Source organism: Miniopterus natalensis, chromosome 17, assembly GCF_054644295.1.
Source record: "Miniopterus natalensis isolate mMinNat1 chromosome 17, mMinNat1.hap1, whole genome shotgun sequence".
NCBI lineage: Eukaryota > Metazoa > Chordata > Mammalia > Chiroptera > Miniopteridae > Miniopterus > Miniopterus natalensis.
This window is the reverse complement of record NC_142097.1, coordinates 31283633-31794406: the sequence shown is the minus strand read 5'-3', so window position 1 is coordinate 31794406 and position 510774 is coordinate 31283633. Positions and strand designations below refer to the sequence as shown.

Genomic DNA, 510774 nt, shown 5'->3' with positions numbered 1-510774 from the left:
GGCCACCTGCCTCGGGCCCCATTAACCCGCAGCGTCTGTCAGGCCCCACGGGCTCTGACCTCAGCAGTGCACTCACGGGGTGGCACCTGCTGCCACCTTGCCGACCGCTGGCCTTGCGCGAGGTGGCCTTCCTGTTTACCCTGGGAAAGCAAGCCGCTTGCTGATAGGCAAAGGAAACACCGCCAGGAAAGCCAGCCTCTGGCAAAGCTGCAGCTTGTCACCTCCTTAAATAAACAGAAAGCTGGAGAAAAGGCCGGACTGGAGGCTGGAGGGATGTTCAGTCTCAGACTTCAAAGGGCCCACAGACATCTTGCAGTTCAAATATCTAGTTTCCCCCCACTCCCCAGCTCAGCTGGACTACCTCCCACGCCAGGGAACTCACTGCCAAGGAAGAAGCTGGTGCCCTTTCCAGACAGGGCAGTTCTCAACGTTAAAAAGTTCTTCCTGTGTTGAGCCCAAAGGCCTCCTTGTGGCTTCCACCTGCGCATCTTGTTTCTGGGCCCCAGGTCACCTAGGCCAAGGCCACCATTCTTCGCCCTCATGCCATTTTGAGCTTAGTGGCCTGACCCTCTCCTTCAGGACAAACCCTGCAGGTTCCTCCTGCCCTTCCTACAAAGAGGCTCTCTCCACACCCTCAGGTAGCTTGAGGTGGGCTTGTAAATCGGTGTACCTGGGACAGCTGGTGATGCTCCAGACGTGCTGTTTGGACCTGGGCAACCCAAGATTATCCTCTAACCCCAGTTCTGTACATTCTTTACTGATAGCTGGGACCAGTGTAATCCTGGGACAAAGCACCAGTGCTGGGACCTTATTCGAAATGACAGTTCTCGGCCCCACCCCAGTCCTACTGAATCAGCAACTCTGGGAGTGCAGCCCGGCAACCTGTGGTCAGATGTACACAACATTTCGCAGGCCAGTACCTATAGTACTGGCTGCAAATAGAATTACCTGAATAGCTTAAAAAAAAAAAATCCTTCTGCTCAGTACCCCAGACCAATAAAATCAACAACCATGGTTCTTTTAAAACTCCAGTAATTCAAGTTCACAATCAAGTTTGAGGACCAGCACAGGAAGCAGCCTGTTAGGTGTTTCATGGTAGCCCAATTAATCTTGCCCGATAAATGGCCGCTTTACAGATGATGTAATGACAGTTCAGAAAGGTTAAATCACTTAACCAGCATCCCAGAGCTAGCAAGGTGTGAAGCCAGAGAAAAGGGCCCAGGGCTGCCCATGCCCCGAGCCCTAAACCTGTGTTCCACCCTCTAAACCCTCGCTGCTCCAAGTGTGCTCTGTGGACCAGCAGTACTGACGTCACCCGGAGCCTGTGAGAAATGCATGTAATCGGGCCCCACTCCAGAAAGAACTTCGCTTGCAGGAGGCAGAAGGTAGCCAAGGTGTGGGATGGTGAGGATAGCTGATTAGGAGTGCTTGCCGTGTGCTAGCCAATTTTCTGGGGTACTTTAAATGTTATTTTAACTAGTCTCCACAACTGTTACATAAAATCAGTATTATTACTCCCATCTCACAGATCAGGAAACTGAGCCACAGAAATGTTAAGGTCCTTACTCAACAAATCCAGGTAGCACCTGGGTTTGAACCATGGTAGCTGAATTCTAGAAGAGGTGCCTAAACACTGAACTCTGTTTAGGGCTGGAAGAACAGGTGGTAAGACCTAGAACCCGTGCATAGATGCAATTTGTAGTGCACAGAAAGGTCTTAAAAACATCTCCATAGTGATACAAGATCCTACAGTATGCCTTGAACTCATCTATTAGCATTTTTTATGTGGTTTAAAAACCAATCTCTTACCATTTCCATTAAATGGCAAATATGGTGCTGAGAGAGAAGCACATGAACTCCTTTTTCCCATTATCACAGCACAGATTAATTTGTAGGATTAGCTAGCTGGGCCAGCTGGAGGAAGATTTAGAAATTTCTGAGGAGTCCCCAGGGGAGGAGGGTTGAAGGGGACTGTGTAAGTCTACTGCCACCTGGTGGTGATCTCTCAGAAGTGGCAGTCGCTGACCATTGAGAAGCCAAACACGGTCTTCCCACAAGGAATACGTGAGTACCTGTTTGGCCTGAGGTCAAATGAAAGGAATTCACTCTGTTCACATGTGTTATATTTTGTAAAATTTGCAAAACAAATATGTTTTTGTCTTTTTTCCTCCCTAAAAAGGGTCACTAAGATTATACAAGCATCAGGCCCTACACAACTGACATTACCCCTGCTTGTGATATTTAGAGAGTAGAGAGTTACTATTTCTTATCAGGTCAAAAGGATTATTGCAGGGATGCTGAAGTAAGGAGCTGTGAAGCTCAGTACGAACTCAGCACAAGCCTGCCTTGCTATAACCTTGCCGTTTAAAGTGTGGTCTTACCATTGACATCAACCTGGAAGCCCGTTAGAAATGCAGAGTTTCAGACCTTACTCCAGACCCACTGAGTCAGAATCTGCATTTCCCAAGAACCCCAGGAGGTCCAGGTGCACTTTGGAGACTGAGTTGCTTTGCCTTCAATAAGAAAAGAAGGGTCCACACCAGCCCCAAACTGTCTGCCTTCAAGAGTCTCTCCCAGGCTGGAAAAACTCCAACAGAGTGATTTCAATAATAAAAGGCCAGAGTGTTGCTCCAGGCCCAGCTGGCTCCTGTTTCCTTGGCTACAAAAAGAGCCACAATGATACAGACCTCCCAGGGCAGGTGTAGGCATAAAGTGCTTCTTTCTCCTCTGCCTGAACTTGTTTCTCCTTGGGGGCAGAGTTGCTGTTTGCAGAAGACATGAATGAGCAGCCATGTGAAAATGCCTGCAAATTGCTAGGTGTGATTTAATTGTAGGTGTAATTCAATAAATTATGATTTATTGCTCTTAAGCATGGAATGGTCAGAAATCGTTATTAACACTTATTTATTGAGCAGTTACCATGCAGCAGACACTGTTCTAAGCACTCTGCAGGTATTAACCCACTGACCCCTCACAACAAGGCTATATGGTGGGTGCTATGATTATGCCCATTTTACAGATGACAAAGCTGAGGCCCAGAGGTTTGTAAAAGAGAGATATCCATCACTGAGGCACAGAGGACGGCCAGAACTGGAAATGACCAGGTGCACGGTGGGGTGGAGGGTTATTTCCAATCAACCACTGCTTTCTCCCTATGTGTGTATCTGGGGGAGCCTCCAGGAAGGAGGGCTGGATGTGAGCAGGCAGCAAGGGGGAGCTGAGACCGCTGCATCCTCCTTTGTCCTAACTTGGCTTCATTCATCTGTGCTGTTCACTAGAAAACAATTTTGAAGAGCCAGCTCTGGGCCAAGCACCAGGCTGGGTGTGAGAGGCAGAGATAAGAGCCCCGATCCCTGCCTTCAGAGAGGCCCAGTTAGATAGACTCAGGCAAGTAAACAGAGTTACAACACCAAATTGTGAGAGAGATAAGCTGAGGGAGGGAGGGAGCAGGTCCTGGGGACACAGTTGCTCAGTCTGGCTGAGTGTCTACAGGAAACAGCCTGCAGGTGAGACAGCACCTCCTCCCTGAACACCTCCCTCCTTGCCCTTGTCCTCTGGCTCCTTGTACCGTGCATGGAATGTATACCATTGCTTTCCTCCTTTTTTAAAGCAACAGCTGAGTTCCCCTGATCCTGGCTTTCTGCCAAAGGTGAGTAGCAATATTAATGATTTCACCGATATGCTGGGATTTCCACTTACCAGAGCTGTTCTGCTGTTGGGGATGTTCTTCCTCTTTTTGTCTGACAAACTCCAGGGGTGCTATTTACAAAGGTGTGGACAGAAGAAACTGACCTGCTGACACCTTGATCTTGGCTTCTAGCCTCCAGGATTGTGAGAAAATAAATTTCTGTTGTTTAAGCCACCCAGTCTGTAGTATCTTGGCATTGCAGCCCCAGCAAACTATGCAGTCAACAAGCGATTCAGCATGTAAGTTATCAATGATGAAATGCTCTGTGTCTCACCCACTGGACAGTGAGCTTCTCCAGGACTCAGCACAGGGTCAGGTAGATGCTTAAATGTTTGTGGGATGAATGGATCATTTAACAAGAAAGTAAAACAACAAGGCAGTCAATGAAATATCATCAAAATGCTTCAGTCTTAGGTGGCAATCCATGGTTTACAGGACACAACAGCAGTAGTGATACTATAACAGCCATCAGACCCGTTAATCATGAAGACTCACTCTGTGTGCTTTATAAGAACGATCACTTTTACTCTTGCACAAGCCACGCAGATAGTTGATACCACCATCCACATTTTAACATATAGGGGAACAGGCTTGAAAATTTATGGAACTTGCCCAAGGTGACACAATTAGTCTGAAGCAGAGGGACTAAAATGGGGCCGAGCGGCAGAGTGAAAGAAGTATGACCTTATGGAGAATTTATAAGCTCTCCTCCTCTGTAAGGTTGTCAGGACATTATCTATGGCATCAGGTGGTTGAACAATTGAATGAGATAGTCCAGGTTCTGGGTGCAGGGCATGGCATGAGTGTGTCAGCCCCTTGCAGCCTTGAGAGGCTGTGGTGAGAAGAAAGCAAGCTCTAATGCCTGCCCCCGGCTGCCCCACAGCTTCCTCCTGTATTATGAATGAACATGCCCTGGGGTGCACACTTCCTGGTGTAGGCTCAGAGGGTTCCCAATCATCTTGCCCCACATCTTATGGTCCTCCTGCTCTACCCACCAACATTCTTCTGTCTTGGTCACAGAGAGATTAGATATGATGCTGGAGGGGAAACTTTCAAGGCTTAGAAGAGGAAGAGATTTCTCCAAGAACATCTAGAGAGAAAATTCTTGCCTTGAAATTCCTTCCCTATTGAGGGTTTGGGTCTTTGAGTTCCCTCCCTGAACTTGGAATAAACCCTTCTAATTCTTTAGCAGCCAGAACTGCAATGGCCTCTGGGGGCAGGACTGAGTAGGAGAAGGGAAGTGTGTCTGTGGTCTGGGCTGACAACTGGCTCTGACTTGGACAGAATTAGAAACTTGTTAGGAGGCCTGGGAAGACTATATTTAGCTGTGAGTGTGTTCATTCTCTCTCCAGCAAAGTCTTCTTAGACCTTCCTAGGACTGGAAGACCAGAACCTCCACACTTAGCCCAATGGCCAGAGCTGTGTTCTCTCTCCTCTGTTCCAAAGGGCCCTGAGGCAGCAGTGACACCCACCTCTCGGTTTAGCCCTGGGCCTCAAATCACCCTGTCCCCTGCCCCTGGGGCCAGTTTTGCCTGACCTCCTCCGTTAACCAGTCTCCAGCTTGAGTCATAGCTGAGGAGGCAGTGTGGAGTTCTGGAAAGGGCCCAGGCTGGGCTGGAAGCCTGGCTGTGTCGGTTACCTATCAGACAAGTTACCTAACTCCCTAAGGCCTCACTTTCTAATCTATAAATAAGATAATAATAGCCACCTTGTGGGTAGGTGTGTGGATTCAGTGAGATAACACAAACAAGCAGTAACTGCTCATCACACATTCCTCTCCTCCTCACCAGCCTCCCAGGCAGCAGGAGGACTCTGGGATAACTCGATGCCCTTTCTTGCTGACAAAGAGAATGAATGGGCTCCCGGGAGACATTTTGTGAGAATGTGATTCAAAACATTTCACTGGATTAAAAAGTTCAAATACAAACACAAACTCTTTACAGGTCAAACTCTAAAGGATAAATAAAAAAATTCTCCCTTCCCCTCCTGCAGTTTTACTGGAGAGAAGCAATGTTCACCGCCTTGTGTGACCTTCCACAAAGTTTCTGTCCTCATGTGAACACAAACACATATAAAGTGTTTTCTTTTTTCTTTTAATAGGTTAGGCTCCCCCTAAAGGCATCCCCCTAAAAAACTTCCTTTTTCATTTAACTATAAGACACGGGCATTCATCTGGCTAAATACATGTGGAACTAAGTCGGTTCATAGCTGCATAGGATTCCATAGAATATATGAACCACAATTTAATAGCCATTTTCCAGTAGCCAGATTTTTTTTTTTTTTTTTTTTAAACCACCACAAACAATGCTGCAACGATGATCCCTGCACAAATATCCCCATGAAATTGTGCTTTAATTGCTGGGGGGGAGGGGAGTACTTTACCCGGAGTATAATTATTGGGCCAAATGGTAACCCTGAGAGGTTACTTTCCCCAGATTTTTGAGTTTCCTTCTCAGAATTTGTTTGTTCCAGACACTCTTACTTTTTCAAGCTCCACGGAGGAGCTGGGGAGGGAACACTAGCTGCCGGCAGGGTCCCTAATAGAGCGGATGCGGGTGGCGCTCCAGGGCCCAGGGTTTAACGGGGAGCCCCAAAGAGCAGGGGCCTGAGGCCTGGGCTCCAAGGTGACCCCGAGCAAGTGACTGCCCCTCCCCGGGCCTCGGTTTCCTTCTGTGTAATCTGTGACTCCAACCAACACAGGCACAGTTGGGGACTAGCGTTGGGGACCCCCTGGTTGGCCCCCCAGGACGTGGGCTGCACCTCCCAACGCCCTCCTGTCACCTTCCCACCGCGCGGCCCCACCGAAGAGGAGCCGCCGTTTTGAAGCCAGAAATGGCAAAGCAACCCCCCGGCTGAATCCCTCCCCTAGACCGGTCATTTGTTGCTGCTGCCCGGCTGGGGCTCGCTCCCTAGCTCTCGGCTCGGCTATCGCGTGCTCCTGCCTGAGCCGGGAGAGCAGCGGCGGAGCGCGCGGGTTCGGCCGATCCTTTGCTTCTGCCTGGCCCCGCCCCTCCCCGCCCGGCTGCGGGGAAAGCCCGCGATCCTCCGCTCGGCTGGCAACTGAGCCTCCTTTGCCTGCCGCCGGCGCTTCCGGTTCCGGTAGCCACCAACCGCTCCGGGTCTGAGGCCCGAGCATGGCGGGGAGCCGGCTGGAAACCGTGGGCAGCATTTTCTCGAGGTGCGCGCTCGGAGCCGGGGTGGGCCGAGGGTGCGTCCCCGGGGTGGGGGCTCTCAGCGCGGGTGGGCGTGAGCAGGGCGCCGCATTCCCCAGGGTGCGGTGTCTGAGCCGGGAGGCCCGTCTCTGCGCTCTCCTGCTTCTGAATGGTTGTGCTGGACCGTGGCACCCCCTGAATTTCTTGTCTTTCTCGCTCAGGACTGCACCTCTGCCTTCACCGAGTGGAGGCCTCTAGGAAGAGGGGAGGAAGAGGCCGGTGGGCCTGGCTGGACAGTCTTTGCACTTGACGTGACGGGAATGGGGCGAGGGTGGGACGCACATACGAAGATAGGACTTGAACCGCCTGAGCTTGGTCAGGTTGCTTTGGAAGATGGAAGTCTCTTAGCTGTAGCGGGGAACCCCCCTGCTCTGCCCTCCTCCCGGCTCTGCGCGGACTCCGTGGTCACGCTGATGTCCCAGACTGTGGTTAGACCGATTCAGGGGCTGAGACAGGCTGTTGTAACTGACCGACCTTCGTTCTTTTCCTTCCCTAAGGACTCGGGACCTCATTCGGGCCGGGGTGTTGAAGGAGAAGCCCCTCTGGTTTGACGTATATAACGCCTTCCCCCCGCTGAGGGAGCCGGTCTTCCGAAGGCCCCGCCTGCGATACGGCAAAGCCAAATCGCCCGTCCAGGACATCTTCTACCACGAGGACCTGATCAGAGCGTGAGTGCCGTAGGGTGCAGCAGAGCTGATATCTTAAATAGGAATTGAGTCGGGGCTTGCCCTCTGGAGAAGGGCTTGTAAAATTAGCAAAATTAGGGAACGAGTGCCCTCCCCCATGTGAGAGAAACAGAAATTATGAGGAGTATGGAGCCCAGCAGCGACTGATCGTTGCAATTATAGCTGCCTGTTTCTGCACATCTGTTTTGCAGCGGGCACCGGGCTCAGCACTTAACAAACATTATCTCATTTAGGCCTTACTCTAACCCTGCAAGCTAGGTGTCCTTTTCATTTTAGTCTTGTGGCCCCTGAGGCTTAAGGAGGTCAGCAAACTGGGAATTCACTGACAAGGCCCTTTCCCCTCAAATACTTATGTCAGGTCTAGTACCGGGGATTTGTATGGGTTCTTTTCTCTTAAATGTTAAGATCAGAGGTTGTGCCTAATAGAAGTTAATATGTATTCCTTATCCTTTCACCTCTTCCTGGAAGTAAGACAACAGAACTTACAAGGTTATATTCTCTATTGAGGTCCAGGCACCTTTCATTTGAGGACCCCTCTCCCCCCTTTGAGGTGGGAGTACGGTATGTTCTTGTTCTAGTTGGAAATTTTCAGGATAGGACACAAGATCTTTGGGGCATTAAATTCTTTTTCAACACTTTTCTGCTCAGGGCCATTAGATGCACGTGGTCAGCATACTTTCCAGGTTCATTTATACATTAAAATCATTTGTGTGGCTAGCAGTTGGAACTGGGTGATAGGTCATTGGACAATGTGGGATATTTTATAGCTCTCTCTTTTATTACTATTAATGCCAAAATAACACCTTGTATTTAAATAGTGTTTTGAACATTTATCTTTGTGGCTTTTTTTGGGGGGGTGTTTTATATTTTTAAGAACTTATAACAACAAAATAAATCCCAAATGTATCAAAACTTAAATGTAAAAAAGTGAAATCATAAAAGTACTAGAAGAAAGCATGGGAGAACTTAAAATAGTCTGAGTGATAAAGACCTTTGTGAGGGTGACATGAAACCCAGAGGCCATTCTGTATTAAAAAAGTACTGTAAGCAAAATCAAAACTCAGCCAATAAACTGGGGGAAAAAATTGCAGCATGTATGACAAAGGCTAATTTATCAGTTTTTACTGCTATATAGTTTGCTTGTAAGTCAGTAAGAAAAAGACCACCAATGGACAAATTGGCAAAGACATGGACAAGTTGCAGAAAAGGAAATTCAGTTTGCTTTTAAACATGATAAGATGCTCAGTCTGTTTCATAGAAAAAGTAAAGACTACCATGAGCTTTAATTTCACTTATCAAATTGACAGAGATCATAAAGTTGGAAATATATTTGGTCAAGGTATGGGGAAATAGGCACTGTCATACATTAATGGTGTGAGTATAAATTGGCACAACTTCTTTGGAAAGCATTTTGGCAATTTGGAAGGCCAAATTACAAGTGCGCATATCTTGACCCAATAATGCCATTTTTATGAATTTATTCCAAAGACTTACTTGCACGGTGCACTAAGAAATAGAGATAAAGGTAATCATTGCAACTGTTTAGGCTCAGGCTATGTAGGTAGGTTGTGTTATACTTAACTCCTTAGAGTCTAGCAGTTATTTCTTAGTGTGTTCTTGGACGTGATTACATCTTGTTTGTATTTCCCAGGAAATTTTATTCAGCCTATGGATCTGGTCAGAAAGCTTTTGATCTTTTCAATCCAAACTTCAAGTCTACCTGTCAACGGTAAGGCATTTTATAAACCCTGGGTGGCTTTATCTTTTTATTTTTAAGAATTTAGTTATCAGTTTGAATTGTTTTGCTGAATTGCACTAGAGAACAGTGTTCCTATGGGAACGTCTGTTAAGGGAGCACTTTGAACTGTGTAGCACAGTTCACGTCCTAACAGCTCTCGGTATGCAGCCCTAAGGCTTGACTGCTTGGAATTCCAGGTTTGTGGAGAAGTACTTGGAGCTACAGAAGCTTGGAGAAACAGATGAAGAGAAATTATTTGTGGAAACAGGGAAGGCTTTATTGGCAGAAGGTGTCATTTTAAGAAGAGTAGGAGAAGCAAGAGCTGTGAGTATTTTATTACCAAAATTGTTATTAGGATTAGTGGTCTCTTTGTCACAGGTTAAAGGAAGGCTTGGTTTTCTTTCCCCAACCTTAGCTCATGTTCCTAAACTCCAGGTCAAATACTCTTAGATGGAATATACTGGAATTTTGTGGTTATGACTGAGACTTGGAACAAGTGAGTTGTCACGAGTGCTTTTGGAATTGTGCTGCTGTAGAGATTTTTATCATGTTTGTTGTAGTAGAATTTGACCTGAAATATGAACGTTAAATTTTTGACTCAGTGATAGAATGTGCCTAAGTCATACAGCTTCAGCCAACTACTTGAGTGTGAAAATGGTAACATCTGTGTGACATACTTATGTCTGGTCTTCTAAGCAACAGGACAGTAGTCACATTTCCGGGAAATCTGAACCCATGGGTGTCAAACTCCAAACTGTGTTGGGAAAAAAAGAGCCTCTGAAAGAAGTTCCACAGCACCAGCACTCGGAGCCCCCTGAAGAGCAGTCAAAAGGCCTCTCACCTCCATGAAGAATTTGTATACCACATATACTGACATTTAAGCTGTATTCACTAGATGAACGTTGAACGATTTTTAACAGTTGAGCCGTGTAAATGTTTTTGGATCTCTAAGGCATTATGTTTGCCTTTTAGTTCCTGTTGCTAGGTGGTCATAAAGCTCAGTATCATGGTTTGAAAGAAGCAGTTATGTGAACTTTTATGTTAGATGGTATTAAATAAAGAATTCCCTAGCTGGTTATAATGTAAATTTACTTTAAAATTATAAATAGTATGAGGAAACCTTTATAAGTATTGTTTGAATGGGACTCATTCTGAGTAGGTTTGCTTGGATTTTGGTGTTAACATGTGGGTTAGTGCCCTGGCTTGTGTGGCTCAGTTGGTTGGGCGTTGTTGTCCTGTGCACCGGAAGGTTGCTGGTTTGATTCCTGGCTCCATCCCCGGGATCCCCAGTTGGGGCCGTGCAGGAGGCAACTAATCGATGTGTCACTTGCGCATCAGTGTTTCTCTCCCTCTCCCTTCCTCTCTCTCTCAAAAAAAAAAAAAAATCAATAAAAAAATCAAAAAACACAAAACAATGCATTGGCTGGCTACCTTTGATTCTCTGGTATGTTTCTCTTCCCTGGATCCACCAGACTTTCACTTACACATATAATGTGGTCCTTCGGTCATATGTTTCTGTGTGCAGGTAATCTTTATACTTGTTACTATAGAACTATTGATCTTCAATTTGAGAGGCCAAGCTGACTTGTGCTTTGCAGTAAGAGTGAGGACCTATTATTGAAAATAGCCAAAGGCTAAAACTATAACTTTAATCTCATGGATTGACTGTGCTGGAGACAATTAGCATAGGCCTGCACATAGTACACTTTGCTGAATGAACGAGTAATTACATCTAGCCCTGGGCTGAGTCTAAATGACATCTCTTGGATTGCGAAGAGGGGGCCAGCCAATTCAGATGATGCTCTCCACCAGCATCCACCTGCCTCCCTGGTTTCAGGTGTGCTTACAAGTCCTAACCAACTGCCCTGCTTTCTTCATTTCCATATCTTGTTAAATAAGTGACATACTGCTCCAAGATTGTCACCTTTGTATTTGTGATCAAGCCAGTGGTTTTCAGCTACTAATAGAAACCTGTTTCAGAAATCTCTTATTTTAAAACTCGCGTAGCTTTTCTACCCTGTGTTCTTTGTGTACAGTTGCTTCTGTCTCCTGGTAGACTAAGGGTGGGGCACACATCTCAGCCTGTACACCTTGCACATCGCGCTTAGATAATGCAAGGTGAATGAGTACACGAGGCAAAAGCAGCTCACAGGTGTGCTGCTTCTCTGCCCCCCCCCCCCCCCAACCATTATCTCTGCAATTCCTCTTGTTTTGGGAATGGGGAAGTGCATTTCACCCATTCAATAACATTAGACAACCACTGGGTTCCAAATACTGGGCCCGGCCTTGGGAGGGGTATTTAAGCAGGTGGAGGAGAGGCTCTGTTCTCAGAGGAACAGTCAGGGGTCACTCATTCTCTAACCTTTATGCTTCTGGTTTAAAGGACCGTTTCTTATTTTTAAAATTAACAGCAATACCATTTGTAACAACATCAATAGGAAATACATATGAATAAATCTGAGAAGAATGTATGGTGAAAAGTATAAAACATTACAAGAATATTAGAAATAAATGAATAAAGGGCAGTTTCTCAAATGATGAAGAGAAAAAGCTACTTGTTGCATTCTTTAAAAAATTATATATACACATGGTTCAAAGTTTAAAGGCGAGAAGCCAGCCTCCCTTCCACCCCTGTCCCCCAGCCACTCATTTATTTCTCCCCCAAGGCCACTGTTCTCACCATTTCCTTTCCAGAAATGTTTTGGGAATATACACAGGGACACTATGGGCACTGTTCTGTGCCTTGTTTTTCCTCTTACTGTGTCTCAGAGGTCTCTGTGTGGGTGCGGGTGCATAGTGATTTAATCAGTGCCCAGTTGACTGAAGTGTTCTTTCTGTATTTCCTCGTGCTGCAGATAGGCTGGGATAGCCGTGGCTGCGTTCTTAGTGGCGTTGCTGGGTGAAGGAATAGCGCATCTTCAATCCTGTTACTGTCCTCCATGGAATCTGTTCACTTACCCTCCCGCCAGCAGTGGACGAGATCGCCTGTCTCCCCACTCCCTGTACATTCTGATCGTGTTAAACCAGACTGGGACTCTCGTGGGGAAGGCCTAAGCCTGGTAGGAGGGAGAGACTATCCCTCAGAGCACACCTTTAGGCTGATTCTCCGGGACCAACGCCTAGTGAAAGGTGTGAGGTTTACTTGGGGAGCTCTGAACTCTTCCCACTGTCAGCTGGGCAAAAGCCGTCAGCTCCCGGACACTGTTGTTTGGAGACGATGGAAGTGGAACCTCATTCTTGCCTTTAAAGAGCTTAAAACCTAATTGGGAGGACCAGAGTGACTTTCAGAACAATAAGATGAACAGGAATCCTTTTACATCATGATATGAAAGTATGGTTGGGAGTCAGGGAGAGAGATCGGCCATGGGCTAGTCTAGGAACACTGCAGAGAGCCTTGAAGGGTGGGTGGGATTTGAAGCGGTGCTTCTGCCAGGAGCGCTCCCTGCCACCATTGTCTTTAGAAGCCTTACCTTCACTGTCCTTTTCAAATGGTATCTCTGCTCAGAAGTTTTACCTAATGTTCAAGTCTCAAGCCCCTTATGGAGCCCCTCCAGACTGCACTCACTTCACTGTAGTTGGCACAGCTGGTCCACTGTTTGTACTCCTGCCTGATTTACCTGGTCTTCCGTCCAGAGGTAACTCTCTCACTTCAGAGTGTAAACAAAGACAGAAGTTCTTATTTGTACCCACTGAAGCATGTGGGTTTGCTGAGCTGACGGGCACGTGTCCTGGTTACAGTGAAGTTTGCACAAGACGAGGCTGAAGATCTGGGGTCTAGTTCTGACCACTTTTTACTGGTGTGACCTCATGCCTGTCATGGTCTACTGGGCTTCTAGTTGGTATTGTGAGAATTCATGGACATAATGAATGCGAAGCTCACTTGTAGTATATGTGACAGGTGCTTTTATGACTCTTGAGGAGTAGAGGAAAGCAGGTTTGAACAGGTAGGATGGGATCTGATCCTGGTGACCTCAATGACTACACAGAGTTCACCTGGGTATAAAAAATGTGAGCAAGAAGGTACTGTGAAAGCAGTCTCAGGTCAAAGGAAGACTTGTCCAGCCCGGCCGGGCATGGCTCAGCAGTTGAGCATCAACCTAGGATCCAGGAGATCGCAGTTCCATTGCGGGTCAGGTTGCGGGGTTGCCGGCTCGATCCCTAGTCAGGGACGTGCAGGAGGCAGCCGATCAATGACAACACTCTCATCATTGATATCTCTATCCCTCTCCCTTTCTCTCTCTGAAATCAATAAAGATATATTAAAAAAAAACAAACTTGCCCAGATGTGATATAAAGAATGTGGTTGGGGGAGGGGGCAGCAAGAGCGGGAAGAGACTGTTCTCTGAGCAGCCATTCTAATTGGAGGCTGAGATTCCAAGGTCACAAGCCTGAGAGACCAGAACAATAGCATCGCTAACAAACAGGGAAGGGAGCTTCCATTCTTAATATACTGAGTTAGAGGTGATGGTGGCCGGTAGAGATGTGGGCTAGGTGTCCGGAGAAGGGGAGGAAGCATTGGAGCCAGGAGAATAAACGATCTGTCCAAGGGGAGTATAGAGAGAGAGATGTGGGCTGAGCCAGGCAAATGCTCTCAATGAAAGGACAGGAGGAACAAGAAAGCCAGCGAAGGAATCACGCCCCTCATCTTCCATCTCTACACAGCGAGGCCCACTGAAGTGGTCCTGGAGTCACCAGGTGTTACAGAGTTCTGGTTTTGCTTTTGTGGGATAGACCTCATCGCTGATTTGTGTGCCCTTAAAAGGCAAGCCCCATTCTTTTTGCAATTTTGTATAATACTTAGTGTGGTGTTCTCAGACAATGAAAATGTTATTACAGAAAAACCTGGGCCTCCAAAGGATTCCTGAGTTTGTTAAAATGATACCTTTCTCTAAATAAATGATGGCCTGCCACTTAAAAATGTTCAGTGGATTCCTTTTGTAAACAAAGTCATTCCAGCAGGATATGATTTTCTCTGAGGCTAGTACCTATGCCGGCTTCTGCTCTTGGGAATCCAGATGGAGCACTCGAGAGTGTGGGGACTCACCCATCCTTTTGGGCTCTCAGCTGGGACCAAGAACCAGGCTGGCAGTTTTCCTGACTACACAGGAGCTAGGGGTATGTGACATGATGTGGCTCTGATAGTTAATGCAACCTGGCCTCAGCAAGAGGACTGTAGATGTAGGAACAAGGAAAGGTGAGTCGTGTAAGGAGGTGGGGGATGAGGTTATTACTTTGTTCCTGGTCTGCGTGCACCTGAGCTCTAGTCCCAAACAGCCAAAAGGTGGAGGACTGCCCGTCTAGTTAGTCATACGTTTTGAGCCTTCAAGGCTGCTCAGCGAGATGGATGCCTGAGCAGGTTCAGTGAGCAACTTGGTCGAGGTCACCTTGGCTGGTGGAGGAAGGGCACCTGCTCTCCTGTGGAAAAGACGAGAAATGGCTTTCCTGTCAGTCCTAGGGAAGCGCTCAGTGTGGCAGGTGGGCCTCTGATTGGATGAGCCCAGCACTGGAGCAGCTTCTGTGGAGATGCTGAGCCAGACAAGTGCTTATTGCTGCGGCACGAAAATGAAAAGGTTGCTAGGGGAAGGCAGAGGAGGCAGGAAGTTAAGTGTTATGTCCCTTACAAAATGTAGCAGCCATTGTCCCCCTCCATCTGTGCAGATTACAGAGAGGGGATTTTGGTGGAATGCTAGCCGACAATGAAATTATGTTTTGGGTCTAGTTTTACCCTCGATGGATGCTTTTCCTGGACTGGAACTTAAATGTCAGTCGTCTGACCTTCCAGTGGCTCAGTTCCTTTAATTAAAAGATGGTTCTAAGCAGAACCCAGTAGTGGTCTCTTTATTATTTATCAAGCACTTTCCTCCCAGCAGTTAGTGAAAGGTCAGTGGCTTCAGCGGATGCTTTGTTTTTGGTGAGCAGCTCAGATGAAAAAGACAGTCAATCCCTGCTCCCTCCTGTTTGCTCACGGGCAGGACACTGTTTAATAGTCATTGTGGCATTTAGGATCGCAGGCTTCTGAAACATGCAGAAAAGTGCATGTGCATCCCTTGCTACCGAACATTTCTCCAAAAGTAAACACCAAGTCGTGATTATGGTTAATAATGAGATATTGATTGTTGGAAAATGTCAGGGCCTGGACCGTTGGCCCCAGCACCACTAGATGGCGCTGTACCATCATGCTGTTCAACCACAATAATTTTATTTCTTTGCCTCCGGGTACCTTGCCTTTCAAGGTTGGCGAGTGTCCTTGTAGAATAATGTTCTGGCTGAGATTTAGGAAGCTGAGGTCCTGGAGTGTGTGGGGTAGGGTAGAGATGGGAGCGGTTTGGCCGACGGGAAGATGACAAAGGCCTGGGGGGGAACCAGCACCGTTTGCACCACAATAGGAGTGGGAGAGGAAGGAGCTAACTGTGCTGAGCCCCTGGAGACTGCCCAGAGCAGTGTTTTCTTACCTTCTCCCGGCAGTGACACATCTGTGAATTTGCTGTGCAGGATGAAGGAGGGAGAGACCGGGCGGGCGGGCAGGGAGGCAGTGTGGAGTAGTGGAAAAAACCCAGGCCTTGGAGAGGAGCCCTGATCGATTGCTTTGTCTTGTGATATTAGGTGAGTTAGTGAATAGCCTGAGCCTCAATTTCCTTATCCGTAAAACCGGAACACTTAACATCTACCTCATCAAGTTGTTATATGGATTTAATGAGAACATGAACAAAATTCTTGGCACGAGTCAATCCTTGCTCTCAGTGCTTGGAAAGGGCTCAGCAACTGTTGATTCCCACGCGGTGGAGACGAGTGTGCATGAGATTAAAATGGAGAAGAAAGGAAAAAATAGTATTGTGTACCCTTTCACCAGCCACTTGTTTAACCACTAATCCTTTCTCAACCCCTCCCCCCCAGTAGTTGCTGTCTCCTTTATCTTCCTCCAACCTTCTAGCACCAGATCAATCAATCAACCAATCAATTTTTTAAAAAGACGAAGGAGGAAACCAAAGAAGATCCTGAGAACTTGTTCATGATTGGAACTTTCCAATACTGGTAGCTTTCACTGAAAAACTTCCTTTATTTAGTTATTTCTTAGGCAGATTGTGTGTGTGCGTGTGTGTGTGTAGAAATCTATGTCTTAATGACATTGCTTCTGTCTCTTCCCCACTGATGCTCCTCCTGCCCTCCTTGTGGTAAACTTTTCTCCTTTCTTTCTTCCACCCTGTACCCCAGATTGTGGAGAGAAGAGAGGGTCACTACCTTGAGACCCAACAAAGAAAATGGGTCCAACCTCAGAGACATTGTTCCTGGGGTCCGCTGAGCTGCTCAGCAACTGGGGCAGGAGTTTCTGAAACTCCCTCTGGTCCTCCTCCTGGTGAGGGGTGGGTGGGATGGGAGAGAGTTCTGGAAGCCTGGAAGGGTCTATTCATGTCTTCGCCCTGTCCTGGGCCGCTCTCACTCCATCTAACCCTGGTCGGTTGCAGGCAGGCTGTGGAGCCCCCTGCCTCTGGTTTCCTGGGAGGCTAGGCCAAAGGAGTATAGAGCTAAGACTGCCACCCAGGAATGTCACAGAGGAAGAGTTCTGGCCTCTTTCCTCTCTAGGTCTCAGGAAAGAACTGGGTTCTAATCCTGGCACTGCCACTCCCTGTGTGACCTGGGCTTAGGGCAAGTCCCTTAACCTTTCTGAGCCACATTCAGTTCCAACACCGGGGTCTAGAGCCTAATGGATCTCTCTTTGAAAGTGTATTTGTTAAGTGAATGAATGAAAAAATGAATGGTTTCCTATCTAAGACATGGGGATAATAGTATCTGCAGCAAATAGGGTTTGGGTTACAGAACCCAAACAAGATGCTGGTTGTGGAAGAAGTTTGTCAGCTCTCAAACCTTCTACTGTTCCGCCCTGGCCCCTGTGGCTCAGTTGGCTGGGCATTGTTCTGTGCACCAAAAGGTTGTTGGTTCAATTCTGGGTCAGGGCACATGCCCAGGTTTCAGGCTTGATCCCAGTGGGGGGCGTGCCGGAGGCAGCTGATGGTTGTTCTGCTCTCACATCGATGTTTCTCTCTCTTCCTCTCCCTTTCTCTGTCTCTAAAAATCAATTAAAAAAATCTCAAAACAATAACAACAAACCTTCTACAGTTCCACAAAATAAAGGTGCAGGGATGAAGATGCTGTGGAGCCGCAGGTGTTGGGCTCCCTGGAGAGCAGAGCTCGGACTCGGGAGGTGTAGCAGCCCTAGTGGCGGCAGGGATGACTAGTCTAGTCTCCACCTGCTACAGAGTTCTGCAGGAAATGCTGGATTGTTCTTCAAACCACTTCTGGGGTGCTTGGTTTAACCCCTAAGCATGCTCAGGATTACCTCTTGAATATTAAACACGGAGAGAGGACCATCCTCAACTTGACCCCCAGCTTCCCCTGACTCCTGCCAAGCGGTGTGAGGGCCCTGCTCCGTCTCAGCAGCGGGTCGCGGGTCACGCCTCCCGCCCTTCTGGATGGAGCTCATCCCTTTCTCAGGCCTGGCCGCCCACCAGGAACCATTCCCCTGCCCTGGCATCTATCTCACCAGTTCGTCAAGGCCGCTAGCCCCCGAAGGGTATAATTCAAGGGACAGTGGCTGTGTTTCCACTGCTTCTGGATTGTCATAGCAAGGGCAGGGTGCCCCTTTTCAGACTGGGGAAAGGGAGGGCTCTGAGCCCGGCGCCTGGCTCCCTTCAGTGAGTGTGCCTGAGCCTCATCTCCTGGTTTTCCTGGCCAGTCATACCCCGTCTCTTGTTAGAACAAGAGGCAGCCGCTTCATCACCGAAAATGCCGATTTAAATCCCAAGGCAAAGCCTGTCTTTGGCAACCCTCCCTCAGCCCTAACTTTCCCACCTTTGGATGTGAGAGAAGAGAAAGGGGCCATGGGAGACAGGCTGGGTGGGTAGGAGGGGCCTGGTAATCTGAGCTGCAGGCAGGTAAAGGTCATCAGAATGTTCCACAGTCCCGCAGCAGTCCAGCTATGTCTCACCTGGCTTTCTGGGCAGCTAGTTAACCTCCAATACAGCGTGTTCTCAAGAGTGCCACTGATTATTCCTTCCCTTTTGATGAACCAAGTGCCTAGACTGGCTTCTTAAAAGAAGCACTTTGCGTACCTGTAAAGTCAGGGAGTTCAAACTTAGGAAAATCTCATCTGTAGAACTCAGTTCCCCTGAGCTGTTGGCCACTTATAATGAATGTTAATGAAAGATAGACGCTAGATGCCATTGCTCAGCTGACGCATGCACTGCTAAACCCCGAGGGGGTTAACTTCGGATCTGAAGGACTCAAGTATACTTTACTGGCACGTTGAAGAGAGTAAAACTTTCAGGGTATAATCAAGATTTCTTATGTATGAGAACTCAGTGATCCATAGGCAATGCCTACATTAAAAAAAGAAGAAAAAGAACTGAATGTGCCACCATTGCTTACTGGCTTTTAAAAATAGCTCCTTTGGCCCCAAACTGAGGCATGAGAAGATGGAGCACTAGAGACGACGGCAAGCGCATTCCAAGACTCATTGCATACTTGCTTAAAATCTCTTCACTTTTAAAATTTTGATTATGGAACCACTCATGAAAGCAGAGAAGTTAGGGTGATCTTCCAGATGCCCTTCCTGTAGACTTGACCATTATTAATATTTTGCCATACTTGCTCATCTATATTGTTTCTGAAGGATTTTAAAAAGCACGTCCAGACATGATTTCCCATGCAAGGTTTCAGCCTGCTTCTCTTACATCAACACATCATTAGAAAGCCTAACAAAATGGTAATGAACAGGAATTATGTGGTATCACCTAATAACCAGTCCATATGCAGATTTCCCCACAGTCCCCTAAACAGGCTCTCCACCCCCTCCTGCCGCCTCCTGTCCCTGGGGCAGACCACTGTTAACCGTTTCTGTTTTCAGTGCTCCCGCCGATTACCTTCACACAAATAATCGCCACTTATACACCCACTGCTTGTTTTACCACCTGCGGTCATTGTCTCTTGGCTTTCTGCTATGGTACATGAGGGTTTAGCTTAGATTCTCTCTTCCTTCCACTTTAATTCCTCTGTGTAGTAATACTTATTAAGGTTCTGTTTCGGTTTTCTTACACGATCTTGGCAAACCTGGTATCTTAGTTTCCCTCTTAGCTTTTGCCTGTGAGGACGTTCACAGTTAAATGTACAGTCACATGCAGCTCCAAAACAGGAGGTTACGATGGCATTCGCTTTGATTATTATGAAATTTTTCAGGCATACAAAATTACAGAGAATATATAACAAATGTCTCTGTGCTCGCCACCCAGCTTCAGATGCAAAATTTAATACAAAGGAAGCCCTTTGTGTACCCATTCTCCCTCTTCTCCAGCCCTTTGGTAAATATCTGCCTGGATTTGGTGTTTTCCCTTCCCATTTAAAAAAACAGTAAATTTTCTTCAAATGTATGTATCTATAACAAACATACAGTATTGTTTTGCATGTTTCAAAACATTACATAAGTGATTTCATACTATACGTATCCCTCTGTAATTTGTTCTTTTTACTCAAGGATTTTACTTTGAAACTTACCTGTGTTGACACATGTAACTCTAGTTAATCCGTTTTCACTGCTGTATAATATTCTGTAAGACCAGACAAATAATTAGGCAGTGTTTAAGAGCATGGGCCTGGGGCCAGACTGCCAGGGTTCAAACTCTAGCTCTGCCACTAACTACTAGTTCTGTGATGGTGGGCAAATTACTTAACCTCTCTTTGCTTCTGTTTTCTCCTCTCCAAAATGGGACTTAATGATAGCACCTACCTCATAGAGCTGATGTGAAGATTAAATAACTTAATAACTGTAAAGTATTTAAAAAATACTGCTGCATCATGTATGCTATTCAGGAGCTGGCTATTTTTGTTATATATTTATTTCCCTGTTGCTGGACATTTGTTTCCAGTTTTCTGCTGTCCCCAGGATATTGTGTGCAGGGGACATTATTCTACCTGTTTTTTTGTGCATGTGTGTAGAAAGAGTTCCTCCGAGCCAGGGCACGCACCTAGCAGAGGGACTGCGGGGCTGTCAGGTGTGCCCATCCTTAACTTCCTGGGCGATGCCAAGTTGCTCTCCAGGATGGTTGTGCACAAGTGTGCCCATGGCTCCCACCCTGGCCCATTCTTGGTGGTGGTTTTGTGCACAACTTTTTCTTACACTTCGTTTAATCTTCCTCTCCCTTTGCCCCAATGTCCCCCGCTACTTATTTTTATTCCAATATATATTTCTGTAGGCATCCTTTTGTCATTCCCCCTCCTTTTTCTTTTGAATGAAATAGGCTATAAATACATAAAAAGTAGACGGGGCCCCGCAGAATGAAAGCACAAGGCACAGGGGCTGCCTGCTGCCCAGCCCTGGGCCTATAGCTTTCCTAGCTCTCAGCATTTGTTAAGCTTGTTGTCATTTGTGCCTGACATTTCCTGAGTGCTTCCTATGTGGTAAGTGCTGTACATACATGACCTTGTTTACTCTCACATCAAGCCCATGAAATAGGGTTATTCCCAGAACCTTGATTCAAATAGGCAGTCTGCTGCCAGAGATTATGCTGTTGACTGGGGTCTCCTACAGGGTTGCGTGGCTCAAGCTGCATGTTGCACAACTCTAGGGGGCACCATTTGCACAGACTACAATGTGATGGCCCCCCCTTGGAGTTGTGCAGAGCAGTGGCCCTGGCCTTCTGAGAAGCAAGAGCTTTAAGGGAATGCTTTCTACCTATTTGACAGGCTTAGAGGGGTAGACTCCACTACCCACCGATGGCCTTTCTGCTCTGGATTTATAGGCCTTTTGTAAGGTCATGGTTCTTCATATTTTAAAAACCTATTGGCATGAGAGCCCTCCCACCTATATAAACATTTGTTTAGGGAGGGAGAGCCCAGCATGGGCCCTGCGGGCTGACACCAGCCGTGTAAGGGCACCGACTCGGCCGCTGCTCGTGGCTTTCCCCGTGGCCGCCGCAGACTTATTGAGCAATATATTATGAGTGTGCCTCACTCTGATGATGTGTTATGGATAAATCATTAAGGAGGCAGCTCACTGCGGTGATGTATTGGTGTAATAGATCATCAGAGTGAAGTCTTCTGCCGACATACGGGCTGGCTCAAAGGGTGGTGTCATTCAGGGAAGAATTAGCCCAGCAGCAGATCTGGCTTAATTACAGGATAAAAGGTCTGTGAATGATAGGCTGAAGGCTGCGGCACCAGCGTTTTGATTCTTGATGCAAAAATATAATTGGGCTTCCTGAGAGAATTTTTAATTATTTTCAAACAGCACAACTTGCCACGTGGCTGCAGGGGGACCTTATATGAGGGGGATTTCCAGGCCTGAATTATTGTGGGCCTTTCAATTTGTAGGCCGCAGAGCGAGTGAAGGGAGATAAAATCCAGGAGGCCTGCCTTTAAGTTCTTCAGAATGATGTCCTTAGCAACTAGATCATCGGAATTGCATGATTCATCCAAGTCATCATTAACTGGGGCCATGGTTCTCGACCAGGTCCGCGTTCGCGTGTGGGCAGGAGGAGGCAGTCTGGTGAGCATGTGTGTGCGTGTGTCTGAGGCCATCGGCATCTTAGGGACGGTGATGAGCGTCATGTTTATCAGACGCTTAACATTGTACTAAAGGCTCTGCATGGATTCTTTAGTCTCGTTTAATCCATACGACTGCATTGTGAGACAGGCATTATTATTATTATTGTTGTCGTTTTCCAGCTGAGAAAACCAGCCAAGCGCTAGCATTATTGGCCAGGGCTGTACAGCTGCTCAGTGGCAGAGCCAGTGAACCTGAGGCTGGGGTGACTCTCAGTCTTCCCACCTCCAGATTCCCCCTTCATTTGAGGACCCTAAACCAGCCTTCTGTGAACTACAGACCTCAGTGAGCACAGTTACAGATATGTCTGTTGAAAAATGGATCATTTTGTCTTAAGACACATAAATCAAACTTCAAGTATTATTAGGTTCCCAAATTTGGCCCAAGTTGATTATTTCTTGAGAAACTTGTAGGATGAAATTTCTTAGCAACGGCGGGCTAACTTTTTGGACCAATTCTCCTACTGGAGACAACTATAAAAGCTGCATAAAATACTTTTTGAAATCTCCTTAAGTAGTATTAAATTGCTGACAAGACACTAAGAAATGACTAGGTCAGCTGAGGCCAAAGAATAGGAACCAGAGTGGGGAACGAACACAGAGGCTGCTTTTTCCCTGAGGGCTACTTTTTCCCTGAGGGCTACTGACTCCGATGGTCTTCAGCCCACTGGGAAGAGAAGGCAGAATGGAAGCCCAAGGAGGGGAGGCCCTCTCCACAAGCTGGGACACCAGGGCTGCATCCTGGGATTATGGTGACCTGGAAGTGGAGCAGCCTCCAGGCAGAATTTCAACCCAGGTTCTGATGACCCAGATTGTCCTGGGGCAGGAGATCGCAGGCCTTGGAATTGGTTTAAGGTGGGCCCAGATTGGTATGGCTCCAATCCATTAGAGAAGCAGAGCTCTGGGCACAGGTACTTTTACATTAGGCCTCATATTATTCCTATAAAAATCTTTTAGAAAATTTTTTCAGCAATAACCAGGCACACAAGGAAACCCACTCCATGAGTGAGAACCAGCAAAAGCAGCCAATAGAATGGGATCTAAAGAGACTTTAGATATTGAAACCATCAGATTACAAACAATAAATAACTTTTCTCTCTTATTATGTTTAAATAAATACAGAACAAGTTTGCAGATATCTTCAGAGAACAGGAAAATAATAAAAAAGAAGCTGTGGTAGGATAAATACGCAGCTATCTAGCCACCGTTTACCCCTCCCACTCCACCCTCCTGTCTCAAAAGAAGAGAGAAATTCCATGTGGAAATACCCCTTGTGGAAATACCCCTTGACTTGGTATTAAGCAAACTAGGAAAGACATTGTCCTATCTGCAATATGTTTACTTTCAACAAAGCATGTCAAAAATTATAATTTGAATTCTATTATTAATATGGAAGTAAGAAATACCTTTAGACAAATTGACGGAAAGATCTTAAAAATAGACAGCAGGCAATATACCACACCCCTATCCTGCAAAAAACGGGGGGTATACAACCTCACATTGTAAAATTGTCATAGAAGATATATTAAATTTGATACTTAAATCTTAAAATCTGAAATGTAAGTGGCTATGATGCTATGATGTATAGACATTCCTAAAAATCCTTAGGTCATGGGAGTATAACTTCATAGTTAAAAACATGGGCTGTCCCTCAGACAGACTGGGTTGGGGTTCGAGCTCCAATGCTTACAACATTTTGTAATCTCTGGCAAATCACGTAACTTCTCAGAGCCTCAATTTGCTCATCTGCAAAATGGGGATAAGAATAGCACCGCATCTGCTCCAAGGGATTGTCTGAGTCAACAGAGACCCTGGATGGAAAGAACTTTGCATTCGGCTGACACATGAAACTTGCCAATCTGACTTCAGCTTCTTGGAACAGCATTGCAACAGCCAGGTGAAGCATCATTTTGTATTTTGCTTGTATTTAAATACAGGAAGGCTTTATGTAAAGAGCTTGATTCCCTATGTGTGACTAGTCAGAAAAACTCTCTTCCCATGAAAAGTTTTTGAGACTTGGTTCGTGGCGACCGACCGACCCCAGGCTGCTGGGGCTCGTCCATTTACGGTGAGCCTTTTGCTAGAGAAGCCCCTTATTCCGGCCTCCAAAATCAAGGCCATCTCCTTGTGAAGGGTAGAAATCCGGGTGAGAAAAGATTGATAATCCTGCATTGCAGACTTTATTAAAGATGTCCAGATTACAAATTGGGCTGTCTGTCAATCAGTCAGCCTGTTTCCTACATTTTTTCTGTCATTTACTAAAAATATTCCTGTGTAACACTGAGCCCCCTGAAGACATCATAAATGCTAATCTTTCTTCCTTTCACTTTTGAAGGACAAGCTTGGTCATGCTGTGACCGGGACGCTGGGTGTAGACTGGGCACACATTTTATCTCCCCTGTGCCTGCTTCTGTGCTTTTCTCCGTTCCCTTCCCTTCTGTTTATTGACACAACTGTGTCATGCAGCCAGCAAGTGTGTAGGGAGACAAGCACGGTGGACACACAGAGGAAGGGGCTTTGAAGGCAGACAATCTGGGTTTGAATTGACTGTATTTTTAGTGGGTCCCTTATCTCTGAAGCTGGCTCCTCATTTCAGTTAGGGGTTGTGAAGAGAAGATGCCTGATGGATGAAGAATACCAAGCACATGCCTGGCATGAGGTAGGCCTTCAGTGCTCCTTGATCATGAAGTGTGAGCTCAGGCTTCTCATTCAAGATTGTGCCCTGGGACGTGGGGACCTTGGACTTGCCACAGCACAGGCCATGTCACTGCAGAAGCCATCGACAAAGGCCTCCTCCCTCCCCTCCCCGGCTGGGCTGGGAGGAACAAGCACAGCCCATGGAGCGCTGTCTTCACAACAGGGGCTCCTCAACTCTTGCTTGTGACCTTGGAGTTCAGCCCCCAGGGCACCTCCACACAGGCCTGGTCTTTCCACTCCGACCCCTCTCCTCTCGCCACAGGCCTCTCCACAAACCCACTTGGATGTGCACTAATGCCATTATCTTCCCCAAATTAAAATCAAGCCTCAACCTATAATGTTTCATGGAGAGGGAATTGGGGTTATATATTCCTGCGTCGAGCTGCATTCTATTTCAGTCATAGCATTTAATTATGATTGGTATGTTAGTGCCCACCGGAGCATAACAAATTGTCATTATGTTATTCTGCTGAGTCTAATTTAATTGGCAAGTTGTCACAAAAGCAATTATCCGTCATTTATTTTGTTGCCATAACCACATCTAGGAGAGCACCTGCTGTCTGCGAGGAGAAATGCGCCCCAGTCTCTCGGCCCTGGATCCGAGCCACTTAGCTGACACAAAGACATCGCTTCCCCTTCTGATTTAAAAATATGTTCCTCATTTCCCGCTGCGGTCTCATGGAGCCTCCTGGGGGAGCCTCAGATTGCCAAAGAAAATTCATGAGCTGGGGAGCCGCCTGGGACCCCACCAGGAGGCGGGAGGTCAGCTCTGCTCTGACGGGCCTGGGTGGGAGGCAGCGGGAAGCAGGCCCCGTGGAGGGGCCGGGCCCTGCCTGGGTCAGGCTTTGCTCTGGCAGCTGTTTCGGCTGCCACCTCGGGGATGGATTGATAAGTATTTGTTGCTCTTTTCTCCCGGGGCATGCCGCGTGCTGGATCCCTGGGAAGCAGGACTGTTTGGCCATTTCACAGAGAGGGAACCTGAGGACCTGGGGACCGGAGGCCCATAGTCACGGGGGAAGTCTGGGAAGAAGCCAGGACTCCAGTGAAGATCTCCAAAGCTTTCCCCATGCCTGGAACAAGCATGCACAGGCAAAACTAAGGCCCCAGACTGGGTAGGACATTTCTCAGACCCTGTTTCACATGGACACATCTGTGACCAGGGCTGGGGGAGGGCCAAGGGCAGAGGGCAAAGAGAGAAAAGGGAGGGAGAGCCACCAGACAGGCTGCCTGCGCACATTAGGGAGGCTGAGACAGGAGTGGCCCGCTTTCCCAGGAGCCCGATTCCAAAGTCTTTGGGGGGCCCGAGAGCCCCCTCCTAGCCAGCCTCCTCCCCATGCTGGAACAATATTCCCCACGCTCAAGATCAACAAGACTTTTGTGAGAGAGGAAGCAGAGGCAAGCGAAGGTGCTGGTGATTATTTCTCTTCTCTGAAAGGAGAAGCTAGTCATTCCCAGGAAGATGGAGCCTGGGGGTCTGTCTCTGTCCTGCGGGCTGGCAGCAGGTGCAAAAGTGACTAATCTCGTTCCTGCTCCCACGATGCCCTTAGTAGCAGAGTCAACAAAAGCCTCGTTAAAAACAAGAACAAAACCCCAAACAGCAACCACTAGACTGCCAAAAGGAAGAAAGAACCGGGCCTTTAAATCAAGCAGCTTTTCCCTCTGGGTCAGTCAGCTCTAATTCCCAGGCTACCTATTTGGGGACATTGGAAAATTACCAGCTTCCTGAACACAGGCAGATCATTTCTTGTAACTCTTTAAAAAAAAAAAAAAATCTCTCATTGTAATTGCTGGCTAAAAATAAACTAGGGATGTGTCAGGTTCCTTCCTCCGGGACCAGCACTATCCCTAAGGAATGTTCCTCATGACTGTGGAGAAGTCCTTCTTGCCACCATAGCAAAATGGTCGAGATCCCTGCTCATTGTGGGAGGCCCTGTTGAGTCTCAGGGGCCAGAATTTATATAGTTGATATCAGAGCAGGGTAAAGGTGACTGTGCAGGGAAGGGGCTGTGCACAAGGGCCTGCTGGGCTCAGTTGTGGGAGAGGGTGGTGCTTGATTACAAGCGAGTGTGTAAATTAGCTTCAACTCGCTGCAAAGTTAAGTTGGCAAAATGGGTCAAGAGCCATAAAAAAAATGTCCAATGCCTCTGACCCAGGAATTTTGCTGAGGATAAGCAAATTGCTTCAAAAACAGAAAGATGTTTGCTCTGGTGTTGTTTATCATAGAAAAAACAAAATCTGTACTGAGCACAAAATGACTTGGAGCGCTTGGCTCTAAGCCCAGGGATGTTGATAGAGTTTGCTTTGTGTTTTCTGGGAGGAATGTTGCATCGCGAGGAATTCTTTATGCACTTTTGCTAAGTAAGCATTTATTGAACACCGTAATAGATGGAGCTAGGTTATATGTGTATATAAATAGAGATGAGGCACAGTCCCTCCTATCTTAGTTTCCTATTGCTGCTGTATAACAAATTATCTCCAATTTAGTGGCTTAAACAATACACATTTATTATCTTACAATTCTGGAGGTCAGAAGTCTGGAACGGGTCTCACTGGGCTAAAACCAATATATCAGCAGAGCTCTGCTTCTTTCTGGAAGCTCTAGGGGAGAAACTGTTTCCTTGCCTTTTCCAGCATCTGGAGCCTGCCCGCATCCCTTGGCTTGTTGCCTCCTTCCTCCATCTCTTCAAAGCCGAATCCTTCTCACATTGCCTCTCTCTGACCTTCTTCTGTAGTCACAACTCTCTCTGCCTCTCCTCTCCTGCCTCCCTGTTCCATTGTCAGGGACCCCTGTGATGACACTGGGCCCTCTCCCTGTTTTAAGGTTGATCAGCAACCTTAACTCCCCTTTGTCACTTAATGCAACATATTCACAGGTTCGGGGGATTAGGACATGGACATCTTTTGGTGATTGCTGGTGGAGCATTATTCTACAAACCCCACTCCAAACCAGAAGCTTACCATATAGTGAGACAGACGTGTGAACACATCTTTAGAGTATATGGCAGCGTACCATGACCAGCCAGCAAGATCCGGGGAGGCAACATGGGTATTCATAATAATCCAGAAATTCCCTGCTGGGAAGCTAGATGTTGTTTCGCTCGCTTTCCCTCCTCCTTCCAGCACCAGCTCTCTGCTGTGGTCAATCTAGCCTCCCTGCTGTTTCATAATCGCCATTCGTTCTTTCTGGTCCCACACCTTTGCCCATCGCCACCCCTCCCTGGGTGCCCTTGTTTCTTCTAACTCCCTACCCAAATCCCACCCACCCATCAAAATCCAGATCAAGTCCCATGTTGTCCACAATTCTTCCCTCACCCCCCTCACCCGGGACTTCTGTCACACTTATATTCTCAATTACATAATAGTCTACTAAAGTGTACTAAGTAGTTGCTCTCATGTGCCGTTGTGTCAATTTTAGTGTGTTCTTATGTCTCAGCTAGTTTTTAATCACTCTGCTATCAGGGACCATGTGTTATAAATCTTCTGTCAGGCCCATAGCGCCTGGCACAGTGGTGGCAAAGTTGGCTAAATTGTTCCAGCCATTCTTTGAACAAGTGGAGCACTCACAGAGGTCCTAGACCCTGGGAATGGACATGTGCTCCAAAGCAAGTCCTGTTATAAAGGAACATGCATCTAGAGGGGGAGACTGACAGGCAAAGCAGTGGGTTAGGATAAGACGTGACAAGAGCTAGAATAGAATTATAATAGGAGGGCTTCTAGGCCAGCCTGTGGGTGGATCAAGGAAGGCTTTCAGAGGAGGTGATGTTTGAGCTGAGTTTTGAAGGATAAGTAGGAGTGAGCTAGATAAAGGGATGTGGGAGAAGGGTTCTTTCTATTCCAGGAGGAGGAGGAACATTTAAAGCAGAACAAAGAAATTGAATTCTGGAAAAGCTACTACCTCTCTCTCTATCAGATATGAGTATTATAGATGCTAAATGCTGTCCAACTTCATTTTCCTGGTCTCCCCAGCATGAACTTGCTGCTCTGGTCACTTGAATCTTCTCTCTGTTCTAGTCACTGGGTGCTTTTTCCTAGTCCCACACCTTTGCCCATTAACTTGGAAAAAATGGTGCAAGCTGACATTCACAAGTGAAACGGATAGGGAAGGGATAAAAATGACCAAGCCCCATGAAGTCAAAAGACTAATGACAATACCTATGACAGACAATAAATAATATCCTTAATATATAACCTGATAAGGAAAAGACAAAACTTTAAAAAAATGGACAAAGTGCATGAACAAGCATTTTACAGATGAGAGAATACGAATGACCGATAAGCAGATGAAAAGACACTCAACTATACTTGTAGTCAGGGAAATGAAAAATCAGACAACAATTAATACCATCTTCACTCATCAGATTGGCAAAAATTAAAGATTGATAACATCCAGTGTTGTCAAGTGCATGGGTAAACAGGGCCTGTCATACATGGCTAATAGGTATGTGAATTGCTAAACCCTTTTGGGAAAGTAATTTCAAGGTGGCTGTTAGAAGTAAAAACAAACACATCCTTTGATTCCAATTTTGAGAATGTGTCCTATAGAAATAATAACATCAGTATAACACATATATAATATATGTACAGTGAGATATATAATATTACATATACCATAAGACATATGTATATGTTCTTATAAGACTGACCCTATTTATATTAGCGAAAGCTGGATCCAATCAGAATTGTCCATCAATGGGGGAATGTTGAATAAATTATGCTAATAGAGAATGCTATAGAACAGAATATTACATTGAATATTATGGAGGTATTAAAGAACTCCATATGTTGACCTGAAGGATTCCCCAGGACACCATAATATAACGTTAAGTAGCAAGAGCAATGCTACTGACGGGGAGAGGGAGACATAATAGGGAATAATTTCTACATTTAAGCCTGTGACGGGGAGGGGAGACATAATGGGGGCTAGTGTGTACACTTAAGTGATAAAAAAAAAGGCATAGATGGCTATATATGCTTTAGGATGTTAACACTGATTACCTCAACTGACTGGAGTTGAAGGAAAGTCAGTAACTTAAAAATCCCTTATTGCTTGACTTGTTACAATGAGCGCGAATGATTTTCGTAATTGCAAATATTAATAACATTTTTTAAAAAGTACTGAAGGAAGAGTTCAGCGGGGTCTCGGTGTTAAGGGCTGAAGAATAATCGGTGTGGGCAGGTTCCTGAATTCAGGCCTATTTGTTCCTCCCGGCTTTTCTTCTATTCAAATGAACTAATTAAACAACCGTGAGGTAGTTTTCATTTCCTTCGTCAAGTGCATTTAGATCCTGGGATAAAACAGCATCATTTACATATGCAGTGACCCTCTCTTTATATCAGCGAACTCCAATAATAAGTTAATTAGAGCCATTCAGCCCCACCCGCCTCCCCAGGGCCCGGAGCCCGCGCGAGGCGTGTTGTTAAGGCTCCCACTCCCGGGCAGCGGTGAGCCCAGTGGCAGCTCCCTGCGTGGGAAGTTGCTCGAGCACCTTCTGCACGTCTCCAGCACGTCTCCAAGGCTCAGCTAGTTAAACATCTGCCCGACTGACCAAAGGGAATGCCATTTGCATCTCAGCTCCCTGCTCCTTTTAGCCACGCTGGCAGAAACCCTTTCTTCTGAGCCTGAGTTACTTCAGAGGTCACCCTCCCACAGTCACCATGGCAACTCTCTTCAGGGTCTGACAGGGGGCTTAGGAAAAGAGTCAGAAACTTACCAGGGGACTCCAGGAGAAAGCCACTTTCACAGAGAGGGGTTTCAAAGTCTCGGACTATTGGGTTGCTATAAAGGGCACTGCTTTATATAGGATACGTTATTTCTGGAAAAGTTGCTTCAGGTCATTTTTTTTGTAAAATTTTGTAATTTTATTTTAAACGCACAGTGGAGTTCCCTATATTGAGAGCCCTGTTGTGAATCCTTTTGTAAGGTGAATAAAAACCACTATTATTCTTTTAGTGCAAGCATAGGTATTCAGATGGCCAGCTGTTCAAATCTGGGACACCAGTGTTTTGGGGCTTGGAAGATGGGAGGTAGCAGTGTGGGTGAGAGTTGGGGAGGAATCACCAAATGCTTTAAGTGGCTTTTTTTTTTTTTTTAAATCCTTGCTCCAGGACATGCTCATTGACTTTTAGAGAGACGGGAAGAGAGAGAGAGAGAAACATAGATGAGTTGCCCTTGCAGGTGCCCCGACGGGAAATTGAACCTGAAACCTAGGTATGTGCCCTGACCAGAAATTGAATCTGCCACCTTTTTGTGCACAGGATGACGCTCCCACCAACTGAGCCACACTGGCCAGAGCTGGATGCTGTCTTATGGTTGAGTTCTACCAAAAGAAAAGCCTGGGCCAGGTATTCGTGTGCAAAGTGATTTATTTATACATATTGGGGAGATATGTTAGATTTATAAAGGAACAGCATTACTCAAAGTGATTCCTCCCCAGCTCCCACACTGCTATCTCCTACCTTCCAGGGTGTAGACCACAGGGCTCACTCTGGGACCTATACTATAAACCATTTATATCTACATCTTATAGGCAGATGGAGCTCATCTAAGTAAATCTTTCTCCCTAAACTGGGAGAAAAGATAGTAAAACAAAGGGAAAAAACTAAAAAGGAGAGTCCAATGAATGGATATCTATAGGATTAACATTAAAGAGATAAATGTAAATGTAATGTGAAGTTAATTTCATTATGGTTATCTGGATAACGGAATATTATATACCCACTAAAAATAATGCTGAATAATGATAATGACAGAAAAATGTTTGTGATTATTTACTTATAAAAAGAGGTTACAATATTCATGGGAAATGTCTTGAAAGATGTTCTAAAATGGTGCTGCTGCTTATATCTCTAGAGGTGGGATTATGCTTGATTTTTATTCTTTGTTTTTGCTCATCTCTATTACTATTTACTTAAAATGAGAATTTATGAAAAAATGCAGTCATTGGTATTTTTGGTTATCATTCCTTTTTTTTTTTTGCTTCAGCTGTATGGAGAAAACAACTTAAAAACAAAAGACATTAGCAATTCTAAATCTGAATGCATCTAGTAACAGAGTTTCAAAATATGTAATAAAAAAAGGCAATTCACTATTTAAAAAGGTAAAAAAGAATGCTAAGAAATAATAAGGTAGTTATTGCAGGAAGCTGAGTTATTCGCTTTTCCCAGGGCTGAGGGAAAGCTGAATAAGGAAGCAGCTTATTTTTTTAAAGTATGTTTTTATTGATTTCAGAGAGAGGAAGGGAGAGGGAGAGAGAGAGAAACATCAATGATGAGAGAGTCACTGATGGGCTGCCTCCTGCACGCCCCCTGCTGGGGGTCGAGCCTACAACCCAGGGACCAGGAATCCAACTGTGACCTCCTGGTCCATAGGTCAACGCTCAACCACTGAGCCATGCAGAAGAAGCTTAAGAGTTAGAAGGGATGCCCTGTGGGGCTGAGCTGCAGGTCTCTGAGGAAGGGGCATGGTTGCCACCGTCTGCCACAGCAGTGACAGAGGAAATGGCTGGAAAGTACTTACCACCCACTAAACAGCAAGGGCAGCCCACCTCTGTGGATACAGCCAGGGTCCTCGCACACAGCTCCATTTGCTGCTCCATGCAAAAATCGAACAACAGAAGGAAAAAAGTATCTCTTTCTCAGCCAGAATTGTAGTGAGCCTCCAGCGTCTTCCACTGACAAAGCATATTACCAAGCCAGCTGGCAAAGGAGAAATATTATTTTCAGAGTCACAAAGTTCCAGAATCACAAAGCAAAGCAGAGAGAGGTAGTAAATTTACAACTGGAACGGGGTGAAAAGGCAAACCACGGAGAGTGGAAGAGAATATTTGCCATGTATATCTGTCAAAGGACTTACGTGCAGAATATATCAGGAATGCCTACAAATCAATAAAGAAAAAAGACAGACAGCCCAGTAGGAAAATGAGCAAAGGGCTTATACAGGCACATTACAAAGTAACATTTCTGAATAGCCAATAAATGCCCTAAAATATCATCCTGGAAATGCAGATTCAAACTGCAATGGATTGTATATCGACCTTGTATCCAGTGACTTTGGTAAATTACTTATTAATTCTAAAGCATCCTCAATATCTTTTTAAAAATTTTTCTATGTGCCCAATCACATTGGCTGTGAATATGGCATTATGCTTCATGCATTTCGAAGCTCTGTTGTTGGGTGTATAAATATTTATGATTATTATGTCCTCTTGATGAATTTACTCCTTTATTATTACAAAATGACCCTTCTCTTACCCCTGGTAATATTCCTGCTCTGAAATCGACTTCATCTGGTATTTTAGAGCAGCTCTTGCTTCCTTCTGCTTAGTGTTAGCACAATGTATCTCTTTCCGTCCTTTTACTTTTAACCTCCTTGCTCTTTATACTTAAAGAGGATTCCTTCTAAAAAGCCCAGAGTTGTGTCTTGTTTTCCTACCCAATCTGACAATCTCTGCCTTTTAATTGAGGGCGTTGATGGATGCAGTTAGGTTTAAATATACCATTTTGTTATTTTTTTTTTCTACTTGTGCCATCTATTCTTTGTCCTTTATTTCTATGTTGATGCTTTCTTTTGTATTAAATATGTATTTTTTCTGTGATTTCATTTATCACCTTTATTGGCTTATTAGCTAAAGCCCCTTTGCTGGGAGGGGACTTTTAAGTGATGTTAAGGTGTTAAGGTGTTAGGTGTTACATAGGGCCTAGCCCAGGATCCTCCCACTGTTTTCAACACACAGATCTCAGGCCATTTCTGCAGGTATGAAAGGAATGATTTCTCATTTCTCATACTCACACCCTCCTCCTTCCCCATTTCTGGGGTCCTCCCATATCTGGGGTCCTCCCACATCTGCATTCTACAGGCTGTCTCGGGATACAGAAGGTGGGTACTTCTGTAAGTTCTGACCAAGAGAAAGTGGTGTTTTAGGAAAATCAGGTCATCCAGTGGAAGATTCTATCTTCACCTCCTCTGGGTCTTCTTGTATCTACCATAATTGCTTCTGCCTCAACCAGTACCCTTCCTGCTTGGAGATGAAAGCTAAGGGAACATAGGCATTTTGAGGGAGCAAAGATGCATTAATGTGCTTGGAGTGGCAGAATGTTAATGCCAGGAGACTATACCATGGAATGAAAAAAAAATTCCGGAAAAATGGCTTCCATGTAAAACCTTTCAACCAGATGTTAAAGCAAACACTCTTGATGGCTTTCCTAATTTGAAAACCAACAATTATTTTCCACTTTAAAAGTGAAGCACCCCGCCCGGCCAGGTGTGGCCCAGTAGTTGAGCATGGACCTAGGATCCAGGAGATCACGGTTGGATTCCCGGTCAGGGCACATGTCCGGGTTGCGGGCTCGATCCCCAGCAGGGGGCGTGCAGGAGGCAGATCAATGACTCTCATCATTGCTGTTTCTAGCCCTCTCTCTCCCTCTCCCTTCCTCTCTCTGAAATCAATAAAGATATTTAAAAAACAAACAAACAAAAAAAACCCTATTAAAAATAAATAATAAATAAATAAATAAATAAAAGTGAGGTACTCCATTTAAAAATTCTTGGAAAATACAAAGACAAAGCAGGAGGACAGAGAAAAGCAAAAAACAAACAAACAAACAAAAAAAAACAAGCAAAAAACCCTAGCCACGGTCTCATCACCCAGACACAGGCGTAAATACATTTGTGTCTGTTTATTCCACTAGTTTTTTCCATGCACAGTCGGGTCACCTGCGCCGAGGGCCGAAGGCCAGGGTACAGGTTTCTCTGTGCCCCCCTTTCGGGCCTGCTCCAGACGCCTGCCTGTCGTCACGTGCTCCTCGGAAGAGGCTGCTGCCAGGTGGTTCCCTGGAGAAGGACCTGATTTCTCTCTCTCCCGCTATAAATGGGCAGGATGTTTCCGTTTTTGTGGTTTTGTTTTGCTATTATAAATAACACCACAGCAAACATCTTCCGTATTTGGAAACATTCCCTTAGGATCCAACTCCAGAAATGGGATTTCTGAGTCAAACGTGATGGATATTTTTATGACTCTTGACTCATCATTAGCCAGTTGGCTTTTTAAAGATTTTGCATGAATTTACACTCCCACGGGAGCCCTGGTTCGAGTCTTTACATTTTGAGTGACGTTGTCCCATGTACCACACCTTCTAGAGCAAATACTTTCCTGTTCAGATATAAACTTTAAAGCCTCTGACAACCTGAGACAATATCCCCTCCTTTTCCAAGCGTCTGGTTCTTCCTGAAATACGTATAAAAGCGGTCTCACCTGCAGTATGTGTCTGTAGCCGGCCCTTGTTCCCTTACCGATGGTCACTCGTGCCCTTTCCTCCTGGGGACAATTTCCTTTACCAAAGGTCCTGCGGCGATTCAGAAGCCATTGCCCATGCTGGGCGCTGCCCCAGCCCCACCGCAGGCTCGGCCCGCTGGTGGCTCCCCAGTTCGGGTTCCTTCTCACGCTTCGCAGAGCCCGGTGTCGTGGAAGGACTGGCACCGAGTCAGGGGTTAGGAGCTCGCCCTAGTTCCCTGTCAGCTGCATCACCATCGCTCTCCCCCAAGGAGCGAAAATGAACTTGTTTTCAGACTTTGCCAACTTCAACTCTCCCCAGAGAAGAAAAACATCCCTTTACCCACCCCCTGCTTCTTTTGATTCAAGAGAGAAGGGAAAAAAGATTAAAATATTTACAATATCTGATCTTCCCCTTTTGGAAGGCACATAACAGAGGAAAGCAGAGAGACACCCGCGCGCGTTTAGAGGCGGAAAAAGCAGCAGGTTTCAGCTGGGCCGGCCTCAGGTGGTTGGCAGCACCCGCCCTGGGATGGGGTTTCTGCCTGACTGTATTGTTCCCTTCTGCCCAGGCAGGGGGAGATCGGCTGTGGATGCAGCAGGAGGGGGTGCTGCGGGGCTCAGGGAGGGATTCTCCAGTTTAATCCCACTTACTTCGAGAGTGAGTTCAAGTCTTGTGGAAAAAGTTCTTCCAGGGCAGAAATTTGGGGCTCTTGGAAATGCCAGAAAAATGAAGCTGGAAGAGATGGTAGACTGTGCACAGATCTTCAGAAGGCCCAGGAACACAGTGACGGCCCCTGGGGATGGAGAGGAGACAGTGGCTCAGCGCAGGAGGGTGGGGAGTAAATGATGTGATGATGACGATGATGCTAATGATGATGGCTGTGGTCACGCTGAGGATGACCAGAGCTAGCATTTCCTGAGTGCTTATTAGTCCCAGGCACTGTCCACAGCACTTTACGTAACTTTACTGTTTATTTTTCACGATAGATTTATGTGAAAGTGACTATTATTGGCCTCATTTATGGCTGAGGAAACTGAGGCACGGAAAGGGTATGTGATGAGGTGGTAGGTTTGGTCTGTGAATAATCTGGGGACAGTTAGACCCACTGGAGCCTGAAGGTGTGGAAGAGAAAGGAGGTAGGGATGGTAAACAATATTTCTGGGTGCTCAGTTGTCTTAGGCCCCAAATCTGGGAGTCTCCCGGATCTTGCACCTCTCTTCAGTCTGGTCCATCCCACAGCACCAGCTCCACCACCTACCTACTGCTCTATCCATGACTCGCCTAGACTATTGCACTAACTTCCCAACTAATGAGCTGCCTTCAGCACCCCCCAACCCATCTTTTCTATCACACACCACCCCCTTCCCCCAGTAATCTTCCTCTAAGCTCCCTTGTACCTTGTAAATAGCTATATTTAGTATTTTGCACACTAATGGTAGTTGTGAGTTTATATAGTTGTCTATCTGGTCAAATGTTTGTTGAATGAATGAGGTCACAGCCGAGGAGAGGAATTTCCATTTGAAGCCAGAGAGGGTAAACCAGCTGACATTACCCTAAATGTTCATTTCTTTGAATGTATCATTGGAACAGTGAATGACAAAGACTGATGATGTGATGTAGTGGACAGAAAATGTAGAGTGGATTATTTCACAAGTTTGTCTCTGTTCTTATGATGGAAAAAAGAAAAGAAATTGAATTGGCCAGCCCAGAAATGGAAGAAGCCATATTATCTCAGAATTTTTGAGACTGAGAAGACAAAGCCCAGAGCCATGACGACATCTCTGAAATTAGTTCTGGGGTTAGCCAGTTGCATGGAGGGATAGCTGGTATGGACCAATTCATTCCTGAAATCAACACACATTTACTGAGCAGCTACTATGTGCGTGCCAGGTACTGTACTTGAAAGTGGAGATATAGCAGTGAATAAAAGAAAGTCCTTGTTCCGTGGAGCTTAGGATCTAGTTGGAGAGACAGAAAATAACTATTAGATTTATATGTCAAATGGTGATAAATGCTATCAGTATATCACAATCAAGAGGAAGGGCTTGGGTGAGGTTTCTTTCTTATATAGAGTGGTCAGGGAAGGCCTCTCTGCTAAGATGAGAAGAGACTGAATGAAGTGAGGGAAGGAGCACCATAGTGGCTTGAGGTAAGAGCATTCCAGGAAGAGAGAACAGTAAGTGCAAAGGCCCTGAGGTGGAATCATGATCAGCACACTCCAGCAAGAGCAAGGAGGCCAGTGTGGCCTGAGTGAAGTGAACATGAAGATAGGGTAAGATCCTGTAGACCACTGTATTATATTCATAGTGAGAAGGGAAACCCTTGGAGAGTTGTCAGCAAAGAAGTGACATGACTTGACTTTTGTTATAAAGACTCTATCTGCTGCTATGTGGAAATATCAACGGGGGAACATGAGTAGACACTGGGAGACTAGTCAGGAGATGAGAGCGGCTAGACTGGAGGTAGCTGTGGAGAATTCAAGAAGCAGTCAGATTCTGGATACATCTTGAAGGCAGAACTGGATTGCTGATGGTCTGATGTAGGGTGTAAAGGAAGGAGAGGCAAGAAGGATGTTCACGGTGTTTGACTTGAGCAACTGAAGTACGAGGTTGCCATTTATTCGGGTGGGAAAGAGGGAGTCGAGGGAATCAAGAGCTCCATTTGGACATGTCCAGGTAGATGACTGTAGGACCTCCAAGTGGAGATGGTGAAAAGGCTGCTGGATGTGCAAGTCTGGATTTCAGGGAAAGGGGGAGCTGGAGACATAAACATGGGCATCTGTTATTGTAGTTAAAGCCTGGGCTGGTGGAAGTCATCTAGAGTAAGCACAAGCAGAGAGACCTGGACACTGAGCCCAGGACATTCCAACATTTAGAGACTGAGAAGATGAGCATCCAGTCAAAGGTGACTGAGGAGGACTGGCCACAGTGGTAGGAGAACCAGGAATGGGTGGAAGGAAGAAACTGTTCCAAGGGGGAAGGGAGTGGTCTCGGGTGCAGTGATGGGGCCTGAGAATGGACCATTGGATGAGCTGTGTGCGGGTCACTGGTGACTATGACAAGAGCATGGAAAGTGGAATAAGTGGGAGCACAAACACCAGACTGAGTGGGTTCAAGAGCCAAAGAGCTAACAGAGGAGAGGAAGTGGAGTTGCTGTGCATATTTCAAGAAGTTTGGATGTAGAGAGATGGAAAGAAATTTGAGGTGGGAGATGTGGAGTCTTTTTTTGTTTGTTTGTTGTTGTTTTAATGTGTGATGTTTTAGCATGTTTGTAGTTAATAGATATAATCCAGCAAACTGGGAAAAATTGATAATGCAGGCCAGTGCCTCTCCCTCAACATAAGTCTTCTCCCTTTATTGCACAGCTTGGAGCATTGATCAATGTGCTTAGTAATTGCTTGTGGTTGATGTTTCTGTGAACGTCTCTGGCATTTATTTCCCCTTTAGGCAAAGTTGTTTCTCTCAAATATGTCCATGGAACTGGATCAGATCCATTTAATGATGAAAATGCTTTGAAAAAAATAATCCCCAGACTTTTGTCCATGGGATCTTGTCAGTTACTCTCATCACATAGTTGTAGAGGTGTCAGCTGAATCAATAATAACAGTTATTATTATTGAAAGCTTGCTCTGTGCGTTACATGAATTATCTCCTCAAAGCATCTCCGTGATATACATACTATTGATGATCTCACTTTAATGAAGAAACCAAAGCTTGGCCCTGGCCGGTGTGGCTCAGTGGGTTGGAGCGGGGCACACACATAGGTTACGGTTGGGGATCCTGGGCAACAGACTTCTCTTTCTCAAATCAATAAACATATCCTCAGCTGAGGATAAAAAAAGAAAGAAAGAAAGAAAAGAAACCCAAGCTTCCGAGGTTAAACCATATATGCCCAGGGTCTGGCAAGGCAGCGCGTGTGGAACCGGGTCCCACAGCCTTAGCCGCGCCGCCCTAGAGAACCGCCCTCCCCGGCCCCCGCCCTCCAGAGGGCGCCACACGCTCCGTGGATGACCCGCTCCGCGGGGACACAGCCCTTCTCCGCGGTTGCTCTCCCCGCGACCGCCTGCGCGACGCCGGCTGGGCTCGGGCAGCAGGGGGCGCTCTCCCGTCGCGAGAGGCGGACGAACCCGCGGCCGCTCCCGGCCGCAGAGATGCGGGAAGAAAAAAGGACTCTCCCCGCACCGCCCGCAGCCGCGCGGCTCTCCCCCGCCGCGCCGTGCCCGTGCCCGTCCGAGCTCATCGCCGCTGCCCTGAGCAAAGCGGTGTCACAGGAGCCGCAGAACCGCTCTATGGAGGTTCCCGAAAACCTCTGCCCTGGGGAAGGGCCCTGGGGAAGGGGTGCGACAGGGGCGGGAGGTGCTGGCGCCTGGCTGGCGGGTGTTGATGTTACAATAGTGGGGCGCAGGGGAGGGGACCAGCCGGCCGCGGCCCTCCGCTCTGCCCTGGAGCCCAGCTCCTGGGTGCCCCGCCCCGCGCCCCGGATGGTGCACATCTGGTGCCTGGCAGGCGCTCGGCAAACACCGGTTTCTCACCGAGTTCCTTCTGAGCTCCCAGCCGCCAGAACCGCTGAAATACCGATTCCCAGGCGGGAAACAGAGTCCCGCGCCTGCCGGGCGGCAACAAAGGGAGGGAAGCACCTCCTGTGACTTTGAAGTGAATGTCACAGGAAGAAGGGCGACGAGGGAGCAGGTGCTGTTAACCCTTCCCCACCCTCCTCTGCGCCCTTCTCCGAAAACCCCACTGGCCATTTGCTGCTCGATGGCTGGGGACAAGCAGGCGGCCCAGGGGAGGCCGGAATCAAAAAGGAAGCCATGTGGTGGGCGCCCGGGTCCTGGCGCCACCACAGCTGTCAGCTGCGTGTGACCGCCCCTGCCCCGACCAGGGGCGCCCGGGCGCAGAGGGAGGGCGGGGACACAGCTGCTCCCGCTGGGAGCCTGCACTCCTTCGCCTTCTCGGGGATCCAGGAGCCCAGATCGGGGAGCAAAGATGAGAGGGAGGAGGAACCTGATATCCCGCTTCTTAAATGATTCCAGATTTGTCTTGGCTACGCGGCCCCTTCGCCCCGTGCTTACTGATTAAGTCTGGCTTCCCCAGGGCAACCTTTCCCCGGGACTCCCAGAAGCTGTGTGTGGCAGGGAGCAGCTAGTATCCTGGCATGGCCCTAGACCCAGATCTAGCCCTGGATTTGGCAGCACTGGCTTTGGCTCCTACTCCCTCCCCCAAACTGCTCAGAATCAGGGGAGCCGCACATTAGGGGCATGATAAGCCCTTCCCGCTGCAGGTTCTCTTCATTTCCCCTTTGGAAGTAGCTCGTCCCAGAGCTGTTCTGATGGGTTTAGAGCTACAGATAGTCTACCTGGCACCAGCTAAGCATGGCTGTGCTTTCTGTGGGCTAGATCTGAAGAAACTCAGAAATCCAATGTGCAGCAAGTAAGTAGCAATCGCCTACTAAGAGGGAAATAGAGCACGGAATGGGGGAAGCAGCCTTCGCCCTCAAGGGGCTTGTAATCTAGTTGCAGAGATGAGATGCAAACACAAGGGAAGTGCAGCGTGGGATCGGTGTAAGTAAGGGTTTCAACCACAGGAGAAGAGATGTCACAGGTCCCTACATGATTAATTACCAGATGAATGGCTCTGACAGTAATTGCTCTCCTGGCTGCGGAGAGACGGAGTGCTGCAGACCCGTGTGGTCAGGAGGGGCCGCACTGGGGCAGGCGGGAGGAGGGAGGCGGGAAGGGGGCCTGGATTTCAGTTGCTTCTTGAAGGCTGAGTATATCAGCTATTATTAAGAGAAGTCGTGATTCTTTTTTGCTTTGGAGAAGATACAGGACTAGCCATCCTTTCCAGATTAGTGCGTGATTCCAGGGCACTGCTTCTCACATCTTCAGGATGCCCAGAAAATGTAATTTGATAAATAAGAATGACCTTCTATGGATACCTATTATGTGTCAATCATTGCATGGGGCACATTTAAAAAAAATTATTTCTGATATTTGCAACCACACTCATTGGAAGATCCTCTCCTACCCTAATATACAGAGCAAACAGGGCTCAGAAAGTGTAGGTATCTTGCCCAAGGTCTTGGAACTAAGTCAGAGGGAAGCCAGGATCTGAGGCCCTATTCTATCTGATTCCAAAGCTCAGGAGCTTCGATTTGCAGAAAGGAGCCAGATGGTAGCGGTTTTCTTAGGCGTTTTCCATATTAGTGCCTACTTGCCTGACTTCAAGAAGACCTGGACTTGGAAACCTAAAACACTGCATGGATTGAGGACCCAGCTGTGATATTATTTTCCTGTCTTTATTTAGGATAAGGGAAGAGGAGCCCAAACAGATATTGCTGCTGCTAAGAGAAAACAAAACAGTAGGGAGGTTTCAGAACTGGCAGAGGGTCTGAGCCAGAGGAAAACATTCAAAAGGCAGGGATCTCAGTGACTCAGAGGCCTCTAGAGGGAAAAATGAATGGACTCTTCCCCCCGCTCCCGCCAGGCTTCCTGTCCATCCTGACACTCTTCCCTCCCTCTTGGCCCACACCACCGAGGTGATGCTGATGAGCTCCTGGAGGAAACTGAAACCTCAGTTCTTAGAGTGGGGGAGGCCAGCCCTTCAAGCCCCTGCCCACCGTGTTCTCAGCAGCAGGGGAGGGGGCAGGGGGAGATGGCACCTGGTCACACTGCCTGCACAGAGCATGCTTCGGACCTGTCAGTTGGGTAGAGTATAAAACTCTCCCCTCCCTCTGCTTTTGCTTTCCTGACTCCACAGAAATGAGGTGATTAACTCCCAGCTCCTCTCTGCTCCTATGGAATCTCTGGGCCACTTGGCTCATGATGAATCTTTCAGAAGCCCCTATAGTTTAATGATGATATGCATGTTCCCCATTATAAAATTAAAACCAACATATTCTAGAAAAAATCATACATATGCATATAGAATAGAAATATGAATAACCCACTCCTCCAAAGATGACTGTGACATTCAGGTTTGTCCAGGTGGTAATGTTACATATTTTGTGTACGTAGCTTTGATGAAATTACACTCAACTTTGTGTACTATTCATTTTCCCCAAATTACTTATACATTTTTCGTGAACATCATTTTAATTACTATGTAATATTTTAGCATATGGGGGTACCATAATTTATTTAACTCCAATATGACTATCAAAACGGCTCTAGCTTTTTGCTACTCTCAGTCCTATCACAGTGGACATGTGCACATAAGGATTTTTGACATCTTAGTTTACGGCCTTAGGATGAATTCCCAGAAGCAGAATTAGAGGCCAAGAGTACGAACATATTTAAGGCTCTTGATGTATTTTTCCAAATTGCTTTCCAAAAGGGTTATATCAATTCATACTTGATTAGGAGTCTATAAAAGTGTTAAACATGTCACACTCTTTCCAGCAATCAATATACTCCGTTAAAAATTAGTTTTTAACTATTCAAGTCTACTTGAATCTGTTACAAAAATGTAACAGATCAGGCTGACCTTGTCCTTGACCATACCCTCCCCATCTCCACCTAGATCCCCAGTGCCAGCTGTTGGCTCTCAGGTCTTCCCCGCCTTTTCTGTATCTTTACATACTCGGATTCAGTGTACTATTTGATTTTACACACCTGCTGGTATCTTCAAAAATATGCTCCTTTTGTCCCCCAGGAGTAAAGGTTGGCGAACTTTTTCCTTGCAGGGCCAGCTAGGAAGTAGCTCAGGGTTGGGGGCCACAGTGTGTTTGTTGCAAAAGCAACCACAGACAATCTGTGAGTGAATGAGCGTGGCCCTGTGCCAATAAGACTCTATTTACCAAACAGCCGTCGGGCTGCATTTGGCTTGCAGGCCTTCTCGTTTGCTGAGCCCTGTTCCAGATTGTAAATTCTGTGAGGAAGGGTCAGGCAGATGCCCCGAGTCCCTGGGACGGGGTTATGCACAATTAGGTGGGAGGGTTGGCCTTTTCAATATTGAACTGGGGCTTGAGATGGGTGGAAGGGTTGGGGAGGCGTCATTCTGCACGACCTCCTCTGTACTCTCTGCACCTTGGCACTTCTTGTGGGAAGAGGGAGAGAAATATTCCAAAGGGACTTGAATGCCTTTAGCCCTGGGAGTGGGAAATTGAAGAGGCACTGCGACCTTTCTCTACTCTCCTACCCCTTAGCTGGCCCCACGCCCAATTCCTCTTCTGTGGTCAGATGGACAAGGCTCATACCAGGTGGGATAACAGTCCAGTCGGGTGTGAATGATGTAACTATGGGCAGAGGAATAACAATAACCAGCATTTTTGTTTTTTTAATCTTCACCTGAGGATATTTTTTCCATTGCTTTTCAGAGAGGCTGGAAGGGAAAGAGAGGGAGAAACATCGCTGTGAGAGAGACACACTGATTGGTTGCCTCCCGCACACACCCTGACTGGGGCCAGGGATTGAGCCTGCAACCAAGGTGCGTGCCCCTGTCCGGAACTGAACCCAAGACCCTTCAGTCCGTGGGCTGACGCTCTAACCACGGAGCCTAACCAGCCAGGGTACAATAACCAGCATTTGGTGAGCACCTACCATGCATGCACCAGAGCACTGTAAATCCCCAGCAATTAAACAAGAATTGTATTGCCAACGATGAGGCCAGTACTATGGTTACTCCTGTTGTATAGATGAGGACAGGGAAGGACAGAGATTGGGTGGCTTGCCCACGCTCTCCCAGCTGGTGATTGGTGGAGCAAAGGATTTGAACATATGGCAGCTGATTCCAGTGCCTCCTCTCCAGACCACTGCTCTGACTGCCTCTGTGGCAGACCCTCTCATCTGCCTGCTCAGTATCCATTCTACTTTTCTCCCTTAGTGTGAGGACCCTGGACAATACGTCCAGCTGAAAAACTAGTTTCCAGTCTCCCTTGCGACTACATGTGGGTAATCAGATGTAAGTGGAAGCTCTTTGGCTATTTCTTTTTCCTGCTTCCTGGAATGCAAACATGATGGCTGGAGCTCCAGCAGCCATAGTGAAGCCACCTCATGGATGGAAACCACATGCCGAGGGTGGTAGAGCAGAAGCGTAGAAGGAACCTGGAAGCTATCAGATCAGCTCTGGGCCACCTTATTCTGGAGCCTTTCTTTCTTTCTTTCTTTCTTTCTTTCTTTCTTTCTTTCTTTCTTTCTTTCTTTCTTTCTTTCTTTCTTTCTTTCTTTCTCTCTCTCTCTCTCTCCCTCTCTCTCTCTCTCTCTCTCTCTCTCCTTCCTTCCTTCCTTCCTTCCTTCCTTCCTTCCTTCCTTCCTTCCTTCCTTCCTTCCTTCCTTCCTTCCTTCCTTCCTTCCTTCCTTCCTTTCTTTCTTTCTTTCTTTCTTTCTTTCTTTCTTTCTTTCTTTCTTTCTCTTTCTTTCTCTTCCTCCTTTCATCTTTTTAATAACATGAGAGAGGTATAAATCTCTATCTTGTTTAGGCCTCATTGATTAGGTCTCTCTTATAGACAGATAAATGCAATTCCTAAGTGTTAAAGCCGGGAGAAGGCCTGTAGTTTGCAGGTCCTATAAAACACGAGATTTGCTAGAAGGAGCCCATCTGGCGGGATCCAAACACGTGCCTCTTACCCCATTCTCCAATTCCAGAGTCATCAGATGTGATGGAACGAAATGATAAAAAGAAGTGCCAAGGATTGGACAGAAGTGGGACCCAGGATGAGGGGGAGGAAAGGTGCTAAAAGGAGAGAGGAAAGAGCCCCTAATGGGAGGGAAGGGTTTTCCTTGCCAACTTTGAGAGGGGTGGCCACACAGGCCAGGAGCTGGGGATGAAGGAGCAGGATTCCAAATGATCTGTGGATTCCAAACAGGTCAGGTGATACACCATGAGCCTGAAACAAAGGGCTGTTGGTTATTGTTCCAGATCCATATGGACTGACTGACCATCAACAATACTGCGCCTCCCTTCCTCCCACTGTCTAGCCCACTACTAGTGAGGATGCAGTTCTGTGGAAATTAAGCCCAATCTGACCCAACCTGAGGCCCATTTGAGGAACATCCATGTACTTTCCCATTACCTGAGCAGCACACAAATCCATCTGTCACCAACCCTGCAGGGCTTAGGGTTACTCAGTAAGGCCTGCCACTCAGAGATGTGCTTCAGACCCACGTTGTATCCTAAGTGGGAAACCTGAGGCTCAGGTACTCAGTGTCAAGGCCATCTGGGGCCAGCTGAGGGGGTCAGTAAACCCATTCCACGCGTGGACACAGACACAGTAGAAGGCCTGTTTCCCAACTTAAACAAAGAGGAGAAACGTCCTGCACTATGCAGTTAACCTTGAAAGAAAGTCACTGACTGAGGTCACACACTTCACCCTTGTCCCCTGACAATGCAGCACGTCCCAGTCCTCCCTCAGACGTCTCCCTATCAAGATAATCTAGAGATTTCCCTCCAGTTGGCATATTGGCTGCAAAGATAACGTAAGTATTTTCAGCCAGCCCGGAGCGGGACAGATAAGGGAGGAGAGCCGAGGAAACTTGATTGAGTGACCAAGATAAATGCACTGTACCGCAGGAAATCGAAATGCAAAAATAAGGATTGGGAGCATCTGAAATATTTAAAAAGAGAGAAAAGAACTGGCAGCCTAAGCCGTACCCCTTCATCGCCTGAGCTCCTGAATGTTGCAAAAGATAATAGGGCGGAGAAAGTCCCAGAATAGAAACCGGCCATTAGGGAGACAAAATGACAGGGTCCGCTTGCAGATGGGATTATAATTAAGAAAAGAGGAGAAAGAAGAGGGGTTTGGGCTTTGGTTTTTCACCTCTGGTCTCACTTAGGTTAAGTCTCAGAGGCAGCGCTTTGCCTGTTGTGGTTTCTGCCTCTGAGAGCCTCTGTCCTGCCCTTTCCCCCCTGAGGATCCGAGAAGGAGGCAAGAGCTGCAGCCTTCTTGGCTGATGGGCACGAGGGGTGTATTGGTTAGAACCAAGGCTTGGCTGTGGCCCCCAAGAGGCCCAGGCCCAGGGGTAATTGAGTACCTTGCATACGATCAGCGTTTACTTCTCTGTGATGTCACAGTTTGAGGTGAGCCTTCTACACGGTCAGAAGGACCCGAGTTCCTGCCATCAGGCCTCGGTTTTGTCTATAAGGTTGAGGCTCGGCTGCCTCGTCCCCGTGGCAGGGAAAGGGAAGGTAGAGAGGCACACCCATGGGCCCCAAGGCCCAGGCTTGGACGTGGCGCCCCTCGAGAGTGGCTGGGCGCTGGCGGGCAGCAGTCGCTGCTGAGAAGTGCCATCAGTCTTGGGCCTGGACTTCTTCCTCCTGGACAAGCTGAGTTTATTCCTCCTCGTGTCAAGCAGGGTCTGGTGGCAGAAGTGCTTCTTGGTAAAGGTGTAGCGACATCTTTTCCCATCTCCTTGCAAGTGATCAGCCCCCACCCACCCCCATCCTTGCACCAACCTGGGCCGAAGGGGGCTGAAATGCTCCTTTCCACTTATTATGAATGAGAAGCATCATCTTTGCAGAAAGTCTCGCTTTTATTCTCCCAAACAGAGTAAAATCTGGGATGGGACTTGCAGGCTGCGGAGGGGAGTACAGAGCACGAACACAGGCCACCCTCCCACTCAGCAGCAAGGGGGATGTCTCTCTCAGGGGCTGGGCACTGGAGACGGGGCGGGTGGGTTCCAGGCCCCAGGCCCCGTCCGCCAGCAGCCAGCCTGCTGTTCCTCAAGGCCCCCGGCGGGGGGTACACGGGCGCTGATTTTCAGCCATGGGCAACCTCTGAGAGCCAGTGGCTTTGGCTCCGTCTTCACAAGATCTTTTCCCTGGTGCCGCCGCCTCCACGATCAATATGCAGACGTCGTCAGGAGCTCCCTGCTGGGCAAGCCAGATCTACCGGTTTCAGCCCCCTCAAACATAACCTAACGCCCCCTCTGTTTTTAAGGATAAAAATCTATGCATAAAACGCCTTAGAGATTCAGGGGGCACAGCCTCGCTTATCTATTTTTTCCTTCATATCATCCGCTTGGCATTTGTTGAAACAATGAGACTATTTTCTTTCTTTCGACATGAAACATGGCCTCAGAAACCTGGACGTGCAGTCGGAAGAAGACCCAGGCTCTCCTGGGGTCTCTGTGGAGGGCTCACCCCGGCTGCAAATGTTTCTCTCCTCGAAATCTCTCTCCACCGTAACCCGGGAGCAGGCTGAGCGTGCATTTCTCGGGAATTTGCAAGAAAAAAAATGTTTATGCTGGAAGAATACTCTCAATATTCTAAAAATGCCAGCTGCCTTGACTATGCACCTGGTTCAGGGTGGCTAATGTATTCTCAGAGCCTGTTACTTAACTTGTTTTTGCTGAAATCTGTAGACTTATTTAGATACAAAACCTGGAAGGAAATGACTCCCCAAGTCCCAAGTTCACCTCATCTCCCTCCCCTGGTCAGCCCTGGCTCTTATCAGGACACTTTCTCATCAATCTTAGCACTTTAAGATTTAGAGGGCAGAGATCTTTTTTTTTCTTTTCAAAAAAGAGTTTATTTTTTTACTCTCTATATAAGTCACACAAGTTCAATAAAAAGTGGGAAGTATGAAGTAACCAGGTGATTGGATGAGCTGGGCTTGGCAGGTGCAAGCAGAAAGCAGCTTCCTCCTTCCCCCCACTGGCCCTGACCTCTGGCTCTTGCTTTTTGGGTACTCCCAGGTATTAATGAAATCTCATTTCTTCAGGTAATAAAATGTCAAGTTCCGCCTTATCTTAGACCCTCCAGCGATTTGTAACGTCTCCCATCCCTGACCTTGGCCTGTGGGCTCAGGGGTGTGGTCAATCCCCCCCCCCCCCCCGTTTTCTCCTGTGCTCTTCTCCCCCACTTGGCAGGAGGGCGGAGGAGGAACATGGGCGACAGGGTCAAGGGGTCTGTTTCTGTCTTGGTTGACTGGAACAGTTGTCACCTGGTGTCCCTTGGGTGTTTCTGTTTTGGGGTTTTGGGGACACCAGCTCCCCAGAGACCAGAGTCAAATGCCAACTCATGTCTAAGAAAGCACTCCAAGGGCCAGAGCTGGCAGTCTGTGTGCAGGCATGAGGCATGGTCATCCAAAATGGGGGTCTTAGGTAGGGACACAGGTGATTGGCAAGCCGCAGAAGCTGGAAACAGGCCAAGGAGAGGGGGTCTCAGTCCATGTGGGAGACTGTTTCTGTTGAGCCCAGGCTGGGGGTGGATTATATGGGCAGCTTCTGTTAAAGGGGCCAGGCTGGGATGCACAGCACGTTGCCTTTCTCGTGGGCCCTAGACTCTAATGATAAATCTTGCTGATCTCATCAAGGCCATTGTCTTCATTGTGGCCGTGATTGTCATTCTCACATCATCAATAGCATCTTCAAACAAGGGAACAATGAGTTTCTTTCTGCAATGAGGAGACTGCTGGGAGGACCACCTGGGTTACATTTGTCTATTCCTTACCCCCTTCCACTGGTCTCCTAAGGAAAGGAACCTTCTGGGCTCCAACTACTTTGCCAGGTTTCTTCCTCTGAGGACAGAGTGGCTGGACGCCTCGTTCCTGGTAGTGCTCCAGGTGGGAGTTACTTGCACCCCTTCTCCACCAGCTTCTCCCTGTAAACCAGGGAGGAAGTAACACATGAACCCAGTGCAGCATCCATTATAATGGGAGCAAAACTCACATTTTGCTCATTGTTAAAGATGCAGAAATGCCTCTCTCCTTGCATTGTCTTCCTAAAAATCTCAACTCGCTTGGTCAAGCCTATTGGGACTCCCAAAGCTTCGAGCTTTAGGTAGCAACAAAGCCCAAACTTTCCAGAGAGATGTTAGTGCTCTCAATTCAGAATTTTTTCTTTCTCTTTTTCACCCAAATGATCCAGGGGACAGAGTAGGGGTGGGTTAGGAAAGAGAGAGATCAATCTAAAATGTGGAGGCTGATGGCTAATGGCCTTTGGATTGCAAAGATTGGGTAAACAGATTTAGCACACTGATCCAACATATTAATTGTTTGTTAACCTTTGCATAACCTTTAGGAAGCCTCTGAATGCGTGGATTTAAAACCCAGAGTACACGGGAGGTATTCCCATGGCACAACCCACTTTTGCAAGGTGCTAAAACTCATTAATTTTCTGTTGAAGCTGGGCAGGAAAGGGGGGTCTGGGGGAACAAAGAATACCAAATAGAAAACTAATCAAGCAAATTAATGTATGCAGAAGGCTCTCTCCCAGGCTTGCAGAAATATCCATTTGTTACCTATATAAGCTATAATTACATAAAATGCAAGCGACCGAGAGATGGAGTGTGATTGAAGGGTTGAGAGAGCAAACATAATAACAATAGCGTAATACTAATAGCCATCATCACTCTAATAACGCTAGCCCTTGGCTAACGCCCTCATTTAGGGATCTCTGAGCATGTTGGCCACGTTAATTTACCCTCTGGATGTACGGGTGTGAGGATTGCTCAGAACCATTACCCCTTCACCCCCAGGGGGAGAGGAGGCCGTCAGAGCTGGGGAGAGGTTGTGGATTTCAACTCCCCGCCTCACTCCCCTGCTCCTTGTGCCCTGGCAAGCTCCAAGCTGGAGGCTGCAGGCCGTGAGATAGATCTGAGAGCTTCTTAGGGTTTCTCTTAACCTGAGGAGTGTTTGTTGAATGGCTGAACGAGTCAGTTACTAGAAGACCATCAGTGATCCATTCCTCTCATCCAAGCATCACAGAACCAAGACCATGGCTTGCCCCTGGGCTGGCAGGTCCCCTCCGGCTTGGAGCTTGCCAGGGGACGGGGGCAACGGAGTGAGGTAGGGAGTAGATTCCCTTCATTATTTTTAATTAACTACGGAGTATTCCATCGTATGGATGTACCACCGATTTCCCTAATGATGGATATTTAAGGTTGACTCTCCTTTTTTGTTGTGGGCCCTGTTGCCATGAACACTGTGCCTACCGCCTCGCAGACACCTGTCCTACTGCCGTGGGGTCGGTTGCAGGGGCCGCTGGGTCAAAGGGCGTGGACGTTAACATTTTGATCGATGCTCACACGTTGTCTTTGAAAAAGCCTTTACCCTCTCTCCCTCCCTCCATGTCAGGATGCGTTTCCCACATCTGCACCAGAACTTCTTCCCGCATTGTCGTTGTCTCTCTAACAGGCTCTTGCTAATATCCGCAAATCCTCCTGACCCATTTCCGTGCCCTGGAACCCTTAAACCATCACACCTTAAATTTCCTGTTCCCCAGCCCCGGTGACCATGCTGTAGTCCCAGAGTGAGGTGCATCCCCTGGGTGACAAGATGTCCCCTACGATGAAATCTGGAGACATCACCAGCATCAGCTGTTTAATATTCATTGGGAGCCTGCTGTGTGCTGGGCCCACACAGCAACCAAGACCTTTGGGAAGAAAATGCGCCGCGATTTGAAAGGCAGAGATTACTTAATAAAAAGCGACAGCCCCATCAGAGGCCACCGAGGTGCCACTGTCTCCCTGGGCGTCTTCTGTTCCCAGTGCAGCAGTTGGGGGTGTGTCCCCCTCTGAGAAGCCGCATTAATACGGCAGCTGGTTTCCTGCAGGATGTCTGCGCAGTCCGATGGAGGAGCTCATCACTTTTCTGTCTCTGAGCAATGAAATTGCACCGGGAAGCCCTGTATCTTTCTATCATTCCCATAATGACTGGGGTGGGTGGGGGCTGGGGTGGATACAAAGAACCCATATCCGTGGTTAATTGGCAAAGTTATCAGCTCTCTTCAGAGGCCAACCGCCCAGGGCATTTCCAATTCCTCTCCTCTTGCCAAGACCGGAAACCACTGGCTTTGTCCCTTGCACGCACCTCTGGAATTAAATGTCATTTGCAAAGCCCGTAATTGCTGAAGAGACAGTCGCTTCCTTTTGTCTTCCTCAGGCTCTGATACCTTTAGCCGGGCCCACTCCCACTCCTGCTTCCCGGCTCCACAGACTGTTGTTTCCTGAGTCCCATCCCAGGGCCTGTCAGATTACATTTTTTATTGCGTGGAGACAAAAAGCCATCTGGAGCTCCTGGTCTCTACTGTCAGTGGGCTGCCGTTCCCAGGATCTCCTGCCAGGCCCCCGATTAAGAGTCACCCCCACCGGCCCTCCCTCCCCGCCCCCCTCAGCGCCTGTGCCTGGTCCCCATCACTGGGATCCGGCTACCTCGCCTTGGCAGAACAGTGTGGGCTGTCAGCTCGTATTAAGCGCGTGGGGGGGAAGCGCCACAATTTCAGGAGGCTGAAGGCCTACAGATTCCTCATTTGGTTCTACGCGCCCGGACTTTCTCTCCTGGTTGCTAATATACTTATTTTAGGCCCCATCTATTCCTCTTTTCCTTTGCTCTTGGTCCCAGACCTAGTTAACATGTTAGGGAAGAGCCTTCGTAAGGACACAGAAGCCAAGGACACAGCACAGGAGCTGGTGGGAGGTAAACTCATCTCTTCTTGGCTCCTGCAGCCCAGCAGGGGGCAGATCTGTGCATGAGGGGCGTGGGGGCATGGGAGGGTGGGGGTCAGGGGTGGGGGTGGGGGGTGGGGAGGGTCTGGGGTTAGGTGAGGGTGAGAAGAGAGGCCACCACCCCTCCCCCATTTGTGCCTGAGCTGAGTGATCCCAGCACTTCACAAGGGTCCCTGTGAGTCACTCTGGCATACCTGTCCAGGGATAACCCTGCCTCGCCTTCCTATGAGCAGAGGTTCTAATTTTCTGGAGAAAATAATGGCACCGAAGGGAGCTCACAGCTCCTGAAAGCTTACATTTTTCTGTTTAATTCTCACAAAGTCCACGAAGTAGGTTTTATTACCTTCATTTCACACATGAATAACTGGGGACTCAGAGAGTTTAAGAAACTATCCCACAGCCTCAGAGAAAAGTGAGGAGTCAAGGTCTGTCCTCAGATCTATCTGGCACCACATTTGGGCCTTCCGTACCACCCCAGCCCTCCAGCAGTCTTTAATTAGTCACTAAATAAAGGCGAACATGATACTTGTCAGGTTTTGCCAAGAGTTAACATATTCGAGTGTTCGATTTTCACAAATGATCAACTGGCTGGACCATAACACTGCAGCGTCTTCCCCAAAACACCGAAATCACTGTGAGGCTCAGCCTCTCGCTAACGATCACACACTGCCTTGGGGAACAATCCTTTTAAAAAATGAAGCTGGTTGCAAACTTGCAGTGGACAAACTCGGCCCCCAGATGTCTCACAAATCTTTCCGTAATGAGCACGGGGGTGGAGACGCTATGCGGAGTTGACTATGCTGACGTTGATGAAATATTCGGGAGCCTAAAGGCTTGTATGGCTTTGCTTTAAGCCCATTTATAATGGAAACTTTTCTTATTTCCAGTGAGGTCACAGTAGAAAAGCAAAGTGGTTGGCACAGGCCTGTGGAAGTGAGAACCATAGGTAGGAATGCCTAGGTTTTCCCATGTCCTGCTGCAGAAAATAAATGCTTTGCCATTCATGCACTTCCATTTTCTCTCTCTAAAATTAGACAACCCAGCTAGCATGGTTTCTAAGGTCCTTCGCAGACTCTACATCCTATAATGTGTCTCAATACCAGGCACCATTGTGGATGGAATAAAATATGATTACATATTCTAACAACACTTTATGGAGCCCTTGCCATGCGGTAGGCTCTGTTTTATGCTACTTTTAATCCTCACAGCAGCCTCCTGAGGTAGATGTTATTATCATTCCCATTTTTCAAATGAGGAAACTGAGGCCCAGAGAAGTTGAGTAATTTGCCTGAGGTCACACAGCTAGTAAGTGGCAGAACCAGGATTTGAACTGGGCAGTTTGGCTCCTGAGCCTCAGTTGTTTTGTTTTGTTTTGCTGTGGTGAAGTGGGTGATACACCCACACAGACCGCACAGCCCTCCCTGGCCTCCTGCCCCAGACCCTGACAGCACCCACGCAGATAATCCCTCAGAGATAGTTTGCCAGGTAGAAAAATTAAGTGAATGTAATATCAAAGATACGGCAACAGTCTAATTCAGCCCCTTCTCTGATTTCAAGGCGAAGTTGTGGATCTAGGCTCTTCTCTTAGATCTAATTCCTTTTATTGGCCTTGAGTGAATGTCCCTGCTAATGCATCATATACGTGCTCATGTATTCAGGTCTAAGGCAGAGCCCTGGTCTGGGAGAACCAGGCTCTCGAACTGGCTCTGCCTCTAACCAGCTGTGTGACCTCAGCGGTCACCAGCCTCTCTGGGCCTCACAGTTCTCATTTGCACTGGTAGATTAGATCAGTTTTATAAATCCCAGGTGTGGGGGTCAAATACACACTGTGCTTTTCTTTTTATTTGGATAAATTGCCAACACTTAAAACAGGGAGTATTCACAAAAGCCCCTGGGTCTCCATGATCTCATGAAAAAACGAGAAGATCTGAGGAATTTGAGCTCCCCTTCCCACAGGGCGATGACGGGTAGGGGACAGGGCCTTGTCGCCCTGGGGGCAGGCCTGTGGACTTACACTCGGCCTGCTTCCCTGGTTCCCATTTCTTCTTGGCCCTTAGAGGCATCTGGGTGTGTAGCCCCTGGGATCCGCATCACCGAGACCCATCTGAAGGGGCCCCGGTGTTTTGTGTGCTCACCTGGTCCCTATACCTCCAAAGGGCTGGAAAGCGCCCCCTTCCCTCTGACCGCCTGTGGCAGCGACTGGGGGGGGGGGGCAGTAGTTGTTGGGTGACTGGTATGTCAGAGAATTGGGAGGAATGGGGAGCTGTGTGCTTCGTGCTGCTGTGCCCTGGTTATTGTTGTTGTTTTTTTAATTAACTTCTCTGGCAAATCATATTAATTTTTAAATTAAGTGTATTGGGGTGACATTGGTTAATGAAGTTATATAGGTTTGATTGTTTTGTTTTGTGTCACTGCTGTTGCTACTGGGAGGCAGAACTTCAGGAGATGACACTCTTTTTCATTTTTTTCCAGCACCAGATCTCTGCTTGACCCACCTCCGGGAGGGGGACAGATGTCTAGGTCCCAGCTGGACCCGGAGTGAATCGCCAGGGTCACTTTGGGACACATCTCTGCCTGGTTCTTTTCACAAAGCCCCTGCTTTTCACAGATTAATTGTTGTCAAACTCAACTTATTTTCTAATCCTTTCAGGCTCCGTTTAAAACCTTCTGCTTTATTTTACCTTTTTTGATAAAGTTGCCGAGGGGTTTTTTTTGGATTTGCCGATGATTGTCCGGTTTGACAAATTGGATTCTCAGAGCTGATCCTTTGAAGAAAAGGGTGCAGTGTGACAGGACACGCAGCAGCTCATCCTCGCATCAGGAGGATGAATGAACAAATAAAAGCAACCCCGTTCTCCGGCTTCCCTGTGACTCAGAGGGTGCCTCGGTTGTCACTGATAATCTAATCTTCCTATGATAGGTGAGGAACAGGACAATGGCGACCCGGCCAGGCTGTGGGTGTGATAGGCCTCTGATTAATAGGACTGTCCAATAAGCCTCCAGCCCTCAGGAAGATGATTAATGACATTTGATGTGAACTCTGACCTCCCCCGGCGAGAACAGAGGAAGGAAAGGGAGCCGTTCAGACAGGATGGTGCATCCTGAGGAGCTGATTGATTCCCGAAGGCTTTGTTACTCACAGTTGGGGGCGGTGGGGGAGGGTGCAGGGGAGGCCCAGGCACCCTCGATGCTGTTCCTGGGCCCTGACAAGTGCCCCGGCCTAGCAGGGTTTCACAGTGAGCACTCACCCGTGGACCAGTCTTTTAATTGCCCCCAGAACTCTGTGTCTCGGAAGCAGTTCCCTCTGGAGCCTTGGCCAACCTCTGCCGACTTGTCAGCCCCAACCCGTGAGAGCATGTTGCCCCTTCCCCAGCCCCAGTGCCCTGGATGGAACCAAGGAGGCTGCAAAAGCCAGGCTGTGAGCCATCCTTCCTGGATGGGCCCAGGGTGGCTTGGAGTTACCCAGCTTATGGCAGAAACGCGTTTCTGTGGCTGGCGGGGAGAGCCAGGAGGAAAGGGGGCGCTGAGTGAAGCGGGCATCTATGAGTTGTCAGTCCACACTCGGGGTGTGCGAGGAGACAGCATGCTTGGCTCCGATGGCCTGGCTGCAAGCACACCTCAAACTTGGCAGTTGTTGGGTCTCCTTTGCTCAGCTCTCCAGGCTCACTTTCCAAATAGTCTCTTCTTAATAGGATGGCCGTAAGATGGCCTTAGAGCTTTCCAATTATTGGCCTTTCCCGGCTTCACTGCTTACCCCAACTATCATGTCCTTAGCAGCAACCCCACGTCATTGTCCTACTGAGAGGGATTATTTGATGTCTAGGCCTCGGCTGTCAAAATGACCAAATGATTGTAGCCAAGAAAAAACTGTTAATCATGAGATCAGTCGAGGGAATGTGTAGGCCGATGACTGACTGAGAGATGGAAGTGCGTCTGCTCTCGGATGTGAGCAGGCCCTGTGCGAGCTGAGCCCAACATAAGACAGCAGGCATGGGAGCAAGAGACACAGGGGCCCTGACTAGAAAGAGGCAAGGCTGGACTTGGGCCCAGCCCTCACTTTCTGACAATACACTTCAAAACCCTTGAATGCCTTCCATATGCTGGAATTGGTTTCTAGACCCTCAGCCATCTCGAGGGTAGGGGTGGGGCTCTTTTTATTTAATTGCTCATCCTTAGCACAGCTGAATTTTTATCCTTAGGTTTGTTGCCTCATGATTGCAGAATGGCTGCCACAGTTCCAACTGTAATGTTCTTGCTCAACAACATCCAAGAGGCAGCTTTCTCTCTCTCTCTCTCTCTCTCTCTCTCTCTCTCATTCTCTTATATCGTATGTAATACCTTTCCATAAATCATTGGTATAAAGTGAGTTATAGGCCCACCTTAAATAAAACAATAGCAACAGGGAATGGAATTACTGAATTCATTCATGTTCACCACCTCGGGCTGGGTGAAGGCTCACCCTCCCCGAGCATGTCACTGCCTGATCAAAATAGGAATCTATGACCCAAGCAAGGAAGGAATGTTATCCAGCAAAAACGAACAGTGCCTGCCCCAGCGAGGGTGACTTGTCAGGGATTTCAGACACTGTCCTCATTATAAAACTGAAAGTCTCACATCACAGGAACCCTCTTGGTTCAGGGCAAATCAAGAGGGTTGGTCCCCCTAACTCCAGTCTCCCAAGACCTTCTGAGTTAGAATCTCTTGAGGGTGAAATGCAGACCTTAGAAATGATTTTTAATGCCCTCCCAAGGTGATTATGATGCATGCCGAAGTCTGAGGATCACTGGATTTCAGTTTCCATGGAACCAAAATGGGGGACTCGAGGTTGACACCTTCCCAGTGAACCTCAGACGATGAGAAGACCCCAGATGAAGGAACGTGGGTGAGACTCCAGAGTTGAAGCTTAGCGGGGCCTGGGATCTTCAGATTCCACCCCCAGCCTGCTCCTTGTCTCCACCATGGGAAGGGACAGTCTAACTTGGAGTCCCCTGCTCTGGGTGGTCTTGAGCCCTGCAGCCACCTCTGCCAGGCCCCTTAGCACAGAGCCTGTGCTGTTGGACTTTCGAAGCTGTCACCACGGCAGATCCCAAATTCCCCTAGGACAGAAACTCCATCTTAGGTGTCCTCTATCCCGAGCGTGAAGCACCACGCTGACCCATCTTAATCATTTGATAAGTGTGTGTTGGATACATGAATGAATGACTGAACAGGGAGGCTGCACTCTTGAATAAAAAATGAACTCTGGCCACTAGACCCCAAACCAAGCCTATAGCAGCCAAGTGCCCAGAGCCTAGAAACCTCCAGGTGAGCGGCAGGATGCTGGGTGGGGCAGGGGAGGGGTCACACTCTTGGTCAGGGCACGAGATGGCTGTGCCCTGTCTCCCTGCCCGGCTGCCCAGGCTTCCTTGGGAAGCTGTGTGTGTCCCCACTGCGGCGCTGGGTAACTTTCCGATGGTTTGAGCTCATTACTCATCGTTAGGAGTCCTGGTGTCTGAAGTTTTCCAGGTGATCAAAGCTCCCCTGTCTGGAGCCGCCAGGCAGGCCCTGGTGTCTGTCACCAGTAATCCCTCGGCCTCTCCAGGCAGACAGTTAAGTAACCCAGGAAGGAGGGGATTTGGTTTTTAAGCTCACATAATTCAGCTTGACACCCCGACATGTAGGCAGTGGCTCTGGCTCTGTTCCTGGTTAGAGGGCTGTGGACCGGAGGGAGCAGCAGCTTGTCCTCTGCTGGGTGATTTCAGAGCTGGTGTGTGCCCTCCCCGCCCTGCTCTCCTCGGGAGGGCTGAGAGTGGGGGAGTTAGTCCCCTCACCCACCCACCACGGGCCACCCACCACCCTCTGCAGCTCTGTCTACTCTCCCCAGACACTTGCCTCCAGATTCCGCCCCTGCCCCCTGCGTCCCCAGAACAGGGGCTCCCAGTGGGGCTCTGACTGGTCCCGGTGTCTGGTAGGGCTCAGGGTTCAGTTTGCCTCCCCAAACCCCTCAACAGGGTGTCACTGCACAGAAAATGTGTCACGGGCCTGAACTCCAGAGCTCTGATGTTTCAGTAAAAATCACAAATTCCTTCAATGACGGGGACGTGGGGGGGGGGGGGGTGCTTAAAACAATTGCCTTATCTGACTTTAAGAAAGGGTTGGAAGTACAAATTTTGGCCAATAATTTTTCTGATTTGCCCACCCCTGCCCTAAACAGTGTGGCGGCCTCCTGTCCACGTGGAAGGCAGTCTCAGGGAGCGTAACCGTGGGGAGCTCATCAGTCTTGGCCACAGAAACGGCTTTGCTAAAGAGCTGATATAAATGTCCAGGTACCAGCTTCATGATGGGTCATTTAAGAAAATTAGCGTTGAGAGTGGGATAGAATATTCCAGCTGGGGTGATGCCAGGCCCTTTATGGCTGGCTCTCGGGTCGCCGTGCTGGGCCGTGGACCTGGCAAGGCTCTTCCGTGCGGATGTTCTGCCCCAGCTGAGTTCTGTGCCTGGGGGAGCGGGTGGATGGTGCAGGGCAGGCGCCTCCCCCCACCCGTTCAGAGGCCCCTCCGGGCACAGTCCTCGGCCTTCGGGGCTGGAGAAGGGCCAGCCCACTGGTGGGGCTGCCTGTACTGCTCATGTCCAAGGACGGCTCCTGTGTCTTCTTCAGATCCACTCCCACCAGGATGTTTTACATATTTTAATTAAAGTGCCGCCCTGGGCTGGCAGGGCCTCTGATAGATGGCTCTCAGCCTAGCGGAGGGGTGGCAGTGGTGTGAAACGTGGCATCGAGCGATGTGCCCCTGCCCTCCAGAATGCTTTGGCTCCCACCCTGGAGGCGGGTCCACTCAGGTTCCAGGAGGGGAGGCCAATTCGCAGGGGGTGGGCAGGGGGCAGGCACATGGAGGGGTGGCCGAGGCAGGGCTCAGGGGTAGGAAAAGAGTTCAGGTGGGAAGCACCACGGAGGATTTCCACAAACCAGCTGGCTGGTGGGCTGTGGATGAGTCCTATTCTTGCAGACACACAGCTCCGGGGACACTCCTTATCAGTGTCAAATTATGATAAATGGCGACGGGGAAAAGTTGCTGGGTGGCAGCTGCCGCATAGCCATAGCGGAGGGAAGCAGGTGTTTTTAGCACTGTGCCTTGGGGCCCTGGCTCTGGGCTAATTAATCATGGGAACAGCACCCAGTTGGGTTCTTGAACCCGGTCCCCACTCCCACCCAGCCTTGTCCCCATTCCCCAGACTGGAATACCGGGAAGTCATGCGCATTTAGAGTGGCCCTTGACAGGGCGCTGGGGATACACTGGGGATGCCATCCCCCAGCCCCCACAGCCCGGAACCCGACCTCCCCCTCCTCTCCCCTTCCTTCTGGGCCTGTCCCTGCCTCAAGGCCCCTCCACTTGCTGTTCCCTTTGGCACATTACCCCCAGGCATCTTCATCATTCCCGTCTCACCCCAAGTGCCCTCCCCTGGCACAGGCCTTCCCTGAGCGCCCCCCCCCAGGCTCGCCATCACCTTGTCCAGCTCATTCCCTCAGAGCACTGAGACCAGTCAAACCACCTTCTTTGCTGAATCGCTTTCCTTTCCTGCCTGCCTCCTGCTGCTGAAATGCCAGCGGCTTGAGGGCAGGGGTCCCCTCAGCCTTGCTCTCTGAAACCCTTGTTGCCTGGCTCAGCGTGTAGGGGGCAGGTCCTCGGCGAGTGCCCTTGAATGGGACACTGGTTGGATGGATGAGTGGAAGGCTGGAGGGAGGCTCTCTGTCTCCTGGATTTTAAGATGCAGTGTGACAAGATTGCTCTTGTTGGTAGGGACACATCTGGGGAGACACAGGCTGTGGAGCACCCTCCCCCAGGTCAGCAGCTGCCATGGGAGGCGCAGGCCCAGGGGATCCTGGGAAGACAGTATGCTGGGTAGGGCCGACACTGCCGCCTCTCCTTTGGAAATAGCTAACCACACGCTCTTCGGTGTTGCTGGGAGGTTGCTCTGAATTTTTAGGGGTTTTTTTCCTTAATTTTTTTTCTTGGCTATGGGGAGAGATAGACCCGTTTATTCCTCGAAGACTCTGCTTGAAAGCTGACACGAGTAGCTCATTTTTGAGAGTAAGCGTGGTCCTTTCACTGTTTCCTCTTACAATATAATTACTCTTTGCGGGAGCCTCAGTTGGTTGCCTATCAACCCCTTTCTGTCTTGGGAACAGAGCCCCAACTGGGAGGGCTGTGCTTCTGAGAGGCCCTGCCCATCCCCAGGAGGGGCCTGGTGGTTAATCGAAGCCAACTCTAGGAGCTCTGCCCCCCAGCCAGTACTTGGGTCAGAAATGGGACCGTGAATGTGATTCTAGAGGGGATGTGAGGAGCTTTGGAGGGTTCTCCTCACTTTTAAAGAGGTACATGAAAGAGTGTCCCTTTTCTTGATCCTAAAAAGGATTAAGGTTTATCTCACGTGCAGAGGCAGAGCCCTTGGGCAGGGGGCACACGACCAGCTGGGGAGGGGTGCTGATCCCTCCCCCAGTGGGCAGGACTGTCCCTAACCTCCTAAAGCATGCCCACTCCTAAAGCATGCCCACTTCTGAGACCCTTCCCACTCAGGCGGAATCTGATTCTCAGGGGTGGGGGCTGGGTCTCTGTGGGGTGGATATCCCCCCCTCACTCCCCCATTATCCTGAGACACGGGAGCCTGTGAACTGTGGGAATAGATCAGGGTCAGGGAAACCCTCCAGATGGGGCCCCAGAGGTGCCTGGCCAGGAGACGTCAGAGTCCCCTTCTCTTGACACCTTGAAGAGGGCAAGTAGACTTGCTGTCTTTCCTGGGATTCAGGGGAGGAAATCTGGGAAGAAGGCACAGGCCTGCACTGTGACACTGCTGGGAGGTGGACATGCAGAGCAGGTGCCCAGCGGCGAGGTGCCTCTGCTGAGGTGGCCCGGGAAGCTGGGGAGCCACCAAGCCTGGGGTCCTCGGCTGAGAGTGCTAGCTGCTCTCAGCCCCTGCTGAGGCTCAGGCGGAAACACAGTCCTCCCCTCCGGTTCTGAGGGGAAATGAACTGAAACCTCATTAAAAAGCACCAGAGAAATTGAGGAATTGCTATTCCTTTTTAACTTCTACTACTTTTCTTTCATGGCTCTGCTTTTGACTTCTAGCATTCCCTGTGGGAGAGAGAGACAAAGAGGCCAAGAATCAATGCCAGACGAGAGAGAGAGGGGGGCTCAGAGAATGACAGAAACCACAAGACAGAGACACATTTTTTTCCTTTGCGGATTCAAAAAATATTTATTGGGAACCTATTATGGGCTGGACCTGCACACACCCTAATTAATACACCAGAAGGCCTCAGGCTGTTCTCATCTCCCCAGTTCCCATCGGATCTTAGGTCTGGGAATAAAGAGGGTGCTGTTCCCACTCAGACCAGTAGGTGTCATCATGTCAGAGGGAAAGCCAGGGTAGCCATCGGATTTGAGAGCCACCTAGGGATATAACACTGATTTCATCTAGTTTTCTAAGTGCCCTATGGGCAGGGCACCAGGCAGGACACTGAGGGGTTCATAGGATGAGAGATGTGCAGTCCTTGCCCTCATAGAATCTACAGGAGGACCTGGAAGGACAAGTCCTAGGTCACAAAAAGACGGAGAAGGCCTTAAGTGCCTTGGGAGAGGTTTAAAGGAAGGACTGTGCTGATCTCAGAGAAGTTGTCTCCCACCTTCTCACATTACAGGAGAGAGAATAGACTCAGAGAAGGGAGGTGATTGACCTGTGGTCACACAGCAGTTCCAATTCCAGACACCAGATCTCCTGACTCCTAGAACAGTGCTCTTTCCACCAAACATTGTTTCAATATTTGAAGTTGCTAGCCCATCTTGAGATTCAGAATTACTTACACCTTAGTTTAGCCATCAACTTTTCTGCAAAGTGCTCTCTCTGATGCCCACTGTAGGCAGCCTAGGAAGGTTAATCTGCATCTCGGGGAAAGCAGCTGCCCTCATCACTGGCCCTGTGGTTGCTATCAGCTCCTACAGGTTCATGAGGCCTGATTGTGTGTTGGTTGCTTGAAATCAGACATGGTGGGAGCATTTACACTATGGAAATCGGCAACAGCTATAAACCAGAGCTATTTTTTTTTCCTCCCAGGGAGCTGCACACCACTGAATCAGTGTCCCGTCTGTATAGATAAGGAAACTGAGGCTCAGGGAGATGAAGTAATCTGCCAGAGAGACACAGTGTGTAGGTGGTGGAGCTGAGACCCCAACCCAGTTGATGCTAGCATGCTCAGAGATGGTGGTGTCTATAGGACTCAGAGCCACTTGAATGTGGAGGGGTCTGGGTTGATCCCATGTTTCTCATGTGGATGCTGGCATGGGTGCTGCCCCGACTGGTGTCATTAACCTATGGCAGCTTTGGAATAGAAATAAATTTGAATAAAACAATAACCAGTCCAGCTTTGGACGGATTGCATTTGAGGAACAGTGTTGGAGTGATGTTTAGATTTGGAGACCAGAAGAGAAATCTGGACAAGAGATTGAGATTTGCAAGATAGAAGTTTGTAGAAACATTTTCCTTTCTTAGAGGAATCAGATAGGAAGTGTGAGATTCACCCCTCTGTATGTCTTTTCTCATCTTTGTTAGCACTTGGGCCTGATCCAACAGGGCAGGGCATGGGGACCCATCACGCTTGCCCGCCCTTGGTCCCTGGTCCTGGTGCAGAGTGAGCACTCAGTGAGTGCTTGCGGAATAAATTAATGTGACCCGATTTTACCCCGCACGTCCTGAGTCAGCACTGCTGCAGACCATACATCAAAACCTCAGTGCATTTCTCACGGCTTCTAACATTATCTAGAATTCTGACATCACTGTAAGAGGATGGATTGGAATCAGAAGTTCCTTTTTTTATAGCATTTTAGAGCTGGAAATGGATGATCTCTTACGATATCCTTGTTTCACTGAAGAGCTACTGAAGCTCAGAGACCATTCTGAGACCCTCCAGGCCCCTCACCAGTGTGGGAGACCACCGAGCCTCGGCGCCCAGTGAGTCTGGCCTGGCCTGCTGGGTTCCGGCTGGTTTACTTCCCTGCTCTGGGCCCTCGTTTGTCTCTCAGGTTAAGGGAGAGATTAAGCCCTGGTTCTGGAAGGGTCCACATCTCAGGAGGGACAACTGACAACTTCTTGGGCAGATGAGCAGACAAAGCTCTGGATAACCAACCAAGGGGACTACCGTATGCAAATGAATGGACTGTGGCTTTGCCTCCTGATTGGCTGAAGGGGCCCTGATGTCACAATGTGTGGGTTTCTCCATTCCAAATGATTGTGCATCTAGTCTCTAGCTCCCCCCCGCCAAAAAAACCCCCACTGACTTGGCAGGTCCCTGAGCTCCCTCTCTTTGTCCAACCGGGAGGAGAGACTATGGAGCCTCCGTATCAGGCCGGCTCCATTCTCGTGCGGGTAAATACCTTACAAGGGAAGAAGATGGTGGAGAGCGGCCTCCAGTCCGGGGACTTTTCCATCCCCGAGTCGTGGCCCTCCTGCCTCCTGCCGCCCGCCGACCTGGAGGGCCTGCAGCAGAAGGTGGCGGCGGTGCAGCGGGAGCTGGAGGACTTCAAGGGCGAGGCCCTGAAGGCCATCCGTTACCTGGAGGACGCCTTCTGCGAGATGAACGGGGCCCTGGCGCAGCAGGAGGAGCAGGCGGCCCGCGTGAAGCAGCGGCTGAGGGAGGAGGAGGACCGGGGCGTCGTGCGAAACAAGGTCCTCACCTTCCTGCTGCCCCGCGAGAAGCAGCTCCGGGAGCACTGCCGGCGGCTGGAGGGCCTTCTGCTGGGCAGGAGCCACGAGGCGCTGGGGCTCCCCAGGAAGATCCAGGCGAACTGAGGCCTCCCCGGGCGGAGCCGCGCTCCTGGCAGAGCAGCCAAGTGGAAGATTTTTTTAAATGGAAGGACAAACCCTCAGTCCCTGTCCGTTTGCCCCCCTCCCCCGTTTCTATTGCTTTCCTTCTACCTAAATAACACCTTGCTGAGAGGCGAAAAGGCCCCAGTATGTTCTTTTTGTGAAGCTCCATATATCCAGAAGTGAAAGAAGGAGGCGCCCCAGTACGAGTCTTTCAGACACCTGCAACTTTCGCCTTTTAACTGTTTTCCTGTTTGCAATGGTAACGTTGCTCAAATGTATAACATTTTGTTTTTTTAAATCTTCTTAAACTGATTGTGTTGAACAGATTTACCTTTCTTTTAATGACTCAAGGCTCTCATGATTTGTTACTTAATGCACGGTCTCCCGAAGGGGTTCGCCCAGGCACTGAAGGCCTGCGGTTGCTTCACTTTTGCAGTTCGTAGCCTCGCCCAGTGGCTTTTCCGCCTGTTTCCACTGCTAGGCTGTCATATCTCACTTTTCTTTGCTGCCTTTGCCCACCTCTACCTCCCCTCTAGTTAGTCTGCAGACTCCCTATCAGACCCACAGAGCTTATTAGGGCTCCAAAGGCTGGAGTGAGATGGGCTCAGTGCACTGGTGATGCAATACCCGTAAGGTGGGGCTGTAAAGAGTGAAACTGAATTTCATGATTGACCCAGGGAGCAGGCATGGTTTCGGTGCCTGGCTGTTTCTCAGGCGATGCACACGCACCTCCCACTTACTTCCACAGGCGCCTTTGGAAGCAAGTGTTGTTTCCCTGTTGGGAAAAGCTGCCCGCAGGAGGGTCAGTCCTTTACCCAGGGTCTCTGTGTTAGCAAGTGGCTGGGCTGAGGTTCAAGTCCAGGTCGCCTGTGATCACTTGCCATCCAGCTGCCCCTTTGGAGCCACATCAGGCTATTCATGGGTTTTCTGGAGGGTTGAGATTGTTACATAGGTGACTTGAGAGGGGAGGTTCCTCAGCTGTCACTGTGCCTTTATTTCCAGTGAGTCTTTCTGTTTCATTGAGTCACATATCCTGTCTTTGGTCTCCCTAGCCCTGGCAAACATTGCCATGCAGCAGGGAATTTCCCCTACACAATAGAAGGGAGGTGCCTGGAGGCCAAAGTCAGCATCCAAGCAGAGTCGGGCCCCTGTCCTTCAAGCTCAGGTCTCACAGCCTGTGCCATCCCCTCTGATAGTCTAGATCAGCCCCATTCCTACTTTCTTTCATAGAATCTCTCCAAACAAGATTCCGACATCTGGAACTCCCAGCTAAAATTCACAGAAGGACCCTGTGACCCATTGTTAATTGCAACATCTGTCCATCAACCGCCTCCCCTGACGGGCTGCATTCCTAGTCTAACTTTAGGCCATTTCTACTTTGGAAGGGTTAGCTGAAGTGGTAATAATAATCTTAATACTAGTAATATTACTACTGCTGCTGCTGCTGCTACTACTAGGTTAGAGTTATCAAGAATATGATATATTCTAGGAACCTCTGCAGGTTGGTACTATTATAACCTTCACATTAGGATTCTGAGAAAACTAAAGCCCAGAGAGGCTAAGCAACTTTCCCAAGGTCACACAGCGATAAATGGTAGAGTTGAGGTTTGAACCCGGGAATATCTAACTTCAGGCGTTGAGCTTTTCACCATGATGCAGTATTTTTCGGAAGCCTTATGAATATCTGCAAAATATTTCTTGTGTAGATAAAATATGAGCATACTGAATTGGTGAGGTGAGCCCTGGGAGAAAAGACTGCTCTGTGTGTGTGTGGGTGTGTGCGTGTGTGCGATTCCTATGCCCTTAAACCTTGTAGGGGATGCCTGTGTCTGCCTTTACAAATGGATCTGAGAAGGAGAACTTTATGAGCCAACTATAAGAAGAGTCAGCTGTCTGGTTTAGAGGAATCTGGATCTAATGCTAATTCATGGGGGAAGGATTTGTGTCTACTGCAGGTGCAGCGTGGAATGACTGCTCAGAGATGACAGTGTTCATGGGAATGCTAAGAAGCGACCGGGAGGTGCTGCCCTGTGATTGGTGTCCCCAGGCCACACCTGGACTGGTCTGTGCTTAGTCCTGGACCAAAGTTTTAGAGAGTCCTAGACAACCTTGAGTGTGCCCAGAGGACGGGGGCAAACCGGGGAATCCTGAGGAGGGGGCATGGTTGAAGGCCCCGGGGACCTCGGCAGAGATGTTTGAGGGGAGACCCGATCATGACCTTCCAAACACTGGAAGGCCCTATTGTGTTTGGGGTTAGAGGGGCTAATAAATGTCACCCTTCTTTTCCCTGCCACCATTAGGAACCAATGGAAGGGTATAAGAGCGAGGCAAACGGCAACAAAACATCACTTTCATTGCTGATAAAGCTGCCTGAAGGGGTTTAGAATCTGGGAGCCCGTGGGCTTGCTAAGACCTACTCCTTGAACCCGAGGCGGCCTCCGGACACAGGCGCCGGCAGTGTGGACAGCCGCTTCTGTGAGCGGGACAGGGTGACCTCTCTACCAAGGGGCAGCCCAAGAGAGAGGAGAGGGTGAGCTGCGCAAGGGCTGATCTTTCTTCCAAATGCACCCATCAGAAAGTCGCTTCCCTTTCCTGGGAGCGGAGTAAGCGAGGGGAAGGAGAACCCATGATGCTGCTTGATGGAGGTCCCTCCATGATGAACAAGGAATGGGACAGAAGGGCCCCCCACCCAGCAATTAGGAGAAAGGGTTAGATGAAGCCATATAATTCTACGGGGTAGTACTAGCAGCAAAGGACGGATGCCAGTGGGAGGCAGATTTCAGCCCTATGTAGGAAACAAAAATAACACCGGGTGCTTCTAGTGTGTGTGCCCGAAAGGGTTGACTCAGCAAGCGTGGGATGCTCAAATCTTGCACATTTCAAAGAAAGGCCTGGCTCCTGACCAACTCCTGGGAGATAGCCTCTGAGCCCTTGCAAAGAGCTGCCCGATAAGAGTGTCTTAGTTCACCTGGGGCTTGGGGCCAAGTCAGATAGTTTATGCTAAAGATGTGATTTATGGTGGGGACCCTGGGCCAGCTGTATCAGGTGGACTGTATCTGGAGGGGCTGGAGACTGAGGAACTAAGGTCAGCCACAGAGGCACTCTACAGCCAGTTATAAACACCAATAAAAATCCTGGACACCAAGACTCAGGTGGGCTTCCTTGGTTCACAGTACTTCATACCTGTGGTCACATGTAGTTGCTGGAAAAATTCATCATAATCCCCACAACTCCACTGGGACAACTGGCAGCTTGTGCCTGGTCTCTCCTGGACCCTGCCCTGAGCTCTTTTTACCTATTGCTGATCTTAATCATGTCATTGCTCAGCTGGGGACTCCCAAAGCAGAGAAGGAATGGCAGGCTTAAACCCTTTTCCAGAATTCCCTCAGTAGGTTTTCTTTGACATCTCCTTAGCCAGAGCTGGCTCACTTGCCCACCCTAAACCAGTCATGAGCAAAGAGGGAAGCAATTGCTACAACTCAGCCCCTGGGCCTGGGCACCTCAGTTACTCAAGATCTGAACAAAATCAAGGTGCCATTAGTGAGGTCGGCTGTTGGGAGGTGACCAACCCCAGCTACCACAGGCTCAGTCTTAGCTTTTATACTTAATTGATACCAGGGGCCAGGTAGAAGGAGCTCTTAGGACAGCATGGCAGGAAGAGTTGCGCAGTGTGAGAGCTGTCACTTTGCCGTGGGAAGCATGCGTTCAGGTCTGGGAACTGGGGAGACGGGCTGGGAGGAGGTGTGGAGCGACTTCAGTGCTGTAGTGCAAACCTGTTGCCCTCACTTGCTCCACCCTCACCTGCCCCACACCCAGGCTTCACCCTGGAAGCCAGGGGCTTAAGATGACCCAAAGGGTGCCAGGGAGACTTTCAACCCCTCAGTCCTTAAAGTAGGCAGCCACTCTTACAGATATAATTCCCATGTCACCATCTAGAGTGACTGACTCGTCCTGGCTTAATGAACTGTCTCTGTTTGAAACTGCAAGTCCTGTATGCCAGGAACCCTCTTACTGGGCAAACTGGGATGGTCAGTCGCCTTGCGTTAGACATAAACCGCCTCGCGATGATCCAGGTGAGGCTGTGGTGGGGCAGGTCACAGGAGGCCCGGGTAGGAACCGCAGACGGTGGTGGCCCTCTCTGCCAGGTTGGTGCACATGTTTTATTTTTAACCAGCGGCAGCTGGCCTGCCCATTCTGTGGCAGGGGTGGCTTATTGTTGATTTTATTTGTCCTCCCACCCTCAGGTCCTTGTCCACCACCTCCAATTGGCCAGGAGATTTGAGAGCGAGGCCTTTCTGGGCAACTTTTGAGATCTATGTGTGAACAGTTGGGGTTTCTGATTAGGCCACATCTCGCAGCTGAGACCCTGGTCCTGGAGGGCAGAGGACTCCATGGTCGATTAAAGAACCCAAGAAGGGGCAGGTTTTTGTAGCTTTTGGAGACGGGGTTCCCGTTCCAACACTTCTCCCCCCAACTGTGAACAACAAAGTTGAGCAGCCCGACTGCTCACTTTCTTTGAAATTCTAAAGCAAACAGAAGGCAAAATAACAGATGGGGCTTTGTCCCCTGCCAATAGCCATGGTTCTCAAAGGTTTTCTCCGAGCTGTCATGCCCCGCTTGCTCTTCTGAGCACTCCCAGGAGTCAGAGGGATGCTGCGATAGAAGACAAGTGGCTTCATCTTAGGATGACCACAGTGGCGACAGGGGTGCTCCCTGGGACCCCAAGCCTTGGTCTGCTGTGAGGTGGGACACTTAGGTGAGCCGCAAGGTTGCCAAACACATGGTACCTGGTTTGGGGAACACAGAACCTCAGCTGCCCCAACTCAGTCTTACCTGACACCCAGGGCCAGGAAGAAGGCTCAGGGATGGAGTGGCGGGGCAGAGCTGGCGGTGTGCGTGGAAGCAAGGCTTTGGGTCTGGAATTGGCTTCTTTCCATGCAGCACTTTGCCTCCTGATCGGATCCAATCCATTTAGTAATTCCTGGAGTGCTGAGAGCTGCAAGCCTTGGGCATCTTTCCTGACACTCACCAGGTGTCGATCTTTCCTTGCTCTTCTCCGGGAAAACAGTTTGGCAGTGTCTCGACATGTTGAACACAGAGTGACTCAGCAATTCTGCTCCCAGGTGTATGCCCAAGAGAACTGAAAACATATGTCCACGTAAAACTCGTACGTGAATGTTCACAGCATTACTCATCATAGCCCCAAACAACCCAAATGTCCATCAACTGATAAAGGATGAATAAAACGTGGTATATCTATATGACAGGATGTTATTTGGCAATAAAAAAGGGAATGAAATACTAATCGTGCTACAATATGTTGTTAAGCGAAAGAAGCCAGTCACAAAAGGCCCCATGGTGTATGATATCACTTCTATGCAGTGTCCAGAATAGTCACAGCTATAGAGACAGAAAGCAGATCAGTGGGTGCCTGGGCTGTGCCTGGGGTTAGAGGAGCAGAGAGAGTGACTGCTAATGGGTATGAAGTTTCTTTCTGAAGTGACAAAAGTGTTCTAAAATGACTGTGCACTTTAAATAGGTAAATTGTATGGTATGTGAATTATGTCTCAATAAAGCTATTTAAAAATAAAGTGGAAGTTCAAATATACAATGGGGGAAAGAAAGAAATGATGCTACAATTTATCATTGGAATCCCCTTTCAATACTGAGAGCCACAAGTCAAGACTGGGTTTGTGTTGAATAGTTTTTAGTTTATGGTCATTCTAGAGACACATGGGCCCCAGTATATTTGGGTCCGATATGTAAAAAGGGCTTGATTCAAAGACTGGCACGTAACGGGTGTATCATAAATGACCATTGAATCAAAACTGTAAGTGAGACACAAAAAGTTGTGATCAATGACCTTGACTGACCTCCACCATCTGTAAGAAGTATCCTGGGAGTGGCAGCTTGGGCAAGACATTCTTCTCTGCCCAACTATGTGCTTGACTCCCCTCTCTGGGGCCATAGGAGATGGAACCACTAGAGGGACATCAGACCCTGGGCCTCCCTCCCGGCCAGCAGACATCTCTGATGGGGTAGGAGGACCACGTTGCCTGCCCAAGGTGCTCTAGACAGCTTGTCACATGACAAGGAGGCTGTTAAGATATCTGTGCTTTCAGGTGCCTTGTCTGGTGTGTCCTAAAGGCTTCACTCTGGTGAGGTCTCTTGGTTGACCTCCTGTTCATCTCACCTCTTTCCTTTGGATTCCTTTCAACAGGAGAGAGCGGTGGACAGGCGCTCAGGCTCTGCAGGTGGCCTGGCCTGGATTTAAGGCCCAGCTCTGCCTCTCAGTTTCCCTGCGGTGGAGGGATGTTATCTCCCCCCTCCCGGTGCTGTCCAACAAAACTGACTGTGATGGACGGAAATGTTTTATGATTCTGAGCCATCAATATTGTCGTACTAGCTACATGTGGCCAATGAGCACTTGAAACGTGGCTAGTCGGGGTTAGGAACTGAATTTTAAATTGTTTAATTTTAATTAGCCATAAGTGCCTGGTGGCTATGGCCTCAGGGTCTCAGTTTCCCTATATCCCCCAATGAGATGATGACACTACTTACCTAGGACCATTGGGGGAATTAACAGGGAAAATGCTGGTATGGCAGGATAAATGACAGATTTTAATTACAATTTGGTTCCCTAACCCACAGGTAGACTGTGTTCCCTGCTGCAGGGGCTCTTGTTTGTGGGGCCCCAAACAGATGTTGCCAGAAGCCCAGAGGGAACCTTGGCATTTGTGGCTGGAAGTGTAGATTAGGGAGGAAATTATGTTGGATAGACCCTGAGTGCAAGTGATAGGAGCAAGTGCAGAAGGTGGAGGAGGCCTGCTCCTGGGAGAGGCCAGATAGGACCCCTCGATCCACCCTGCTGTGGGGCTGGCTGCGGGGGAGATGGGCGCCTGTCCTCAGCTGTGGCAGGTAGAGTCCCCCCCCCCATTGGAGTCACACTAATAAGTACAAACTGAGGGTTCCTTTAGGAGACAGCCAGAGTGTTGTCAATCAAAAGACAAGCAGTTAAGCCAAAGTTCATTGGGCCTGAGGTTTAAAACCTCAAGTGGAAATGCGACCTTCCTGGGCCAGAATCGGGACTTGGGGGAGAGTTGCGGAGTCTAAAGGCCAGAGCTTGGTAGTGACAGTTCCAGCGTCGGAGCACATTAGGGGCAGCAGAAGAGGTTTCCGTGGTTCACCCTGTGGGCCTGCAGGGTTTGAGGCCCTGGGTGGGAGTCTAGCCAACACGGAGCAGACACCTTGACTTTCAGGCATCCATCCTCATAGGAAAGGTTCTCAAATACACTCTGACCATCTGGGGTGAAAGGGAGCCCAGGAAGGCAGGCCCTGTCCCCGAGACTCAGGGAAGGGAAAGAAGCTGGTTCCGGTGTCCTTGGCTTGTCTGCCGCCACTCTGGATGGCGGTTGCATTGGGAGGGCCACGGCCCTATTTCTGGGTTTGACAGTTCTGGGAGTCAAATCTGTCTCTACTAAATAAATTAGATCTCTCCAGGGCAGATCAATATTTAATGTGGGGTTTAAAAAGACCGACTCAGGAAATGAGTTTAAAAGTGGAGAATTTGCCTTAGGTGGCAATTTCTGAAATACAGTGGTATCAGGGGACAGATTATTCAAACCCAAACCATGGATAATATAAAAACAGTCAAACAAGCCAAGTGCTGCTTCCTGGGCATCGGTGACTCTGAGTCCTTCAGGTTTCTGTGTGCTATTCATGGAGGTTTGTGTCAAGTCGGAAGGGACCATCTCCATGAAGGCATCTATTCCAGTGATGGCAAAGGTCCTATGGCTGCCTGCGCCCTCACCTGTGGCAGACATTACTAATCAATCCTGGCTTCTTCCATCCTGAGTTGGTTGCAGACTCATATTTTTTTCTAAATACCACACTCAAGGTAGCCACCATCTATTTGGCCAGAGTGCACTTGATGGGAAATTTATTTCCCTCATCTAGTCTAAATTCCTCATTCAACAGAGGAAAAGCTCAAGGTTATACAGTGAGTTAGTGGCTGATCTAGGACCAGGGCGCAAGTCTTCTTCCTCCTAAGACATACCCTCCTCCCCCCATGAATGCACTAGAGGTTGGGGTTCCATCAGGGATTCTTTTACTGACCCTTCTGTGAGCAACATGGAGCTTTCCTTGAGCGGCTTTGAATACTTTGTTCTAGAGATAAAATTATGGAATTTCAGAGCTAGAAAGCAGCTTAGAGATCATCTAATTCTACTTATTCCATCAAGGGGTAAACAAAATCAGAGAGGTTAAGTGACTTGCCTAAAGACACACAGCTGATTGCTCTCTCTCTTTTATTTTTAATTGTCACCCAAGGATATTTTTTTCCCATTGCTTTTCAGAGAGAGTGGAAGTGGAAGAGAGAGAGAGAGAGAAAGAAACATCGATGTGAGAGAGACACATCAATTGGTTGCCTCTTGCACTCGCCCTGACTGGGGCCAGGAGTCGAGCCTGCAACTGAGGTACGTGCCCTTGGCCGGAATCAAACCCAGGACCCTTCAGTCCACGGGCTGATGCTCTAACCACTGAGCGAACCAGCTAGGGCTGATTGCTCTCTTCTTGACATCAATGATATACATTGCTACCCTAGTGCTCTCATGTTTGACCTCCATTTTCCAGTTAGAGTCTCAGTACCTAAGAGTTGCGAAAGGTGTATGTTTAAAAATGTACAGCATCTATTTTTGATATATTTTGATGTTTTCATATACACCCTTAGATTTACCTTTTTAATAATATTTTGTTTGTACAGGGTAGGGAATATAGTCAATAATATCGTAATAACTATGTATGGGGTCAGATGGATACTAGACTTATCAGGGTGGTCACCGGTAAGTAAGGTATATAAATGTCTACTCACTGTGTTGTACACTTGAAGCTAATATATGTAAACTACAACTAAAAAATAAATCTGAAAAAGGAATAGCTAGAAAAGTCCTGAACAAGAGGAACAATAAGGACAGAAGCAGCCTTAACAGGTATCAAACATTCTACACAATCTCTGTAATTAGTGTGGAGGGGCAATCCTAGATTTAACACGGCTTTTGCGGCCTCCACTTCCTCATCCGTAAAATGGGCATAATGATACCTGTTCCTCCAACTTCAGAGGATGGTAGAGGTCAAACGGAATAATGTCTGGAAAGGAGTTTTGAAAAGTGAGGGATTGTGGTGACAGGCGAAGGGGAGGGAGCTGGCAGCTGGTGGCGGGTCCTCAGGCACGGGCGGGGTGGGGAGGCGGAGAGGGGACAGGACGCGGCCTTGGCATCGATGCCCCCGCGCCCGGAGAATTTCCATGCCCTCATTACACTGGGCCCTCCTGTCAGATTTAAAACCACCCTCTGCTTTACTGCTCGCGACGCTGTGATATTTTAGGAATGACAGCCCGAAGGAAGGCCACGCTTGGAAAAGGTCGCTTTCCTGAATTCGCCACCGGGTATTATTTTTATGACACTGTTCTGTTATCCAACTTCAAAATATACATCATATTTATATTGCCGCTGCTAAGCATATATTTTTATTTTATTGCTTACCATGTGGGTGACATTTGGTTATTGAACGTCTGGAGAATTGGAGCCGGTGGTGGTTGTTTTTTATTTCTTCGTAAGTGCTTGCTCTGATGTATTAATCTGTGCAAAAGGAGTGAGACAGGGGCACATAAGCATTCGCACTCACACACACACACACACACACTAATCACACTGCCGTTTTATCTCACTTTGCGGGTGTGTGGCTACATTTATAAGAGCCGACAGATCTGAAATAGGTGGTCTGAACCGATCCAGGCGGGGAGCGGGGCAGCCAGCCGCCTCCTGGGAGTCAGTTGCGGGAGGGAGGGAGAGGCCTTTTGTCTTCTGTTTGTGAAGGACACGCCAGGCAAGAGGCAAGGATGGAACCACTGTGAGTCTGAGCTGAAAGGGGCCCCAGGGATATATTTATATGTCTATAAAAATATAGACATGTGTTTTATAGATATTTTATATCTTACAGATCCTTATATCTATTCAGCACTTCACATAATTCCTGATCTTGGGCTCAGTAAATGGTTATTGAATTAAGGAACAAAAAGAATAGTTATATAAACCATTTATTGAGATTGTACTCTGTGGAAGATACATTACATGCACTCTCTTAACCTCCCAGCATCTGAAAAGTAATTTCATTATCTCCACTGGAAAAATAAAGGAAATTGGGCTCCTCAGAAGGTTACACATAGAATCATCACATGACCCAGCATCTCTACTCCAAAGGCATTGAGAACAGGTGCTTACACAAATATTTGTACATGAATGTTATAGCAACACTATCACAATAACTCAAAGGTGGAGCATCTCAGATGTCCAACAACTGATGGGTGGAGAAACAAGTGGTGGTCTATTTATACAACGGAATATTATTCAGCCACAAAAAGGAATGAAGTGCTCATATATGTTACAACATGGATGAACCTCAAAAACATTGTAAGTCAAAGAAGCCAGACAGAGATGCCCAGAATAGGGAAATCCATAGAAATAGAAAGGAGGTTAGTGGTTGTTTGGGACTGGAGGTGGGATGAATGGGGAATAATTCCTTAATGAATATGGGGGTTTATTTTGGGGTAATTAAAATGTTTTGGAACTGGATGGAGGTGATGACTGCACAACACTGTGAATGTACTAAATGCCACTGAATTGTTCACTTAAAATGGTTAATTTTGTGTTATGTGAATTTTGCCTCAGTTTTTTAAAAAAAGGAAACTCACAGGTGTGGTAGATGGATTATATTGGTGGCCCGATCACTCTCCTCCCTGTGTCTACACCATCTGCCCTGTAACTTTATGGGCCTCTTCCACTGTGACTCTGGCCTTGGCCAAATGACTCTTCAGCCAATGGGACAGAAGCAAACTTAATGAAGAGGCTTGGAAAAGCCCACGTGTATTTCCACTCAGTTGGACTTAAATACCTTCATGAGAACAAGCCTGGACTAGCCTTCTGAGGGGATGAGAGACCATGTGGAGCAGAGCCAAGTTATCCCAGCCAAGACCATCCTACACCAGCCAGCCCCCAGCCGATCTGCCAGCTGCCTACAGATGCACAAGTGACCTCAGCCAAGATCAGCCAAGCCTGGCTCACATCAGCAGAACCACCCAGGCTACTCATCAATTCATGAGAAATAATAACTGATTGTTGTTTTAAGTCATTACGTTTTGAAGTGGCTTATTTTACAGTAATAGTTAATGGATACAGAGAGGTTGCATAACTTGCCTGAGGTCTCACATCTAGTCCAAAAAAGTAGCACTGATCCAAAGACTGGTCCTAAAGGCACTGTTCTACTCACTTGCCACCTTAATTTTACAAGTGAAGAAACGAGACTCAGAGAGGTTGAGGGTGGGAGCAAGGGCATCATCTGGGGGAAGGGGCCAGAGTCATCTTCCCCTGTCCTCGGCAATGAAGGAATGTCACATATAAACCCTCCTAGCCTGTACCCAACACCCTACACACATCACTGCCCAAGCCCCAACCCAACATCCCAGGAAGGTATCGAAATGCTGCTGTTGGTTTCCAATTTGTGCTTCAAGTGGTAGCTGTAGTTTTCCACCCGCTCTTGGCAAGGCTGCTGCCCTGTCCCGCACTGCAGTGGGCACTGCCTCGCTGGCAGCAAAGTAAGACAGATCACTTGACTCTGTGCCGCTCTCCTCTCTGAAAGCGTTGCTCCAGCGCGCTCACGGCCCTTTGGAAGATTTTAGTTTTGTGAAGTGGTGAGTTGCCAGGATGGTGGCTGCCTGGTCAGCTGTGGAATCAAGGTTATACTTACATCCAGGCATCCCTGGACCTGGGACCTGTAGACACTCAGTTAATTTGTGAAAAGCCACGTACCTTGGAATGGAAGATGGAGTTTGTGTTTTTTCCAAAGTGGTTCACTGCTCTCCACCCTGTGCTCGCACACTCTCCTGTGTGAGAGGGGCTCCGCTCCAGGGCTGTCTCTGCTGGGCCTCGTGGACAGCTGTGGGGACTGCATGTGTCTGGGCTGCTGGGTATTGTGGGCCTCTTGCCTTCTGTTCAAGAAGCAGCAGCAGCCCAGCTCTGTCTAGGCTTCCAACCCTGCGCCTGTGGATGTCCTGGAAAGCAACCTGGCATCTCAGTGAGTCTTTTCTTCCAGCTATGCACTGAGGATGGAAATCTACCCTAGGTGTGCTGCGTGTGAGCAGCCTGCTCTTCCATCCCAGCTGCCCTCTGCCTGCCCTCCCTCCTTTCCTTCCCTGCAGCGTCCCTCACCCCTGAAACGACAGTGGCTGGGTTTTAGGCATATGACAACCTGAAACCCAGGTTCGACGGGAGGTGGCTGAGAGGACCAACTCTCAGAGGCCTCAGTCTCCCTGCAGAAGGCCAAGGTTCATCCAGCTGTTTGCCTTGGCAAGAGGGTGGCGTCCTGTTTCTCACTGTCTGGTGGTCAAGGACAGTGGCTGATACCACTTCCTCCTGCTACCTCCCCTAAGGGTCAAGAGGCGGGTTGGGTCTTGGCTCTGCCATTGTCATTGTGTGCCCTTGGGCAAGTTCCTTCTCCTCTGTCGACAAGGAGTTGGGACTCAGTGGTTTGAGATGCTGTGACTAGAGTTTGCTCCATTGCCACTTGGGGGTGTGAGGGTTCTGCTCAGAAATGGATAGAGCTGCCCCCTTTCCTTGCCTTTGACCCTGAGGGCAGAGCAGCCCTGGTCTGCAGCCCCTGGTGCCTTGGCTCAGAGTGGAATGCTCTGCTGGGTTTCTACCTCCTTCCCCAAGGCTGAAGGTTGCACAAATCAAGCCACATCACTACCTTAAGACCTCAGGCTCAGGAGACTCTGCTTTCCCACCATCTTGACCCCCCACCCAGCTCCTCCCAGCATCCCCTGGTGTTCCTTGGAGAGCTCTTGCTTTGAGGACAAAGAGCCTGCCGTTCCTTTGGTCGGGCCAAGCCAAGGATGGCTGAGACAGGTGGCAGCCCCCCTCCTGCTGCAAACAGATGTAATCAAGCCATCAGCCTGTCTTTTTATTTTTTCTTAATCAATTCCCATGACAAATGGGTCTATGAAGGAGGGCGGCCTGCCCCAGGCATTCTATACTTCAATCAGGGCAACAGAAGGAGCTGGATTCATAAAACTATAATGCACCATTTGAGCATGTTTCCCAGTAACTGGACCCTGCAGAAAGAGGGCTGCCTGGGCCTTTCCTTCCATTAGGGGAGGCAGCTTAACCTTTCCCCCAAGTGCAGATGGAGTTGTTGCACTGCCTTCTCATGGGGCCAGGGGCCGGTCTGTGTGCTCAGCTTACCCGAGGGCATTTGAAGGAGACAGTGCAGCATGTGGCCGTTGGGGGGAACCTTTGGGCTTTGGCGCACTTTCGCCTCCAGCAGCTGTGTGACCTAACTTCTCTGGCCCTCAGTTTCCTTGTCTGTAAAATAGCATTTGTAACACTCGTCCTTCTGGCGATGAGTCATAAGCAAGCTGAAGAACATGAAACCTTGAGTGAAAACCTGGCTCAAAGAGGCGCTCAATGAAAGCCCAGAGTAAACGGGAGCCAACACGTCATACGAGGCCTTTCTGTGCACATGGACAGAGGAGGCGATCAGAAGCTGTCCCTTTCTCCTAACCACGAGTGAAAAGCTGGACAAACCAGAAATCAACAACTCCTCTTAGGTCCATCACAGAATTGAGGTCACTGGGAAAACCGCTGCACCCCCAGATTGGGAAGACAGACAGGCAGATACAGAGACTCACAACTTACCTGAGCTGAAACTTCCACAGGAACCAGTGCTGGGTAGAAAAATTGGAAATGTAATTGACGAATTGCTAGAGGCTTAGGCTGGACAAGCCAGAAGGCTAGAAACTCCAAGGGGACCCAGACATAGGAGCCTTACACTTTCGTGAGTTTTACCTCCAGGAGGTCTTCCATCCATCCACTTATCCTGGGACAAGCCTGAGGAGGGAGCACGGGAGTTGGGCGTGCAGGCTCTGCTGCTGGGCTTTCTGGATTCAAGTCCTGGTTCCAGCTGTGTGGCCTTGAACGAGCTCTCTAGTCTGGAGATTTCCTTATGAAAAGTGAAGGTGATAATTGTAACCAACTCACAGGGGCTGCTGTGAAGAGGATTGGCCGGGTGGTTTATACAGAACCTCGAGTCCTGGCACCAGGAGGTGACTAAACAAACTCTTACTATTATTACGGCCAGGAGCTTTCCTTTCTGGGACTTTCCAAATAGAAAGGAGTTCGTAATAAAGCAATGCTCATAGGTCTCCCAGTCCCACCAACCCTCTGCCGGGTGACCTCGAGCCGGTCACTTTGCCTTGCTGGGCTCACCGAGTTGCTCCATCTGTGAGTGGGGATGGCCCCTTTCGATGGCTGCCCCACCCTGTCACAGGGACGAGCTCATTGGCCAGGCCTGGAGGGCGCAGGGAGCACACTGAGCCCTCGGGAGGCACTGCGCTGCCACAATTCAAGATATTATTGTTTGTGAGTTTGAAATTTCCTGACAGACAGAATGAGCCATCTGAAGCGAGAGTTTCATTTCCGTAGCTGTCCGGCTCGGCCATCTGGGGAAGGGCCCTGAGTGACAAGCTATAATTAAAGCCTCAGCATAAGTCTGAGTCGGGGAAGGACGGTCTTTCAGCCCAGCACACGGGGAGGACAGACCTTTCCATCTGCCTGTCTTTGGGGGTCTCTCCCCGGTCACTCTGTCTGCTCGAGGAGGCAGCCCAGTCCTCGTGACCTTTACTGACCTGGCAGGAGTTCCCCACCCATCTTCCCGTTCCCTGAAAAACCTGTGCAGCTGGATCTGCTCTGGGACCCTGCAGGGGCCTCTATGCTGAGGTCCTAGGAGGCCACCTGCAGGGTGAGGGGGAGCACAGGGGCAGACTGCACCCCAGGAGCTCAGGTAATTTGCAGTTGGGGACAGTGAGGCCTGGATCTGGGGACAGGATTACTCTGTGGGTTTGTCTTCCTGTGGCTCTGGGGCATGTCTGCAAGAGGGTGGGGGTGCCACAAGACAGAAGGCCCTGCAAGCTGGCCCCGTCTACCCCCATGTGCATCCAGCAGTGTCTCTCTCTCTCTCTATCTCTCTCTCTCTCTCTGGGGTCTTACTCTCTCATTTGTTCACCAAATATTTACCAGGGAACCTTCACTATGTCCTGGAAATACAGTGTGAACAAGACAGACATTTCCCTCAGCTTCCAGAGGGCGGGGCAGCTATGAGTGAGGAGAGAAGAGCAGCTCAAGGCCCACAGACGGCACGCCAAACCAGGCCTCCCCTAAGCCCGCTGGGTGGAGGGAACAAGGCAACCGCCTCCCCCAACTCAGCTGAACTGCTCTGTAGGCAGGGTCTCGGCCCCAGGGCCTACTCACAGAAGCCCCCGCCTCCCACCCCAGAGAGAATTTTCTTCTGTCTCTCCAGCCTCGGCCAGGCTGTTTGAGGCCAAGGCATCACGATCCCATCCATGCCCTCCTTCCCAGATCATCTTGACCGCTGGCCTGTTTCTGTAGCTACAATCTCTCCAGTCATTCCTTGGCAAGGAAGAAATATTCCTAGTTAACGCTGGGGCAGTGAGCTGTAGAGTGAGGCAGGGTGGGAAGGTGTCCCTGGCCACTCTGCCTCGGGCTAATCACAAGCGTATTCTTTTCCTGCACACTCATTTATTTGTTGCATGTATTAATACTCTTGTCCGTTTTCATGCATTTGTGGTCACCTCATGAAACCAGAAGGTCCCCACAGAGCAGAAACTGTTCTTTAAGGTCCCTCCTGAACTAGTATGCGGGTGGGAGACAAGCACCGGACATGGGTTTGGGTCTGTGCCTGGTGGTCCCAGTTCCTCTTCACCGCAGCCTCCCACCTTCCCTCACACCCAGGGAGCTGACCGCTGCAAATAGCGTCGCCCTCACTCTCCTGCCTGCTGGCTACTCAGTACCTTCAGCTGTTGGGAGACTCTGGAGGAGCCTTGAAGGGTAAGAAAAGGGAGGGGTCGGGGCACTCATTGGCCCACCTCCCTCCTTGAGGGGCAGTGAGGAGTAGTTGCTGGGTTACCACGTCTTTCAGGCAGCCTCTGTTTGGTGGATCCTGGACTCCTTTAACATGGGCCCCTAGAGGCCTTGGGGTGCCCACTCTTGTGACCTTAGTGTATTAGTTTCCTGTGGCTGCTGTAACAAAATACCCCAAACCAGGTGGCTTAAATCTATTGAAATGTATTCTCTCACAGTTCTGGAGGCTAGAAATCCAAAACAAAGTGATGGCTGGGCCGAGCTCCCTCTGAAACCTGGAAAGGAGAACCCACCCTTCCCTCTTCCAGCTTCCGGCACTGTGTTGGCGACCCGCCGTGTTCCTTGGCTTGCATCGAAGCTCTTCAGTCTCCGCTTGCTCGTCACAGGCTGTTCTCCCCTCCTGTCTGTGTCTCTTTTCTTTTTACAAAAACACCAATTGTATTGGATTAAAGGCCCGCCCTTCTCCAATACAACCTCACCTTTACTAATTAAATCTGCAATGACCTATTTCCAAATAAGGTCACAATCTGAGGGAATGGGGGTTAGGGCTTCAACATGTTATCTCTGGGGATACAGTTCAACCCATAACACTCTAGGTGGCTTCCTAGTCCATCGTGGGTTCCCCTAGCCCCGCCCCCAGCTCTTTAAAGAGCCCTTTCACCAACCGCTCTTCCATTACCCCTTTGAGTATGCTATTCATCCCTTACTCTGAAATAGACCCCTGCTTTGATCCTTTTAGCTGTGTGACCTTGGGCAAGACGTGGAGCCTTGGTTTCTTTGCCTCTAAAGTGGAAATAATTTTCATACCTGCGCTGCCTACTTCACTGGGTTGCTGAAAGCTCTTTGTAAACCAAAGGGGCCCTTAGCACCGACGGGGGTCATCACCATCCTTTGTATGTTGCAAGATACTGCTGGGGAAGGGCTGTGTCTAGATGGCTCTCTTTCATCTGAACTGAACCTGGCACCACGTGCCAGTACATGCTGAATAAATGCTTCTCGATGTTGTTGATGACATATCTTGCTCATCCTGGCCCAGCCTTGAGAGACTTAACTCTGAGCTGCTCCCCAAATGCAATTCATCCAGGGCCAGTTTCTTAGGGTCCTTTTGATTTGGACTTGGGCTGAACCCTGACATCACAGGCTCCTCCATCACCAGCCCTGGGAGAAGCCAGCATCCCCCTGAGTGGAGCCCTTACTTTTAGTGCGACAGCTATTTTATCTAGGCCGCAGGGAAACAGAGATATTTTAAGATGAGTGTGTCAGCCGGGGTCAGTTTCCACTCGGCTATCACTCGCCGCTGCCAGGAAGAGAGAGGTTTCAGCTGTCCCGCGGGAGCCCATCAATCACTTCCGACAGCACTTAATCAGACGAAGGAGCCCTCACCACGGTGTTTCGTGTTTCGGAGAGGGAGACTGTATTATTGTCCACACTCAACAAATAATTTTGGACAGGAGTTTTAAGCCTTGTATCTTTCAAGTGTTCAGATCCCTAAGGTAGCGGACGGCCTTCCTCTCAGGTTTGAGTGTCTCCCATTCTCTTCCTGCACAACTCTCCTCTTTCCCGAAGCTCTTTCCACTCGCTCATTCAGCATCATTCATTGAGCCCCTCCACGTGGCAGGCCTTGGCCAGGCGTTTGGGGACACCTGTAAGTCTTTGGACTTAGCACTTGAACACAGTGGATGCTCAGTACCTTGCTGCTGAATGAATGAATGAATCAGTGAGTGGAGGACTAGTTTAATGAGTGCACTCAGCCCCACGTGGCCCCCCTGCCTGGTTCCCGCCCTGCCCTGAGTGCCATTGTCACCTCTCAGGCCTGGGCACAGCATGGCCCGGTGACCTTTCAGCAAGATAGAGCTGAAGGGCAGGGCTGGACACCCCCTTTCACCCTGCCCCCATACACAGGGCCTAGACTTCATTCAGATGCGGTTGCTGCCCGCAGGCTTGGGGGCCAGGGGGGCCCGTGTGGTGATGGGAGAGGCTGGGGTATCAGTCAGGACTCTTTGAGTTTCAATGAGAGAGACCCTATCAAAGAGCTCAGGAAACTAGGGGGCTTATCAGGGGGAAGTGGAGGGCAGACTCCAGCTCTGAAGAAATGCAGTGAAGAGGGCAGACCCAGGGACCAGAGTCGAGGAGTCCGTGGCTCCCTCTGCCCATTTCTCCCTCGCCTCTGCCCTCGAGTCTTCCCTTGACAGACAGGTTTGCTCCGTGTGGCAGGCAAGGCGGCTCCACCATCCACAGAGTGCCTCAAGTCACTGGCACCTGGTGGCGGCTGGCGGGTGAGGGGTGGAGGGGGGAACGGGTGCCAGGCTCTTCCTCACCCTGGTCAGGCCAGTTCAGTTTGTAAGCACAGTGCTCCAGGGAGATCTTGCCTGGGCCTGTAGAGGGGGTTCACTTGGCCTCATCACTCATCAGGATGCTTACGGGTAGGACAAGACAGAAAGCCCAGATAGAAGGGCCTCGAACAGTTAGGAAAACCAATGACTTCCCAAGGAGAAATCCTAAGATGGTGTGGCTCGGGTTAGGTCAGTGCCTCGACACAGTCATCTGTGACCTGTCCCCCGCATCTGGCCGGTCTTCTAACGCCAGATTCCTCAAGGTGCCCTGATGGCGGCGAGAGTCCCAGACGTCACATGCTAACAGCTCTTAGAGGCAGAAGAGGGGCAGGGGCTTCTGTTTCTAGGGCTTCTTTTAAAGAACAGAGAAAACTTTACCAAAAGCCGCCCCCCAGTGTACTTGCCCCCATGTCTCAACCAGAGCTGGAAGGTGTCCCATTTTCAAAGCTATAACTGGTGACAGGAAAGGAATCACTGTGATTAGCTTGGATTAATGAAGATTTACCCCTGGGGCTGGGGAACGATAAAGCATTGGCCCTGGAGACAGGAAGGCCTGAATTCAAATTCTGTCTCCATCCCTTTGTACCTGAACCCCAGTAATTTAATATGAATTACTTAATAGCTTGATATGAATCAATTAAACACTAATAACATTACCTATCCTCAGTTTCCTCATATGTAAAGTGGGCTCAGCCACAGTGCCTACCCCATAGAAATGGCGGGCTATCATTTAAAGCATCAGCACAGGTCCCGGTACACCAATAAATGCGACTTTCTTTTCTTCCTTCCTCCCCCTGATCTGACCACTAAGCCTGCCATGCTCCTACCGAGCTCTTGTCTGCTTTTAAGCCCCGCGTCTCACGTCTGATGTTTATGAAACCTTTTTTAAAAACCCAAATGCAGGAATTTACATTTATCCCTTTACATGTTTTCAGCCCATTATTTCAACCTGTCAAGATATCTCTAAATCTCAGTGCTGCCATCGTTTCTATCGACAATCCCCCTGGCTTTGTGTCAACGGCAAGTTTGATAAGCGCATGGTCTATTTTGCTTCATCCAAGTCGCAGACACGAGCGTTGAGGCAGAGGCAAGGGCTGAGCCTTGGGGTGCTGTTGGGAAAGCCCGGGGGAGCCCTGGGGGCCCGTCGCGGCTTCCGCGGGGCCTGCGCCGCCAGGAGGGCCACACTCCGCCCGCTCGCTCAGGGCCTCAGAGGCTCTGCCGAATGTCTTGCTCGAATCACCACACCACGCCCTTTGTCAAACGCAGCCCCTTGTCCCTCCTGTCCTTGCTGTCCCTTCAGGGCAGGAATTCAGCCGGGCATGGCTCGTCCTCGGTGAACTCAGGCTGGCTCCGGGGACTGTTTCTTTCCCTTCTCTGAGTCCTTAGCACTCGGGGGCTTGCCAGGGATTGCTGTCAAACCTGCCAGCCTGTCGGAACTGGGATTTAAAGTTTTGTTTCGTTTGAAAAATCAGGACGTGGGCTGTCAGTAATCCAGCGTTTCTTCACTTTCTATAACCCCTCAAAGGTTCCTGCCAGGGGCTCTGCACTTGTCCTTGAGGTTCTTGCCCTCAGACCACTTGCCTGGACAGCTGAGCTCCTGAGCGACCAGAGTCACTCTGGCCTCACCTGTGCTGAGTCCGGTTTCCTGTCCTGTCCTTTCTTTCCTTCCCTCCCCCCTTCCTTCCTTTCTCTTCTCTCTCTCTTTCACTTCCTCCCTTCCTCCTGCTCCCTCTCTTTATTTAATCAAATAAAATTTTTTAGATGTTTTCAGTATAGTATAATAAATAGATATGCAAATATTTATTATATATACAGGATGTCCCCAAAAATGTATATACACACTTTAACAGCTGATAGCTCAATTGATTTTTTTTTTTTCAGGTTTAACCCATTTAAATTAATAGTGGGTTAAATGCGTGCATACATTTTTGGGGGGCACCCTGTATATTTGTGGAAAATTTAGAAAATATTAATCTCTGAGACATTACCTGATTTACAATTTAGCTTTCTCTCTTCCCATTTTTTAGGCATAGTGTATTTATTTTAGATAATTGTGAACACGGTAATATAATATAAATATATAAACAAGTAGTCCATGCTTATAGTGGAAAGTGTGTGGCCTGTAAGCAAGTTTGGGTTCGTTATGTTTTTACTTAACATAACAGAGTACATTTTCCAGGCTCTTACAAACTCTGGAGGGGTTTTGATGAGTCTGTAAGAGTCCGAAGGTTAGATGCTCCCTAGCTGCTTAAACAGTCTTCTGTCCAGGGTCCTCTTTTATCTTGTTTCCAGTTTTGCGTTACCTCTGAAATGAGCATCTTTGTGCATACTCCCCCCCCCTTTTTTCTGTTTCTGATGACTTTCTCTGCACACAACTCCAGGAATGGGTCGATTCTCTTGTAACTGTGTTTGCTTCACCCCTTTGGGTCTGAGAACCCTCCTCTACGGCAGAGACATTGGTAATAAACTAGTTGAGATGTTCTGCTCTCTCCCTACCAACCAGTCCCGTCGCACTCTCCGCTCTGAGTGGCACATTCTCTGGCTCCCCGCGTAGCCAGGAAGCCCTTTGGGTTGCGGGCCCCGGTTTTTGCACGTTTTCAAGCCTCCCTGCCTCAAGTCTAGGTCCATCCTTGCCCTTCTGAGTCTATCCTCTGTGACACCTGTTTCAATAGGTCTCGTGAAGGCAGACTCCGTTACTTTCCGGTTTATCCCCAAGAGCCCCTCTGCCAAAGAAAACAAAAATTTCATGAAAGTTTTCCAGAAAAGTCTTGGGGAGATGAAAACTAATCGGAGGCCTCTAGCTCTGCCTTCTCTCACAGTGATACATGCCTGCCTGTGACTCCAAACGCCTCACAGCTGACACCGCCAACACTTTTGCTAGACCCCCACCTTACTAGCTCCACCAAGAAGAGGCTCTATTTTTTTTTTTTTAATTTTTTAAAATTGACTTTTAGAGAGAGAGAGGAAGGGAGAGGGAGAGAGAGAGAAACATCGATGTGAGAGCAAAATATCGGTCAGCTGCCTCCTGCAGGCCCTCTACTGGGGACTGAGACCACAACCTGGGCATGGGCCTAGCAGCTCCCTCTCCCATGGCCTCAGGGGACAGCCCCCCAACCTCACTCGGCCCACAGAGACAGCCTGGGGACCAGCGCCTCATTCCTAGATGTAACTACCCATTACACGGAGCCGCTCGCTACCAAGCTGGGGCTCTGGCAGCTTTATTATAAGTTTATTACATGCTAATTCAAGCAAATAAATTTGCCCCAGCTGTGAAGCAGAGGAGATTAATAACCTCAAAGATTACTTTGCTGCTTTGATGAGTTTCTTGAGCAGAGTATACTTAGGAAGAGCAACTAGATTAGTCAAAACCCCCTTTAATTATTAGTGACACTGTGCAAACGACTCTATACGACTGGAATACCAACTACTTAACTCCCTGACCTCCGTATTCAAATAAACACGTCTTATTATAGCAACATGCCTTCCGAGTCCACACACCATGGCAACTGCTGGCTGAGGACCTGGCAGTGGGACAGCTGGCATGTGGACTCCATTAAGAGGGGGGAATGCCAGCCTTAAAGGTATACACTCCCCCCCCCCCCCTTTCCCTGTCTTTACCTTGAACTGGCTCAGGGCCACAGGGAATGCTCTGGGTGTCGTGGAGCTACAAGAATCAGTTCTCAAGCGAAGGAAAATGACTTGCCCACGTCATGCAGTGAATGAGCCACATGGTCTCTCCAGGTTTGCCACCTGGATCTGCCACTCCAAAATCTGATCTTCAACAAGAGGCCGAAATTGTGAAGGTGACCAAATCCAAGTCAGGGACACTCTTACCTACCTCACTCTACTCAGGTATCTGGGGCCTTTGGCCCCATCTTAGCACTCTTTCTCCCTGAAGCTTAGGTTGCTTGGGTATCCCACCTCCCCAGCTTCAGAGAATGGAGGGTAGAGGGGTCATTTAACCAGGGATGCTGGCATCTCCTGCCAGGGAGGGGAAAGAGTGCCCTGCATTTTGACTCCCCTGTTGCACAACAAACCCAGCACAAGTCCCATCCCTGAATTCCAACAATGAGCCATGAAGAGGCACTATCTTTGTGTTTTCTAGAGGAAGAAATTCAGAAAGTTTCAGCAACTTGTCCTGAAATGCCCATCCCCCACTTGTCTACCTGGGAAATACTCCCTGGTCTTTCCTGATCCAGCTCCTGTGACAGCTCCCTCCACACTGTCCCCAGCACTGATTGCACTTGATGGTGCTGATTTGCTTATGACTTGTGTGTTATCCAATTGCCCCTTAAAAGCAAGAGCTGAGTCTTGTTATCTTTGCGTCCTGTGTGATCCTGGCAGAGAGCCTGGTCTGTTTTAGGCGCTCAACCAACTTTGACAAAGACTTGAAATTGTTCTGGAAAATCTAGATCCTATGGACACTCTATGCAATGACACCTGTCCCACATCTGACCCTACTGATTGGCAATTTGGAAAAAATTAACCGTAGTTCTCTGATACTGTTCAACAAAATTGTATTCAACAAAAACTGTAGGCAGAAAATAAAAACCTAACATAGAAAAGAACTTCAGAAAAAAGATAATCGTCTCTCAATTCAAGGAGAAACAAAGGCAGAATTCATGAAAGATATATTTGACTACATAAACGTCTATATATGTTTTATAGACTAAGGCTCCTTTCCCATATTGTGTCTGCATGGATTCCTGGTCAGCCACTTGCTTTCCTCCCAAGCTTAAAAAAGTATCACCAGGGTGAAAAATTTGCTGGAGTAAATGCCTGGGATATATGATGCTTTGGCTTATTATTTAAAGGATATAGCAGAGACAGACCCTCCCCCAATATTTTATTCTCTCCTTCCCCTAGTTAATGAAACCCCCCAAATTTAGCTGAGCACCTGCTTTCTAGAAAAACACTACATTTCCCAGTTTTCCATGCAGCTAACTGGTCAATGAGCTATAAATGGAAGTTGTGTGTGCAAATTCTGGGTCTTGCCCTTAATGACAATTGGCCTCTTCTTCCCCTGTCCCCTTCTTGCTGGCTGGCATGGGACAGGATCTGGGGCAGCCGTCTAGATCATAAGATGGAAGCCACATGTGGAGGGCAGTGGAGTAACAGGTGAAAGGAGTTCCATGAAGCCATCACATCAGCCCGAGAGAGCTTATGGGAGTATTCAGCGAGAAATCTGTATGACTGTTATTTTAAGGTCTTTGTTACAGCATCAACCCTATATTCTAATTATAGAACAACTTCATCTGAATGACTGGGAACTGGCCAGAGCGTTGATGTCATAGGACCTCAAGATCCTGGCGCCTACACTACTCTGGGCATGTTTAGGAGCTGCTCAAATTTTAATAGACTGGAATTCGAAAATTCTTTTAGGATAACTTGTTTTGTAGCTGTGACTTTGGAACCTCATAAATATTTTTTATAGTTGTAAAAATAATTTTTAAGAAATGAATCCATAAAAATTGAAATAAAAACAATCTAAATTGTGAAAACAAAATGAAAGAAAAAAACCTATGTATTGATTGGTATGGTAGCGTAATTACACAAGAGGCACCATTTGACTGAAAAATGAATTTTTCAGCCAGGCTGAGGGTATACCCTGACAAAAGTAACTGAAAAAATTCTTAAACTGTTTATCAATATGCATATTGATGATAGTGCTGGTAATTGTCATCTGAGGCTGGTGGGTGTATCTTGTGAGATAAGGAAGCGAGTGATTATGATGCTTTTATTGGGAATTGGGACGTTCAGTGTGAAAGAGAGAATCACGCAGACCTAGGACAGATAAGGCTAAGTAAGGGCCCTGTCATCCTGGGTCTGAATGGGGATATTTGTATGAATTCAGAAGGTGTGTTTTTTTATCTTTGGGTTTTTTTTCTCCAGTTCTGCCCATTTTCTATCCACCACAAAGACCTGGGAACAGTTGTCAACTCAGTAACAGTGAACGCTACTACACACAAGATTATGGCCTCTAAATGATAATACCCCTCAAATGGGGATCCAGGCTTTTGGGAGAAATGACAAATTCTAGTTCTGGGACACAAAAGAATCAAGGTTTCCTGTCTTTCCTATATGAACCACGGGACGAACAAATGGCTGGTGAGAAATATCTCTTCATATGAAGAGTGAGACATAGAATTAGAATAATATCACTTCTTCACAACCCTTAATGAAATTATGGACAACCAGATACCACGTGCCACCTGATGGAGGAACACAGCACTATCTATGAAGTATTATCGTGAAAAAGCCGGAGCTGAATTTTATCCAACTTCCAGATCTAACTATCAGTTTTTTGAGAAAGAAAAAAGAAAAACCATGTTGAAGGACACTTTTCCCAAAGGGGGAAAAAAAAGAGGAAACTGCATACACCTGATTAATCAAAATATAAATTCGAGTATAATCCTAATCTGGTGAGATTTGCTTGGGGAAAAAAATGAACCTTCTACCAAACTCTGTTAAAGTCAACACATATTTGTTGAGTGCCTACTAAAAATCCCTGGTTTTTTAAAAAAAAGTAAAAAGTAACCAGGCTCTGTGCTAGGAGCTTGAAATTCAGAAATAGGAGACACGGGCAACATGTGCCCCCGGGGAGCCCAGATGGTCAGCAGTGTGGCTACTGCAGGAGGGGGCACAGGGGCTAGCACCCAGAGAGGGCCTCGTCTGGTCCTCCCAGAAGCCTTCTCGGAGGCCACGGCTAGAGCCGAGGGAGAGGGCTGCGGAGGCGGTAACCAGGCGGAAGAGAACAGTGCGGGATGTTCCAGGCACAGGAAGCAACTGGAGCCACAGAACACAGACCAGGCACTGGCACCATGTGCTTGGGCAACTGCAAGGAGTTGGCAGGAGGGGTGGGCAGGTGGGCAGGCACCCAGGATGGAGGCCACTGTGTGCCAAGGGAAAGGGAGGCCTGGAGTGGGCAGAACCCACCTGTGCACCGGAGGGCAACAATAGAAGGTTGTTAGCAGCTTCCAGAATGCTCGTGGGAGCAGGGAATTAGGAGACAATTGACGGCGCCCCCTGGAGCAGAGGAGCAGGCCACAGTCCCCTAGCCTGTCTGTCTCTCCATGGGTTAACTGGTCCCTGCTGGTCTCCCAGGCCCCTAGGCTTCTCTGTCACTATAGATCACTCCACAGAATTGGTCTCACCAGCCTGGTTCCCTGGAGTCTGGCTGTCACTTGATTCCCCTGGAAGCCAGCTGCTGTGCGGTGGGAGGGGGAGGAGGGCAGGGGTGTGGGCACCGGGCTCCTTTGTGCAGAGCTCATGGCCCTCCCTGCTCCAGATGGAGGTGCCTGCCCCTCCCTGAACAGAAGACAGGCTCTGAAGCTGTTGGGCCAAGTCGGCTCACCTTGGAGGCTCCTGGGAGCGGGGAGGGGAAGAAGGGAGGCAAATAAAAGCCCTTTGATTTTTTGCAGGAGCGAGGCTCAATGTGCTTCGTGTCAGGAGGAGGGTGGAGGCGAGGGTGCAGTGGGACCCGAGAAGCTTGTATTTTGGGACCATTCAGTGGAAGATTCTGAAAAATATTTACCTTCCATGCCCTTTCTTCCTCACACAAAGCCTGTGGGGCTATAGAAAAACCTACCCCATCTGTGGTTTAGTTGGCGGCGTGATTCTTAATTAACAGAAGGAGCAGATGAGGTGGTACAGAGAGGTTAAGTAACTTGCCTGAGGTCACAGAGCTGGCATTCGACCCAGGAGTGGCTGGTTCCGAAGCCTGCGTGGTGCAGGATATGGGACAGAACAGACTCCAAGGTCCTCACAACTCTGCAGAAATAAGAGCAGGCTCACGGGATTCTGAAAGCCACCTGCGGGCCCTGAAGGCATCAGGAAATGCTCCGGAGGGGCTGGGCCTGAGCTCCACTCCCAAGAGTGGCCGAAAGGCCAGATGGGCCATCCATCCATCCATTCACGCCATACGGTTTTACTTAGGGCCTACCCTGTGTCAGGAGCTGCTCCCAGCTGGCCTGCATACCCGCAGGGTTCTGGGTGCTGGGGACACAAACTCGAATAAGTTATATCTGCCTTGAGGCTGGGTGTGAAGCAGACGTGTAACCCCCAAATGCAGGGGTACAAGTGAGCACTGCACCCAATGAGAGGGCACGGGAGGATGGAGGGTGGGGCTCCCCAAGGGGAGGTGGGCAGCCTTGCAGGCAGGCAGGCATTGCCCTGTGGAATTTACTCCCATCCGTTTGCAGGGCACACACCTGGTTTCATCAGGTGTGTGACCAAGAGTGGACCTTTCTCTGCTCTCACACTGAGCACACAACTGGAGGGACGATTCCAGAAGGCCAGCTCACTGACATCATCCAGGACTAGCTGGGAGGCCAGGCTGTAACCAGACAGTTGCTTGGCACGTTTTCAATCAGAACAAGGGGAGCTGGGTGGGGCAAATGTTCAGCTGCTCGGATAGAGGCTGAGGAACCCGTCTCTCGGTGGGGAAGGTGTGAGCGCAGGGCGCGAATGCTAGAAAGCGGGGGGGCTCAGAGCCCTGTGCCCACCTCTACCTCACGGGTGCCCTGCTCCCCCCGGCTGCAACTCTCGAAGCTAATTGTTTAGGACTTGCTCTCCCCAGGAGAGCCACAGTCGCTCTGACTCTCCTTGGTTCTATGCTTTCATGGCTAAATGATGTATCTCCCTGCCTACCTTGCATTTTATAATTTAACTCCTCATGAGAGATCCCGATTCCCTCATTTGTCAGCTCTTCAGGAGAGCCTCACAATGACTCATCTTCATATCAACACGCCCCGTAACCAATTCATCAAAGACCCACTTCACCAAATTTCCCCAATTTGCCCATTGACACACGTCTCTTCGATTCGGTCTTTACTGCAATTCTCGGCGAAAGAAAACTGTTCCGCATTTAGTCTTCGACAGGACTGAGGACGGGTTTGCATGACATGATCTACAGCCCCGCGGAGAAGTTAGATCGATCCACTCAGCTTTCCCTGCCCTGACGGCACATTCCTTCATCCTACCTCCGTGACAATGCGGCTTAGATGTCCCCACCACAGATGCTCCCGGTGTCCCCCACTACAGAAGAGACCTCGGAACTGACTTTCATAGTAGCTCCTTTGCTGCAAGTTTGAAATAAAACTCTGACAAGTGGTTGCAGCTGACGCATCTGGGCAGCTGCTTTCTCTCCACAGGGTGCGGGAGCTGGGCTCCAGGGCTCGAGGGCCTTCACACTCCCCTCGCCAGCGTCTCCACCCTCTGCGCCTTCAGCCTCCCGGCCCACGCCCCAGTCTCCACTGGGTTTGCCTTTTAGTCTCAGTCAGGCTTGAGCACCAGGCTGAGCTGCGAGCTGACTCGAAACCGTCTTTCCCCAGGAGAGCCCCCCCGCCCCCCTCACCCGTCCTCCCCAGCCACCGTCACCTATTGTTGTGACGAAGCTGAAATAAACAGACAGTGGGTAACTCTACTCCCCTGTGATCTTCAGCAGCTATTAAAGTGGTTTCACTTGGCATGGATTGCTGAAAACTTTCTAAACAGTTAAGAGAAGCAAGTTTCTAGTAAACGTGTTAAACTTGGCGGACTGGACGATGGGTCACTGCTGAATTGGCCTGTTTCCACAGCAAGTTGACAAGCCCTGGATGGACACAGGGATAGAGGTGGGCCAGGGAGGTCATTAGTGGCTACTGCAGTAGTCCAGGTGAGGGTTCATCAATGGGAGGCCAAGGCAGCGGGTCCCCAATCTGCCACAGAGTCTGGGACACACTGTGGGCTCCTCAAATCCTCAGACACATGGGCCATAGGCATTGTGATGGGGGGCAGGCAAGGGTGGAGCAGGGGTAGGATTTGGGTTTTGGTGAAAACCTGGCAAATTGCTTTGGCCTGCAATCACACAAACAATGGAGCCCTTAGTCATCACTGCCTTCTGTGTTACAGCCCCAGCCCCAGCTTGCCCTCCAGCCCCAGCTTGCGCGCACAGCTTCACTTTCCAGGCCCGGTTCCTGGGGAGGTAAACGCAGCTGTGACTCAGACTCGGAGCAATTCCTTCTTTAGCCCTCAGGGCTGCAGGAGCGGCCCGGTTGTCCTGCTCCCACCCCAGTGATCAAGCACCTCGGTTTTCTCCAGGGTCCAGGTTAGCAGTAGGTGAGGGCAGGGTGATGGCCTCGGGTGGTTCTCCAGCTGACTTCCCGGGCTGGCCCAGCACCATCTGCTGACCCTGCTGCTGGGTATCACTTCTGGTCCTAAATAGCACTGTTATAAATCCATAAAAAGCCAGGCCTTCTTGCTCCTGACTTCTTGCCCCTGTTTCCACATAGGGGTGTATTCAAGGAAATATCTATTGCCCCAAATCATTGAAAGGCAATTTAAATCTTTCCTGAAGTGTTTCAAAAAAATTCCAGATGGGGGTTCTATTTAAATTTTTTTTTCACTAGAAAGAAAGAGAGCATGGTGGGCTTCTTAGATCTTACAACCTGGCAAGGCCATGTCTTGGGCTCTTGGTCTTTTCCTGGGCAGGACAATTCCTCCCCTTGCTCCAAATCTGCACAACTGAGACACACAAACCCGCAAAGACCAAATTCTCCTTGGGGGGTGTGGGGGCAGGAGGGGGCCAGGGAGAAAGGCTGGCTTTTCACAGGGTCATTCACTGAATGTAGTGACGTCAGCATTAGTCAGGTTAGACTTCCGGTCACACCACACAACACCCGACACACGGAGCTCTCACAGAAACACCCACGTGCCCTGCTTTCCATAATCTCCTTCACCTAATTCTTTTATGGGCACTTTTATACTTCTTCAATATCAAGTTCTGATATTCATAACCACGGCTCTGATTAGTGCAAGACTTCAAAGTGCCTTTTGAATCATTAAAGAAAGATTAAATTACTTTCAGGATAGTTTCAGCATTAAGTGTCGCCGGGCTAATTCAGTCTCGGAAAACTGGCAATATAATACATTGCAACTTTGCACGAGCCAGAGTGTTCAGGTTAGACCCACCTAAAAGCTTAGCTGAGCTGGACCACTCCGGGCAGGCCATGAGCCACAGAAAGCCATGCACATCTGGCAGGCAGCAGAGCCCATGTCCCGTCCAGATGTGCTCCGTAAATCTCCCAGAAATTCAAACAGCCGCTAACGTTTGCCAACGTCGTGAGTGATGCTCTCGTAATTGCTGCCATTTATCCGGGCTTGGCCCTGGACCGGGTCATTTGGTTAATGCAGGATTCCATCTTCATCTCTTTGTAACTAGTTTTTAATCAGTGATGATTGCTGAGCTGGGGTGCTGCGGGCCGGCTCGCCTGCTCCCTCCTCGGAGAGTGCCCATCGATCTGTCACAGTGATTAAGCAGAGGCCTGCGGGAGGGGTGGCAAGGCCAGCAGGAGAGCCGGGACAGCCCCAAGCTCCTTCCCCTCCCCCAGGGGGCTCTGGGTCCCCAGTCACCTTAGGAGGGTTGGCAGAGGGCACGTGCAGATGAGGGACACATGCTCTCGAAGAAGCATCTATTCCAACTGTTGCTTTCTTTCTGCCCATCAGTTTAATCTCCCAGGAGGGTGGAGGAGGTGACCAGTCTGGCCGCTCTGAAATCAATTCTGTTCTTCGGTGAAAAGCTGACCGGCTAACTGGCAGTGATAAGGATCTTGGAGAAAGGGTCTTTATGATATTCTAGGCCATGATAGCTGAGGCAGAGAAGCCTGGCACATGGGCATAGTCCTTAGACTTGGGGGAGAGAGACTCAGAACATTCAGCAATAATATATAGTCATTTTTTTTTTTCATATTACAAGACTCTGAAAGGGAGGATGGTGTGAGAACGTGGGAAAGCTCTTACAAACTCGCCTCTGGTCGGGCAGTCTCAAAGGAGCCTGGTGAGGAAGGGATGGGGAATGTCCCCCGGGGTTCCAGGGACAGCTGAACCAGCGTTCCCCAAACGGCCCAAACACCAGCGTCAGAGGCAATAGAGGAGCACCGCTTTCCTCATAGCAACAGGTGGCACAGCTCTTCCTACAGTCTGCGGACTGATGAGTGCTGCTTGAATTTTTATGTCCCGCTTTGTGAATTTGAGCATCCTTTCATATGCTTCAGATTTTGCGTCCTTTGGGCTGGCTCTTCCATAAATCACCCATTCCTATCCCTTACCTCTTTGTCTACAGGGTTGGTTGCCTTTGTCATGTCAGTTCATAAGAGCTCTGTATATATTCTTACCTTTGTCTTCTGCATTACAAATATTCCCCCCACCAAATATATCATCGGTCTTTCTTAAATTTAAGTTTCTTTGCCATATGAAAAGTTTATTTGTTTCTTAGTGTCATATGTTTTTATAATGTTAGATATATTCTTTTGTGGGTCGCCGGGTTTCTGATTTTAGCGACAAGCTCCGGTTACGCATGAGTAATATGGATTTTTCTTGCAAGAATTTTTATTAAGTTTTACATTGAAATCCTTAATTTACCTGGAACTTATTTTTATGAATAATGTAGGTTGGAAATCAGCTTTTACTTTCCTCTAGTTGGAAAGCAATTCGCGCTTGTACCATATATAGAGTAATCCACCCTTTTTCAATGAGAAATGAAGCTACTCAACACATTTATCCTACAGTATTCAATTCTATTTTTCTCTTTCTAGATTATTCATTCTCTTCCACTGATCTGTTCAATGCATTGGACTTTTTCTATATCTCTGCCACACTGATGAGCGACGTGACTTAGGTAACTCTTGCTATCTCATAATACCGATAAGCTTCAGTATCCTTTTTAGTATTTTTCTTGCTATTTTGAAGGCATTTATTCTTTTATATAACTTGAGCATTTATTTAAATAAACAAAACTTGTGAGGATTTTTATTGGGATTTCTGTGGGGCAGTAAGGACTGTACTCTCTTGTCCTCAAACAAGGTAACAAGACACTTAGTGGACAAAAAGGACGTGGGCGTTGAACCCAATTCTCCTGTCTCCAGACTCAGATGAAGACACACACCTTCCAGTGTCTCCTCTCGGCCCTCTGTGTAGCCGAAGTGCCCATAAGATAAAGCTGGAATAAGCGGGGGACTGGAAATTGGAGGGGAGACCCAAGAAGGCCATGCCCCGGAGCCTAGGGCTTTACCCAAGGCCTTGAGGAAGCAGCTACATGGACACTCTCAGGCCCACACTTTGCCCCTACAGCCCTCTCAGCCCGGCGCATCATCTCCAGGGCTTAAAGCCCAAGGAATCCCTCTGGTTCAGAAAATGGCTTGATTGCTACCACCAGGTCTTGGGACTTGCCCTCAACAAACTGTATCTCAATTCTTTTCTCCTCTTACCTATTTGATAGCCAGAAGGTGGAAGTATCGCAGATGCTCTGTTTCTACACCTTTCATTTCATCATTCTGCAAAATTCTTTCCACTAGGCAAAACTTTAAACACCTTGAGGGTAAAGGAATTTGGCTAGATGCCTTCACCCACAGGCTGTGGGTAACTAGCTAAGGCCAGCAACCCCGAGAGCTGCTTAGCTCCTTCGGCACACTTCCTGGCTCCTAGGATCACCCGGGGCCTTTGGTGTTTGCTCTGGCCTGCTCTCGTCACTTCACAAAAACAGTCCCCATAAGCACCCTGGCAGGTTTGGCTCAGTGGTTAGAACATTGGCCCTTGGATGGAAAGGTCTCGGGTTTGATTCCCAGTCAAGGGCATGTACCTGGGTTGCAGGTTCGATCCCCGGCCTCGGTTGGGGCGTTGCGGGAGGCAACCGATTGATGTTCTCTCTCTCTCTCACGGCCCCCCTCCCTCCCTTCCACTCTCACTAAAAATCAACAGAGAAAATATCCTTGGGTGGGGATTAACAACAACAAAAATAGTCCCATAAGCTCCCTCAACCGGCATGCTTGCTGGAGGGGAAGGGGAGGCGGTGTGATTGGTGATACCTCCCCCAAACCAAACAGCTCACCCCGGCTTTGCAAGCGAAAGAACACCAAACAACTCTGTTCAAAACAGTTTATTTTATTTTATTTTTTTTTTGTCAGACAAACACATTGATTTCTGGACCACAGTAGAGGATGGAAACCTTTCACAAACTTATTTATTTGAAAATACAAATATAAAATTATACTTTCCACATCTGTGATGTGAGAGACTGCCATCCACATAGTAATTTTTTACAACAGGGCTTTAAGAAAAGCCACACACAGAGACCTGAAAGATGCTTGAGAGATATATATATATAGATACATATATATGTATATATATAAAAAAAATACTCACTACCAAAGTTGTCATCAGTTTCATACTAAAGTATAAAAGTAAGGGTGAGGTCAGCCACAGTGCTAGGGAAGGTTTTATTTAGATACATTTACGTCCACATGAAACGCTTAGACTCGCACCCTATTACATATGGAATTCCGAGTTTACAACACACCGTGAACGGCAGATTGGCTAGCCCACGCTACTCAAGAGGACACGCACAGATTCCACGCGGGATGGTTCAGTATGTACAGGTACAGTAGCAGAGCGCCTCCCAGGGAGGCTCCGGACCTCGTCTCAGGCCCCATCCCCCCTCGTTGTCCCCTGCCTCCCGGGAATGAAATCCTGTCTGAGACCATGCATTCTGATTATTTTTGATAGCCGAGTGGTTGGATTAAGGTTGCTTCCCCAGAGGGGTGGGTTTTATGCAGGTTCTTTGTATTTTAGTTTAACTTACTTTTTTTTTTTTTTTTTTTGGTTAAAAAAAAAAAAAAAAAAGAAAAGGAAAACAAACATATTACAGTATTAAAGTATTGCTTAAACGTACGGCGTTTCCTTGCGTAGTGTCTGTGCCCAGGTCTGGGCTGAGCTGACTTCTGCTTCTTTCCTGCTCAGGGCGAGGCCGGGGGAGCCCGCCAGTGTGTCTTCAATGTGCTTGCCTGCGTCTGTCCCTCTGCTCCCCCCCTTGCTTTCTTTGCCTTCCTTGGGAGGTAGCCTGGCCGATGAAGCACATTCAGAAAAAAAACTCCCCCCCTCAGACTCCCTCTGTCCCTGCGTGCCACTCCCAACCAATAAAGAGAACTATGAGTTAGTGTTTCTTTTGTAAACAATTTCATATGCAATATAATACAGAAAGCATGGCTGACCTTCAATAAAAAATGTAGTAAACTATATTGCTTTGTTTTCGATGATGCTGCAGTGAGTGAAATGCAGAATGAAGCAGTGTGGTGGTGGCTAAGTCCCCAGCCCTCGTTTGCACTAAAGATCAAAACAGGTTTTTGTTTTGCTATTTGGAACCCAAACAAATCTTTTTTTTTTTTCAAAATCCCCAAATGAGAAACAACCAAAAAAAGAAAAGAAAAGAAAAAAAAAAAGACACCCCCCTTCCCCCAAATAAAAACAAAACTGAAAACAAAAACTGAACACCTTTCAGGTCATTAGAACCAACAATTACCCAATGATTTTTATACTAGTCTAGCAAGATGTGTGTAACATTCACTGGCTGTGAATTGCTGTGCAGTGAAACATTAAGTTGACAGCAAAAGAGCCATGCTACCTTAAAGTCCAAGCTACGAGTTCAAATTAAGATGAAGGTTATGAAGGATAGAAACGCAAAGGCCTGTTGGGGCTTCGTTTGAATCAAGCCAATGAGCGACTGGGATATAGAGCGAGAGGCTGTTTGGTTTTCCCAATGGGTGCGAGGAAGGCCACAGACCAGATGTGCGAACGCTCCCGGAGAGGGGACCAAGAGCTTGGTCATCCCTGTCTGCTCCGGGTCCAGGTGGAACCAGGAATGGGTCCAGGAGCTAATGCCCCTCACTCTCCTCTGTTTGGGAGGAGAGGAGTTTGGGGGTCCCAGGCAGATGGCTCTGGAAGCCAGAAAGTCACCCGGTGGCTGTTTTATGATTCCGGGGAAAAGCCATCGGCCAAGAGGGTTTCTCCCCCAGGGAAGGCGAAAAAGGTGTTTTCCATGTTCGCCATTGAGCTTGATTGAAACAAAGACGAGGTTGAACATCAGTGCGAACAGAATTTACAAAAATCTTTCAAAATGGACTTCTAGATGAGTGGGGGGACTAACGTGAACCTTAACCTAGGTAGCCACATTAAAACATATCAGATTTCCACGAGATTTGTGCTATGGGCTACTGGGTCTCTTCAAAAGGTATTATAAACATCTAAAACATATTCACACAGATTATCAATTTCTTCTGAGCATTCTTAAAAAAATATTTTTTTTTCTCTTAGTAAAATCATTTTAATATACCATGCCTCCCTCTTTTTAAAAAATAAATTAAAAAAATCCAGTTTTGCATATCTAGCATTAGCATTTAAGGTAGTATGGCACACCCCGTCACAGTTGGGGGGGTGGGGTGGGTGGGAATCTACAAAACGCCGTCGAGTCTGCCGGCATTTGAACATCGTGAGACCTTGGGTTAGTTGAAACCACATCAGATCAGCAAAAAAAAAAAAAAAAGAAAAAAAAGAAAAAAAAGAAAATGAAAACTTGAAATTTAAAAAAACAAATGAAAAGGAAAAAACTGCCCCCAAATTATTAGTTTTTTGTTTTCTTCATAAATAAGAGAAAGTTCTATCCTTACTGGTCCTAAATCTGAATAACTATGTCTAAATTTTTAAACCTTAATTACGTTATACCTATCAATATGTACTAGAAGAAAGAGAAGAAAAAAAGTCACTATACTAGTACCAGGACAGCACGCTTACAAGATAGCCATTTTATACACTATTAACAGACAGTGATCAGCGAAGTCTCCTACGAGGTGACGGGGGATGCAGAGAAGGCAGGGTAGCACAGTACATCACCAACATGGACAAAATAGTAATTAAATTCCCTAGTCTAGACACTGAATTTCTGGGAATTTATTGTCTCTCTCTTTTATTTTTTTTTTTCTTAAATAAAATGTATATTTTGTTATTTTATTACTTGAACAAATTTAGATATTTAAAAAGCGCCCAGCTTTTTACTTAACCTGGTTGTTTGGAAATAGAAAGAAAAACCAAAAAAAAAAAAAAAAAAAAAAAAGAAATCTCACCAAACAACCTAACATTTTATTGGAAAAACAAAGAACATGATTATTTTTTTAATGTTGCTGTTTAATTAGAATTGAAAAAGGCTTTTTTTCCTTTCTTTCCGAGTTAGCATTTTGGAGCCTTTTGTTTGAAGATGCATTTGCCCTACCGTGTCTGTGAATGTCTACATTATTAGTCTACTTTGTTAGTAAAATTTATAAAAATAGGAGTGCAGCAGCTCTTTATAATAAATGTCGCATTCAGTGTCTCATACTGGCTGTGCCTTAAGTACCAAATTTATAAACGTAACAATTTAAAAAATATTAATAAAACGGCAATATCACATTTTAAAAAAGAAAAAATATATATCCACACTACAATATGTTTTAATGCCATCTATTGAGTTGTACTTCTATAGTTGCTGTTGTCGACCTATTACCAATATTAAAAAAAAGTTAAATTAAAAAATATCCTTCATCATAAGTATCTTTCCCCAACCGAGGACCATATATTATAACAGCCAAATGTTAACATGTGCAAACAGGAAACTGTCAGTTTTTCCCACCAGTCACAGTGCAGCGATGTTTATACTTTTTATTTTTTAAAATTCTGTTTACATCTACAATAAATTAAAAAAAAATTCTTCCATAGCCTCTCTGGTGATACTTGCAGCACTGAGGTATTAAAAATAATATATAAACCAAAAGGTTGCTTTCCTAATTTGTAAATAGAAAGTGAATGGAGAAAAGGTTTCATTAATGCAGGCGTATCCACTCCGGGCCGCGGGGGGCCCCAGAGCTGGGAGCAGGGGAGGGACAAGGGGAGAAGAGAGGCAAAGTGTCCTTAGGGACCTTTGGAGGTGCTGAAATGATTGGACAATAGAAAATGATGAAATATTTAAAAATTAAGACTGAAAAAAGGATGTCTCCCCACCCCTTCCCACCCAAGCCAAACAGGTGTGCTTTGAAACTTTAAATATGTTAAATATTAAAATTGTAGCTTTGTTTTTAAAAAACGTCTTGGGAAAAGCGGTTTTTCATTATTTTAAATAAAAATCTAACTAGACAGTAACATTGGAAGCTGTGCACAGACGAGAGGTTAATATGCTGGTATGACACTAATAGAGTCTTAGGTCTATCACACAGACAGAAGGAGCTAAACAGTGTTCTAACGTCCCCCGGGGTCGTCCTGGCAGCTGGGTGTCCTTCCGTCTCGGCAACTGACTCGGTTCGGGTTCCTTTCCCTCCTCCCTCCACAGAGCATCGGACTGCCTGGGACCGACTCCCTCACAAAAATATTTTTTTGATTCTCTCTTTCTTAATAGTTTCTATGTAGTTAATGGAATTGTATTTACAACATTTCTTTTTTTTTTTTTTTTTTTTTTAGAATTCACAATTTCAAAAAACCTTATAATATCACCTCTTTCAACAGAAAAAAAGCACTTATAGAAAAGGAGGACACTCGAAACATGGTCATCCTTACCTTATTGCCGAAAATAGATATACTTAGGTTAACAAAGAGACATCACAAAAAAGAACTGCCGTAGTCTGGGATTAGCCTACTACATCTCACTTCTCGGACAACGCAAAGCAGAAAGCTGACGCCCGCCTCCCCTCCGCACTTCACCACTGCGCTCCCTGTGCGCCCAAGTTGCACCTGAAAATTCATACAGTCTCAGAATTGGTACCAAAATATTGAGAGTAATATTACCATCTCAGCATCGTTTAAAAGTGAGAACAGAATCAAAACAAGCAAAAAAAAAAAAAAAAAAAGTTTTTTTTTAAAGAAAGAAATAATACCTTAATATAACAATTATACTATGGTTAGCTTTTAACTAGATATTAAAGCTATATGACTACTGGACTAAGTCAAAATCACTACTCAATGTGATTCAAAGAGATTTCAAAGGAGAAGGGGCGAGAGAGGAGGGGAAGGGAAACCATCAAGAAAAACAAAAAACAAAACAAAACCAAAATCATGGGTTATATACACATTGAAAAGCTGTTGTCTTATATTACAGCAGACTCGTGAGATGATGAGATGTAGTCAACCCTCGATCCGAAGTGAGCCATCTCTGGTTGGGGTGGGGAGTGAGGCTGGTGGGGGGTCCAGGTCTGATGACATCACCTAAACAAAGGGCCACTCAGAAACTTCGCCCAGTCTTGCCTGGACATCCAGGTATGCTCTGCAGGGTACGGAAGGTCGGGGTGCGCGGAAGAGAACATAAAAGTGGGGGGTAGGAGGAGAGAGAAGAAGTGTCAGGCAAGTGTCCAATTTATTCCAATGTTTTCACTCACGTTTTTAAAACAGGACCACGTGGGGCTACTGAGCGTGTGTGAAAATGGCCTGGCTAACGGCCTGCTGGAGGCCCAGCTTGGGAAATCTGGCATCTAAGCTGCCCCCGAGGCCGGGGGGAGGACGGCTCGACCACTCGCTTTTGCCGGTTTGATCCAGTGCTGGAGGGTCCCTAAGGTAGTGGCAAGGAAATGTGGCCGGCAAACGTGGCGGGCTGGCTGTGGCCCAGACTCGTGAGCTGCACGTTGACCAGCAATGCTTTCTCTGGTTAAGCGTCTGCGCTCAAGGCCACGGTGTTTAAAAAACCGTCTGCCTTTATTAGCTACCCATCAGTGACGGTCCATAACCGGAAAGGCAAACTTCCACTAAAAAGAATCATACTGCCTACCAAGGGGTCAAGGTCAGGACACTGATTAAAACACTGAAAAACCAGCTCTGGTTCTAGGAAATAAAACCAGGCCCAGGAGTCACGGACTTGATAACTGAGTCTCCCTGAACGGACCGTGGGCCTGGGCCCCTGGTGGGTAGATGGCACCAAAGGGTGTGTTTTGGTGCAGCCTCGTGACTCAGCTGGCTCACCTCATCTATTTTGGAGGGGGGGGGTGTTGTTACCTCCACTCTCTTGGTTATTTCATTCTTCTGTGGAAACTGAGCCCCAGAGCTGGATGAAGGAGGGTGGCCCGGGAGCAGCCCTGCCCCCTCCCCCACCCCCTGGAAAGGCTCCAGTGGCCAGAAGGGGCTGCACCACCCTCATTTTCCAGGGAAGGAGAGAGGGGGGGAGGGGGCGCTGGCAGCCCCCGGCATCTGGCCTCCTAGGGATCTGCTGCACCTGGTGGCTGTGTAATCCCCGGTCATGTGGCTCCACAAAGGGCTGGAGCCACCTTCCACTCCACCCCCAGGGTTCCTGGATCTCTCGGTCTGCCTTGCTCTCAGAGGACCCCTACTCCCCCCGCCCCGGGCCCAACCCCAGCTTAATTAGTGGTGAGCAGCTCTCCTTCAAACTGTTAGTGGCCTCTGGCTCCAGCCAGCAACGGCTGGGTCAGTGCTCTAAGGGCGGTGGAGGCGAGGGCTGGGGAAAGTCCACACACGGGTTTATTTGGTTAAGAGAGGTAGTTGAGTTAGTTGAGGTGATTCCTTAGCAGCAATGTTAGAGAAATCCAAGAGAGATTTGTGGAGCTCAACTCAGCTTGGCCCCCTCTCTACGAGAGAGATACTAAGGACTAGAAACCATAGTGGCAAACCACCCCCAGCCTGGTGTCCCCTGACCCCACTCCCAGAGTGACAGGCGCTCATGCCCCAGCTGGGACTTTCTGAGTGGGACCCATTCCCAGACTTCGCTTTCACCCTCCCTCCTCCAAAGAGACAGACCCGTTTCAACGCCCCCAAACTAACGCGCTAACGCAGGACGCACCCTAGCTTTCCCGAGAGGACCCTTCTCACTTGCTGGTGCTTTCCCCAGAGCGACACTCATTTTCCAGCGAGAAGGTGACGAGAGGCTCCCTCGCTGACTGCCCCAACCTCCCCCTCCTCCACTCCACCCCTTCCATAGCCCCGTCAAAGTGATTTAAAAAATGTTTAATTAACTTGAGCTCAGTTTAAAAGGTTAGGAAACTGGCAGGGATCCAAACCCACGTTACGCAGGTGATATCGTTAATTTAATTTGCTTTTCGAGCGGTAATCTGGATAATTACTCAGTAGTTACTGGCAAAAATGTTTTCTTTTCACTAGAAGATGCAGTCTGGCTGTTGGACGGCAGGAACCCCACTGGCTGAGGCCAGGGAGCTCTGGGGGAGCTGAAAGACCCAGCACCCCACAAGGTCAGCTCCCAGAACCCTGGGGAAAGGCTGGCAGAAGCCCAGCATGTCCCTGCCTGTGCCCACCTGGGACAGGCACAATACAGGATCTCCTTCCAGTTTCCCACACTCTTGATTATATTTCAAGACAAAGGAAGATGAGGGGTGGGGAAGGTAAAGAAAAAGGAATCCAAAGAACCAAACTGAGAAAAAAAAGACAGTAAAAAAAAAAAAAAGTGTGTAGGGGGGTCATGATTAAAGCTGGAGAAAGGAATGAGAGATTAAGAGACTGGATTTTTTTTTTGCCCCCACCCCCCTGAGAAAGGGTCCAGAGAGAGGAGAGAGAGGCTGATGTGATGAGACCAGGGCCCGTGCGTACTGCATGCCCAGTGCACATACACGTACGGACATGCCCGGCAGGGTGAAGACATATGGCAGAGAAGGTAATACCTCAGAGTGAGATGGCAACGAAAGCACCTGCTCAATGGTATCCATTTGTAAAGGCCGTTGCAATCAAAGGTCCCTAAAATTGCACAATTGTTAAGGTCATCAGCACGCTATACATGGGAACAGATTGTCATATTCTGGGAGAGGAAATTATGTCTAGGACTAGACCGTGGTTGCCAGCATGAATATGTAATTCTGAGACACTGTGCCACGAGGGGCCAGGGGGACATCCTCCCCAGCTCCAGCCCCGCAAGCCCCCGGGTCTCATCTCAAACCTGTCTGTGTGCCCAGGGGGAAAATCAAGAGCCAGATTCAGAGGGGTGGGTGGTGATGGACAAGTGAGGCTCATGCCCAAAATAAGGGGCGCTGTTGCCCTGAACCCCCTGGAGGGCAAAGATAACAGTGTCTCTGTCCGCAGTCCTAACGGCTCTAACTGGGGAGAAAGCAAGTCCTGTGCAGGCGAAATGTGATGCTATGTTGGTTATTTCTGAAAACCATCATGGCACACAGGGCAAAAGACCCAGGTTTTCAAGAACAAACAGGGCTTGTGTTTCTGGGTGCTGAGAATGGAAATGAGTTGTGTTCTACGTGGTGACAGACGGTCTCCCAAATTGATGCAGCTCTCAGCTGAATAATAATAGTCTGGATTTGGTCCTACTGCTGATCTGAGGGGATTTGCCTTAAGTGATACTGGTTTGGGAGTGGAATTGAACTAGGACCCAGATCACAGAGGCCAGGGCTGGCAGGAGTGATGTGGGGTGAGGGTGAGTGTGTGTGTGTGTGTGTGTGTGTGTGTGTGTGTGTGTGTGTTTTCCAGTCCAGGGGGCAGGAATCCAGGGGCCCTGGTACCCTAGACCGTCTGTACTTGCTTTGTTCCCCCCAGCACAGGGCAGCCCCTGAGGCAGGGCTCTCCTGACAAGGACAGGAGCTGGGACAGCAGACACTCCAATCTTAGCTCAAAGTCAAACTGCCTCCAGAACGCTGAGGTTGGCGAGGGCAGAGGTTGGCTGATTTTGTTTCCCAAATGGCGGGGACAGCGAGCAAGTGGGCTCAGGCACATTCATGCTCACACACACCGGGAGGGGAAAGAACAATACAATCTGAAAACAGCATGCAAATCTGTTAAGCAAATTTCTATGGCCTGGATTAGTCAGATTATAGAACCACAGAGCATTACAAATATCAAATGCATCTGGCCTTGGGGGGGAGGGCACAGCTAAAGAATGCAAATGGGAACTTACTTGGAACCTGGAAACTGTAAGAAACATTAGCAAAGGAAACCTCCTTGGGAGGGGGCCTGCACCCCACACCACGTTCCAGGCACCAGCACCCGCCACTGGGCCTTAGGCTGGGGGACTCTACTCACTAAGGTTGCTACCTTAAGTGGGGGCGCTCCAGAGCTCTGAGGTCCCAGCCCACAGGACAGTCTCCAGAAGGCAGAGATCAAGGATCAGGGGCTGATACTGAGGACCTACTAGTTGCCACCAGGTGACATATTCTATTTCCATTCATTCCCAGTCTTTTTGAGAGATGAATACTGATTTTCGTTTTGCAGCCAGGGAAATGATGGGTCATTTAAGTGGCTCAAGGTTGCATGGGCTGAAGGTGACGGAGTGCTGCTCTGAACCTGCCCTGCCCCCCGCTCCTTCCACCCCATCACGTGGCCTGGCCCACAGGTGCCCAGGGAACATCTAAACGGAGGAGCTTCAGCCCTAGGTGGCTAAAGTGACCTGGACCGGGACCCACCGCCCTCTCCTTGGCTCCCAACTCTGGGCTTTCCCGGCACACCCTCCCCATGGGCCACAGAAGATGGGCAAGGAGGCAGGAGGGCAGGAGAAGGCAGGTACTTACAGCTATGCCGTGGCCAAAGCCGGAGCCCGGCTGTGGGCTGGCTGCACTTATGTAATTCCCCACTCCGGAGTCCTGGCTGGCAGGGCCGTAGAGATCGGCGACAGGTCCTGGGCTGTTGGCCCCCGGGAAGCCTCCGGGCCGCGCCGGGTTGGAGCCTGCCGGGGAAGCGGGCGCGCCAAAATTCGGTTGAGCACTGTAGCTATTCAGGACTGGTGTGCAGAGAATAGAGCTGGGTATGAGGCCAGAAGCCAGGCATGCACCGGTCATTACAAGCCAAACACTCGAGAAAAACAGCTGAGGCCCAACTTCTAACACTCAACCAAGGCCATGCGAAAACATCAGCAGGGACTCAAGAATTCTCAGCCCAGGCTACTACTAAGAAGCTCGGAGCTCCAAAAATATACAGAAGAAAAAAACAATCATTCAACACACTACGGCAATCAACCGGAGGGTGCTTCACTGCCCACCAAGTTATCACAATAGAAATAGAAATATATATGGAAGAGAGAGAGAGAGAGAGAGATTCTTGTTCACATCTGATTTGGTGCTCATGCAGTCTTGTCTAGATCTGGGCACGTTGAGACAGCATTCACATCCCATGCAAACTACAAAGGAACTAGTTTTAGACTACACATTGTGTTAATATTGATATTAAAACGTGACAGGAAACAAAGCAATTTGTGTCTAGGGAAAAAAATCTTTGGTGAGGGGATTTTTAATATTTTGTTTTGTTTGTTTCACATTTTCTTTTTTTTGTTTGTTTTTGGATCCATTAAATGACAAATTTGTGTTTTGTTTTTTTTAAAAAAAAGACAAAAAAAGATCTCCATTCTCCAGCCCTCCCAAACCACTTCCCCCCTCCCCACTGGCTGCTCCCTCCCTTCCCACCCCTCCCATTTATATCCCTGCATGAAAGTAGTCCACACTGAACGTGGTCGGAGGATGGGATATGTCATGGAGAATCTGGGCATCTCAACAGAACCGTAATGATGGTGGCAGAGGGTTCCCTTTTGGGGTGGAGAGCAGGGGATGGAGGGAGGGGATGGGGTGGGGATGGCAAATCTGGAGGCTGGGGCCGAAGCTGGGTGAATGCCAATGATATTCTATAGGACACCCACACACTCACCTCCTGCAGTAGAAGGAAAGGGGGGATTTAAACTTTTTTTTCCTTTTGTTTAAAAAAAAAAGACAAAGAAATATGAATGCAGAGCATACTGACTGAACCAGTTTATCGCTAAAGCATATCTGACCGAAATGCCTGTTTCCTGTTAAGTTATCTTCAGCTATAAACTCCAGACTGAGAAAAAGAGCTAGGAATGTCCCTTGGCTACAGCAGGTAGGGACTTCACACCCACCGATCCCCAGAGTGGTGGGGGAGGGGCAGAAAGAGGAGACACAGCCTGGGCCCCCCACCCTTAACCTCCCCAAATTCCATCATTCCCTCCCCAGTGAGAGCCACAGCTGTCAACCAGGTTCATTTAGTCTCATCTTCATTTCCCCTTAGTAGCTAAACTTTTCTTTGCCAGAATGGAAAAAAAAAAAAATTCTTTTTTTAAATTGCAAAGTAAGTTCTCATTGATTTTTAAAGCTCAAGGTGAGTCTGGGGCTGGAGACTTTTGACTACTGCTAACCTGTCTCGAAGAACCAGACCCATCTGGGCTCCATGCATTTCCACGGCTCCAAGGGGCAGCTCCTCCCAGCCATCTTCTCCCTTCTGCCCCCTCAGCATTTCTCTCTCTGCCCTGTGACCAGCTGCCCTCCGTGGCAGACGGAGGGAGATGTGCAATGCCCTCTTGGCCATGGCCTTGCCCTAGGGGCCTGTGATCGCAGCCTCCCACTGCTGGTGGGGCTTGAAGAGCCGGAAGGAGATTGATTTTTACCCGCTTGTCCCCAGGATGGGAAGAGACGGACCATGCACCCAAGCCGGGCTGGGGGGAGACTGAGATGGGGACAAGAAGATACAAGAGAGGCCAAACCAAGGTGGGCTGGGCTCCTGACTCAGCAGAGAGAAGGGAAGCTGCTATGTGGGATGCCCTCTGGGGCAAGAGGCCCCAGAGTGAGGCCTCTTGGAAGCTGTAGCCGAGAAATGAATGAACCGGCTGGTGAAAAGAACAGGTTAAAGAAAAGAAAAAATCACAGAGGCTTAGAGCAAATAAGTGGCTGATTTGGGAATGCTCTGGCAGACAAAAGGGACGGGATTTTTGAATATAGAAGATTAAGCTTGCAGATAACATTTGGCCTTTCTCACTCAGGGAAGCAAATATCAAGCCAAGATGTTCAAAAGGCAGAATTATCTTGGTCTAACACACTTTTTTCCCTCCGGGTTAGGGAAAATGGAGAGAGCTCAGGCAGTGGACTCCTGGTCACCCAGGCAGCTGACCCCCGTCCTATGCAAAGTAACTAACAAGTAACTAGCCTGTTCTGTTTGGGGGGGGGCACAGTGCAAGACAGATAAGATTTTTTGGCTTCTTTCTCCTCTGGCCATATGAGGATCTAGGAAGCCAGTGGGCAGGCCCACCTGTCTAGAAGCTGGGCTGGGGAGAAGGGAGCTTTTGATCTTGGCTCCTTCCAGCAGGGGGAGAGCTACCCAGAGACCGATCCAGCCAGCAGAAGCAGCCTCGGGGACAGGAGGCAGCAAGCCCGCAGAAGGATGCTGTCCAGAAGCGCCCCTCTCCACCGGCTTAGAAGACAAGAGGGCCGATGGTATTCTGCCCATCCCTGGCTACCTCTCCCAGTCCTGTGTGGCCAGGCCTGTAGCTTAAGAGTTGGTCTGAAGGAAATTTCACAACAAGTAGCTCTTTTCAGGCTTGCATCACCCCTCCCCGCTCAGTCATCTTCTATCAAATGACACTAAAATCATCGTGGAAAAGGCACTGTATTAGAATGCGGCTTAAAACCCCAAGTGCCCTATTGTCATATACACTTGCTCCTTGCAATGCCTGAGGCCCAGCTCAAAGTCACCTTGCAGATATCCCCCAGCCAGGGGCGGAAGACTGGGCTGCGGGTCCCCACCAGATGGCGCAGTCACAGGCAAGAAGCAGCCAGTTCTGGGCCTGGTCTCCCTTTCTCCAGGCTTCTGGGCAGTGGAACCTGACCCATCACTGTCACCATCACTGGATGGGGGCATGGAGGAGACATGCTGTGTTCCAGTCAACAATTCCCTCTTTCTCCCCCTGTGGGCAGAAGACCCAGGCTCCTGCACATTAAAGTCCCCAAACTAGCCATCTGGAAGCCCAGGAGTCTCTGGAAAGGCTCATAACAAATGGCTCTGGCTGCTGGGGGGAGAGTGGAGATGGGCACTTTGCATGCACGCTTCTCAGCAGCTGTTCTTTCTGTGTGGAGGTGGGCAGACCTGAGGGGCAAAATGTTTTTCTGCTTTGGGGAAGTTCATACTGAACACTGGAAGGCTCCAGGGGAAAGGGAGTTACTTGAGGACCCCCTTTCCAAGCTATGACCTGGGGAGGAGAGGCAGGAGGACAGAGCATGATGCCAAGTTCCTGACCCGAGGGTGCTTTCTGTGCCACTCACACTGTTTTCTGTCTTGATGGAGGGCACCTTTCCCCAGCACCAAAACTCATTCTGAGGGGCCAGAAATGGTCTCACAACACCAGGATTGAGTCAGGAAAAGGGCATGGAACATCATTCTTAATGGGCAAGGGCACCTTGCTACTGCTGGCTAGAGTGTGCGTGTGCATGTGCATGTGAGGAAGGGTCCTGTACATGTTGCTGAATAAATACAGTGCTGAGATTTAGATTTGGGACATTATGATGCCTGTCTCAGAAGGAAACAATGTCTTGGCATTTCTGTAGCAGAAGCTGTGAGTGTTAAGTGGCCTGGGCTGAGCCCTGCCCCAGGCTGGCAGTGTGGGGGCTCATCGTGGGTAAAAGGGTGGCTTGTCCATCAGCTGCTCTGGGCAGCACCCACAGTAGCGGTTTGATCCTGGGCAGGTTCCTCTTCACTCCTCACCCCTGTCCCCCAGCATCTCCTGTGCTTTATCTGTCCAGCTGGGATACTCAGAGATGCAGCTATGGTGCAGAGAGAGGAGGCACTGGACTTGGAGTCAGAAGACCTGTGTGTGATCCTGGCCCTGACCTTGGTGTCAGTCCCCCACCCACCGGAGTCCTGCCTGCCTTAATCAGCCTGACTCTCAGCAGGAAAGAGAGAAAGCGCTCTGTATGTTGTGAGAGCATATCCTGAGCAGAACAAGGGGGGGATACACTCCGGCAGTCCGGCTACGATGTCCCAGCAATCCTAGCCTGAAGGTGGGAGACATAGATAGAGAGGGCCAGCAATTACATCCAACCTGGGAACCCTGAATGACACGCTGAATTAAAAGCAAATCAGCTCCAGGACCCAGATGGAGGGACAATCAATTTTATATGCAGTAATTTTTTAAGCTCTGATGAAATTCAGTCTATTTCAGAAGGGAAAGAGAAATACTTTAAAACTGGGGGGGGGGGGGGGAGGGAAGGGAGTATGGCAATGATATTTCTTTTCCTTGTCTCCATATCCAAACAAATATATTACTGAGAGGTACACACTCGGCCTGGTACCAACAAGCCTCGACATATCCAGAGATGCCTGGCTTATCTCAAATACTGCACAGGACACATGGAGAGTGTTTGCTCATCCACCGGGCTGACAGGGAAGTCAGAGTCACATAAACACTCCAAATGTCAGTTACAATGGCGCTAGTCTCAGAAGATTGCAGTTTCTGTTTGTTCTCTCCAAACCTAACCTGCTTCAGACGGCTCTGGCTGGTGCCAGTGTCTGCCCGTTAATGCTGGCGTATCTCCAGCAGGGAATTGATGGACAGTAGACCCTAAGACTCGGGACTAACAATTTTGTAGAATGGTCTGAGCTTCTGGTCAAATCACATTCCCCTTAAGAGAGAACTTCACTCCTAGCTGACTCTAAACCCCTCCTGTCCTGTGTTAGGTGTGGCCCGGAGAGTCACACCACCACTCGGACCTCTGCACGGAGAAGACTCCAAACACCCGGAGGAGGGCTTTGTGGCCCAGGCTCTATGCTTTCTGTTGAGGTACAGTCTCGACAGAAAACAGCTCCTTCTCTTTCCACCTTGATGCTCTTTTATTACGGGCGCTGATCTGGGTCTGTGGGTGTGTCTCCTCCTCAGCAAGGCCCAGGCCCAGTTGGTTGGGAAGGTGCATGAAGAGAGGAGGGGGGTCAGCGGTTGACTGCCACCTGCTCCTGGTGTAAATTCTGGAGACGGGCAGCCTTGAATGGGCCTGGGCCTGGTGGCCGAACAGACCCGGCTTTTTTCATGAGGGCAAAGAAGGAACTTTCTGGAGCCACAATGAGGTTCCCATTTCTCTCAGACCCCAAGGGTCCTGAGGGACAGAGCTTGTTTGCATGAGTCTAAGGAATGAGGGGACAGGGGCGCCAGGAAAGGCAAGGCCATGATGTGAGGCTGAGGCTGGCGTGACGCTTGCTCTCCGGTGTGAACTGCCTGCCGGCAGCCACAGCATCACCAACGAAGGGACCTCAGCAGGCTGTCCCCGCTCAGGCCTCCAGTCTCAGCTGCAAGGTGGGGTGCCTGATCCCATTCAGGGTGTTTCAACAGAACCTCTGCCCTGAGCCTCGAAAGTGCTTGGAAGACGTGGGGAAACCAACCTGGGAGACAAATATTTATGGTTTGGCTGAAGCAGGTGGTGTTTTAACACACATCCTGCTGCCTCCTCTCTAAATTAACAGGTTTCAGATTCCAAACCCACGCAGGTTAGAACTTGCAAGAGGCAGCAGATGGGGAGACCCACCAGAAGCCAGCAGCACCCATGACACGCTGTTCTGCCGCCCAGCAGCTGCGCGCACAGCCCCGGGGAGGCGGGCGCTGCCTCCATCACCATTTATCCAGGCAAGGGGGGTTGGGGTGGGCAAGGGCACGGCCCCACGGGGCAAGCCAGGGCCTTTGCTTCTTCATCCCCAACCTGAGAATCAAAAGGAAATAAAGACGGGGTGTGTGGTGCCCACTAGTGACTCCCTTTCTCTCTCCTGAACAATGTGGTGGCTCCAAGTATCTCCTAGTTCAATCCTGAGGATGTTAGATGTCCCCGAGGCACATCTGTCTCTCTATCTTTTCAAAAAAGCAACCAGTGTGGTTTTTTCCCACGCGTTCCCAGCCGCCCTCTGCGTTCCTACACGGTGTGCGCTCACTCACTCATTTCCACCCTGCCTGCCCCAGCCAGAGGGGTCAGGTCCTTGCTTGGGTCTTGTAAGTGACGTTGCCGGCCCAGCGCATGTTTTCCATACTATGTGCTATTGTTAAAAAAAACTCGGAAATCTGGCAAGAACTGTGTATCAGACTAGGGGCTTCCAGATAGGGGACTGTGCCTCTCCTGAGGACAAGACCACTTTCCTCTGTGCCACATCCTGGGGAATGAGGCCGAGCATGCAGTTTATGGCTGGGGTCAAGGTGAGGTGGAGACATGGCACTTCCCCGAGAGAATGGAAGCCCTCCCAAGCCTAAGCTCTCACAGGGACCCCTCTAGAAAGTGAGGTCTTTCTGCAACCAAAGACCACTCCATCCTGCTGAGGGCAGTCCTGTGGCGAACTGGAATGCCCTAGGACCCATCAGTATTTATTGCCCAATCCCACTGCATGGACACGCGCTGCCTGGGCCTCCAGCAGCCAGGGGTGGGGTGGGGAGGAAGCCCAAGGGGCAGCCCCTTGAGGACCTGTACAAAAGGCTTTCCACTCGAGCAGCCAGTCTTTAATGATTATAAAGGCACAGGAGTTTAATCCATTTTTGATGTAAGCACTAATAGCTCTGTGTCCTTGAAGTTCAAAGCGGGCGCATACATGTCACTAATTAGCTAAGCACCGAGCCATTCAGCTCCCTCTCATGTTTCTAATTAGGTCTTTAATAACAAACAAACTTCGACCTTACAAAAAGGCCCCCATTCGTCAGACAGTCAAGGAAGATGGCTGTTTCCCTCTTTATGGTGGATCCAGGGCCCCTGCTTCTCTGTGTACATGCTTTTAATTCCAGCCAGAATGGGCCTGTCCTCAAGGAAGGCAGGAGAATTTGTGGTGAGAACAAAGACCCTTTCAGCCCACCTGGGAGGGGGGAACTTTCTGGCTTGGCTGGAAAAACCAATAGCTGGCAGGGGGGTCCTGGGCTCCCAGGCCTCTGGCTAAGGCTCCCAGACCAGCTGTCCTGCTGTTACGGATGTTGGGGCCCACTGCCTGGTTTGCCTCTGTTTACTGTTGCTAAGGTAGGGCTGCTGGTGATAAAGTCACAGAGATGGTGTGAGGCTCTACAACTGGCAAGAACTTGGTGGAACTTGAGTCCACAGCTACACACTAGACTTGCCTGGAGAGCTTTAACTATCACTGAGGCCTGGGGCCCACCCCGGTAGATTCTGATTGGACGGGTCTGCAGTATGGCCTGGACACTAGGAATTTTTAAAACTCCCCAGATGATTCTAACATGCACTGCCCTGGCTGGCGTGGCTCAGCTGTTGGAGTGTCGTCCTGTAAATGAAAGGTCATGGGTTCTAATACCAGTCAGGGCACATACCCAGACTGCGGGTTCGATCCCTGGATGGGGTGGGTGAAAGAGCAACCAATCGATGTTTCTATTACATTGAAGTTTCTCTCTCTCTCCCTCTCCCTTCCTCTCTCTTTCAAATCAATAAAAACATATCCTCTGGTGAGGATTAAAAAAAATATATAAATGAAAAGCTTAGTTTATTTTAAAAAAAAAGAACCAGTCTGTTGGCCCCCGCCCCAGAGCTGATTTGCTCAACAGCAGCTACTAGCAGGTCGACCTTCACTAAGGAATATCATCCAGAGCAGTTTAATCAACCACATCCAGGGATGGAAATCTGACTATATGGTTTTGTTTTCTGCTTTTTTTTTACTGAGAACAATTTTGGAATTATTTCTGTCCCACTTACTGCCTTCATGCATTAAAAAAAAAGCATGACTGTTTTCCAATGCACCCCCACCAACATGCCTCATCACTTGAAGTCTATGGCTTTCTCTCTAGTCATTCCTCTCAGATCTTAAGGCATGGACACTGTCCCCCCTCTCATCCCCAATGACAAGGGATTGAGACCTTTAGTAAAAGAAGCAATGCAGAGCCATAGAGCTGAAAGGTCCCCAAGAACCCTCCAGTCTGAAATTCTTTGCCCCCCAAATCACCCAGCCTGTCAGTGGCAGAAGCCCGACTGGAACCAAGTCTTCCAGTTCCCTATACTTCCTTCTAGGCTCTTAGTTTTTGTTTTTCCCCCCTGAAAGCTGCTTATCACCCTTATCTGATTAATCTCCAAGGCATCCCTCCCCCTAGGAAGGGTAAGGGATATAAGGGAAGCCTCTGAGCTGTTTCAGTCCCCAAAGCCAGGGCACAGGAAGACTTGGGGCCAATCCCTGGACAGTCGGTAACTTTCCAGCAGGTCATTTCCAAGCCTGGTTTGTTTCTCTTCAAGCCAGCTGAGGAGGGAGACATCAAAATCTCTGCAGCTACCTCAGCAGAAGGTTTAAAGACTATTTTGTCTTCTTGGAGCTGAACAATCTAGACCCAGAAAAGTCAAATAACATGGCCAAGAATATACAGCAAAACTGGAAGACGGGTTTCTTCCAACACTGGCCCATGTTTTCTAGTGTTGCTGCTGTGTTTCTGCTCTTTTCTCTGGAGGCTGGGTTGACATTGCCGGACGCTTCCACCTGGGTCAGTGCCTAACCAACCCCCTGACTCCAGGGCACCCTGGGTCCCTGTGCCTGGTGAGGCTGAGCAGCTTTCCCCAAGGCCAGGAAAGCAGACCCTCTGCAGGTTACAGTCAGAAATAACTTCCAGGAAGAGGGGAAAGGGGGGCCGGGCAGCCTCTGCCTCCCACAGTGGGCTCTACCGCAGGCACACAGGTTTGCACTAATTGTTTACCACAGACCTGGACAGACCATTTTATTAATATTAATAAGTAACCAGGAACAAAGGGCCCCTTTATTTTTAGCTCTCTCTAATTGCGTAGTAATTACTCATCTACAAAACAAATGAGCGCCTGCTCCTGGTTGCCATGGTATCAGGAGCCCAGCCTCTCTCTGCAGGACGATTGGCCGAGGAGCCCACTGCTCCCGCCTCTGGCCACGCCCTTCCCCAGCCATTGGCCCAAAGCAAAGCCCCAGCAACCGGGCAGCCAATCCCCTCCCAGGGCTGGGCTTCCCAGCGACCTTCCAGATCCAGCCCTCTCAGCTCACAGGAAGGGATGCTGACATCCCTACGGAGAAGGCCGGTCCTGCCCAAGGAGGCTCTCCCTTGCTCCATCACCTAATTTCTTCTGGGCAATAGCTAACTTCCTCCAGTCTTGGTTCAGCTAAAGGCTCCTTTCAAATAATTACCTTCAGGCTGGCTCCCTCTTACCCGACCACACCTCCTCTGGGCCTCCTTTGTCTGAAAAGATTCAGGGACCAGGAGTCAGATCAGAAATGTCAGCCAAAGCCAGACAGAACCATGACGTTAAGTCTGCAACAGCAGAAACAGGTGCAAAAAATACATATGCCTCCAGAGGCCTCTTGTAAGTGATTTTGGGTTCTCTCCTTCCCCAAGGATATGGAGAATTGAGTTGGTGGTTTTTTGTCAAGTGTATATTTTAAAGATGCAGAGCTTTGCTCAGGCTGGTATAAGGGAGCATCTGTGGGCAGTGGCCCAGAGCACAGATCTAATGAGAAAGACCTAGACTTAAATCCTGTCTCCGCCGCCTCGGATAAGCTATCAAAGCCACAGTTTTTAAATCTTTAAAATGGGAATGATGGTGCCCACGTCGTAGGGTTATGAGAATTAAATGGGATAAGGCGGGTGGGCATGGCACAGTACTTGGCTCACTCATAATACATGAGTTATTTTTATTAATATATTAGTATTATCATTATTTTATTAAAATTGGCTGGGAAGTGTCTCTAGCATTCTATCAACCACTTGCAAGATATCTGTCTCTTCAGGAATCTCGCAGGTAGGCGTGAATTTCGAGAGCTTCCAGGATGTCTGGTAATAAATCCCCTATCATATTAACCACACCAAGCTGGGTTTCTGATACAGCCCAAAGTACCCTGATCCAAAGCCTAGGACAGTGCCTGGAGCATATAATAATTACTGTTGGTACACACGTAATAAACTGCTGAGTTAAACTCCATGGCAGAGGTGCCCTGGGCCCAGATCTGAAATCTACGCCTGAAAGTTGGGCTATGAGGTCTTGGAGCCCGAGTCCTTGGCCAACACAGCGCTGGCAGCTGAGACACCCTGCATTCCTGCATGTGCCCGGGTCCAGGTGCAGGTGAGTCCTGCGCAAACAAATGCGGCTCCTCCACAGAGCTGCTTAAAGGAGGCCACAGACCGGGGGTTCAAGTCCAGGGTTCTTCCTCCTTGCCCAAAGCCTTGCTCCTCAGGTGACCAGCTGTGTGACTTTGTTTAAGTCATGTAATCATAATCATCCTGCAGCCCAGCCTTCTCATTAAAGCAAACAAACATGTAAAACCAGGCCCCAAACTTCTGCCTTCCTGCCTGTGTCATGGGGTAGCTGCAGTAACAGACCCGAGAGTCTAAGCTTAGCACAAACATAAGGAATCACTGTGTCCCCAGGCAAGTGCTCCTTCGATGATTCTTATTATGGGGGTTTCCCCAGCTTCGGGGCTCCCAGACTCTGCCGTGCTCACACCCAGCCCAGGGTGCAAGGAGGGGGTCCCTCTATCCCTCTCTGTTGTGCCCTACATGCTCTTATAGAGCTGCCAAAGGCACCACCACACTTCCCACCCCTCCTCCTGAGCCACCATGAGAGGAGGGGGCCAACCAGCTCAGGGGGCAGGCACGGAAAAGAATTCTACTGATTTAAAAGACCATTAACATTCCCCCACTCCATTCACTTTAGGATTAACTTATACTTAGGTCTGAGCTTCAAGGCTAGTCGCTAATTGTACTAGAGTTGATTTATCAAGTGCATGGTATTTCTATTACAAAATTATTGATTAGAGTTGATGTATTTTATCCTCAACAGGGTTGGTCCGAAAGCCCTTGGAAAATGAATGAAGCCAAGGTCAGTGGTGGGTGGCTCTGTGCATTATTATAAATTCACTGGAGTTACTGAAATCCAATGCTGGACTCTTTAAGGGGAAAACCCTGGCTCTTCCAGAAATGAAGATTTTAATGACAAACTGAAAAACAAGGTGCCCACCCCCAGCACACAAGGCAGTGGATTGGGAGATACGTGTTCAGAAAGGGTTTTTCAGGTAAGTCTGCTGGTTGCTTCAACTGGTCCCAACAGGCTACAGATTGGCTCTCCCTCTGGGCTGCTGTGCTGGCTCTACTCTACGGCCACAGATGTGGGTCTATCCCAGAGAGAGGGTGTCCCTAGGACACTGCCCACAGATGGGCCATCTTGGGGTCACACCCCCAGAGAATGCTGGGTGGGAAAGCACAGATGGTCTCACAGCAGCACCCCCTTCCTGGAGATCCTGCTGATGGAGGTCCAGAAAAGCTATCTTCAGAAGTGAAGGCAGGGCACTGATCCGTTTTCCGGCTTTTAGTGGAGCTGACAGTGCCAGAAACAATGCTCCAGGGGAAAATAGGAGCTTTCCGGGGGAAGGATCTGGATTCTCAGACCGCTGAGGGGAAGAAGTGTATCTGCCTATATATTCCTTGGTGCTTGGCACAGAGCAAATCTTCAGTGTGTGCTTGCTGAAAGCAACACCTGGGAACCCTAGAGCCCAACTGCAAACAATTCCTGGATCCCTCCAGCTGCCAGAGGAGTGAGTGTGGGAGCCCATCTTTCAGGCCCCTCAGCCCTTACCAGTATCAGGCAAAGGGCATCACTGGGGACATGGAAAACATCCTGAGCCAGAGGAGACAGGCATGCCTGCTTTGTGAGATCTGCTCTCTTCCCTAGAGCATTTTCTTTTATGGTTCAAGTGAAATTGGGAAAGAAACTCTTAGGATGTCCAGCCATAGGACAGCAAAGCTATTTTCTTAGCAGAGCCAAACCTGGGAGAATCCCTCCTCTTCTGCTCCCCAGCCAGGGGCCATCTGCAGCTTCAGCAGCCTGGACACCTCACAGTTCCAGACCTTCCCCCTGCCCATGCCTCCACACCCACGCCCACTCCCCAGAAGGCCGAGCCAGGAGGACAGCACACCCCAGACCTCCCTTTCTGGGCCTTGGGGCCCTCATTCTGTGGCCGACTGGCCTGCTCACGTCCAATCCCTGGTCACCCCAACTGCGCCACCGACGCCCACAGCCCCACTCCTCTCCATGAAGCTACTTGGTTTTGCCCTGTCACTTCAGACTCTTGGGGACTTCACGGACTCTGTGACCTCCTGGGCTTCTGTCTCCCATCATAGACTAGGGACGTCTCCAAGAGCTCTAGGAGACCTCTGGAACTCCTTTATGACTTGTTGCCACAAGTCCAGGGAAGACAGTGTGTCCAAAGACGACTGACTGCACGTTTCCCTGAGCTGACGGCAAAGGCAGCGGGACTGGGAAGTCTTCCTGGGGAGATGGAGGAAAACTGTGGCCTCCTCTTTGACATTTACAGCCCCCCCTCCCCCCGCGCCGTGTCAATAACCTCCATGCTGGCACTGTCACCACTCTCATCCACTCGCCCCACCCCTTGGAAAGCTCATCTGAAGGCTCTCCTTGACCTTCACCCACTGTGAGAACCAATGCCGACCTTTTCTAGGACCAATCGCGTTCCCTGTCTGTAGATGGAGGATCTTAAGACCTTACTCCCTGTACCTACTACCTCCCCTGCACCCCAGGGAGGAGGCCACGCAGGCAGGGCTGCCCGCGGACCTGTCTCCTTGAGGGGCTGAACTGGCAACGGAGTAGGGGGCTTGGAGGAGCCTTGCTGGTAGCCCCTAAGAAATCAGAAAGGATCTGCTGTGTTCAAGAACCACGCGAGGAAGACAAGAGCAAGGAAGAGCTAGGAGACTCCTTCAGTCCTGGTTCCATTCCCTTTCACTATAGTTGGACACTGTGACAGAGGCCTCAGTCGGGAGGGTGGTGACCCAGTTCTGGACTGGGGGAGCAGGGAGTGTGAGGGGAGGTGGTGGTGGCTGATGGCGAGAACATGGATCCAAGCCCCTTGGTAACATTGAAAATATGGATCCCCTTCTCTTCCTGGCCCCCCACGCTACCCTTCAGACAGCCGTGCCATGCCGAGCTGCCGGGGACCCTGTAATATCAACTCAACAATGCATGTTCTACAACTACGGCTACAGCTACCAGTACATCGACTACAGTGCATGCATTTAGTTCAGTCCCACAGATACATACAATCTAAGAACAGGCAGGGAGGTGTGAAATGTTTTACTGGACAACAGGTGTTTTGGAGTTGTAACTAATAAAAAAATAAATAAAAAATCGAAAACGAAAGTACAAAAGAAAAAAAAAAAGACATTTTTCGAGAGTTGGATATGAGTTTGTTTCTTGAACTGTTTCATCTGAACAAGCAAAAACATGCAAACCAGCTGGTACTAACAGGAAGCTGGACACTGAGAGGATTAAGAGGTGTGGACAAACCTTCCCGCTGAGCGTGCTCAGAAGAGTGTTTGAGAGGAGGTGTGCAGATCCTAGCGTAAGAGAGGCGGGAAAGTATGCCTCAGAGACACTCTCACCGCAGCCCCAACCAAGCAAGAGAAAAGACAACAGAAACGTGACTCTCTCACTCACCACCGTCAGGAGCTCATGTTACTACATTGGAATAAAGCTGGCAAGTATAAAGTACAGTAAGGGGTCCTGGCTGGGGCTGGAGATGGGCTGGGGAGAGGAGGGGCTCAGAAGCTCTAAGACTGATACACGGCCCCACCCATAATGCCACCCAGAAATGAAATCGCCTGAAAATCTGAACCGCTTCCCTCACCCGTGGGGGGAGTCGTTTGCCAAACAGGATTGAGGTCTGGGTGGGACATGATGGGGCCACTGGAACTAAATGGACACGATCAAAATAAACAAACAAACTCTCGACTGAGCACAAGAAAAGATGACATTTCAAACCACCAGGTGAAGGTAAAAGAAAAGTGACCACTGATAGTGAAGTTATCTAGGAGTCGGCAGGGACCTCTCCTGGTGGGGTCGCCTGAGCCCTGCTCACCTCAGGTCCTGGGGGAGTTAGGAAAAGGCAGGCAGGCTGGCCCAGAGGAGCTGGCTGAGGTGGACGCAGAGCTCAAGGCTCCCCTGGACCTCCTACCCTGGCACCGTAGCCCTGACCGATTCGAGTTGCCAACCTGAGCAAATGGAAGCTGCTTCCCACCCCCACAGCCCTCAGCAGGTGCTCCCGCCTCAGAAAGCTCCCCCAGTATGTCCTAATGAAAGAAAAAAATCCCAAACAAAACTGTGGGGCTAGACAAAAATGAAAGACAAAAAAAGGGCCTTCCATATGATGCCTAATCCCTAACCCACGCCCAAGAGCCTTGGGGAGCAGAGGCTGCCTTTCCCACTGCTTCGAGTCACCTGCCAGTCCATCAGGGCACCAAGGTCAAGGTTGGTGCTCCCCAGAATCTCCCCGAACCAGCTTCTCTCCGTAAGGGACTGCAGCTGAACTTGCTACTCCCTCCAATGGCCGAGGCTGCTGGCACTGGCTCGGGAGGCTGAAGGAGTGCCCCATCCCCTGGGAAGGAGCTGGGCTGGGGTGCAGGGGTGCAGGGTTGCAGGAATGGGGGAAGGTAGAACCTGACAATCAGTCTTCAGTGAGCCCGTGCTGGCCTGGGCCGATGCACAAACCCCAACAAGTCTGTGTGGCCCTCTTGCACCCATGCCAAAGTGCCACTGAGGGGACACCACAAACAAGTGAATCATGGGTCATCCTGCCCAATCTGGCTCGGAGTCCAGATTATTTTCTAAAAGAGGGAGGGATAGTCCCTACAGGCCAACAAGTCACTAAAAGAAAGAAAGACAGAGATCTTCCTTCCCCAACCGTGTAACCCTGCTCCAGGTCCAAAGGAAGGTAGAGGGTGGGGCCACCCTGTCTACACACAGGCAAGTGTCTTCCACCCAGGTGGTGTCTGAGCTGAGAGGGCACAGTCTAGCCATTGCCCTTGGGCACACCCCAAGCCCCTGACCCCAGGCAGCACTGTGGGGTGCCTGCACTCTGTGGGGGAGGCGACACCTCGGAGTTGAGGATTTACTCCTTGCTAACCAGGCTGGTGTGGGCAGGTGGTCTGGGCACACACTCCTGAATAGAATTCACTAACAGTGCAGGGATGAACATGGCTGACCTAGGATGGCCTGTGGGAGACTTTGCTCCCGATGGAAATGGCTACAAATAAAACACCACTGATCCTGAAAAAAAAAAAAAAAAAGTGCGGTGGGAGATGGCTCTGACCCTTGGGGTTAGGAGTTAGAGGGGGTGGGTGGGACTCCCGCCTGGCTCTGGGGGTCTGTGAGAGGTGAGGGTGGCGGAAGGGGGCACAGACCTCGGGGAGACCACTCTGACTCACGAAGAACCCCATGCTGCCCTTTAAACTTGCCATGAGGTCAGGGAGGATGGGGTAGGGAGAGAGGCAGGGTTAATTTCGGGTTAAAGTTTAGTTTCATAATCCAAGTTATAATGAGAAAGAAACTGAACGGAGAAAACAAAACCAACAACACTCAAAAATCTCAAGTTTTCGTTTGCTCGTCCCCCCACCAGGCACAGGTAGGACGGGGGCTGGTTCATAAAGCACTCAAGTTAAAAATCCAAACGGAACAGGGAGACACAGGCAGCTAGCTGTGCACCCCGCCCCAGGGCAGGGGCGCCCAGGGACACTGGTCAGAGGGCGGGGGAGGCCTTGGAGGCCGCTGGGCAGGCGGATGCTGGGGAAGGGCGCCCGGCTCTCCGGACCTGCCGGCCAGTCTGCCCAGCTCTCTGGTGAACTGCCCCTCCTCGGCCCCCTGAGAACGCCCTGGCCCCTCCAAATAAACCCCCAGTGGGTGATTCTCAGGAGCGGATCCTTTGTAGCTTGAGGCAGTGCCAGTTTGCATGGAACGGATTTTTACTGACATTTCTAACGGGCCTCACTGTGCCAGTTTCTTGTCACAGAGGGTTTGGGTTTTTGGCATTTGCCCTCCGGGCTTTTAATGCCCCACTTCCTGGTACCCTCCCCAGCACCTCCCTCCCCTGCCCTCCTTGGAGCCCTGTTAAATCAAACTAATCGCTTCCCTGGATGCTCTAGTGCGCCGTCCACAGGGTATGGGGGGAGCTGCAAACCACAGCTCAGGAGGAGCAGGGCCTCTCGGTGGCCAAGGGGGAGCTGGGGGAGGCCCGGAGCTTCACTGGGAGCCCAGCATTCAGCAGAAGCCCTGCCTGCTTAGGAAGGCCGTGAGCATCTGGGGAGTGGGACAAAAGGCCCGCCTGGGACTGGGGCCTGAGGCCTGGGCCCTGGACATGCCCCAGCTCCCGCCACATCCCACAGTGCCAATGGAAAAATGGCCCCACCTCACTTGAGGGGTTCCAGACCTCCTAAAAGGTTGGATTTGGAAACCAAAGAACTGGGGCAACTTCATGGGAGAGAAAACCCACTTCCCTAGGCAGCCGGAGTCCAGGAGCTCTCTTCTCTTGTCTCTGCTAAAAGCGTCTGGGAGGCAGCAGGGACTTTAGGTAACTGCAGCTCATTCACTGAGGTCAGGGCTGGCCCCACTTCTGGCCGTTGGGAGCTCTGGGGTTTAGCCGGATCAGCAGGCCCACCTGCCAGGGGCAGCAGGAGCCGAGCAGACTGGTTGCTCCAAGGCTGGGAACATGTGGATAGGCTCTGAGCTTCCCTCCTACAACCTAGACCTTCTCTGGCTGGGTCAGAGACCCGAGGAAAGGAGCCTCGCGAACTAGCAAAAGCCGCAGGAAAGGACCACAGGTGCCCTGTGAGGTGAAGGGGCCGTCCAAAGTCAGAGCAACTCATTTTTCTTTCTTGCAATGACAGGATAATAATCTACCTCTGGTTTGCAGTCCTGTGACTGACCCCGGCTGGGAGGTGCCCTGGGTGGCAGGGCCTGGCCCGAGCCTCCCTGTCCCCTCCCTCCAGGCTCTGGTGAAAGTAGGGGACAGATGCAGCCACGCAGATCCAAAGGGCTTTACCTTCCCCTGCACACTGGGGCATGCCTGGGAGCCGCCTGTCCCATACACCTTCCTACCTGATCCTCTCGCTGCTGCCACCGCTGCTGCTGCCACTGGTCCGTAAGCCGCTGCCGGGAAGCCTGGCGGAGAGAGAGGAGCTGGGGTCAGGGAGGGATCCTGGAAGGAGCTTGGACAGCCCTGCCTCCCAGGCCACACTCCCCTGACCCTCCACACAGAAGACGGGAAGGCATCTCCACAGGTCAGCTTTTAGGAGGACAGAGATCAGGGCTCTCAGGCTTCTGGAAGGCACGGCATCTTTAGGCATGTCTGATGCTCACACATCTGTCACCCTGGAAACTGGTTCTAAAAGGCACACCTACAAATTCCAGAGGATTGGAAGGAACTTCTCTTGAGAGCCGGGTGAACTCCTGGCCACCTTTGCACTGACACCTGGTAATTCCCCTGGACTTGTCCAGAGCAGGACCAGGCATGGTTGGGTTGCCTGCAGGGAGCGGTCAGCCTTGAGCCACAGGCAGGAGGCCCTTGGGACAGAATAGGCACAAGAACAGGCACCTTGGACAGGAGATGGCTTAACTCTAGCTGTTCTCCAAAGGCTCTGCAGGTTTGCTCTGCCATCCTAATGCCAGACTTGGTCATGCCTGCAATGTGGGCGCCCCAGGCCTAAGGCGAAGCATTCTCGGGGTCCAGCTGACCGAGTGTGCATGAAGCCCACTGAAGGAGGGAGTGTGGGGATGCGGGTGAGCCCCGTGGCTTTATCTCTGTGTTTCAACCTCCGAGGCACAGAGGTAGGGATTTAGATGCAGCTCTTCTGCCCACACTCCACCTTCCCTGATCAAGCCAGCACTGAAGGGTCTCCTGGGGTCTTGATCAAGTCCTCATACCATCTAAAAACTTCTTGATCAAGGCTTATGCTCTCTAATACTGCACCAGGCAGCAAGGCTGTCACAGCAATGGGACTGAAAGTCAGAAGGACAAGGTGACCCAGTGTGGTTGCAGAATGTCCAGGTAAAGGAAGAGGTGGGTGGGTGGGAGTCCCCTCCCTTGGGCTTCCCTCGGCCACTAGCCTGTGCACGCACAGCCAGGCACTGGGACACACACAGAAACACGCCCAGACCCATGAAACAAACAGCCTCTCCATCCAGGCTGACACTTGGAGGCCTGATCCCAAGACTCGTTTCCAGTGACTGTGGTTTTAAATGATGTGCCAGAGCCAGTAGCACGTAACAAACAGCCCCAGAGAGCTACCTGGCTTCAGCCACCGAGCTGTCCAAACAAGGCATTTGTACAGGACAGGGGGGAAGACATGCACCACGGAAGGCAGGGGCAGGGGAGGAAAGAGAGGAGAGAAAAGCCATCCCCAAAGAGAGGGAACTAGAAGCCCACTAAACTCTAAGACTATCGTCCTAGCTACACGGGACTACTAGGGGGAAAGAAGTTCAAAAGGGAACGAGCTACTCTAAGGAGGTCAGGCTAAGCTACTGAAAATGCCAATGAAAAGAGACATACTTGCATTTAAATATGGTAATAGGGCTGTTGAAGGGGGAAAAAAGAAAGATCCAGGTGAAATAAATGTATGCAGTGGACCCTGCTGCTGGAATGGGTCTCCCAGCTCCCACGAGGACCACAGGCACCCGCCCAGAGGCCGCTCCCTCCCAGTGCTGGGCACCAAGGAAGGGGCTCCCCCACCAAGGCCTCTCCCCACTTCTTCAGGGCAGGATCTAGATTTCTGAACATGTGGGTGCTGACGGATGAGCTGAAGGGAAATAAGGGAGAAGTCAAGTTATTTCTCCCTGTCCCAGTTCTCGGTCCCCCAGGCTCCCTGTGGGCAGAGAGCAGGAGGACCCTGCAGGAGGAGCGGGAGAGGGAAGAGGGGGGGGCCGAGGTATCCTTTGCACTCTCTTACCAGGTACTTGAAGTAGGTTTCCTTGCAAGCATGGCAACGTGGTGGTGGAGGTGGTGGGAAGGGAGGGTGGCTGGGGGAAGGGAGCTTAGTCAATAAAACGACTTAACAAAAGGCCTATTTTCTGGAGTTGAGCGCATTTTGGACAAAAAGTCCAAGAGAAAGAGGAAGGGAAAAGAACACATCCAAGGAAACCCATTATCCATAATCTCAGATAAAGGCTGCTGGAGACCGAGCACCACACTGCTAAGGGCTGGCATTTAAGCTCCATCAAAATGGGCTAAACAAAGTGACAGGTGTGAGAGGAGGCGCTGGGGGAGGAGAGCCACCCTGGCTGCCCTTTACAATGAGGGAGCCCACAGCCCCCCACCACACAGCGTCCTTCTGGGCCACTCCCCAGCTCCCTGCCCACCCCAAATGTGGTCTCTAGATGACCTGACTGATAAGGCCCTGGTGCTATTTCCCAGGACAATGGGCTTGTGGGGATGGGCAAGCGCAGAACCAGGAAAGATGTGTGTGTGTGTGTGTGTGTGTGTGTGTGTGTGTGTGTGTGTTAGTGGGGGTCTGTCAGCGCCCAAAGCAGCATCGTGACCTTGGCCTAAAGCTGTCCTGATGGAGTACAGCCTGTCTTCAAGACAGTAGGAGGGACCTGAGGACTGGGAGGCCCAGCTGGTGGACCTGGTGGCAATGTGCTTTCCCCAACTGGGTCTGGAAGGGCTGGGAGTGAGGGAGGAGCAGCTTTGCAGACAGGCCTTGTGGTCCTCAGACCCACTGAGCTGGAAGCCAGGCCCCTTCCTGTGTCTGCAGTAGGGTCTTCTCACAGCTGAGCTAAGACCTGGGTGTGGCTGCTCCAAAGCCTGCAGCAATCAGGTCAGTCCTCAGGGATGGTGGAGCAGAGCAAGTGGCCATTCTGATTCTTTTCTCTAAGATCAAGGAGGCAGAAGGGAAGGAAAGCAGCTGTTCCCATGCTATGATCTTGAAAGTGTCCTCAGAGCTCTCACCACTAAAATTCAATTCAGTTTAAAAATGACCAAGCTGGGCCTCAGCAGGTACACGTGACCAAGAAACAGGTCCCCCAACATGCATTTTAGTTACTACCCACTGACTTGGGGGCATAGACCCTAGAGAGCTCCAGCCTCATTCAGCCTTGGCCTGACCATCCAGGGCTTTGGGGATGAGGCGAGGCTCCTTTGTGGAGATGGCCAGGGCTCTGGCACTGGCTTTTGGCCTAATGAGGACAGTGTCCAGCATCTCTCTCTCTCTCTCCAGCAAGACCTCCAGGACAAGAAAGGCCACAGGGGGTTCATTGCAAAGTCAGCCCTTGTTGCCCTGTGATGGCAGTTGGTGACCCTGAATGACCCGGGGACACCCCTGTGCCCACAAAATGAACATCTGCCTGTCTCTCTGAGACTAAGGCCTTCAAAGCAAAGGGCTTCTGACTGCAGCTTCTAAGATCCACAAACTACTGTGAGAATTTCTCCTTCCATGCTGCACCGCCCCCCCGCCCCCCCACTCCTCATACAAACGGCAACTTCCGCTTTTGAAACCTCCTACCACCTGCCACCAACAGGTGTCAGGACAAACCACGGGTCTGATCATTGGTCCTTCTAGAGCTCACTGGCCAGATGGCTTTTTACGTTTCTCCAGGTTCCCAAAACTTCAGAGGCTGAACTGCCAGAGACAGTCAACATTCTGATTCCCCCTCAAAGAGTCTCTTGCTGAGCCATTTAGATATAAATGCTGGATTCCAGTCCTGTGGCGCCCACCTCAGTGGCCCGAGGACAGGAAACACTCAAGTCTTGAACACCCCAGACTTTTGGCTGAAAGACCCCAGCTTCCCACCTGGGCCCCATCACTAGCTCAGTGAGTAAGCAAACATCTGTGGTCTCTAGTTCCCTCCCTGTAAAAAGCAGACCCCACCACTTCTCATCTCCTGAGATAGGGCGTTCTGGGTGCTGAGTGACAGGCCGCTGCTGTATTGGGCGTCGCTGGTGGACCTGCATGGTCAGGGAGCCTTGGGAAGGAGCCCGGAGTGGTGGGGGAGGTACTCTGAGTGCTCAGGACTGACACTATTGACAACCTGCATAGAAATATTTAAATTTTTAACAGCCAGTAGATCACACCCTTGTCCACCAGTCCTAGGTGACAGGGTGAGTGGTAGAACCTCTGTGCCTGTTCCCATAAAGTAAGATCATGAGAAAATGAATCATTACACTGATAAGAGCAGCTGCCACTGGAGCACTTCCCAGGGCCAAGGAGCTTGCCCGCATCATCTCAGCGAGCCCGCGCTGCTACGATGCAAGACACCATGAGACCCATTTCAGAGACGAAGGACTCGAGGTCCGGAGAGGTTAAAGGAAACCGTACACGACTGTGGCTAAAAGCAAGTGGGTAGAAATCCCATGTCCCACACTCACTGGTTGTGCCACTCAAGACAAGCCACATAACTTCCCTCTCGGCCTCATTCCGCTCCTCTGTAAACAGTTAACGAAACCTTCTTGTCGGGCTGCTGTGAGATTCAGGGAGAGGATGGCGCTGGGTGCTCAGCACGGTTATCTGGCACTCGGTAATCGCTTCGTAAGTGGAATGATAACTTTTATTTCTATTTTTATTATTATTGCTCAAGGTAATAACAGTAGTGGAGCTGAGAACTCCCTTTGGTGCCTTCCTATTCTAAAATCCTATTAATTTACATGACATTTCACATCCAAAGTGCTTTCATAGATAACATTTACAATTCGCTTGTGAGTGATAAGGGTATGTTTTATCTGCAGAGCAAGCTCTGAGTCTGGAGGGGGTAATGTGATGGCAGAAGGCACGAGGCTCCTGGGGGCTCAGGGAGGGCCTGGCTGGGGTGGCCACACCCTGGGACGTGGTGAGCACAGGTGTGGGCATGGATCCCAGATCCCTGGTGCTTGCGCTTGGCAGCTGGACCGGTGATCTCCGATGCCCTCTTGTCCTGACATGCTGCCCCTGGGCTCCTCCAGCTCCTGTAGGAAGGGCCCAGCCAGAAGAGCTGCTGTGGGTCCTCCCATCTGAGTGGGACCTGTTTGCTCCTCTGCCTGACAAGTGCCTGGTAAAGGCAGCCAGGCGTCTCTCTGGTTCACCACTGTTTTCAGCATCCAACAGGGCAGGTGCTTAACAACTAGGTGCTCAATGAGTAAAGGACGGATGGGTGGAAGTGGGAAGACAGATGTAAGGGGGTGGGGGGAGAGGGCATCTCTTCCTACTCCTGGCCTTACCTGAATCCTAGTGCATTCAAGGCCAGTACCAGAGGTCAGCTGAAGAAAGCCTGGAGGGGCCCTAAGCGAATACCACTCAGGGCTGGCCTCAGTGGCTCCATCTCAGAGGAGAGAGATCCAGAGCCCACTGGGTTGGCTCAGGGACATTCATAAAGGCCCCAACAGGGACCAGCTTCCTATGGCAGGGTAGGGTCAGCACTCCTGGTCCACAGAGTGTTTGCCCAGGATTTTCTGGGTCTGGAAATAAGTGGCACCGACTTCCCAATGCCAAAGTCTGTTGTCTAGCTGTCCCAGCCAAGGTTATGGGACAACATCTGCCCAGATGGGGGACAGAGAATCAACAGAGGCAGGAATGCAAGGGAGGGAAGACATGTAATGCCTTCCTGCCTTTAAGCCTGCTGGTCCCTTGACGTGGAATACCCTTCCCTAATCATCTGCCCGGCAAACTTCTATTTGTGCTTCAAAACCCCATTCAGATGTCGCCCTTTCTGAAACGCTTTCTAGGCAGAGTCAGTGACTCCTCCCCGGTGGTGCTCATTCTGCACACCAGTCAGACCACACAGGGACACATCAAATCCCAGCCCAGGGCAGGACCTGCCGACCTTTCCTGCACTGCAGAGAATGCGCTCTCAGCCCCTTACTCCACCCCCACTGAAGGCACACGGAACAGAGGCAGTGCCCCGTTGGGTGGGTTCTCTGGGGGCAGGGGATTCAAATTCACCTGGACTCAGGGGAAGGGTCTCTGGGCAGGAGCCCTCCCATCTTCTCAGCCTGGGGATGAGGAAGGAGTGGGGGCCACACCTCGGCCTTCTGGTCTGTCCGTAGCTGTCAGGTCTGGCACTGCCACCTGCCTATAATTTCACACTGAGCAATTTATGTTTTTGTTGTTTTTTTAAGCTGTGACCTTTCACTTGCTTTTGCTGATGGAAATTAAAACTGAAGGGTTGGAAGAAGTGATTATGCTCCTGCTGGCAGGCTTACAGGAGACTTTGTGAGCTGGTGGTACAGGCACCTAAAGGTGTGAAGGAAGTGAGGACGGCAGGGCTCGGGTACCAGCATCCGGTGAGACGTGCTCAGGGACAGAGCGTAGGAAGTCACGTCCACAGCCTCCCTCACTGCTCCCCGGGAGCTGGGCCCTCGGCTCCCGCATGGGTCTCCCTCCTTGGACACGACACCACCCTTTTCCAAAGCGCTAGATCATCCCTGGTCCCAGGGACCCTCTCAGTAACCTGCAAGTAAGGGGGCCAGACAAGGATCCATAGTCCCATTTGACAGGGGGAAACTGAGGCCCAGAGGTGGCCTTACTCTCCCAGCAAGCTAGGGGCAAGAACTCGGTCTCCGACTCCCACCTGAGAACACAGTGGTCCAGGCTTTAGCTGGGGAGCCGAGAGCTCTGTTAGTCACATTTCCCTTTATTTATGCAGAGGAGCTTCAAGAGGCACAGAAAGCTAATCGAAAGTGAAACCCGAAATTCCCGTCAATTCAGATTGCTCCAATTCATTTCCACAAACATTTATTAAGTGCCTATTAGGCACTGCGCTCTGCTCCCATCTGGGAAAGCAGCAGCTCCTGACTGTGCACGGGACGGAGGGGCGAGGTGGGGGGCTGCCCACAGCCTGACTTTCCTCCCTCAGAAATCCTGCACTGGTCTTTCCCTGGTAAGCGGACCCGCCAGCAGGCAGCTCCGCTGCGGGGTGAGGGAGGGAAACACGCCGGGGAGCAACGTAATAGAAATATCAGTGCCACTTTCTAACATCTGCAGTTGTAGAGCATTTACCAATTTACCAGGCGTGTTCACCTGAACACATCATCCTGTTTAAGTTTAAACACCTAACTAACTAAGCACTGTCATTATCCCCAGGGCTTAGCTAGGTCATGTGCTCATGGGCACATGGCTACTATGTGCCTAAGTGGCACCTCGAATCAAGATCTTCTAGCTTCATGCCCAGCACCACAGGTGCCTCGTGCAACGTGCACCGTGCAGGGGCCTTAGGAAAGCAGGCCACGTGCAAGCCACGTGCAGGCCAGTGTGCACAAGCACATGCATGAGCTCACACACACCTGGTGCACAGATGTGAAGGGCTCCAGATGTCCCACCGGCACTCCCACTCAGGGGCAGGAGTGACGGCAGAAGGGCCATGGGGTGAACGCGCAGCTGCGGCATGCAGATGCTTTGTCTCTGCTCAAGGACAGGGCCACCTTGAGCATGTGCGGGGTACATGAGGAGGCGGGGGGTGGGGACAAGCGGCAGCCAGGGGGAGTCTGCATGCTTTCAGAAGCTTCACTGGGCTGTCATTGGTACCAGTCATTCAGCGCAGTCACCTCCCCGGGAGCGAGAACAGGACACTGTCAGGCTAAGAGACAGCACACAGCATGTCCGTGGTAAACAATTTATTTTTCTACCTCAGTTGCTTACAGGGCAGGGAAAAAAAAACGTCATTAGGGCGAAGCACAGACGAGCTATTTACAGACATGAAGAAAACTCACAGTGACTAAAATGTCGGGGAGGCAAGCATACCAGGATAAGTTCACCAAAGCAAAGCAATCCACAGCAGGACAAAATTAAGAAGGAAAAAAAAGCCATACAGATTAAAAATAAAATTAGCACACATGAAAAAGCCTGCGGGAAAATAAACCTCACCAGTTATTACATCAAGCATCTTTAGTGGGGTGCGCAAAACCACACAGGCGGGACTCAAGGACACTGACATTCAAACACGGATTTGCTCACACTGAATGCACCCAGTGGGAGCGCACGGGCCGCTTCTCACAAACTATGAGCGTGAACCAAGGGTCCAGCTGAGCTGTGCTTGATTCAGGCAAGAAAGTAAGGGGGTGGTTTCAAATGGAGAGTATGTGGGGGGGTGAGGACCATGGGGAAAGAGAGCCCTTCTGGGGGTGACCATGAGGGGTGCTGGCCCTCTGAGTTCTGTCCCTTCCTTCCCCGGCGGGCCAGGGATGCAGGACCAGCATGGGCAGGGGGCGAGGGTGGGGCGCAGGGAAGGAGGGGCCCTGTGTGGATTGGTGCCCACAGTGCCTGAGGTGTGGCAGCCCCCAGGTGACTCCGCTGTCCCTTTGGGAAGACAGGTTTGCTTACTATTATGGCAGCAGCCACTGAGGGACTGGCCCCAAAGGCAAAGACAACCAGGTCATGTTGATACAGTTTTTCTTCCAGATTTTTTCACACTGCTCTTTATAGAACTGCACGTGTGCGTGTGTGTGTGTCCACCACAGGACAGAGGAGCTCCAAGTCACCTACTGCGCACCCCTGTGGCCCACTAGCACCCCATGAAATGCCCACTGGCTCTGTTTGGGCAATACTTAAAGTAACTGGATGCCTTCTACCTGGACTCCCCCGAGGAGGCTCCACACAGTTTGTGAGAAGTTCCCTCTGGCCCCGTTACATTCTGGGGGAGGCGGCAGGTGGGGCAGGTGGGGAGTGCGTACGGGAAGCAAAATGGGAAGGGACTGGGGAACAAAATTATTTTAAAAAAACTGTGTGAAGCAATGAGGACATGAGTCTTTTCCACGAATTAAAATTGAGCAAAAGAACATTCTTTCAATCAGGCAGCTAGGGCAGGTTCAGTGGGCACTGACAGCGGCCGGGACTGTGTCCTCTCTAGTATTGGTAGCAAACCCCAATTTGTTATGCCTCTCTTAAGAGCTAGTTGATAAAAATTAGGTCTTGTGAAATCGGCAAATAGTCTGCAAAGTGAAATAAGAACAGAAGTTAACAGATTAAACGGAGAGTCCAGAGGGGGGAAAAGAGAGGAAACAGGGAGCCACTGACTGGGATCATAATAATTCGAGCTCACATATTGATCCACGGGGGCTGGGGTGCGTGGGGCACACGTGGGGACACCTGGGCCGGGGAGGAAGGAGCCATTTCCACAGTGGCCGGTCGTCATCACTCAGTCTTCCCAGAAGAGAACTACTCCCCACTCCAATAACTCCCCAAAGGCATCGAGTCCTCTATTGGAGCATTTCACTTAATTTCATAGAATCTAAAGGTGGGCAGGGGCAGGTGCCGCTTAACACCTACCTGTGAGCCCAGCAAGGTCCCACAGGTCAAATGGGGCTGCACTGGGAGGGACACTGGACCCCCACAGAGATGAAGTGGGTGTTCACAGAAAGTGCCAATTCGGATTAAAAGGACCCCAGTCAAGGTTAGACTGCTTTCTGAAAGGGATCCGTGGTTTGTGAGTGAAAGCACACAGGGTGAAGAACCTTAGCTGCTCTCCAGGACCTGGGTGTCCTTCCGTTCCTGTCAGCTAGCTACCTCGAACTGTCCCACCTCCGATGGGGTCAGCGAGGGGCTGGGAGGGGTGCAGGATCCACACACATTTCAGGGGAGACTGGAGGTGGGTGAAGTGGGCACACAGTGAGGACGTGGAAAAGAAAGGCCACGAAGAAAATACATGAGGACAGTCTGGTGGCGACGGGACAGCTGTGCTGATGTCTCTGACGCCCAGGACCCCAAGGCAAGGGGAGGGGTCAACAGTCAGCCTGACAGGGCAGGGAGAGGGCAGGGAGCTGGGCTGCCCTCCTCTGGGCCACCCCTCCGTCCCCCAGCCCTCTCAATCAGATCTACTAGAACTTTCCTTACTGGCATGAGGCAAGGGACAGATGTCAGGACATTGCAAAGCTTCCCTCTCTGGGGCCCTGCCCTGCAGCCCAGGCTCCAGGGGTCCAGTCTGGTTCTCAGGGAGACACTGCTCCTGAGGTCTCAGTGGGAGCCCCAGGGACTCCCCAGGTGTGTGGTCTAGGACCCAGGCTGCTTGGGGAGGTATTGGGCACAGACAGACAGAGCCACCTCTCCACATGCGGCTCCTCTAGGGTCAGCAGGGGGTGGGCCCCGAAACCAGCCTGGCTCCCCCTGGAGGGCTGTGGACAGCGGGGTGCGGGCACTGGGCCATTCCGCTTCCTGGCCCTCTGAGAGCTGGTGACCTCGCTCTTGGGGCCACTGATGGCCATCAGTGAGGACAAACGAGATGCTTTGAGGGTGTAAGTGGGATGGGAAAATGAAATTTGATGGCTGAGAAAGAACAGAACAGCCAATTCCCACAGGTCAGCCGGCCTCTGTCTGGATGTTTTAATTTCTGTTCCAGTCAAACCCATATGATTGTTAAACTGTGGGACCTGGTGACAATGATAAACAGATGGGCCCTGGGTGTAGTCACTCCAAGCCTATTCCATGCCCTTTACTATCCCTTTGCTCAATTCCCAAAGCCTGGCTTATAGGCGGGGCCACCGAGGGGAACCCCATCTCATTCTACCAGCCTCAGATGGTCCCTTTTTTCATCTCCGTCTGTTTAGGGCAGACCCAAGGATGCAGGTCCCCAAGACAGAGTTCTATCAGACATTTCCTGGGCCGGCTCTTAGATGAGACAGGGGACTTAGCATGGGGCCCACTCTGTCACCCCCAAATTATCCCATGTTAGGATCCCCCAACTCTGTCCTCCTGGGACTACTGCTGCACCAAGGGGGCAATGGCAGCCTGGTTGTGGAGGGAGGTGGGCTGAGCCAGGTGTGTGAGCCTGTGTCTTCTTGTCCTCTGGGAAGGAAGCCGGGGGAGGGAAGGCTCCCCTGAACCTACCACCAGCTTTGGGCTGAGCAGGATGGGAAAGGAATGGAGAACAGGGATGATGGCACCCCAGGTCTCCTTGGGGAGGACAGCGCACACGTGTGCGTGTGCATGCGTGCGTGTATGTGTGCACCGGGCACTCACACCATAACATACTCTTCCTTTATGATCTGAATGGCGTGTCCAACAGAACTTTTGTTGTGAAGAAAATGTTTTATATTCTACACTGACAGTAGCCACGAGCCACATGTGGCTACTGAGTAACTGAAATGTTCATTTTACTTAATTTTAATTCATTTAAATCTGAATTTTAGTAGCTACATGTGGCTGGTGTGGTCATACTAGACAGATGGACACTAGAGAAGACAGTGGAGGGTGGCATGTAAGACCCAGGCCATCTGGGCCCCAATCCTGGCCCTGCCTCTGGAACAAGATTCTCTGCTTCCCTGGTCTGCCACTTGCAAACCAAGAAAACCTAATGGTGGCTAGGACTGAGTGAACTCCAGCCCAGTGCCCAGCCCAGTGCTGGCTGCTCTGGGTGCGGTGCCTGTTGTCCGTTTGGAGACCTACAGCCACAACTGGCCGTCTGCTACAGAGAAGCGGTGGGGAAACTGCCCAGCTCCAGGGGAGGGGATAAACTAATGGGGGAGCCCCTCCGCTCACACTCCTCCATCTCGAACTTCTGCTACTGCACCTCCTCTGCCCCCACAATCAGTAAGGTGTACAGACCTCAGTGACCATTTCGCACAAACCCCTCGTTCACAGAAGACAGAAGTGAGGTCCACAGACGTAGAGTGACCTGCCCATGGCTGTGCACAGCTGGGACAAGAGCCCGGGCTCCAGAAGGCATGGGTCTAAGTGTCCCAAATGCCTTCTGACCTGTTCCCCCACACACCCTTCCTCACCCCAAAGCTCAGTCTGAGTCCGATGCCAGGCTGAGCCCTGCACACACCCTCCCACTGCGCTCCTTGTTGTCTTCAGAGCCCTGCACTCTTGGGGCCATGTCTCTGCTCCCTCTGCATCTCAGGTTGGAGGTTCCTAGGCCTCTGGTCTAGGCTGGATGACCATCCAGGAGCAAAACTCCGCCTGAAGCCTAGTTCTCTACAGAGCTTCCTAAGATTTGAATCTAAACACCCCCACCGGAGACGGACAGTAACCCCCAACCCCAACAGCACACCCAACATACACCAGAAGGGCATGGAAGGCGTCAGGACGGAGCTGGGGGGCGGGGGGAGTAGGAGACGTGAGACAACAGGCAGGGCGAGAAAGAAGGAGAGAGAAAACTCTGGCCCCAGTGAGAACCCCGACCCCCAAAAGGCACAGAAAAAGGAGGGTGAGCCTGCCTCAGTCCCTCTTCTCCCTAAAAAGCTGCCACTCAAACCAGCGAAACACTTTAGTTAATCACAGCCTGAGCTGCCTCTGCCCCTGGGGTGGAATGGATTTGAAATTAGCACCCACAGATTGTTTCTCAAATGGACGTATGCATGAGTAGTGTTTTCTTTAGGGGTCCTCCTCCCCCCAGTGCAGCCCCCAAGCACCCAGGTTTCCAAAGCCCCCGGAGACAGACACTCACCTGGGAACTGATAGCCATAGCTGGGCGCAAATCCGGGGTAGCCGCGGCCGTAGGTTGCCACAAAGTTGGGGTAGCCTTGAACACAGAGAGAAAGCAGCCTGTTAGCACAGCCACCGTGGTCTGGGGTGGGGGGAGCGCAGGGAGGGTCGAGGAGACACAGCCCGAGTCATTTTCCTTCACAAAATGATTGGTCTCCCCCCAGGGTCTTTACCCAGGGCCTGGGTCACCTCTCTGTGGCTGGCACGTTGCTGTCAGCCTGCTAGTAATTAACCCATATTTGGGCAGAGACTCCCAAAGCCCACGCGCTTTCCTGACCTGCAGAGTAAATGCCACGCATTAGCACCAAACCCGGGGCCCGTGCCTGGCTCTGACATTTGGAGAGCTTACCCTGAGTGTATTTTACTTAAAGCTATTGACAGTGGGAGATTAAAGTCCTGCCAATGCCTCCTCCCAGGGCAGCGGCCAGCCCAGGCAGAGCCCGAGTCCCAGGGCTCCATTTAGTGGGGGAACTCAGGGCCGCCCCCACGCCTCTGGGAAAACGCTGGGCCTAATGAGCCCTGGCCCACAGGAGGTGGGTCTCGGGGCCCACGTCCAAGCACGGACGCTCCACAGGGTACCAGAATATTCCTGCGAGAAGAGTGAGGGACCGGTTGTGGTCACATGTACACCACAAAGTGTGGCCCACACCCAGAGAAGCCTGTGTCATGTGTTTCAACAGGCATTTCTCAGCACCCATGTATTTTCCAGACACCTGTCCCAGCAGGTAACCTAGGGGGTGATCGGTTAACCGAGGGGTGCAGGCTGGGCATGGGGTGCGGAGGAATACTCGGGTGGTGTGTGGCCTCCTCCGATCTGTTATGAGACTGCCATGGCATGTCACCTCAGCTCTCAGCCCGTCAACACGCCCCTCAGGACACTTCCCTCTACATCCCTGCCTCTCAATTCAGCCACAAAGAGGCTGGGGTAGCCTCTTGGACGGAACTTCCACTGTCTCTGGGAGGCCCGTGGCGCCCCCCCTTCCCACCCCGCCCCCATTTCCACCCTGCCAGGCTCAGGTGGTCTCCTTCCGCATGGGATCCTCAGCAGGCATCCTACCACCTACTCTGCCACCTCCACCAGGCTGGCTTTGGCTTTGACCTCTGAGGCGGTTGTCTGGCTGTGCTTTGGCCGCCCAGCACCTGCCGCCCCTTCTCTGGGAGCCTTGGAAAGAGACCTTCCTCCTGCTGAGCTCGGCAGGCTGGGGCCCTGGGCTCGGCCAGTGGACGCCTCCCCAGGACGCACCTCTGGGGCCAGTGGGGCAGAGGAGGAGGGGGCAGTTCAGATTTACTCTGGTGTCCATCGCACAGTCCAGCATCCAGCGGTGGCAACGGTAGCCCCTGACCAGGTTACTCTGGGTTGTCCCCTGGTTGTGGCTGTGGCTCTGACTGCTGAGCTCCTGCTCCTGCCTGTTCTCCAGGCTTCCTGGCTATTCTGTGTGCTACCCAAGTCCCTCCAACAATCTCCTTGCTGCTCCCAGCAGCCAGAATCATTCCCGTTGCTGGGAGAAAGCTGCTCTGGGTTTATGACAGTCACCATACCCTCCAGCCACGAGGGCAACGGCAACAGCTTTCCACTTGTGTCTCCGAAGCTCTAAACAACCCCTTAAACACCCTAAACACAGGCTCTGCAGCTCACTGTCCACCTTCCCGCTGGACTCTCACGTATTACAAGCTTTTTCTGACCCTGCAGGTGCAGGTGAAAGGAACAGGGTCGCTCACTAAATTCCATCCTGTGTGCACTCTGGCTCCACGAGTCAGAGTTTGCTGGTCCTCCAGCTGCTTGTTCAGAGCTTTCATGCCCCAGAGGTGCAGACATAGGACCCCTCTCTCCCCCTCCCAGTGCTTGCTGGTGTCATAGCTTCCACTTCGGAGAGTGGATCTGTCATCAGCCCCAGAACAGCTCCTCTCTGGACAGGATACCCAGAGATCTGGGTTCCAGTCCTACCTCTGGCCCAGGACTGTGCCCTTGGGGGGTTGGGGTCTTCCCTTTTCTCTGGGAGCTTGAGTAGCCCTTTGTAGAAAGCTTTGCACTAATGACAGGCCCCCATTCTCAACTGACACCAGCTGCAACTCCTTCCCCATGTTCCAGCAGAGCCTCTCCAAACTTGCAGTCACAACTCACAAGCCTATTGACCCGTTTCTACTTCAGAAAGGTCTTGCCACCTGCTCCTTCCCTGAGTGTTTATTTCCCAGCTCTTGGTGTCCTGTTGGCAGAAGACTGCCCAGACGAGACAGGATGATCTGGCAGCTTTGCCCCGACTGCTGAGAGGCAGGACCCAAGCGAGACGGGGAAAGAAGAGACGAGGGACAGAGACCAGGGACAGAAACCAAGACTCGGATGCCTTAACTGGACACGTGCACACTGACTGTGTCCCTGGAATTTATTTCATGGCTGGCCAGCTCAATTCTCCTCCAAATTAATCACCTGCGATCAAATCAGATCTTTTGGCACTAGATTTCTTATACCATTATTTCAACAATATTGATAAACGGATTATATAAATGCAGCCAAGTCACTGCTGCCCGGGGCCTTTCCGCATGAAAAATGACTCCTTGCTTCTAACTTCAGTGCTGGGGGTCTTAAATATTTTAGTGTTAATCTGACAGCAGAAGTGCAAGCCCATGTGTCACCTTCGAGATGCCCTCGGGGTGGGTGGGGGTGGACCGCCCAGTCCCTCCCTGAGTCAGACCGCCAGAACGATTCCATTACATCTACTTTCTTCCTGGCACACTTGAAAGTCTTCAGTGAGAAGTAAGAAAAGCATAGTCAAGTTCACCCCGGTTTGGGGTCCTATCCCCATCTTCCTGGAGATGTCAACGTTGTCTCCTGAACAACAAAGGTGAGAATTTGGCAGCCACCAGAGTGGGGGATCTGATCTCCGCCCCCACTGCCGAACATCCTCTGGGGCAGGCAGATGAAATCATAAATTTATAATACAACATTACTCCAATTTTCCTCTTCATTTACTGCTGTGCAGCCCAGCTCTGCTCGGCCAGCTCCCGGCCCCAGCCACGCGGGGAAATTGGCTGGCTGCATATCAATAGCACATTACGGCAGACCCAGGCGGAGGCTCCACCAGGCCGCATTATGGGGAGATGACCCAGCCACCACTTCCATTAGGAGCCGGGCCCCTCCCGCACTGGCTGCTGCACAATTTATTTGCTCCAGTACTCTGGACGCCTGATCAATCCCACAGTAATTATCTCTTGTCACTAAAGAAAAACCACGCCTTCTGCCTGGATGGCCACCTTTCTTACAGATAGGCTTTCCACGGTGGGAAAAAGAAAACCAGAATCTACAATCGAATTTGAATTTGCCAGTCAGCTCATTTTAGGGTTCCCTTTGGGGGGTGCTGGCAGAGTTCTCGGAAGTGTGGTTCTAGATCTTTGCTCCAGCTCTAGAAGGTGTTTGCATTCTTGATGGGCCCGTGACTGATCCTCTCCTGGGCTCCATTACTCAGCTACCCAGAGGCATGGAAAACTGCGCCCACTAAGCCCTCGACTTGGAAGAGACAAGGGGACTGTGGGAGTGTGATCCCTGCTGTGGGTGTGCAGAGCACTGCCCGGGGTCCTACACTGGCCAGGAGGTCTGCACACAAACACAACCCCAAGTGCCAAGAACCAGTCCTAGGCAAAGGGCTACAAAAATGCCCAGCCCCAGAATCATCCAGAATCATGGGGCTGCTCCAGACCCACACTGTCCAATTTAAATTTAATTTAAATGATATAAAACATAGACTTGAGTTCTTCAGACGCTCGAGCCACATTTTCAATGCTCAACGGCTACATGCAGCTCCTGGCTGTAGACCTGGGGGGCAGATACAGCGAGTTTCCACATTGCGGAAAGTTCCAGCACGCTGTATGGCTCTAGGAAGGAAAGTGAGGGCTGAATTCTGAGTTTCCTCTGTTTACCAGGAAACAGCTGAACAAATGGAGGGCTCCTTGGGAATGACCTCAACAGTTATTTTGGGGAAAGACAAATCCCAGTTGAAATTACAAAAGAGTCTAGTCATGTGGTCCTAAGTTCCAGCCCATCTTCCTTGGTCTGTGAGTGAACACCAGCAGGGTACAGCTCCTTGTCCCTTCTTGATGACGATTTTTTTTGGCTTTTATTTTAGAGGGGCTTCACAGTGGGGAACGCTGGGTCAGGATTTCCCAGCACGGCATGACGGGAATGCCTCTGGTTTTCTTCAACTGGGCAAGTGTCTGTCCATTGCCAGGCCTGCAGAGTGAGGCTCTTCAAGGCCTCAGCAATGAGGAATTTCTCCGGCGCTGGTATTGAGCCTGTTAGCATGTGCCCGGCGAGGTCAAGAGAGGGCAAGGCAGGATGGTGCGGCAGAGAAGGCCAAGAGGAATCACATACATCAGCAATAACTACGTTTGCTTTTATTAAGTCCATTTTCATTAAGAAAAACCAGAGAGTCTAGTGCATCGAGCTGGGTAACCGTGGGCAACTCTTTGCTGCTGAACAGAACAAAGTCTGAGGGCTGCACAGGCGCCTTTTCTAGGGGTCTCGGTGGGTCCGCGTTTTTGTCCAGCTCAAAGGCAGGGAGACTGGACCCCTCCTCTTCTCTCCTCCGTTCTTTTTAGGGAATTCCCATGGGGCCGATTATTCTATGATTCTGTCAAAGGCTGCGAAAGCTAAAACCAAAACAGCTGTAGGTCCTCCCCAAGGACGTCTGCAGCCATATCAAGAGAGATCAAGAAAAAATAACTGTGCAACTATAGGCTCATCAGTCTCCTTTTGATGCGACCTCCCCAAGGATGGAGAAGCCTTAAGGGATATTTAAAAGTTAGTTCCGCAGCGTCCTGGTCATTGACAGACCAGTGTGTCCTCTGTCGCACTAGATGTTAGTTCCCTGGGATCAGAGGCTTTAGTCTCTGGGCTGCCTTGGCGTTGAGAACAGGGTTTGGCACTTAGCAGGCCCTCAATACATATTTGTTGAATGAATAGATTTAAACATTTTAATGGTTCATAGTCTCACTTCTTAAAAAAAAAAAAAGAGTCAGATAAAATAAGAGCCAAACAAGTGCCTTGTAGTCAAGCAGGAAACAATTCTCACTGATTTCTAAAAATAATCTTATAATTTATAATGACATTCTTATGTGGAAATGTATTTAGCTCTGGTTCTTTAACTTTTCCATTAACAAATGCATTCCTCTATACCACACTATTTTAATTGCTGTAGTTTTGAGCTATGTTTGGATACTTGGTCAAACTAGTCTTTTCTCATTTCTCCTTTTAAAACATTTTCTAACTTATTCTTAGAGTTTCTTCTTCCAGATAAGTTTTAGAATCATTTGCCCAGTTTTTAAAGATTTACAATAGGATTTTTCTTTGAAACTCTTAAATCTAAATCACTAATTTGAGAAAAATTAACATCTCATTTTCCATATTCTTATGGCATCTCTCTCCATTTTAAATTCCTCAAAAATAACTTCACCTGCCCTTGTTATTTCCTCAGAAAAATTCTTTTCAAGAATTTATAAAACCCAGGAAAGTTTTATAAATGCAAAACTAAGCCAGAAATGATGTGAACAGCAGCAAATCTGAAAATACATAAAGAGCTTATCAAACAATGTAGAAGAGAGGCTCTTGGCCAAACCAAATGAAAACCCATTAAAACTAGGCAGATCATGTGCCTGAATGGGATTTTGCCATTAACTACCATTTATCCCATTTAATTAGTATTTTCCCGACACACAATAACTTGCACTAAAATACCGTTCTCTTGCCTTGAAATTTCTAATTATTGTTGCGACCCACACTATTATGCTCCTCCACAGCTTTCCCCATCTTTCATGCCATTTAAGCAGCAAGATTTTCAATTATCTACGCAGGACGGACAGAGATACCTTTAAGGAAGGGGCATAATATGCAACTCAATTTCTCTAAAAGCCAGGGGAGACCATTTTTCGTCAGGACAAACACACTTGTCTTTCATCATTTTTTTTTTTGTTGCAAATAAAGAATAAAACAGCCTATTTAAAACATCCATTAAAATGCAAATTTTGATATCCCAAGAGAAAAATGTTAATCATTTAAATAGACAGGATTGTCACCCACCCTCACCACTTGCCCTCCTCTCTCAAGTTCAGGAAGATGTAGCCTCGGCCACACAAGTTCAGCCAGCCAGGAGTCCTGAGGTCTTTCAAAAGTCCCAGTCAGGAGAGAGGGCTGGGGCAGGGAGGGAGTGACTTGTCCTTCTTTTGAATGAGGGAGTAGAAGGAAAGAAAATAACATCCAGTGCCTCCTATAAGCCAGGCTTGGGACAAGATGATCATCCCTCCTCCCTCTCTCCATCTCTGCTCATTTAATGATCACAACTGCCTAGCAAGGGGGATCATCATTCTCAGCTACAGATGAGGAAATTGAGGCTCAGCCGGGGAAAGCAGCTTGCCCAGCGGGTAGGTAACCCAGTTGGGTGTACAGGCTTCCACAGCCCCCAGCCCGCGGTGACTCTGCTGGGTCCCTAGGCCCCCCGAGACTCACCCAGCATCCCCATGCCAAGCATGAACGCGTCCATGGTGTAAGGCAGTCCCCGAGCCCGGCCTCTTGTCCCAGGTGGGAACATGACTTCTTTCGGCTGAGCTTTCTTACATTCTACCTGTTAAACAGAAAGGCGAACAAATGAGATGCAAATGAATTCCACGTAAATGTCAAATGCAGAACTGATCTGGTTATGAGCCGGGTTATTTTTAGCCTTGCTCCTTGCTCACTGTAAAAATAGCCGTGCCGAGTAAATGGTCTGCAAAATAAATATTTAAGAAAACATACCACTTGTGCAAATCCCGCTTCAGAAAAACCTACAAGGATGAAATTGGGTTTGGAAGGGCGGCAAGGACATAAGCCGAAGATACACACGCGTGGGTCGGGAGCTCAGGTTGTGTGGAAGGCATGAAAGCAAGGAGGCGACATGCGGTTTGTGTCTGTGAGTAACAACAGCAACAGTAACAATCCCGCACGACTGGATGTCCCTTTACATGTTTACAGACTCCTCTTGGATTCCTTCAAGTCAGTGACTCTTCACACAGAGGCTATCTGATCCCACCTCTTATTAAACACAGAGGCCAGTTCATCTTAGCTCCGTTTCACAGATGAGAAAACTGATCATCAGAAGACTTGTGCAATGGGATGTAAACCTTATCCTGGCAGGGGCAGGCCTGGAAGCCGGATTTTTAAAATTTCTAGGTCAGTGATGCCACCATCTCCATAAACCGTCCTCGGCACACCCCCGAGGGAAGAAATAAGATTAAACGCTGATTCTGTTCATCTGGATTACAGGTTTCTCTTTTTGCACCCACGCCTTCAACAGGTTGATAATAATTTCTTTCTGTTTCCCTTCTGCCTCCAAAATTTCATAATCCTATTTTGCTCACACACCTAGAAGTCACTTATTTAACAACATCTATCTATCTATCATCTATCTATCTATCTATCTATCTATCTATCTATCTATCTATCTATCTATCTATCTATCTATCTATCATCTATCTATCTATCTATCTACCTACCTACCTACCTACCTACCTACCTATCTATCTCTATCATCTTTATATAAACAATATATAATGCAAACCCCAGGAAATAAGTAAAACTGTTGCCTGAAGTTCCTACAGTGTTTTTAGTAAGGTTCCTTAGGCCCATGCTTAGCGTTACTTGCTTTTAGTTTACAGATAAACTTAACAAGCCCTGTTAGCCAGTTATCAGTCCCACTGCTGATGAAGATGGGATGTCGTAGGGGTGCTCATAGCAGCAGAAGTAACTGCACGACAGCCTGACACTGACGGGGCTAAGACAGGAATCGGGTATCTGGGGCCATCTGGTCCAGGAGCCAGAGCTCCATGCAGCTCGGCAGCTGCTGAGGGTGTCACTGTCACACGGAAATGACCATGGTTCAGAGCACGTCTGAGCTATGAAGGGGAAGTTCAACTGTGTTTCAAAAGGGAGCTACGTGGGTTCCCATTCTGGAGATACTCTCCTCCCAAATACTTGATTTAAAACAATATTTCAGTGCTTAAGGCTAGGGGGAAACCTCACTGACCTCAACTATTAACTCTTCTTTCTTCAAAGGCAGCGGGGAACTGGCAAATGACTCCTGTTCTTTAAAGAATAATAACTGCACATCCTTATAAAAGACGGACAAAATGGTTCAACATTCATGACTGATATGCCTCCTAGAAAGAGTTGTTACAGATTAAAAGGAAAGAGATGGGCATCCCGAAAAGAGCAGGCAACGCGCAAGCGGCTAATAAAGAAGCCCGCGTCCCAAAATGAGACCCAGCTTCCGCCTAAGGGACTGGCCGTGGGGAAGGGTGACTCGGCCGAGCCCGGGCCATGGGCAGGAGGGCTGGAAGCCGGCACTAATTTTTCTGGAGGACAACCTGACAAAACATCAAAAGCCACACGCGCACACATTCTCCGACCTAATAAATCTGACTTGTAGGAATTTAACCTGCAAGGATATGGAGGAGGCTACCTGTATTCACTGCAAGGATTAATTATCATTAGAAAAAAAAGAAATACCATGAACGTCCAAGAGCAAGGAGTTGGTTGGGCCAAGTTTGGTTCACCCGAGGTGACAGGAAGCGACACAGATATGGAAAAGTGTGCTGATAACGACAAGCCTGGCACTGGGGAACCCTCAGTCCCGGGCAAACCAGGACGGTTGGCTGTCTAACTGCGAGCGAGGAAAAAAGCAAATTACAGTGATTACAGTGAAAATAAACAAGGGTATACATCCTATTGGGGAAAAATATGAAAAAGACATAGCAAAGTTGTCTCAGAGTGACTTTGTTCTGTAATTGCTGTCCTGCGTTTTGTGACTGCCCGTTCCCCAGTTTGCTGCCTGGAGTATTACCGCTGAAAGTAGCAGGGGAAAGGTGATTAAGAAGGAATTAATTCACTTCATCCCCTAAGCGGCCTGAGGTGACCTCTGAAAACGGTTCGCTGTTCACGTGACCCAGAAAATCCCACAACAGCATGCAAATCGAGAGGTTCAAACCTTCGTGTTCACTTTAAGAATACCCGCGAAACTACCGGGGCCATCAAGGGTGTGTGCATCCGAAAAGCCACCAAGCATCTGAAGGATGTCACTTGGCAGGAGCAGTGTGTGCCATTCCCTCATTACAATGGTGGAGTTGGTAGGTGTGCACAGCCCAAGAGTGGGGCTGGGCACAGGGTCGGTGGCCTAAAAAGAGTGCTGGATTTTTGCTGCACATGCTTAAAAATGCAGAAAGCGATGCCGAGCTTAAGGGTTTAGGCGTAGATTCTCTGGTCACTGAGCGCATCCGGGTGAACAAAGCTCCCCAGATGCGGTGCAGAACTTACAGAGCTCATGGGCGGATTAACCCACACGTGAGCTCTCCCTGCCACATGGAGATGATCCTACTGCAAAAGAGCAGGTTGTTCCTAAAACAGAGAGGAGGCTGCACAGAAGAAAAAGATATCCCAGAGGACCTTCAAAATCAAAAACTTATGGCCCGGAAATAAATTCATCATAAAACAAGTGCTAATAAAAGAAAAAGAAAGAAAGAAGTCCATCAGAATTGAGTGCATCAGTTTCTCCTCTAAACCCAGGGGTGACAGTTTGCTCCTGGCCTCTGCATCCTACCCCCAGGCCTGGGAAGCAGGCTGAGAAACCTCATTTGCAAGAGCCTGCCTGGGCCAGGAAGAAAGGTGTGCTCTGCGGAGGCAGACAGATAATTACCTAACGATAACACCAGGATCCGGAACAATGCTGCTAACCAGCTCAGTTTCTAATAGCCCTATCGGTGACAATCTATTGCATTGTCTTATGAAAACCCGCCGCCTGTTCCTAGGCAACCTGATCAACGAAAATTTCAGGTTTATACAATTTTCATTTAGGGAACATAAAGGTTAACTGACTGTAATGGGAATATTTTAAACAAACCCACCTACTCTTCATCTCACTGAGAAAGGCTGGCAGCGCCGTTTAATTCTGCTGTCTCCACTGGTGGTGTTTTGGGCAGCACCGGCTGCGTGGGTTCTGTCAACCACTGCTGTGCCAGCCATGCGTGTTCCCCGAGGCCAGGGGCCATGGCATGCGTACTCTCTGGGGGACCCTGGCACGTCCCAGGCACTTGAGTGACAGGGAGAGGTAGCAGCCGACCCAGGGAGCCTGGCCTGGCCTGCAGCGAAGGCTTCTGGGAAGATTTCTCAGGCCCAGGAAGCCTGCCCACCCAGCCCCTGCTCCTCTGATGATGTCGTATGAAGAAAACATACAAAGGGGGAAAGACGCACAGCTGTTCTCTGTATCTTGAGTCCTAGTAGGGGCTTGCTGAGGATGGAACTATGTCTTTCACCCATCACACAGAGGAAACCTCGTCTCCCCCATCAGTCTGCTAGTCCTTAGGGCAGGGATCAGGGTCAGCCCTATCTTCCCTGGTCCCTCGGTGAAGTTCCAGACACAGCATGGATTGACTTATGTGCTTGTGATGGTCAAGGGGACCCAGTCTATCTGATTCAATGGTGCTGAGGAACTCCATGTGCCCAGCAAGTGCTAGGCTGCAGGGGATGTAACGATAAATAGGCAGGCCTCCACCTCTGAGAGCTCTCATTCCCTGGAAAGGACAGATTGTCTTGTTCTCCTAACATTAAGGCAAGTACTCACACGTCAATCAGACTCGTCACTTCTGGGCCTGTCAGCCTCTGGAGCCTCTTGACTTAGACCACATTTGGGTCCACCCCCGCCCCCCAGCCCTCCCCCCTCCCACCGGGCCCTGTGCAAACCAGAGAACTTGGCATGAACAACCCGAGTTACAGTCAGAACCCAAACAGGGAAAACTCAACCTATCTCTGCAGCTGGCCACATCCTTAGGTCATCTGGCCACACACTGTGTCTTAGTCAGCTATGCAACAAACACCCCCAAACTTAGTGACTTTGAGCAACAATTTATCATTCTTTCTGGTGGCTGTGAGTTGAGTGGGCTCAGCGGAGCACTGGCGTGCTGTCTCTTGTGTGTTTGTGGTCAGATGGTGGCTGGGGCTGGAACCAGAGAAAGCCTGGACTCGGATGTCTTCCTCACTCACAGGGCAGGCAGCCGACGTTAGTTCAGCTCGACTTTCCATGGTTGAGGGGAGGGGAAACTATTCATGGCTTCTCCATGGCACTCACTCATAATTCTCACAATTATGGCAACTGAGTCCCAAGCACAAGCATTCCAAGAGACAGGCAGAAGCTGTAAGGCCTTGTCTAGCCCAGCCCTGGGAGTCACACTGTTACTTCCATCCCATTCTGCTGGTGACCTGGGGCCAGCCTAGATTCGGAGTTGGGGGGAACACACAAGGGTATGAATACTGGGAGGCGTGGATCACAGGGGCCACCTGTGGAGACTAACGACCACATGAGATAGGTGAAGGGCAGCGAGCAGGCAGGACAGTGGGAAATACTCCTCCCACCCTTGGTGTCCAGCTGGCTGGGTTCCCGGGCAGTGGGCACTGAGGCTGCCTTCCCCCGGGGGCACAGGCAGGGCTCGGGAGCTCCCCTCCCAGCGCAGCTACAGAGAGGCTTGTCCAGCACCCAGGTCAACGGCAGCACAATGGAAGCGGTTCTCCTGGGGATCAGGTCTCCTGCTCCAGCTGTTTTAGCAACACCCCTGACGCTCATGTGTAATCCGTGTTCCCACCCCCACAGCAGAGAGGGCTGCGTCTAGGGCAGAGTCTGAGGAAGGAACATCTCCAGGCCTGGGTCCTCAAGTCTCCTCAGCCAGCACCTCAGACGCCACCTCTGCAGCCTCTCCCGATGGCAGCCATTGCCACTGCTTCGAACGGCAGCACGCAGGCAAACCAGGCTGGTGGAGGGGCCAGAGGTTGAGCAGGAAATGCCACTTGGAGCCGTGCTTGTAGGAAGCCTCAGAGGACACTGTAACCAGCTTCTCACAGCGGGGAGACCAGGTCTCCCATTTTCCAAGTTTCGGGGCTGGCAAAGCCAAGAAGCAGCCCCACACCTGGGGCCCAAGGCCAGCTCCCCAAAGGTAGATGGGACTGGCTTTGTAATTTCAATCTCTGTGTACGCCGCTCTGCTTGGCAAACTGGCCTTGGAGGAGGGGTGTGGCTTCCTGTAGCCCCACGGCCATGGGTTCAGAAGGATGGCCTAGCTGGACCCTCCTCTTTCAGGGTGTCCTTTAGGGGACCAGAGGCTGATGGGAGCCTGCACGTGTACACTCCAACTCTCTGTGCTGGCTGCTCCTGGGGGTGGGGGCTTTTCTCCATCAGGGTCCAAAGCAACTCAGCAAGGGTTGTTTCCAACTCTAGAAATAATTTCACTTATAGAAAAGTTGCAAGGACAGCACAAAGCACACCTGTAGGCCCTTTACCCAGATCGCCTGTTGTTACTCTGCTTTATCATCTGCACACTCTCTGTATGATTTCCCCCCGAACCATCTGAGTGAGCGGCATACCTGATGCCTTTTCCTAAACATGCGCAGTTATCAACCTCAGACATTTAACACTGATGCAATACTTTGATCTAATCTGCCTTCTGTTTTCCTATTTTGTCAGGGGACCCAATGCTATCCTTTATCACTATCTATCCACCCCACAGAACAGGAAGCTAAGGCCCAGGGAAGTCAGACACCTTGCCTATGGCTGCAGACCCAGTTCCTGTGTGGCAGGGCTGGGTCTGAGCCCAGGTCGCCTGATGCCATGGCCCGTGCCCGGGGAGCCGGTCCTCTGCCACACCCTAAGGGGGACTGCTTGGCACTGGCTTTCGGAGCAGGCCCTGGGACTTCTGTGCGGACTGCTCAGCAGCTGCTGAGTGGCTGCCCCACCCACCTGGCCCGGGGCCCTCCCGAGCCCAGCTCCCTGCTCGGCACCTTTTGGGAGAGGAAGAGGCTGGCGGTCTGAGGACTGTCTGAGGAGGACGCCAAGGTCTGGGACGTGAAAAGCCTTTTGTTTTTTCCTGGTTTCTACACAAACAGCCCCAGTCAGCAGGCCCCTGGAGCTGGGAGGGAAACCAGACCCCTCCAGGTCTGGCGAAACCCAAGCCCTGGGCCTGTGGCCTTGATTTTCAGCCCAGGACAAGGGAACTCTGTGTGGCCTGAAGGGGCCAGTGTTTGCAGCCTCACTTCTCACCCCAAACAGGACATGTTGGAAATGACTTACTCCTCCAGGGAGGGGGCCTATTTCAAAGAGTAAAATCTACCGCTGGCTGCTCAGGGATCAACTGGGACTGTCGGGCAGGAAGGAAGGGAGGGGAACGGGGGGGGGGGGGGGCCGTGCTGAGGGATGACTGTGGCTTCCACAGCAGGCACTGTCCTTCTGGGGAGCTCCTTGAAAGACACAGAGGTCTGGTCAGTACTACCAGCACCTCTGCTTTAGCAGGCAGCGGCTGGGTGTGGACAGAGGAATTCCTTAAGGTGGGCTCTCCCTCGGAGGTGCTGGAGAGGGGCAAGGTGTGGACAGGAGTCGGTCCCCAGCACCACCTGAGACACATGCCCCAGTGGCTGCAGCCTCCCACCTGTCCTGTCCTGAGGGCAGGGTCTTGCCCTGTCCACTGCAGTCCAGCCTGAAGGCTGAGGCTCCTAGTTCTAAATTGCTGCTCCTGACTGTTCTGTGCCTTGGTTTTCTCAACTATAAAACAGAGTAGCAGAAGTACCCACCCCACAGGGTGAGCAAATAAAGTAAACGAGCTAGTGCAGGATACAGCTGGTGGGTCACTCCTTACTCCCCTCCACACGGAGCCTCCTGCTTTGAAGGTGATAAAGCCAGTTCACATCTGTGCTGCCGTAAACCCCAAAGACTGGGGAGCAGTGAGAGAGGAAGTGGCCACCCCCCCAGCTTTCCCCTAACCTCCCCCACCTGCCACCAGGTAGGGCCCCACCTTCCTGCTTTCATCAGCAAGGTGCGCACAGGGATCTGCAGAGGCTGCACTATTTGGGGAAAGAGCTGATGGTGGCAGCAACAGCTGTTCTCCTTCCCCATTCTGGGAACCTGCAAGGACATTTCAAAGTGAAAAGAAACCTCAGCCTCCAGCAGGTGCCCAAATTCTGCCAGCAGGCCGAGTGCTTCCCCCAGGCCAGGGCGGGCGTTGCCACAGACCCTGCACTGAGAGGCCTAACTTAGTCTCTCTGAAAGCGAAGAAAAGAAAACGTGTGGCTTGAGCCTAAGCTTGCGCCTCCGGGGAGTCAGGCAAAGAGCAGCCCAAAGGAAGAGCAAAGTCAAAGGAAGAACAGGCCCCAGACAAGGGGTGCAGAGAGGGGAACAGCCTCTTCTGGGGGTCCCCGTGCCCCCTCCTGTGGGTGATGTGTTGGGGATGCAGGAGGCAGTACACGTGGAAAAACCCAGAGGTGAGGGGCACCTCGATACCGAGCAAGATGCTCCGCTCTCCTCACTCCCCCTGGTGACCTCACCAGAGGACAGATGAAGGGCAAAGGAACCAGAACTCAGGGGACTGGGAAGCCACCTCCCCTCCGGCCGCATTACCTCCGCCTAAAGGCAACAAACATCTACCCCCCAGCCACAGGGCCTACTCCTCCCCCACTCTCCTCACCCCCCAACAGGCAAATCCCTCTGCCCCAATTAACGGAGCCGTACGCACACCGCGGGTGCGTGCCAGGCGTGAGGGGGGTGGGAGGAGAGACACGGGACCTCCCTCTCCGCGGAAACTCGAGATTCATTTATTAAGCGCCTCTCTGGCATTTCCTTTTTTTGCCTTCATCCTGCTTGTTTAATATTGCATTTGACATTCTCATTTTATAAATGGTAACAGAAGCAGAATGGATGGCTAAAATTAGCTTACGAGTGAGAATGGTGCTACAAATAGGATGGTGAACACAGAAGCCTAGTTAATTCCACCCACAGTACCCACCCCCCTCCACTTTTGGGAAGGTTCCCAACCCAGCTCCCAGGCTTCCAGCTGAGGAGGAGCAGCCCGAGGGAGGGGATGTGTGTCTGCAGCGCCAGGTCCCAGAGGCCAACCCAGGACTCCCCTCCCCTCCCCTCCTGCCCTCTCCCCGCCAAGGCCCGTCCAGGGTTAATCCCACGGGGGCCCTGGGCTGAAGGCAGCGGGCTGAGGTCTCACTGGGCTCTGCTCTGAGAAGTGCGATGATTCAGCTGAAGGGCCTGAGTAGCCTCCCCGGGACCTCCCATCTGTGGGCCCCCTGCTCTGCTCTGCAGGATGTGCCCCTTCTCCTCACCTTGGGACCACCTCCTGCCACAGCATGGAGAGTGCCCACCTCACATCCCTGCCCTGCCCGGAGGACTCGGGTTCCAGTCCTGCTTGGGTCTGCACACCTGCTTTTACTGACCTATAATTAGCCCAAGAACACCTTAGCTGAGGATTCCTTCACTCCCCACCTTGCCCCCACCAACACGAAAGGCATCAATACTTTCCGCAGGCTGCTATCCGACACCCAGCGACACCCCAGCATCTGCTTGGGGCACCCCCATCCTCACACTCTGCCTCTGACTAGTAAAAAGCTGACTCAACAGTGACCCTGGGTGACCTCTTGGCTAAAAGCCTTTCCAGCTAAAGGCCCCTGGAGGTGAGCAGATCACGCCTGCTCTGAGCTACACTAGTTTGGTGGGAGTCAGAAATAACAGCCCATGGGCAAAATCCAGCGGCTGCTTATTTCTGTAAATAAGGTTTTATTTTAATGTAGCCATATACACCATCGGTGGCAGAGGTGTGGAGTTGTGACAGACATAAGGCCCTCAAAGACTAAAATATTCACTATCTGGCCCTTTACAGAAAGCTTCCTGGTCCCTAGCTTTAGGCCAAATGGAGGAAACTTCCAGTTACCAAGGGGGTGTCCTGGAGGTGTGATTCCTTCAAGGCTACTGGATTCTATACCTTACAACAGAGAGGGCCAGGACCCCCCGGGCCAGGACCCATACAGAGCTGTCTATAAGCTGCAAAGGGCAGTGGTCACTATCTTTCCCACTGTGCAGAGGGAATCAGATGGAGACAGGCGGGGACTTCCTGCTCACAGGATAACCACTGGCGGATCTGGGACTCATTCCTGTTCCGAAGTCCTGGGAGCCTTGCCTCTAAGTAGCCCAGCAGGTCCCAAATAGGAAACAAGGACATTCAGAGAGCACTCAGAGGACAGAGCCCTTTATCCCAGTGTTGTGTCCACACATCTACAATCAATGCTCCAAGACCCCCACTGGAGGGCAAGGGGGAGTCCTTCTCAGGGAGGAGACCTGGTTTCTGACCAACGAGAGTGTGGGTGGTGCCGAGAGCACAGCCTGGCCTGGGGTCCCTGCTCTCAGGGTCTTAGTTCCCTCATCTCAATCCCTTCCTTCTGACACTCGATGATCTGTGTGACCTGTACTCCTGTGTCACCTCTCGTTAGTAGTGGTCCTTGCCCCGTGCTTCAGAGACTTTAACGTGCACACAGATCACTGAGGATTTGTCAAAACGCAGATTTTGATTCGGTAGATCTGGGGGGGGTTGGGGCTGAGACTACGTGTTTCTAACAAGTTTGCCAACTTGTAAAACTGTGGGTGGTGGCCAGCTGCCCCCAGGCCCCTGCTTAGCAATTTTCATAAATCAGATCACCTTAAAGGAACAAGGAGAAGGCGCATTGAAAGGCATCCCATCGTAACCCATGCATAAAGCAAGTAAAAACGTACATCCACCAGTCAAATCAATCCCAATTTTTCAATGATGAGACTTGCCCAAGTTGGCAGCAGGGTGTAGTGAGAAGAACACAGGGTTGGAACCTGAATGACACAGGTTCAAATCCCAGCTCTGACACTGAGAACTGTGGGCTGTAGAAGTCCCTCCACTGCTCTGAGCTCGTGTCCCCATCTGTAAGACGGGACAATGACTCCTTCCTCAGGAGGAGCTATATATATGTAGCTCAATCACAGTGCCCGGTGAGGACCAATACCCTTCAGCTGAACCAGGTGTGGGAGCAGGCTCTACCTGAGGTGCCCTCGCCCAGGCACCTTTAAAACTGTACCCCAAGCTCTCACCCAGTGAGGCTGAAGTTGCCTCCCCGACTCCACTCGAGGTGGGGGCTGAGCCAGGCCTCTGGGGAAGCCCAGAGCAGGTCTCTGTGGATCCCCGCCGCCTCCCTCCCCGCGGCGGCCTCGCTGCTCGCCAGGAGGCCGCTGGGAGGTGGCGCTGGCACTAATCAAGCAAGTGTCCCTGCTGCTCAGAGGCTGCTTCAATCAGGGCACGCGGCGGGAGGCGTTATTAGCTGCTCCCGCGCCTGGGCTTGCAGCGTGGCCCGAGGTGTCCCTCCCCGGAGGGCTGCCACATGGCTCTGCATGTGTGTGCATGTGTGTGTGTGTGTTTACTGAGAAAGGGCCACGTCTGTGCTTCACTCTGACCTGTGCCAAGATGGAAGAAGGGGCTGAGTCTTGGCCCTTGTGGGTTGGCCCTGAGCTAGGGTGGTGGCCCAGCTGCCCCCAGGCCCCTCACTCACCTGTCTGGAGGCCCACTGTGGCTGACAGGGACCACTTACCCCCAAGCTTAGGCCTTCTCTCCAGCAGGAAACTGGCCCCGAGTGAGCCCATCTCCTTTGCCTTCTCTTAGGAGAACACGGAGCCACGTGGGCTACAACATGGCTGACTGGGCAGTCGGTGGCCTTGGAAGGTGCAGACCAGCTAGATGACCTTTAACGTCCCCTTCAGCCCGGAGAGGGGGGATAGCCTATTGGGTACAGATGTGAGCTCTGGGCTTAGCTCTCGGGGCTTGAAATCTGGTGCGGCCACTCGCTGCCCCCGTGGCCCGGGGCAAGTTGCTGAACTCTCTCTGCCTCACCCTGCCCATCAGTAAAATGGGGATAATAATTAGCACCTACATCAGAGTGGGTGCGATAATCCGATGAGAAGAGGCGCAGAAAGCAAGCGCTCAGCACGGTATATAGTTAGCACTAAAAAACGTCAGCTAGTCTTGGGATCTGGGTGGGAGGGCACCATGCAGGGTCTTCTTGACTGTCCCCCTGCCACCACCTGGAGGTGACTTCCTTCAGGCAGGGTCTCTATGGGGTGGGAGACAGAGTTGTGTGATCCCAGCTTCTTGAGAAGCACTCATGCCTGCTGCCTGGCTCTCCAGCATGGGGGAGCAGGGCCCTCATTTTTTAAAATGCCCAGGAGACTCGCCAACCAGATTAGCCAGGAAATGGCTCTGAAAATTATGATGTGCCTCGCGGTCATGTGGTTCCTCCTCAAAGCCTTATCCTTTCGTAATCATTCATACAGGACTCAGTGAGTGCCAGGCAGGGGAGCACTGGGTTAAACGAAGATCTGGTTCAGGTCCTGTCTTTGTGCCTTACCAGCGGTGAGCCCTTCCTTTTCTGTGACCAGGAAAGGACGGGCTCCACGCACGACTGAGTACAGCTGGGTTCCTGCTGAGTTGACAGAGAGGTCACCAGGGCTCCAGGACATGGGTCTCTAAAGCTTCCCAGCACATCCCAGTTTACAAAACACTCCCCGGACAGTCTACAACAGCCCAGGTTTCTGCTCGGCAGTCTCCACGGTCTCCAAGTCTTTCCATCTCTCATTTGAATTCTGTCCGCTGCACAGTTTAAGTTCATTTCCTTTTCTTTGGGCCTAACAAGTAGAAACCAGTATCACAGAACTTGCTGCGATTCAGGATTCAGGCTCCTCTCCCAATGCCCTTCAGAGGAGGAGTCCTCTCAAGGCACACCCTGCAAGGGCACCGTGCTCTGCCTTCCCAGGCCCAGCCATCCCACGAGGGGCCATCACAGGCCCTGTTAGTCTAGGGTTGGTCAAGGAGGTGACTTATCAACGCCCTCTCCCAGTAGCCCCAAATTCTCCCTTAGAGCTTGAAACTGGCAGGGCAGGGCAGGGCGCCTGCAGGCAGGCCTCCCAAGCCCGTCTGTGATCCCAACCACTCCACCCTGCCCCTTCCTCTGTCTACTTCCATGTTTGCTATTCTCTTAGAGAACAAGTACCAGCCCCAGATTCAAAAGGACACGGAAACCCTAACGCTACGGGCATAGCTCCCTGCACCTGCCACAGTCAGCCTCCACCTGGGTGGGAAAGAAGGGGACGCCTGCGAAATTAACGGGGGCCACGGCTACAACCTCTCTGGCTTCAAGCCAGCCCAGGGGATACCTTTCTGGGGCTGAAACTCTACCTTCTGATTGCCCCCAGTGTCATCTGGGGATTCACCCTCCCACCCCGAAGCTCAAACAATTGTCTGTCCAGTTCATCTGACAGCCAATAAGCCAAGACCCACTTTCCTTTGCTACGTGTGTAGCCCTGGGGTGTATCCCTGGGTCCAAAGTTCCCCACTGGAACAGTGAAAAAAATAAAGCCCTTCCCCATTTGTGTCTCAGAGCCAGTCAACGGTGAAAGGCCACGCATACGCGTCGGAGGCAGCGCACGGAGTGGTCTCTTGCCAGTTTACATCGGGCCTTCCCGATGAAGCGTTAAGTCCTGGCAGGACGAGGGTGGTGTCTGCCAGTGCGCTCTCTGTGTCTTCCCCTCCCCGCTGCCCAGTGGAGTCCACCACAGCACACCTGGCTGGGCAAACACGGCGTCTGGGCCCCGGAGGCAAGTTTCCTTTTAAGCCCCTGTCTCCCTATTTTTAAGAATTGCCCTACCGAGAGAGAGAAGTGCCAACTGGAAGGCACCAACTTCAGAAGGGCCGAGAAAGCCCATGAGGATACCTGCTATTCCCATGTATTTATCTCCCCTGTACCATGTTAATGCCTGAGCTGATGCCTCTAATCTGTAGCACGCAAAGAAACAGTATTTTCATTTCAGATGCATATGATGGTGTGGAACAATACCAACAATATTATTTTAGTGCCCTGGGAAAAAATTAGCAAGTCAAATATTGAGTCAGGCCTGTAGCACCACAGGCTAAGCAGATTGCTTTGATCTTATCCGCACTAAAAGCTCTATTATTGAATTTAAAGTCAGGGAACACGTATCAGACCATATACAATGACTGTCTGAATGCACGTCTCAGAAGCAACAAATGCTCTGACTAAATGAAGAAAATACCAAAGTTACAGCTGCGATTGAAACACAAATTTGCCCTCCTTCTCCTGGGGCTGGAGGCCCTGCTGGCGAACAAAAATGTTTTGGTGCTGAAGGACCTTCTGATGGCTCCAGAAAGAGCTGCTGAGCTCCCATTTTTCTGTAACCAACAAGGGAGGGGTTTCTCACCCACCTACTCAATTTGAGAACAGGAGTTCGAGAGGCAAGCCAGCCAGTGTGTATATTCTGCTCATGGTGTGGCGCCCTCTGGTGGCCATTTCTCTGGGAGGCCTACCTGGCTCCCCAAACTCTCAACGATTCAATCTTCCTCTCCTTGCTGAGGGTGCACTCCAGGAAAGGGAGCGTCAGAGATCAAAAGGGAGGGACAGAAGCAGCTGATCATAAGGATAAAACTAGTTTATTGGAGGGAGAAAATGTTAATAATCCAGCAGGGCCCAAAGAGAGACGTAATTGGGTGGTAAGATATCTAAGATATCCTGCCCCCCCCCCCCCCCAACGCCAAGCTAAACAGCAAACACTTATCCCTAAGGCAGGGGTTGGCAAACTACAATGTGCCGATCAGATCTGCCCCCTGACAGCTTTTACACAGCCAAGAGTTAAGGGCGGTTTTTACATTTGTAAAAACAAATATTTTTCAACACATGAGATTTCACTGTCAGTGTCCTGCTTGTTCATAGGCGAATGTTTTGTCTGTGGACACCTTTGTGCTACAACAGCAGAGCGGAGCAGCTGTGATAGCCGTTGTCTGGCCTGCAAAGCCGAAGAAACTGACTCCCGCCCTTTACTCCTGCCGTTCACAGGGCTGAACCTTCGAGTCTGGCCCCCAGGCCCACCCTGCCCGCCCTGCCACACGGCGACCCAGGGCTGAAGCGGTCTGCAAGACAAGGTGTGTAGACGGGGGAAGGAAGGCATCGCAGGTCAGCGCCACCCCCTACAAACTTACCATTTTATTATTGATTTCATGGAAATGAATCTCACAGACTTTCTCCACAACGTCTTCATTCTCAAAAGTGACAAAGCCAAACCCTAAAGGAAAGGAAAAACAAAAACAAAAGCAGAGAGGGAGGGTGAGTTCGGTTCTGGCTGCCCACGCGTTTTTCTTTGCTGTCTTACAGTGGCGAGAGGCTCCTGGGCTGGGGGCTGGAGGCTGGGTGGGTGGGTGGGGGGGACACAGATCCCCGGGAAGGGCCTCCAGGTTAAGGAAATTATTTCTAATTTGTACGGAGCACCCTTGCAACAGTGAGGAAAAGTTAATGATTTCACCCACATGCGGAGGGTGTTGTGTGGCTTCCATCTGCCCCCAAGCAAACAAGAAATTTCCTTGTCTGTTATTTGCAAGGGTCAGAGCCCCGCGGCGGCCGGCGGGCGGGCCGCCCACAGCAGCGGGGATCGCTGCGGGGCCACGCGTGCCCTTTCTGTGCTGGAATGGCCAGCCCTCCGGTCGGCCTCCAGACGGAGACCGCTATTTGTCCCTTTCTTCCTGAATTACTTCCTCTAATACCTCATCAGGACATCCTGAGGCCTGGAAGAAACTATTAAAAGTTTCAGGCCTCTGTTCTGCGCAGGCATTCTTTTCCTACTGCTGCTTCAAAAGCGCTACAGATTTGGGGCAGTTTAAGACTGTTTGATGCCTGCTGTCAGCCTGCCGGCTATCCACTGTATTTACTCGGCTGGAGACCGCCTTTGCTAGACAAGCCGTACTGGAGAGTTTTGGCAGGCGACCACCGCTCAGCATCCCGAGCTCCTCTCGCTGCCCTCCTGCCTGTCACTTTCTTTTCTTCCTGCCCCCGGCAGGGTCTCCAGCACGCAGCCCCATCTGTGACCCTGCTGGTGAGCGCGGCCTTAACACATGCACCTGCTTGCAGGATGGCACTTTGGATGAAACGCAGCTGCAACGTCAGTGCCAACACCGCGCGGGAAACACAGGCCGAGAGTACAGACAGACCCCAATGAGGGGCGGGCAGGAGGCCTGGGCTCCAGTCTGACTTGGCTTCCAACGTATGTGTCATCCTGGGGAGTCCCTTCCCCTCTCTGAGCCCGGAGTCTCACCTGCAAATTACACTGGGTCCCACACCTTGAGTCACATCCCAAGTAAGGATCTGCAAGGCTCTCTGCTATGCTCTGAATGTATGAGTCATCCCTCCCTCCCCCCGATTCATAGGTTGAAATCGTAACCCCGATGTAAAGGTACTGAGGGTGGGGCCTTTAGGTCATGGAAGGGAGAGCCCTCACGAATGGATTAGCGCTCAGAAAAGACACAGGGGAGCTGGCTTTTCCTCCCTGTGCTCTCTGCTGTGGGAGGATACGCCAAGGAGATGGCTGTTTGTAACCTGCTTTTTCACCAAAAATCTGACCACGGTGGCACCCTGGTCTCAGCGTTCCAGCCTCCAGAACTGTGGGAAACAAACTCCTGCTGTCCCTAAGCCTCCCCATCTGCGGTACTTTTGTAACAGCAGCTCCAACATATTAAGCCACTCTCCTCCCCAGAGACATGCACCTGCGCATGGAAGACGCAGAGATCAAGACGATGTCCCTCTTAAGCAATCTCCTCCCTAAAAGGCAGAAGCCGGAGGTCCCCACTCAGGGAGAGCATCTCCCCTGTACAGAACTCACCCTCCCTCACGACTCTCACTTCTAGCCTCGTGGGTCAGTCACTCTGGGTCTCATTTTTCTCTGAAGGACACCTCTCTAGCCTGGACCCAAACCCAGGCAACACGTGAACCCCTAAGCAAGCCAGGGCAGGCCAGTTCTTGGGGCAAACCTCACTGCTAATTAGGATGAAGAGGGCAACGGGTTGAATAGTGCCTCGCCCCCACCCCCGCCATATCCGTGTCCTAACTCCTGGAGCCTATGAACGTGACCTTATTCGGAAAAAGGGTTTTAGCAAATATAATTAAGGGTCTTAAGAATTAGGGTGGGCTCCAAGTCCAGTGACGGGTGTTCTTATAAGAGAAAGGACAGCAGATTGGAGACGCAGAGGGCAGAGGGGGAGAAGTCCAAGTGATGACAGAGGCAGAGACTGGAGTGATGCAGCCACAAGCCAAGGAGTGTCTGCAGCCACCAGAAGCTGGGAGAGGCAGGGAAGGAGTGTCCTCTAGAAACTTCGGGGGCAACGTGGCCCTGCTAACACCTTGATTTCAGACTTCTGGTCTCCAGAACTGTGAGAGAATAAATGTCTGTTGTTTTAAGCCGCCGAGTTTGTGGTATTTTGTTATGGCAGCCACTGGAGACCCAAACAGCAAGGTTACAGGCTTTGGCTGCCCCCATGTAGGCGAGTCACACATGATCTCCTCACGCCAGGCCAATTACTCCATCTGGGTAGAAGGCAGGGGGATGTGCATGAATGGACCAAACCCATCTGTGACATCAAAAAAGAGCATGAAGTCTGTGCCAGCCGAGGCACCCTTCTATGAGCCAGAGGAAAGCCTGGGTGAAAGCCAGCTTGCTGCCGAGCACGTGGACTTGACCCTGGGTAAGTCAAGTCACCAGGGGGTCAGGGGTTGAACTCATTGCCATGGAAGCAGCTTTTCTGCTGTGACCCTTGCCTTCCTGGTCCGCTGGGCGAATAAATCGCTGCCCGAACTCCAGGCCCAACACCATTCAGGACTCACATGGCCCCAAGTTCCCTCTCCGTGCCAGGGCTCGGGGACAGGAAGAGGTGTGCCAGCAGACTAGGAGACAGGAATTAAAATGCAGACTGTGCGCCGGGAAGGGCGGGGGCAGGACTCGCTGCATCATTTCAGATTCTGACTCGGAAATTCTCCCTCCGGTTCCTTCCTTAACCCCAAAGGACTCAAAATTCGAGTATCACAAAAATGATTTTCCTGATCAAAGGAGAGCGCCTGAACTTCCAGCCTATGCACCCTGGATGCATACCAATTCAGGCGTCAGGACTCATTTGCGGTATTTTAAAGATCTGTATCGTCTTAACATCCCTGTCTGTTTGGCCCAAACAGAGAAAGCAAACTTGATTACGTCTAAAGTATTTATTTATTCCATTTGGAGAAAGAAAAGAAACAATTATCAATAAATGTGATTCCTTAATGTATGATCATTTTTATCTCACCAGGGCCCTGTCGCTTACGATGAAATAGTAACCCAGTGGCAAACACCCGCAGAATAAATTAAACCGAGGCATGAAGGACAAAGCCATGAGGTCAGAAATTTGGGAGGGGCAGGGTGGTAGGTGGGGAAAAACCCTTTTTTGGCATCAAAGTCTTCTTTTTTGAAATGTTTCTATTGGGTGAAATATATATAACAAAATCTACCATTTTTACCATTTTAAGTGTACTGTTGAGTACAATATTGTGCAGCCACCATCACCACCCATTTCTAGAACTTTATCACGATCCCACACTGAAACTCTGCACCCATTAAGCAATAGCTCCCCATCCGGCCTCCCTTGGTCCCTGGTAACCTCTGTTCTGCTTCCTATTTATATGAATTTGACTATTCTGGGTACCTCGTGTAAGTGGAATCCTACAGTATGTGTCTGTGCCTGGTTTATTTCACTCAGCATAATGTTTTCAAGGCATCTGGTCTTCTGAACAGTCTGCTGGGTGAGTCTTCCTGACAAGGGGCGGGAAGAACGGATTATTTCCCTCCCATTTCTCCAAAAGAGAGCCCCACAGAGAATCACAAATGGGGCTCAGGAAAGCCCATCAAACTGAGGCGTAGCAGCCAGGTAATAGAAATGCATAATTCTCATTCAAAAGAGGCAAGGACCAAATAATAAGCTGTGTGCCCCTGGAGAGTCCCTCTACCTCTCTGGGCCTCTAAGCCGGCAGAACCGGGCTGAGTGTGCATGGGGGGCCGGCAGTCCTGCTCTGGTAGCTCTCTGGTCCCTGCCACGGCAAGGACTTGGATCCACGGTGCGTCTCCAAGAGCTCACACTCCACTCGGGGCCCCTGGAAGGCTCCTGTGAACATCCGTACCCCGTGCTCAGGGCAGCAGTGGACAGGGAGCCATTTAAAAATGAAATTCTACATCATTCTCCTGAATGAAGCTATTATTGGAAACCAACAGTAAGCTCCATTTAAGAGATAAGCATTTAACAGTCAAATCCTTTTTCCCTCTTTTATTCAAATGAACAAAACTGAATATTCATCTGAATAATACAAAGCTATAAAAAACACACACACACACACCACGCATACAGAAGAGAATAGAAATCTGAAAACAAGATACCTCAAAATTAAAATGACCTGCTCCAAACACAGTCATGGAGAAATATCTGACAGTTAATTTACAAAGAATTCGTTTTTAGGTCCTCCAAGCCTCAAAAATAATTTTCTTCTCTTATCATCTAGGTCAATGAACACTAATAGGCAATCGAGTGGTGCCTAATGCATCTTCAGTGAAAATCGATGCACATCATGAGTTAACACACTTGGTTAATGGGGAAAGAAGTGAGGGGGAAAACACACCCAGATGGCTGGGTTTATTCTGACTTTACCCCATTAGGAATTTAAGGCATGTGGATGCTGGTTTATTTATAAGCCATGCAACTCCTTCTCCAGCTGATAACTCACTGTGGAGGGGTGTGGCAACGTCTGTGGGCTGCTTCCAGTATAAATACGAGAGACTTGGGTCTGGGCGTGGTGAGTGCTTCTGGTTCCCCAATGTTTCTCATACATCAATCACCCTACCTGGTCCCCAAGGCAACCCTGGGAGAGGCAGGGCAGGCTCTGCCATCATCATTTTGCTTAAGTGCTCAGCACGGTTAAGTGACTTGCTCCTAGTGACACGTGGCCACTAAGCCAGAGCAGGACATCAGAGACTTTCTTGGATCAGTAAGATGGAGTTGGTGGCCCTATGGCTCGGAGAGGGTGAGAACCTGGCCCATGAGGCATGGGGGTCTGTGTGCTTTGTCACAGAGTCGACCCCCACTCAGCTGTGAGTCTGTTAGTGACAGTTCATCCTCAACTCAGAGCGTTGCCGAGCCAACTCTATGGGCTGCAGCAGGTTTGGCAAATCGGTTTCACCTGCCTGGAAGGGTTTTCCTGGAACCCTGGGTGTTGCATGTCTGAGACCTCACCCTGCAGGTCCCTCCGACAAGAAGGGGAGAGGTGAGCAGTAGGCACAGACGCACGGTGGGGTGGGTGGCTTCACATGCCCTGGATTTGCCCTAAAAATATAACTCAGAGGATCGATCGGTTCCATTAAAAAAAACAACAACAACCCAGCTGCCTGGGACACTCGGTGCACATTCCCTGTAATTAGTGGAGCCCAGCCTGAGCTGCCGGGCGAGCTTCCTGAGTATCTTCAGATGTTAGATATTGGGGAGAGGTGGGGCGACAGTCCCAGCTGTGTCTGCCTTCATGCCTAATGGTAGCGTGGACTTTGGTGGGTAAGAATCTCATTTCCCACCAAGCCAAAGGCAGGATTCCTTCAGTTATTTCTAATCCCTGGTACCCCAAAGACGGTTATTTATTTAATCAGTTCACACTCTAATAGTCATCTGAAAAGAGCAGCTTATCTCCATGTACTGAGCCTGATTCTTTAACTTAGTCTTCACGTCTCCCCCGTGCAGAATGACTGGCCCACTTCACAGGTGAAGAGCTGAGGCCGGGTGGGAGCCTGTGCTCTTCCCACCACAGTCCACTTTCTTCACATGGCGGCGGGTTCATCCTAAACCCGTATCTCCCAGATTCTATGCTTGTCCCACACCTGGCTTAGAACCCTGCCTGTCACATGGCCCTGCAAGAGCCTCTACACAATGGGGAACAGCCCCCCCGTCCTAATGATCCGGTAGAAGGACAGAGCGTGGGGAGATGCCCTCGTCTGTTCCAGGTGAGTGTGCTTCCCTGTGCCCAGGGCATCTGAGTCCTCCCACAGAGAGGCAGCCAAGGGGACACTGAGGTTTCTCAGAGGCACACAGCAGAAATGATTTTATACAGAAAACCAAGGACAGCACCTCCTACGCGTCTAACGGGGACAGGCACAGGGTGAGTGGCTTCTCTCGACACTTCCAGACCCCAGCCACAGACATGCCGAAATGGGGCTGGTCACCAAGCACGACGCTAGAGGCAGCCTCGATGCAATGAGTCAGCCCGCTGGAGGGATAAGCAGAGAAGCGCTCAGGTCCTCGACCTGGTTAAGAACAAAGAACGGGGCAGGCACGCTGACCTGCAGCGCACACGGACTCAGCCAGGGGCTGGCCAGGCAGCGACACGTGGGCCAGGAGGCCGCCCGAGGCAGGCGCTCGCTGCCACCCTCACCCAGGCCCAGCAACAAGCCCGTGATGGATGCCGGGGGTCTGCAGATGCCCCGCAGCCCTCTCTCCTCCGACCTTGCTTCCTCCCTGACTCTGAGCCAACAAGCTGCCTCTTTCTGGACCCCTTTCTGGCCTGGCCTTTCCTCCCTGCCACGTCCCCTTCAGGGTGGCACTGCAGCCCTTCCGCGGCGGCATCATTCACGCACCTGCTTCCTCGTTTACACCAGTAGTTTGGCAGCTGGTTGCTGTAAACTATAATAAAATGCCTTTCCAAAAAATGAAGGAATGTGACCAGACACGCCAGACATCATGATATTAAAGCCGTGTCAATTAATTTCTCCCCCTGCTTGATAAACGAGCCCCATTCCATCTCTTAATAATGAGGAGAGAAACAAGAAAAGTTGACACTTAGTTTAATTTATTTTCTCAACTTGCCTGGTCATATTTCTTTCTGCCTTGCAGAGCTGGCTGGGGCTGTGGGAATTACAAGTGGCTGGCGCAGGCGAGGCACGGATCGGTGCGAATCGACGTGGGTCTCCTTTATTCCCACACACCACTTAATCGGGGGGGGGGGACCTGGAGAGCCAGCTCGCACCTGCGCCTCTCCAGCCACCTTTGGGGGCTGGGGGGAGTCGGGGACAGGGAGGGGAGCGATCTCAGGTGCGTGGGGAATCAGATAACAGAAATGACACTATCAGATTTCCAATCTAGTGTGGAGGAACTGCTCAAGACTGAATTCCCTAAATTAATATTAAGCTACATTGGCAGCATGTGCCAGAGGGGAGCCAATTTCTCAACTGGAAAGGTGCTTCTCTTTCCTGTGCAGCCCAGGGATGCTCTGGCCAGCATCACCTGACCTTGAAATATGAGCACCAACCTTCTAAAAAGTCAGATGCCCACCGTGAATCAGCAAGCGTTTCATTAAGGCTTTAGTTACACGTAATTTTTTCACGTGGCCATCATAACCTCAGGACCACTTATGGAGGTTAGACCATAAATCCAGTTGGGGTGAAAGTGGAGTGTGCACCTAAACCGGTGTTTCTCGGCATGGTCGGTCCCTCCCAGTTCTCTGTTTAAAATGCAGTTCCCTAGGCCCTGCCTGCCTCCTAACGTGGGCTCTGTGGACGGGACCCAGGAATGTGCACTTTCACCAGCTCTCTGGTGATTCTGATGCCCACAGAGGTCTGGCTCTGCTCCATGTTTCCCAATTCAGGACAAGCAGAGTAGAGGTTATCAGGTACAAAAGGAATCCAGAACATTCCACAAGAAGGGGGAAACTAAAGCTGTTTTAAGAAGCCTCTAATGTCCCTTTATGGAAAGCTGGACCTCTCAGTCCCACAGGCCACCTTCACCCAAGGCAGGGGGAGATTGGGGGATGGGGTGGGCAAAGATGATGCTTCTCTCTTGCAGGCTCAGGGAAAGACTGGAAACCAGTTCATACTCAAGTGTAAACGACTGATTTTGTTTCTGCTCCCAGAGGTATTCGTGGTTTACCTGCATCAGATCCTTATGCAAAAGCAATTCAGTTTTACTGTAGAATTCTAAACAGTTATTCAGGAGGTCGGAGGGTTGGTTGTTTTTTTGTTTGTTTGTTTTTTTACTGATGGGAGGCACCTTCAGATCTGTGAAATCAGATGAGTGCAGAGAGAGCTCTACAATGGGGTGGGGGTTCTGAAAAACCCACCCAGGAAGGAAGAGAGGGAAGACAGAAAGGAAAAAAAGAGAGAAAGGAAGGGAGGGAAAGTGACTCAGAGAGGGGTGGGCGGAGGGGGAGAGAGAAAGACCTCCAACCACCCTCAACTATTTTTCTAAGAGAGAAATCTGCTGTGAATACTGATCGTGTGATTTGAAAGCGCCGGTGGCTGCAAGGAAAAGGCTGTCTCATCCCAGACTCTTGTTAACTGAGGGGGAAAAAGCACCTGTGATCCAGGCCAGACAACCCCAACCTCATTTCATTCCGAGCCCGCTCCGTAGCAGTGATTCTGTGAATGACACTTGTCAGGGCAGCAGATTAGTTCACAAACCTATTTTTTTGTGCATGGTGTTCCATCTTGGTCGGGAAAATAGTCAGTTCTTGGCGAGAGAGACACATATTACTGCTGTTAAGTGCCAATATAAACTCTGGGACGCGGTGGTAAATTCACCAAATTAAATCGCTAGACAACTGGCTCGGATCAGGACCCCGGCAGAAGGTGCCAGGGCTGCGGCGCTCGCCCAGCGGGGCGGAGGAGGCTGAGGTCGTGCGTGCAGCTGGAGCAAGGGCACGAGGACGCGCTTCCTCCGTGTCGGCTCCGGAAACCAGAGCCCGGGCGGCTTCGGCAGGCTCGCTGGCAGGAGCGTGTCCTTTAAGGCTTCTGAATCCCGGGGCTTTCTGAGCTCAGGGGAGCTAGGGCGCCAGCTGGTAGCTGTACTCTGCAGGGGTGGGCATTTGGGCTGGTACCCCCAGGCTCTCCTCCGGAGAGTGGATTTCAAACCTGTCACCTTTTCTGACACTCGCCCTCCGGCCCCACCCACGAAGTGAGCATCCTGTAAGGTAAGAGCAAGTTTCCATCTACCTCAACGTCCCTGCTGAGGTGAGGTTTTAAAATCAGGCCTGGACTTGAGCCAGCAATGACTGGCTGTGTGACTCTGAGCAAGTTACTGAACCACTCTGACCTTCAGTATCCTCCTCTGTGGGGCAGAAATAACAAAGTTGACCTCACCAGACAGGAAGATGGCTTGCAATCACTCGTGGGGGGTTAGCTACCCTCTCCCACCAATCAAGTGAGCCTCTATGGCTTCTCCCCTACCCCAGCCTCCAGGTCTACGCACGCTTACCTTGCCCTCTGCCTGAGCCTCACTTAGGAAAACTGATTTGACATGTGTCAAAGCCCCTCCATGGTGCTTTACCAGCTATCACAGGGGACAAGATTCAGGGCAGGAAGAGGTAAAATAAGTCCATGGTAAATTCCCAGGCAGTCTTGTTACTTAAAAAGACCCTTCTGTGCTCTGTTTTGGTAAAAACAAAAATCATGTGCTGATCCTGAGTGCCAGGCCCTGCGCTGGCCAGGCAGGTGTGGCCACGTGGCCCTCACCACTGACGCACGGCCGGTGGCTCGGCGTTTTCTGGGGGGCCCTGAACCCGTAGTCTGGTCGCTGATGGAAAAGCCACGGGCCCCTGTTCTTGAGGGGGTTCCCCGGGATCCTCTGAAGAGGGAAATGAAGGAGACAGAGAGAAACTGAGAGGGGAAGGTGGGGAAGACACAGACAAAACCTGCTCCGCAGAGCAGAGTGGGAAGCAGCCCTGCGCCCTACTCACCCCCGCATGGAGAGGGGACCCCTCAGAGAAACCACGGCTCGCCAGCCGTCAGCTCGAGACGCCCACCTGCCTTCCCTCTAACAAGTTCTCGGGGAACAGTTACGGCCTCAGATAAGGTTCCAAAACTCCATCAAAAAACCACTGCTTGGAAGCAGGCTTTCAACACTGCCACAAATTATATGACTTTTATTATGAGGTATGGTTTCAGAATAGTCCCAGCTGACAGGGCCCTGGCCGGACGCCCGCCGCGCCCGCCGCCCCTCCTGCGCTCCCTGCAGAGGGTGGGCTCTGGCGGCACCTCCGTGACTCCAGCCCCGCCGGAGCTGGGGGGGAAGGGGCAGAGGCCGGGGGGGGGGGGGGGGGGGGGGCTGCCCATCACAGGGCCTCCGCAGGAGACACAGGCTTCTTCACCATGGGAGGGCGGCTGTTTTACTTTGTTCTTCTGGGCTGTTAAAGGAACTGCGCTTGACATCTGGAGGCCAGATCTCTCCGAGAGGCTGAGACCAGCAGCCCAGGCAGCCCGGTGGGGGCGGCGGCTCCCCAGACCATGTCCTGGGGGGCGGGGGGGGGGGCAGGAAGAGGGTGGAGAAGCAGGGGCGGGCCGGGCAGCGCAGTCCACACGGGGTGTTTCAGCCACCTGTGAACTTACTGGAGATGCAGAGTCTCAGGCCCCACCCGGGACCTCCTGAACCTGAATAAAATTTTTAACAAATTCCCCAGGTGATTTTTATGCCAATTAAAATGTAAGCAGCATGGGTCTGAAACAGCGATTCTCAACAGCGATTCTTCCGTCAGAGTCACTTAGGACAAAGTTTTAAAATACCGATGCCTACGCCCCACCCTCGGGATTGAGTGAGGTCTGAGGTAGCACCCCAGCACCTACATGTTTTAAAATCTCCCCAGGTGGTTCAGACGAACAGTTAGGGTTAAGGAACATTGGGAAAAGGAAAAGAGTTTCGCTTCTAATTTTTATTTTTCATCTACAATAATTTCAGCTTCACTAATATTTAATACAGGGACTGAAAGGTCCTAGTGCCCTCCCATGACCATATGTCAGATGGACACTTGTCTTAGAGAGTATTTTATAGACCCCCCAAAGGAAAAAAGGAAATGCTGCGATGGGGGTGCAGAGGGGCACCACCTTTATGCACCTGCTGCACGCATGGCTGGTACCTAGTGCTGTTTACCTGTAACCAGTAAGTCAGTGCATAGCTGATGTGACCCGGCTTTAATTAAAGGAACCCGCACACACCGGGCGCTGCAAAGAAAGCCTCGAATGCAGGTGATACTCATATAAGCACATGCCACTATCAGAAAATGGCAAGGTGACCATTTGCTCTTAGCAAGCCTCCTCCAGCCAAACACGCCTCCAAAATGTGTTCTGATCAGATGGGGCAAATGGCAGTCACATAAGTGAGAAAGAACCCACTTTCCTGCAGGAACCTGTGCTGTAAAAGAAACAAATGTTCCAACAATATTTCTTTTTTTGTTTTGTTTTGTTAACCCTCACTCGAGGGTATTTTTTCTGTTGACTTTTAGAGAGAGTGGAAGGAGGAGGGGGAGAGAGAGAGGGAGAGGGAGAGAGAGAGAGAGAGAAACATTGATGTGAGAGAGAGACTTCAATCGGTTGCCTCCTGCATGAGCCCCAACTGGAATGAGAGATTGACTCTGCAACCCAGATACATGCCCTTGACTTGCAATTGGACCCGAGCCCCTTGGGTGCACAGGCCAACTCTCTAACCACTGAGCAACACCAGCCAGGGCCTGAAAATATTTCTATTGTTCTGTGATTTTGTTGTTAAAACCGATATAACTGGGTTATCTACAAAAGCTCTCATATCTGCATATTTTTAAAACTTGGAAACAGAACTATGAAACTCAATTTTTAAAAATGAACATTTCAGTGGATTTTGAACCCATTTGTTAAACATATAAAAATGCAACACTTGATTAGTTTGCATGAAGAACTGATTGACATCAGGAAACATGGAAATTTAACAAGCCGAATAGCAACAGAATCCTTTGCATAATTGAGAGTGGGACTGAAAAATTGGTCTCCTGATTCAGCCAGCACAGTGACTGTGCCTCCTTCACTGAGCTCCCTGTATCCTGGAGGCATAGTTTTCACTAGACAGGCACTGAAGCCAAGGATCAAAATAAGCCAGACTGAAAATCCAAACTTTAGAGCTGGACCACAAAGGGTCAAATAAGGATTTTTTTTTTTTTAAAGAAGCATATTCAATCATATTTCTCTCATTAAAAATATTAATTATTAACAAAATTCTAAACATGGCTTATTTTAAAAGTATCCTACCCAGCTGTATTTCTGTTTATCCAGGTTTTATAATAAACATGACATATTAGCATAGTGTATATGCAGAGAAACTGAAAATTAGACAAGGTACATTGGGGAGGTGCTCTTTTTCCCCCCTGCATAATTAGAAAGTTTTGGAGATTCTTGCCCCTGCACCCTACACATTAATGGCAGTGATACTTGAACTCTCAACACATTTTTCATAGCATTGTATAGTCATTAAAATTTTATTCTATTAGCATTCTGAATCCAACCCACTAAGTACATAATTGCTAAAACATGTGTTAAGCGACGACTTATGAAATGCTGGTTTTATAGTATTGTTAATTAACAGAAAAGTAGGATTAATACATTCACAGATCATTAGAAGCATTCGGTTCAATTTCACCAGCTCTTTGGCGACCACCCTGGTGGTCGGTGGGCAACCCTGAAAATTTCCAGCAAGGGCAGACGCGCTCTTGTGGCTCACCCTCTGCAGCAGGTCCCATGAGCACGTCTAAGAGGAACTCAAGGTCTGTTCTGCTCAAAGGGAATTATTCTAAGATCTGACGTCACTCGGTGCAGCCTATTTAGAAGGGCAGACGTGGAAGGGTTTGGGTGGAAGAGAAAGAGCAGAACATTCTTTTAAGTCAGAGCAGTGGGACTCCATGGACTCCTGGGAAGGTTCGAGTCTTGACCGGAGGATGTGGCTGAAACCCCGGCTGTGTGATTCGGGGCAGGCCATTAACCTCCCTGACCCTGTGCCTGCACCTGAAAACATGAATAAAGATGCCCACCTCCCAGGGCTGGCAAGAGGATGAAATGAGAAAATGCATGCTTGTGTTATCACCCCTGCACAAGTCTGTAGTTTTTATATAAGGATTTTGTACCTAATATTGCTTGGAACAAGTGGGCTGCCAGCTGAGACTTGAAAATAATTTCAATATCAATAGTCTGGCTGTAGTGGGATGGGCTCCAGCGGGGTCTGTCCTGAGGTGTCAAAGCCAAGCAATTTGGAAGTGAACTTGGACTCACCTCGCTGTCATCTCCAAAGGAAATCAGGTCACACGATCCCTAGGCCAGAGGGGTTTATTCAAATCTCTGCCCACCCTGTCCTGGGAATTACAGAGGTATCCAGGCATGAAATGGACTAAATGTCTTCTCGTTTCTCAGCCATCCAAATTGCTTTAGCGGGCCCAATGGTGGTAGTCCCAATTCTTCATGCTTAATGATGAAACGGCCTGCCTGGCTGGGCGGCACGGGAGACCAGCTCTGGAAGCCAGGACTGAGGAGCCAGGGCAGACACGGGGGGTGTAGCAAGGGGGCAAGCAAGGATACGCTTGGGGTTTCCTGGAAGCTGGGGGTCAAGGCAAGTCCTGAAGTCAGAAGCCAGGGGTCAACGTGAAGCCCCGGTCAGAAATACGAGAGCAGTCAGGAAAAGCCAACAGGGTCTGCCTCAGCCTTCATCAGTAGACTTCAGTTGGGGGAGCAGCTCTCCCAGAGGGAGATGAGGGCAGGACCGAGGCAAACTGCTAGGGTGGTGATGAATGAGTCACCTAACTGGAGTCAGGATACAAAAATCAAAGCTAAGGGAAAAGCAACAAAATCATAAATGCAGACCAGCCTCTGCCAGGCCCAAGTGGGAAGAGAGAGAAATCACCTAGTTGCATTTTTTTTTTTCTGGAACATTCTTTCAAGGACCTAGCTGCTTCGTAAATGAAAGGTTTCCTGTGGTGAGGCCTTTGGACGTGTGGGTTATTATTTGTGGGTTGAGCATCTGGGCTTTGGGTTCAGACATGGCCTATAATATAATTCCAGTTCCACAACTGACCGGCCGTGTGATGTCTCTCTGCACCTCAGTTTTCTCATCCATAAAATGGGGATAACATTTTAGGATTGTGGAGCATTTAAAACAAGACAATGCACATGAAGCTCAGCACAGTTCCTAGCCCCAATCGGACGCTGAAGCATTTGAGCCCCTCTGGAGATCTGGTTTTCTTACTTAGTCTGAAGTGCTCTATTGAGGTAATTATTTGACCCTGTTGGACGCAGGCTCCAGAAAGAGGAGGCACAGGGTCCTCATGCTTTGAGCATCACCTTTCCCACTGACCAAATGGGGGCAAAGAGAGCTGAAAGTAGCTGGGACATGACGCCCTCTAGGGGAGAAGGGTCCTCAGGATGGCAAGGCCTGACACCTGCCCAGAACAGTGGACACACCACAGGGCACACTTCAGTCCAGGTAAGAAGGCCAGGCCTGGGTCTCTACTAGGTGCCACCACCCCCTCCTGCTGTCAGACTCAAAGCCCAGTGTCTCCCAGTTCCCCAGAGATGGCGAGCGGGAGACTGTGCAGCGTCTCCCCAACCTGGGAATCACCGCACACAGACAGCCGTGTTGTGACCATTCCGCCGCTTGGCTGCAGAGACCCGTAACTTCAATTTATTTGTGTCTGGGGCCTTCAAGGACCTCAGCTGTCATCCCTTCCTTGGTTTATTACCAAATTTCTAAAATATTACATTCTTTATTATATCCAAATTCACTTTATTGCACTTGACAATACAGATAATCACATACCATATGCTCTAATGTTTTGAAACCAATGCATGCTGACAGCGGTTTTTATTCATGATGCATAATTCTGTCCCGAGCTCACAACGAGCTCTCGGAGCACCCAGCCTCGTGTTAAGACTTTTGCCTAATAACAGATTAACAATGCAGCAAGTTTCCGAGATGCAATCCGTCCCCTGCCATTCTCTATTTACAATGGGCAAAATGTACCTGCGCTGAAAAGATGGATTTATCGAAGAGAAGGGGAAAAAAACCCCTGCCACCACCCACCCACCATTCCCAGAGGGTTTATAATGATGTGTTATTGTTCCACGCTTATGAAACTTGATATTGAAAAGAGGGATTGGTCTTGTGCCAAGAAGCAAGGCAACTAATCACACCAGCCCACACTGCTGGCCCCTGAGAGCTGGAAGCACAAAACGCCCAAAGCTCTCATTAGGAGTCTCTCTTGTTTTGACTCTTGTTTTGCTACAAGCAAATATTTGTCACTCACCTACCTTGGTGAGACCCTCCCTCTCTCTCTCGTCCCCTGTCCTTATCCCCTGGGCATCCCTTCTGTTCCCAATTAGCCTCAAGCTTTCCTGGCAAAATGAACACAGCTGGGAATGAGTGCCACCCCCAGCGTCCTGGCACCTCTCGGGCAGAAAGGCCAGGCCGCTGGAGCCGCCTGCGCAGCTCCTTGGGCAGAGCTCCGCGCCCCACGGTGGCTGAAGCAAAGGGTGGATAATTCGAGGATGATCCTCCGGCTTTGCCGAGGGGTCCGGAACAAACAATGCCATTTCACGCGTCCCCTAACTAAGAGCTTTCATTTGCTTCGGAGAGGCCCTCATACAACTGTAAACCCATTAGGTCCTGTCAGACGTTGTGGGGAAGAGCTTGGGCTGTCACCAGCAGAGAATCCACTCAGATTTATAGATCCTTAAAGCTTTAATATATAGATATCCGTCTTCCCCCTGCAGACAGACGGGGGGACCAGGGGAGCGGTGGAGGAGGGAGGAACAGCCCACAGCTCGGCAGCCGGCAGACTGGAGTTTTGCAATCATTTTCCCGGATAATGGGATTTCTCAGCCGGGGGAGGAAGGGGAGCGAGGAAGGAAAGCCAGGCCTCTGACTTTGCCGAACTCTTGGCTGTTTTTCCAAAGCTTTGCTGGGGAGTAGCGGGGGGTGGGGGGAGAGGTTACATGGTCAGCAGTGCCTCTGGAGTACCCAGCGACCAAGAAAGGGGCTGTAGTCGGATGGGGCAGAAGCACAGCCACCCGCGTGAGGCCTCGCACTCCGAGGAAGTGCTGTGCTCTCCGAGCAGCTCAAGTTATGACTCTTTCTCATAAACAAAACCGACGCTCCCTGTGGGCTGACATCACGACTCCAAGAACAGCTTTTTCTTTATTTCTCAATCATGGTTAGCAGGCCGGGCTCCTCCTCCCATCTCACAGGATTTAAGCTGCCTCTTGCTTACGCTTTGTTTTGTTTTCTACCCTTGCCTGTCTACCAGGCGTCAAGCATGGAAGCAACTAGCCAGTCATTAAACGCTGTCCACTCGCCAGGCCAGAGCTGAAGGGCACAGCTTCGTGAAGAAGCCTCCTGAGACACTACTAAGTGGTCCCTCTGGGTTTGGAAACGAGATGGTTTGGGCACTTCACAGTTTAGCAAGACCCGCTTGTGATGTGCACGGTGACCGGACACTGGTCCCCGGTCCCATCACGCCCCATGGATTCTCTTCTGTGTTCGAATACGGTCTCCCATGAATGAGCTGCCTCGGAGGGGACAGCACAGGCGGGGCAGGGCAGGAACCTACTCCTGCTGGGATTCTTTTTTGAAACTAAATGCAGCGTTTCTGTGTCTTTGAAGGCTGGGAGGGAGGTCCGCCCTGCTCATCTCTATGACTATTAAGCCAAAAGCTCCACTGTACTTGGCAGAAGACAGAAGGCAGGAGCTCAGAGAGAGACCCTTGTCCCATCCAGTGTCATCCATTACTGTAGTGCCTAGAACCCGGGGTCCTACGCAATGTACCCAGTCTTTCCCTCCAGGATAGCCACCTCCCAGGACAGGCTGAGATGCCACTGGAGGCTCCGTAGGGGGCAAATGACCCAGAACGGCGTTCTTCACCTGGGACCTGGGGACTGGTCCAGCCCAGAGCCAGCCCTTCCTCACGCCCCATCCGTCTGAAGGAGGACATCCCTATCCCACGACCGTGCTGCAGACTCACGAGGGCCTTGCCTCCTGGTTCTTCATCCTGGTTTTCTGCCAGCCAGGAGGTATCATGGACCCACTTATTCTATTTCATTGGCTTGTAAAGGGACATAACAAAACCATGATGGGGAAAGAAGCTGGCAGTGGCGGAGGCTCAGCACAGGCTGGGGAGGTGCCAGGAGTTAAGTTATGGGCCACTCGCTCTCTCTACGGACCAGCGGCACTGCTGGGCCAGGATGCCCAAGATGAGGGCTGGGGAAGCACCGGTGGGCAGCACAGAGCTACATCCTGACTTGTTTCCCTCCAGGATGAGCCATGACTCTTTCCCACCTGCCTGCTGCTTTTTGTTGGGTCCTTGTCATTCTCATCACAACCGCCATTTATCTGGTACACAGGTCTTACCGGACCCTTTCATGTACATTACCTCTAATCCTTCCAACCTGCCCTGGAGGCAGGCAATGTTATCCCAATTTGATAAATAAGGAATCTGGTACTCAGTGAAGTCACTTGCCATGGCCTCTCTTCACAAGAAGCTCAGCTGGGATACAAGCCCAGTTCCGTCCGTCCCTAAAGCCTGGCTTTCCTCTCCATCAGCCCCTGGAGGGGCAACCAGAATAAATGGCAGGTTTGGCGCTCACACAGCCCTGGACAAGCTACACACAGCAGAGGCCAAGTGACTGCTCAGCTACCCTTGCTGACAAGTGCGGTGGCCTGGGGTGCTCTGAGGGTCTGCAGCCAGGGAGGCTGACCCCCGGCCCCACCCTTATAGGCGGTATCACCTTGGGCAACTCCTGCGACCTCTACAGGCTCCGCTTCCTCACCGAGACCTGAGATTTCAGTCTGCATTGTTCACTGCCGAATTCCCTGTGCCTCAAACTTGCGCTTCATAAAATTTGTCAAATAAATGAATCTGAAAAATGAAAATCCAGGTAACATTCCCCTTACCCATCTTATTAATGAGATAATACAGAATACTTTGCACAGAGCATGGCACATACCCAGGGATCAATGAGCAGTTATTATGAACGCTATCATTAGATACTTTTATTATAATAATACTACGATTGCCTCACAAGGTTATGACAAGGATCAATGCATCTGTGTACAAATGTAAGCAGTACTTTTACAATAACTAGTAACCACCTCTGAACAGTAAGGGCAGACACTGTCAGTGGCCAGGTTAGTACAGCTGAGGCCAGCCCAGAGGCGCCAGGAGGCTGCTGGCATCTCCACAGGGCGTGTGCATCCAGGGCCAAGGAGGGGCAGCTCCTGCCCAAGCTCTGTCCCGGGTCACTGTGCCCATCTGGGATGCTCGGGCTGAGCTGGGCATGTCCACACTGGCACGTTAATTCTGGTGAGAAGGCTCCTGCTCCCACTGCACAGGTCACCAAATGCCCGTACGTTACAGCCACCTCAGCCAGCTCTCTGCTCAGCTTAGTTAAAAATAGAGTTTACAACAGAAACCTAAATCCAGACGCCTCTAAATTGGGGTGGCAGGGGAGCAGGTGCTGCCCAGTGTGGCGCCGTGCTGACGTGCAAGGGGTGGCAGACTCAGGCAGAAACACCAGCTCTGGGGCAAGGAGGGCGCTCTGCTCAGAGGGCACCGCATCCCCGCCCAAGTGCCAGCCCCTCTGACTCAGGCAATATTGGATCAGCACCTGCCTGTGTGCCAGGAGGGACCCGAGGCTGACTCAGCCGTGCTTCAAGGTGACAGAATGGGCCCAGAGAGGCAGCAGGGAGAAACTCTAATTCAGGACAGGCTTCCTTAAGGCAAAAGGTCAACAGATTGGTCTTTTAAAAAGCAGCTCCTCAGAAGCTAGAGTTCTGAGAGTGGGCCTCCCCGAAACTGGTAGCCAGCCTTGGGCCCCGGAGCTCTGCAAAGTCCTCCGATCCTGGAGGCTTCTATGGCAAGTCCTCACTCTTTTCCAGGTTGCCGGTGCCAAATACCATCTTGCTTAGTAAACCCAACATTTCCGGAACAGGGTGAAGCTCAAAATAATTCTCACAGCTAAGACTAGCTGGGACTTAAACAGTTTTGCTGATTAAACCTCTGGATCTTTATCCAAACCTGTGACATTCCTCCTCAGTGATGCCCAGTCCCTTCCTGCTTCCCGGCAAGCCCAGGCCTGAGGGCCCGGTTGTGCCGTGCACACCTACTACGGTCACCTGCCCTTCACTGGCTATAAGCCCCTGGCTTACTCTGTGGGACAGCCGGTCAGCTGTGCAGCTCCCCTGCCACACCCACCAAAGCAGAGCACCCGTTAGTTTTCCTGATTGCACAGCACCCTTCTTTGGGAGTCTGGAAAGCAGGGCAGTGGAGGAGGAGCTGAGGTGACACAGAAGAAAACGGACCCTTGCAGAGAGAGGACTTGGGACCCTCTCTTGGTTTTGAGGGCAAGAGGCACATGGTCAGCTGTAGAAGGTACTGACCTTTCTGCCTGGCTAGAAGCAGAAAGAAAAAGAACCCTGAGTGTCTGGGTTCACTCTTGATGTGCCATTATTATAATTACTGTTATTATCTTACCACTGTCTTATCAGAACCATCGCCATCGGTTATTTCACTTTATCCTCACACTCATCCAATGAAGGATCTCAAAAGGGATTATTATTCTCATGTGAACCCAAAAGGAAACCAAGGCACAGACAGGGTGAGCCCCGACATTGGCCACACTGTGAAGCAAATAAGGGAAAGAGGGGGCATCCCCGGTCTTGCTGGACAGATATCCATTGTCCAGGAGCATCTGAGGTAAAGGCAAGGTCAGAAACAGGCTGCCGGGCCCTGGATGGCAGGGGGCCACATGCCCTCAGCCCTGCATCCCCTCTGACAGTGTCGCTGTCAGGCCGCTCAGCCTGTGATTCCAGGGAGACGGCTTAACAAGCCACAAAAGCTGGTGGTGGATTGACTCTCCTATTCCCGGGGGCGGCCCGTCCCTCCTCCTTGCTGATGGTGACAGGCAGTGAGAGGTTAGTGGCAGGCTTCCTGCTGCTGGTTCCTCGGAGCTAAATGATAAAATGATGTCAGGACTGGGCGAAGGCTCGAGTCCTAGTTACAGCCGCCACCGTTCCAGGAATGAAATGCTGTTCAACATCCTGCCCGTCTGCTCGAACGCTGGGAGCTCGACCCAATACATCAAGGAGGCGGCCAATTACAGCTGACTGCGCACCCCGGCCCCGGTCGCCACGAGCCAGAGAGGGCCGGCTGCCGGCCGTGGCGGGTGAAAGGTCCCGGACCCACCCTGTGGCTCGCACTTCACCCTGATCTGCAGGGGAGAGGCAATAATTGCTGCCCTGCCCGCCAGTCCCCTGCCGGTCCCAGAAGTCCCCGGGGAGGAGAGCTAAGCCAGACAAGTTTTACCCACCTGCCCATCAGGCTAGGCTGTGGGAGCCTCCACTATATGTAGAGTTTGCATCCCAGGCTGCCCAACTCTGGTAACCTGGACACACCCATGTGAGCAAAAGTACTGGGGACTATGCTTGGTTTCCCCCTTAGAAATAGATTGTTTTTGTTGTTTTCTTGATAATCATTCTGAACAAGCATTATGGCTTCATCACTAAGAGCATAAAAATCTATGCCCAACTCAACGGCATCTCCAGGACCCAAGACAGGGAGGAAGGGAAGGGGCTGCAAAGAGGCCCGACTTGGGTCCCCAGCACTGTCCACTTTACCAGGTGGCAGGGGTAGTGATGGCTCCCGTGCTGCCTGCAAAACCTTGGAGATTCCAGAAATAACTGAGGCACAGACTTAGAGCCCATCGTAACTACTCCCCCAGGGAGAACTGCTGGTCACAGTCTGGAGAATTTCTCTCCTTCCACAGATACTGCTTTGAGTCTCAGCCCAGGCCGCATATCCCAGTCACCCGGAGCTTTAAAAATCCCCAAGTGCGGGCCCCGCCCTCAGACACTGATTTACTGGGTCCAAGGCGGGGCCTGGAAATTGATATGCTCTGAGAGCTCACCAGCTGATTCTAATTCTAACGTGATTTACAGCGCATACACATTTTATAGCTTTTCTCATGCAATATTATGTCATCAGCATTTCCACATGTCACTTAAAAACTCCCTGTAAACATCACTTTAATGGATGTGTGATAATCCATCACACGAGCGTCCCGTAATTTCCTTTCAGTTTGCTCACACAGTTGGTGTTCTGAGTGCGTGTTGGCAAATGGCTGGGTCCAGACTGAAGCCTCCCCCCAATTCCCAAGGCAGGCCCACTGCACACCCCTCCCCACCTGGCTCTTCAGAGAGAACCAGACTCCCAGAGGCTGGCAAGTCAGCCTGGCTGATGGCACATCCACTCAGGGCCTCGGGGCCTGGCCTCCTGCACTGCCATCGTGGGGTCCTGGACTGCACCCAGGATTCTTTACAAGCTGGGTAACCTGACTGTCTCTGTCAGGTCATCTTGGTTCCAGGGAAAGCTATACCAGGAGACCCTGAATGAAGGTGTGTGTGGCACGGAGCTCCCACAGGCTCATTGGTTTAGGACAGTCACCGCCTTGAAGCATTTTGAATCTCTTCATTTAAGACCAGAAATTTGGGCAGGATCTGATTGATTCAACACCTGTTTCTCTGGCTGCTTCTTCCTCCAAGCATCTTGAAAAACCCACATCTCTCCAGAAATAGGTGTCTTCTTGGCCCAGGTGTAGAAGAAGCCTTGTGTTGGTGCCTCAGGCTCAGTCCTGGGTAAGGAGAGGGCCACTTCAGAGCATACCATGGCTCCTCTCATAGCCAGAATGCCAGGTTTCCGAGGATCCACCAGCAAGATGGCAGACCCCCAGACTCCGGGCTGGGGCAGGGATGCTCTCCAGCCTCCCCCTCCAGATGTTCCAGTAAGAAGCAAACACCTGGCAAGCAACCTGGGGCCCACTTCCAATTCCAAGCTACTAGTTCCCCAGCAGGGAACTCTCAGGCTAGGCCCCGCCGCTTCCCTCTCTGGGAACATCTGGCCAGTAGGTGATTAGAAGCACATGCTAACAGTTACTAACACGCTTTCCAGTGAAATCTAAGCTCGGTCCCAGGAGCCCTATCTTCCCTCCTTCTCTCTAATCCGCCGTCCTACCCCACTCACCTCCCCATCCCAGCTTTGCTGAGCTTTACTGCAAAACAGATGTTGCACCTGACCCAAGATCTCCCAGGCACGTGGCCAAAATTTTTTTAAAAAAGAAGCTACAACATGAAATAGTTTTCCCAAGTCCAAGACAGCTCAGTAAATTCTGTACACGTCCCCTCGCGCCCCCTTCAGCCTCCATTACCAGCCGGGCCCAGGTGTGCTCACTGCTAGCTCCCAACCTTTTTCTCTCACCAATAAACACCATCACAGCTCTGCAGCCTCCTGGAGGCCAGCCGTGGTGTAAAGCTTGTCGTTCCCACTCAGCAGGCATTACAATAACCAGGCCCCAGCTACTCCCCTTGGGATGAGAGTCTAGGTCAAGTTTAATGTGAAGGAATGTACTGAAAAGGCCCCTCCAGGAGTTTAATATCACTCACTTCCAGCAAACCAGTTTTAGTTCAAAGGCGTCTATGAAGAAAAAGTATCAACGGGGAAGAAGGGAGGTTAGAGGCTGCAGCTAGACGCTAACTGTTAGGAGTTGAGCCATTAAAAGCCGCTAAGAAAGTTCTAGAACCAGAATGATTGAACCCCCTCCTGCACAAGGCCCTTGGGCGCCTGCCTCCTATGGGCTTCATATCTTAAAGGCAAGGGAAACTTCACTATTGACAGGGGCAAGGTTTGGGGGCCAGGAAAAGTCCTCCTGAACCTACACACCCATTGAATTATCCCAACCTTGGGTCACTGTCTTGTATCCTGTACCCACATTTACAGATCATCCTGACTTAACCTCTAAAGTCCAACAGAATAGAAACATGATTAAATAATGACGGGAGAAATCTGAAGCACGTATTGTCCCATCCAGTGACCCTCTGGAATAGGGCTCCTCCTCCTGGAATAGGGCTGGGGGTGGGGAAAGGGGATCATAGCAACAAAAACTCTTCTCTTACCCAGAGCAGGGCCCTCCATGGCTCTCTGCACCCAGCCCCCCATCCAGGTCCCCTGCATTTATTTCAGTTTGTCTTCCCAGCACAGAAACGTTGCAGGAACACAGGCTTTGGAGGCAGGTCTAACTGAGATCGCAATCTCAGAGCCGGACTCACAGGAGAGCTATCGCATCTCGTGGTGCCCGAGCACCCTTATCTGTAAAACCGGGATGGTAACACTTCTTCTAAAGGGTCACCGGGAAGACTCGGGAAAGGTATTTATCGTAACGCTGGGCATACAGCAGAGGGACGAGTTCATCCCACCCTTTCCTGGTCACGGGCGGCGGCTCGTCCCCAAGGCTCTGGCTTCATCCCCGGGAAAGGCGCTGGCTTCCCAGGGGCTCAGCAAGCTGCGCACGGAGCCCTGTGGCCCTGGCATCTCCGCGCCACAGCCCGGGCGCGCGAGGCGCGCACGCCCCGCTCGTGGGAGGGGACTGGCTGGCGGGCGCTGGTTAACCACCGGTTAAGGCAGCTGCGCTTTACAGTAACCCAGCATGGACAATATTATGAATGACACTCGCAAGCTGCCAGCCCAGGGACTCATTACAGTCAAGGTACAACACGGCAGCCTGCCAAGCCCCCGGCTTTCACACTCGCTATGCCAGAACATCCACACACAATTTAATTGCATTATAATTTCAAAAGTGCTTTTCAAACTGGAAAAAGGCATTCACTGATTAACCAGCGAAGAGCAAAATTGTTTATGAAATTGAATACAAAAAGCTACAGAAATGTAATTGGGTCGTTCTAGCACCTAATTTTCAAGCCATTTTCCCCACTTATTTAATCACGAGATACAAAAGGAGCGACTGAATTGACTTCATACTAATTAGATTACACCCCGCGATACTCCGGGCCTATATTCCGACTGGTTGATAGCAGTGTTTTAAGCGAGGACAAAAATGTCCCCGCAGCTTGGCAGGACGGGACGGATGGTTCTGAACAGGCCCTTCTGCCCGTCCGTTCATAATGAGCATTTGTTCCCCAGGCCTCGCAAGCTCCCCGCTACGTGTAAGTGTCTTGGAGAAACATCAGCCTCCGGGGCATCGACAGGAAGAATCCCCGGGCCCTTTTCCAAGGCCTCCTGGAAGAATGGGTTCGAGCATGCCCCTTCCATTAAATCCTGCCACCTCCCAGGGGGGCGCAGCTGCCTGGAGGCAGGCAGAGAGAGCCACGCGGCTCTCCTGATGGGCAGCTCGCAGCCCTGGCTGTGCGGCTGAACGCTTTTCCCTTCGTTGCTTCCTCAACTGAAGCCGGCCCCACCCGCCAGCTGCCAGCCTCGAGGACAGGCTGGCTCCCCTGAGGCCTTTCCTCGCTGCTGCCCTGAGCTTTGCTAGCAGAGCCACATCCTCACTCCCTTGGTGCTGAGCGAGTCAAACCATTTCCTTTTGGAAAGCAGTGCGGGGCTGCATTTCCGACGTGTGCTGCCCTCGGAGAACCAGGCGCGGGAAAGGAGGGAAACCTGCACCGGTGAACACAGTGGCTGCCCTGCTGGTCGCCCCAGGCCCTGATGTCTGACTCCCCGTGCACAGCGCTCCCACACACCTCTCTGGAGACCTCCTTCTCTTGATAGATGGTACAGCCTTCTCATGGCTTTTTAAGCTCGTTTTAAATTTTATTAGGAGCAACATAATTTATTATATAATCAAATGTAAAACGTACATTATCAAGATATCTCAGCACTTCACAGACCATTTAATCAAGATATCTGGGGCCCTGCCAAGAGGAATTAACTTACGCAAAGCCTTGAGTACGTATTACTCTGCCGTCTTAGTTTCCACGTGGGAGGCAGGTCTTGCTCCCTGGGAAGGAGAGCTCTTCCCGAAAGGACCGAGCTATACACAGCTCTGGGTGTGAAGGTCTCTGTGCCACTTGTAACTTCTCCAAACAAGGAGAACACCCAGAAGGCCGCTCCACCGCGAACCCTATCTGCCAACGTTAGCTCTTCACACCATCCTCGATTTCTTTCGTCTGTGAGGACGTCTCCGGGGATCTGCCCGACTGCCCCAGCATACGCAGGCAGCCAAAAGCTGAAAACAGGTTTTCACTTCTATTCGCTCGTCCTAAATTGCTACGCTCCCTGGGAAAGTGTACGGATGTGATTGAGGAGGCAACAGAGATATTTCATGACGACAGCCAATTTTCACCAAACCCAGGGAGCCTGAGAGAGAGGAGAGTGGCAAGAAGGGGACATCGGCCTGAGACGCCTTCCCCTCCTCCACTTTTGAAACTGAGGTAGACGCGGCCTCAGCTGCTCCTCAGAGCTGCTCAGGCTAAGCCATTCCGTCAGCAACAGTCCGCGGAGCCTGCCCAAGCGCCAGGCACGGTGCCGGTCCTGAGGGAATAATAAAACAGGTCCCTGTCTTCAGAGAGACCCCTGCCCTTAGCAGGAGAAGGACAGGCAAACACTCCAACACAGAACCGCCAAGGCTGCAGGAGTGTTGGGACAAAAGGAAAGTCAACAGCCTGTGAGATCACAGGAGGACTTCCAGGCACCAAAGGGTCAGAAGAGCATTCTAGATGAAGATAACAGAAAGTGCAGGGTCAGGCATCTAAGGACCCAGAGTCAAAGGATGGAAGCCAAAGCCCACCCAACCAATGACAAGACCACAGGGGTCACGACACCTGTCACAGGTGACCCTCTAGGCCATCCTGGCCAATGACCACAAACACGTTAGCTCTTGGGCAATTCTTACTTAATAACTGCCCCGCGCCACCCCAGGCATCAGTGCCCTGTTCCAGTAAGAGGCCCAGAAAAACACAGCACAGGCCCTGCACAGGCCAGGAGGCCGGGCAGCCAGGGACACGGGGGCTTTGAGTCCTAAGCACAAAGATGGGTTGTACAGTGAGAAATATGCACAAGGGTCCTGGCCATAAAGACGTCCTATTCTTCGAGCTGCACTTGGGCAACATGACACGTGTTGGGGGAGGCGCCCAGGCCGGTTGTGGCGCAGGTGGGCTGTTCAGCGGAGCATGTACCGAGCCAGACAATGGGATCTTTGCAAACTCCTTAACCGCAGCATCTCTGGGGAGGGCGGCAGGCCTGGGGGCTAGGAAGTGGGGGAGGAAAGGAAAATGCAAAACCTCCATTTTAGAGATGGGGCCATCTGCACACAAAGACCTGTGTGTGTGTGTGTGTGTGTGTGTGTGTGTGTGTGTGTGCATCCACTAACATGCAGCTGTTACTGATCTGCCAAATTCTGGAAGCCCACAGTCCACATGAGGAAGGATGGAGACTATCAGATGTGGTGGAGCTTCATTCAGTGCCACACTATTTATGAAAGTCGGTGGTGTAGGTGGAGGAAAAGGCTCAGGAGCCCTGAGCTCACGTCCCGGCTTTGCTGCTGCTGGGCCTGGGATCTCGGGCAAGTGGCCCAACTGCTCTCAGCTTTTCCCATCTGTAAAAGGGGTTCTTGCCTCACAGGGCTGTGTGGAAGCCCGACCAGTCAATGTCTGTGATGTGCCCAGCATAGTGTAATGGTCCCCAAGTGACCTCAGAACTCAGATGTCACTAGACCACACAGCTCCTAGGACAGGATCTGTTTTTCGTAGTGCTGGAATGTCAAGGCACTTGGCATACAACAGGGGCTCAATCCACTGTTCGATGGATGGAAAACAAGAGGTGACATTGGTTGGATTTCCCATATACCAGGCTCTTACTGTATGCTTCCTCACTTAATCTATAGCCATCACCAGCTGAAGTATCTGTATCCCCATTTTACAGATGAGGAAACGGGCTCAGAGAGGTTAAGCAGCTCATACAGATAGTAAGTGGAAAGAACCACTTTGGACCTGACTCTAGTCCTGTTCGACTCTAACGTTGCCAATTCAGACGATGAATGAACTTATCCTTTCTGACTATCCAGCTTCCTTACCTACAAAATGAGGGCACTGCCACCAGCTGGGGCCTAGGAGGGGAGGGTACCTTCCAGGCCTCTGCAATTCCAGTTAAACCTGCAGGCTGCCCCCTCCCCCCCGTAATGGGCCCAGGTAGTGAAGACCACTCGAGGTGACACAGGCTTCCACCTCCTGAGGCCCAGGCTGGGCATTCCTTACCTTTCTGTGCCCCCCACAGCTTCCTGCCTCACAGCACAGCCTCCTACCCAGAGACGGGCCCAAGAAGAGCAGAGGAGCGCCGGAGCACACAGTTCTTACTGCTCCTCTTTTGCAGCCTGGATAAAGGCCTAGTGGGGCCACGTGGAGGTGGGAGAGCGTCCGCGACCCACTGGTTGAAGCAGTTCATGTGGGATCTCCCAGAATCACTGCAGAGATGGATGTGCAGGGGACGGACACAGCAGGACTGGAGAGCGAGAACAGAGACGTGCCGTCTGGGGCCTGTCCAGGCGACAGGCCTCAAGGAGCTGAGCATGGGCAAAGCAGATATATTGTGTTTTTAAATAAGGCAGCTGGGCGAGAGCATCAAATGCTTCACTCAACGCCCTGGCAGAGCCTCCTCCACAGCACCCAGCCCCACCCCTACTGGCATCTGTTTTTCTGGATAGTGGGGTCTTCACATCATCGCTCAAAAACGGACAGTGGAGCAACCAGTGGTTTCCATACTCGACTCGCTAGACATGCAGATCAGCCTGGGTGGGCGGGTTCTCATCGGGGGCCATTTGTGCCATCAGTGACGTAGGCCCCACAATGTCACCATCCTCACCCAGCAGGGCAGCAGCTCCTGCATGGCCCAGAGAGCAGTGGTGGGTTCTCCATCCCCTCATATCTTGGCTCCCCCCACACCACACTTCTACTGCCTCCTTCCCTGGTGCTCACCAAAAAGAACCCCACAACCCGTCACCTGACAGAGATCAGGTGACCAAAAACCAGCTGCAAGGTGCACTTGGGCCAGTGACACTCACCTCCTTTACTCAGCTTGGACCAGGCCTGCTAAGAACTGTATAGACATTGCCATTGTCTGAACAACGCCTCTCAGAACCCTAGGAGGCGTGTGTGACTGTTACCCCATTTTGCAGAGGAAGAGATTGAGGCTCAGAGAGGTTACGTAACTTGCCTAAGGCTGCTCAGCGAGCATGTGATTAGATGCTGGGATTTCTGAAGCTGGGCAGCCTGATGTCAGAGTCCTTGCTCTCCAGTTGCTCTTCTCCCCAAACACATCATTTGGAAGGTGTGGGAGGAAGCAGAACACACAGAAGGGTTTTGGACCCCGTCCATGAAGCCGACCGCGTAAATCCCTGTAAATCCCCATGTCGTCTGGCACCAGTCCTCTGCCGCCCCTTCCAGGGTTTGGTGGAGGGGAGCAGAACACAAAAAGTCTCCCCCCAGCCCCCAAAAATATTTTTAAAAAGCAAAAATCTCCCCCCACAGACTACTGAGAGAAGCCAGCTGGCAGGGCGAGTTAGGAAGATGTCATTACGCAATGAACCGCTTCCATGTACTGTAATAGCTTTTCACGTTTGCTACTGTATCGGGAGATAGCAAACAGCAATTCTAAACTGCCTCCTCCACAGCCCATCTCGTCTTCCAGAATCACATGTGTTTCTACTTTAAAACCTGTTAACATGGTATGTTCAGAGCTCAAATCCAGATGGCCGGGGGCCCTCAGAAAACCCGGTTGGCATTTTGCACAACTGCTTTTATGACCCCGCCTTCTCGCCTTCCCATGGACGGATTGTGGCCAAGGAGTCACATTGAAAAGGCGGACTGGCCCAGATCAGAGTCCCTGCTGCTGCTTTATGGAGCCTCTGCGGGGATGTGGGACAGTCTGGGGAGACGCTGACCACCGGTCACTGCAGCCAAACTCTCTCCAGTCACCCAGCTGCCTTGGCGAGTGGGCGGACACCAGCTGGCACCAAGCAGAAGCTGGAGGGGTGTTGCCTGAGGCACAGGAGCGGGGACAGGACTGAATACTCTGGGCTGTAAGCTGTCGCCAGTGCAGCTGGTCCCACATGGTCCCTTCAGCGTCCCTCAGCCCAGGGCCCGCCTCATCAGTGCCCTTGGATCTTACATATTTACCACCAGGGGCTGTGTGGCTATGGCTATGGGCAGGGAAGCCTGTGTTGCAATGGGGCCACCGCAGGTCTGGATACATGAGTTGAGGGGAGGCCCCCTGGCTCTCGAGGGAGGAAGGGGTGGGACAGGAGAGGGGGGAAAGGGAACCAGTGAAAGTACATTGGGGCTGTCACCTTTTCCCCACCGTCCTTCCCATTTCCTTAGCCTTAACTTGCCCCGTGCTGTCCTCACATGGCTGGCTGCGAGTTTAGCCCGAACTTTCCCCCCATGGTAGGTGGAGCAAATGTCCCAGTTCTTAGTCCTGTTGATGACGTTCGTGCCTGTTTTGGACAGTAAGTATGTTCCTCCTGTGGTGCCACTGTGGACTGGGGACGAATGAAAACGGCGTCTAAGAGCCTGTGTGTTCTTGAGGCAGGTAGCCCAAACCAAGAAGAGCCTGGAAGGTTCTGCCTCAGGAACTCCACAGAAAGACCGGCCTCCAGCAGGCTTGCCTGTGCTCTCAGCAGCGACAGTGGGCCGGTGGGAGGCCAGGCCTGGGGACAGGGCAGTGATTTAGAGGGGTGGCTTTCTATTACGCTGCCAGGAAAGACGTGTCTCCAAAAGTAAACAGTGAGGAGGCAGCTCAGGCCAGCCCCCATCACCGTGCAACAGGCTGGGTCTCCCTGGGATGCTGGGGGTCCCCAAGAATTCATAGTCTTGGGGGGAGCACCAACATTCCTGCCCCAACCTTCCTCCAGGGCATTGGGCCCCAACAAGGGAGCCCAAAGCAGGAATTATCTTTGCTATTTGTTGGAAAGACACTATTTATAGCTCCGGATCTTAAGTGCCTTTTTGAAAAGACTGTACTAGGGGCCATTTTTAGAGCCCGTCTTTCCTCGGCCGGCTGCGTGGTGACTAGAAATGGCAGGGCTGAATAGGTATAATTACAGAGGCTCTTAGTACGCCGAGGCCATAGCTGCGAGGAGTTTCTCTTCGTCATCTAGGCATGTTCTTTCCCCAGAGCCCTTATTTAAATATTTTGTCAGCTCCCCACGCCATCGGCAGGCAGGCTCCATCCCAGGCACTCTCGGAAAATGGGAGGGGGTGGTTATGAGAAATGCCACTCCTTTCCCCGCCTTCTTCTTAGTAAAATAAGTCATAAAATCAGAAGAGGGGTGTGTGGGAGGGCTGAGTTAGATGTGGTCCCGGGGCCAGGACAACACCCGGGGAGATGGCACTTTTTGGAATGCTGACCATCTGCTGACTTAGCAGCCTTGGTTATGGCCTTGGACATTTAGAAGAAATATTCAGCACCCAGGAAAACAGCTCTGCTGTTTCACCCCATTAACTCTGACCAACACTGGGGCTGCTTCTTTGTCTCATCAATGGCATTACGGAAATGAGGGGCTCTGCACTGCCAGGAGACACTCTGGGTCTCCCCACTCCCCTTTCTAGACAGGGAGTGGCTGCAGAGGGACTTATGTACAGCCAGCCTCAAACTGGGAGGGGCAGAGGGAGCACTCCTGCCCAGGGCTGTGGGGACCAGCCAGCACCAAGCTGAATCTGTCCTTAGTCCCACGCCCTCCCGGGCAGGGTTCTCCTTTGGTCAACCAGACCTCACAGAGTCTACAGGGACAGAAAGTGACTTAGAAGTGAGCTGGGTGGTGCCGGCATTACTGAATTCATTCTCAACACACTATGCATTAGAGTCTGGAGCTGGAGGGAAGCAGGGCTTGGGGCCAAGGGCAGAGCCTTAAAACTCCATCATGACACCGTGGGAGAAGCCTCCAGCTTTGCAGCGACTCCTTGTTTTTTTCAGGGACACTCTGGTCTCATCTTGTCTGGATAGAGGAGGCGTCACAGTTCATAGTAAATACGGAAAAATACACTGGGCAGGCCAGTCTTTCTCCCGCTCCAGAAGACGCCTCCCACGGAAGCATAGTTCCCTGTGCCGCCCGGGAGTTAAGTCAGCCCACCGCAACCCACCAGCGCGGCCCACTCAGATGGAGATCTCCCGTGGCCGGGCGTGAGGCACACAAGGAAGATCCAAGTAAGGTGAAGCTCTGGTGCACCCCCTGCCATTCCTGTGGCTCACTTCTCAATGTGTCCACTCCTCAGACGGGGCCAGGGGATGCTGTTTATTTATGGGGCATCCTCATTATCTCAATTGTGGGGTCCAAACTCCACCCACTGAACTGTCTTGGACAAGTCTCTCCATCAGAGACAAAGGGAAATCAAACTCTCCAAATGCCCACTCTAGGAGGTGCCCATGGCAATGATCATTACTGAACACCAACTAAGCATTAGACACTACACTTCTATTAACTTGGGAGGGTAAATGTAGAAGCTAATTTAATTTTTTTGTCATAATACAGTACTGTTGGGAGGAACTCAAGCTGTCAAAACTGGACAGGTGAAAGTAGTCTGTAGATGGTAAAACACCCTAGAGACACGAGCTAAACAAACCACGAAGCTCATAAGACAAAGGCATGGACCGCTCACAGTGACGCACACCTCTGAGTACCTTCTCTCCCAGTAGTGAGCCGATCAGTCCACTTGGGAGACTGATCAATCGTGTGACCTTTGGCCACAGAAGGCCACGTGGGTTCTGAGTCCAGCAACCAGGAGGCTGTGCTGGTCCAGGTCACCCTGACCTCCCTCCCGATGCTGGGACAGATGTGTTCTGCTTCGCTGCCCATAGCTCTCATCTGTCCACCTCAAGGAAGATGTATACTTGCATTTCTAACTGATGTCCCAGGGAAATAATTAGATGTCACTACTCCAACATTATGTCACGACTTCCCCGCACATCCGGGAGGAAGGGGAAATGAGTTACGGCGAAACCAAGCTAAATACAGCTGGTAATTGAAAAAGCGGCCAAGGAAATCAGGAGGGGAAAAGCAAGCCACTCAGACCTAAACAGATTATCAATCATTTCCTTTTAGGGCAAGCTCCACTGCAACTTAATCAATTGCTATTGCTTCCCAAATTCAATAAGAAAACTGATACTGTGGGGAAGGAGAAAAAAAAAGTTAAATGTTTACCATCACATTCTTGATGGGTACTGGACAACATCCCACATTCAATCCCAAGTTTATCAGCATAAAAGAAATTTACAAGTAACAAAACTCAGTAACATGCTACCATTATGACCAAGGGTGTAAGTGTCTAAGGCATGGTCTCCAGGCACCACCGGGAGGGACACTGGTTTTAACAGTCACAACAGGAAGGGTAGCTCTGAGGCGGGCAGCCTGTCCAGCAGGGCAGGGGGATTTGAGGTGGGGTTTGAGGAGGGTAGCTTTGTGACCTTGGGCCTCCAAGGTCCTAAGTCACTTGATCTCTAAGGGCCATGGAGTCTGCTGCCACGGCAACCTGTTGAGGATAAACACTCTCACTCCTCTAGTTAATAAACACGCACCATGTACTAGTTGTGTCCCAGGTACTGGGGACAGCCAGAGGAACAGAACCTGATCTCCTCCTGGTAATGTCCCTACAGTAACTAAGGGGGTGAACAAAGGATGACAGGGGAGTTCTCAGAAGGATCGGGAGGAAGGGGGCACTCACCTAGACTGAGGTGGGCCCAGGCAGAGTCCTGGAGGCCCTAGGGTTTGTCAAAGAAAACGTGGGTGGGGATTAATATGTGCAAAAGCTGAGAGAGTCCCTGGTGGTCGAGAAACTGCAGGGGCACAGGACATACTAAACAGATACCCAGGCAGATGGGGAATGGAGGGGTAGGCAAGGCTCAGTCAAGCAGTGCCCTGGAGGCCACATAAGGCGCTTGGCTGGGAAACTGCCAAACCTGGCACGATGTGAATCCCAGTCCAGAAAGAGCCCTCTGAATGGGCGAGAGGGGGGGCCTGAGGATGGGCGAGAGTTGCTGCAGGTGCTAGGGAGAGACGCGATCAGTGCGTGCAGTGGGCATGGCGGTGGGTATACAGGACAGGGTAATCCAGAGGTGGATTTAGAGACCGGCCAGATGTGGTGGGAGGCAGGGCCCAGGACTAAGCCTCGGGTTTGGCTTGAGCATCTGGGCACCGTTACCCCAGAGGGGGTGGTCAGCGGGGAAGCCTGGGCATCTCGGCATAGCAACCCTTTCTCCCCACACTGCCCTGCTTCTCACTCACAGCCCCCGAAATGTGAAGCACACACGAGATGCGTAAGCTTCTCCATGGAGTTCAGCACAGTGCCAAATACCACAGAGGGAAGGAACATGAGAGCAAGTCCTAGGCCCCTGGGAAGTCTCGGCACGTCTGGGCAGGAGATCCCAGCGGGGACTGCAGGAGCTGCTCATGACTCAGGAATGAAAATTACAGCAGCAGGCAGATGGTTGCGAGTAGGGCTATAAAATATGGCCCAGGGGCCGGAAGCCCAGGCTCTACAGCTACTCCTTGGTTCATATCCCAGCTCTGCCCCTGGCTGGCTGTGTCCCCGTGGTTGATTCCCTTAATCCCTTTGTTTCTTCATCTGAAAACTGGACACAATTAACAGCTACGCCTCCCAGGAAGGTGCAGCGAGATCCAGCAAGGAAAGTGCTCGGCCCAGCGCGCAGGCTGCTGAGCGTTAGCTGTGATTTATCATCGTGGTTAATAACAGGAATCCCATATCCAAGGCAGGTGGAGAACATTCCCTCATACCTGTCAATATCAAGGAGGCAGGAAACACAGCTTAACGCTTCCCGAGCAAGGGGACACACAGTGACTCCCTGCTGAGAAGAAGACAGAGGGAAGGGGGTCTCAGGACACCGGCCCAGCCTCACCAGGGCACTCGGTGGCAGATGCTGGGGGCTCTTAGCAGTGCTGCCAGTACCCGATGGAGGTGACTCCGCAAGCAACAAGGCTCTAGCGACTCGCAGTAAAACTATAAATTTACTTGGAGAGCACCAAGTCTAATTACCTCGCCAAGGCTCTCTGCATTTTTAAGAACCCTTTTTTTCCCCTCCTTAAACTCTTGATCATAAGGACTCTTGTTAGCAATACTCAGCACCGGTCTTGTTTCGCCTGTTGCCGTGGCAACAAAGCAGTGTTTACCAGCCTTTCCAAGCTGGTACATCTTTATTAGCGCCCGGATCCCGTGAGGAGCAGGAAGCAGTGCAAGGTTTAAAGAGCATTAATCCCCTTAAGCTTTGCAAACCTCTCTAGTTAGGGAGCCCATGGGGGGGGGGGGGTTGAGGTCTCTGCCATTTTCAGGGTCCTAAGAATCGTTAAGCCTCCATGAAGCACCAGACTGAAAAACTTATCTCTCTGCAGCTTCACTTTACATTTCTTCTCCTCTTGAAAAAGAAACTTGTGGGCTGTCTGAGCTTCACAAGAAAAGTTTGCGCCCCATCCATCAGAGAAGGGCCGTGGGCTCTTTCCTCACCGCTGTCTCCTGATAAACACAGATTTTCAAACACGGTTATCTCTTGACCAGGAGGAGGGACAGCCACAAAGGCCCATTGGCCCGGCCACCCGTGCACCCTCCGCTCTGTCCCTCCGTGATGAGAAATGACAGATGATTCCGAGCCTTGATAGATTTCCAGCATATTTAAAAAAAAAAAAAACAACCCACCTCAGAAAGCGGCTTGAGAAAGCGCCTGTATCTCAGCCTCTCTAGGAAGGTTTTTCAAAGTCAGCACCAGAGCAGAAGTGGGGAAGGAAGAAGAAAGGGTTTCTTTACACCATTTAAAAGCAGTTCAATGTCCCAGTCCCCCTCCTACCAAATAAATGTCTCTTTCATCTTTCATCCCAGCCCAGAAAATCAAACCCCGGCTAGGGCTCCAGGAAGACCTGTGGCTGAATTTTGAAAAACTGCACAAGTGAAAGATGATACCAACATTCATTTTGGCTTCCCAAACAGCTTTCAAATGGGCAATTCTGAGCTGGATAAGCCTTGGCATCCTCCACAGCCCCCTGTCCAGCGTTCTGTGCCCATCAGTCCGGTTCAATCAGGGCTGCTCAGCTGAAACACAGGAGTCATTAAGAGCCTGGCCTTGAGGGGAGAGTGCTGGCTGCGGGACAGACAACAAAGGCGACGTTTCCAACCCAGCAATTTCTGAGCCTACTTTCAATCTACTGGGCATCTCCCATTATTCCCAAGGGTGCTCAAGATTCTTAAAACAACACCAAAAAAATATTTAAGTCATTCAGGTCCTTTTCCTTTCTTTCTTTGTTTCTTGTTGTTGCTGGGATAAAGAGTTCATTCAAAGACCAGTATCAGCCTCTCAAAAGAGAAAACTGTATCAGCATGAAAAACGGGACAACTGGCTCCTCAACTCTACAAATTCTAGGGGGTCCAGCAGTCATGTGGTTACTCAGTTATTTATACTCGATGCCCCCTATGTTTTTAAAAAGTATTGAGGTGAGTTACAGTTCTAAAGCACGTACAATACTGGGCAATATAAATGTGAGCAGACGCTGTGAAAGATGAATTATAATGTAAGAAAATGACGGTCGCCCACGTCGGGGCTCAGAGCAGGCAGGTGAGGCTCAGGGCCAGACCACCCGGAGGCCTGTAACTGCTTCCGATTGTAGAAAAACTAGAAACACCAAGTTTCTGTATGAACCCAAGGAGACACGTGAGACTATCTCTAACCCAGAGCTGTCAGTTGGCAGCAGGGCTTAAATCAGACTTGCTGGGCTCAGGAGAGCCCATCGGCCAAGACCTCTGGAGACAGAGGCAGGATCAGACGGGCGACGCCTAGTGTCTGGCCCGATTACTTCGAGCTTAGGCTTGAGAGCACCCTGGGGCAGACCCAGGGTCTGGAGGCAGCAGGGTATTGTATTAGGGGGCTAGGGTGGAGCCTCCATGCTCAGAGACAGAGAGCCAGGTTGGGCTTCTCAGGACCCTCTCAGCAAGGGAGTTAGGATTTAAAGGCCAGTGAGCATGACTCAACTTTAATTAAACTGCTGCAACTCCCCCACGGGTAATGCAGGTTACTCCTGAGCGTTAGCAATAAAAACCTCATGACCAGACAGTGTGATGAACAGTCCGAGGGTCCAATGAGAAAGTAGGGGGACAGAGCCATGTGTAGCCAGTTCCGGGGCAGGATTCGGACAGACATCCTGAAGGTCATGTGGCTTGGGCCCAGGGCACTCTCCATCAAAGCTCAGCTCCTGCGCAACAAGCGGCGTGGAGGAGTAAATCCTTTTGGAAGCTGAAGGACTGAAGGAAAGTCAGCCAGGTTGGCCTAATGTGGGTGCTCCATCTAAATGGCGAGGGAAGGTTGGGGTGGCAGGGCGATGGGCAGGGCCCAACTCCTGCCTGAGCTGTCTTTTTTATAGGAGCGGTCAGTATACAAAACCATCTCCCAGCCCCCCCTTGCCCCCAGCAGTGGACACCACTGATTCCAGCTTTGTCATCTGTGGTCACTTTAAATCCTTTCCTTTCCTTCGGAGCCCAACAAAAGTCTCTCAAGCAAAGGGCCAACTGGGAAATGTCTTGCTATTAACCTTCACACCTGTATGTGAAAGCTGATTTCAACAGCGGGTGGGGGAAGGGAGGGAGGTGGTTGCGGCAGTGGGGGAGGGGAGGATCTGAAACAAGCTGTGTGTACATGTGTGACCCATGGGTGCATTCAGGATCGACAGACTTAACGCAGCAACCAGTCTGCTTCAGGCACCTGATTTCTCCCCTTGGCTGAACAGCAATTTCCAATCCAATTGCCACCTCTTCCCAGCTGCAGACAATATACCTTCTCCGCAAATCTGGAACAACATCGGCTCCTGGCCCCCGCCCCGCCCCGCCCCCAGCGCGCAGTGAGGCTCGGCCAGGTCAAGAGTCTGTGGCCAGTGGGATGCTGCAATGTGGCCTCTCCAAGGGCAGACAAATTAGCAGGAAGGATTCAGGACGTCGCCAGACTGGAGAAGGGGACGCTGTGTACTCAGGTGCAGCCTCAAAGAAGGTGGCTTTAGTCTGAGAGATGCTATTGCTCCTTTGCTCCCAGACCCATTATCTACAGGCACCCAAAGCAGACCACAATCCCTTCGCGGTCCGAGGCCTGCAGAAGGCCCTGGGGCTCCACAGACATGAGCCACGTGTGAGCTCTTCACCACTTTGAATGAACCGACAGAAACTCTTTAAAAAACTCACTGAGAGAAGGTCATTCATGTGAATAATAACCATTCTTTCTCCTTAATCAGTTTAATAAAATTTTAATTACATCTTCCAAGAGCACCCCGCTTTCCCCATCAATTCCCACTCTTTGGTTTAATAGAAGAATGGCTCCTGAGAAATGCTGGGGCTGGGGCTGGGGCGGGCGACGTCTGCAGTGTGGACTTAATCAGGCGACAGGCAGAGGGCTTCGTGTGCGTACGTGTGTGTAGATTTCAGATGTGCCAGCTTCCTAATCCTGAGTTTTCCTAGGAAAAGGAAGAGGGTCCTGAATCGCCTCTCTTCCCCAGGCTGAAAATCTCCAAATGTCAGATGGAGAGACGAAAAGAAGAGAAGAGAGGACTAAGAAGAAAGAACTGAGAATGAATGTGGATTTCTGCCTAACTTTTGCTTGTCCCTAAAATTCCTTTTGGAGGAATGAAAAGGTAAAAAGGAGACAAGAAACTTTTTTTTAAGAAGGGAGAGATAAAAACAGACATCGTGTTCTTTCCCCATGACCCCCAAAACTCTGAACTTTGCTATTTTAAACACTGAAAAGCATGCTGTGTGAGGAACAGCTCGGGTACAGCGGAAGCCGGCACGGTTTACCTCAAGTTTCCTGCACTAACTCAACTTTTTCTCTAGCACTTTGCAACAAATAAGAGAGAGAAAAAAAAGCCTAAAAGGAGACCTGCGCCTGCCTCGTCCTGAAGGCCACCCGGGGTGCTCTCCTGCCCACGCTGGCCTCCAGGCCTTGCCAGCCAAAGGCACCAAATCCAGTTCTAAAATCCTTTCTGCAAGCCCCCTCCCCTGCACTGATCCCACTTACAAACTGGATTTGTCTGAGGCATTTATTCTTAAGTCCTGCTGAGATTTCTCCTAATTGGCTCAGAAAATACAATGCTCACAGACAACTGAGGCTGGGCTGGGGTGGGAGAGAAGGTGACCACGGCCAGCCCCAGGTCTCAGGTGACCCACACTAAGGAACAGTCTCCAAGCCTCTCTAACTCCTTAGCTAAAATATCCTTTCCAGGAGCAGATGCCTTGCTCCTGAGCACTGATGCAGGAGTCTACCTGGGGGTCAAGGTGCTACTGTCAAACAGGATTCCTGGGTCCAAATTCCATTCTCTATCTCACACTGGCTGTGTGACCTCGGTCAAGTTACTTAACCTCTCTGAGTATCAATCACCCATTAGATAAATGGAGTGGCTGGGCAGTAAAAAAGAATTCGAGAACACAGGAAGAAAGTTCAGCAGTGCATATAATGACTGGTGCCATGATTCATTAATTTACTCAAAACAGTTCACCCAGTCCTTAATTTTAAAAGGCGAATGGTTTTACAACTGAAGATGGGCTGAAGGTGAGGTGGGAAGGAAGGCAAACAGCTGTCATGACAGGGGGCCAGGGTGGTGAAACTATTAGAAATAAAGGGAAAAACACGACCCTTCTCCACGCACACAACCCAGACTCGATTTGCTGGATGGAAGCCCATGCCGGGCACTGTGCAGCTAAACACATTTGTTGCAAAAAGAGAGGTGAGCTTCTTTTCCCAGAGCTTTCTAAATCCCTCCAGGGTAGGGGCCAGGCCTGCATAACCGGCCAAGTCTTAGATGACAACACGCACAACTAGGCGCTTAACTCATGCTCTTTAACAACTGTCTTTGGAAAAGTCGAAAAAGCTTGGGGTCCATGCCTGGGCAGGCAACTTCCAGGGCTGGAGGGAATAATGACTGTTCGTTCCAAAGACAGTTTTGGTGGAAGGTGACTTTTTTTTTAAAGGAACAGTGAGAAGTAAGAGGGGTGAGTTGGCAAACACACAGCACCTGCCGAGCGCCTGCATGCCGCTCATTAACTGCACTGCTTCCCTCAGGGTTACCTGGAGACTCCTCCAGGTGAAGTGAATGGCCATGGACCCAGGAAGCTCCTGCTCCCGAGGCTCCAGGCCTTGCTGGGTGCAGAAGTGCAGTTTGAGAGCCATCCTCCCTCCCCACCCCGACACCAAACTTATTTGGCCCTACTGTTTACAGCTCACCACACCACAAATCTTTATTTCCTGTCACCCACTGGCCGGAGCTGTCCCCACTCCCTGTTTCTCCCAGACAAGTTAATAAGACGGAGGGCTCCCCAGAGGCCTGGAGCCGGCGAGCATTATCACTCGCAAGCAAGGCAGAAATCCTGACACATCGGAAATGACTTCAAGCCTATTAATTACCCTTTCTTCGTTGGCAGATCTTTTGAAAGAAAGCTCGACAAATCGAAAGGCAGGCTAGCACTGCCCCTCCGCCCCACGGCAGTCCCACTCCTGCCCCAGTAACACAAGTATGAGCTCTGCCTTTTTTTTAACAATTAATTTGTCAGGGCTGCACTCACCCCAGGGAGCCCCACCTATGATCTGCATGGGTAGGAACACAAACGGTAAGCCCGTCTTTATGGGCTAAATCTGAAATCTAAGAGATCCAGGGGGCCGGAAGTAGGGAGTGGCCAGGGTTGAGGGCCCCAGGGACATTCATGGGGAACCCAGGCCCCTCAAAACACACGTAGAGGAGAACAGTGCTGGGGTACCAGGGAGCGTCCACAGGGTCTCTCCCTGGGCCAGATGCAATGATGCTTTGATTCCTGGGTGCAGCATCCTTTCTGAAACCCTCTGGATGAATCACCAACAGAGAACATGGGGGACCTTCAATGCTAGAAAAACTGGAATGTAAGGGACCAGCCACTTCATCTTCAAGTTTCACTGTCAACGGCACTGACGACAACATTTACTCGGGGTTCCCCTGACATGCTCCCTTCCTTAGTGAGGTTTATGCAGAAACAACTGGGTGAGCTATCTGATGCTCCAGAGACCTGGTCTTTGGTGCATATTTTGTATATCCATCCACACAACATCACCAGGTGGATTCCAGAGGGAATTAGAAACTATTGACTGTCTCCCTGAAATGTGTTCCTTCCACCGAAGTAGTCCCCATATTATTGGACAAAACCACCATCCATCTCGAGCTACCCAATCCAAGAACTCACCTTCAGTCCAAATTCCACCCCCCGCCCATAACCCACATCCAACCTCTCAGAACATCTTAAGTCTCATCATTTCCAAAAACATATGCTGAATGCCACTGCCTCTCCCCACCCCCACGCTGCCTGACCCAGGACACCATCGGCAGCCACCCGCCCTTCTGCAATGAGTTCTCACCGGCCTTCCTGCTTCGCCAAGCGCAGCCCTGCCATCCATCCTCAATTCAGGAGCCAGTGGGATCTTTCTAGAGCGTACATCACATGCCTCTGCCTTCTTACCTCCTTCCAGTGGCTCTCATACACCTTGCCCTGGCTCGCGTGATACACCCCCGCCTACTTCTCACTCACTGCCTGCCACTCTCCCGCTCAGCCACTGGCCTTCCACCTGTCCTTCCAATATACCACATCTTTTGTTTTCTTCAGAGCACTTGGCAGTATCTGAAATTACATGATCTAGGCTCCTTCTCCCGGAAGATGGTGAGCGCAGGAGGGCTAGGATTGGGTCTGCCTGGTTGCCAGAGCAGCTCCTGGGACACACAGGGCACCCAGTACACACCGGCCATGAGACTGGAGCACAAGATCCTCAAGTGCAGGCCTCCGCTGGTGCGGTGGGGTTCACTCTGCCCTGGCCAACGGGAAACAACCCACAGCGAACACGTGGCCGGATCAGCGCAACCCAGCCTGCAGCTCTGTCTGGAAATGCCAGCTGGAACCTATCCCTCATCGCTGGACATCCTTGGCATGGGATGGACCACCTCACTCTTGTCTACACAGGTCCCACCCAGGCTTCCTCAGGCATTCAGGATTTGAATCTCTGGGCCTGGGCTTGATAAAGGCAAGACCCTCCCCCCAACTAGGGCCTTATTTTTCTAGCACATTTCCACCATCTCTCATTTTAAACTCTAACAAAAATCTTTAAGCCATTACCCAGGAAATCATCATTAAATCATGTGTTCATTTTTATTAGTGTCGCTGTAATTAAAGAGAATCATATTTCCGAAATCTTCAGCTGCACTTATCAAAACCCACCCTCCAACCAATCAATTAGTATTACAATAGTCGCGTTCCCTTGTTGCTGCCGCTATTAGCATTTTGATTGAATGTGTGTTGAAAAGTGACTGGTAACAGAAGATTGTGTTCGGAAAGTAATGTTTCTTTATTCGTTACCACCGAACCTTGTCTGGTTGTCTCCAGTCTCGACTCAAAAAGAGACAAGACAGCTTCCAAAAGCAGTCATTTTGGTGGCAGATTATATTTTCACGAGGTGTGTGATAAATTGGGTACAATGGCTCTGGCACCGCCAGCTACACCCTGGGGCCTCCCACTGGCTGTGGCCTCAGCACCTGGCAGCTGCACCTCGTCTGTCGGAGCCCCGATGGGGTGATCCGTGTCCCTGCTGCTGCACCCTCCCCACCCCAGTAATCTAGGACAATAAATACCAGGTCTTCACACGCGTGGCACTTCAGAACAACGCCTCCGCCAGATAAGCCAGTGGCCACTGTGATTCCTACAGAAGATCATCATCATTACACCCCCTTTTCTGCCAGGCACTGGGAAACCTGTTATTCTAACATAATAAGTTCTCCGGTCGTCGTCATCATCAGAATAAAAGCACCAGTCAGTAAAGAGATGGGTTAACAAGCTCCATTATGGGGAGAGAATGGCTGTCTTCTCCACATCACAGGAATTAAAGACAAGAGTTCATTAAATCACTATATTAGAATTTAAATGACCTGCTAGTTCAGACAGCTCTATTTACTGATGCCCCCCATCACCGAGGCCTTTTGTGGCTCAATGGAGTTCGCCAGAAACATCACGCAGCCTAACAAAAAAGTTCCCATCACACACACACACTCTTACTCTAGCAAGTTGGCCACCACAGCCTGGCAACTAGAGGGCACCCTGCCTCGACCTGTCGTAAGGACGGATAGGGCACAGGAGTGGGGATGCCCGGGTTAGGAAGGGCACGTGTTCCGGGCTATGAGTATGGGGGTGGTTAAATGCCATCCACCCATTTGTCCACCCATCAAGTTTCAATCCACAGCAAAGGCCACGCAGGATTCCGTCTTCACTGCAGGATACCCTTTGCCCCCCAAGCCCTCGGTGTTATAGTCACCAGCAGTTCACGGTGCAACAGCGAGGAGCATCGACAAGCACTGATGCTCCATTAAAAAAAAAAAAGTCTTCCAGAATTCAGGGCCGGGGAGCAGAAAGTGCTATACGGTTCCTTTAAAAATCTTCCCTTTCTCTAAACTCAGCCTTCTTTCTCTCCCCCCAACTTGTTTCTCCCCTGGCTGCCAGCCAAGATGTTATAATAGTGTCAGGTAGCAATTTCATTTTTAAAAGGCTCTTATCAAGGATTTAAGGTGAAAGATAACAGCAGCACAGTAAATCATCATAAAGGAGTGTAGTGTGAGGCCTAGTATTTTACAAATCAAAACAGTTAACAAAAGGAAAAGACAAGGACAGGGAAACAAAGTGAGTTTAAGCATCATCTGAATGGGGGAGGGTAGAGGCCACATTAAATAGAGCATCCTTCAGATTTCCAGGCTCCCTGTGGTAATGGGCTTGGCATACCGGCTAAGAACGGCACTAACAGTCCAATTTCCATTTTAAAATAGGATGTGTTTAGAAGGCACATATATTGTCAAACCATTACACACACTGGGGGCTTCCATCGAAGTCATCTGACCTGCAAGCATGTGCTGCTAATATCACTGCTTTATTATTTATCAAGTCAATTTCTTCATGGAATGACTAATAACACAGCCGCAGCTGCTCTCCTCTCCCCACCCAGCTGCCGCGGCCCTGGCGGCAGCAGGATCTGCCGGGCTACCTGCCGCGCCTTACCCCTCACGCTTTGCCGAAGAACCTCATGAAGAGAGGAAAAGAAGGATGGACCCAGGGTGCCGTTTAGGGCTCAAACCACTTTGTGGAAGCCGCTTATACTACCTAGGAAAAGTTAATGCCGCTAACTGACCAGGCCAGGGCACAAGTCGGTACAAGGGGGTTTCAATTAGTCCCATAATAAAGGAACCGCAAATCTAAAATAAAGTAAAATAGATGCAGGAACATACTTTCCTATTCTGATCCTTGATAATGTCTTTGATTACAGTGTATATTTAAAAGCCAACCAAGGGCCACATCCGATTCAAATGTGCAACACACACACACACACAAACCCACAGCTGTGATGCAACCCAAGAGTGACAACAAAGCTTTCAACTTCCGAAAATAAAGTCATTAAGACATTACTCTAACTTTTTTACATATGCCCACCGATCTCTTCCGGGGCCTACCTGAAAATTCACAGTAAATAAAAACATGCAATTAGAGATTCCCCATCTGCCAAGGAACGATTCCATTGTCCATTAAGAGCTAAAGATCTAAAACTACATAAAGGGAAATTATCAGGTATTGTTGATACACATTTCTGTTGTAAAACAGGATTAGTGTTACAGGCAAAACACAAAGCTTCTTTTGTAAATCTTACCCAATTTTTAAAAGGTAAGACAGCATGAAGGAGGGAGCAAATTAAACCGTAATTTTCAGACTACGTTTCCTTATTGTCACTCAGAAAAATTGCCAGGTGTTTCCAAAGAAGTTTATACATAAATATACTAGCTGAATCAGGAAATCTTCCTGGGGCAAATGAATCAACTTAATTAAAAGAAGACATAAGCTCTGCCAAGCCTAGTGATTTTGGAAGTAGGGAGGAGATTTGGAAATCTCTAAGTACCGCCTTTCTGCCTGGCCTTGGCAAGCCAAGTACAGAGCACCTTAAATCCTGGTACTTTCCCCAGCGTATCGGGCCCCGCCGGGCATCGTGGGTTGGAGGGAGGAGTACAGGACTGATTTTACTTTCAATGGAACCAGTATTTTCAGTCCTTCCAAATCAGCTGTAAAGGGCAGCTACAATGACACAAAGGCATTTTTACTCCCCTTCATAAGAAAGTTTGCTGGGTAATTGTGCCTTCCCTAGGTTCTAGAAAAAACAAGTGTGCCAGAACCCCCTCTTTAGCTCTCCGAACCCTTCTCCAGAAGGCACCTGTAGCTCCTACCCCACCCTCCAGACAAGACAGGAGCCCCTCCGTTTTGCTAGAGCAGGTCTTGGCCCGCGCGGGGTGGGGGTGGAGCGCCCAGCAAAGAGGCTGAGATGGGGAGAGCCAGCAGGAACCTCTGTTTTCAGCCAAATGAGAATAGAGACCAAGGTGCGGAGGGCCTGCCTGTCTGCCACCCACCCTCTCATCACATATTTGTACTACTTGCCAAGTGCTGGGGACACAGATAGGAATCAAATAATCTGACAAATAACACAGTCATGAACAGAAGTGCCATGAACCAAGATGACAAGGAGCCATGAGCACAGGAATAGACGGAGCTGACTTAGTCCTGGGGTCCTGGAAGATTTCCCTGAGGAAAGGACATTTAAGCCCAGGCCTGAAAGATGAGTAGGAGTTGGCCAGGAGAGAGAGAGAGAGAGAGAGAGAGACATGCTGTTCCTGGCAGCCCAAGGAACAGCCTGTGGGGGTGGCCCTGTTAAGGAAATGCCCAGGAGGTCAGTGGGGCTGCAGGGAGCGCGAACGGGTGAAGCTGGAGAGGAGACAAGGGCCGGGTGTGAACAACTCCACAGACCAGTGTGAGATATAGGCCTTATTCCAACAGTGGTGGGAAGCCAGCATAGTATTTGTGGTAGGGGGTCACTAGGTTTATAACCTGCACAAAAGAATGGTAGTTATACCTCCCACTCCCCACATGGGTCACCAAAGGCCACTTTCGTGAAGGAGCCACCCCCTCCTGCACATGCCAAGGAAGGCCCATCTCACTGCCCAGACATAGGTCAGAGTCAAAGACCTGGTCAGCAGCACTGCCTTGGTGATTTTTGATTTTTGTTTTTAAAAATTTTTTAATTGATTTTTAGAGAGGAAGGAAGGGGGAGGGAGAGAGAAAAACATTGATGTGAGAGCGAAATATCAATTGGCTGCCTCCTGCACGCCCCCTACCAGGGATCAAGCCGACAACCCAGGCATGTGCCCTGACTAGGAAATCGAACCGGCAAGCCTTTGGTGCCCGGGAGGACGCCCAGTCATCCGAGCCACACCAGCCAGGGCTGCCTTGGTGGGTTTCAAAGCCAGAAGGGTCCTGGGTGATCATCTGACCCGGGCGTTTCCAGCCCTGACTGCACATTAGCTGCAGCTGGGGGAACATTCACACTCATCAAAGCCAAGGCTCCATACTCCAAGCCTCACTTAATTGATCTGGGGAGGGCCCCGGGCACTGGCAGGTTTTAAACACTCCCCAGGTGATTCTAATGTGCAGCGAGGGTTGCAAGTGGCGAGGCAGTGCAGACCTCTGACGTGACAACCATCGTTCGTCCAGGGGCATCTAATGCCGGGCTGTCCCCCAGGCGTTCTCAACCAGCCCTGTCTCTGAGCGAGGAAGCCAAAGTTGGCCACAGCAGTTAAGCAGCTCACTGGGTTATCAGGGAGATCTAAGTTCAACTAAAGGGACACGGGGGGAAGAGGTGGACTTGGAGGAAGTTCCCTTCTCTGCTTCATTGTTCAGCTCCACCGGCGTAGTGGCGCCTTTTAGGTCCCTGCTCAGGAGACACTCCTGCTGGGCTCTCAGGGTCCACCAACATCCCTACTCCGTGAACACACAGCAAGCAGCTGGGGGTGACAGGCGGGAGCCCGGGGCTGGCGAGAAGCGCGCAGAACAGGGGCCACTGTAGCTTCTGTCTATTCTGGGCCCGGGATGGATGATGTCACCTCCAGCGGCAGTGGCAAGCGGAGTCATGAATCATCCATGAACCGGCCCAGCCTCCGAGATAATAAATCGGATGTCAGCACTGCGCGCTTTGCAGATCTGGTGCGGAGGCGCCAGCTTTGCCTGGGGGGCTGGGACGCGGGCACCGGTGCCGGAGACGCTCAGAGAGGAGGAGGTGCTTCCAATTATCTCCTGATATCAAGGGGAGGAAGAAATTTCAAATTCGTAGGGAGCGCTCAAAGGCGCGCAACTTTGATCACTGTGAAGTCGCGGCAGTTAGTTTGATGCGCCGCCGGGTTTGCCAACCCAACCTGAGGATTAGGAGAAGCACATCCACGCGGCGCTCCAGCTATTAATTACTGCTGCGCCCACCGGGCCAGCGACCGCAGACCTGCGGGTGTTACCACGCTGACCCTCAATTGCATTAATTTAGCTCAGAAACTCACTCCAGGATTGAATTTGGCAAATGTTCCTGCCTGGAAGGGTTTCTGGGACAACAGAAAGAAATCAAGGAGTCTGTTAGGCCGGCTCAGTGGTGTCTCGCTGTGTTTCTTTCTTATTTTTTCCCAGGGTGGAAGTCGGGGAAGGTATGGAAGGATGGCGAGGTTTGTGTTGTCCGTATGAGCCCCCCTGATTTCTTTCTTTATTCTTCTTCCTCTCTTCTACTTCTTTTTGGGGCCTTATTTTTATTTCCCTAAACAGCTGAGCCAATTGAATGAACCAACTGGAGACGCTGATTACCGTTCACATTCTCGGAGCTGGGAGTTTGGACAACTCCTAAGTGTATTGGTTACTCCTTGGCTTATAAAGAAATGACTGAGCTCTGAAAACTACTAAATTGAAATGTAAACCTCAGAGGTCTTAAAGTGTCTCAGACCAAAAAGTACTTTAACATCCTAAGGTCAGTTTCGGGGTCTCTGGCTACGCTAGACTTGGTCAGGACATGAACCATGTCAGGGTTTGGGGGCTGTTCTGGGTTGGGTAAAAGGTCTTTTCTCTAATTTCTGTTGCACACAGTGTTGCCGAGAGGGCGCAGCTGTGACAGGGACGTGTAGAGAGAGAGGAGAGGCTATGCGTGTCCACTGGGACTGCAGGCTGGTGGTGACCAGGGGGAGGTGCCCAACAGGTAGCACTGCTTAGCCGCCTGTATTAGCTCCTGTGGCTGCTGTAACAAATGCCACAAACTGGAGGGGCTTAAAACAACAGAAATTTATTCTCTCACAGTTCCAGAGTCTGAAATCAAGGTGTCGGCAGGCCCAGATCTCTCGAAGGTTCTAGGAGAAAATCTGTCCCGTGCCTTTCTCCTAGCTTCTGGTGTCGTCAGCCTTCCTTGGCTTATACCTGCATAACTCCACTCTCTGCCTCCGTGGTCATATGACATTCTCCTGGTATGTCTCTCTTCACATGTCCTCCCTCTTCTTAGAAGGGCACCGGTCACACTGGCTTAACTTACTGCAGTATGAACTCAAGTTTTCTTTTCTTTTTTGGTTAATCCTCACCTGAGGACATTTTTTTCCCCTACTCATTTTTAGAGTGAATGGGGTAGGGGGAGAGAAACATCGATGTGAGAGAGATACATCGACTGGTTGCCTCCCACATGCACCCCCCTCCTCCGCCGATTGGGGCTAGGGATCGAACCTGCAACCCAGGTACAGGCCTTTGTCTGGGAATCAAACCCTCAACCATTTGATGCTTGGGCCAGAGCTCTATCCACTGAGCCACACTCGCCAGGGCATATGACCTCATCTTAACTTCATTACACGTGCAAAGAACCTATCTCCAAATAATGTCGCACTGGGAGCCCACAGGTTAGGACTTCAGTATGTCTTTTGGGGTGGGGGGGATACAATTCAGCCACAATACCCTCCCATCTTGGAAAACTTGACAGCATCCACCAACAGTCATCTAGAGTCTTAACCTTTCTCCAATTAGCACGCCTTCATTCCCCAAGGAATGACACTAACAGTATTCTTATGAGCAGTAAAATAACAGTAGTTATTATGATGATAATAAAGTTAAATTTACCGGTAGTCTCCTAAGCATCAGATGCTTTGCACAGATTACCTCACCTAAACCTCACAAGTCCATGAGTTAATAACGTTAGCCACTCAACAGATGAGAAAACTGAGGCCGAGAGGAGTTAAGTAGCTTGCCCAAGGCCACACAGCTCATTAGTGGTAGCTCTAAAATTTGAACCCAGCAGCGTGCCTCAGACCTATGCTCTCACCTGTTTACATGGCCCAGACACCCCATAGGTTATTAACTGGGGCACTCGCCTTGACTCTTAAGTTGAAAGCAACAGGACACACTTGCCACATGGTGTAAGGTCCCCACATGTTTATTAATCATAACTTGGGTTAGGAAAATGCCTTTAACTCTTTTTCCTATTAAATTAAAAAGCACTTTGAACTCCTAGAACCAAGGGTCTACCGTTTCCAAACTCTCTCCCCTCTGGTCTGGAATAAACTCAAGGAAACTGGTTTCCTTTCAGACCCGGGCCAGTCTGGCTAGTCTATTAATAGGACGTTGTCTGGGAGGAGCAGAGCCTACTAAGAAAATCCTCATCTATCTATCTGACTGTCTGTTTATGGAAAAAAAAAGACAGAGGCGACTCAGAGGCAAAGGATTTTCAGCTGCATATAATCATGTCTTGTAAGGAGCTGCTCAGTCCCTCTTCCTGGCAGGACAGAACCTCAGACGAGGCAGGGCCCATACCTCATCCAACACAGTCTGAGACACCACATGTCATACCAGCCCCATAATCACAACCAAGTTTAAAAATATTTACCCATAATGTCAGAAACGAAGTGACAACAGTTATTGTGTTAGGGGTGGGTGACATTTAAAAAAAAAATTCTCATGTTGTTATATTACTGTATTTACAATTCAAGTTGGAATGAATTTTAAAAGCTTACAATAAGAAAGTAAATGTTTGAATGGGTAGTAAATGCACACGGTACAAAAATTCAAAAGGTAAATGAATATACAATAACAAGTTTGCCCACCTCTTTGTACCTCTGGTCGGTTCTTCCTCTTCCCCAGAGGCAAATAGTGTTTTTTATTTACGTATATTTGCAATCTATGAGTATATGTACATGTGCATAAAACATACTCGAGTACCTACCATGGCCAGAGACTGTCACGCTTATTTACTGGTGCAAGCCTCAAGCTACCCCAGGATCATCATTCCTATTTATAGATGAGAAACCTGAGCCACAGAAAGGTAAAGCAACTTGCCAAGGTCACACAGCTATTAAGTCACAGCTTAGACTCACACACCAGCTGCCTGGCTCTGGAGCGTGTGCCATTTCACTCTCCGTTACCAGTTTTGTGAGTGTCCTTTCAGAAATATTCTACGCACAGGCAAGCAGATATTTTTGTATGTGAAGAGAGGGAAGCATTATTTTTAAAGACTAGAGCCCTAAAAATTCAAACACAGGTTTTAGTCTGCCTAAAGAGGTTAAAACCTATGGTCTCCTTCAAGCGGAAAGGAAAGAACTAGGACCACTGGGCACTGACCACTTGCTGTGGGCACTTTATCAGCAGATTCACTTAAACTCCTACAGAGCAGGTGAGCTGCTCCGCAGTGAGCCGCACAGGCCCATGCGAAAGCTGGGACTGGAACCCAAGCACGGTCAACACCGAAACCTACGCTCTTTCTAGCCCCCTGTGCTGATAGTCATCTTCAGATGAGCTGGAAAACTCCCTCTGATCCCCAAGGCGCAAAGCAGGAGCTCAAGACCGGAGCTGCACAGTAACCTGGGCTCCTCTAGGAGCCTCCAGTCCCAGCAGGAGGCAGCCGCCCTGGCTTCTGGTCCCTTGGGCCACTCCGCTATGGCCCCTACCAGCACCGTGATGCAAAGAAAGCGGGTGCTTTTAATCAAGTCACCAAGCTAAAGGCTCCTTTCTCGTCAGGCCTCCACACTCTTCCTGCACCGAGATCTTAAAACATGCCATGAGAGTCAGCTTCGGCCTCTGGGAACAGGCCCGAACAAAAGCCTCGCTGTCCCTCTCTCCACAAAGTCATTTCTGGGTCAGTGAAGTTGCTGACCCCGGCCCACTCTCTCTGGTTCTGTGGGCCGCAGCCAGGGGGGAGGCAGGAAGACCTATTAGCTCACCACCCTTTTGGTGCCAGGGCTTTTATTCCAAAGGAAAGAAGTTTAAGATTTATCTTTGTGCTAAAGAAACTGCACAGCGTCCAGGGTGCCAAGCTCCCCTGGCATAGGAGGCCCCTGTCCCCAGCTGCGTTGTTAGCGAGTCGAGGGTTTCCACTCCTCCGCGTGCACAAAGCAAAGCAGGTGGACAGAAAGAAGCCACCGTGCAGATGCATATCTCGAGAGACAGCCCGGATGGGCGCTGCCGGAATTCAGTTAGTGCAGGGAAAAAAAATTAAAGCACATTCCGAGCTTTCCTGTCAGAAATAAAATTACGGTCTCAGATCGATGTTGCCAGGGCTGGGGTATCTCCAGGAATCTTTAATGGCCTCCTCTACATGTTTTCAGATTCACATTCCCCTTCAACCCTGCCCTTTTAATTGGTTATTTGCGAGGTCATGTTTGCACCAATTTCTCGGGAAGGCTAATGGTGTTTATTTAACGAGAAAATAAAATGTGCAGACAGCTCCGGGCGCAGGTCTCTGAAAGATGGCTGGGGGTGGGGGCTGCGGCTCCTCACCCCTCCCCTCCCTCACCCTCCCTCGCTGCACGTTCCTCATAGACACCTTGTAGGCTCTAGAGAAGGGGCTGAGATGGGTCAGGTGACAGGCCAGGCCTTAAGGGGCATGTGCTGGGGGCCAGGGAGCAGGGCAAGGCTGCATGGCCTCTGGGCAAAGCCCCGCAAGGGTGCACCCCTCAGTGGGTACATAAGAATGCCCACCCCACAAGCACAGCCCTGGCTTTAGAATGAGCCCAGACGGAAGCACAGAACCTTGGGTTCTGAGAATCTAGTGGAGGTAAGAGGCTGTTTATGCCACTGTGGGACTTGCTAACCCCTTGTCGTTCTAATCCAAGTGTGCCCAACGCCAAGACTGTGCACAAGAGGATCCCACAGAATCTCTCCAGTACCCTATGGCAGAAACTAATGTCCACATCACTGCCAGGCCCTGCCCCCTGGTCTCTTCTATCTGAGTGGACTGGAGGAGACTCAATGGCTTTTTCTGCCATTCTGAGTCTGCCCTTGAGTCCTAGTTTACCAGTATCTTTCTTAAGTAGCTGCCCCCCACTGACTGTGGCCCACTAGGAATAAGACTGTCACCTAACCGGATCTTGACCTCCACTTGCGTTAAGGAACCCAATGGCATGCTTGATGGCCACACTGTACTATGGACTGACGGAAAGCTCTGTACGGCCCAGACCCTTGGTCGGTGTTCGTGGTCTATGACAGAGCAGCAGCTTTCCTGTCAACTGGTTTCCAATTCAGGTGCAGAATTGGGCTCAGTGCCAATAAAGATCAGCTACTGGTTTCCAGGTTTCCAACAAACCCTTTACTTAACTCTTATCTCAGACTCGGGGGAGAGTGCAATGGGTGCCCAACGCCATCAGCAACTAGCACAGGGACAAGCGAGCAGATCTGAGAGGTGGAGGAAATGCAAAGGGCACAAGGCCCCCAGGGCAGGTGGACCTGGCAGCAAATGTTGCTCCAGACCCCAGCCATGGGGACCAGGATTTTGCAAGATGCCCTCACATCAGTCACATCAGCACCAGAAGCCTCACCGTGAGCTGTGATTCCACAAACCCTAATCCCACCTTCTACCCCATCCAACGACCCTTTCCCACCCAGAGGGGACTTACGCTCTTTGCCAAACACACTTCTTCCATTGCACAATGTCAATTTTACAGGTGGCAGAGTCCCAACACTCTTCCCCAGGTAAATAGTCAGAATGCTGGGAGCGCATTAGTAAAAACACGAATAGACTATCTTTGACATCCCAGTCCTACAAATGAAGCAATGCTGTTTTATTTTTAATTTAATTTAATGCCTTTGTGAAACTCTTTTTACACCCCCCCCTCCCCTAACCCTGTCTTGGGAAATAGGCACCAAAACACATAAATCATTACAGTGTGATTCTTAATCATTTTAGTGTAGATAAAAGAGTCGGTATGGACTTCAGAAGTCAATTTCAAAAGTGAGTGTCTGGCAGGTAGTCAGGACATTAAGGGTTGTTTTTCTCCATAGAAAAGCATTATCTTCTATCACAAGTTCGGCTCCATCTTCCTGGCACCATTTTAATAAATAAACTGATTACACAAATTATGAAGGCCCTAAACTTCAGCCAGCTGCTTTTCGGGCCAGAGACGACATCGTACAAGGCCCCAGGGAGAAGCCAAGCTCAGTCCCGCTGCTCTGAGGTTGAGCCTGCAGAAAGCTCGTCCCCCTGGCCACATGGGTCCACCACCGCCTGTCCAGCCACCCTGGGAAAGGCCCATCTGCGGTTCACGAAACCACCCCCGGGATGAGGTCAGCACAGCGAGGGGCTCTGCTGGGGGCGGGACACTGTGTCAGAACTGCTGCTCCTCTCCAAAGCCATTAGCATTGCACTTAATAAGCGGCTGCTAACAGTTGGGAGAGGAGTCATCCATCACGCTGATCTGTATTTTCTCTCAGTATATCCTGTTCCTTTGCCTCTGGCACTGTTCTGGAGCAAACAGGCCTGCTGGGTAATGGAAGCCACAGAGAGTGAGAGGGCTCTGAGTCCCCTCTGCCCTCTGCCAGACACCACTCCCTCTCCAGCTGACCCTCACCAGGCATCCGATTAGCTGCTGAGACATCAGGCTCATTTCCATTGGGCCCCCAACCACCAGGTCTCCCCTGATGAGCCAGACATGGAGGGACCTGGCAGTGCAGGGTTCATGATCCTCTAGCCCTGGGGTCAAGGGGAGGGACAGCTGAGGCTCCTCTGGAACGACACTCATGGAGGGGGCTCTCTTCCCCCATGAGGAGGTGAGTGGGAGATGTATTTCAGCAACAAGCTTCCCCACATTCCACTTTCTCCAACAGGGCTGATGTGGGGAGAGAGGGGACAGAGACCTGAACCTTATCTTTCCCTTCCTCTGGCTCTCAACCTCTCAGTCTTTGCCAACCAGAGAGCGAATTAGAAAGGACAGCACCTTGTGGCTTCTGCCCTCCTTGCCCCTCCCCTCCAGCCCCACTCTGGGATCAATACCTAATACTGAATTCAAGATCTTATCTGAATTTTGCAAGGATAAAGCAACAAACTTTCCCCCATGATTAAATCCTTTGATGATCAGCCCAATATTTTCTACACCACCTCCAATAACTTTTAGAGAGCAAATGAAATGACCAAGAAAACTGGAAACCACCACTCTCCCTCCCCTGGGAAACGAATAATCTTGGGGAAGGCCAGGCAATGAGGTGATGGGCAGGGCCAAGGGAAGCCCAGCTTCTACCAGTAGCTCAGCTCCTGCCTGGCAATAAGAACCTCCCATTTCGCATTCCAAAACGCTACGTGCCTCAGTTTCCCCATCTGGAAATGGAGGTGTACTGTGGTCCACCAAGAGTAGGTGTGGAGAAAGACTAATAAAGAGGAGGTGCTCAAGCCCTTAAAATCAACAGCTTCCCTGCTTTAAACCACTGCCTGGCATGGTGTTGGCAGAGTGGATAAGAGCACGGGCTTCCGTTTGACTCCAGTGGGACTCTGGGCAGCTGGATTCACCTATCAATGTCTGTCATAAAGACTCAGCAGTATGGGCGGGCACTGCGCTAAGTATTTGTATGTAAGTGTCACGCGTTAGCATGGCTTGGTTAACGCAGAATCCCCTGGACCACCCTAGTGAGTGCCATGAGGGGACTCCCAGGTCCTCCTCAGGACCCCTGGGAGTGCTGCAGGAGGATGGCCCTGGTGGTCCGCCCCCTCCAGGATTTCCTTAGTACAAGCCCAAGGTCACATCTGCATCCAATGACTGACGAACATACGGGTATAAAGCCAGCCCTCTCACCCCGGCTGGGTCAGCCATCTCAGAGCTCCCCATGACACTGCAGGTGGGCTGGGCCCTCTGCCCGCTCCTCATCACATTAATTCTCATCTCAGGGGACCCAGCCTACACCTGCTCACCTCCCTCCCCCCGCTAAGAAAATAAAAATAGAAAAGGGAATTCATCTTGGACATTCTCTCAGTTAAAAAGCTAAAACGCAGAAACATACTTCAGGTTCTGGAGCTCCTTGATCCCAGATCCTAGATTTTCCGAAGAGGAGCCTGACGTGTTCAGAGAGGGTAGGGAAAGTATCCCCACTAAAAATCAAGGGGGCAGCGGGAGCTCGAACGGTGCCCCTCTGAGAAGGTGGGAAGACCCCACACCCCTGTGCAAGTCAGCTGCTATCCAACCTTCTTCCTGCTTCCAGGATGGGGACACACATCCCGGGTGGGCTCACTGTCTCCTGTCCCCTGAATCCTTTCCCATGGTGCCAGCAGGTCCAGATGCAGATGTAACATGGGAAGAGACACAGGCTGGTGCTTCTGGGAACAGAAGCAAACGGCTGTTTGGATGTAACTGCGGGCCACCCTCGTTCCTAAGGGACCAACAGGGAATGGGGACAGAAGGTGGCCACTGTGGGGCAAGGAGTGGAAATTCTGCCCTGACCTCTGTCTCATAATGGCGAGCGGGGCCTGCAGGGGTCCCCCGAGCCTGGCCAACTGGACTCTCCCAAGGCTAGGCCCAGTCCCGGGGAATTTTCCCTGCACGGTAGCTGTCACGCCTCCAAGGGTCACAGGTGGTTCTCAGAATGCCCAGGGTTCGGGACGAGGCAGCGCCCCAGGCTGCCCAGCGTGTCCGGGTTAGAAGCTGGACGAGGGCTGAGCAAGTGCTGTGACAGCGGAGAGGCTCACGGCCGGGCTCTTTAAGAAGAACCCAGAGGCAGTGCCAGCCTCCGAGGCGTCCTCGGCTTCTGCTGCTGCAGCATTTTCCTCTCGATAAGATAACAAACCAGGAGGCTGAGGAGGTACAGGGAAGGCTGGGGCAAGGTGGCTGCAGGGGATTCTATTTTCTTGTGCTTATCACCTGACTCCAAATGCACATTCCATCAGGCCAGGGATGTGGGGCCCACTGGCTCTGTACAGATGATTTGTGCTTCTTTCCTCCCTAACTGTTCTGAGTCACTGAAGTATTACCCCAGCTCTAGGCCGCAGTTCAAGGAGAAGCTCCTCCTCAGCTGCTGAGAGGGGCTAAGCCCCATCCCGCACAGAGAAACGCTGGGGAGCAGGTTTCCACACGGGAGGAAGGGAGGCAGCATGTCAGGTCCTTCCTGTTGAAACTTCTAGATGCCCCTCCCCTCCTGCCGCTCTTCTCCCGCCCCCGCAGCATCAGGCTGGCCCCCAAGGCTGCATCCGCTTGGGCTGCTTCATGGGCGCGGGGCCTGTGCAGTCACACGCAGCCCCTCTGCTCAGAAGGGCTCTGCTTTGGGTTGAAGGCTCTGCTGTCATCTTACTTATTGTTGATTAAGACACCCCACCCATCATCTTGTTCTGACTTAATAAGTTATGTAAGGGGTCCTGCATCTCCCACAGGAATCAGAAACTCTGGCAGGGCAGCCTTAAGGAGGCCAGGGCAGGTCCTGCTTGGCTGAGGCAGGACCGTGCACACAACAGGGCCTCTGCCCACCCACCTACCCACCCATGCCTACCAGAAGTCCTGACTTGGCAGAGTAAGTGAGGATGGCCCTGTAGCCGTTCTGAGCACTGGCCTGTGGAATGGAGCTCCCTCCACCGAACAGCAGGAAACACCTCCTCACCCAGTCACACACGGACTGCCACCCCTTTGCTGCACCCAGCCATGACCACAGCAGGGGGCAACTGGGTTAAAAATAAGAGAGAACTTTTCCTGGCACCTGGGAGCCGATATCCTGACTGTGAATCCACCTCTGTCAGTTGCTGGACACAGAACCACCAGCCCTCTCGGTCCCTCAGAGGACAAACCTCTTTCCCTGCACAGCTGGGAGGGTGAAGTGAGATGACTTACCATCTCCTCCAGCCCAGAGCCTGACACAGAGCAGGAGAGTAAAAATACCTTTTCATTCATTGACATTCAAAAAAGAGTAACAACAATACTGCCTGGAGGCGGCTTGGGAATCTTCCAGGATTATAAATTCTAACACTGAACACTAGGCTAGTGCCTCATCCACCCTGAAAATAAACACATGAAAACATTTTCAGCAAACCCATCCCCATGTGGAGACAACAGAGAAAGAGCAGAATTTGAAACTGGCAGTCCTAGGTTTGAGTACCTGCTCTGACCTTGGGTGTAGCAGTTACCTGCTCTGAGCTTTGGTTATCTCATCAGCAAAATGGAGATAATGATATATTAATAATAAGAACTATCATTTACCCACAGTTGAAGACAAACAATCCTATAGAAAATCTCATCCCCATTTTACAGATGAATAAAACTGAGGCACAAAGAAGTTAAGTGATTTTCCCCGCGTTACAATAACCCTCCTGCAACTGCCGTGAGGATGTGATGAGGCAATGATATGGAAGCCAGACATTCAGATGCAATGTGGGTGATGACACCGGATCACTGGGCATTAATCATCACTGTCATCTCTCAGCTCACTCCTGAGCAATGCAGAGGGCAAAGGCAGTCACTCTACACCTGGAAGCTCTTCTTTTCTCTCCCTGCCTCCCCTTACTCCTCCCCATCCCGCCCTTCCCAACATATACACCATCGACACCCCAGAGTTCTGCCCAATTTTCCATTTCCCCTTTTGAGGATGCTGTAGAAGCACGAGGAGCCACCTACCAGGTCCAGTCAGGACACCCCCCCACTTCTCCCACCCCGCCAGCAGCGATTCCCACTCCTTCCTCTCTCACTCAGCCTGCCTGCTCCGCACAGGAGACAGACAGTCAGCGCTGGGTAACTGCTTCTAATCACAGGTGACAGCAAGAGTGTAAACAACACAAGAAACATCTAAATGCAATCCAAGTGGCATGGAAACACCGCTCACTCTGGCTCCTCTCAAGAACACGGCTTCCTGCCAGCCTCCTTCGGAAGCTCTGCTCATTAACGCCTAGTAGGAACCCTGCCCTGTTAATAGGAAGCCTGGGAACCAGGAGCTTCCAGAGGACAGGAGAGCAGGACGCTGAACCATAACCTTTGACCCTACTTCCCCTGGGGTGGATTTTCTAGATTCGCCCAACTTTCTGTTTAAAGCAATAATATTAACAATTTCTTTCTGGGGGGAGGAGGGAGACATGGAAGTTAGAGACCCCTCTGAGAATCTGTCTAAAGCTAGGGATACTCTCCCAAGAAAAGTACAAACATAAAACATTCTGTGTGTCATTCCAAGGGCTCACAGACACCAGGTTGAGACCCATTTTCTGAAACATCGATGGGGCTGCAAGAGCACAGGAGGAGGTGCAGGCGCAGACACACTCCAAACATTCCCAGGGCAGAAAGAGCATTTTCTAGTCTGTGCGGCTTCGCACATCACATAAGCCTACAAGGTGTTTTTTCTCTCTCTCTCTCTTTTGGCTCTTCAGATTGACAGTGTGCTCTAAACCACCTCCTTCAATGCAAATTGGAAACTCAATTGAGTAATTACTATGAATAATTTCCACTTGGATCACTCGGTGCTGAGGTTTAGCAAGGATAAGCGAGCCAGGTGAGAGGTGCATGGGAACTGCATCGGGTGTGTCTGCACGGTTCACTGGCAACTCCCGGGCCAGAAGGACGTGGCGTCCTGCACTGCCCAGGACCTGACTCTGTGCTGCTGTGGCCCTCCATTAATGCCGATCTTCAACAGGTGGTCAACTCTACCTGCTCCATTCTGGGAGATTCACTGTATCTTTTGTCTGTGGGCCTGGGGTGTGAAGAGGCGGAGGGGCAACCTTCGCAAACTGGGGCTCTTACCTCTGTGCCTGTTGGTGGTCTTATCAAACATCAGCATTGCGTCTTCTACCTGCAAAACAAATACAGAACAGAGCCCGCTTTAGGGATTTTAACAAAACATTATACGGGGGCGTCCGTTATAGAAGTCATAGCTGCTCATTAAACGCTATCTGAAAATACAAAAACTTAGGAAAAATGTCACTTGTCTTTTGGTCTTTCCACCTAGTGTGCCTGGAGTGACTTCCCTGTGTGCTCGTGGTTAGAAAGGGCCGAGCACTGTTCACTGGGGCTCACAGGCTCACAAATGGGCTCGGGGGCCTGAGCTAAGCTGGCTGAGAATAGAAATCATGGGTTATTCATTCCTCACGCCTCCCAGACTATAGTCTCCGATGGAGGGGAAAGACATTGGGTGAAGCAATAAAACCAGGTTGAAAATGGTGCCTCCAGACAAATCAAATCCATTTTTCCAGACGCTATCAAATATAATAGGGGAAAAAGCAAAGTCCAGGTAAGAATGGAAGAGGGGGGTAGGCAAGCCGGACGCAAACCTCCGAGGGACTGGCCTCACTTAAAAATCTCTTCTGGAGTCAGGGCCCCATTTTGTTGCTAAGCAACCGAGCCTGAACAAACAGGCTCCTGGGGCCTTCCCCTTCTGGTCCCCATTTCTGAAGTCGGTTACTGGGAGGAAAATGGCCTTGCATGGTGACTGCTCCTCCAGCAGGAAGCTGCCCTCTCTCCCCAGTATCAGGCTGACGGGAGTAGGTGATGCTAGCTGGAGACACTGCGTGTTCAGCAGACCCTTCCCGGTCCAGAGGCTCCACGAGCCCCCCAGGCAGGCGCCTGCTGAGGCCACACACAACACAGCATCTGCCTCCCGAGCACCATTCAAGCAAAACCACCAGAAGACCAACTGGTTTGTTTGTACACAGGGTAGTCACACTTGAGCATACGGTGCTGTAGATTCAGACCCTGGGCCTCCATTAGAATTCCAATGCCTGGGGTGCGGGTGGGTGGGGGTGAGGCCTGCTGGGTATCGCGCAGGTAAACGTGACATCTGTTTCACACCCATCTCCATATTTTCTAAGATGTTTGCCAAGTCCTTATTTTGAGCTAAAAATGTCTAAACAGTAAGAAAAACAGCCTCCCTTCTGTGTTGGCCATGTTTTGGTACTGAAGCTCAGATCCCCTTAGGAAATAAATATTTTGAATTTTGACAATAATGTATTTTCAAACCCCCTTTTCAACAGTGCATAATTGGCTCCCTCTTTTTCTTCCTAAGTCTGGGCGTTTTCTGAAGCTACCCTCCCAACATTCGCTCCATCCTGGTGAGCAACAGGGAGGAGCTGTGTATATTTTTTAGGGCAACCATTGTTGGAACGAATAGAGCTCTTTCCTCTATAGTCCAGTTGTACAATGGGACTAGCAAAGACCCCCTGAATAGATAAAGTGTCAGGGCGAAAGAAAAATTCTATTAACACTTTACAAAATAAAACATCTAAGAAGTAGCTAGAGAGGAAAGAGAAAGGGAAAAAAAAAATCAATCTGGATAAGTCCCGGTGCTTGGGGGAGAGAAAACTTTTCAGCAATTGCAAAGCACATTAATTCAGAGAAGCCATCAATGCAATGGAAATCTGGCAGAACAGCAAGAGCTGAGACGGGAGCAATTTGAATATACAAAGACTGAACAGAATGAAAAACACGGCTTCACATACGGGGCTGTTTCTCACGGTTCTATGTGAATCAAACAGAAGTGGCTTGTGTGTGTCTCCGTCACGGGGAAATGGGGCACAGTCAAGGTAACTGGTATCCAGTCCCGGAGCCAGCAAGCTGATACCTCTGTGTCTATCAGGCGTCTTTGTCTGTCTGTCTCCCCACCCCCGTGAAACCCAGGTGGATCAGCTGGCTGTGCAGTGTCACCCACTTCAGCATGCAGGCCAAGCCCCATTGCAAGTGCCAGAGGAACACCTCTAGCAGGAAGCTGCCCTCTCTCCCCAGTATCAGGCTGACGGCAGAAGGTGATGCTAGCAGAGGTTCATCGGCTGGACACAGGCTCTTCTGATCTCAGGACACTAACCCTTAACCCTTGTGAAACGCGTCCTCAAGGGTACCACCCTCCTTCTCAAGATCAGCGCTATTTGTTTTGGGTTGACAGTGCCCTCCCCCGCCTTACAGATTTCTTTGTACCAAAGATGAGGGCTCATAGGCCTGGTGGTCTCGGGGATCCCTGGAGAGAGCAAGAAGGAGAGGAGGAATCTGAACCTCAGCATGCTTTGTCCCACATCCTGGCACAAGCCTGGCCTGTTCCAACCTTGAGATGTGCCTTCTAACAACGTAGGGCAGGTTGCAAACGCAGCCCTGACATCCTTGGTGGTGCATCTATACGAACGACAAAGCAGGATGAAGTAACCTGGATGTGAGATGGCTGGGGACCGTCAGCTTGGTCTGAACACCAGTGTCCTGAACTTGTATTTCTGCCTATCCCAAGGTTCAGACCACCTGGTCACATCCTTAGAGGTGTGCACCATGCACACACCACATGGGAGGGTCAATAGCAGGAGCTATAATGTTCGCCCCGGGGGCTGGGGCAGGGTTTCTCAAACTCCATCCACTCAGAATTACCTGGAGGGCTTGTTAAACGCAGACCCCCAGAGTGTCTGATTCAGTGCATCTGCATTTCTAACACGCTCTTAGGCAATGCTGGTGCAGCTCCTGGCCTGCGGACCCCACTTTCCACGTGCTGCTTACGGGGTGAAAAACAGAGCAAAGATCAAAGACACTGGGCATAGCTGCTTCCTCCTCTTTGCATACACTCGGCGCTCAGTACAGGAAACACATTTCTCTTCCAGAGGCAACTGATGCACTTCAGTCTAGCAACAGTTTTCCCCTTTGTTCCCTGTCCCTTGGATGTTTATATTCTAAGATCCTGAAAATAGTGATGGTAAACCATGACGGAAAAGAAGACAAGAAGAGGGACTTCGTGGCCCAAGCTGACCCTGTACCCAACGCAGGAAAAATTCGGATTCTACCAGGATCCTTCTGACAGATAAACCAGCTAACGTCTACATCACTCAGCCAACTCAATCTTGAAGAGAAAGCGTAGCTAATGTTCACCTGAGTTACTTTTATGCAACACATATTTATTAGGCACTCACTGTTTACAGAACATCAGCCTAAGGATAAAGAACAGGCAGATTATATAGGTCCCTTGGTAGACTGATTCCTGAATGGCCTCACACCCCTTACCCTGAAATCGTGCAGTTCCTCTCCCCAGAGAGGCAGAGTCTATCTCCCTATCCCATGTATCTGAACTTGACTTGTTAAGGTCAATAAAATGAGGTGGAGAGCATGGTATTTCCAGCCTTCAGATCGCCTGTTTCTGTTTCTGCTTGTACTCTCTTGCACCTCTGCCAGCACCAAGAGAAGGGCATGCCCAGGCTAGCCTGCTCGAGGATAAGAGACACCTGCAGCAGGGCCAAGTCCCCTAGCTGCCCCACTGAGGCCAGCCTAAATGGGCTGACAGCTAGCCAACCCCCAAATGTGCAAGTGAGCCCAGCCAAGATCAGGAGAACCACTCCCAGTGGACTCTAGACACACGAAATAAACAGCCACTGTCTGCCACTGAAGTTTTGTGGCTGTTTGTTACACAGCATTCTTATAACAACCTGTAACTGGTACATGGTCCCTATTCTCAAAAAAGAAAGTTTTTCATCTATCAGAAGACACAGTTTCAGTAACGCTAGGCAACGAACAAAGGCAAGAAAAGGGGTGGAAGGAGGTCAAATGCAGAATGTGGGCTGAGTATTAAACTACCAGGTTCCACCTTCTGAGTGGAATACAGGTATTAGGGTGTGAAGGGACCGCTTCTAAATCTCGCCCCAGCAGCAAGGACGGAGGCTGAGATCCCAGAAACGCCAAGAGAAATTGGCAACATGCTCCTCACTAAACGAGCACCATGAAAATCAGCAATAATTAGCACTCAAGTCAGTGGGTGATGCCTCTCTAATCCTAATTCATTTAATGAATGAGCAAACCCTCTTTATAATGAGTTAAAAGATTTATTGTGAGCCAGACATTCTTGCTGGGTGACTTTAGAAGTAGCCAGATGGTGTTGACCGTATCCAGAGGTGAGACTTTAGCCAGCAAGTGTGCAAACTGAAGAGGAAACCTTTCAAGTCACAAAGCAAAGAAGCTCCTGAAAGGAGAGATCAAACCTTCTATATGTCACATTGGATGGCCAAAGGCTGGGACCCTAGAATGTGCTCCCGGACGGCTGCTTCTCCTGACTGAGGTTTTAAGCTCCCCAACTATATAGTAAGTGAGTGACGCTGATTTGGGAACAAAGAAAACTTGTTCCCAGGAGACAGCTAAATGGGAAAGAGTTGCTGGAATAATTGGGCAGGTGCCGGGAGGCAGCGGAGCATGTCAGGCAGTGTTGCACGGAGACATCGGCAGGACCCAGGATCTACTGCCATCTTCATGGATCTTACTGAGGACAAGTCACCTCCAGTCTCTGACTTGCAGTTTCTCATCTGTGAATGGAGGGAACTGTATAAGATGGTCACCCAAGATCCACCTGTAAAGACTACCTAGAATGCTAACACGGACCACAGGGCCGGCTGGGACATCTGGGAGCATGAAATTCACCGCCGGTCCCCTGCAAGCTCTGCACTGGGGGAGGACATTCCAAGCTTTGCTGTGGCAAATATGCCCTGAGAAATTTCCCACTCCTCTTGGGATATAAACACACCCACCCACACACCATACGTACCAAGAACCCAGCAGGAAATGGCACTTCAAATGATCCTTAAATTATCTGGCCAGACACAAGGAGGGAGAGGAGAGGAAAAAAAGAAATGTGGCTCTTCAAACTCCCCCAGAACAAATGCCCTTGAATTTCGCTTCCTGCTCCCACTCAAAAGCTTCAAGTGTTGGTTTAAATAAACGCTCGTAAATGTAATACCATGATACTATAGAGCGTAGGATTTCACAGGCCTTACGATGCTCCATAAACTCAAGGCATTAAACGCGCAAGAGTGGAGACTCGTATATACGAGGTGGGACTGCCCAGGACAGAGGAGCTGGAGTCTGTGCGGGCCCCGGGGCGGCCTCAGCCCCAGGCTGTCTCAGAACTAGGACGGGGTTGTTCTCTGCTTCTCCCCGACCAGTCTGGACAGAAACAAAATGCACCTGCCCTAAGCCCAGCAATGGTGTCTAGTTTATAGAAACCAGACTGTTCAGCAAGCTCCCACCTCCAAAGAGTGAAGATGGTCTATCTTTAATCGCTGCCCAACAGGAAGAATGGAGGAGAGAAGGGAGCAGACTGGGAAATCCCGTCAGCTCACACTGAAATCTGGATCCGTGGTTGTCAGCCTTGACTGCCGAGGCCTGGCCCCGACCTGTTAAATCAGCGCTCCGGAGCTGGGAGCCCAGCAGGGGAGCAGTTAAAGCTCCCCAGTGCTTCCAGGGTGGAGCTGAGGCTGAGACCCTTGTTCTCAATGGATGAAGACAGCTGAGCTGAGCCTTAATCACAGTGGATGTGTGAGGGGATGGGCCCGGAATAAAGGGGTATTACATGGGCCTTCGGCTGCCTACCGATGGGCTCTTTATGCCCTGCCAAAAGTCAGGGTCAGCCAGGCCCTTGGCCACATGCTGCTTTTGGGGGACTCACCTCATTTCGTCTTGGTCCTATGATAAGGGAATCAAAGTTCTGTCCTGAAGGAAGCTCAGAAACTGAACACAGGACTTTAAGAAAACCTAACAAAACCATTGTTTTCCTTTCATCACCACCAATATGTTCACATATATTATTAACATTTTGGTCCTCACAACAACCCCAAGAGACAGGTCGTCCTGTGGCTGGCAGGGGCTGGTCTCCTGAGTCTAAATCTCACCCGGCCAGCCCCTGCCTGCCTACCCCATCTCAGGAGCCTCTCAGCCACCAGCCCCCCATCTCTGTGCATCCACCCGGGAGGCTGCTGCAATAGAGCCTCTCTTAGAGCTTTCTGGTCTGGCACTCGCTCCTTCATTCCAAGAGTCCAAAACTTCGAGACTGTATCCACCTGAAAGCAAGTGCATCTATTTTAACTCACACCCATGCCTTTAACTGAGCAACAAGAGAAACAGTCCACTTAGGTTCTTTCCCTAAGCTCCTTTTTTATTGTAGAAAAGTACACATAACAGATTTCTTTAGTACACAGTTTGGTGTGTTAAGTACATCTCCCTAAACTCTTCACAGAAGGCTGGAATATCCCCATTGGCAAGACTCTTCTTACTGATCCTATTTTTATTTATTTATTAATTTTATTATTTTAAAAAAAAATTCCTGTGGTATCATTCCTTTTCGCTATTTAACTTAAACAAACAAACACCACTGTTCACCAGACAGCAGTTATGAAGTTAACAGGTAGACACTTGGTGGGAATTGGAGGGTGTGGGGTCTCCAAGCAACTTTATCCTGTTGACTCATTCAGACAGGTTACTTACCTGAAGGCAAAGCCTCCTGCTCAGACATCCCGATTCCACAGTAAATATCAGACTCTTAAGTTATGAAGTGCCCATCCCCCTGAAACAATTATAATAGCCACTACTTACTGGAGCTTAATAGGCAATTTACAAAGTTCATTTAATTATCACAATAGCTCTGAGGTAGATAGTATCACACCCTTACACAGGGTGGGGCAAAAGTGGGTTTACAGTTGTGAGGACATGAAACACAGAGTTTATTCTTGTATTATTTATTAATTATTGTACTATTTTCTATATGAACAACTGCAAACCTACTTTTGCCCCACTGTGTATAGGTGAGAGAATTGTGGCTCATTTTGGTTGACTAGCTTAAGATCACACATGCAGAAAATGGTGGAGCCAGGATTTAAAGCCAGGTAAGTCCTTCCTCTTTCTACTGGTCTCCTAGTTGTGTTCTACTTTTTTCAATCCGTAGGGCTTAGTGTAGTACTGTTATGTAGATAGTCGGAGCGTGGGGGAGTCTCCCCACTGGCCAAGGTGGCAGCAGGGGAAGGTCTTACACTGAGCTCTCCAAAAGATAGAAATATGAATGGACAGGACAGGACCCCAGGTCTCCAAAATCTAGCAAGATAATTGGATAGAAATAAAAGCCCTCCCCCCACCCCACTATCCCTATAAGAATGGTGGGCTTGAGCAGGAAGAGAGGTTGGTTTTTGAGACAGAGGGAGTTGGTCTTTGAGATGGGAGTCTGCCATTCTCCCGGGTTGTGTGGCTCCTGAATGAAGCCTCTTGCCTTTTGCACCAGCACCTGCCTCATCAGTTTGGCTTTTGTTGCAGCAGGCGGCCCAACCTCTGTGTTTTGTTGTTTGGTTATAGTATTGTTGTCTCCTAAATGGACCAACAAACAAACACTGCCTTAAAACACTACCAAAAAGTTAAGAGAGGTGATGGTGTAGCCAAGGAGAGAGCCATATATGCCTCTGGTTGGCTCAGAAGTGGGAATGGTTAGAGAGGCAAAGTGAAAAGGAAAGTGGAGGAGGTCTGTTCCTTTTAAAAAGGTAAACTCTAAAAGCCCAGAGGTCACTTGGACGCTCCATGGTCACAGGGCAAGCTGGTGGCAGAGCTGGAACTGGCAGAGGGGTACTAGGACTGTCCAGGGCCAGGCCCATGCAAGCCCCTCCTGTGCGTGAGCGCTAAGAATGCTGAGTGTGTTCCCTTCCTGGAATCGTTAGCAAGGCTTCAGTGGTGGCTACTGAGTGCCTAAAGCACAAAACACAGACACTGTCTCAAGTCACTGCCCCACCCCTAACAATTACCTCTCAGAGGCAGCTCAGTTGCACATACAGACAGACATACGTGCACATCCACACACGCTCCATGCAGTTAAGCAGGGAGCCACACCCAGCACAGTTCATCTTCCCACTGCAATGAGTCACACCAAGGGGCAGCCACTAACGGAACCAGCACATCCTTGGGGGAGCAGTCCCAGGGGGCCCCACCTCAAAACTGAGCGAGGGAAGCGACAGCCTGCCAGTGCAATGTCGGGGGGGGGGGGGGCCGACTCCCTTCTGGCTGAGCTGGCGAAGCCCGGGGCCCCAGCACCACCCTGGAGGGTGAAGCAGAAGGCTCGCTCTGGGGATATCTGAGCTGGGGCTTACACAGGAGGAGGTGCGCAGAAGGAAGGTGGTGGGAGAGGGACACCAAGAGAGGCCGGGCACGAGCTGTCGGAGGAGAAGCAGTTGGTTCCGGCAGGCTTGACAGCTGTCACATGGAAATGGCATCTGGCCTAATGGCCTCTTGTGTGAGGCGCCTTCGAGTGGCGGCTGTTGTGCTCTGGAAATCCATGGCCTGTTTACAGCACTGGTTGTGAGTGCGTGCATGCGTGCATGCTTGCGAGTGTGCGCTAGGGTGCGGGGGGGCACAGGCTGCTGAATGCTCCTTTCTTTCCCCCTCCAGCCTCTCTCCCCATCAGGCCTCACCTACCGTGAAAAAGGCCCAAACCTGCCAGCTCCAGAGGAGACAGGCGAATCATTAGTGGAGCGCTGATGTGCCGTAACACTCTCTTGCATTCCCATTAAATAAATACTAAACTGCTAATTGCCAAAATAGATCTCCACGACTCTGACCGAACAGGGGAAGGGTTTATAATTACCAAGTGTGAAAATGCACAGCCTGTAAATAACCACCTCATCTGTCCTAATACGGGCTGATATTGATGGGCATGAAATAAACATCGGGACCAAATGGAAAAATCATCCCCATCTCCCGTGGCCAATGCAATCTTGGACGGTGACGGGCGTAGCTGCAGCCACGAGCCCGGGGAGGGGAGAGGGGAGGGGGAGTTTTGTAGGTTTGGAAAGTCGAGGTTCCAATCCTGATTTGAATCCCTTGGGCATTAGCCTCTTCTTTCTGCCTGGAGAATGGGGAGAATCAATGGCATAGCATGAAGATGGGGCAGAGGGCTTGTCTGCACCTTGGAAAGCCCAGGGCCTTGGGGAAGGAAACTTGTGGGCGCATGACCCTCTGGGACAACCTCTCTCCGGCCTCCTTCACCAGACTGGCTGGCGATGGTAGAGGATGAGTGAGAGTGAGTTTTGCCAAGGTGACACATTTATTCATTACGCCAATATTTATTAAGGCTCTGTCCAACTCAAAGAGTTGGTTGCAGAGCACAGATGAGCACAATTTAGGTTTCGAATGACCCCTGGGCTTTCTGACACCCTCATTCCACTGTGGCTCCCTATCCCCCATTGAGCCCTGACACTGGGATGGGAAGTAGACTGGTCTAGCAGATTCCAGAGCCCTGCCTCTCTCCTTGACTGCACCTGGGGAGGGGGGAGGTGATGTGCCGGAGGTCACAGGGATCTCTGGAACCCCAGGCCCTTCCCTTTCCACTGGCCCGTGATTCTCAAGAATTCAGCCAGGCGCTGGAATGAATCTTGGTAACCGGAGGAGAGAAGGTTCCATTAGTCTCAGAATCACAGACTTGGGAGTTAGAAGTGACTCAGAGAGCACCTCTCCGCTTCCCACCCAGTGCCGGAATCCCTTCTCCAGGGGCTCCTCTGAACTCTTTCTGGAGCTTCAAAAACTCAGTGTCTCTGCCCCGCCCCCTCGATCCAGCTGCTCAGGTCTGACTTCAGCAGAAGTAGCACTGAGATGCCCGAAATAGCAGCCTCCTCTGATCTGAAGCGCCTTGTTGGCACATGGCAGGATCCTGCGAACCGTGTGGCGTCAGGCACCTGAGTCAGAGCACCAAGCACCACCTACCCCAGAGCTTCTTAACGGGGCTCTAACGGCATCTGAAGAAACTCCTGCTCCTTCCCCGTAGAGCAGCCTCAAAGCCAATTTCCTAGGTCCCCTGGTCCCTAAAGTCACCCCCAGGGCCCTGGGTCAAAAACCCCACGGGTGCTCAGTTCATGTCCTGACCCAAAGACCTTATCAAATATCAGCAGAATGAAGGAATGTCCGAACCACAGACTATTTTTAAAGGAAGCCTACACTGTTACTTTTAAATTCCCAAAGTGCCTTCCAACAACGGCTAACAAAATGCTTCTGAGAACCAAGTTCAAGTGTTCAACAGGCTAAAGGATTCAGTCACCTGGCAAAGTTACCTCTTGTTCAGAGAGATCATCAAATATTTGAGCTGGAAAGAACCTGAAAGCTGTAAGGCCAGCTCATTTGTTCTGTAAGAGGAGCAAACTGGCTCTCGGAGACTCCACGGCTCCAGACAAAGCCGGAGTGGGAAAATAAAGAGCCTGGGTTCAAATCCCCCTGCCCCCACCCCCCACAGTTTTCACCTACACACAATCTTGGGCAAGGCTTTCCAGGGCGGCTCAGGCTCCTTGCGTATAAAAGGGTGATGATCCATGTCACCTTTCCTCTCCGCCTGGAGAAGGAGAAATCATACACGGGAGGCACCTGCTGTGGCCGGGACACAGCACACACAGGCGCGGGACCTGGCTTTATGCTCTGTGCTGTAATGAGCTGCGTGTAGATCAGCCATATTCCACAGGCTGCGGGGAAAGGAAGACCATCCTGCGGCGGAACACTGCTCACAACAGAAAGAAACAAACTACTCCCGGCACACAACTCAAAAGCATCTCAAGGGAATTATGCTGACTGAAAAACGTCAATCTCAAAGGCTTATTCTATCCTGTGTGGTTCCATTTCTGTAACATTCTCGAAATGACAAAATTATAGGGATGGAGAACAGAGCAGTGGTTGCCAGGGACTGGGGCAGGGGAAGGAGGTGGCTAGTGCATAAGGAGACTCTTTTCGGGGATAGAACAGTTCTGTGTCCTGACTGTGGTGATGGTCACTTGAGTCTCCACAAGCAATACAATTTCAGAGAGCCGTGCACGTGAGAGCGTGAACGCACACACATGCACACACATGAGTGGCCGTTAAAGGTCATGACGTACCACATTGATTTCCTGGTTCTTACAATGTGCTAAGATTATGGGAGGTATTATTACCATAGGAAACTGGGCGAAGGGCACACAAGAGTTCTTTGTACTACTTTTACAACTTTTTGTGAGTCTGACACTGTTGAAAAATAAAAATTTTAAATAATTTTTATAAACCACAAGGGGGCTCATTATTTCAAGAAACCCAGTAGCAATCAGTTCATAATGCAAATAATTCTGGGTTAATGTCTCTTAATTTGGATGCAGTTCACATAAATAGGTGTCCCACATCCGTTACCTGTTTCTTATACCCAGCACGGACTTAAGGGGCTCTGAAATACTACTTCATCACATAAATATCTGTGTTGGCAGGCCCCACTAAGTCTCATCATCTTCCCTGGTCCTCAGGAAATGTGACAGCTCTACAAACCTGCAGCACCTACTGGAGTAACTAATACAAAAATGAATACACAGTAAGTGTTTGTTGATTTTCAGAAAGATTTTGCAGGAGAAAGAAAAAAAATTCACATAAAAAGAGCCTCAAATCCATTGATTACCAACTTTTCTTTATTAAGTCACCAAAGCCCCCCTCTTTCATTTAACTTTTGAAACAGATTTTATATGTCTTGAGATATTTCATACACCAAACAATTTGTACTTATTACTACTTCTGAGGCATGGAAATGTATTTGTTAAGACTCATCATAATTGTAAACTGGGCCCAGCCGGTGTGGCTCAGCAGCTGAGTGTCGACCTATGATCCAGGAGATCGAGGTTCAACTCCTGGGCAGGGCACATGCCCAGGTTGTGGGTTCCATCCCTAGCAGGGGGCATGTAGGAGGCAGCAGATCAATGACTCTCTCATCATCAATGTTTCTTTCTCCCTCTCCCTCTCCCTTCCTCGCTCTGAAATCAATAAAGATATATTTAAAAAATAAATAAATAAAAAATAAACACTAAAAAAATTGTAAATTGGGGCTCTTGGCAGCATGGAGTGACAGGGGCAGAGTGAGCTGGGGTACTCTACTAAAGCAAGCGCACCTGGACATTTTCGGTGGCCCTCATGCTGTTTGGGGTGGAGTAACCAAGATGGCTAATAGTTTTTTTTGAAGTCATGAAGACCCCACATTCCTCCTGCTGACCCCCAGGCCGGCAACCTCCGGCCTGCTCCTAATATCAGAATCATGACTCCGATCTTTGCAAATGAATATGGACAGGAAAACCAACCCTCCTAATTAATTCCCAGGCCACACAATGCCCTAAAGGGGGAGAAAGAACGAAGAGGAAAAACCCCTCATCTACCCTTAAAAATAAAAGGCACCATTTCTAGCTGCTTCAAGACCCAACAAGCATGTTTTTCTTTCACTTATTTCTCCATCAACACTCTGAGGGATAAAGATCTTTCTCATTTCAAGAGCTGTCAATTTGCTTTAGTGCCATGTTTTTCATCTGTTTGCAGTAAAGAGGAATTACAAAGCAGGCAAATGAAATAACGCACTGCAATCTAACATATTTTGGCAATTCAAATTGGGACCAGGGAGAAAGGAAATTAAACAAGGGCGACAGGCCACACAGCACACCTGCGTGCACCCCACGGGCCCACCCCGGCCTCCCCGCCACTCGCCGCAACTTTTACGATCTGATGATGTCTTCAGTTCTTTGCTGAAAAGTGTACTATTTGCTGCACCCTAATTTTTTCAAATCACTTCTACAAGTTGCACAACTCATACAATATTTTGCTTTCTGAAGCAAAAAAAACCCTCTTAGCTGCTCGTAAACTGTCAGGTGCTGTTACTTTAAATATCTCTGTGAAATAATAGCACAGAATCCAGCAGCACGTCCCCGGAGATTTACTTACTGCCCTTCCCCGTGGGAATTAACAAAGACCAACGCCTGCCACACGCCAGACTGTGAGGAGCCCCTACCCGATAGCGAGCCCAAGGCTGCCGATACAACAGAGCTGAAATAAGAGGGCCCCTCATCATCGTCTGCCGGTCCTCCTCTGCCCCTGATGTGCCTTGAAGATTTCTGGCTAACTCACTCACATTTCTTTATGTTTTTAATTAAATTGCCCCTCAACTGCTCAGATCTGAAATTTTTTCCCATCTTTAGCTCCGGGGCTGGGATTTTTGAGAGTGACAAAATTTCCAGGGCCACGATGCCTCAGCAGACCTCAGGTGCTGTGTGGCACACAGGTACCTGACCTTGACCATCAGAGGTGAGCCACAAGGAGTTGGCCAGAAGTTGCGGGAGCCCCGGAGATCAGGCCCCTTTGACATACTAAAGAGGACTCCTCTGCCCCCTGGACCTCCCTGGCCCCTAACACCCCCACCAGCAATCTGAAATCAAACGGTAAAAGTGCGAATGTACTGGTGTGCGGTACTCGCTTTTGCAGAATCCCATCTGCTTGTGGGCACTATCGCTGTTCTTCTGCCAACAGTGCACGTGTCCACAAACAGTGTTTACTGGGCACCGGGACTGGGGTCCCAGCTCTGCTGATGAGACAGCTCAGCAGTACTGATGAGTGGGAAAGGCCAGCAGCTCTGGAGACAGGCCCCCTGGGCTCAGACTCTGGCTCTACCACTCACTAGCTGTGTGGCCTTAGGCAGGTTGCTTAACCTGTCTGTGCCTCCATTGCTTCACCTCTAAATTGGTGCCTCTCTTGTAGTCGTGTTATGAGCATTAAGAGAATTAATTCACGTGCAGCATTCTGCACGAAGAACTAAATAGCTGTCATCCATTATTACTACCACCTCTGTGAGCTGGTCAGGGGAAATGCCGAATGCTGTTCATTATACCCGAGGCCCTTCCTATTTCAACTGTTAGCGTGTTGACACCAAATGAAATTAAAGCTGGTGGAGAGGCTGGCTTGACCTGAGCAGGCAGTACCGGGATGAAAGGATGTGCTTGAGCTGACCACTGTCCCTACCATCACGCACGGGGCGGCCATGCCCCGCAGGAGGGTTTAGAAGAGTGGAAAACCAGCGAGAGAGATAAACAGACAGGCGTGTGTGTGCTAGAGGAGGTGGCTTCTGCTCCTGCAACCAAGTCCTCACTAGTACTCTTCTGAGTTCTGGGGTGAGGAAAGTCACTCACTGAGCCACTCACCCCCGGAACTGAATCTGAAGCCCAGTGCTAATGACGGTCCTTTGGTGCCATCCTGCACAGAAAGATTCAGTCCACACCTGAAGAGGCTGCTTTAGCCAGGCGTCAACAGGTGACAAGAGAGTCAGGGCCTAATCTACCATCCTAGGCCAGTTACAGCCCTACCAACGGGGCTGGATGATCTCCTTTCATTTAGCAAATGGCTAGGCCCTGGCTTAGAAAGAAATTTTTGTCACAGGCAAAATTTTGCCATTCATTCATTTTTAAAAATCCTTCAAACAACCCATATTTGCTAAATGTCCACAATATGAGGGACAGAGATTTTAAATTTGGGAAGATTTGACTCTTGCTCAGGAAGCCCAGAGGGACAGACATAACCACCTCACGGCATGTGGCAAGTGCTCCAAGAGAGGTGTGGCCCCCTGCAGGACACGTACAGACATTCTGTAGTCTTTAATCATTCATTTACGACCTCCAGGGCTCATAGCAAAAATGACACTAACTTAGCAGGACAAGACAGATAGTTTGTCATGGAAATGGCAGGAGGGCATCCCAGGCAAAGAGGCACCATGGGCCTGGTGCTGGAGCAGCAGGTCTTGGGTGGTATCTAAGCCAATCATTGGAAAGCCCAGGCTGCCATCAGCAAGGGCCTGGCCCACGTGAGTCAGGGAATGGCTGGGCCTCCCCCCTGAAGGTACAGTCCTAGGTTTTCCGAAAGAAATCGAAGGGCCGAGATGTGGAAGCAACACAAGTGCGCCAGAAATAGACAAGTGGATAAAAAAGCTGTGGCACATTTACCCAATGGAACATTACTCTGCTGTAAAAAGGAACAAAATCTTACCTTTTGAGACAGCATGGATGGACCTAGCAGGTATTACACTAAGTGAAATAAGTCAGGCAGAGAAAGAAAAATACCATATGATTTCACTTATATGTAGAATCTAAAGAACAAAACAAACAAACAAAATAAAAACAGACTCATAGACACAGAGAACAGACTGACAGTTGCCAGAGGGGAGGGGGGTTGTGGGGCTGGGTGAAGGGGTGTAGGGATTAAGAAATACAAATTGGTAGTTATAAAATAGTCACAGAGATGTAAATTACAGCATAGGGAATATAGTCAATAATACTGTAATAACTATATATGGGGCCAAGTAGGTTCTTGAAATATCAGGGGGACCACTGTGTAAAGTATATGACTGTCTAACCATTACGATGTACACCTGGAACTAATACACACTCCTGGTGCTAGACCAGGAATTGACATGAAGCCTGTTTGTGGTGGTGACGTCCTCCACAGGGTCAAGGCTGAGCAACACCCCAGAGTTTCTGGTCACCAAAAAAAAAAGGAATTCCGTGGACAAAGCGTCCGTCTGCTGGGTGTGGCAGTGACACACCTCCACCCCCCCTCCGGGGGAGAGAGCTGGAGAAAGGCGGGAGCAGGACGAGAGCGAACCCCGGGGGGACTGAACTGCCTGCTCCTAATCCCAGGTTATGTGCTGAGGGCCAAAGCCAGAGAAAAACGCAATGTGCCGTGAATCTATTTTTAAAAGGTGTTTCCGACGCATGTACCTGCCCCGGCCAGCTCTGGCAGCATCAGGACTTGCATAACTTTTAAAACTGAGAGGCGGGTGGAGTCGCTCAGCATTATTTATAGCCTCACACCAGCAAAGCCAGAGCTTATTAGTATCTTGCTATGAAGTATAAGTAGGCAGAAATAGGACGGCTGTGTGGGGATGGGGCCACCGACGCCAACATCCCTCCACGCCACCTCATATAGAAGGCGCCAGGGACCCAGGCACCCTCCCACCCAGGGCCCTCCATACCAGCCCCAAAAGAGGCCTAAAGAAACCCCACCACCCAAGAGGCTGCAAGTCCCACGGGACTGAGACAGGGAGGAGAGAGAGGAGCCACATGGAGCAGAGCAGTGGTGCCACAGCCCAATTGCAGAGTAATGGACAGCCAGCAAACATGTGGCAGGAACGTGTCCCCAGCACGTCGCCAGGGTCCCATTGCTGCCTGCCGTGCCCCAGCAGGAGAGGAAAACTGAAACCGACATTTAAAATCAAGGACCAAAACAGTGACCTGTCGTGGCAGAATGAGGTCGGAACCAGAGGAGTAGAGAAGTCACCACTGGGCCACATCGCACGGCTCCCCAGGGGAAGGTGGGTGAAGCCAGGTCTAGAGGGATGGGAAAGTTTTGAAAAACCAGAGAAGACCTTGAGGAAGTGTTCCCATGGGGGTGGGGGACTGAGTTAATCCTGGTGGGAATCCATGTGGCTGGAAATGCCTTGAGTCTGGAACTAAAGCAGCAGCAAAGGACAGCAGGGGACCCCAGGGTCTCAAGGCTTCCTAGCGTGTGTTCCTGACTCAACACTCTTGCCCCAGTGGCAGGAAAATGTGTGGATGCCCGCTCCTGCTCCCCTACTCCTTCTTTCTGCCTGAGAGAAAACCAGTTAAGAGGAACACTCCCCAGACAGCCGAGCTTTCTCCCTTGCAAGCCCAATTCAGTCATTCCTCAGAATGTGTCAGCGAGGTTATTTTCAGGCTTCCACATTAAATAGTAATAGTCAGTACTTCATGTTCACCTCCCAAGCAGTTTTCTTTTTTTAATTTAATTTAAAAATTTTTTTATTGATTTGGGTGACATTGGTTAATAAAATTATATAGGTTTCAGGTGTACAATTCTATAATCCATCATGTGTATATTGTATTGTGTGTTCACCACCCCGAGCCAAGTCTCCTTTCATCAGGAGGGAAGTCGCTTTCCACCGAAGATGATGCTGTGCTTAGCATTTAGGGCTGTTCTAAAGGGCCAGGGGACAGCCCTGAGGCCTCTGCCCACTGCCTGATCCGCCCGCAAGAGCACAGGGCCCCAGCACCCACCCAGCCAGGTGCAGGCCCCTCTCACAGGGCAGCAGCAGGTGTCCTGGTCTCCCAGGTCCTATGGCCCCTCACTGGTCCCGTGGGCTCATGAGCATATCTGTGAGTTGTACTCGTTTCCCATGTCATGTCCATCTTATGTCCATCTCACATAGTTAATACCACTTAAAACCGAAACATCGCTTTCTGGGACAAGATACAGGCTTCGCAGGAGAGCTTCTGAAAGGAGCCTCTTCCTGTGGCCTTTCGTCTCCCCTAAAGGAAACACCCAGGCTTCCTCACAGCCAGCACCAAACCTTTCCAGCCCTACTGAGGACCCTGACCTTGACCTTCCAGTTTGCACTTCATGGAGCAAATGGGCTGTTCCTGGGGGCAAGATGAGAAGAAATAGGCCATCAGTGCAGATACGTCAACTTGTGAACCCTGGGGGGGGGGGTCTGGGGAGACCACGCAGGCGAGGGCAGCAGGCGAAGGGGCGGTGCGGCCAGTCTTCGGCCCAGGTGGCGGTGAACCCCAATCAATGCAGAACTGCGCGCCCGGCCCACTGGGGTGGCCTTCCAGGAGCTGCCAGTGATAACTGCCCCGGGGAGGGCGGGAGTGAGGCTGCAGCGAGGCTCCAGGTGCTCCCAAACATAGTCACTGCTAACCTGCAGCAGGAGTTCCCAAAGGACCATTTCTGCTATCCATGTGCTCTGAGCTGCACCGTCACTAACTCTTAAATGACCCCAGGCAGCTGGCTTGGTCCAATGCCTAATGCACAGCAAGGATTAACTAAAATGCAATCTCTGTCTTAATGCTTGATAAATGACACACCAGGATGAACACCAAATGGTCACTGTCCCGTTCAAAGAACTTACCGTGAAAGGCCCTGTCTTTACTGACTAAGACTTGAATGTTTTTTTCGTGGGGCTTTTTTGAGGAGGAGGTGTGGTGGGGGGGGAGGAAGAATTCCCTTCTAGTCAGTTCCCAAGTCATGCAAGACAACTAGTCTTAGTATTTTATAGTCCTGCTGCATTTTGGTCCAAAAACAGCATAATCAATCTTGGCCACAAGTCGCTTGGAACTAAGGCTGGTGATGGTTTCCAAAAATCACATCCACTTTCAAAGGCCAAAGATTTATCACCAGTGAGGGGATTCAGAAGAAAATGCCACCGAGTTCGACTCTGAGTTCACAGTGAAAGCTTTGAGAAGGCTCAGAGCAAAGGCAAGATCTCTGGAACAGGGACACAGGCTCCCACTCTTAAGAGGACACAGTGCATCTGTAGGAAAAGCTCTGGGCTTGATGCTCCTAGTTATTGTGGGGAGGGCGCGGGGGAGGGAGGAAGAAAGGCTGGGGGGGGGGGGCGTAGAAGAGAGACAGAGAAATACAGAAGGAGACAGACACCGACAGAGAGACAGGCAAGCGCAGAGATAAATACAGACAGACGGGAGACGGACAGAGAGATTAAGAAAGACTGATTCGTCATAAAAGAATCTTGGAGGTGAAATAAGAAGAAGAGAAATAAGGAAGGAGTTTGCATAGCCTAATGCAAATGAATTATGGATTTGACTATAAGGAAACATTCGCCATCTCAATGAACCACGTTAGCATCCCCAGGAGGTTGGTGAGTCTGGGCTGGGCCCACGCTTGCTTGAAAATCGCTGTGCAGATCGCCCCTCGCCCCAGCACACGCCACTCCCATGGGTTTCTGAGCTGTCAGAAATCTGCCTTCCCCTGCCCAGCGCCCCCCGGGCTGACCCTCATGTCCCTGAAGCTGTACACGGAGGAGGGCAAGGAAAGGTTTTCCCTCAACAGGCATGAAGAACAAGCCCCAGTCTTGCTCAACTCGAACAAACAAGCTGAATCCATCCAGATGTGCACACAGCTGGGGAAAGCATGGCAGAGCCCCCCGCCCCCTACCCCCGGGCCAGGAGAAAACCTCTTCTTGCAGACTGGCTGCTCCTCAGGGACAGTGCAATGGCCACTTGAACTCCTAGGGAACACAGCATTAGGCACAAACCACAAAGAGAGCACCCGCAGCCAACGAAAGCAGCGAGGCTGGTCCACTCCTGAGACAGCTGGAAAATGAAAGGGGCCGCAAGCCGTCTTTATCGCATCTCTGTGCATACAAATACACAGCGGAAAATCACAGATTCCCTTCATCTCCCAAATGAGCCGTAATAACCCCACAGGTTTTCCCCAAGTCCTCAGGACACTGCCTGTGCCGTTCACCACGAGGGACGCAGGCCCAGCACCTGCGCAACGCCTTTCAAAGGGCCGGCGCCCGAGCCCGGGTTTCTGGACGCGGCTAATTGCCCAGTCAGGCTCCTGCTCTGGACAGGCCCAGGTGAGGCTGTCTGAAAAGGCCACGTCCAACCCTCCGTCGCCGCCGAGCTATCTAAGGCTCGCCCACTGTCCTTTTGTCAATGCCTGCTGGGGACGTGTGAAGATAAGACGACTATTACATTATGATGCTTCCTCGTGCATGAAAGTCTATTTTAAAGAGAGTCTGGCGGAAGGGAGGGGGCTGGGCAGGACCGGGCCGCAGCCTGAGGATGGGAGGTTTAAAGGAAGGCTGCGTTACTTAGAAAAGTCTCGGCTGCAGAATAAAACTGTGCTTTACCTGCAAAGGAAAACTCATTCAAGTTTCCCTTTGGTTGCAGAGAAAGCTACAGCCACAGAAGTCCAGAGAAAGTGCTTTGTTCCCTTAATTGCTTTTCACATTGCCCCCCTTCCCTGACTTACGTATTAATTCTTGAATAAAGACACAACCCCCTCCCCCCTAAGCCAGGATGCCACCCAACCATACCAAATAAGTATGAACACGGCGGCCTTTACCTTAAATTGCATTCTGGGGCTTACCTCCCTGTGCAAAATAGTGCATATGCTACAAAGCTGCATGAGGTCTTGTTTAAGGAACAAGGCCGGGCATTCTTTTGGAAAGCAAGGAATATCTGCATATATTAGGGAGTGAAGGTTAACTTATTCAGCTAAATCTGGAAGGCCTCACCCCCTTTTTTATTAAATAGGAAAACATACCCAAGAAAACTCAGAATCTGCCCCAAATCCCATCGCTGCATTATGCTCAGCTACACTCTTGCTCCCAGAGTTTCCAGGTACCACATGCTCTGCTCCATTCTCTGTAACTTTCCCTGGTTCCCTTCCTCTCCCAGCCCACAAATTCCCAGGTTGTCATCCACCCTGCACTCCTGCCACCACCGCTCTCTCCATCTGAGCTTCTCTCCATGCAAGAATATAACAGCCACAGCCACCCACCTCTCTGGGGGCTCCTCCAATGCCTGTCCCCAGAGTGCCAGCTCCCTTCTCTGCCATTGGTTTCCTGCCACGTGGGTGTTCGGGACATCTTAACAAGGACATACATGCCTTCGACCTCCCATGGGCTGAAAGCTTCATTCCATCATTGACCCCTTCCTCTTCCAAGCTCCCTGTCCCATTCTGTCACTTCTTCCCTTGATGTCACCTCCACCCCACCCCTTCTTAGTTCTTCGACATCCCTCTTAGTTTCAGGGCCTTGTCACTGTAAGTCTGGACCTACCACACGATGACCTCAGTCAGTTCCTATGACTGCTGACACTCTTGCTGTACTCCCATTGCTCCAACTCTGTTCAGCCTGGTCACTTATCCTGAAGGACCACTTGGAGCCGTCTTTGTGTGCAGTGTGCCCAAAGGGACATGTCCACGCACTGAGGCCAAATACCAGCTGGCCTCCACCCTGCCTTCCAGCCTCACATCTCTCTGTTCCCCACAGACACACACCCCCCCCGGTTCAGTCCCCTGGTTAACCACTCTTTCCTGAATTCCCTCCAGCCCCTTTGCTTATGGGGACATGGCTTCGTCTACCCTCCACAGTGGGGAGAGCAGAATAAAGACCATGAGGAACTCCATGAGGAGGTTCCCAGAGGGACTGGCTCTGGGATGTCCTGAGGCCATGACGTCTGAACACACAGGCTTGGGGGCTTTCAACAAGGAGGCCTGATGTGAAACAGCTGGCAAGGAGGGGGCAGAGTAGGGAGCAGCAGAGGGCAACAACACTGGCACTACCTTTCTAGCGTCGTGAAGGAGAAACCAAAGTCTGGACAATCAAAGAGGTCAGGGTCATGGTCAAGGGAGAGAAAAGTTCACCAGAAACCTCTCTCACCAAACAAGTTGCACCTTGTGAACAGAAACCACATCTTACGCCTTCTCTGCCCCTCACCGCAGAGCAAGGAGACTCATGACTATTTCTTGATTGACAGATAAAGGGCAGCTCTGGGGACGGAGCAATTGCTCTGGGACCTTCAAGACTTGGACTCTTGTTGACGTGTGGAATGACCTTGAGCTGGCTGACAAGTATACTGTGCCTAATATGTTATAAAAAAGGGCTTACAAAACATTTTTATTTATTTTTAAATCCTCAACCAATAATATGCTTATTAATCTTTCTTAGAGATGGGGGGAATGGGGGAGGGAAGGAGAGAGGGAGGGAAGGAAGGAGAGAAGGAGGGAGGTAGGGAAGGAGGGAGAGAAACACTGATGTGAAAGAGAATATCAACTGGTTGCCTTTCCTACACTCCCTGACCGGGAATCGTACCTGCAACCTTTCTGTGAACAGAATGACGATCCAACCAACTGAGCCACACCAGCCACGGTGACATTTGTTTTTTAATACATGCATTACATGTATATGGCAGGGACTGCCACTGAGCAAAATAAGAAAATACAAATCACCATTATTAACGTTTTGCTGTTTATTTTTCCTAGCCAAATGTCTACGTGTCTGTGTATAAAAACATTTTTTAATTTTAAGAAAAGGTGTTAATGGGGAAATAAAAAATACTTATTAAAGTCATTTGCCAACTCTCATGTCCTAAATTATTGAGAATTCATCCCCAAATATGGTAGCTGAATGTAACAAAACTCCCAATCAGTTTTCTTTGATTTCTGAGACTCACATCAGTCTTAAGGCCACCCCTGACCTGTGATTTATATGACAGCTTGGGAAAAGCCAATTGGGGACAATCAATGGAGCAGACAGAGACAGGCCTGGTGAGTGTGCATGAATTAAAAGGAAAACTCCATTGTAATAAGAACAAGATTCTAATCACTACACCTAATTACAAAGAGGAGTAAATCACTGAAAAAAAATTAAGTGTCTCATACAGAACAAACAAAGCAATTAGTCATAAACAGAAACTCAGGGCTTGGCGAGCGGGCGGGAGCCCGGACCCAAGCCACCAGCTAGCTGCGCATCTGCTCCCAAGGCCGCGTCCGGGCAGAGGGTGGGCTGGAAGGTCAGAGCTGGAGAAGGGCGGGCGCAGCCTCCCCCGCAGCTCACACAGGCACGCACAGCCTCATCGGGACCTTCCGACCACAGCAGCAGCCCACCATCAGGTGCTCCAAGGCCGAGCCCAAGACTTTCCTGGGAGGCACAATAACAACAGGCAATTTAATATAGAAGAGCCACCTCCTTCATTTTCTGTCCGATCCCTCAGGTTGTTACTACAACAACAAGAATAACAGCAGTTAAGCTGTATAACACAATTGCTGTACACCAACACCACGCTAGGCATTTTGCAGTGTGGTCTGGTTTAATTCTCACATGAACCCATTCAGGGGCTGCTGTTGGCATCGCCTCCATTTATCGGTGAGGAAATAGACCTCGGGGGTTGAGCCATTTGGCTACGTTCACCCCACTGTGTGAGAAGCAGAGCCTGGGCTTACAGTGGCCCTCAGGGTTCGTGCTCTGAAACTGTGCCACGTAGCCTAGAAAATGCGAAAAGATGCCCATGTCTCCAAACTGAGGTCAGAAACGAGGCATCGAGTGTGCACTTCCTGGCGTACACAGAATGTTCAATAAATGTTAATGTTGATTCTGAGCCCTTTATTCTTCCTGCCCCACCCGCCCTCTCTCTCCTGGGGTCCCTCTCCTAGATGCCCTGAGACAGTTCCTAATCCACACTCTGCAAGGAACCTCCCTGAGAACCTGAGACACATGAGGGCTGTGCCTGAAAGGGCAGCTTTCTTGAAGGGTCTGTGGGATAACTCCAGGAGGTGAGGCCCTTCTAGGTCCATCTCATTCCCCAAAAGCTGGACTCGGGCTCCCCGGAATAGTAATGGGGGAATGAGTCAGCAAATGTTCCCTCGGTCATTCCAAAGTGCTTCTCCCAACACACCAGTATCTTTCAGGCATTGAGAGATCGGGGTGATTCTGAAAGATCAATCTGACAGCCCTGGGAGCACAGGCTGAGGGAAGCTGGGGACGGGTGGCCTGGCCTAGAGGAGGAGGGTGGAGAGTGAGTCAGGTCCTTGTTGATGGAGCTTCCTCCCCCCACTTTAAACTAGATGAAAGCAAGAGCTCCTGGCTGAGCGTGCATGGCAGTCAACGCATAAAAACAAGTATGTTTCTAACAAGCCTGGCAAGGGAGCTCAGCTCTGCACAGCAAACACTCCCGGGATGCCAACGGTCCGGCCGGACCTCTGAACTGTGGCCCAGCACTGGCCGACTCGGAAACTAGCAGAGTGGTCAGGGCCTGGGTCCCAGGGTCCAAGACACTTAGCTTCTCATCTGACTCTCAGGAACCACAGAGTGACCTTGGACAAGCAACAGCACAGGTTACTTAACTCTCTGAACCCGAGTTAACAGAATGTTCTGAAAAGGGTAATGAAACAGAATTAAATGGAAGGTGCATTTACACACATGGAAACACACAGGTGTTGGCTTCTGATGCTGCTATTATTACTATTAATATTGATTAGTGTTTTTATTTTAAGGGCACAGAGAACTTGTCCTTAGTTGAGTGTACTCGCCAACAGAACTGACAGGACAGAGCTCTAGGTAAAGTCTGGTCATCAGACATGCAATACAGACCCAGGTGGCCCTTCCTCAGCTAACAGTGGCTGTCAAACACTGGCCGCTCTACCAAGAGGGCACTCACCAACCCTCCCAACAATAGGTGAGATCTCTATCACATCCCCTTTGTTCTGGGTGAGTTTGTGACTCACTTGTGTTTGTGATTTTCAAGACCAGGTCAGAAAAAGTGAAGCCACTTTTGCCTTCTTTGCTGGGACACTTGTGCAGAAGCTCTAAGCTGCTGTATAGTCCTGAGGCCACCATGATGTGAGGAAGCTCAAGCCAGCTTATGCAGAGAGACCACATGAACAAGTCCTGAGACCACATGAAGAGAGAGATGCCTGGTCATCCTTCCACTGTGCCAGCCACTATATAACTTCAGCCTCATGAGATACCCCCAGCCAAGACCCTCCTAAATTCCCAATCCACAGAAACCATGAGAGAGAATACAATGATTGTTGTCTGAAGCCAGCAAGCTTTGGTGTGTTTGTTATGCACCAACAGATAACTGGAACACCACGCATATGAACCTATGCTATAAACTGATGGGTAAACGTTAAGAACGACTAATACTATAATACGCTTTATGATCATATCCTCTTCAAGTCTGCCCTTGATTTTTATCTTTGGAAGAGCATGTGTGTTGAGGATGGGGTGAGAAAAATGCACATAGATTTGCCTTTAGCTTCTGAGAAAAAACCCCAAATGTCACTAAATGGTGTCAATATGCAAAATGACATCTCAATTCATATAGTAGCATCATTCAGAAATAAATATTCTATAATTAAAAAGTGACTTGCAACAGGAGGATTTTCCCCAAAGAAGCCAGGCTAATTCTATGCAAAGACCCTGAAAACCCTAACACCCTGTGTTCCGCAGAGGAGCTGGGTGCCCGGTAGAGCAGCAGAACCCACCTGATCTCTCACAGGCACGGAGGAGAATCCGAGACTGCGCAAGAACGTGGACGCTAAGTCTGGCCTTCCACCCCACACCTGGTACCCGGGTGGGGGAGAGACGCCCCACCAACCACAGACGAGTGTGCCTGGAGTGGCCAGGTGCCTGCCTTCAAAACCACAGCTTTCCTGTTCTCATCACTGCAGTTCCTAGGAGCAAATTGAGATCGTAAGGCCGTCAGCGGCCTAGGAGCTCATCATCTTGACAGATACTTAGCTATTCATTTAAAAACAAGCAAGAGAACAAGCGTCAGCTGTATTTTTTAATTACTCCTGGATAGGACTGGGAATGCTTTGGCATAATTGGGGTATTGAGATTTTTTTCCCTTTGAAGGCCTTGTTGCAGTAAGAAAAATGCTGTATTTATTCTAATTACAACCCCATTTCTTTTAAACCATCTTAGCAGTGGAAGGGCAGCAGGGCAACAGACAGTTATTTTTTATGGGACAGTGGGGGTAGCAGGTAGCAGGGTCAGCTCCGCCATGAACATATGTCCTTGGGCACAGAACTCTCTTACTTCAAGTCTTACTGAAGACAGTTACACGTGCTCCCTTTTTCTAATTAATGTGATGTCATCTCCCACTTCCTGTCACCCTCAACCTCTGGGGTATAATGGACCACGGACCAGCAATCTTGGTATAGAGGGAATTTTAGGGCAAACTCATCGCTGATCTCCATGGCCAGCAGTGCAATGGTCCCCAGTCATCTGCATGCACACGGATCACCCGGTGCACTGTTCAGTGCACAGCCCCAGGACACTCCTACAGAGAGTACGATTCAGCAGTTCTAGGGTAGGGCCCAGGAATCTGCATTTCGGATAGACACAAGTCTAGTTGACAAACATGGCCTTGGGACTCAGAAAGACCAAGTTCTGTCCTCTTGATTTCCCAGCCACGTAACGTCGAGCAAGGCCACCTGGCTGGACCTCTTGGTTCCAAGGAAGCACAGCTTCCCAGCACCGCTAGAGAAAATGAGCCAAAGTCCCCATCCACTTCCTGCCACACACAGCTGCCTAGCACAGACCTGTTCCCTTCTCACTCTAAAAGTGGGCCAATCAGAGAGGCTTTTCAGAAAGCAGGAGAGCAAGGACCTCTCGGAAAACAGGTTGAGCAGGAAAAGCCACACTGCCCAGGGCCCACCACAGCACCCTGACCACTGAGAACTGCCAAGTAGCTCGCAGTTAACAGTAACCACCAACAGAACAAGTTGTAACCATACACCTGGCAGCTGGAGATTATTAAAAAAATAAAAATAAAGAGGTTATGGTCCTTATAAATAGCATTTCTAAAGCCTTTGGGTGCCCTGCCCTGTTCAGTGTTGAGCTATCCTGTTCCCAACGCTGGCTCCTCGGACATGACTCAACCCCCAGAGGAATACAAACGGCCTGAGTGGGCACCAGAGCAGGGGGTGGGAGTGGGGTGCTGTCCACAACGCTGCTGCCCTAGGCCCTGTCCTCCGGGAGCAGATGGGGAGGCGGTTCACCTGAGCACGTCCATGTGCAGCCAGACAGCTGGGCCAGCCGTGCTGGCCTTTGAGAGCAAACGGCTAGCAGACCACATTAGCTCGCCTCCCGTGCTTGTTACAACAATTAGGCTCTGGAAGGTGGCAATGGCACTGCAGCCGAGAAACTGCCGTGGATCAGCCTGTTCACTACCCTCTCGGACAGTTCAACAGGGTTGGGAGGGCAGGGGATCTACATGAGGAGGAGGGGCAAAGGGCTGGGCTGTCCACCTTGGGACACAGGAGTTCATTAGAACCGTCCAGCAGAAACATTATAAAACCTGGAAGCACCACACAGCCGGATGGCCAAAGGTCTCAGTCTCCGTGGATCTGCAGAACAAGTGGCCAGCCCTGTACTCGGGAGAAGGGGACGGAGTCGGGGCATTCGCCGAGTGACTGACAAGCCGGCCCTCCCGCACTTCTCCTCTCTGCTCCAGTAACTACCCATATTATGCCGAAATGACACAAGCGACAATAATTAAGCCCAGATCTCTGTGGATCATTCGCAGTGATAATTCCACCTTTGTAATTCAGCTCCAGATAAACCCCTTTTGTTCTGCCTTATAACACAGATTCTAGTATCATTCAAGTATATTAACTGTAGCCTATTACTGTCACAAAAAATGCTCCCTGAGCCATAGCAAAAGACTCCCCAGACAAAACTTTATGTCATGTTAATCCAAGCTTTAATAACTATGAGGATATATAACTGTATTCTAATTGTGCTCTGCATTCCTGCATACGAAAACAGGAGATATCAAAAATGACAGCAGCGGATCACTTCGAATAAAAAAGCATGAATCCCCCTCTCAGGGTGCTGGGATGCTGGGGTGAAGGCATGCATGTGTATATGGGAAAGAAGTGACATGGGGCTTCTGAGCATAGGGAAGACTCGGGCTGGAAATCAATACCACCGAAGGCTGAAGATGGTGAAAAGCAGTCATGGGGGTGGAGACCAGAGTGTGGTCAAGACAACAAAGTCAGAGTTGTGCAGGGGAAACAAAGAAGCCTTGTGGGACTTCACGAGGTAGCTATGAGAATCCCAGTTCTGAACCTGGTTTGGACGCTGAGTCAGCACGTGACCTTAGCCAGTCATTTGCACTCCCTGGGCCTCTCTTTCCTTCTGAAAAGAGGGTGTGATGTCAGACCCCAGTGTGGATCTGGGATGGCTCCTTCCCTCTCCCAGCCCACCAGGACCAACTGATGTAAAACTGCAGCCCACCCAGGTGCTCCCAATCTCCTCTACCTGCTCTGTGTTGTTTCTTTGACATGGTTGTCACTTTCTAACATGCTGTGTGATTTACTTAGTTATTGTATTAGCTGTTTATCATAGGTCTCCCTCCACTTGAATTCTGATCTGTAGGGGCCGAGACTTGTCTATTCTGTTCACTGATGGACCCCTGGTGTCCAGGACAGCACCTGGCACCCAGCATGTATTCAATGAACGTTTGCTGAATGACTGAGCAGCACTGCCGCGAACCAGGTATGCGGCACAAGACAAGGTTCTGCAACCCATTGAGACGCAGTTTCCTCAACTCCTAGACGAGGCAGAAACCTACTTCCTCGTGTTGCTGAGAGGATTAAAGAGCAGGTGAAAAAGCGCCTAGCAGGGCGACTAGCACAACAAAGGCTCTCCAAGCATGTTATTTTCTAGAGAAAATCAAAATCCCCCCCTAAGAGGCCATTTTCACTGCTCAGACCACGGTCAGGTCCTTACTCGGTCACTGGTCTCATTACCCTCACAACATAACCCTCTTCTAAAACCTCCATCCCCTCTATTTCTCCAGCCCCTAACCTCCCCCACATCCATAGTCGGGCAACTTTTCTGGCATCGCGAAAGGACCAAATAGCACCAGGCAGAGAAGCACTGTTGCATCATGGAGACTTCTGGGCATGGGAGTCCAGGCCGAAAGAATCTGGGCAAATCATCAGCTTCTTGGCCTTAGAGTTACCTTCTCTATAAAATCAAGACACGTCTTAATGGGTCTCCCTTACTGAAGGTGGTAAGGATGAAACGTAACAAAATGAACATGCTCTGATAAGAAGGAGGATTACTCTCTGCTACTTAACCTCTCTGAGTCTGGTGTCCTTATCTGTATCTCATGAGATGTGCTACGTGGAGGCCTCTGCCATTTATAGAGTGACCAGGGGCAGATGGCAAGGTGCCAAGAGCGCGTACTTTGTGGTGGGAGACTTGACCTCCAAGTCCCAGCTCCCACATGCATGCAGACCACTCATCTCCACAGGACCAGTTTCTTCATCTGTATATGGGCAATTCGCTTAGACGTGCGGGAGGGCTGCCTCACGCTGCTGGGTGAGGCCAGGATGGCGGGTCCTCTATAGCTGGCCAATCACTTTCATAGCCCCATCTGCACGGCAAGAAACTGCCCCGGGGGAATGGACAGCAGGGCCCACCTCCTCTCTGCCATTTGGGCAGCTGAGGAAGGTTTTACTAAATACAAGAGGCAGATTGGAAGATCCGACAGCTAATATGTCTTCCCCTCCCCGAGGAGACAAATCTGTCGGTTCAAGACTATTTCCCACATCACTCTGGATCTTGAATGACGGAAGGGACTGAGATGGCTGAGGACAGGAAATCTCATCCAGCAGGTCATGACTCAAAGAGCAGGTGAAGCCACGGTGCCCACCTGGACCAGAGCAACACCGGGAGAGGACTGTCCCCAGCAAGGGCTCTGGGACCGAGACGTGAACCACCAGCCTCTTTACTGACATTTTGCTGCACTTAACAACCAAAGAATAAAAGAATCAGAAGGTGGCAAGTGAGCACCGTGATTTCATTCATCTCTTGTCTCTTTTTTGCTCAGATCAACGATGCAACCAGATTTTATCATGAGACAAATCAGAAATTCCCAGTGGAACAGCTATCACTCCTTTCACCTTTCTTGCGACAGATGCAAATGACATAACCGCCCCAAACTCCTACTCCCCAAACTCCTGGAGACAATAGAAGGGCAGCACGTGCAGGAAAAAGGGCTGTTCTCCGTCTCCACGGCGCCCACCTGGCTTTTACAGCCCGCTGGCTGGCACTCTGAGTGGTGCAGCACTGGCTGGGACAAGAGTCCAGGACTCCATCTCGGGTTTCCTCCTTTGAAACGGGAGCCCGAGTCTCCCCAGTGCCAAGAGGGTCTATGGCGGGCTTCATTTCTCAACCTGTCCGATGCCTTCACCCCATTCTAATTTTCAGCTCCCCAAAGTGGAAACCCGATGGAAACTGATAGAACAAAGACACTCAAAAAAGACCGAGAGTCCAACTGGACGGCGCCTCCCACCCAGGGACAGGCCCGGGCATGTCCAACACGCGGTGGGAGCGCTGCTTCCTCAGCGGCCTGTGATTTCGTCAATACCTCTCAAAAAGCACTTTTCCCCTTGCCCACCCGGCATTGGCTGCCAAAGACTCAGCTATCTATTTGAGAGCCCTCCGTATTGATTAGGTCAAATGCTACAAGGGTTTTATTTCCTGATTTCTTGACCTTCGAGGCTCCCGGAGGGCTAACCTAGTACAGAGCCGCCGCGGCGGGCACGAGTGTGGGACACACTCGGAAACACGCCGTCCTGGTTCCACGCGTCCATCACCAGCAGGGCTCGTGTGGACTGCCTCTCGGATCCTGCTCCCGTTTGTCACGGGGATTACCGAGACCCTGACAGCAGAACAGATGCCTCGCTTTACTAGGGAAATACAAATGAAAAACTGAAGCAATTCAGAGCATTACAAATCAGAAATGATCTTTTTCATCTCTGTTAATATGGGAACTCCAGGCGGCAAACCTGGTTTTAAAAAAAAATAAAAAAATAAAAAGCTTTAATCACAACAGGTTTATGTGGTATCAGGAGCAAATTACAACACTAATACAGTCCTCAGAGGAAGAAAAATAAGTTTTAAAAGAGCAAAACGATGACTTTCAGAGCAATGTTCGCCTTCTTTCCAGTCGGTGTTCTAAATTCATCACCCAGGGAGAAAATCTGAGGCAAAGCCATGGGCTAGAAGGGCTGTGAACGGCAGGAAGAAGGGCCTCATACTCCCATCATTATATCAGTCCTTTGAAAAAAACCATCATCATCATCACCACCATGCTATGCTGTCTGGCCTTCCCCTGGGAACTCCTGAATGGGAAGTGAGGGTTGGCAAGCACTGGTCTCCCTTCCACCCCCATTGTCAGGGTAAGAAACAGGGTCTCAAGCCCCACTCCTGCCAAACACCTTCTCTGATGAACTTATGCCCCAATACACCCCAATCTGACCCCCAGGCTCTCCCAAAGAGCCCCCAAATGGCCAGGACCATCTGGTTGCTGGAGTTCTAGGTCAGGAGACAAACCACACCTATGTTTAGTTTATCCAGAGTCTATGATGAGCCACAACCGGTTAACCCCACGCTGGCTGCCTCTCCCTAAAGCACTCTCCTGCTGTTTTCCGGCACCTCAGCTAGTCGGAAACTCACTGTCGATGCAGGGTCAACGTTCTGCGAGTCACAGTGAAGTAGAATGTGATATTCTAAGAGCGAACACCCTAGATCTCAGGGTTCCTTCACCCATTCGCTCCATGACCTGTCTTTTCCAACATCCTGCTAAGCTCTGTGCCCGAGCATGCTCTGAGAGGGGCCTCTAGCCAGGTCCTGTGCTAGAGACAGGAACAGGCAGAAGCAGGTTAACTCCCTCCATGGCACAATCAGAATAAACTGACCGATTGGGGGGGGGGGGTGCTGGGCAGAACTACGCCCGAGGGCCCGAGGGCAAGTCCTTTATCCTGGTGCCAGGACTGCCATGAGCTGTGAGCATGAAGGCCCACGAGGGGCAGTGTGGCACCTCCCATCTGCCCACCGTCCCACCCCGGGCCAGGTGCTTGGCTGAGGCTGCCAGCTTGCACCTTGGCTCCAAGGAGTCTGAGCCACTCTAAGTGACTGGTTCCAAATACTAAGCTGCTGCCACTGGCTAAGGAGAGAAAAATAAAGAGAGGATGGGGGATGGGGGGGGCGAGGGTGGGGGGTGAGGGGAATAGAGCTAAAAGAGAAGGCAAAACTCCCCCAGAAGGCATTTCAGCCACTCGGAACAATCTGGAAGACTGGAGTCGGGAAGTGGGATAGACCAAAATGTTTATCTAAAGTTCTTTTACAATGTGCCCACTTCTGCTCTACAGAAGCAAACATCAAGGCGTCTCAACAAGATCATGGTCACTTCGGGGCCTATGATATCTTGAAACAAGGGCCACGGCGTTTTATCCCAAATGCACCCCCTTTGGAAGGATGACCCATTTGCTTTGGAACCGGAACACCCGTGTGGCTCCCACTCAGCCACTGACCCTTGCACACACTGGCCTGTCCCGAAGCCCTTCCTGGGTGACTGAGGGTGGTTTTCGAAGACAAAGGCTACTTTTGGTGTGAGAATGTTTTTAAATGGCCCCCGAGTCTCCAGGCTCTAATTAGAGGCTGTCTGCACAACTCTTGCCGGAGGAGATCTGAGAAGCTGAAAACACGGTGCATGCCAGAGACAAGGATTCTGGCGTGGTGGCCACAAGACATTTGGCAAACTTCATCGGGCTTGGACAACAGATCTAAACATATCAGGATCAAGAGAACAAAGGGGAAGTCTCAATGCTGCCCCAAAGGAAAGCCTGTTGTTAAGCATCCTACACAAGCCAAAGGAAGAACTAGAGCTCTTTGAGTGCTATGCATTTATGTCCATTGTTTCATTCGCCTCTACCACAGCCATTCCGATAAGCTTGAGGATCCCCATTTGGCAGGTGAGGAAACAGGCTTGGGGAGATGAAACAGCTTGCCCTGGGGGAGCCCCAAGGTCCATGATCTTTCTGCCATGGCTTGCCATGGTTAGGTACATTTCTTGTTTGCCAGAAGTGGCAGCTAAGAGGGCTTTTCCAAAGAAGGCCTTGTGTCTTTGAGTCTCCCATTAGATAAACTCGGATAAATCCAAAGCAAGTACGATTTGTTCCTGAGGTTCCATCACCTGGGCTTTCCAACCATCCTCTCTTCACCCTCTCCTCAGCCCAATTCCTAGCCCTTCAAATAATATAAGCAGACCCACGTGTTGCCTTGGTTTTTCTTCCCCAAATCCCGCTTCTTAGTCAAGGCTCACCATTTGCAGCCTGGAACTGTCACAGAGCAGAGGCCAACATCCTCCGGGTGTCCCACTCCAGCTGGGTTAATGGCCTCCCTTTTCCCAGACACCCAAAGGTAAACACGATCAGAATGGTGGGTGTAGGGTGGTAACCTGGATCAGGACCACACGAAGGCTGTAGTCACCAGTATCCTGCACTGCTCCAGGCACACAGCGGGCTCTTTACTGATGCTGCTGTTGATAAATAACTGAGAGGAAACCGCACATGCTAGGGAAGACTTACAGGAACGGCGATTCAGAGAATGGAAGAAGAGGGAGCAATGCTGAGTGGGCCCGGCCAGGCACTTGAACCACGGTGGTACCAGCTGGCTGCACAGGGCGGGCACACACACAGGCTCTGCACAACTGGAGACGGACTGTGCAGGGGTCTCCCAGGCCAAGCTGTAATTCCAAAGCTTGTGCTCAGAACCCCTGAGCCACCTGGCTCAAGTTCAGGGCTGCTTGTTCCCTGCTGGGCAGGCCGGTTCTCTTCCCCACCTCCTCACCTTCCTCCCCTTCCATCTACTCCTGGACTCCCGCAGTCCCCTCCCCTCCTTCTCCTGGCTGCTGTTCGCCCCTCCAGTGGCACATACTCCAGGAAAAAGTTCATCAGGCCCTACTGCCAATCCCACACCTGGGCTTTTCACAGACTCGTGGAATTGGGAAACTGGAAAGGCCCTGAGAGAGCTCTCCAACTCTGTGACAGATAAGGTTACCTGGGCCCCAGCAGCCATGAGGCTTGCCCCAGGCTACTCAGCAGGTTGGCAGCAGAGCCAGGACTCGAACTCAACACTCTTAATGACCCTTAATGACTCTGATGATGCACAAATGAGCATGAAGGGGCTGCATCTCTGGGAAAGAACTGAGAGCAAAGGCCTCAGGCCACTGCCTGGCTCCTAGCAGCATGCTCTTTCTCAGAGTGGCACGCCTGAGAAGGGCACTTTGGAGCTCTCCCCAGCACATCGAATTTCCTCTCTTGCCATGTTTGCACACCACCAGCTCTAATGTGCTGTCATTTTGCAGGATCTGAGCACATTTCTAAGCTGTGCTTCTGGCTCCCAAAGGTGCAAGGTACATATCACTGTACTCCCAAAACTAAAGAGGAGAGCAAGTGAGCCCAAGTCCACAAACATCAGCTCCAAATGCCCCAAGGGCTAGGTGGTGAGAGTTAGACATGGCAATAGGAAAAGAGAATCTGCCCAGGGATGGGAAATTTCAACCCATTGCTGATTACCTTTCGCTATTCACCTGAGCTCCGAGGATGAGCGGATGTTCAGGATCTATGGAAATATCGTTTCCTCCTGGGACAGGAGAAGGGAGGTGGCTTCGTCGTATATACACACACGAGTTTCTCCCCTGGCTGTTTTCGGCCGTCATCTTAGTACCGCCCTCAGGAGAAACGAGGCAAACTGGGACCAAGATCTTCAAGCAAATGAAGTCTGCCACCCTGGGCTTCATATGGTCCTCCTTTCCCCAGCTCTTGCCTCCTAATCCCTCCCCCCACACTGCATGGGGGCCGACCATGGGCCTCCCAGTCTAGTGACATGATCGACACGCAACAAAAATAATGATAAAATCCTGTGTGCACAGAAAAGGTACAAAATGTATGAGGAGGGAGGGAGGAAGGGAAGGAGGGAGGGGGGGGGGAGACAACCAAATGCACTAGGCTGGGGAGGGAAAGAGGAGCTGGCCTGGCCTGCAGAGAAATGTCTGTCAGCTGAAGGACCGATAAAGGGGGCGTGGGACAGAAGAAAGAAAGCTCCAAGCAGAGGACACAGCCCAGTTAGAGACACAGAGGAGAGGAAGCGCCTAGGACATCCAGACCGGTGTGGCTAAAGCTAAGTGTGTGAGAAGGCAGAGGCAGGGAGAGCGTACCCTGAAGGGCCTTGAAGGGTCTCATCTGCCACACCAAGTGGCTTGGCTTTGAGCCACAGAGGAGTGTTGATCAGGGAAATGACATGGCCAGACGAGCCTTTCAGACCCTCCTCTGGCAGCACTGGAAGGACGGACCCGAGGATCAAGTTGAAGGTCAAGTGAAGACTGTGGCACTTGAGGCATCACACGGATGAGTGATGAGGGAACAGGTGCCAGGGGCAGAGTAGCTGAAGAGAGGCAACAGTTCAAGCAGCACTTTCAGGAATGGGAAGATTGATGACTGTAGATGAGGAGACAGGGAGAAGGGAAGGTGTGGAGACAGCTCCCCGGTTCCAGACACCACTGAGGTGGAACACACAGGGACAGGATCTGCCCCTGCCCTCACCTGCTTGGAACACCCTGATGGTTCTCAATCGTGCAACTGGAACGCCCCAGCTTGGCCCACCACTACCTGGCTTTGCAATTTAGAGCTGGGGCCCCAGAGCAGTCCTGTTCACCTCTCACTGCACCTCCTCACAGCCCTGGGAGCCAGCCCTTGAAACCTGGCATCTCCCACATCGCATCGCCCCTCTGCCTGCTGAAATGCACCCTGTCCTTCAAGTCCAGCTCCAGGGTCAGCTCCTCCCCTCCCCACCAGGCTGGGTGCACCTCCCTCTTTGACTTTGCAAGCACCCAGTACTTCCCAGTCCATACTGTCCCTGGCTCCCCCACTAGACTCTAAGTTCCCTGCAGGCAGACTTGGTTTACCTCTGCAGCCCTCGTGGGCTTTGGGCACATTAGGTTCTCACTAAGTCTGGCAATACACTGAAATCGGCAGACAATAGGTATCAGAGATGCGGGAGCTCTTTCAAACTGGTTCTCGCTCCCACATTCAAGATGGGCCACCACTTACCCCACCCCCCATTCTGAACGAACCAGGGAGCTTGGAATTTATTGCCTAAAAGACAACTCCCGAGGAGGAAAAAGCAGCAGCCTGCTCGCCAGCGAACAAGCTTTCTAAACACACATATGTGGAAGCCGAGTTGCACCAAGGTAGGTGATGTGCATCCCATATATTATTTGCATCTCATGTAAGAAAATCACTTGCAGGTTCTCTGAGGAGAGACATTATATAAACACCATTTCTTTCATCACTCCAATGACCCAGACTATTTTCAGAGCCCGACTTTGGCCGCTAGAAAGCCTGGTGCTGGCTGGGTTGGGTTTCTGTTGTTCTGCCCTTCCCTATGGAAAGAAGACACAGCCCATTTGAATTAACTGGAGTGAAAAGAAGGCAATATCTCTGCTCTAATTCCACGAGGCTAGGAGAGCCCCTTAGAAACTCACTTCTGGTTCTCAGACAAATGCCTGTGAACCTGTTGATTAAAGGAAGGGCATTATCTGCCTTTGCTAGGAGGAAAAATACCGCTGCGACGCTTTTCCTTCACCAACTGGGCAGTGAGAACACTATGCCCAGCCACATGGGTGTATAAGTCAGGGAGCAATTTGCATGAGTAAAGAAAACTCATTTCAGAGGCAGCACAACTGTTGTCCTGGCAGATGACAGGGAGGACCCCCCACCCCAGGCTTTCCAGAGCTCTGGCTGAAGGCAGGTGAGTCTGGTGTGTTCACGAGGCACAAGCATGGGGGGTTCTGCAAGTGTGAGCGGGCTCAGAACATGGTGCAGGCTCTGCTATCATGTCCTCCGAGGCCTCCTCCACCTATGATACCCTCCCTTCCACAGCCAGAGAAGGAGGGCTGCGTGGAGCAGGTGGCATTAGAGTTGGGTCTTCAAGCAAGCATGAGGGATGGGGCAGAAATGAACAACCACAGGCGATCTGGGAGTCACTGGAGCAAGTCAGATGAGCCGTTAGTAGCTGAAGGGGGCTGGAGAAGTTGGACCAATAACTGGGAGAGAAGACAGGAGATTCTCTACCAAGTGAGGACCCCCTGCTCTCTGAGAGGCCTCATCTTTGCTCAGGAAGCCATGGGGACCAGCAAACGTTTTCGAGCAGAGGAGTGACACAAACAAGGTTGTTTTTAAGGCACATTTCTCCAATCACAGTTCACTGAACAAACCAGGCGAAGGAGAAGTAGAGAAAGAAAGAAGTAACTTGGCTACTGAGCCAATCCAAGTAAAAAAAAAAACAAACGTGCTTAGGATCTGAAATAATCAGCTGAGGGAGAGAACTGGAAGGCAAAGGGGAATGTGGTTGCTTTTTTAAAAATTATTAATTTGGGAAGGAGGGTGAAGGAAAAAGGCGAAGAAATCATTTGAGGGTTCTACAGGACATCACTGGACTTCCAGGCTTGGCATCCAAAACACAGTCCAGGGTACAGGTACAGATGTGGACCCATTCACATAACGGAGATGCGGTGGTTGGAAGTGCATGGAGAAGGTGCCAGGGATGGAGCCCTAAGGACATCTACCTCAGGGGCCGGAAAAGATAAGCAATCACCCCCGGAGGCCAGGGACAATCAGAGAGGCAAGAGGGGAGCCAGGGAGACCAGCATTCCAAAAAACAGTGGCAGAGGCGACAAGTGCAGGCTTGAGCCAGCCTCAAAGCCTGGCTCTGCCACCTACTAACCAAGAGACTTTGGGGGAGTTTCTTCATGTCTCCATGCCTCTGTTTCCCCATCTGTAAAACTGACTCTCAACTGCAAACCCACCCGCTTATTACACTCAGTTTTGTGGCTGGAGCTAGAACCCTGCAAGCCACATACATTTCTGCTCTGCTACGGGATCCCTGTTAGGATCTGCCAATAGGGGGTGCTAGAGCCTCTAAGGCTGGAAGAGGAAGATTTTGCCTCTTCCTGTCTGCTTCCTGGGGCTTCCTGTCAGCTTGCGGTTACTCTGAGCATCACCCAGCAACACTTCTTCAACCTCCCAGAAGAAGTACCTTCCTATACCAGGAGCTGAATCCAGTTTGTGTTTCTCCTGCCACCTGCCTCTTCCCCTCCCTTAGAAGAGACAAACAGCACCAGGGGCAGAGCCCCCCTTCTCAGAGGTCTGGGGCCCTCCTCCTCCAAACTATAGAGCAAGTTTCAACAATTCTAACCTCATCAGCCCTAGGGGTGGTGGCTGCTCCCTGCAGTTGCCACCTCCATGGTACCTTAGAGAAGTGGTTCTCGGACTATGCCCCCCCCCCCCCCCCCCCCCGCTAACATCAGCATCACCTGAAAACTTATTAGAAACGCAAATTTTAAGGCCCTACTCCAGATCTGTGAATCAGAACCTCTGGAGTGGGGCCCAGAAATCTGTGTGCTAATAAGCCCTGCAGATGCCTGATGCACCCTAATGTTTAAGAACCAAGGCCTCAGGATTTTCTTTTTACCCTTTTCAGTCACCTAGTTAACTGTATATATTACTAATATTTCTTTCTCTTGGCACCAATAACTGGTGTGGTTTCTGTCCCTTGGCTAGACCATAACTCATGCGATAGGGGTAACAGTACCCGCCTCATAGTAATGATACTAATACTTATCACTAGTTTATTAGGTCACAGAAGCCAAAAGCAAAATTAAGAAATGTTATGGTTAACTGAATCAAATACAAAGGGATACTGGATTAGGTTACTATTATTAATTACCTTTTCAGAGGAAAATTTTAAAATTTGATTGAGGGAAAAAACACACCCTAACATGCACACATAGCCGGACTCTCTTAAAAAATACTCCCTCCTCAGTCAATTCCTACATGGACGCCATGCAAAACCACTCCATCTATCAAGCTGTCAGAATGAACTGCAAAATTCTTAATAGTCTCTCACACAAATGTCCACATGGTCCAATGTACCTGGGGGGTCTGGCCCTAACTTCCTAAATGCAGGCACATTCAGGTAGCCTTCAGACGCCCTCGTAACAGCACTGCTATTCACAAAACAGGCCCCAATACAAGACCTAGGCAGAGTCCCAGGGTATCAGAGAAGGGAGGCACCACCCAAATCGGCCATCCCAAACCTCTCACGCTTCAGAGGGGGCTGCTGAGACCCGAGAGATATAGGGGCATGTCCAAGGTCGAACAGGTACCAATGTCCAGCTAACACCATTACCAAATTTCCCACCTCCCCCTGCACCCTAACTCCCTTCCACTCCGTCGAACATGAGTGACAGGCTTGGCCATAGCACTCTATTTCCTAAGTACGGGAATGTAACAAGCAGCAGGCAACCAAACTGTACACAGGGAGAGGACGACTACAAGAGTAAGGCTGGGATGAGCTGAGGAGGGAGCATGACCGTCGGCAGGCAGGTTGCTCTGCCCATCAAAATAATAAATGAAGTCAGGCATTTACAGTAGCGTGGACGCCAAAGCAACTGCGAGCCCACGGTGTTTTCGGCATCTCGGGAGACGGGCAAGTCCCTCCAAGACAATGCATTCTTAATGCGTTCTTAAACAGACTCTGACTCAAACCCGGAGACAGCTGGGCCTCTTCCAAGAGGTGTTAGCCACTGTGAGATATCTCTTTCAGCTCTCTCCAGTAGATCTCCTTGGAATTTGCCAGATAAAGAGGCAATTTATCATGTGGCTGAAGGCTGTACGTAATGCATTATCTGCCTTCCACCAGGACTCGTGCGTCTGTGGAAAGGCCCCTGATTGGGCCGGACGACTGATTCCCTCCATCTTGAGGTGCCATAGCAACATGAAATCAACAAGGAGGGAACTGTTACATGAATAATTTATTGATTTCATAAGAACCTGTCTTGCAATTTATAGTTCTATTATCTTTCCTACCCATGTCTTAACTCCTTTGTATAAAAGCTACCATCAGGCTGAACAACATTTGAGAAGCTAATAGGCATATTCGCCCCTGTCCTCAAACCAACAGGTACAGATGGGCTCTGACAGCAGTTACGCAACTTCGAGGCGAAATCCTACCACTGCTGCGTTTTCCTCGCCCCTTCCGAAATGGGGTTAAAGTTAGGGAGCAGGTAGATGACCGCCAATAAGTTTTACCTTTTCCAATGAAACATTTTTTCCCCTTGGGATATTTGGAGCCAATCAAGGCAGAGCTGAGTGGCATTCGGAAGTACTGTGTAGAAGAAATATCAATGGCTACAATCTACCAATTGTCACTTTAAGAATTCCCCAAAGAGACCTAGTTACTAGCAAAGAAGAGAGAGGAAAAAAGCAAAGTATAGTTTCAATGACAACTGTGGTATTTTAAAAGCTCTTTCGATATCATCAGTGATAGCCTTTTAGTGGACAAGCACAGCCTGTCACTCAGCCTCAATTTAAAGGATATTTATGACAAAGACAATACGATGAAAGCAGACTTATTTGCTGACTTATTTATTTGGGTGGAATAGGTTACAGAGTATTTCGGTTCTGTGCTTTTCAGCAGAACGGATATATGCTTTTGAGACAAATTACCTGCCACCTGCTTCTCTCCAGGCTCCTCGAGGATATCCACCTGAGAAGCAGCAGCCACTAACTACGAGGAAACGCAGACGTTAGCACCTTGTCACTGAGAAGCCAGCTTCCTTTCATGCAGCGTGGTTACCAGCCTTGGGGAGACCAGTGCAGAAAGTGCATAATTAACCTGAACCCAGAGGGAGTGGGTCTCTCTCACTCTCCACCACCCTGTACAGGGAGCCATTGAAATGCTACCAGTTTCCCTGTTACTGTCACCTCCAGCCTTCCGATGCTAATAGTCATCAGCAGGACAAACCCACCCCTTTCTCTGGGCATGCTGCTCAGGAAAAAGTTCTGTAACTGTCCTCAGGACGTGGAGGGCAGAGGCCGAAGTCACCTCCTGTCACCACTCACCCACTACTAAGGAGCCGTGGTTCCGTGCCTGGGGTGTGGGCTGGTGTGAAAAGGAACTCGGGCGAGTTACTTTTGCAAACTTCATGGACCCATGACTAGGACAGCTTGGCCCACAGGACAGAATGAGGCAGTTCTGAGAACACAGGATTTTTGTGCTAAATCTCTTCCCCTCATCTATTTATAGAGCATCGTTTCTACAGCTGAGGTCTGAAACCCAGCCAAGCACAGGCAGAGGTAGGCCTGTTAAGTCCTGCCACATGATTCAATCTGGAAATTCGGAATATATTACTCAAGGGCTTAGGGTAAGGCAGACGCTCTGATGAAGGTGACAAGAAATGGCTTCTCCAGCTTCAAAACCCTCACGCTGCTGGCTGGAGCCTGAGCCTCGGTTAATGTCACTGTGGGTCCTGTTCAGGGCTTTGGAAATACTAAGGAAGTTATACTCTTTTTCTACTTTGCTCTGTGTTTTTTATTTCACTAGTTACATTGACAGATGCTAATATATCTCCTTATAGCTTAACTTGATCAGCTGATATTTAAAACAGTCCTTGGTTCTGGTCATTTGAAGTAAAAGGATTTCAGCTGTCTGACCTGAGTTCAAATGCTGACCAGTCCTTGGACACATTACTCAACCTCTATAAACTTCAGTTTCCCCACATGTAAGAAATAGGTTTTCACTCCTCAGACCAATCCACGAGGATCAAATAGTCATGTCTGCAAAAGGTGCCCGCCCAGCACACAGTAGGGCTCAGGAATGGCAGCTCCAATGTGCCCACAGAGGACCTCACCATCCTGGAGACGCCCCATCACAAAGAACAAACAAAAGTCTGAAGTCACGGGCTTGGATCAGCACAGACGGGCCTCAGCCTTTCACCCCGGCTTCGCCTTCACTTGGGAACCAAGGCTTCTATTCCTGGTACTTGGGACTTTTCCTTCCTGCTCTTTTTTTTTTTTTTTAATGTTTTTCTTTTATTGATTTCAGAGAGAGGAAGAGATAAGGAGAGAGAAACATCAACGATAAGAGAGAATCATTGATTGGCTGCCTCCTGCACAACCCCCCCCCCCACTGGGGACCAAGTCCGAAACCAGGCATGTGCTCTGACCAGGAATCGAACCGTGATCTCCAGGTTCAAGGGTTGATGCTCAACCACTGAGCCGCGCGGGCCGGGCCTCCTGCTCTTTTTTAGAGGAAATTTTGAGTTACCCATTATTAAATATATACTGTTTGGGATTAAACCCTAAATGTAAAAATGAAGCATCTGAGAGGTTTTACCCAAAGAGGGGGTGAGAAACAAAACCCACTCTGGAAGAAACAATGTAATCAAGGTCCCTGAGTTCAGAGAAGAAGCATTAAGACCAAAGGCCAGGGTCCGGGGGCCTAGGAGGAGCTCATGCTCCAGGTAAAAACTCCCTTTCCTGGTCTCCATCCCATAGGCAGGAGTGAAAAGGGGCTGCCTCCCCCTCTGCCCCATCCCCACCCAATGGCTAGAGACTGCAGGACAGTCTCGGGGTGACCTTCATCCCTGTTGCCATCAGTCTCCCCAACCCCCAGGAGCCCAGGACTCCCAGGTCACTTCATAGGGCCCCATGGGCCAGGAGGGGGCACCCCTGCCTCTTCCCTTTGGTGCTTGTCCCCTGTCCCTCATCCCCATCAGGCACACATGACCTTCTACATGTCTGGGTGGCAGCCCTGCACCAGAACGGAAGCTCCACGAGGGCTGGGTTTGTCTATCGTGTTCGGTGATGCAGCCCCGGGCCTAGGGCACAGGCGCGCAGCAGGCACTCGCGACGACTGAATGGGCAAATGAACACGCGCAGCGACAATGAGACCAAGCAGCCCCTCTCTGAAAGCATGAAACAGTTGAGGCCTTGCTTGCTTTCTAAAGAGAAGAAATCTGTATTTCAGTGGTGGGAAGAGGAACCAGAGCCACAAATGGCTTGGCTTCCTGCCCCAGATCAAAACGGGACCGGCTCACAGCAGAACCAGTATAGGATCCGGAATCCCTTCTGATTCCGACTCTGAGGACCACGCTGTGCTTCCCCAGGGCCGTCGGGGCCTCCTGGTGGCCTTCCTCACATCTCTGGCTCAGCATCATGAGAATTCAGAAACCCAGTGACATAAGCGCTGGCCCTGAATGTAACAGAAAGACGTCAGTAGGACCTGTCTATCTCGCTCGGTTCTGGGAGGCGGAGAGTATTATAATACATACTTCAGAGGCCTGTGGCCTTTTCTTTCTTGAGAAAAACGAAAATATTTGGCAGGGTGTCCTAAAAGCTTCAAGCCCTGTAATTTGAAACAAAACACAAGAATTAAGTAACAAACAAAGGTTTCTTCATTCGACAGTGAACCTGTGCTCTTGTAGTGGGACATAAGTAGGAGCCAACAGGGCACTGAGGATTCTGGAATCTGGGGCCCACAGGCACCGTCAGTTTTGATTTGCTGATTCTAATAAATGGATCCTTCTCTCCAGCACAGCCACCCTCCCCAGAGCTCAAGAGCAGTCATTTGGATGGACTTCGCTGGCTTCCAGCCTGCAGCCAGTGGGCCCATCGTGGACATGCCCTGGCATGGTGTACCCCCTGCTAAGAGGCTACAGAACCAGAGAGGAGAGGCCAGTGATAGCTGTTCTGGGTGGGCAGGTCCTCAGGACCAGGCTGGGCAGGTCTGGGCCCCATGCTTTCTATGCACCGACCCTCCCCTGAGTTGCAGCCAGCATCCTTGCAGGGAGGAGAAAGGGGCACAGCTGTGGCTCCCTCTAGGCTCTAGGCTGCTCCAGGAGGGGTTCCTCAGATGGGCTAAATCAGCTGTGACAGGCTCTTGCTTTCAAGCCTTTCAAATGTCTCCCACTTATGATTGCCATATGCCCCTGCACAGGAATTGCCCAGGAGAGACAAGGATGCCAAGTCCCCATGGCTAAGGAGAGAAAGCTTTCTCCAAGAGCCCTAGAGCTGTCAGGGGCTGTTCATTTACCAACCGGCCTCCAGCCCCCCAGCACACAAAGCTGAGCCTCCTCTTGCCCCCTCCCCAGCTGTCTACTCCCCTTGGATGGGTTTACATCAGTGCACAAGCAAAAGCCAAGCCAGAGACAGTCTGGGGACCTTGCAGGAATGTGTGCAGCCTTAGGAGATGCCTAGGGATGGGTTGCGGTTAACCACTTCTCTGTTTGGTCCAGGCCATCTCCGCAGCAGCCCAGGGCTCAAGAGGAAACCCATTTCTGACCAGCAGTGTCGAGTGTCGGGAGCATTCTGGCTCAGGGGCCGTCTGCTTTCCATGGAACTGCCAAACTCGGAATCCGTTAACGGGCAGTGTGTCCGGAAAAAGCCCAGCTTGTCAACAGAAGCTCCTTCCATGGAGCCCACATGCTGTGTTTACCTCTCCAGAGTTCAAATAAACAGCCCCCCTTCCCCACCCCCAAACACACACACACACCTGAGGCCATGCGAGGCCGAGTCTCTGCACCTGCCAGTCAGTTTGGCGGGCTTCCTCTGCCCTTCCCCTCTGAGCAAAGCTCCCGCACCAAAGATCTGCCAAGCTAGTCAAGGGAGCCACCAAATAGCTGGCCACATGGGAGGAGGCCCTGGAAAAAGAAGAACTTGATTCAACCTTTAAATGGGGAAGAGAGTAAGAACAATTAAGTCTACCAAAGTGCCTTGTGTGGGGAGTGGGGAGAGCCAGGTTTTTCCTTACTTGGCTCCAGAGCACTTATGGTGCTTCCATGTGATCCGAGAAAAAGGAAAACCTCTCTGAATCTCCATTTCTGCTCTATCATCTTCTAAGAGCTGTTGGGAGACTAAATGAGATAATGTAGCCAAAGCACTTCCTCACTGCAGCGGCTCTGAGGCCCTAATGGATGGCAAAGCCGTAAGATGGAAGTAACCTGGATCCTCAGATCGCTGCACGGAAGGGAAGGGAAGACGACCAGGAACCTCCACGCTGAACTGCTAAGTAAGCAAGAGATACAATTCCATTGTGTTTAGCACAAAATGTGGGGGCTTAATTACTTCAGCAGCTAGCATTACTCTAACGAATACAGGTAGCAAGAAGGGCAGCTTCTTGTTTGGGATTTGAACAAGGCAGGCAAACTCTAGGTTCCTCACCCTTAACTCCTAAGAAACAGCTGAATAGTTGAAGGCGTCCAGGTACATGAGGGACCCCTCCTGCTCCCTCCCTGGCCCCTGCTCAGCGCAGAGGAAGGTGCCGCGAGGAGGGGAGCCTCACCTTCCCCTGGCTTCTGCTCAGGGTCCCCAGGAAACATACCAGGCTATTAACCAGAGGGAGCTGCTGATACAAATCAGCTTGGAGAGCCCTGCATGTTGTGAGTGGCAGGCACTAACCGTTTGCATGACAAACCTCCTACAAGATGCCGGCTAAACTGCCCTTTTGTGCCAATTAAAGATTCTCCAGAACACAAAGATTACACACCATTCTGCAAGCGCTGACAACAATAAAACAGTTTTAAAGGCTATTCAGATCTTCAGTTCACAGCTGACACTGTCGGGAGGGGGAAATCGGCTGTGGCTTTGTTCTTTGTTGATGTGGAGTCTTAAGACTTAACCAAGGATATTTGGGGGAGGAGTGGATTGGCAGACAGGAGGGGTTTGAAAGGCATTCTTGGACTTTTTAAACGAGAAAAATGAACAACCTGCTGTTCTTTTCTTGTGTGTGTGTACACAACCCTGCACGCGCACACACACACACACATACACACACATGAGCCAGCACTCTCTCCTTCCCACTGGCTCTTCTCTGGGGGTCCTCAGAAATGACTCCCAGGAATCCTGTTCTCTCCAGGGGTCTGCTATACCCTGAGATATGGGGTTATGGGTGGCACTAGCAGATATTTTTGGCACCAACTGAAACTACAAAGGCAAAGGCCCAGGAGGTTTTCCTCATGTGTTTGTTTTAAAGGCAAATTTCCAATACTGTGAAAAATTTAAAAAAAAAAAAAAAAAAAAAAAAGATCTTAGGGTTTTCAGGAATGAGAAATGTATTCTGGTCCTCAGATAAATCAAAGTGGGAGAGTTCATTTCAGGTGCCTATCAGGTCTGATGAGGAATGACCGGCAGCCCCACAGATGTCACGTGAGTTTTATTCTTCCCACTCCTGAGTGCAGGCACGTGCCTTTGGGGCACCCCCAACACTCACCCACGGGTCTCACCACCTGGCCATCCAAATACAGGAAGTGAGGATCTGTTACCCAGCAAGCCTGTGAGTGTCCCACTGAACTGGCCCCTCTGTGAGGACAGGGAGCCTCTCCTGGTCTTTCTGATAAACCCTTTAGCTACTGGGCACAGTAAGAAGCTCCCGCCTGTGGCTTCCCTCTTAGCTCAGTACCTTGCAGCACCCTGCACACAGTAGGTGCTCAACAAGCAGTTACTGTATATATATGTTGGGCATGTGCCGGCAAATGTGGGTCAGGCCCCTCAGATGCCCACTGCTCACCTTAGATTTAAGAGTACATAGCATCACATTCCTACAAGAGCAACAGGGCATGGGGCAGGCACTGGGTAGATAACCTAGTTTCTAAGCTGTGGTTCTCAACCAGGGGCAATTTTGCGTCCTAGGGGACTTTGCACAATGATGTCTGGAGACATTTTTGATTGTCATGATGGGGGTGGGAGTGCTAACTGGCATCTAGTGAGTAGAGGCCAGGGATGCCACTAAACAGCCCCCATAACAATGAATTATCTGGCCCAAAATGTCAGACGCGCCGAGGTGGAAAAACCCGGGCTTCAAGTCGGGCCGGCCTGAGTTGAAGAGCTCTGCCACTTAAAAGCTTTGTCACTTGGGGTAGGCCATTTGATGTCACCGAAGCCTGGTTTTCAGGCACATACAGTGAGAGAGGCACAAGCTCCCTGCGAGAGGATCCAGTGAGATGCGGATGAGTGAGTGTTCCAGCAGCAATAAGCCGGCGGCTGCTGCTACTAGTGCGTGTCTGAAGGCCTTGGCGGACGCCGCTGTTGGCCTGCGAGAACGGGCACAGGGAGGAAGTGGCCTGCCCGGGATGCAACCGGTTGGCAAGCCCCCCAACTTCGCGTGAGAGGCCCCGTATCTCTTCATCAGCCTCCGTCCCCTGAAGCAAATTCATTCATAAGGGAAACATTTTCCCCATGAGGAAAAGGAGGAGAAAGGAAAATATAAAACCAAAAAAACAGCCAAATCATAAGTCTGGGTCAGCTCCCATCAGCTGGATACGATCAAAACCATGCTCGCATTCTGTCTGCTGGGGCTAAACAGAAGGCTTCAGACCAGCTCAGGAATGTCAGCTACCAGTGCCAGCCCCCCCAACTTCTACAAAGAGCTGCTTCCAGAGGGCCAGGGAGAAGGTGATCTCCCCGACTCCCCGGGGGAAGCTGCCCAGACAGGAGGGTAGCAGCTGGACTCCAGGAGCACCCAGCCATCCTCCCATGCACCAGTGGCCAGAGGAAGGTTCCGGAAGGAGGCCGGTGCACGACTTCTGCCCATACCCTCCCCACAAAAACAATTAGAGCTCAGGCCATGGCTGCCAAGTTCCTCCGTCCAATTTGGTGGATAGAAGAGGAGAATTCCCAGAGGCCCCCCAGCGGAAATGCCCCATGTCAGGGAACGTTTGTTTTCATTTCCTTTTGCTGTCAATGAATTCTACTCATGGCTACAGCTTGGGGCTGGATCCAATCCACACAGAAGCTAACCAGAAGCAGTTGTTCCTTGAAATAAATCTCTCTTTGGGGAATGAGTTATATATACATCTGTAGGGGGGAGAGCTCCGCACACGTACTCACACACGCACGCATATTATGCATCACAGACCATATGCACGGGGCCAACCCTCAGACAGGCAGCCCTGAGCCTCTGGGAAGAGAAGGCGATGTGCTGGTTAGCTTCAAAGGCACTGAGAGAAAGGGGCTTGATGGGAAAACTCAGTGACGGATGGTGTCCTGTGAGTAGGGAGAGGTGCATGAAAGCTGAGTCCTACAAGGTATAGGGCAACTGCAGCCACGTGTTGTTCACTGGGCCATGCTAAGTACTTCACATTCACTCCCTGTTTCAACCTCACAACAACCCCATGACAATAGATATTACTATTATTATGACTGTTATTATTTCCATTTTACAGATGAGCAAAATAAGGCTCAGAAAGATTAAGGGACTTGCTTGAGGTAATACAACTTGGAGATGGCAGAGCCAGGATTCAAACCCAGTTGTGGCTGGTCCCAAATCCACTTCCCAACCTCTATGACATAGTCATCCTCCTGTCACCTTCAATTAGAGGTAAGAAGGCCTCCCTTCGCCGGCCTATTGCGGCTGGATCATTTGTCTTTTGGGTCACTTGTTCATCTCCACACCCACTCGAAAGAGATCTACAAGGCTTCTCGGTAGAACAGCTCCTAGGGAAAGCCAGCAGCCACACCGCACTCTTTCACTCCCACCATGAGCAGGTCCATCCCCAGAAGGAATAGAGGCCCGCCTGCCAGGCTTCCTGTGACCCGGCTCTTACTCTGGGTACTAGTGGGTCTATGTTAAAAGGCATCTTTCGGGACATGATAATCCTCACCTAATCTGCCTTTTGTGGGACCCCGTCATTTCCGCTCTCCTGCTTGCTTAAAGCAAGGCCCCCTCCCAGGCAGGAACAAGCAGGAGCTCTGAGGCCCTGCCCTGAGTTACTCCCCCACCCACCCTGCTCCGGCCCGGGCAGCCTCTGTCAGAGAGGCCAACGGCTTTCCGGGAAGCCCGTGTTCCTGGGCGTGAGTGGACCTTGGAGCCTGCTGCAGAGTCAGGGGCTGAGAGCGTGTTTGACCATCTGGACTAGATAAGCATTTTGCTCAACAGCAGACCCAGGCAGGGTGGGAGGGGGGCGGCGTCCACAGCTGCATCCCCTCCTGCAGCTGCACGCCTTGAGCTCCTCCCTGGCTCAATCTCTTCATCTTAACAAACAAGAAGAATGCCAGCTTGGCCTACCTCATGGGGTTAGAGAGCAAATTGAATGTGCTTTTTAAGGCATTTATGGGAAACAGGTCATCTTGAGTGCAATGCTGTACACAGAAGGTGCTCCATAAATGCCTCAGATAGACTGGCGGAGTCTATTAGAGCCAGCTTCACCGGAGATGCCTTGACTGAGCTAAAGGTCAACACAGAGGTCACAAACTCCAGCAACCTCGCAGGCCAGGCAGGTGGCATCAATAAGACAGCAGGGTGGTGGGGTCCGGGGCAACCTGCCCAAAGGGGCAGGCACCACCCAGAGAGTCAACTGTATGCAAACACATCCCAGAGGAGGTTCCCAACCTGTGCTCCAGGCAAGGCCCTCAGAGGGCCAGAGGCCACTTGGGCTGTCTGGATTTTATCCAGGGCCACAAGCAGCGGGATACAAAATCGATGTGCACTTTAGAAAGATACCTGAGCAGAGCTGCCGGGAACGGAGACTGGAAACTTGCCATGTCCCACCAGGACAAAGCAACCTTGGTGCTCTCACCCCTCTCATTTGGGCCCCAGCTTCCTATCAACTCTTCCCTGTTCCCCAATCTCCCAGCTGTGGATACAGAGGTTCACAAACCGGAGCTTAAAGATTAATATAGCTCTGGAGTCTAAGAGGTGACCCCTGGGTAAGAATGAAAATCCCCTGCAAGCCTTAACCCTTTCCTCCCTCTGACCGCGGTCACTTGCTCCCCATCAACTAAAACCTGCTCGGAGAGACCACTGGCTGGGCACCCTCGTCACTTGTGTCTAAGTGTAATGGGAAAAATTGACTGTTTGCTTGGTGCAATAGGGCATGGCACTGTTTACACAGAAATAATAGCCCAACTGTGATGGATTCTAAATCTCCATTACAGTGAAAGATTTGAAGGAGTAAAGCAGTTAGAAAAATAATTGGTTTTCTTGTTTAGTTTAAAAATCCTTTATGCTCACAGATCATGGACTTTGCACCTCCCTTCGGAGGGGCTTGAAAATAGAAAAGAACAGAAGCTTCTGGTTTTCTGGAAGGCTCTCGGGAGCCGGCAAGGCCAGGGTTGCTCTGGATTTTGGAGCACAGAGGGTTGGAGCCGGCACATTTCCTGAGGCTGTCACCAACCGGAAAGCAGCCCGTCTCCAAGGCAGACTTGGAGGTGAGGCCACCTGCAGCCCGTGCCTGGGGTCCAGCCCCAGTGGGACATGCAAACTGACCACAGGGGGACAGTCTGGAGATTCTGCTTTCAAGGAAGGAGAAACTGCCAGAGGGTCCCTTAAAAGAACAAAAGGAGAAGGGAAGAACTATGTCCTCAATGAGGGAGAGGTCAGCTAAGGTCTCTGCGCCACCTTAGAGTATCTTTCCAGAGCTCTCGAGCCTCAGCTGTTCCCAGAAACAGGAACAGAGCCAAGGAAGACACCCAGACAAGATCTGCGAGGTCATGTTCTGAGAAGTCACTGTGCTAAACTGATCATGCCCCCACCCCCAACACTTAAGGGCACCCCAAGATACTGCAGCAAGCTGTGAGCCTGAATAGGACACAAGGGGCTGAGGCTGGCGCCATCATCTCAGCAGACCAGGAGTCGTCATATATCTCCCTCCGGAGACAGCAGTCCCCCGCCCTCTATAATAGCACCTGCTACATGTGCACGGGGCAGGTGCCATGTGCACGCACTGCTGGTTTCAGGGCTCTGCGCATCGCCTCACTGAATCCTCACAACACCCTTAGGTAGAGAGGATTTCCCCCATTTTACAGATGAGGAAACCGAGAGACTCCAAGAGGTTACATAACTCACCTAAGGTCACACAGGTAGCAGACAGTAGCACTAGGGATTCAAACTCAGCTCCACCTGCCTCTAAATCCTGAACTCTCATCCACTATGCCTTACACCCCTGTGCTCAAAGCAAATGCTTTTAGTTAACTGATCACAGTGCCAAGAAGGTGGCACTTGTTGGCTGGACCCAGAGAGGACACATGTGGCTCTTTGGCAGGTGGCGACCAGATATCCCAACCATGAGCCAAAAAGTGTGTGTGCAGGACCTGCAGGACAAGGGAAATGCTGGGTGGGGTTGCGGGGGGTGTAAGTTTCTTTTAAAGGGAAAGAAACTATGACAATGGCCTTCTTGGAGGGTCAGTCAGTAGTAGCGTCTGTGAGTGTTGATGGAGGGTAGGCCGTTGTAAGGATTCCCTGGCACCAGCGTTCTAGATCATCTCCCCCCAGCTTCTAGGAGCAGACCCAAGGAATGCCCTAGACTGAATACAGCAGAAGAAAGCAAACACTCACAGGAAGACTATCCCTCCATCCACCTGATCAGTCCATCCATCCACCCACCCATCAGTCCATCCATCCATCCACCTGCTCATCTTTCACATGTCCTTCTAACATGTGTCTGTCCTTCCTTCATCATTCCATCTGTCCTTCCTTCCTTTCATTCATCCATCTACAGTGAAAGATTTCTTTCATCTGTCCTTCCATCCATCCAACTCTCTATCCATGCATCTATCAATCGTCCATCTATCCATCTGTCCTTCCTTCCTTTCACCCATCCATCTACCCATCCATCCTTCATCTGTCCCTCTATCTATGCATCTGTCCTTCCTTCCATGCATCCTTCTGTCCTTTCTTTTTTTCCCTCCCTTCCATTCATCCATCCATTCACCCTTCTACCTTCCCTTCCTTCCTTCTAGCCGTCCAATACTTATCAAAACCCCACAAGTCCCAGGTTCAATAGTCTCTTCCTGGCCCTAGGACTTCCAGGAGACCCAGAAATGCATCCTTATTTGAGAGTTCTTCCAGGAGGGGCACTGCCTGCCTTCAGGGCTCCCTGGGTAGATCTGAGGCTCTTCTAACCTGTGCACCCTCACCCCAGTCTAAGCTTCCAGCTAGTCAGAGGCCTGACCACCTCTCTCCCTTCTCAAAGGGAACAGGTAGGTACTGATAGTCCAGTCCTGGCTGATCAAGTTTCTGGAAGAAGATATACAGGGACTCCTCATATAAGCCATCACTCCCTCCTGTGCACACGATAACAGACCCCTTTGAAAAGAGTTAATAGGATGAAATATCACAGCAGCCAAGATTCACTCCACTCTTGTTAAACTAAAGAGCAGGGGGCACAGAACTTGGATGAACAAAAAAAGACCTTAGGTCGGTCTGACTTAAGACCGGTATCTCAAATATGATTTATATTTGAAATTTGGACCTAAATGTTGCCGACAGCTACCTTTGAAAAAATTCAATAAAGAAAAGAGGAGATGAGAGTAGAGTGAGAAAAATGCAGACATTTATGAGTTCAAGACCCTGTGGGACACTCCTGAATATTTTAAATATCTTGGGGGAAAAAATGAAAACAGTTTCTCCCAACTTAACCAGAGAAGGGAGTCTCTTTCTAGTCTGAAAATCCTTTGAGGCAATTCTTTAAATTATTTACTAGCTTTTTGATTATATTTTACGGTGGGGTGGGTGGCAGGGGAGGAAGAGAGGAGAAAGAGAGCCAGGCAAGAAGTAAGTGGGGGAAACCTGCGGCTGACATTTTCAGTATCTGTCTGGAATATTTTAAAAGCCGCGTGTCTGTTTGAAATCGCACAGTCTCCGGCAACAATGGACCGCTGCCTCCGAGCTTCTTTAGGTCATATTTGCATACAAAAGACCAGCTGCTGAGCAGCTATTATGCTGCGAAGCCACAGTGGGCCTGGCAGAAGCCGGGTTACCAGCAAGTGTTAAGAACCCACAGAGACCCCATTAATTTTTCAGGAATTCTCAGGCCCTGGCCTTTTAAAGGCCAGTGGGAAGAAATTCCAGTCAGAAGTCTCCCCACAGTCACTGCCACTAAATGTTGGGTCCAGACTGAAAAATGAAAAGTGACGGGGCCTCTCCCCCAATTAGGGGGGACTCCCGCTTTTGATGGGCACGGTGAACCCCGCCTTCGTGGGTGTCTGCGGAGCCCAGGAAGGGCCGCTGCGTGTGCACCCAAGTCTCCCTCCGAGGTCCAATTTCAAGAGATTTATTCCAGTTATAAGCCATTAGGTGCCAGTTTTTCAAATCAACCTTATGATTCCAAAGCCATGAAAGCGCTTGCCGCCTAATAGACTTTGGAAACCTTTTACGGGGCCCAGAGCCGCAAACATTCTCTGAAAGCATCGCAATAAAGCCTCATGTTCTTCCACGTTCTCGGGTCTGAAAAGAAACCGATGCGCTGCTAAGTGCAGCCTGGGTTTCTGGGCTGTTCCAACCCTACAAAGGTAGAGAATAAAGAAGGGGGGCAAGAAGAGGTTGGAATTCAGGAAAGGATGGGCACTCGGGCTAAGAAGAGCTGGGTGCGGACCATCTCCACCTCCTACAGGACACTCCTAGTCTCCTAGCTGGTGGCCCTTGTAAAAGGGAAAAACACCTGCCGCCCCTGGGCTTCCGATCAGGCTTTAATGACGCTTGTGCATTAGCTCTTAGCCTCACTCCAGGCATAGAGAGGACCCTCCCGGCACATCAGCTCCTCCCTCCCTTCCCCTGGGCTCCACCCCAACCCAGGAGCCCTAAGTCCAACAGACATTTGGATCTAGAGCAATTTATTTCATGGGAAAGAAACAAAGCAGCTCCCAATGAAACCCAGACGGGGACCCATCTCATTGTTATTGTCCCTGCTTAAGGAAAGGAGCCCCGGAAGATCGATGCCACTGAATGGGGCATGTGTAAGTGCCTTGGGGCTGGGCTGGTTCTCACCGAAGCAACGTGCCTCCTCCATGCTTTAATTTAGGTTTTCAGAACAAGTCACCGAATCATGTCAAACAGAAATATGACAGTAATGAAAAGGATAATCATAATATCACATGTCTAAACCTCTTCTAGGTGGTTCCATAAAAAAAAAAAATCTCCCCCTCTCATGGGAAACATCCCTGTGGTCCAAGATCGGGGGTGGGCGGCATTTCCTAGGGTACAGAGCAGATAAAAAGTGAATAGATACCGTCAGCAGGAGGCATGGGAGCCACAACATTAGGGGGGAGGCTACACGTGCTTCCATACACAGCACCTCACTCCAGGCGGGCCTCTGTCACACCTGACATTGTAGAGGGACCATTTTCAGCTCAAAACTGAGGACCCTTCAGCAAGGTCGGGCACCTCCCTGCCAAGCTGAGCGGGAGGCTCTGCGGGTTGCCCGCTGCACCAGCCTCAGGGGGAGAGGAAGGGACAGGAACAGAGTAACCTACCCGGATTTCTCAGGGCTCCAGAAGGTGAATCAGGGGGACCGGTGTGGAGGGCGGCCCACCTGCCCCCCTCGCCTCCTTCCAGCTGGGGACTGGAATCAGCTGTCCTCACTGCCCTTCCCCGCTCAGAGAAACAGATTCAGCCACACTCTTTGCCTTTCTGACTGAAGGCTGGAGATCTGACCACTTAATCCCACTTCTGAGACAACTCCGCTCGACTACCTCAAGGTCACTCCTTTCCCTCCTTGCTCACCCTCCCGCCCAGGCCAAATACCAACCAATGTAATCATATTGAGTCAAACAAATATTTTTTGAACACTATATTTTTTGTTAAACTGAACCAAAATAAACGTGCCAGGAGATAGGGTGGTAAAAAGGTAAGGAGATAGGATACTTTGGGGGGGGGGGTGACAAAAATAGAAGCTATTCAGCACCTAATCTATTCTGTGTGGCATATTCCACTCTAAGAATCCGGTAAATGGCAAATAAATGAGGAAGAGGAAGGGCACCCTGATTGGATACTAGGGCGGATGAGTGAACAGCGCTGAAGGGTGGGTGGAATCTGACTAGATGGAGGGGGTGGGGGCACATGGGGCCTGGAGCAGTGAGCTTCCACTGGGAGACCCATGAGGAAGAGAGTGGAACAGCAGTTGGACTGAGAAAGCGCTGGAAGACCAGGTAAGAAAATAACCTGGAACTTCAGCGAGGGCAGTGGAGAGGCAGTGCTGCGGGGGAGGAGACCGAGTCAGCCAGAGGCTGGGGCACACGCCCTGGAGTGGTGGGTGGTCAGGTCAGGACTAGAGACAGCCTCAGTGGGAAAGAGACCCAGGCTGGGAGCAGGGAAAGTTCACGGACAGGAACTGGAGGCGGGCTTCACAGTGGCTTTCTCAAAACCTTGAGAATCCTCTAGGTTTTACTCACGCTGGAAATTCCCCAAGATCAAATTTTTTCAAGTCATTTCAAAACTACTGGTGCTAAACTCAGACAAAGGTCCTCCCCACTCCGCTGACCACCCCTGCGCGGCGCATCCTGCGGAACGGAGCAGGCTGGGGCTCCAGCAGAGGGAGAGAGCAGGCAGAGCCCGGTGTCTGTATCCCTCCAGAGCTCAGGTCCCTGTTCCACCAAAATGCAAGTAGGGCAACTGCAGGTCCTAATCCTGAGGCCCGCGTGGGAGGGGCCCGATGGCCTGCACGGACACGCAGGCAGAAAAAGACCCAAGGGGGAGTCACGGGCTAGGATCTGGCCTCAGCGCTCCACACAAGTGCACAGGAAGGGAGTGGCACAGGGGAACGTGCCTGCGTGCTGGTGGGTATGACATCAAGTGTAACCGGAGGAGAGTGAGGCATCCCGGTGATTAACAAGGAAGGAAGGCACGCCGCTACCCAGAGGCCTCAGCTACATTACAGACTTAATGGCCCATAATGCTTTGGGGGCCAACATGCCCCTCTGGTTGAATTTCAACGCGGCCAGCTCTGTACTTGGCTTAAATTGATTGCCTTGGAGGAGGAAATGCTTTAAATGATAAGGTTCATTCAGGGGCTGTCCCTGCCCTGCGCTGGAATATTCTCTGATCAATAGAAGGAAATTCTCTCTCAAAGGCAGGCTCACATAGGCCCATTATTTTTTCCTGCCCCCACCCGCATACCCCCTGCTTGGAACTGAACCCTGGACTGGGGATTTCGTCAACCTCCCAGAAGAAAAGTTTTGTCGGAGAATGCCAGGGGCCTGGTGGCCTCGTGGTGAGATGCTCTGTGCTCACATGGGCACAACACCCACCACTGCAGGTGGCAGGGGAGGGAGCCCGGGTTGGGGCAGGCACACAGGAAGGCATCCATCCATCTCTGGGAGATGTGTATATGGCCTAAATATTAAGGTGACTCATGGGCGCTAAGGCAGGGGAGGTGGCAACAGGCGGGTGAGAGTGAGAGAGAAAGGGCAAAGGGAACAGAGATGGAGAGAAGAGGGTGTCAGGGCAGGAAGAAGAAAGGTAAGAGGGGAGAGGAAAGGGTGCTGTAGGTTGAATCATGTCCCCCTGAAATTGATGTGTTGAAGTCCTAACTCCCAGCACCTCAGAATGTGACCTTATTTGGAAACAGGGTCCTTACAGGTGCCACTAGTTGAAATGAGGCCCTTAAGGTGGCCCCTGACCCCAATACTGGTGACCTGATAAAAAGGGCAGATCTGGACAGACCTGCACATGGGAAGAATTCCGTGTGAGCACAGAGGCGGAGTCGGGGTGATGAGCCCACAAGCCAAGGCACGCCGAGGACTGCCAGCAGACACCAGAAGCCAGGGAGAGGCGGGGTCCAGTCTCCCTCATCACAGCCCTCAGGAGGAGCCAACCCTGCTGGCTCCTGGATCTCAGACCTCCGGCCTCAAGAACTGTGAGAATACAAATGTCTGTCCTGAAGCCGCCCGGATGGGAGACTTTGTTACAGCAGCCCTGGGAAACGAAGGGGGAGGGGAGGGGAAGGAGAAAGAAGAGTAGGAGGAGGAAATCTGTGCAGCCCTGCCACCTTTCGGAAAATCAGCCCGTGCTGAGTGGGGCTCGGCGCTGTGCCCTGCGGGTCTCGGCAGCAGCGGCCGCGAGCAGGTCCCTGCTTCCTTGTTCACTCCCTCCTTGTGTCTTCCTTCCGAGCCCCTCTGTTTCCCCTCGGCCAGAGCTACCTCTAAGGAGGATTAATTTTTAATATATCAGCACTCTGTTTTTCTGTACTTATTAAAATTTAAGACAATGAGTCATGGAACCTGCAAGGCTGGAGTTGACTAATTACCGCTTCACAGCTGCCTGGGATGACCGCGCGGCCCCGGGGAGCGGGCAGAGTGCTGTTGGCGTGCGGCTCTGCGCGAGGCTGGGTGACGCTCTGCATCGTGTGATCGGTGACGCTCGCTGTGCACCGGGGTCAAGGGCAGGGAGCCTCAGCCGGCCCTGGGGCACATGCTCAGCCATCTCAGCATGTCACCAATCCCAACACTTCGGAAGAAGTGGGGAGCTGAGATGAGGGGGGACTTCAGCCCCTGCCTCTGGCCCACAGGACGGTCAGCCCTAGCTTTCCCTGATGCACCCAAAAAGAGGGGGTGCAGCCTCTGCAGAGAGTGTCTTGGCACTGAGTGACAGTGTAGCCCCTGCCTCACCTGTCATTGAGCCAGCACATGTCCTGCACGGACCACCTTGCCTGGAACACACCCTACCCTCAGCCCAAAATGCCCTTCTCTCTTCTCCCCTCCCTGCCCAAGTGCCCCCACTATTGGGTAAGGGACAAGTTTCCAACTCCCACAGCAGCTTTGAGACCTGCTCCAGCCCATGGCCATCATCACTCACCTCCCTTTTGCAGGCACCCCCTGACACCACGCTCTCCCTCCTCCTGTGCCTTCCTCACACACGCTCTCTCCACCTCGCACATGCTTCTATCACGGCACATGACATGTTGGGCTTTTACTACTTGTCCTGCACAGCGCTGGCCCGCCAGCAGTCCCCACGGGTCCCAACTGTGTCTCCCAACCCCAGTACCTAGTACGCTGTCTGACCCCCAGTCAGACCTGACCAGATGCACAATAAACAAAAAAGTACACATATAGGCACATGCGCACACGCACACACACACACACATGCTCACAGACGGCATTTACTAAAATCATTCTAATCAAGTCTTAGGGTCCCAGCCTACCGAGTCCACTTCTCCCTGGGAACCACAGGAGATTTACAGACCTGGCGCCGGGGGGGTCAAAGGCCCAGGGCCTTGCATCATTCTGACATCAGAGGAGCAGAAGTCACAGCAGAGGACTCAGGTCTCTCCCTTCCCATCATGATGCCCTTTTCTAGAAAAGTCTGACCAGGGGCAATGGTCTTGCACTACGGCTCTCCGGTCCTGTCTCGTCTTCTTTCACCTCACTCCTTTCCCATACCTGCTGCCACAGTAAAGCTGGGAGCACTTCAAAGGAAAGTTGACCGCGACCCAAGCTGAACACACAGGCGGCCTTCAAAATGCTGAGCCCAAGTCCCTAAACCCTGCAAACACCCTGTGCCACATAACTTCTGTGCCACATAAACACCCTGCAATTCAGTTTTACTCGATGCTCATTTAACGGGAAGAAAAACATGAAGCAGTGCGGACCTGCCTCTGCTAAGCTTCGACCCAGCTCTCACAAAGGGGGAGGCATTCTTCCGAGGCGCCCAGAGAAACAGCCAGGGCTGAGACTGGGCTGGAATGGTCGGGTGGCCATTAAAGCAGCTACCCCAGATACCAGGCAACAGCCCTCACACTGCCAGGTGCCCGGCAACCGCACAGCAGGCACGGCGAGGGCATTCTCACGCAATCCTCTCGTGGCCGGCAAGGCCCGTCTCCCCACGTGCCAGCCTGGTTCAAGATGAGGGGTGAGGAGAACTGACGGGCCCAAGTATTTTCTGGAGGCATACAGGGGCCCAGCGGAGTTTGGGGCTAAGCAGCCAGGCTTCTTACTGATCACTCAGAGGCAAGGGACACAGACACTGTCAGGGCTGGAGTGGGCTCCCCTTGCACTTAGCCAGGGGTTCCCAGCCAGAGTCCCCATATTTCTAGAGATGGCATCAACAATGAAGCTTTGCCAGCTTCTAAAAGTCAACTAGAAACTGCACATTGACCCAAACGTCTTTGCTTTTGACTAAAGCTTGGTAACAGCAGTTGACCTGAAGCTCTGATGGCATATATGTGTGTGTGTTACACACACATATATACACATACACACTATAGTATATTGTATTTGTACTTATATATCACAAATCATTATATATATTATATAACACATAACATATATACTCTATGTCATGTGTAATATATAATGTTACAGTAAACCTAAGATTATGTGCGTGTGTATAGTACATAAATATACATGTGGATGTATATATAAAGTATATCAAGTTAATACATTTTTACTTAAATATACAATATTTCATACATGCAACATGATGTCTGACAGATACAGTTATATCAACTTGATATATAAATATATATCTGACTTGAACCTATTGGGTCAAAATTCATCTGACTTCCCAATATTTACTGATTAACTGATTTTTAAGAGAGAAAAATATTCTTTCTGGACGTGGGGTCTATAGGAGAAACATAATTTTAAAAGAAGTGAAGATGTCCACTTCACAGCTGAAGCATCCAAAGTCCTAAGGGGGGAAGTGACTTTGGGACGTTTCTCAAGGAATGCTCCAAGACATACCAGTCCTGTGAGGTGCTCTTTAAAATAAGTTCAGTGGCCAAGAAAGTTCAGAAAACACGGTCTACCTTAACCTGATCTTAGAAGGCTCATAATAAAGGCTCTGAGGAGTACTGCATTTAGGGAATGCTAATTCAGCAGATGCTAAATTTTTATTTATAAATAAACATCTTGGGCCACCGAGTCTTTGCGCCTCCTAACATTTCACAGTGCCTTGGGGAGAGAAACGTGGGGCCCTTGGGGAGCGTGTCCAGTCTTCTACCTCGAATCCAATTCTGCTCAGAGAAGCAGTGGACTTGGCAGGGGTGGTCAATCTGACCGCACATTAAAACTCCCGGCCTTGGAACATGACACAGCCAAACTTCTCGCTCCCCTCCCCTCCCAATAGCCAGGAACTTTCCAAAGGAGATGCCAATAAAAACACAGGGCCCAGGGTGCACAGGGGTTGGGTAGGGAAATGTCATGTCTTGTTCCCATCTCAGAGAGCCTTGGAAGGTTCAGGTAAGTCTCCTGCCAAAGATGCTTAAATGGTTGAGAATGACCTAGAAGGCAATCATCTGCCTAAAATAAACTCTGGGATGAAGCAGCCCTGGGAGCTACATCAACACTCTGCAGCAGAGATTTGCTGACCCACAGGCAGCAGGCCTGGGACTTAGCCACATTCTACTCCTGACAGTGGCCCTTGACCAAGACTATAATTCTGCACACCCACCTCCAAATGGGGAGTCGGCTCAGGTGCCCTCACTTCCTCTTCAAGACCTCATGAGGCTGGGAGGAGGTATGGACATCGAAGAGCTCTGGACTCAGCCCTCCCTGCCTGTCCTTCCCCAGCACCACAAGCTCCCTGCCAAGGGCAGGACGTGCCCTTCACCATCTTCGCATCCCCAGGGACCAGCTCAGAAATGTCGATCAGTGCTACTGTTACATGGTGGTGGTGTTTTGACAGTTTTATTCAGTTGCCCAGAGATCCCTCACTTCTCCACGTCTGCTTTGGGGAGGGCTGGAGGAAGGTGTCTCTGCAGGGCAGCTGCACCAGCTTCGCACGCAACAGGCACATAATAAAAAGCTTCCTGGTGATGTTTCTTCCCCGTCTCTCCCCCTGATTAATCTTCAGAGCTTTGTCCAAAGAGCCCAGCACCCTTTCAGACCTCAGCTTGTGCAGAACACCCGCACATGGGCACTGGTTGGGCTGGTGCGTGCGTGCGTGCGTGTGTGTGCTGGGGAGGGGGCAAGCCCAAAGTTTTCCCCAAGGTCACGCTGCAAACCAGCATGCAGCGGGTTCCTCCGAGCACACCATGCTGCCCTGTTTCTCAGAATACAAACAGGAGGCCAAGAATGCGAAACTGCAACCTGCCCCCTTCCCCCACCCCGCTCCCCAAGCTGCCCTAACTCTCCTGCTGTCTCGGGTCCCAGTTCACCACATCTCTCCAGAACATCTCTGTTTGTCTTGGACTCACTCTACACGAAAACTTAAGCACCGGGGGACACGGGGAGAGGGAACTGCGCTTGTTTAAAGATGATCTCTTTTTAACGGCAGATCTTTAATTCATAAGGGTCGCATGAACCAGGCCAGCAGTGAACAAGGGCTGGGGGCAATCCCCCGTTCTTAGGATTTTTAAACACAAGCGGCTGTGCAGGAAGTTAGTTTTCAAAAAAGCAAAAGAGAGAAAAACATGCTAATTTACAAGCAATGCTTCACCCCTGCCCCCCTTAATTTTAAGTTTTGTTATTGTTGCCAAGCGGTCCGACTTTGACCACAAATCCCTGTGTAGGAGCTGGGGGCAGGGGCTTTGCTACATTATTTGGGGGTGACCACAAAACCATCTTTTTGGGCATCACAGAGAGAGACAGTTTCATACACGAGTGGCAGCAGACAGCTGGCTGTACTCTGAAAGGAAGTCCTAACACAGGCCCCAGAGCCACATGAAGAGGCATTGAGACAGAACTCAGTCACCAAGCAGCTGCCACATGCCCGAACCATGCTAAGTGCTTTACTGAGACAGATGGGGAAACCCAGGCTCTCAGAAGTTACTTAACAGTCTCAAGGTCATGAAACTAATGCTGATAGGGGCAGGGTTCCAGCCAGGTCTTCTGATCCCCCTCCAGGAGCAGCGGCAGGCAGGGCTTGGAGGCAGGACGGGTTGAAACTCCCAGATGGAGCTATGGGCCTGCTTCCTGGGCCAGGGGCCTGGTCTTAAACTCTGCTGGCTTTGACCAGTGAAAAGTTCAGGTGCCACATGGGCTACTTAGCCATGAAGAACTATTCTATTCATAGCCACAGTCCAAATCTGTAGGTAGATCTCAAGAAAACATGCCATTGGCAGCTATAAGAAGAGGGCACCGCAGGCTGAAACCACTCAAGACGGCCCATGGATGCACGTGGCCACCCAGCATCGTCCTCCTAACACACAAAGGAGGGTGCCTTGGCTATCTGCCATAGTTCCTGGTTGTCTCGGGGGCCGGCAAATGTGTGTTCATCATTGCTCCACCAGAGGCTCCTCCGGTTCAGTGACACACTTAGGGAACATGTGCTTAAGATCCGAAAAGAAGTCCTATGGGGATGCAGTCCGTCCACTCAGCCTGGGTGGCTGTTTATTTCGCCGAGGGTGATGCCTTAGGAATGAGGGTTCCCTTCTGGGTGTCCATCTAGGCAGCCAACTGAGTAACAGAACACAGGGCCGCACAGCCCTTTCTGCCTGGTGCAGGGACTCACCCCACCAGCGGTGTCCGATGAGGAAGACAAAGGCATGAGGCCCAGGGTCGGACAGTTTGAGTTCTGCCTCTGCCAGTTTTCAGCTGTGTGACCTCAAACAAGTCACTTAACCTCTCTGTGCCTCATCTCCTCACGTGTAAGGTGAGAACGACTGCAAGGATTTCGGTTAAGGTTAAATAAGTGAATACAGAAGACTGCCTGGCACTAGGGACTCGCTCTACACAGGCAGATGGTTCTGTCTGACTGCACTGCGGTTCTGACGCTGAAACTAAGCTTCTTACTTTGTCCCTTATCCACGCCGAGATGAGCGCACAAAATCGAACAGGCCACGATCCCATTCACTCCTCACCACACAGCGAATTTTAGGGATGTGGCGCAACCCCAAGGTATCGGGCTACGAATGAGACCTGCGGGGTTCGTCCTCTGGACAGCAAGAGAAGGGACAGTGAGAATCACAAATGGTCACGAGATGCCCTGAAAACCAGGAAGGGGCTGGAACCTCCCGGCCACATCTGGCCCTGATCCCAGCTGGACAGACCTTCACCGAGCTTCTGGGGAAGTCGCTAACCTGCTCTACAAGGTCCTGGATTCAAAGGCCTGACGTCGACTCACTGGAGCCTGATGAGTGAGAGTCTGAGCCGATGAGAGTGGGAAAGAGAGAAAAGGGGACCTCGCTCATGGTCACAGTCAGCGAGTCTCATTTTCACAATTCCCCGATCCCCCATGCTCTTGAGGAAGAGGTTTCACTTCTGGGACCAGAAAGCCAGCTGATGGAGGTGACAAATTGTCCCCTGTCCTGTCCCTCTTTCTGAGAGGCCCGAAGTGCCCCTGCAGGGCGGGGGTTGTGAAAAGCCTTAAAGACTGCAGCCCTACACGGAGGCGACGGGAGCTGGCCAGGCCTGCGGCCCTGCCCATTTCACTGTGATTCCCGAGTCACACATCTGCCTTCCTAAGGCTCCACATCTTCAACTTCCCACCTTAAATCTCAGAGAGCAGCAAAACACCAAAGCAATTTTCTCTGCTGGCCTCAGAGCAGAGGTATAAGCAGGTGAGAATGAGATTAGGGACCCGTTCTCTGTGAAGACGCAGCAGCAGCTCTGGGGTCTCGTCTCTGCTCTTGGAAAACAGAGGCCATGTCTCTTTGTCCAGAGATGAGAGGCCCAGTGCCTCTGCTGCAGCAGTGTCACAGGAGGGGCAGGATGGAGGTAACTACTTTCAGAAGGTCTTCTGGAGCCCACTGTGGGCAGATCAGCCTGCTATTTCAGAACTAACCACCAGCTCTTCTAAGGGGCCTTTCTCAAACACCCTCCACTCATGCCTGTGGACTTATTTATCCAAAGATCTCATCTGTGCGCTCCAGGACAAGACTGTGTGCCGTGGAGATGGAGGCTTCTCCACGAAATTCCTACCTTAAATGTGCATCCACGTGCATGCACACACCCACACATTTACACGCTCAAAACCACTGTGTCGGCAGACGGTTTCAAGCACTCTTGGATCTGAACAGTGTCAGCATGTAGATAAAGGTTCTCCAGACCTGGCACTCAACTGCTCCCAGCACTCTGCTCCCTGTAGACATCTACCTGCATCTTCCCAATCTTCACCCAGATTATCAACAACTAAGGAAGCTTCTGGAACCCACGGAGAACTAAGATGGTAGAAACACCACCGCTACCTACCTACCTGGCCATCCAATCCCTACGCTGACCCATCCAACCTCCCTCTTCTCCCAGCCAGGTGTCAGGAAAGGATAGAGAAGAAGATGGGATGTTTTGGGGAAAGTGGGAAGCCTGTGAAGACCACGCAATACTCTGTTATTTTTCCTGAGTCTACAAAATAGTATATAAATGCATAGAAAAGGCTCTGTATGAATATTCACCAAAGTGATAGGAGCAGGTACGGGTGTGGTGCTGGGATGGGGGACAGGGAGGAGAAGTGGTTTGTCCAAAGGGGCTCCGACTTTCCTATAGGTTTCAGTTTTTCCCAAGGAGACTATCTTCCTGTATTACTTGATGTAATTTAACGAAGCTTTTTTCTTTTTTTAAACTGGGAAGTGCCATTTCCAGTTGCTGCTCTAGCTACAGAAGAAAATAAATCTTTTTCCTCCCTCGCATTTTTTTTTTGTTTTGAAGAAGGAAAAGAAAACTCGGTTCCCCTCCAATGTTGAATTTGCTGAAGGTCAAATTCTAGTGCCTATAAACTTTGATAATGTCTCCATAATTTACTATTTTTTACAAGCTCTATAGCTTTTAATAGCAAAAGCGAGTAATTTTTCACTGTTCATTTGCAGCTTGGAAAGGGGAAAAAAATCTGTCGTGTCTGACGTGTCTGAGCTAAAACACTTCATTTTCCTTCCTAGTCAGTAAGTGAACTAAAAATTACTTCTTGCATATAGATGCATAGGTCTCTAATGGACGTGCAACGTGTGTGCCTGTGACCAAGCCTGGGGCAAAAGGGGGTAAAATGAAAACAGCTGCCCAGAAACTGGTCACCACCACCCACTCCCAGAGGTTTTCTTTACTAAGTGTATCTGTGCTTGAGAAACTGCTAGTCTACAAGGCCAAAGATTTCTTGGGTCACCAACCAATTATAAAGCCAAATTCCTAGCAAGCCCAGTCTTTTATACATGTGAAGACAATTTCAAAGGGGGGAAGACCTTTTACTCTGGGGCTATAAACCAGGACATGGGTGGGTGGAGAAGATGAGACCAGAACAATGGGGGCCCATCCCACTGAAGAGGGGCCTCACCCAAATCTTGAGTTGGCCGACTGAGTGCGTTTTAGCGCTCACCTGGCTTTATGGTGGGGGGGGAGTATTGGCACATCAGGAAATGGGAATGGGCCTTGGAGTTAGATATCTGGGTTTGACTCTAGCTTAGCCTTCTATCAACAACCCAACAAGGCCCTTAACAATGACAAAGACTGTTCAGCATCGACTACACAGGTACCAGACATCGTAGGAAGCACTAAGCGTGCATGATCTTCGCTGACCCTCACTCTAATTCTCTACTCACTCCTAACCAGTAGCCCCATTTTGCAGATGAGTAAGCTGAGGCTCAGAGCAGTTACATAGAGACCAGCCCAAGGTACAAGCTAGCAAGTGGACAATGGCACCATGACAGCACCCCCTTCACCTCTCCAGGCTTCTTTTCTGCACCTCACCTGGTTTTGAGGTTCCCAGAGCCAACACAAACGAAAGGCGTTATAAAAACAGCCAAGTGTTACCCAGGAGAGGAGAACGCCGCCCCTTCCTGCAGCCGTGAGTCCTTGGAGGTGAGGTCCAGGAGAACCACAATTCTGTCGAAACAGCATTAACACTGAACAAGCCACAGACAGCTGCGCTGGACCCCACAGATCCATTCCTCACGCTTGCACGCATCCCCCTGGGGAACCCGCATGGATTTTTGTCATTAACAGTTTCGACAGCAGAAGTCCCTGCTTCCCGCCGTGGCGTGGTTCTTATGAGGGTGAGGGGGTGGGCGGAGAAGCCTGCTTCACACACCCACGGGCGGGCTTCCTGCCAAAATCCACCTCACACTGTCTCCCTGCTCGCTTTGCCTCACGGATGATTTTTAAAGCTTTTTAATTGTCCTTAATAAATTACCTCCATGTGCACGATAGTTACAATAGTTTCATTAGTTTTTCTCGGTGCATCTAAGCTGTTTATCACAGAAGTGTTAATAGAAAAGAAAAGCGTGTCGGTCAGGCTGTTTCTCACACATTCGGGGCTCGGACAAATGTTTATGGGATTGCTTTCCTACACCACAAACAATTAGAGGTGTATTTATTACATCCTAGCAAATGGTCTTCCCGCCAGGCCAGAAAGAGTGTGCCCGCAGAGAGCCCTGGCGTGTGGACCGGGCGCGCACAGGCCTGCCCCGTATCGGGTAACGGGTAACTCGAGCTCCTCTCCGCACTCCTCCTGCTGAAATCTAAACTGAGAGCCTTTGGTGCTCACGACTTACCCGCACCATCGAGGAGAGAAATGTCAGTGACATTTCAGATGATGTGCCTTTTGGCATTTGAGGCTTTTGACCAGAAAATAAATTACTGTGGGATAAAGAGGGTGGGGCACCATGATAGCCAAAAGGAAACATGGACCAGGCCCTGCACAGCAGGGCCACTCTGTCCAGGGACAGTCCTTCCAAAGCGGGGAGCTTTACGTTTTAAAACTTAAACCGTTGCAGCTAGCTTCAGAGTTGTTAAGGAGCAAATGGATTTTTTGGATTCAGCTCTTATGAATCAACCTGGCATCAAAGCAAGTGTGAGTGCAATGATATAATAAAGCCCAAAACTGCAAGGCCTAGCTCAGCCTGACCCGATCTCTTCCTCCCAAAAGACTCATTTCTTGCCACACAGGAGCCTTCAAATCTCCCCTAACACACTTTTACTGGAGTGGGTTCTCTTTGCCAGAAAAGTTCTTCGCATTTTCATCTTTCCTATCAAACTCCTACTCATCCTTCAGAGCCCACACTTTTTGTCCCCAGGTGGTGCCATTCAGAATCAATGATGCTGTTACAGCACATGCGTGAGTCTCTTTCATAGCCCAGTGGGCACTCAAAGAATATTCCCTGAGCTGGATGGATGGTCAACCTTTTCTTTAACTGGTGTTCCTCAGATCCTGAAGGGGGAGCCCCCAACTAAAAGCACCTCTGCTGAGGCCTAAAAGGCTTGGCTCCAGGGAAAAAGCCTTATTCTATGTGCTTGGAACCTTTGAGGTTGAGACCAGGTGACAGAGAGCTCCAAATGGGGCCATCTGGATGGGAATAGACATCTTCTGCTCCTTGTAGCAGGTTCCTTCACTTTGAGCTTCTCAGTATACTGAGAATATATCCAAACTCCAGACAGTCCCCTGCCCACCTCTCCAAACCCATCTCCCACCACTCGCTCCCTGTTCACTGTCCTCCACTCCAACATCCTTCCTTCTGTTCCCTGAACTCACAAAGCTCGTTCTTGCCTTGGACACTACACAGACCATGCCATTTGCCTGGAAACCCATCCTGGGACAGCCCCATGGCCTGAGAGAGGCCTCTCTGCCTGCATGAACACCTCACACCCCTTCCCCACTCCCCAGTCCCTCTCCAACCTGGCACTCTGGTCTATTTCCTCTTTGCTCTGATCAGTATCTATAAGTAGCTGTTCATTTATTTTTCTCATCCCCAGTCTGACTCCCCATTAGATTACGAGCTTCACGAGAGCAAAGAGGCTGCCGTGTCATTCACATCTATATCCCCAAAGCCCAGGACAGTGCCTGGCACAGGTGGGCTCTCCTAAATATTTGTCTCATGAATGACTGAAATTCATCTCACTGCAGAACAAAGTCTGGTCTCCTAAGCCCCTAGGAGAAAGGCTCCATATTCTGGAATACGACCTGGTTCGGCTAAAGGAAGTCCAGAAGCAGAGGGCCTAGGAATACCCCAGAATTTGGGGAGACACCTCCAGGAACACTGGTAAACAGGCAGCATGAACAAAAACTAGTTGCATGTTAATATATGCTGCCTCCTCCTTAAACAGCTTATGAACACTGTAATTTTCTTCACTAAAACACTGCCTAACAGAACCAACTCCCCTAATTACAGACGTGTGTATGCATTATAATCTTTATACAATTAAACCTACTTAAAAGAATAAATGATTAAATGCCCCCCTTGCCCTGTTACTAACCCACCCCTCCCCTAACCACCACCACCCAAAAATAAACAAAAACCAACAGAACAGAAACAAAGGTGCTGAGAATACTAGGTTGAGTTGGAAACAGACAAAAATCCCAGGAAATTGAAATTCGGGCTGACACAGAACTTTGTAGCTACAGGGGGGAGAGTCAACTTTCAACTTCAAACCCGGCAGCTGGCAGCTCAGCATCTGACTGCAATGTCAAATTAAAGGCTCAGATGTAACGTACAAAATGTCTTATTTTAGGAGCAAACGTCTTCCCTCGTACAATTCATCTCCAGACAATAACACAAGGTTTAGTGAGCAAGAACCGGCAGAGGCTTTTCTGGGATCATCTCTTTATGATTTCATAAACGCATTCCTGGCCTGGGGAAGTTTACCAGGAAGTCAGTGGCACTCCTCTGGAGCCAGGCAGGTTTAACTGATAAATCTCTCTCTGGGACACTGGCTGTGCATCTCGGGGGAAGCATCCACCGTGCAATTTCTATGAAAAAGGCCCAGAAGTGAGCTACTCATCCGAAGCTAACACCCACTTTTTAAAAATTCAGCATCATGGGGAGAGAAAGGGCCATGCGGAGAGTTGAAAGGGATCCTCCTGTTTCAAGTACTGAAAGGGCCCTGAGCACAAAGCTGTGTTATCTGAACCCCTAAAAAGCCGGTGCTTGAAAAGGAGATTGGACAGGGAGGTTTAATTACAGCCATGGAGGGGACAGGGCCCTGCGGGGCCTTCTCCTCACTCTGCGTGTGCCTTGAAAAGCCCTCTTTTCTGCGTGGGCCACGTTCAATGGCAGGTTACCCAGACGTGGTATCTGGAGGGCAAGGCAGGACCTGAGGTCTGTGGACAATCAGAATCATCTTCCTGCTCTTCTGGGGAACCAAGTCCTCAGCACAGAAGCAGGGTGGCCTGGCGTAAAGACCCAGGCCATCTCAAGGTGCACCTGTCCGTTCTGAGCCTCCGGAGGTGAGAGCAGAATCGGCCTCGTAGGGCTGCTGATGGTGTCCTGGAGAAGCCCCATGAGCTGTGGCTGTGCACGTGAGGGACAGGAATTCTGGGTCAGGAATTCTATAGGGTCACTTGGGAGCCTTGAGTCCCTTCTATGACGTGAAAGTAGAGAGGTTTGGGGAGGAAGGAGAGGGGCAGGAGGAGGAGGGAGAGGAGCAGGAGGAATCAGCCAGCACCCAGGCTCTCACCCGGCTCCTCGCCTCGCCCATTCCCTCCCCAGGGCTAGGCAAGGGCAGCCGCAGTTCCTCGAGCGCCCACTAGGGCGCCGCTGGACTCGTGGGAGAGACTCCGGTCTGAGCCCAGTTTTCAGCAAGAAGACAGGAAAGTGGCAGCAACGGGCGTGTTATCCTGGGCTCTCATTCTGCCCTCACGACAAGCCTATGAGGTAGGGACACCCACTCACCCATTCGGCTTCTGAAGAAACTGAGGCTCAGAGAGATGATGTGATTTGCCCAAGGACATACAGCTAGTGAGCAACTGTCCAGCCCGGGACACCGAGTGCGATAAACTCCACAAAGGTGGAGCGGCCTAATTCAGAGGGCAGAGAGGAGACGCGATTTCAAGTGACCGCTCAGTCTCTAACTTGTCCCTTGACCTTAGATACCCTCCTAGCCCCGAATCCTCTCCTCTGCGCAAGGGAGAGCTGGCCCTTCCAACGTGATTCTGTGGATCCACGAGTCTCTGGGTTCCAGAGCTTTCTCCCTTGAGTGCCTCTCCTCTGGCCTTCCTGGGTGGGGTAGGGTGGGCGGTGGGGAGAGGCGGTGCCCGCCGGAGCCAAGTGTGCCCAGTGCAGCTGCCAGGAAGGCTCATTAGTCAGCACCAACAGCTGCTGCCACAGAACACGTGGCACCAACGGGGACGCACCCAAGACTCTGCTCAACCTTGGGGGCGGCTGGAGAGCAGAAGCAGCGGCGGGAAAGCAGGATTCCAGAGCCTTCGTGGGGCTCCATGTGGGCTCTCCTCATCCATGGCTCGAGCCAAAATGCACACACACACACACCCCAACCCCACACACTTCCCTTGGCCCCAGCTACGAGCCTGGCATTGTCAACCACGTAGACAGAGAGGTCGCCAGAGGTAACAAACTGTCTCCAAGGGCCCTGAAACTCCAGCCACTGTGTGCTGTTTCCCAGGGCTGAGAAGGAACCAGCCAGGTGGGATGGTCTGAGAGTCTCCCCGTCACCTCCTTTCCACAGCCCCTCAAGTTTTGACAAGAGCAATTTTGGTAAGAATTCTCCAGTGCTCTCCCGTCCTCGGAAAAGTCTGAGCATCACATTTCTGGCGCTGTCTGCCAGAGATATCCGAGGCCCTGTGAATGCTGGCAGGAGATGCCAGTCTATACACCTGTCAGGGAGAAAGGAAGGGGACTGTGGCCCCTGCCAGAGCCGCCTTCCTCACCAACCCCCTCGCCCCATGCTCCCGGCCTTCCAGGGTCTTTTCAACATGTTCTCTCTCACTTTTCAGCCAGTCTTATCTTGGGCAACAGAACCTGGACTATGAGCTGTTTCCCACAAGAAGGACCTCACTGAGGAGAGGCCAGGGAAGACGAAAAACCCGATTCTTCCGAGGAACAGGGCGGTGGCTAATTGGACAGGCTCCAGAAAACCCTACAGAAGCCAACGAGCCCCATGCTGTTTAAGGAAAATAAATCCCCAAACAAAAACCTCTCCAAGTTCTGAATCTTCCAGCAACTCTCCTTTAGGGAAATGAAGTTATTCATGCTTGAAAACCAAGAAGGTAAACGTCTCCAGAAGGTTCATCAAAATTGGGGGTGCTGATGTACAAGACCATGAATGTGGGCTGGAGCCCAGGTTTAAAAGTGGAGACTTCAAGGGGCGACTCTGGGAGTAGAGGGAGGGGATGCCTCACTTAGATCCCTCTGCCCCCTAAAGCCCCGGAGCTGTCAGCAAAAGTGAAATAGTCATAACAGGCAGACATCCCCTTTTCCCCAAACAGACAAGAGAAACAATGGCTACTGTTGCTGTGGACCTACTGTGGGCCAGGGACCCTGCTAAGTACTTCTCATATCCCAAATAGCCAACATTATGGCCCTGAGGAAGTTGAAATGAGATGAATGAGTTTAGTTAACATCAAAAGAAAGGAGGGAGGGAGGGAGGGAGGGAGGGAGGGAGGGAGGGAGGGAGGGAGGGAGGGAGGGAGGGAGGGAAAAGAAAAGGAGAGAGGAGAGAGGAGAAAGAAGAAAGAAAGAAAGAAAGAAAGAAAGAAAGAAAGAAAGAAAGAAAGAAAGAAAGAAAGAAAGAAAGAAAGAAAGAAAGAAAGAAAGAAAGAAAGAGAAAGAGGGAGGGAGGGAGGGAGGGAGGGAGGGAGGGAGGAAGGAATGAATCAGGCTGAGAGAAAGGGGAGAAGAGAGCAATCCCGAGGGGACATGCCTTCCTGTATCGCATAGGGATTTAGTCTTATAGGATCCCCCTTTACTGAACATGAAAAAGGCTCTGAGAAGTTCACAGATGTGCAAAATTGAGTCCTGGAGCTGAGAATCGAGCCCAGTTCCATCTGCCTGCGTGTCTCAACAAAGCCCTCCTGCCCCGCAGTCCAGCGCAGGCTTCGGGGTGAGTGATGAGTGACAGCCTGCGGGGCGCAGGGCGTGGAGACACTTTCCAAGGACGGTTTGGACGCCCTGCATGCCTGAGTCTAGGAGAAGCCAGGAGGGAGGCCAGACTTCACCAATACCCAGGAGCCTCAGGGCCAAAATTAGTGCCACATGTCTTAAGAGGTATCAGCCTTGGGCCTCGGAGGGGTGGGCGGCTCTTTCTCATGCAGAGCACCGGGTGAGGAGCTCATGCGTGGCTGCCCATCCTCTCTGAGAGGCAAGAGGCCTCCGGGGCCCCCTCCCGCTCCCTGGTCAGCCATCTTGTGCACATGAATCACCAGGGCCAGGCGAGGGTGTGGGTGGTTCTGCAAAACCATCCCCGTCAGTGGAAACAAAATACAAAGACTCCATCCTCTCATTAGTGGACAACCAGCGTCACTGCCTCCTACGAAGGGCCGCGCTGCCTGAGGATGGAGCCTGCACACAGTCTTTGGGTCTGTGAGGTCCCCGCGGCCCTGGCAGAACAGCAGGGGGCAGTGTTGTCAGGAGCAAGCTGGCAAGAATCACAGCCCCCCGCCCAGAGGGGCCCTGTCCTGAACCTGATATGAGCCCTGGGCACCTCTCTGGGCTCTGCTTCCTCGGAATTAAAGAGGCATGGCCCAAACCGACTCCCTCCGACGTTTCACCAGCGCCCAAATCCCAGAAACGCCAATTCTCTAGGTAACTGCAGCCCCTCCCCTGCAGAGCCTGCGACCCCTCACCCCGGGCAGCTGGGAGGTCAGGTCCACACCCACCGCACAGAGGCCCATAAACGAACAAACACATGCTGAGCCCCAGGACGCAGAGTGTGTGCGCCTGCACAGGCTGCCATTCATTAAAGGCCTGTGGCAACCGTCCAAATTATAAATAGACCGGCTCATTTTTAAGATGACCGGCTCTTCAGCAAAGTTCTCTGGCCCTCGGCAGTGGTGTGACTCCCACCTTCTCTTAACCTCTTTGAGCCGAGTGCTCCACAGAGAGCCCAGCTCCGACCCAGCCGAGCCCGCAAAGCACAGCCGTGCGCGCACGCACGCGGAGGACTGTGCGATAAACGGGACCTGATTGATGCTGAGCCCCAAGATACGGGGCCCAGAGAGGTCTCTCAAGTCACAGGAATGACAAACACAAAGCTGTTTAAGAAAGAATGAGGGGAAGGCGCCTCCCGCCCCAGCAGGCGCGGCAGCGGGGCCCAGCTGGCTCTCGGGCGCACTTCTCAGCCCTCCGTTAGCGCACGGTGTACCCATCACCACCTCTTCAGCTCACAGTTCAGAACAAGCCCTGCCTCCCCACCTTCCGAGCGCAGTTCAAACTGCCTCGCATGGCTGCTAAGCTGAAAACACACAGAGGTGATCTGAGGTTGAAATAACCGCCTAACTCTGGGGAGACCAGACGGTGCTGATGGCGTATCCTTACCACAGCCATGACCAAGGAGGTCCTGATGGTACCGACTCTGAGCCAGAACAGAACCCCCACCCCCACCCCAAGCATCACAATTTACCATGTGGCTCTAATGACAGGAGACAGGCGCACACACTTCCATTCAGTTACCTTCATTCAACCACATTCAGTGTATCAATAATATATGAGCAACATTTGTAAGCCAGGGAACTGGGCATGCTAGGCCCCCTTTACTCGCTAGGTTATTATTATGGATTGAATGTATGTGCCCTCCCTCAATTCATATATCAAAGCCCTAAACCCCACTGCGATGGTGTTTGCAGGCAGGGCCTTAGGGAGGTAATTAGGTTCAGACGAGGTCATGAGGGTGAGCTCCTGTGATGGGACTAGTGCCCTTATAAGAAAAGACTGGAGCTGGAGCTCTCTCCACCCTGTGAGGACGCATCAAATGTGGCCACCTGCAACCCAGGAAGAGGCCCTTCACCATCATCCAGCTATGCACCCTGATTTCAGGCTTCCATGGTGTTTCGTTATGGCAGCCCAAGCTGACTAAGACAGTTATAAACCTCCAGTTTCTCTTCACTGTTTCAGCTTCTCTCTCTGGCCCTCCAACACTGACCCAGACTTTGCGCCAGAAATGTATCCACTCATCAGATTCTTAGGAAATGCCCAAAGTCTGGGCCTTCTCCTATGCTGTGAGCTCCTTCAAGACAAAGGCCATCTATCTCCCCACGGCCAAGCACTTGACCCGCAACAGCCACCCCTCAATTTATGAATGAAAGTCACCCCAGGTCTGTGGTTCTGCTGAGGAAGGCTGGGGTTGGCCCAACTCTTTTCTCCAAAATACCCAACTTCTCCCATGAGCCCAGGAGGCGCTTCTGCAGGGCCCTCCCACATCCTCTGAGTCAGGCCAAGCCACAGTTTGACTAGAAAATTCCACGATCCACACTGAATGCAAATCTTCCTACAGATCTATGAACACCTCTCAGCCTCCTCTCTGTAAGATCCCATAAATCACACAGGCCGGATCAGAGCAACCCCTCATTCCAGAGAAACCAGGGCCTCTTAGCATCACCAGCAGGACAGAGGACTGGGCCTCAAGTTGTGTGTCAGGAAACTGACATCTGATGTCAACTAACTGACGCTGACAACTACCGAATACCTAATGTCCACCTCAACAAGTCTCAACTCAATGGCCCAGACAAACAGCCCAGTTCTCTCTGATGGAAAAGCTGAAGTTCTCAGGCCCCAGGCTAGAATCAGACTGGGCTTCCACTGTCTTCCCTGCTCCTCTGGTTAAAACCTCATCTCGACCCACTCCTATTTTTTCCCATAAAATATTCTAGTTTCTAATTCCTCAGGGGGAGTGTTTTGTTTTTTTAACTAAACTGTGGCTTTCAAAATAGTCCTGACCTTCCTGCTCCCCACCCCCCTGTCACAGAGCAACAGAAATTAAATTGATTCCCGCTATCGGTGTTCTGCATCTTGGCGATTATGCCCCGCACCAGGGAAGTCAGCTTTCTGCGCCATCCCACGAACAGGAACCCTGTTGCTAAATCCAACCCCACAGGCGCAGGAAGGAGGCGATGGAGGAAGAGGGGGTAACCGAAGGGGCACAGGTAACAATTTACGGCCCCCTTGTCACTGTGGTCTTATCTCTGTGGCCAGCCAGCCCGTTCTGAGAAATGGTGCCCGTTACTGAACTCCTGGGAGGGCTGCCCCCCGCCCCCCAGGGACCCAGCCGTTTGGGACAGGTGGCCCAGCCGGGGAGCGGAAAGATCCTACCCTTGGCCAAATCCTCTCCTTGCATGTCGCCACCCAGGTGACCCAGCTCACATGGCCTCTACTGAGGCCCAAGCAGGGGAGGGTGAAGGAATGAAGGCTGAACGTTTCAGAGAGGCCCTCCCGTGGCCACCCACCCAGATGAGGCCCTCTCTCCTTCTCAGAGAACACACTGCACTCTCCCCAAAAAGCACTTCTGACCATTTGTAACTGCGCGCACGTGTGTGCACGCGTCTGTGTGTGCGCGTGTGTGTGTATCTGTTTAATGTCAGACTCCCCCCCTACACTAGGTCCCATGAGGGCCAGGCCACGACTGCCTTCTTCCTCACAGTATCAAGCACTCAATAAATATTTATTGACTGAGGAAGTAGAAAAAAGAAACACTTTACCACAGGCTACTGGAGACAGGATTCTAACTTATTTTTGGTTGGGTCTCTTGGGGAATCATTTTGCTCCACATTACAATGCAGGCAAGAAACTATAGGAACTTACTGGGTTCTTGTTTTTTCCTTTCTTGGTACCTTTGATTTTTGACTAGGTTAACACACCAGAAAAATGGATCCCTGCCCCATACCAAAGAGCCGCAGAGCCCAGGACAAAAGTTTCAAAGCTTCGTTGCAGTGAACACTGGACTTCTACCCGGCAACCCATGAAAACACCCTTTCCTTCCTCTCCCCAGGCCTTTCTTCCCCCCAGCCGATCTCCACTTCATTCCACCGCTGTGCCACCATGGCCAGGAACAGCAGTCCCACGCTGAGCCCCTCCCTGAGGTGGAATTCAAGTTGTGACCTGACCCAAGTTCGTTTACTGGCACCTAACGGGTTTGGCTCATCGAGTCATCTTTCCAACGGCCCAGAGCAAAAGCCAGGAGACCTCACTTAGTTCCAAAAGCAACTAGAGGTGTCTTACAAAAATATCTACAGCATGATAAAGGTAGATTAAAAAAACGAGCGAGGATAGGAAATAAAATAAATCTAAAAGTAAGGTGACTGCCCAAAAGCATACATCATAATTGATAAAGGCACTCCTGAGACATGAGATCCGAAAGACTCCTTCCCAAATTCCAACCTCTACAGGAAGATGGGAAATATTTCTGCCAATATTCGGCAGACACCTTACCCACCCCATGAGCGTCTGGGCTCAGCCCCGGGGATTCGTCAACGACGCACACACCAGGCTCAGGGCTGCAAGTGTCTCTGATGTCCTTGAAGCCCGCGTCAACTGCTCTCAGCTGGGGAGAGGCGCGTAGCTGGAGTCAACCCAGGAGAAGGGACAGAAAGGAGAGGGGAGCTGTTTTCTTCTCAAACCTGGGCATGTCAGCACTGTCTCTGCTTGCGAAATAAACCGTCTGACCTTGGGCAGGACTCGATGCTCTCCTGGGTCCTTCCGATCCTAAAACTTTTATGATTTTATGATTCATGGTTGTCATCGTCAGAGGAGTGGTTTCATTGGAACACCTCGGCGATCAGTAATCTTTCACTTCCACCTGCAAGCCCGGACTTAGCTTTCCACTTCTGCACAATCTCACCCCTCTCTCTAGAATCCTCCAGCTTCCATTCCCACACCTGCCAGCGCCCATCTCAGCAGAGAAGAGCCTGCGCTGCATCTGTCCCTGCACCCCCAGTCTTCTTCCGTCCATACTTTTCAGGGAATGTAACACCCGGAACACAAGCACAAAAGCTTTTCCCAGAAAATCTGTACACACATTCCTCCTTCTCCTACGATCTGTTATCTGTCCCCAGTCCTTGTAACAGGAAATATTTGCTGAGTGCATATTCTGTGCCACACACTGTGCTGAGCCCCTTTCATGAATTTTCTCATTCAATCCTCACTACATCCCATAAGGCAGTTATTTTATTATTCTTCCCATGTTACAGACTGGCATACTGAGACTCAGTGAGGTTAAGTTACTTGCTCAACGCCACACGAGAATTCCATCCCCGGGTTATCTCTACAAAGCTCTTAACCACTACACTGTCTAGTCATACCTGCCTCCAACATCTATTAGGAACTTCCATTTTTTTACAGATTTTTCAGACATGTGTTCATTCCAAGAGCTAGGGCCCCACTTGCAGGACTGTGGTGCAGGGACAGAGATGCGGGTTTTGTGGTCCTACAGACCCGGGCCGTAATCCCATGCAAGGTCCCACACCTCTCGGAGCTTCAGTTTCCATGTGTACGGTCAAGTTAATGGTCCCCCAGGTCTCAAGTCACAAGTTGGTTATCAGGTGAGTGTGGCAACTCCTGCACAGACAAATGTTTTTCCGGGGGGATGAATGTACACCATATGCTTTGGACAAATCCACATCAAACACGAATCCACCCTCAGTCCCATCTGAAGAGTAATGACTCCATCACCCCAGACACTGGGGCATTCCAAAGGAGCCAAACGCCTTTAGCCACCCCTGGGCTGGGGAGGCCCCTTTAACACGGGAAATGACTTTCTAATTAAGTGACGGGCATGCTGTATCGACTGTAAGTGCAAGAGTAGCAAAGGGGAGGAGGAAGGCCGTAGATCAGAGGGCCACGAAAGAGAAATCGCACCACGGTATCAAAGCCCGACCACCTTTGGTGCCCTCAGCTCCCCATCCAGTGTCCACAGAGGAATGTTTAATAACACTGACTTGTCATTTGTCTGCTTAAAACCTTCAAAGGCTTTCCATGGCGCTTAGGACAAAATGCAAACTTCTTCCATGGCTCGAAAGGCTCTGAGTCACCAAATGCCTGGTCTCCCACGCTCCAGGATCCATCACACTTGCTTTCCTTCTGATTCTTGAATCACCAAGTTGAGTCCTGTCACAGGGCCTTTGCGCGCTGGTTCCTTCTACCAGATGATCGTCCCCAGATCTGCACACATCTGGCCCCTTCTTTCAATCAGGCACAGCTTCAAAGCCATCTAAGAGAAGCCTTCCCTGACCACTCAATCAAAAGTAGCGCACAGCACTCTCTCTCACATTACCCAATAATATTTTCTGCATAGCAAAGGGCACAACCTGATATATTTGTTGTTTTTTTGCCACCCGAATGCCTTCCCCTCAACCTTCCACTGAAATGTATGTTCTGTGAAACTAAGAACCTTGTCCATCTTCTGTCCCCCAGGGCCTAACACAGTGCCTGGTATACTACAGACACTCTATAAGCATGTACTGGGGGAGGAGAAGGGGGTCTGGACAACAGCACAAGCAAAGGACAGGAAGTCCGAGAGAGCACGGCAGCCCCTTTGGGGTGATCAGCTCCGAAGCAGATGCTGGGTAATCATCACAGTTAAGGTGTCGCAGGGAGGGTTCTCACTGGGGAAGACAGTGAGGCAGGGCTAGGGGTGACCCGGTACAAAGGGAGGGTTCTCACTGGGGAAGACTGTGAGGCAGGGCTAGGGGTGACCTGGTACACTGAAAAGATCTCTGTGGACTCGAAATGGAGGGATCTGGTTGCAAACACACTATATTAGTATGTTCCCCACTGTATGAGTTTCCTAGGGCTGCCATACAAAGTACTGCAAACTGAGTAGCTTCAATGGCAGAAATCCATTCTCTCCCAGTTCTGGAGGCCAGAAGTCTCAAATCCAGGTGTCAGCAGGGATGCTTCCTTCCAAAGGCTCGGAGAAAGAATCTGTTCCACGCCTCTCCCCCAGCACCTGCTGGCTCCCGGCAATCCCTGGTGTTCCTTGGCTTGTAAATGCATCATTCCAATCTCTGTCTCCGGTGGCCTTCTCCCTGCATGGATCCTTTGTGTCTAAATTCCCCTCTTGCATTAGGGCCCACCCTAATCCAGTATGGTCTTGTGCTGGCGAATTATATCTGCAAAGACCCTGTTTCCAAATAAGGTAGCGTTCTGAGGTGCCAGGTGGACACCCTAAAGGGAGGTGGCAGGACAGACCCTGATGCGTCCCATCGAAGGGCTGAGTTGGGAGGACTGCAGATTTGCCGTGGCAGGAAGCAGGGAAGCCACTGCAGGCTGGGGCGCGAAGGGCTGTGCAGTGCAAACAGGGCTTAAGGAAAATGGGCGCACGACAGATGAGAGCAGGAAGGAGCGTGGCACTAGGAAGCAGGGCTGATTCATCCTGACTCGGGCGGGGACAGCCGGCAGGAGAGACGAGGGGTGAACTAGATGTCGCTTAGCAGATAAACATCGGTTTCAAGGGATGAGTCAGGAAGAGCTGTCAGGAACACCATGCTTCTCCCAGACAGGAATTCAGAGCAGCGCACAGATTGGAGCGGGTGAGGTCAGTGTGCGGAGGGTGGAGCGCAAGACTGGACCATAACGTTCAAGTGAAAGTGTCCTGCAGCAGGGGGGCTGCCGCACAGAGGTGGGGAGAGGCCTGGGCGGCAGCTGCGGGGGGGAAACCGAAGGGTGAGGGATGGAGCTGGACCCCAGCCAGCAGGGATGGAGGAGGTCTGTTTCCAGGGGAGGGGCCAAGGGCAAGGCCAAGGCCCCACAAGCATCCATCCCAAGGACAGACAGATTCCAGTCTGGAAGAAGCAGCCTTTTCAATGACTGGCTGTGTCTCCACCTAAACTCTAATTCTGGGAATGGCTAGAAAAAGGCATATTGCAGAAACCTGAGAAGGGTTTCTCTGGGGAACAGAGCCTCTGAGACAGGAGGCAGAAGGCTGCCAACTGTCCCCCACTCCCGGGCCCCACGCCCCCTCAGTCACAGATGAGGAAACCAAGATCCCTTCAGACATTGACTGGTTCTCATCCACCAGAGCCACATTAAGTGCCTGGTAATTCAATAATTCAATTAAGAAAGCTCAATTTCTTTAAAAAGCTTAATATTTAATGGAAGGGTTATGAAGTGCGACACAACTCGGGGTGATTAATAGTTACAATTAAAGGCTGAACGTGTTGAGGGGAGAAAGGCACAGCTCAGTGGAAGCACATGGCGCCGAGAGGGTACAGCATGTCACACCCGGGGACTGAGGAAGCCCTGTCTCCACAGAGCACACCCAGCCACGGACCCCACAGAGCCTGTGCTCCAAGGGACGGCCCTGAGGACAGGATCACCTGGCCCCCTTGCCCAGGTGTGGCTAGACACTACCTGGAGCAGAGCACCAAGTGGGGTCCCTTCCCGCTTGTCTGCTGCAGAGCCAGCATGAGGCCCACTCTGACATGCAGTCCCATCCCCTCTCCACTGCAATCCAGTCTCCAGAGGGCAGAAAGGGCAGAGGAGAAATGCAATCGGTCACACAGGGAGAGGGGATGGCCACACTCTGACAACCAATCCAGAGGCTGCAGGGAACTAGCTGTTCTGGCATCTGAGCCTTCTCATATCAGGGACATCCTCACTCCCAGACCACAGGTGCCTGTGGCCGCCAGTCACCCAAGTGGAGGGCTCATGAAAAGACAGGCCACACTGACCATGCTACACCGCACTTGGCCTTGAGGCCCACAAGCTTGGCCTCTTGCCCCAGGGGCTGCTTCTACCTGTCAATTCAGAGGAAGAAGTGACACCCACAACGCATTACTCTGAGGCTGACCCCAGCTGTGACCCACTTCACATCTAAGGAGCCTCGGGGCTGGCCTGCCAGCTCCGCCCCACATAGCTCCTGCCATGCCGCATCCCACATGCGGCCATTTCCAACCACAGGCCTCTGATTTCTGCACCCAGAGCGCCTGCCTCTGAGCGTCAGGAGGGAACACAGGGCCGATCCCTGACGTGCAGCCTGGGCTCCCAGGTTGAGTCTGTGCCACTTACAGAAAGGCCAGGCCTCGGAGGGATCGATTCTTCAAGGCAGGAGGGTCACAATGAAGAACCAGGGAGGAGACACCAAGCCAATGAGGAAGAAATAATGGGTTGTTATGTATTAGTGTGAAGACATCTTCCTCTCTGAACAGATGGGAGAAGGCCACGCCGTTCTTTGGACCACCTGCCTTGGGCCCACTGGGGACAACCTGCAGATGAGAAACGGAAGCCCTGCAGCTGCGAGGTGCCCAGAGTCAGGGCTGAGGCCCAGTGCAACGCAGGTGGGCAAGTGCATGTGATGTCTGCAGTTCGTATGCTCACAAATTTCAATCTCTTGGCCTTCGGGTGACTAGCAGTGGTCAGTTAACATTACAGCGTCAGGGAGGCCGATTCTAATGGGTGAGGGACAAAGCCTCCACCCTCCAGCTGGAAGTTCCCAGGAAGGCAGTAGGTACCACGCAGGCTAAATGCCCCCATGACAAGCTGATGAGAAATTAACATTTACTGAGCATCTAGCATGTACTGAGAGCTGGGCCAGGGATTCGGTATAAATTCTCTCTTCTAAGTCTGACTCCCACCATGGGAAGTAAGGGGTTGCTGCCCTCGCTTTTCAAAGGGAAGCAACTGAGCTCAGAGGAGTCAAGTAACTTGCCAGAGGTCCCACAGCTCACAAGTGCTGGCTCCAAACCCAGGTCTGCTGACCTCAGACTGTGAGTTCCAACAGGGGTGAGGTGTGGAATCAATGTATCCAGGCCCAGGACAGCCCAAAGTGATAGGCGAGGGTTGTCACCCCCGCCCACACCCCCCCCACCCCCCCCCCCCCACACACACACACACTTCATGGCAGCACTTCTACTGGGCCTTTCAGCTTAGCATCCTCCACTTAACCATCAGAGAGGGACGGCTAGTGGGTACTGTCTGATGTTGAATGGGTGTCAGTAACAGGGAGCCTTTCATCTCTAACAGTGGAAAACAGGGCACGGTTTCCAGTGAAAGGCTTTACAGATAAAGGCAGAGCAAATGGAGTTTCGTCTGTTTGTGGTTCTTGGAGGGGCCTTCTTCATGACCCCGAGATGATAACCAGGGCCAAATCCAGGAAGAAGAGGTAGGCAGGACCGCCAACCCAGGCCTTCTAAACAGCCAAGGCCCCTTCACCTTTGCAGCCAGAGACCAGAGGTGCTTCCTGCTCTCTACTCTGACCCCTCCACCCAGCCACCACCATGGCCTTGCCCCATTTCCCCCAACTTGCTCCAATGTGGTAGAGTCACCCCACAGGTGAGAGAATGAGCCTCAGGGCTGCCAGCACACAGGCCAGCGAAAGGGTGAGTGGACACTCAGAAACCTTCAACCCTGAGGACAGACAGACAGATGGGCTCTGTTGAGCGTACCTCTTACTTGGCAAGGTGAGGGGTGAAGAGCTGGAATAAGAAAAATAGGCCCAGTGGAAACAGGACTGTTGCCCCTAGGGGTAGATGTGTTGGGTGAAGACTTCTGATGACCAAATCAATGGACAGCTGTCCTGAGTGACTAATGTAGCCTGAGCCGCAATGTACCAGATAGTTGGGATGCAGAGAGGAAACCTGCCCACAGGGGCAGCGCCAACACTGTCGTTATTAATCCTGTGGGGAACCACACACAAAGAGAAAGAAAGCGAGCTTGGAATTGGTTGGAAAATATTTAAAAGCAATACTAATTAATTACAATCGCTGATGTGAACTGTTTGCCATTCATGCCTAATTACTGTGCAGCAAAACCACAGTGTTTACTATTAAAAGCACATCATGTTAACTTTGGGGTGAGTTTTCTTTGGTGGCAACATAATTTCCAATGAATGGGCAAATGTATATCTGTTTCTATTCATGGTTGTCTGCTAATGGCCTAGAGACGTTGGAGGAAGTCCCATTCTTATAAATAATAACGCACGTATGACTTAAATGAACATTGCACAGAGCACTCGCTGTGTGTGAGGTCCTCTGCTCAGGACGTACGTGCAGCAATCTCCTTTGCGATTCCTGATCCTATAAGATGCATTCGACTATATCACTATTTTGTAGATGAATTAACCTGACCGAGATCACACAGTTGGGAAGTCATGGGGCCAAGACTGGCAAGCCAGGCCTGCCTGCCTCCTGAGCCCATGTTCTCCACCAATATGACAGCCACAGAGCAAATGCACAAAAAGCAGGCCTGGAAGGGCAATCACCAAAATGCTAACAGTGGCTGGCTCTCGTGATAAGACCCTAGTTCTTTTTGCTTGACTATATTTTACGTAATTTTTAAAAATTCTATAATAAATATGAATTTGGAGGGGTGAGGGAGTTCTGTTTTCCTGGTTTGTTCTTTAAGGAACTACAACTACAGGTTACGACTGTCCCTATCCAGAAGCCACCTCAGTGGTGGGGGCGTGGGAGGCCAGGCACACAGGCACGACAAACACTGGCTGGCCATCTACACCAACCTTCAGAGCGCTGCAGACGTCCTTGCTGTCTGGCCCTAACAGATGGTCCTGACTTCATCACAGCCTCCCCGGGTGCCAGAGGAGTGGATGGAAGCTCCAAAAACATCCAGCCGGGAAGGACAGCAGCAGCAGGAGCCACTGGTCGATCAGCACGGCGACTGCCCTACAAAAATGCCTTTCCCGGGGTTCGACAGCACGCGATCAGCGCTTCCTCCTATTAGGAGGGCGAAAGTCCTGAAGTTCGTCTCGAAGGCAAAAAACAAGACCTTCCAAAACCAGGGCCAGCCTCTTTCCCCAGTGACCTCAGAGCAACGCTGAGTATCTGGGGGCTAAAGTGCAGGGCTACCCCGGAGCAGCCCAGGTACCATCTAGAAGGTCCTACCCACCTGCGGCCACATTCGTAGAAGCCGGCCCTGGTTAGACTGAGGACGCCTCTCAGATCCAGGAGGGGCTGCTCCCCGCTTTTAAAAGAACCACAAATGCTGAGAAAGACCTTGATGGCGGCACAGAAAAGGGTCTAAGGCACTGAGTTCAGGTTGCGAGTTCTCGGGACCCTCTCTCTCCAGTGCCCAGCTCTGTGCCTGGACCCTAGAATGTGTCAGGACTGACTGGCACACCAATCCTGAGTGGCAAATCTGTCCTTACCTAGAGAGCGGAGGCCACTCGCAGTCAAAGCGCAGGAAGAACTGGAGTAATTGGGGGACGTTTACCTACGGTGAGGGTGGGAGACAAGGGGACCTCGTATTTGTGCTTACACAATTACACTACCTGATAAAGGAGAAAAAACGTGAGATTCGAAATTCGAACACCTTCCTTGGAGACCCAGCTCTCTGCTACTCCATGAACATCGTGTGTCCCTAGAAGAGTGATTAGCATTCTAAATACGGAGACAGGTGACCAGCGGTTCCCACCTCCAGCTACACATGGACTTTTTAAAATAGATGTTCACGCTCACCACCATCCTACCCTCTAATCCCCAAAGACAGATGAATATGTAGTTTTGTAAAAGCTCTCAAAGCAATCCCAATCCACAGCCAAATTTAAAAACCACTGACACACATCTATCAAACCATCAATATATATAAAGTATAGCTATATTTACAGCCACATCTAGATATACTAAAAAACTATTCAGAATACATCAGGTACCAAGTTCCACTGCAGGGCTCAAAAGCCAAAACAAGAAACCATGTGCTCATCAAGCAGGGAAGCAAGTTCACTCCTCGGAAGTGCTTCCTTAAACCATTAAGAACCCGTCAAAAATGGGAGTCAGGGCCTGGGAAGGCTGAAAGAGATACCCACCAAAATAAATCTGTCAAGAGCATGGCAGAAGAGATTTCCACATGGATTAAACAGACAGGTTGAACTAAAGGACTTTTTAATTCAATGTGTCGATAGTTAATGACACCATGACGTTTATTAACCCCTGCTTTGTATCTGGCACTTCTCACGTGGCCTCACTTGACTCTTAGAACCGCACGATGGGGACGGTGGCTGTAAACCCTTCACTCAGCGGCGGGAGAGAAGCTGGTCCCCAGGACAGCCTCCGATCCAGCCAGGCTGCTTCCTCACAACCAGCGAGGTTCCCACGTGCCCTCCTGCCTTTGCTCCCACTGGCCCAGCCGAGAGAAATCCAGAGCTTCTCTCGATCAGAGCCCTGCAAGGCAGTCACAGCACCTTGCCTGGGCCGTCCAGGTCGGGGTGTGGAAGCAGAGGTTTGAGGATCCTGGAGCAGGCCCAGGGGGCATCTGGCACCGTTAGCTTTCCCGCCGGATGGAAAGGGTGGGCTCTCTTTTTTTTTTTTTTTTTTAAATATATCTTTATTGATTTCAGAGAGAGGAAAGGAGAAGGAGAGAGAGACACAGAAACATCAATGATGAGAGAGTCATTGATCGAGCCCGCAACCCGGGCATGTGCCTGACCGGGAATCGAACCCCGAATGCCTGGATCCTAGGTCGACACTCAACCTCTGAGCCACGCCCGGCCGGGCGGTGGGCTCTCTCTTAATCCCTTCCCCGAACACTCCTCCACCATGGTTACCTAACCTTCACTCCAAGGCTGAGAGCAGAGACCTCTATTGGAATAAGGGTTCTGTGGACTCCAGGCCTTTCTCCAGAGAAGGTTTTTACCAGATGCAGATGTAACAGGTAAGGAGGGGTGAGAAAGGCCATGAGCCGCAGCCCTGGCCTGGGCTCCGGGCCTCACAGCACTGCTGATGGGACTGAGCCCTTTCCACGCTGCGTGTAGCTCCCACGAGGAGGACTCTATCACAGCACCTCCACCTCAGCACCCAGCATATCAGAAGCACTCGACAGCCATTTATTGAATGAAAGAAATTAAAATGGACAAACGATCAAAAACCTGTGTACGGTGGGGAAACTCAACCCTCAGAGACCTTCCAGGGTTAAAACTTTATGATTACAGAAAAGTCACAAAGTGTACACTGGCGTCTACTGAGTGCAAGGCACAGGGCCACGGGGCCACACACGCAGGCAGCAGGCTGCAGTCCCCACCGAGCTGGGAGGAAAAGATAAACAGGTAACAAGCCGAACCTTTATCTTAAAGGAGCGATGCAGAACTTAGATAACAGTGACAACGCTTTCACAAGGCAGGATGGAATTGCCGAATATGTTAAAAGAAAAAAGTCACCATTTGTCTTCAGCTTTATCCTTTCTGGGAAAAACCTGGTACAGGGCAAGGAACCATGATCGCAATCCACTAAAATCACAGCCTCACATACCCACTTGAAAACATTTTATCTGCCACTATTTCTGTTCAAGACGACAGCCTCGACTCCCGGCCCATCCCGAAGCCTCCCGATGTATCACACTTGGTCAAAACAATTCAAGACTTCAGGGGAGAGACAGGCAGTGTAAAGCATTTAAAAGTCATGGCGAAACAGACTCCTCGCTCTTCTCTATAGATTTTTTAATGTTTCCAATGACAAATCTCAGAGAAATGGAAATTTTGGAAAAATTTGCATACCCCGCACAGAATGAAGCTCAGGATTAGACAATGTTCCACTGGTAGAGATGTAAATTCAGTATAGCACCCTGTGAAGCAGGTTGGCAACAAATAGCAAATCGTAAACTATATTATTACCTCCTTACTGTACATTTCCTAAAAGTGGAACCTCTGGGTCAAAAGAACAGTATAAGCAGGAGAGAAATGAACTTCCAAAGGGCAGTCCTGACAGCATCGGTTACAAAACCAAATAATGATAATGATGTTGAAAATAAGCTAAATATTCCTGAGAGTGTAAGTCACTCACAGTACATCACTATCATAGAAACACTATGGGCATCAAATATGATCTTGTAGAGCATAACGACTGGGAAAGACATTTCTGATGCCCCACTGAATAGGAAAAGCAGTTCAGCCACCAACAGGATCCCGTTTATACAAATGTGCACACGACCACGTTTATGGATGTGCATGCAGACAGACCCCTGGAAAGTTGTGCAAAGTGTTAGCACAGGTGATCTCCGGGAGGTGAAACACGAGGGGAGCTTTTACTTCGTTTACTTGTATTTAACTTTTTCTAGTATGTGTTTGGTGTTTAAGCAAAATCGCAACACTGCTAAAAATAATCTCCCTTCATTTACAGATCACCCAGTTCTGTGCAGTGTTGCACAGGCCTCACCACTGATCCCAGGAGCTGGTTCCCAACTCTACTTTTGGAATATTACAGAACACCTCCTTGTGACCCAACAACAAGCCCAGCCTCCCCTCTCCAGGATGCTGAGTGGTATTGTAAGTGAGGGCAATGCAACTCTGCTGCCAGGGGCAAAAACGCTGGTACCAGCCGGCCTGCTTTCCAACCCCCTGTAAGTGCTTCCCGCATCTGCCCCGCCTCCTCACAGCCGGATCCTGCTGGGTGACTGACCTGCCCCAGGAGGGAAATAGGGCCTAGCTGAAGATGAGGAGTTGAACCTCATTAAATTGCAAAGATCAGGTGTCCGTTCCCAGGCACAGCCTCAAACACATCCCAGAGGCTCTGTTGGCGCCAGTCCAGCCCCTTGGTCCTAAGCCCCCTCACTTCCAAGCATGGGATGCTGCTGTGAACTTGGAGTCGTCGGCAGGGAGGCCAGAGGCAGCCTTCGTGGGGAGGCAGGCCCAGCTGTCCCCCACATGAGCACTTCCATCCATGTGGCAGGAACACGATGTGGAAACCTCTACCTATGGAGCACACCAGGAGACCCAGACCCCTCGGCCTGGGAACCTCTACAAAGTGACATGTTAACGATTCCCAAGCATCACACCGCGTCGCCTCCAGGAGGCCAGGAGGCAGCTCTGTCTTCCAACTCTGAGAGCTCTGAGAAAGGTATTAAAGGACCCTCAGAAGAAGGCTGGGAATGGAGTGGGGAACCTACAGATCAGAGCACCTACTCTGTGCCAGGGGCAGGGTCCTGTTAACAAGGCCCACGGCACAGAGCGCCAGCACCCCTCCTGCAGGAAGCAGATGCACGGAGAAGCTAAGAGACTGGTTCAAGGGCATGGGGCCACCGAGTCCAAGAACTTCCCGTGCGTGCCTGGTTTCGATCTTCATCCCGCAGGCCACCTCTCGAATCATTAGTCATTCTTGGATTTGAAGAGTTTAACAGGAGACGGCTACCACACAGGGCTTTTTCTTTCCATGTAAAAACGAGCTCTGAGAACATCCCGAGCGGTTCAAGGGTCGCGCTGCCCCCAAGGGTCTGCGAGGAGAAGCGGCCCCGACACAACCAGCTGGAACATCCCCGTGACTGCCCCTGCAGGAGATGTATATAATAAAACCTGAATGCTGCAGCGTGAACTTCATACATACTTGTCCTCTTGGTTTATTCATCAGAAATAATTATCTGTGCTTGCTTTCACAAGAGCACATATTTTATAGGGTACATTAAAATTTAATGGATTTTTAATAATATTGTAACTACTGCAAGAGAAAAACTGGAAAAAGCCACACCACATGTCTTTGCTGCATTTTCGTGGCTTGGCCCCAGCGTGGCAAAGGAAGAACTGACTTGGCGTGCAGGCAGGAGAGGAGGAGCGGCCCCGAGGAAGGGCAGAGGGGCACACTGGGTGGGTACGAAAATTTTACAGCTGTACTGAGGAAGGGAGTCGAGGAAGAAGAGATGCCAAATTAACAGACTCTCCACGATGGTCCTTTCTGCTTGATCTGACCTGACTTTGGGCAACTTGGGGTCTAGTTCAAGCACAGAAAGAAGCTAGCAGTGGTCATGCATGAAACCAGACACTTCAATCGTGGAAAATCACAAGTAGGTCCCAGTCAATAGAGCACGACGCTGGGGCTGAAACATATTCCAAATGTCATTTAGTCCAACTTTATAGAAGGTAAATGCTGCCCGAGATCACCAGAGGAGCTAATAGGCCGGTTAAAATTTCTGTACCGGGTTTTTCCTGTTACCTCGTGTGGTCCAGGTTAAAAGCACACACTTAAAGCGAACTCTGGCGTCAAAGATAATGTCCTCAGTCTTCAAAAATCAAGTCCCACATTTTTATCCATTTCCAAGAATTATTATTTTTCATGAGTCACCCAATACTTTTTATTTTGATACGCATCACAAAAGATCACTCTATTTCAATTTTTCGGGAAAAGTGTTCTCTCTCCCCCTATTGCACTCAAACCCATGCATCTGAAGAACTCTTTACAGAACAGTGTCCTGTCCAGAGGACAGGAAGACCCTCCCTTGGGGCGTCACAGAAAGTTCCTCCCACACAGGTGCCCAAGGCAGCTGTCCGGGGCCTCCTGAGGTGTCCCTGACACAGACACCAATATCTATTTCTGGCCAAGGAAAGAAGCACGTGGTCTCCTGCCACCAATGGCACACCCATAGCCAGGCTGACTCACCCATTTGCAAGCCCACTGTCAAAAATAACACCTTGGCAGAATGATATTTCCTAATGTTTGACAAAGTAATATCCAAATTAAAATGAAAAAGGGCTTAAATGTCAAGTGATGACGGTGATTTATCTTGTGCTGGTTTGTATAATACACCGCATCTCGATGGACGAGCAGATTTTTCCATGACATCAATTCAGACAGCAGGCAGGTTTAATGACGACAGTGATGACCGGAGAGTGAGCATGTGGTCGCAGTTCACTGGCCCTGGGTGAAGAGCCTTCTCAGTCCCCTGGCAGCTTTGTGCCACTGAGCACGTACTGTTGTGCCCCTGGGCCTCATTTTCCTCACCTGTGGCAATGACGTAAGCATAGCTACCTGGCAAGGGTGCTGGGATAGTTATATATTTATATATCAATAAAAGCAATCAGCTTAGTGCCTAGTACATAGCAAAGACGCAATTAGTGACAGCTGCCATTAGAAAGACTTAGGATTTACTATTGCTAAATATGACTTTAACAGGTTGATAGTTCCTTCCAACTTTCCTATATAGAGCTATAATATAAAAATGTCTAATATTAAACCATATCAAATATTAAACCACTGTGTAATATGAAAGCCCAAAATATTGGACACTGCAGCAGTAACTGCCTGACAGACCGCCACGTGCTCTTTTACCAACCTGTGATTTTTACTTATTTCGTTTTATTTATTTCACTCTGTGATCTATTTTGTTGTAGGAGCATATTGTGCCTTCTCAGGAAGTAGGAAAAGGAGCTGAAGACAAATGAAGGGGGAAGAGGGAAAAAAAGAGAAGATTCTCCGTGTCCAGGCCCTGTCACTTACTGCTACTTGCAGGGAAACCCTCTCCTCCCCATTGACTCACTGTTCTGCACGTGCACCCAGCCTCCCACATGGCCCACGTCCACTCCCTACATACACACACGAGCCATAACTGTCTACAGCTGGAGATGCCAAGCCCAAGCATTCGTATGACCTCGGTGTCCAAATGCGCTTCAACAGAGGGCGAGGAGGACTGCCATGGGCCCATTAAGTGAGGACATTAAAAGCGTTGATGTAGGTAAAACACATTAACCCGGAGAGGAAGCCAGGCTATAAGCTGCAGCTCCACCGACATCATAAAAAGTAAAGAGGCCTCCGTAATGGAACCAATATTACAGCCATTGATATAAATTATACCTCAGAACAGGGGAGAAGGGGGTGGGATGTAAAATGGAACAAGTTCAAACTTCTTTTATTGTAATAGTCTCCAGTTGAGCATAATCACCAAAGCTACAGTGCGATACGATTGCCAAAACTAGACAAACATCTGTGAGATGGATTCATCTCAGAGGGGAGGCCAGCAGCTTGTTATCGTTAAAGCGGCGATGCTCGCTCCGCGATTGAACTGCAGGCCGCCTTGTTACTGTGTTTGCGGAGGCAATTGTACCAGATGTTGGCAACTATCTTCAGATAGATGACAGGCACCTGCTGTGGAGGAAATTTAGCTCCTCGTTGGCCTCCCTGATTGGGGGACAGGGAGGGAGGGGTAAGAAGGGGTGACCCTTGCAGACACCCTACGGTGAGGCTCTAACCAAAAGTGACCAGGAGGGCAGGGTAAGCTTTCCAGATGGGGGCCCTTCCATCTGCTCCAACTCAGCTCCCTGTGCCAAAGTCCTGCTAAGGATCTGCAAGGTGCTGGAGGGAAGACGGAGAAATTGAGGAGGCATCTAACTTGGGCAGGAGGAGCACAGAGCTCTGCACGATCAACTCCCTCCGCAGGTTGCTCTTGGTAACGGTATCCCAGACTCTTCAAGAGATCCTAAATTTGAAACATAGCTATGGACATTAATCATCATTAAAAGGCAAACAGGCAATTTTCAAACCATGTCATGCTGACTCAGATGGAGACAAAGACTCAGAAAGAGGGGAGAGCGGGGACAAGAGAGATAAATACCACCCGTGCCACCATGGACAAATAAAAATCATGAGAGCCCATCATTCATTTTTCAGAGTGCCCCGAATATCAGCTGCTAGTTACTGGGTGGAAATGATTCACTCCAAAGTTGGCAGGGCTGACCCAGATCTACCTTGCTGAGGGGCGGCCTAGCAGAAAGACGTCGCATAAAACGCAACCGCAGACACCCTAGACCCTGGAGATGCAAACTGACTCCGTTTTAGCTGAGAGTGGTCAACAGAGCCCCTCGAGGACTGCGCAGACGGGTTGGGTGCCGGAAGGCTGGCGTTGTGCTGACAAGGTGGGCAAATCACACTTGCCTTTGTTAAAATGCTTGGCTGGAACCTGCGATCGTTTCTGGACACGGGGCAACTCTCCTTCCTCTTGGATGATATAAGTTGAGCCAGGACACCCCATACTTGATACTTGATTCATTCTTACTACAGTTGCTGGGACAGGGACACCAGATACCAACAACTGTCCTCAGAGAGGGGCAGCAGCTGGCCTCGGTGGAGGAGCCCAGCAGGACCCAGGGTTCCTGGGAGAAGCGAGCAAGTTCCCAACGTTATTCCTAAGCTCCGGCCACTCTCACCTGTGCAGGTGACCCGCGTCCCTTCCAGGCCTCCACGGCTAAGAGACTGTCCTAGTTCCAGCCAAAGAAAGTAAATGGCTTGGTCCAGATAGTTGAAAATTTTAATAGATATGTTAAATTCTAAGTTTTCCACATCTACTGCTGGCCCAGCTGGGGCTTACTCTAATATTTAGCCACAGAACAAAATGAAACCTGCCTCTTTAGCCTGTAATTAAGGTTGTTTCATGTTCTTAACCAGTAAGAACTTCTTTGCTCTGTTTTAAAAAAAACAGCCAACTCATACTTCAAAGTTCCTAGGATAGAAATGACACATTTTCAGAGAAACACTTACTAGAGAACACAGAAATCAAGGCATCAATTTAATTTCACACTCTACCTGCCTTGGACTAATTTGTGTAAATTACATTTCATACTAAGCACCTCAGCCCACGTGACCACAATGGAGAAATAAGCAGCTTGCGTCAGGTTGAGTTTTTAGGTATAAATACATAGCTCTTTTTACTGTGTGACTGTTTAGCTGAAATTTCAATGCGGGTTTTATATAAAATTTTCCAAGTGTTAATTTCAGCATTTTCATCGACACATCAATGTCACTGGGTTTTTACAGAGTGCAAATTAATCTACATGGATCTGTTTGTTTTTTTCTTCTCTTAGAAAAATGATTATAATCAAATTCTCAGTTCCTGGGAGTGAATTAGCAGAGTAGAGGACCTGCTGCAGGAAGCTGCACAGAAGTTTCCACTTTGGCCTTCCACCTTCGGGAATGTGGTCAAGTGGCACGTGACAAGCAAACCTTTGCACACACATCCTCCAGTGGAGCCCCCTCGCTACGTCTGCCACAGCCACAGCCACAGCCACACAGGGCACCAGTCCCCGCAGCAGCGGCACCCGGTCGCCCAAGCCACAGCAGGACCCCAAGATCGCTCCTCATCTGTCCCCTGTAATGTTCCCTGTGTGCTCTGCTCCCTCTCGCTGGCCTTAGGTTTGCAGCTACTTACTTTGAGGTCCTTTTCCAAATGGACGGGAGGGGTGGCAGGAGACCACACAATGTCACCTTTCTGAAGCATGTCTAACAATAAAAGGGCCATTCTTCCAAACCAGTCCATGTGTACCCCCCAAAACCATTTTATGACTGACCCTAAAAAGACCCACAGTTCTATGAAATCACTCCTTTCTTTGAGACTTAAGCTGGGGGTGGGAATGTCCACAGGAGGGGACAGCAACTTACATCCCACATATCCAGGCTGCTGTCTGTTTTAGTAAATAAAGTTTTACTGGAATACAGCCCCGTTTGTTCATTTACATATTGTCAATGGCTGCTTATGCACTACAGTGGCAGAACTGAGGAGTTGGGACAGAGACCGTATGAAAATATTGTGCTATCTGGTCCTTTACAGTCAGCTGGTCAATCCCTGCTCTACACGGTGCTGGGCGTGAGAATGAATAAGAAAGTATGACTCCACGATCCCTAGAGCCTGGGAGGACTCAACACATACGAAAAGAAATGGTATATATCTTTTTGGTGCCTTTGTTTTAAAAAGGTATCTAGAATGAACACACTTAATTTGGAACACTTTATACGAACTTTCACTCTAGTGGTTACAAGTTATGGGTTTTGTAGAAAACCACTAAATTCTATCCTTTTGTCTGAGAAGTCGTCTTTGTCAATTTCCTCGGGCTGCCAAACCCATTTACTAGCAGGGTCCAGGTTAAATACATCTGGGAAGTAATAATGAGACTGAATATACCCAAGACACCCTGACTCATGTTCTCTGAGGTTCTCCAGCACTGAAAATACAGTGTCCACTGCCCCACCCATGGGCCAAACCAACTAACTTGGCTTGTAGCTTCTGGTGGGGTTGCAGGGTAAGATCTCAGAGAGGAACTTTGAACTTGGCAAGAAGGGGAGTCTTTAAAATCCTGGGGCACAGCCTCGGCAGTTAATTCACTTGGGAAAGGTGAACAGACATCCGACTTGAACGCTTGCCTCCCTCCCTGCTCTCCAGCTGATGACAAGGTCAAACTCATTCTTCCCAGGTCTGTGGAAGTGAGCATTCTCCATCAGTTCTTTCCAAAGTGGGCACAGGCAGAGCTGCTCTATCCATAGGCAAGACACACTGTGGGCTTCCTCCTACCCTGCACGCCAACTAAGATGAAACCCAGAATAAATGTCTGCCAAGAATGTCTCCCATTGGCACTGAGACAAATGAAGGCAGGACCATCCGTCAAAGGCTGCCGTGGGGAACAGGCAAGACGGGAGATGCAAAGCACAAGAGGCACAAAGGAAGCACTCACAGCAGCCACTGTTGCCACCCATCAGTGATGGCTGGAGCCCACTTGGCCTTCTCACTGCACTGTAGTTCTGCTTACTGGAGTCTCCACTCCTGACTGGATGCCCCCGTGGCGGGGCCCCTGCCTCACTGATCTCTGTGAACCCAGCAAAGTGCCTAATACCTAGCAAACACTCAAGAATTGGGTTACTGTAAGAATGAATAGTCAGACAAGCATAACCACCTCATGGCCTGTCAAGAACAGCTGGTGAAGACCTGTTTCTTCCCCCTCCAGCTGGTCCCATGGCCCCCGGACGGCCAGGGTCCCGACTGGCCCTGCATCCTCAGAGCTCCGGAATGCACTGCCCAGCCCCGCAGGAACTCCCCGCTCACCTGAGGTCTCCCTGACACCTGGCTTGTGAGGCAGACCAGCTACTTAGAAGAGGCTAAGGAATCGGCATAAGGCAACCCCCAAAAAGCAACTAAAATCTGAGGAGCTCTGCGAGGGTGTGGTATTCAATTAACTACGGCCAGACATGCCCTGTCGAGAAGATATGCTACAAACAGACGGTAATTAGAAAAACCCCAGTCCATGAGAAGGCAGAAACTGCTATCCAACGGGCCTTTTGAAATAACTTGCAAGTGAATTACAGCGGCTACTTCCTATGGGAGGGGAAATTATTTTAGGCGGCTTTCCAGTCCCATGCGCTCCTCTAATCTGAGTCAGATGCAAGAAGTATTTATGGAGGGTGGAAGTGTTCCCCACAGGTGTGTTTTAAGTGCAGGCCGTGCTGGAGCACTCAGTCAGCTCTAGGAAGCTGCCTTAAAAGAGCATGTTTAATGTACGTTCTCATTTGCTTTAAACTGATTTCTCATCGCAAGCAAACAAATCCCCCGCAAATACCCGCTCTCCTGCACGGACGGCCTCCGCTGCCAGGCGTGCACCACGTGCTTGGGGATGCCACCATTAAGATGGTGGCTTTCAATAGAAACTTGGCATTTATCATAGTGAGAGCATTATCTTCTCAACAGAAGCTGACAATTTGTCCTACTCCTCCCTTGAGAGAATCCAGTAAGATCACATTTGCTTCCCCTGCATGCTGTTTCTCCTCCTGCAACATTTCTTTGCCTGGGAAGAAAATATTGTGACTCCTTGCCATACTCGCTTCATTAGCATAGGAGGGGGAAAAAGCCAAAGCCAAATCCTCCCCTCGGCCTCCCCCCGCAGTAGCTCCGGCTGGGTTAAATCTAGCAGCATCTCAGATGCAGGACTTCTGCGGCTCAGGATTTGTGTGATGCTTCCAGAGGGATGGATGGGGGCAGAGACTGGGAGGGACCAAGAAACTAGTTCCTTAAAAACTCAAAACAACCCGTTTGGCATACAGAAAGTGCACTGTGCAGATGAAGGTAGGGCGTTTGCAGGAGAGGGGCAAGCCTGTTGGAAGTCAGCAGTTTGGGACTTCAGATACCATGCGTGTGTGTGTGTGTGTGTGTGTGTGTGTGTGTGTGTGTGTGTCTGTATCAGTGTCAGAGAGAGAGATAGAGAATATAAATGTGAAGAGGAGGGCTATCATCGAGCAGCCACATGGAAGCCACACTGGGCAAACGCGTCTCACAAACCCCCTGTAAATGCAAGCATATCCCCACTTAACAGACAAAAGACATGGCTCAGGACAGTAAAATCTGCAGGGCAAGGTCACAGCGCCAATAGCAAATGGTGGCCTCTGGATTCCAGCTCAAGTCAACCTGATTCCAAAGTCCAGAATCGCTCAACTCCATCCCATGGAACCCAGGTGATTCCCAAGAGCCTGGCAATAAATGCCAATGGCATCTTTCTGTTCTCTTGAGAGGGAAACTAGTATACCCACAAATGAGTTCTCTCCGTCTACCAGATTTCCCAGCATCAGAGATGTCTATGCTTTGGTTTAAGGTTGGACTCATTTTCATTCCCCAGCCCGGCTGATAGCAAAATGGCAAGTCGTGGGGAGTGGGGGGAGCTGGGGCAGGGGGACCGGCTCAGCGCCTGCCTAGTGCCCCCACCCTGGGAAGATCCATGCATCTGAGCCCAGACAAATCAATGCTCCCACGGGTTTCTGAAAACCACAGACCCTACTTAATACCTCCCACTCGGCAGGTCCATTGCTTTTCTTAAAATGAGAGACAGAAGAGCAGGGAGACGATGACACAGGAGAAGCATGTACCCCATTTTTTACCCTCCTCCTACTGCCCCTTCTCGGGGGCAGCTGTGTCTGCCCCTCACACCAAGACCCGCCTGAGAATGTACCAGCTCCAGCAAAAGCCGTGCGTCCAGCTACACCCCGCCCAGAGCGCCCTTACTTCTAAACAAGCTTTCACTGCCGGTGGAAATAGCTCATTTCTCCTGGCCTCGGGGAAATGACGGGTTGGTTCCACATAAGGAAATGCTCCAGATAACTGAATATATTCTCTTAAAGCCCCATTTTTTAAAAAGAAAGATCATAATTTTACCACTTGAAACTCCCTCTCCAATGACTGGCACAGCCCTGCCCTCTGATACAGAGGGTCCATTCATTCCACCAGGATTTACTGAGTGCCAACTACGGCCCAGGCGCTGGGCCGGTCCTGGTGCTACACGGCGAGTAAGCGGGCCCGGGGGGAATTTACGGTCTCCTCCAGGCAAAGACGCTACACGTATTTCATTTTTTTCATGATAAACCACAACTCCCTCTTTGGAACTCTTGTTATGGATTCCCTCAGCTCCTGGTTTATTTCCTTTAAGAAAATTTGTAATCACTTTATTTTTATTGTTTACATGTTTGCTCTTGGCTGGTCCTCCCGTGCTCCATCTTAGCTAAGACTTAAGCGACAAGCAAGCAGGGATCTTGTCCGATTTGTTCGCCGATGTGCCCTTGGCTCCCAGCTCAGGGCCTGGCAAGCGGGCGATAACCATGATCTGGTGGATGGATCGGTGAACCACGAAGGATGCATGCGGCGGAGACGAGGTGCCTTCCGACCTGGGAAGGACGGCGGTGTCCCTGCGCCACGTGGGCCTAACCATGCAGTACTTTTTAGGATCAAAGTCTTTTTGTTTTTATAGGTTCTCCTCCCTCTTGCTTTACATTGAGTTTATTAACATCTTCCCACCATCCTAATATTTGCTATAAATTCAAAACCCAGAAAACCAAGCTTATTAGAATCATATGTAAAGGAAAAGGCACAAGCCCCATTTCAAAACTCAAGGTACAAGCCCCACTGAAAACTACACAAAACTGAATCTCCATCTTAAAGCTGAGAGGATGCAGGAAAGACTTCTCAATTTGTGTTATCCCCAAGGTAAGTGGAAGAAATGAGTGGTAAGCCCACCCAGAGGACAGATGGCAGGGGGAGGGGCTACTGCTGGATAGGACTAGAAGGGCAACTCTAGAGGCTGAGATCTGGTCTCAGAGGATGAAAACCACAGCAGCTAATGTTTCTAATATTTATTAAGCACTTACTCTATTGCTAGCAGGATGCTAAGAACTATAGTTAACCCTTGAACAATGTGGAGGTGAAGGGCACTGACCACCCCCCAATCCTGCAGTCGAAAATCTGCATATAATTTCTGACTCCCCAAAAACTTAACTACAGTCACCCTTCGGTATCCATGGGAGATTGGTTCCAGGACTCCAGCAGATACCCAAATCCACGGATGCTTAAGACCCTTGTATAAAATGGTGTAGAACAACGCATACAGTCAGTCTCCTGCATCCACGGATTACCAACCGCGGATCAAAAGTACTGTTTTTGATCCATGGCTGCTTGAATCTGGGAACTTGAAATCTGGGGATATGAAGACCCAAGATCCATGTATAAGTGAACCCACGCAGTTCAAACCCATGTTGCTCAAGGGTCAACTGTATATATGCATTAGTTCATTTAACTGTCATGAAAATTCTATGTGGTAAGTACCATCCTCATCTCCATTCTGCAGGTAAAGAAACAGAGGGAGAAAGAAGTTCGATAACCTGCCCAAGGTTATAGAGGCAGTTAAGAGATGAGCTGGATTTGACCCCAGAGCATAAAAAAATCCATGCTCTTATTGTCAGACAATATGCTAAACCAGAGGTCAACCGATGATGGCCGAGGGCCAAATCCAGCAGCCTTCTGATTGTTGTAAATAAAGTTTTATTGGAACACAACCACAAAATTTCATTCTCATACTGTCTATGGTTGCTGTCTTGTTACAACGGCAGAGCTGAATGGTAGTAAGAGACCATCTGGGCCACAAAACCGGGAACAGTCATTATCTGGCCCTTTCCAAAAAAAGTATGCCAACCCCTACATGAAACAGTAGTGATTCTCAACGTTTCTACCGAAGAACTACTCACGTTCAACTACGTCACGGGATAGCCAGGAATACTGGGAGACAGAGGCTCATGGAGCCAGCAGCTATCCTGAACTGTCTCCAGGTCTCATGTTTTTTTGAAAGTTATACAAATGTTGTATTCTGTATCATAATATTTGTTCTAATAGAGTAAGTTTTAAACAAACAATTATAGAGCCACAGTCAGTTTCCTGGAAAACGTGTCACTGATGCGCCACTGCACACTGCTGGGCACGGCACCCCATCCACCTGAGGGAGGCGGCCCCAGCCTGAGCAGCTTTGGTGGAGCAGCGAACCCAGAACTTCTCACCCGGGGGCAGGACCAGCACCTGGCACCCGGCACCCACTGCTACCAGCTGAGGCGTCCTGATCACGTCACTTCTGCTCTCCCAGCCCTCCTTTCCTAACTTTAAAATGGGGACAATCCTCCTAGCTCACAGGACTGCTAGGACCACTATAGGACTAAAGACCCATGAAAGGTTTGGGCAAACAGGAATCTCTGGATCTGAACATAGATGCCAACTTAGTTGGAAATGGAGAAACGTGAGATCAATAAATCCTTCTTTTGGCCACTAAAACATATCTATCAATAAAGAAAATGGTGTGGTCTTTTTAAAAGATAAAAACCAGAAATTTTTTTTTTCTGTATCAGAGAACCAGCAAGCTCCCTGGAAAACTCTAGCACTTGTCTCCCTGGGGCTTGCCCAACCCTCTGCCATTCCCTAAGAAAGCTGGGGATCTGATCTGGAGGATGCCTCTGACCATCATTCTATGCTCTTATTTCTATTTCTTTAAGTGGGAAGCACCTTAAGTTGTTTTTTCTTCCCCAAACACCAACACTCCTCAAACAATAAGCAAGTCTGAAAATATTTATTTACCTCTGCAGCCAATTATAAAAGACCCTGAGCGACCTCAACAACCAAAAATCTCTAATTTACAACTAATCCCATTCCACAAATTACATCTTCCTCGACAGACCACCTAAAAACGACTTCCTGTAAACAAACCTACTCTGCTGGGCTTTTAATCTAATTAAATCCTTATTTTTGCTCTTTGACTACAAGAAGCTCACTTTTTGCTACACGCAGCAGAAATTTTTATTTTCAGGAGATATCAAAATAATCCCTAAGTAGGAGCCCAAAGTGGTCCTGCTCTCCAAGTCAATGATGAGCGACCTGTTGCACCATCTGTCTGTCTGTCCTGCCTTCCCCAGGCCATTTGCTCCATTAACATTGGCCTATGATGTGCAGGTTCCGGGCTGGCTCCTGCCCCCCGTGGCCGAGTTAAATCAGGAGGACAGACTGCAAACAGGTATGAAGTAAGTCTTCTAGAACATACAGGAAGGGAGATCTAAACCTGCCTGGAGGGGGTCAAGGAAGTTTTCACCCATTTGCAGGTTTCAGGCCAACTGGACTTTTCCCACCTCCTGTTTACTTAGGGTGGTTTGCAAGTGCAGGTTCCTGGAAACCCCTTTAGTCCTAAGGAAATCAGAACAGTTGGTCACCCAACCTTCTTCCTGCCCAGCTTTCCCCCCACAATCAGGAATCCATCCATCCACAATATCTACTGCTCGCCTGCTGTGTGTTGTCTACGATATGCCTCCCCCGCCCCTACCGTCCTCAGCACTTGCAACAAGTAATAATCAACCTTTCACAGAAACAGCCCCTCCACCCAGATTCTTCCATCCTGGAAACATCCCAGTCACACAGACGTCCCACGGGAAAGAAAGGGCCATCACCCGGGCTGCAGGAGGTATGTGGACCTGACGCAAATCGAATCCCACTCTGCCAGGAAGACAAGGCGAGGTGAGGGAAAACGCGTACACAAATTCAATCTATCGAATCTCCTATTTATTTTATGCAAAGTTTTTCTGGTGCTTATTAACGCCAGCTTCCCCTCCACCATTTAATCTCTGCTTCCATTTCGTTCTTGGAGGCCTGTGATTATTCTAATTCAGCATTTGGATGACTTCATTTCCGCTCAAGTACACCCAGGTCAACTTGGAGAGAAAAGAAAGGAGGAGAAGAGAAATAATCAGCTAAAAGCTATTAAATATCAGCCGTGTGCCTCATGATTGGTTTTAAAGGCAGTGGTGAGGTTAGCAACAGTCAGAAACTCAACCCTTCAGCCTCTTCCTGCATATTAACATTTTTCAGGGGCTCTCGCTCTCCTGGCTTCGAATGTAAATAAAGGGCCGATTGGCAGCCCACTTTCAGCTAATTCACAAATCCCGAGTCTGAATATACAGAGCTGTAAAAATTTAGAGGGTGGTAACTTGACAAATCCGGCCATTCTACAGAGAGACTAATTCTCAGAGGACAAAAGAAGAAGAAAAAAAGAGGCAAAAAGAAAAAAAAAAAAGCAAAGCATATGCGACCCATGTAATGGGGTGTCTGACCGAAGGGGTGAGGGGACGGGCAGGAATCTCCATATCAATGTTCACTCCACGAAACAATGGAATTCGATTTCTATGCCAAGGCTAAATGAACTGAGCTTTCTCTTCCCCAAGAACCACTCCTTGCACCCACTGGCACAAGCTTGGACCGTGATTTCTCAGACACTTTCAGTTCCCACTGAAGTACATCCAGGGAAGAAAGCTTTCTTTCTCATGCAAACAACTCCATTGTAAGTGGCGTCCTCAGAGGCTGCCAGGAGGGCTCTGGGAAGGTGAGCTGGGGCGCGGGCTGCGGGGCCCCTCCGCTCTCCACCTCCCGGGCTCATTAACTGCTTCCTGCCCGAGGGCTCCCCTGCCTTCCTCCTCAGGGCCTCCGAGAAACATTAAATAAAGCTAAGCCATTCTGGGGGGCACCGTTAAACAGCAACGCCAGGGAAAGCTGGGGCCCCTGCTCCTCCACCTACTGTGGATACGAACGCGGCATCTGATCCGCAGAATCTCCAAGTTTTCCCAGCTTGCTCCCCAGAAGGCATCCTATTTTTCCACTTGTATTTTTTAAAACACGGTTAACAGAGCAATAATAATGTCTGATGCATTTGCCTAACAACAGCTGGCTATATTTTATACACTAAAAGGGAAATGGGAAGTTTTCCTAGAAACCCACTATTCTATTTCAGGAGCTCTTTTTATGGCAAAAAAAGAGAGAGAGAGAGAGGACTCAGGAGAAGTGAGGTTGGGGTGCTTGGTCCATTTCCCACTCCACTCCCTCCACTAGCTGCAGCAGGGGTCAGTCCATGGGGGGGCGAGTTCCCAGGAAAACACAAAGTGGTCTGGCAGGGAGGGTTACCTGCAAAGCCCGAGGCTCATATTACCCGTGGGTAGCCCGTCTGCCTGCTGCCACCTGGCCGAGAAGGGACAAGGGACAAGGGACAAGGGAGAGGCAGGCAGGCAGGCCAGGCAGGAGCCTCCTGTCTGCTAACTGTGACATTTCGCACGCAGCAGCTCTGCCAGGGGTCAGAGGGCAAATAAAGTCCCCTCCCCCGTATGACACACTTCCGAAGGGGGAGACTGACACAAACCAGACAGAGAATTAATAAAACATGAGGACACTGTTGGCCTTGTTCTGGGCTATTACAGGAAGAGAATTTAAACACAAAAGTAGCCTTCAGCCTGGCCGGCCGGAAGGGGAGAGGCGAGCGGTCCTTCCTGGTCCACTCCACGGTCATAATCCAAGGTCTGAGGAACATCAAGGCCCCCGGAGCAGCGGCGAGCACATGACAGGCCAGGCCCGGGCCGCCACCTCCCAGTCCGTCCACCTGTACAAACCACTTCAGAAGACACACGCCTCCTGGGAGCTTTGATGCCCACAAAGGACACACAGGACTTTTGTTTTCCAGCCTGATCAGAGACAACCACGCACTGCACGGAGCTCCGTTTATCTGCAACACACATTTGGAAGCAATAAAATTTTACCTCGGGATCACAGTCCACTCTCAGAAATAGGGTAACTTACTTATTTATTTTCTCACGACCCTCTAGCCTTCTGCATTTCAAAGGCTCCCTAACACTTGTTATTCTAGATCTTACTCTCCTCACACATACAGTATCAAAAGGAGTCTGAGCAGCGGCCGTGGACGCCATCGGACCCGCACGTAAAACCTGGAGCTGAAAAGAACAGGTGTCAAACGCTTCCTCGGAGGACGATCCCCCACGCAAGCGGAATAAATAAGATCTCGCTGTATTAAAAAGCCAATTCATTCTGGTTTTCTCTTCCCAAAAGCTTTCACGCACCATTCTCCGCAGCTCCAGTTAACTTTTATAGGCCCACACACAACCCCAATCCAACAAAAAGACTCCAGGGACCCCTTTCACCTCATTTCCACGGGGCTCCCCTTTGATGAGACTTAAAGAGCTCTAACTTTCCAAACCGATTCCTTTCAGGCCTTACTTTCCCATCCACCACAATGCGGGGCCGGCCCAGGAAGGGGTTAAAGCTCTCACGTCAAACCACAAATTCGGGCACTGGCCCAGAAGGGACATGGGAACCAGGGCAGCGAGTGATAAAGGCCGGATTGTAGCAGCCCACTGAATTGGAAATGACTTGTAGGCCTAATGAAACAGAACTTTGGCAGTAAAACAGAATGAAAGGAATGAGACAATAAAAGGCTGGAACAAAGGGTGCAGAGTCGTTTCAGCTTAGCAAAATAAGCTCACTTTGTTGGTGGGGAAAGCCAAAGCCGATTAGGGTAAACCAATGACTAAGCGTAAGTCTTCCAAACTAATTACACAGTTCGCCATGTGAAGTATAATTGGAAGCCTCCAGATGCGAGCTGCTTTGCGGCCACAGGAGTTACATAAAGTGAGAATCACCTCGCAAGCGCGGCGAGGAGCAGCCCTATCATCGAGGGGAACAGCTGAGGGGTGCAGGACTGCTCCATCCGGGACGCAGCCGAGAATTCATTACGTGTAAAGGCCTCTTTTTGATCTCCCAGATCCTATAAGTGAGAATTTAAGAAACCAGTACTTGAAGGAGAGGCCCAAACGAGAGGAGGAAACCCCTGCACATGGGCTTTCTTTGATCCCAGTGCTTTTTAATTACCAAGCTGGGTTACTGAGGATGGCGATGCGGGGAGAGGTGGAGGACGGGCCAATGGATCGTCAGGCCCTGGGTGTGTACCTAAAGCATCGTTTACGTGCCATTTTTTGGAACGGCCTGTATATATCACTCCTCTATGTGTGAAATCATGAGCACTGATAACGTCCACTAGGAAACCTGAAGCAGTAAAATAAATTACTACAGAGCAACAACAGCCTTGACAAATGAACAGAGCCTGCTCCCTCTGAGTAGGGGGCTGCTTAGTGGTAAAAGTGGGAGGGGAGGTTTAATAAACAGCAAAAAGAGGTGAGGGCTAGATTGTGCAAAACTGAGTGACTATCCGGGCTCCACCCAGCATGGGCTGTGTGATCCTGGAAACCCATTGACCTTTCTCAACATCAGTTTTGTCATCTACATGACAGATGTTCAACCCATTTTGCCTGACAGCCTTGAGAATCAAATTTTAATACGCATTTAAAAAACTTAGCACAGAGCACACATCCCTTTAATTCAGAAACATCAACTCAAGGAATCTTCATAGTAAAATCTGAACTTCACAAATTCTGGGTCTTCATTAATTTGGATCTAACACAAGTAACAGGGAGTTGGAAATACTCTACAGTTTTGCTGGATCTATCCCATAGGATGAAGATTCCCATTTATAAACAGCTATTTCCAAACAGAGAATCCTCACTGTGCCTACATCTGAGGTCCAGAAATGAACTGACACTGTCATGACTGTTTTGCTTATTACATCATGCTCATTACTAGAGATAACACCTTGTTTTGGTTACAGTCTATAGATAACTTAGTTCTCTATCTATCCACCACCTATGTATGTGTATTTAAACACTTTCCAAATTACTGAATTTTCAAGCTTGAAATCAACCTTAGGAATACTCTAGTCCACAGGCTGGCAAACTATGTTCCACAGGCCAAATGCGGCCCACCACCTGAAATTGTAAATAAAGTTTTATTGAAGCACAGCCACACCCAACTGTTTGCTATGGCTGTTTCTCCACACAACAGCAGAAGTGAGTAGCTATGACAGAGACTATATGCTCTGCAGAGTCAAAAATGTTTACTGACTGCGACAACTCTTCTAATCCCTCCCTCAGATGAGAAACTAAGGCCAGGAAAGAAATAGCTTCTTAAGGTATCATAGTGGGGTCAGACCCAGCATGAAGGGTTGGAATAACTTCTACCTTACCTTTGTCCAAGGGCAACACCAGAACGGCTACCCAGAGGGTGGGGATGGCCATCTACATTAGCTGAGACCTTATGCCAATGGCCACATTTCATGATCTCATCCTAAATATAAGTAATGACATCCCTAACCTGGGATGGGGGGAGGGGGGTAAAACTTCTGGGAGAAAGGCAGGAGGAAAGCACAAAAGGGCTTACAAGCCTCCAATCTGAGTTATTTAAAGCTCCTGGCGTGTTATTCAGCACCCACTCCACTTACAGTAATGACATATTTAAACTCCCTTAGCTCAGCCCCATGATAGCAGTCTTACCCATCTTGATTGCCACCTGAAATAAACAGTTGAAGCAGCTGCCACCTTGGGCAAGAAGGGAAGAGGGAGAGGAGAGAGGAAAGACAGCGAGGGAAACCTAAAAAGAGGGTAGCGAGGCCTGAATAGGGACTGTAAAAGGATAGGAGGTCCTAGACTCGGAGGAAGAAGAGGTAGGGTGTGAATCCTGGCTGTTATGCTGAGACTTAACCTCCCTGAGCCTTACTGTCCACCTCCGTCAAATGGGCTAATGTTACCAAAATCCACTGTGCAGCTGAGGTAATGTATGCACAGATGCCCAGCACTGTCTGGGGCACACGAGGGGGCACAATCTTTCCCTTTCCTTGGCATCCTCCCATCCCTAAGTCCATCCTGTGGCTCGATCAGCAGGGAACGGGCCCAGAGTTCGGGTTCTGTTATCAGACAAGCCTGGAGGGGGGAGTCTGCATTCTTTCAGGGGGCTGTGACCTTGAGTCAAAGACTTGACATCCAGGAATCTGCATTCTTTCAGGGGGCTGTGACCTTGAGTCAAAGACTTGATAATCTACAAACGGGCCACACCCCCACCAGCCTCCCAGAGAAGAATTAAATGATATCATATAAGTCAATGGCTTGACCCAGCATCCAACACTTAGTCTGCACTCACTAAATAATAAAATTACACTCACTAATTTGCAGTAAACCAACCAAAAAGAGCCCCAAACAACTTACAGAGTCAGGAACGTGTGAGTATACTTCATGCGTGTGTGTACGTGTGTCTGTGTTCCGCTTCCTTCACCCAGAATATAAACAACGAAGGGTTCAGTCGGTTTGTCAATTTACCCACTACCTACCTCCTTTTGAGGCTGCTGGATTTACTCGGCCCCCAAGGCAGAGCCTCCCCTTCTTTGATCATTCTGGATTCAAATGGAATACACCAGAATCCTGAGAGGTGATGGGCCCGGCCCAAGGGCACACAAACCTACCAGCCACCAGCCGAAGGAGGAACAGGCTATTCTGAGGACAGACCCAGATGATACACAGAGTGTGCGTATGAAACGAGCTACTAAAACATGAGCACACAGAATGTCACAGTTTTGATACATTGAAAAAACCTTCCTAGTCCCTAATAAAACACTTGATAAGTGTACCTATTGTGCTGGAATCCACAAATTACTGCGAAATTAACTGAGCAGCTTTAGACCTGGTGAGGGCCCAGCCAGGGAAGGTGGTCTGTGACTGCCCCCCAGACAAGGGGACAAATGTTCTCAGGGCAGCGATTGTGGCTGCTGTGGGCCCGGCCAAAGCTTGCAGAGCCTCCCACCGGGTCATAACTGTGAGTGTTAATGAAAAACGACAGAAAGAGAGAAAGGGAGAGAGAGAGAGGAAGAAACCAAGAGCTGGGAATGTGCAGAGATGTGCAAGTACAAGCCTGTCTGGAAAATGCTAACAGCCCATCTGGGCAGCATCAACTTCCCTGACACCACAAACAGGCCCATGAGATTCCAAGGCAGGTTATGGCTCGAAAAGCAATCCCACCTCATGTTTGCAAACACTACCCCTGGCCTGTTTTAAAGGTGGAACGGTAGCAAAGAGGCTGGAGCTCCAGAGCCTTCCATTACGCGAGCTGGACTTGTCTCTTTTAATTACTTCCAATCTCTCTCCCTAGGCAGGGCAGGGCTGGGCGATGAACACATCCCCCCTGGTGCTCTCAACCGTCTGGAAGAGAAGTATGCTAACGCACAGGCCCACCAACGCACTCGGCTATTCTTCAGGACCGACCAGAGTGACCCAGCCCCCAGCCCGCGACGCAGACAGTGCCTCGGGGAAGGTGTCTTCCAGGACCGACCTGGAAGAGCAGTTAAGTGCCATTCTGAATGCAAGGCTAGGCTGGAGGAGGCTGGTTCCTCTTTGTTGCATGTTCTCCCATCCATGAAGAAATTGATTAATACCAGAGACCAAAAAAAAAAATCTCCATTTCGAGGCTAAATAGAGGTCAGGGCACTCTTCCCAGACAGCAGCTCACGACTGGACACACCTGGGGACAGGGTCACCGCTGCCCATTGCCCTGGGTAAATGAATAAGCGAGAACCTTCAGACTGGGCAGTGGGTGCAGTGCCTTTGTCCCACCCAAGATAACCATGACAGCAGTGGGGGAGGGGGGGCAGGGACAAAGCTTAGAACAGGTAGGGGCTCCTCTCAGGATACAGCCCTCTGCCAGGCCACCCCTCAGCAGGGCTGGGGGGAGGGAAGGGGGTGCAGAAGGAACTGTCCCATACCTGGCTCCCAGGACAATGCCTCTACTCACAGATACAGGAGCCAGAAAGCTCAGACACTCGTCTGCTAGCCTCCTGGGACACAGGAGTCAACAAGGGTCAGTCCCACCTAAGCTGCCCTGTTGGAGCCCTGAGGCAGCACGTTCACCTAACAAATGTGCCATCCTCGGGAAGATCCCACCCTCCAGGGCACCGGCGAGAGACAGGCTGGCTGAACACACCCTCGCACTCCATTCCTGACCGATCCGGGGCGTCCGGTGCTGCTCTCAGCCCGTTCGGGCAGCAGAGCCCAGGGGATAATTTCCCTGCTGTCTCACAGACGCTCTGACAGGTACAGGCCCAGCGTCCTCCCCAGCTTCCCCGGGCATTTGACAGGGGAGGCTTTGGCTGCAAAGGGCCCCAGGGGGCCTCCTCTCTCAACCGGTTCTCTCCAGAAAGGCACGGAATGAAGCCCGGCGCCGACTCACAGACCTCCAGCAGCTTCTGTGGGAGCCCCTGCCCTGTGACTCAGTCCTGCAGCCCTCCCAGCTTCTGCCACCGCCAGCTCCCGGCCCGGGACCCGTGTGGCCAGCAAATGCCAGCACCACGGTGCTCAAAGGCCACTCTGTCTGCTCCTGCAGGAACATGGGGTACCGTGCCAACCACAAGCCGGAATCTTCCACCTCGGCTCCTGCCGAATTTCACTTAAATCTTGACGGCCACGTTCAAGGACACGGTTCTTGAGGACACGGCTGGGGCAAAGGCAGGGGCCACAGCAGCCGCTTTTAAGGACGGATCCGGCGCGTCACGCCACCCCCACGCACCGCTTACCTTGCCAAACTGCTCAAAATATTGCTTTACATCTTCCACCACCGTGTTCGCAGATAACCCGCCTACAAATATTTTCTTTGTTCTTGTGACCATCTGCAAGAAATGACAAGAGGGGGGGACATGGGTTAACCGGGTTATTTGAAGCCACGCTCTCCAAGATGCTGAAACAAGCCACTCTCCACATTTCTCTGGAAAGGCGATTTTAGACGGGTTCAAACTGCATAGAGTGGGCCCCGCAGATGCCTTGGGATGCTGGAGATAGTCACTCTGGAGATCTTAGGCCTTCAGGCCGCAACCTGAAGGCTCAAGTTTCCTACAGACCCAGAGTGGACCTCAGAACCCCTCTGGCCATAATGCACAGCTTCATTCTGACGTACTAGCACAAAGAGGAAAAAAGTCCCGGGTCAAAGCTACTTCAACCTAAGAGACATGAACGAAACAGAATTACATGCACAAAGATCTGCTGCCCAGAAAGTACCCATAAAATCTGCCAGTAAGAAAATCACACGTAATTCAAACATATGTGTGGACTGTCTACCCTGATGTGTTCTGGGTGGTGGTATATGTTGGCCAACAAGACAGACACTGGCCTCACACACAAAAACCACCCTCCAAGCTCAGTCCCCAGGCCTCCTTTCTCTCCTGGTTTCTAATGATCCACACTCAGTCAATCCCAGCTCATCCCTGCGTCTCTACACCTCTGTCCACATAGGTCCTCCTCCGTGGAATGCCTCTCCCTCCACGCCTAAGTCTCCCATGGCAAGTTGTGACTATCTTCCAAGATCCAATGACCTTCCCCAGAATTCAAAATATCTATACAGTCGCCCCATCCAGAAGCTGTCCTTCCCTCCCTTGAATCCCCCATCACTGTACCCATCAGCCTCTCGCGGCCCTCACTACTTTCTACCTAGCTGAAGCCACCAATAATCGGTCTTCCTGACTTCCTCCCCCAGAAGGTGGACTCCCGATTCCTCCAGGCACCGCCCGCAATGCCCATACAGGGCCAGTCAGGCACATGGAGCCCAGAAATGGCTGGTGGATACAAAAACAAATGTGTGTGGCCACATCTCAGAATTCCCCAAGTTCCAAAGCAAAGGAAGAGGGAAGCTCAATGACATAAACTGCTCAGAGCAGCAGAGACCAAAAATCTTAACATGTAGGAGCCAAAAAGAAAGAAGAAAATACATTTTGTTCTGAAGAGTGAGTTTAGGTTATGTGTGTGTGTGTGGGGGGGGGGGGGTATTTTTTTTAATGTCAAATAAAAAATTTAAAGACTCAGTGGGTACAGGGTGCCACCAGTTTGGTTACATGTAATAAAAAGCACAATGTCTTAATTCAGGAAGAATCCAGTCACAATATATACATGAATCAAATCATCACGTTGTATGCTGTGAATACCTTACAATTTTATTTGTCAATTAGACCACCATAAAGCTGGGGAGAAATGTTTGATGCGAACATGCAAAGGCAAGCATGACTGAATCCCCAAAATAAAGGTGTGAGACAATCTTGGAATATGTTTTTAAAAAACCCCACAATGTCACATGTGTCTATTATAATTTGATATAAGATTCCTAAGTACAGGGGCTGGCTGGATCACTGTTACCACCAAGGCTCCGAACTGACAACTTTGCTGAGAGGAAAAAAAAACTGACCCACCTCCCACAGGAAAGGCTCAGCTGAGTGACACCTGGGGGTGCAGTGGCTACCGGTAGGTTGTGCTGAGCCGTGTAAAAGGCACTAGACGCCCGCTTCGGTGTCTCAGTCTGGGTGTGACCCTGGACTCACCCTGAGGTCTGGGTTCTGTGCTCTGCACAGTGAGTCCCGCGGGAGCTCCAGGTGCCACCGAATCCTGAACTCTCACAAATCTACAAGCATGGGCCACGGCGGAGGCAGCTCCCAGGCTTCGAGCTCACGCTTTAGCTTAGTGGCTCCCAGAGGGAACATGTGCCACTGCAGCCTGCTGATTGAGCCCAAACTGGAATGTCCTTGGAAAATAATGGACTTCCTGCACTATTTTAAGAGGACACTGCCCTGGCAACTTCCTGTTGGCTGTGAGAGCCGTGCTGAAAGCTGTGATTTACTGTTTTTCGTCTCTTTCAGGTGAATTGGGAGGGTTAGATGAGATCATGCACATGAGGATATTCTGTGAAGATCCCACCAGGGTCCACACCACCAAGTTCCAAGAACCTCTCATTAAGTGGGGGCATCTTATCCGGCCCCTTACTGTCCATCTCCCTTCTCACCCATTCCTAAGTCTCCCTGCTGGATCAAGGTCACCTTTGCGGTGAAACTCCAGCAGACTGTCTCTAGATTTAAATCTCTCCCTCCACTAACTAGCCACCAAATTTTACTAACCTAACTTCCCTAATGTGTTCATTCGACAGATATGTTAAGTGCTAGGTGCTGGACCTTACATTCTAATATAATAGGGAATTTAATCCACTATAAAATGTAGATATAATAATTAGCCTACCACGCAAGATTCCTATTAGGAATAAATTAAATAGCATATGCCAAAGGACCTAGTAGGACACCAGGTAGATGCTAAGTAAATGGTCACTGTAACTGAATCCTGAGTCAATTGCTAGATTTATCCTTCAAGCTCAGAATAAATGTGCAGCAGAAACACACCTTATACAGAAAACTTGATGAATCTACCCCTGGGCCCCCTCTTCCACTATCATTTCGAAAACACTCTCAAGCAGCTCTACATGATTTCAGAAAAGCAAAGACTCCCAATAGTTTCATTTTAGATTTTTCATTCCTTTTTTGTTTTTTACCCCAGCCAAGTAATTAAACATCTTATAAAAAAACACTAATGTGATCTATGAACACGTACACAAGTGGAGTGTTCGACTTAAAGAAACTCTGGAGAGGCATTCTGGAAAATGAACCCCATGGTCTCACTTATACATTGTTTAGAGCCGGTGGGTATAGTGCAGGCCTTATTTATATTCCGAATGTTCACATGGACCCAGAAAATTAAACAACCCATGTGTCTTCATTCCAAATAACAGAATTCAACAGAATGTTCATTCCCCAGTAACTGGTTAAATGGAAAGGTCCCCTCCTGCACCCTCCACTGTTGCCTCAGAGCCCTAAACTTGCCAAGACACGGAGCGCTAAACACTGGGGCAGACGCCCAGCTATAAATCTACACAGTCCTAGAAAAGTGTTTAAAACACTTAAAAAAAAAAAAATAGGATGAGGAATCCCAGGCCCCAAACAATGAGCCAAAGTGTCCAAGTTACTAAAACATCCTCTCCTGGAACCGGCTCAGATACGGTGATGGATCCCGCTCCGCAGCAAACACAGAAAGGAAACCGGTTTAATCCAAGCCTCCCGAACGTGAAAAGGCCAGTGGGAAGATGTGCGACACTTGGTTAGCCGCTTACCGCTGTCTGGGCTGCAGGAGAGGGGGACACGGCTGGGGGGCGGCGGGGCTCTGCGCCGGGACCTCTCCCGCCCGGGCGCGCAGGGGGAATGGGAGTGATTTACTCTGGGAATCCTGGGGGCTAATGGGCTCTGCACTGTTTGGGGAACTGCATTCTGGAGAGGGGCTGGGCGAGCACGCGGAGGATGCTAGAATCACACAGTCTCCCTCCATTCCCCTTGCATGGCCAGGGCTGCTGGGGAGGGCAGGGCAGGAAGGGGACAGGGCTGGGGTGTGGTGTCGAGGCTCTCAGGGGACTAAATGGAGGTCCTCAAATTCTCATCAGTATTACCCAAGTTTCTATTTATGTGTCTGGGGGTGGGGCTTGTGTTTGGGGGTAGCTCTCTATTCCTTCCCAATGCTTGAGTCTTGGCTTCTATTTGCTCCAGGACCCATCTGGCACCCCCAGAACTTTAACTCTCATCTGGTCTTGGAAAAAGTGAGCAGGACAAGTTACCTACTGGCCCCCTGGTTCTACAGTCTTCGAATTATAAAAACTCCTCTCCACCCACAATGCAGACAGAGAGCCACCTGTGTTTTCTTCCTGTGTCAGGCCCGTCCGGTAACTGTTTCCTAACCCACAGCCTCCACACCAGCAAGGCACTTAACCACACAGGGTAGGGGGAAGCCAGCCACCGCGCACCTGGCCTGCTCAGGCGGCAAGGTCCACCTGGATGGAAGGAGCCACCCATCTGCCCAAAATCCACTAGAAAACTGATCCTAAATTTCCTTTGCCTGGAGTTCTTGGTGGAGGGGTTGCAGAAAACACTTTGTATACGATGCTTTCCACTCTTAGAGACACTAGATACCCACCCAGGCTGCACCACTGAGGGACAGCCCCTCCCTCAACAGATGCCCTCCTTTTGTGGTTTAGGGCAGCACTCTGGGAAGTGGGGTGTGTGTGTGTGCGTGTGTGTGTGTGTCACACATAGAGGAGTGGGGAGTGTTCAGACTCTCACAGCTCAATGCCGCAGTCTTGCATCTAGACCCATAATTTAACTAAACATCGCTGCTCTCCACAAACCTCTTGGCTCCACAAAGAAAACCCCAGCACCATTCCAGTTCAGAAAATTGCTGTTTACACATAAGAACTGGCCAAAGCCAGCTGCTAACTGGAGCTGCAAAGAACACTCCACCTTCCTGCCTCTGACCAGAGAGCTGGCTTTTTTTTTTTTTTTTTTTTTTTAGTTTCATAAATTCCCTTTTAAAAAATGTGTCTCCATCTGAAATGGTCACTCGGAGTGGGGCAGCTAGTTGTATTTTCATAAACTAGGATAAAGCAGGGCTGTGTGTGCGTGTGTGTAATCAAATCAGAGAATGGGGCCTGAAAAGAGAAACTACACTTGAGAATGAGATTGAAGGAGAAAACTTTGCTCCAACAACGGCACTGGCCCCAAAATATTAGTTGTCACACAAGAAAACAACAAGTATTTCCTAATCCTGACAAATGCATGGAAAGGTAGGAAATGGCTTGGGGGAGTGTTAAATGGGTATGAGAGAGGCCCGGAGAAATTAAGTGTCCAATGTCACACGGCACTGGGAACGACCAAAAAGGAGAGTCAAAATCTTGCTCTCGCTATTTACCAAAGCCTCCTACACCTGCATTTGCAGCTGGGTCATCTTCTTTCTTCCCAGCACACAGAAGACACAACTGGGGAAAAGAGAGATGAGAGGGCACCTTGAGGAGCAAGTCTGACCCTGCCTTTCTCGAGCTGAAGCAGACAGACAAAAGGGCAGGCCAAATGCCGCTGGGGGGAGGGCGCAATGGTGCGGCTGCTGTGGAACAGTCTGGAAGCTCCTCCACTGATTAAACATAGTTACTAGATGACCCGACTATTCCGCTTTTAGTATATGCCCCAGAGAAACTGGACCCTATGTCTACCCAAACCTTTTACACACAATCTTCACAGCGGCATTGTTCATAATGGTCAAAGAGTGGGACAAGCCAAATGCCCGTCGCACATGGATGGATACAGTAAACGTGAGGTATCCGTACAGTGGAGCATTATTCGGCCACAAAAAGGAATGAGGCACTGACACATGCTACAACATGGCTGAACCGTGAAAACATGCTAAGTAAAAGAAGCCAGTCCTAACAGACCACATATTATATGATTCCGTTCACATGAACATTCATAACAGGGAAAGTTCATAGGAGGCAGAACGTACATTAGTGGTTGCTTAGGGCTGGAGGAGAGGAGGGGGGGATGGCTAAAGAATACGGGGTTTCCTTTGGGGGTAATGAAAATGCTCTAAAGTTGACTGTAGTGATGGGTGCACACATCCATGAATATACTAAAAACCACCAAACTATATACCCTTTCAATGGGTAAATTATATGACGTATGAATTATATCTCAATAAAGGTGTGTGGGCTTTTTTTTTTTTTTTTTTTAAAGTATCAGGACAAAAAGATCCCTAAGTTGAGAGTCTAAATGCAAAAAGGGCTTAAAATAAACCCAAGTGCCCAAGACAGTGTGGCCCCCGCTGCTTCACCCGCCAGCTAATTCTGTGGGCCTCGATGTATCCATGGTTGACCACTGGACAAAGGTGAAACATATCTGATGTGTCAATTGCAGAAATTAATTTACAGAGGAAACTAATTATAAATATAACCCCAAATGTTTCTCAGAGCACTCTCTGCCGGTCTATAGCTATTAGCCAGAGAGCACAAGGGTTCAGACTACAATTTGGCAGTCCCTCTAAACAGCTTTAAAATTGGAAGGAAAAAAATAGCCTTCCTCTATATGGAGCTAGAACATAATTTACACACAATTATCCGACATAGTAAGGTTACAGCACTACCTCTGGTTAAAACAACAGTAACTCACCGAGAGGAGAAAGTGATCTTGTAATGAAATGATCCGGCCGCTTCAGTGGGGAGCTCAGACCCCCCACCCTCATCTCAGAGCCCTCTGCCTGGCTCCCTCCTAGGCTAATTTAAAAAATACTACTTCCTCTTACCCTTGGGGGAAAAGTTGCGGCTGGCAAGGCTGACCTGTCCACAGATTGGTATCAGAGAGTAATATCCTAGACTGTGCCACTCCGGCTGGAGCTGGGGGAGGTAAGAGAAAAAGGTGCAGGGATGGAGTGTTGCCTTGGAAAGCAACAGGAAATTAAGGATCGTGACCCGCGCGTCAACTGATACAGAGCGAGGCGGCTGGCCGGCCGCCGGCCCAATCACAGGCACCGCGCTGCTCTGCGTCCACAGGTAATTCTTCCATCACTCCATCCTTCCTGGGGCCCCCGCTCCCAATTCTTGCCACGGATGGGTTGCACTATCCATGAGAAAGGCCCCAAAGACTCTCACCACTGTTCAAACAATGACCACTCCGTAGATGCAACTAAAACCCGTAATTTTTACAGCAGTGGTATTAAGCGAAACTAGTAAGCACACTTTACTGTTGCTCAAGGTGCCAGGAAGTGTGCATTTGTGCACACGAAAGAGGCGCCTCCTAAGCCCCAGAAAGGGAAAGGCAGCCCAAGCAGATTCTTACTAAACCTCAGAAAGAGGTGGGAAAGAAGGGCCAGCCAGGATGGAGGCTGGTGGGAGCTCAGTCCCTTCCATCTGTGCCTGCCATGCCGGGGCTCCAGCCGAGGGGGTGCGATGTGCACACCCAGGGTGGAATCCTTCTGAAGATGCGAGGGTGACTCATGGCAAGGGGTAGGGCCCTGGAAATGGTGACACGGATGGTCTCGGGGCCCTAGCTAAAGCAGAGGTCCAAGGTGATTCTGCCTTACAGCAATGATCCAAATGAAAGAACACAAAGTTTATAATATCTTCTCTGTCCACGTGCTTTTGCATTTTCAAGCCCTCCTGTGTATACTGAGACACACTGAGTAGCTGACTCTGGTCGGTCAGATGAGGTTGTCAGGTCTCTTAACAGTTCTGGGCTTTACTTTCCCCCTTTGAAATACAGGCATAAGACCCTGGTCTGAGTAAAACAAAGACAGCAAACGTGAAAGTATTACTCCAAGAACACAATCCATAGGAGGTCCCTGTATTCTACAACATAGACACTACGGAAAACCAATCTGGAGCCTGTGCCTCCAACACAAACTTTCCTGAGAGCTACTCCCACAGCTGGAACCCCCCCAACGCCCATGTCCAGGCTGAGAGGTGCCTGAGGCCCTTCTCATGGGTGGGGCCAGGGTCACTGAAGCCAGCTGGGTGCAGGCCTTGGGGTTTATGAACACAGTGCTATGGTGACAGGTTCAGAGTATCCCTCCTGCTTCCCAAACTGCTCTTTTCCTAACACGTTTCAGGTCACCTGGGTAGCAACTACCAGAGAGACGGCTCCTACTAAGAAAGTGTTTCAAAGTTTCTTGGAACCTGAACTAAGTTCCCACTCCTTTACCTGCCACCTGGAGGGCCTCTGCGTCACCCGTGACTCGAGGAGACCTCAAGGGCCAGGCTGAGAAGCCATGTCAGAGAGGACCGGCCGGAGTACAGGCCCTTGGTTAAGGAAAACCCAGTTCAGGGGGTGCCACTGTATCCCAGCGAAGACTGCCCAAGAGACAACTGCTAGAGCCCCCTCCTCTGGTAAACTGGGCACCACCTGCGAGATGAGGCCCCTTGTCATCAACAACAACTGAATGGCTCCTCTAAGGAGAGAAAAGATAAAAACTTGGCTGGTAGGCAGGCTCTGAAGCCAAGGTGCCCCATCCCCCAAACTCTCCAGTTGATTTCATGAAAAGAAGGAAATGGCAGCCTTAACCCTTAGCCTTGATTACCTCCATTAGCATATTTTAGATGCGCATGGCAATCAGTTCTTGATGAGCCCGTTCTACCTAATCCGGGGAGCGGGGAGCTGAGCCAGGCTGCAGGTTCACTGACACTCCCACGGTGCGGCAGGCTCACCCCAGCCCGCCCCTCACAATCACCTGGGGAGCCATTAGAACCTGGCGCCAGGCCCCACCCTCGGGGGTCTGATTTCATTGGTCCATGGAGAGGCCCGGACTTCAGTATTTTTCAAACATTCCCCCAGAAGATTCTAATGTGCAATCAGGGTTCTATACGAAGTCACTTCTGCCATCCTAAGGGATAAAAGGTGGAGGGACGGAGACCTCAACAAAGCAAAGGTTCTTTTTCATTATTAACACACTGAGCATGAGAAGGGAAAAGGCCACAGCAGAGTGGAGCGGCGTGGGACTTGAACCCAAAGCTCTGGGATTGAGTCCCAGCTCAGCCACCTCCCTAGCTGAGTAATTTTAGGTGAGTCACATGTAAAGTGGGGGCAATACCTGTACGTGACAGAGTTGCTATAAGCATCACAAGAGATATGTACAAGCACACAGCACATAGTAGGTGCTCAAAAAATGTGTGCTGAATCCTGATGATCAAGAGGGTAAGAGAACATAAACTGCAGAGGAGTGAGTCTGGTGGCAAGCCGTACACATTCATTCACTCTCTCATCAAACGTGCTTTGAGGACCTACTATGTGCTGAACACTGTGCTAGGCTCCGTGGGTGTTAAGTGGAATAAAACCTGGTTTCTGTATCAAAGTTGCTTGCGGTCAAGTAAAAAGCTGTGTTATTAGCATGATGGGGTTTGAGGGCACAGGTGGTCATCACTTTAAGGAGGCTTGGAGGTCAGCAGGGGGCAGCCAGAAAGGAAGCAGAGAAGGGCCTCCCCAGCAGAGGCTATGGCATCTTCAATGTTGGCTGAAGGGTTGCAAGTGGATCTGAAAGACCACAGCACAGGGTGTTGACGGGGTGCAAAGAGGAGAGGGGCCAGACAGGGAGGCCATGCCAGGGAGGCAAGGGATACCTCCACAGGGTTTAAATAGGGAAGCAGCTCTTCAATGCAGTTATTAAACAGAAAATCAGGGCCACTGGGGGGGAGGGTCATCTGTATACCTGAACACTTACATGTTGGCAAGGAGGCTCAGGCAAGAGTGGCGACAAAGCATGAACCAGGAGGAAGGTACCTATACACCAGTCCCCGTGACCAGTGTGTGGTCTGATGTCACCTCCCCCATCAGCAGGCGCCTCCCTGCTCTGCCATTTTACTGTTCCAGAAACATCCATGGGGTGGGAGGGGGCGTGGGGGCAGGTGGGGAAGGCCTAAGGAGAGATAAGCACATTGCACCCTTGGCGTGGTCATCTTTGGAAACACTCAGGCATCTGTTAGGTCATAAATTTTCTCTGTCAAGAAAAAAGTCAAATTTCCCCCCAAGCATGTGCTGGTCTGGCCCCCTGCCACCTGCCACAGTAACTTCCTTTGAGGGAAAGGGGGGGAACCCAAAGAAGTGTTTGCAGTGCAAGAGGGAAGCCAAGATAATCACGAGCAATTCTCTCCACCTTTTACTAAATGTCTCACTTCTCAAGAGATGGAAGGTGAAACTTCCTAAATCCAAGAGGGCCTTGGGGCTGAGAAGGGCACCAGATCTGGAGATGAGAGGACCGGGTTCCAATCCCAGCAGCCGAAGTTAGGAGAAAGAAGAGGAACCCAGGAACCGCAACTCTGTCACTTACGTACTAGGCGACCCTGGCAAGTGACCATCTCTGAACTTGAGTTTCTCCCTCTACAAAAAGGGATTAAAAGCGCTAACACACAAAATGTGCTCAGCACAGAGCCGGGATGACAGACACACGGGGTTCCCCTCCCCCTCCTCACCACGTTCCCTTCCGCACCTGTGACTTCACCTCTATCTGTCTGGCTCAGCCTTCCCTGCCTACCCCACAGGCTCAACAACAGATGGAAAAGCACTTGGAAAAGGCATGAGGCATGCTCTGTAAACTGAATGACTAGTTATTATCAATTCTACTAATTATTATCGATTCCACTTCCCTCAGATTTCTCGGACACCACCCAGAATCAGCCCACCCCCAGCAGTGGTACTGGGCACACAGTATTTCAAGGGTTAAAGATGCTCCAGCACAAATTCCATCTCCATGCAAAGCAATGTCTGTATCTACCTTAACCTAGGCAGCCCCTGACCCTACGGAACAAATTGTTCCAAATGAGAAAGGTTGTTCTCTAAAAAAGACGAAGCTGTCCCTGCCTCAGAGGTAGTATTTCTCTGCTACACCAATATCCCAACATGCCTGTGCTCTCCTCATGCCAGTAACATATTTCTATAAATCGTCACATAAAAGAAAACTTTATTTTCCAGAGGGATCAACAGGGGGGGAAATGAAACAACAGTCGCAGCAAAAACATCACCCATCAAGCAGAGCTCAGGCTGCCAGGAACTTTACTAAATGTGTAATGTTACAGATGTTTTATAGCCGTGATGTCTGTTCTATTTAAAACGCTCGCACTAGGCCACCAAACACGGGAGAGAGAGAAAGAAAAGATATGTTCCCCAACGCGCCCAGCCCGGCTAACTGGTCTGGGCTGGCTGTTTATTGAGGCAAAGAGGTGACTGGGGACCCGTAGCTGTCGGCTGAACGCGGAGGGCTCGTTCCGCAGCTCACTCTGGAGGGCTGTCAAATCAGCCACGCGGCCCAGCCAGCGGCGCTCGGGCTCTCTGAAGGGCACTTCTGCCTCACGACCAGGATCTTCTATGGGGAAACTGCCCTGCACCTGGCAAGTGCTTAATAAAATCTAGTTCCCTTCCCTCAAGGAAGAAAAATATGCCCGGCTAAACCTTGTTTGTCCAACACTCATTTTTCCCCTCCCCAAACATTTGTTCAGTGCCTGCTCTGCACAAGATACTGTGTTAGGGACTCACAGCCGAATCAGCCGTGGTGGGGATGCCCCCCAGAATGGAAGCTTCATAGAGTTAAGGATTTCTGTCTGCTTTGTTCCCCACTGTGTTCCCTAGCATCTAGAACAATGCCTGGCACCCAGTAGGCGTTCAATAAACATGAGTTGAATGAGTGCAGGAATAGTTCCTGCTCTGAATTACCGGGTTGGTGGGTGACTTGAGGCCCTGTGCACGCCCTTTGTCTCCTCTCTTTCCCCTTGGGTAATTCCAAGCACTCCTTGTTGCTAAGCTGACAGAAGCACGGAGAAGATAAAAGGCCTCGTTCCTAAGAAGAACAGCTGGCCAGAGTTCTGTTCGAGAGCCGCAGAGCACACAGACAGAGCTGCAACTCAAAGGTCCTGCTGGACTGAGTCACAAGCCCTCCCCTCCCACTTGGACAAACACAGCTGGTGGTTTGGTAGGGGCATCTTTATATACAAAAAGGACAACTGGCGACTCTTGACAAGCAACCACTTGAAAGGTCCAGGAAAACAGGGAGGAGCCTGAAACCTCTGGCAAATGACAGATGCGGTGCTAAGATCCAGGGTCTGTATCAACTGCCCCTGATTAATTCCATTCCACATCATACATGAATGACTACCTAGTCCCCACCAGGATGTAGGGACCCAAAAAAAAGATCTAGTTCTCTAACCTTAAAGATCACACAGGGGCCTGACAAGAACAAAATGGCAAAAGTACATAAAATAGAGGGAAATACGATGAACTCTGTCAGGATAGTCAGAGAAGGCTTCGAAGAGGAGATGCCTGACTAGGGTTTTAAAGGTTAAGTAGGAGTTTTCCAGGAAGACAAGAAAGAAGGGCAGGCAGAGGCATGATGGCATGAAATACCATTTTCTGTTTCAGGCACTAAGTTTGGCACAGCTAGGAACCAAGGAGAAAGGAGGGCTTGATGGGAGGTAAGGAGGGAGGCAAGGGTTCAACCCTGAAGAGTCTTGTAGCCCATAACCAAGGAGAGTGAGCTTCATCCTTTAAACAAGGGGTAGGTGATTTTGAGCAGGGGACTAGCATGACCAGCTTTGTGTTTTAGATAAGTCACTGTGTAGAGACTGTGAGACAGTTAGGAGCTTATCATAACAGTCCAAGACGAAGGGAACCTGAACTAAAGCAAGGACCTTTTGCATAACAAACAGAGAAGGATTTAAAAGAGAGTAGGAGACAAAGTTATCAGCACTGGGTGAATGGCCAGCAGCAGAGATGAGGGAGAGGAAGGAATTTTGAATTTACTGAGTGGCTGCTGAGCCAGTGGCGGTGTCACCAGCTGAGATAAGGAACACAGAAGAAGCAGGTTTGCAGAGGCAGATAAATGTGTTCAGTTTGGGTATGTTAAATGTGTAGTGCCTGTGGGGCAATCTGTGTAACTGCTCTGAAGCTCAGGAGAAAGATCAGGACAGATGACCCAGACTGAATTCACCAATGTCTACGTGGCCACTAAAATCATGGGAGTGGATAAGACGAGAGGGTAAAGTAAAAGCAAGGACAAGGACAATTCCAGGTGGAATCCCAACATCTCTTGGAAACCCAAAGCAACAGCCAAAAATTCAGGAGAGAAGCAGAAAAAACTCTTTCGCCCACTATCACATATGTCCCCTTGTTCTGTGCCCCTTCCCTTGAATTTAAATAAGCCTGTGTCTGCTTCAACCAACAGAGTACAGCAGAAGGAATGTCATGTGACTTCCAATGCTGGGTCATAAAAGGTACGGCAGCTTCTAGCTTGGTCTTTAGAACAATCATAATAGGAGCCCTGAGCCACCAAGTAGTTCCACTACCCCGAAGCCACCATGCTGTAAGGAAGCCCAGCTATACGGACGCACCATATGTTGGAGCTCCTCCGTTCTTTGAGCCATCCCTGCCCAAGCACCAGACATATGAGTAAATAAGCCTTTTGGTGACTCCAGTCCTTGGCCATCAAGTTACTATCAAGATTTCAAGTCTTTTCAGCTGAAGCCCTAAACACGGTGAAGCAGAAACCAGCTGTGACTGCTCTGTCCTGTCCGAATTCCTGACCCAGTGATTCCCTGGGCATGATAAAATGGGTGCTTCAAGCTGCTAAAACTGGGGGCAATTGGGTACAGAGCAATGATAACTGTAACATTAAAGTTAGGGCATTTCAAATACAAGGGAGTGGTCAACAGTGTCCAACAACATAAAGATTTGGAGAGGGAAGGAGGAACCAGTTCTCAGTGTCACTGGACTCAGACCTCAGCCACACATTTTCCATGAACAGTCTTGGTACTTGCGAGGGCAACATCTACGCGCAGCTCACCAGCGAACTCCAAGCTGCCCCATGAGCAACTCTCCCAGACAGGCCCGAGGGTACGCCAAGCCCTGGAGCAACTTGGCAGTCTGTGGTTAGGAAAACCTTACTCTGATGGCAACTGGCACTGAAGATGTGCCCATGAACACAACTGCCCCGTGCTACGCCGTCGTTTACTTGCTGTGGTCAACGTTGCCCTGAGAAAAGTAGAAGTCAAAAAAAGTCCATTTTTTTTCTGGAGAGAAATCAGTATTTCCCCAAGGCAGTGACACCTAATACATCTAATGCATTTATCATCGTAAATATCAGTAGTTCCAAGCCACCTTAAAACAGGCTGATAAGCAATCTGTTTTAAAAGCCCTTTCTTGCCCTTGGTCAAAGGCACTTAGTCCTCTCTTCCTGAGTGAAATCTGGGTTTTCAATACTCAGGATACATCTGAAACAACGATCGCCTCATACAGTTTTCTCCAAGCAGCATCTGCAGCTCAGGGCGACTCACTTCCTGCCCAGCCATCTAGTCTCTGGGTCTCCAGACTTGGTGGGAAATGTGGCATTCCTCTCCCTGGCCAAAAATCCTGCCCCTCTCAAGAGCTGCTTTGTCTTCCACTCTGTTCCTGTTACTCACAGGCCATGGCTTTCCTAAACCTTCTCTGTGTCCCAAAGATGATCCAGTTCAAAGGAATGTGTTAAAACACAGAGACTAAGCCACCTGGGACCCTGCAGAGTTGCTCAGTCTGCCCAGAGACCTAGAAATGAAAGAAGAGCCAGGGGTACAATTAGCCCAGACATGATCTTATCAAATCTTTTCTTTTGCAAAACCTCATCAAAGAAGGTTTGGCTTAGATTTAACTGTCCCTTAATCAACACAATTTCTGAGCAGCTACTTGGAATGAAACCTTGTGGGGGAAAAAATAAGAGGTAATAACTGGGAGCACCATCCTTGGGGTGGTGACGGGAAAGCTGACATTTGAAGCAGGAAGACAGGACATCTGCAGAGACATCAAAAGTCAGCACAATTTTCAAGGTTCCAACCTTTGTTACCAGGTTCCAAACTACCTCTACAGCCTCGCTTCCCGTCCGTCCCCCACACTCGGTGCACCAGCCACGCTACTCTGACCAAAGCCTGCACTTCCACACGCCCAGGCCTTCGCCCAAGCTGCCCCTTCACCCAGGAATAGCCTCTGCTTTTGCCCATCATGAGTCTCTAAACCCTCACAGCTCAGTCCAAATATCTGTGCAAATGTCACCTTTACTACGTTGGCCTTCCGTGACCAACCTATTTAAAAACTGCAACCCCACCCCACACTCCAGCATTCCTTCGACCCTCTCCCGGCTTACCTTCCAACACACTCTATGATCTGCTTATTTTATTGACCGTCTATCTCCCTCCCACCAGAAAGTAAGCCTCATGAGGCCAGGAATCTCGTCTGTTTTGTTCACAGACTATATTCCCAGTACCTGGGTCCTGAGTGACACCGATAGTTATTTGCTGAGTGAATGAATGAACATGCTATGGAACTTGCGAATCTCCCTCCGGTCACCACAAACAGCTCCTTTCTCTGCACCTGCGCAGGATGTACACTGCTCCTGAACAGAGGCACTTTATTTCATTCTGCTTCCCGTTATCACTAGATATTTACCTGTTAGAGTCAAGTTCCTTGCAGGAAGAGACCATGTTTATTCATCTTTGTATCCCCCAAAGCATTGGTGGTGCTCAAGTACACAATCCACTGAATCTAACTTAAAAATCAAATTGCGTGGAAAATAGGCAAAGAGTGCACAGCTAATATAATGATATACCCAGGCGGTTCCCGTTTCCTTCCTCCTTCCTTGGGAGGCTTGTGTGTGTGTAAAGCGCAGGGCAAGGGCTTCTGAAAATATCACGGTAAGTAAGACACACGTGAGCAGTGTCCCAGTACGACAGCTACTAGCCACCTGTGGCCACTCAAACTTCAATTGATTGTCATGAACAATTCGGTTCCAGTCTCACTAGCCCCACTTCAAATGCTTATTCATCACGTGGTTGGACAGCACAGAACATACATCTCCTTTGTCACAGGAGGTTCTACTAGACAGCAGTGACACTGAGAGTCCTGGTCCTCAACGTCTAGCCTTCTAATGGGACACACGGGACAGGAACAAGAAGGACGAGGAGGAGCAACCTGTTAACCAACCATAAAGGAAGCAGCAAAGGGGTGGGGCAGAAAGGAGACAGGTGTCACAGCCTGGGGGCGAGGAAGGAAGCAGGAGAGGCTTCCAGGCCAGGGTAGAGCTATTTGAGAGAATATTCTAAAAACGGGTGAGTTTTCTAAAAACGGGTGAGTTTTCTAGGCAAGAGAAAAGGAGGTTATTCCAGAACCTGGAGAGGGTAGAGTCCCACACAGAGGGGCTGGGGGCAGGCTCCCTGGAGCACAGGTACACGGGGACCTGTGTGACAGGAGGCTGGAATTCCAGGCTGAGGACCACGGCAGATGTCCTGGGAGTTGCAAGCAGGGTACATGTGCATCTGGAGTGTAAGGAAGCCAGAGAGAAAAAGCCACAATGGAACCAGATGAGAGGTCTTAATCGATGATGGCAGCATGACTGGAATCGAGGTAACAGACACATGGCAGTAGCAGGTATGTGACCAGCAACCAATTAACCTTGAGGTGACAGAACGCTCAAAGTCAAAGGATCCAGGGCGCTCACAAAAGCAGAATCCCCCTTAGATTTTAAGCAACGAGAAGGCAAAACCCATGCTCAACTGATGTCTGGGGTGGGGGCTCATGGACTAACCACCCAGGCCCCGTGTTTCACCCACGCCGGTGGGCTCACTCCCACTCCGCTCTCGCTGTCAGGGCCTTCCGAGTGCCTGCCCTGCTGGCCAGCGCTGGCTCCTAACTAAAGGTCTAGATGGCGCAGCTCCAAAGTTGGCGCTTTGAAACTGAGGGGTGCAGGCTCTGCTCAAGTTCAGCAGGCCGGCTTCCTCGCCCCTCCCAGACCACCCACTGTGGGCTAAAGACTTATTTATGCACACTCGGGTGGGGGGGGTTCAGCATGGAACATTTCCAGACACAGAATGAGGTCTTAACCAGGTGCTTGAGATGCAGGGCACGGCCTGGTTAACGCTATTGTAGGGCTCCAGGAAGACCGGATGCATTTCGGCGAAACAGCTAATAATAAAAGCAGGAGGAGGGGCGAGGTGGGAAGAGTCAACCTGGCACTTACTGGGGATCGGCCTCCTCCCCATCCCACCCCCACAGACACCTCTGTGACAACTTGCTTCTATCTCCAATTAGCCTATTTTCAGCAGCCAATACCCAACATGCTAGGCCTTCTATTCAAGAGGCTTTTATCTAACACGCACATACTTTACAGGAAAGAAAAAGACCAAAAAAAAGGGAAAGGATTTCTAAAGTGGCCAGGCCAAAAAACTAAGAGGATTGAAGGTGCTATGTTCAAGAACAAAGAAAATTCTGGAAACCTCCTGAAAGGACCCAGCCTGCCTCTTCCTATTAAGCAATCGAGAGCTGACATGTAGCCGCCGAGGAGTGTGAGAGGCCGAGGGCCACACGAGGGGCCACGCCCCACTCCCCACAGCATCCAGCCTTCCCCTTATCGCCAGCCTGCAGGACGGAGCGGGGCCTCTGCCTGTTTAAAGGGGGGCCGGTGGGAGGGGTAGAAGGAGGGAGAAACCGATCCAAGAAACAACTTCCTGACAGGCCGACAGCTGACATTCTTAAGTGAACACAGGCTGTGCCAAGAAATTATCAGGCCTGGCTTTTCTCTCCCTGATAGATGACCAAAAAAAAAAAAAGACAGAAAGAAAAAAAAGACAGAAAACAAAAAAACACACAAACACATCTCATAAATCACGACTTTTATTGACCGCTTTGCCACATAACAGCAACAGTCAAATTTAATAAAGACACCTTTCTGTAAAGTAACAGCAGAGGCTGGACATCTCTCCCGGGCCGGGATGGGCAGCAGGGAGAACTGAACTTGGAGACAGAGGAGGGTTTGGGGAAGGCAGATTCAGCAGCAGACAGAGGTGGTGCTTTTTCTCTATGCTCAAAACACGGGCTTCTAGAAGCTCGGAGAAGGGGGCTGAAGAGAGAGCAAAGCCAAACAAGAAAACAAGTATGTGAGTGAGGATGTCGGGTTTTGTCCTCGAGGGCGTGGGTGGGTATGTCCGCGAGAGAATCAAGACTGAAATAAGTACTTGGGATGGGGGTGCAGAAAATGTGACAGTGAGTGAAAGCAAGGTAGAGTGTCCGTGACTGGACCGCATCGGGAGTGGCAGGCTGTGGCCGGCAGTTCCGGGCGACACTGAACCCGTGAGATCAGCCCAGGCGCTCACCACAGGTAACACTGCAGGCCCACGAGTGGGACAGAAGGCAGCTCTATCACTTTGGCATCTCACTTGCTGCAAGTTCACCGCAGAGTCGGGGAGAGGGGCATTCGGTTTGGGGTAAGGCCTGCCTTCCTCATGGGAGGCTGGCTCGCTCCAGAAGCTTCTCTCCAAGTGGCCCACACTCAAAGCCTGACACGCCGACGTCCCTAAACTTGATGAGCTAAATAAGAAACTAAGAAAGGAACCAGGAAGCGATTCCTCCAATGCCCCGTCAGTGGGACGTGCTGAGCGACAGGATGCACGGTCTTTATCTAGTTCTAGCCTCTTCTCTGCCCTGTTCATCTAAACAAATGAGCTTGGTGGGGTTTTTAAGTGATGAAGAGCAGGAAAAGAAACGAATGCATTTCTTTCCAAGTTCTGCCATGTGTGGAATCCAGACAAAAAGATTTGTGGTCGAATATATTTGAAGTGCTTGTAGTTAAATGACTACTTTCCCAGGGCAGGTCGCCATCAAGATGCATGGGGCCTAAAGCTCTGAGCATGGTCGACTCCCCATGAACATTTGCTGGACAGAATTGTACAGGAGCCCTGCTCACCTGGCCACGGCCCCAGATTCCCTGCCCTGTGGCCAACGTAGAATTCCAACTGAGGAGCCGGCCACCGTGACGCAACAGGAGGGTGATGATGTAACCGAGCGGGAACATTTCTGAGCAAATGCCACGGAGACCCTCGACGCCCAGATTCGAGTCAGCGTTAATGATTATCGGCCTAATACCTCAGGTCAGGCTTGGGTTACTCCTTCTTTTCTATCCCCAGCACCTTAAGAAAGGCACCCCGAATGGCCACATGCTTCCCCTCGGGGGGTGGCAGTCGAGGGGAGGGTGGGATCTCCTCGGGTGCAGGTTTTGGCAGCAAAGCGCGTCATAAGACAAAAGGCAGAAACTGTTGATCGTGGAAAGCAACATTTTCCCAAAATATTAAGACACCGTTTCTGGAATGTTAATGCTTAACCTATCAGCCGCTCATGAACAGACCACTCTTCAGAGGGCTCAGGAAGACAGTGATGCGACTCAGTTTGTTTTCTGGTATTAGAAACTTACAGAGAATGAAAATCCACAAACTGAAAACTGGACAGCCAGTGAATTCACCTAACGAGAGTTTCTCCAACTCCAACACACAGGGCGTGGAGAGGTCAAGACTCGGTGCCTCTCAGTGACTCCCTGCCTGGGGGAAGGGTCTGAGTGCTGGTGGGTGGAAAACCACGTGGTGTGGTGTGGTGTGGTGTGGTGTGGTGTGGTGTGGTGTGGTGTGGTGTGGTGTGGTGTGGTGTGGTGTGGTGTGGTGTGAGGTGGGGCGGGGTGGGGTGGGGTGGTGTGGGGTGGGGTGGGGTGGAAGTGGCTAACACATTTCGGACAAGGGTTGTTGAAGTGAGCTAAACCAATAGTAAAGCCTTATTGAAAACTAAATCTAAATGGACTCCGGAGTGACCCAGAGGAGAGCACAGTGAACTGGATCCGGACCCCGATATGACTCCCAGCTCTGTCACCTGCCAGCTGTCTGACCCTGAGCCAGACACTCCACCTCTTGGAGTCCTATTTTCCCCATCTTTGAAATCAGGTAACATTCCCAGTATGTTAGAGCATAGCTGTGAGGATCAAATCAGATAATATGTGAAAGTGCTTTGCACACTTGAAAGGACACTGGAGGTTATTAGGCTCACGGAAGCGCCGAGCACCTCACCCATCACTTGCATAAACATGTGATTTTTCTATCTCAGATACCCAGTAACAGGGCCTGAGGCAGAGACGGGAGTGGAAACTCTAACCCCACGCTGGCGTCAATAGCCGATCACCTGAAAAGAGAAATCTTCTCTCAGGGAGATAAGGGAAACCACCTATCATCTAATTAAAGCAGGCAGGTGAGCGCAAGTTCAAAGGCAGGACAGCCTGGCTCTGCCTGCTGCTCCCGGGCGCCAGACAAGAATGGGCAGAAGGGGCTTAGTGTGCCTTTGCTGTGGGAACGGCAACCTCCAGCTCCAAGGGCCACCGGGTAGGAAGGAGACCGAACCGGGGAGGGGATCAAAGACACCCTCACCCCTGACTGTACCTCCCACCTGTGCCCTACACCAGCTGCCCAGCCACCAGATTGCGGCATCAGAGTGGCCTCTGCACCTTCATCTCGCCGGACATGTGTCAGGGCGCTGCCTTCAGTGCTTACGGAAGTCTTGTGTGGGAGGCTATGACAATGTTACATCATCGTATTTTCATCAGCAGGATTAGCTAACACCTTCGGGCCCTCACTCTGTGTTGGACGTTGTCGTAAGCGCCTGACACACTGACATATTTCATTCTCACCACAACCCTGTAAGGTGGGAACTATCACTATCCCTGAGGCACAGAGGTGTAGAGTAAAGGAGAGAGCTAGAACATGAGCCCAGGCCAGGAGGCGAAAAGTGCAAGAAGGAAACTGAAGACAACCAGGGGCCCATCCATAGATGTCATTCATGGCCAGCCAAAGAAAAGCCACCCAAGGAAAAGCCAACTCAAGAGACAATGGCCCTAAATGTTTTCTTGATAGCCAAGGGGAACTCCCAAGTCCTTGTCAAAGGCATTTGGTCTGGGAACAAAAACCTAAACTAAGACAGCATCCCCTAATTTTCACCCAGTCTAGTCCATTCCTCCCTTTCAAGTCTTTGCTCAAACCTCAGCTATTCCAAGAAGCCCTGCCTGGCTTCACAGCCCCCCTCCCCACTCTATGAACCCCTAGCCTCCAGGGCTGCTCAGAAACCCACTACATCACCTGGCATACGATCCTGTGTTCCATCACCGTTTCTACATGCTCAGAAACTGTTTTCTACCAGGGCTTAACCACCTGAATAGAAAACGAAACTCCTCCGGAGACAGAATAGTATCTTTTCCTTCTTAGGTTTCCTCTCTCCTGCCCCTGGCTCTATATCACGGAGTAGAATGTCCCACAAGCAGCCACTCCTCTTAAAAGGTGCTGACCTAGCTGACCAGTTCAAGGCCTGGGGAGGTTGCTGATCACCTGCTGCCAGGGACTTAAATTTTCTGATCACTACACTTCATGCCATCCCTCTCTGAATTTTTAACCCTCTGCTTCCCCCTCCTTCTCATTTTCAACTTAACCATGCTGAACGTTCTTGAATAAACCTCACCTGTTAGCCCAAGCAAATCTAAACGCAGGGCTCTGTAAACACTAGGCACTCAGCTGCCACACCAGGAAGCTGGCAATCACCAAGAACAGCGAAGAATGATGTTCGACCTGTACGGCGAATCATGAAGACCCAGAAGAGAAACTGAACATAGGGAAACCAAGACGATCATTCCAACAGCATGCAGGACTTCTGTTTGCCGTCTTACCCACCTTACCCAAACGCTTCCCAAATGTCAACTGAGCCTAGAATTATTGCTAAGAGTGTTCCTCACTAATATGAAGGAAATAACGCCAGAAAAAAGGCAAGACAAAATATTTAGGAAGTTCAAGTTTTAGTGACAAATATCAGGATACAAGTTCTAGGGCTGGATGGGAAACCTTCAATCCTCAGGCTGGATCTAGACCTGAAATTAATGTTAGTCACGTCAGGTACTAAATTACCACATATCACTTATGCCCATGGTTGCAAAAATGCCATGGACTTCAAATGACATATCCTACAACAACACAAGATAGTACTGCTACCCCATGACAATATGTTCTGCATATAGTTTCTTTTTCTTTTATATTTTGTACAATTCTCTTGCTGTTCTTGCTTCTGTTTTCTGTTTTTCTGCTAGTCTACCTTCCATGACCACAAACAAAACTCAAGCACGTTTCTGATCACTTGATCTGCTTACTAAATTCCTGACAAGAAATTGTAGATTGGTGTCCGTCATCCATTCCAGCTTCCTCCCCACAAGCCTTTTAGCTACGGAGGAACTGGAAAACTGAGGAGTCCTATTTTCAGACTCCCTTGCAGCTAGGTATGAAAGGAGAAGTAGTGGATTCTGTGCTTCCACTGTTTGCTCCGGCAGCACGGCCAGGGGGGCATTTGGCTATTTGAGACAGTGTCCTGTGCCTCAACTAACTCCTTATGGAGAAACTATTTTGCTGGAGAAGATTGTGGCAAGATAGCATCAATAATGGTGTTTCCGACCAGGCAGCATGGCCATGGTTCTAAACCCAGCATCAGCTTCCTGATTTGCTGGGTGGCTTCCAGAAGTCAGAAGAGGCAACAGCATCTTGGAGTCCCAGATCTGCTGTGTGGCTCTGAGAATTGTTTCTGAGAACATAACCTAGAGGTCTTTCTAGATCACCTAACAATTTCTGTAAGCATTTTCATGCCCTCCAACAAATTCCTTTCTGCTTAAACTAGATAGGAGCGGATTCAGCTCTCTGCAACTGAATCCAGACCAAAACTTGGCTGTGGCTCTTGTTTTCAAAAGCAGATCAACATCTTCATTTAAAAAGAAGACGCAAACTAGAACCCTGAAATTTCAGTTTTGTTCCTAACTGGCTAACTGACTTGGGACAATGCACTTACTAATGATTATTGGGCCTCAGTTTTCTCATCTGTAAAATGAGAGGATACAACCAGATGATCTCTGAGGCTCCTAATATGTCTAGTAACCGGGATTCTAAATCCAGATGCCCTTTACTTTCATAATTCTGAATGTATTTCTATAATCAGTAAGATCAGTGCCCCTCAGTGGGGGGGGGGAAAAGTCCTCATTCTTATTAGAGTGGTGGCTTTCAAATCATGCTCTGGAACACCAGGGCTCCAGGCCAAGAAACTTGGGTTTCAACCTGGAGCTGAACGTTTCCCTCTGGAGAAAGGGTCCATCCACAGTGGTAGGGGCAGTGAAGAATACCCCTGATAAGTTTCTTCTGGAAAGGGAGGTGGTGCTATTGGTCTCTGTATTATTTATATATTCTACAACAGAGTACTCGTTGATTCTTTATATAATTAAATAAATAGAAGACAGGCTCAGCTGACTGCCAAACACCTGTTTATCTGTATGTACTATTTCCCACCCTACCCCCCCAAAAAAAGAAATAGATCAGTATATTAACCATGATTATCTCCATGCAGGGACATTTATTTTCATTTTTATAATTTTGAACATTTCCCAAGTCGGCCGTATTTAATAGCCCGGTAGGTAAAAAGGACACTGAAGAGCCTCCTGCTTTCTGCCCTTCCCACATCTGTGCAGGCGGCTCCAGGAACTGGTTATGCCGAAAGCTCTGATTCAGTGGAAAGCTACTTCCAGCCTCCAAGTCGGGTAAATGTTAACCAAGGATGACAGACAGGTGGGTAGGTCGGCCAGCTGAGATAAGCAGGTAGGTAAACAAACTCTAAAGAGAGAGCTATGCCAAACTGCACTGAAAAAGGGGAAGTTTGAAGAACGAATTTAGTCCTAGCTGAGCCAAGAAACACCAGTCTTTTAAACATTAAACCTTACCCTGCAGCACAAATAAAACTGTTTACCATAAATGTGTCATTTTTATAAAAACCAGTTAATTTTTTAAATTAAGATAATCTCTCAAACAGACTACTGGTGAGGAAATAAAGTACCAACCTCCTTACAGAATCAATTAAGATAAAAATATATTTTATAAGGATTTATAAATATATTTAAGTACACATTACAGATATTTTTAAAGATTATATATATATATATATAAACTCCTTTAAAATACCCAAAACCTTTAACCCCGAAATTCCACCTCTAGGCATATGTGGTAAGAAGGCAATCAAAGATGTTGATGACGGGTCACGTACAAGCATGTTCCCCACGGTGTTATTTATAATTCTAATAAATCATTAACAAGCTAACTGTTCAACAACAGACTCTGGTAAAGTAAAGTATACCATGTAGACAGCAAAAACCATGCCTTAAAAAAATAGTAAATTATAAGGGGGAAATAATTCAAAATATAGTAGTCATCTATCTCTAAACGGTAAACAGAGTTAAGGCAATTTTTACTTAGTCCTTGTGGTTTTCCACAATTTTCCCAAGTTTTTGTAATTGGAGGAGTAGGGCAGAAGCAGTAATAGGTGCTCTAAAGAAACAAACTGCCCGAGTCTCTCCTTTCTTTAAACATCCAAGCTGGAGTCAAAGCGTTCTTTTTATCACAGGCCAATCTCGGCATTCTACCCCATCAACTGTCTGAATGGAACAAACATGACTCATTTGCCATGTTTGCAGCTGGGGTAGTGTTTTAGTGTTTTTAATTGATTAATTTGAATCAGAAGCATTTGAAATGGTTTTTATGGGGCTGAAATTTACATTTATCTCCCCTTTTAAAGCCCAGTTAGCAAATTAACAAGAAAACAGCAACACTCAGGGAAGTTACTGCACCCACTAGCATGTGTCATATATAAAATAACAACTATGGGATTCTCATGGGGTCAAATGAGATCCGTCTTGTAAAGAACTCTGGAAAAATATAAAATGCTATGTAAGTAATAGTGAAATACTATTACTATCCTTAAAGTCCAGCTGTTTTGTGACTTCGACGCAGAATTTCTTAATTATTAGTGAGGTCAGGTCCGAGCACCAAGGGATCCGTGGGTCTCAACTCTCTTGTGCAAAGAAAGCTCCTTGTGATTGTGGCAACAAATACCTCTCCAGGTAAAGGGTCCCTAACGATCCCCATGTGATCCATGACCTCGGATAAGTTAGAAGTACAGTTCACAGAAGCAAAATCAATGGAGCTGGTTGCTGATGAGTTTTATCTAAAATCAAAGTTTTTAATCTATAATCAAACCAGGTCCAGCAGGGTCTCTCTTTCTACTTAAAACAAAACCTAACACAAACATGTAGTGGTCACCTGGCCGTCACAGAATATCCCAGAGGTCTCAGTGCAGAGCAGATTATATGGGGGCTAAATCCTGGCCACATACACCCCGCCCCAGAACCTTGGTCTGTTTGGACAGAAAGAACCCCAATGACAAATGGAGGCGGCAGGTGAAACATCAACCTCAGGTCAAACACTGGAAGCCAAAAGGTCTCTCCAAAAGGCCCTGTCTCCACCAGAGACTCCCTTGTACGGCAAACCCGAATGGCACTTCTTCCATTTGGAAAGATACATGTCATCCAACCCCTTCCTGATTCAAAGGGCCCTTCCCCACAACGTATCTGAATTTGTGAGGTCGCAGAAATGTCTAAGATATTTCGATTAAACGTGAAAAAGGGAGCAACGTAAGACCCTGAGCACCAAGGCAGGCCTGAGCAGGAAAGGGCCCACAATTCCCCCTCTGAAGGCGGGCGGCTTTCACCGCTACCCAAAGGGGTGGCTTGAAATTAACTCGCTTGGTTAACAATTCAAACCCAGGGGCTGGGCAAGTTTCAACGCTTCCATGTTGGTTTACAATTAACCCAGCAACAGAGTTTTAAGGTGTTTGATTTTTAATTAGTCTATTGATTTACCAATCTGGTTAACAATACTTTATCCCTGTGCCCTTTACTCCGTCTTCTATCCTTATTAAGAAAGAGTGATGGTTGCTCTGGCTCTTTTCTGCTCTGGCTCTTTTCTCCTCTAGACAACTCCAGACGGCCCTCTCGCTCCCCAGGGGCATAGGATATGTTAAAACACAAGGCATCAAGCCTGAACACCTGGATTCTGTGTGGCCTTGAGCAAATTAAGGTAACCTGTCTGTGCTTCCATTTCTTCATCTGTAAAATGGGATCTAGCACCTCCTCACAGGACTCGTGTGGCTATTTCATAAGCTGACTCACGAAACCCTTTACATAAGCGCCCGGCACAGACGAAGCACCTGAGCCCTGGGCCCCTCTTCTCTTTCTTGGTGGTTCAGAAGCTATCTAAATTGTTCATCTGAACCTTCCAATAGCTTCCTTTGCCAAACCAAGAGCACTGCGAAGGTGGAGTGCCCCATGTAAGGCTTTCTAAGAACAAAACCAGAATGAACTATTTATCTGCAAGAGGGTCCTTTACACTGTGGATTTAGGCATGTTTATTAAAAAAAGACCTGCCCAACATGCTTTGTTTCTAGGGAAATAGGCTCAGAGATAGCAAATCCCTTCTCAAGGTCACATTGCTCAGCGGTGAGACGCAAACAGGTCTCAGAATGTGTGACCCCTGAACTGACCGTCCCTCTTGAGCTTCGTTCTCGTGTTTCTAGATGTAGGTTGTGGGTGAGGCGAGGAGGAAATGCACGTTTCCCATGACCTGCTGCAATTCTGTGACAGAGCCAACGCAATGGCATGACCTAGGCTTGCTGCAGGGACAACTGTGATGTCAGTCTCAACAAAATACCTAAGAATGGCAGAATGCCTGGTCATTGCCACCACCAAAAGCCAATCAACAGATAGAAAGCAAGCCTGAAAAACAGCTTTACCCGTACTTCTATAAAGCTCACAAAGTAATTCTGAGATGCAGCCTCGTTTGGAAATCACTGGGAGAGAAAACCCCAAGGGGAGGTCGGTCAGGAATTGCTTCTGCCCCACAGACTGGTGAGTAAAGGCTACACATCAGGACGTTTTTACACCCCATTTCCTTCAGAGATGCTGCTCCTTCCTTCTAGAATGTTTTTCCCTTCCTTGTCTATCTGTAGATAGACTGTACTCTATAGGTAAACTCCTATTCATCCTTCAAAACCCAAGTAAGAAAACTCCTCTTGAAAGCCTCCCCAGCTCACCCACCAGCACCTTTTATCTATCCCTACAGCTATGCTACACTTCACCTTGCCACTCACCTACCTAGAATATTAATTATAATTCTGTGGTTCTCAAACTTTGAGGTATCGGGAAACCTTTATTAAAAAGTAAGGAACACCCAAAGGCTTTTGTTTGTGTGTGTTTTATCTATCAATGTTCACTCTATTAGAAATTAAAACAGACATTTTAAAATAGGGGGAAAAACATCCCATTAACTATCATAACAATGATATCGACACAGGCCATGAAGCCTCTGGAAAATTTCACTGTATATGAAAGGATGCAGGTAAAAAAGGTAAATTAATTCTTGGAGTTGTTATTTTAAAAAGTTTTGGTATCACAGACTCCTTGAACAGGTCTCGGGGATGCCCAGGTGTCCCCAAGCCACCACAGTTTGAGAACCACTGTTCTAGTTCATTCATCTGCATGCCTGTGTTTTCTTATTCTAGAAGCTGCTTGAGGGCAGGGTTTGTACCTTATGTTTGCCTGGCAGGAACAGGGACAGGGGTGCCTCCATGCACTGGCCTATACATGGGGACCCCAACGCTCTCCCAGGGTGAACTTCCCTGCAGATAAGCAACTCAGGGAAATGAGCACTCATGCCATTTATTTACAAAAGGCTGCTCCCTGAATAACGCAGGACACATTTCCGACAGGGATTTAAAATCTTCTAATTTGCATCCCACTGATCCCCCTTAACAAGCCTCCCAGGTTACGGGACAAGCTTGAGGCAGCACTGAGCACAGGGGCTGCTCCGGGCCAGGCGGGGGGCAGGCCACAGACCCCAAGGCTTCTCCAAGGCCCCAGACTCTCCCCGAAATCTCAGCAAGGCAACATCATCGCAGTGACCAGTCCCCCTTGAAATGCCTCTCTGCAACTGCCCCAAACCACGTCTCTTCCTCTTCCAGCCACTCCCCAACCCCATCCACACCACATGGAGTATTTCCCACCAGCCACCAGTGTCTCGTTTCCTCTCCTCGTACAACTTTAAAAAATCACGATTCAGGAAAACACACCCACACATCTTGCTCACTTAAGGAGGGTGCAGCCATTCCGCTCAGCGTGGCTTTGTCCCTGCTCTACAACTGATAGTGGAAGGGAAGGAGATGCCTCTTTACACCAAAATGCTGCCTCATCCCCACCCGACGAGGCCCCTACCTGGGTGCGCGTTTGCATGTCTAACGCTGATATCACTATTTGCGTGCTGGAGCTTGGAAAACAAGCCAAGAGCTCAGAGGATCCAAGGCAAACGCAATCTGACAGCCACAGCCCTGACGGCTGCCAAGGCTGATTGACTAGTTGGATATATTTAGATATGGGGGAGGCGGGGGCTGAAACACTGTTATGCCACTGAACTCAAGAACACTGTGTTGGTAACGACAGACTAGCAAATAAACAGCCAACAGCCATGCGACTACATCATCTGGCATCCCAGGCACAGAACCCTCGCCTCCATAAACTACACAGATTTCAAAAGCCACCCACGCTCTCCTGGTGTAAAAAAAAAAAAGGCAATTAGAAAGAGTTCTGCAGCGGCAATCCCCACAATTATTCTTTGGAAATAAACAAACAAACATGTAAATATGATCTGTTCCTTGGCTCTCCTCCGCCCCACCCCCACCCCACCCCCCACTCCTCCAATCGGAGTATCAGGCAAGAACAAGACCAAGGTTATTCCCTTAAACCTCACACGCTGAGCTTCTACTTTTGCAGAGGTTCTGTTTTAAGCCTGGCCCTCCCCACCACTAGCTGCTACATGTGTGGAAATGAAAGTTAGCAGCTTTTGCCTTATTTATTTCGAAAGATGGAACCTTGAGAGGAGGGGGGTGGTCAGAGTTATTCATTACAGACCCCTTCACCAGATGGTTCATCTTTAGGGGAAGCGGAGAGGAGAGGAGAAAGACCCAGGTGGGGAGTCAGACAGACTCCAGCAGAGACCAACCCTACCAGAAGGTGGGCACCTCAGGCAAATGGATTTACACCCTGTTGGTCTCAGTTTGCCAACTGCAAGGTCAGGAAAATAATACCCATCATTGGGAGGATCCAGTCATTCACTCCACAAACTTTTATAGAGATTCTACTATATGTGCCAGGCACTGCAGGATATGCTGAGGAACATCCACAAATACAATTTAAAGGTGGAATGAGGCTGTGTGAAGCTCTGAACACCACCAGAAACACAGTAAGTGCTCAATGGTGGGGGCTACTCTGCCCCTAGGACCTCTCTGTTTGCTCATCTCCAGCCTGTCCCACATGGTTGCCACCTTCACATGGCCTTCATTTGGCTCTTCTAGTGCACTGAGCTTTAGAGCAGGCCATTCCCCCTCTGCCCTGAAGGCTCTTTCCACCCCTCCCAACCTAACTCCATTCATGCTAAGTCAGTCCCTGGATGCCTCCCAACAGATGTCCTTGTATCATGCTCTCTGTCACCCAGTCACCCTCTGCTCTTCCCCTGGAGCACTTATCACAAGTTATACTGATGCATCTATTTGGGGGATTATTTCAGTGTCTCTCCCCCACAATTTCCTGTAGGCTCCGTGCAGGCACAAGTGTCCTCACCCGTGAATTTCCCCTTAGCACCTAGAAAACCACTAGCAGGTACCTAATGCCTATCTGTCAGTGGGATGGACGGATGGATGGACGGATGGATGGATGGATGGATGGATGGATGGATGGATGGATGGATCGATGGATGAAATAACCTCTTAATGGAGGTAGCCCAGGTGTCCTCAAAGGCCTCTCCTCCACCTTAGATACATAATTCCATGGAATTAGTCCCCAGGCATAGAAAACCACTGTGCCTCAATTCTTTTCACCTGCAGCATGAAGTTCTAGAAAACATTCAAGACATTTGGGATTTTGGAGCTGTTGTGTGTTTTTTTTAATGAAGTCTCTCAACACAGGATGCATTTCTCTGAACATGGCTGGAGCTTTAAGAACAACAAAATTTTTTATGAAATAAAAATAAATTAGGTACATGCTGTTAACAAACAGGAAGTACCACGAGGTCTTGAAAACAGAGCTTCTTTCTTTTTTTATTTTTAAGACTAAGTAAACTGAGACTTTTGCTTTGGGCAAAATGCTGTGCTGCAAAGGATAAAAGAAGCGATAGTAAAAGGGAAGGTCAGATACAGACAGACAGACAGTCATCCAGGCATCTCCGAGCAACACATCCGGGTTAGTGGGCCTGAAAGGCCACACGGGCCCAAAGAAATCTTATAGTTTCTGTTTTTAGGACAAGATTCAACCCCAGACGGGAGCTTTGGGACTGCAGTGAGGGGAGCCAGAGGCCTTTCACATCGAACATTCGAGACCGGCCGTGGGCTGTTGGGCCCTGATGTGGTTCCCGCTCGCAGGGGTGAGGGAGGCGATGGTTATTGTATGGGTGGAAAACGGGCCTAAATGCGAGGCCATTAGAGAGGCAGAGCCTTAATTTATCAATTAGACGCCATCTGTGGATTGTGTTCCTTGAAATAATTGTTGAATCTGACAATGCACTGCAGCTTTACAAAGTTTCTGCCATCCTTGATGCCGTTTAATTAAATTTCTGCACTTAACTTTGATTGCGCTGAAAGCGCTGATGCCTTCCACAGATTGAGTTCCTCGGCCACCTGCTGTGACGGAGCCAAGCGCCTTTCCAAAGCAGGGGGAAATATGTATTTTCTTTTCTTTTTAAGCCTCGCCTTTTCTTGGTGTTCACCCCAAAGGGAATCAAGTCTCCTGCTGCACAGGGGGAACCGTGTCTCCAAACCCAGCCCGCCAGCCTGCCGCCCCACGCTACCTACACAAGGTCTTTCTGTTCTTTTATTGTGTCTCAGGGAGAGAGTTAACAAAACAGAATCCCAGACGGTTACCAAATGCAGAGAAGTGGCTTAAAATAGAACATACAGTAATTGTCACAGAAAGCAACCAGGAACACAGGTTCCAGGGGGGAGAGGCTTCTGCTCCCGAGCCCCACCTGGAAGAAAAATGCAGGTCAGCACAAGGATGGGGCCCACACTGGGAGGAGGCCAGGACAAGGGTCCACATTAGCTGGTAAATCCTGATCGATGAGCCCCGGGCAATGCTGTATTTTCAAAGCACATCTGGAGAGAGTCAATGACCCCACCCACACAGGGTTTCCCATCAGCCTTCACTTATTTATTCTGCACACATGTGATAAAACATACAGGACTTAAAACCACCATCCTACGTTCTGTCTCTATGGCTTTGACGACCCTAGGAATCTCATATAAGAGGAATCACACAATGTTTCTCCTCTTGGGACCATTTTATCTCATTTAGCATAATGTCCTCAGGTCCACCCATGTTGTGGCACCGGTCAGGATTGCCTTCCTTTTTTAAGGCTGAATAATATTCCATTACACAATGCACATTTTCTTTATGCATTCATCCATCAATGGACATCTGGCTGCTCCCACCTTCTGGGTGTTGTGAACAGTGCTGCTAGGAACGCTGGTTCATAAATATCTGTTCAAGTCCTTGCTTTCTGTTCTTCTGGGTGTGTAACCAGATGTGGAACTGCTGGATCATACGGTCATTCTACGTTTAATTTTTTGAGGAAGCACCACACTGTTTCCACTGCAGCTGCCCCGCTTTACATTCCCACGAGCCATGCACAAGGTCTCCATTTTTAAATGGAAACTTTATCATTATACTTCATGCATTTGGGTTGAATGTTGCCCCCTCCAGATTTTAATACAAATATTCTATGAGTGCTATTACGTAAAGGCGAACACTTTAGTATGGATTTCTTTCAAGTAGGAAGTATCAGAGGGGCGGCAGGTAACAAAAGAAAAGAATGAGGGAAAGGCCAGGCTAACAGGTTTGAAAAATACACTTGGCACATTTTTCTCCCTAGAACCACATGGCTCCTCTAACTCAAAACCTCAAGTTCAAAAGATTTATGGACTAGAGCTTCAGAACTATAAAATAAAATTCTCGGGAAACACAGTCGCAACAGGCGATGGATCATTACAACGGCCACTTATGCAAGCCATAAACTCGCAGGGCACACAGAATTGGGTCAGATATTAATTTCCACAGTGGGCAGGGAAACTAGAGACGAGCTACTTCACCATCTCCCCTTCCAGGTCATCCGGTGAGCATTAATCTCAAGAAAGCCAAAGGATCCTCAGTTTAGAGCATGAAGCCTGCAGTTCCCCCAAAGACAAGCAAAGACTTCCTATACCCAACTCTATACAAAGCAAAATGAAAATAAAAATTTACATTTAATTTGAATGTCCAATCACAACTCTCCTTCTACAAAAGACAATTTGGTTTCTAAATTCATTCTCTGACTATTGAAAGCCAACCTTACTTTGTTTACAAAGATCCTGCCTCCACTGGCTTCCACGTGGTCCCATGGGCCATCCACAGAGATCCGGGGCCCAGGCAGAGGGTAGGGGTTCGCTCAGTGACAGAAAGGAAAGTCAGGATCACGAGCCACCAAGGAATACCCGCTTCCTGACAGCCAAGTATCCCAACAACAGATAAATTCTGGCTTTTCCAAGAGTGCTCAGGGTTTTACATAATTTTCAGGAAAGGTCATTTGCAGACTGTATAAGGAAGTGGAATTGCCGGTTCCACCTGTGTCAGGCTGACCATATATATAGAAATCAAGGGATCTTAGGCTAGACCGTGTGTTCCAACTTGGGGTTCAGAAAGCTGATTAACTTCCATCGGTGCAGCTGAGCCCCCTTCAGAAGGGAAGCAATATGGGAGATACTCCAGACCTCCCCCCACACGGTTAATATTCCACTTGTTACAATCCGTAGCAAATTTTATGGACAAGTGATAAACCGTCCGAATTAAGCAGTTCACACAGAAATCTGCGTCTCACCTTCACCGTGCGGCACCTTCACACCCTGTAATTAGCCTCCGCCGAGAGAATATTAAGCCCTATGGAGGGATGAGGGGTCAATCCTATCACCGAATGAAGAAAAGAGAAGACACATGTCTTGGCCTCTGGTTTTGTCTTAAATTAACTTTTAATAGGGAACAAAATGTTATATTCGCTTTTCCTGTATTCTGAAGTGTCTCTTCTGTGGAAGCAATAAGATGTTTTTAAAAATTTAAGAGAACTGAGAAACCAGACAGGAATCCCTCCATGCGCGCAAAGCTCGGTTCTAACATTTTCTCTCTGTGGGTTTGCGCAAATATCCGGGAACAGCGCCCACCTAAGTGGTAGGAGGTTAAAGGAGCTGCGAGGTGTGGCCCTCGCAGGCCTGGGCAGATTTGGCAACAAGAGGCCAGTCTGCTCCCCGATCAGAGCCCCTGGACAGGTGTTTCTCTCCATGAGCCACCTTCTGCTCGGCCTTTGTCATTCTCCTGGGAAGCCAAGCCCAGCAGGTGAGAGACCACTGAGTCTCTCACCCTAGGGTGAGAGGCTTGGGGGGGAAAGTCAGGGGGAAAAAATTGTTAAAGAGGACAAGTTTCAGCTGTTGCACTAAAATCCTTTCTGAAATGAGCAGGGTATAAATGCCACCAACATACACTTTAAACGTGAGCTCCAGCCTGTGGCGGCAGCCCAGCTCCTTTCCCAAGTCCTGAGCTCCAGCCTATGGCAGACCCAGGGCCTGTTCCATGTGGCTGCAGGCACCTGGCTCCCGAAGCTCCGCCCTAACAAAATGTGGGTCCAACCCCCAGCGCCTCTTCACTTGCTTCAAGAGTCCACTTCCTCACCATGAATGAGAGCAAAGAACTTTCTGGAAAAACGTGTCTAGGGCGCGTCTCTGGTCCTAAGCCCTGAAACACCCAAAGGGGGTTTCCTAAGAGAGGCGATAGAGGGCCAGGCTGCCTGAGTTACCCGCGAGGAGGTTCCCAAAATACCCCGAGTCACAAATAAAAGTGCTGAGCGACATCACATGGGGTGGGGAGCTCAGCACAGCGGTGACAGGCTAAGGCAGTGACTAGGAGACCGATAATAAAGGAACTGGAAACTATTCAGTGCAAAAGCAAGCAGGTAAGTCACCTACAGAGGAGATGGCAGCAGGGGTCGCCCCGCAGGGCTTCGGAAGACAATAGGGGTTTCCCAGGGATGGGACCCTGTAGCGTGGGGTGTCAGTGGCTGACCACAGCCATGCAGTGGCGGGGACAATTCCCACACCCACCCTGCCATCAATTAATATTAATAGAGCCACTACCAGCTTTTCTTGAGGGCTCACTCACACAGCCCAGGGTGGAGGGTGCACTATTGAGAGGGCCATTCTACAGATGAAGAAACTGAGGCTCGGGCAGGTAGGTCTCTATCCAGAATGACAAAAGCTGGCACCTGGATTCAGAGCTCTTGCCTTTCTGACTTCAAGGCCTATGACCTTAATGATCAGCCCATTTTACCTCCCTTGCAACTGGATTCCAAATAACATTAAAATACCCACAGTGAGTCAGAACAAAAATCTGCCACACCAGGGACCTGAATAGCTTTTCCCCACCTCCCACCCCAAGCTGTGCAAACTCAGAGCTTCTGGGAACTTTGAAGGGTGGAACAAAACCTTTTCTCCAGGAATGACAGAGAAATGAGGGGGCAACCGCCGTGGGATGACAGGACCACCTGTTAACCTGGTCTGAAGTGCAGTCCCCACTCTCCTACCCCAGTTCTGATTGACAGTGACATTGGGGGACTTATGTGGGTAAATAGGGCTGCCCTCCATAAAACCAACCTCCAAGTACTAGGAAGATCCCTCAGTGACCCTGGTGACATCACCCATGTTTCCCTAAACTCTTCTTAAGCATGTTTACATTGCAATATGTACAGCACCCCAGGTGTACAACTGTCAGGAGTGTTATAAAATTCAGTACTTCTTTTATTTGCCCTAAAATTATTTTCCTCAAGCCTTGTACTTCTAGTAGCCATGGAATCACTGTGTGACCCTTAGTCTTTTAACCTCTCTGGGCCCAATCGTCTGCACAATGAGAGCTTTTACCTTGAATCTCCAAGGTCCCTTTCAAGCTCTAAGGATCAGGATCCCCCATCCTAATTCGCCTTACGATGTACCACTTTGTTGCTCAACCCAACCCAGCCTCGCCTTGCCAAAAGATCCTTGTGCTTAAGTAATGCCTTCCCAGGGTGACTACTGGCTCATAAGATGCCTTTGTGTGAATCAGAAAAAGATGCTACTACAGATACAGCCTTGCCTTGGAGCAAAATTTGGCTTTCAGCCCAATGTTGATCAGAAGCCTTGTCAATGAGCCACCTGAACAACTATACATGGCAACCTTGCACCTTCCCGTTGTACATAACCAGGACCTTACTGCTTGTCAATTCTGCCACCAATAACAATAAAAATAGGAACTAATACTCATTGACTGTATTGTATGTACCAGGCACTGTGGTAACTTCTTTTTGCTTTAAATGCTATTGAATAGACATCGAAAATATTAAAACAGATATGTATACTATAAAGACAATACAATCAACACCCATATACCTATCAGCCAGTTTAAGGAAAAAAAATTAAACCTGTCTTTTCCTAATCCCATCCCCTTAATGGTACAACACAATTCAGGATAATGGTTACCTTACTCAGAGATAAATATGCACTATTAATTGTGCATATTTCTGAACTTATGTAAAAGGAATCACAGTGTAAGTATCTTCCATGCCCGCTGGTCTCTTCCAAGGTTAAGTCTGTGAGTCATGGTGTTGCTGCCGGCAGCTATAGTAATGAAGCAAGTGCCCCATGCCATTCAACAGCAGTAATAATATGAATACTAACAGCTCCATTGTGCAGATGAGGAAACTAAGGCTGTAGGAGGCTAAATGACTTACCCAAGGCCATGTGGTTGGTTAGTGACACCTCTGGGATTCAAACACACTGATGCAAATTAATAATGCAACCAGTATAAACCAGGCAGCGTGGCTGAGGGGAGAGGGGTGAATGAGGCAGGCCCGGCCCGGCCCTCAAGGCGCTTACAGTCAGGCCCGACCCCACAGGAAGGTCTGAATGCAGAACCCTGGTTCTTGACTTCTAGGTAATGCTGCCTCCCACCTGTTTGAGAAGCTCTAATCAAAACTGCATCTGAGGATCCTGTGGCACAAAGCCTTCAATGGCCAGGGCAGACCACTTCCAAATTCTGAAAGTGACCCTGGCCACCATTACATTCTTATTCCAACACTTAAACACACACACACAAACCACACCAAACTCAGAAAAACAAACACCCCCATACGGAGAACAGCTCTAAGTTTCTAAGAAAAGGCAGACTGTAGTTAATGAGGCTCCAACTCTAGACTTGAGTCATTAAAAATGTTACCTAGCAAACAGTTAACCTTAAACATCACTGCAGTCTTCAGAAAAGCCACCTTCAGCCCATGACTGGAACCATCCTGGAAAAAAATGCCCGAAGGAGTCATTCTGGTTTTACAGGTACAAAATGCTATCCAGAAAAACAAACACGAGAAAACCACAAAGGCTTTCTCACCTTCCCTTTGCCCTCAACGTTTCACTGATGTTTTTCTTCAGGGGCAAATAGTTGCAAAGCTCTGTAAGTGGGGAGCCTTGCAACCCCCTTTGAAGCCCAGCCCACCGAGTTGTGAGTCCTTGAAACAGCAGCCCCCAGAAGCTACCTACCTCCTGGGGGTTACAGAGAAGTAACCATTCCAGAAAAAAAGCAAGAAAGCACTAGCTGACCCCAGATAGGAGACGGGAATGGACAGGAATCCTGGCTGAGTTATCAAGTCAGCCAAGGTCAAAGGTAAGGCCAAACAGACTCAGTCAAGAGAAACAGTAAAATGCCTTTGGCTCAACAACAACAACAAAAGATTAATTTATTAATCGGGACAGCAAGCATTTCTCCCTTGAGCATTTTCTCTCCATATTTACTGATCGAATCTTTGTGAATGAAAACACAAGCCTCTTACTGGGTAAAGAAAGACACACACAAAAGTCCCTCAACTGAAAAATCGAGTCGGGCAGGTCGTGATTTCACCTTTGAGTGAACAGGACGCAGCCACAAAGGGCTGGAGGGGGAGCTGGTGGCTCAGCTCCCGCTGGCGTCATCGTTAATAAGTAAGCAGCAGCGGCCTGTGCAAGCTCTCCTCGCCCTGGCGAGCGCACCACCAGGGCTGTGTGAGCACAACCCACCGCTGCCAAGGAAGCAGAGTCTGGGGCTAAGCGGGGGACAGTGGGTCCCCGTGCACTGCCCAAGTGTGACCATGGTGGCTGGATCCAGCTCTGTAGCCCAGAATCCTTAACCAGCCCCCTCTAAGCCACCCACTTCCTAATGTTTTCCCCACCAGTTGCAGACCCTGACTTCGGTGGCCCTGGAGGGAGGGTTCCAGAGCTTAAAGCCATCCAGAAGTTGTCGCTCAGGAGACCAGAAGTTCAGAACTCTAAGGAGACTGTAGGAGCGCAGCCTCTGGGGTCTGTGGTTCTTGGCTGCTCTGAGAGGCAAGTGACTCCTCTGCACGGGGCAAGGGAGGCCTTTGTGGCCATGAAGGAGGCTGTCCTCAAGGAGTAACGGGGCCAGGCCTGCTTTGTTTCCTAGGGAAGGCCTGAGTCATTAGGGGGGGAGAGAGAAGAGCACTGAGCAAGCTGGTGGGGGACAACTCAGCCTGCAGAGCGGGGGCAGGGTCGGCTGAATGGGGCAGGCAGGTGGCTGGGACGTTCGCTAGTGCGGCTCACTGCTCCAAAATAACCACACCAATTTGCACACGAAAAAGCAAACACAAAACCCCAAAGCAAGGACATTCAAAACCGAAAGCAGCTGCTAATCACCTGTTTCTTTTTTTTTTTTTCTTAAATTAGCTGCAACTAAGAATTTTCAAACTCTCAAGTACAATACACAGCTTAACATTTTCATACACCTGTAAAACCACTAAGTTAAATCCCATTACAAAAGACTCCAACTTATAAAAGAGCGGTGCAAATACAGTCCTTATCAAATACAAACAATGGGAAACGATTTAGGCAGAGAAACATCAGTCACTGGAAATTAACATTTGAAACAAAGTTTTTACATAAAAACCATCTGTGTATTGAGACGGTGCACTCTGCTAAACCAAGGGCCTAATTAAGGCACTGGGAGCCAAGGTCTGACATAGCAATGCCCTAAATTTTGTGTTTTCTTGTTCTGAGTCTTGCTGAAACCTTATCAATACAGAACGTGTTGTCCTTTCCTCTCTAAACCTAAAACGGTGTCTATCTCCAACTGTTGAGACCACTTGTGGCTGACAGACAGAAGACACCTTCCCCCGCGCCGTCACCAAGGATGTCCCCTGGAAGTCCAGCCAAGGCGTAAACGGATCAAGACGAACAGATGAAGCAGCGTGAGCACTGCGCGAGGAGGTGGGCGAGCAGCGAGGGCTGGCGGGGGTGGGCAACAAGGCCCAGAATTAAACAGAACTCCTTTCCTTCCCCCATCGCCCTCTCTCCTGAGCAAAGGATTAAAAAAGCCCAATTAACAGCTATCACCAAAATGGCACTTTACATCTTGCAAAGCACTTGGTGGATAGCTTCGCTGATGCACAGAGCAATTCAGTGACATGAAGATAAGGGAACGAAGTCTCGGGAAGGTTAAATGGCCCATCTGGGGTCACAGAGCTAGTTAATGAGAGACAGGCCAGAGCCTAGAAGCCAGCCAGGCCCTGCCTGCGTCATCACTTCTCAAAAGAGCATCGTCAGAGCAAGAGAGCCTTTGGGCACAGCCCTAGGAGCAAGGGCATGCTGTGGTCTGGATGCTGGTAACCAAGAAACGGCATGTGTTGGACTTCTTCCTGAGGCTGTGCTCCGAAGGGAGGGACACAGGTTTCACTTGAGTTCTCCCATGCTCCCCAACGGAAAGGCCCGGGAAGAGCCCAAGAAGGAGACAAAGGAAACCGACCGCTATGCCATGGACATATGGTGTTCTGTCTGCTCAGCACCTACCCCTGGGGAACCAAGCCTTCCTCACTCCATGCATTTCTAAGGGGACTGTCGATCAGACACTGGTCCAAGGGCTGGGTCTGTGACCTAAGCAAGGCCAATCAGTGAACTTCCCCGAGAGTGACATTCGGATGCTGAGAAAAAGCAGTAATATTTCCACTGGAATTGCCAAGCTAATATGTGAATCCAGGATCCTGATGGCCATCTTATCCAACTCATGGAAAACATTTATCTACAAAAGGAGTGAATGAGGCCAGCCCACAGAGGGAAGAAAAAGGGAGAGACGAGGGCCAGAGACAGGAATGATGACATCATTTGAGCCCCTGGAACCAACTGTGACAAAGCCTGGAAAACTGCTGGGCTTCACAGTTACGTGGGCCAATAGGTTCCCTTTCTTCCTTGAGCTTGTCTGAGTGGGGTCATGTGAAACCAAAATAATGCTGACTGATGACCTAAAACAATGTTAAATATACACTGGCGGTAGATTCCATGTTTTTTAGACTATTTCTATTTTCAATACAGTGTTCTGTTTTGTGGCCCCATAAAACCACTCCCATTCTTGCCTTCTAGAATGCACTCTGGCCCAGCAGCTGTAGTAATCTTCTTCAACAGTTAATCATATTACATCATTCTCTGGCTTAAATCTTCCCCATGATGTCCTATCACAATCTCCTTTTCATGGACTCCAAGGTTCCTCTTACCTGGCCTCTGCCTCCCTCTTCAAGCCCATCTCCCAACCCTTCTCTGTCATGCCCACTCCACTCCCACCACCCGGTGCAAGCCTGTGCCTACCTCAAGACATCACATTTCCTGCTGCCTCACCCAAAACTTTGGTGGCTCCTGCCTTCCTAATTCAGGCCTCTATCCAAATATCACCTCTGAGAGGTGTCCCTTAGACACCTCTCTGGCATGATTCACATCCCTTTCTCCCAAGACTTCCATCACCACTACCTGGAGTTGTATTTCATACTTGTTCATTTGTTTGTCGTCTCAATTATCATGTCAGAATGTAAGTTCTCCAAAGGCAGTGGCTTTAATCAGGGTGTTTATTGAATCAACAACATCCCTATATTATGGCATCCATACAACATCTCCCAGGCCCTCAAACAAGGCCCTCATGGATTCCTGGGCCATTCCACCCCAAAACTAGGACCAAGAGAGTTAGGCTTTTGATCAGGGGTTGGTAAACTATAGCCAGGGGGCCTAATTCTGTCTACTGTCTATATTTATATAATCTGTAAACTAAAGATGGTTTTTACAGATGAAGATTTGTAAGTGATTTGATAATGGAAAGCAATAGCTTTGAACTCTATCTAGTTCAGCAAAATGTTACCTCCCGGAAAAAAAATAATATCCATTCTTCTCGTCAGTAAGCTTGTATCACAAAAAATTGTGCTCGGTTATTGTTATTACATTTTGAATTTCATCAGTAAAAAAAAAAAAAAATCTGTATAAATTTTTCTCTCTTGTTATGTAAGTACTTATATAATATCCTCGATACTGCTTCCTGACCCGCAAAGCCTAAAATATTTACTATCTGGCCCCTTTACAAAAAAAAAAGTTTGCCAACCCCTGTTATGGACTATTTATCAAGGAAGGAAAGGAGATTTAATAGGTCAGTCCAACCCCAGCACCATCCAAGATTGATTGTTAATGAGGAAACAACAAGACCAGTCATAAGTTGCTCTTAATGCCCTAGGACCCAGAAAAAATAATCAGATTAAGTCTCCAATCTACTGAAAGCTCTTAAATTCTAAGGCCCTGGATAGGAAGCAGATATTCTGGTTCAGCAAAGACATGTTACCATTACTTAGCCCACCCTCCATCACCACCCACCTACTAAATAAGTAAGGACATAACCGTGTTTTACTTTGGCATCCAAGGGGGGCTTCTCTATTTGTCCCTAACTGAACTATGTACCTGTACACTGAGTCTGCCATTAGCCGCATGCTCCTCAAGTTCCTCCAGGACACAGGTCCTTGAGGCAACCCCAAGAAAACTGCACTTCACAACCACATCAAATCAACCAAACACCTCTATCCAAGGAAGAAGGCACAGCCCCACCTGCTCCTGCTCCACCCCACAGTTGGTCCAAGGATGACTTAACCGGGAGCAGCAGGCAAAGGCGAAAACCCACTCCCATCTTGGCGAGCAAAAGTCCAGTGATGGTCTGGGGAACAAAGGGGCTCAGACTCTACCTGAGTTGCCAGAATACTGTGGGAGAGAAACGGGCCCTCCCTGGACAGGAGCACGTGGACTGGAGCTGTCTGGGGAAAGATGGGCCAGGGGGCTATTGGTATTCAAATCATCACTAAATGACTCAACTTTCCAGAAATAAAAGGTGTCACAGTGGGAAATTCTCCATCTTGCCTTTTCTTTCTGGCTTCAGCAGAATAAAGCTGCTGGGCAGAGAACCAATTAATTTTTAAGCATTTCTTTAAAATTACAAGAGTCACCCTCACCCAGTCCAGTCATTACTAATTTCCTGCTCTCCACGCCCTGATCCTTAACACGCCCTGTAAAATTGCTCTAGGCCTGCAACTGAGTGGGGGTCGGGTAGGAGGGGCTCCAGGCCAGAGCAAACTGGTAGCCTAAGGGACTGCACCCAAATTAAACCCGGGCAGCAAGAGACAGAGAAGCTAGAACACATGAAAACGACTCTGAGATCTAAAACCTAGTCTAGGTACAGCCTTTGCAAGGTACCTGCCCCTCTGTCTCTCACCTAAGGTCCCTCAATACTTCATCCTAACATTACAGGCCCACATGAGCCTAGAAGAGCAGGAAGAGACCCAGGGCTGCTCAGCGCTGGGCAAGGCCACCTGCACGTGGTCACATCAGGAAGGAGGGTTCTGGCCACCATCTCCAGGAGCCCCTCTTCATCTGCCTCTCTTCTCTTTTCCACCAGTCTTAAAGTCCTAGTTTCTCCCCTACTTCCTCTCCAAAACAAGAGGAGCACATTTAGAGCCCTCTATTCATAAATCAAAAGAATAAATAGGCAGGTCAACAACAGCTTTCTCTACTTTGTGGCCTTAGGTTCCAAAAGTGAGAAGGTGGCCCAAGACTTCTGCACAGGGGGCAACTCAGAGGACATCCCATTAAAGAAGAAACCAGTCAGGTCTCTGACTTAACATCCAGATTCCTTGATCTGACAAGTATTTGTTGAGCGCCTGCTACACGTAGCCACTGTGGCCGGGACACAACAGTATTCCCTTCGCACACAACATATCTTCTCCTTCATTTACTGTCTCACTCATCCAGCCATTCGCTCATTCATTCATTCATTCCATCAGCAAGTCTATGTTGAACACAAACCTTAGGTCAGGCACGGCGCTGGGTCAGTGGGGGCTCCAGGATTTAGAGACGGAAGGGGCTTAGGAGCAGCAACCTTCTAAGTGGCAAGGGGGAGGGGTCGAGATGTGTCTTGAAGCTACAGAAGGGCTCCGTTTTTGCTTAGATGGTGTACCTGTTGGTGGCAGCTGGGCGGCACTGAGGGAGATGGGAAAGGAACAAGGCCCCAGTGCCAGCACAGCACTAGAACAGGCCCTGGGAATATGGAACGAGGCCGACGCGCTGGTGTCCCCACTGAGATTACGCTCCCACAGGAGAATGCCCGGACGGGCTGGCTCCTCTCCGTCTGATCGTCCAGAACCATTATCTGCTCTTCTCTTGCTCGGGGCCTGGAGAGACTGATCTCTACAGAACAGCTCTCCTGGGCGCCCCGACTCTCTGGTTTCTGGTTGGGTTTGGCCGATAGGAGACACTGTCAGGAGACTAGAGGGTAAAAGAGAAGCGGGCATAGCCCTGTCCCTGTCTGCTGGGCCTCATGCCTCTTCTTCTGCCACAGCTCCTACCCCGCAGCCCTGCTCCTTCCTCTTGTCCCTTTGGATGGCGGGTTGGTCACAGCTTAGCGCTGCTGAGCACCCCAGGGTGCGTCATCATTCCTCAGTGAACCTTTAACTCCGTCTGCACCTCTGTAAATCTCTCCAATTACCCCCTTCCGCGAGGCATCTGTTTCCCACAGGGACCCAGACCGACACGACACAGTGGGTGAACGGGAAGGATACACAGTGTTGTGGGGACTGAGAGAGGAGCACAGCCTTCCAGGCACAGGAGGAGCAGGGAGAGGGGTGAAGAGAAGCTCCCGAACGAGGCGATGCTTCAGCTGAGTAAGCAAGATGGAGCCGGGAGCCGTCCAGGCCAAGGAGCCCGTCAGCAGAGGCACAGCAGCATCGAAGCCAGCAGGGCCCGGGATCTCCCAGCAGCTCGGCTCATGTGTGAGGACAAGCGACGATGCTTGAGAGGAGGACCCGAGAGCGACACACCTCAGAGCAGCGCTCAGGCACTTGGACTTCGTCCTGGAGCAGCGGGCAGTCTCCAGATGCCAATCACACGGCGAGCCCATCCAGCACTCCGTGTGTTTCCAGACACATCCCTTCCTTGGACAAACTGAAAATTGGCATTCATTTCGGACAAATAAACATAATCCCTAAAATGGCTATTTCAGAGCACTGTGTCTGGACTCTAAGGCAAAAAAAATGAAAGCTATCAGACCATGAAATACGGTTCACAGTAATATCCCTCTATGAACACACACACACACACACACACACACAATCACACACACCCTGGCGCTGTTAACAACAGGCTTTGGAGCATGAACAACCTCAGGTGAAAACACACCAGTCATTAACAACAGATTCTGAGAAGATTACAACCTAAATAACTATCATTGGAACACCTAAGTTACTTAATATAAAGTGGTTCCATATGGTTCATTTATAATTCACGTGGCATCCGTCAGCAAGAACCCATTCAGGTGACATCTAGTAGAGCCACTCGATGTGCTTTTATTTTTCCAAAAGGCCAGCAAAGAAGGGTGAAATTAAAGAGATTTTCAGGTACTACTGGAGTATAAAATTATTTCTTGACTTCCTACCCCACCTTTGGGTTTTTAGGTGTATATATTCTTGAGATTGGCTTTAAAAGGCTTCAAGTAGAATAATTTTTAAAGTCCATCTGCTTGATAAGCTCACCATGACGAGCGTTTTCACTCTTTTTGTTGGTCCTGGGTTGTAAGCACACGAGCTGGAACATAAGCACACACGTGTACCAATTGACTACTGCACTAATAACAGTGATCTGCTCCTCTGAGAATTTATGCTGTGATTATTCGATACACAGTACTCAGACACCAATGTACACAACTGACGCTTCTAAACCAGATTAGTCAGCCCTGGCTGGGTGCTCAGCTGGTCGAGGGTGGTCCTGTGCACCAAAAGGCTGCAGGTTCAATTCCTGGTCAGGGCACAGGCCCAGGTTGCAGGTTTGGTCCTCAGTCCGGTGCGTACGGGAGGGAACCAATCGATGTTTCTCTCACATCAATATTTCTCTCTCTCTCTCCCCCCCTTCCTCTCTCTCTAAAATCAATAAAAACATACCCTCAGGCGAGGATTAAAAAAACAGCAGATTACGCCAACAATTCATTTTTCCCCTTCCTTTTGCTTTCTTCTTCCCCCAGGACAAACACTGGACTCAAATGCTGAGAACTTTCCGTATCTCTTTCATCACTGTCAGGATCCCTCGTAAATGTTAATTAAGAAGAAAACCTAAATGTTACTCCCCGACTATGCCAAATGGAGAATCCAAGTTTCCTACCTTCCTCCTGTGAGCCTTCATTCCCGACGTGCCCTGCACACTCCCCCCAACAAGCTCACACACACACACGCACACGCACAGCCCTGACTCGGCAGGGTCAAGAGTCAGACAGCTGTGGTCACCACAAGGGAGAGGATGATGGACTGAGGGGAAGCCTAACGGGGTGGGGGGGTGGGGGGGGGGCCTCAGGGACAACAGCCGGGACCAGGGACAGAGGAAAAGAGCGGCCAGCCCAGAGCCCCGATGGAGAGCCAGCCCAAGGCCGCTGTCAATTCAGAAACTGCGAGAAGGCTTCTCTGTGCCCCCAGTGTCTCCTCCGCCTGCAGGCCAGGGCTCAAAGTCTCTGAACTAGAGACAGGGCCTTTCCGTCCATCATCTGAGATTTGGTAACATCCCTTCCAGCTCATTCCGCTGAAGCGGGGGGCGTGGGACACCGAGAGACAAACCTGCTCTGGCCTGAGAGAGACCCAGGGGGAACTCCTACCTCTCTGCCCCCCAGGGTAGAAACCCGGGGGAGGCGACCTCGCTGACCCGCCCATTCACAATCCTGAAGACAGAGCTCCAACAAAGGAGCCCTGGGCGCAGCACAGGTCATGCTGAGTGGGCGCAGGGAGACAGAAGGCCCGCACCTCCCTTACAACAGCACCTACGCGAAGGGGTCGGCACACGGGGGGCAGGGCTGGAAAGCAAGGACACCCTCAGGGAACACAATGGGCGAAACCTTTCCTTTGCTTCTCTTAGGATCGGGAAAGTGCTGCTATCACGACGCATTCATTATTAAAAATCAGAGCGGTTGATGTCATTTTTAAAGAGCTGTTCTGGAATAAAGGTCTCATGATCCAAATGTTGATGGGATGGCAGGTACACTGTGGAGCACGCCATTAATTCCCATTTCCTTTCTAGAGTCCAGAACATGGCACAGCATTGTTATCTGCGGCAATTTTAGAGCAAGTGGAAGGGCCAGGACTGTCCTACCTCGTTTCCAGGACCAAGGGTGAGTGTGAGTACTGACTACTGGGCTGCTTAATTAAGGAATCTGCCACAGGTCAGTGGAAGAGAGGGAAGGACTCCTGCTTACAGTGGAATGAGCGGGGTGGGAGTTTTGCATCTGCCATAGTAAAGAGGAAAGTAGGTTAAAATCATCACTGAATGCCAACTCTCAGTGGAAATTTTGATGAGAAACATGGTCTCCAAGTGTCTCCCACTTACTTATTACTTACAGGGGAAAGCATGATCACTGTATCATGGAGGAAAGCAAACAACATCTTGACCAAGAGACCAAAACTGACATCAGCAAAGAGGGACAAACAGACATCAGCCTCCAGATGTGACACAAAGTCATTTATGTAGTATCCTGGCCAGGAATGCAGAACCTGAATCTTATGAGAAAATACTAGACAAGAATGGTCTTCTGGAAAAAAATGGGACTGTATTCTTTAAAACCGCCAAAGTCACCCTGGCTGGTTTTGCTCAGTGGTTAGAGTGTTGGCCCGAGGACTGAAGGGTCCGGGTTCGATTCCGGCCAAGGGCATGTACCTCGGTTGCAGGCTCAATCTCCGGTCCTGGTTGGGGCGCATGTGGGAGGCAACCAATCGATGTCTCTCTCACATTGATGTTTTTCTCTCTCTCTCTCCTTTCTACTCTCTCTGAAAAGCAATGGAAAAAATATCCTTCAGTGAGGATTAAAAAATAATAATAAAATAAAATAATAAAGGCGCCAAAGTCATAAAATACAAAGGAAAGCTATGGAAATGTTCCAGATTAAGGCAGCCCAAAGAGACATAAAAACACTAAATGTAATACCCGATCCTGCATTATACCCTGTACTCGAGGGGGAAAGAATGCTATAAAGGACACACTGGGTCAAATGACAAAACAAGTATCGATGGTAGATGACATAAAAGCATTATGTCGATGTCAGATTTCCTGGAGTTTACTACTGTACTGGAATTAGGTAAGGGAACGCCCCCATTCACAGGAACACAGACGTAGTGCAGAGGGAAGGGTCATGGTGGATACAATTATTCCCAAACAAGTCAGGAGAAAAGACATGTCTCTACAGAGAAGGAGAGAGCAGCTCACAGGCCTGGGGAGGCAGAATGCTCACAAGAGAATGACTGAGTGGAAGACAGATGGTTGTTCTTCATATTTATTCTTAAAATTTTTCCTCTAAGTTTTAAATTATTTCCTAATGAAAACAAGGGGAAATACCGAATTTTTGCAAATTTGGGTGACCTCAAAAGAGGAATCGAGGTTACAGAACTCTGTAACTGGTATTATTAAATAATAAATATTTGCCTAAACATAATCCCCAAAGGTGATGGTCCAGAAAGAAGAGAACCTAACTGTGTGAGTTGACAAAGCATATAAAATGCATGTAAAGTAAACAACGGGCAATCCAGAGGTTTTCACCTGACACCCTGCCAAGGTTCCTAGTCCAGATCTAGATCTTCTCCCTCCGACCAAGAGAAAAAGCCATTTTTCACTTCATTGCTAAAATGCTGCAAATTAATGACAGACTTTTCTTCACTGGAACTCAAACATCAGCCAAGGACATTTCTACTCAACTCTGCCCTACAGGGCTCCCCTTGACGATCCCCACAGGTATCCTCTGATCCCAAAGGACATAGAGGCCCAACCGAGACGTTTGGACACGGTCAAAACCTTGGGTGGCCCACCAGAGCAGGAGCATTCATCTCCAAAGGTAAACTGAGTTTCAACACCATTTCTCACCACCCAATCCTCCCGCTGATATGGGGACTGGGTGTCCACGTCCCAAAGAGGTGTTTTGCCAACATGCCTCACATCCACATCAAATATACTTTTCAAACCAATTAGCTCAAAAGCATCACAACCAAAGCATTATCTCCGGCATCCTCATTATGGGCCATCCTACTCCATTCCTAATGAGACAAAAGACAAAGGCAGGAGATGCAACAGGGTCTACTTCAAGAATTCTTTTGCTTTGAGGAAAGAGATCCTCTTTTGTTCCGGTTAAACACCAATTACTCTGCTCTCTCTAACATGCAAATCAGCCGAAAATAGGGCAGCAGCTCACTCTGGTTCCACTGCAAGTTTGAATGAAGGGACGAGAGACGGGGCAGGAAGGGAGAGGGGAGAGCGGGGGCAGGAAGCGCAGAGAACAGGCGAGGGACAGAGGCAGGGCCCTGGGGGTCTTCAATTCCAAGTATTTTGTACTCAGATAAAGCTCTTTTCAAAGAGCTTTTCTGTATTATCTGGGGCCGGTGCCCACAAGCGGTGATTTCGTCGTTATCCATAAAAATAAAGCAAGGAGAGAAAAGGCCCACAGCACAGGCAAGAAAAGCAGGAGTGGCAATAGAGCTACGCAGCCACAGCTCCCACTTGCTACAAACACTGTCCCCAAAAGGTCTGTGTCGCCATCGTGTACCAGGGGAGAGGGACCAGGAGGGCGGAGGGAGAGATGCTGTCCTGGCCTTAGACGTGCAGGTCCCCAGTCAGCTGACAGTGTGCGGGTGTCCTCAAGCCAGGAAGCACCCAACTCCGTCTCTCACTAATTAGGGCACCAGGTGGCACTTTGTTTCATTTTGTTTTTCTCCGTGTTAGTTTTACTGAACTAATTTCAAACTTCTAAATTATTACTTATTTTATCTTTTTTAAACACAAGTATGGGGAGGTGTATAATCCTAGTTCCTGGCAGCTCCAAAGAAAGTCCAAGGAGGGCTTCTTGGACCTTCCTCTGCACAGGAGTCACCTGGGGAGCTCAGTAACCTGCAAACTCTGGACACTCCAGGGCTGGGGCAAGGCCTGAACTCAGGCACTTCGAACAGGCTCCCAGGTGATGCTGAGACCCACTGAGCCAAGTCACCTTCCTGGCTTCTCCCCCTGGTGTACCTGTCCTTCCAGACTTGTCTTCACTTGACCTCCTTCCCTGATCCACCTCGGCCCCAGTTCTGAGTGGGGAGCCCCTCCAAGGGCTCCCGCAACATTTATGTTCTAGAAGAACAAAGAAGCCCCTGGGGAAAAGTCAAACAACCTTCTCAAACCAGGACTGGAACGGCACACTCCCCCCAGGAAGCACCTGCATTTCTCTACATGTACCCCCGGAGTTTTTACTCCCACCTGGGCACCTCGGAGAGCAACACAAATCCAAGTTCAGCAGAGGGCCCTATTCTTGCTGAGGTTCCCCTCTGGCACTATGGGGGACAACTGCCAAGGGGGAGCGGCCCAAGTGGGTCCCCTCTGTGCTTATGAGAGTGTTTGGTACACTGGACATCTCCACAGAGGGCACATACTCAATCTCCCGGGCCCAATTCCACATCCACCCAAGTCAGAACAAGCACCCAACCTCCACCCCAATCACTCCAGCGTCCACCTGCCAACACTCCCTCCTGCATGCTCCTTTCCAGGAAGAACTGTCCCACTTGCCCACCCCGCGCCCCAGGACTCAGCAGGCCAGTGCTGGGAAGACTCCCATGCTGAGATGACCTGGCCACAACAAGGAGGCTCCCCAGCTTCCCCTTTCTGGCCCTGCCCTCCTAACAACCCAGGCTGCCAAGCAGGGCATGAACGTCCCTCTGTTTCTCATGCCCCGCCCTTTCTGTTTCTCATGCCCCGCCCTTTGTCCCAAGGAATGAAAGAAAGGAGCTAATGTTTGCTGGGCTCCTCCTATGTGCCAGGGACCAAGCCACTACATCCCATCTCATTTTGTCTTTCAGAAGAACCCTGCAGCGTTGACACTGTATCCCCATTTCACAGATGGGGAAACAGAGGTTCCGAGGGCAAATCTCTGGTTGTGTTGTCGGTGTGAGGGTGTGGGATCTGGAGGCAGGCTCCCTGGGTTTGGATAATGAACCACCGCCTCCAGTTGGGTGAATCTGGGCCTCATAAGCCTCATAGAATGGGGTCAGAATGAAACCTTTCCCATAGGACTGTCATGAGGACTAAATGAGACACAGGGTCAAGGTGAGGAAGCCTATGGTGAATGGTCAAGAAGCACTGGTTGTTATCACTCAAGGTCAACACGCTAGGAAGGGCTTGGATGTAGGGGAGGCTGGGTTCTAACACCCTTGCTGTACATTATGTGACTGCCCAGTTTCAGGCAGGCAAACTTTTTTTTTTTTTTTTAAATATATCTTTGTTGAGTTCAGAGAGAGGAAGGGAGAGGGAGAGAGAGAGACAGAAACATCAATAATGAGAGAGTCATTGGTTGGCTGCCTCCTGCACGCCTCCCACCAGAGATTGAGCCCACAACCCGGGGATGTGCCCTGACCAGGAATCGAATCGCGATTTCCCGGATTCTAGGCTGATGCTCAACCACTGAACCACACCAGCTGGGCAGGCCTCCAACTTTAAAGAGTAGAATCCGTTTATTCTTGGGGGCTCCTGGAAGGCCACCACACAGGGGACAGGGGGCCTTGGGGAAGCACTCAGCTAGGAAAACTGCTTTCAGTGAGACCATGGCCTGGAGGACACGCTGAGCAGAGACCACGGGAAACTGGGAAAAGCTCCAGGAGTAATGAGGTCTAGAGGTCCTCAACTGGCGATGGACGGCCACCGGTGGGACACAGAAGCGTGTCTGCAATTACTCTACCACAGGAGGCCACGGTTCACATCCTCGAGCACTCACATGAAGGACCTTTCCCGGGAGGGAAAACGGACATCCTGGCATCACGGAGCCCTGCGAGGGGGAAATGCCAAGAAACCAAACTCAACCCCTCTGCCCCACAGCCCGAAGCCATGACAGCAGGGCAGGTGCACATCAGCACAGGGCACCGAAGGAGGGAGGGAGCAGGCTGCCAGCTCTGCCAGCCCTTAAACCGGCAGAGAAATAGTCGCACAAGCGGAGGCAGGCGCTGAAGGCTGGCCAGAGCGGATCAAACATAAGAAGATGGAAACGGCTTCTACTTTTTTTAAGTTCGCCTGTAAGATGAAACACTTGGAAAACTGCTTGGCTTTGAAGACGATCCTGAATTAATCCTTGAGACAATGACCCAGATATGCTGACCCTCTCGAGGCTGCCCAAAAGCAAAGCCACCGCTCAGCAGCGCCACTGTGCCCGCCTGCCTTTCCCAGGAGTGCTTGTGTGACGGACAGTTCTAAGGAACACCCTATAATCTGCATTTATGCCATTTGTCTATTTGATACATAAAATACAGATATTTGCATCATTTATTTGAACATGCGTGATTTTCTTCTGAAAGCCACAAAGAGACAGCCTGATCCCCAGCGGCCCTCCCCCAGTCCCCCGCCTTTCCCCCTCTGCTTTAGAAGCCTGAAAACTTAAGCCTGGCACCCCTGACAAGCAAAACTGATCTGGAAAGGATCTTCAGAGGCCAGTGGCCATAAAAGAACAAATAAAGGACTCTTCTTGCAAGGGAGACAAGGAAGACAAAGGGAAGCCATGGGGCGGGTCTCCTTCCCCATTCAGAGGCCTCCTGGAGGTGACGGCAGGGAGATCTGAGGGGGCACAGGAAGTCGCCGCGTGAACTGCTCATCCCACATTATGTGCCTTGTGGTAGAGCTCAATTACGCGCCCTGAAACCGCAGCCTTGAACGAAAAGCCATTCCGGGGGCCAAAATGAGGAAGGGAGGTTTCCGCACCAATAGGATCCAGGCCTACAGGCAGGGACAGCGGCCCTGGTCGGTGGACTCATGCCAGCCGGCTGCTCGAGGCGGAGGCCCGGCTCTGAGTTATGCAGCCTTCAGGGTCCCCGAGCAACTGGGAGCAACAAGTCTTCACGGGGCCTGCCAAGCCACTCGGTCTTTATTTATGCTCTCACGGACACCTGCACAGAAATATGGGCAGGGGAAGGCCGCGTGCCCCATATTTCACCGCCAATGGACTCCAGAGGCGCGAACAGGGCTGCGTGGCCGGTGCATCCTCCTGCCTTCCCCTGGGCTGCCTCTGTTTGCCAAATTAGCAAGGCTCCCAGGACTCCCTGCCAGGCCCCAAGGACAGCACACAGCATATACCTGATCGCCTTGCCCCTGGCCCTGCAGGGTGGGCTTATCATCTCCGCTCCTCAGAGCAACATGAGACCAGGGTGACTGACCAGGACACCTGTGTCTTGCTCACTTCAGTAGCATCCAGTCTAGCTGGTCATTTTTCCTTTAGACATTTTTCTTTCCTCGGCCTGTGACACTGATTTATTGAGCACCTACTACATAAAGAAGAGCATTCTAGGCACTGAGAATGTAGCACAAACAAGACAGGCGAGGGTCTTCTCATGAGGCCCACCTTTCATGTAGAGACAGATAAAAGGATCAAAATGAACAAAAATGGCCCAGTGTTGCGCTGTGAGTACACACTTAGAAACATGCGCTCCCTCAGCAGCAACAGGGAGCCGAGATGGGTCCTCGCTTCCCCTCATTTCTCTCAACTCAGGACCCGCATGCCCTCAGCATCACTGTCCCTTCCAGAGAAGCCCCAGCCCAATACACAGGCAACGGACAGGCACAGGATGCTCCTCATTACAGAAAGCACCCCTCACACCGCCGGTCAGGAAAGGGCTCTCTCCTCCATCATCAAAAGTTCCCGGAGCCACCTCCGTCACACTCGGCTCTCTGCTCTCACAGGGACTGCCATCTAATCTCCTGAAATATCTCCCTGACCACCATCCCACAATTTAAACACAATCTCCTTCAATGGGTTTTCTGAAGGCGAGAGGCAGAGCAAACAAACATTCAAACACTGCGATTCCCAAGGCCCGAGTGTGGGACATGCAGATGACTGATATGGGCGGAATGGGACCAGGATTTTAACAAAAACAACACAACCTGCACTTGTGAAAGATTTGTACAGGCATCTTCTCATTTAATCGTCACAACTAGAAAATACTATTGTCCCCATGTTATAGATAAGGAAACAGAGGCTCAGAATTTAAATAATTTGTTAAAGTGGCAACACTCAGACCGGGGCCTCCTAGCTGTTTCCGCTCTAACCTGTGCTAACTTGTGTGGTATGAAATTAAATTCTTCCAGATCTTGTCCTTGGCAAGAAGGTGTATTTAAAATATATCTGTATTTTACATCAAAATGATGGAATGTTATGCAGCAATTAAAGATCATGTTTTTACAACCATCTAATCTGCATGTGAAACTTATTACAAAGCACTATTAAATTTAAAAAGCAGAATAGGACACACACCCATGGGATGATTCCAATTCTGAGCTTTTCCAACTCTGTTTTTAAATATGCATGTACCCACAAAAATGATAATGCACCGAAACATTAAACTGTTGTTATCTCCAACTACTGGAATTATGAACCTTTTTTTACACTTTTCTATGTTTTAAATCTTCCGTAAGGAGCAGGCATTCATTTTCTAATCTGGAAGAAAATACTAATAACCATTACTCACAGAAAGGAAGGAGCCATGGTTTTCACTTGGCAACAGACCAATCCCTAACATAAAGTAGGACCCCCTGACCCAAGTCACCGCCCAGCCAAGGACCCAGAGTGATGCCAACACCAGCTGCTTGTTGCCAAGGGGGCAGCCACCATGGGAACAGCCACTGGGGATTTTTGCCGTGCCCGAGCACCACGGCTAGCAGGCGACACAGAGGCAGGCGCCTTCCCAGAGGCCAGAACCAGCCTCTGAGACACCCTGGCCGGGAGGGCTGGAAACTAAGGAAAGCAAGTGAACAATATGGGATGGGGAGAGGGAACTGAAGACAGAATGAGTCTCACAGACAGTAAGATGATTCATTTTTTTAAACTGTGATGATTTGCATGGACCACACAACACCATCAAACAGCTGAAGTGAAACATAATGACCCCAAAGGGGCTCCTGGAATCAACCCTGGATCACAGCAATGGAAAAACACGGGCGACCCTGCGGGGCCTTAGAAAAGAAAATGAAGCTAGAGTCGCCTTATCAGGGACAGTGTCCTGATCTAATCTCTGGTTTCTGTGTAGCCAGCCTCACTGACCCTCAGATTCCTCATCTGGAAATCTAGGTTAAAATGCGAGCAGAAAAGATAATTGTGAGAGCTGAGAGAAACTGTGGTTGTTAAGTGCTGGGAAAAAGCAGCTGCAATATTGTGAGGACTTTCAGGTACCCCTGGAGAGGTCCAATGCAGAGAAACTGAGGCCTCCAGCCAACAACCCTGTGCATGAACTTGAACACAGACCCTCCAGACCCAGTCAAGCCTTCAGATGACGTTAGCCCTAAATGTCTGCTTGACTTCCACCTTGTAACTGACCTTGAGCCAGAACCACCCAGCCAATCCCACTCTAGGTTCCTGATACTCTGTGAGATCATGAATGTCTGCTTTTTCAAGATGCTAAATTCTGGGGTAATTGGTTATGTGACAATAGATAACTCATTCAGATTGTGGTTCCTGGCACATAACAGCTCCTGAGATGGTTCCTACAATATTTACTCAATCCCCGCATGTCAAAACAATATATATATATATAAGATGCAACACTGATTACTAACGGCTTTTACAAGAAAAAAGAAATGTCGCTGTATTAATTAATATATGCATTAATTACAAGATGCATCCAAAGTGAAAAGGCTTCCAACTGCTGATTTTCATCTCCAAAGCTGTCCGTTCCAGTCTGCCCCATCAGAGGAAACAGACTGCAAGCTGCTCAGGCCGAAAACCTAAAACCTTGGTCTTATCCTGATCCTCTTGTTCCCACACTTATTCCAGTTTTCAGCAAATCCCACCTTCAACACCTGTCTGGAATCGAAGCACTTACCACCGCCTCACCACCACCTGGTCCTTGGACAACTACAGCAGCCTCCTAACTGGCCTCCCGGGAGGCCCCACACCACACAGCAGCTGAGGTCCTTCCGAGAGGTAGCCCTCTCTGTCGAGCCTGCGCTAAAACCCTGCCGTGGCTTCCCCTTGCACGTGGGATAAATTCTGTGTCGTTGCCAGGGTTTTCTGTGAGCTGGTCTCCCTGCCTGTCCTGTCCATCCTTGGCTACTTCTGCTAATTCAGTCCACAAGGATCTTCCTGCTATTCCTCACGCAAGCAGACTTCTGCCTCCAGGCCTTTGCCAACACTGTGCCCTCTGCCTGCACCACTGTCCCCAGAACTCCCAAGGGCTTCCACACAAATGGCATCTCTCGCTCAGCCAGGTGTGGCTCAGCGGTTGAATGTCGACCTAGGATCCAGGCGATCGGGGTTCGATTCCCGGTCAGGGCACACGCCCGGGGTGCGGGCTCGATCCCCAGTTGGGGGCATGCAGGAGGCAGCCCATCAATGACTCTCTCATCATTGATGTTTCTCTCTCTCTCTCCCTCTCCTTTCCTCTCTCTGAAATCAATAAAGATATATGGGGGGGGGGGGGGGAATGGCATCTCCCAAGAAAGGTCTTGCCTGACAATCATGTCAAAAACAACACTCTCCTCCCCATCTCAGCCTCCCTGCCCTAACTCTGCTTTATTTTTCCATCACACTTCTCACTAATTGACATATTACATCCATATCTGTTCAAGTTTCATTGTCAGAACTCTGTTAAGTTCATTGCTGCACCCCCAGTGCTTAAATCAGCTCCTCGGACATAGTAGGTGCTCATTACATAAGTCAACAGCCAGCAAACTTTTCCTATAAAGGGCCAGATAGCAAATCTCTTACAATCTCTGTTGCAACTACTCAACTCTGCTGTCATGAAACCAGTCAGAGATGATACAAATAAGTGTGGCTGGGTTCCAACAAAACTTTTATAGAGACAGGTGGTGGGCTGGATTTGACTAATGGGATGTAGTTCACCGACCCCCACACCTCTGATTAGTTCGATTTAAAAATATAGTTGCCTCTCAAATATGAGACTGTTTTGCACTTTTAAGCTGGACAATACTGGGGAGGGTGGATTGCAAACTCATCTCTGAGGGCTCTAAGCGGAATTCAAGAAGTTCTCTTAGGGTGAAATGGTTGACAAAAACCCAAATGGACAACAGGCTGTCTCAACATTTTCAGGGGTCTTGCAGCACACAGTGTGAGGTGGGGGATCTGACCGCAGAGTGGTGGGCTGACTTGCTTCTGTTACGGACTTGTGAGGAGGGCAAGGCAAGTGCAGGACTGGGACGCTCACATGTCCCACTGTTGCCAGGTTCTATCAACCAGATATGACAGAATCCGCTCCAGAGGAAAATCTACAGATTCAGGCTTGCTGTTCTCAAGGGCGGAGCTGCAGGCCGAGGGGTGCAGGAAGACACCGAGCGCCAAAACGGGTCCAGAGAAAAACATCCTGACCCTGATGGGTTCCTGGGCCATGCAAACGAACAGTCATAAAAATATATACATGCAACTCTGGCAGTGAGGCTACGAGACGAAGATTATGCTTGTTTTAAATTAACCACCAAGAACAAAGATAACTACAGGGCATTTTAAAAAAAAAATCACATGCTCAAGCCTTTTTGCTTTAATTGCCCTTAAATTCATAGTTGGGTGTCTCCTACCAGCCTTAGCTTGTTTCTCTTCCCAAACGCTTTGGCTCCAGCTCGGTGCATTGGAGGAAGTATGTTAATGAGATCTCGAGGGGCACTGCTTTCCAAGGCGCTCCCCAGCTGCCCCGAAGTCCTCAGCCCACCCCGAAGGCCCTTCGCACATCCACCCTCGGTGCCACCCGTCGGCCCTCCCCACAAAGCATGAGGCTTGCCATTTTTAATCGCCACCTACCCAGATGGCAGGGGACCCTGATGTGGTTTCACTTCATCCAACTCTCAGATTTTATCAGCATTTTGCCACTGTCGAAGAGTAGGGAAGAGAGATGAATCAAAAGCTCTTCCATCTGAGGGCATTTCTGACTTTCTATACCCACTCTCACTTCGGTTATCCTACTTCAAACTCAGAGGAAGAGCACAAGGCCTCAGAGCAGAGACTTAAATCTCCATCCATCCACCCAGTTCCACAAACATCTACTGAGTGGCTGTGGGGGTGGCAGGGGGACAGGGAGAAGATAGAGTCCTTGCTTCTCTGGGAGGTAACCATGGGTCGAACAGATGCCAGGGTACAACAGGGAAACTAAGGCACAGAAGAGCCAAGTGACCTTCCAAGGTGACAGCCTGGGGTGAAGAACTCACTGCTGAGCCAAACAGATACCACATGGTAGCTCCAGACAAGAGAAAGGACTTCATTTTTTCTTGATCTTCAAGAAAAGTATGCCAACCCCAGAGGGCAAATCTTCTAATTTTTTTTTCTTCCTTTCTTATTAAAAACAATTTTTTTTTTAAGGTACAAACCATATGTTAGCTAATTACACCAAGATAAAGTTGGCTTGGCAGACCAAGAACTAGTCTTTTAAAAAAAAAAACCCGGCCGGGCGTGGCTCAGTGGTTAAGCATCGACCTAGGATCCAGGCGATCAGGGTTCGATCTCCGGTCAGGGCACATGCCCGGGTTGTGGGCATGATTAATGACTCTCTCATCATTGATGTTTCTGTCTCTCTCTCCCCCTCTCCTGTTTTCTCTCTGAAATCAATAAAAATATATTAAAAATTAAATTAAAATAAAATTTTTTTAAAAATCAGAGTTGGAGGAACAGAAGAAAAGAGATCAAATGCTATTGTGGAATTTCCAAGGAGGTGGAAAAAGTAATGCCAGAAAGTAGTCATTTGTTAGCAATGGAGAAAACTCATAGGCTATTCAGACGTGCTAGGCACAGCTCAGGGAGTCTTGGGTGTTAACCAAGTTGTCTAATCCTTACTGTGACCCTATGAGGAAGGGAATAGCATTACCATCCCCATTTTGTAGATGACAAAACTGAGGAACAAAAAAGTTAAATCATTTGTCCGGGGTAGCATAGCCAAGTGATAAAGCCAGAATTCGAACCTTGGCCTCTCAATCCAGGCTCTTGAAATATCATACTAATCAGAGTCAGCCAGTCTTGGTCAGTCTGTCTGTCTGTCTATCTCTTCCCCTCTCAGAAAGTTTTTGTACTTTTCTAACACCATGAAATTTTTGTAATTTCCCTTTTATTTACTTGTGTCTGTTTTTAAAGTACTCTTAACCCATCTCTTTGCACAAAGGCTCTGAGATAACTAACAGCAGCAGACATAAAACCAACAATAAAATGAAAGAAAATTATGCCCATAAAAATTATGCATTTTTAATATACCAGGAATGCAGTTGATGACCCTTCATATCTGGCTCTAAGCTTCCTGGTGGCCCCACTGAAAAGGGCAACACGCCCAGTGACAGGATTTTCTTTATCAAAAGGAGAAAAGCTTATGAGTTCCTCAGAAAGAACCAGACTTTCCTTATTACTAAATTTCCACAACATTCTTTTCACTTAGCAATAAGGAAAGAATACAATGAAGTAATGCACATATGTTCTAATTTTTTTTTTTTTTTTAGTATAATTTTAAAATCAAGGTTGTAGCATTAAAAGTAACTCAGGAGAAGGCAATTCTACAAAGAGCTGGGGTGATATTGTCCGAGTGCATAGCTTTCTAGTGGGATGGTATTAGCTAAATGCTCTACTTGTGTCAATTCACAAACTGGAGAAAATTACAAAAAACAACAACAACAAAAACCAGCTTTCTCTGAAATAGGAAGATCCTTGGGGTAGCTGGTACACCTTCATTCTCTAAGACAGCCCCTGAGAAACCTAGGACACTGAGGTAGGTGAAGAGTGAGGAAGGTCACACGCCGGGCAGTCACATGGCATGGGGCTGGCGGCTTCCACGCCCACATCTCTACTGCACAAATGAGTCTCTAAGAGCTGTCCAGTCTCACTCAAAGGTTGGCAAAAGGAAAGCTACAGCCATCTGAATGGTTCACCCAACGTGGCCTACCCGTAGTAGAGTGACAATCTACTCATCTCACATATTCCCTTCCTTGACATCTGAAAACTCTCCTACTGAAGAAGCTACTGGAAACCCAAGTTCCTCCCCCCCCCTTCTGCCCTTTCCTCGGCTCAGAGACCCAAAGTAAGGAAGCGTCTCCACTTGGCTGAGGGCTCATCAAGAAGCCTCATGGAAACGTAGATCAGAAGAATGGGCGGTGTGTCCTGGGTCAGTTCTTCAGGACAGTGTCATTACTTAGTTTAAATTGCTTTGAGACACAAAGAAACAAAACCTCTTTGAGTCAGGAAAGGAATATAATCCAATCCCTCATTTTACCAAGAACAGAAATCACAGTCTTATTCAAGGTCACATGCATTAGAAACCTGAACTCCAGGGTCCTGCCCCTGGCCAGGGCTCCTGCTAACGCAGTATGATGCTCCTTGAAAACGACAGGAAATGAAACCCAAGTGTGCTTTAAACTATCCACCTCCTTCAATGCTGCTAGGGGAGAGACAAAGGGCTCCTGGGTCCTGTGGAGAAAGAATACCAGAGACAAAGTCTTATGAGGATCAGAATCCTGCAGGTATCTTTTACCTGTTTGCAAGCCAGGAATTAATTAGAGGCTTTTCCGAGGAAAACTGGGGAACCAGAGGCAATCAAGAGACACAGGCAAGCTGTATGTAACAGTCACCAAGCCCAGAGCCACTGTCAACGAACCACAGCAGCACCAAACGCTCGAGCCTACGGCTTGCCTTCGGACTGGCCGTCTGTCCGGTTTGCTGCCTGAAAGAAGTTGGAAACTCGACCATCCACCCTCCCGAGTTATTATTCAACAACAAACAGGAGCTATTTTTAGAACTTTTTCCATGAAGGCGCCATAGGCCAAGGCCACCAACCTCTGAGACACAGAAAGGTTAAATAAGGCTATCTGACCAAAAAAAAAAAAAAAAGCCTTTAATAGGCAAGTTCCATTTCATATTCATCTGCTCAACACAGCTTCTAATTTTATAAATGGACCTTCAAATTAACGGGAGGACAGGCAGCTTTTCCCAGGAGCCTCTGTGTCAGTTCTGCAAAATTACGTAACTCAGAAAACCAGGGTTCTGATTCGATTATACTTTCAACAGCCTGGTGGCCGAGACGAATTTGCTGCGCACATCAGCTCCACGGGAGGGACCCAAACTCGGAGAAGGTGCGCAGGGGAGAGGGACACCGGACAAACCCCTCCACACTCACTCCTGTAAATAAGTCTTTGAGAAACCGCTGTCCGCCCTCAGTGACCCCACACACACCCTTCTCCCCAGTGAGACTCCTCTCTGGGTTTCGGGCCCACCCAGAAATGGGTAGGACATGACACACCTCGGAGCTGGGGTTGACCATGCTGCGCGCCCTCCCTGGAAGTCTACCCAAGCCTCCCACATAGGGGCATTGTTAGAAGGAATCAAAGCATTTACTGTTAAACACTCTGAGTTTAAAGGACAGAACACGTTCTTGGGAATGCAAACTATTACCATTTACCTGGGTTTGTTTTTTTTTTAAAAAGTATTTACTTGTCTTTCACAACCAAGCCAAATGGAGTACATCTTTTTCCAAATGTAGCTGGAGGTGCTGAACACTTTCCTAATAATCCCGTTCCTGTAAAATGCGGAGCTGTTTTGCAGGGAGAAATTCAACTCAGCCCCTGGAATGCAGTCCCCTCGCCGGGTGAGGTAACACTGTCTCCTCGGGGATCTCATTTCTGGGGTACCACCCACAGCACAGCCTCTGAGTGCACGCTGGCTGCTGCCTCCCGCCCCCCGCGAGGACAGACCCGCTTCCTTAATCATTCACAAATATTTAAACACGTTTATATTCCTATCAGAGAGCCCCGCGGCCAACGGAGCGAGGAATCGGCAAGAACCGAAACTTAGTCGTATAATTTGGCATCAAAAGCCCTCACACACACACACACACACACACACACCCCAAAAATATACAAACTTGAACCCAGCAATTCCGCACGGAGGAATGTCTCCTCAGGCAAGAATCAAACAAGTGAGTTTAAAAAGAGGCTACTCAAGGCTGTTCCCTGTCACACGGTTTATACAGGCAAGGCTGAGCCACCCAGCTGTCCAACCGCAGAGGATTAGTTAAATAAGGTTATATCCACACAATGGAGCAGTCTGTTAGCACTGAAAATGTGGCTGGAGAGGTGTGTACCCGGAGTGAAACAGGCAGGCAGAGCATGGGAAGGTTGTGTGCACACAGTAATGGGATTTAATTTTTTAAAGAGAAATATACGCATGGGACTAAGTGAAAGAAGCCAATGTGAGAAGGCTGCATACTCTACGATTCCAACTACACAGCATTCTGGAAGAGGCAAAACTTGGAGGAAATAAAAAGATTAGTGGGGGAGAGATGAAGAGGCAGAGCACAGAGGATTTTTTAGGGCAGTGAAAATACTCCATGTGATATTATAATGATGGAGACATGTCAATATATGTTGCCCAAACCCACAGACTGTACAGCAGCCTAATGTTGGTAAGCCCTAAAGTAAGCTCTGGACTTGGGGTGATGTCGGTTCATCAACTGTAACAGATGTACTGCTCTGGTGGGGGAACGCTAATGCTGGGGCGGGGGGCATGTGGGAAATCTCTGCATCTTCCTCTCAATTTTACTGTCAACCTAAATCTGCTCTGAAAAAATTAAGTCTTAATTTTTTTTTTAATTAAAAAACGAGAAATGCCTACAAAGTTACATCTATATTTACACTGGAAAGTTTATAAGGAGAGGAATATAGCAGACAGCTAGATAGATGGGTGGGTGAGAGAGACAAGAAAGAGAAGCGGATAGTGGTATTTTGGGAGACTGTATCGTCAAGAAGCAGTTACATTACTTTTGAGCCTAGCGTGTTTTGCTTTTAAAACATCTACTCTGCTGAGAAAAACAGGCAATTTTAAAATTAATTTAATTACTAAAGAAAATTTGTAAAAAAAACTATCTGTGCCCTGCCCCCAGACCCCCAGACCCCTAGGCCCCCAGACAGGAAAGGTTTACCTCTCCCATTCCTGGAAAAAGCAGTTCACCTCTCCCAGGTGGAGGGGGAAGGAATTATCCACAGCCCCATCATCCAGGGACCTCGAGGGAATCTCGGGGTGGCCAGTGTTTGTGACATCACTGTGAAAGCCGCCACCACTCTGCTGGAATAGACAGAGTAAATCCTCAGCTTTGTCTTCAGGAAGCTCAGAGAGCAGATGCAGGGAAGGGGGCCTAGACAGCATTCCCCCTAGATGCCGAAGAGAGGGCACGTGTTGAGGGAAACACCTTGTTCTAGAAGTCTGAATGATACCAATTCCCAAGGCACGAGTTCAGCCAGCACGCTAACCAGCCAAGGGTAGAGTTTCCACTGTCTGGGCGGAAATCCACGCGACTCAACCCACATCCCCAGGTGCCTCCCTGAGTAAGAGAAAAGGTGCCCAGGGAGGGGTATCCCATTGGAGTCCCTGTGATGCACACTGGCTGTGTAACCTCGAGCAGGTCACTTTACCTCTCTGGGCTTCATGTCTGTCATCCTTCTAGATGCTGGACAAGATGACTGTGAGAACTGTTATTACTGTGGACGGCCTGGCCTGCTTCTGTAAGTGCCGCTTTCCGTTTGGCGCTTGGTAAACCCTCAATGACATGACCACTGTGATTTTTTTTTTTTAACTCCCACATCCAATCATTTTATTACCCTATCAAAAACTCTCTGGTGGGGAGTGGTACTATCCCAATCCTGTGACAGTAAGAAAGTGCAAACACATCCATGGGGCCAGGCAGAGTCCTTAAAATGCTTCCACCTTCTCCATGGAGGAACTGCCCAGTGGTTAAAAATCAGGCTGCGGGAATTCAAGTCCCACATCTCCACTTCCTGGCCATGCGATCCTGGGCCAGTTACCTAACCAGCAGCTCCTTGATTTTCCCATCCATGAAACGGGGACAAACGAGTGCCCGCTGATAGGGCTGTTGTGAAGATTAAATGAGAGTAAATGATTTAGAAGGGAGCCTGGCACACAGTGAGTACATAATAAATGTTAGGAAGTACAAGCTAGTATTACCCATCCATCCAATAAACTCTTACTGGGTATTTATTGTAAGAGTGCCAGTTACTCTTGAAAACTCTAAGGAAACACAAAAATGTGGAACAGGACACAGTCCAAGACCCTCACTGTCTAGTGGGAAGAGGCAAGTTGAACCAATAAACACAGGCTCATGAACCCTAACCCAGAGCCCTAGGGCCAGACAGGTCTGGGTTTAAATGTTTCTGATTTCAGACAGGTAGCAGGTCCGTGTACCTTTATGATAAAGAGTCCATTTCCCCTCCTCCCCCTCTCTTCCCCCTCCCAGGGCCTGGAGCAGGAAACTGTGTCCAAACAGGTTGGGATTTCTTCAGCAAAACCCTTGTACAGCCACAGGAATGGGATCAAGAAATATGACAAAAAGTCTCATGACAGTTCAGGTCAGATTTTGCAGCCAAATGAAGTTACTAAAAACAAACAAACAACAAAAAAACACCAAAAACAGATTTTCAGAATATTTCGGATATCAGGGTTGTAGATAGGGGTCTGCAGACCTGCACCAGGCAGTCACAAGGTGTTGGGGGTCCACAAAGGAAGTAATGGCAAACAACCCAATGGGGGTAACAGGAGAGGTTTCCCAAAAAAGGCACCGTTTAGGCTGACACTCAAGGGGAAACAGGGGCCTCAGCAAACAGAGCAGGTAAACATTTCCGGCAAAGGGACCGGCAGATGCAAAGATGGGGAGATGGGAACCCACAGAGAACGGTTAGGAACAGCAAAAGGTCACAGGGCGCGACCTGAAGTGCGTGTGCAGGAGAGGCAAGAGGAGAGGCCAACAGTGAGGCCGGAGTCAGGTGCGCCCAGCTCGAGAACCTGCACTGAGCGGATTTGCATTTTCATCAAATCCCCCTGGGTGGCCACCCAGCGACGGGACAGGAAGAGGAAGGGAGGGAGGAGGTGCCCAGCTGGGCGACTGTGTCAATGGTTGGCAGCGGAGGGGGTGAAAAGGAGGGACAGCCACAGCAAGCCAGTGTGGCGCACCCACTCGACCCCGAACAGTGCTGAGGACAGTAATTAGTGCCAGACACAGCCCACACTTGTCGCAGTAAAGGTCTCATGCGGGCCCCTTTTCTAGAGGCCACTTTCTGATGTACCAAATGACAAAGTGACGCTTTAACAGCCCTAGAATCTGAGCCACGCCGCCTTCCCCCTCTCCTCCCCTCCTCCCCCTCCAGGTTAGAGGAGGTTGGCAGCGTACACAGGTACATGTGACCCGAATCCGTCCCGGCCCTGGCGGCTCAGAAAGCACGTCTGAGAAGACGTAGCAGTGGGTCACAGAGGTGGGGACAGCACCTGTCACCCATCCTTCTGAGCCACAGGGCTGCCACTAGATTCACCAAGCGGGGTGAGCAGGAGGTGAAGGTCCAGCTCGAAATGAAGCTGGTCTCTGCCGACTCATGATGACGACGTACGACCATCCTTTCTGAAATGGCCACTACTCCCCTATTAAAAACAAAGCCAAACGAAAACAAAACACCAGCCGGAAGCCGGGGCACAAGAGGAGTTATGTCCGGATGGCAAGATAGATCCAGTGGCCACGGGGCAGGAGGAGTGGCCGCGGGGACTCCTGCAGCTCTTTCCCTACTTACCTGAAAGGCCAAGGGCTAAAAAGGAGGTGGCCAGTGTCACAGGACAGGGGGGACACGGCTGACTGGGCAAAGGAGGACTAGTAGGACCACACAGTGACTCAGAAGACCAGCGGCTACCCTGTGCCAGGTCTCTAACAGAACAGCTCCACAGCAATTAGCAGATAATTCAAGTAAAACCACTTCACGAGAACCTGTGAGAAGAATGGTGCCCAGAGAGCAGGACAGTGAGGCTGGTGAGTACACGATAAATTCACACAAGAACTCAAAGCCTAGAAGTCATTTCACTTCACACCAGTGAGTGTTTATGCTATAAAGAGCCACCTCTCCTGACCCCCAGTGAGAGAAGGTTCAGAAGGTTCGCTGCTCACATCCCCTTGCTCTGCCCATCCTGGCAACCAGAAGTCCCTCCTGTTGAGGTCACAAGGCACTGGCGTGAGCAGCTGCCCCTCCAGGTAGTCGGAGCAGCCTGAGCCCCGGGACTGCCAGCAAAGCAGAGGCCCGTGTCACAGAAGGGAGTGCATCGCCCCAGGGACTGCTGGGGCAGCCGCAAGGCCTCCCCCGGAACGGGATCCGGGTCTCTGGGACTGTCCATCAAGCATCCAGCTGGCATCTGCATTTCCCTGCACACTACTGAGCTCCATCAACCTTGGGAACAGGGAAAACTCCAACTGCTTCTCAGACCAGGATCTGCCAAAGTCCATGGGACAAAGGGATGCTCTCCGTCGAAACCCTGATACGTCCGTCTCACATTTTTCCCATTTCCATGTAGGAGTTGAGACGGATGTTTTTGCAGAATCAGTCTGTGTAAAACAGATGAGGAAACAGACCTACCCGGGATCACAAGGGGATGGTGCGCAGGGGGAAGCCTTGGGGTGAACTGCTTCTTCTACTTTATGACCTTTTATTGTGGACATTTGCAAACATTCACATAGGTACAGCGATCACTGTAATGAACCCCCCCACCCATCCCCAGCATCAGTCATTACTCATCTTACTTCATCCATCCCCGCTACCCCCCACCAGATTATTCTAATCAACGGCTTCTTCCCCAACCTGTTTCTAACCAACCCGACTCACAAGTCCCAAACGGGCTTTGCTCACTGCTGTGTGTCCTTTATACTTTCACCTGAAAACTCTCCAGTTGGCCAACTAACCCCAGAGACTGGCAACCACCACAACCGGGGTTTCCAGCTTGAAAACACAGGGCAGGTTGGGAAGGAGGCCAGGAGCTCCCAGAAGGAAGCAAACCAATACTGCTCCCTGGTTATGCAAAGTGCTCCTGGGTGGTACCTCACTGTACCAGCCCAGCACAAGCCCAACGGTGTGATGTGGCGGGTGTACGTGTTCTGCCGGTTATGTTTGATTAAGGGTTGGTTTATGTTTCCTGGGGCGGGGGTCAGTTTTTATTTCTGTGCTGTTATTTCACCCCTCAAAGTCCCAAATTCTTCCGCCCTGTTTGAGTCAACGCACCCCCTCCTCTTCCTAGTCTGTGAATGGCCAGAAATAGTTTCCATTGTCATTGACTTAAATTTCCACTTTGATGATGGGAACAAATAATTCTCTCGCCCTTCCCTGAAACAGGAATAAATTTTTCCATTCAAGTCCTTCTAATCAGATTCTGTAGACCAAACCTGGAGCAGAAAACGCAGAGGACACCGAAACAGACAGGACAAGGGCTGTCTCCCTCCAGCCCTTGGGGCCGAAGGAGCTGGCATGAGCTCCCTGTTTCATGGCTACAGCCCTGGCTCCCTTCCCAAATTCCACTCTCACAAATACTTCCTGAGCTCTGGGCTAGGGTCTGCAGGTACAGCTGTGACCAAGACAGAGCCTGCCCCTACCCTCATGGAGCTTAACATCTACAGCTAGGGCCAAGCTTCCCAGCCCAACACAAGAGGATTTCTCTGCAGGCTGTTTCCCAACACTGACAAACAGGCACAGCCAGCAGCAGGGCCCTCCCTCCTGTTACCACATCTCCCTCCAGCTCACCTCCTCTCCCTGTGTGCTGCTTTAGCACAAATCTGATGGCTCCCTGGGGAGCAGACACAAGCCAGGAGACAAATCAGCCCCTTGGCTTCAGGGAAGGCTGCGGGCCTCGCCCAGGAGAAAGCACAGAGCTCTCTGTCTCCGGAGAAGCTGGCGATATTTCCATAGCTGATATTCTGGAGGGCTGGAGTGCGGGGAGATCACAGGAGGGGGGACGGGGGCTTCCGCAGACCAGTTTATTCTCCTTCTCTAATTCTGATCTAATGTTCTGAGTCACCTTGCCAAGCGAGGCGAATGGCGGCTCTCAAAGTGTTGATAATTACCGTCGCTATCTGCTTGGTGGTGCACGGTAACAACTGAGCGATTAGGCCTGGAAGCCACGGGAGCGCACACGGCAGTCTCAGCTCCTGAAATGAGAGGCTCCCGGTTCCTCTTCACAGCCTGTCCGGCCCAACCAGGTTCAGAGGGCTTGGGGTATTGTGAGTCCATGGGAAGCAGCCAGAGCCCCCCAGGGCCCAACTCCACGGATCCCCGTTACAGCCCAGAGTAAGAGAAAACGCCTCCCCCGGGGCCAAGTGGGCAGTGCAGTCAGGAGGGCTAGAGGAGGGACAAGGGAACAAAGGGGACCCCTATGGAATTAGGACAGTGTGGCAGGGAGCAGGCGAGGGGAGACTTAAATGTCCCTTTTCCATCTCCGTGGAAGGACTATGGGGCTCAGACAGCTGTCAAAGCCCTTCATGCCCCATGTCCCTTCCTTCTCCCCAGCTGGGCCACCCTCTGAAGGGAACTCCCCGCCCCCCGCTTGGTTGCCAACACAGCAAGAGTTGGCTGAGCATTTCTTTCTATCTGCACCTTAAGATGGGGGTAGAGGTATGCAGAGGCATCCAGATACAAGTTGCCTATTTCAACAGGAAGAAAGCAGAAAAAAAAGCTGGGGACTCGGAATTCAGGAAGAATTATTCATCCGCTTTGGGCATCACTTAGCTCTTTGATGAGACTCTGAGGGTAGGAACCTCTGACCCTCCCAACTGTCTTGAAATATTACCTTCAAGCGCTTTGCACACCGATGAGGAACATCTGACAGTGTGTCCATCCCCTCGGGTCCTCTCCCTCGAGGACTCAACAAACAGCCAGGCATTCCTAACAATCCCCTCAGCTACCTTGCTACAAATTGGCTCACACCTGAAAGAGGTGAGATCTCACCTCTGCCCTGAATTCAAGTCCCCACATTAACGCCTAGATAAAAATAACTCTCCCCCCTCCCCAAGTGAGGCCACAAGCTGACCATCCCTGTCCCTGCCATAGAGCCAACGCCCTCCAGATCCTTTTCCACCCAAAGATGGCTTTCCAATCCTCTCAAGAGAGACACTCCAAGCAAGTATTGAACAAGAAGGCAGACTGCAAGTGTTCACAATTGCCCTCAAGTCTCAGAGAGTAATTGTGTTTCTTTCGATCGGAACACAGTGCAGCAGCAAGCAGTCAGAAGACTTGCAGGCGACCACTTGAAAGAAGAAAGCGGGCTCCTTCCAGAGAAGAGGGGAGTGAGAAGATGCAGAGGAAGGGTCCGGCAGAGAGGGGCTGGGGGACTCGCCCCGTCGGCCCACTGGAGGCTGGCATTGAACAATGAGGTCTGAGAGCTGAGCGAGCCCTTCACCCTCAGAAAGGAGGTGCCCAGAAGGGGCACAATGGGCTGGAATCCTGCTCCACCACCGGCCAGCAGTGTGGCTGGAGAGGAGTTGAGCTTTTTGGTTTTGGGTTTGTTTTCCTCATCAGAAATGGGCATAAAGAAGCCTCTACTCAGAGGGTTTGAGCTTGTTTAGAATTAAATTGAGCAGACTTGTCCAGAGCAAACTGTACAAAACTCATAAAGCAAGCCCTCGATAAACAGCTTCTACCCTATCTGACTGAATCCACAGGGTGGTCAAGGCCACCATTCTGACAGTGCCATCCATCTGTAGGACGCACCCTGATTTTCAAGTGCAAATGTGAACAGAAATGCACCTTGGATTGAGAAAATATGGTGTTTCTAGTGGGGATCTGGAGGGTCAAGTTCCTGTCCTGGCTGTGCCACCGAAACACTTCTGTGACCTTGAGAAGGTTATGTCGCCTCTCTGAGTCTCAGTTCCCCATCGTGAGGTGACAGGTTGAACTAGATAACCCTTTAGCCCTAAAAAATTCTAATAAGGGTCGCCAGTCACCGGGGAAAACACAAGCTTTGTCTATATCTGAATAACTTCACAACCATCCAAGGAATTTCTCAGCCACCAGCCAGAAGGCCCCTGTTCTGCATAATCACCAGCTGCCGTCTTACAAGCTTAGGAGAAGGCAAGACCAAGGCCACAGCTCCAGGACCCTCTTTGCCCCGGGCACAAGCACTGTCCTTCCAGGACCCACGCACCCCAAGGCTAGGGAAAGAGGCCCGGAGAGCTTGGCCTTGGTCTTGCCATCTTCAAGGCTGGACCTGGAGCCACAGGCACCATTTGAAGCCAAGTGGAGAGAGATGTTTCCCCAGCCAACCTCCCCACTTCTCTCCTTCACCAGCTCCATAACCTACATTAGGAAATTTACATTTAACAAATCAGCCACAGAATCCTAAGGAGCACAGATGTTCCTGCTGTGCGACATCTTCTTTGCACTTAAAAGGCAAAACAACACAAGAAAATAGCAAAGGGGAAACTTGCAACTCAGACACTGCCTTTCCTCTAAGACCTGGATTCAGGGAGGTGTTTCAAGTGCTTTGACACTGGCTGCCTTTTCTCCCCGCACAGCCCGTGCAACCCAAGACCCCCACAGGCACCCTCTCCAACCCGGGTTTCAGACAGGAGGTCCCCCATCCTCCTGCACTCACACTTCTCATGAACATCACCAGCACCCCAACCTCAGTCCCCGCCGCCAAGCTCTCTGGCCCACTCTAGATCTTCTGTGATAACGTAGCCACCGTCTCCAAACGGGTAAAGAAAATGAAACTGGAACCACCCCCAAGGCCAGGGCCCAAGGGTGACCTCAGAGGTAAGGCAAGAGTCCTCAGACTGTCGTTCAGAATATGTCTCGTGAGGAAGACCCAGAACCAGTGAAGAATCTAGACTAGGGAAAGGCTCCACCCAATGAAAGACCATCCAGAAGAGATGGACACCCACCAGCAATGACAACCCTCGCTGGAGCTCCCACCTCATCCTCACGGTCCTCCTCGCACAGCCCCAGGCACGCGTGCCCTTGCTCCCCTTTCACGCCCCGCTTTACACCTTTCCTGGGGCGCATGACCCTGGCCGGGCCTCCAGTGCCCGTGAACGCCTTGGGCTCCAGGTTTACCAGCTCCATGGCCTCAGGAAATAAGTCCCTATCTCAGAGCCCTGACTCCTTTATCTGCCATGTAAATTCACTTCTGTCCTACCCTCTCCATGTCTCAAAACCATAAAATGTGATACAGTGTTAGAGGGCAGTTATTACTAAATTATGCTAATAATGCTAATTGAGATCGTTGAGATTCTTTGGGCATTAAGTCCTCTTTGTGCATCTATTCTGCCTCCATGATGGGACTGTAATTTCCCCCAAGGACAGAGGTTATGTCTCTTTATTTTTTCAAAATGCCTGAAATAGGATTCGCCACACATCATAATCTCAGTTGGTGGTAGAGGCCAAGCCGTGGCCATGGAGAGCAAGCACACCGCCACCCCCACCCCACCCACCCCGGCCCTGACAGGCGTGACTAATCGAGTGCACACCCCGCTCCCTGATCAGCAGCACTGCAACAGGCAAGCCCCTTCCAACCGATCAGAGATGGCAGCGGGGAAAGCAAAAGGAATCCAGACCCTGAGCCTGGACGGTACCCATGATCCCTGACACACACAGGTCCTAAGGACTGGCAGGCACTCAGAAAACAGCACTCCTCTGAACAGTGGAGACAAACGGCCTGATTCTACCTACCGAGCTCCCCTTTCTTTTTTGCTGCCTCAAAGCCTTTTGAGAAGATCAGCAGGATGTAAATTATTAAATTATGATGCCTGGTGTCATATCACTAACAAGCAGTCTATAATCTCTGGCACAGGAGAGGGGGAACAAAGGACAGAATCTGTGATGAATCCAGAAAACTGGACCCCAAGCTGTCACTCAGTTCCTATAGCTTCTCAAATATCCACGCAGTGAGATTAACCTCCCTCCCTCCTTCATGTCCAACCAAACACATGGTGGGGGTGGGAGGGGGCAAATATACATGGAAAAGGAAGAGAAGCATGTGATTTTCCAAACTCAAAAAAGCAAGAATGGCCCAACCGGCATGGCTCAGTGGCTGAGCATCGACCTAGGATCTAGGAGATGGCAGTTCGATTCCCAGTCGGGGCACATGCCCAGGTTTTGGGCTCAATCACCAGCGGGGAACGTGAAGGAGGCAGCAGATCAATGACTCATTATTGATGTTTCTATCTCTCCTTCTCCCTTCCTCTCTCTGAAATCAATAAAAAAAATTTTTTTTTTTAAAAAAAGCAAGAGTAACCCTTGGCCTCCGTCTCCTGGGCTTGTGAAATGAGGGACTTGGCTGATTCACTCTCAGGTCCCTCTCAATTGTAAGAGGTCTGGGGATTGCAGATTTATTGCGTAGCATTATACACTACTTGACACTCTCCAAAGAGATTTCCCTTCTCGTTAATGTTATAACCCGGAGTTGACAATACAGCAGGTCATGGGGTTGGATTTCGAGAGGCAGTAACAAGGCCACTGTGTAGCCCTTTCTCTGAAGAGCACCTCTATCCACTCGGCAGGACCTCAGATATTCCATAACAATGACGATGATGACAAACTCGACTTCAAAGCCCTCTCCTGTTTACTCTCTCAAAGCCTCTCGGTCCTCCCCCCCCTCCACCCCCCCCCCAGTGAGTCTATGTTCACATATCCCGTGCACCCCCTCCGCCATAGCAAAGACCTAATTTAGACAGAGGCAAATTAGCTCTGTGGGGTGAAATGCATTAACCAAGTCTCCCAAACAGCACAAATCTAATTAACTGAAAATCAAAATTGCAAAGCTGCCGAAAAAGATTTCCACGGAAGAAGTCTCCTAAGGATTGAAGGAAACTTGCGGGCCATGTGACCTGCCTAATCCAAGTCTCGCCGCTAAACGGGATAAATGCCGATCGGGGTGTTTGGGTCTGTTTGTTTTTTCACTGAGGTTTGTTTTCTCTAGATCACCTTCGTTACCAGTGGGCTTTAGAGAGTTTATAGGTTTCATGCAACAGCCACGAAAAGCATCCTTTCCAAGGAGTGGGCCAGCCTTCAAGAACCTTTGGTGCTGTGGGAAATAAGAACACCATGTCCAGAAAGCCTAGCTGGGGACTCCTCTCCTCTCCTGCACATCTGCCCACCTCCCCCATTAGAGGCTCCTCCACTCGACCCCCATCCCCCAGAATTGTTGGCAGCAGTGGGGCCAACACCCCCCACCCAGAGTCCTTGAGATGACCAAGTCACATTCAAGCCAGGATCCCCTGGGACAGGCAGGTGAGCTGGGCCTGGGCTTTGTCCCTCACTCTTCTCACCTGCCCCAGGCCTATGAGAGCAGGATAGTCACTGGGGTAGAAAGGCTTCTTCTTGGCTCCAAAGCCACTGCTCTTGGGAAAGAGAGCACAGAGGCAGTTTCCGGGCCTCCTACCCCACATCACACCCTGCTTTCCACTCTCTATGGCTCCCCACTGCCCAAGACAGTGGGTCTCAATCCTGGCTGCGATGAGAATCACTTGGGGAGCTTTAAAAACAAACCAACCAACCCCAAAGCCCAGGCCACACCCCAAACCAAGTAAGTAAGACTTTTAAAAGGAAGAGCTCCAGGCACCCAAGGCTGAGAACCACTGCTCTAGACCAGTGCTTCTCAAACTTGAACATACACGTGACTGTCCTGGGAATCTTATTAAACCTTAGAAGCTGACTGAGCAGGCCTGCAGTGGGGCTCCCAGCTCCTGTGACCAGTTCGAAGACCACTGTCTGAGCTGCCAGACTCTAAAATCAAAGTCCAAACTCTGGCTCCAGACACAGATGACCTAGGCCCTCTATTTCCCCTTTTCCATCTCTCACCATTGCCCAACTCATATGCCCCCAAATGCAAACAGCCCCCCAAACACACAGTGCTATTTCTCCCCATGGTGGTTGTGCACCCTTTGGTGGGAAAGCCCTTTCCATAATGACTTCATCTCCCTGGAAAACTCCTACCATCTGCTATGGGCTGAACTGTGCCTCCTCTCACCAAAAAAATTCATAGGCTGCAATCCCAGCACCTCCAAATGCAACCATTTGGAAATGAAGTCTTTAAGGACTTAAGGAAGTAATTAAGTTAACATGGGGCCATAAGGGTGGGCCCTAATCCAATATGAGTTGTGTCCTTACAAGAGGAGGCCATTTGGATGCTCGCGTGTACACAGGCAGAGGGAAGACAATATGAACATACAGAGAGAAGACGACTGTCTACAAGCCAACAGATCCTTGCCCCAAGACCCAACCCCACTGATACCATGATCTCGGACTTCTGGCCCCAGAACCGTGAGACTATAAATTTCAGTTGTTTAAACCATCCCGTCTGTGGCACTTTGACATGGCAGCCCTGGGAAGCCAACCCACCATTCTTCAAGGCCCAATGCAGGTATCACCTCCTTCGGAGGTTGTCCTGACCAGCGCCTGCAGATCCATTGCTCTGGCCATCCTTCGTGCCTCTGGGTGCCTTGTCCTGCGATTACCTGTTCATCCAACTCCCAAATACACGAGCTCTTCAGGGCAGAGACCATGTCCCGCCTCCCCCCGCCCCCCCCCACGTCTGGGGCTCCAGGACCTGCATGGTGCACGGCACATGGAAGGTGGCAATGGGTGTCACCCAGGCTGAATTTAAGGAAAGCAGACCTCACCTCACAAGCAGTCACTTCCCAGAGGAGTCTCTTCCCAGCAAGTTCCCTCCCTGCCTGCGCTCCCGGGTACTCTGCAGCCTCCCTACTCATGTTTCTCTCTCTAGGCAGCCAAGAATGATCACTGTTTTGAGCTGGGTTTTGTTTTTATTGTGTGTGTGTTTTAAGCCACCATATTGAAATGCAAACTGCCAGGTGTTAGAAATGGTGCCCCAAGCCATACGGGGCAGCTGGTTCCTACAGACCAGCATTTATCACATTTCAGTAAATACACAAAAGGTCCTAATTCAAACCCAGGAAGAGAAAGTAATTCTTTTGTCAAAAGGCATCGGTAACTAAACCAGGGAGTGAAGGCGATTTAGACTGTTGCTTCACCACCCCCTGGGGCGTGGATGTGTTTTATGCTGGGAGAGGGGACCAAAGTAGCATTTTGAGCTTGTGCTAGATGACCAAGCACTTTCCCAAGCCCATCGTATTTAAGCTTCGCTGCTGTCCTAAAGGGGGGCTGAGCCCCGGGGAAAGGAACGCCCGCCTCTGCAAGAGCATAGCCCGCTGTTTGGAGCTAAGATGGTGCCTTGTAGAGAAAGAGGGTCCAGAAAGGACCGTGAAATATACGAATAGAAGATATGAAATCCTTCGGGTTCAGAGAGCAGGAGAGGAGAGAGTCAAGATAAAAGTTACGACGCCCTCCAAACCTGTGAAGAGCAGCCCAGGCGTCTTGGTAGATTTTTCTTCCCTTTTCACACACAACCTGAAATATGAAAGGGTCACTTTCTATGTGGGGTCGATTTATACTCCAAGGACTACAGGGCTCACTCTTTTGAAGGTTATGAGGCTGGCCAGCCTTGAAACTCCAGCACAGCATTTCATCCCTGCTGGGGGCTCCCTGGGGGAGCCTTCCCCACCTGCGCCCCGGGAGCCCAGAGCCTGGACTCCAGAGGTCAGCGCCCACACGGAGCCCCTCCAACACCAGCACACCAGGTTTCCTCCACTTGGTGGTATAAAAATATAAAACTGAGAAGGTGCTGTAGAGGGTAGGCAGAAATTGCTCCATAGCCAGGCACTGACTTCAGCTTTAAGGCACTTTCTTCCTTGAAAAGTTGCCGGCAGGCACTAAGAAACCATGGAGTGTGGTTCCTTTCTCCCAGACAGGGTGCTCCCCACAGCTCCCTGACAGCCGAGCCAGGGCCCCTCCACCAGCATGCTGCCCACCCTGGCCAAGGGCACAGCTGCTACCACGTGCTCCGTTCCCACCTGAACTCACCTGCCCTTCCAGACGTGAGCATGGTGGCTTGTCCCTCGAGAAAACAGGTATCAAAGATATTACTAGGACTTCAATTCTCTCCTCCAGCCTTCCCAAGGCTCTTGTGCCACAGGCCCTACACCACCAACCCTCAGTGGTTAGGGACCCTTTCGGAGACCTTCTAGGATCTCCTAGAAAGTGATGGTCACTTACTGCTTCTAGAGCTGCTAAGATTTCCCTCTGTCATCTCCTATCTTTGCATAACCAGATTTCAAAATCCAGGAAACCCTGCTCCTGTCAAAGAAGCATGTCCATCCCCAAGCTGTTCAAGGGCCCAGCTCCCCGCTATCACCTGCTCAGACGTCACCGCAGACATGAAGCGTCACACACACCCACGCTAGTCTCCATGGCCAAAGCCCTCCTGCAGCTTCACTGAGCACTGAGAGCTCCTGGCCCCAGCCCCCCAACAGAACGGGCCTGCGAGCCCTATTTTCTACAGACCATCACCACCACAACAATAGCAATGGGGTACCAAGGGTCACCACGTAGTGAGCAGCTGCTGTGTTCTGGGCACTACAGGAACTTGACATTTACGTAGAAACTCATGGAATCCTCACAGCACTGCCAAGCAGGTGTCACCATTCTATTCAAAACACTTTATTATTCCTGTCACATTGATAAGAAAACTGAGGCTGAGAAAGAACAAAGCAACTTTCCCAGGATCCCCAGAAATGCCAAGGCCCTCTCTTCAGTGGTGCCATGTCCGTTACTGAGATGCTGGGGCCTCCCCTTACCTGGCCTTGATCTGCACGGCATCTGAGTGGAACACCCACTAATATCCCCATTGCACTGGTGGATAAACTGGGGCCTAATGAAGAGGCAGAGGGCCCCTAGAGAGAGAAGACAAGTCTCTTCCTGTGCTTCAAATACATGAGGACAGGTCTGCAGAGGCCCAGCCTCTCTGCTGAGCTCTGCTCTCAGACCTGCAGGTGCTCGCTCCAGCTCCATTCTGGAAGCCGAGCCATGTGCCAGCCGCCCCTGGGCCACCCCCAGCAGCGTCTCCTCGGGAGGCAGCACATGACCCATAGCCCACGGGGCAGAAGCGGGACGCAGGCCCAGGCAGGTCTGTGGAGCAGGAAGGACAGAATTAAGTACCGTGAAGGGACTGGCTCCCCCCTTTCATCCCAACTTCCCGGCCTGCCCGGCTACAGACCTCCTTCCAGGTGAGAACCAATACACAAATGCCAGTTCCTTGCCTCTCTAAAGCCCAGCCCCTCGCCCTCCCCACCACCCCCCTCTGCCAGGAGACAGGCTGCAGCCTGGCGGACAGAGACCGATCGCCCACGTCTCGAGGCAGGCCAGCCTGCTCCCGAGTCTATTGATTATTAATAGCACTTAACTCTGGTCTCAAGAACCCTCCTGCCACGCAGTCGTGATGTCCTCTCTCCTCCGCTCTGGCTGTCACGCAGCGAGACTCGCCAAGCAAGGCCCTCCCTGCCTCCCCTTCCTCAACTGTTCCTTCCCGAGCTCAGATCTCAGGGAACTGGCACGTGACCATCTGGAGCCGACACCTGCTTTTCTGAGAAAGAATTCCCCTCAAGGACAATCAAGTCACAGCGACTAAATCCACACTTATTTGTACAAACATTTGCTAATATTTATAGCACACGCTCTTCTTACAATACCACACATGCAACATGCGTAACGTACAAACTTCTCCCCGTATGTTCATGCTCTATTATTCTCTCTTCCCCACGTCAGGATCTAGAACAAGTAGCCAACGGAGGTGTGAGGCCACTTATTCTGAAGCCCCTCCTAGAAGCTGACTGGTGGCGAAGGGAAATATGAACTGTCAGAGGCCCAAAGCAATTTCAGAATAAGCTGGCACCAGGCGTAATCCCTGGTGATCTTGTGATCCAAGCACAAGGAGGGGCTTGCTCTGAACACAGCTTCCAGCTCCTAGGAAAGAGAGACGCGCTTACAAGTTCCTTAGCCCCAAACTTGAGGCTAAAATTCTCTGTGATGATTAAGCCGGCAGAACAGATGATCTATAGACTTGCTTATGTTCAAAGAGTCTCTGTGCCGGGCATTTTAACTTATTAAAGAGCATTAACATTCCTTTTCAAAGGCTTTCTTCAGTCCACAGACAGCCTGGGTTGACATACCCAGGAAGACTTAGTCCCAGCCCGTAGGGTCACAAAGGCTAACACAGCCCAGGATGTGATCTCCCCACCGTGATGGAAATACAGGCAGCCCTCGACTTGGGGAACCTGCCAGGTGATAGCAGGTGACCTTGGCCAAGTCTTAGCTCAGCTTCAGTTTCAGTTTCCTCACTGGTACCATGGGACCAATAAAAAGCCCAATCATACCCCAGCCTCTGTCATCACTGAAATTTCCTCTTACTGGATTAACAATTAAGCCTACCAGCAAAAATGACTCAAGGACAGTACGGAGGCGGGAGCCAGGAGGATGCGCCCTCCTGAGGAAGCGGTTTTAGAGAAGAACTCCCAGGGGTGGGTAGGGGGACACTGGACAGGCTGAGTTACCTGGGGGTCACATCGAGGAAGAAAAGCAGCGCCGACTGCCTACAGGCTTACCCGTGACGAGGACCTGGGAATTCCGAGTTTGATGTCCAACCTCACCCCATCTGACCACGCTGCAGTTGACTGGGTGGAAAGGATCTTCCCTCCCCCAGCCTCCCACCCCATGCCCACCGAAGCCCACCGAAGCCCACCGAGCTGCCCGATTCCTACTTCATACCAGCTGAGTGGTCAGGGAGACTCGGGCCTCCAGAGGGGGGTCTCCTTCCAGCCTTTATGGGCTGACTTAAGGACTGAAGCATTATTTTTATGTTGTTTCCATGGGAATCCTCATTCCCCTCCCAACAGCCAACTTATAAAGGACCTTTTGGAAGAAAAACAACCTACTTTTCACTTTGGAGATGACTGAAAAGCCACAGAAGCCCACGGAGCTGAAGGATGGGACCAAAACGACAGGGTAAGGGGAAAGCCAGGGTCAAAAATTACATGGGCCTCCTAAACACAATATGCCAAAGAGCAGAGAGGGCAGGAACGGGAGCTGAACCGATGTGGGTCTGAATTCCAACCATAAAGCAGGCACACAATCAAATTCTGCCTCCTGAATTCTGGCTAAGTCATTCAACTCAGGTTTACGCTTCAGCTTCCTCGCCATTAGCATGGGACAATTTTAATTGTTTCACAGGATTTAAACAGAAATTAAATGGAATGAAAATATGCATATGAGAGAGCTTGGTACAGAGAAGAAAACTAGCACTTATGACCCCAAATTATGTGCTAGGAATGTTATATTCATCATCTCCGTGAGTCCTTCAAACAACCTTGGAAAATGATGATGGTGGAGGTGGCGACAGTAGTAGAAGCTGTTGCTGTATAGTTTATTCCTGCTTATAACTACTACATTCCAGCCACGTCATCTCATTTAACCCTTACAACCACCTGGGGGACAGATGTTACATCCCCTCTGTTATAAATGAGGAATTTCCAAGACTGCAACTCAGGTCTGTCTGACCACAAAGGCAAAAACCCACTGCCTCCCGGTGAGCACAGATCCCTCCATTCAGTTAGTGAACACAGATGCCTCCGTTCATTCTTCACATGGTTACTAACCATCTTCTGCGTGTCAGGCTCTAGGTAAGGCACTTGAAATAGAGCCGGGAACAGACAGACACTGTTCCTACTCTCCTGTAGTTTATGGTCCAACAGGGAGAAAAAGACAATTAAGCAAGCAATTACTATGACAGGGGTTGATTTGTCAGGATTCTCCAAGAGAACAGGCTTAACAGGAGATACATATGATATTATAGAGAGAAGGGAGAGACAGGAATATTTATTTTAAGGAACTGGCACACAATTATGGGAGTAGGCAAGTCAAAAATTCATAGGGCAGGCCAGCAGGTTGGACATGCAGCGAGAATTGGTGTTGCAGTCTAGAGTCTGAAGTCCGCAGGGCAGACCACAGCCTGGAAACTCACAGAGAAGTTTCTATGCTGCAGTCTGAGGTAGAACGGCCTCTTCCTCCAGAAACCTCAGTTTTTGCTCTTAGAGCCTTCAACTGATTAGATGAGGCCCACCTACCTTTTAGAGTATAATCTGCTTTACTCAAACTGATTAAAAATGTTAAATCACATCTACTAATTCCTTCACAGCACACAATTTCTAGCCTAGTGTTTGCCCAAACAACTGAGTGTCATAGCCTAGACAATTTGCCACATAAAATTAACCCTCACGGGGGATATATGGAGTGTTAAGGAAACTCAGAGATGAAACCTGAGGATTTAGGAAGTGCCTGAAGGCTATCAGCAGGCATCAGAAGCTCAAAATGTTCCTCAAAAACTATGGAACTTACTCATCAAAGACTAAGTCCTCATATAAATGTACCAGGGATGCCCCAATTAAAGTAGCCCCAGTGAATCCTTTTAAGAACCAAATATTTAGTCCATCAGCTTGTTTTTTAATATGACATGGGGGTGTCCTTACACCACATTTTCATAAAGTGATCACAGTTGTGTACAGCAAAGAATATGAAGGCTGGCACTAGAGCATTAAACAGTGATAAGCAGAAAGAAAAGGACACGTGTGTGGATCTGTCACCAGTTGTGCCCAATTCCTGGGAACGTGAGGGGTCAACAGAATCCCCTCCCTGCCCTAGCCGTCCATTTAGGACAAAGAGCAGTGATGCACTTGACCTTCCCAGCCTCATCCTCACTTGAGAGCACTGCAGAACCTGGCCCAGACTCCCAGCTCTGTAGCAGGGCAGGGGACCTGTCCCCAAAGGAGACATATGGAGGCGAACAGGACTCTGTTCCGTTACTCAGCCACTGTAGGGTCATCTCTGTGAAACGACAGATGAGTCTAACTTTTTAACAAGCAGCTCTCAGTGGAAATCTCGCTTGCTCTCTCTCTCATTAGCAGGCAGGAAGGTTCCTCTCTGTAGCAGCGGTAAACTCCAACCCCAGGCGGCCTGTGGGTGGACAGGGACAGGCAGACTGAAACACCAGGGGCAGCGAGGCAGCCGCTTCCTCATCAGGGAGAGGACCGGGTGGGACCCGATCTGGTCTCCCCAGAGGCCATAGCTGCTCCCCAGCCTGCCCAACCCCCACCCTGGGAAGGCAGGCGCCAGGCTTCTCTCTACCCCATGCGGATGGCTAGAAGGAAAGCCCACCAGGCTGGCATCCCTGTTGGATTTACTCACAGAGCAGACATTCAATAAGTATCTGTTGAGTGAATGAGTGTACCTAGACCTTCATACAATATCAGCATCGTATCTTTAAATCTGGACAGAGCAGATGTTGGAAAATGCTGTTCCGGTCGGAAGTGACAGTTCCCAGAGCCCTTCACCCTGCTGTGTGGGTCGTGCTACCGGTTTACAAAGAGCTGGATGAGGGGGATCGAGGGGAGGCCACCTAAATTTTGGTAGAGAAGGAGCAGAATATGCGACCCCGGCCTCCATGAACAGCAGCTCTGACATGAGCAAGTCACTTTTAAGCTGTGTGTCTGGCTCCTGGTCTGTAAGAGGGGACTGTCCCCGCGGGGTGGTTGAGGACAGGCTTTAAGCGCAGGGGCTGCCTCCCCCTTCCTGAACTGACCGCCCGCTAACAAGGAGCGAGGCCCGCCGTCCGAGGCATGGGCGCTAGCTGCCCAAAACCTCATCAGCGACAGCACACGGTCATCAACGTGAGTCCCCGGCCCTGGCCGCAGAGGCCTCGCTGGCGCTGCAGCAGGTTCTGCTCCCCGAAGGCTAATTTATTAGCTCTTCCTGAAGGCTGTTTGTTTGGAAGCTCGAACAACCAGGTGAGCGTGTGTTGCTAGGAACAAAGGGCCAGAAAACAATGCTGCTCTTACCCGGGTCCTCCAAGCAGGAGGCCCCAGGGACACCTGGCTTTTGCTAAGCCCTGGCCTGACAGTGACAGTGAGAGGATACTCTACACACACCCAAGGTCCCTTCGGGGGCACCCCCGTGGGGTTCAGCATCACCTCATCCCCACATACCCCAGCCCTGAACCCTAACTGAGGGGTCTTTCCTAGCAGCAAAGGCCACTTACGACTCTCTTCCCAATGTCCGGTGCTCCCGCTAATAACATCCTGCCTGCTGCAATTGCCAATTCAGGGCTTGTCCTTCCCATCAGAACAGAAGCTCCCTAAGGGCAAAGATCCGCTTGTCTGTTTCCAAAGCCCCACAACACACCTGGCATACAGTAGGTGCTCAATACATGTCTGCTACACTGAACTGGGATCCCCAAGGATGAGCTGCAGGGAGCCCTTTGAAACTGCAGGCACAGCCCTCTGTGTGGGGGCCTTTTGTGGTTCTAAGGGCATGTGTGTGTGACCATGTTTCTCAGGAGAGGGTCCAAGGGTGTCACCATACACTCAAAGAGGACCCAACCAAAAATGCCTAAGCCTGCTGACAGAGGGTGGAGCCCTCGGCAGGAGCAGCAGGTGAACTGGTAGCTGTTACTCCTCCAGACAATCCACAAGTCCTCGATGGCCTCGTCCCTTCAGATAAAGCTCCCCCTTCCCTCCTCCCTCTACTTACTCAGATCCTCCCATGCTTCCGGAGCTCCCTCAAGACCACCTCCTCTGAGAGGTCCTCCTAAAAGCCCCTAATGGGAGCCTGCACTCTTGTCCTCCTGCGTTGGCAATGACCCGGGGACCACCTCACATGACACCCATTGCTCTAGTAAACCCTGTCTCACATCGCGGGTGGGTTATGTACAATCTCATACCCCACAACCATTTGTGAGCTTCTGAAAGACAAGAACCAGGGTCTTGTTCTTTGAAGTGCCCATCCTATTAGGAACTCAATAAATAAACATGCTGACGGGCATTCAGAGGTGTGTAATGAAATAACACTGCCCAGTCCACTCATTTTCAGTAAAGACTTTTTCTTATACAGTGAGAATACAATTTGGAAAACACTATCCCACCACACAAACAAAAGCAACCAATACTGTGGTTCCCCGCTCCTCCCTGGCCCTGTCCGCAAGCACAGGTGAGATTTATAGAGTTGTATTCATAACAGCAACACAACGTCGGCCTCGGTATTTTTCCCTTAACACCGCGTCTCTAAACATGCTTCCACTTGGGACCAAAAGCCTGTGTTCTGTCCTGCAATTCTCCTCGTGGGGTTACTAGAACAACCAACCCAGCATATGTTGAGCTGTGCAATTCCATTCTTTCATAACAGAGTGTTTTTTCCCCCATAGGCAGCTTCTCTTCCCCAGGTGTTAAAGCAGATTTCCCTTCTTATTTTCCAGCACATCAAAGGTCTATTTTCACATGAAAGCGCTCGACTGAACATGTAATGAAACAGACTGCCCTCCGACAGGAACCTCACGCACGGCAGGGTCCTCCCTGGCCAGCAGGTCCCTTGAGCAGATTTGGGAATCGCCCCATGAGTCCCCAATGGGGACCCTAGTCTCCAGCTATCCTGCCCAGCCCTTCTGGACCGCTGTCCAGCCCCCAGAGCCTGGTCCCTTTTCCACCCCCTGTCCACACCACGCGTGTGTTAGTTCTCCCTCTCTCCTCTCCCTCACAGGACCCTCTGCTGCTGCTGTTTGCCTGGGGCTCTCCCCAGTGCTTTCCCAAAGCCACTCCCTTGCCCAGAATCTGCTGCCACCAAACACCTCGGGGACCTTGCCTGAACTCTCATTTATTTGCCTGTTTACATGAAAAGAAACAACATGCTCCCAGCACACATGGAGCTTTTCATAAAATAAAGCGTCAACAGGACCGGGCATCAGCTGGGTTCTCTAAACACAATACACAGAACCTAAGAAAAGGCTAGCAAGCTAACAGATGCTCCCCAAACTCCCACAATAAATGAAAAGTATGTGTGACTCTGTCCAAAGGCAGGAAGAGAGCATAGGAAAGATGCGGCCTACCACGGCAGCGGTTTCTGTCACTGACTAAGAAACCTGTTTCAGTGTCCAGATCCCTTTCCCTAAAAAACAAGTGTGTTGTCCAACCTCACATCTAACTGGGGAAATGCAAATTAAAACCATAATGAGATATCAGCAGATTGACAAAAATTCATAAGTCTAATAAGCTGGTGAGAACACGAGCAATGAGAACTCCTACATACTGCTCGTGGGACAGGACGGCTCCTAGGAGAAGGGGGTCTTCAGGACACGGCTTCCAGGAAACCTACGTTGTACACATCCTATGACTCAGCGATTCCACTCCCAGGTGTACACTGATGGACCCTCACATGTATACAACAGGTCACACCTACAAGAATATTCACAGCAACACTGTTTGGGCAGACAAAATGGTACACCTGAGAACTCAAACATCCTTTGGAAAGGAGGAAAGGCCCATTGCTACCGTAAACACTACACGGCACTGAAAACAAATGAACTCCAGCCGCAGGCAACAGGAGTGAATGTCAAAGACATCCTGCAGAAGGGGGACCCCGTGGGGGTGCGATGCAGGCAAATCCACACACGGGGCGTGGGCGGGCTTAAAGCTGTGAAGAAACTCACAGGCGTGTGAAAGGTGCCAGGAATATCCCACCTCCAAGCCACGTGGCGACTATGTGGGCATTTGTTCGTTCATTGTTGTTCACGCTTTGCATGTGCATTTCACATGTTTTTTAACATATGTGCTATTTCATTGCTGGGGGTGCTCAACTCAACTCAAGGCGAGAGCCTCTCCTCTCTGCGCGGGCCTTTTCCTCTGGGGCCTCGCCTTCTCTCTAAAGGAATTTACTTGTTAAGAGCTTTCAGCACTTGCTAGCACCCTTTTCCCCTGAGTCAAGTCAAAATTCTAACGAGGAGCCGCAAAACCAAAAGGGAAATGAATATTCATGCCGCAGAGCAAGCTCTCCCCTAGAAAAATCTCTGCATCCACAGCGCGCGCTAAGTGGGGCTGTCACAGCACAGCGCTTCGGGTGTCTTCCCTAACAAGGACGGTCCCCGTTCCCCAGCACTCCACACTGCCCTGCCTCTTCCGAGAAGAAACGGGAGCTTCCCGAACCTTCCTAGCACCCAACAGGTCCGAGAGACCGTCTCCCACCCAGTGAGCACACTGTCTTCCAGGCAACACTCTTCCAGAGCTTCCTTCTACAAGCTTCTCTCGTGGAGCATTCCCAGAGAAGAGGGTTCCTTCACCAAGGAACTCTTCAAAGGGCTCGCCCCCTTGTTAACACCAACAAATTTCTAGTCCTCTGCTCAACTCACCCTTCAATCCAGCAGAATCATCTACGTGTCACTATTTTCCCCTGTGCTCCAGGAAGCCCCCAGGGTGACTGGTGGCCAGATGTTGTCCTGCCCCTTCCCAAACCGCTCCCCTTCCCCCGCCTCTCCCCCCAACTCCCTACCCTCTACCCATCTGGTTTACCTGATTCACACACCACCTTGGACACCCCCTACACGTCCAGCCATCTTCTGAACCTCCCCAGAATCAACCCATATGCTGCGATCTCTGCTCCCACCAAGCCAAGTGATCCGGGACGAGTTTCCTACCCTCCCACCGCGAGTCACAACTCCACCTCCTGAACGTCGGATGCCGTATCTGCGCAAGGAAGCTAAGCCCGGGTACTGAGCAGAGAAAGATGCTTCCTCCCAACAAAAACAAAGCTGCATCGCACACCACTCCTGTATCCACCTGCAACCTCCTCTCCTCATCCGAGCACACGTACCACGTGTTCTGAATCATGACTAAATCTGATATAATAATATAAACAATAATATAACACAAACGATCACAGTAATACATACCTTCTGCAAGTTTACAATGTGTGTTGCAATGTGCTGGCCAACAGGCGGGTAGACAAAAAAGACAGGCAGTCCCCTATGCATAGCCATGCAAAGGGATTTTTGTTAACTGGAAAAAGCAGGTGGCAAAATATGCATAACAGAACCTCAGATTTTTAAATCATAATATATATCTGTAGTATACACAGGAAATATATGGAAGACTATACTCAGACTCGGACTTGTTAACAATGGTAATGGTGGGAGAGGCAGCCCAATGGGGAACCGTTGCTTTGGATGCCATACATCTTCTTACGGTTAATTTCTTATATGAACGTGCATTTATTATGTAATGGGGAAATTTTCTAAAGTAAATTCTATAAGAAAAAGAGCAAGACAAAATTTCAGGTCTCAGGAAGCTTCCGATCTGGCCGCTAAAGTAAAAGTGAACACACACATATTGGAAGCGGACAAGACGGCCTAAAAAATCCACTTACCGGCTCCTTCCAGGAGGACAGGATGCCCAAAGATGCCAGCCGCCCATCTTGGGCAGCAAAGGCCAACGGGATCAGGAGAGCTCTGCGGGCCACAGGTTTTCAGGAGGGTGCGCGGGCAGAGGGGATCGGCTATGTCAGTGGGTGGTGAAGGGCAGCACTGGGCAGCATGGAAAGGGCACAAGCCAGGCATGAAGGGCTCCCTGGCTGCTCTCAGGCCTCAGTTTCCCATTTCCAAAGCAATAATGGAACGATTTGCCCTCCCTACAGGTAGAGCATTTTGAATGCACGTAAGTCAAATATAATCTCAACCAAGCCAAAAGGAATACCAAAAATATAACATACTATTTATTTTTTATTTTTTTATTTTTTTTAATCCCCACCCAAGGAGTGAGGACATTTTTTCCATTGATTTTTAAAGAGAGAGTGGAAGGGAGGGGGGAGGGGGAGAGGGGAGAAAGAGAGAAACATCGATGTGAGAGAGACACATCGAATGGTTGCCTCCTGCACAAAATAAGCTAACAAACCAAACAGAAACACGCTCCTAGATAGAGAACAGACTGACAGCTGTCAGAGGGCAGGGGGTTATGGGGCTGGGTGGAAAAGGATTAAGCAAAACAAACAAACAAAACACCCCCTCAGACACAGACCACAGACCACAGTACGGTGATTACCAGAGGGAAGGGGGTGAGGGAGGCAGAGGACAGTAAAGGGGATAAATGGTAATAGAAGGAGACTTAACCTGGGGCGGTGAACACACAATACAGTATACAGACAATGTGTTGTAGAACTGTACCCCTATACTGAAACCTATATAATTTTATTAACCAATGTCACCCCAAAAAATTCAATGAAAAAGTAAAAACACAAATATAAAAACACTTTGAAATAATTTTAGGACAGAAGAAATGCAAAGATAACTTGGAGAGTCCCCCTCCGCCCTTCACCCATCGCTTCCCCTCACGTGAACGTCTTACACAACCACACTATTCTTACCAAACCAAGAAGTTAACATTGGCTCCATACCATTAACTAAACTACACACTCGTTTTTGGATTTCACCGGTTTTTCCACTGCTGTCCTTTCCTCTGTCCCAGGAGTCAATCTCAGAGACTACACTGCATTTACTATAACTGGTTCTTAAACAAGCAAACGTTTTACGATTATTTATTCTCTCTCGGTAAGAAAATGTCCTGGCACTCGAAGCAAAGACGTAGTCCTTCTCGCCATCAAAATAAGCAATCTTTGACACAAGTTGCCGACCTCCAAGAGGAACAGAATTTGATCTACAGTGAGATAAAAACCCAGACAATGACCGAACCTCTTAACCCTCCATAAGCAGCCACAACCCTGGCCTCTCTCCACGGCAACTAACTGGTATTTAAAAGTAATTTATGTTAATTGCAATCGAGCCTATATGACCATTACAAAGCAAGGCAGCTTCAAACAAAAAGGCTCGAGAGGAGCCTAACAAAAAATTAATTTTGTCAAAGACCTATTTCTGATTCCGACTTGTTTTTAAATATATGTTCTGAGTCACACACCATTAACCATCTCAATTTATTAATAATCTCGGGGCAACCAACTATCTCAGATCATGCAAAGATGAAATCTTGCATAAAAAAGAAAATGAAATATCTACACATAAACATTAAGCAGGTAGTCAGCTGTGATGACCAGAGAGGATTATTATCACTTTTCAACCAGAGTTTGTGGGAGGGCAAAAAAAGAGGAAAGTTACAAGAACCGATAACTCAAACTTCCTAAAGAAAATTTTTCAACTCTGAGCTTTAGATTGTTTTAGAATCGACCAGTTCAAAGAAAGTTCTTTGGAATTCCACCCTCCTCTCCCCAAAACAAAGGTCTGTGATGGGAGGGGGGAGAGGAGAGGGCCCCCATATTCCCCAAGACCCTTCCTCTAGCTAAGGAAATGACAGGGCTGTTTTTGGCATTTTAAAGCAAGAACAAATACTTTAGCTATAAAATCCACTTTGTAGATTGAATCAGCAAGACAGCTGTTTATACAGAAACCCTTTCCTCTCCCTCCAAGCCCCTCAGTGATTCATATCAGTAATAAAACACCGGCTACAACAAAGAAAAACAGAGTTTGAAAGAGAGAGAAAGGCACCAACAGCACACCCACCGTTTTAATCCCAACTTCAGCCGTTCTCTCTGAATGACTCTTCTCAACCTGCCCCACTTGTAAAAGGAAAAAAAAAAGGGGGGGGGGGAAGACTCCCCAAAGCAGACCAGCATTTTGTTGCAGAGCCAGAAACTACGTTCTTATTTGTGTAAACCGCTCGGTGGATGTGACACAGTTCATCTTTGATATGCCCTAGGCTTTGAGGTTTGCTTTCTTTTTAGCCACAGCCCGAATGACTCACCAGCCGTCTCCCCTCCTTTCCCATTGCGAGCACTCTTACTAAGCAAGCAGGGTGCAGGACCACTGAGTGAGGGAGGCGTGAGGAGGGGAGGAGGGGCAGGAAGGCGCAGGACCATCCATCGGGGGAAGAGACCCTCCCCCACCCCAGAAAGGGGTTGGCCCTGCAGGCCGAGCACTTTCCCCCCACCTCAGTTCTCTACTGTTCACTCTTCAAGGCCCAAAGCAAAGGTCACATCCTCTGTGAAGCCAAGAAACCAACACTGCCTCCCCCCTCGGTGGTCCCGTAAGGCCTGGCGCGTCCTCCACCGGGAGATTTAGCACCTGGCCCCGTCGATTATTCGCCTTCCCCAACGCCCCGCACACTCGACGCCCCTTCTTCCTCTCCGCAGCCCCAGCGCCATGCGCGCCCTGCGCCCAGCCCAGAGGAGGGAACCAACAAATGTTTGTTCAATGAATGAACACAACTACCCCCAGAAACCACATCACTAAATGCTAATTACCACTGGCTGCATGGATAATGCATAAAGAAATGAACGAACAACTGTCTCCTTGTTAGCCAAGCTGCCAAGTCCTCCGGGAGCACAAAGGAGGGATCAACTGACTTGTGGCTGCAGCAGCAGGATGGTTCTCGTCTTGAAGGGGTGTGTGAGAGGCAGGGAAGGAGGGCTGCGCCCACCCCAAAGCTGGCAGTGCCCTGAGATTTCACCAATCGGGTTCACTTCTTCCCCTTCCCCGGGCCTTGCCCACAGCAGCCAGCCCCTGGAGCTCAGCAGCACAGCCAAGCTGTCCAAGGACAAACTCACGTCCACCTTCTCCCACAAAGCCCACCCCACTGGGTCACGCCTTGACTCAGTCACCTGCCACAGCCCCCTGCACCCACCAGTAAAACTCGAAGCCAGATGCTCAAACAGCACCCTACTGGAGTGTTGTACCCGACCAACCAACCAGGCGAGATTTATGATGAAGGAGGCACCGGGTCTCTTCCCACTCACTAGAATAAAAAGATCGCACGAATATATCCAATTTCGTGCTGGTTGGAGCTGGATGCTCCCAACTCTAGGATCCATTCTACCCGGGGAAAAGAAGCCAGGCTCAGAAAGCCTTCAGCAGTGTCATCTCCACACCACTGGGGAGAGGCAGAACCACAGGGACAGGCAAACACTGGAGAGTGACACAGGAACTTTTTTCAGTTTCCCTGAACAAGCCTCAGAAAAAGTAAACACGCATTGCCTGGCCATCTGCGCCATCTAACATCCTGTATTCCTTTAAAACAATAATAATAGAGGAACTGATTATATATTCGGAGGATGTGCTATATATCCAGGAAAAAATAACCATCAGGCACTTGAGCCTTTCCTAATTCTGCAAATAATCAAGTAATGGCAAGGTACAGCTGAGCACTGTCCCAGTTCCAGGAGGAGGCGGAGGCGGAAGGAAGGGCTCCACCGTCGGGCTCCCAGGGCCCAGGAGCTCAGAGCAAGCCTCCGCCCAACAGCCCTGCCCCCTCGGTCCAGGGCGGTCCAGGACACATACCTCTTGGTGAGCCTGAAGCAGTGTATCACGTGAAGGTCCCCCAATAGCAGGGCCCTGGCTTCCTCCTCCCAGCCTCACCTGTGGCCCTAGGCTCTGGAGCTCAGGAGCAGCTCAGTGCCACTGACCAAGTAGACAGGCTTTTTTTTTTTTGATAACCTTGTGCAGTGTAAGCAGTGAATTGTTCAAACGTCCTCAGTTCTGCAACAGAAGCCTTCTACAGAGAAAATAAAAATCTTATTATTTTTTTTGGTTCAAAAGAACAGTTCACTACTTAAAAGAATCTTATTCTGAAAACCCTGGTACCAGGAATATTCTCTCCCCTTGACTCAGCTAGTTCCAAAATCAAGGTTTTTGTAGAGTGGGTTTTCTTAAAGTGGGGCACACCTATGAGTGGGATGGTCCATTTCTCAGTGTGAAGGGGTACATTTGCATGTCCTTCAGCTCCCTAAAATCTAAACCCCTGAAGCAATTCACACGGAAGCTGTAGGAACTCTTCCATCCTTCCTGGCCTCACACTGGCCCCTTCTCCTAACATTCTTCGTGAAGTAACCCACCAGTCCCAAGGGAACCCTGGAACCGCCTCTCCAGGTTAGCCCAGGTCCATGGGCTCAGCATGCCTTTGGGGACCTGGTTACAGTCCCAGACATGGAGAACCCCAGCAATGGGAGGACCCCAGGGATAAGGGAACCCCACATCTGTTTCTAACAAGCACCCGGGGGGGGCTCTTACACCAGTATAGTCTCAGCATTGATTTACCCTCTCTCTTCATACCCCACACCCCACCTGCTGGAATCACAGGGTCTAAGGCATAGCGGGGGATTTCAACATTCGCCCCCATCTTTTCAAATTTTTTTTAAATCCTCACCTGAGGACATGCTTAGACAAAGCAAGGGAGAGAGAGAGAAACATCGATGTGAGAGAGAAACATCGATCGGTTGCCCTCCATATACTCCTGACTGGGGATCAAACCCGCAACCCAGGTATGGGCCCTGACCGGGAATCGAACTGGCAACTTTTCGGTGCATGGGCCGATGCTCAACCAACTGAGCCACTCCAGCCAGGCTCACCGCAGGCTTTTCACACCCATGGCAGGCAGGGGACCTCGATCAGTGAATGTACTCTGTGAGCCAACCCTCCGCTGCCTGGCCCGTTTAGTGAGCACAGGGCGCTGATGAGGCCAGGTCATGAGTTCCATGTTCCTCGGCTCCCTTGCCCTTCACTCAGAAAAAGCCTGTTCGATGGCCAGCCACCTGACTGCCAGTCACAAGAGGGGTGAGGCCAGAGTGCGACACAGCCCAGGCCTGGCGCAGGGAAAACAATTCCAGTCCGTGCCCTGCAGAGAGCGGGTCAGGCGTGTCATCTCCGCACCTAAGAAAAAGCAGCGGAGTCCATCCACCTTTCAACATCCCCTAATGGTACTAAGCAGCATGTTTAGCTGTTATTTCAATAAGCCTTATTAAGACCCAATTTTCTTGGGTCTTCTTTCAGATTCTGCAGCATTAAAAGCCTCACTGCTTAATTACATTAGGAGCACCTGTATATATTATGTGCAATAAATCAAGTTTAATTTACCACCACACAAGGCTATTCATCTTCTCTGGGTTATTTATTGCTCAGTATTATTGGTGCTGAATTGTACACTCTCCGCTGTTAAGAAGGAACAGTTGGGGTAAGAAAAGCCGAAACGCTCCAGGATGCTGATCACACATGTACACAGCAAAGAGGGAAGGAAAAGAAACATATAAGCGAATCTTGGCAATCTGTTCCTTGCTATTTTCCTAAAACACTCCCCAAACATTGTGATGTTTGCTTCTGCACACAGGCGCACACACGCATACCAGTTACCCACTGAAACAACACAACCTGCAAAACAGGCCCAGCGGCTCTGGTCGGCAAAGTGAGAACCGGGTGTGGGGCGCAGGAGCTCTGCGGCCAGAGCAGACACCGCCACCGGTACCGGCCCAGCCCAAGGGTGGCGCAGGCAGGCTGACCCACGGGCACAGATGAGCAGCCACCCAATGCCCACCCAGGGCCCGAATCAGGCAACTCAAATTGGACAGAATTGTTTCCAGATAATCCGAGGTGGAGGACATTGTGGTGACACTGGGGACCCTTATTCCTCGAAAATCTGATAAACGCTGCCACTGAGGAGTCACGAAGTTCTCTATGGACCCCCTGCATCAGTACCACTGGGAATATTAAACATAGATTCCTGGGCTCCGTGACTGAGACCCCAATTCCAACACGTCCGGGGAAGGGCATGTGATTTTCCTGCACAGTGAAGTGTGAGAGCCACTGTCATAAAACCTCAGGAGCAAGGTTAACCAGCCATTCCAGCATAACATAACTGCTAATAATATAATTCAGAGTGACTTCCTCACTCCTTGCCAGGCTCCAGCCTCAGCCCCTTACTTCCATTAATTCCCACCCTCAAGTAGGTACTGTCACTTTCATAGCATTTTATAGATGAGGAAACTGAGGCAGAGAGATTAAATGACTCATCCCAAGTCCCACCTTTCCACCTGGCTGGGCAGCCTTGTCCCTGCATCTGCACTCTCAACCACTAAGCTACACTGCCTCTCCAAGCCCAGACTCCCCACACTGGACAACAGGCACCTTTTGTTCTAAATAAATGGGAGGCAAAAGTCACCGAGACATCACAGGCCATAAAGCTATCTGGTTCCCCCAAGTTCAATAGCTACAACTACTGCTTGGCAACTTGCAGGCAACACCCAGGTCTTCTGTCTGAGCTTCCCACCAATCGGCAGGCTTCTCCCTCACTGGCTTATCGAGAGCTAGAAAACAGGATTGTGGGGCACTGCGGACCAGATGCCTTCCTCCAGCATGGGAGCCAAACCATTGGAAACGAAACTACTACCATCGTGAAGTATTTCCCAGCCCTCCTCCTCCTCACGAAGGGAGCTGTGATGGATTTTATGGCACACAGCTGACTTTTTTACAAGCACAGCAGCAACATCCAACTTCCATTTGATAATTTGCCTTAATCAGGGCCTCAAAAAGCTCAGGCCAACCAATCTCACCAGACGGTCCCTTTAGGGCTCGACTTACAGACAGTAGAGAAGGGAAAAAAGGGAAGAGGGGACAGCACAGTCCTGGCGAGCAAAATGCGTTTTTTAAATGAATTCATTTCAAATAAAAGTCCGTGCTGTGCATGCAGAGGAGCCCATTCACGTGTGCAGAGGACACTGGGGCAGATCAAACGCGAGAGCTAGTAACCAAAGTCCTAAAGCCCAAAACACAGGACCCCCAAGGGCCCCTGCACACAGTCACACTGCAAAAAGAGGCTTCCCCCCATGAAAAGCTCCACAGAGAGGCTGGCCCGGGAAACGTCCCTCTCCTTGCTCGTTCACTGGACCACAGAGAGGGCTGTCAGGGGCCATGGTCAGGGCAGGTGGCTTCTCTAGGTGCCTTCCTGCTCTTGGATCCCACAAACATTTCATTGTCCAGGTTCCCACCCACACAAACCAGAGCCTTAGAGGATATACAAACCTTTACCCACCTTCCTGAACAGAAAGCACCTGGGGGACTAGACCAGTGATCTTCAACTAGGAGCAATTGTGCCCCAGGAGACCTTTGGCAATGTCTGAGGGGGACATTTTTAGTTGTCACAATTGGAGAGGGGTGTCACTGGCATCTAGTGGTAGAGGTAACTAAGTCTCTTACCATATACGCAATGAATGCCCCCCTTCACCTCCACCTGCCCACCCCCCACCCCTACTCCAGCAACAAAGAATTACCTGGCCCAAAATGTCAACAGTGCCAAGGCTGAGAAAGCCTGGGCTGGAACACTGAAAGCAATTAACATTCATGCTCACACAATCTTCCCACGGCCTCCACTCTTATCACCCTCTCCCACCACCCCACTAAATCAAGCAAGAATGAGAAACCTAACCGAAGCGATCTATAATCTGGGAGCTAAGGTCCAGCCTCAGTTGAGAGCCGGGGTCTGCACGAATCTGAGCTAACCTCCCTCGTCTCCAGGGCAAGGTGCTCTCAGACAGAGGCTGGAGAAAGGAATGACCCACAAGAAGCCGGGATTCTGTCTCCAAATGACCCAGAAGTTAACCCTCAACTTGACAGACCCCTCAGAGAGGGAAGAGGGTAGGGCAAAGCCAACCTTCCAGGGCCTGGAAGCCTAAACAGCACACTGTGGCCCTTTGATTCCAATCCACAAAATTAAGAGACTGGTATAAGGTCTGGTAACTGTACAACCTCCTCTCAGTCCCAACAGCAGCTGGATCCAGCCCAGCTGAACAATCGGGGCTGAGTAAGCACCTACTGGATGCCAGGCATTGTGCCAGCCGCCAGGCAACTCTTGCTATCTTCATGTTATAGATGAGGCTCAGAGAGTTTATGTAACTTGGCCAGATCACACAGCCAGGATTCAATCCCAGAACTGTCCCCAAGAACCAGCCCTCTCTATGACACCACATTGCCTCTGCCCAAACATCTCCCCGACGAGGGATAGAAAGCGCTCCTCATGCACCCCCGCCTCCTCCTGCTGCTCCTGGCACTGCCCTAGGCTGGCTCTCCCACATCTGCCCCATTGCTATTTTCAGAAGGGGACCTGTCTCATCTATAGAGTCCCTTTAGGAAGGAAGATGGCCCAGCACAGTCCTCACACTCCTGTCACACAAGCACTGTCAGCGGGTGATCTCTGACCTGCTACAGAGCAGGGTGAGCACAGGCCTCTGGTTCCACGCACAAACCACTGAAACCTACATCCTGCCTCCCTGAGAATGGAACCCACTGGCTGCTTCTAACTCATAAAAGGAGGGCTCGACGCTCAGGCTGGCCGCATGTGCAATTGTGAAGGTTTAAACAAGGCTGGAAAAGGGCTTTCCGATGTCCCAGTTACCAGCAGAAAGGCCAAGAAGCACCAAACTGAAGGCCCAGTGCCCACCTGTGTTTGGACGCCCAAAGCAAAGCAAGACACGAAACACAAACCAAGAAGTAGAGGCTAGAAAGCAGCGTGCAGTCAACCGAGTCGGGGAGAATCAACACTTGAGCCCCCGGGGCCGAGGAGCCCCGTTAGGTCTGGGATGCACGCACTGGCAGTCCTCCACCTGAAAACTGTCCCTAACACACTCTCCCATTCGTGTTGCGCCCATTCCCCAGGCCTGGCCTCAAACGATCTGTGGAAACCAGCAAATGGCATGTTACCAAACTCAGGCACAGTGGGGCCTCGGAACTCTCCAGCCTCTGGGGCACTCGGGGTGGCCCCCACAGGGCTGGGCCTTCACTGAGGGGTGCAGTTTTGTGCTTCCTTTGCTCGGGGCTGCACTCATTTCCCACTAACACTGCAAGGAGGCATTCTTGGGCTCCTCATGAGGCCCCGGGGAAGGGTCTTACGATGAAGGTTTAGGCAAAAAAAGAAAAGAGCTTTTGAAGACCACTTATTTACAGAGCACTATAGAAACCATGAACATGGAGTGAAAGGGGTTGCTTTTTTTTTTTTTCTTTCTCAATTCCCAAAGCCAGGAGGAATGTTGCTTCACAATCTCAGCAGTTTCTCTCCGGGCAGCCCCTGCTCCGGGCCTCGCCTTTGTCCCTGGGTCCCTTCTGTTCCCAGAGCGATGCATTCCAACCTGCAGGACCCCGCACTTCATAGTAAACCCAACCCCACCGCAGGATTTTATTGAGGGGCTAGTGGTGTCTCCTCCCAATGCCGCCTGCGCTCTGCTAGAACACACCTTTCCTAATTTTGTTTGTTCACGGAAAAAAAAAAAAAAAAGGGCAGGTTTACTGGGAGGTCATTTTGCCTTAGGAAAGGAACGAATGAACAAATTATGTTGAGGCCCACACGGCTGGCTGGGGAATACACTCTCCAGCAGACAAGCGACCTTGGGAAAGGTCACTGGCAACCCCTTGTTTATGGAGCCCGGATACCGGTGGCGTGGTCACCTCTGAGAAGCACAACTAGCAACTGTGGCATGCCAAACTCTTTTATTGGGTCCCCCTTAAACACTCCAGAAATCCGCTCGATTCCTCGCAGAATTGCAGAAAACAAAAGTGCTCTCAGCAGGAGGGGGAAGCCGGGCCTCGATTATGAGCAATTAGTGAATCAAAGATTCCCAGAGACACTGATTTAGGCCAGCAGTTCTTATTAGCGACCCTTGAGGAAAATGCCAGGGCACACAGCTTCAGGAGGGAGGGGATTTCCAGTAACCACCTTCAGGGTTTCCCCCCTTGAACATTTAAAACCCCTGCTCAACCTAAAAAAAAAACCAAAAACTATTTGTGAGTTGTTTCCTTAAATGCCAAAAAAACACAAAAGGAACTACAGCCACCAGTTCTATTGGCCCACATGAAATTACTCTCTCAAAATCCAGGAACAGGGACAAAGAGTTGGTATCAGTCAAAAGAAAGACAGAAAGAAAGAGAAAGGGGGAGAAGGGAGGGAAGGAGGAGGGAAAGCGAGGGGGCCAATATGAATGGCCTGGCCCTTTTCTTGCCCTCATCAAAGGTAGGAAGAGAAACAGACTGGGTCCCCACTGCCCTGCATGCACACAGGATGAAGAGGCATTGATTTGTGTGACAGAAAGTCTCCCGCAGTATTTTTTTTCTTAATAGAACCCCTCATCCATCCAAACACCTGTTCAGGAAATCTGAATGTCGCAGACGCGACACCAAGTGCTAGGAGCCTTGCTAACCGATGGGCAATGAGCAAAGAAAACATTTCTAAAAATATAATGATGCTTGCTGGGAAAACAGGGCTCCTTTTACCCAGAAATGCTCAGGAATACCTCTGAGATGTTCCTGTAACTGTTTTTAAACGTTCGGTTCTATACCACAGAAATCAAAACAACTGCTAAGAACACAAGCTTCCCAAGCACAACCGTGGGGGCCTGGATCGTCCACAAAGGACTTTATTTGAAGGTTGCTAACAGCACACAGCTTGCATACTCCACCCCTCCTCTCCAGCCCCCTCAGACCTGAAAAGTGTCATATCCATCCCTTAATCTTTATTTTCTTTTTCTGAGTTTCAAATACCAGGAAAAGCCCTGAGAGAATGTGGGTCACCGTGAAGATGTAGAAATGCAAACTGGCCCCCAAACAGAGCCTTGTCTATGCCCGCTGCAAACTTCTGTATTTGTTCATTCATTTGGTTTCCTTTGGTTTTAGCCCATTTGCTAATCTATTTACTCTAAGCAGTTGGAAGAAGACGGCAAAAGAAAACAAAAAACTAAGACTTTCTTCCTAGGAGGGGGAAAAAAACAGCGTCCTTGAACTCAAACAACTCTCCCTCCCTTGATAGGCCTCCCCTAACCTTGAAAATAGAGCCTGTTCGAGGCCCTCCAGCAACCCTCTGTGCTTGGCTCCGACAGCCATGAGGAATCCTTATCTGAAAAGGAGAGTCCCAGCTGAGGGATGTGAACCATTTTTTAAAAGTTGGAAAGAAACTTCTGAGACGCTGAAGCTAATCTATGCACAGAAACCTCCCTTCCTCCTCCGAGGCTTCTAGAAAAGGGAGACGGGTAAGGCAAAAGCAAACCCAAGAAATGTCACTGCTCAGCTCAGTAGCTTCCATAAATTGTTACCAACTCCCCTGGAGAGGCAAACAGGGCAGTTTTAATTCCGGCTGACTGAGGGCAGGGGACAGAGCCACCTTACCTCTCTTCTCCCATCTGCCCACAGGTGCCAGTTGGGTCCAGCCTCCCCCAGTGGGGGAAGAAGATGGCATCGTTAAGCCCCACACTTCTCATCTCTATGGTGACAAAAACAAAAAACCACCCTATGCCGGGATAAACAGGAATCCCAAACTTAAAAACTTTCTCCTTCTCAATAACTCTCTTTTACAATATTTTAACTAAATGTTTTCTTTAAAAATTGGGGCCAGAGTATTTTACATGTTACTACCGTCAAACCACCCCACCCCATCTCCTCCTACCCCCTCCCCAGTTGCTTTCTCAAAAACCAGTTTCCAGATTTCAAAGCCAGCTGCGGCGGCACAGCTATAGGCAACAAGCTCGGCAAGAGAGAAACGCACACGCACACGCACACGCGCCTAACACACACACGGAGAACACACAGGTTTAGTGTTTGTTTGGAGAGACACATGGGTGTGAGTTCTGGGCCAGCGGCTGAACTGCAAACATCCTGGGTGGGAGTGGGAGGGACACACGCAGACAGGAGCCGTCAGGACAGCTGAAATGAGGGCCACCTTGGAACCTCCGAAGCCAGGAGCCACCAGGACAGGCACTCGGGGCGGAGGGCCGGGGGGCCCACTGGGCATTTTCATTAAAGAAGAGGGGGGGAAAAATTGACAAGGATGAAAAGGAACCAATACTCGAACCCTGCTCAACTCTATGGGCCCTTTTTCAGAATTAAAAAGGAAAAATAAATCTTGGGCCGAGCCGATCCAGAGCAATGAGCAACCGGCCTCCCTGTTGAGTCTCCCCATGCACACTTTAATCTCCCGAAGTTGGCTATTTTTGTTGGCACCACGTCCCTTTAAAGATTGTTTACAAATACAGAGCAATCGATATTTCCTAAGTCAGGGGCATCCTGGATGGAAACTCAGTCCCGCTGGGCACCTGTGAACAAGCTCCCCGTGCGTCCCCATCAACCTGCCACCTCCACCGAGCCTGGACGCGAGCGGCCCCCAGGCCCACGCTCCCGGGCGGCCACGTGTGTCCTCCGCTCTGTCAACATCCTTCACCAGTTCTGCGGACTCTGGAGCCAAATCGCTTCCTATGCTTTCTGAGGGCCTGGATTGAGTTTTGCTGTTGTTGTGTGTTGCCGTTTCAGGATTTGTTTGTTTGTTTGTTTTTGTCTGGGGATCTGGAAGAGCCCAAATCTTTCCTCTTTCTCCCTTCCTTTCTTCTTCTGTATCTAAATATACTTTCACATGCTCTTTAAGTGGCTGAAGGCTTGGCATCCATCTCAAACACATCTATAATGGATCAGGAGCCAAAATCTGCTTCTGATTATCACAGACAAATCAAGCCCCCTGAAGCTGGGGGCTGGGGGCAGGGACTGAAAGATTCGGGCTCTTGAAAGGGTCAGGGACAGAAACCGCCTTCTGGGTTCTGCCCACAGAGGAAGCCCTCAGGCCGGGGGGCTGCCATTACTAACGGCCCCCCTCGGCCTTTGCTTGTAAACTTCCCGGCCGCTCACTTTGGAGGGGTTGCGGGTGGAGGTCCCACACCCAATGGACATCCCTGCCAGTCTGAAAAGGGAAAGGGGGGGGGGGAGGGGCGGCCGAGCTCCCTCTCCCCCGAAAAAGGCCGAGCCCCCACACAGAGAACACAGCTGCAGGAAGATGAAAAACATTTTATTGTTTGAAGAGTAACAGAGGGCTGCTGGACATGGGCAATTTAAAATTAAATACAACTCCCGCCACAGCCGTTTGCAGTTAGAGGTGAACACGGTGTTTTCAAAGCAAACTCCTCTCGGCCAGAGGGCTGCCTTCCTCGGAGGGGCCCAGATGCCTCCGCAGTTATTAAAACTTTAATAGCTGCCCACCCAACTGCCCAGTATGGCCAGCCTCTTCCACAGACATATCTTCCCGGAAAAAGGAGGTCTTGCCCTCTCCCTCCCCCAAAAGAGCATAAAGGGAAAGCTTTGGAGAAGGTGAGTAATACCTGTCGCTGAGGCGACAGACTCAATTAGAAAACCTTCGGGAGGATTCTCAAGGAACACCTACCTACGGTGACAGCAACATACGCAAAACCAGGAGACAAGCTAAAATATTTCCCCTCTACCCACCCCCTGCCTCCTCCCACCCACAAAACACAAGAGGAGAGAGGAAGCCGGGAAACGGAGGAGGCTCTGTCATAAAAAGTCAGTTTTGAGACGTGGACACTCATCCGACAGAAAACACCATCCTCCGATCCTGCAAGCCCAGCCGGCCACACACATGCTTCTTCGTCACCTCAGCAAGAATTACGGCCCAGGAGGCCGCACTAGTTTTAGCATGGGATTTATTATGCAGCGGGGCCAGGAATTCTTCAGGCCTGTCCCTTGTCTCTGCAGAAAGAAACTGCCTTCAGGACCAGGAGGGCCCCTCAGAGGAGCAGCAAGACTAACAAACAGAAACTTCCAGAATCCTCCTATCCGGCTGTCCTTAGAAAACAGGGGACTGGCTGTCCAGACTGCTTCCCTCAAAAAGTCCTTTCTGGGCGTTTCTAAGAGCTCCCTCTGACTACTAGACTGCAACACACCTCACATTTTGTGTCTGAAACCAACCCAGGCCACCCCAAGCAAAGACATGAAACCACAAGGTCACAAAGCAAGGGACACCGACGTAGTCTGAAACCCAGGAGTGGCAACGTCTAGTCTCCCCGCTTTGATCTCAAAGAAAATAAAGGCAGGGAAGTCAAAGCAGGGACAGATCGTAAATGTTGATGCCCTCAGTCAGCCACTTCGACCTAGCTCTGCGAACATGCGAACTGAAGACACGTTTCCAGGTTGTTTTATCTCCATCGGGCCTCTCCAGCTCCGGTTCTGGGCATCCTTTTGTGTGCTCTCGGCCCTGGTTTCCCTCCGAGTCATCCCACGGAGCAGGTGAGTCACTGGACCGCTTTGGCGGTTGTCAGTCAGCCTGACTGCTTCACTCCAGAAGGTCCTCTTTACACAAAAGGCCTCACTGAGCCAGAACGGGCTCACCTTTGATTTGCTCACCTCTCACTTGTGAAAACGGCTCAGAGGCCGCTGCCGAGCGCGGCTGCCCTGAAATGCAGTCTGTTGGGAAACAAGGCTTTTTCAAGCACTCTCCGGAAGGCGAGACTCCAGCCTGGGTTCTCCTCGAAGGAAGAGCTAAATGGAACAGGCTGGCCTGGAATCGGCCTCCGAGAACCCAGCGGTGGAGTGAGAGTAGTTATACCAAATCGCTGGGAGGGGCTGGGAGAGGAAGTCCACACGAACACGTGGATTGCAAAGACAGAACAAAACAATTCATCCTCTGTCATTTTCAGCCTCTGGAGTTGGAGAGGGAAATATTATTATCAACCCAGCGGACAAAAGGGAGAGGCCCAGGTGGGCTTGGAAGTGGTTGGGGTGGCGTTGCAGGGAGCCAGAATCCACCTTCCTCATGCAGTGCTATCTACATAAGACCTGCTCTTTCGTGGACAGGACAGACACCCGCTGGACCACAAAGGAGTAAGCCTGGGCACATGTTCCTGTGGGGTAAGCACACACAGACTAGCAAACACCAAGCCCAGGGAGGCCTCACACACTCCTGGGATATTGCCAAGACCTATTCTGGGGGGACACTACACTGTAGTCTCCTGCCCCTGACTCGCCAGCCCACACATGGTAACAAGGCCACGTGGGCACCTCCCCATGGGCCCCTGGGTCCCTCCCCTCGAACTCCTGGCCTGAGCAGAACTCAACCAAGGGCCCATGGCTTGAGGAATGCTCTTCCCTCAACAGCCATCTGATCAGGCCACCCTCACCCTAAAACGCATGAATGGCTCCCCATGGCCTAAAGCTCTGGTCCCTAAAGTAGAGTTTGGGGGGAAAAAACTAGAACTTTTATTTGTGTTTAGCTTTTATTCATCCTCTTTTATTTTTAATTATTTGTCTATGACTTATAAGGTATATATTAGCACAGTAGTACAGGTGTGTCATTTATAAATAAATAAGTACACAAGGGCACCGAGCTAAGAACCAGAAGCCAGGTCTCGCCCACTACGCCAGGAACACTTACACCCACCGTCAGCCATCCTCCCTCCTGCCCCAACCACCTGTCAAAAAAAAAACCAAAAAACCAACCCAAACTCAGAGGCCAAAGAAAGATCCCTAAGGTGATCCAACCTGAGAAGAGCAGGCCGCTTCCTCTGTGGGCTCCTGTACCGTGAGCTCTCTGGCTCTCTCTTTCCTTATCCTGTCCAGCCCCCCAAAAAGACCAAGTCAGGCTGGGAAGCAAGGACCCCGAGGCTCAGCACAAAATGAATCACTTCCCTGTGACTTCACAGGGGACTTGCCTTGGAAACCAAGGAAGCTAAAGAAATGACCTTCAGTTACAGAGAGGGAAACTGAGGCAAAGAGCAGCAGCAGCAAGCTAGTCAGGGCCCCGAGCTGCTAGGAGGAGGGAGTGGGAGATGGAAGGAGAATTTCCTCAGAGCCCAGATGCCCCTGCTCTCTGCATTTCTTTAGGAGTCAGGCCCTCATCTCTTTCTCTCCATATATTTATTCCTTCGGCTTTTCAATCCAGAAACTTTCTCTCTCTCTCTCTCTCCCTCTCTCTCTCTCTCTCTCTCACAGGCACAGGCATAGAGGAGCCACATTTGTCACAACAGTTGAAGCTCCCTCATCAAGCAACCGAGGTCGAAACTGGCTCCTAATTAATATTAACCCTCCAAATCAGAGTCATGCTCAGAGAACCTGGAGGAAGAGACACAGGACGGGAGGGGAGTCGCCAATTTTCTTTTTACTTCATCTGGAAAATTAAGAGCACCGCTGATTTGAACAAGAAATCATCAAGGAAAGCAATCACAACTCCACACGGCCCGTAACTCAGTGGACTTGGCTGTGTAGCCTGCCACGTTCCTGCGCTGAAATTAAAACGACTGTGGCAAGAATAGCAATGATGGCTCGGGTCTGTCCCCCCCTCCTCCATCCCAAGAAAACATAAAAACCCTACAGAAGAGTCTGAAGGCGATCAGGCAAGAGGTCCTCTTTATCTGTCCAAATAAACCAGCAGAAAACTGGTCAAGACGCCACCTCAGTCCTTCAGATGGCGGTGTCCCCCCAGACCCTTTACCTAGAAGGATGCTGGGGGGCAGTGAAGGCAGAGCACTGAAAGGGGGGGGCGCCTGGAGACCCTCCACTTCAAGCACAACACTTATTTGCTGTTTCTGCATTAATTACAATAAACTGCTTCATAGCCTAGCGATCACTTAATGGAGCAGCAAATATGGCTTTTTCCCTATAATTAGTCAATGTAATCTACTATTTCCCTCCTCCCGACCACCCCTTCCAGCCCTTTCCATCCTCCATGCACTAACACACTCACGCGCGCCCTGTCGCCTCCCCAGGATCCGCTGATATTCATAATCTTGTTACGCGCTCCCAGGGACACCTGGAGAGCTCCACCCGGCGGACAGGAAGGAAAGGGGACGCATTTGGGAATGAGCGAGGAGACCCGGACAACTGCGGGCCTGCTAAGGCGTCTGGGGGCTTTCCCGGCCCCGAAGGTAGATCTGAGGGTCAGGGATCCACCAGGCCGATGGCTGGACTGTGGGCACTTGCTGGAGCGCCGCCAAACTTACTCCACTCCCACGACGGGGCTCACGGGTTTGTAGTTCAAAACCCAACATTCCGTGTCCCCAGGTAAAAGGTTCCATGAAAAGGCAACACTTATCCCCCAGCTCAGTGTTCTCCCTCCCTCCCAACTATCCTCACTCATGGCCCGGAATCTGTCATTTCCTTGGAGTTGTTGCTCCTTCTAAACATCTCCCAAGCCTCTCCAACCTTCTGGCCCTGCATTTTCAGTACCACCAAGTGTCAAAGGGACACCCCCCCCGCCCCCCTTCAAAGGCTGTGGACACCATCTAAGGTTCCTGAGTAAACAAAAGTATTTCTCTATTGCTGAAAATTCGGGTTTTGTGAAAATGAAACCCCTGAAACAGCCTTAATGCATGTAGATTAAGGATAACAACACCCCCTTCTCATGGTCTGCTTTTCTCTACTTCTCCATCTAAGGACCTATTAGCTAACTTCAGGCTTCCTCATCTCCAGCAAGAGCAGAGAACTCTATCTTTCTCATTTTCAAGATTAAAAAAAAATTTTTTTAAATCCCCTGGTTATGGGGGAAGGAATTAGCACGTTCTAAGTGTCCACCACACACCAGGTGCCTTATTTATACTGTCTCATTTCAAACCCACAAATCTATTGTCCCCGTTTTTGCGGTGCAGAATCAAAGCTCAGAAAGGTTTAAACAGCTTCCTAAAGTCACAGAGGAAGCAGCAGGACTTTAAATTATGTCCCTCTGAGCCCAGAGGCTGTGCTCCTACCAAACCACACGCTTCATTCGCAGCAGCGCACGCACGTGTCTGAATGCAAATTACGCAGCAGTTCCACCTGTTGTCTGTATCTACACAGTGGAATCGTGTATGTACCCATTTGTATTTCTCAATACAGAAGAAAAAAATACATACGGGAGTAGATTCCAGCACTTACAACAATTCTCCAACCACCGAGTAAGGCAGACGGTCAGCATTTGGCCAAACTTGCCATCGGCCGTTACTCTTCCTCACAACATAACTCACACCCACAGCGCTTCCTGTGTGCCAGACGCTCTCCCAAGCACTTTACATGTCAATTCATGTAACCCTCGCAGCCAACTCACGAGGGAGGCACTATCATCTCCATTCTGCAGATGACAAAACTAAGGCACAGAATATCTAGATAACTTGCTCAAGGCCCCACACCTGGTAAGTGGCAGGGCAAGGATTCCCACTCAGGTCGCCTGGTCCCAGAGCCCGTGCTCCAACACTAAGCCGTACCACCTCGATAGAAAGTGAGAAAAATGATAAAGTCGGTGACTGGAGGCAAGCGAGGGGACGGGTGGAATCGGGCTTACATCTGGAGCTTTTCTTTTCCCGTATTTTCAGGCCCCAACCTGCATGATAGCAATTCATTCACAAGCGGGTTTCATGATTTCTCTATCATGAACTATTGTTCATTTCAAGCTCTCCTGTCAATATCTGAGCCGACAGCCCACAAAGCCCGAAGAGCTGGTCTCCAGGCAGCTTTTAAAGCCCCTGCACACACAGAGATGTTTGAGGATGCTTGAGTTCAAACCCACAAAGCACTTCCCCGGCACTTGGGGTTTCGTCTGGATGCCCTGAAAAACGGTCATTTCCCATTAACACAATCAGTCCTTCTCCCGGGACCCCCGGGGGGGCTGATCGTCCTCTCGCCAGCACCTCTCTACAGCCTGGGGAAGAACTCAGGCAACTGTCTCTGTGGCATCTTCCTGTGTCACCCGCTGGGGTCCCGCTGAAGGGGGGCAGCTAGGACAGTGACATGCGCAGGCTTCGAGCAAACCCGAGGAGGTGGTGAGAACGGCAGGCCCAACACGGCAACGTGGCAGTGAGCCAAACACAAGCCACCCAGGCAGGACTTGTGCTCAAAAGAACTTTAATTGAATTCTTTCAGCAAGTGCATCAGAAAAATTCATAATGAGGTTCCACACCCAACCCCCCGCGCACCCCCCGACTCTGCCAGGCAGGTCTACAGCTGTGTGGATCCAGTGGAAAAAACACCCTTAACGAGGACACGGGACCTATGTGCACATTACTCTGAACATCCTGTGCTGCGGGGACAAACAATGATCATACCCGTGGACCTTTATTTTCAAAGCAACGTGAGCGCGGCATTCTGCCATAATCAGCTTTACTACCCCTATTAGTATAGGAAAACAAGTTCTGAACTGGCTCCCCAGTGAAACACACAAAATTTGTATAATTAAAATTATACTTGTGAAATTCAAACACACTTTAATTTCCTAAGGGCCCCCTAATCAAGTCAGAAGTTCTTACTAAAACCAATTATCTGCTTTGAAAACAGAAGAGGCAACATATACATGTAGCAGTCTTGTGGAGAGCCACAGCCCGATTTTTCCTTAGGTTCAAGCATCCTCACAATCCTATTTTCCCAGGCTGGGAAACAGACGGTGAAGCTATTGGTTGGTTTTTAAGTGTTATGTGTGTAAGTTTAAACATTTTTGTTTGTTTGTTTGCCTTTAGCTACAAAAATGACATATCTGAGAGCTCTCCCAGAGGGAACTCAGTTGAAAAGGATTTTTACAAAAAAGATATGCATCAATAAATACACACTGCATTTCCCGCCACCCACCCACCCCGGGTCCCATCTAATTTTTTTCGTAAGATCTCGCAGCAATTTTTAAACACTTGCCCATTACTGTTTAGAATGTTCACCCCACTGCCACGATGAAGAATAAAGTGGGAAATACCAGCCTCAATTCTAGAATCAGAGGAGCCACGTAGTCCCAAAGTCCTATCCAGTAAAGCAGCGATGCCCGGGTTTCTCACATCCTCACCGGGTTTATCTAGCCCAAATATTGCAGCTTTTCTGGAGTAACTGAAAATTCTTGCACAAGAGCAACATGGAAATCGGGAATTCTCTCCAGGGCACTAAAATATTTAAGAAGTCGTTGTTGTGAAGTTTCATTTACAACATCAACATGAAATGTTATCAGGCTAGGTAGGGCCTTAAAAAACAAAAACAAAAAAACGCCTGTGCACCAGTAGGTTTTCTCTTCCCACCTCCCCAGAATCCAGTTCAGAAATGAGGCTATTGGATGTTCATACTCTTGGCTTTGGCGTTCCAACAGCTCTGTGATCTCGGCTTCCCATGCCACCCACCCAGGCTCCAGCAAACTACCTGGGGGGTGAAACAAAATGCCTCCCTGTTTAAAAGTTTACTTTTCAGCAGATGGGAATAGATGGAGAATATTGTAGTAAACTGAGCAGGGTTTGCTGTGAAAATTGTCATCAGGCGCCGATGCGCACAGAAACACACAGGCCCCCGAGCACACATGCAGAAGGACACAAACTCAGCCGTGAGCAAGGCACAGGCACTTCTACTTCCAAGGCTCCTTGTCCCCCTCCCACCAGAGTGGTCACCTGGTTCATGTCGCTCAGCGCACCTCTGGCTACGCTAGGTCTTCCTGCGCTCTGTTCCTGCGGGCAGGCAGCCCCAAGAGGGAAGAGAAAAGACTTCGATAGGGCCTCTCCGCTCGCTCTTTCCCCTCCTCCAGTTTCTCCTCTTTGGTGCTTTATTCAAAATCCACTACACACACAAACCATGCTCTGAAAGCCATTTACATCATGCCAGCTTTAAAAAAAGAAAAAAAAAGCTAGTGATTGCAGAGGCCCGTCTATTTGCAATTGCCCAAAGAGAATAATTCATTTCAGTGGAGGGTACGGCTGAAGCCCTGAATACATTCCAACACTGTTTTCTGCCCTTCAAAACAATAAAAATGTAAAAGCCCAGACGAAAGAAGGCCCGAGGTGGCAGGAACGAGACTCTCTTGACCCCTGAGGAATTTATTCTCCTGGATCTTCTAAAGCACTCTCTCCCCAGAATGCATCATCAAGACCATTTTATTAGATTTTTCTAAACCCTTGAAATTGTCACATAATTGAAACAGAAACAGCAATTTAGAGCTCTGAATGGATTTCTTAAAAAGAAGCCGCTCCCCTGCCTGCTCTCACCCCTAACCTAAATTTAAGGCCCTCACACACAAAACCCTATTTATCTTTTAAAACCTCCCCGACCATAAAAGTTACACATTCCCCTAATGCCTTAGATTTCAGGACATTCGGGAGAAACTCATCCCAGACAACAGGCTAAAAAAAGAATCCATTAGCATTAACTTGCCTGTCACAGCCAGTGACAAATAAATGAATGTGATGCTTTCAGATCCGTCATTGGTGGAACTACCCCCAGGCAGATAAAGACCAAGACTGGGAGAGAGAAGGCTCATGGGGAGACCTCTCACACAGTGGTGTCTTAGCTGTCCCCTGGCTGCACCCCAGGAATTCACTCTCAGAGGCAGCAAAAACACAGCATCAGATATGGAAAAGGAAATAAGTTCCCAGAGCCCAATGAGCATCCCCAAGATAAAGGATGTAGCCATCTCCCCTCCGAGAGCCAGGACCCCAGGAGCAGGCCAAGCCACTGACGCATGCTGTTCTACCATCACCCCTAGAAAGCAGCAACAGCAGCACTCAACCCCAGAGCTACTAAGTAAGGGCCTCCTATGATCTGGGCAGTGCCATCTGGACCCACTATGTGCAGCTATCACCCCAGGCCCTTCATTTAATCCCCTAACAATTCTATACTATAGGTACTGTTTAAAAACCCCATTTTACAGGTGAAGAAATGGAGGCACAAAACCATTACATGATTTGTCCAAAATTCCATAGCTGGTAAGTGGCATTTAACTATGCTCAACAGGTTCTTTATAAAACAGGCAACAGAAACTAACCTGGCCGGATGATAAAAGTTCTGTTCCTCAGTCTGAGCATTTTACAGCCGTCAGGCAAAACGCAAGAACCTAAAATCCACCCAGTCGTGTTGGATGTAGCGGGGCTTAGCAGTTAAGGAAGCCAGGGCACGGAATTCAGATGGACTTTGGTCCAAACACCGACCCTGACCCTTCCTAGTTCTGTGGCCCCAAGAAAGCTGTTTACCCTCCCTAGGCCTCAGTTGACTCACCTGTCAAATGGAGATAATACCAACAAAGGACGGCTGTCAGGCTGAAATTAAAGATTAAGTATACAGAGGCTCAGTACAGTGCCTCGGACACACTGACTCACAATAACAGCCATTATTTTGAGTTAAAATTTTTCTTTTTGATTATGCAAGGTCTCAAAACTAAAATAAAGAAGTATGGCATCCAGGCACCCAATCTGGGGAATAACTTTCCTGACTGGGAGCTTGATGCTATCGAGCGACCCTTGAAAGAGAGGGAGAGCAGGGACGCCTTACTGTATTCAGAATACCTGTTCCAGCTGGACCAACCGCCCTAGGCTACGATGTACCACGGGGTGCTCAGTCCTAGGACCACACGTGCTCACACCTCTCACACCACACAGGAGGCAGAGGGTGCGATTCCAAAACCTCCCGCTCCCCACAAGCAGCCACTCAACCCAAGGTAACCCCAGGCAGGCACTACCTATGAAGTCGCGGGTCAGGCTGCTCCGAGCTGCGGGGCACATGCACTGGTGTCATGTAGACAACCTGTGACTTCCATACCAAGAAGTGACATCTCACTGCCTACGCACGGTAAGGTCAAGATCGCGGCTTGGACAAGGACAGCGTATGGAACTTTAGAATTCTGTCTGTATCACGGCCCCTTGTTAAGGACGTGGAGAGGAAGACGGAAACAAGAGAATGACAGAGCTTTTTTGTAGCTGCCACACACCCCAAAGATCAGGGGTGGTATCTGCCAAGAACATCACTCCCAAAGAAGGGTCCACCGCCAGAGAGAATGCGGTATGAATTTCGCTGAAGGCACAAGTCCAGGATGAGAAGCTCTCCGTGAAATTGCATCAGCCATAGTTCTATCTGTGACCCCAGCTTCTATATTGGTCTCAAAGAGCTCCTAACATGGAATGGAGCATCCCCGTGATCCTGCAAGCACACACACACACACACACACACACAGGCTCCCCAGCACCTGCCAAGCAAAGCACACTCATTTTGCTTTGCCCGGCATTCAAGGCCTTCCACAACTTAGCCCCAACCTCCTCTCTAAGCCTCACCCTAGAGCATTCTGCAGCACACACACCCTGCGACAGCAGCCTGCCCTGACCTCTCCTCGTCCCCAGTAGGAAAACAGCATTCCTGCCATTCTTCCTCCCGACCTGTTCTTCAGGATCTGGGGCAAAGAGCACCTTTTCCAAGAAGCTACCCGCACTCTTCCTTCCTCTAAATGCTGTACCTGCCTCTCTTACTGTGCTCGGTGCATCTTCTTCTGGAACACAGGCTACACCCCTCCTCCCAGCAGGGAGGTAAGACCCCTGAAGACAAGAAGACACAAGGTGTCTCCTGTGTCCCTCTGCATTCATTCTATCTAAATGGAGATCCAAGGTGTGCAAAAAATCGGTATTAAAAGCCAAGTGTTTTTTAATTAGTAAAATATGCTTGTACCCTCAGAGTTTATTGTCCAGTGGAGGCAATAAGGCATGAACCTAAGTAACCATAAAACTCAGAACGAAGCGCCTACCACAGTCCCTGGTGCTGAGCAGAAATGTGGTAAATAATTACTGAATACTCAAAGTGGCAACGGACTGTATGAAAACATATGGTCCAGCTCTGCCCCTCCCATCACTCCCACCCTGCTCAGGCTTCACGTCCACCGGCGTGTTATGTGCTTGTCCATTTACTCACTGTTAACTTGCCCCTCCAGGAATGAAAGCCCCATGAGGGCAGAGGCTTTGTCTTACTCTCCACACTGTCCCCAGAACCTCACACAGTGCCTGGCACACAGTAGGTGTTCAATAACGTTTGGTGAACTGTGAGTGCCTAGCATAACGCCTAATGGAGGTTTTTTGCTAATTTATCATGGTCGAAAGGATCATAACCAAAGAAAAGGTAAAGTGCTGTGGAAATCCAGCGAAACATGTATGATATTCACAAGGGAGCAGGGAAGGCCTTGAGGAAAAGGTAATGTTTAAACTGGGCTTTGAAAGAGGGGTGTGTTTTATACAGCACAGAGAAGCGCAGAGCAGACCGGGATCCACAAAAGGACAGCTATTCGGAGGACGGAGACACTCAGCTTCAAGGCAGCAAAAGGGGGATTAGTCGGGAAATGAGCTAGAAGACCCCGGCCCTGCCCCCAGACAGATCCTGAAGGACGTTCTCTATCGGGCTAAGAAGTTTAGACTTTGTTCCCTGGGCACCAGGGAGCCATGGAGGGTGTGCTGAACCCCCCAAAGTGGGCACACACAGAGTCAGCAATAAAAACAATTAAACAAGCTCTTATGAAGTGAACACGCTGGATCGGACAAGAGGACAGAGACAATGAGCTACCTCTCCCTGTGTTCTCAGCACTTTCGGTGGAAGAATGTTCATCTTTAAAAACACAAAATGGGACAGGAAGAAAGGGTGCTGCCTCAAGGGGCACCCAAGATGGTCAGCTGGTCCCTCGGAGTGCCTCCCCCCTCCCTCCCTTCCTGGGGGACAGAGAAGTCCCACCTGTCTGCCAAAAACCTCTGGCACAGAACACAGAACCTTAACACTGAAACAGAAGCACGTGAGGAAAGGCAGAATCCAGGCAAAGGACGTTTGTAGGACGAGGTGCCCCTCCCTCCTAAGCTGACACCTGCTGCTGGCGGAACGCAGGAAGGAGCTGCTCTCCCCAACGAAAAAGGGGCTGAGCCACCAGCCCCCCAGGGTCCTGGCCCTGTGGACAAGGGCTGCAGACACACCACCTCCTCTCCCAGCTGGGGACCAGAAACCCACCGGAGGTCTGCGTCTGCTAACCGTGGCTGCCGAGATGACAGCTGCAGATCATCCAAGATGGCAAGACGCGAGCATGACCTGACCCACAGCAGCGGGGAAGGCCAGATGCCGAAAACTCTCCCCTCGCCCTTGAGAAGCTGCCAAGAAACCGCTCCCCCAGAACAGGAGGTGCGTGCGTAAGACGCCGGGCTGCACTGCACCCATCTGGAGGCCTGCTCAACAGAACCTTCCGGGGAGCAGAAAAACCTGCCTTCTGGCTCAGCCTTGCTGCCGGTTAGCCGTGTGACCTGGGGCGGCGAACAGGACTTCCCTGAGTGTCGCTGCCTCCACTAAAAGGCGGCTGAGTTCAACTCATGCGTTTAACAGTTACCAACCACCACACATCAACAGCCCCCTGCCATCAGGGGGCTTATGTTCCAATTAAGATCTTTTTTAGGTCATTTTCACCATCATGATTTTTTTTATTCCACAAAAGTAACTCAGTAATAATAATATCAGCAGACATTTTTGCCAGGTTCCAGGCAGAAACTTCTTGCATTCCCCTCCAGGTTGAGCACCACTCTCCCTAGTTTAAAGAGAAGTAAACTGCCCTGGCCAGTGTAGCTCAGTAGTTAAGCCCTGACCCGCACACCGAAGGGTCCCAGGTTTGATTCCCGGTCAAGGGTGAGTACTTGGGTTGCAGGTTCGATCCCCGGCCCCGGTAGGGGCGTATGCGGGAGGCAACCAATTGATGTATCTCTCTCACATCAATGTTTCTCTCTCTCTCTCTCTCTCCCCTCCCTCTTTTCAACTCTAATAATTAAAAAAAAAAAATCAATGGAAAAAATATCCTCGGGTGAGTATTAACAAAAAAACTGAGGCTAAGAGGGGCTTAGGCAACTCGTCTTGGGTCACCAGCTGCAACAGAAGGTAATTGGAAATAGGTCCCCCTTGATCAACAGATAAGGCTCTGGCCTCTAAAACTTAAGCAGCAAAGTGGCAACAGAGGGAAGCAGGGAATGCTTTCTTATGCACAGGACAATGAAGGCGGAAGGTGAGTTACGCCCAGGCTCACTCTTGCTGCAAGATCCTAGGCAGTCTCTCAGTTTGTCCCACAAGAAAAAGAACCCATAAGCTTGAGCGAAACTCTCCCAGGCAGCCGACACGTCTGCCCAGAGGGACGAAGGCTCTATGACATGACTGATCCCAATCATCTCCGTTTCTCCAACGGCTCCAAATTAAGTCATCTTTCTAGAGTAGAATGGCCATTTAAATTTTTAAAAAGATAGACAGGAAACTCTTCCATATTTCACAAAATGAAATAATCATCCGGAGGAACAGGAAGATACAGAGCAGACCCATCTTCTTCTGATCAAAATGCACTTCACTAATTAGCGGCCACTAGTCTCCAAAGAGTCGCCCCTCGACTAGCTAATAAAGGCCCATTGAGATGTGAACATTTACATCGCAAGGGGGGGATCAATGAACTGCGGAATTCACAACCCTTCCTTCGGGTCGCTCGTTAAAATTCTGGTCAAAACAGATTTTTATTTATATGATACATTAAAGAATATTATGACAGTACTAATCCGAAATCTGTTCTTCACTGCCAGGGATTTTCTTCCGTCTTAAGTTACAGTTTCTTTCCACTGGTCTTGTTTTAACACCTCCACGGAATATTTCTCTGGCGAGTGTCAGCAAGGAGGGGCGGCCAGAAAGCACTGGAATGAATTTTAACCGGAACACACGCGCTGACGTATCATTTACAAGCTCCTCACCCGGTCGACAAGGAGGGGCACAGTTCACCTTGCCCCTGGGACCTTAACACGCACACACAGGAGTTTTATTGAAGGGAGATAAACAAGAAATAAATAAGGCTGGACTTAAAGTTCTCTAGTCCTGCCAGCCGGGTTCTGGCCTCCTACGCGAATCTGAGTCTGAAATCCCCGTGGCTGGGCTCAGATTCTACTAGAAAATAACAGTGGACAAGGAAGGAGCTTTCTCCCCAACCCTGCCCGACTCCCAACCACCACACACCTCACCAGTTTAGTTTCCCAGCTGCCTCCCTGGGGTTGAGCAACTCCAGAACCATCTGAAAAGATGCCCCGAGGGATCAGATGGAGAGGTGCTCCCAGACGGTGCCACACAATGGGGTGATATCATGGGGTTGGGCTAATCACCCAACCGTGGAACCCTGAAGTCCTGAGATGCTGGTTGTAGTTCTGTTCCTCACGGCCTGATGACCGCTCTGTGTCACCTCCTTGTCAGTAACAGAGGAGATACAACAGTGCCCTCACCCCACAAGCCAACACACTGGGAAAGGGCCCAGCTCTGAAGCCACGTTGCCTGGGTGGGTCCCCTGCACCGCTTCTCAACCCACGTGCACCTTGGTTTCTCCATCTATAAAACGGAGATACTACTACTGCCCACCTCATAGGACAGCGGTGAAGACTAAATGAGTAAATACACATAATGTTCTCACCACAGTGCCTGGCACTTCAATTCAATTCATATCATTATTATTACAGGCCCTCACGGAATTGGGGTGAGGGGCTAATTAAAATAACAGTAAAAACGGCAGGTAACACATAGGCATTACACTGCTCCAGGTCTTTTCCTAAGTACTTTACCTCTATTAATTTATTTAATCCACACAAAAAAACTCGACAAGATGGGGAAACCGAGGTTCAGGAAAGTTCAGTTATTTGCCCAAATTCACACAGCTAAAGAGTATGGCACAGCCGAGATCGAAAGTCAGGCTGCAGAGCTTGCAAACATCGGTAACAACAAAAATGATAAAACCAACAATAACAGCGGTGGTGGTAACAGCGATGAGTTACAGGGCCTCGCCCTGTGCCTGGCTATTTTATTCTTCACAACCACCTCCTGAAGGAGCCACCGTCATCACTTCCATTTTACAGATGAGCAAACTGACACTGAGAGAAGGTAATCTGCTCCATGTCGCAGGACCTGAGATTCAGATGGAGATAATGGATACGAAAGTCCTCTGTATAAAGTGTGTCATAAAAAACAAGGTACTGTTACGCAATCCCAAGGAGCCCATGGAAAGACATCCTCCCCCAACTGGTTTAATGTAAGTTCCCATCTAAAAGTGTGACAATTCTCCTAAAACATCCCAGACTCTGCGCTGGGGGGGTGGGAGTGGGGAAGGTATGTGTGCATACACACTGACAAGTTTAAGAATTCTTCTGTCTCGTTTGCAAGTTGAATGCATCACTGAGAAACCAAATGCCGTGGTGTATTAAAATGAAATACTGCCTTCTTGGTTAAAAAAAAAAAAACACACAAAAACACAAAGGCGGGGGAAGGGGTGGCAAGTGGAAGGAGAAAACAAGTCAAACCCAAGGTTTGACCAAGTCAGGGATTTTCCAGTTTCCCTCTGGCTAATCTGACCCTAGTTCTGGGTGATCAAATGACTAACCTGGAAATTTGAAGATTCACACTTAGGGAAGAAACAGCAATTCTTCCAAACCCAGGAAACACTGCTTATTCTGGAAGCCTTCTGAAATGTCACGGATCACACAGAGTTTGGAAAGCAACCTTTACACAGTTAAGACAGTCCCAAAGTTCATGCTCAGTACAGAAATAATCTAACCTCTTTGGCTCATTAATTCCTATTATTTGCTTAACATTAGGGGGGAAAAAAATGCTTTAAAGTATTTCACTCCATTTACTTAAGGGATTTGTGTTTCCTTAGAAAGAAAGGAAGAAAAAAAGAAAGAACTGCGTGGAAGCAAAAGAGGAGGGAGGGAATCGCACAGCGGAATCAGACCTGAAATTCTCAAAATATCACCCACAATTCCAACTTTTTCCTCAGTCACATACAAAACCATCGCCCCCTTCACACAATCACAAGGTTCCGCTTCTGGGAGACTGTGCTTAAAGAAAGAAACTGAGTTTGCTAAAGCCAAAGCCCGTCCCCTTTATGACCTACAATCAGAAGCTTCACCTTTTCCCCTTTCCTTAAAAGAATGCCAAGGCCACAAGGTGCAGATAAAGTCTTTCGTCCAATGTTACACAGGAAAGAAAAAAAGTTTAATGAAAGGGGGCGAATTTAACACGTGAGCCATGAGCCCTTCACATTCCACCTCAGGCTCAGGCAGCTGTTCCCACGGCCACGCCTGGCAAGCTCAGGGAAAGCCACGTTAGCGACACGCTTCTGAGAAAGTGAAGGCCTGTCTGAAGCCTTTAAGCAAGTCTTGTAGTACCACTCGGACAAGCTTACAACATTTTTCAGGACTTCTCCGCCCAGGTGCCAGCACCTGCACAGAGCAGCAGCACTATCGTGGGTTTCAAGCGTGCCCTGATTTATCCAACCAACCTGAGGCTGAGACATCCACGGGCTCCCCGTCAGCGTAAATACTGCACCAGACGGAGCTGTGTCCTCCCACTAGGATCAGGCTTGTCCCTGCCAGAGCTGTGTGCTCAGAACCCACCTCCAGGTGGCTGACTTGCAGGTGCAGGTTATCTCCGAGCGCCTGGCCTGGCTTTTCCCAGCCACATGCTGTCCCCTTGAAGGAACCGTGTGCACCAGCCTTCAACGCTGCATTGCCAGGGCTCTGTTTGAAACTTGGAATCCTTGGCAACCATCTCTGAGTGCTACAATCCTACTACTGAGTCTCCTACTTACCTTGGGTTGCGCTCGACGAGGAAATGCAACTTTGGGGTCAATCTAGGAGAAAATGGAAAAGTGGGAGTCAACTGCAATACTTGGGAGGAGAGAAAAAAATTTATGATTAATTACCTAATTATTAATCACTCATTTCTCAGGCTTATAACCCAGCTTTTAGCAACTTCTCGGGCAACCCAAAAAAGTTTTTTAAACTTGGATCCAAGCATTACTGATTTCTCCCCAAAATGTAAGAAACAGAGCTAGCCTCTCTGAAATGTCCTACCATGTACTTCAATGTGTGATGCTGCACATGAACCAGAGCTCACAGGTTCTTATGTAGGCCAGGGCCTCTCTCCCACAGATACTGAGTGGTAAGAGGTACCTGCATCGATCTAATCTGCAATGCATGGCTGGGGGAAAAGATGGGAACATCATCACTGAAAAAAATATATCCTGAAAATTAAATCTAAGAATCTTCCAGCAATAGTAACTGGATGGTATTTCTTCTCCCTGGTGGGAACTAAACCACACACATGGCTGGGGATTCCAAAAATTTTAAAAATCAACAACATCCAAAAACACTCCATAGACATCCAAGGCAATGCTCTGCTTGAATTAATTCACGCGTTTTCCCAAAAGTTAACCTAAGATTAATCAAAGGGATAGTTCATTCTGGAGTTATATCTCAAAAGAAAACAGGTGGCAAAAAACTATGGAGCCTGACTTGGTTCTTAAAAATAATAATAATAATAAATTAAAATAAAAGGAAACACATGAGCTAAATCCACTTGGATTTTAAAAATCATGGGGGGTGGGGGGTGGAATCTATGAGCAACCTAAACCTAAATTAGAAAAGAAAGACCATCAAGAAGAGAGGGTTAAAAAAAATAATAATACTGAAAAAAGAAATCAGAATGTAGTGCAACAATCAGGGTATTCCCCTACTCTAACCCAATCCCAGTAGGAAAACATCCTCTACCCTAGATTAGACCACTCACAGAACATGAGTCTCAATCAGGGACTGGATTTAAAATTCAAAACAATTCCCACGGAAGCATTTGAATCTAATAGGCTGGGGAAAAGTTGTTAAGTAGAAAATAGGGGGAGGGAAGGAATAAAAATACATTGCCATTGTTGGTTTTTATTAGATTTCTAAATGTCATGAGTCTTTGGGTGAAATTCAACCAGGAAAGTGGCATGAATATTGCTACCAGTTAGTTATTTATAAGCTTTGGCTCTCATATTAAGATTTTTCCCCTTTTAAAATGTAAATCTGAACCTTGATTTCAGTTCTGCCATGGGGTTAAAAAAATAATAATAATGCTCTGGGAAAAAGCACAGAGGGAGGAAAGGCACACGACAGATAATTCTTGTTCGCAGACTTCACATCCCTTAGGACCCTGGTGGGTAAGACATACAAAGATCTACCACTTTTATTAAGGTAGTTTAAAGACCTAACAAAAGTCTGCAGCATGTTTGTTTTCTACCTTCAAACATCACCTGAGAAATGAGAGATTATTTTTCAAACACTAAGAGAGACAGAAATCTCTGAGCTAGGAAACTACCCTTTCATCAAGATTAACATTACCGCATCTACAGGTGTATTCAGCGCTGACTAGAGCTGTCTACGAGAGAAATACAACAGGTGTGGATTTCCATTCTGTTGACCCAATGTAAGACAGATACGTCTCTTCATAAACACTCCCCAGGTCTTTTTTTTTTTTTTTAGCTGACAGGCACACAATTGCAGTAAGAAGTCATCTTGTTTGTAGGGTAAAAGGTGAGGGACGTGTTGGGGAAGAGGCCAGGAGCTGGAGGGGGTAGGGAGCCGTGAAGAGTGGAGCACTAAAAAAATATATATCTAAAATTACAAAACCCAAAGCCAATTCAGAATTCCTGTATTGTTTGTGTCGAGATAACAGTGTGTTGTTCCACAATGAGAGTTCTTCCGTGTGCTGAGATCTTTCAGGGAGAGGGCAGGTCAAGGTAAGTATGGCAAATCCCAACCTTTTGCACGTCCCTGTCAACTATTTTTTTAAAAACGAACAAAAGAGAAAACTACCAAAAATTAAAACATTAGTTAGTTAGGTACAGCTCTACTTACTGTAGCTACAATTCCTCTAGGAAAAGACTAGGGTACTATTTTGGATGTGAATGGCCATTACCTAAACAAAGCTTTTAAGGTAACGGTAAACAAGATCCTCTGTTTCCATGTCAATAAACCAACCGCTTCTGCCTCCTGCACTGAACGGTTGAAACAAAGTCAAAAGCTATGTTATACTAAGTCATAGTGACTAAAACACGTCTACAAACAATTAGGGAGGGAAAACTGCAGGCTTCGCACCTGATACTGAGGGACAGGACCCACCAGCCACCATAGAAACCAAATACGATTTCTCCTACCCAGGGTGGGGAGAAGAGATAGATAGTACATTCCTGAATTTGCTTTGAAATGTTAGTCCTCTAATTTTACTAGCTTTTTGAAATGTCTAGCCGAAAAGCCAAAGAGTAAGAAAATTTTTCAAATATCTATTATCACCCTACAAACGATCATCCCTAAAATTAGATGGCCTAAAAGTGCCAAAAGGCTGCACTGGGGGCTATGACAAATCCAGTACAATTAATAAAGCAACTTAGAGCGTGTGGAGTCTTTTCTTCAGGAGCAGGGGGCCACGCACCTGACCTCTGATCAGAGAAAGAGAATAAACTTGCCAAGTCAATGCAAGTGCATCGAAAGTGGCCAGGTTTTGGGGTTTTTTGTTTTTTTAATTCTCTTCTATTCAGTGTTAAAGCGAAAAGGGACTTGGAAAATCACCTCAGTTCCACTCCCTTGTTTTAGACAAGAGGAAAGTGGGGCCTGAGGCAGAGAACGACTTTCCCAAGTTTGTAAGGGGCAGCTGGGCCTAGAAGCCAATATCCCTCGCCTTGTCTCACTACCCCACCAGGGAAGTGAAGTCCCAAGCAGCCCCGCACTGCATCCCAATGTCACCTCAGGGCCCCTGTTTTGGCAGATGTATAAAAACCATGGGGAAATTCTAGAAGACATAAAGGGAAGGGAGGTGAGCACAGAGCCAACGCTGGGGGGCTAAATAAAACACTACACATACCCTCCCCCCATTAAATGTATTCTTTCATACTGGTACTCTTTCTCCCCTTCCTCTTCTGGCCTCTACCTAGAGATGTCACCCCTCAAGAGCGACTTTAAAACCTCCTAATGCTATAAAAGCACCCACACTCAGAATAAAGAACCTGGGGGGAGGGGGGAGAAGGAAAAAATAAATCACTTTGAAACTCAAGGCCTTATCAGCCCTAGGTTTCACGCCATCTGGAGTCACCCACTGGATATCCAGCTTGGCCCGGGGAGGGTCTCCTTTCCTTCTCAAACCCCATTCCAAACCCAGTGCTCCAAGAAGAACCTGTTGCCTGGACCTGGGATTAGCGCCCCCTGGATCCTGCCTGGCCCCTGGGCCCCTGGGCCCCTGGCCCCCTGGGCCAGGAAGCCGGCTGTGCCTCCTGAAAGCCAGTTCCCACAGCCACAGTTGGTAACAGCGTGCTGTGCTCGGCTGACAAAGAAAAGTTGCATTTGCTCATTGCTGGAGTTTCTTTGCAAGGTCCCTTAGCCCGAAAATAGCAAACCCCCCCCTCCCAAGCTGACCCCTCCCCCAAGCCTAGCTTGGCAGCAGCTGGAGCTGCTGTGCCACGGGCTCTAAAAAGAAAACCCCCCAACCCAGCGAGGGTAGCAAACTTTCGTGCCAACTCCCAAGCTCTGTTGAGAAGTACCCCGCTCTCAGCTCCGAAGCAAAAGAAGGCACGGCCCCTTTAAGTGGGGCTGTCAAGGCTCAGCTCGGTCCTGAAAAGGGGCGAACAACAACAACGAGGAAAAGCAACCTACCGTCTTCGAATCTAACTCATGGTGGGGCTGACCTAATACTTTATCTACACTCGCTGGGTCTGCGAACGTGACGAAACCGAAGCCTCTGAAATGAGACAAAGGGGGGGGGGGGGACAAACAAGAAAATGTGACACCATTGAAAGCAACAGGGAGCGAGCCCCGCCGCAGAACGCAGAGCGAAAGTTGCCCCCGCGCCCCCACGGCCCGCCTCCCAACGCCCCGGGGTCTACACCCTGCGCCTCGCCGGCAGACACACCGAGGTTACCGGGGGAAGTGGGACGGGGGCAGGGCTGCTGGAGGTAACTTGGAAAAAGCTGGTGTCTCCACTCTTTCGCCACCTCAGTTTCCTCTCCCCCTCCTCCCCTTCCCTTTCTTAACGCTTTGTTTTATTGCGATGGAAACCCGGCACTTAGGAGAGATTCATCCAGCTTTCGGGGGGGGTGGGGGGAAAGAGTTTGGGGAGCTGGAAGTGGGGAGAAGCGGACATTTAAAAAAAAAAAAAAAAAACTGTGTGTAAAGTGAATGAAGCTGAATGTCATTTTAAACAGGAGAAGAAAAAGCGACGGGAAAAGGACTTAGAGCGGAGAGACGGGTATCTCTGTATCCAGAGTTCAAGCCCCAATTTATAATAACCTTTGAGGGTAGGGGGGCGGGTGTGGAAGAGAGCGAGGTTGGAAACCAGCCACATGCCCGAGCCCCATTCTAAATCCGCTTAGCTACTTCCGAAGACACCTCCAAAAATAACACTTAAACTTTGTTCTAAAATAAAGGCAAAATCCAGAAGGGAATGGTTTACCTGGAGCGTTTCGTAGTGGGATCTCTCATGACCATACATTCTCTAATTTCTCCAAATTTGCTAAAATAGTCTCTAAGGCTATCTGTAGAGAGAGAAAGAGAGAGATGGGGGTGGGGGGAGAAGGTGTGTGGGGGGGGAAAGCAATGCAAATTTTGATCAAGGACAAAAACCAAAAGTAGTTTTCTGTTGTTATTCTGTTTTGTTTTTGCATTTTTTTTGCACACGCGGGAGAAATTCGGCAACAGAGGTCGCGTAGAGGGCTCGGAAAGGATTTGCTATTTAAAAAAAATAACCTTGCACAGGAGAAGTGGGGAGCCAATGGCGGGGGGGGGGTTCCTACACCGGGATAACAAAGAGCAATAAAGAAGCCAAGAAGGGGGGGACCCAGGCGTCCCCCCCTTCCTCCCTTACCTGGTGAGGTCTGCCAGCTCAGTCCACCGATAAACATTTTACTAGAGGGAGAAAACATAACAGAAGTGAGCACCGATGTCAGATCGGCCATTTTGACGTGTAACTTACAAAAGCTAAAAGGAAAGCGGGGGGGAGCGAGCGAGCGAGAGCCGGGAGGTGGGGTGGGGGAGAAGGTGACGGCGAAATGCAATCCAAAGGTGTGTAACTTCCACGGGGGGAGCGCGCGGGAGGGGCGGGGGGGCGCGGGAGATGCCGGGCTCCGCGCACCGCCGTCCCCGCCGCTGCAAGGAGAGCGAGCCCGAGGCGGCGCGGTGGGCAGCGGCTGGAAACTTACCCAGGGTCGTGCTGGGAGTCGTTGGCGCTGCCCGAGGTGCCTTGGCTCCCATTTGCCTCCATATCTGAGCCCCCCCGCCCCCCCCACCCCCGAAAAAACCGAGCCCCACAGCGATCGGAGCGGAGCGGCGGCCGACTCCGAGCCCCGAGATCTCCCGCTCCCTCCTCCCCCTCCTCCTCCGCCCCCCCGCCCGGGCTCCTCCGAATCTCTCTGCGAGCCGCGGAGCCGGGGCAGCGGCGAGAGCCGTCACACGTGGGCTCGGCTTAGCTCAGCCCCGCCGCTCGCACACCCCCCGTCCCCGCCCCCCCGGCCCATCCCCACCTCTCCCCCTCCTCCTCCCCACCCCCATCTCCTCCTCCTCCCCCTCCTCCCGGCGCACGTGGGGCGGAGTTCTATAACGTCGTGTAACCAATGCCGGTGACGTCACGCACCCCGGTGCGGCCCCCGCCTGCCCGCGCGCGCACGGGCGGCCCCCTGCGGCCGGACCCACGGGGGCGGTGCGCGAACCCCGCGGCCCGAGGGGGGCCCCGCCTCCGGGCGGGCCGGGCGTGAGGGAGCGCACCCCGACTTTGCTGGATCACATGGGCTGCGAGGAGAGGGTGGATCGGGGGAGGGGGAGGGGGAGGCGCGGGAAGCGAGCGGCCGATCCTCTTTCGGGCTGGGGAGAAGGCGACCCCCGCGCCCGCCAGTTCGGCCTCTCCATTCAAGTTCGCCGGCCGCGGCCGCCGGGATCCGAGGATGGCACCAGGCGCCCGCCCGGCTCTGCGCCCTTTTTCCAGCCACCGCGCAGAAATTTAGGTCAAGGACGTCGGGATCAAACCCAGACCCCGGCGCTCCACGGGCGGCCCCCGAGATCTCCCAGGACCGGGGGGCGTAAGGATTGCCGAGACCCTCCCGCACAGACACCGGCCACAAGTTTTATTTTCCTTTCGCGCCGAAGTTCTCTCTGGCTCCCGCTCCGCACCGGCGAGGCTTGCGCCGCTCCCCGCCCTTCCCGGCGGAGGTACGAATCCGTGCCCGGGAAAGGTTATTTTGGAACTTTGAAACACGGACGCGATTCCAGTGGTGAGAAAGTGCCGAAGGAAGGGTTTCCGCGCTAATCATGCAGCGTTTTAAAAAATAATAAAATAGGTTTATAGGAGTCAAGGTCAAGTGATTGGGATTCAAAGCAACACTTTGTATATAGTAAAAAATAGTTTTGAAGCGTCTCTGGGATGGCTGGGAATCGTGGCTATTTCAGGAAACTCCTCTCCAACTCTTCCATTATACTTTTATTATTTCTATGCCGAGATAGTAAAATGCTTGCGATTAAAATAGTACCAAGACACTCCCCCTTCACCATCTGGGGGGATAGCTGAGGGTAACTTCAGACGCCCCCTTTCACCGCCCTCACCAGCCGCCGGCCACCTTAGGACCTGTGTGGTGCGGCTGCAGGACACAGTAGGTGCTTAATAGGTAATGGCTTCACCCCTTCCCATAGTGAAAACTCGAAACAGACGATGTTTGTAGCTTCCCAAAGGCATCTCACACTTCTCCAGCAGACTCCAGGCTGGCCAAATTCAGGCTGGATTCAATTTATGAGGTATTTAAAACAATTCTCCTTATTGTTTTAAATTATTACAATACATTGAGTTAATATAGCACAAGGGACAACAAAGTTGTGGTTCATCAAATATTCAAATTAGTGTTAAGCATGAATTGATGCCCAGTTAACACTTTTCCATTAAATTGTCATAGGATTAGGACACAATGGAGTACACTCAACACCAAAACTGCACCAAATCCACTGTGGGTCTTGGAAAAGTGGAAGGATTGGAAAATCTCAACACCAGCCAAAGCCTTGGGTGACCAGACTCTTAATCTTCCTGTCTCCTAAACTGGGATAATTCCTCCCTGTCAGGATTGATGGGGTGAGAGGAGGGATTGAAGTGAGCAAATGTAAAAGTCCCCTTCTCACTGTAAACCTAGAAGGGTCATGCTGATTATCAATCACTACTTCATCTGACTTTCAGAAGGCGCTTTAAAGCTTTATACCACAAGCCCAAGTGTTTTCTGTAACTTCAAGCTGCTTCCCAAATCATCTAGGGTCTCGTATGTTGAAGAGCCAGTTGTTATTACAGTAATTGTTTATTATGATTACTCTCAATAACAAAATGCAGACAACAGAGCTAATGGGACTGTGTTTGGCATTTTTATGCTAGAACTATACAGACCATCAGAGGTAGAAAGGCCTTTCCTGATCCAACCCCCTCATTTTATATCAGGGTCCCAGAGGAGCCAAGCTCACCAGGCTGTACCCTGCCCCCACCAGTCAGTTCCTAAAAGGGGTTCCGGCCACCAGTGCAATGCCCTTTGGCTCTGCTGCCTGCATATTTATTCTGTCCTTCACGAGGCAAGAGTAGGGTGTCCTTGTTCCCTGTTGTGGACTTACACAAGCTGACAATGAACTGAATTAAAGCCCTGAGAGGGGCTAGCGCTGCAGTTACAAAGTCAGTGAGAGAGAGCTAGATCTTAAATCTCCATTACTACATTGTTTGTACTTACTTATTTTTCATTTATACGCAGTAACATTTACTCTTCGTGGTCTATAATTCTATGAGTTTTGACAAATGCCTGGAGTCGGGGAACCACCACCGTAATCAAGATACAGAAGAGTTTCATTGTCCCCCCAAATTCCCCCCTGCTGTCCCTTTCACTGCATTAATTATAATAGCTTACTATTATTATGCATTTCTTCTCCAGCTCACTCGCTGAATGTAGCCCCTGGGTCAGAAGAATTACAGAAGCACAGTGTCAGTCCTCTACCCTCTTAAAATCTCAACAGCTCTTGACACTGTTGGACACTCCCTTCTTGTTAACTACTCTCCCTTCACTCATTCTTGATGCCCACATTCTTCTGGTTTTCCTCCTCTCTCCAGCCATTCCTTCCCTATCTCTTTGCCCTGACTCCTCCTCTGCCTTTCCTTTAAATATTGTTCGTTCTCAACCCCCCGTTTCACACCCTCTCTGGGTGAGCTCCTCTGAGATGGGTTTAAACACCACTTACATGCCAGTGCCCCTCAAAATCTGCAGCCTGACCTCCCTGAGCTCTAGGCTCTGGTTAATTTCCTATTCAACATCTACACTTAGCCTTCCCAAAGGTCCCAAAACTCAACATGCCCAAACCTTGCTTTTTCCCCACTAAATCTGAACCTCATAAGATTCCCTCTACCACCTAGAGACAAGATTGACTCCTCCCCAGGTTGACCCCTTCCCATGTGCAATTCATCATGAAGGTCTGTAATATGCGGTATTTAGGTCTTCCTAAATACCTCTCAAATTCATCCTTCCTGCTCCTGTATCCCAGATTTCCCACTTGAACCCTTGCAATAGCCTCCTGACATTCTTCCCACACCCATTCTTTTTAACATGTCTTTATTGATTTCAGAGAGAGGGAGACAGAGACAGAAACATCAATGATGAGAGAGGCATTGATCGGCTGCCTCCTGCACACCCTGGACTGGGGATCGAGCCCACAGCCCGGGCATGTGCCCTGACTAGGAATTGAACCCTGATCTCCTGGATCCTGGGTCAATGCTCAACCGCTGAGCCACGCCCAGCCGGGCCCTGCACCCATTCTTATTCCATTAGTGTGCCTAGAAAGCTTTCCCTAACCTCTCTGGCCAGGGGAGAGACCCCTTGGTAGGTGCCGTTAGTATCCTGCCAGAATGTCCTCTGTGTCCCTTCCCCTGTGATCATTCGCTCTGTTGCTCGCCTCCTCCCCGCAAGCCCTGAGTCCTGTCCATTTCTGCTCTCCATGGATTAGCGCAGTGCCTGCTGTGCATGGTGGACGCTCAATCAATATTTGCTGAATGACTGAAAGGATGAAGGAATGAATGAAGGTCAACATCTAATTTTGTTGTAGGATTTTATTTTATTTTTTTTGTATCCATGTTCATGAGTCAAATTGGCTGTAATCTTCCCTTCTTGTATTGCCTTCGTCTGGTTATACTGGCCTCATAAAATGAACTGGTAAATGTTCTTTCTTTTTCCATTTTCCAGAACAGTGTGTATAAAATTGGAATTATGTGTTCCTTGAATGTTTGGTAGAACTTGCCGGTAAAATGTCTGGGTCTGGGATAAACATTTCCTAGGTTGATTTTTAACTACTGATTCCATTTCTTAATGGCTTTGCATCTCTTTGGGCTTGATATTCTTCTCGAGTCAACTTTTATACATTAGATTTTTCAAGGAAATTATCCATACCCTCATCTTGGTTTTCACACTTATTGACAAAATGCTCTTCAGACTTTTCTCAGTATATTTTCTCTACTGCATCTATCCATAATGTCCATTTTTTCATTCCAAATATTGGATATGTATCTTCTCTTTTCTGGATCAGTTGTGCCAGAGAGCTACCTTTTTTAACTAGGTTTTTTTTCTACTTTCTACTAGTGTTTTCAAAGAATCAACCTTTAGTTCGGTTAACACTGTTTTCTGTTTCATTCATTTTTGCTTTCATATATTATTAATACATCTTATATTCTTATTTATAAGAACATATACTACATATATGAATATACACCATATATGAGATATATAGTGTGTATTATTAATATATTATTTTTTTCCTTCTCTCTTTGGGTTTATTCTGCTGCCTTTTTATTTTATTATTTTTTAAACTATATCTTTATTGATTTCAGAGAGAGGAAGGGAGAGGGAGAGAGAGAGAGAGAAACATCAATGATGAGAGTCATTGATTGGCTGCCTCCTGCACGCCCCCTGCTGGGGATCGAGCCGCAAACCTGGGCATGTGCCCTGACCGGGAATGGAACCACGGTCTCCTGGATCATAGGTCCATGCTCAATTGCTGAGCCATGCTGGCCAGGCACACTGTTGTCATTTTAGTTGTATATAATCATTGTTTAGATTTGCCCATATTTACCATTTTATGCACCTTTGTTTCTAGCATACTATTCCTTTTTTTTCTAGGTACCAGCCTTTTTCCTTGAAACATAGCTTTCATGCTTTCTCCATTAATATAAAATTGTCTTCTTTCACTCTTATCCTCTAATGATGGTTTCTCTGGGCGTAGAATTCTAGATTGAAAGTCTTTTACCCTCAGTACTTTTTTTGACTATGTCTTGTTTCTCTATTTATTGCTGAGACACTTGCTGTCAATCTAAATGTCATGCCTTTGTAGGTGATCTGCCTTTTAGTTTCCATTTTCAGATTTTTCTCTTTGTCTTTGGCTCCCTGCATTCTTACCATGCTATGTTCAGGTATGAAGTTCTTTTCATTTATCTGGTTCAAAATTCATTGTACATCCAAAATGTCAGGATTTTTTTTTTTTAGCAAATCTGGAAAACTTTCAGTCATTGTCTCTATGAATCCCCTCTTCCTTGCTTTCTTTAAGTTCTCTCCTTCTGGCTTAATGCACCTTCTCCCTCCTCCAGAAAGCCTGAACCTTCCTCCCAGACTTTCCTTCACTTTGGCTCTCTGCTGCTTCCTGGGCAACTTCTTCAGGTCCATTTGCAGTGCTTTCTTCAGCTATGTCTAATCTGTTGTGTAACTCATCCACTGAGCATTTCATTTCAATGACTATGTGTGTCATTTCTAGAAGTTCTATTTTTTTCTCTTTCTTACCTACTTTTTTTATACTGTTGGGTTATTTTCTCATGGTTTCAAATGTTCTTTCATGTCTTTAATAATTTTTAACTCACTTATTTTATAGTCTGATAGTTTTATTGTCTGAGATTCCAGGGACTCTTGTATCTACCACATCTTGGACATGGTGGATTGTATCCATGTATATTCTGTAGTTTAGTGTTGGGTCTGTATTTTTATATTCGATTTTCAGCTTTGGGGTTCCTAGTCCATACAGGTAGGGTAAGTTCCAGCCCCAAATTTACATAGGCTGGGCTGTAGTCCCAAATTCTCAGAAAAGACTTTTTTTTCTGCTTTCAACTCATGCCAACACAGTTAAATTTTCTTGTCTCCCTGTGCCACTGGGGAGATTTTTTTCCAATGAATTATTTCTATAATGATTCATCCTTTGGAGGGTTCCAACTTTATGTGGGGATCTCAGTTCCATCTCCCCATTTTTAACGAACCCAAACCACAGTCTCTTTTCCATTTTGATGCCCAAACTTTAGACTTTCAAGGCCAGCAAACCTGCCCAAGACCAACTCCACCTCTATGTACTCACTTACCATGCTGTCATTCCCTCTTGCTGCTGGCACTGGGGGCCTTTCCTTACTGTCCTTTGAGCTCATTTCAATGGGTTTTTATTGCATTTTACCAGTATTTATAGATGATTTATAATGAGAGGTTTTCAAGTTATTTAGTAAGCCATATTGCCAGAAATAGAACTCACTTCCATTTAATTTTTAATACCTTCACTTTGAATGCTTTTTTTTCCCTTAGAGTGCTGTGGCATCTAAGATTTCTGAATAATTTTGCTTCTGAATAATCTTTTATGGGTGAGGCAAAATTGGAATGAACTCAAATGAGGCAAACATAGGTCCATGCAGCTACATATTACATTTACCTGGGAATTTTAAAAAATACCGGTACTGGGTGCCACCCACAAGATTCTGATTTAAGCAGTCTGGGGGACAGTCTGGCTAGTAGTCTTCTTTAAAATTTCCCCAGTGATTGAAATATGCAACCAAGGCTAAACACAATTATTTTAAGACATACTGACGAAAACAAACCAGAACGATCCCTGGGCTTTATCCCAGACTGTCTGATTTGTTTTGCTTGGGGAGCGCCCCCAGGCATCTTTTTTTTTTTTTTAATTCCCCTAATGATTGTAGTGAAGGTCAGAACCAATGAGTTACCTGGGCACATCCAGTCAGAGGGAGGGGATCAAATAATGTTAGAGCCAGAAGCATGAGGAACCTGGGCTCCAGCAGGTTGTACAGTCTGCAGCAGCCCATCACACTGCTTTTTAATTATGCAGATTCCTGGAGGCTGCGAGCAGGTAGACTTAATGTAAGGCCAGTGGGTCTCTCGTTCCCAGAGGGCTGTGACGGGCAACCACTTTTGGGAACCACTCCGTTGGCCCCTCTTGTTTTACAAAGGAGGAAACCATCCTTGAGATAAGTGGTATTTTCTCAAGGTCGCCGAGCTGATTGAGAGGAAAGCTGACTCCTCCCTCCCAGTCTAGTGTCCATTTCGTTCATTTCCAAACATAAAGCCTCCTACCGCTTTTAGACAATCTCAGCCACTAGAAAGAGGCAGATTTTGGACTTCTGTGCGGTGATTTCAGGAATGTGGGGTTTTCTGTTTTCCTTCATGTGTGGATTGCACAGCTGAAGGAAAAGAAAATGGCCTGCTGCCTTGCGTGTGGGTCTTACTAGTAGCTCGGTGACCTTGAACTGACAAGCCACCATCAGTCTCACTGCCCCCTCTGTAAACAGGCGGTCTTGGTGGCTTGAAAGTATGTCCACAAATTCTTTAATACTCCTCCAAGAGGTGGAGCCCGACTCCCCTCCCTGAGTGTGGGCCGTACTCAGTAACTGGTTTCAAATGACCAGAATACGGAAGAAAGGATGGTGGGTGGCTTCGGCAGCTGCGACACAGGAGCACTGTGGCTGCCCGCCTTACTGTGTCTCCTGGATCTTGCTGTAGGGGAAGCCAGGCGCCAGATCCTGAAGACACTCAAGTAGCCTGATGGAGAGGCCCACGTGGGGAAGACTGGAGGTTTCCTGCTCACAACCTGAACTAACTTGCTAGAATTGGGGGTTAGACACCTTAAAAGTGAACCTGCCAGCCCCAGCCAAGCCTTCAGATGACAGCTGCCCTGGCCCGCATCTCGACTATTACTTCACGGGAGACCCTGAGCCAGGACCTTTCAGCTAAGCCATTTCAATTCCTGACCCTCAGGTACTGTGTGAGATAATAAATACTTGTTCGAAGCTACTGAGTTTTGGGGGTAATCTGTTACACCAAATAGATAACTAATACAGAGATCCTACAAAATGCACTAAAATAGAGCTGCTTAGCTTATAGGTTTGCAACAGGATCCATATGCTAACGTTTCTAGAGTGCTTCAGTTAGACCCTGGCCAAATGAAGCGCATATGAGATTCGAAGTAGTGATTGCGTGTTATTAATGTTATCAGATTGCAACACATTTCATGTTCAATTACCTGCCCTGCTCTTTCTGGAGCATCTCTTTGCTCAACTTCTTATCCCCACTGCACACTTATGAAAGGTCACTGTCAAGATATAAACGTATATGTATGATTTAAATGTCTCGGCTCGGTTACTAACAACCCTGAGCGTGTTTCCAAATGGGAAAAGCTCGGTTCATTTAAACTTGCTCTTTTTCACACAATGCTCTTTGTTTACTTTTTGGTATTGCGTTTCACCGCCACGCCGAGCGCCTCATTGATTAAAGAGCTTGTTCACTTTATCTGTCTCCTGGAGTTACAAGCCTCGCTCTTAAGAACCGACATGGCAGACTTGGCACAAAAAAAAAAAAAAGAAAACCATATTTTCACCAGAAAATATTTAGTGAAATGAATTTTTACTCATGAAAATTCCAGCAGGTATAAATTCCATGTCTAAAAGTAATGGGCCTTTTGTATTTCCTTTAAATAAATAAATAGCTCTCTCCTCCAGAACGATGCCTTCTGAGCATGCTCTTAAATTCAGGGCTAGTTTGTTTTCTTCTAGCATGTGCCTACAGATCCTAAGTTGGTCCTAGATGTGTATATATGGGAAAACCAAGATGGTCTCTTTCTAACAGAGTCATAACTGGAGGTAGAAATTATTAGGGGGAAAACCATGAAAAAAGGGTGTGAGGCTGAGAGAAAGTGAAATTCTATTTTCAAACACTCTTTACTGATCTAACATACACCTATCTTTATGTGTAATTTTATTTACTCCCAACAGTGTTTAATATATTCAGAGATATAAAGGTGTTCTTCACTTAAATGATAGAGGAAATGTTTTGTTTTTATTTATTTTCCAAACTGGGGAAAGAAATGCGAAAAGCTCCCTAAAGGAGGGGGCGGAAAATAAAACCCATTCAGCCAAATGTTTCCTTTTGCATGTTTGCACTGGGCTCAGCTAGAAGCCTAGTGTTGGGTTGAAGAGCTTTGCTCCCTTTTGTGCCCTCTGCCTTCCTCTTTCCTTGTCTCCACCTCAGTCTGATCACACCCAACCAGGGCAAATGTTGCCTACAAATCCAGCTGACTAAGAACATGTCAGACTCCTAACTAACATCAGTATCATTCATTGAATGACCACAGCCGAGGAGCCTTCTGGGTGTGGTGGGGACAGGGATCAGAAATCTTTCATCTCCAGGAGCTACAAGAGGTGGGCAGTAGCTTGGAGTCGGGAGCGAGGCTGGCTCCGGGCCCTCTGGGTGGCAGTTTCCTGCGGGGGATGCTCTGTGCCACCGGGGTGAGCCCCTCCCCAACCACAGCTCTCATATGAGTGTGGTGCAGTAGCCACAAGAGAGAAGCCTCAGGAATTAAACAGAGAGTTACCATTCTCATTAAAAATATCCCAGAGCTGCTCTCCCGTGCACCTTAAAGCTGTTTAACGGCTGTTTGTCATTCTGTCATCATTATTCTTAAACACACAGGTAAATATTTTATTAAACATCTTCACTGCTTGGCAGTTGGGAGCCCTTTGCCTCCTAGAGCTGGCGGTCGCCCAGCGCTGCCCGGGAGGGTGGGAGCGCCGAGGGCCACTTGAACACCCGGCGGTGTTAATAGAGTAGCAGCCCTTTCCACCTGGAAACCATTTTCTCCTCTGGCCTCTCAGGCTTAATCTTCCATTTCTTCTTTTTTAATCAGTTACCAACTTAGTCTTGATGAAAGGTGCCGGGGCCCCCAGAAGAAAATGACTGTGCCTTTTAACTCCACCTGGAAATGTTTGACTTGGTGCCTCCATCACCTTCCCTTACACCTCTACACCCAATTAGGAACCTGCCCCACCCCCTCTGTGACCCGCCTTGCCAAACAGAAACCTAAATGTCACAGCTGGAAACATGTAGGCCCCCTCCACCCTGGCCCCTCACCCAGCCTGCAGTTCACATCTGGGAACTCCATACAGCCTCATGGTCGTGTCCACTGCCCAGCCTCGGCCCCGTCAGCTTCCAACTTTCCAGCAAGCTCCTAACCCAGCCCCACAAACCCACCCATTAGTTTGGACCAACGTTGGGTCTGCTTCTTCAAAACTCTTTACTCTTTACCATTTATACACTACTGGAGGTGGCCAAAGCAGCAAGAGTGGCATGGCTGTAGTGTCAGCATCAGGTTCCGTGAGTCTTCAGGAGGCCACCCAGGCAAGATCCGTTTCTGTGAGAAATTCCAGACTTGGAGGACTGTGGGTATGACGCCCTCTTCTGGCAGATGGTGGGAACGCCTACTTGTGCCCCTGCGTTTTGGTTCCCTTTTACTGGCAGAGAAAAGAGAAGCTGTCTCAGCTCAGGGCTCCAGATTCCAGACTCCAGAACCCTGCTGTCAGATTCTGAGACCCAGGCCCCACAAATCCAGAGCTTTCCTAGAGTTGAAACCAAGATCCACCACAACAGCCCACACTGAAATTTCTACAACTACCAAATAACTAATTCCAAGTGGCTGCAAGAAGGTAATGCAAGAAAAAGGAGAGAGAGGAAGCGCTATAATCTCTGAAGGAGGCATGCAGGGAGGTGGAAATCCAACCTGTTTAGCCAAACATGATATTGACACACAGACAGAGGAAGAGGGAGGAAAAGAAGAAAAGATTAGATGTGGGGCCCGGCCAGGAGTGGCTCAGCGGTTGAGCATCATCGACCTAGGATCTAGGAGATCAAGGTTTGATTCCCGGTCAGGGCACGCGCGCAGGTTGTGGGCTCGATCCCCAGTCGGGGGAGTGCAGGAGGCAGCTGATCAATGACTCTCTCATTATTGATGTTTCTCTCTCTCTCTCTCCCTCTCCTTCCTTTCTCTGAAATCAATAAAGATATATACATATATATTTAAGAAATGCATCTTTTAAAAAAAAACATTAGATGAGAGGACAATAGAGGATAGACTGTAGAGCAAACTGCTGAGTAAGACACTAGAGCTAAAAATAAAACCACTTGGAGAGGGCATAAGAAATAGAAATGTGGCTGTGCCCATGGGTGGGAGGAACAGGAGGCTCTGTGTATAAACACCCACAATTAGAACATGAGAAAGAAGGGATCATAATCCAAGAGGAGAAGGGTTGAACATAAGAATAATTCGAAGCCAACCAGAAAAATCATTTCATCACCATCCTCTGACTTTTGTGGATGGGATTAATGATGCTGGAGACTTCCTCAGCAGGGGCTGGCCGTGCCTCTGGCTTCTTTCTGAACAGGCCCCCAAGACCCTCATCCCCCACTCAGCAGATGCCACACTAGAAAGGAGGGCAAGACCTTGTTTTTTATCTTCTAGTCTGAGTCATAGATAATCATGAGCATTCAAAAAAAATCAATTGCCCCAGTGGCTGATGGGGAGGCCTGCCTTGACAGAAGGCGTTCGTGAGGAAGACCCAGGGGGGTTAGCTGATCACAAGCTTGATGCGAACCTACAGCACAAGGAGGCTGTTGAGAACCCTAATGCAATCTTAGGCTCTATTAATAGAACAGCAGAGTGTGGAAGGAGGGAAGCAATAATCCCAGTGCGTGCTAGCGGGTCAGGCCACGTGCAGTTTTATGCTCAGTCCTGCGGGCTATATTTTAAGAGAGGCACTGGCAAATTTAAGGCTGTTCAGGAGAGCGTGAAAAGGATTGGATGCCGGTATTTAGACAGCATCGAGATTAGCTTGACAGTCCTTTTACAACTGGCACGATCAGAATGTTTATTGCACTGAAGACGCAGAATCTCAGTCGCCAGTATCAGGAATCCTGTTTCCAGTGTTTACTTAACCTCCCTGAGCTTTTAAGGGAGCCCCTCTCTATATAATGGGGATAATACTCTCTACCCAATCTACCTGCAAGCGTAGTTTGAAGGATAGAGTCTGCTCACTTGGGCTGGTGTGTACTGAGCATCTAGCTACCAGCTCTGTGCCAGGCACTGGGGCACCAAGAGGAGCTTGAAATCTAGGTGGACAGATAGGCCCATTGTACTAGGTGGATAGGCATTTTGCATATAATGTGACAGATGGTGATAGATATATGCACTGATTTGAAATGAGACGCAGTTAATTTCTTGTAGGGCAAGAGTGACAGTAGAGAAAACAGAGTCTTTGTGGAATGTGTCCTTGCAAATGCAGGAGGACAAGGAATCACTGGAGGAAAGGTTAGAACCAGGAAAATTCAGTCACCAAAGACAACTGAAGGGTCTCAACAGTGTCAGAGGCCACCAAGAAGTCCAGGAAGAGGAAAGCTCCAGATCACTCCTTAAAAGTGGAGCTCAGGAGCTTATCCTTAGTGGTCAAAAACACATTTCAGGAAAATGATGGAGGCAGCAACAGACTTCATTTAGGAACTGTGTGGGTGTATGCACTTACTGGACACCTACTACACACGTAGCACGGTGCTACACCCCATGGAAGTTCAAGAAGCATATAAGGGAGAGAGGGACTGGGGAGGGGGAGGGGACGGGGTAGAATGGGTCATTGGGGAGAAAAAGGGACATCTGTAATATTTTAAACAAAAATAAAATTAAAAAAAAAAAAAGCAGCATATAAGTCCTCTTTGATGTTGGTTGGTGAGTTAAGACTAACACCTATATGTCCATTAGAGAAGAGTGGAAGATTATTATAGGAATTGTTCAACTGGGTGAGACAACAGATGGTAGCTCAGATGGCCAGCTGGTTGACCCAGGATGGTATTCCTTTTGCTTATGAATGTTAAAGGAAAGAGCATGACGTTAGTGCCCGTCAAACATGGCCAACCTGATCCTAGCTTCCCCTTGCCCTTGTTTCTTGGGATGTTTCCTTTCTCAGAAGTGTTCAGAAACACGATTCTTATCTTAACATCGCTCATGTTTGCTCCCGTTTTGTTATTTACTAGTGGAATTAATATTACTCTTTACCCTGCTCATATTCTAGATCCAATGTGCGCTTTTTTCTATCAGTGGGTTTGTGTTTGGTTGATTAGTTACTCGTGTTTAATGTAAGATGACAAGAACTGTAACACAGAGAGGAATGATCGTGGAGGATGCAAGCGTACCAACTCAAGAATTGGCTTCTGATTTTCTTTTTTTCGCGCGCGGGGGTGGGCGGGTAGGCAGGTTAGTAAGGCATTTGGATTACTTGCAGATGGTTCCTCTTACCAACCTGGTGACTGAGGCAAAATAGGGGAAGTTAAACTAAATGGTGTTAGCTGCACATGCCTCCGTCTTCTTGATCTGTGACATGAGCCCTGGTGGACTTCTGACGGGTGCTGTACAAATGCTCAAGTCACCTGACTTCTCCCAGCTTGAGTGCCCCCATCTGCATCACTTCCAATGTACCTTTTTGTATGTTGGCTTCTTTCATAGGTTAAATTTTTGCAAAGGGAATTCACCTTATAGACGAGCTCTTCCTCTAACTCACCCTTTGGGACTCCCCCAGAATGTCTTTCCCTCGGGGTAGCCACAGTGGTCTCTGTGTGATGCAGACAGATCCCTCCAGTGGCTTCCCACTGCTCTCGGCCTCTCTGGTGCAGCCTAAAGGGGCCTACATGATATGATCTTGACCTGCTTTTCCAACCTATATTATGCCACCATCCCTACCATGTCTAAAAAATAATAATAATAAATGAATTTCCCTCTTTAGGCCCTTTGCATATGCTGTTCCTTCATCCTAGAATGTTCTTTCTCCACTCACTGTATGGATATCTCCTTACTACTTTCCAATTCTTTTTTTTAAAAGATATGTTTATTGATTTTAGGGAGAGAGGAAAGGAGAGGGATAGAGAGAGAGAAACATCAATGAGAGAGAGAAACATTGATTGGCTGCCTCCTGCACACCCCCTACTGGGGATCGAGCCCAAAACCTGGGCATGTGCCCTGACTGGGAATCGATCCAGTGACCTCTTTGTTCAGGGGTCAACACTCAACCACTGAGCCACACCAGCAGGGCACTTTCCAATTCTTAGTTCAAATACCACTTCCTCGAAAATGCCTTTTCTGACCAAGCTCTGAGGTCGCCTCCTCACCCCACTGCTTTCTAGTTCGTTGCCTTGTTTGTTTCTTGCTGGGTGCTCAGCCAAGGGCCCCAACTTTGGGTCTTTTCCTGTGGCAGCATGGGCTTCCTAACAGCATGGAAGCTGGATTCTCAGAAGAAGGAAGCGGAAACACCGAAATCTAAAATATTCTCCACCTATCCTCAAATCATTTTCTAGCACATCATCTTATTTTATCTTCTTCCTAGCACTAAATGACTGTGCTAATTTATGTTTCCTTCCTTTCTAATTGCTTGCTCCGTCCCCCCATCCATGAGGATGTGAAATCCATGAGTTAGAAACCTTGCCTATCTCACTCACCGCACATGCCCAGAACAAAGAAAGGACCCAGAAAACATTTGTTGAATGAGTATATTTAAATGCTCAGAAATAAGGAGAAAGAATCGAGATGGACGTGAAATGCAACGAAACACACAAACATACACGTGCTCACCAAAAAATCGGCTGCAGAGAACTTTCCGGGAAGAGAGCTGTGAGCGCTCAGAACTCATCACAGAGCTGGACAGGGAGGGTGGTGACTCAGGCACAGAGACCCAGGACACATAGGACCTTACAGGGGTGCAGGATCAGAATGCAAAGCTGGACCTTAAGGGGAAGTAGGCTGTACCCAGACACCGCAGTTCACCAGCGGGATCAATCCCCTGAGGTCCTGGGCCTGGCATGGGAGGGCTTCTGTTGCTATACCCGAGTCTAAGCCGAAGAGGAAGATGACCTTAGTTTAACCCAGTTCAAATCAGCACCTACTATGTGCAAAACACTGTACTACATGCTGTGGGCGATGGAGAGGTGAGAGGCATGGGACCCGTGCCCACCTTGAGTAGAGCCTACCTGTGGATCAGGTGAGCACAAAGAGGGCTCTTAAACGGAATAGAGGGGTTCAATGGCAGGGGAAGGACAGCAGCCTCGAAGTTACAAACAGGGGAGAAGCAGAAGGGCCAATGCGAGAGGTGGTTTGCAAGGAGGGCCCATCAGAGGCAGGGAAGCCAGGGCACGCCTGGGGACCCGCAGGAGCTCCATTAGCTGGAGGAGGGAGGTCTGCAGGTACATGCAAGAAAAGCAATCTATCATCAGAAGTTCCAGTAAAGTCCCTCAGAACCGACTCCTGAAGCCAGGGGCTGGAGTTATGCACTGAGAGCAAAGGAGAGGTGGTTTTCCAAGTGGGAGACTGGAGAGCAGTTTTTACAGCTGCATTAGAAGAAGGGGAAGGAATGCTGGGCAGGCAAAACCACAGGCGGCACCGCAGACAAAGGCAGAAAAGTCCAGAAAGGAATCTGGGCCATGTTGTGATGGAATCAAATAGTAAGTGACTCTTGGGAGGTGTGCGGATGGGGGTGGGGTGGGGGTAGAGGGTAATTGTAAATACAAAGAGTTTTTGTTTGGACCTGAATGAACTAATTCTGCCATTAATGTGAAGCAGCAGCACTCGCAATAGTCAGAGGGTGGGAACGGCTCACTGTCCATCACCCCGTGTATAGCAGCAGCACTCGCAATAGTCAGAGGGTGGGAACGGCTCGCTGTCCATCACCAGGTGCGCGGGTGAACAGAGCGTGGCATCTACGTATTTCGGAATTTTACTCATCTGCAGAAAGGAATGAAGACATGGCGCATGCCACAGTGCTCATGGGCCTTGAGGGCATCCTGCTGAATGAAATCGGCCAGGTACAGAAGGACAAATACTGCAGGATCCCCCTTATGGGAGGTACTTAGAACAGTCAATTCATTGAGAAAGGAAGTAGGATGGCGGTTGCCAGGGGCTGGGGGCAGGGGGACAGGAGGTATTGTTTAATGGATATGGAGTTTCGGCTTGGGATGGTAAAAGAAAATTCTGGACATGGATTAAAAATAAGTTCTGGAAATGGCTAGTGGTGATGGTAGTGCAAAAATGTGAATGTACTTAATATTTCGGAATTGCACACTTAAAAACGGTTAAATGGCAATTTTACATAATGTATATTTTACCACAGTAAAAAAGTTAATGTGGAAAAATAAACAAGTCAAGGATATCCAGGGGAGTTCTGAGAAAGGAAAGAGGGGATGAAACCTTACCAGATAGTAACGCAAGTTATAAAACCTCAAGAATGCAAACAGCGCAGCACACAATCGCACAGACAGACAATGGATTAAAGTCTGAAACAGGCCCAAAGTATTCAAGACGTGCGTGTGGGGGAACGCGGGCGCCTGGGAACTGCGGGAAACAGCCAGGGATAACCAGAGCCATCAGGAGGATTGCCTTGGATCCTCAGCTCATACTTCTGGCAGGAAGAACTCCAAATGGGGGAAAGCTTGAAATGGAAATACGCAAGTCCTAGAAGGAACCAGGGGAAATTCTTCTTCAACCTCAGAGGGGGCGCACATAGGGGCCGTGACTTTGAGTCACTCCTTCGGCCTTTCTGTGCCTATCTCATGGGGTTGTTGTGAGCACTGAAGGAGTTAATACATGCAAAGTGCTTGGGAAAGTTCCTGGCACACACAAAGGACTCGGTACTCGACCACCATCACCACCACCATCATCACCATCATCATCATCATCGTCATCACCACCATCATCATCAGAAAGAATGAGGCCAGCCAGGCCGGAGTGGTTCCATTGGGTGAGCACCATCCTGTGCACTGAAAGGTTACCGGTTCGATCCCTCGTTCAAGCACACACCTGGGCTGCGGGTTTGATCCCCGACCGGGGCACTTTCGGAAGGCAACCAATTGATGTTTCTCTCTCACATTGATGTTTCTCTCTCTCGCTCTCTCCTTTCCTCTAAGCATGTCCTTGGGTGAGGACTTAAAAAAAAAAAAAAGAATGTGGACATTTTATAAACTGATATAGAAAAAGTATCAAGATATGTTATGAAGTGGAAAAAAGGCAAGGTGCAGAGCAGTGTACACAATATATTATCCTTTGTTTTAAAGAGGGGGTTAGAAAAATACATGCATGCATATATAAGTATGCATATATTTGCAAGTGTATGTTCACACACACACACAATAAATATTTCTGGTTAGGCTGCTGCATTGCACAACTCCAGGGAGCACAACTCCATTGTAGTCCATGTTGGTGGCATCCTAGGAGCTCAATATGAACGGTACCTTGTGGACTTGTGCACCACAGTGGCCCTGCTAACTTGGCTACACATGGTCACGTATCTCTGAGAGAGCACAAAGAACCGAATAACGCTGTTTGCCTGTGGAGAAGACACAGAGATGGCTCAGAACAGAGGTGGGAAGGAGACTTTTGACAATCCAGCTCTTGTATCTTTTCAATCTGGAACTATGTACATATTTTATGGAATACTCCTCTCCCAGAGAATAAATAAATAAAAGGAGTTGTAAAAATAAGTGCACACATATAAAAGTAATACATAAAAATAGCAATACCTATTAGAGAATTTAGAAAATACAGAGAAGTAGAAAGGAGGGAATTATAATTAAGCATGATTTTTCTGGTTGTTTTCTGTGTGTCTATCTGGAGGGCTTTGAAAGGCAGCATTGCTTGTAGGGCAGGAATGGGTAAACTATAACCCCAGGCCATATCCATATCACCACCTGTTTTTGTAAATAAAGTTTTATTGAAACACAGCCTCATACATTTGGTTATGGGCCATCTCGTGATTGCCCTCCTGCTACAGTTAGTTACTGAGTCAGTTTGATTTTGCTAAGTTATTTGCTGCTATTCCTAGTTCAATCTATAAATCTAGTTCAATCTATAATTGCCCAGGCATGCCCCCTCTAAAAGGCACAGTTAAGAAGTAAGATGATAGCAATAAGTTATAATGAACATATTAGTTTGGATTTAGAACTTAGGGAAAACAAGGAGCAGAGGTCTTCACCACAATGAAACTAATGTTAGGATAAGTGATAGCAAACTGGACTTGTTTGCCTATAAGAAACAGGGGGATATAATTTTAATTAAAGTAAGACTAGCATGCCAAGACAAAGTAAAGATCATCAGGGTGGAGAAAATGAAAAAGGTATTCTCAGAAATGAGCTGGGCCTTATTAGAAGTACAGCGTTAAATGAATTTCCTATGTTATGACATGGAATAAGAACATATGAGAAAAAACACACCTCCTTTCTTGAAGTCTCACCAGACATTTTGTCTCTCAATGTCCAGGGTGACATTCAAAAGTCACGTGAGAAACAGGACAATTATCCTTTGGGCAGGACTATCCTATGCATTATAGGAATCTAGCATCCCTGGCTCCCCACTAAATGCCAATAATGGCCCCATTTATAATGACAATCAAAACAACTCCTTAGAACTTTCAAAACTCCCCTGAAGGGCAGTACCACCCCCCTTGAGAACCACAGATACATGTGAAAGCAATTTGAAAAGTTAAAAGCACTTTCCAAACACACAGTATGATTAATCTACAAAAACTGCCGTGAATTTTCAGTAGATACTGTGTTTCTGCGCTATTTAAGTGGAGGCTATTGAATTATAAAAGATGAGTGTTTTCTTTTTCTATAAAATCTATTTCCATTTCTGGAGACATGGCAAGTGAATCAATATACTTACTAAAAACAACTAAAAATTCTGGATTAGAACAATTTCTTAAGAGTGTCAGTGAGTGAGCGGAAAAGTTAAGGGTTCTTAGCCTAGGGATTGAGTGAAGTGGAGCATGACACTCCAAGGGCATTTGTTGAACCTGGAGAACTTGAACTTTGGTATTCATGGCTTCATAAGCCTTATGAAGAAGGAGCTAAAGCCTCAGGTCTGCCCAAGGTGGGGAGTCTAATAAGACATCTCCCACTGGTCAGTGTGGCTCAGTTGGTTGAGCATCCTCCCAAAAAGTCAGCAGTGGATTCCCGGTAGGGGCAAGTCTCAGGCTTGATCCCTGGTAGGGGGCATGCAGGAGGCAGCCAATGATGTTTCTCTTTCACATGGTTGTTTCTCTTTCTCTTGCTCCATCTCCCTTCTTCTCTCTCTAAAATCAATAAAAAAACTTTTTTTTTTAAACGGAGATTTCCCAGCATAAAGATGGGGCATCTCTAAAGGCTGTGCCTGTAGTGAAAGGGTGGATTCAGAAACACCTCCCATGCCCTCCTGGAGACTGCAAGGAAAATCTGCCTCAAACTTTGCACTGGAGAGGATAAGATGTGTATGTGTGTGTGTGTGTGTGTGTGTGTGTGTGTGTGTACATACATGCCAGGAATCACCACAAAACATTCAAACTGCAAGCTGTCCATGACACAATTTATAGCAAAAAATCGACACTCTTCGGGTGGTCTGAATACCCCAAGTGGAGACTGTAACTGGAGTCATCCCAGGAAACAGTAATGCCTCCAGCACCTGGCAGAAGACAGAGTGAATCGTCTATAGAGGAAGCCAAATTTATCCCAGACCTCAAAGCAGTCCCACACATAAAATATCAAGAAAAATGATCAGGTTAAATTTAAATTACAGAGAGGGGTTGGGCAGAGAGAGAGAAAGAGGAGGAGAGGAGGAGGGGGAGGGGGAAGAAAGAACAGAGGAAGGGAAGGAGGGGAGAAACAAAACACAATGGAATAAGGCACTGAAAACTAAGCGCAAGGAGCATCAGGTGGCTGGAATAGACCTGCAAACACGTTAAATCCTGAAATAGTAAGATAAAGACTATCAAACAACCATGTTTAATATTGTTTTTCAATCATGGTTTACATTCAACACTATTTTGTATTAGTTTCAGATGCACAGCTCAGTAGCCAGACAATCATATACTTTACAAAGTGTTCTCCCTATTATTTCAAGTGTCCACCTGGAACCATATATAGTTATTACAATAATAAAATCCACACATGAAAATATATACAAGAAAAAGAAACTACAAAATAGGATCAAGCAATTTTGAAAAAGAACCTAAAGAACTTCTAGGGAAAAAGAACTCAGTGGACAGATTTACTAGAACAATCACACATAAAGAGAATGTGTAAAGTGGAAGACTGACTGAAAAACATTTTTATGATGCAGCATAGAGAGACAAAGAAAGGAAATATGAATGAGGAAAAAAGACGTGGAGAATAGATAAAGAATGTTAACAAACATCTAATTAAAGTCCCAAAAGGAGAGGAGAAAGGATGGGGCAGAGACAATATCTGAAAAGATAAGGGCTGAAAATTTCCAGGACGGATGAAGTACATCAATGCACAGAATGAAGAAATCCTAGGGATCCCAATCAGAGTGTATATATCCATCCCAGTGAAGCTGCAGGACACCAAAGACAAAGAGAATATCTTAATGCAGTGAGGGAGGAAAGAAAGATTATGTTTAAAGGCGTGATGGACAACTTACTATTCATTAGCAGCAATAGAAATCAAAAGACGATGGATGATGTCTTCAACGGGCTGAGAGAAAATCATTGCCATTTTCAATTCTACACCCACAATGAAAGGGGAAAAGTCATTTTCAGACACACAAAACCTGAGAGAATTTGGTACCAACAAACCTTCACTTAAGGCAGAGGACAAATTAGTCCTGATGGAAGGTGTGAGGAGCAAGAAGGAACAAAACCCACAAAAAGTAAAAAAATAGGTGAAATATTGGGTATACAAAGCAATGATAGTAATAGACTTGTGGGTTTTTGAAAGAAAAATTGATAGAATTAAAATGCACAATGGTAACATGCAAGTCAGGAAGTGTAAACTGAAGCTGTGAGGTTTTTATGTTTTTCAAAAGAATAAAATTAATGAGTAATTTTGATTTTGGTCAGTTATTTGCTGCTAGTTCTAGAAAATCCACATATAGAATAGAAACAAAGTATTTAAACTGGTGGAATTTTTAAAAAATGAAAATGGAAAAACAGCAAATGAATCTAAAAATGGGCAAGAAAGGATAGAATATAAATGGAATTTGTGAGGAAAATAGAAAAAAAAAAAGCTATAAACCTGAAAATGTTAATAATTATGACAAATATGAACAAATTAAATGACCTACCTAAAATATAAAGCTTGTCAGAATGGATTTAAAAAAAAAAATCTAACCACATGCTGCTCATAAAAAACATGCCTTAAGCAAGAGTATAGAGAGTTTGAAAGTGAAAGAATGGGGGAAAGGTGCTAAGAAAAGGGGTACTGGGTTTAGCTATCTTAATATTAAGTAGAATAGACTTAGGGCAAAAGTATTGTAGAGACAAAGAGAGTCACTTCAAGATGTTAAGAATTCCATTGTGCCTGGCCGGGTGTGGCTCAGAGGTTGAGCATCGACCTAGGACCCAGGAGATGGAAGCTCGATTCGAGGCCCAGATTACTGGCTCGATCCCCAGTCAGGGGTGTGTAGAAGGCAGCTGATCAATGACTGTCTCATCACTGATGTTTCTATCTCTCTCTCCCTCTCCCTTCTTCTCTCTGGAATCAATAAAGATTTTTTTTTTTAATTTAAAAATTAAAAGAAAAGAATTCCATTGAACAGAAAGATATGTTGATGTTAAAGTTATACACTCAATAACTTTCCAAATATATGAAGCAAAAATTGACAATTACCAAGAGAAATATACAAATCAGCAATCGTAATGGGACACCTAACCCACCTTTTCCAGTAATTGGTAAAACAAACAGTAAAAAAAAAAAAAAAATTATCAATAAGGATGTAGAACTTTTGAACAACACATTTAATACAATTGACCCAAGAGACATTATATCAGTTCAGGAAACCAATGCCAAGATGGCATTAGATGTGCCAGAGGTTTACTGAGGAAACTGCCTATGAAGATACAGAGAAAGAAGCAGGAGTAGGCAGGGAGAGCCTTCTGACCACAGTGTCGGTCTGAAAGGAATGAGAGAAGGAAGAGCGTCAGGTTACTGTGCAGTTCTACAAATGGTCTGACCAGACTGATGGGGTGGCTTTGAGCCAAAGTTGCCCATTAGAAGAGTCTCACCTCCCACAGGAATGGACCTACACTGATACTCCCAGCATGCTCTATTATTGGAGCCCAAGGGAAGAGTGGTCTCAGCACAAATGTGTTGGTGAAGCCAGAGGAGCAGTTAGGGCTCCAGTCACCTAGGCTCCCCACAGGAGAGCTGAGTGACCCATGTGTATGACCATCACAGACACGAGCTGAGTGTCACGTTTTGACTGCTATCCCCAATCTGCAAAAACACATTCTTTTCAAGTTCAATGCAGAACCTTGACAAAAATTGACTATATACTTGTTCATAAAGCAAATCTCAATATATTTCTTAAGGATTAAAATTGTACATACTGCATTCTCTGACAATAACAAAAAGTCAGTAGGATCCTCCACCCACCATATACTTAGAAATGTAAGTGGGGAGTCTAGTAAGAGATCAAATAATCAGGGAATCAAAGAAGAAAATATAGTGGAGACTAGAAAATATGAAGAACTGAACTATAATGAAAACGTGTAGCAAAAATTTTGAGATAGAGCTAAATAATGCTGAGAAAAACATGGCCTAAAACATTATGTTAGGAAAAGAGAGAAAAACTGAATGCTAATGAGCTAAGCATCCATTTTATAAAGTTAGAAACACATCAGCAAAATAAACTCATGAAAATTAGGAAAGGAAATAATCAAGGTAAGAGTAGGAATTAATGAAATAGAAATAAACACAATAGAGTAGATTTACAAAGCCCAATGATGGTCCTCTGCAAAGACTAATAAAAATGACACATCTCTGGTAAGACTGACCGAGAAATCGAGAGAAAGCATAAGCAATATCAGAAGTGAAATAGTAACATACATACAGTGACTACAGACACTAAACAAAATAATAAAAGAACATTGTTGAAAATATTTAGGTTACTAAGTTTGAAATTTTATACAAGGCAAACATATTCTCAGGAAAATCTAACTGACTCAAGAAGTAGAAACCCTGAATAATCCTATAACCATGAAAAAAAACCTGAATGTATAAATTAAAACCTTTCTGCATACTAAACTCCAGGCCCTGATGGCATCACTAGTGAGTTCCAGACATTCAAAGAATAAACAGTTGTAATCTTATCCAAGCTATTTCAGAGAATTAAAAAAGAGCTCCCATTCCCTCAATTAATTTTATGAATCTAGCATTAAATCTGATGCCCAAATCTGACAGTATAAGAAAGGAAATTTTCAGGCTAACCTCTCATAAATGTAGATTCAAAAATCATAAACAAAACATTAGCAATCTTTTAAAAAATATATATTTATTGATTTCAGAGAGAGGAAAGGAGAGAAGGAGAGAGAGAGAGAGAAACATCAATGATGAGAGAGTCATTGATCAGCTGCCTCCTGACTGGGGATCAAGCCCGCAACCTGGACATGTGCCCTGACCAGGAATGGAACCGTCATCTCCTGGATCCTAGGTCAGTGCTCAACCGGCCAGGCAAAACATTAGCAATCTTAATTAGCAATATACGAAAAGGATAACACATTAGGAGCAAAGCAACATTTATATGCTATAAATGCAGAGGCATTTGATAAACCCCACTTGATTGGGATGTATTATTCTTTTTACATCTTGCTGGATTCATTTTGCTAATTCTTTGTTAAACTCCATCAGTCTTTTAGTCAAGTATTTTGAAGTTATTTTATCAGTTGTGCACACATTTAGGACTATTGGGTCCTCTTGATTTTGTTATGTCCTTTATCATTATGAAATGTCCTTATTAATCTCTGATATGATTTCATAGCCTGAAGTTTACTTGATCTGATGTTAATGTTTTCACAGTATTTCTTCTTCCACCTGTTTACTCTAGACCTACCTATGTCTTTCGATTTAAGAGGGTGTCTTGCAGACAGTATATTTCAGATCTTCCTTTTTCCTCAAATCTGAAAATCTCTGCCTTTCGGTTGGAGTGTTCACCATTTATATTTAATGTAATTATCAGTGTGGTGGGATTCAAATCTACGATCTTGTTTTTTGTCTTCTACTTGTACCATCTTTTCTGTGTTCTTCTGAGTCTCTTCTCCTGCTTTCTTTGGAATTGCTTGAGTATTTTTTAATGATTCCATTTTAATTTCCACTATTGTCCTCTTAGGCATATTTCTTTATTTATTGTTTTTTAGTGACTGATCTGGAATTTTTAATATACATGTTTAACTTAACACAGTCTACCTTCAGATAATATTAATGCCCTTCACATTTAGTGTAAGAACTTTACAACAGTATACTTCCATATTCCTCTTCCCATCCTGTGCTATTTTTGTCATATTTACTTCTACATATACTATAAACCCCACAATACATTATTACTATTATTATTTTGCTTTAAGCAATTACATTTTCAAGGGATTAAAACATGAGGGGAACAAGACTGTTATCTTTTTCTGTACATTTACCATTTATTTTTTTGTATAGATCCTCATTTTCACCTGGCATCATTTTTCTTCTGCCCGAAGAACTCTGAATCGTTCTTATAGCACAGGTTTGCTTGTGACAGTTTCTCTCAGCTTTGGTATCTGTGATAAAGCTCTGTTAGTCTTGTTTTTATTTATTAATAAATATTTAAGTTGTCTATTTAATTCTTCTTCATTTGTTTAAGTCTTCATTCCTCAGAAAAACATTTCTGCTGGCAACCGAATTTTAGGTTGGCAGGTATTTTTTTTCTATCAGTAACTTAGGGACATTGCTCCATTGACTTTTGGCAAGCATAGTTTCAGAAGAGAAGTCCAAAATCTGCAGTGTGGGTTGGCAGGCTGGGGCCTCAGGAGAGAAAATGGTACAGTTCTAGTCCAAAGGTCAGAAGACCCAGGAGAGCTGATAATGCAAATGAAGTTCAAAGGTGGTCTGCTGAAGAATTCTCTCTTGCTCGGGGATGCCAGTCTTTTAATTCTAGTCAGCTCTTCGGCTGATTGAATGAGGCCCAGTGATATTACGGAGGGCAATCTGCTTTACCCAGAGTTTACCAAGTTAAATGTTAACCTCATCTAAAAATACCATCCAATTTGACATATAAAATTAACTTTCACAATGCATTACAGGCATTATCACATTGGCTGGTGGGAACCTGAACTATTTCCAACCTTGTATGAGCTCCCAGAATTGTTTGGCCTATTGCTTTCCAGAATCATTTCTCCAGTCTTGTGGAATTCTACCACATAAATGTAATCATCAGTTTTTATCCGAAGATTTGTGAGGACCCCTCTGTAAATCCCTGGATATCTCTCTTCTCTCTTCTTTCATCTCTCTTAAATGATGCTGGGATGATTGGTTACCTATAATTCATAAAATTTTGTCTCCTACCTCACACTATACACAAAAATAAATTCCAGCTTGGCTGGTGTGGCTCAGATATGTACCCTAACCAGGAATCAAACCAGCAAACGACTCCCAACCAACAGCCACTCCAGCCGGGCTAGTATGAGCATTTTAATGATGTTAATTTTCCTATCTATGGACGTGGTACATGCTTCCTCTTATTTGTATTGTCTTCTATTTCTTTCTTCAGTGTCTTATAATTTTCCAAGTACAGGTCTTTTACATCCTTAAATTTATCTCATGTTTTTTTGTTTTTTTTTATGCAATTGTAAATAGGATTGTTTTCTTAGTTTCCCTTTTTGATAGCTGATTATTGGTGTATAGAAATGCAACTGATTTCTGGATATTTATTTTGTATCCTGCTACTTTACTGAATTCATTTATCAGTTCTAGCAGTTTTTTGGTGGAATCTTTAGGGTTCTCTATACCCAGTATCATGTCAGTTTATAAACTGCAAATAATTACAGTTTTACTTCTTCCATGTTCCTTTACACAGCATCTAAATGCACTTCATGATGTGACATTGATTGCTTCTTTCCCCATGTATCCTTCACTGTGGGTGTACCCAGAGAGTGCAGGGACCACAGCAGTCTCATGCATTGTGTGTCCCCAGCACACAGCATGATCTCTGGTGCACAGCAGGTACCCAGTAGATGTTTCTTGAATGAATTCATCAGGCTTCAGCCTACCTATCTAGCTCCAGCTCTTGCTATTTACCCAAATACCCTCTATTCTAGCCAAACCAAGTTCTCCAACAAGTCAGGCCAATCTGTGCATCTGAACTTGTGTAGACATTGGTCTCTCCGTTTAGAATGTTTTCTGACACATTTGTCAATCTGGGTGAACTCTGATTCCTCTTTTACGACTCAGTGCAAGTGTGCATCCTTCTGTGACTGCCAGTCACTCATTTCTTGGTGTTCTCGTAGCGCCTGGGACAGCCCTTTGTGGCAGCACTTAGCATATCCTCCTGGGATCACTTATTTATTCACATCCCTGTCCCCTCCTGGAGGATGGGAACTGAGTAGCTCATCTTAAATCACCCTCCCTGCCCTGCATGTGATGTTGGGGGAACAAACGAAAAAGTAACTAAATCTTTTATCTTGAAGGATCAACCTGGGGAATTTTTTTTTCACAGGAGGAGGTCACCTGAATTAAACTGGAGATTGAGGGCAGCTGTCACTGAATCTCTCCAAGTCATTCTGTTTACGTGACTGTGGTAAAAGGAAGAAGTAGAGGAGCCAGAAATTGAAGCAGGTGGAAGGGGTGGGAACCTGTAACAACATAATGGACATTTCGCCTTCCCTGAGTACCTGACCTCCTGAAGGATCCTGCCACGTATTTACTGAGCGGATCGGAAAGTGAGTCTTGCTTGTCTCTCTGTGAAGGCAAAGGCAAGAGAGGAGCCAGCGCTGCACTGGGTGCCCATTCAGTACCCATGGGACCTCCCAACCAGCGTGAGTCACTGTGGGCAGACCACACAAATGAGATTCCAAGTGTCCTTCACATCAGTGTCCCGTATCACTTCATCCCCTTTTCTCTACATCATGTCAGGAGGAATATTCCATTATGATTCTTCCTAATAATATAGTTCTTTTCAGTTTGGAGAAGAGGCCAAAAGATGGAATTTCTGGACCAGGGAGAAGATGATCACCATGATGGAGCTGGGACAGCTGCAGGGCCTCAACAGGGGCAGCCAGCAAGCTCATTCATTTGAGGGTCTACCTGCTATAGTGCGCACCAGCTCTCCATCATGAAAAGGTATGGCCTGAGCACAGGTCAGGTGATGCAATGGACTTACCTATAGGGGTCAGAGCCACTGCTGAGCTCACCTCCTCATGACAGCAGGCAAGACCCCATTACTCAAAAAACTGTGATCTGGGCCCCCATTCGGTGAAACACTGAGGGATGCTCCAAATCAGATGTTCAAGGCTCACTGCCTGTTTTTATAAATAAAGTTTTATTAAACAAAGTCATGCCTATTTGGTTCCATGCTGTTTGTGGCTGATTTAGGGCAAAGTTGTGCAGGTGCAACAGAGGCCAAATGTCCCATAAAGTCTAAAATATTTACTATCTGGCCCTTTACAGAACAAGTTTGCCAACCTCTACTCCAGGCCATGAGGGAGAGTAACAAGATGGGATTTTATGAGAAACTGATGTTCCTGGGTTACGTGAAACTTAAGATGAAATCCCACCCCTCCGTCTATGCTGGCTGCACTTAGTGTGGGCTGTGTGCGCCCCTCCCCCTGCCCACCAATTGAAACAAAAACTCCACACATCCTCTCCCAACAGATGGAAATGGCTTATCTTTTTGGTTATTGGGGAAATGCAGCAGAAAAACTTGTCCAGATGGTGTGTATAAATCCCAGTGAGGAACCCACCCCACAAAGACCAGGGTTCCTGGTGGGATCCACACAGGCCTAGGGAGAGAGAGAGGAGAGAGACATGGGAAGAAGAGTGGAAATTCCTACCTGCCCTTTTGCATCATTGAAATAATCTTGGGTGCTCAGTGGGTACTTCACCTGATCTAATTAAAAATCAGATTGCTGTTTTAACTGAGAAAAATAGTACTTTCAACTGTTTTAGAAAGAAGAAAAGAATAAACATTATCGAGACCATCTCTTAGAAGATTAGGACAAAAGATCCGGGAGGGGAAGCTTCAAAGCTGTTTCTGTTTTCCCTGACTTTGAAATCCCTACCCGGTAGTCCTGATAATTTTATCTTCTTCGAAATATAGCAAATAACATCTATTTATTACTCCTGGGCAAGTCCATACATAAATTAAAAACAAAAAACAAAACACAAACACAAAGCACTTTAAACGAATCCTCCTGTGAGTCTCAAATCCATCGTTTCTCTTCCTGTGGCGAGGGCTTAATGCCACAGATCAATGCAATTCGAAAGTTTGGGAGGCAATTGTGTTTTTCCTACCTTGCTATTTGATGAGCTTTCAGATGGCCATCTAAAGAACAGCTTACATGCTGTCTCTCTCGGATCTCGGGGAGGCTTCAGACAAGCTCACGTGTTGAGAGATGGTTAGCAGAGATATAAATATATTTTATCTCGTTTCTTTAAGTCAGCTTTTAGAGTTAGTTCAAACGCACTACTTAGTGAATTGATGAAAAATCTTTTTAACCCTGAGAATGATATTTCCACTTCTCGTCTTCACATTTAATGGGAGAGTTGCTTTAGAAAGATCTTTCCCATTAAAAAAATAAGAGGTTTTCTAGGCACAAACAATGCCACACAAAGCCCATGGAAAGGTGGGCTGATTCCTCTTAAAGTGTAGTTTTAAATGTGTTGATTTTTAAAATGGGATGAGATATTCCAACATCCCTAATTAGAATTTCTCCTGGCAGTCAGATAGGAAGTATGTCAGTCTGTGGCCACAGAAATCATCTACTCATGGCAGGGCAAGCATTTAAAAGTTATTTTGTACACAACTCATTCTTTCTTTCCATAAATCACCTGTATGGGCCAGGTCCTTTGCCAGACTTACTGATACAGAGATTAGAAATGTAGTTGCTCTCAGTCCAGCAGGAAAGATGGTGTCAACGAAAGAGGGGTTCTATGGAAATTAACCTTACACAGTAATATGATTATAAATTCCTAACTGGGGAGGCCATGCTGGGTAGTCACACTCCAGGCATATAACTAATTTTTTAAAATTTATTCCAGAGAGAGGAAGGGGGAGAGAGAGAGAAGAGAGAGGGGAGAGAAAGAGAAGAAAGGGGAGGGAGAAAGAAACATCAATTAGTTGCCTCCTGCACGTGTCCTGACTGGGGGTTGAATCCACAACCTGGGTATGTGCCCTGACTGGGAATCGAACCGACCACCTGTTGGTATGGAGGACGACACTCCAACCAAGTGAGCAGCCCCAGCCAGGGCCAGGCACATAACTTCTTTAGTAAATGTTTATCTTTGCCTTAGGCAAGCCCTGTCCATTGTTTCTGTGCATCGAGGTCAGCACGCCTTTGAAATGCCTCTTTTCAAAGTAACCATCCTCAAGACAGCACATAATCTTGTTAACTATCCTGTAATTCACCCCCCCACACTTTTGCCCCACCTCCACGTATGTGATCTTCCTTATGTCCCCCCAATTCCACATAAGCTGCAAGCTGCCTTCTCAGGAGCACTTTTCTGTTCGTTGAGCTCTTGCTTCCAGGTGCATCCTCTGGCTTAATTAAATTCTCTGCAGGTTTGGACATTCTTACAGCGACAATGGGCACAGAAAAATAAATTATTACAAGAGAATGCAGCAAGGATGCCCACAGACCCTCTCCCTGAAGTTACTACCTCTTGTTACTGAAGGTATGTATCGAAGAGATTGGTTGGTTGTCTGCTTGACTGATAGATAGCCAGGCCTCATTCCTAAAAGGGACATTATCGAGATGGCTAATCAAATGGTACAGCAAGAAAGCAAATAGACGGATTAAGGAGAAGTTAGCTAAGTCTCCTATTTCTGCCGAAGAGGATACATTTCTATCTCAGCCCTTCCGTGAAGAGCAGATACCGCACACTGATAGGGCTGCAATCGCTTCCTCTCCCAGGCACAGATGTTAGATAGCATGCCTTTACCCCACCACTACCACTATTTTTTTAAAAATATCTCAGGGAGCCAATACACCAAGAAAGACATTATTGTTACCTAACAACTGGGGGTGGGGAGATGGGATAGAACAGATGCTGACAGGCTCGGAAGCTTACAAATGAAATACACACATGCACAGCTTGGACATGACCCAGTTTCCACGATCTCTAGCTGCATCAGTTAGGATGCTTTGGGCTGCAAGTAACTGACTATCCAACTGATGTGGCTTAAAAAATAGGGGGTTATTTTCATTACATAACAATGAATCCAGAGGCATTTGTTCCAAGTGAGGGGCAAGGGTAGTATTCAAAATACCTATCAATCCATACGGCACAGGCGCTGACAGGTCAGAACCACTGCTCGCCAGTCAGAGCAAACCCCAGCTATAAACCACTGTTACTGCTACCATCAGCAGATTTGGTTGAATTCTCTCCCTGGTTCCAGCTCAGCTCTACAGCTCAGTGATGTCAGAGCTTGTGTCTGCTTCAAGAGTCTCTCTTGGCCTTCCCTTTGTCGGAAGAAGTTGATTGCCATGCCTCCAAACATCACTTCCTCTCCTAACAGTGGGGTCTAAATGCAGGAAGGAAGGAGTGAAGGCTTCTCTTGGTGCATTTTTTTTTTAAATCTGGGGAAATCTGTCCCAGAAGTCATCAGACTTCCTCCTAAGTACTGTCGCCAGAAACTGGGTCACATGTCCATGCTTAAACCGATCGGCACAGGACAATGGGAATAGAGTGGTTAGCTTGGACCAATCATTGTTCATCCTCTGGGCCTGGGGAGGGTCCTATCTTGCCAAACCAGGTTGCTACCTGTACTAAAACCAAATTAGGGTTCCATTGGCATGGAAGAAAGCAGGGGGCTGGGGGAGAAGTGAGGAACAGCTTTTGAACAGGCAACCAGTGATGTCTGCCACACTGGCACTTTTGTGAGAAGCAACTTTTCCTTTTTCTAATGGGATCACCATAAGGTAGAATGCCACTCCGCCAACTCTGCTCCTTTTCTCTGAGAAATGGAGGCATCATCAGCCTGTGCAGGTGGCCCTAGAAAGCTTCAAGGTCATTGTTCGAGACCAACTTATACATCCAAATTGAGTGTGTGAAAGAACTGATCTCAGTAACTGCGGAAGGGGCACCATGGTTCACTACTGTCCTTAGTAGGTCACGTTTGTGTCCTAGATTTCTTTATAGAAAGCTTGATTTATAGCCCTTAAGCCACAAAGCTGTGGTTACTCCTCCCACCTCTTCCATGTGTGCAGTTTTAGAAAGTCAGCAGGTGCCTGTGAAACTACAGAGCAGACACACTGTGATTAGGTATTTCCAAAAAGAAACATCGGGAGTGTGGAGGGAGGCCTGATTTTCTGGTCTCTCTTTATGTAAAATGCAGGAGGCACTCACAAAGGTACTGAGAAAAGAAATCCCACACAATATTTTGAATATGGGAGACCCTGTGGCCCTAGTATTGCTGGCTTAGGGACATAGCCCCATTGAGGTCAGGGCTGTGGTCTGATTCCTCCACAGTCTACTCCATGCAGAGGTGGCTTGGACTCCAGGTGACACACCACACCCATAGCCTATGTCAGCCACCTCACAAATACAACAAATCCACTTGTGTAGACCAGTGATTTTCAACCTTCCTCATCTCACGGCACACATAAACTAATCACTAAAATTCTGTGGTACACCAAAAAACATATTTTTTGCCAATCTGATAAAAAAAAAACCACTTATAATTTTGCTTCATTCACACCAGACAGCTATTGTTGTGTTGGCTGTTGTCATGTTTTTTATTTGACAATCTAAGGGAAAAGAGGTCAGTGCCCCTGACCAAATAGTCAGGTATTGCATGTTTTAAAAATTCTTGTGGTGCATCGGCTGAAAATAACTGGCATAGACTGATTACAAATATCGCCCTAGTTCTCTATATCTGCCCACACCTGCGCCATTGAGAATGCAAAGGCAGCTCCTCCCATTAAGAAGTAGAATAGATTTTCCCAGTCCTTGAATCCAGGCTGACCTCCTGACTTGCTTTGGCTGACAGAACATGGTACAAGTGACGCCAAGCTAGGTGTCAAGGCCTTGAGTCTAGGTTTCAGGGCCTTTCACACTTCTTGTTCTGGGCTAGGCTGCTGGATGGTGAGACACTCATAACTCAGTCACCCCCATGGCTGCAGCCAAAAGCCAGCCAACTACCGAACATATGAGTGAAGCCATCCTAGATCAGCCAAGCCACCAGCTGACAAGAGAGGCATGAGCAAGCCAAGCTACCATCACCCTAGTCCAGCCTAGACCTGAAGACCCACAGTTTTCCCATAGACTTGTGAGAGATAACCAATTGCTGTCATATTGTCATTAAGTTTGGGGGTGGTCTGTTCCTCAACAATAGCTAACAGAAACCACGTTCATTACAGAGATGACTTTAGCCTTTTCCCAGCCCACCCTCACTTTGAGAGAAAGTGTGTTAGATACCAGGGAGCCAGGTGCATCATCTCCTCTGTTTCAGGACAGTATGTGGTGATGACTCCAGCTGCAAGTCTTGCAGGCGATACTAGGGTTTCTTATGCCTTTAAGATGCCCACGAGCTCTAAAAACAGCCATGCCTTCAACCTGGATTAACTTCTTAGTGCCAGTGAACATCATTCTGTTAAATCTACTCATGGCTCATGGATTAGGGTCAAAGGCTGAATGTGAAGAGATTACTGCTGAGGTCAGGGGAAGATGCTATTAGGGAAACCTGTGTGACTCTTCTAGGCTTCTGTGGCCCACCTTGGTGTCAAGACTCGAGACACCTCTTAGCATCTGACTTTTCAAACGATCCCAGAAATCGTGATCCAAGTCCAAACCTACCTACTCTATGGCATCCACCTCTCTCAGGGGAGAGCTGATAACACTCCCTCCTCAACCACGCAGACAGCAACCCAAACACGCCAATAGACCCATCACCTCTGGGCTTCAGCCGCCGTTCTTGGCACACTCTCATTTCACCCTTCCCAGCCCACCAAGCTTTTCTCCCTGTTCCCCAGTCTGGGCCTTTGCCCAGGCTGGAGGATGGCAGTCCCTACCTTGTACAGCTCAGAACAAACAAGAAGATTGAGAAGAGACTTGATCAGAAAACGACACAATCCCGCTTTGAAGGGGCACTTCCAAGAGGAGCAGTAGGCAATAAACCAGCTTCTGAGAAGCAGAGCTTTTGAATGCGATTTGGTCGAAACCAACACTTTTTTATCATTAGCCATTCCCCAAATTATAGCCTGCAGATCCAGAAACCCACTTACATAAAAGCGCAGGTAGGGAAAATGTCAAGATAAAAACAATCGGTTTAGTCTACGGAACTTTGGATGCTTTTCCCTGCCTTTCCCCCACCCTCAACTGATACTTGCACAAAGTTCTGTTCATGTCCAGAACCAGGTTCAACGAGTTCCTTTCTTCTCTCTTCTGCATTTGTGTCCCACCTCCTCTCTTCCCCTCTCCCTGAAGTCCTGTGTGAAAATCTGCGAGGGGGCCCTGAATGGCTAGGTTTATGCCGGTGTGAGGTTTTGGGATGATTTTTTTCCCCCTCATGAAAGAAGCCCTTGAAAAGGTCTCTCTCCCAGGGAGGCGGCTGGGGACCTCCTGGGTTTCCCGGGGGGGGTGGCTATGCTGCCAAACTCAGTGTGAAGCAGAGACAGCGAGTCCCAGGCTCCCGGATAATGGGGACCCTGTTCTGCTCACGATACAGCCCTGAGATCTGTATCGAGCTACCACCCAAAGGCGAGACAGAGGATCACCTCCCCCTGAATTCATGAAACAAATTATCCAGGCCTCTAATTCAGAGAGTGTGGAGTGCTTAAACTAAACATTAATTTTTATGCCCAGTTTGGCAGTGGGAGTTGGACACTGACAGTTAAGTTTTACTTCCTTTTTTTTAAAAAAAAAAAAAGCGTGGGAAGTTTGCGGGCTGGAGCATCCTTGTGATAAATCAGTCAGGCTCCAAGGGTAACAGCCAGAAACCTAGTAGTACCATGTGCCACTCCAGCTGAAAATGGAGTTGAATGGGGAAACCCCAGGTGGGAGACACAGCGCCTCACGGGCTTTGGTTGTGATGCCAGGTGGCTGCTCAACGGTCTCGTGAGGAGCTTCTGGCAGGGACGTGAACAGGGGATTTAGTCCTGGGTTTGAAATCTGGCTCTGCTCCTCTCACTGCCTGTGTGGTTCTAGGAATGTGACCTAATTTCTCTGTGTCCCCATCACTTTCTTGGAAAATAGGGTTAATGATAGGTCCAGGATGGTGATTAAATATTAGATGGCATGATGCGTTAAGTAAAATCGGTTTCAGGCACAGACACCAGTTGCTGGGATTGTGTTTGCTGGTTGTACCCATCTGAGCAGACTGGGTCATGTGTGTTGACAAAGACTCCAAAATCTCAGGGGCTGGCAAGATTTGGGTTTTGCTCACATGACTGGTCCACGTGGGTGGGGGGGGTGGTTACGGCTCTGTTCCACTTGCCCTCACTTTGGGGTCTGGGCCACTGGAGCATCTTCTTTCTGGGGTGTTGCTGGGCTCACGCAGAGAAAAGGGGGAACGGCATGCCGGCTCTCCACGCTTCTGCTCGGGACTGGCACAGGTCCCTGCTGCCACGTTTTCATTGACCAAAGCCCATCGCAGGGCCAAGCCTGTCCTCAGCAGAGTGGGAATACATAATCCTCCCACTGGGACACACAGGAAGAGTTTGAGCAATGTCACTGATCATTGCTGCACATAACAGAAAACCCCAAATATCACAGGCAGACACAGAGCAGCCTCTCTCTTATAAAATATGCTCCCAAACAGGCACTGGGTCGATATGGAAGCTCCCCCATCACTGGAACCCACCCCGTCTATATTTCTGCTCTACCGTCCTCAGGTGGCATGTTGTTTTCAAATAATGGAACGAACGGGAGGGTCCCCTTATTTAATTACATTTCCTAAACAGAAAAGCGCAATAGGACTCCTTAGCCAGGCAGGTGAAACACAATGAACGGGGACTCGGTCCAACCCAAGTCAGGGAACGGAAAAAGAGGAAACAACAGCGTGGAGAGAAAAAAAAGAATCCACATAAAACGGAAGCAGTGAAAGCACAGATGGACTCCGGCACGAACAGGCCGCTGTGACGCCCGGCTGCCGCGCTCAGAGACCAGGGACGTGGGCGAGATCGCACCTCTGCCTCACGGCAGCACCGTGAAAGTCACTTCGCGTCCCAGCTGCCCGAGGCCCGGTGGATCCATTTGTTGTTTGTCAGTCTTTCTCAAGTGTTGCTCACAGGCGGGGCGAGAGCGCTGCATGCTGGAGGTCTGCACATCTGCACCCATCCGCCGCGCTCTCCTGTGTCTTTGTAAGTGCGCTTATTCATTCCTGACGGAGGCTGGTGCCTGTCTCCATTTCCCTTGGCACAAATTCCGCTGCTTCTGACTGAAGTTCGCAGGAGGACCCAAGGACCCGGCCCCCCATCTAGCTCCCACCTGGCCTCTGGGCTGTCCCCTGCAGGCAGCAGCCCAGGAATCCTCCGATCTCTGAGGGCCAGTCTCTCTGCAAGGCGTCTGAGGGGTTGCTTCTGAGACCCCATAAGTTATCTGATGCTGAACTTCCCCCTCTCACCCAGCTCTTAGGAGAAAGTCCTCTTCTATTTCTCCCAAAGCCCAGAGCCCCACCTAGGGCTAATTCTCCCCAGGAAACCCAGGCTTAGGAATGCAAATAGGCCAGAGTTGGGTGTGACAGGGTGACAACCTAGTTCAGCTGTCATCTCCACAAGAGATACTGTTCAACAGGCAAGGATCTTGTCCCTTCAGTTGCACACAGAGGCAGGGCCCGAATGGCATGTGGCTCCTACAAAGAGATGAATCAGCAACTGTTCTTGCTCCTTGAGGTAAGAAACCCAAGGCCGGGCAAGCCCACTCCTATATCCCAGCCCCCAGCCTGCGCCTCAGCATTCAGGCCATAAGTGCTCCTTTCCCTTCCTTGGAAAGGATGATCCGTAAAAGGATGACCCCATGGCCCCCAGGACGGTGCCAGCTCAGCCTGGAGGACAGGCCTGCCTTGGGTGGGCCCTTGCATAGCCCTCAGACTCCAGCGGCAGCTAGTGAAGGATTCAGTGTCTTGGGTGACTGGGGCAGAGACCAAAATGCCTTTTTAGATGGCCTCACACTGCAGCCCTTGTGCATGCAGCTCTGCACAGGCCTGATCGGCACACACACGGTCAGCAAGGAAGAGGAGCCTTCCAGCTTTATGAGTCCCCGCGTGTAGGGCTGCATTTTATTTTTGGAAGGATTACGCAGGCAGCTCTGTCCTGGACTACTGACTTTTTAGAGACATGTTCAATGAAGTAGAAAAAATGAAAGCATCTAACAAACGTGGCGTCACTCCAACTATGTGTGGCCTGTGGGTCATACTTCAAATTCTGGCACTGAATGTCAAGGTAAAATGTGCCCTATAAGGCCAGCACTAACTCAGCTAAACATCATTATACAACTAAAGGTTCAAATCTCAGAATACGCCCCTTCCCACCACACGTCATTCATCAGAGCACATTTCTGCTAGGCCCAGTCCTCGGATGTTATGCCTTAATCCTAATCCAAAGTCTCTGCTTGCCCAGAAAAGTCACAGGAAGGAGGGCTCCACATGCTTCCTATTGACCCTTCTTTCAGATAAAGGGTTGTTTGTTCCTGGGTCCCCTGCTACTGTATCTCCTCTCAGAAAGGAAACCAGGATTCTCTGGCTCTGGGCCCTTTTCAAGAAATGAGGCTGGAACTCCCTGGAAAGGGAAAGAGGAACTCTGGGGGAGGATCCATGCACCAGAGCACAGGAACCTGCTGCAAAGACAGATGGGGTAGAGCTGAAGTTCTTGGGCTGTGTATGAGTTAGCTATGCTGTGTAACAAGGCACCACAAACTTAGTGGTGTAAAGCAAAACACTATTATCTCACGGTGCCCATGGGTCAGGAGTCCAGGCATGGACTGCTTAGCTGGGGCCTCTGGCTATCAGCTGGAGATGGCATTCAGATCCTAGAGGCCGCCCCAGTTCCCTGTCACTTGGCCCTCTCCTTAAGCAGCATACAAGAGGGTGCTTACTTCTGTAAGGCCATTAGGACAGTCTCTCTTGCTGGGACAGAGTCTTATATAAGGTAGCATAATTGTGGATATGACTCCTATCACATGAGCATTTTCTGTGGATTAGAAGCAAGTCACAGGTCCTGCCCACACTCAAGGAGACAGAATTATTCGAGGATATGACTCTTTGGAGGTTACCTTAGGATGTGTCCACCACCACCTGCAAACTGCTGCCTGGGTGTATCTGACCTCCTCCACTTATGAGTTAGGTGACCTTGAGCAAGTTACTCTGCCTTATTTACAAATAAGTTTCCTTATTTGTAAAAATAAACCCCACAGGATTCTTAGGAAGATCAAATAAAATATTCCATCTCAAGTGTTTCACAGAGTGCCTGGTACATAGTAAACACTCAAATATTAGCTATGATGATGGTGGTGGTGATTAATATTAATATTATCGGCACTGTGAGACTCTCAGGTCTCTTTTGGATATTAAGAAGCAGAAATGTAATTCAGACTACAGCTACCTCCACCCCTGGTTATAAAACCCTCTGCTCCAGAAATCTCAAGAGAGATGAGTTTCAACCTCAGCTGGGAGCTGGGGCATCATGGGATGCCAGGCACCAATGCCAGTCTCCCACAACTAGAAATCTGATAGGTAACGAGCATGCCCAGAAGGTGCATGGGTGCTTCAGGAAGAGGTTCTGTTCATCTCTTGTGAGCCTCAGGGCAGCTGAGCTCAAGGGGTAAGTGGCCTTGCTGGGTGCCATAGGACAGGCCAAGTTGAGAATCTCTCCCAGGTTGACTATGATTGTTGCCTCACCTACAGGAAGCTGTCTTATGTTCTAATGATCTCTGCATATATAACTCTATTAACTAACTATTCACATGCAATAACAAGAGCCATTGTGTATCATCACCAGAATTCCATAAATCCCATGAGAAGAATTTTAAAATAGCAAGTAGAAGACACACTCAACCCTACATCATTGCAACAACCCAGACACCCATACCATCCAGCACACAAGCCAAAGGCAATCCTAGTTATAATAAATCTTACCAATAATAACAATAACCCACAGTGAAATTTTCAAGTTTAGTGATAATCCTCTAATCTGGACATTGGCTCATGGAGGGAGTACTCTCCTATCTGGTCCCTTCCTGAGAGATGCATTATGGGAGCTCAGCTCTGGTGGTGCCTTCATGCAGTGCCTCGTTTGTGCAACATTGTTCTGAAGTATGTTAGGAGGCCTAACTGAATGTCAGCCTCTCAACCCTGTGGTGTCCCTGTGCCAGGAACACGTACTGGATGCTCTGTACATCTTAATCTTTCCTTTTGGAAATTTTGCAAACTTCGAGTTACTTATTTCTCAGGGAGGTAAAAATATTTTTCTTATTATTTCTCTGTTTTGAAAGAACAGCTGCACCACCTCAGGAACTTGAGGGGGTGGCTGTTTTGAGACTCATAAGCTTGAAAGAAGCCCATCTTGTTTTATTTCAAAGAAGAAAATGATCCTTCATAATATCCAAGTGACAGTCATCAGTTCTTTTGGAATCTGTAGGCAGCAGATCTGTGAAAGGGCAAGGATCTATGGTCTACTTAGCTTTCCATTGGGGAAATTTCATCTGCAGCCTTCTCTTTAGATCCTTAAGGCTCTGTGTTTATGAGACATGCAGTTATATACCAACTAAGCCAAGACACACAGTTCAGGGCCGAAGCTTGGGTTTCTGATGAGAACCACATTCCTCCTTCCTTCATTCTTTTGTTTAACAAACGCTATGGGCACCTCCCACGTTTCCAGCCACGTGCTAGCCTTTGGAGCTAGAACCATGAAGCCATGGTGGAAATGAACTTGGCACCTATTCCACTAGCTCACTGTCACAGAAGGACAGGAAGTTCCCAATATGGTGTCACAAGAGGTGACGCTGGGGCCACACAGAACACTGGAAAAGCACGGAGAAGGGAAGGACACCCAGCCCGGCTTGGAAGAGGGAGAAAAGAAGGCTTTCAAGAGCAAGTTCAAGGGGAACAGTGAGGGAGTAGGCGTGGAGCCCAAGGCGGTATTCCTGGCAGAGGGAACAAAGAGTGAAACACGCAGAGAGGAAGGTGCGCCAGGAGCTAGAGGAAGTCCCGAGCGGCAGGAAATCAGAGATGGGGAGAGGATTGGGAGCCTTCTGCAGAAGTAGACAGGGGCCACCCACAGCCCCTCCTCGGGAATGGAGCTCACAATACAGCCTCGGGAAAGCCACCAGGGAAATAAGGCCATCCAGCAATTGGAAAGAGCCTGGATTGAGGGTTAAGGCTAAAGTTAAATTTTAAAGCAAAATGTTCCCTATTTTTACATCAAGTTTTAAAAAAAAATTTTTTTAAATAAATGCCGTTTTAACACATTCAAACAATGCAGAACTATGTGAATTAAAAAGAGAACCTGCGGGGAGAGAAACAAGTGGCGGTGTAGTAACAGCTGCACCCGCCGCCTCCCGCAACCACATCAAAATTACAACTAAAACACAGAACCACCAGCACTCAGAGCCTCCTGAGATCTGGCTGCACAGAAGCCCCACAACCAGGGAGCTGAAGGAGCACCGAGACGGGAGGAGGGGCACAGACGAGGGCAGATCAGGACTGAATCGCAGAGACGCGGCCGCGGGCCCACACCGGGTGCCCCCCGCAGGGTAAACCCAGGAGGGACATCTGCGGGTGGGGGTTTCCCGGAGGAGGGAGGGGTCCCAGCCCCACAGCAGGCCCCCAGCCCAGGGCTCCAGGCAGGGAAGAGACGGCCCCACACCTTCAGCTGTGAAACCAGCGGGGACTGTCCCTGAGGGTCGCGGAGGCTGCGGGAGCCCCAGCAGCTCCTCCTAAAGGGCCCGAGCACGGACTCGGACGCTCCCTCTGAGCCCAGCGCCGGGCAGCAGCCTGAAGGGACCTGGGACACTTGGGGAGGAACTAACCTGCCTGAAATCAGGGCAAGAGGTGGAGGGGCGGCTTCCTCCCAGGCAGAAGGGCTGGCGGAGGCCATGGCCAGTCCTCCCCACACAGCCGGCAGGCAGGCACCATATTTGAATCGCCAGCACCTGACTCCCACCTGTGGCCCCGCCCCGTGATTCCCGGAGGCCCCGCCCCTCCCCACCTGCAGCTCATCCAGGCCCTTTCCAGGGGCTTTTCTGTGCAAGTGGCCTCTCCAGCCTCATGCTTAGGGCTTTCCTAAAATCTCTCAAACAAACAGCAGCGGGCCTCATACGGCTTGATAAGCGGCCCCAGGCTGGCACTAGCGGCAGCTGCATTGGCTCATAGCTTGGCCTCTCCTGGGCAACGCCAAGCCCAGCACAAGTAGCAGCCAACTACGGTTTGCTGTGTAGCTCATACTGGGCGGCCCTGGACAAGGCACTGGCACAGGCTGACTTTGCACCTCCCAGGAGGCCCCAGAGACAGTGCACCTGGTGGTCAGACTCAACCACGCTGCATTACAACCCTACCACATCCACAAGTGACACTCAAGGGGCCACTTGGTGAACACCAAAGCCCCACTGAAGTAAATCCTGCTCCATAGGGGTGTCTCCAGCACAGCAGCTCTTTGGCTGTAGCTGCAGCTGGTCCTCACAGCTGATTGGCTTGGGGGTCAATTCCTCCCAGTGATGCCAACAGCAACCAAGGCTCAACTACAACAGGACAGTACACACAGCCCACACAGGGGAGCACCTAGAAGGCCCAGCTCAGGTGACTGGGGAGGCTGAGCCACTGGACCCTACAGGACACCTACTACACAAAGCCACTCTACCAATTCCAGGAGACATAGCAGCTTACCTAATACATAGAAACAAACACCCAGAAGCAGCCAAAATGTGGAGGCCAAGAAACATGTCACAAAGGGAAGAACAGAAGAAATCTCTAGAAGAGGAACTAAATGAAATGGATCCAAGCAAGCTAACGGATACACAGTTCAGAATTTTGTTTATAAGGATGTTTAAGCATGCTATTAGGGAAATAACTGAGAAAATCGATAACATAATAAAATACCAATTTGAAATGAAGGCTACACGAACTGAAATGAAGGATAATTTACAGGGAATCAACAGTAGAGTAGAGGATGCTGAGAATCAAATCAGCAATTTGGAACATGAGGAAACAAAAATCACCCAACCAGAAGAGCAAAAGGAAAAAAGAATCCAGAAATATGAAGATAGTATAAGGAGCCTCTGTGACAACTTCAAGAGGCCCAACATTCGTATTATTGGGGTGCCAGAAGGGGAAGAAAGAAACCAAGAAATTGAAAACCTATTTGAAAAAATAATTACAGAAAACTTCCCCTACCTGGGGAAAGAAATAGACTTACAAGTCCAGGAAGCACAGAGGATCCCAAACAAGAGGAACCCAAAGGGGCCCACAGCAAGACACATCATAATTAAAATGCCAAAAGTTAAAGACAAAGAGAGAATCTTAAAAGCAGCAAGAGAAAAGCAATTAGTTACCTACAAGGGAGTACCCATACGACTGTCAGCTGATTTCTCAACAGAAACCTTGCAGGCCAGAAGGGAGTGGCAAGAAATATTCAAAGTGATAAAAAACATGGAACTACAACCAAGACTGCTCTACCCAGCAAAGCTATCATTTAGAACTGAAGGTCAGATAAAGAGGTTCACAGATAAGAAAAAGCTAAAGGAGTTCATCACCACCAGTCCAGCACTACAGGAAAAGGTGAAGGGTCTTCTTTAAGAAGAAGCTAATGAACAAAAGAACCTGATGAACTAAATAGATCCAGAGACACTGACGCAGATAACAGACGATCATATTTCAGAGGAAAGAGGGAAGGGGGGTGGAGGGTGGGAAGAGATTAACCAAAGAAGTTATAGGCATATATGCATATCCCATGGACACAGTCAATAACGGGCTGAAGGCCTGGGGAGGGGGTGGGAGAGAGGGGGAGGGGGTCAATTGGGGGTGGGAAAATAAGACACCTATAATACTTTCAACAATAAAGATAAATTTAAAAAAGAGAGAGAGAGAGAGAACCTGCCCTCAACCCTCTTCCAATCTTATTCTCGAGTGAAATCCCTGTTAATGACTGTCCTTCCTTACGGACTTTTTTCTATGCATTTCCCAACATTCACCTGTATGTCATTGTTGTTATTAAATAAACAGAAGATACTTGATGAGGACTCACAATGTTCCTGAGCACCGTTCTGAGCCCCTTACACGTATCATCATTTCATCTTGATGGCATCACTAAGAGGCCGTTAGCCCTGTCTCAGCGACACAGAAGCCCAGACACAGCGGGACGAGGCAACCTGCCCCTGGCTGTGCATGTGGGACATGGCAGGACACAACCCAGGCGGCGTTACTCTAAAGTCTGTGCATCCAAGAGAGGTCCCCGGAGGCGAAAGCGGAGACTAAACTTGCCCCTCTTGTGAGCAAAAATCATGTGCAGAGGTAGCAGTCGCTCCTGCGAGACAAGCGAGCGCTGAATGAACAGCTTCTGACAACAAGCAAGAGGGAGAAACGAAGCAGAGGAAGCTGGGGAGTGAGGGGCCCTCCCGGATCTGCAGGACCTCCCTGGGGCCTGAGGATCCCGCGAGCCGCTAGTGTGTACGCTCCCCTCCACTTTCATGGGGCTGTGCGAGCTCTATTCAGGGGCTTGGCCTACCTGCAAGAGCCCCGCCCTACCCTGCGCCTAGAGCCTACACAGAGGCCTCTTCCACACGGGACCACTTTCAGGACGACAGACAGGAGGGAGACTGTGTAGAGAAGACTGGAGAGCCACAGGAGCTCTCCGAGGACTTCAGGAGTTCTCCGGGGTCAGAGGGCCGGCAAATACCACTGTGCGCACACACACGCACACACACACAGTGTTTACTGTGCCAGATCATAGTATACATACGACTGATTATTTTCATTTAAAGTACACCATAGTTTTAAAATGAGCAAAGGACTTGAGTAGACATTTCCCCAAAGAAGACATAAAAATGGCCAGTAAGCACATGAAAAGATGCTTAAGGTCATTGGTCATTAGACAAATGCAAATCAAAACCACAAAGAGATATCACTTCACACCCACTATAATGACTATCAATTTTTTTTAATGGAAAATAACACATGTTGGCAAAAATGTGGAGAAATTGGAACCCTTGTATTTTGCCGATGGAAATGTAAAATGGTTCGACCACTGATGGGAAAAAACTTGGTGGTTTCTTAAAAAGTTAAACATAGAATTACCATACGACCCAGCAATTCCGTTCCTCAGTATATACCCAAAAGAATTGCAGAGAGGTACTCAAGCAAATGCTTGTACACATGTTCACAGCTGCACTACTCATAATTCAGGTATTCAGTGGGTGTCCTCAGAAAAGTTTTACCTCCGAAAAGTGGGGCAAAATTAGCCCTACACGCCGCTCTGGTCCCACCTGACAATGCTTAAAAACAAACCTGAAAGAATCTAAGTGTGTTTAAGTAATTTAATCACATCACAGAACAAAGGTCAAGAATATTTATAGCAATAGAAAAACAGGTAGTGAGTTTTCATTACATTCTTGGTATTATGATTGATGTAGCATTGAGACTCCGGATTTTTAAACATCTCTTTAGTGTTGATTTTATTTTGGAAGGCAGTTAAGTTTTTGACGGGTGACCTTGCCCTTGTTGAGACTTGGTTTGCGTCTTTGTTAAGTGGGTCTATTTTGGCTGCGCTCTTGCTCCCAGGGCGCAGCGCTTACTCGGGGGGCACGGTTCTTACCCCTAAGACACGCTCTTTCCCCACTGGCTGCCCTGTGCCCCTCCACCCCGGCTGGGTCAGCCCTCCAAGCTCTCTCCAGTATTCTGCAACTTCTGCTCAACTCTCAGTCCCTCAGCAGATGTTCTTGGTCACACAACTTGATACATAAAGGCCCGAAACTGGAGCGGCTCGAATATCGATCTATAGAGAACAAACAAAGCCTGGTCTCCAAACAAACAGCAAACTACTGCTCGGCAAATCCCCTCAAAACGCCACAGACGGGGTGGCTTAAACGACAGAAATTTACTTCTCACAGCCCTGGAGGCTCGGGAGTTCAAGATCAAGACCCTGGCCGATAGGTTTGGGCCTGAGGCTTCTTCTCCTGGCTCGTAGGCTGCCGTCCCACTCACATGACCTTTCCTCAGCTCCTATCAGATCCGGGTCCCACCCTGAACACCTCATTTAACCTTAATTAATCCCTTAAAGATCCCATTTCCAAATGTAGCCAGACTGGGGGTTAAAGCTGCAACACAGGAATATGGGGGGCAGGAAAAGACACAAATATTCAGTGTAGGATAGCGACAAAAAGGAGACTACTGCTGCAACAACATGGCTGAGTAGTAAAAACAACAACAAAAAAACTCGCTATACTATAATTCCAAAAATTTGAAATTTAAGAAGAGACAAAATGAATCTGCGGTGTTAGAATCAGAATACTGGCTGCTGCTGTGTGGATGGGGAGGGACTAATGAAAAAGAGGCGTGAGGGACATTTTTAGAGTGATGGGGAAAAAATTTTTTTTATCTTGATCAGAGTCATGGTGACAGGTGAATACATTTGCCAAAATGCACGGAACTGTATCCTCAGAATTGGTATGTTTATTGCATGTCAATTTTGGCTCGGTAGAGTACATTTTTCTATATCAGCTCATGTGGATTTACCTTTTGAGCAGCTCTGCTGTCGTCCGTCGTATGAATGTGTCATAATTTATTAAACTATTTCTCCATTGATAGGCATTTATATTTCTTCCAAGTCTTTGCTATTTTAAGCAATGCTTGAAGGATGGATTTCTAGGTGGAACTGGCATAGCCTCTTCTCTGTAAATACGAAGAATTTGAAGCCCAGAGGGGAGAAGCAACTTCTCCAAAGCTTACTGCAATGGCCAACTGTGAGTTACGGTGGTAGAACCTCGAACTGAAGAGGTTTGTGTTATTACACAGAAGTACTGATGGGCGGGCAGGGGAGGGCAAGGCTCGGCTTCCAACCAGAATAAAAGAAAACACTTAGATTAATCTACTGCTTTCTTTGTCTAATTCCTAGTCATTCTGTGAGTATGCATGCTTTTGGGTAGCCTTAATTTAACACGATGTTAATTCCTGGGATCCCATAGTACCCTGGGGTTAAATAATAACTCACTATGTGCCAAGCAGTGTGCCAGCACTTTACACAAATCATCTCATTCAACCCTCACAACTCCATATGGTACCGCTGTTATTAATTCCACATCCATTTCGTAGATGGGAAAACTGAGATTTAAACAGTTTAAGTAACTTGCCAAAGCTGCGCAGCTAAACAGTGATATAAACAGATTTCAAACGCAGGCCTCACTCTTACCCATTAAACTACACTTCCCCTCAACGAGAGTACTCCGGAGGGGTGTTGTCATGAAGCTTAGTGAAACGGTGGCAACGTGGGTGGCCAGCGCATCTTTATTTCTGTGTCCCTAACATCTGGCACACAGCGGAGTTCAAAGGGCTTAGCACTGGGCCTGACACATGGCAAGCACTCAATGAGCGCTAATTATTATCATTATTGGAACTCAATAAGCGTTTGTTGAGTCAGTAAACATGTGCATGAGTGACTAATTATCCAAAGTATTCTCTCAGCAAATAAACAATGAACATGGAGACAACAGGTTGCAGTCCTCCTCTCCTGCCAAGCATCTCATTTGGAGGCAGCTGAACCGTGAAGGAATCGCCAGCCCTCTTCTGTCCCCACATCTGCTCCCCACGGGCCAGGGAAACGGGAGGGCTGCGGGTTCAGGGTCGGAGCTGCAGCCCCGGCGCGGCGCAGGCACAGGGCGGGGCAGGCTCCCAACGTGTTTGTGTGCAAAGGAGGGAATCGGTCGACGTGGTGCTGCTGGCGTGTGTGCGTGTGCGTGTGCATGTGTGTGTGCGTGCACCGCCTATTCTGCTCCCTTATCTTCATCAGAGGAAGGCCCTGCGGCACGGGGGTAACAGGTGTAGTTTGGGGATGAGCCTGCACAGCCATGAGCCAAGCAAGTGCTGTTTCCCTTGACCCTAACGGCCCTGGTGCCCCGTCAGCATTCAGAGCCTCTGTCAGTTTCTTAGCCGACCCTGACATTTGCCCCAGCCTCGCCCTGTGCCCTGGTCTGAGCCGATTCTCATTTGGCGCCCCCTCCTGCCTCCTTCTGACTAGCGCCTTGATTGGCTTCTGTCCTTGGCAAGAAGACCCGCAGGCCATTCCCAGTCCAGCTGCCTTGCTCGGGGAAGGTCCCATCACATACTGGGCGCGGATTTGACTCTTTCCGCTCCCCTGTCTCACTGGCTGACCCTACCCGCTTCGAGGCAGGGGTGGGGAGTAGAGGGCAGCACCCCCCACAAGTGCATGGTGACCCCCGGGAGCACCAGGCGCACTGGCTAAGGCCACCTGTTTCTTTTTCCTGTCCCCGCCCAGTTACCGCCGACTTCATCTTGTGCCTGTCAAGGCCCTTTCTCTCATCTCGTAGTTAAGTTGTCAGAGCCTCGCTCACTGAAGGCAGTCTTAGTTGTGTTTTATGGTAATCCTTAAACTCTTAAGTGAAACTTGTTTGAGATGTCTGTCACTCTGTTACTGCAGAAATAATATAACAAGGATACCTCTTCATATAAGACTTTACGTTGGGAAGACAAACTGTTCTCAAGTTTAAATATTCTAGCATGATCGGAAAATATCAAGACAAAGAAATGGGGGGTGGGGAGAATGAGCCAATAGATAAGGGACACGGAGGACCAGACCAGGATCCAACCAATAGGAGTTTCTGAAAAAAGAGGGCAGAAAAAAACAAGGGAGAGGAAATGATCAAAGAAACAAACAGGGAAATTTCTTAGAGGTGGTGAATACACGACCAGGGAAATGAATGAAACAGGCCCACACCTGAGAACAACACTGAAATAATAGGTCCCCAGGGACAAAGAGAGCACCCTCAAAGCTCCCGCTGAAGGCCAGGGTCCTCATAAAACAATGGGAATGAGAGTGAGCCGGGTTTTCAATAGGAAAATCGATTTGGAGGACAATAGAGCGGTGCCTTCAAAGTTGTAAAGGAATTTGATTTACAGCCTAAGACTCAATGCCCAGCCTGATTATCAATCAAGTAGAAAGGCAAAATAAATAAATTTCCAGGCATAAGAGATTAGAACATTTCACCCACCACACACCTCTGCAGAGGCTGTTCCTTAACGGTATGCTCTGGCAAAGTAAGGGAAAAAGTCAACAGCAACCCCAAATCTCAGAAACTGTGGGTTGAAGTCAGGAAATCATTAAAAGGAAGTTCTGGGTTGATTACTGTCCAGACTGAAGCAGGAGGACAGGAGGTTCTAGAAGGTAGATCTTGGGGAGGAGACAGGACAGTTAGCTGCAGGTTCACTGCCGCGGAGCCCTCCGCCCCTGCAGCGCTGGGCACACGGGCGGGCGCTGTGCCGTTAAGAGGGGCCAGGAAGGCCCATATTTACTTGGTGGCATCCACCGGGTTTGGTTTTTCCACTTCCACCATCGCATCCCATCCTCCCAACAACCCAGGAAAGTGGGAACAGAGGGCCAGGGACTGTGTCTCCTCAGGACAGACAGAAACCAGGCCCAGGAGGGGGAGTAGCTCTTGCCGAGGTGCACGTCTCACCGAAGATCTGTGCACAGTGGAGGCTGTGAGTGGGGAGTGCAGGGTGGGCCGGGGAGCAGGACACACAGAGCAAGGCTTCTGCAGGGACCACCCTTACTGTGGTTCCATTTCCCAGTGCCCAACCAAGCCAGGGCGCCTTAAGGTCAGATTCAAGCGCAGGTTGTCCCCAAATGACCCCCGCCACGCCTTTTTAAAAGTCATATCCTTACTATGAGAACAACATAAGGATGACTTTAAAGAAATGTGTTCCCATCCCCCATAATCCTCCCCATGCCCGTGCACAGCAATTACACTTCATTGTAATCCTTTCTAGTCTTGTCCACATTCCATAATTCTGCAGAGTTCTGATTCTCGTGTATGTATAATTTTGTACATATTCTACTTTTCGTAAATGGTGCTGTTTGCTTCCACGCAGTCTGCATAATTACCCATTTTAATGGTTGCATATTATGCAGGATCATTTTTAATTAACAACAGCACCCAGTGTTAACAGTTCATCATTATGCCAAGTATTTCTTTATTTCTTAATCTCCATTTTACTTCTGTATAAGGCTGTCCCATTTACAGAACAATTTTTTATCAACCTCACAACTTAACGGTGTGTAATAGGGGCAGGTGTTATTATCCCCACTTTACAGATGGGAAAACTGAGGTCCAGAGGGACACATGGCTTGCCCAAGTTCATACCAATAGCAAGGATGGGGCTGGGAGGAAACCTTCTTCTGGATCTATTCTCTCCAAGCCTAGCGCTCCCTCCACCACACGGCCCTGATGTGGGGCATCACTTGGCACATTCTCTCACTGAGCCAGGGCTCTTTGCAGGAAGGAATTATTACTACCTCATTTTAGAGGTGAGTAGTCCAGGGCCCACACAAGGAAGGTAACTTGCCTAAGGTCACACAGCAGAACCAAGAGTCAAACCCAGGCAGGCTAACTCCACAGCAGGACTCTTTCCAATAATCTACACAGTTGTTCCTACCTTTGGCTACTGTGAATAATGCTACTATGAGCATTGGTGTACAAAGACCCATTCGAGTCTCTGCTCTCCATTCTTTTGGATATACCCAGAATTGTGTGACTTTTTAAAAACAAATTAAAACTCTACTTACACCCTCTGCTTCCAGTTTTTCAGGGGGCAGGGACAGGCAGGTGAGTGCTACATAAGAGCGGGTGGGTAGGTGGGAGAAAATATTTGCAAGTCATATATCTGATAAGGGGTTGGTATCCTGAATATATAAAGAACTCTCACAACTCAATAATAAAAAGACAACACAATTTTTACAATGGGCAAAGGATCTGAATAGACATTTCTCCAAGGAAGATATACAAATGGCCAATGAGCACATGAAGATGCCCAACATCATCAGTCACCAGGGAAATGCAAATCAAAACCACGGGATACCCCTTCACACCCACTGGGCTGGCTAGAATTGAAAAGGTCCAACAAGCCCAGCCTAAACTTTGTGGCCGTCATTCCCCGTTGTATCAAAATTGCTTTTGTCACGTGTGTCATAAACAATAGAGTCTTTAGGCTTTTGCCTCTTTTCTCAATTAAGGATTAACCAATAAACTTTAAAAAGCAAACATAAAGTTCCACCCCCCTCCCACCCCCCCAAAAAAAAGCCCACAAAGCATTTAATGGTTAAACACTTCTCACCTTGCTGCAGAGAAAGCTCCTCCTGTTCAATGCTGAGATGAGGTTGGGGAACCTTTTTCCGCCCAGGCCCCCTCCTGGAACCGCCTCGAAGTAGGCGCAGCCTCTGGGTGCTCCTCCCTCTCCTGGTCAGGGACCCCACCCCTGCAGCTGCACCTTTAGCTGCCACCAGGAGTCCTCCCCCACAGGCCAAGGTTAGTGACGTTCCCCAGCGTGGCAGCGAGATTTTCCCCACACTGGCCCGGCTCAGCCCCTCGCTGGCTGCAGTCACTACTTCCCTGCGGGGGCCACCTGCGCCAGCTTTTGCCTTTTTTGAAGTTGTTGCAGACAGAATTATAATGGATGAATTTACCGATCACAGTTTGCTTATTTTGTTCAATAATAGGTTTTTTAGACATGGGCATGTTGCTGTCTGTTGTCATTCTTATATTTTCAGTGCTGAATAGTATTCCTAAGCAGGAGGCTAGCACAGCTTATTTTTTTAAAAAACTATACCTTGATTTGTTATTATTTATTTGTTCAGTTAATTTTCTTTTTCTTCTAGATTCTGCTAGATTCCAAGCTCCAAGAAGTCAAAGACCGTGCCTGGCTCACTCATTGTTGCATCCCCACTGCCTAGTACAGACCCCAGCATAGTAGACGCTTAATACATATTTATTGAGTGACAGGATCTGGATTAAATACAAAGGAATAAATGAATGAACGGATTCCATCAGGTCTCATTCTCTTTCCCTCTGTTCAATGACAAAAGATAAAGACGAAAAGGAAGCCTAAAGTTCCTCTCTTCACAAAGCCACTGGCCCCTCTTCCTCAGTCAAGGGAACAATTAACAGCAGCATGGCTTGGAGAAGGCTCCTAGTCCTTCCATAGGCCCATGGCCTTTGCCACCACTAATTGACTACTTTTCTTTTTTAATACATCTTCACTGATTTCAGAGAGAGGAGGGAGAGGGAGAGAGAGAGAGAGAATCATCAATGATGAGAGAGTCATTGATCGGCTGTCTTCTGCACGCCCCCTATTGGGGCTCGAGCCCACAACCTGGGCATGTGCCCTGACTGGGAATCGAACTGTGACCTCGTGGTTCACGGGTTGACGTTCAACCACCCAGCAACACCAGGCGGGCTGCTTGACTACTTTTTAATGAGGATTTGCTTCCACAACTCATGCTTAGATTCTTACTCAAAGGAATTCACAGTCTCTGAACACATGTTCACTGTCCAGGTAGCTGACCAGATGTGCGCCAGGTGGCTTGGGAACACAAATGTGCCACCAATAATTCACCAGGGGGGTAATTGACAAGGGGCAGCACAGGGGAACTGCAGATAAATGGAGGTCCATGACACACACTGCTGCTAGAGGCGGAGATGTTTGGTGTCTGACAGCAGGATTGCTCTACCTGCTAAAAGTGCCCATCCCAGTTCCCTCTTCAAAATCCTTCTCTCTCCTCCCACTCAGCCTTTCAATCAGACATTGCCTTCACCACCCCCACAAACCGCTGAACCAAGGCGAAGCCTTGGCCTTTTCTGTCTGTGGCCTTTTGACAACATCTGCACCTGCCTAATGAAGCCATCCATAGCCTAGAGAAACAAGCACAACATGAGCCTGAAAGACAAATTTCTGAGCCCCATTTCACCTCTGCCCCTTACAGACTGGATGATACAGGCAGGTGACTTAACTTACTCTCTGAACCTCAGTTTCCCCACCTAACAAATGGGCATGGCCAAAACTACTTGCTGAGCAGTGATGAGGATTGGTCAAGACAAGATAACATGAAAGTGCTTCCTAGACGGTGAAAGGCAGTTCAAATATTAGTGATATTATTTACCTTCTTCTGTCAAGTATGACTGTGTTGTGGAGCATAAAGGGTTAAAGATTCAGGCACCAAAAACTCTTTCCACAACAGAAGAGGAAAATAACGCCCACTCTGGATGCACTTGAAGGACAGATTGCTTAGGATGGGTTTGCAATTGGCTCTCCAAGTGGGAGAAAATGATTGCCATCTTCATCAATATTACTGCCGGCGGAGTCTACATGCAACTCGATCAGGTAATTGAGGTCCCAAATTTAGTTTCTATCCAGTCACCAAGATTAATAGGGATGCCTTCTGGGGATTAACTCTTTGTAGCTTTCTCATGCACAATGCACGTGCTGAGGAGGCGACAGTCATGTTTCGGACTGGACATTTGGAAGGTAAAGGTCTCTTGTCCGGTTTGGCTAGCCCAGATGTCAAAAAGGTCAAGGTCATAGGCTTCCTGTCTAGTTGCCAGCTCTGGTTTGACTGGAGGAAGTTCAACTACCTGAACCCTTACCAGCCACTTTCAAGAGGCTTTTGTCGGTCAAAGGGCCGCTGGGAGAAGTGCAGTGATGACCGGGGCGGGGGGAAGGCAATCCACCTCAGATGCTATAGAGAAAACAACAACAAACCAATAACACAACACCCACAACTAAAACACACAACATACCACCTTGCTGTTGCTAGGGTTGTGGCATTTATATCATTAATTCAATAAACATTTACTGAATCTGTATCGTGGGCTCAGTACCACAGTAACAGAAAAAGGGAAAAACCTACATGTATCTCAACAGATACAGACAGATCATTTGAAAAAATATACCACACCCTTTTATGATACAAACACTCGACAAACTAAGAGTAGAAGAAGACCTTCCTCTACCTTTGTAAGAGCACCTACGAAAAACCATCCGTCTGCGAACATCATACTTAGTGGTGAAAGACTAGCTGCTGTCTCCCTAAGGCCAGGAAGGAGACAAGGAAGCCCACTCTCGCCAGTTCTGTTCAGCATTGCACCAGAAGTGCTAGTCAGGGTGATTCAGCAAGCGGGTGGGTGAGGAGAGGAACCCAGATTGCAGGGAAAGAAGGAAACCGATCTCTACTTACAGGTGACATGGTCAACCATACAGAAAACGCTAAAGTCACATACACCACTAAAATGTATTAGAGCCAACAAAAGAGCTGTAGGATCAATGTACAAAAATCAGTTATATTTTTATACATTAGCAGTGATCATTCCACAAAGGAATTAAGAAAACAGTTCCAGCCCTGGATGGGTGGCTCAGTTGGTCGGAGCATTGTCCAACCAACTTTGGCAAAATTCCCACTGCCTTCTTTGCAGAAATGAACAAGCTAATCCTAAAATTTGTATGGTTCTGCGAGGGACTCTGAATAGCCTAAACGGCTTAAAAAAGAACAGAGCTGGAGGTCTCACAGCTCTCAAGTTCTAAACTTATTACAAAGCTACAATAATCAAAATTGTGGCACTGACATAAGATACATACATAGATCAATGAAACAGAAATAGGAATCCAGAAATAAACCCATTTACAAAAGATCAATTGATTTTTGACAAGGGTGCCAAGGCCATTTAGTGATAAAAGAAGGGACAATGGGACAATTGGGTATGCATATGCAAAAGAATGAAGTTGGACCCCTGTGTCATACAATAAACAAAAATGAATTCAAAATGAATTCAAGACCTAAATGTAAAAGCTAAAATTATTGAACTCTTAGAAGAAAACATAGGTGTAAATCTTTGTGACCTTGGATTAGGCAATAGTTTCTTAAATGTAACACCAAAAGTACAAGCAATAAAAGAAAACATAGATAAATTAAACTTCATCAGGATTTTAAAACTTTGTGTATCAATGGTCACTATCAAGAAAGTGAAAAGTGTCCAGTTAGTGTGGCTCAGTGGTTGAGCATTGACCCATGAACCAAGAGGTCACTGGATTGATTCCCGATCAAGGCACATACCCGGGTTTTGGACTGGTTCCCAGTAGGAGGAGTGCAGGAGGCAGCCGATCAATGTTTTTCTGTCGTCGATGTTTCTAGCTCTTTCTCTCTCTCTCAAAGCAAGAAAAACATATTTATAAAATAAAATAAAAGTGAAAAGACAACCACAGAATAGGAAAAAATATTTGTAAGTCACATATCTGATAAGAGTCTAGTATCCAGAATATATAAATCACCCTTACAACCCAACAACAAAAATATAAACAACACAATTTAAAGATAAACAAGAAACTTGAATAGACATTTCTTCAAAAAACAAATATAAATGGCCAACACGCACATTAAAAGAACATCATTACTCATTAGGGAAATGAAAATCAAAACCACCATGAGATACCACTTCACACATACTAGGATGGCTATAATAAAAAAGACAAATAATAACAGCGTTGATGAGGATGGGGAGAAATTGGAACTCTCATAATTTGCTAATGGGAATGTAAAATAGTTCAGCCACTGTGGAAAATAGTTTGGCAGTTCCTCAAAACGTTAAACATAGAATTACCATATGTCCCAGCAATTCCACTCCTTGGTATATACCCAAAAGAATTGAAAACAAATGTTCAAACAAAAATTTCTACACAAATGTTCATAGCAGCACTATTCACAGTAGCCAAAAAGGTAGAACCAACCCATATGTCCATCAACTGATGAATGGATAATCAAAACGTGGTATATTTATACAATGCAATATTATTCCACCATAAAAAGCAACGAAGCACTGATATATACTGCAACATGGATAAAACTTGAAAACTGCTAAGTGAAAGAAGCCAGACAGAAAAGAATACATATTGTATGATCCCATTTATATGAAATGCCCAGCATGGGAAAATCCACAGAGACAGAAAGTAGATCAGTGTCTGCCAGGAACTGGGAAAGGGGGGAAATGGAAGGTGGCTGTTTAATGACTACGGGATTTCTTTGGAGGGTAATGATTCTGTTCTGGAACCCGATATTGGTGACGGCTGCATAACATCGATACTAAAAAATCACTGAATTGTATACACTTGAAAGCGGTTTAAATGATGAATTTTATGTAATGTGAATTTCATCTCTTTTTAATTTAAAAGAAAAAGTAAGTGGCAGGTCATGACATTTGCTGGTGGAATCAGTTTCGCCAACAGGAGAAGGAATGAAGCTCTTCATTGCACAGAGCCAGGGCCCTGTCCTCACAAGATTGTAGGCTTTATGAGGGCAGGGACGGAGTCCGGATCCCAGGAAATACCGAATCCCAGGAAATGCCAAGACCTCAAAACTTAGAGAAGCTGATCAACAACTGACCGAGGGCGGGAACGGGGCAACCTTTATTCTTGCCCGCATCTAGTGGTCCCTCTTAGAGAAACAAGGTGAAAAAGAACTCCCCCCAAACACATGGCAGCACGGAAAATGACCTCCTTCCCTTCCTCCAAACTGAGGCATCAGAGCAGAAAAAGAACTCCCCTAGTCGGCTGCACTGAAGGCCAAGGTTACCGAAGGGAGCGCACGCTGATTATTGAAATGCGAAGGCCCATCCACTCCAAGCACCGGGAGCTGGTGAAAGCAGACTCGGCCGTTTCCGCAGAACAAAACAGGCAGCCTCTCAGAGGTTATGATGACAGAGCTTGGAACGCTCATTTCAGAGCAAGCACACACACACAAAAAAGCCAAAACTATATTTCATCACCCGACAGTGTCACCCCCGTCTCCTCGGGGCTTGGCTAAGCTCCACTCTCAGATTCTCAGACACTTAACTCACCTTTTTCCTGCCCCACAGTGAAGATACATCCTGGGGTGTGGACTAGAGTTTGGGCCATATCGAAGCCTCGGGACTTGCAGGTTCTGTCCCTGGTTCAGTCTCACAGCCTTTGCGGTTCTCTCCCCACACCTGTCCCAGGCTGTGCCCAAGCTGTGCCTTCTTCCAGCGGCGACCCCTGTTCCTTTAGGCCTCAGCTGAGGGCTCCCCTCTGGAGGGCAGTCCTGCCCGACCCCCGGCTCAGTGAGACCACCCTCCACGCTCACAGCCCCCCCCCCCCCCCGTGGTCAGCGTCTAACCCACCCACTTCCTGCCTTTCCCCTCCCCACACGATGAGCTCCGTGGAAGGAAAAGAGCTGAGTTAACTGCCTTCATTTAAATCAATAACCGAGTAAACCCTCTAGAGCACGTTTCCACCTCCATAAAACCAAGGGGCTGGACGAGATCATTGATGTGGTCTGAATACGGCCCACAGCCCTCTGTGGCCCACACGCTGTTTATTGTATTTAAGCAATACATTTTAAATCGGGAACGTCGATCTCAAAATCTGGATATCTTCCTCGGAAAACTCAGGCAATTGGGCAGCCCAGGGCCCACACTCGTGGATGGAGCAACAGGCCCCTCTCTGTAGGTGGGGCACATGCTGCGTCTTCTCTCATTTTGGCTTCTGTAGGCGGTGGACTTGGGCCCCCTGGTCTGGATGCTTTCTCCAGCTCCAAGATGGGGCTCTGCTGATCCATGATTCCATTTAGTTTCCTCTCCTTCATCCAGCCAACATCATCACCATTTTTGTTTTCACTCTGATGAGACCCAGTGAACTGAGACATTCGACGCTCCTTGTTTTAACTTGCCTTGTATTTTAGGGCAGTAACCACAAGCCTCCCCAGTTATTTCCGAAACAATTAATCACCAGATACAGTTGGATCATCCTTAGAAATAATTTATGCCAGCCCTATAAAAAGCACTATGGCTTTTAGGTTATACAGAGCTCCCTCCTCTTTCTCAGACTGAACTGGGAACAGCAAACTCCAATTTCCGAAGCACATTTCGGAGGTAATCCAACTGAATTCAGGCTTCTTAAAAGCACATCTAATGCTTGAGCAAATCCTACCTATATATAACCATTTAAGCAATTTCAAATACACTTCTGTTGCATAATTACGCGAGAACTTTGGTCATAAAACATGCCTCTGCAGACTTAAGCAAAATCACCGCAGATTATCAGTTGTGAGAAAAATGCCCAGTTGTAAGGTAGACCTGTCATCGGCTTCTCAATGGATTTCCATCTGGTCATTTCCCACCAACCAGCTGGCCCCAATCAGTCAACACTCGGGTCCTTGGAAAAGCACCCAGCCCAAAGAGGAAACTCAGTTAGAATCTAGCTGGGCCCGAGCAGATTGGCTCGTAATGCTGGAGATTTTGAGCTTGAAAGCAGAAGTCATTATGTTTCTGTATATTAGTGAAAAGGGACCATTATTTCCCTCTAGAAACTTGCTATTCTGCCTGTGTTCCCTAGGGACAGAGTTTAGAATAGTGGTTCTCATCCCTGGCTGCACATGAGAAACACCCAGAAGGTTTTTGAAGAAAATGCCAAAGTCCAGACACCACTGCAGAACAATACAGTCAGACTTCCAGAGAGGACAGCGGCCGGCGTCAGAATGTTTAAGCGCGCCAGTGATTCGAATGCACAACCAGGGCTGACAAACACCCGTTCATTGAGGTACCGTGGTTCCCAAAGTGCGGGCCCTGCACCAACAGCATCAGCATCACCTGGGAACTTGTTAGAAATGCAGATTCCTGGGCTCTACCCCAGACCTACTGAATCAGAAATTCTGGGGGGAGGGCCCAGGAATCTCTAGTGTAACAAGCATTCCAGATGATTCCAATATGTGTGAAGGTTTGAGAACCACCTAGTAGCTCTGTGACCTCAGGCAAGGGTTTTCCTAGCCGAGGCTCAGTTTTCCAATCTGTAAAATGAGTATTCAAGGTCACAGTACACTTAATATATTATCTGCCACAAACTCGGCACTCAATGAAATGTTAGCTGCTATTTTCTAAGAGCACAGCCAGAAAGCTGTCCCCCATTTGCCTTCCCCATCACACTGCCCCCTACATTCTGGACCAAGTCTATCCATCTTGCAGCCTGGTATCTCTCCCCTTTCCCCTTCCTCTCGCCCCTGCCTTGGAACCCAAGTTCTCATCAATCCCACTGGAGTTAAGTGTAGATTCTGCAAAGGGCTGGAAAAGGAATGAGATGATGAAGGAAAAAAGACAAGAGGGGCCTCCCTAGGACACGAGCCTACAAGGTCACTGGATTCAGAGCCTTCTGACGAAGGGGGTGAGTCACTGCTGTCAACTGTGCCAATATTTTTTCTCCCGGGGTTTCATGCTGGGTGACAAGGTTGGCCCTGCGATTTTGAGAAATTCCTTGAGACTGCAGACCTGCTGACCCTGTGGCGGAGTGAGCCCCAAGCTTGCCGTGTTATTTGTTGGAGCTCAAGGTACCCTTGCGACCTAACGAAAATGTCTCCTGGCCTGTCCTCAGGGCTGCTCCCCGGGAAGTGAGAATGTCATGTCAAAGACCTGGACCACAGAGCCTCAGCTCTTTAGCAAGGCTGGGTCTGTCCATGAGGCCGTGTTTCCAGGCGGGTCCTCGTGCCTTCTCCTCAAAGAGCATAACTGCCCATCGAGAGAAACAGCCCCTCATTTGTCCTGCTTGGGTCCCTGTTCCCAAATTGTCTCCACAGGCAACGGTCACATGGCTGGAATAGGAAAGAAAAGGGGGTTGGGAATCCAGAGACGCGGTGACACATCAAATGTGGCTTTATCCTTGCCACACTTGTCCCAGCTCCAGTGGCCTCCTTACTGTTCCTTGGGCTCACCAGTCATGCCCCTGCCCTCGGGCCTCGGTGCCGACCATTGCTCAATAAATATACTTTTTTGGATGAAATACATGGTACAGTTGGAGAGTATGGCCCTGGAAGTCAGACAGCTCTGAGTCCAAGTGCTAAATCCACTCTTTCCTAGCTGTGACCTTGGGCAGGTTATATAACTTTTCAGAGGCTTGTTTTCCTCACTTGTAAAGTGGGTGTATAATCAGGACCAGCTAATGAATTTGCAGGGCCCAGTATCAAGTGGAAACATGAGCCCCTTGTTAAAATGTTACCAAGAATTTCAAGGTGGCCTTGGACTGTGTGCAGGGCTCCTCTGAGCACAGGGTCCTGCATAACTACACCTGCGGCATAGTATCTATTTTGTTGGGTTGTTATAGCGACCAAATAGGATAAGGTATATGGAAGCACCTTATACAGTTCCTGGCACACAGTAGGTACTAAAAATATACAAATTTTCCTCCTCACATCTTACCTTCCTCTCCACCATCTGCTATTCTCAGAGGAAGATTTCTGGGCTGCCTTGGCCCCAGTCCTCCCCGTTGAGCTTGGTCCTGCTGGGAACTAACAGCAAAGCCCTCCCCCACCCATTCCTTGGCCTTGCCCTGCTGCGGCTGCCGGCTGCTAGCTCTGCTGTTCCTGGGAAGTGGGGGTGATGATCCCCTGCCAAGGACCCTTTGTTGCCTGGGTAGTTCAAGGGGAAGTTCTGGGAGGAGCAGGCTGAGCAGCAGAAGCGAGTGAAGGCCCCAGCCCGTGGCTGTGCAGCTGTTCCCCCTGGATGAATGAGGGCCACGGTGGGGAGGGCCCCACTGGGCTCTAGAGAGGCTGCCGGCCTCCCACAGAACGCGTGAGCTCTATGCAGGGCTCATGGCTTGCTCCTCCCACCTCCCCAAGGGGACAAACAGAAGGGACAATTATTTTTGGAACTGGAAAGCATCACTTTCTATCGCTTTACTAACTGTGTTAGCTCACATCACTGACTCTGAAATAAACAGACCTGGCAGAAATAACTGGTCCTCTGGGAGTGGTGAGGTGGGAAGGGGTGGGGTGGGGGGTAGGGAGAAAACCAGAACTGCCCCTTGGGCACCACCCTGAATCCTGTGGGCTGTGGACACCTCCTACCCCACCTGGCCCAAGCAAAGAGCCTTGCCCACTTTGAGTCACTGCAAAGCAGGACAGGATGCTAACTAACCTGTACACATGAGTGACAGACGGCTGGGGGGGGGAACAGTGGGCGGGGAAGGGGGTAGTGGGCCACGTAGCTTCTGCTTTAAGTGAGTTCCAACTCTAAAAACCTATAGATTTACATACACAAAAAGATAGGGTTACATTTTCCAACAGCCTCACCCTGTCTCCTTTTAGGTTGTTTTTTTAAAGCCACTTATCCTGGTGTATAATGTAATTCAATTTACAAAATATCCATTTGTGCTTAGTCTTTCAGAGGAAAACTGCCAGAGGAAGTTGCGTTCACACCTGTGCGCCTGTGTAGACGTGCACACACGGGCATGTGCATAACTGACAATAAGAGAGGACCACTTGTTGAGATACCACGTGGCACCCCGCTGCGCCAGGCGGTCTGGTGCAAGTCCTGTGATGGCACCTACCAGCTGTGTGACCCTGCTCAGTTACTTGTCTTTCTGCTCTGCTTCTTTCTCTTATATACACGGAGGAGTCGTAAAGACGAGCAGTAATGAATACTAACGAAGTGCCTGACACAGGGCAATCGTTAATAATAGCAAATTTGCAAGGCTGTTGGAACGGTCACACAAAGTAGCAAATGCACCTGGCGTGTGGGAGCCGCCCAAAAAGTTTCCACTGAAAGTTCTCAAAAATGTCCAGTTAGAAATCCACATGGCTTTCCCAAGATCCCACGGTGAGAAACTGTAACACAGGATCAATTCTTTCCCCCTCCTTCCCATCTGGCTCTCTCTTGGCTGGTTTAGTTGCCCCTTTCATTAGTCTTTGACAGAATGGTCAAATGGGGAGAACCCCCCTCACTTGGGTGGCTCGAGGGGGGTGAGGAAAGGCTTAGCTACGGCCGGCAGTGTGAAGGTTAATTTCATGGGACAACTGGACTGGGCTAAGGGATGCCCAGATCCTTGGTAAAACATCATTTCAGGTGTGTCTGTGAAGGTGTTTCTAGAAGAGATTAGCACTTGAATCCCAGGCCGAGTAGAGATGGCCCTCACCAAATGCAGGTGGGCATGACCCAACCTGCTGGTGGCCCGAACAGAGCAAAGGCGGGGAGGAGTGAGTCTGCTCTCTGCTTGAGCTGGGACACCCATCCTCACCTGCCCTCGGGCATTGGCGCTCCCGGCTCCCAGGCCTCCGGACTCAGGCTGGGTCTCCAGCTTGCAGACAGCAGATCCTAATTCACATGCACCAATTCCTACAGTAAATGTCCTCTTTTATACATCTATATACATCCTATTGGCTCTGTTTCTCTGGAAAACCCTAATACAGGCAGTTCCCAAGACAAAGCAGTGCCTCTGTGGAGTTTTCTTATTAGATACGGACACAGTGGGGCACCAGGAGGCTGCCTGGACCTACTTAAACGTTGACATCGCTCCAAAATACTGCATTCACAGAGTGACGGTAAAAGCATTGTGGAAGATGACACTGGCCTCCATCCCTACACGTAGATGCCACACTCGCCTGCGCTGCTGAGAGTGATCACTGGTGTAACCACTTCAGAAAACTGCTTGACAGTATTTTCTAAAACAACCTACCCCTACCCTATCCAAGGGAAATGAGGGGATGTGGCCACCAGAAAGCATATGCAAGAACATGCCTCAGCCTATTTGGGCTGCTCTAACAGAAAAGGAATAGACTGGGAGGCTTATCAGCAACAGCAATGTATTTCTCACAGTCCTGGAGGCTGGGAAGTCCAAGATCAAGGTGCTGACAGATTGGGTGTCCGGTGAGAACCTGCTTCCTGTTTCACAGACAACTGTCTTCTTGCTGGGTCCTTATGTGGTGGGAGGGGCAGGGGACCGCTCTGGGGTCTCTCTGATAGGGCACTAACTTCATTAATGAGGGTTCCACCCTCATGACCTCATCACTCCCAAAGGTCCCACCTCCAAATACCATCACATTGGGGACTAGGTTTCCACACAGTTTGGGGGGGGGGGAGACATAAACATTCCGCCTAAATAGCCATAACAGTTTATTCCTAATAGCTCCAAACTGAAAATGACCCAGATGCCCGTCAGCAAGAGAATGGGTACATAAATAGCGCATAATCCCATAATGGAATGCTACGTAACAATAAAAATAAGCCACTGCTATAAGCAACAACGTGGATGAATTCAGACATCATGTTCAGTGAAAGAAGCCAGGCACAAAAGAATATACACTGTATTATTCCATTTATATAAAACTCAACCACAGCAAAACCAGCCAGTGGTGAGAGAGGTCATGATGGCGGCTGCCTCTTGGTGGGTATTGATCTCCGAAGCATGTGAGAGAAACTTCCAGGTGCTATGGAATTCCTGACCCGGGTGGTGCTTACAGAGGGGTATACTATGTAAAAACCACCAAGTTATACACGTAGGATTAATGCACTTCACATATACTTTACTCTCTGCATCTTATAGCTCAATAAAAATGGAAACGTAATGATATTCCTTGACCAGATTCTACTGTCCGTGTGAGCTATGAATAAATAAATCCAGTAACTGTCTTGGGAAAAGCATACATATTGTATTATATTAGTTTTTGTGTGCTAATGGCCTTAATTTTAAACATGCACACATTTGAAATGCACCACAGTTGACATTTCTTTACGGTTTAATAAAGCAAAGCTTCAAGAAAGGGCAAGGGTCTGGCCCTCTCTGGACCTCAGGGAGGCCCCATCACCGACAAAGCCACAGGATGAGTGAGGACGGCGGGAGTGCTCCCAGGACTCCCCGGGTATGGCCTAAAGAAGAGAAGGGTTGGCCAAGTGGGAGCACGGACAGGGCAGGAGGGTGGCCTCAGGGTGCCCCGTCTGGGCACTGAACCCTGTCTGCCTCCTGCCTCGAAGGAAGCTGCAGCTGCCCAAGGCCTCCAACAGCCCAGGGGAACTGCTTCTTGTCATAGCTTTCAGTGTCCTGAGGTCACTGCCCAGGCCCAGGTGGCTTTGTCATTGTGAGAACACAGCCTTGGAAAAGTGGCCCCGGTAGCTGGAGAGCGCCAGGAAAATGCCCAAAGTGGCGAGTCAGGGCCGACTTCCCGGGCTTATGTCCTGCACAGTCACACTCAGAAGGGCCCCACATCCGTTAGTACTCCGCTGTCATCGTCTTGAAATCCTTAATAATTGTTGAACAAGGGGCCCCCTATGTCCATTTTCCTCCACAAATCTGCTAGTTGGTCCTGGAAGTAGCAGAGTCTGGTAGTAAGAGCCCAGTGTGTGGAGTCAGGGTTCTAGTCCCAGGTCAGCCCTCTTCTGGCTGGGGCCCTTGGGCAAACCTCAGTGCCTCAGCTCCCCGTCTTTAGGTGGGGGGGCAGCAATACCCCTTGAGGGAGTGTTAGGAGTACTAAATCGGTCTTCAGCGCCGGGCCTGGCACATGACAAGTGCTCGGTGAAGACGGTAGGGGTGTTGAGGCAGCGGCCCCCCGGCCCCGCCTCAGGAACGCCTGCTCTACGGGCAGGAGCCGGGAGCGAGCTGCAGGGTTAACTCCCCCGAAACAGCAAATGCTCCCTCTCTGGCATTAGGTCTCACAGCAGCTGCGCTATTACACCCCAGGAGAAATGCGGCCTCATCAAATCACAAAAGCCTGGTTTCAACCCACAGAGGGAACAAAAAATACTCTGAAAAAGCCCATAGCATCAGGCACACGATTTCCAGTCCATCTCTGATTTGGGGGTTCAGTGGAGCACGGCCAACAGATTGGGTCCTATCTGTAGGCTCTTTTTTCAAATATATTTTTTTAAAACATTTTTATTGATTTTTTTTTTTTTTTAGAGAGAGAGAAAGGGAGAGAGAGAAACATCGGTGTGAGCGTGGAACATCGATGGGCTGCCTCGTGCACGCCCCGACCAGGTATCAAGCCTGCCACCGAGGCATGTGCCCTGACCTGGAATCAAACTGGCAACCTCTCGGTGCACAGGACAATGCCCAACTGAGCCAGACTGGCCAGGGCTATATGTTGCTTCTCTACATAGACCTTTATTTAAAAAAAGAAATAGACTGACTTGGAAAACAGAAAGCAGCAAGGAGCAGCAAGAATACTTTTTCTCTATCTCCCTTCTCACAAAATTGACAGGCCTGAGAATTTCAAGGACACTGGCTGTTCACATTAATTAACCTCTTGCAGCCTGAGTTTCTGCCGTGTATAAGGGAAGTTCCCTGCAGAGATTAGGAATGCAGATGCTGGAGTCGGACTCCAGGGGCTGTCTCAACACCGTCACTTACTAGCTGTGTGGCCTGGGACCAGCCACCGGGCCTCTCGGTGCTTCCTCTCCCATACATGGGGGAAATAATGGTACCTACCTCCCTGGGTTCTTATGAGGATGAAGCAGAAGAATATATGCCGAGTATATAGAATGGTGCCTAGCACATAGTAGGTGCTCAATAAATGTTAGCTGGGCCTCATGAGCCTAAAGCACCCAGTCATGAGGAATCATAGGAGGAGTCATAGTAGTAGCTGTTGTTATTGCTGTTCACACTGCCCAGGACCTTTGGTCTTGTGACTGCTGGTCCCTTCTGAGGAAGCCTCCAGAAGGTGTAAGACCCATAAAGATCACCAGTGATTGTTTGAGGCCTAGGGATGGCCTCAACCTAACTGAGACCTTCTCAGCCTTCTGAGGGCAGCAGCCACAGAGCTCAGAGTCCTGTTTGTGTCACAGTGGGAAAAGCTGATCTTCGAGGCGAGTCCACATCCCTCATTTATATATGAGGAACCAAGGCTCGGAGGAGGCCAATGACCTGGCCAAGGTCACATGGAAAAACAGGGGCTGAGCCGGGAAGACAGCTCAGGGTTTTCCATAGACCTGCCCTGCTCATTCCCTCCTATGGCTCACTCTGCCAAACTTCTAGCTCCTCACACAGCCCGCCCCACCTCTTCGTCTCCCCAGCGAGCTTTCCATCAGGTTATGGGTTCATCTAATTCTTGGCCACATCCTGCTAAAGACCCATTTTTCTTACTGAATCAGGCCGCCATTAGGTCCTGAAAGCCCCATAAGTCTTCTATGGATGAGCAGGCCCCTTAATCTATTATTCTACAGTCCTATTTATATATGTTTATCCATATGGCTACATAAATAGGGCTCTGAGACATATACGTGGCAGGTTATTGCTGTAGCCTAGTTGATGTCCCCAAGAGGAAAACAAAAATGATGTATGGCTGAGGCTCTTCTCCATGCAGAAAGCTCCCGTCTGATTTATGAAGAGCAAGGTTGCAGCCACATGCTCTGAAGGTAGAGAATCTATTGCAAAGTTATCTAAGAACAGGACACTCTCAGCTCCGGATGCCAAGAGGCAATGGAGGGTGGGGCACGAGCACAGAGAATCTTAGAGCAGTTGCTCACAGGCACTTGCCACGTCCCATTCTAGTAACTGGGATTCCTTTGGTTTAAAGTTGAAGCAAAAAAGGGGGAGTTTGTTATAAGGGTACTGGGTGTCTCCAGGAACTTACAGAGAGGACTGTGGCCAGACCACCAGCATCTCTCACTCTCCCCCACCCATCTCTCTCCACGTCCCTCTTCTCTCTCTCTCCCCCTCACATCTCTGCTTCTCTCTGTGTCTTGGCTCTTTCTCTCTCCCTCCAGAGTGACACTCTCCAAGTTTTCCTCTTACAGCTTCCACTGATGGTCTTGGTCCTGAGCACAAAAAACTGTGAAAGGGAACCCATGTGCCCTGCTTGGTCCAAGGGTCACGAGCAAAGTCATGAGAGACCAGAGCAGCTGCTGCAGGCATCGTTTGGATGGACCGGGCATAGGAGCTTGTTCTGTGCCTTTGTTCTACTCACTGTGTGGACTCAGAAGAGGCCCTTCACCTCTCTGGGCTCCAGCATCCTTAGGTATAACACTGGGCTAATGACATGCTCCATGAAGGCAGAGATCTGTGACAGTTTTATTTCCCGACATAGCCCCAGTGCCTAATCAATGCCATGCGCGTGGTCATGTTCAGTGAGTATCCATTGAATAAATAAATGAATGATAGCTCCCTTGTAAGATTGCTGGGAGGAGTAATTGAGGTAATACTAATAAGAGCAAACATTCAGAGAGCACATATGTACAAGGAACTGTTCTAAGCATCTACGTTAATATATAGAAAGTGCATTTAGAACAGTGCCTGGTGTGTGCACGCACGTAAGAGAAAACTAGGGCCCCAGGAGTTAGACAACTTGCCCAAGGTCACACAGCTAGTAAATGGCAAAGACAGGATGCAGATCCGGGGCTTTCTGAAGCCACTGCGCTGCCTTCCCTTCATCCACATTCTCTAGCCCAGCAGTTTCCCTGGGTGGAGAGTGGCGACGTGTGAACAAACCTGGGGGATGAGCGTGCGTCCACACGTGTATAAAGCATCGTAAATGCTTCATAAGCTGAGTAGCTACGTACCGTATGGTTCCATTCATACGATTCCAGAAAACACAAAAGAATCCACAGTGACCAAAAGCAGATCAATGGGTGCCTGGGGAGGGGAGCTGGGTGGGGGTGGGACAGAGGCATCTCAAAGGGATCGGCTAAACTTTGGGGGGAGACGGATACATTCGTTACCCTGACTGTGGTAATGGGGTCACAGGTATGTACATATGTCAAAAGATAACCAGTTTTACACCTTAAATATGTGCAATTTATTCTATGCCAATTATATATCAGTGAAGCTAAAAATGTAAATAAACACTCCACATAAAAGGTAGATTATAAGAAAGAGAAAAATAAAAGATGTGACTTTGTGTTATACCCCAAGATTTTATTTATATTCTATATTATGTAGATAGTATAGATATATATTTAAAACATGATTACGTCTCTATTTTATGTATATTATTATTACATACATGATCATATAATCTAAGTATGCTCCTTTGTATGGTAATTATATTATATAAACGTTTGATTTTCATACATTTTATATTTTCTCTTGTATGATTTTATACCTTTATAAATATATTTAACATACTGTATATAATTTATGCATCTGTTATATATAATTTTGCATTTGTACCCTTTATATACTATGAGTGTGCACATCTGTGTTTATGTAGAGAACCCCAGATGTCAGCTGGGGTCTCTTGGCTCCCAATCATGGGGTAACTTTGATTCGAACCCCCATCCCACAGGTCAAAGCTCTGGCCGAGATTTCTCCCAACCCCCAATAGTGTGAAGCTCTAGGTTTCCAGCCTCCCCCTCATCTCACTCTCAGCCCTGTCTCTGGGGTGTGGCTTCATCTGCACCCTGGCATCAGTTCACAGACAAAACACACATCTCTCCCCTCCCACCCCCAGCAACTTCAAATGCAAGGCGGATGCCTAAAAACCACATTTTCTGTGGACACAGGGGAGTCGAAGCATCACCTCGTAGCAAACAGCTTAGAATGGCATGGTAATCCTCAAGCCACCCAGGCCTCTCCCGGCCCGGCTGCCCCCTCCTGTCCCCTCCTCTCTGTCCCCTCCCTGGTGCACCACCTTCTCTGCAGAGTAGGGCAATTCTGCCTGCCCGGCGCCACCTCGCAAACCCTCGCTTGTCCTGCAGAGCAGGAGCCGACAGACAGCGGTGGCCACGGACAGCTTTCTCCCGCACGTACGCACAGGTTTGTCACTCCGTGGGCACGCGGAGCCCTGTGCACGTGCACTTACGCAGGAAAGGCCTGGACAGGATGCTAACCCAAAAGGCAGCCCGAGAGCTGGCCAGCTCCCCCGGCTCCCCCCTCCCCGCGCCCACGGGGTCGTCGGTGGGGCCTCGGAACTCCCGCGTCTCCCCCTCGCTCTCTGAAGTGTCCTTCCTTCCTGTTCCACACTGTCGCTCCGTGTCCCCACTCTCTCCCTCTGGGGGCTGCGCTTCCTGAGTAAGTAGCAAGCCAGCCAGTACAAAGGCTGAATAAACAGTGGGGAGAAATTAACTCGAACGCTCAGAGAAGAACAAAGACTTCCGACGGCAGCCGGGAGGGAATCGTAATTGCCAGAGAGGGGCCGCCGGCGCCAGGCTGCGGGCCGTGCAGGAGCAGGGATGTTCACGGTGGCGGAGACGGGCAGGTGCGACGCGGAGGGCGAGAATTCGAATGGAATGAAGGTGCTGATGGAAAGGGGCACTGGGACCGAGAGGACAGGCGGCTGAGGATGGGGACCCCAGCCTCGCCCCCAGCCTTGGGGAGCAGGGGCCTGGCGGCAGGTGTTTGGATGGTGGCGTCACCCTGGAGTCATAATTACAGCAAGGAGGCGTTCCATGGTGGCCCCAGGGGTGAGCGGAGGGGAGACCTGCAGTCAGGTCTCCATGTGGAGGAAATGGTGGGGCCCCCTGGATCCAGAAAGAGCAGACAGACCCCACCCTGGAAGACCCCACAGGAGCAGACAAAGATGGCCTTGTCTGAGAGACTTCTACAGAGGGCCCTGGCCGTGTCAGGGGAAGAGGGAGCACCAGCAGTGAGGACAGCCCTCAGAGGCACCGAGGTTAGAGCCCTGAACCTTTCTGCAGTTTGCAAGGACTGGCTGGAGGCCGAGGATGGGGTAAGGCCGGCTGCTCTGGAGGCCCATGGGCTCTAAAGCCTTTCAGGACAGCATCAGTGGTCTCCCCCGGGGGTAATGGCTGGTGCCCTCATGGGACCTGGAAATTAGATCAAAGAAACCTCCGGGAGCGTTTCTTTCCCTGAAAGAAATAGAAGTGACCGGCCTTCCCAACCCAGGACCTTTGGCCCAGTGTCCTCAGGCTAGTCTGTGGGGATCTGACCACGGGGCACCGTCACCCTCTGTCACCTTCCGTAGGGAGACAAGGCCAAGCCACGTCCGGACACTCCAGGAAACCACAGGAGGGATGTGCACCATTCCTGTTGCTAATTCGCTCTGTGTCCTGTATGTTCTCAGGTCCGTGGACACGCCATAAATATTCATGGCTGGAAAACAAGGTGAGGTCCCACCACGCTCCTGGAAGAAACTATCTAAGGCACCTGACTTTGGTCCTCCTGCCTTTAAATGCTAAGTCACGGCTGAGGCAGGACTACACCTTCTAAAACCCCGCTTCCTTAATTTGTTTAACAAAAGACATGTCCATGCTCTGTGGCCTCTTAATTTCTGTCGATGTTAAAGTGCAGAGAATTAAAGAATCAATGGGCAATTAAGGAGGCCCCGGCAGGTTCTGGCCAAGAGCATATTATTTATTTATTCAGCCAGCCATGCTCATTTTTAAAGCGTTAACTTTCCATTTTGTTTCTGACATCAAAAATAAATCAAACTAAACTGTACACGTCATAGCAGAAAAAAATTATTTGCATGATGCATTGCCCCTCTGGAGGCGTGGTAGCCACCTGCAAAAGGAATTTTTGTCTGTCAGAAAAAATAAAATAAAAAGATATGAGTTCATTCTGGCACTGGCCTCCCCTTAGGACACAGATGGGATTGGAAGGATAGAAATAAGGTTTTAATTCACTAGCAATTTTTCCACCTAGTCTCAGGCTTCTTTTTGATTTCTGAGCATCCATTTTCCTGGATCATCCTGAGAGGGTTGCAAGATTTCGGTCCATGAGCATAGTGGTGCTTTGGTGAAATTTCAGAAGGGGAAGAAATAAACAGCCGTTAGCGGGCACACAGGCTGGCCAAGGGCTCCTGGTCCAGGGCCTTTCCCCTAAAGTGGGGGTTCATTCCCCAATAACCCCTTTTCCCCTCCATTAGCTGACACCATTGGACATCCCTTACCTAAAATCACCACCCAGTCTCTGTTCGTTCCTTAACTGCTCCGATTTATACGAGCTCTATGCAAACGTGGACAATCTGGAATTGTTCCTTCCCTCTCCCCGCCCAGACGGCACCCCGGGGCCCCTCCAGCAAGCCCTCTGTCCTGCACTTCCCACTAGGCTGACCAAAGCCACCCCAAGGCCGATCCTAGGACAGTGATTCTCAGACTTAAGCGTGCATCGGAACCACCTGGGCGGCGTGTTAAGATACAGTTTCTGATTCAGTGGGTCTGGGGTATGGCCTGAGAAATGCATTTCTGGCAAGTCCTGAGAATGAGGGGAGCACTCGAGACCCGCTGATCTTCAGGAGGGAGCGCTGCCAGAAGCTTGTGCTGTGGCGCCATCTAGTGGTTTGAGACCACAGAACAGCTTGGCCAGCTGGCAGTGCGTTTGCTTTTACCTGTATTTCTTTAAGGTAAGCTTTTTATTGAAATTAAATGATCTCTTTTCATCCTCTGAGCAACCACAGGGCAGAACTGAGACTGGAGGATGGGTCTTTTGAGGCCAGAAATTGTACACAGTGCAAACAGTGCCGTGTGTCCTCCTGATTCTTCCAAGGCACGACAACCCTCACACACCGGCAAACAGCAAAACAGCCACCCCAGCTCACACAATAAACAAACGCTAACTTACCCCAAAACTCAGTCCTGAACATTCCTGGCAGCCAAGTCAACGTAAGAAATAAGAGTTCCATCTTTTCTCAACCTAAAGCAAGGGAGCGTATCTGTTTAAGAGGAAAATCAACTTGCCCCAGGTTCTGGGTGCAGTGAATCTGAAATTTAAGAGCGCACGAGTTTAGCTGGGGACTTATTGAAAATGCAGACTCCCAGTGCCATTCTTAAGAGTTTCTGGGAAGGGCCCAGAACTTTTCATTTGTAACAAACACTGCAGGTAAACTCTGAAGCAAATGGCCTGAGCCTCCTGATTTGAGAAACACTATCCGAAAGGGTGTGACCTCTAACCCTTCCCTTCCCCACAGCTGTCCCACAGAAACAAGATGAGCCACGAGTGATGACCTGTCCACCAGCCACCCTTTAGAAAAAGAAACAGGTGTAACTGCATTTTATTTAACCTGCTATAACCAAAACAACTTGGACAAGCAGCATTTCAAGAGCTCAGCAGCCACACGTGGCCAGCGCCTGCCTCACTGAACAGCACAGCTCTCCATGCGATGCGCAGCCCATCAGAACTCTGAGCGACGATGGAAACATTCTGTGATCCGCATTTCGGCGTCATTTGCTGAGCTCTTTCCATTAGGCCCCGTGCTAAGTGCTTGACATCATGCCAGTTCAACTTCACGTCAACCCTGCTGCGCTCAAGACAGAGAAGGTGCTGTGGATCGCAAGTACCACACCCACATGTCCATGTGGCCTGGAGGGCACTGAAGGAAGAAATGGGGTGAGAGTCCAAGCTGGGCTGTTGCAGGGGGACAGTGACTCGAGGCTGGCACCCAATCGACAGATGATGGAGACAAGAATTTAACACTGAAGCGGATTTGAGGTGAGGACTGAAGCTACAGGTCTGGTTGGACAGGGCTCACTGATGGCAAGCAACAGACATGATTGAGGGACTTATTGGAAGGCAAATGAAGAACTGGGCAGAACTCAGCAGGCCGTGGGAAGGTATCTGGGCAGCAAGTGTTTAAAGCTCTCTGGACCAGGATTCCCCTTCCCGGCAGCACACCAGAGTCACCTGGTGAGCCTTTTAACATCTCAATATGCAAATAACTGCTGAAGCTGAACATATTCCTACCCCATGGCCCAGCAGTCCCAGGTGCAGGCCCAAGAGAAATAAAAACAAATCCACCAAAAACACAAGAATGAATCATAGCAGCTTTATTCATTACAGCCCCAAACTAGAAGCCTAAATGAACATCGAAGGACGGGTAAACTTTAGAACATTCATACAGCAGAATACACACAGCCAGACACCATGATGAATGGAAGCAGCAGGCATCCTTAGTGGGCAAGTCCATTCATTCGATGTTCCAGAACAGGCAAAACAAACCTTAGGGCAATAAACGAATATGGGTTGCCCTGGCTGGTGTGGCTCAGTCGGTCGGAGCGTCGTCCTGTACACTGAAGGGTCGCAGGTTCGATTCCTGGTCGGGGCATATACCTAGGTTGTGGGTTTGGTCCCCCTTTGGGGGCATGTACAAGAGGCAACCATATTCTTGGGTGAGGATTTAAAAAAATAAAATAATACTGGTCACCAGGGGAGAGGGTATCAACCAGAAAAGGGCATGAGGGGAAGCCCTGGGGTCCAGGAAATACTCCCGTATCTTCATCTGTTGATGATCACCCAGGTGTGTGTAAAAATGCACCCATGCCACTCTAAGAGTGTGCACTTTATGCACCTCAGTGTATATATGTCATACGCCAAAGGTAACAATTTTTAAAAATATCTCTCAATGCCCAGGCTGCAGGCCAAACCAATGACACCTGCATGTCTGAGAATGGGTCCCAGGCATTGGTAGCTTTAGAAGCGATTCCAATATGCAGCCAGGGTGGGACAGTACAGCCCTGTCACCGTGCTTCTTAAACTTCGATGTGCCACATCACTCAGGTGTCTTATTAAAATGAAGATGTGGGTTCAGCAGGGTGGGGCTTGAGAGAGAAAGAGATCGGGGGCAGCAGCAGAGCTCCCACCTGTCACCAAACCAGGGAGGCTGGGGGAAGACAAGAAACCCATCCCAGCTCCAGAAGGAGGTGTCCGCCCTCTAGTGCCGTCCATGGCTTCTCAAACTGAGCCGTCTGTCCCCACTAGATGCTGACTGGGCCTATTTCTTGTAACAAACAGCCAAGACCTCTTCTAGATAATTTGCAAAATTTGTAAAAATACAAAGTAAGTCAGCCTCATTAAAGGAATGTTCAGGGAAGGCCCTTACTTGCAGAGCAGATCGGTCTGAAGTCAAATCTGGCAAACCTCAGTGCTCATCTGACACCCACGTTTTACAGATGGGGTGATGGGAGCAGAGAGGGCAAGGAACTGGCCCCAAGTCCCATGGACAGAGCTCGGAGTCCTCAGGAAAAGTCGGGCCCAGAACCATACCATCGATCAGGACAGGTGAGGGCAGGCCAGACCTCAGTGGCTACACTCACTGCTTCATACGCCACGTCACTGGTTGGCCGCACCTGTTCTATGGTCTTCACGCTGGGACCCACGTGCACGGTTTAGTCTGCACCTGGAATGTGGCTGACGCTGGGCCAGAGGGGGCAAGTGAGCCACACGCTGGCTCCTGCAGTGTCTGCCTTGGGACACACGCCACCTCTACCCACCCATCCGACTATGCCTGAGCTCACAGCACTAAGACATAAGATCCTACTGTGGGGAGGGAGTTCAGAAGTCTTGGGAAGGAGACACTTGCTCCAGCAGGGATGCTCAGCTGACAACTGCTGGTGAATCAGGGCAGAAAGGCTCGGATGTGCAAGGACACATCTGTGTTCTAAAACAAATTCAAAGAAATGCTCCAGAGAAATCAGAAGCAAATCAAAATGAAGAACTCACTCAAAAATAGGTATATAAGAAACAGGTGAGCAATGAAGCCAGTGAATAGGGGGGTTGAGCCGAAACATTTTGTGATAATGTGACTCAAGTTTAATGTCACCATGCAAAGATCTTAAGACAGAAGTGTATGTGAAAAGTCTGGAATTCCGGACTGTATTCTAGGTGTTCCAACAAAACCCAGGAGACAGACAGTGTGTGCGCGCACCTGTGGGAGGGAGGGCAGAAATCTGACGTTCTGCTGAGTTTCTTAATGTTTAGGGAGAAAGGAAGCCTTAAATATGTGATATTGAGAGAAATATAAACCAGAGTTGTCAGTGGATAACTGATATCCACCGATAACATAGAAATAAGATGTTGAATGCTAATTTTACTATAGGGGAAAATTTTAATCAGGCAAATAATGAGAAAAAAAAATTAGAAAGCAATAGGAAAATGAAGAAAATGGTAAATAATACTGCAACAGTGATCACAACACGTTAAGCTCACCTATGGACTCTGCAGATTTCACTTAATAGAAATAATTCTAGCCATGTTTAGAAGCCCCTCACCAAAGTGACAGAGAAAAATGACAGAAAATTCAAAACACAAAGCACCAAGCAGGATACCAAAGCTATTCGAACACTGATGAGGAAATACCTTTCATGAGCTTTTTCAAACTGAGCAACTGAAACTTATAAAAGAAACTGTTAAGAGAAACCGGAAAACATAGCAATAGCAGAACCATTTAATGTGTTTTTCTTAGAAATGAACAGATAGTACAGGCAAAAAAGAAAAAAAAGAGAGTGAGGTGAGAAGGCAAAAACACAATAAATTCGAATAATTTACAAGCCTGATTTCACACGTTACATAAAACTTCATACCAAACCAACATGCACTATTTTCAAACGTCAGAACATTGACCACGATCCCCTCCCCCAAATCACTCTGCAATTTCTCCTGGAAAAGCGCAGAACCCAGCACCTCCGCACTGAGGTGAGGAAGCACACACGGAAGGCTGCTAGTATTTGTGCACCAGGATCACAGGGGCATCCTAGTCCTGTGCTGTCCAGGACAGCTGTCACAAGCCCCCTGTGGCCACTGAGCACCTGAGCTGTAATTAGTCTGGACAGATAGGCTGGAAGCGGGACACATACACACCGATTTCAGGCTGAGATAGCTCATTCATACTGTTTCTGTCCGCTCATACTGAAATGAGATACTGGCTCAAACTATTATTAATTTCACCTGTTTCTTTTTCCTTTGTATTGTGGCTTCTAGAAAAATTTAAATCACCTTTGTGGCTCATGTATTTCTATTGGACAGTGCTGGTCTTGAAACAGACCCAGGTTCTCCATCTTCCTGCTCATGTCCTTCATGACATTTCCCAGTGGAGACCATTTTCCTTTCAGATCAGCAGAGGTTAAACAGGTTTCCCCTTTTGGCCTACCTGCCGCAGGTGTCTCCTGATTTTACTTTAAATTTTAATTTTTCGTATAAGCACAATGATTGATCTCTTCTGTTGCACTGTTTTGTCTTGTTTTTCATTCTAAGTTTCAAAACTATCCTGTGGGCAGATCCTTTAACCACAGTGGTATTTATCTGGGGACAGAGCAAGGCACCGTCTTCCTCCGGTGGCTTCAGAGGAGCCATGGTTAAGAGAGCCTGGCATGGGTAAGGCCTGGCTTTGAGTCTCAGCTCTGCTTCTTCCAAAACCCACTTTCTAAAGTCACCACCTTCTACCTCCAGAGTCAGTCCCTGTTTCACTGGGCTGCCGTGAGGACCAAGTCTACCTGTAAAACAGAAGAGTAAGCACTGTAACTCTGGC

At 49.4% G+C, this 510774-nt stretch overlaps 3 protein-coding genes across 5 annotated transcripts; 2 read left to right on the top strand and 1 right to left on the bottom strand.

The window, feature by feature from the left end:
- Positions 1–6782: 6782 nt before the first annotated feature.
- On the top strand, positions 6783–10739 carry MRPS23 (mitochondrial ribosomal protein S23). Its single transcript, XM_016207198.2, has 5 exons — positions 6783–6866; positions 7398–7568; positions 9238–9315; positions 9522–9648; positions 10021–10739. Exons 1-5 carry the CDS (start codon positions 6823–6825, stop codon positions 10171–10173), a joined length of 573 nt encoding a protein of 190 aa, XP_016062684.2. The 5' UTR covers positions 6783–6822; the 3' UTR covers positions 10174–10739.
- Positions 10740–62624: 51885 nt separating this feature from the next.
- CCDC182 (coiled-coil domain containing 182) lies at positions 62625–63086 on the top strand. The gene has a single exon (XM_016207221.2). It carries the CDS (start codon positions 62625–62627, stop codon positions 63084–63086), a length of 462 nt encoding a protein of 153 aa, XP_016062707.1.
- A 37268-nt stretch (positions 63087–100354) lies between these two features.
- Positions 100355–437067, bottom strand: MSI2 (musashi RNA binding protein 2). Of its 3 annotated transcripts, none has more exons than XM_087826225.1 (14): positions 436970–437066; positions 436636–436676; positions 436225–436306; positions 435429–435513; positions 431555–431596; positions 318369–318461; positions 212304–212352; positions 154996–155078; positions 140595–140709; positions 134064–134138; positions 121821–121883; positions 104715–104923; positions 102867–102939; positions 100355–100513 (listed from the first exon to the last, which is right to left on the bottom strand). In XM_087826225.1, exons 1-13 carry the CDS (start codon positions 437029–437031, stop codon positions 102898–102900), a joined length of 1041 nt encoding a protein of 346 aa, XP_087682351.1. In that variant the 5' UTR covers positions 437032–437066; the 3' UTR covers positions 100355–100513; positions 102867–102897. The 3 variants fall into 3 exon arrangements, with proteins under 3 accessions (XP_087682351.1, XP_087682353.1, XP_087682352.1); XM_087826227.1 differs by having other exon boundaries at positions 104715–104869; XM_087826226.1 differs by lacking the exon at positions 102867–102939 and having other exon boundaries at positions 436970–437067.
- Positions 437068–510774: the final 73707 nt, after the last annotated feature.

Coding starts and splice junctions, on each gene's coding strand:
- MRPS23 (XM_016207198.2), top strand. CDS start 6,823: ATGGCGGGGAGCCGGCTGGAAACCGTGGGCAGCATTTTCTCGAG. Junction 6,867..7,397: donor GTGGGCAGCATTTTCTCGAG/GTGCGCGCTCGG, acceptor TCCTTCCCTAAG/GACTCGGGACCTCATTCGGG. Junction 7,569..9,237: donor CACGAGGACCTGATCAGAGC/GTGAGTGCCGTA, acceptor TGTATTTCCCAG/GAAATTTTATTCAGCCTATG.
- CCDC182 (XM_016207221.2), top strand. CDS start 62,625: ATGGAGCCTCCGTATCAGGCCGGCTCCATTCTCGTGCGGGTAAATACC.
- MSI2 (XM_087826226.1), bottom strand. CDS start 437,031: ATGGAGGCAAATGGGAGCCAAGGCACCTCGGGCAGCGCCAACGACTCC. Junction 134,139..140,594: donor GCTTGGCATGGGGATGCTGG/GTGAGTCTCGGG, acceptor TCTGTGTTCAAG/GCTACCCCAACTTTGTGGCA. Junction 104,924..121,820: donor GGCAGCAGCGAGAGGATCAG/GTAGGAAGGTGT, acceptor TCTGCACACCAG/TCCTGAATAGCTACAGTGCT.